The sequence below is a fragment of the Lithobates pipiens genome, unplaced genomic scaffold, assembly GCF_037356315.1.
Source record: "Lithobates pipiens isolate NorthernLeopardFrog02 unplaced genomic scaffold, aLitPip1_a1.2 Scaffold_23, whole genome shotgun sequence".
In the NCBI taxonomy this organism is placed as follows: domain Eukaryota; kingdom Metazoa; phylum Chordata; class Amphibia; order Anura; family Ranidae; genus Lithobates; species Lithobates pipiens.
In genome coordinates, this window is record NW_027507785.1 from 212,853,669 (window position 1) to 213,430,384 (window position 576,716).

General features: G+C 43.7%; 4 protein-coding genes and 1 pseudogene across 12 annotated transcripts; 3 read left to right on the plus strand and 2 right to left on the minus strand.

The window, feature by feature from the left end:
- Positions 1–22,149: 22,149 nt before the first annotated feature.
- On the minus strand, positions 22,150–270,769 carry LOC143928135 (putative oxidoreductase ZK1290.5). 2 transcript variants are annotated; one of them, XM_077452807.1, is made up of 9 exons: positions 270,600–270,769; positions 270,417–270,492; positions 216,935–217,183; positions 159,370–159,471; positions 143,044–143,135; positions 121,644–121,826; positions 117,059–117,118; positions 110,441–110,544; positions 22,150–28,895 (listed from the first exon to the last, which is right to left on the minus strand). In XM_077452807.1, the coding sequence occupies exons 2-8, from the start codon at positions 270,487–270,489 to the stop codon at positions 110,452–110,454; spliced, it is 852 nt and encodes a 283-aa protein (XP_077308933.1). In that variant the 5' UTR covers positions 270,490–270,492; positions 270,600–270,769; the 3' UTR covers positions 22,150–28,895; positions 110,441–110,451. The 2 variants fall into 2 exon arrangements, with proteins under 2 accessions (XP_077308933.1, XP_077308932.1); XM_077452806.1 differs by lacking the exon at positions 110,441–110,544.
- A 22-nt stretch (positions 270,770–270,791) lies between these two features.
- On the plus strand, positions 270,792–318,100 carry DPH5 (diphthamide biosynthesis 5). The gene is made up of 7 exons (XM_077452805.1): positions 270,792–271,066; positions 273,669–273,793; positions 292,194–292,302; positions 302,194–302,314; positions 304,184–304,223; positions 310,202–310,305; positions 316,635–318,100. Exons 1-7 carry the CDS (start codon positions 270,932–270,934, stop codon positions 316,871–316,873), a joined length of 873 nt encoding a protein of 290 aa, XP_077308931.1. The 5' UTR covers positions 270,792–270,931; the 3' UTR covers positions 316,874–318,100.
- A 108,835-nt stretch (positions 318,101–426,935) lies between these two features.
- SLC30A7 (solute carrier family 30 member 7) lies at positions 426,936–494,012 on the minus strand. The gene is made up of 11 exons (XM_077452808.1): positions 493,734–494,012; positions 487,287–487,388; positions 477,876–477,989; positions 469,659–469,746; positions 468,664–468,796; positions 455,574–455,759; positions 450,383–450,430; positions 449,713–449,848; positions 439,337–439,427; positions 437,293–437,442; positions 426,936–430,834 (listed from the first exon to the last, which is right to left on the minus strand). Exons 1-11 carry the CDS (start codon positions 493,811–493,813, stop codon positions 430,787–430,789), a joined length of 1,176 nt encoding a protein of 391 aa, XP_077308934.1. The 5' UTR covers positions 493,814–494,012; the 3' UTR covers positions 426,936–430,786.
- Positions 494,013–494,109: 97 nt separating this feature from the next.
- On the plus strand, positions 494,110–540,245 carry EXTL2 (exostosin like glycosyltransferase 2). Of its 8 annotated transcripts, none has more exons than XM_077452816.1 (5): positions 494,110–494,213; positions 523,587–523,646; positions 523,818–524,227; positions 526,779–526,849; positions 536,668–540,245. In XM_077452816.1, exons 3-5 carry the CDS (start codon positions 523,840–523,842, stop codon positions 537,151–537,153), a joined length of 945 nt encoding a protein of 314 aa, XP_077308942.1. In that variant the 5' UTR covers positions 494,110–494,213; positions 523,587–523,646; positions 523,818–523,839; the 3' UTR covers positions 537,154–540,245. The 8 variants fall into 8 exon arrangements, with proteins under 8 accessions (XP_077308942.1, XP_077308938.1, XP_077308940.1 ...); XM_077452812.1 differs by having other exon boundaries at positions 523,587–523,634; XM_077452809.1 differs by lacking the exon at positions 494,110–494,213 and adding an exon at positions 494,220–494,300 and having other exon boundaries at positions 523,587–523,634.
- On the plus strand, positions 509,327–509,411 carry LOC143928533 (U2 spliceosomal RNA; annotated as a pseudogene).
- Positions 540,246–576,716: the final 36,471 nt, after the last annotated feature.

Here is a 576,716-nt window from a genome sequence, read left to right on the forward strand (position 1 = left end):
TGGCATTCCGGCCGGAGAGCTCGTCGAGTCAACATCTCCAGGAGAAGAAGAAGAAGAACAAGAAGAAGAACAAGAACGGAAGGCGGCGACGGCGGCGACAGAAGACCGGGCCACCGCCTGTAAAAGAGCTACAAGAAGGCGCGGTGGCCCGGCAGAAGAACCGAAGGCGGCGACAGAAGAACGGAAGGCAGCGGCGACAGAAGACCGGGCCACCGCCTGCAAAAGAGCTACAAGAAGGCGCGGTGGCCCGGCAGAAGAACCGAAGAGGGGGACAAGACCCCCGAAGTCGGGAGAAGAGGCCGGCGGCGGGGAGGAAGAAAGCCGGGCTCCTCCGCTAGTAAAAGAGCTACACACAGATAGCGGAGGAGTCCGGCGAGAAGACCCCGGAAGACCCCCGGAGCTGTGCAATAAAATATTTTTTCCCTGTGTTGTGTTTTTTTTTGTACTTTATTTCACAGGTGAATGGGTAGGGGTACATTGTACCCCATACTCATTCACATAGGGTGGGGGGCCGGTATCCGGGGGCCCCCTTAAAGGGGGCTCCCGGATTCCGATAAGCCCCCCGCCCGCAGACCCCGACAACCAACGGCCAGGGTTGTCGGGAAGAGGCCCTTGTCCTCATCAACATGGGGACAAGGTGCTTTGGGGTGGGGGGGCCGCGCGGCCCCCCCTTCCCCAAGGCACCCCCCATGTTGAGGGCACGCGGCCTGGTACGGCTCAGGAGGGGGGGCGCGCTCGCTCACCCCCCTTTCCTGGCCGGCCGGGTAGCGTGCTCGGACAAGGGTCTGGTGTGGACTTTGGGGGAACCCCCACGCCGATTTTTTTCGGCGTTGGGGTTCCCCTTTAAGCCCATTCCGTCTTTTATCTGCAAACAGACGTATGAAAAACAAAACAGTCAGATTGCCCATGTGAAAGAACCCTTATACTGTGTACGCACGGTCGGACTTTCCGGCAGAATAATTTAATCGGATATTCCGATCGTGTGTGGGCTTCATCTTTTTTTTCCAAAAATTTTGATGGACCTAGAACTAGAACATGTTTTAAATCTTTCAGAAGGAATCAATTCCTATCGGGAAAACCGTTTGTCTGTATGCTGTTCCGACAGACCAAAAACGACGCATGGGCAGCTATTGGCTACTGGCTATTGAACTTCCTTTTTCTAGTACCGTCATATGTGTTGTACGACACTGCGTTCCAGACAATCGGACTTTGGTGTGATCGTGTGTAGGCAAGACCGTTTCAGCGGAACACCGTCGGAAAAACCGCCAGAGTTTATTCTGATGGAAAAAAACGGTCGTGTGTACGTGGCATTAGGGTCTGGATCAGTCTGAATCTGTCTTATCAGTTTTTTTTTTTTTTTTTTTAGATAGATCCAGACTGAATTGCTATGTAGGTTTTTGAGGTGCAAAACGTGTGTCTTACCTGATCATGACCGTGTGAAAGAACCCTTAAAGTTTATTTTAGATGAGGGGTAACCTTTCAGAGGTTGAGATCCACCTGGACAACACGGATGAAATCAAAGATACTCGGTTAAGGGGGGACACCCTTTAAAAAAACAAAAAAACGATCAAGCACCCAATAAAAACACAACACATTGTCCTGCCCCCCCCCCCCCCACCCACAATAGTGTCCTCTGCTCTCCTGCACATCACCCCCCCCCCCCACAGTAGTGTCCTCTGCTCCCCACCCTCAAAGTAGTGCCTTCTGCCCCTTCACATCAGCCCCACCGCACTGTAGTGTCCTGTACCCCCTATAACAATGTTCTCTACCCCCTTCACATCACCCCCACTGTAATTTCCTCTGTCCCCCTTACAAACCCCCCATGTAGTGTCCTCTGTCCCCTCCCCCCTTCACATAACCTCCCCTCCACTGTAGTGTCCTCTGTCCACAACCCATAACAGTGTCCTGTTACCTCCAAAAGCAATGTCCTGTCCCCTCCCAAAGAAGTGTCTTGTGCCCTCCCAAAGCAGTGTCCTGTGCCCCTTCACACCACACTCACCCACACATATTATCCTCTGCCACCATAGCAGTTTCCTGTGCTGTCTGCCCCCTTTCCCATCCTTCCTGTAGAATCCTCTGCCCCCCCATGGCAGTGTCCTTTGTCCCCCCAAACCAGTGTCATGTGTCCCCCTCACACCCCGTTTCCTCTGTCCCCCCACACACACAAACCCACAGTGTAGATATCTGTCTCCTACCTTACACTGGTGTACACTTTGCAGCAGAGCAGAGAGCGAGTTGTCACAGTACTGGATGGAAGGTGGGAGCGGGAGCTGCCAGAGTTAACTTTTCACATGAACAAGCTGGTGATTGGTTGCTAGGACTGCCCAGCTTCTTAGTAACCAATTACCTGCTAGTTAATGTAAAACTCCCTGCAGTTGAGGGGCTGTGAAGGCTGAAGGAGTGGAAGGCAGGGGAAGAACCGGCAATGCAGGGCAGGGCTGTGTTCGCGATCTACCCTTTCGGCTGCCTACAGTTGACTGGTAGGTCAGGATCAAGGGCTTGCTGACCACCAGTTTAGATTACTCAGCCTTCTTTTTAAAGCTAGAATTACCTAAACTATGCATAAACACAATCAATTCAGTCTCATAATGGGCTCCATTCCCAAAGTATCCAAGTATGCGGTAAGATACCGCATATCGCTTTTCAAAAAGTTTTTAGTATTCTGTGAAGTGAGCCCAAAATCTTTAACATGTTCATGTAATATTTAAAAGTATTTTTCAATATTTTTAATCTGGAGCCTTCATTCAAATACTTCTTGGTAATCCTGACATGAACATCATTGCTCCGTCCTTGCTTCCTGATTGTTCTCCTGTGATGTCATCCTGTCACACGAACTTGTGATGGAGATTACAAGTGGCCATCTCAGCAGAACGCACACGTCTGTTATGGGTACATTTTCAAAGGCTGAATCACTCATTGACTTATTCCCTTTCTCAGAAGAGTCATATCCCTTTGGCAACAACAGGAGAATCTTCAGTTCTTTTTCCTGCTCTAGTCTAAGATAAATAAAACGTACACAATATCTAGCCACACATATGCCCCTTACAATTAAGATGGCACTTTCAGTACCAGTTTAACCACTTACTTACTGGGCATTTAATCCCCCCACCTGTCCAGACCAATTTGCAGCTTTCAGCGCTGTCGCACTTTGAATGACAATTGCGCGGCATACAACACTGTACCCAAACAACATTTTTATAAAAAAAATTTCCCACAAAAGCTTTCTTTTGGTGGTATTTGATCACCTCTGCTGTTTTTATTTTTTGTTAAAAAAATGGAAAAAGTCCAAATTAAAAAAAAAAAATCTTTATTTTCTTTTATATTTTGTTATGAAATTTTGCAAACAGGTAATTCTTCTCCTTCATTGATGTAAGCTGATGAGGCGGTAGTGATGGGCACTGATAGGGGGCAGTGATGGGCACTGATGGGTGGCAGTGATGGGCACTGATTGCTTACATTGATAGGCAGCACTGCTAGAATGCACTGATTGGCACCACTGGTGGGCATTGATAGGTGGCACGCATGGGCATTGATAGGTGGCACGCATGGGCATTGATAGGTTGAACTGGTTGGCACTGTGAGCACTGGCAGGTGACAATGACAGGTGGCGCTGGCAGGGGGTACTGAATGGCACAGAGGAGGCAGATGTGCCTCCTTCCTTTTCAGGACCGATGTCCCTTTAACATAAGCCGGTGATCGGCTTTCTTTTCTCCTCACGCTGTCAGCATAAGGAGAAAAAAAAACAATCACCAAGCTTTTGTTTACATCATGTGTTCAGCTGCCATTGGCTGACAGCTGATCACATGGTAAGGGGCTGGGATCGGCCCCTTACTAGGATCGGTGATTACAGCGCGCTCCCCGCGCCCCCTGCAGGGGAGGACGTCCTATGACGGCCTCCCGGAAATTGAGGTCCGCACTGCAGCCGTCATTCGGCTATGGCCCGGACCTCAAGGGTTAAAGAACAGGACACATTGCAAGTCAATCAAAAATCAGTTATGCAAAAGAAAATTACTGCCAATAAGCATTTAAAATACGGAATTTTTCTGTGCTTTTACCTGCAATGTATTAAGCCAGAGGCAGGTTCTCTTTAACATAAAATGCCCAAGAAGAAAAAGAAATGTGCTGAATTATATAAAAAATTATGTGTTAAAAAGCACCAGTTAACAAAGAGCTTTGGGTAGGTGCTTCCAGCTTCTCTCCTGATTGCATGGTGGCCTAGTGGTTAGCACTTCTGGCCTGATTCACACCTATGCAGGTTGCAGTTTGCATATTGCAAGTGCATTTTGCATTTTTCAATACACATCTTTAAACCATTTGAAGTATACAGAAACAAAAACCAGAAAAAAAAACCCTGGCCCCCCTTTCCATTAAATGCACAGATGTGAACTACACCTACAGGAAACCATTTTAAATGGACTGTAGTGTGTTTCTGCAAAAACTGAAAATCCACAAAAAAATACATAGGTGTGAACCAGGCCTAACAGCACTGATGTCCTTAGTTCATATTTCAGCTAAGACACTATCTGCATGTTGGGTTTGCATGTTCTCCTTGTGCTTGTGTGGGTTTACCCCCGACACTGCAAAGACATCAAGAGAGGAGAGCGAACAATGGGGTGGGACTTTAAATGAAGCACAAGGTTACGGTAGATTAGTTTGGTGATCATAATAAGGATTTATTGGTTGCCAAGGTATACAGACAAAGTATGAAATGTACATATACGTTCAAATAATGCATGGGTAAGACAATACATCTTGAATACAAGCTTGTGTATACACATAATGGCAAGACAATCATGTTCCGAAGTACACCAAAAACATATTTAAGGTAAAACCATAATAAAGGGTAATGCCTGCAAAGCCTCTGGCCTCTTGGATCCTTGTGTGAAATAATAAGGTTAGCTGGCAAAGCTATCTGGGTATAAAAGTATCAAATGGTATGGCAGCTCTATGCATTTCGTGGCTAGAAGGCCATTCGTCAGGAGCCAGCACTTGATGGATCTAAAGATAGAAATATTAATATTGGTATAATTTTTGAAAATGAAATAATCATACATAAGGGCAGGGGTAGGATAAGACACCCCCATACCAGATGCAGGTCAACTTACTCGAGTTTGTGCAGTGATAGTGGGGTGCCAAGCAGCATTGGCCATCTAACAGTGTCTCCCACCGGAAGCCGCGGCAGGCAATCAAGGGGAGGCATCCCACAGGCCCCACTCAGGGCGGGCATGAGACCAGGGCAACCTATGTGTAAAATAAAAAATGAGGTGACCCAAAAAATTCAACACCAGAAGGTGACTGATTGATGAAAAAGAAAAAGAAAAAACCAGTGCTGAGAACTAAGGAAGTGATAAGGGCTGATGCCTAAGAAAAGGTAGAAGGAGGGGAGTTGAAAGAAGCAAGTTAACGTCAGTGAAGTGAAAAGGGCGGTCCTGGTTTGGCGTCTATATGGGCGTCCTCCGGGCGGGCTATGACACACAGGGCTTCACTCTACACTGGTTTTAGCTTAGATCAGGATCTCTCTCCTCTTCACTCATTTGCAAAATTCCATCTAGATATTCAGGTAACTACACTACTGTTTCCTATGGCATCTGTCACTTTTTCACTTCACTGACGTTAACTTGCTTCTTTCAACTCCCCTCCTTCTACCTTTTCTTAGGCATCAGCCCTTATCACTTCCTTAGTTCTCAGCACTGGTTTTTTCTTTTTCTTTTTCATCAATCAGTCACCTTCTGGTGTTGAATTTTTTGGGTCACCTCATTTTTTATTTTACACATAGGTTGCCCTGGTCTCATGCCCGCCCTGAGTGGGGCCTGTGGGATGCCTCCCCTTGATTGCCTGCCGCGGCTTCCGGTGGGAGACACTGTTAGATGGCCAATGCTGCTTGGCACCCCACTATCACTGCACAAACTCGAGTAAGTTGACCTGCATCTGGTATGGGGGTGTCTTATCCTACCCCTGCCCTTATGTATGATTATTTCATTTTCAAAAATTATACCAATATTAATATTTCTATCTTTAGATCCATCAAGTGCTGGCTCCTGACGAGTGGCCTTCTAGCCATGAAATGCATAGAGCTGCCATACCATTTGATACTTTTATACCCAGATAGCTTTGCCAGCTAACCTTATTATTTCACACAAGGATCCAAGAGGCCAGAGGCTTTGCAGGCATTACCCTTTATTATGGTTTTACCTTAAATATGTTTTTGGTGTACTTCGGAACATGATTGTCTTGCCATTATGTGTATACACAAGCTTGTATTCAAGATGTATTGTCTTACCCATGCATTATTTGAACGTATATGTACATTTCATACTTTGTCTGTATACCTTGGCAACCAATAAATCCTTATTATGATCACCAAACTAATCTACCGTAACCTTGTGCTTCATTTAAAGTCCCACCCCATTGTTCGCTCTCCTCTCTTGATTTGTACAGGGATGGAAATATGTGACTTTACCAGGCCACAATTTCATTCAAAGTCCCAAGGGATGGAAGAATTGACCTTACCAGGCCATACCTTCATCTAAAGTCCCTAACTCCAGTCCTCTATTAAACTGCAAAGACATGTTGGAAGGTTAATTGGCTTCTGTTGAAATTGGCCCTAGTGTGTATAAATGCATGTTAGATTGCAAGCTCTTTGAGGACAAAGATTGATATAAATGTATGATATGTAAAGCACTGTGTAAATTGTCAGCGCTACAGTATATAAATACCAGCAAAAATCATTGTCATAATCTAATACAATGTAGCTATTTCAGCCTGCACTGTGCACATTGTGACTTTAAAAGAGAACTATGGGCTATGGGGAAAAAAAAGAAAAAAAACATACTTACCTAGGTGGATGCAGCATCGCTCAGATGCCGCATATGTCCATTGCCCGATCTGCATTGAGAACTGAGTGATCAAACACTGCAATCACTCAGTTCTCTCCCTCTGCTCGGAGCACAGTCAGTCACTGGCTCTCTGCTCTGCCTCTCCAGCACTCACTCGAGCACTGGGCTGTGGAAGGGGCAGGATCAGCTGGCTCAGGCTCTCGTGGATCCTTGAAAGGCTAAGCCAGGGACTGGTCCAAACCTCTGGGTCAATCCCGATCATATGGTCATGATCTTTTAAGAGCCATGACCAGCTCTGTGATGTCAGCTGACAGTGAGCCAAAAGAGCTTTGGCTATACTTCTCCTTTAAAGTACTAAGGCAGAACCTTAGGGAGGGTTAAAACCCCCGTTTGTTTTTGTTTTTTTGCTATCTGTGTCCCATTGGGGAGATTTTCCTTCACCTCCTGTCCAATAGCCAAAACAGGAATTGAAACAAAATCCCTCCAAAATGAGGGAATCCTTGGTGGTCACCAGAAAAAGTGTCCTCATTCCTAGCTCTGGTGACAACCCAAAATGTTTATGGTAATGACAGTACACAGAACAAATAGAGAGGGGGAATCTCCCTAACGGGGGCACAGACAGCAATAAACACCTAACAGGTCTTCTAATTCTTCTCCACTCTATCAAGAACAAAAAGTTTAGTTATACTTAAAAAAATAAATAAATAAATGAATAAACCTTGGTAAACGGGGCTTCAATTTTGATACTAAATTCACTGCATTCCCGTGATGTGAGAAGTTGGAAGTTCTCTATAATTATTTTTATCAACATCGGCCTCCCCATGTATAAGCATGCTGCATGACATGTAATCACATCTGTCTGCCATATGGAAGACAATAAAACTCTTCGAATTCCTAGCTCACCCCACACACAAGTGATCTGCTTCACCAAGCGGGGTTATTGGAAACATTGACATATATAAACACAGGAACACGCACTTCCACCACCATCCCAGACAACAGACTGCTTTCTGTTACCCGGTAATAAGATGTATATCTTATACTCAGTGTATACTATATATCCCTGATCCAAGGGTACGAATCCATTCATACATCTGATAATTACAAGTTTTCTGCCACTCAGTACACACAACTTACTTAAAGAGTAGCTGCAGTCTGCTCACATAATTTGTAATAAAAACATATTTGCCATTCTGAAGCTTCCCTCCAACCACTTTGCATATTATTTTATATATTCTGTGATTCTGTATTTGCCAAATATGCTGCAGAAATCTCCCTCCACTGAGTCTGGCTACAAACATTTTAACAGTGGGCAGCTGAAGCTGCTGCCTGTTCACTTCCTGGATTTACTCAGACACACAGAGGCATACCTCCAGCTCTGCAGCTCTCATTGGCCCTCTTATGACTCATCCTCCCTACCTTCTTGGCGAACTCTGACAAGAGTGAATGAGAGAGAGAGCTGTGCATGATGCCATAAGCCAAGTCTTTTTACCAGACAAGAAACAGGAAGTGGGCTGTATAAGGTATTTACTGGCAGAAAAAAAAATATTTTACTATTTAAAGGTAAAACAACAAAGGTAGTTAATAGTTAATAGATAGAAAGATGGAAAAATTACTGAAGTTCTCAGCCTCAATGCCGGGCACTATCAGCCCCTTCCTGCCCAGGTCAATTTTCAGCTTTCAGCGCTGTCACACTTTGAATGACAATTGCGCTGTCATGCAAAATTGTACCCAAATTCATTTTTTATCACTTTCTTCAAACAAATAGAGCTTTCTTTTGGTGGTATTTCATCACTGTGACAGACCTAGCTGGGACCAAGGGAGAGAATGCGAGCCTCTTGCCTTGTGATTATGGGACCTCGCATTTCACCACTGGGTTTTTTATTCTTTGCTAAAAAATGAAAAAAGACCAAAGAGTTTGAAAAAAAATAAAAATGTCTTTCTGTCAGAAAATGTTGTAAATAAGTAATTTTTCTCCTTCACTGATGTGCGATGATGAAGCTGCACTAATGGGCACCAATGAGGCAGCACTGATATGCAGCACTGATGAGCACTTATAGGCGGCACTGATGGGAACTGATAGGCTGCACTGATAGGTGGCACTTATGGGCAATGATAGGTGGCATGGATGGGCAGCACTGATGGGCACTGATAGGTGGCACTTATGGGCAATGATAGGTGCCATGGATGGGCAGCACTGACGGGCACTAAAAGGCAGCACTGACGGGCACAGACTGGTGTCACTGGTGGGCACAGAGTGGCATCACTGATTGGCACTGTTGGGGCTGCATTGTAATGAGGGCCCTGATGTTCTAGAAATTGGAACCACCACTATTTTATTGTCCAGGATCTCTGCTTTCATAAAACATACAATGTTTGGGGGTTCTAGCCACTTGAAGACTGGATTGTTACATATCCTTCCAGTACAGGCCATGTTTTAGTTTTCAGCACTGTCTACCTTTGAATGACAATTACTGACTCAAGCGGCACTGCACCCAAAATAATTTTATATAATCTTTTTTGAGACAGAGCTTTCTTTCTGTAATATTTACTCACCACTGGGTCTTTTACTTTTTACCATATAAAACATTTTGAAAAAAATAAACGTTTTACCTAGTCTCTGTTATAAAACTATGCAAAAAAATTATCTTCCTTTATAAATTTGGGCCAAAAACTACTATATTTATTTAAAAATTGATCAGCCCTGATGTACTGACTGCCTAAATTATTTCCTTGGGACCTCATTTGAGGCCCTAAACTGTCAGGACAGTACAAAAAAAACCCCAAATGACCCCTTTCTGGAAAAAAGACAATCAAGGCAAGGTAAGTTTTTGAAGTTGTAATTTTTTGTCACAGAACAGCCATTTTTTCAGGAGTAGTGATTTTAATAATGCTTAAATTGAAACAATAAAAAATAAATATTACTCTAAATAGTGTGCCGGGGGTACCCTTAGTCTGCCTGTAAAATAGCACCTCTTTCCCATGTTTATAACAGTACTGCAGCAAAACTTTTTTTTGCCACCGGTTTAGGCATTATGGCTGTGTGTTGAATTATTTTGAGGGGACAGCTAATTGACACTGTTATATAAGCTGTACACTCACTACTTTACATTGTAGCAAAGTGTAATTTCTTCAGTGTTCTCACATGAAAAGATATAGCAAAATATTTACAAAAATGTGAGGGGTGTACTCACTTTTGTGAGATACTGTGTGAATATATATATATATATATATATATATATATATATATATATATATATATATATACAGTCAGGTCCATAAATATTGGGACATTGACACAATTCTAATCTTTTTGGCTCTATACACCACCACAATGGATTTGAAATGAAACGAACAAGATGTGCTTTAACTGCAGACTTTCGGCTTTAATTTGAGGGTATTTACATCCAAATCAGGTGAACGGTGTAGGAATTACAACAGTTTGTATATGTGCCTCCCACATTTTAAGGGACCAAAAGTAATGGGACAATTGGCTGCTCAGCTATTCCATGGCCAGGTGTGTGTTATTCCCTCATTATCCCATTTACAAGGAGCAGATAAAAGGTCCAGAGTTCATTTCAAGCATGCTATTTGCATTTGGAATCTGTTGCTGTCAACTGTCAATATGAGATCCAAAGAGCTGTCACTATCAGTGAAGCAAGCCATCATCAGGCTGAAAAAACATGACACAAACCCACCAGAGAGATAGCAAAAACATTAGGTGTGGCCAAAGCAACTGTTTGGAACATCCTTAAAAATAAAGAATGCACCGGTGAGCTCAGCAACACCAAAAGACCCGGAAGACCATGGAAAACAGCTGTGGTGAATGACCGAAGGAATCTTTCCCTGGTGAAGAAAACACCCTTCCCAACAGTTGGCCAAATCAAGAACACTCTCCAGGAGGTAAGTTTATGTGTGTCAAAGTCAACAATCAAGAGAAGACTTCACCAGAGTGAATACAGAGGATTCACCAAAAGATGTAAACCATTGGCGAACCTCAAAAACAGGAAGGCCAGATTAGAGTTTGCCAAACAAAATCTAAAAAAGCCTTCACAGTTCTGGAACAACATCCTATGGTCAGATGAGACCACGATCAACTTGTACCAGAGTGATGGGAAGAGAAGAGTATGGAGAAGGAAAGGAACTGCTCATGATCCAAAGCATACCACCTCATCAGTGAAGCATGGCGGTGGTTGTGTCATGGCGTGGGCATGTATGGCTGCCAATGGAACTGGTTCTCTTGTATTTATTGATGATGTGACTGCTGACAAAAGCAGCAGGATGGATTCGGAAGTGTTTCGGGCAATATTATCTGCTCATATTCAGCAAAATGCTTCAGAACACATTGGACGGCGCTTCACAGTGCAGATGGACAATGACCCGAAGCATACTGCGAAAGCAACCAAAGAGTTTTTTAAGGGAAAGAAGTGGAATGCTATGCAATGGCCAAGTCAATCACCTGACCTGAATCCGATTGGGCATGCATTTCACTTGCTGAAGATAAAACTGAAGGGAAAATGCACCAAGAACAAGCAGGAACTGAAGACAGTTGCAGTAGAGGCCTGGCAGAGCATCACCAGGGATGAAACCCAGCTTCTGGAGATGTGTCTGCGTTCCAGACTTTGGGCTGTAATTGACTGCAAAGGATTTGCAACCAAGTATTAAAAAGTGAAAGTTTGATAGATGATTGTTAATCTGTCCCATTACTTTTGGTCCCTTAAAAAGTGGGAGGCACATATACAAACTGTTGTAATTCCTACACCGTTCACCTGATTGGATGTAAATACCCTCAAATTAAAGCTGAAAGTCTGCAGTTAAAGCACATCCTGTTTGTTTCATTTCAAATCCATTGTGGTGGTGTATAGAGCCAAAAAGATTAGACTTGTGTCAATGTCCCAATATTTATGGACCTGACTGTATATACAGCCAGGTCCATAATTATTGGGACACCGACACAATTCTAATCTTTTTGGCTTTATACACCACCACAATGGATTTGAAATGTAAGAAACAAGGTGTGCTTTAACTGCAGACTTTCAGCTTTAATTTGAGGGTATTTACATCCAAATCAGGTGAACAGTGTAGGAATTACAACAGTTTGTATATATGCCTCCCACTTTTTAAGGGACCAAAAGTAATGGGACAGATTAACAATCATCCATCAAACTTTCACTTTTTAATACTTGGTTGCAAATCCTTTGCAGTCAATTACAGCCTAAAGTCTGGAACGCATGGACATCACCAGATGCTGGTTTTCATCCCTGGTGATGCTCTGCCAGGCCTCTACTGCAACTGTATTCAGTTCCTGCTTGTTCTTGGGGCATTTTCCCTTCAGTTTTGTCTTCAGCAAGTGAAATGCATGCTCAATCAGATTCAGGTCAGGTGATTGACTTGGCCATTGCCTAACATTCCACTTCTTTCCCTTAAAAAACTCTTTGGTTGCTTTCGCAGTATGCTTTGGGTCATTGTCCATCTACACTGTGAAGAGTCGTACAATGAGTTTTGAAGCATTTTGCTGAATATGAGCAGATAATATTGCCCAAAACATTTCAGAATTCATCCTGCTGCTTTTGTCAGCAGTCACATCATCAATAAATACAAGAGAACCAGTTCCATTGGCAGCCATACATGCCCACGCCATGACACTACCATCACCATGCTTCACTGATGAGGTGGTATGCTTTGGATCATGAGCAGTTCCTTTCCTTCTCCATACTCTTCTCTTCCCATCACTCTGGTACAAGTTGATCTTGGTCTCATCTGTCCATAGGATGTTGTTCCAGAACTGTGAAGGCTTTTTTAGATGTTGTTTCGCAAGCTTTAATCTAGCCTTCCTGTTTTTGAGGCTCACCAATGGTTTACATCTTGTGGTGAACCCTCTGTATTCACCCAGGTGAAGTGTTCTCTTGATTGTTGACTTTGTTCTCCGTGGTCTTCTGGGTCTTTTGGTGTTGCTGAGCTCACCGGTGCGTTCTTTCTTTTTAAGGATGTTCCAAACAGTTGATTTGGCCACACCTAATGTTTTTGCTATCTTTCTGATGGGTTTGTTTTGTTTTTTCAGCCTAATGATGGCTTGCTTCACTGATAGTGACAGCTCTTTGGATCTCATATTGAGAGTTGACAGCAACAGATTCCAAATGCAAATAGCACACTTGAAATGAACACCTGCCCATGGAACAGCTAAGCAGCCAATTGTCCCATTACTTACCCATTAAAAACTGTTAATTCCTACACCGTTCACCTGATTTGGATGTAAATACCCTCAAATGAAAGCTGAAAATCTTCAGTTAAAGCACATCTTGTTTGTTTAATTTCAAAACCATTGTGGTGGTGTATAGAGCCAAAAAGATTTGAATTGTGTCGATGTCACAATATTTATGGACCTGACTGTGTATATGTATATATATATATATATATATATATATATATATATATATATATATATATATATATATATACACACTAGACTGTATGAATGTGTATATATATATATATATATATATATATATATATATATAAAATCTCAAATACAGTGATACAGTGCCACTAACTAACCTGCCTGCCTAATCTAGCTCAATCTATTTCAGTCCACATACTATACATGGCCACTATCTAAACAGCCTTATATAGTGTAGGGTGTGCACTTATTCCCCCTGGGCCATAATTTGGCAAAGGCACCCTGCCTTTGCCCAATTATGACTCTCTCAGCAGAATGTGCTGTGACTGGCACCTGACCTGCATGCTTTGGTCAATCATCATACAGCAATGCACTGCGATCTCACAGTGCATTATGGGGCAATCTGTAGAGCTCGAATTTCCCACGAATACTTGCTGTTCAGCGAACGGACGAACACCCGATGTTTGAGACTTATGTTTGACTCGAATATTAAGCCCATCCCTCCTCCTGAGTAAGCCTAGGTTCACATCTATATGGCTGTGCTTGATGCGTTTTTCAGGCACGTTTTGATATTTTAAAAGGTTTTCATGCATTTTGCATTTTACTTTTTTTTTTCTTTTTAAACACACTGTACATTGCTGGTTGCTAAGGGGTTTCCTGCTGACAACTGAATTAAAAAAACAACTGCAAGGGAAAAAAATTGTGAAAACATGGCGTGGGGTTCCCCCCGGTCTATACCAGGCCCTTCCGGTCTAGTAAGGACTCCATACCAGACCCTTATCCGAGCATGCAGCCTAGCAGGTCAGGAATGGGAGGGGACGAGTGAGTGGGACCTACTGAACCATACCAGGCCACATGCCCTCAACATGGGGGATGGGTGCTTTGGGGTGGGGGCAGAGCACCTTGCCCCCATGTTTATTGGGACAAGGGCCTCTTCACCACAACCCTGGACGGTAGTTGTGGGGGTCTGTGGGCAGGGGTCTTATCAGAATCTGGAAGCCCCCCTTTAGGAAAAAGGGCCCCCTGATCCCCATGCCATTTTTTCCACCATTTTCTTTCCCCGGCAATTTTCTTTTTTACATTCAGCTGCCAGCGGGGAACCGATGACTCATCGGGCTTCATGGCCCGCTTCTTAGCAACCAGATATATATAGTATTAAACAGAAAAATCGAAACCACAAAACACATCAAAAACGCATCACAAGCGCAACATTTGCATTTCTGGTGTGATTTCATTGAAGTCTATTACACACAAACTGCAGGACAAAAGTCTCTGACCCGTTCCAAAAATGCACCAGCTGCAAAACGCATAGATATGAACGTGTACCATAGGAAACCATGTTAAATGGACTGTAGTGCGTTTCTGCAAACTGCAAAAAGCACAAAAAAATTAATAGGTGTGAACCTAGGGTAAGGGGACTTTTTCACAGTCTGGACATATACAGTAGAGAGGCCCAGAATCCAAGAAGCTCATTTGGGCTTTCAAGGAGAATAAATTACATGTCTAATTTCCAGACTACTTATCATAATTCTTGAGTCCCTGAAGTGCCAGTACAGGAGAAACACCCACAAAGCCATACTGAAAATGCAATTTTTTGCCACTAGTTTTTGGAAAAGGATTGGACAAGGTGGAGAGGCAGGGTGGTGCCGTCAAGTGTGCAATGTACTGTACAGGGATAGGGACAATTGTGGACACTCACTCAGGTTGAACTGGATAGACTGGTGTCTTTATTCAACCTTACTAACTATGTAACTATGTAACAAGACCTAATTATGATTTCTATTCCATAAACCATCACCTGTTTGACTTTACTATTTAAAATAAAAGTTTCTTCTAATTAAAGAGAAACAGTAGTTATTGTGTATTAAAGGGGTTGTAAAGGTAAATGTTTTTTCACCTTAATGCATTCTATGCATTAAGGTGAAAAAACATCTGACAGTGCCTGCGCCCCCAGCCCCCCGTTTTACTTACCTCACCCCTCAAAAGTCCCGCGCTCGTCCCCCGACGTCCTTTCCACCGTTCAGCCTGGCCGCTGATTGGCTGGAGTGGATGGATGGAAAGCAGCGCAGCCATTGGCTCGCTCTGCTGTCAATCACATCCACTGACGCGGAGCAACGGGGGGCGGGGCCGTGTGATACAGCGAGCGGCTATAGCCGCCAGCTGTATCACGGGAGCGCGCCCGCAGATGCTTCTCATCATGCGAGGGAGCTCGCATGAATGTGAGATGCATCTGCGAGAGGAAGCCGAGACAGCCGCCGAGGGACCCCAGAAGAGCAGGTTCGGGCCACTCTGTGCAAAACGAGCTGCACAGTGGAGGTAAGTATAACATGTTTGTTATTTTAAATTAAAAAAAAAATCACTTTACAATCCCTTTAACCCTATACCTTTTGAGTATCAGTATTTAAAGTTATCCATCAAAACCTGATTGCAGTTTTAGGCCGGGTTCACACTGGTACGACAAACGCTCCGACATTGGGAGCTTATGTCACATGACGTGTGAAAATCAATGATTGCTCTCTCTTCAATTCTTCTCCCTTTGTCTGCTGTCATCTGTTGGGTCTCTTCCGCTGTCTTCTTGCTCGTTTGCCTGGCCTTCTCCCTCTGTTCCTCTTCTGATGTTGACTCAACTCTCTCTCCCGCTCTAATGCCAGGTGCGCGGTATGCCACTACTTATATTGACATGGAGCGGTGTCACCAGAGGCACGCCTCTTATGATACCACGCCCATCATGCCCAGAGCGGTGACATCATAGGGGCGGGGCCTCTGGATGACGTCACGGAGTGACCCCTTTTCAATATAAGTAGTGGCACACCGGGCACCCGGCATTAGAGTGAGAGTGTTGAGTCAACATCGGAAGAAGAACAGAGGGAGAAGACAGTGGAGAAGAGCGGGCAAAAGAGCAGGAAAAAGACCAAGCAAAAGACCAAGAAGACAGTGGAGGAGACCTGGCAGAAGACAGTGGACAGAGGGAGAAGAACCCGAGAGAGAGTGGAAAAGACCCGGAGAAGAACAAACAGAGGCAGAAGACGTCAGTGGAGGACACAGAAGAGCTGGAGAAGGCAGAAGAGATCAGAGGAGACGACGGAGTTGCCATAATAAATTACTTTAAAACATATGTACTATGTTTTATTTTTGACACTTTTTAAGGGTGAATGAATGGGTAGGGATACAATGTAACCCCTTACTCATTTACATAGGGTGAGGGGCCGGAATCTGGGGGGCCCCTTATTAAAAGGGGCTTCCAGATTCCGATAAGCCCCCCCGCCCGCAGACCCCAACAACCAGGGTTGTTGGGAAGAGGCCCTTGTCCTCCTCAACATGGGGATAAGTAGCTATGGGGTGGGGGGGGGGCGCATGTGGCCTGGTACGGTACAGGAGGGGGGGGGGGCGGCACTTGCTCTTCCCCACTCCTTTTTCTGACCTGCTGGGCTGTGTGCTCAGATAAGGGTCTGGTATGGATTTTAGGGGGAACGGAGGGCCTTATATGCTCTTGGAGGGGGAACCCATGCCTTTTTTTAAAAAAATTTGGCATGGAGTTTCCCCTAAAGATTCATACCAGACACAGTGCCTGGTATTATCGAGGATCAAAGTCACATCCCTGTTCATTGAAGTCGGACGCATTTCGGACTTCAAGTCGCAGGGCAAAGTTGGATCCAAAGTGGTACAACTGTTATGTCGAAACCAATGTGAACCCAGCTTTAGACAGTGTAGGGATTCGTTAAAACGGTAAAATTTTTTTCTATGTACCATTGGGTAGATTTCCCTTGACTTCCTGTTGAGGCAACACAACAAAAGTCAAAATACCCTCTTAGAACAGGTGTCCACGTTGGAAGATTTCCCCTAACCTTTTGGTTTGGTGATAACAGTACAATATGTGAATTTTTTTCTTTCGTTTTTCTTTGTTATTAGTTTTGGCTAAAATGGGTAAGATTAGAAATCCTGACGGGCTTTGTACTGCTATCCAGGGCTTCATTTGGGCTTGTTTTCACAAGTGTTACCCTCTAAAGAGCAATATGTGCTGGATCGCTTTTCAGAGGGCATTTAAGAGGCCAATCTCTCTAACAAAGCCCCAGATAGCAGCTATAACCTGACAGGGTTTCTTTTTTTTTTTTTGTCTTTTTTTTTTCTTTTCTTTTTGCTACTTCAGCGAATTTTCCACGAGGCCCCAATCAACTTTACGTTCATTTGCGTCTTCCTCGTCTTCACATCATTGTAACTTTATATTTTAATTGATATTACTAAAATCCTTTATTCAATATCCGAAAGATAAAAAGAAGCTATCAAATCTATTCGTGCAAACCTATCTCTCTCCATCCTCTACTTATCCCCCCACCCGCCACCCTCTTCTGTTTCACTATGCGGGAAAATTAAGTCAACCTCTGTTTTTTCTATTTGCCTTCTTATATTCTTATGTGCTCTGCATAGCTCCATGTTTTTTTGAAATTTTTCCACTCTTGCCATTTATCTGCTATCAACAATCTCTTATCGCCATAGCTGTCCCTTCGCCTATCCATACAGTAAGTTTCTTCTACTGCATCCATCCATTCCCAAATTGGTGGACTTTCCTCTTTTTGCCAATTCTTAGGTATCAATCTTTTTGCAGCGTTTAAGAGGTGCGGGACCAGTGACTCTTGATACTTTTTTGTTTTGTTTCCCCTTTGGTGCCATGGAATAATACTATCCATGGATCCTCTGGCCAACAGTCCCCTGACTTACTCGGTTGAAATTTATGAATTTTGTCTGGTGTAGTATACCATCTAGAAATACATTTATAGTTCATTTCTGCTGTATAACTATCGGCTGCCGACCTATGTATAAGATTAAAAAATTTTCCCTGAGTGCTTTTATCACATTGTGCGTCTAGTTCCTTTTCCCATTTCTGTATGAAAGGCGGGCTCTCCAGCTCCCCTCCCTCAGACAGGAGCCTATACAGCCTGGAGATTATTCCTTTAGGGTTGTCTGTTAAACATAACTGCTCCAGAGGCGACAACTCATCTTCCGTTCTTAATGGCTGCGGTAAGCCCCCAACAAAGTGGGCCAGCTGGAGGTACCGCCACTCATCTATTCTTCCTATTTCCCCTTTGTGTTTTAATTCGTGCAGTGGCAAAATCCTCCTATTTTTTATAACGTCTCTTACTTGTGCCTTCTCTTTTTTCAACCAATTCACACTATTAATCTTTAACCCTGGAGGAAAATATTCATTCTCTTTAAACTCTATAAGTGGGGAATTATACTGACCATTCAATTGCTTATACGCCCCATCCCACACCCTAAGTGCATTACGTGTCAGAACATTTGTGTTCGGATCAAGTGTCCTATATTTTGGCGGGTTCCACACAATCTTATTCAACTGTACCTTGCTAAAAGTGTTTTCTAACTTTACCCATCTTTTCCCCTTATTATTTATTCTTAACCACTCCACTACTCTCGACAGCACGATCGCCTTGTAATATTTTTGTATATCGGGCACAGCTAGCCCCCCTCGTTCTTTGCTTCGTTTCAAAATTGTGAAGGGAACTCTCGTTTTTTTTGTTATTCCAGACAAACCCCATTAATAATGACTTCATCTTTGTGAAATAATAATTCGGTACCGCTATGGGGATCATCTGGAATTTATATAGAATTTTAGGCAGGATAAACATCTTAAGTGCGCTAATACGTCCCATCCAAGTCAATGATCTATTTACTAATCTATTACTTTCTTTCTTAACTTCATCCAGTAATGGGATATAATTTAATTTAAACATTCTCTCCACTGAGGTCGCTAGTTTTGTTCCAAGGTATTTCAATTCTTCCGCCAAGGAAACTCAAACTCTTTTTGGAGCCTGCATTTTTCCAATTTACCTGTATCTATGTTTAGTACCTCTGATTTTGCTTGATTGATTTTGAAGTTCGAGAGTTGACCATACTGTGCTATTACCTCCATTAATTTGGGCATAGTATTGCTTGGATTACTGATATAAAATAGTACGTCATCTGCAAAAGCAGCCAATTTGTGTTCTTCCTTTCCTATTTCAATTCCCTTAATCTGTGGATCATTGCGGATCATGGCAAGCAGTGGCTCTAAGGACAGCACAAACAGGAGGGGTGGCAGTGGGCACCCCTCCTGACAGGGTTTCTAACCCTTCCCTACTCTATCCAAAGCCAAGAAAAAAAAAGTTTTAGCTGGACATATACTTTAACTGCTCAGACATTTCTCTAAAGACCCGGCAAGGCACAATATATACTTAGAATGCTCTAATAGCTGCTTCTTTGAGGCCTATTTAAGTCTGTGGCAGAACGTCTATAAAAGTGTCACAAGTACACAGCTTACAATGCTTATTAAAGACCATTTATAGTCTTATTTATGTACCTGAGACATTTATAATGATGTTGGCCAATGCTCAAATCTGTCTTATCTCCCAGGACAAACATTTAGGTTGTATAGATAATGTATAATCTATACACGGTCATTGAGCAGCAACAGAACTTTACACATCCTTCTGGACTATTTATAACAGACAAAATATATATTATTTTCTGGGTAAATATAGATTTAACACATATAAACAAGGGGAGAACGGGAGGGATAGAGGCCCCTATGTATAAGAGGAAGTGGGGAAAATATGTGGGAAATATTTCCGAAATACAATGGAACAGAATTCTAGAATTGGCTCCGCTGGTATTGCTCTCTCCCTCTCAGAGGATGTCACATCTGTTCTTATTATATAAAACCTATTACACTCCTCGTAAACTGTTTCAATTTGGCCGACTGCCAGATGCAAGTTGCCCCCCGGTGTGGGGACATGGAAGGAGATATGATCCATATGTTTTGGAGATGCCCGAAGTTGTTTCGACCTGGACGGAGGTGACAGGAACCATTGATCAGGTGTTTGGAACCTCCACTAGGTTGGAGGCAAAGTATTGTCTCCTGGGATTAGTTGAAGGAGTCGGAAACCCAGGAAGCACCCAGACGGCGGTTCTGAGATGCCTATTTCAGGCAAGGAAACTGATTGCCCTGAGATGTCGGTGTCGTCTCCGTCCGGTAGAGAATGGATAAATAACATGAATGTGCTAATTCTCAAAGAGAGATCGGTATATATATAAAACAAGGGACAAGAAATATGATAAGATGTGGAAACCTTGGTGGGAAGCCAGAGGGATTGATATGTGAATAGTAATAGTGTGGAAAAATATCTTAATGATGAAAAGTGACCTAATAGGTATCAAAGTAAGATGGAAAATGAAGAGGATGGATGAGTGAGAGAATGGGGATGAGAGGGAAGCGTGACTGAGTAGGAATTTAGATTAAATGGAACACCAGACAGGATTGTCCCCCTGACACCAATTCCCTCTCGGGCCACCCAAGATATGAATGATTTACTGTTGTTATACACCTACCTGATAGGGTGATGGGAGGAATGGAGGGGGGGAGGGGGCTGAGGGGATGTTTGATTTTGATGTACTTTGTAAACAAAATAAATAGGTAGGTTAATAGGTGGTTAACTGTGCAGGGAAAATTGTGATTGAAAGGAGGACTGTGATGTAAAGGAGGAAAGGGAGGGTTAGACTGCAAGGGGGATTGTGATTGGAAGGGGGGGCGTGATTGCTAGGGGCAGTGCGATTTAAGAGGGGGATGTTATTTCAAGGCAGGCTATGATGTGAAGGACTGCAAAGTAAAAGGAGGCTGTGATGTGAAGCGGAACTGAGGACACTGTGGGACTGCTGTAAAAGGGGGACTGTGATGTAAAGAGGGGGGTGATGTATTATAATGCAAGCGTGAGATTCGGAACTTCATCCGGAAAATTTTACTCTGTGAATTTTTAATTCAAGACCCATGGAGTAAAGTGTTTGTTACTCCAGCATTTTATATACTTGATATGTGCCTGCTTACCATGTACTTGCATGGAAAAGTATCCTGTTCTCTTTATATTGCTTCCTTTATGTGAAAACGATGGTGTTCCTGCCAGTCCCTCTGCTTTCCTTTTAAAAACTGACCACACTATGCAGGAGAACACAGCATGGTCAGTTCTCTAGCTATGCTGGGAACTCAGCATGCTCTCCTCCAGTGATCAGACTTGTCCTGGCACTCCCTGCACAGCCATTCATATGAGAGTTCGGTGTGCTGCTGCTTCTCCTCCCCCAGCTCTTATGCAGCTGAGAACAGAGATTATGTGATCACTTATTAAAAAAAGGGAAAAAAAAGTTATTTATAATGTATAATCTATACACAAATGTCTTGCTTTTCATTTCAGTATTAAACGGAATGAGTTGTTTTACAAGGTGATCGTTTACAATCACTTTAAGTCTCAAATTCATCTTTTCCAAAAGATAAAAAAAAAAAATTGACATTTTTTAAACGTGCATTTAATTTTTTAAACAGGAGCCTGCAAAGTATTGCACCTGGGTTTAGCAGATCGCGGGTGCAGTTTCAGGTTCCTAGACACTCTCTCTACAGCCTTCAGCCTGTACCTCTGCATGCGCTGTCAGCTTGCAAGCTGGAGGGAGTGTGAATGGATTACGAGCTTGCTGATTAGCACATTCATGGCCCATTCAAACTACAAAGTATAGTATAGAGGGGAAAGCTCAGTGTAACCTGAGACCTGAGTGGAGGAAATGGACTACACACACATTCGCTCTCTCTCTCATAGGAATACTGTCAGAAGTGACTCATGCAGATAGCAGAGGGAGGAGAGATCAGAGAGGAACTACATGATTGAGGAAAGTACACACTACAGAGTAACATGTTATGTTTCTTTTTCATTTCAGATGTTTATAACCATTTCAATATATGAATATATGAACAAGCCCACATTCCAGTCTTTATTAAATTCAAGTTTCTTACTGGTTCCCTTGTGCTGGCGGTCTGGACAAAGATTAAGGGTGGGTTATGGCTTATACAGGTTGTAGGGGAAAAAGGGAGGCAGGGATCAGAAATTAGAAGCTGCACAAATTGAGTTTATTCTTGAACATGAATATGCTTCCAGTCACAGGTTTATTATGTTATACAGTAGTTGTTCACAGCAACCAACAACCAGTGTTCTCGTTAAAATTATAAAATTATACAAAATAATGGAATATTTCATTATAACATATAAAAACATCATAAAGACACAAGTATACGTCAATCAGTTGTACCGTATATAGTTTGCGGTGAGGACTAGTTCACATGAGTTTTTAATATAAGAGCTGATATCAGAGCTTATCAAATGCCCCTTGCCTATACCAACCATTGATAAATGCATTCCTCCCAACATTTTGAGATGGGAATGAGGGACACCTACCAGCAAACATATGTAGGCATAGGACACACCCCTTTAAAGGAAAATTAACCCAAGAAAAAGGTTAATAAAATCCAAGGGCTTTTTTTTACCACTATTATTCCTTTATATTGGCTTTTAAAATATACAAATGCAGCAATTTAGAATTTGGATGAATGGTTTAGCACTGGGAAACACTTTTTGAAAGATAAAAAGTGCATTTTATATACAACTATATGGATCAGACCAAAACGAGGGACAAATGAGGAGGAAAGAGGGACATTGCTACAAATCAGGGACAGTCCCTCGAAATGAGGGACAGTTGGGAGCTATGATAAATGTTTGAGACTCTTTCAGCAAGCTTTTACATCTGGCTGTATGCTAGTTACTAATTCATCCAGAGTCATAGAAAAATCAACACCATATTCCTCAGAAACACTTCCCAAAGGCCTGTGTAGTATTTGGGCAGCATTCCTGTTGACTGCTATTACAAATGTCCCAAATGTCCATAGGCTTCAACACCTACCAAGCATTGCTTGCACATCACAGCAACGCAAATACTTGTCTTGAAAGTGAATGTTCATTAACAATCACTTAGGCTGGATTTACACTGTTGCACTGTGCTGATGTGATTTCTCATACATTAACCACTTCAGCTCCAGAAGGTTTTATGCACTTCCTGACCAGGCCATTTTTGACAATATGACACTGCGTCGCTTTAACTGACAATTGCAAGGTCGTGCGACACTGTACATAAATAAAATTGATGTCCTTTTCCCCCCACAAATAGAGCTTTCTTTTGCTGGTATTTGGTTGCCTCTGCTCTTTATATTTTTTTTGCTATAAACAAAGACCTACCGTTTTAAATGAAAAACAATATTTTTTTACTTTCTGCTATAAAACATTCCCAATAAAAAAAAATAAAAAATCTAATTTATTCATCAATTTAGGCCAATATGTATTCTGCTACATATTTTTTGTAAAAAACAAAAATCCCAATAAGTGTATATTGATTGGCTTGCACAAAAGTTATAGCGTCTACAATATTGGTGCTAGATTTAGGGCCTTTACTAGTAATGGTGGCGATCTGCGATTTTTAGAGGTACTGCGACATTGCTGGTACAAATCTGGCACTAAAAGACACCTTTTGGGGACCAGTTACACCAATACAGTGATTAGTGCTATAAAAATGCACTGATTACTGTATAAATGACACTGGCAGGGAAGGGGTTAATACCAGGGGCAATCAAACGGTCAAATGCTCCCTAGGGAGATGCTTACTGTGTGGGGCAGTGTCACACTGATGGGAAAGAGGTCTGTGATTCAGCTTCGCTGAATCACAAAATCTCTCTTTACCTTCCTGACAGATCCCCAGTTTGCTTTGTTTACACAGGTAGATGGCGGATACGTCTCTCCTTTGAACGATTAGCAGGTTGCAGCGGCCATTGCGGCTGCCGGACCCACTGATTGGCTCCCGCTGTGTCCAATCACATCGGGAACGGCACTCCGGCAGCGCCGCGCATGCTTAAAACCCCATGCACAAAATCATGTACCTGTATGTGATTTTGCGCAGCCGGGCCTCCCTGCCGCAGTGTATATGCGGTAGGCGGTCCAGAACTGGTTAACATGAACACATTAACGTGTGTTGTGGCCAAAACTCCCAAGCACATGCGCGGGAGTGAGGTCATCGCGGCTCGGCCAATTAGAAGCCCAGAGTCCCTGAACCTGGAAGGAAGACCGGGTGAACATAGAAGCCTCTGCAGCAGTGACAGGGCGCTGCTGGAGGGCTGTTTTATGCTAAGTGTTTCATATTGTGCTATTATGTGGTGCATACATTAGCCTGCAGGTGGAAACTTTTTTTTTGCAGTTTAGTCACGCTTTAAGGCAGTCCATTCATTTAAATTAGTTTTCTAAACATAAAAAAAGATGCATATAATATATCAAATTTGTTACAATGCATTGGGGTGTGCCACAATACAGGTGCATTGATAAGACATGTTTAGGGTCAGAATGAACACCAACACGCATTATGTATTGTCACAACACACCAGTGTGAATCCAGTCATATGCAGGCTTAAAGTGATCGTAAAGCTACTTTTTTTTCTTTTTTTTAAAATAACAAACATGTCATACCTCCACCGTGCAGTTCGTTTTGCACAGAGTGGCCCCCGATCCTCGACTTATGGGGTCCCTTGGTAGCTCTCGCGACCCCTTCCCGCATCGTATAACCCCTTAGGAGAAGCACTCTCCCGGGGGGGGTTACCTTGTGGGCACGCATAGGATGCATTAAGGTGAAAAAACGCAAAGGTTTACAACCCCTTTAAGCAAAGTATTAAGGAAGCATTTCAATCACTAGCTATTACCACCTCTATAAACAGGCTCTCAGTGTCTGGAATAGATAATTTGTAACTAAAGTCCTCTGCTTTGGTCTAAACCTGGCCATACACCAGTATAATTTAATTTTAAAGCACATTAATGGACTCAACAAATTTTATGACAACCCTGAAAAATGTCAAAATTTTGTTTTTCTGCCATACTGCCATACCAATGTTTTGAATTGTGCATTTGATGTGGCTGTGTCGCAATAAGTTCCCTTTTGGGATTAATAAAGTATTCTAATTTCAAGATGCACATACACATTAAAATAAGTATGATAATTCCCAAAGGAAAATGGAAAATTCCTTTCAAAATACTTACTGTAATTTTCCTTTCCTGATGGACTCCATGGCAGCAACGTGTGGGTTAAGTCCCGCCTCCACTACCCTATAGGACACTACTCCCATAAATCTTTGCTCCCTGCCCCTGGCCGTGTTCGGTAAATAGCCTACTCCAGCCTTGGGAGGGAACTCCTGCTGCCATAGAGTCCATTAGGAAAGGAAAATGACGGTAAGTATTTTGATAGGAATTTTCCATTTTCCTAACAGACTCCATGGCAGCAACGTGTGGGAAATAACTCGCCAAACACACCTGGGTGGGCAAAATGCTGAACAAAAAGATTTATTTAACGCTGTCAGCCGACAGAACTTTCAAACCAAAATCAACAGGCTTCTTTGACTCCCAACCTCATGCACATTGCATGAAACTAAGGTACCAGTTTAGCCCTAGAATTGGCTGCATGTTATAAGGACTACAGCTGAAGGCTTGTTAAGTCAGACATGCATCATCATGACTTATTCCCTTATAACCTATTTACTTTGTAATCTTATAATGCACTTACTTTTTTATTTGTATACTTATAATAGGGCATATCAGTGCAGCAATAGACAATGCCAGTTCCATCCCTCATACAACTGAATTCCTATACCATATAAATATGTAGACATAAAACTAAATTTAGAAATACAGAAAAAGGGCATGGGTTTACAATAACATTCGGGTCATTCCTTAGACCCCTTTCACACCACACCGCACCTTGCGTCGGCGGTAAAACTCCGCTATTTTTAGCGGCATTTTACCGCCGGATTTGCGGCGCATTTCGGCCGCTAGCGGGGCGCTTTTACCCCCCCGCTAGCGGCCGCGAAACGGTTAAAACATCGGGGCTTTCACACTACACACAATGGTGCAGCTTCTTTAGGGCGTTTTGCAGGCGCTATTTCTAACGCTATAGCACCTGCAAAACGCCCTGGTGTGAAAGGGGTCTTATACTTTCAGCTATTTAGCCTGCATTTACACCTGAGCATTTTCAGATCATGAAACGCTCGTAAAATGCCCAAAAAACGCCTGAAAAACGCGAGCAAAATCCCATTCATTTCAATGGCACCTGTTCACATGTGAGCGTTCTGTCACCTGAAACAAAATGCCTAAAAAATGCCTTAAGCTGAAAAAAGAACATAAGCTTCTTTAAGGCAGATTACAGTTTTTTTTTTGCTTTTTACATTGGTGACCTGTACAAAATCGCGGGCAAAAAAAAACGCTGTGAAAATTGCGGCAAAATCACTGTAAAAATGCATTAATGATATCCAAAATGCTGTAACCATTGAACTATTATAACCTGTGAAAATAAAAACATAAAACACATACTCTGATTGGGGAGACAATACATTTTTAGCCATTTATATTTATGGCATACAGGTGCATCTCAAAATATATGAATATCATCAAAAAGTTAATTTATTTCAGTAATTTAATTCAAACAGTGAAACTCATATATTATTTAGATTAATTACACACAGAGTGATATATATGTCAAGCATTTCTTTCTTTTAATTTTGATTATGGCTTACAGCTAGTGAAAACCCAAAATTCAGTATCTTAGAAAAGTAGAATATTGTGGAAAAACATCAATATTGTACACTCTAATCAGCTAATTAACTCAAAACACCAGTAAAGATTTCCTGAGCCTTTAAATGGTCTCTCAGTTTGGTTCAGTAGGTTACACAATCATGGGGAAGACTGCTGACTTGACAGTTGTTCAGATGACAGTCATCAACACCCTCCAGTTGGAGGGTAAGTTACAAAAGGTCATTGCTAAAGAATGGAAAGTTGAGTGAAAGGAAAACGTGGTAGAAAAAGGTGCACAAGCAACATGGATAACTGCAGCCTTGGAAGGATGGTGAAGCAAAGGCCATTTAAAAATTTGGGGGAGGTTCACAAGGAGTGGACTTCGGCTGGTGTCAGTGCTTTAAGAGCCACCACACACAGACATATGCAGGACATGGGCTACAACTGTCGCATTCCTTGTGTCAAGGCACTCCTGAACCAACAATGTCAGAAGCATCTTACCTGGGCTAAGGAGAAAATTGACTGGACTGTTGCTCTGTGATCCTAAGTCCTCTTTTCAGATGAAAGTAAATTTTGCATTTCATTTGGAAATCAAGGTCCCAGAGTCTGGGGGAAGAATGGAGAGGCACAGAGTCCAAGTTGCATGAGGTCCAGTGTGAAGGTTCCAGAGTCAGTGATGATTTGTCATCAGCTGGTGTTGGTCCACTGTGTTTTATCAAGTCCAAAGTCATTGCAGCCCTCTACCAGGAAATTCTAGAGCACTTCATGCTTCCCTCTGCTGACCAGCTTTATGGATATGCTGCTTTCATTTTCCAGTAGGACTTGGCACTTGCCAATACTGCCAAAAGTACCAATACCTGGTTTATTGATCATGGTATCACTCTGCTTGTTTGGCCAGCAAACTAGCCTGACCTAAACCCCATAGAGAATCTGTGGGGTATTGTCAAGAGGAAGATGAGAGACACCAGACCCAACAATGCAGACGAGCTGAAGGCTGCTATAAAAACAACCTGGGCTTCCATAACACCTCAGCAGTGCCGCAGGCTGATCGCCTCCATGCCATGCTTCATTAATGCAGTAATTAATGCAAAAGGAGCCCCGTCCAAGTATTGAGTGCACACTATTCTGTACATGGACATACTTTTCAATAAATCACCATATCAGTATTTTTTATTTTTTTGGTCTTGTGTAATATACTCATTTTCTAAGATACTGAATTTTGGGTTTTCACTAGCTGTAATCCATAATCAAACTTAAAAGAAAGAAATGCTTGAAATGTATCACTCTGTGTCTAATGAATCTATATAATATATGAGTTTCACATTTTGAACTGAAGTACTGAAATAAATTATATATTATATATATTATATTCTAATTTTTTGAGATGCACCTGTATGTCTCTATGTATAGTAGAGATGCCCAGTCCCCCGTACACTGGGGAAAGTGCTAAGGGAAAGCCCCTTGAAGCTTCTGGTTGCCCCCATTAGTAACTCTAGTGAAAACTACATGCAAATATGATCAAAAGACACAGACATAAAGGTAGCTGAAGTGATATGGAAGTCTCCACAACACCTGCCTCAATACTGGTCCTTTAGTTTACCTGGCTGGCTCATGGGCCTAAAAGAAGGATCAAAAGTTGGGTCAAACTTGGCTTTTACAAGAAAGCTGCGATTAGCATACCACTTTATTTGCCTCTGTATCTATTGACTGTTTTGGGCATAAACTGAACTCCATTATGTACAATGTGTTCAGATTCCAGATACATTCAAATTGAACTACCTAAGTTTGTAACAGGCATATTTTATTCTGTTACCGTCCACCACTTTCCCAAGAAATCCCATAGAAATGTATTTGGTGCTAAGTAAATGTTTGAATTGCATTTAAAAACACAAAGGCAACAGGCAAAACAAAACTAAAATAACACATTGCATTTAAAGAATAGGCTTTTTCAATTGGGTCAAGAGTAATTGCAGATAATAACATTAGCCCTCTTGCAGGCATGTCTATAGTCACTCTTGGATGACCCGTGTGATAGTGGTTATGATGTGCTTTCCACAACACAGCCTCCAGTGTTCTGAGACTTGAGTGTGCATTTTGGATTCATCCTCTCCACAGTGGGTATGTCAGATGAATTAGCTTCCTGTTACAATTCAGGGATGATAAATGGTCCATGTCATTCTGCTGCAGTTGAAAGTCAAACACCTGTCAGACACAGAACCAATAATTAGAATCACAAGGATGACAATGTACTACAAGCTTATACAGTAGCATATCCAGCTGCTATAAAGACAACTCCATATACCAGCTAGTTTGCTCTATGATAAAAGCAATACAGAAAGACAGTGGTAATTCAGAAATTATTAAATTCATAACAATAATAAATATATGGCTCATAAAAAGCTGAGTAAATTAAGATATGTCATCTACCTTGACTGCATATGCTTTAGCTTTTTTTTTTTTTCAAGTAACCATTATTACGTCAAAAATGTACTGCCTGCTTAAGTCTAAATGCAGTCAAAATCAAAAACTGCTTTTCTGTTTTTCAGCACAAGGGACATTACTTATAGTCAGTAGGACATGTCCCTTGTGTTAATTTGTTTGCTGTTATAGTAATCTTCCTGCCACCCCACAATTGTAATCTTCCAGTGCAGCAGGGGTTAATACAACTAAATAGCTGTCACAGGCTCACATCAAGACAGCCTGACTATGCCCGTCCTTTCTGCCCAGTTCCGCCATTCATAGATGTCATACTACAGCTTCTATAAACGGAACAGTATCTAGAAATGGAGGACAGGAGCATGAGTGATAGGTTCCCCCCTCCATTCACAGAAGCTGTAGTAAGTCTTATACCACACTCCCTGCTGACACCATTAGGCCCCTTTCACACGAGAGGTCCGATTGGGTCTGGCTGTCTGTTTTCCAGCCAAACCCTTCATTCTCTTCTAAGGAACGCTGGATGTAAACTGAATTGTGTCCATTTACACTTGACTACCTCTGGGTCCGATCCAGTCAGGCAAAAAAATAAAAAAACGGAAGGAGATCCATTCTCCTCCGGCTGATCGGATTGGATGGAAGGGCAGTCAGCTGTAAACAGAAAGCTGGTTCATTTACATTCGACTGCCCATAGAGCAGAGAGAGCTCTGTCTGCTCTGTAAAAGCAGAGTGGACACGGAACGGTCATTTAGGCGCTCTGCTCTGCTAACTTTTTTTACAGTATTTATACATGAAATTTTATGTTTATCATGGTTATGTGAGTCAATAAAGTAAAAAAAAGGCCGCCCAACTAGCTAATTCTTAAAGTCAGTAGAATAATTATTCAGTTCATCTCCAAAATTTCCAAACATGAATCAGCAGAATCACAATGTACCCAATTGTTCATCATGGACAGTAATTTCAATAATTTGACCCTTGCCAAGCAATTGTTAGGGCTCATGCACACTGGACCTTTTTTCTGCTGATCCTAGGGTTGTTTTGGCGTTTTTTTCCTCCTGCCTCTAAACGCCTTTGCAGGTTAACCTATGTGTCCATGCACACATAGACGTTTAGAGGCGCTTAGGGGCAGGAGCGTTTAGAGGCAGAAAATAAAAACACAACCAATGCACCCAGGAGCAGCAAAGTTTTTTCAGAAAAAACACTTGATGCACTTAAACAAGTGTAAACACGTCTAAGTTTAATTAATTAGATTACATTTGATTAATTAAAAGATTAATTAATTTCAATGGACAGAATAAATTATTATTCTGGCCAATTAAATGAATTACTGCCCAAGCACTTGACGTGCATATATGTGTTACACAACTTTACAAGTGTCAAGCATGTCAAAACTGCTGCCAAGAGGAAAGGAGTTTAGGAGAGTTAGCAAAAATTCCAGTGTGCATGAGGCCTTACTGTGGTTACTGTCACATCAGATAATAAGACCAATAATGACCAAAGTGAAGAGATGGAAATCCCCGCAGATCTTGCCTCTCATAAGGGGTACAAATACATTTATAATAACTTACAACAGTGCTCTATGCCTCAAAGAATAGATATATTTTGGTGTCATACAAATTTTTCTCCCACTGCTGACCCTGTACTTTCTGACACTGCACTTCAAGTGTCAATGACTTGGAATTTATGACAACTCTATTTAAGTTCACAAAAAAAGTCAGAATGACAATGTGCTGTAATAGCCATGGAACAAAGTCAGACAGAAATGTCATCTACAAGGTTAACTCCATAAGAAAGAATGAGAACATAATCAAGGTCCATTTTCTAACATGTTGGGTTTTCTTTCAAACCAAATACTCTTGAAATTACGCATGCACTAACAAGCACTGAATTAAAATAAATCCAAATCCAATCAGTAAAATCTCATATAAGCTTTAAAATATTAAGCCTGGTAAACACTAATAGTGTTTTTTTGTTCAACCCATCGGGTTGAACCAAAAAAACGGACAGCACAGTTCGGAGCCGCTGTACTAACAATCTGATGTTAGTATAGCGATCTTCCCTGCTGTTCTATTGTGTTCTGACAGGGAGACGGCTCCCCTGCTAGAACACACTGTATCTTTAAAAATTAAACACGAATCCCGTGTGAACATCCTACTATCTCACTATGGGGTTGCAGCACAAAAATATCACTTCATTTTAAACCCGTGTGAATTTTTTAGACCTCATCTAGGAGAATATGCCCAAAATATAACCAAAATGATTATAATTTTTCTCTTAGTAAACCATAGCTGCCACCATGGGTTGAAGCATTTGTCCTTGGAAAACTCCCAATTTTCCAAAATAAGTAACTTTATTTAGTGTAGTTTATTTTACTATGTCAAAAAGTTTTGTTTCTCACCAACTAGTGAAGTTGATTTATTTTATACTGAAATATAAGCCAAGACATTAGCAAATAAAGATACATTTTAAAGTAGTGTTGAGTATTTGTCCTTCCGATAGCACACAGCTGCCTTTTTGATCCTAGCAGGGTAGAAAGGAAATCACAGCCTGTGTAAAAAATATATGTAAATAGAAATAATGCTAAGAAAGCTAAAATAAATAATAAATCAGCAACTAGGTTTTTCACATCCCCACCATCATAGGAAACGGAAAGTCCTCACTTTTTCAAAACAAAAAAGAAAATGTTTTGGCAAAAATTCCAGTTAAAAACAAAAAGCGGACATGAAAGCGGTAGTAAACCGCACTTTTTTTTGTAAATCCCCTGCAAGGTAAAAGCATAATGTGCTAGTATGCATTGCATACTAACACATTATAAAATACTTACCTTAGAATAAATCACTCCAGTGGCTCGCTGTCACCAGTGACAGGGCTTCCATCTTCACCTGGTCTATCCTTCGGAGTTTGCAAGCTTGGCTGTCTGATTGGCCATCAAAGTCCCGGCGGCACGGAGCTCTGAAGGGATGGCACAGGTATGTCGTCCCTTCAGAGCGCATGTACCAGGGACATCATTGGCTACATGCAGTGTGAATATCTCCTAAACAGTGCAAGTTTAAAAGGTATTCACGGTACCTACAGGCAGTGGCGGCTGGTGGTTTTATTTTTGAGGCAAACAATCCTAGGCCACTGGTGGAGTGGCACTAACACAACTGCCACCTCCCCCTGCACCACTAACACCCCCCCCCCCACCACCCGCTGTCTTTCTTACCCTGGATGCAGGAAGTAAGAGCAGCGGTTGGAACTCTTCATCTTCCAGGGTGGCAGGCTCGGGAAAGCTGCTCCGGTGTCCTGGAGCAGCTTCTGTTGTGGATTTCCCAGCACTATGCGTCCAATAGGATCGCCTGACGTTTTGGCCAATCGGGAAGTGGGTTTCATACCTGCTTCCTGACAGGCCAAGAGGAGGATCAGTGTTGCAACAGCGAATATTCATTCGCTGTTACAACACACCTGTGTGGGCTCTGGACGCATCCTCTGCGACCTGAGCCCATGCTATTATGAAGCCTATTAGAGCCTCTTGCTCTAATCAGGTGCTTCAAAAAAATTCATGTGCCCGGTGACCTGAAAGGGGCCGGACGCATAAATAGGGGGCGACCGTGGATAAATTAATGCAATGTACGAATCTATCCACTACATATAGGGGGGTAGCAAGGAGAGAGGAGGTAGCAACTGGGTGCCCCTAATGGACGGCCCGCCACTGCCTAGAGGTAAGCCTTATTATAGGATTACCTGTAGATACAAGTAAAAAAAAAAGAGTTTACTACCACTTTAAAGTATATTCTAAATTGTTAACACACAGTAAACAAGTATAACAAGCCATCCCTAACCTATCGAGCTGTATGGATTGTAAAGTAATTCTTTCTCAATGATCACAAGGACTCTAAAGTGGGATCTTAGTTTTAAACAACTTAGAATAACCTACTGTGTGTTTAGGTTAGAAAGCAGGTAGGCTGCCACGATCTGCTCTTCACAGAAAACAACAGAAAAGTATTGTCTTATTTGTAAACTGAAATGAATTTCTTCACAATGCCTGCAGCTACAGGGGTATTTTAGGACTTGATTTAAATAGCTTTTGCCGTTTGTTAAAATCAAATATTTTAGTGCATAGTCTAGGCTCAAGTTGATTTTAAATGCGGCTATACTTCAACTGACAATACATAGATGTGTTTATTAGGGAAGGCAAAGATAATGTACCTAGTGTAGTAACCAGATGTAGTAACCAGATTTCACTATTTAGCTAAGTTGATTAAAGCAAACTGAAATCTAACTAGTTCTATAGACTACTACACATTGCACACCACTGCTGTATTATTAGATAAACCCCCAAAAAACGAAAAAAGCAAAAAAGTAAATTTGAACAGTACATAATAAAAACATACTGAGGGTCCATGAACACTAGGAGCAGGAACAAATTCCAGAATCTCTGGCAGAAAAAGTGGCAGAAAAAATGCTCATATTGCACAAGAGTTTAGGAGAGTTTATGGGCATTTGCTTTTATAAGCATTTTTTCCGAAACGTTCCCCTCTGCTCATATTTCATTATAATGAATGTACACTGGAAAAATGTGGAAGACTCCTAAACGCCACGTTTAGGTGCGATTAGCATATTTTGTACCTGAAAACTCTTCTCCAAAACACAATTGTGATGTTTTTCTTTTCTGCCTCTAAACTCTCCTCTTGAAACATGCCTCTAAACACCTTAACCACTTTAAGACCGGGCTTATTTTTCAAATTTGTTGTTTACAAGTTAAAATAATTATTACATTTTTTTGCTAGAAAATTACTTAGAACCCCCAAACATTATATATATTTTTTCTAACACCCTAGAGAATAAAATGGTGGCCATTGCAATACTTTCTGTCACACCCTATTTGCGCAGCGGTCTTACAAGTGCACTTTTTTTTGGAAAAAATACACTTTTTTTGAATACAAAAATAAGACAACACTAAAGTTAGCCCAATTTCTTTTATATTGTGAAATATAATGTTAAGCCGAGTAAATTAATACCCAACATGTCACGCTTTAAAGTTGCGCCCACTCGTGAAGTGGCGACAAACCTTTACCCTTAAAAATCTGCATATGCGACGTTTAAAAAATTCTACAGGTTGTATGTTTTGAGTTACAGAGGAGGTCTCTATAGCTAGGATTATTGCTCTCCCTCTAATGATCGTGGTGATACCTCACATGTGTGGTTTGAACACCGTTTTCATATGCGGGAGCTACTCACGTATGCGTTCGCTTCTGCACATGAGCTTGGCGGTACAGGGCGCATTTAAATTGATTTTTTTTTAAATTTATTTTACCTTTTATTTTTACACTGTTCTTTAACAAAAAAAATCGGGTCACTTTTATTCCTATTACAAGGAATGTAAACATCGCTTGTAATAGAAAAAAAGCATGACAGGACCTCTTAAAGAGGAGGTCCACCTAAAAAAAAAATATTAAAAGCCAGTAGCTACAAATACTGCAGCTGCTGGCTTTTAATAAATGGACACTTACCTGTCCCAGGGTCCAGCGATGTCGGCAGCCGAAGCTGATCAATCGCTCGGCTCTCGGCAGCTGCCACCTCTATCCTTGGTGAGGGAATCAGGAAGTGAAGCGCTGCAGCTTCACGTCCCGTTTCCCTACTGCGCATGCGCGAGTCGCGCTGCATGTCCTAACTGGTCTATCTCCTGGGAAACACACAGCGGGGTTGGTGGGGCGGGACTATTCCTGGAAGTGGGTGCAAATACCTGTATTATACAGGTATCTGCACCCCCCCCCCCGAAAGGTGCCAAATGTGACACCGGAGGGGGGGGGGGGAGGGTTCCTAAAAGTGGAGGTTCCCTTTTTTTGTGAACCTCCGCTTTAAATATGAGATCTGGGGTCAAAAATACCTCAGATCTCATACTTACACTAAAGTGCAATAAAAAAAAAAAATGTTGTTTGGAAAATATAAAAATAAAAATGTTGCTTTAAGAGCTATGGGCAGAGGTGACGTCTTTACATCGCTTCCGCCCTGCAATGGTATGGAGACGAGTGGGGGCCATCTTCCCTTCACTCATACCTAACAAGGAAGAGGACCCAAATGCCTCCGCAGCTGCAGTAAGCGGCGGAAGACACACCTCTCCTGCTGCCAATAAAAGTGATCTTGCGGCGAATCCACCACAGAGACCACTTTTATCTGAAAGCGGACCACCCGCTGAAGAAGAGGATACCTGGGTTATGGCAGCTAGCTGCTGCCATAACAACAATATTCCTCTTCAAGTACTGCTGTATAATGATGGCAGGCGGTCCAAAAGTGGTTAATGTGCATGGACACATAGGATAACATTGAGCTGCTTCTACAGGCAAGAGGAAAAAAAAACCCGCAAAACTTCAGTAGAGTCAGCGGTTTTTAATCCAAGTGTTCATGGATCCTAAAAGCAATATGAATGGGTCATACTGGCAAATGTCCTTATCATACTTGCAAGAAATAACATTTAAAAATAATCCTTTATTCTATGAGCAACACATGAATGAGCTAGATTGTGCATATTATGAAGAAAGGCATATAATGTAATGTAACAATTAACTTTGTAAAGCTTGACATCCATAGGAGATCTAAAAAAATAATGGCTTATGCCGCGTACACACGACTGGACTTTACGGAAAAGACTAGGTGTGTACGCGGTATTAGAGTCTCTGGAAATTCTTATTTTACCCAAATACGTATCTACTATTCAGTTCATGTGAAATGTTCTTCCTATTAGCATCATTGGGACAGTCTATTTCTGGCATTTGTCTGTTGTCTTCTTCTACCACTGTTTATTATTTAAATATGCTAAGATTGTGGTACAACTATACCAAATCTAATGTGTTACTAAACTCAGTAATTGCATTCACTATATCTGGTTTCCCACAGTACACAGAACATAAAAATGCTATCATTTTAGTCATTATAAACTGCTAAATACCTTTTTCCATCAGTAGAATATAGCAGTCTTGTGACTTCTATCAGTGTCTGGTTAGAGCTTGTAGGAGGAGTTTTCATTGTCCTCTGATTGTCCTATGAGGCTGCAAGACACCTGGCCCTCTGTCTGGATAGTGCTGTTTGGCCCCGTGCTGATTACATGCACCCTCCCAAGAAACAAAAAACTCTCAAGCAAGACACACCAAACTGAGCATGTGCAGAGTGCCCTCAAGGCTTTGTACTGTTAGCAGATGGATTTGGGACAGCGGAAGAAGGAGAGGATCAGAGAAGATAGGATCAAACAGCCATTTTACACAATGCAGAGGATTAACCCCTTAGGTTCCAAAATGAGTATAACAAGCATGATTTACTGCATATAAAGACTGATTTTACACTTTAATGATGCAAGAAACTTTTCTTGTTTGGAACATCCAAAGGATCCTACACGACTAACATAGCATATGTAACTCCCTATATTTTGTCCTTCCTTCTTGAAGTATTAACAGACAGATCTTCATGTATACACCCTTCATGTGGCTCTAAAATGCCACTGTCAGACTCCTAGACTGTATGGCACAGCCTGCATTACTTTATTATTAGCTGTAGTAATTTATGCAGTTGTAGGATTCCTTAAGATCTTATTCTCTTTGCTTTCATAGGTCACAATATTGTTTTACAGCTGGCCTCTTTCCAGCTGTACACAGATTATTCTGGCATTCAGACAGGAAGCAGTGCTCTCGTCACTCTCCATGTCCCCTCCCTTCCCTCCTTTATTGTCTACGCTTTCCTGAAACATTGTTTTCAGCGATGAGTTTGTTTGAGATAAGGTTCTTCTTGTATGGTATTTTTTTCCATCATAACTAGAGTTTTTGGTTTACATACTTGTTTTCCTGTCACATCTGCCCAAATGGCATATTTCTACAGCAGATCATAGCCTGTGACTCATTTCTGTTAAAATTAATATACTGACCTGTACTACATAAAGGTGTGCATGATGTTCAAACCTTGTACTGTGAAGCTGACCAAGAATCTGAATATAAACTGTAATTTTACAGTCAGTTAAATGGGTTGCCAAAGCAGGTGCAGCGTTGGCTTTTCCTTTACAGCCCTGTAATCACCATAGAGCCACTGTAAGGCACTGGCTGGCAGGATTGTGGACAGTGGTGACCAGGTCCTAGTATATCCATCTAAAACTTTCCATGCCCCAACAGTAAAAAAAAAAAAAAAAAAAAAAAAAGTTCATACTCACGCAACATAAGTACAAAATATGTACTAAAATTTTGGAAGGCTCTGGATGGGGCCGAGTGTCACTGTGGAGGATGAAAGTTCTGGAGGAGGTCAAGGGACTCAGCAACAGACTTGATGATCCTATAGGGGATGAGCTCTTTGGAGGGAGATGGGGGCAACTGAGGGGGGTGGGGTCTCTGGAGGGGGACTGAGGGCCTCTCCAGGAGACTGGGGGCTTTGCAGAGGCAATATAGTTGACTGGAGGGCAATGATAGGCCTAGGGTGTGCTGCTGGTGGCACTATGAGGGACTGGAGGCGCTGCAGAAAGCTAGGGGACACTATGGAGGACTGGAGGGCATTGTGAGAGGTTGCATGGCATTACGAGCCACTATGGAAGGTTGGATGGCACTATGGGAACTGGAAGGCTCTGTGAGAAGTTAGGGGATCTGCAGAAAGCCGAATGTCCCAGTGGAGGAAGGCCATGGCCAGTAGTGGCTTATGATAATAGTATAGTTTAGATGCAGAAAATATGTATATAAAACAGGTGATATATAATCCATATGGATGACTATCAATTTAGAATGAATAATCATAGATATAGTCCATCAAAGAATGAGGATGAGGGCAGCAAGTAAAAAACTATCAGTGACCTAGGGCAAGCCTCTTGTGGGAGTGGAAGCAATATCCAAGGTACATGCAGAGAAAGGGAGAGAAAAAAAAGAGGCGCCTCGAAGTGAAGACTTTTAAAATGTTCATTAGTAACAAAGGGCAGGCAACTAATTTTTGCAGTTAAAAACAGGCAGGTCCATCTCTGGTGAGGTCAGTCTGTGACAAAGCGTCCGCTGCTCATCTGGGTCCCGAGAGCCGACTGGTGTATGGAAGGAGACCAGGAAAGAGGGCCAGAATGCTTGTGGAGTGCTGCATTGAGCGTGATGATGTCACTGGCATGTTTCTAGAACGTTTCCGAGCATGCTCACTATGATTGGTCTGTCAGGCATGCTCCTTTGTCAAGAGCTTGACAAAGGAGCATGCCTGACAGTCCAGTCCAATCTCAGCATGCATGCTTGGAAACGCATTGCGAACATGCCAGTAACATCATCATGCATGAACCTGCTACATGCCTGCCTTTAACTGTGCAAGTGTGAGTTGCCTGACATTTGTCCTTAATAAATGTTTTAAAGGTCTACACTTAGACCCCTTTCACACTGGAGGCATTTTTCAGGTGCTAAAGTGCTAAAACTAGCACCTGTAAAGCACCTGAAAAATGCCTCCCCTGCAGCCCCAGTGTGAAAGCCTGAGTGCTTTCACACTGGAGCGGTGTGCTTGCAAGAGGTTGCAAGAGTCCTGCAAGCAGCATCTTTGGAGCTGTTTAGGAGCAGTGTAAACACCGCTCCTCCACCCTTCCTGTCCATTGAAATTAATGAGCACCGCTGCTGAAGCGCCTGCAAAGCGCTCCGCTAGCGGGCAAAAAGTGCTGCTAAAACAAGGGTAAAGTGGCACTAAAACTAGCGGTGCTTTACAGCTAACGTGGCCATGCTGTGAGTGTGAAAGGGGTATTAGAGGCACCTCTTTTCCTCCTTCTCTCAGTAGTGGCTTATGGCCCAATAGTTGAGAACCACTGGCTAGGTTTCTCACCTTCATATGGTAAGGGGCTCCAGGGTTACTGACTGATATAGAAAAAACAAACTTGTTTGCTCAGGATCCTAAAAAGTCCTGTTTTTGGGCCCTGTAGCCCAGAGACTTTGTAGAGCTTTGGGTGGCAATAAGCTGCCATATTCCTAGTGCACAGAGCTTTTATATATGTAAGCTTTTTATCAGCTTAGTTAGTTGCTTAGAGGGTTAGATGGTTTTTGTTTTATGCTATGAACTTGTTGTACAAAGCCTTCCTGCATTGAAACTATGCTTGCTGGCTGCCTTACTAAACAAAAGTGCAGGGCAACTGGCCTAGTAGATGTGCATGAACATGGGCATAGGCATGCAAACACGCAGAGCGAGGTGCGCGCTTGCCACAAATACTGGCACCAAATGGGCTAATTAAACAAGGCTGCAGTATTGGCTCATTGCTGTTTGGTCTACAACATTCTGTGTGTTCATCCCCGACTCCTGACCTCTAATCTTGACCCAGCTTGCTCCTGACTACGTTTGCCTACTACCTGCCCTGACCTCAGCTTTTTTTCCCAGATTCTGCTTCTGCCTCCTGTTGCTGCCTGATCTGCCTCACCGTTGCTGACATTAGCCTGTGACCTGACTACTCTTCTGCCTGTCGTTTATGCCTGATATGCCTGTGTTACTGACCAGTCTTGTTGGACCCTTCTCCCTTTTCATCCAGCCTGCTTCAGCTCCTTTTGTGCCAGCTCATTCGTCACTAGCCTGTCCTGCTACCACATCTTCCTGCTGACAACTGCTACCACGCAGACTACTGGACTGATCACAGGCCCTCATACCCCACCGTGCCTTTGTGGCTGCTGTGTCACTACCAGTGGCACCTGAGCCGGAGCTGTACGAGAGGCCTTTCTCTTCATGTATGGCTCACTAACCAGGTACGTGACACTGCCTCTTTTACACCGCATATAATTTCCAGCCAAACAGCTGATGATACGACAGATAAACACACTGGAAGAAATACCATTAAAAGTCCAGTTAACATCTAGTCCGTTTACGTTGTTTTCTATCAAGTGTTGATGAAGAGGGTGTTTTTGGACCGCAAAATGTATTGGCTATTCTTGACTGTTCCTCTGACCCTTACTGGAATAAATTTGTATCTGCAACTCTTATGCTGCGTACACACGATCAGAATTTTGGTCGGAAAAAGCTCTGATGGTTTTTCCGATGGAATTCCGACCGGATTCCGTCGGGATTCCGCTCAAGCTGTCTTACATACACACAGTCACACCAAATTCCGACCGTCAAGAACGTGGTGACGTACAACACGTATGCCGGGACTAGTAAGAGGAAGAAGTTCAATACCCAGTGTGCCACCCTTTGGGCTCCTTCTGCTAATCTCGTGCTCTTATAATTATGGTGAGAGATGATTCACGCTTATCAGATGCATGCTTATTCCGATCATTTTACTGCTGTTCAGTTTGTGCTTGTGTGTTTGTATCTGGTTTTCTGTGCATGTAGTCAGTATATGTTTTTCAGTGCGTTCTTGTCCACTCGTTTCTGATTTTCAGCTTGCTCTTCACAGGCCTTGCTGTTCTTCAGTGCGTTCGGTTAGTTCATTCTGACAAACCGACCGTTTTGAAGCCATGTTGTGGTTACGTACTCGTCGTAGAGTTCGTGCTATGCAGGGGTTTGGTGTTGGGGTTCAAACTTTGACCCAAGCCCAGTCCATGAACAGGGTGGGGAGGAGTTCATGGACCAAGAATTGGTTACGCCAGCGTGACCAATTCTCTCATATGCCTCTGCTGCGTGAGATCCAGGAGAATAACCCTGATGATTTCAGGAATTTTCTCCGGATAACGCACCCCATTTTCACCATTTGTTGGCTTTGCTCACCCCTTATATTATCAGGCAGGACACCTGCATGTGGCAAGCCCTCACTTTCGGGCAGAGGCTAGTTGCCACCTTGCGGTACTTGGCGATGGGGAGAAGTCTACAGGAGCGCAAGTTCCCTACAGGCATCTCCCCCCAGGCTCTGGGGATCATTATTCCTGAGACCTGTTCTGATATTATTCAGGTCCTGCAGAAGGACTATATTAGGGTAAGTTTTATCCTTTAACATCACATTATATGTATTTAAAGTGATAGTACACTCTCCCCCACAACTTTGTCCCATATAAATCAGCATAAAAAACCCTAATGAACACTGCTTGTAGATATCTTATTACTTGCTTAGTATTGTTGTAATCCTTTTTGTTCTTTAGAATGACATTACTGAGCATGCCCATATCTCCCCTGATTTACGGCACACTCTGTGTGCTTGTCTGTCTATTATCAGGACTTCCTACGGCAGGACACTGAAATCCCACAAGACTGCATAATCACTCAGAGCTTCCTCCTACACCCCATGTGACCATGTGACATCACATGCAGTGTAAACATGGCCATCGGACAGCATTACCGCAGTCTTATCATAGGCAAACACTAGATAATCGGCACAAGTAAATACTATGACATAAAATAAGTCAGCTATAAGCAGGGAAGCAGGGGTTGCCATAGAAATGTTGGATTGAGAAGGAGGCTTGGTTAACAGTACAGGAAGTGCTCAATGTAAGGGTGGAAATACTCTACTGTGGACTCAGAAAACAATACTTAAGATGGTGCTGCCTTACCCCTGGAAACAAGTTTTTTAAAGTTTCTTTAAACAGTAAGTAATTTGGGCTGGATTACAGTGGCTATAGTTTGATAATTACTTATTATAATGGACTAAATGAAAATAAGCATCAGAGTGGGAGAGTTTACTTCCTCTTTAATGTATGCTAATGCTTTGTATTTCTTTCTTCATTCCATAATTACCCTGATTGCAATATGCTGTGAATGTCCTCATGCATGATGAAATCTTTGAATGCTCGTTTTTTGACCTACATGCATAATTGCCTTCGCTAACCTCCCCAGCATGCTATCCTGGGCCCATACACACCTAGCCTAGTCACTTAACAATGTATTTTGTCAGCTCCATTGTAGTGCTTTACCCTAAACACCCCCTATAATGTGTACAAATGTTATTGTTGTCCTTAAATTCATGCAGAGTGTCAGAGGCTTTTTTTGGGCTCACATACTCATTTAGAACCCCCACCCACCCTAAAATTTTGACAATGGGCCATCAGAGGGGGTGAGGAATCTGATAAGTGGACCTTTCTTTGTGTATATGTCTAATCTGCTTGCAATGTTTATGTGCAAAATTACAATTTTTTTTCTGTTTGGACTCTACAGTTTCTTTCAACGCCACAGGAATGGCAGACTGTGGCATCCCACTTTGCCTATCATTGGGACTTACCCAACTGCGGAGGGGCAACAGATGGGAAGCACATCCACATCGTCCCACCACCAAGGGGTTTCATAGTATTGTGTTGATGGTGGAGGTGTCAGCGACATATGAGTTTCTCTATGTAGATGTGGGGAAGAATGGCCGGATGTCAGATGGTGGAGTCTTTGCCCAGACCGAGTTCTACGGATGTCTCCAGAGCGGTGGCTTGGGATTGCCACCTGCGGAAGAGAATGTCGAAGGACTTCTGTTTGTTTTTATTGCTGATGAAGCATTTGGTCTGGGCAATCACGTGATGAGGCCATTCCACCAGAGGACCCTCACCCCAGAGAAGAGGGTTTTTAATTACTGGCTGGCCAGAGCCCAAAGAGTCGTGGAGAATACCTTTGGGATAATGGCCAGCCGGTTCCACCTATTTCTAATGGCAATAAACCTGGCGGAGTGCAAACTGAACCACATTGTTTTATGCTGCTGCATCCTGCACAACTTTTTAAAAAGAAATGCTCCAAATTATATAGCCTCAGTTGGGCCTGAGGCCGGACTCCGTGAACCAACACTGATGACCCTGGAAGCTGTCTGTCCTGGCCTGCCCCCCCCCAAAGCACATGTGAAGTGCGTGAAAAATATGTGGAATATTTTATGGGTAGGGGGGCAACTGCTATGTCAGCTAATTTGTAAATATTTTTAAAATAAAATAAAAATTATATGATAAAATCTTGATTTGGATTTACTACTTGTGTTTCTTTTATCTGTCACCTAGGTTCTCCTAGTGCACTTGTAGTGCCAAGTGGTTTTAACATTATTTAAATAACTCCCATTGTCACTGTAAACCAACTTAATACAAAAAGTGTTATTGAGCATTGAAAGAAGAAGCCACATATTGTTGAGTAGAAAGCCTTTTACTCCGTGCACATTCACAAGTGCGTTATAAAACATTTGGTGGTAAAAAAAAACACATCTTTTTTTTCAAAGTTTTACCTTGACATTTTTGTAAAAATACAGAAACAGGCATGTTTCCAAACATAACATACACAACTCTGGAATTTACAAAGTTCAACATTGCAAAAAAGAAGGCGATATCAGACATTTTATAGTGTGAAAAAGGTCTTGATATTGCCTTCATCAGATGGGGTGAAGTCACCCCTGTAAAAGCCAAATTTTGAAGATACACACAAATTGTGAGTCAAAATAGGGATTTCCTTTCTGATCCCATACCTAATATCAACATGTGCTATCTCCCATCATGGGGGATCAATTGACGAGTTTTGTGGGTGCAACCACTTCCTCTCACCTACTAGAGTTGGGAGGAAGGGGTTGCACCCACAAAACGCGTGCATTGAAATCCCCTGATGGCAGATAGCACATGTTGACACAGTGTGCATCTTCCAAATGTGGCTTTTAAACTGTATAAAAATTTTAGATAAAATTAGTAAAAAATAAAAAAAAAAAATGCAGGAATATTTTTAGGATTTAGATTTTCCCTAGTACATCAAACATGTTCTTCAGTCTTTGTTCAATCTCCTTGTTTTTTTCTTCGATAAGGTCCAAATTACGACTACAAGACATTATTTCCTGGATAAGCCATTGTGCACTGTCACTGGTGAAATGACTCAATTCTAGTACCACAATCTGCACATCACCTAAAATAAAAATACACACTGTGTATTATAAATATGCAGGCATACATCTATTACCTGAATCTGTGGTGTCCGACACTGACCTGTTGTGGTGCCAAATTCGAGCACTTCTTCCACCTTTCCTTCCTCCACATCCTGAGGTACCATAATCCTCTGCTCCCCTTCTTCCTGAGGTGTGGTGTTACTGGTGTCCTCCGACGAGTCTTTTCTCCCCTATGAGAATGAAACAAATGCATACTTAACACATACATATTTGTGGATATAACTGTCTGTTTGGGCAGAGTTCCAAGTTGAAGACAAGATTCATTCCCTTAACCAAGCTGGAATACTTACCTTTTTTGGACAAGTTACACACGTGGAGACACCCCAAGTATCCACTGGAGCACCTGTGCGGGTCATCCTAAAAGTGCGCTGGTGTCCAGATGTGTAAACAGCTGCTGAGTGTCCTCTCCTTATATTACACTGAATCAAGTTTGCAATTCATTCTAGTTTCAAAGACATCTAGACAACAATGTCCTAAACTTCTTATACAAATTAGCATGACCAAATGTAGTTAACCCTGTATCAGCTGAAAACATTGTATTTAGTTGGCAATGTTTCCTATAAAACGATTACTGTGCCCACGAACATGAAAGTAGGCATTTTGAACTGTACAACAGTAAAGAAAAGCACATGAAGCAGCATGCAAGTTAGTAATCATAATAGGAAAACATGACAAGTACTTACTTTTTTGAAGCACTTTCTTTATCTTTCTGTACTGATCCTGCTCCCTTAATTTTAGGTCTGACCAGCGTTTGTTTCCTTAATTGATCCTTGGATCGTCATATCCCAAATTTCCGCTGCAGACTCTTCACCACTTTTTTCATGATTTTGGCCTTTCGCAGATTGGGGTTTGGGTACGGTCTATTCTTCCCATCATAGTCGGCCCTCTTCACTATGTGGACCATCTCCACCATCTCATCAAAGGACATGTTGGAGGCCTTAAACCTCCTCCTAGATCGGGACGTTTCGGCCTCCAGGCTTTCCTCCTCGTTACAAATAGTAGTAGTGACCACCTGCTGCATCTCCGCCATGTTCCTCTCCCACTGCGACAAAAGAGACAGGGCGGGGAATCTTCGAGAAAGAACATCAGGGGCAAGCGACACGGGCGGAGTTTCATGCATGTGCAGTTTATATAAATTTAAGATGCGTGTGTCGTACATACATTCGGTGTGCTGAGGAAGGAGGACGAACGTTCTAACGAAGGTAACATCTTAACTTTGGTACATCAGTGTCCTATACTGATTCTAGATTGAGGCCTATATTGGGATAAGATTAGGAGAGTTTAGCCTGATATTTAGTGTTTTTGTTTTGTGTTTTGTCCTGCAGCAAATATGAAACAATTCAAAGACCCTGAATTCATGGGCCACTTCATAGATAAATACAGGGATATGCAAAATTTGTGGGAGGTTAAAAACACCTTATATCGAAATAAACCAGCTAGGATGGCATCGCTGGAGAAACTACTGGAATATGTGAAGACGCAGGTCCCCGACGCAGACATTGCGTTTGTGGATAGGAAAATTGGTAGCTTGAGAAGCACATATAGGAAGGAGCTTAAAAAGGTCCAGGCTTCCATGAGATCAGGAGCTGCAGCAGAGGATGTGTATGTACCCGGTCTGTGGTACTACAGCAGGATGAGGTTTCTGGTAGATCAGATGGAAGCCAGGGAATCACTTTCTACACTTCCATCCACCCTTCCCTCAACCCCAGCTGAGGCTCCCAAGGACCAACCTGGGCCTTTCATCCGGGAAGAAGTTGAGGACCCCTGGAGCCAGGTATAGTATTTTTTAACATATTTATTGTCCGAAAATTATTGTTAACTAGATGTTATTTTTGCTAACAAATTAATGATTTAACAAAAAGTGTTTGACATATCAACTGACAGTAAGGGCCAAAAATGAGCGTGACAAGAATGAAAAAAGCTGGGGTCAGAATGATAGTCTTTTCTATTTATTAACATTCAATTTACAACAGTCATGAGCTGAAATTTGAGTGTGATTGATGAACCAAAAACTAAAATTATGTCCCTTTTTCATACACAGGAAGACCTCAGCCAGGACAAGGCTCTGGAATGTGGCAGACAGGAAGAGGTGGGGGTAAGTGGCAGCCAGGAGGAGGCAGGGGTAAGTGGCAGCCAGGAGGTGGTAGGGCCCTGTAGCCTCACCCAATCCCAGGTGCCTCCCCTCCGCCTTCCAACAAAAAGGGCCAGGAAGGGGAGTAACGTGGAGAAGGCAGCACTGGGCCTCATTAAGGATGCTAATGCGGCCCTGAAAAGATCCCCCGATGCTGAAGAGGCCTATGGCTGCTATGTAGCAGCTAAATTGCAGCAAATGGAGGAGGGCCAACGCGTTAGGTGTGAGAAATTTGTTTTTGTGGCCATTCAGAAAAGGGGTTGAGTGGCCAAATAAGTGATAACATGAACTTATGTGTGCTCGCCCATCTTCCTCCTGCTGCCACAAGTCCACTTCCAGAGCCACAGCCTCCAAAGAAGGCTGTAAGGAAGGCTGCAGGGAAGGCTGCAAGGAAGACAAGAAAGATGGCCTGGGTTCAGTCTGGTCTGACAGAAGACGCAGGCTGTTGTAGTACCACAGCCTGGGGACATATATGTCATCTGCTGCTGTTCATGATCTGTGGGAGTCCTAGACCAGTTTGTGCTCCCCATTATATGGACTTCTCAAGCTACCAATTTTATTTTCCAAATAGTTGATGTGTGCCCTGGGGTAGAAAGGCTTTGCAAATTCCAGCAGTTTCTCCAGCATTGTCTTTTTTATTTTATCAGCCAGAATAAATGGAGATGTTTTTTTCAGAAAATACTTGCCTATGCGTTTTTCTTCAAATAGAACAGTTTGTGAGTAGACAAGTACATTTCAAAAATACAATGTCAAATTAACAAGGCACACCAAACAACCTCCTTGAGCTTTAAAAATACAAGATAATAATGTTGTTGTGTAAACTTGACACACAAAAAAATAAAAATTATTTCAAAATATTCCAAAAAAAAGGAGTTCTTGATTTAAAAAAATGACAATAAAAAAAAAAATCCAAACATTATTATGGAGATCTGGCTTAAAAAAAAAAAAAAAAAAAAAAGATTATTCATGAGAACAGGAGACATAATAAAGAAAGAAGTTTGTGAGAACTCTGTGTGAATATGAGCAGCAAAACAACTTCATTCTCCTAGCATTCTAAAGAAGAAGAGAATGCGCTGCATTAAACTATTAAAACAAATTCAGCATGACGAATGTGCTATGTCCATTACCATTACGAACAGTAGTTTTACCAGACCAATCGCTTCCGTCTCGTACTTGAATCTGAGCATGCGTGAGTTTTTGCACGTCGGAATTGTATACACGCGAACGCATTTTCAGATAGGAACTTTTTCCGACCGAAAAATTGAGAACATGCTCTCAATCTTTTGCTGGCCGAAATTCAGCCAGCAAAAGTCCGATGGAGCATACACACGATCGCATTTTCCAACCAAAAGCTCTCATCGGACTTTTGCTGGTGGAATTTTCGATTGTGAGTATGGGGCATAAGTTGTGGTTCTGCAATTCAAATCTAATTTTTGGGGACATAATTGTCTAGGCATGGACTTTCATTATGGACTGGGTTTCTTCTCAGCCCTTGTACACACGGTCGGAGAATCTGTCGGAATGAGTCTTATCGGACCGTGTCATCAGATAATCCGACTGTGTGTGGTATGCATCGGACTGATTCCGTCCGAATCTCCGTCCGACCCAATTTTCCAACATGTTGGAAATATTTCCCGACCAACTGGGCCGGAAGGACTTAATCCGATCATGTGTAGAGCATTTTGATTGGATCAAGTGCCACGCATGCTCAGATCAAATTCCTACATCAAAGCTATTGGCTACTAGCCTGAATGTAGTCCCATCGTAACGAAATTACGTCATCACGTACTGAAAGATCGAATTTTTCGCCAACTTGGCCCGACCGTGTGTATGCAACAGTTTCAGACACAATCCGTCGGACTAAATCCGACGGGCAAAATCCGATGGATTTGGTTGCCAAAATCTCAGACCGTGTGTACGTGGGCTAAGACAAATTTCTGTTCCATTAGTATAAAATATCATAAATAACTTAAATTAACTTGTAAAGGGTAACTGGTAGCAGGTATGAAAAACGTTTGTGAAATGTGAGACGTGACTTAAAATGTTTGCTAAAAAGGGGGGGGTTACAAAGTGCCTTTCTTTTCACACGCAATTACATTATACCACATCAAAAGTCTTCACAAGTGCAATATTAGCAGTTTCTCCAGTTAATGAATTGCCTATTGCTAGGTATGATATTTTCTTGTGGGTTCTCTATGAAGAGTAGTACTCACACCTTTGCCGTCATGAATGAGAAAATACTGCAGATATTAAGTCTTGCTTTGCTAAATGTGTTGTGTTTAAAACTTCCAAGCTCTTTACAACAAGGTGATCTGATACTGGTGATCTTTTATTTATAGATAGGAAAAGATTCTGACACGACAACAAATGTTGGATGTGAGCTTGTTGTTGGAAAGTCCGACCGTGCATATGCTCCATAGAACATTTGTTGTTTTCAAATGTTTGAGAGCAGGTTCTCAAATTTTCCGACAACCAAACTAGTTGTCGGAAATTCCGAACGTGTGTACACAATTCCGGCACACAAAAGTCCATACATGCTCGGAATCAAGCAGAAGAGCCGCACTGGCTATTGAACTTCCTTTTTCTCGGCTCGTCATACGTGTTGTACCGCGCTCTTGACGTTTGGAATTTCCGACAACATTTGTGTGACCGACTGTATGCAAGACAAGTTTGAGCCAACATCCTTCGGAAAAAAATCCACGGTTTTGTTGTCGGAAAATCCTATCGCGTGTACAGGGCATTACAGATATTTGCATAAGTATGTAAAGAAAATGGTTCAATCAGTGCAAAGAATGTACTATACAAAATTACTAATGCAGCTATCACAAAATGATCATCACATAATCCCTCTAGAATATTGTAAAATAAGGTGCAGCGCCTAAACAGTTAAAAAACAGTCCAGTCAAATGTCCCAAAAAAGAGATGAAGAGGACTAAAAATCCCAGCAGACACCAAGAGACTTGTACAGTGCAGAGTTTGTTACAGCTGGTGTTAGAAACTCTTATAAGACTGTTGCAATGGGAGACAGCAGTCCTACATATACAGATGTGGTGTCCCGCTGGGTTCCTTTCCCTGTATGGCTGTTACCATTGCAACTACTTAAGGGTGTCCTGGCCCTAAACCCTCTCTCGCACAGTTCTGTTCAAGAGAAAATAAATCACTTTGCATTCAAGAAGTATCTGGTGCCCATGAATCTACCTTGGATTACACCCACCATGCCTTGTAACCCACTATACACAGATTTCTGCTGTCCCCAACTCTGGAGGTTCTCATTAGACCAAAGGGGACTCGGGACCTTGCTACATATGGGTATCTTAATCCAAGAGCTTATCAAGATTTTTAGTTAAATAAACAACTGCAACCTGCCTTTTTCTCCTCAAACCTACAGTAATCACTTTTGATTTTTAAAGTATTTTTATTATATAGCGCCAATAATTTGTGGCACACGTTACAACATTAAGGCAGACAGTACCGTTATAATACAATTTAATACAGGAGGAATCAGAGGGCCCTGCACATTAGAGCTTACAATATAGGAAGGAGGATCAAGTGATACAAAAGGTAATAGCTGTAGGGGATGAACCGATGGAGAAAATAAAAGTACAGTTGTTAGGTAGGGGTAGAATAGGCTTCTTTGAAGAGGAGGGTTTTTAGAGCTTGTCTAAAAGCAGAGTAGGGGACAGTCCGACAGATTGGGATAGGGAGTTCCATAGGATGGGAGAGGCTTGGGAAAAGTCCTGGATGTAAGCATGGAAGGAGGTGACGAGAGCTGAAGAGCAGGAGGTCTTTGGAAGAATGCAGAGAGCAATTAGGTTGGTATTTTGAGACAAGGCTAGTGATGTAGCTGAGAGCAGAGTTGTGGATGGCTTTGTGAGTTATTAGTATTTCGAATTTAATTTGTTGGGTGGGTGAAAGCCAGTGGAGGAATTGACAGAGAGGAGCAGCAGACGCTGAATGGTTAGTAAGATGGATGAGTGTGTGAGCAGCATTAATTTTGGACTGAAGGGGGGATAGCCTTTGTAAAGCTTATTCAGTGAGGAGGGAGCTGCAGTAGCTGAGGCAGGAGATGACCAGGGAGTGGATTAGGAGCTTTATGGTGTCATTGGTTAGGAAGGGGTGCATTTTGGAGATGTTGTGTAGGTTGAGGCGGCAAGAATTGGACAGTGATTGGATGTGGGGCCAAAAGGATAGTTCAGAGTCCAGGATTACACCTAGAACCTTGGCATGCGGGGATGGGTTGATAGTTGTGCCATCAATCTTGGAAAGGAAATTGGAGGAAGAGGCACATGGGGGAGGAAATATTATGAGCTTGGTTTTTGATAGATTGACTTGAGGAAGTGGTGTGACATCCAGACTGATATGGCTGTTAGTAATTAGTGATGTGTGAGGAGACTGAAGGAGTAAGAAGAAGGGTAGAGAGATAAATTTGGGTGTCGTCAGTGTAGAGATGTTATTGGAAGCCATGGGAAGCTATCAGCTGACCCAGGGAGGAAGATTAGAAGTAGATTGAGAATAGGAGAGATCCAAGAACAGTAGAAAGAAGAACAGAAGGGTTGCTTTTTATTTTAGTTTGCATCTGCTGTGTCATAAATTAAGCTTAGGCTATAATTCTTGCCATCTCTATGCTACCATGTTACTTTTTCTGTTCTGCTTGTAGATTTGTTGACATTTCAATTCCTGGTTCGATGATGTCAAGTGTCATCCATCCTTTTTTAAGTAGTCATGGATACTCCCATGTAGTCCTCTGAACCAGACTTAATCAGCAATGAAAATGAATTGCATCCTGGGAAATATAGTTTTTTAACAGTACTCTCACATCAGAATGTTCTGATGTGAGAGGACTGGCAGTTCCATATTCATTTTTAAATCATTGTATTTATTTTTAATTTTTTTTGACTTGGTCTCAGCCTCCTGTAATCCACTGTGCAGCATGACAAGAAACATGTTGACATTAGGATAGAGTAGAGTGAGCGTAAAGATGAATATATATCTATAGGACAACATGCAGCTTTAGCTGATATAAGGGGAAGAATCAATTGGTTATGTTGGGATTTCCTGTCTCCTTCCTACTGTGCCCCCAACAAAATATGTTTTCAAACACCTTCTCTCGCTTCTCATATGTATATACATGAACACTCTAGAATTCCAAGTCTGCATATTTGTAGATCTAGACCATTATCTGATATCCATTAGTAGTTTAAAGCAGAACTTCACGATTAAACGAAAAAAAAAGTAAAAAATACTTTTGCTCAGTAAGCGGTAGAGAAATTAAGTGTAGAAGATACCTGATTTCTTACTCTGGCAGGTTCCTTCAGTGCTGTGCAACTGCCTCCCATAGTTAGTACAAAGCTTTCAAGAGCCGATCACAACAGTTCATGAAAAATTATCAGAAGGGACAAACGCAAAAAATTTTCTTGAGCGATAACAGAACAAACGCATTTCGTTTAATCAAGTCAGCATTCGCCCCGGAAAAACAAACAAACAGAAGACCAAGACCATGGATGCTCGGAAATGAAAGAATACATTACAATACAACATATTAAATCACTTTTCTGTATTCTGTCATACAAGAATTTCGTAAGTTTAGTAACCTATTGGTCCAGGATATGAGACTAGTGTGCAAATAAATGGATGGTCATTTGTCCGATATTATCATCATGTGTTTGAGGCTTAAGTTCTAATGCTTATTCCTCCACCCCTAGATTTTACAAGCATTTCGGAGGGGAGAGGGAGTGGGTACTCACCACAAGGGCATTTTTTGTTTTATTCTCAGAGTTCAGCATCAAGAACACAGCGCTGTAAACACTGAAGTATAGAGAGTTTGGCAGCTTACAAAACATTTGTGGCTATTTTTCACTTAGGAAGTTAATTTGTCCTTTTATCAACATATTATGCACACAATGGTGATTTCATCATGTTGGTTCTGTAAAATACTTTGTGATAACAGGCCTATAAAAGCAAACATAAGCTTATTTTATCAGCTGACTTCACACCTATAAAAATAAAGGATTTCCCTTTAAAGTCTCATGCCCATGAGCATTTTACAAAAACGAGCTGTAAAGCTAGTATCGAAGACCAGGAAAAAACGGCGTTAAAAACTGGATTCAAGATGATCCGACTTGCGGTGCGACTTGTGTGCTGAGAATCTTGAAAGGGAACCTCGCCAAAATTAAAAAAAATTTTTTCGTGAGGTTCCCCCCCAAGATCCATTCAGACCTTTATCCGAGCATGCAGTCCGGAGGGTCATGCCTTCAACATGGGGGGGTTGGTGCTTTGGGGCAGGAGGGGCCCTGCGCCCACATACCCACAGCACCTTGCCCCTTGATGAGGACAAGGGCCTCTTCCTGAAAACCCTTGCCCGGTGGTTGTTGGGGTCAGCGGGTGGGAGCTTATCAGAATCATAAGCGGGCAGTGACGTTACAAGGGGCGTGGCCTCCAACTTGTGTCATCGGGTGGCCCTGCCCCATGCCAATATAAGTCATTGCACACGGCGGACCCAGCATTACACCAAGAGATCACACAACAGAAGAACAACAGGGAGAGAAGACCCAGCAAAAAAGCGAGAAGACTCTGCAAAAGGAGTAAGAATATAGTGGAGAGAGAGGACAGCACAGAGAGGAGAAGAACCAGAGAGGGGAGAAGGACCGGCAGAGGGAGAAGATGTGGCCAGAAGAGGGAGAAAAGCCGGAGATGCCTTAATAAAATACTTTAAAAACCTGTGTAGTGTGTTTATTTTTGATACTTTTTTTTAGGTGAATAGCTAGGGGTACCATGTACCCCATGCTCATTCACCTAGGGTGGAGGCCGGGATCTGGGGCCCCCTTGTTAAAGGGTTGTCGGGAAGAGGCCCTTGTCCTCATCAACATGGGGACAAGGTGCTTTGGGGTGGGGGGTGCTCCCTCGCCCCCCTTTCCTGACCTTCTGGGCTACGTGCTCGGAAAAAGGTCTGGTACGGATGTTGGGGGTTCCCCTTAAGATCCATACCAGACCGAATGGTATGGTATCATCTTGGGGGAGAACCTCACACAAAAATGTGTTTACATTTTGGCGAGGTTGCCTTTCAAGATTCTCATCACACAAGTCGCACTGCGCAAGTCGGATCATCTTGATCCAACTTCTGGTGCGACTTCTATTAAAATTAATGGGCTTCCATAGGGAACCACTGATTTTGAACAGAGACAGAGAAATGCCAGCGTTACACAGCGTTAAGCCTCGTTAAATCCCGCTTAACACCTTTTACTAGCGCCTGGCGTTTTTACAGCTCTAGCGATGGAGCCTCAGAACGCACTGGTCCTGGGTTTTTTGTGGAGCTAAAAAAAAAAGCCTGTGCCACTTACTGCTCCTAAATACCTTGGTGGGCATGAGGCCATAGGCTAACGTGGAGAGGCCGTTTTAAGCTATGAAAAACACTCCTATAAGCGGCTATAAAAAAGTCCAAGGGCATGAGGCCTAATGCTGTTCTTATTTCCCCCTGTAAATATGTTTCTGTTGCACCTTATTTAAAAAAGAAAGGATGTACTGACAGACCGGCAAACCAGGCAAGGGTTCCTGGGATAGCGGCGTCATGGATCCCAGGAGTCCTTGCGAATCGCCTACTGTCAAAACCTTGTGTTATTGGAAGGAGAGAAGCAGCATTACTGCTGTAGCCAGCTGCACAGAAATCCAGAAAATGAACACAGGAGGGCTTTACAAGCCCACAGCCAAAGTGGAACCTTTCTGGTTCGGAGATCTCTGAGTAACAAACTGTTTTTCAATAAAGTAAAAGTGCAACGTTAGAAATGTTCATGTACAGGTTCTGACAATTACAGAGCAGTCTTTAAAAAGAAAAATGTTTGTGGGACTCGAACTTTGCTTTAAGGTAAAAAAATAAAAAACTTTCGAAAGGGTCTCCCCCCACCCCCTTTTAAATGCTCACCTGAGCCCGATCGTGATCCAGCACTGAGCGTGTCTGCAGCAGCTTCTCCCCTCTTTCTCTTCTCACAGGAGTCTCGGCAGCAGTGGGAGCCATTGGCTCCTGCTGCTGTCAGCCAGATCATGTGACGATGGAGCAGGGCCAAGCTGTGCTGTGTGTGTCTTTGTGTGCACACAGCCCAGCTCAGGACTGAGCCCACACAAGTGACAGAGAAAAGGAGGAATAAAAAATCGCCAGCAGGGTAAACCAAAACAGGAAGTTTGGGGCTGCTCTGTGCAAAACCACTGCACAGAGCAGGTTAGTATAACATGTTTATTATTTTCAGAAAAAATTGCTGTACAACTTTAATGGCTTAGTACACACAGAAACCAGTTCAGATTTATCACATTTATTAGTAAAAGAAACATAACTGCTAATGTAAAACAGAACTCTAATAATTAATTAAAGAAGAACTAAACGCTACTATTGTTATCAGTCACTTATTCTACAGTCTTATCCTGTATATAGATCTGCAGTTATAGTGCTGCGCACATATTCAGCTTTGCCACCAGCAAAATTAGGGCTTGAAAGTCCATTTGAGAGCTGACAATAGCACACCGGTAACTGACAGTCATAACCAGAAGCATGCCTAGAAGAATATAGCATACTTGGAAAACAGTTAAGCGTGTGGGTAAGCACAAGGATATGCACCCCAGGAAAAACAGAACCGTTTTTTTATGCAGCATGTGTGTTGTGTTGCAGCAGTGCAGGTGCCAGGCCACACCTATAGTAGTGGATTGGAGTGACATTTACAATCAGTACATGCGTGTATTCACGTCTTCAAAAGCTTCAAGCTTGACTTCAGTTTAGTCAAGAATATGTTATATTCCCCAACAATGCCCATCTTAGCCGAAAAAATTGGAGCAATTTTGCTAAGAATGGACAAAAAATACAGAATCCATTTTGCAAACAGTTAAATACTACAGAATAAATGCTACACTGCTACATTGTCACGGCCCACTGCTACAGTAATATCCACCAAGATAAATTAACTTTATCGAAATGATTACAAACAGGAACCACAAGCTAAAAAGGAAATATAATGTGAATGTAATCAGTAATATGTACCTTATGTAGCTCTTTGCTGCTAACATGATGGACAACAATGGACAACAATGGCAAAGTCCACAGACAGAAAACACAACAAAGGACGGGAAATTTCACTAGATATTTCATTTCAAACTATACATTTTTTAGGATAATTTGGCCCATCTCTTTATGCTCATGGCTTTGGCTCGCTACAAAGAGAATTCTAAAATTCAACAGAAGAATCCTGATATCTTGGCATGTACTTGGCAGCCTACTATGGCTGCCAAGGGTATTTCCATAAACCGAGAAAGTAACTGGAAACAGAATATTGTAATGAAGGGAGAAAACATAATTACTGTAACTGCTTCAGCTAGCCAAACTTCAACAGAATGTACAACTAATTACGACAAGTCATGATAGTGGATTCAAGAGGCGAAAACCCCCCCAACAATTCCTCTACCTAAAAGAGACCTTGTTCCACCTTTATGAAACAATCATGTTTTTTTCAACAGCAATACAATTGGCTTATCCTTTCTCCAGTCATTATAAACCCCAGCATCCTAAACACTTTTTATAACAGCCACATCGCGGCACTGAGGCGGCTTTCTTCCATCTAACGCCATTATGAGGGCCAGGCGGCTGACACGCCCCCTATGCTCAGGCGCTCTCTGAAAAACAACCCCACATCCTAATCCCCCCTCCACCAAATGATTTGGACCAGTGTACAAAGCAAGGTCCATAAAGACATGGATGAGCGAGTTTGGGATGGAGGAACCTGACTGGCCTGCACAGAGTACTGGCCTCAACCCGATAGAACACCTTTAGGATAAATTAGAGCAGAGACTGCGAGCCAGGTCTGGTGGCTGACACGCCTTCGGGATGAATTAGAGCGGAGACTGCGAGCCAGGCCTTCTTGTCCATCATCAATGCTTGACCTCACAAATGCGCTTCTGGAAGAATGGTCAAACATTCCCATAGACCAGGGGTGTCCAAACTTTTTTCAAAGAGGGCCAGAGTTGATGAAGTGAACATGCTCGAGGGCCGACCATTTTGTCTGATATTCTTTAAACCATTAAAATTCGGTCTAAGTGTGTTCATCCGAGCACTAATACACGGCCCAACAAGAATTCTCTTGCCTTTGTGCTGTGTGTGGTGAACAGATGAGCTCGGGTGTGTTATTTGGATATACTGTATTTAATCGGCTTATACCACACACCTTAAGTGCCGGTTCACACAGGGGCGACTCAGATCCGACTTCAAGTCGCCCCAAGTCACCTCAGGTCGCACAACATGTAGAAATCAATGTAAGTGAATGAGAGCCGTCTTAATGCACACTACTGAAGTCGCTCCGACTTCAGAAAAGGTTCCTGTACTACTTCAATCCGACTTGATTGCAATGGAGGTTCTATACGTCTATACGGAGGCGACTCTCAGAGAATTATCAGCTCTCAAAAGGAGTTCTCCCCTGACAGCTCATTCTCTGATTGGCCACGGCAAGTCGCCTGGCCTGGGGCGACTTAAAGTAGTGTTGTAAGTCGTGTCTAAGTCACGTCCAAGTCGCGTCCAAGTCGCGTCCAAGTCGCCTCCAAAAGTCGTGTTGCCCCTGTGTGAACCGAGTCTAATTTTAAAAAGGAAGTCTCAGGAAAAAATAAAAATAAAATCTTACATTTTAAATAAAGACATGTGAAGCAAAATAAGGGTCAGTGCTCATTTGCAGCCCCCAGCGTATTGCCATGAATTCAGCCCCTACATTGCCATGAATGCAGCCCCCACATTGCCATGAATGCAGCCCCCATATTGCCATGAATGCAGCCCACACATTGCCATGAATGCAGCCCCCATATTGCCATGAATGCAGTCCACACATTGCCATGAATGCAGCCCCCCCATTGCCATGAATGCAGCCCCCATATTGCCATGAATGCAGCCCCCACATTGCCATGAATGCAGCCCCCACATTGCCATGAATGCAGCCCACACATTGCCATGAATGCAGCCCCCATATTGCCATGAATGCAGCCCACACATTGCCATGAATGCAGCCCCATATTGCCATAAATGCAGCCCCCATATTGCCATGAATGCAGCCCACACATTGCCATGAATGCAGACTCACCATTACCATCAGTGCAGCCCGATTCATGTCCTCTGCAGCCTTGGAGGATACAGGGAGGGGGGCGGGATGAGCGCCGACAGACATACAGGAGAAACTCCTGTTTCTATCGACGGCCTCTTTAATTGAAAGTCCCGCTGTGTAAACAGGAAATACTCTGTCCTATATCCACGGCACTCGTCCCGCCCCCTCCATGGCAGCCAGCATATCTATCTTTTGTGACCCCCGGCGATCGAGGATTCGTTGGGGGCCACAAAAGATATATATGTGAACATGACCAGACGGGCCGTCCGAAACCGGAACGCGGGGCGCGTTTGGCCCGCGGGCCGGACTTTGGACATGCCTGCCATAGACACACTCTTAAACCTTGTGGACAGCCTTCCCAGAGTTGAATCCATTATAACTGCAAAAGGGTGGGCCATCTCACTATTGATCTAAGACTGAAATGTCATTAACCACTTGCCCACTGGGCACTTAAGCCCCCTTCCTAATCAGACCAATTTTCAGCATTTGGTGCTCTCACAATTTGAATGACAATTACTCAGTTATGCAATTCTGTACCCATATGATTTTTTGTCCTTTTTCCACACAAATAGAGCTTTCTTTTGGTGCTTTTTGATCACCTCTGGGTCTTTCATTTTTGAGCGCTATAAATAAAAAAAGACCGAAAATTTGGTTAAAAAAGCTTTTTTTTTCGTTTCTATTAAATAGATTTTTAGTTATTTCTCTCACACAGCATATGCATACCACAAATTACACCCCAAAATACATTCCGCTACTCCTTCCGAGTATGTATACCACATGTGTGAGACTTTTACACAGCTGGGCCACATAGAAAGGCCCAACATGCAGGGAGCGCCATCAGGCATTCTAGGAGCATAAATTACACATATAATTTCTTGACTACCTCTTTTTTTTTTTAAGGTCTTGGAGCACCAGGACAATGGAAACGGCCAAAAAATGACCATATTTTGGAAATAAAACACCCCAACATATATTATATGAGGCATAATGAGTCTTTAGAACATGTTAATTTTTTCAAACATGTCGTTTTTGGAAAATGTGGAAAGAAAATTAAAGTGCATTTTTGTTTACACAAAGTTCTCCATTCATAAGATATTTCTAACACATAACATGTACACAACAAAAATGACACCCCAAAATATATTTTTCTACTCCTCCTGAGTATGGTGATACCACGTGTGAAACTTTTACACAGCCTGGCCACATACAGAGGCCCAACATGAGGAGAGCACCATCAGGTGTTCTAGGACATACATTTCAAATCTAATTTGACTACATATTACACTTTTGTGAGGCACGGATGAGCACGGATGTAGTATGGATGCGGCACGGATGAGAACTGATGTGGCATGGATGAGCACTGACGTGGCACGGATTATCACTGATGTGGCACAGATGAGAACTGATGTGGCATGGATGAACACTGATTTTTGCAAGAATGAGCTCTGATGTGGCATGGATGTAGCACGAATGAGAACTGATGTGGCATGGATGAGCACTGATGTACGGATTTGGCATGGATGTGGCACGGATGAACACTGATGGGACACGGATGAGCACTGATGTGGCATGGATATTGCATGGATGGGCACTGATGTTGCATGGATAAGTGCTGATGTGGCATGGATTTGGCTCGGATGAGCACTGATGTGGCATGGTTGTGGCACAGATGAGAACTAATGTGGTACGAATGAGAAATTATGTGGCATGGATGAGCACTGATGTGGCACAGGTGAGAACGGATGTGGCACAGATGAGCACTGAAGTGGCATGGATGATCACTGATGTGGCATAGATGAGGCATGGGTGAGAACTGATGTTGCACAGATGAGTAATGATGTGGCACAGATGATCACTGATGTGGCATGGATGATCACTGATGTGGTACGGATGAGCCATGGATGGGAATTGGTGAGCATGAATGAGACATGGATGGGTACTGTGAGGGGTTAGCTCGGCAGCGGGTGTGTGTGACCCCCTGGATGGGTTCACAACACAAAATCAGGCACAGCAGACAGCGTTGTAGGTGGAAAAAACCAAAAGGTGCGGTTTATTTATGCTACATGCAGTGAAAAATATAACAGCCAAACAAAAAAAACATGAAAATAAATCCTGGCCAGCTTGACCTCTAATTACACACATAGATTCCCTGTCTAACAACTGAGTGCAGCCTTGTGCTGCACCAGTCCCTGTTGTAGAGGTTTGCCACACAGGCGTTAACTCACCGCACAGAACAGGTGTCACACACAAAAACAGGTTCCAGGATGGAGCATCTCCCTAAGCATGCTGGGGTTTTTTGTAGAGGTCTTAATGAGCCCACTTACTTCAGCTGGTCTCATTAACTCTTCCCCTATAGGACTCCCAGCACACCCCTCTAGATGTACAAGTCCGCATAAAGCCTGAATCTAGGGCATACATATTTTCCATCCTGGATACAACCAGGTGATTTTACCTTCCTGCTGCCACATACCTCCCCCTCTTGTTTCAACCTTGGGGTTGTAACACAAGCAGTCAGACACGCATGTATCTGAGACAAAGCATCCACATTCCCCATTTTAACACCAGGGCAATGCTTAACTGTAAAGTTAAATTCCTGTAGGGCCAGGAACCAGCTATTTACCCTTCTATTGGTCTCCTTGTTTTGAGCCATCCACTTTAAAGGAGCGTGATCAGTCACCAGGTCAAAGTGCCTACCTAGCAGATAGTACCGAAGGGAATCTAGAGCCCACTTCACTGCTAAACATTCCTTCTCAATCGTGGCGTAATTTACCTCATGGGACTTCAACTTCCTGCTGATGTAAATGACTGGGTGCTCTTCCCCGTTCCAGACCTGGGATAACACTGCTCCTAACCCAACGTCTGATGCATCAGTTTGTACAACGAAGTCCTTAGAGAAGTCTGGTGAGTACAACACTGGCTGGCTACATAAGGCTGTTTTTAAGGACTGAAATGCTTCTTCAGCCTCTGGGGACCATTTAACCATGACAGGCTCTTTCTCTTTTGTCAGGTTGGTGAGGGGCACAGCCTGAGAAGCAAAATGGGGAATGAATCGTCGATAATAGCCAGCGATTCCCAGAAAGGCTCGTACCTGTTTCTTGCTGTTGGGACGTGGCCAACTCTGTATGGCCTCGACTTTATTGACTTGGGATTTTATCACCCTCCTCCCAATAGTGTACCCAAGATATTTGGCCTCCTCCTGTCCAATGGTACACTTCTTTGGATTGGCCATAAACCCAGCTTCCCGGATAGAGTCTAGGACTGCTTGTAATTTTGGCAAATGTGAGCCCCAGTCTGTGGTATGGATAATCACATCATCCAGGTAAGCTGCAGCATATTTCTGATGGGGCCTCAGAATCTTATCCATTTTGCGCTGGAATGTTGCCGGTGCATTCTGTAACCCAAACGGCATTCTCTTATATTGGAATGCCCCATCTGGGGTTACAAACGCAGTTTTCTCCTTGGCCGACTCGGCCAGGGGAATTTGCCAATACCCTTTCGTGAGATCAAGAGTTGTCATATATCGGGCTGTTCCCAGCCGGTCAATCAACTCATCTATACGCGGCATGGGGTAGGTGTCAAATTTTGTAACTTTATTCAATTGTCGAAAATCGTTACAAAACCGACAACTCCCATCAGGTTTGGGCACTAGTACGATAGGACTGGACCAGTCACTCTGGGACTCCTCTATCACACCCAATTCCAGCATCCTTTGAACCTCCCCACGTATTGCCTCCCGTCGGGCCTCTGGTATTCTATAAGGTTTTAGTTTTACCCTTTCTCCTGGCAGGGTGATAATGTCATGCTCTACGCCAGATATTTGTCCCGGCAGCTCAGAGAAAATCTCTTTGTTACGAAGTACAAACTCTTTAACCTCCTGTTGTTGGGGTTTCGATAAGGTGACTGCTATTCCAACCTCAGGAACTAAGCAATCAGACTGGGCTTGTGACAAAGTCTCTGCGACTAGGGATTCCCTATCCCTCCAGGCTTTCAGCAGATTGACGTGATAGATCTGTTCCGGCTTTCGCCTTCCTGGCTGTCTAACCCTGTAGTTCACCTCACTAATTTTTTCAATTACTTCGTATGGACCTTGCTATTTGGCCAGATATTTGCTTTCAACCGTAGGGACTAGCACCAAGACCCTATCCCCCGGGGAAAAAGTACGGGTCTTGGCCCCACGGTTGTACACTCTCTGCTGTGCTAACTGCGCTTGGGTCAAATGTTCCTTTACGATTGGCATTACCTGTGCAATTCTATCTTGCATCAGGGCGACATGCTCAATCACACTGCTGTGAGGAGAACTCTCATTTTCCCAAGTTTCCTTGGCGATATCCAGCAGCCCTCTTGGGTGTCTCCCATAGAGCAACTCGAAGGGTGAGAAACCCGTAGAGGATTGGGGTACCTCCCTAATGGCAAACATCAGATAGGGTATTAGACAGTCCCAATTCTTTCCATCTCTATCCACCACCTTCTTTAACATTTGTTTTGGGCTTTTGTTGAATCTTTCAACCAACCCATCTGTTTGGGGGTGATACACAGATGTACGCAATTGTGTCACTTTGAACAACTTGCATACAGTGGTGTGAAAAAGTGTTTGCCCCCTTCCTCATTTCCTGTTCCTTTGCATGTTTGTCACACTTAAGTGTTTCGGAACATCAAACCAATTTAAACAATAGTCAAGGACAACACAAGTAAACACAAAATGCAATTTGTAAATGAAGGTGTTTATTATTAAAGGTGAAAAAAAATCCAAACCATCATGGCCCTGTGTGAAAAAAAAAAAAAAAGTGATTGCCCCCCTTGTTAAAACATACTATAACTGTGGTTGTCCACACCTGAGTTCAATTTCTCTAGCCACACCCAGGCCTGATTATTGCCACACCTGTTCACAATCAAGGCATCACTTAAATAGGAGCTGCTTGACACAGTAAGGTCCACCAGAAGATCCTTAAAAGCTACACATCATGCCGAGACCCAAAGAAATTCAGGAACAATTGAGAAAGAAAGTAAGTGAGATCTATCAGTCTGGAAAGGGTTATAAAGCCATTTCCAAAGCTTTGGGAATCCAGCGAACCACAGTGAGAGCCATTATCCACAAATGGCGAAGACATGGAACAGTGGTGAACCTTCCCAGGAGTGGCCGGCCGCCCAAAATTACCCCAAGAGCGCAGCGACGACTCATCCAAGAGGTCACAAACGACCCCACAACAATGTCCAAGGAACTGCAGGCCTCACTTGCCTCAGTTAAGGTCAGCGTTCATGCCTCCACCATCAGGAAAAGACTGGGCAAAAATGGCCTGCATGGCAGAGTTCCAAGGAGAAAACCACTGCTGAGCAAAAAGAACATCAAAGCTCGTCTCAATTTCTCCACAACACATCTTGATGATCCCCAAGACTTTTGGGACAACATTCTGTGGACCGATGAGACAAAAGTGGAACTCTTTGGAAGGTGTGTGTCCAAGTATATCTGGCGTAGAAGGAACACTGCATTCCATAAAAAGAACATTATACCAACAGTAAAATATAGTGGTGGTAGTGTGATGGTCTGGGGCTGTTTTGCTGCTTCAGGACCTGGAAGACTTGCTGTGATAAAAGGAACTATGAATTGTGCTGTCTACCAAGAGATCCTGAAGGAGAATTTCCGACCATCTGTTCGTGTACTCAAGCTGAAACGAACTTGGGTTCTGCAGCAGGACAATGATCCTAAACACACCAGCAAGTCCACCACCGAATGGATGAAGAAAAACAAAATGAAGACTTTGGAGTGGCCTAGCCAAAGTCCTGACCTGAATCCTATTGAGATGTTGTGGTATGACCTTAAAAAGGCCGTTCATGCTCGAAAACCCTCTAATGTAACTGAATTAGGACAATTCTGCAAAGATGAGTGGGCCAAAATTCCTCCAGGACGCTGTAAAAGCCTCATTGCACATTATCGCAAACGCTTGGTTGCAGTTGTTGCTGCTAAGGGTGGCCCAACCAGTTATTAGGTTTAGGGGGCAATCACTTTTTCACACAGGGCCATGATGGTTTGGATTTTTTTTCACCTTTAATAATAACACCTTCATTTACAAATTGCATTTTGTGTTTACTTGTGTTGTCCTTGACTATTGTTTAAATTGGTTTGATGTTCCGAAACACTTAAGTGGGACAAACATGCAAAGGAACAGGAAATGAGGAAGGGGGCAAACACTTTTTCACACCACTGTAGTTCTTTCATAACCCTGGACATAAAGGGTGTACCTTGGTCTGTAAGCAGTTCCTTACAAATACCCACGCGGCTAAAAACAAGAGATAGCTCTTTGGCTATGGTTTTGGCCGAGGTATTTTGAAGAGGAATTGCTTCCGGATAACGGGTGGCATAGTCCAATATAACCAAAATGTACTGATGCCCCCTAGCGGACTTCATTATCGGACCTACCAAATCCATTGCGATCCTCTCAAAGGGGACCACAATGATAGGAAGAGGTACCAGTGGATTACGGAAATGTGGCATAGGTGCCGACTTCTGACACACAGGGCAGGAGGAACAATAATTTTCTGTTTCCTTCATGACCCCAGGCCAATAGAATCTCTGCAATACCCTCTCTCTGGTTTTCTCGGTCCCTAGATGACCTCCCAGAATGTGCTCATGGGCCAATTCTAACACCAACGTCCTGTAAGGTTTGGGCACCACAAGTTGCTCAATGGTTTCTTCTGCCCTTTGAGCCACTCGATACAGCAGGTCCCTTTCCATAGTGAAGTACGGGTAAGTGCAAGTCTTATCTGGGTTCACTAACTCGCCATCTATTTTCACCACATTTTCCCGTGCCTTTATTAGGGTGGGGTCTTTTAACTGTTCTGTGGCAAAATTTTCCCTGTGAACCTCAAGATCCGAAAACTCCACAGACGGCATGTTTTCATCTGAGGATGTTGGCTCCTCCCCAGTTTCTCGAGTTTCCCCCGCCAATACCGACAAGGGAAATTCAGGAGAGTCCTCACCACTCCCAGAGGAATTCTGGTCATCTTCCTGGTCTATAGGGGCACCAGTGGGGGGCTCAGGACAATCCCAGAGTTCCCAGAACTTTGGAAAATCCCTTCCCACAATAGCATCATGTGGTAAGTGAGACACTAACCCCAACTGATGAGAGAGGTTACCCTTGGGGGTCTCAAAAAACACTGAAGTTACAGGATACTCTCAGGTGTCCCCATGCACTCAAATAACAGCTACCTTGTTCTTCCCAGAGACCTCTGTAGTAACTAATTCAGCTTTTATCAATGTTACCAGGCTACCTGAATCCAGCAACACATCAACATTTCTACCATTAATACACATTTTACATAAATGTTTCTCAGGTCCCCGAATGGCAGTGCATGCAACTGTCGCAAAAGCGACTGACGTCTCTCCCTTATAAAGTCACATTGCATAGGCTCATCCACAACTGGGCAATTGGCTGCAATATGTCCCTCTTGCCGGCAGCGGTAGCAAATAATCTTTTTCACTGCCTCTTGCAGCCTGGGCTTCCTGGGCTGCTCCCGCCAGACCTTAGGTAGAACTCCCACCCTCTCACTCTCTCCACCCTCACCCCTTGGAGTCATCTTACCCGCCACTGGGTATGATCTGGTCTTAGGGTGGAAAGTCCGTGAGTCCCTGGAAGAGGTGGTCAGGTTCTCTGTAGCTAAGTACCTCTCAACCAGATCCACAAGTTTATCTGCATTTTCTGGGTCTCCATGGCTTACCCATTTTTGGATGGCAGTAGGAAGAGCTCTCAGGAAACGATCCATAACAACACGTTCCACAACGTTTGGTGCGGTCAAAGTCTCTGGCTGCAGCCACTTCCTGCTCAGGTGAATGAGATCATACATTTGAGACCTGGGGGGTTTTCCAACCTGAAAAGTCCAATTATGCACACACTGAGCCCGGACGGCCAGGGTGACACCCAGCCGTGCCAATATTTCTGTTTTTAGCACCACATAGTCTTTTGCTTGGTCAGGCTCTAGGTCATAATAAGCTTTCTGCGATTCCCCAGTTAACAGAGGGGCCACCAGTCCAGCCCACTGCTCCTTAGGCCACTTTTCCCTTTCAGCAGTCCTTTCAAATGTGGTCAAAAACACCTCCGGATCATCCTCTCCAGTCATTTTTGTCAGTAAACGGCTCACACCAAAGGATGCGGTATTAGTGTAACCACTTGCCTCATTGGTCTGCGGACGTTGCTGTATTAATGTCTCTATTTGCTGTTGAAAACTCTGCTCTTGCTTCTGCAACAGGTCTATGAAGCGGGCTTCAGATTGCTGCTGGGCTTGTTGCTGAGCTTCCAGACTCTGCAGGTGAGCTTTCTGCTGAGCTTCCAGACTCTGCTGCAAAGTTGCATTTGTCTGCTGCTGGCCTGCAAGGCTCTTTTGTAAACCTGCATTTGTTTGCTGCTGATTTGCATTTGCTAGAGCCAGCTGTCTCAGTATCTCCTCTATGCTGGCCTTAAAAAAAAAAAAAAAAAACTGCCCGCATTCTCCACCAACTGTGAGGGGTTAGCTCGGTAGCGGGTGTGTGTGACCCCCTGGATGGGTTCACAACACAAAATCAGGCACAACAGACAGCGTTGTAGGTGGAAAAAAACAAAAGGTGCGGTTTATTTATGCTACATGCAGTGAAAAATATAACAGCCAAACAAAAAAAAACATGAAAATAAATCCTGGTCAGCTTGACCTCTAATTACACACATAGATTCCCTGTCTAACAACTGAGTGCAGCCTTGTGCTGTACTAGTCCCTGTCTCTGTTGTAGAGGTTTGCCACACAGGCGTTAACTCACCGCACAGAACAGGTGTCACACTCCCCAGTGTATACAAACACAAAAACTAGTTCCAGGATGGAGCATCTCCCTAAGCATGCTGGGGTTTTTTTTAGAGGTCTTAATGAGCCCACTTACTTCAGCTGGGCTCATTAACTCTTCCCCTATAGGACTCCCAGCACTCCCCTCTAGTTGTACAAGTCCGCATAAAGCCTGAATCTAGGGCATACATATTTTCCATCCTGGATACAACCAGGTGATTTTACCTGCCTGCTGCCACAGTATGGATGAACCATGGATGAGCCATGGATAAAGCATGTATGAGCCGTTGATGTAGCATGGATGAGCCATGGATGGATGGAAGAAACATCGATGAAGAATGGATGAGCCATGGATGGATGGATTAACCATGGATGGAGCATAAATGGCTGAATGAGCCATGGACGGAGCATTGATGAGCCATGGATGGATGGATGAGACATGTATGGAGCATGTATGGAGCATGGATGAGCCATGGCTGGGCACAGATCAGTGCTGTGGGAAGTTCAGATCCAACCCACAGCACTGCTGCACCTGGGTCTCCCCCTCTCCTCACACACTGTACCTATCGGTGTGAGGAGGAGAAGCCGAACTGGACATGCTCCGGTTTATTTACAAGTGATCACACCGTCATTGGACAGCGTGATCACGTGAGTAAAGGGCCGCTGTCATTGGCTCTTTACCCTGATCCATAAAACGCTGGGTCTGGGAGACCCGACGGCCACGGACATTCACGGATGCACGCCGGTGTATATATACATGGTTAGGCAGGTATGGAACAATTCTGTAAATTAGTAATGCTTTCAGAAATAGAAGTGTTAATAGTTTCTTTTTATCACCAATTAACAAAATGGAAAGTGAATGAACAGAAGAGAAATCCAAACCAAATCCATATTTGGTGTAACTACTCTTTGCCTTCAAAACAATATCAATTCTGGGTATACTACCGTGTTTTCCGAAAATAAGATCTAACGTGATTTTCGGGGATAGCTGCAATATAAGCCCTACCCTAAAAATAAGCCCTAGTAAGGTTCTTGTAAAAACATGTAATCAGTTTTGTAAAAAGAATATATAATGTGTCTCCTTTTGTAACTTTATTGTCGAAAAATACCTTATCTACAGCACCGCTGAGTGCTCACGTGACCCACCGTAGCTCTTCTCCTCTCCCCCTGGCTGATGTCACTGGCTCCTCCCTCTGCAGGGCTCGGAGCGGGGCTGATGTCCGCAGGGATCTTGGCCCCTCCCTCAGCAGGGCTTGGAGCAGGGAAAAGGAGCTCCGGCTGGTCACGTGACCACCCAGCGGCGCTGTAAATAAGGTATTTTCGATAACAAAGTTACAAAAGGAGATACACTGGACATTATATAATCTTTTTACAAAACAGATGACATATTTTTACTAGGGATGAGCTTGGTGTTCGAGTCGAATGCATTTGGCGAATTCTAAACGTTATGGGCCATTCGCGCCAAATTTGCGTGGCGCTCACAGCCATCACATTGCATGCTTATGATTGGCCAAGCATGCCTGTGACCACGTATGCTTGGGCAATCACAGCGCGGGCAGTGAGGAGGCTTGTGGCCAATTATAGCTCAGGGGGTTTAGTACACGCCACACACTATATAAGGCCACCAGCGCGACGGCCTTGTGTAGTGTGTTCCGGCGTACAGGGAGAGAAGGATAGGTAGGGACAGTGTGTTCTTTTCTTGTGCATCTGCAGGAGTTAAAGTGGGTGTTGTGTGCCTCCAGCACAGTATACACCTGTATCTACCCTTTATTGCTGGTGTTCTCTAATACAGGCATCTGCAGGAGTTAAAGTGGGTGTTGTTTGCCTCCAGCACAGTAAGTATACACCTGTATCTACCCTTTGTTGCTGGTGTTCTCTAATACAGGCACTTGCAGGAGTTAAAGTGCTACCCAATTTCTGGTTTTCCCATCTCCCTGCAGGCCATTACTATGTCTGGATGGCCAACAAGGAGAGGCAGACAGTCGCGAGCCAATAAAAGAGGGCAAGCAGGCTCTGTGTTTAGAGACAACAGTGCTGGTTATGGACACGGTGCATCGTCATCAGCACGTGGCCATGGGACACGCTTGTCCTTATTTTCGGCAGCTGGACATGTTGAGCTGCATCATGCCGAAGACCTGGTAGAGTGGATGACCAAGCCCTCCTCATCCTCTCTCACCCAGGCTCAGGGTACTAGCAAAGCAGCTACCAACACATCCTCTTCCCTCGTCTCAATGTCATCAGTCACTCCTTCCCTAGACCCACCATGTCCTCCTGAGGAGTCCCCCAAACTGTCTGAGCACAGTGTTGGGTACATGCTCCAGGAGTATGCCCAGTGTTTTAAAGGCTCTGATGAGGATGCCCAGCTAGAGGAAGGCAGAAGCGTGAGCACAGAGAGAGGGGATGCTCAAGAAGGACAGCAATCTGGCAGTCATGTTCCACCAGCTGCAGCATACTGCCAGGTTTGCTCCAGTGATGAAGAGGGAGGGGATGATGAGGTCACTGACTCCACGTGGGTTCCTGATAGGAGAGAGGAGGAAGAGGAGGAGGCACATCTCCAAGGAGGCAGGATGCCCTCTGGGGGCCAACTTAGGTGCAATACACCGACTGAATCACACCGCAGAGCTCCGCCTGTGCACGGCGCTGTCTCTGCGTGTTATTCCAAAAGTTTTTTGGTGTGGGCCTTTCTTGAGATGAGTGCATCAGATCGCACCGCTGCTATTTGCAACATATATCTCAAGCGTATCTAGCGTGGCCAAAACATCAGCCGCTTGGGCACCACATGCTTGACCAGACATATGTTGCCCTGCCATGCAGCTCGTTGGCAAGCGTACCTTAAAGACCCACAAAGAACAAAGCGGACCTCTCCTTGCTCCTCATCTTGGTATCGCCAATCCCACTAGTCCTTCAGTCCTCTCTGAAACCTGCACTGAGATGAATGAATGTGTAGAATTAGGTGTGTCACAGCCAAGTACTTGCGGGCACTCTGCTAGCAGTAGACTGACGTCTGATTGTAGCAGGCAAATTTCCCTGCCCCAGCTGCTGGACCATCAAAGAAGTTCACTCCCAGCCATCCACATGCCCAGCAGTTGAATGCTAGCTTGGCTAAATTGCGGCTGCACACACAGTAGAGGACCATCAATGAGTACCTGTGCGACTACAGCACCAGGACAGGGTCAGGGGAGCTCATTTTTTTTCACAATACCAGTGGGGCATGATCAGGGATGCATGTATTGTCCTGTCACCATTTGAGGAGGCCACGAGGATGGTGAGCAGTGACAGTACATGCATCAGTGACAATGTACCTCTTGTCCACCTGTTGGAGCATATGCTGCGTGGAATAATGGGAGGGCACTTGAGGCAGAACAGAGGCAGAAAGAGGAGGACTTCCTTGCCTCTCAAGGCCTCCTTTATCCAGACAGTGTTCCTGCTGTCCCACCCATCACACAGGAAGAGGAGGAGGAGGATTGTGTTAGCATGGAGGTGGAGCCTGGCACTCAGCATCATCAGCAGCAGTCTTTTAGGGATGATTTACAGTCCCAAGAAAATTGTGGACTTCTACGTGGCTGGGAGGAGGTGGCTGCGGATTATGTTGTCCTTAGTGACCCAGAGGACTCCAGACCGAATGCCTCAGCTAACCTACGCTGCATGGCCTCCCTGATCCTGCAAAGCCTGCAGAAGGATCCTCGTATTCTTCGGATCAAGGAGAGGGACCATTACTGGCTGGCCACTCTCCTTGATCCACGGTACAAGGGTAAGGTTGCGGACCTTATCTTGCCGTTGCAGAGGGAGCAGAGGATGAGACATCTCCGGGAGGCCTTGCAAAAAGTCTGTGCAATGCATTCCCAGAGACTGGGAGGTTACAATCACCTGGTCCTGGACAACGTGTTGCTGAGGCTTCGGTCAGTCACAGACGGAGCGGTGGAGTAGGTGGCCGTCTGACCGATGCGATCAGACAATTTTTTAGTCCGCAGCCCCAAGGTATGATCAGTTCCAGCAACCGTCGCCAGCGTCTGATTTATATGGTGCAGGAATACCTAGGGGAAAGGTCAGACTTGGACACCTTTCCCACCAAAAATCCTCTGGCTTACTGGGTCTTGAGGATGGATCACTGGCCAGAGCTTGCACAGTATGCAATTGAGCTACTGGCCTGTCCGGCATAAAGCGTTCTTTCAGAACGCACCTTCAGTGCTGCTGGAGGCTTTGTAACTGATCACAGGGTGTGCCTGTCCACCGACTCGGTTGATCGACTGACCTTCATAAAGATGAATCAGTCTTGGATCACCACCAGCTACCAAGCACCTGAAGCTGATGTAACCGAATAATTTTTTTGGAAATGTCACATCCCTTCAAGACTGCCAATGCTGATGCTGAGTGACTGTCCTGTTATGTTGACTGACTATCCTCTTCCTCCTCAATGATCCTGCTGATAGCTTGGAAGAACATTTTTGGTTCTGTGTGACGCCACCAGCCCAATTTTTCAGCCCCTGTTTAACACGGGCATGTAATTACAATTTTTGATGCAATGCTTTGCAGCAGGGCTCATTCCTGCACTCCAACTAGAGTATCTGGGAGAGGTTGCAGTGTCGTGGCACCAGCAAGCAGTGCTTAAGGCCCAATTTTTAAGCCCCTGTTTAACAGGGGCATGTAATTACAATTCTTGATATAATATTTCACAGCAGAGACTGTTCCTGCGCCCACGAGAGTAACTGTGAGGACTTATAGTGTTGTGGCACCAGCACCACCACCACAACCACCAAAGGCCCAATTTTTCTACCACTGTTCAACAATGGCATGTAATTACAATTCTTGATATATTCGTTCACAGCAGGGGGCTCCAGCGCCCGCCAAGAGTCACTTTGAGGGCTTACAGTGTTGTGGCAACACCAACACCTTAGGCCCCTGTCAGGTCCCCCTGTCAGGTCACCTTGAGGCGAGGTGACAGATGCACACCGTAGGGATCAGGAGTGCACCGCAAGGTTGTGGACCCTACGGCTGACTGCTGCAGACGGGGGACAGATCCCACTGGGGTTAGAGCGTAAGATTCCCTGGGGCACGGAGTATAAGAGCCAGCAGGTGTTCACCAGCGCCTCTAGTGGTGAGGATGGACTTGGCTGCAACTGGCTCCAGGTCGCGACCCCCAGGGTCCCCCAGCTCACACCCACAGTAGGCAACAGGAGGATAGGGATGGTGAGGGACAAAGCCAAGGTCGGGGCCACAAGCAGACAAGAATAGTCGGGGACACGCCAAAAGGTCAGGATCACAGGCAAACAGGGATAGTCAAAAACACGCCAAAGTCGGTAACGGAAAACAGTAGAAGAGCACACGGCAGGAAACAGGAAGCTAACACAAAAAGGTATACACAATGGTTGATCAGCACTAATGGCCTGCAGTGCACAGGTTAATATAGGGCTCCCTGATAGGGCCTGGGGTGGAGCCATGCTTAGAGGAGAGGTTATAAAAACCACCAGGTGGAAGTGGCTGGCCTCTAGTCTGAACACATGAGGGGAGGTAAGCAAACACAGGAAGATCACTGCATAACCATGACAGTGCCCTCCCTCTTACAAGGCCTCCCCCTTCCCCGCCTGGGTCCAGGCTTAAAGGGAAACTCCAGATGGAACCTCCTTAACAGACAGGGAGCAAAGACCTCAGATGCAGTGATCCAAGACCTCTCCTCAGGACCCAACCCTTTCCAAAGTATGAGGTACTGAAGAATGCCTTTACGGAGCCGGGAATCTAAAACTTGACTAACCCCGTATTTTAGATTATCCTCAGAGACCAAAACAGAGGTAGGGAGAGGACGAGAGGACTTGAGGACTAAAGGCTTTTTAGGAATGGGTAAGGGCATGAGAAGATCAGGAGTCTGAGTAGGGTCCCCCACACCCTTAAAGATGAGCTGGGCATCCATAACAGGACCATCAGACTGGGCAGAGGTCAGTGGATCCCTGAGGTCAGGTTGGTTAGAAAGTGACATGTCACAAGAGTCAAGCTGGATAGCTGCAACACAAACAGAATGCAGAGAACCCTGAGAAAAAGATTGAAAACCCCTCCTGGCCGAATGAGGTATTCTATCCAAAGGATGGATTGAGCCTCTTAAACGGGTTTGAACGGACATAGTAGCAGTAGGGTGAGGCCAGGTCACCGAAGGTGCTGAACAAGAAGCAGGAAGCTCATTGGGCATGGGCTGGACTGGCATAACTGGTGCCAGAGGTCGACTGAATAGTATTGTCAGGTGTAGCGACCATCTCAATCGCATCACAGGGCATAGCAACTGTGGAACTTTCAGACAAGTTAGCCTGGCTGTGCGTCCAAGGGAGATTAGGGACAGACAAAGGTAAATGGTTATGCGAACTGGAGTGAATGATCGACTCACGTTCATAGGTGGACCTCTTATTCAGAGTACCACATGACCTAGAGAGTGCATCAGTCCGACTATTGCAGGACGCATCCCAGAGATAGTTATATACAGCGGGAAGAGCAGAAGATACTGGGATGGTGGTAACAGGAATTTTCTCCTTTGGGGTACCCTTGAGTAGGCAGGAAGAGGAACAGGAGGAACCCCAAGCCAGGATCTGTCCAGCAGACCAGTCAACGTGTGGAGAATGGAGCCGTAACCAAGGAAGACCTAATATGATAGGAGATGAAGCCTTAGGTAAGACAAGGAAGGATATCCACTCCTGGTGGAGTTTCCCTACTGACATCTTAACAGGAAGAGTCTGAAAGTGGATAGGGCCCCCTGGGAGAACCGTGCCATCAATAGCCAAGACCAACAATGGAGTTGTAAGGGGAAAAAGGGTAATTCTCATGGAGGATGCAGTTTCCCAATCCATGAAATTGGCAGCAGCTCTGTAATCCAGATGTGCTGAGACCGAACGAGAGGAAGCACCGACATGAAGCAACACAGAAAGGAGAAGACGAGAAGGTGAAGGTGATATTTCAGGGTCTAATACTCCACCTTCCAGATGTATTAGAGCGTTTTTTCGGACGAAGAGAACAAGTGTCAAGGAAATGACCTTTGGCCTCCCAATAGAGGCATAGGCCCAGAGTTCTGCGCCTAGCACGTTCTTCGGGAGATAATTTAGTCCAGCCCAACTGCATAGGTTCCTCAGCAGGCAGGGGGTGCTCCTCGGATCGAAGAGAAGGGACTGGGGGCTCAGGCTGCCTAAAGAATGGGGAGTGCCGGTGTCTTTTTTCCAGGGCCCTCTCCTGAAAGCGAATATCGATCTGGTTACACAAGGTGATGACACTGTCCAGATCAGCAGGAAGGGATCTTCCTGCTATTTCATCCTTCACTCTATCAGAGAGGCCATGTAAAAAGGTTGCAACTAGGGCCTCATTATTCCAGCTCAATTCAGCTGTGAGGATACGGAACTGAAGAGCATACTGTCCCACAGACGCAGACTCTTGACGGAGATGTAAAAGAGCACTAGCCGCTGAGGAGGCACGACTCGGTTCCTCGAAGATATTCCGAAAAAGTTTCAAAAAATCAGACAGGTTAGAAATCACTGGATCATTCAGTTCCCACAGAGGGGCGGCCCAAGCTAACGCCTCGCCGGACAGGAGGGATATGATATATGTGACTTTTGCCCGATCGGACAGGAAGTTTTGGGGCTGAAGTTCAAAATGAATTGTGCACTGGCTAAGGAACCCCCTGCAAGCCTTGGAGTCCCCAGAGAAACGGACCGGAGCTGGTAGTTGTAATGAATGTGTGGCTGCGACTGATGCGATAGGTGTAGCAGCAGATAGCGGTTGCGGTTGTTGAACTGGGGGTCCAAATGAGGCCTGAGCCTGTTCAAAACGGGATGCCAAATCCTGAAGGAATTGCATCATCTGGGTCTGATGCGATTCTTGGGTCTCAAGTCTGGGAACTAAGCCCTGCAACGGATCGACTGCAGGAAGCGGCACGTCAGCCGGGTCCATGGCTGATCAAACTGTCAGGTCACCTTGAGGCGAGGTGACAGATGCACACCGTAGGGATCAGGAGTGCACTGCAAGGTTGTTCAGGATATTTTTTTTCCAGAAGAAGATGACTGGATTTGAATAAATGTAGATTATTGTACATACCGTTAATAAGACATCCCCTGAAAATAAGCCCCAGTGTGTTTTTTGTAGCCAAAATTAATATAAGACCCGGTCTTATTTTCGGGGAAACACGCTAGGACACAGTTTTTGAAGGAACCTGGCAAGTAGATTGTTCTGTACATGTTGGAGTAACAACAGGCTGCCTCAGAGCCTTATGTTTCTTCATGTAATCCCACACAAACTCAAGGAGGTTGAGATCAGGGGTCTATGGGGTCCAAACCATCACTTCCAGGACTCCTTGTTCTTCTTTACACAGAAGATAGTTAATGACATTGGCTGTATATTTGGGTTCTTTGTCCCTCTGCTGAATATATTTGGGGCCAATCACACATCCCACTGATAGTATGGCATGATGGATAAATATCTGCCTGTATTTCTCAGTTTTGAGGACAGCATTAATCCTGACCAAATGTCCAACTCCATTTCCAGAAATGCAACCCCAAACTCGCAAGGAACCCCCACCATGCTTCACTGCTGCCTGCAGACACTCATTATTTTACCTCTCTCCAGCCCTTCCACAAACAAACTTCCTCTCGCTACAGCCAGATAAAGTATTTCAAATTGTGACTCAGTGACTAAGTCCAGAGCACCTGCTGCCATTTTCTGCATCCTAGTTCGCCTTGTTTCCACCTCGGGATATGGCTTTTTTGCCACAATTCTTCCCTGAAGACCACTTCTGACCAAACTTCTCCAAACAGTAGATGGGTGTACCTGGGTCCCACTGGTGTCTGATGACACTGCTGGATATCTTCTAATGTCGAAGGGAAGTAATCATGATGCATCTTTCACCTGCTGCATTTAGTTTTTCTTGGCTGACCACTGCGTCTACGTTCCTCAAAACTGCTTTGTGCTTTTTCAAAAGAGCTTAAACAGCACATCTTGGAACTTCAGTCTGCTTTGATTTTTTTTTGCCTGGGAGAGACTATGCAGTGTAAATACATTATGTTTTGTTGCTGTGCTCATTCTTGCCATGGTGCATGACCTATGACATGTTTTTCACAACCCCGCCTTAGTAGCAGAGTTTGGCTGTTCCTCACCCAGTTTTAAGCCTCCAACACAGCTGCCTCTGTTTCAGTTGATGAATGTGTTTCAACCCAAATATGAAATTGATGATCATTAGCACCTGCTTTGTATAATTGGTTAATCATACACCTGACTCTAAGCCTACAAAATCCCTGTGCAAGTGTACAAAGTGTGCAAAAGTAAGAATTGATGCTGGTTTGAAGCCAAAGGGTAGTCACATCAAATATTAATTTGATTTAGATTTTTCTTCTGTTTACTCACTTTGCATTTTGTAAACTGATAAAAATAAATAATTAAAATATATATTTTTGAAAGCATTCTTATTTTACAGCATTTCCTCACATCTGCCTAAAACTTTTGCAAAGTGTGTATATACACAAACTTTTGTGTGTGTGTTTATATATATATAGATATATATATCTATATATATAAATAAAACCTTGCCCACTACCAAAATAAAGATGAGGTTTGGCTGGAAATCCAATAACTTCACCTAAAAAAGGATAGTTACGTTTTTTTTTCCTCCTCCCATCCTCTATGGGTGCTTTATTTGTACCCACTGCCACTTCTACTACCTAGACAAGCCGAGCGGAAGTTTGACCCCCCTCTCCATGCATGCAAACTCCTGGAACATGTCACATATTCCAGAGGTCTGCAGATCCAGTCAGAAAATGTAACGCAACCCACACATGAACAGTGAGGAGCTGGCTGCGAAGCCCCAGGAAATCACAACTAGCTTCTTACAAGCAAGATGGTAGCGCCTGAGACTGGAGAAGAACCAGCCTGAGTGATGACAGTGCTGGATCATGGAGTGGTAAGTGTGTGCTTGTACCTGCTGACTTTAAAATTTTGTACAAATGACCAAAGTTCCTCTTTAAGGTATGCAAAGACATTTTCTAGCTTCAATATACACCCCATACACAACAGTATAACTTTTTTTTTTTTTTACTCTACTGAAGTAATAATGCAGAAAAATAATTCACGGTGACTGATCCAACCGAGCCCATATTTTTTTCTAGTTAAATCTACAAAATCAAAGTGTGATTAAAAGAAGAGATACAGAAAGGGGAAACTGGAGAGGGAAGAGAAAATGGAAAAATACAACAGCAATAAATAATAACATGAATAGAGGGACTAAAGGCCAATGGAGGATGAAGATGAGTGGGTGTACATGAACATAATTCTTTTCTCTAGTATTGAAATGACTGTTCTGTGAAGACTCATTCTTTAATATTTAAAATAAATCACGGACAGCTAGTTACATCTTGCCTAACAAATTTAATACTAACATATGTTTATAGAAAAATCATTAGAAAATAATCACATATAAAATATGTAAATGTAACTGTTAAACCCTTGAAAAATTGCATCAAGAGCTTGTTCACATGGGCGACTGGGGGGCAATAATAATAAGCAACTGAGCTGACCACCCTCCTTAAGCTTCAAAAGCAGCTGGATGAGGTTGTTCACATGCCGTGGCAAAAATAATAAACCCTGTTGTGTTTGGCAGGCAGGACCCCCACCAAACGTGACCCATTCAAGTGAATAGAGCCATGCTGTAACTGCATGAAATGAAAAATTAAAAAAATTAAAAGGATGACATTCAGCCTGGGTTCAGATTGCAGCGATTTGGCATGCGTTTTGACATGTCAATTCGCATGCCAAATCGGCGGCTATTCCGAATTGGTGCAGCGCTGCAACGATTCCCAAAAGTAGTTCTTGTACTTTTTTTTGCAACTTTGGGGGGCGATTTGTATAGACATCTGTGCAGAAACCGGCACAGAGGTCTGTCAAATCGCCCCTAAAGTCGGACTGCATTGCCGGGTTGAAAAGGATTTCTAACCCGCAGCAATGTGAACTTAGACTAAAGCTGGCCATACAATGGTCAGAATACAATGTTCCAGCAAGGGGAAGCCTCCATCCACATCACTTGTATGCATGTAAGAACCCCCCTCCCCTTTTTCTTTTGTTCAGCCGGATGGCTAAAAAAATTAAAAATAAAATAAAATGTCCAGGTTTACAGCATATCATAAACAATTAAATTTTTTTTTTCTTCACAAAATACTGTTTTCACACTTTTTTATCTTTTGTTACATCTCAGCACTGCTCATCTCCTCCGGCATGGTTTATCCATATCCTGTCTACATGCGCTTGCTCAAGCATCAGCTTTACATCATTGCTTTGGATCTGTTTTTTGATAGTGACAATTATGGACCATGTCTGTGCAATGCAATGAGTGTCAACATGGGTGCTTGTAGTCTTCACCATCATGGCAGGATCACTGGCATTATTGTAATGAATGCTGCATTTGTTTAAAAAAAGTTAACAACTTCTTTTGAAATAACATGAACATCCTTAAGCTTATATGAGATTTTAATTGATTATATTTAAAAGCCACTTGGTAGTTTGAAAACACAAGAACTGTCATTCACGACTTATTTTTGAGCATGAACGATCCAAGGCTGTGATCCTTATTCTTATTTTCCTAACTACTGTGTCAGTGCTCAGAAATAAGCATGCAGCTTATATTTTTCCAAACAATTGAGTATTATATTATGTTTTATATGTTAAAGTTCATTAAAGTGTATTTCTTTTCCCCAAAAATTGTTTGAAAAACCGCTGCGCAAATATCATGTTATTCTCTATGGCCTCTGCCTAAAATATATATATAACGCTCTAAGCTATTTTCTAGCAAATAAATGCAGATTTTTACATTTATGTGAGAAGTGTGGCTTGGGCAGCTAGTGGTTAAAGGTAAAAAAACAAAAAACAAAAAAAAACACAAAAAAAAAGTTTTTAACAGTTTTTATAAGTTGTATAATTTCACAGGTTTCTGCTGTTAAATGTCCTACAAAACTGTATCTTCCTGCTACCTTTAACACCCTTCACCACACCAGTTTACTTTTCTGTGATCTCATTGGTTAATACTGAGACCTGGTTCACACTACTGCTATGCGATTTTAATCTGATTTCAGGTATGATTATGTATTGCAATTTGTTGCGATTTTGAGATAATTATATGCCTCTGCATTTTTGCTTTTAGCCAATGATAACCACTGTGGCATAAATCCTCTTCCTTGTTACGTAATAGTTTGGCTATGTTGTGTGGTGGTTAGAAGTCCTGTTCTCTTTGTCACTGGTCATGGCAGCAGTCATTACAACTGGGGCTGCAGTGTTGATCGAAGAAGAAGAGGGGGAGCGGAGGAGGAGGAAGTGCAGGTACTGGATCTATCCATTCATCGCAAATAGTGCCCATGAGGAAAGTTCTTCAATTACACACAGGTCAATAACAAGGTGAGTACATACAGTGGGGAAAATAATTCTTTAATCCCCTGCAGATTTTGTTAGTTTGCCTACTTAAAAAGAAATGAAGGGTTTATCATTTTTAGTGTATTTTAAATGATATAGACAGAATATCAATCAAAAATCCAGAAAAAAAACCCACATGATACAAATGTTATAAATTGAGCTGCAGTTCAGTGATTAAAATAAGTATTTGATCCCCTACCAACCAACAATAATTCTGGCTCCCACAGACTGGCTACAGTATGTGGTACAAAGATTAGTCCTGTCAATTTAAGAAGGTGCTCCTAACGACAACTCGTTATGTGCATAAAAGACACCTGTCCACAAAATATCTTTCTTCCATTCAAACCTCACCATCATGGGGAAGAGCTGTCAAAGGACATCAGGAACAAGATTGTAGATCTGCACAAGGCTCGAATGGGCTACAAGATCATCAGCAAGAAGCTTGGCGAAAAGGAGACAACCGTTAGAGCGATTATTCCCATATAGAATAAATACAAAATAACCATCAATCGCCCTTGGTCTTGAGCTCCATGGGGTAAGGATGATCATGAGAAAAGTGAGGATTCAGCCCAGAACTACACTGGAAGAGCTTGTGAATGATCCCAAGGCAGTTGAGACCACAGTCACCAAACAAATCATTGGTAACACAATACACCGCCATGGATTTAAATCCTGCAGCACCTGTAATATCCCCTTCCATAAGACGGCACATGTACAGGCCCGTATGAAATTTGACAATAAACATCTAAATGATTTGGAGAAGGATTGGGAGAAAGTGCTGTGATCAGATGAGACCAAAATTGAGATGTTGGGCATTAACTTGACTTGCCGTGTTTGGAGGAAGAAAAATGCTGACTATGACCCTAAGAACACCATTCCTACAGTCAAGCACAGAGGTGAAAACATTATGCTTTGGGTTATATTATGCTTATATTTCTCTGCATAAGGTACAGGCCAACTTTGCCACATTGAGGGGCCAATTCACAGGACCATGTATTGTAAAATCTTGGACCTTCTTCCCTCAGCCAGAAAACTGAAGATGGGTCGTGGATGGGTCTTCCAGCATGACAATGACCCAAAACACACTGCCAAGGACTCAAAGGAGTGGCTCAAGAAGAAGCACATTAAGGACATGGAGTGTCCTAGCCAGTCTCCAGACCTTAATCCTATAGAAAATGTAAGGGGGGAGCTTAAACTTCGAGTTGCAAAGTGATAGCCAAGAAACCTTAAAGATTTAGAGATGATCCGTAAAGAATAGTGGACAAAAATCCCTCCTGGGATGTGTGCAAACCTGGTAACCAACTACAACAAACATCTTACTTTTGTTCTTGCCAACAAGGGTTTTTCCAGCAAGTACTAAGTCATGTTTTGCTTGGGGATCAGAGCTAGGGGATGGGTACAAGACCAGCCATGGTAAAAATAATAGGTTGTGCAGGAATCAGAGCTATTTGAGGAACTTAACACCTACAAGCTCCCTGCAGAACACTACTAGGGGCGGGTACAAGACCAGCCATTCTGCACTAGTAGAAAGAGCAGCAGTGACTGGTCTATATTGCAGGAACCTCCTGCACATAAGCAAAGTGAATGAGTTCTTTAATGCTGGATTATTCTACAGATCTGGAAGAAACACGCAAAAGAAACTAAGATTCAAGTAAAGCTGGTCATACACTCAGGCTTTTTTTCATTCGGCCTGTGAGCTAAAGAAAAGAAACCTTACAGATTCCTAAATCCACACTAAACTGCATGGATGAACTAATTTCCCCTGCTGGCAAAATACTCAAACAGTGACTACTTCTGATTGGTTGCAGGTGCTGTTTGGCCAATATTTTTCTGCTCAGTTCGACAAAAATTGATTACCCTGTTTCTGCCCGCGCTATAACCAAAAGACGGCTACAGAGCGGGCTTAAAATGCCGTGAGGGCACCCATGGACATCCTCCGATGCTGCGGTGTGCGGACAGAGTGCTCTGTGATCGGCAAGTTCTTCGGACTCGGCTGATCACAGATCGGGGGGAAAGGGCCAATCAGTGGCCCTTTACCATGTGATCAGCTGTCAGCCAATGACAGCTTATTACACAATGTAAACAGAAGCCGGTTATTGCTTTTTTGTCCTCACGCTGGTAGCATGAGGAGAAATAAATAAGGATAAAACACCACCATCGGCCAAAATGTGAGCCGTGCATGGGGAATATATGAATACATGACTTATATTTAGACTATTTGTTTAGCATGGATTTTAGCTCTTTAGCTCTTCAAATTCACAATAAGTTATCATTTACTTAGAGGCTATGTTTTGAATACATTGCAGCCAGTGTGCTTTTTAAGATCCATATTAACACAAGGAACATAATTCCTAGAACATGTTTACATTGCAATCTCAACAAAGATTCACAAGCTCTGCTATAGATCCTACACATGTAGAATGAAAAGTATCTGTGTATCTTGGGTCTAGATTGGAGTGGAGATAGGCCTTGCTGCCAGCATACATACCATGAAGGTTTCTGTGAGCTTGTTTTACTCCACACTGTCAGGTGCTATGTTGTTTTGTCTGCTTGCTTTCCCAGATACAAAAACACAGTCAGTCCCAGAGGGAAAAGAAAAGTGATCTAAAGGATAACAAATGTCAAAGTTTTCCAGAGCCTGAAAAACAAACACTAATTTGATCACCCAGTGATGCAAGGAGGATGCATGAACATTTTTAGTCAAGATGACTTTATTCAGATTATTTTGCTGTCTGTGTTCTCGCAGGAGAGATGTCAGTGAAAACCATCATTAGAATAAGAATAAAGCCCCATACACACTATCAGATTTTCTGCTGATTTACCAAAACCATGTAATATGAGGTCAAACCTTAGGAGTTTCAATGTGTATGCAATCAGGCAGGCCCTTGCACTACATGGTTTTGGTAAATCCGAAGACAAAAATCTGCAGAAAATCTGATAGTGTGTTTGGGGCTTTAAGGTGAATTGTCAATGGGAGAAAAAAGGAAAAAAATGCCCCCCTCACCCAATGTGAGATGTAAAAATAAAATTTAGATGGATTTGGACTTTACAGAGAACTTCACACCCCCCTTACCTTATCTGCTGGGCTGAGATGAAAATGCACACCCAGCAAATCCAATGATGTCCTGCTGTAATCTGCCGAAAGCCATGAAACATTGGGTATTGTGCTGCCAAAAGCCATGAAACATCGGGTCTTGTGCTGTCAAAAGCCATGAAACATTGGGTCCTGTGCTGCCAAAAGCCATCAAACATTGGGTCCTGTGCTGCCAAAAGCCATCAAACATTGGGTCCTGTGCTGCCAAAAGCCATCAAACATTGGGTCCTGTGCTGCCAAAAGCCATCAAACATTGGGTCCTGTGCTGCCAAAAGCCATCAAACATTGGGTCCTGTGCTGCCAAAAGCCATCAAACATTGGGTCCTGTGCTGCCAAAAGCCATCAAACATTGGGTCCTGTGCTGCCAAAAGCCATCAAACATTGGGTCCTGTGCTGCCAAAAGCCATCAAACATTGGGTCTTGTGCTGTCAAAAAGCCATCAAACATTGGGTCTTGTGCTGCTATCATTTATGGCTGATGTCATCAGGAGGCCAGCTGTCTCTTCTGGATCTTAGTAGCCACCCCTCTGATGACACTCCACCCTGAAACCACCTGGGATGCACAATGGGCTTTGGGTCCAGTATTCTCACCTCAGCAGAAAGATGGAAGCATGGGCTGCAATCAACAAAAAAGATATCTCCTCTATTTTTGCAATTTGATAAAGGATGGGGGGGCATATGATGGAAGGTAGAAAAAGTGAGTGAAGGTCCTCTTAACCACTTAAGCCCCAGAAGGATTTGCCCCCTTAAAAACCAGGCCATTTTTTGCGATATGGCACTTTTGCTATAATAAATATCCCCCCAAAAAAAAGAAAGCGCATTGGCTCCATCGTCATGCAGCGTACGGGTCTGCGAGCCCCGCTTAGTGGTCTTAAAGCGGCTGACGTAAAGCTGCGACGGCATGCCCATGGAAGCCAACCTGCCACAGTATAACTGCGACGGCTGGTCCTCAAATGGCTAAAGAGGAACTGCTGTCTGCTCGCATAATTTGTAATAAAAACATCTTTGCCATTCTGAAGCTTCCCTCCAACCACTTTTCATATTATTTTTTTATATACTGTAATTATCTACTTGCCAAATATGCTGCAGAAATATCTCGCCACTAAGTCTGGCTGCAGCCATTTTAACTGCGGGCAGCTGAGGCTGCTGCCTGTTTACTTCCTGGATTCACACAGAGAAACAGAAGCACACCTCCAGCTCTGCAGCCCTCATTGGCCTTCTTATGACTCACCCCCCTCTCTTCTGGGAAAACTCTCACAAAAGTGAGAGAGAGAGCTGTGCATGATGTCATAAGCCTAGGCTTTTTACCAGACAAATGGGCTGTATAAGGTATTTACTGACAGAAAATTTGTTTTTACTATCCAAAAACAAGGGCAGAGGATTTAACAGATGGAAAGTTGAAAAAAATGACTCAAGGTCCACTTTAACTTAATTTCTACCTTAAAGAAGAATACTGGGCAAACAGTCAAAGAAAGCCTGAAAGCGGGGAAGGTTTATATGCTATGCAGCAGCCAGACATGGGACACAATCTTTACAGGTAAGTTATATCCCTGGAGCTCCATAGCAAAACAAAAATGAACTCAGCTTTATTTATTTAATAAATAAAAAGAACAAGTATTGAGATTGGAGACAAAAGCCATGAATTAAAATTCAGACTTATGTGATTAGCTGTGTATTGGCCTGTAAACAGGACTTCCATCAGTGTACACCATGTACAACAAGCACGTTTCCACTAGCATTGCAACTGATCTGAGACCTGCCAGTAATAACAGTCTGAAGGCAGAGCCACAAAGAGTCTGTCCACCTGCATTCTACAGCCACTGACAGCTGTAAAAACAGCCAGCGGAAAATGCAAATGGAAATGTAACAGCGATAAAGGCAAATAAACAAGAAAATGATCAGTAATAAGCACACATTTGAACAGTTGCTAAACTAAAAAACTGGAATTTTTGGAAAAAAAAACTTTTATCTTAATTTCTGTTATAAAATTTAGTTTTCTCCTTCACTGACGGGCATTGATGAGGCTGCACTAATCGCCACTGATGAGGCGGCACTGATGAGGAGGCACTAATATTTAGAATTGACGGGCACTGATAGGTGGCACTGATATACAGCACTGATGGGTACTGATAAGTGGCACTGATAGGCAGCACTGGCGGGCACTAATAGGTGGCATTGATAGACTGCACTGATAGGCAGTACTGATGTGAAGGTACTGACAGGCATTACTGATGGGCATCTGAAGGGCACTGACAGGTGTTACTGATATGGCACTGAGTGGCACTTTGATGGGCACTGACTGGCACTTTTATGGGCACTGATAGGTAATTTGGGTAGGCACTGACTGGCAGCTGATGGACACTGATTTTCAGCTGTGGTGGGCATCTCTGATGGGGGCTGCGTTGATAATCAATGTGCACACCCCCCTCTGACAAGAGAGCCGCTTAGAAGTTCTGTCACCAACTTAATTATCAAGTATTTTATATGCTAACTTGCTGTGATTTCTTTCCCATTACTCATTTGTTATTCACTTGAAATGTGCATTAAAAAAATTGACTTCTCCAGTCAATTCAAGAGTAATTTTCCTAGCATAGCCACCTCCCTCCTTGTATGTCATGACTCTCTCTTCTGGAAGTTTCTAATTACTCTCTGTGCTGGCCCAGCTCCTCCACCACTTCTTACATAACCTTTCATGTAGCGGACAAGAAAGGCCTGAAGGAGAATCCAATTACGGTGCATTCATACCTTAAAATGCACCCAGCTGGCGGTTACTTGGAAGAACCACATGGAGGTTCCCACGATTAGCTGCAAGTAGGCAGCCCCATTGAAAGCAATGGGAGGCTGCTAGCTCTCACGCTAATCGCACCCACTCGCATGTAATCGATCGTGCTGTGATCACATGCGAATGATTGACCCTGGATCCATATGGCCTGTGTCTATGGCTGATCAATTGCATATGATCAGAGCATGAATGATTACGTGCGAGTGGGCATGCTTAGGTTCAAGAAATGGTAGCCTCCCATTGCTTTCAATGGGGCTGCCTACTCGCAGCTAATTGTGGGAACCCCGACTGGGTTTCTCACATGTAATCGCCAGCGAGGTACATTCATAGGTGTGAAGGCAGCCTAATGCCGCGTACACACGAGCGGACTTTTCAACATCCAAAGTCCGAAGGACTGAGTCCGTCAGACTATCCGATCATGTGTGGGCTGCAACGGACTTTTGACTCGCCAAAGTCCGAAGGACTTTAGAATATGGAACATGCTTCAAATTTTTCCGAAGGAACTCCGCTGGACCCGATCTCCTTCGAAAAATCCGCTCGTGTGTATGCTACTCCGACGGACTAAAACCGACGCTAGGGCAGCTATTGGCTACTGGCTATGAACTTCCTTATTCGAGCCGAGTCGTACGTCATCACGTTCGAATACGTCGGAGTTTAGTGTGATCGTGTGTGGCCAAGTCCGCTCAGCCGAAAAGTCTGTCAGAACTCCGTCGGAATTCCAGCAGAACTCCGACGGAACTCCTTCGGAAGTCTGTCGGACATAAGTCCTCTCGTGTGTACGGGGCTTTAAAGTGTCACTTGAGGGACAGCTTTGAGTATGCTGGGGCTGCTGAAATCATATCCAAGACCGTGGCACCCAGTGGCTTAAAGTGGATGTAAACCCAATGTCATCCTTTCTAAACTACTGCCATACGGGTTATATATAAGGATATACATGCCTCCTGCATGTATCTTTACCTGTCAAATGTCTCCCCTCTGTCTGATATGAGACACGAAAAACTGCAGATGTTATGGGTGGGTCTGTTTTCCAGGGCTCAGTGGGTGGAGTCGTGATGTCAGTAGACTCCCCGCCCACCTCTACACTCCCCTTGTCAATATGCATTTTCTCTGTGTATTTCTTACACTGAACTTCTGCTATGATCTCTAACATCCAATGAAAAGACAGGAAAGTAACCACATGACTTCAGCATGCCCAATTATCCTGAGGTGGGGAACATTCAATCCTGGCAGAGCAGCAGAAGAATGGAGTGGGAGGGAATTAAAAAAATAATGCATGTCTCTTAGGCTAGTGCAGAGATATGTAAATAACCTGTCACTCACAGCAAGAGGGAGGATTTGACAAAGTGTTTCTCTGTTTGTCAAGATTTATCTCACTGAACAATAAAAGAGGATTGCTCAAAGCTGGATTAACTCTTTGTGGCAAGACTGGGCTCAAATGATAGGAAATCTTATACGCTACATTGTAAAAAAAAAAAAAAAAAATGCAGGTTTACATCCACTTTAAGGTTTTTTGGCTGTCTACCCAAGAGAGGCTTTTACAGGTAAATATGCATTAAATATGTTAAATGCACATATAAACTTATGGGAGAATTTTTTGCTGAAATAAACAGTCTAGCGACAGGGTCTCTTTAAAACTGCCCATAAATAACCCAGCTTTTGCTGAATTTTGAGCGATCTTTGATAAATGGGCAGCGTAGGATTTAGCATCCAAGCATCAGAAATGCCTTCAAATACACACATTTCACAGTAGCGCAATAATGTGGATAAATCAAATCCAACTCTTGTGAAAATGTTTTTAATAAAATGAGAAAAGACCCCCTGTGATGAAGTCGGAAGTGACAAAACATGTTGAGGTGTGGCTACATGGCAACTGGATTTGACGCCAAGACGGTGACTCAAGAAGTATGGGTGAGAGGATGGCGATATTGCAGCACCGAGGCACCTGGCATCCTATTGATTTGAAATGTGAATGTGATTTTGATACTACTGTGATATAAGTGCATCACATTTAAATAAAGTGGGTACCTAAAGGTTTTTACATGATTGGAGGCTCTGTCTCAACTTTTGTCCCTACGGAGATTGGTGTTGCATCTAGATGGAGTTTGGCGATCTGTAGCAGCTCTTGAATATAAAAAGCTTTATCTGCCAGACACGAGAGTGAATGTCAACAGCATTTGGTGAGCTTTATTCTTAATGAAGTGGAATCGGCACAGATCACCTTGGTGGTGTATATATGGTGTACTGTTTTGATTTTTTAGCTACACCTATTTTATCGCACTTTGTAGGACTTGAGTCTTCAGTTTTTTCTATATATTCTATTTTATATGGACTTTTCTCATTTGATTTAAAACATTTTCACAAAATTTGATTTATTCACATTATTGTGCTACTGTGAAATGTGTGTTTTTGAAGGCACCTAGTCTGTTTGGATATCTTTATGTAAAGTAGCAGCACAGAGACATTATTTGTTCACTCATCTAGTATCACAGTGCATTTATATTTAAAGCATCAGAAATGCTCATACAGTAATTACTTCTTCTGTAACTGGTTTACTATGTATTGGCAAAACAACAATGTAGTTGCACGAAACAAACTTGTATCACAAAGTTAACCTTGGCAAGGTCTTATCACGGAAAACTCGGCAATCTCATACACATGACCTTATGTGCAGGCATCTCATTCTATAGTGGCTGCTTCTACAGATATTCCCAGGATTAGGTCAGTAAATCTCAGCTCTTTTCACTGACTATTAACAATGGATTTTTTGTTAGTAGTCTGGGAGAATCCTGTTCACACAGAACACTAACAATATGTTAGGAGAATAATATCCCCGGACTCTGATTCAGCTCTCGGTTATCTTCAGACTTGTTGGAGCAGACTGTCAGTTTGAGGACATCAGATCACGGTATAAAAAGTACAGGAATCCTAAAATAAAATTTTGATGACGACACAGGAGCCACTGAGCTCTTTCCAGACATAAAGAAAGACAAATTATTACCATCTGCCTAAACCGATGATTAAAAAAATCTTTATTGAAAAAAACGCAATATTCTAACTAATGTAGTCAGGGAAGATATAAAACAGATTTATCAAATTACTGGATACATTCTACAGATGTACAGCTCAGGACATGACTTATCATCGATATGCAGGGCCGCTGATAAGCCAGTACAATTGGCCCTGTTGTACCGGGCCCAGCCAGCAGGGGGGGGCCCGGGCAATCTGAGCAGAGAATGATAGAAAAAAATATATATATATTTCTCCAGCCAGCACGAGATGAGTCTGACCACCGGAGAGGTGAGGAGCAGCAGGCGCCACTCAGAGGCTGGAGAGGAGGAGGAGAACACTTTCCAGACAGTGAGTAAACTCAAGGCAGGGGTTGACTTCAGTTTAACAGCACCGACGGCAGGTAGCCTGCATGTGTGACTTGCTCACATTCCACTCACATCTCTGCTCGTGTCCCTTGTGTCAGTGAGGAGAAGAGCACCATGGAAGCCTCTCCTACACTGCTATCTACAGATTTTTGCCTCCCAGCAGGATGTCAAACCAATTGGTCTGCTGCTCTGTCATTCAGAGCTGCACCGCCTCCTCCTGACCTCCAGTCTGTGCAGGAAATACAATGTGCAGCCTGGAGATTTAAATGTCTGCTGAAGCAAGAGTGGTAAGAGCCAGTGGCCTCACTTGTTATAGCTGTACACTCAACCCTGTTTACCATCAATGGTGTACTGTGATGGAACATGTGGGCAGAGGGGTGCACTGAGGGAACACATGTGTAGCGATGACACATATGTACATGAGGGGAAAGCAATGGAACATGTGTACAGTGACAGAACATGTGTGCAGAGGTGTACAATGATAGAACATGTGTGCAGAGGTGTACAGTGACAGAGCATGTGTGAAGAGGTGTACAGTGATAGAACATGTGTGAAGAGGTGTACAGTGATAGAACATGTGTGAAGAGGTGTACAGTGATAGAACATGTGTGAAGAGGTGTACAGTGATAGAACATGTATGATAAGGTATACAGTGATAGAACATGTATGAAGAGGTGTACAGTGATAGAACATGTATGAAGAGGTGTACAGTGATAGAACATATGTGAAGAGGTGTACAGTGATAGAACATATGTGAAGAGGTGTACAGTGACAGAAGATGTGTGCAGAGGTGTACAGTGATAGAACATGTATGATAAGGTATACAGTGATAGAACATGTATGAAGAGGTGTACAGTGATAGAACATGTATGAAGAGGTGTACAGTGATAGAACATATGTGAAGAGGTGTACAGTGACAGAAGATGTGTGCAGAGGTGTACAGTGATAGAACATATGTGAAGAGGTGTACAGTGACAGAAGATGTGTGCAGAGGTGTACAGTGATAGAACATGTATGAAGAGGTGTACAGTGATAGAACATGTATGAAGAGGTGTACAGTGATAGAACATGTGTGAAGAGGTGTACAGTGATAGAACATGTGTGAAGAGGTGTACAGTGACAGAACATGTGTGAAGAGGTGTACAGTGATAGAACATGTATGATAAGGTATACAGTGATAGAACATGTATGAAGAGGTGTACAGTGATAGAACATGTATGAAGAGGTGTACAGTGATAGAACATATGTGAAGAGGTGTACAGTGACAGAAGATGTGTGCAGAGGTGTACAGTGATAGAACATATGTGAAGAGGTGTACAGTGACAGAAGATGTGTGCAGAGGTGTACAGTGATAGAACATGTATGAAGAGGTGTACAGTGATAGAACATGTGTGAAGAGGTGTACAGTGATAGAACATGTGTGAAGAGGTGTACAGTGATAGAACATGTGTGAAGAGGTGTACAGTGACAGAACATGTGTGAAGAGGTGTACAGTGACAGAACATGTGTGAATAGGTGTACAGTGATAGAACATGTGTGCAGAGGTGTACAGTGACAGCACATGTGTGAATAGGTGTACAGTGATAGAACATGTGTGCAGAGGTGTACAGTGACAGCACATGTGTGAATAGGTGCACAGTGATAGAACATGTATGAAGAGGTGTACTGTACTTCATATAATGGGGGGCCCCCTGTGTGTCCTGCGAACAGTGTACTCATAATGGGCGACCCCCTGTCATGTCATGTGGATGGGGGAGATTTAACTCCTTATATTGAGACCCCTGTGTGTCCTAACTCACTGGGAAGCAGCCAGGGCTGGGGCTGAAGGAGGGACCAGGGGCAGGACCAGGGGTGGGGCTGAAGGAGGGACCAGGGGTGGGGCTAAAGGGGGCCCTGTCAGGTGGGCTGTAGGGGGCCCAATGATTTCTATCAGCGGCCCTGTCGATATGCAGTCATGTTCAAATATTCTCATACAGTACTATTAGCCCTTTTTCACGTGGGCTACCGAGGGATAGTAAAAATCTGCCTCCTGACCGCCCACCTTAAGAGTAAATTACAGCTTTTTGAATTACAGAGTTTGAGCAAGCAAGCATCATTTGAAACAATAAATTCAATGATCAACTGTTTATCATTATATACAACCAATCAGCCTCAACGTTATGATCACTGACAGGTAAAGTGAATAACAATGATTATCTCTTCACAATGATAGCTGGAATTAGGTGGAATATATTTGCAACAAGTGATAATGTTGTCCCTGAAGTTGATGTGTTGAAAGCAGAAAAACTGGCCAAGCATAAGGATTTAAGGGACAAAATTGTAATGGTTAGACGACGGAGTCAGAGCAACTCCAAAACTGCAGCTCTTGTGGGATGTTACTGGTCTGCAGTGGTCAGGACCTACCAAAAGTAGCCCAAGGAAGGAAAACCAGCAACAGGGTCATGGGTGGCCAAGGCTCATTGATGCTTGTGAGGAGCCAATGTTGGCCCATGTAGTCTGATCCAATAGAAGAGCTACAGTAGCTCAAACTGCTGAAAAGTTAATGCTGATCCTGGTATAGAAGTGTCAGATCACACAGTACATCACAGTTTGTTGTGTATGCAGCTGTGCAACCACAAACCAGTCAGGGTGTACATGCTCACCTCTGCCCACAGCCACAAAAGCCTACAATGGGCACATGATCACCAGAACTGGACCACGGAGCAATGGAAGAGGGCTCGGTCTGGCCTGGTCTGATGAATCACATTTTCTTTTACATTACATAGATGGCCGGATGCATGTGTGTCGCTTACCTGTTGTATATATGGCAACAGCATGCAGTATGGGAAGAAGGCAAGCCGAGGGAGGCCATGGGATGCTTTGAGCAATGTGCTAATGGGAAATCTGGGTCTTGTAATTTATGTGGATGTTACTTTGTCACGTATCACCTACTTAAACATTGTTGCTGACCAAGTGCACCCTTTCATGGAAAGGATATTCCCTGATGACAGTGGCCTCTTTCAGGAGGATAATGTTCCCTGCTACACTGAAAAATGGTTCAACAATGGTTTGAGGAACAAAAGTTTGAGGTTTTGACTTAGCCTCCAAATTCTCCAGATCCAAATGCAATCCAGCATCTGTGGGATGTGCTGGAAAAACAAGTCTATTCCACTGAGGCCCCACTTTGCAATCTACAAGCCTTAAAAGGATCTACTACTGACAGCTTGATGCCAGATACCACAGAAAACTTCTAGAGGTTTAGTGGAATCCATTACTTGAAGGGTCAGGACTGTTTTGTGGCAAAAAGGGATCTACTCAATATTAGATGGGTGATCATAAAGTTATGGCTGATCAGTATATATGGCCAGTATGAAAGTGAGTACTTACAAAGCATGTTTTACCTGCAACCACTCAGTATGTGAACAGTTTACCAGGATCAAAAGCACTACTAAATTTTTTTTTAACAAAAAAGGACATTGAGGTGCCATACCACACTGCTAAGTGGTCCAGATACAACGTTATTCCATTAAAAGTCAGGGGGACAATCCAAAGATTAGACTATGCATTTCAGGGGGTTCAAAAACATGCCCTTCATTGGGCTACAAAAAAGGATATATCCATATCAATACAATATTCCCTCCTCATGGTCATAGTTAAACCAAATACCCAATAGCTTAAAATAATTTATGTAAAATAATTAATGTCAGGTAACATTGAATTAGATAGTAAATATACAAGAACCTCAGACAAATCTACTGGTTGAAAGAAAATCACTCAATCCCCCCATCCACATACTCGATGTGGATGAAGGAATACCACCCGCTAAGCCTTTGTATTTTGACAGCGGGGAGATTTCTACGGCATCAGAATACCCTGGCTATAGCCAGTGGCACAAATTCAGAGAACATTTTTCAACAGGCTGGTTGTACACAAGTTGATCGATAAACTAAATTGTGTACAACCAGCCTGCCCATACATGGATCGAAATTTGGGTGGTCCCTGCTGAACCGGACACATTTCAATCCATGTATGGCTGGCTTTAGTCACTAACTTAGGAAAAAGTAAACAGATCAAAAGACACAGAAAAGGAGACTTTATTCATGCTTGTCATCAAAGCATTACAGCACAAGGTCAGCAAGACAACACTGCAACTAGCATCTTCAGGAGAGGTCAACAATGGCAACCTCAATGTTTCTCACATAACAGGTTTCCTTTAAAGCAGTTTTCATTCAATCAATACATTATTGTTAATACAGTTTGGTCTATCAGTGTGATATGTGATACAATCAAAAAATATGGCTGCGCTAAAACTTATAAAACAAAATTATAAAGTGACATAATTTTTCTAATTTACAAAAAATCCCAAAAACATGCAAAAATAGTGCCAAAGTAATAATTTCCAGGCATATAAGCAGTCCAAAGAGAAGGAAAGATGGATAGGATGCTGAATCTTAGTCCATTTTCGGTGACTCTCAAAAACCACCCTTTACACACGTAGCAGGTGCACCCAGAGTAGAAAGAGATTATCCACCACCAAATTAGAGGAGGCTTACCAGCTGTCAAGATCTCTTTTTAAGGAGATCATACGGGCTTGTAAAATGTTACGTTCCTGGTCCCCACACTGGGCTCTGTTGGTAACACCAATCTATCTGCTCCCTCTTTATGGTATATCTCGTTCCACCACAATCATTTAGTACGGCAAAGAGAGAAGAAAAAAAGCTCCCATAGCATAATTCCGTAAAGATTTATTAAAATATAAAAAGTAAAGTAACAACTCACGAATTCCCAGCAGAGTGTAAGCGTATAGCGTATAAAAAACGAGCCGGCCGGCTCTCTCTTGTTTGCACTGCCCGCCCTTCCGGATTAACGTGGAAATGCGGTGACGTCAGCACGCCGCTCACCCTACGTCGTTTCGTCAAAAGTGACTCCTTCCTGGGGAGTTGTTACTTTACTTTTTATATTTTAATAAATCTTTACGGAATTATGCTATGGGAGCTTTTTTTCTTCTCTCTTTGCCGTACTAAATGATTGTGGTGGAACGAGATATACCATAAAGAGGGAGCAGATAGATTGGTGTTACCAACAGAGCCCAGTGTGGGGACCAGGAACGTAACATTTTACAAGCCCGTATGATCTCCTTAAAAAGAGATCTTGACAGCTGGTAAGCCTCCTCTAATTTGGTGGTGGATAATCTCTTTCTACTCTGGGTGCACCTGCTACGTGTGTAAAGGGTGGTTTTTGAGAGTCACCGAAAATGGACTAAGATTCAGCATCCTATCCATCTTTCCTTCTCTTTGGACTGCTTATATGCCTGGAAATTATTACTTTGGCACTATTTTTGCATGTTTTTGGGATTTTTTGTAAATTAGAAAAATTATGTCACTTTATAATTTTGTTTTATAAGTTTTAGCGCAGCCATATTTTTTGATTGTTGTATATTGTGTGTGTCTCGCATTGGGTTGCAGCAAGAACTTACTACTGTCAGTATTAACACTAATATCAAGTTTTTGTTTTATTTACACTTGATTTTTTCATATATATTTGTCTAGCACTTTGTTTAGACCAGCGCTGTTTTTCGAAGGTTTTATATGATATGTGATACAGCAAACTCACACTTTTTGAATACATACCAAAGACAAAATTTATAAGACATTCCTAGAAACAATTATAAATTCAATAGTTGGCAAGCTTAAATGAGATAGGGGCAAACCAGGTTTAGCTTAACAAATGTAAGGAATACCTTTAACATGCAGACCAAACATCTTTGACCTCTTTGTATAGAACATAGGTCAGCACTGAGCCCATCCAGGTATGCTGTAGGTGAAACTATCAACAAACTCAGAACAGAAGGCAGCATGACAACAATAAAGTAGCTGTATCAAAATTAACAAATCAATGTATTTGTAGACCCACATACTAAAATCTAACATAGGCTTTACATGGTGATGTTTAAAAAGGTATTGTCAATATTTTATATCAGCAGCTTTCAATAAAATACTTGGTGGGCAATGCACTGGGCCTGGACAGGTTCACAACGCTCTATTATAAAAAATGTGCACCAAATCCTGCCCCCTCCCCAACAAAATGTTTTAGATCCATGCAAGGAGGGGCCCAATAGACGTGGATTCTAATAGAGCTTTTAAAACCCTCATTCCCAAACCTCACAAAGACCATAGAGAAGTGACCAATGACCACCCAATCTCTTTAATCAATACTGATTTGAAAGTGTTCACTAAAATCCTTGCAAACAGATTGTCAGCATTCCTGGCAGGATACATACATTCAGATCAGGTAAGCTTTTTGCCACATAAATAAGCTGCTGACCAGATTTGAAGGGCAATATATTTAATATCAACCTTGTATTCATCTTGTGATGAGGGGGCAGCTAGGACATGGGGTGCTATTGACATTCACAAAGCTTTTGACTCTCTATCCTGGCCCCTCCTTTTCCGGGTCCTGGAGAGGTGGGGGTTCGGTCCTAAATTTGTAGCTTCATTACCCTCCCTATATAGCTCTCCTACAGCCCAGATTCTATTGCACAGCCACAAGTCAAGCCCATTCCCCTTTTTTCGTGAACTCGCCAGGGATGCCCTCTATCCCCCCTCCTTTTCGTTGTAGCCATTGAAACCCTAGCAATGGCTATCTGCCAGCATCCCAGCATTCAGGATATAGAGAGTGGTGGTAGAAGCCACAAATGCGGCTTACTCGCAGATGACTTACTGTTATTCATCACCTCCCCACATACTACTCTGCCAAATTTGCTGTCCTCTTTGGATTGCTTTGGGAAAATCTCGGGTTTATTAGTAAATCAAGATAAATTAAAGGCCATGAATGTTAACCTGCCGGTGTGGATACTGCAGTGTTTTCAAAGCCAATATCCCTCCCTCTGGCAGCAAACATCCCTGGCATACCTAGGGGGGCATCTCCATGCTATATAAACTGCTCTCCAAACCTACGATCAGGTTGAGTTATCAGTTGGTCTGGGAGAGGGACCTGGACATATCTCCTGAGGCGGAGAACTGGTTAAAATGGAGCAAATGCGTTTTAAATGCGACTTTGTTTGAGGCTAGTTATAAAGTGCATACTAGATGGTACCTAGTACCAGAATGCTTCTTGGAGATGTTTCCAGGCTTGTCGACCTCCTGCTTCAGAGGATGTGGCCAGACAGGCACACATTTACATACATGGTGGACTTGCCCTAAAGTGTGCTGTTTTTGGATGAGAGAGCACTCTTTTATTCTTTCAGTTACATCAGTTAATATTATTAAAGGTGCAAGTATTGTCCTACTGAATAAACCAGTGGAAAATTTCCCAAGGCACACACAGACCTTAATATATTTCATGTTCCTGGCAGCCAAAATTTTTATTGCAACAGCTTGGAAAAGTCCAGTTATAGCTCTAATGAAGCGTAAACTAACTTGGACAATGCTAAATGAAAAAATGGTTAGTGTCTTGCGAGACAAACAACGTCTTTTTGACAAAATAGGGTCTCCTTGGCTGGCCTACTTGCAGGTCCTAGACATTAAGTGTTGATTCCGGAAACGTTTGGCCTAGACTCCCGGATGGACTGACCTCCTTTTCTTCTCTACTTTTCTTACTCATTTTCTTTTTCCATTCTCCCCCATTTTACACCCTACTTTACTTAGTGTTCACAAACGATCGGTAGTGGGAGTCACATTACCCATGCAATGTGTTCTGATAACGGAGAGAATACTTGTCTACAAGTTAGATGTAAGATAAAAGTTTAATTGTTTGAAGAATATTTCATTAAGGTTTTGCAAAATTTTTGGATAATGGGTGAACATTGGGAGGATCTGTAGGGCTACCCGGGGGGGGATGGGGGGTACTTGTGGGTTTCCCCTATGCAACCACCCATGTAATGTTCGGTTTTCATGTTTGCTCTTGTGCCTATATCGGGCACCAAGGTTGTCCTATCTTATTCGCAAAGCCTCAATTTAGTTTCCCCCCTCCCCCCCAATTCCCCTCCCTTTTTTTCCCTATGTATTTGCATTGCCAAATGATTTCAGCAGGGTAAGAATTGGTTGTGGCTCTATTTTGTGACGCTCGTAAATACGTTATCAATAAAAACTATTGTAACAGAAGATAATACTTGGTGACTTTCTCCTATCTCCATCTTATTCTCCTGTGTGGCCACCATGTTACATGTTGCCATTGAAGTTTACAAGTGGCCATGACAATGCACATTAGACTGGAAGGTTCACCTGTTGTCATCAACCAGAGACCCACGCTGAGAAAAGTAATGCAGCTATCACTGCAGTGCATGCATGTAGACAGGAAGTAGCTACAAAGATGAATGAATGAAATACTTGTATAGCGCACAATGCGAACTGAATCGCCTCTAGGCGCTGTGGCGAGCTTTGATCATCTGCTAAAAGAGGAAGGTCTTGAGTTTTTTCCTAAAAGCCAGGTGATTTTCTTCCAGGCGGATGTTGATTGGTAGAGCATTTCATAGCCGAGGCCCTTGGACAGCGAATCTCCGATCACCCTTGGATTTATACCGGGCTTTGGGCACGAGGAGGAGGTTTTTGTTGGCTGATCGAAGACTGCGGTTTGGTGTGTAATGATTTATTTTCTCCATTAGGTATTGCGGAGCTTCTCTATGCACGCATTTGTGGGTGAGGCAAAGGGTCTTGAACGTGATCTGATTTTTTACGGTTAGCCAATGTAAGCTCCTCAGTGAAGGAGAAATGGATTCCCAGGGTTTTTTTCCTGTTATCAGCCTTGCCGCCGTGTTTTGGATCAGTTGTAATCGCGCAAGTTGATATTGTGGTAATCCTATGTAAAGCGAGTTTGCGTAGTCCAGTCGTGAATTAATGATTGTTCCAACTACCACTGCTTTGTCATTCTTTGGGATAAAAGGGATGAGTCTGCGAAGCATGCGCAGCAGATGGTGAGATCGACTGACTACAGATCCTATTTGCGCATCCATTGACATTTGTGCGTCTAAAATAACCCCGAGACTCTTCGCTTTGGTCTTTGGGGAGATAGTCTGCCCAAAGACGGTTGGTGGAGACCAGGAGGTTTTGGTTGCGGGCTTATGATTTGGGTGTAAGATAAGAAGCTCTGTCTTTGATTGGTTCAGCTGGAGGGAGTTGGTGGTCATCCAGTCCTCTATTGATTTGAGGCAGTTTTCAAGTTGTTGTTGGTGATCTTTTTTTCCATTGATCCGGAAATATGGTTGCGTGTCGTCAGCGTAAGAGTGGAAGCAGAGATCTGAGCATCTGATGATTTGAAGGAGTGGGCGAATGTAAATGTTGAAGAGAACGGGTGACAACGGAGAGCCTTGAGGGACTCCGCAGGTGACTGCCCGAGTTTCGGAGAGGAATTTTCCTAGTTTCACTGTCTGAAGATGATGCAGGATTGAGATATATACACATATATATATATATATATATATATATATATATATATATATATATATATATATATATATATATATATATATATATATATATATATATATATATATATATATATATATATGCCCAAGTAAACTAAATGTCATTCAGTTATGATGTCATTCAGTTATGATGTTTAAGACATTTTACAAATATGCAATCAGCTAAGCCTGTATACCACAAACAAAATACTGGCAAATGTACTGCTTCCTGCGACACATCCACTATATGACAAACATGCTAGATTTCTATGAATGAGACAGGAATTTCTGGCTGCTGAAATTACCCTCAATATGTTCAACACACTGATCAACTGTAAGCATTTCATTTCTTTTTAAACATTATTCATTATATTAATGATTCTGATTGATGAGATAAGATAATCTAAAGCAGACTGTTTTCATCTTGCATCCTTCATCCTTCCCCTGATGACAAGAGGTCTGTGGGGAAGTGTGGGAATATTTTGCTATTGATTTTCTGCGAGCTTGGGCTGTTTATCATGAGGCTGCTTAACATCCTTCAGTTTAACCCCATTGTGGACAGCCTTTTTTACTAGCTAAAACAATTATTAAATGATAAAAGATTTTTTTCACTGGGCTCATTCAATAAATAGCAGTTCTGTAAGTGCAAACTATAATTTACAATACCAAACGATTAATATTAAATATGCCGAAGTCAGACCAGAAGAAGATAAAGGCCTCTCTGGACTTTTGTGGGGTTGAGAAGCTTTCAAGGTCATTAAGATTTCACTGACAGTTGTATTTGTTGACCAGTTGACTTCAATTGAACCTGCGTCAGGCAGGCTGCGCATTCCATAGATTTCTATAGGGATGCAAAACCTGCTTTATGCAATCAAAAGCCTGACAACATAAGTGCCAATTGGCTGTCTGTTCCTGCATTTCCTTTCTGTTATGAGTTTTAATTCTGAGATTTTTTTTTTCTATAATTAGGTTCATAAATGTAGATTGCCTTATATTAGATTGTAAGCTCTTCTGAGCAGGGTCCTCTTAATCTTCTTGTATTTTATTGTATTGTAACTGTATTGTCTCCTTTTATATTGTAAAGCGCTGCGTAAATTGTTGGCGCTACATAAATCTTGTATAATAATAATAATAGGATATTTAGAGGATTATTTATCAAATGCTAAACAGTTTACAAATTATTTGCTGCTAATCACCAATCTTATATTGTAACATGTTTATGAGATGCATCCTTTGGTTAGATTTGGCCACATGCTTACCCAATCAAGCACCTTTTGCACTTTTGCACCTTTTTCACCACAAAAAGTTTCATTGGGAAATCCAGTTCTCAGTAACAATCGCCATTTTTGTTATTTGACAAAAGCTACTTCTCCAACTCAGTAAGACGCCGCACAAACCAACCCGGCATTATCTCATTACCTCAAAGTATATATGTGGTCTCAGGCAGCTCAGCTTCGGTCATGCCCCCTGATTTCTCCCCACCCATCGGGGCTTGGTCACAGAGACACAGACCTCTGTGACCAAGCCCCAGTGGGTTGGGTGAAACACATCAGGGTGCATGGCTGGAGCGACGCTGGCTGAGCCCACACACATATACACATTGAGTTAATGCCGGGCTGATTTAAGCACCATCTTACTTTCTATATGCTCACACTCCTGGTACATATTTAAAAAAACAAAACTTAATGAGACATATTTTAGTGTCACTTTAAATAGGACAAAATTATAGAATACAATTTCTACCTTTTAATCCACATTAACACATTGTTTTTTCTTAAAATAACACTAATCCATGTAAAAAGTGCACAGGGGGTCCACCTGGGTGATTGGGAGTCCAAGCTGGGTTTATACGCATACGATCTATTGATTTACTGTATGTGATTAATCCAAGAGCTATTTTCCCATTTCCATTACAGGAATTTTCTCACGTCACTGCTCACAGTAATTCCAAGGTGAACACTCATAGGACAGAAGCTTTTTAATGTCTCCTCGCTTTTCCATTTATGTGGCAAACCATTCTTGAAATATCTAGGGGTCTTTCTATGTGACCTTTATTATAAACCCTTGTTAACTGTAATCCATCAATAACTATAGAGCTTCCTTCCATGGATGGAATCCACCTCATATGGACCTAGAGGTCTAGACAAATCTCCCCTAATGGAAGGGTTTGTTCGACGTAGATTGGAGGGAACCCCCCATGAAAGGTAAACCCATTTTGGTTGACCCCATTACCATAGTTACAATTTCTGTTTAAATAAGGGGTCATCCGATTGTGTGGGATGCCAAGAAAGCCTTTTTGAGAGGGGTCTAGTATCAAAAACTTCTCCAAACAGTGGGAAAGGGGTATTATGAAGGAATTGCGTGACCCATCTCATGCTAATCAGGACAGATGGCGAGAAGTTCAAAATAGTACAAACACTTCTCCCTGATCACCTGTTGGCTATGGTTGCTCACTCTCAACAGGAATCTACCGTTAACGTTCAACGAGGCAAGGGGGTATCTCCCATAGTACAGGAACAATTGTGCAGTCTATGACTTCTACAAGGAGTTATTTGAGACTAAGGTGTCCAGTTCGTCCAATATTGTTACAGAGTTTTTGATAGCAATGAAGATCCCCAAGCTTAAGAGGTCAGCAGACTTCTGACTTTACCTGGAGGCTCCCTTTTACTCTGGAGGAACTAAAAATTGCAGTCTCTCAAACCCAAAATATTAAAGCTCTGGGATAAGACACTGTACCCTCTGAACTATACAAACACTTTGGACAGGTACTTTTGCCAGAACTCTTGTGTTTTCGAGAAGGCATTTCAGCAATGTACTCTCCCTGGCTCAATGACAAAAGCTATTATTACAGTGCTTCCAAAACCAGGTTAGAACGTGCTCCTTTCTGAATCCTACAGACCCATTTCTTTACTTACATCAGACATTAAGATACTTGCAAGGGCACTGGCAAACAGACTAGCTGTATGTATATCTGATTTTGTTTACACAGACCAATCAGGTTTTATACTAAATAATAAAAAGAGATTATTTATCAATATTCAACTACTAATGGATAACATAGGACAGAGAGCAGTTATCTCTTTACATGCACAAAAAAGAGTTTGACAGTGTTGAGTGAAATTACTTATGAGGGGTGTTGTCGGCTTTTGTATTTAGACCCAACTTCATTGCATGGGGACATCTCCTGTACAGCTCCTCTACTGATAAGCTACGGATTAATAATTCTCATCTGTTTCAATTGCACAGAGGAACCAGGCAGGGATGCCCTTTTTCCCCAATCATATTCGCTCTAGCGATATAGCCCTTGGTTATTTCAATAAGCCAGACAAGACATAGTGGGGTTCAGGAGGGGAAAGAGGGAAGATAAAGTGGCATTGTATGCCAATGATGCCCTTTTATTTCTTGGTGATATGCAACGATCAATAATGCAAATAATCTTGCAATTTGGCTTCTTCTTGGGCTTCCAAATAAATTGGGACAAATCCATCTTGTTGCCCCTGAACTTCAGGACCCTTTGCCAACTGAAGTTTCAGACTACTTTCAAGTATTTGCGTGTGCTTGTATCCACGGATATGCAAGATTACATAGATATTAATATAAAACCCCTCCTGGATAGGTTCAAGGACAAATGTTCCAATTGGAGTAAACTGCCCTTAACAGTGATAGGGAGAGTCAATTTATTTAAAATTAACTGAGCCCCTAAATTGTTATACATCCTACATAACTCTCCCATTTGGATACCGTTGTATTGGTATAAAATACTTGACTGCTTGTTGCGGGATTTGGTATGGAAGAAAAAGCATCCCCATATTAACTATATCAACTCTACTGTTGACTAGGGATGCTGGAAACTTAGCTATTCTGCATGCTAGATCTTATTTTTTAGCTTCCCAGCTTCAGCAACTACTAGGGTGGGATAAGGAGCTCACGCTAGACCTAGTATAAGGAACCCTCTTACCACAATACCCAAAGTACCCCCTTCTGTCTCTTCTAGAGGCTAGGGGCCTGAAAAACTGTGTAAAATACCCACATGTATACTGTTGGATAAGGTGTGATATAATATGAAAATTACCCTAGATGTTACAGGGTTCACACAATACACTCCAATACGGAACAACTCATAAGCTGCGGGGTCCCGATCTGTGGTACAATAAGGAGGTTAAATATATGACACAATTACTGTATATGAAAATGGTGTTCCCAAATTATTTGAACAATTGTGTGCGGAATATGACATACCTTATCACAGATTCCTCCAATACTTGCAGATAAGGCATGCTATACAGACACAATCACGTACACATAATATGCCAATTTCATAAATTATCTATCCGTAGTTTATTGATGGGCAGTGGCTCTAGGAGGGGACTTATTTCTTGCCTTTATGGCATACCTCAAGATAAATTCCAGGGAATTGTTAGCCCTTGTACACAAGGTCGGAGAATCCGTCGGAATGTGTCCTATTGGACCGTATCGTCGGATAATCCGACTGTGTGTGGTATGCATCGGACTGATTCCGTCGGAATATCCGTCGGACCCAATTTTCCAACATGTTGGAAATATTTCCCGACCAACTGGTTCGATCGGACATACTCCGATCATGTGTAGAGAATTTTGATCGGACCAAGTGCCACGCATGCTCAGATCAAATTCCTACATCAAAGCTATTGGCTACTAGCCTGAATGTAGTCCCATCATAACGAAATAACGTCATCACGTTCTGAATGATCGGATTTTTCGACAACTTAGTCCGACTTAGTCCGTGTGTATGCAACAGTTTCGGACAAGATCCGATGGACAAAATCCGACGGATTTGGTTGTTGAAATCTCCGACCGTGTGTACAGGGGCTTAGAGTGCCAGCTAAAGAAAAATGAGAGGGAGATCTGGGCCCTATCTTTGAGGATCTGTGGGACACAGATGTGTCCGTGCTGCAACAGGCTTCTTTGTGTCCCACACACAGAATTACCCAATAATTTTTTCCACATAGTAGAAACACAGAAATTGCCCCACAACATTTCAAAAGATATGGTATATGTTGTAGGCCACCCTGGGTCTGGCCCCAACCTTATGAATGTGAGGAGAACTGGATGGTATGCCGTGACTACAGTCGGGGATGTGGAAAATGCCCTGGCCCAACCAATTGGTTTAATGCTCACTTTCCTTGTAAAATAGTATGGTACGTCTGAGTCAAAATATTACAATATACAGTACATTGTAAATTGTTTACATGACAAATTGGTTTTGACGACGTATGCAGGTTCTATACTGCATGTATATGTGCTACATGGCTTCAACAGTTATACTTGTTTTGCTTATACTGACAACCAGGGGATGTACTGTAACCTGTACTGGATCCTGCCTGAGTCATTTTGATTTGAAGGTTTAAAGATGCTTAATTACAATAAAAATGATCTGATCAAAAAAAGAACTACAGAGCTGGTCTAAACTTAACTATACCTGGTTCAGTAGGATGGCTCTATATAAAATGGATGTGCTCCCACCCTTCCATATGTGTTCCAAATTTGTGCCTATAGAGATCATAAAATCCTTCTTTCGCTCACATTACTCCTCCCTTTCCTGTTAGATCTGGGCTAAATTCCCCAGCTAACGCCTCAGCTTGCCTACACTATACCATATAACATATAAACTAGAAAGTGGGCTGGGTCTATCTCATGTGGAGCTTAAAATAAGACATCACTTTTAACTCAGATAATTGATGGAATATTCAATGCTTTTCATAATGCAGGGGTCCAGCTTGTAGCATCTTTATCTTCTATCCTTCCTGTTTCTTTACCATGGATACACCCTTTGTCTCGTCTTCCTCAAAAATCCTTTCCTGTTTACCTAGCCCCTTTATTGAAGGTATGGGACTCACTGCTTAAGATGTAAGAAATGTCATTTTATGTTGGCCCTATGACCCCCATTATAGGAAATCCAGGATTTCCTCTTGGGCAGTACTGCCCCAGGCTACTTAAATCTATCCTCTCTCTGATACAGCTCAAACAAGAAAGTATCTGTGTCACCTCTTTTGGGAGGATCTGCCATTTCCCAAGTCACTCACTCATTTATTTTCAAACCAGAGATTTCCACCACTCTCCACATTGCAATGGCTCCTTATATAGAGCTACAGTACCTTTAAAAATGTTCTGGTTGCATAGAGAGAGACCATCCAGTCCCTATTTTACACGCTTTTGCTATCCTACTAGGGTTGCCATCCGTACGGGATTGCCCTGGACAGTCCAGGTTTTGCAACTTGTGCTCAGGTTTCTGTCCACCTGACTCCCAGACACAACATACCTCTAGTTCTATCAGGCAAATCTGTCCTGTCACTGTGGGTCATGGAGCCAGTGTGGCAACTCAGACACTCAAACCCAGTGAGGAATAGGATTCCTGTCAGCTGCGCTTGACTATTCTGTGTGTCTCTCTGACTTCCCCCTGCCAGGTGTGCCCCTCCCCCCAATGATTTGCTTTGCAGTCACTGGTTGCTAGGACCTCCGGTATTTTAGCAACCAATGACGCTTTTGCCAATGTTCACACATGGGATCTTCCTAGCCCTAGGGCCTCAGCTGCTCCACCTCTCAGCTCCGCCCATTAACTCTGGCTCCCTCTCACACACACTCTTGCTTGCAGTGGCTCCAGTGTCTCTCCCGCCAGTAAGGTGCAAACTTACAAGTGGGCGCTGATATAAGGGGGACTCTGATGGGGACACCTGATGTAAGGGGGGGACTCTGACGGGGACATCTTATGTAAGGGGGGACTCTGATGAGGACATCTTATGTAAGGGGGGGACTCTGATGGGGACGTAAAAGGGGGACTCTGATGGGGACACCTGATGTAAGGGGGGGATTCTGATGGGGACACCTGATGTAAGGGGGAGGGAAATTCTGATGGGGACACTTGAAGTAAGGGGGGGGTCTCTGATGGGGACACCTGATGTAAGGGGGACTCCGATAAGGACACCTGATTTAAGGGGGCACTCTGATGAGGACACCTGATTTAAGGGGGCACTCTGATGAGGATACCTGATTTAAGGGGGCACTCTGATGAGGACACCTGATTTAAGGGGCCACTCTAATAAGGACACCTAATTTAAGGGGGCACTCTGATAAGAGAGCAATTCGGATCTTGGCTGGAAGAAATATTTAATGACCAGACCTCCGGTTTTACATCTACTTGTACTACATTCTGCTTTCATTTGTTATGTATACTAAAAAAAAAATTCCACATACCACATAAGTGTTTGGGTTTGGCTTGAAGCAAAGGTGGCTGGAAGAAATATTTAATGACCAGACCTCCGGTTTTATATCTACTTGTACTACATTCTGCTTTCATTCGTTATGTATACTAAAAAATGTTTTTCCACACGCCACATAAGTGTTTGAGTTTGGCTTGAAGCAAAGGTGGCAACCCTATATTCTACGCAAGTCCTGATCACCCCTATTACATATCTGAATGGGAACAGGAGCTGGGGTGCAGCTTCTCGGATAATGAGTCTCTAAGTTTTAGTTCTGACTCATAAGCTCTCCATGGCTAGCCATGGACAAGAAAGGAACTTTAAAATCTTCACTAGTTGGTATTGCTACCCACATTGGCTGCACTCCATGTTAAGCCGCGTACACACGATCAGACTATCCGGCGGACTTAGTCTGGGGGCACCTTGTCCCCATGTTGACGAGGATAAGGGCCTCTTCCCGACAATCCTGGCCGTTGGTTGTCGAGGTCTGCGGGCGGAGGGCTTATCGGAATCCAGGAGTCCCCTTTAATAAGGGGGCCCCAGATACCGTGATTGAGTATGGGGTACAATGTACCCCTACCCATTCACCTGGTAAAAAAAAATGTAAAAAAAAAAAAACACCACACAAGGGTTTAAAATAATTTATTGCACAGCTCCTGTGGTCTTCTTCCATCTTGGGGGGTCTTCTCTCCAGACTCCTCCACTATCTTCTGCTAGCTCTTTTACTAGTGGAGGAGCCCGACAAGACCCCCGAAGAGGGGGACAAGACCCACTAACTCAGAAGAAGACCCCCGGGCGGTGACGAAGAGGAAAGCTGGGCTCCTCCGCTAGTAAAAGAGCTAGCAGAAGATAGCGGAGGAGTCCGGCGAGAAGACCCCCTAAAGACGGAAGAAGATCCCCGGAGCTGTGCAATAAATTATTTTAAACTCTTGTGTGTTGTGTTTTATTTACATTTTTTTTCACAGATGAATGGGTAGGGGTACATTGTACCCCATACTCATTCACATAGGGTGGGGGGCCGGTATCTGGGGGCCCCATTATTAAAGGGGGCTCCCGGATTCCGATAAGCCCCCCGCCCGCAGACCCCGAAACCAATGGCCAGAGTTGTCGGGAAGAGGCCCTTGTCCTCATCAATATGGGGACAAGGTGCTTTGGGGTGGGGGGAACACGCGGCCCCCCTACCCCAAAGCACCCCCCCATGTTGAGGGCACATGGCCTGGTACGGCTCAGGAGGGGGGCGCTCGCTCGTCCCCTCCCTCTTTTCTGACTGGCCAGGTAATGTGCTCAGATAAGGGTCTGATATGGACTTGGGGGGACCCCACATGCCGTTTTTTCGGCATAGGGCTTAAGTCCATACCAGGTGACGGGGTCAGCGACGTGTCAATCTCGCCGCTGAAGGTGGCGACATTGACTTCCTTCGCTAGTCATGGCTACCTGGAGCCATGTTCAAAATGAACGGACTTTCCTCCGTGTGCGGGAAAGTCCGTTCATTTCAAAAGTCCAGCAAACTAGCACACAAACGGCCGGATTGTCCGCCAGACTCGCAGTCCTAAGTCCGCCGGACTTTTGGGGAAAAAAAGTCCACCGGAGCCCACACACGCCGGACCAAGTCTGCCGGATAGTTTGATTGTGTGTACGCTGCATTACACATTTGGAGGGCACACCCTCAACTTACTTCTTTCTAGACTACTCTATTTGATGTATATGACCACCTGACAATCACAACTTACAGGGATGAGCTCAGTGTTCAGTCCGAAAGTCAATTTGGATGTTTGTCCAAACACTGAATGTTTAGGACATTTATCACGGACAAACGTGACAACTTTCTGCTGTCAATGGTTGCTAAGGAACCATCCATCTTAAAATCCATACCAGACTCAAACGGTCTGGTATGCATTTTGTTAGGGACGCAATACAATTGTTTCATTCTTGCTATAGGATGCACTACAGCAAAAATTACATTTACAAAAGAAAAAAAAAACTGTTTAATTTGTTGGCAAATAAAACTTAAAGGGGTTGTAGACCTAAGTTTTTTTTCACCATAGTGCATCCTATGCTTTAAGGTGAAAAAACATGTGGCAGTGACCGGCCCCCCGTTTTATTTACCTGAGCCCTGGAACTTGACCCACGGGAACATGCTATCTCTCTGCCTGGGGTTCTCTGCTCTTAAATGGATAGATTGATAGAAGTGCAGCCATTGGCTCCTGTTGCTGTCAATCAAATCCAATGACACGGGCAGTGGGGGAGAGGCCGAGTCCTGCATTCAGTGGCTATGGACACCAAATGCTGGACTCAGGAGCGCGCCAAGAAGGGAATTCCACTGCTCGAAGCACTTTACCTAGGGGGTTATCTGATGTGGGGAGGAGCCGCGAGAGCCGCAGGAGGGCCCCAGTAGAGCAGTTTCAGGGCCACTCTGTGCAAAACGAGCTGCACAATGGAGGTAAGTATGATATGATTGTTATTTAAAAACAAAACAAACAAAAAAAACCTTATGCCATGTACACATGACCAGACTTTGACAGCAAAGGTCTGAACTAGTCCGCCGGACAATTCGATCGTGTGTGGGCTTCATCGGACCTTTGCTGTCTAAAAATCAGACGGACTTTAGATTTAGAACATGTTTCAATGGACTCGAGTCAGGTCAAAAAATCCATTCGTCTGTATGCTAGTCCGACGGACGAAAACCGACGCTAGGGCAGCTATTGGCTACTGGCTATGAACTTCCTTATTTTAGTCCAGTCATACGTAATCACGGTCGACTTTGGTGTAATTGTGTGTGGCCAAATCCGTTCATTCGGAAAGTCCGTCGGAACTCCGCTGAAAATTTCGTTGGGAAGGCCGTCGGACCTAGTCTGCCGGAAAGTCCAGTCGTGTGTACACTGCATTACAAACACTTTAATTCCTGGCTTCTTTAAAAAAAAAAATACAGACCCCTCAAAAGATCCACCACAATGCATAAAAGACCATGAGGGGTCTTCTATGTATTTGGGGGACCTTGGGGGTCTGTGTGTCTTTTTCTTTAAAAAAAAAAAAAAAAGGAGACAGGAGGGAGATGTCATCTGCTGTCAATGTAAAACTTTTTTCCTTTGTAAATGTCAGCGCTTTAAAAAAAATAAAAAATCACGGTTCCTGGGGTTCTGCTTCGGTGTCTGAACTCTTTGATGTTTGCTTGAACCCTGCTCGAACCAAACATGGGGCAGTTTGGCTCCTCTCTACTCAATGCACACATCACACTTCCTTCTATTTTCACCGGAAAAATAGCAACTGCCAAGAAAAAGCACCCTTTTGCTTTGTCTTGATTGCTGCCAGGGCTGTTATACCCACACACTGAAAATCTTCTATACTCCAGGGGGAGTAAGTAGATGGATGCAATGCAATAACTAAAAAGCATAGAAGAGTTAACAGAGAATCTGAATGATCACCATGATCAATTCTACAATAGCTGGAGACACTGGATATACAGTATTACTGCACTACCACTTCATTTTGTGAGATGGTAGCCCCTTGACTCAATGGTGGAACCTAATACATACCATACTTCTTATACTGGACATATGCTCCTTCTTTGTTGGAGAGGTGAGGGTATGTTCATCTTGTCCAATCGGAGAATGCTTTGCACTCATTCAGGAAAATGCAAAGCATTCTCTAAATGGCTCCTGTGCTTAGAATGCAACAGGCAGTCATTTGAAGTGGGGGCTAGAAGCTGAGATCACTCTAGTAGCAGTGTCTACATCAATTAATTCTATCTTCATGAGCATCGGCCAAGTATGGTATATGCATAGTTATACCATATAATAATATATTACCAGTTACCATTAATTTTCTTTAGGTGGGTTTCCCTTTATTTTAATCTAGTGGTCCTGACTGTACTTCCTGTTGTAGGGTGACAATGCTCACTCACTGAACTGCGTCTGTGGTAGAGGATCATTATCACCCTAAGACAGAAAAAATGTTCAGAAACACTACAAAACGCTTCCACATCTCCACAACTCTATAACATAGAGGAAAACTGAGCATGGCTGGTAACATTGTTTAAGACTTCAATGCAACAGTGTGAGCTTACTATAGAAAATTAGGAGCTCACTGGATTTCTGGCACGATCAAGGAGTACTTTTCTGTATTTACAGCTTTCAAAAAGACAAAAATGGGAAAATGTGTAATCTATTGGAGAGATGTACTGGATACATTTATTTGCCTACACATAAAGTTTAAGCAAATCCTTAATACACACAATGCTGGCCTAACACATATTAACATTATAACCCGATACAATGACAGAATCAAGTTTTCAAATCTGGTATTTAAAGTTGACGGATTATCTTTTTTGATCAATTTTGAATTATTACATAAAAATTCAAGTGACATGGGTGGCTGGAAAAATGTCATATCTGCAATTAGATTTTTGATAGATTTTTCTTTTCTATTGTGTGTTGTATTTCCATATTGCATTAGTATTATATTGTAATACAAATTGTATTAGTACGGTACTGTTTACTGTGCCATATTTCTTACTTTCAAATGTAATGCTCTAAAAGGTTAATGGGCACTTTAAAAATCAGACAGTTAAGCAATAATGTTCACCTTTCCTTAGTAACACAGCATACACAAAAATACCCTGGTAGGTCAGAACTCACAAAACCGTCTTATTATGAGTGCTTTTATAAAACAGTTGGGCACTTATGTCCCTAGAATTAAAACTGTGATACATAGATCTCTAATACAAAGGAATCCCTGGGGAAGTAAATTGTTACCAATTACATCACCATATCATGTGGCAAGTGTGAACGGCAGGAAGGAACTTATTCAGGGACAGTTGGCATCCCTGAATATAATGACCTTTAAACAAAAGTTTGACAGATTCACATTTCCATGTGACGTTAATGGAGAATTTACATATTCATTAACATAGCTTTCATTATTTGCATAGTCGCTCAACTCCTTTCATTTAAGAACTAACTATAACAATAGTGAAGCAGATAAAGAGACATCATTTTTCAAGTTGTATTTCTGTTCCCGCTTTCTAAATACAGCTTCTCTGAAAAAGATTTATGCCCCGTACACACGGTCGGACTTTTCGATGTGCGATCGGATCTTGTCTGAAAATCCGATGGTGTGTGGGCTCCATCTGACTTTTTCCATCAGAATTTTCGACACACAAAGTTTGAGAGCAGGATCTAAAATTTTCCGACAACAAAATCCAATCGTTTAAATTCCAATCGTGTGTAGACAATTCCAACGGACAAAGTGCCACGCATGCTCAGAATAAATTACGAGACAAAAGCTATTGGCTACTGCCCTCTTTATAGTCCCGTCATACGTGTTGTACGTCACCGCGTTCTGAACGATCGGATTTTCCGACAACTTTGTGCAACTGTGTGTATGCAAGACAAGTTTGGGCCAAAATCCTTCAGAAAAAATTAGACGGATTTTGTAGTCGGAATGTCCGACCGTGTGTACAGGGCATAAGGCACATGAACATACACAATGGGATTCATCCACTAAAGTACTGTAGAGTATGTTCACTTTGCAAAGTAAATTCTCACTGTCTTTAGGGAATAATCTAAAAATGTAAAACTAAGTGAAAATTCCCTTTGCAAACAATATCCAATTATATACAAGCAAAAAAAAACAAAAAAAAAAAAACAGGGTTTTTGTATGCACATAATTGGATCATTGAAGTCAGCCCATTTTTATCTAATTCACTGAAAGCATTTGTAAATGCAATTTTTTTTCTTTTTAGCAAAATAATAAACATGCTATACTCACCTGTGGCCCCTGAACCTCCTCTTCTGGGGTCCCCCACTGGCGATCTTGGCTCCTCCTCTTCTGTGTCTGCCCCCAAATCAAGCAGTGTGCTCGCTCCCAAGCCGGGCTCTGTGTATGTCCACCCAATCCTACCCTGGTCTCTGCTCGCAGGATTTGACTGATTCCCATATTTCAGACCAAGCTTTCACAGAGATACACATTGATAAGAATATTTTTTTCATACAAAATCTAATAAGTTTGTCTAACTTAATATCTGTCCTAGTTTCAAGAAAATATGCTAAAGTGATTAACAGGCCAAAGCTCATCTAGGGATAGTGGAATGTGAGGCCATGTTAACCTTTGGCATTCACCATAACATATGTCTGCCAAAGTGTTTGGCAGAGTGTAGACTCATACACTGGATCTGTCCTGGCAATTACAAGGTTACAGTAATAAAGAATAAGTGTCATTAGTAAATTGTCCAAACCTGTGAGGCTACTACAGATTGGAAGGATCCCAGGACACGCGCCGCCCATCATGCAAGGAGTTTAGGGAGAGCATATCCTCGTCTGTTAGTGTGAAATCAAAGACCTAAGGGGATGCAGGTAGATTTATGTGTGAGATGGACAGAAACAAAGGATATATACACTATAGGCTAGAACACACATATACACACAGTGGGGCTCATATATTAAATATATTCAAGACAACACTTGATTTAAAAAAAAAATCTAAAATGGATATGCCAATAAATTAGGAGTTTTATAAGAAAAAAGAATAAGCAAAGCGTTATCCAAGAAGAATGTGTCTGGGAGAGCTTTATATATTTATCACAGACATCTGATTTTCCTGCCCCTTCTGTGCTATTTTCATTCTATGATAGCTTGATATATGAGCCCCATGGGAGGTCAATATGTATTTTTGTTACTTAGTAACAGCCCTGGTTTTAGTAGTGTGATGGAAATGGTATTTAGCAAGCAAAACTAACTTCTCTTTGTAGTACAACCAGCGAAAATGTGGCAGCGCAATAAAGGGGTGCAGCTAAGAAGAACTCAAGTCAACAGTGAACATAATGAGTACGAATATGCAAAAAAAATGAATCCAAATGTTTTAAGGACAAGGTTTTTAGGCAACACACTTAATGAAGGCATGGGTCAGAAGGCAGGATAGTGCAAATAGATAGCAATTTTATTTATTCATTCAGGCTAAAGAAGCCATATATGGGGCTGCTGATCAAACAAATTATTGGCTACAGAGAAAAAGAAAATACTTTACATGTAGCCTGCAGCCATACTAAGGTTACCTTGGCTTTTTGACTGGAGTTCCTCTTAAAGCATATCTAAAAAATCAAAATACATTATATTGCAGTTTGCCGATCCTTAGACATGGTGGCTGAATTAGGCTTTTTTTTTTTTCACCTGGTGATCCAGCTAGTAGTAAGAAGAGCCGGCAACACTGTAATCCTTGAAGTGTCGTTTATTGGTACATAAGGCTGTTTCCGAAACGCGTCAGTTTATTGTTTTACTGTCACTCTGATGTACCAATAAACGACACTTCAAGGATTACAGTGTTGCCGGCTCTTCTTACTACTGTTGCATTGGAGTGTGTTGGGACACATTGAGCCTCGGCACCTGTGAGTGGACCTGGTGTATGGATTGAGTTGTCCCTGCAGAGAGCGCTCTTACTTTTCTTCTTTTCCATGCTGATCCAGCTAGTAACACACTTATCCTAGGGTGACAACACTCACTCGCTGCAGTGTATCTACAGTATGTATACCTTCTCTCCTCATGTACCTTACATTCTGGCAAGAGTGAAGGCCAAGTTCACCTTTTGGAGCATTTAGGCCCATATTTAGGGTGTAACATGCTCCAGCTCCTGCTCACCCCCCCCCCCCCCACCCCAATCGGCCCCCTTCCAGGAATCTGTCAAGCCCCATATACACTATCTGATTTTATGCTGATTTTTTCCTTCAGATTTACCAAAACCATGTAGTGCAAGGGCCTGCCTGATTGTATACAAATTAAAACTCCTAAGGCTTGACCTCATATTATATGGTTTTGGTAAATCTGAAGGAAAAAAATCAGCAGAAAATCTGATAGTGTGTATGGGGCTTTAAACAAAGAAACTACAAGTCTGCCACCACTGCAGAATGTCTTTAGTTCTTAATCAACTGCAAAGGCACTGATGAGTACCCTTGTAGTCCATTCATACCTCCTCCAGCTTTGTAATTAAAGATCATACATAGGTATGGGCACAAAGCTGGAGGATGTGTCTGCAGAAGCCTGACATTGCACCCCCGCAATCCATTAATCGTGGGTGCAATGCTCTGCAGACACCTCTGAAAAAAATAATAAATGCAATTTTTTTTCCTGCACAGATATGTGCATTTACTATTTGTTAAATAAAAATAAAAATAAATTAGCATTAAGAAGAAAAATAAGGCAGCCTTCACATCTAAGGACTAGCAGGCTGCATTACATTATTTTAGGGGAAGAGTTGGGATATCTTTTAATAACATATAATGGACAATATGCAAAGGACAAACATGTATTACACTATTTTAGGGGTTTAGATCTGGGACGTGCAGTGAGGCCAGTGGCTGGTGAAGAACTGGCTAGTACCATATCCAGATACACACAGGTTACATACACCGTGAATGTTAAAACGAGAGCAATAATTCCAGCACTAGATCTCCTCTGTAACTATAAACATGTAACCTGTAAACATTTTTAAAGCGTCGCCATTCCACAAGTTTGCGCAATTAGAATATATAAAATAAATCAGGCTAACTTTAGTGCTTTTTTGTTTGTTTTTTATTCCCAAAAAAAGCACGTAATTTTTTTAAAATTTTTATATGTTCATGGCACTGCCTCACTTGCCTCCCCTGACTGCATGTCCCTGGTTTAGATAAGCATTCATAACATTTAATGGACCCTATGGAAAGGACAGACACTTATTAAAGACGTGCATGAAATCACATAAGGTAACAACCTCACCAAGAAAGAGACTTTATAGGTTGAAATTGGCATTTCTGATAAATGGCCCAATATTTTTCAATGTTATACACACAGCAATCTGGGTCAGAACACATACAGACTCACATGTTACAAAATAGGCAATATATGATACCCTTCATATGCACATCATATAAAGAAAGACCTCTAGGTGGTCACATTGTTATCCTACATCTGTTTAGTATCTTTAGGTAAATTTTGATTGACAAAAGCAATTGTCTGCTCCTGGTAGATTATGAAACCATCTGATGATTAAAAAAGGAGCATTGCAATGACATAGTTCTTACTGCACAGAAATCCTACACTGTGATATAACATGTTCCATAGGCTTGCATGTAACAATGCTTAGGCATTAATTTAAAACAAATCTAATCATGGAATGATTGTAAAACAACTTTTATATGGGCTCATTTATGAGTGAAAACAACATAACAATATAAGCTAACATTTTGTGATAGTGATTCTGTGTCACTGTTGTTTTAGGCCACGGGAGGAGATGACAAAATCTGTGTATTTTTCCTGTTATGATTAGGAGAACTGTAAAAGCAGCTGTTTGGTTTTTGATAATGACCACATTGGAGACATATATACAGAGTCTTAGCTATGTCATTCTTATCTTGTAATGACAGGTTTGTTATTTGGCTGCTTTATGAACGAGGCCTGTAAAATAATGTCATGAGGGGCAATGGGTAGAAGGTCCTCTGCTATGAAAGATGTCCTACAATTCTTTAAGTTGTTTTGGTATGTCATTGCAATGTTAGATTAACGTATTTTAGTCCTCAGTCTCAGAAAAGCATTAGAGGTTTAAGCTAACCATATACTGATGCACCTTTGTTTAGACTTTGCATAACATTGGTCATTTGGCAGTTTTTTGGGCCTTTCGCTGCTAGAGGCTTGACAATATGTCAAGCCTTAAAATTGTGTGCACCCATGATAAGGCAACAAACATCAGTAGACAAAATTGTCCATAGGAGATGCTTTTAAAGCCCTTACAGGTTATCAGTTTAGTTCAGGGGTAGGCAACCTGGGACCCTCCAAGTGTTGTGGAACTACATTTCCCATGAGGCATTGGAAGGCTAGCAGTTACAATTACTCCCAAAGGCATGATGGGACTTGTAGTTCTGTAACAGCTGGAGGGCCTCAGGTTGCCTACCCCTACTCTCTCTTTAAGACTACAAAACATATCCCATTCTCTTCATCTCTACAGCCTACAGAAAGAACTGAATCCTATGATAACAATGCTAACTGGTTCAGCAGAGGTATAGTGTACAGGAATTTGCAAGCTCACTCGATTTTTGGTAGGATCAACAAGTATTCTTTTGAACATATCAAACAGATATAATAAAACACTTTCAATGATCTATTAAATAGACCAAAAGTGAACAAATAAAATAAGTTATTTGTGACAGTTTACATATATTTAAAATAGTTGCTAAACAATTGTTGTTATATAGTGCAGAGCACATAAAACATAGTGAATTTGCAAGTCATTTTTTGCTAGCTTCACGTTATGACCACAAACAGAAAAATAACCATCAGGCTCCCATTCTTTTTCCTTTGTACAATGAGCCATGAAGGTCTTTTAAAAGAGTAGTATGGCCAAATTTTTTGGCCATACTTCTTTTGTGAGAATACATTTTGTGGGAATACATTTACTTTGGTTCCCCTGTGACCCAGTCAGCTAATATCTTGCTATTGCCTGCTATTAGCTGACGAGATACAGTTGCTCCAGGCTCTGGAAGGACACTATTAGGACACTAAATATTGTTGGCTGGCTCCGCCTATCAGTGCTCTGCTGAGAACCAGAACCAACGGTGCTGGCCTCCACCCAAGCCCAGGACAAACGAGAGCATTGGGGGAGCAGAGAGAGCAGCTGTGACTGACAGTAACTGGTCTTTGCTCTGAGCAGACCGAGAGCTGAGTGATCAGGGGTCATGTGATCACTCAGTTATCTGTCTTAGAACCAGCATGAGACAGCTGCAGCCTCATCCTGAGTTGCAGTGTAGAGGTAAATATGTATTTTTTTTTAAATAAACCCATACTTCTCCTCTAAACTGGCTATATACTAGTAGGTTTATTTAGTTCAGCTTGCTAAGAACACAGATAGATGCATCTCCTGCTGAGGCTATTGATCCAATCAGAATACAGTGAATGCTGCTAAACAGTGATTGCAGCTGATTGGCTGGAGCAACTAATATACCAAAAAGATTGCGCTTGTGTTACACCTCATTGAAAAGAAGCTACAAACACACCAGTGAGATATTTTTCACACAACAATATAAATACAACGTGTTGTGCTTTCAACCATATTCAGTGAAAATTCATAATAATATTTATGATAATAAAAGTTCAATTCATAATGCAAAATGTCCAAAGAAAGAAACAGTTCCTTGTAATTGAGGTTGAGAAATGAGTGATCCAAAAAGCCAAGCAAAGATGTGTGAATTCCTGCCCATCACCATAAAGGGCAAGCACCAAAACCCAGATGAGATGTACTCTTACCAGAGCACTTGAGAACAGATAGGTCATTTGGGGACCTTATCCCTGTATAAATATTCCAGCCTACCAGTCACATGAGCAGTACCTTGGCATATGTCTCAGGGAAGGCATCACAGACTCCAAAGATACAATGCAAATAAATAAAAGACACTCAGGGGAGTGGCATGGTCACGTCAATTGCGTCACCTGGAAGTGAAACCCCCTTAAATTTTTCACTCTTTGTTATATTGCAGCCATTTGCTAAAATCATTTAAGTTCAGTTTTTTGCTCATTAATGTACACACAGCACCCCATATTGACAGAAAAACAGAATTGTTGAAATTTTTGCAGATTTATAAAAAACAAAACAAAAAAAAACTGATATATCACATGGTCCTAAATATTCAGACCCTTTGCTCAGTATTTAGTAGAAGCACCCTTTTGATCTAATAAAGCCATGAGTCTTTTTGGTAAAGATGCAACAATTTTTTTCACCTGGATTTGGGGATCCTCTGCCATTCCTTCTTGCAGATGCTCTCTTTTCAGAGATGCTCAATTGGGTTTAAGTCAGGGCTCTGGCTGGGCCATTCAAGAACAGTCATGGAGTTGTGAATCCACTCCTTCATTATTTTAGCTGTGTGCTTAGGGTCATTGTCTTGTTGGAAGGTAAACCTTTGGCCCAGTCTGAGGTCCTGAGCACTCTGGAGAAGGTTTTCATCCAGGATATCCCTGTACTTGGCCGCATTCATCTTTCCCTCGATTGTAACCAGTCGTCCTGTACCTGCAGCTGAAAAACACCCCCACAGCATGATGCTGCCACCACCATGCTTCACTTTTGGGACTGTATTGGATTGGTGATGAGCAGTGCCTGGTTTTCTCTACACATACTGCTTAGAATTAAGGCCAAAAAGTTTTATCTTGGTCTCATCAGACCAGAGAATCTTATTTCTCATCATCTTGGAGTCCTTCAGGTGTTTTTTAGCAAACGCCTTGTGGGCTTTCATGTGTCTTGTACTGAGGAGAGGCTTTCATCAGGCCACTCTGTCAATACGGGATGCTGTGTGTACATTAATGAGGAAAAAAAAGAACTTAAATGATTTTAGCAAATGGCTGCAATATAACAAAGAGTGAATACTTTCCGTCCCCACTGTATGCCAAAGTACTGCTCGTGTGACTGATCATTATCAGCTGGAACATTTATACAGTGATAAAGCCCCCAAATGCCTGTTTGTCCTAAGCACAACACGTAACTGCTCAGCCAAGAATCATCTGCTTGACTCTTTCAATTTTCTGGTAGAAGGATGCCGGGTGGTAGGGTGACAACAGGGCCACCTATTGCTCAAGCATTAGACCAGTTGATCAGGAATCGTATGAAATTCAATCAGTGTATGACCAGCTTTATTTACAAAAACACCTGAATAACAAATCAGATGTTTCCTTTCATTACATACCGTAAATTCTTTCATCTTACAAGTACCTGTGTTTTTTGTGGATACAAGTTTGCAGAAGTCAAAGTATGAGTCGTGTTCTATAATGAACATTGATAAGTTCCCACAAACTGCTTAACTCTTTCACACTTATTTTAACTACAATGACCAGACAGAGGGGCTCACCTGGCAGTTCTCATGAATTCGGCTTTCTTTCGTAGATTTTGGGATAGTGACAATGCCATTCTGGGATCAGAAAAAAATACTTGTTACTGCTAAATTGCAATAGACTTCCTGTACTGTCAAGTAACTTACTGACAGAAGAACACAGACTAGATTACTATGTATTATGAACAGTTTCTATGAATGTATTGGCATTTACTTGATTAGTGTTAAAATGTATCTATAACCATTTCTTTAACATAGACTAGGGAACAGTCAGAACCTTTGCAAGGTTCATAGAACATAGACTAGATTGCTATGTATTAGGAACAGTTTCCATGAATGTGTTGGCATCTGCCTGATAAATAATGAAGTGTATTTATAACCAGTTTTGTTACGTTTTGGATAGAGTAGAGAATAGTCAGAACACTTGCAAGGTTTCTTTGCTCTCAGTTGGGGATATTTTCCCTATCCGCTTCACTTAGTTAATATTATCAGGACAGAATACAGGTTTTGAATACAAATACATTTAAGAGCTTGAAATAGTAGGGTCACTCTTACTATGAGGAAAGAGGTCTACTGCAATAACATGGCTGATTTACTTTAGATTTAAATATAGTAGTAAAAGGACAGAACCACTGACAGGTGTTTATTGCTGCCTGTGTCCAAGTTAGGGAGCTTGTCTCTCTCTAAGTATCCTGATTACCAATGTCAAAGGTAATGAAAGTAAATCTAAAATTTTGAGTTTCCACCAGGGAAGGATTACAGGAGGAAATCTTCTGGGAACACTTGTTCCTAAGAAGGGACTTCCCACACATCGGAAAGATATTCGCTTACTTCCTATACAGGACAGGAAGTAAAAGGCAAATCTCTGTAATGAGACACAAATGGAAAAAAAAATGGCAGCGCTTTTACTCTCCCCTACTCTATTCAAAATAGAAAATACAGTATCTTACACAAGTCAGTACACCTCTCACATTTTTGTAAATATTTTATTATAACTTTTCATGTAGATATCTCCCAGAGAAAGTCACAAGCTATGAAGAAACCGGTAGGAAGAGTCTGGCTGACGCACAAGGAACTAGGAAGTGCTGTGGAGGAAATAGGACAGGGAAAACGCTATACGCCTGAAGACACCATTTGTTTCACCTTTTTTCTTTGATATGTTTATGGACTTTTTCTTGCTTATCAATATTGAGGACTGTGTATAACACACACTGAGCACTTGCACTTTTTTCATCTGCTAATGAGCACCTACACTATAATTGGGGATATTTTACTTAACCACTTGCTTACTGGGCACTTAAACACCCTTCCTGCCCAGACCAATTTTCAGCTTTCGGTGCTCTCACACTTTGAATGACAATTACTCAGTCATGCAACACTGTACCCAAATGAATTTTTTGTCCTTTTTTCCCACAAATAGTTAATTTCTTTTGGTGGTATTTGATCACCTCTGGGGTTTTTATTTTTTGCGCTATAAATGAAAAAAGACCGAAAATTTTGAAAAAAAAAACGCATATTTCTTTGTTTCTGTGACAAAATTATGCAAATTATTAATTTTTCGTCATAAATTTTGGCCACTATTTATACTGCTACGTGTCTTTGGTAAAAATCACCCATATTAGTGGATATTATTTGGTCTTTGAGAAAGTTAGAGAGTCTACCAGCTGTGGTGCGAATCGCACAAAATTGATCACATCTGATGTACTGGTGGACTATCTCACTTCTTGCGACCCGAACAAGTCAGGAAAGTACAAATACCCCCCAAATGACCCCTTTTTGAAAAGTAGACATTCCAAGGTATTTAGGAAGAGGCATAGTGAGATTTTTGATGTTGTAATTTTTTCCCACAATTCTTTGCAAAATTAAGATTTTTTTTCTTTTTTTCCACAAAATTGTCATTGTAATAGGTTATTTCTCTCACATGGCATGTGTATACCACAAATGACACCCCCAAAAAAATTCTGCTACTCCTCCTGAGTATTACAATACCACATGTGTGGGACTTTTTCACAGCCTGGCCACATAGAGAGGCCCAACATGCAGGGAGCACGTCACATGTTCTAGGAGCATAAATTACACATCTAACTTGTTGACTACCTATTACACTTTTGAAGGCCCTGGAGCACCAGGACAATGACACGTGGCATTGATGACAGATGGCACTGATACGTGGCACTGATGACACTTATACGTGGCACTGATGACACGTGGCACTGATGACAGATGGCACTAATATGTGGCACTGATGACAGATGCCACTTATACATGGCACTGATGACAGATGGCACTTATACGTGACACTGATGACATGTGGCACTAATACGTGGCACTGATGACAGATGGCACTAATACGTGGCACCGATGACGCATGACACTGGGGACAAATGGCACTGACAACAGGTGGCACTGGGGACAGATAGCACTAACAGGTGGCACTGGGAACAGATAGCGCTAACAGGTGGCACTGGGGGCAGGTGGCACTGGGGAGGATAGCACTAACAGGTGGCACTGGGAACAGATAGCACTAACAGGTGGCACTGGGGGCAGGTGGCACTGGGGAGGATAGCACTGGGGAGGATGGCACTGGGGCGGATGGTACTGACAACAGGTGGCACTGGGGACAGATAGCACTAACAGGTGGCACTGGGAACAGATAGCGCTAACAGGTGGCACTGGGGGCAGGTGGCACTGGGGAGGATAGCACTAACAGGTGGCACTGGGAACAGATAGCACTAACAGGTGGCACTGGGGGCAGGTGGCACTGGGGAGGATAGCACTGGGGAGGATGGCACTGGGGCGGATGGTACTGACAACAGGTGGCACTGGGGACAGATAGCACTAACAGGTGGCACTGGGAACAGATAGCACTAACAGGTGGCACTGGGGAGGATAGCACTGGGGAGGATGGCACTGGGGCGGATGGTACTGGGGTGGATGGCACTGGACAAGGATGGCACTGGGGAGGATGGCACTGGGCAAGGATGGCACTGGGGCGGATGGCACTGGGGGAGGATGGCACTGGGGCGGATGGCACTGGGGGAGGATGGCACTGGGGCGGATGGCACTTTTTTTCCTTTTTTTTCTAACTTACGGCTGCTGCAGCCGTTGATCTCTCCCTTCTCACACGCTGTCTGTGTGAGGAGGGAGAGCGGCGTTGAGAGATGATCTCATATGTTTACATATGAGATCATCTCACATTGGACACGCCGATCGCGCTGTAAACGACCGCTGTGATTGGCCGTTTACAGCGATCTGTGACTGGCCCTGTCCGAGGGACACGGCCAGCACAGAACTTCCCTGATGCACGCTCGCGGGAGCGCGCATTGCGGAAGTAAACAGGAGGCCGCTCAGGAACGGCCTCCCGGCAGTTAGCGTCCGCTCTGCAGCCGTATTTAAGCTATAGGGCGGGCGCGAAGCGGTTAATTATCCTATTATCTGTTTATTTATTTTATATTACCATTTTTAGAGTTTTAGTATATTGCAGAATTCTTAGCGCTGCACATTGGGTATATATGTTTGCACTTGTCTTTGCACCATCTAAACCAAATAAATTTATTATCAGATGACAGGATATAGTTCCAGTAATCCATGTCCTTAGTGTGCTTGTCTTCAGCACACTGTTTGTGGGCTTTCTTGTGCATCATCTTTAGAAGAGGCTTCTTTCTGGGATGACAGGCATGCAGACCAATTTTATGCAGCGTACAGCATATGGTCTGAGCACTGACAGGCTGACCCCCCCCCCCCCCCATCCCTTCAACCTCTGCAGCAATGCTGGCAGCACTCATATGTCTATTTCCCAAAGACAACATCTGGCTATGACGCTGAGCATGTGCACTCAACTTCTCTGGTCGACCATGGCGAGGCCTGTTCTACATGGAACCTGTCCTGTTAAACTGCTGTATAGTCTTGGCCACCGTGCTACAGCTCAGTTTCAGGGTCTTGGCAGTCTTCTTATAGCCTAGGCCATCTTTATGTACAGCAACAATTCTTTTTTTTCAGATCCTCATAGAGTTCTATGCCATGAGGTGCCATGTTGAACCTCCAGTGACCAGTATGAGAGAGTGAGACTGATAACACCATATTTAACACAACAGCTCCCCATTCACATCTCAGACCTTGTAACACTAACGAGTCACATGACGGGGAGGGAAAATGGCTAATTGGACCCAATTTGGAAATTTTCACTTAGGGGTGTACTCACTTTTGTTGCCAGCAGTTTAGACAATAATGGCTGTGTGTTGAGTTATTTTGAGGGAACAGAAAATTGACACTGTTATACAAGCTGTACACTCACTACTTAACATTGTAGCAAAGTGTAATTTCTTCAGTTTTGTCATAAAAAGATATAACAAAATATTTACAAAAATGTGAGGGGTGTACTCACTTTTGTGAGATACTATAAGTTTGGGTTTTATTTATAATTTAATAATAAAGGTTCTCTAGTTATTTAGAATAACCAGTTTCCACAGAACTTGTGTATTTCATACAGTTTATCAGTAATAAATAGGATGAGTCAGTAAGTAGTAGCTGGGAAAAACAAACTCTTGCTGTCAAATAAACAAATGCTCAAAAAAGGTATAATAAAGTCTTGCTATATTGGTACCTGAATGCTCCAGCGTACACAGATCTGAGCTGGTGTTTTCTCATACCGCTTTGCGAGTTTCAAGATACTTGGATGTGTCAAGGCTTGTCCCTTGGCCAATGGACAGTAGCCTTCAAATACAATATTATTTTGCTTACAATAATCCACCAACTCCTGTGGCCTCTGGAAGGGATGGTATTCTACCTGTTGAGACCCCAAAAGGTTGTCAGTAGATATTAACCCGGTCTCCCTCATGCAATTTATAGTTTGCAAACAATTTAAACACAGAGTTCAGATACATAAGGAATCAATGCATAACAGTCAATCAGAAAACTGAAAAAAATCTGTTAAAGCCCAATTGAACTTTTAATTTAAATCCATTAAATACATTTCAGATGCATCAGAACAAAAGGAGTTCAAAGTCTTATAGCTGTTTTATCAGAATGCAGTCACAGCCTAGAGAAAGATCCTTGCTCTATGTGGAAGCAGTGGTCTCTCTTCAAAAGTCTGACATACTCTCCACTTAAGCATCATACACATGTTGAGAATATCTTGAGAATTTTTTTGCATGCTAGTCTCATATCCAAAATGAAGAGGTTACAGCTTTCAAATCTTAAAGGAGCGTTTTTCTTACTTTGCAGACTGTGCCTGTTTACTAAGGGCAAGTCCGTTCATTTCAAAAGTCCAGTGGACCCCCGCCATAGTCCAGCGGATTGTCCACTGGAAAAATCCGATCGTGTATGGGCGTGTGTGGGCAGGTCCGCTCGTTTGGAACTTCCGGTGGACCTTCGCTGCAAAGTCCGTCAGGTTGTATGTTGTATGCCGGATAGTCTGATAGTGTGTACGCGGCATCATGAAACTTAACTTTGCACACCTTTTGTTTTGATTCACTTGAAATGTATTTAGTGGATTCAAAGGGAAAGTCTAATTGGGCTATAAATTACAAATAGTTAAGACATGTCTTTAAAGTTGATGCGAACCTTCACCTTATAAAATAACCCATTTAGTTTAAAATAGAAAGAAAGGTAAAACATTTTGTGTAAAGTTATAAAAAAAAAAATTATAAGTACCTTTTCCCATTTTTTAGAATTGATCACATGCCCTCTGCTCTCAGCTGCATAAAGAGCTCAGAGGGCTAGGGCAGGAGAAGCAGCAGTACACTAAGCTTCCCAGTGAATAGCTGTGCGGGGGGGAAGCTGTCAGCACAAGTCAAATCATTGGAAGAAAGCAGGCTGAGGTCACAGCCAGCCTAGTGTGGTCAGTTTTTAATAGGAAAACAGAGGAACTGGCAGAATCACCAGGTATTTCACACAAAAGAAACAATACAAAAAGAACAGGATACATTTTCATACAAATACATGGCACAACAGACACATATCAGGAATATGAAATGTTATTGCAACATATTCATTATGAACTCTTAGCCCTTGTACACACGGTCGGAGATTCCGACAGAATGTGTCCGATCTGACCGTTTTGTCGGATATTCCGACTGTGTGTGGTCTACATCGGACTGTTTCCGTTGGACTATCCGACAGACCAAGTTTTCCAACTTGTTGGTAAAATTTTCAGACAAAATGCTCCGTTCAGACATACTCCGATCATGTGTAGAGAATTCCGATCGGACAAAGTGCCACGCATGCTCAGATCAAATTCCTACACCAAAGCTATTGGCTACTAGCCTGAACGTAGTCCGGTCGTAATGAAATAAAGTTATCACGACAGATTTTCCGACAACTTTGTCCGACCGTGTGTATGCAACAGTTTCGGACAAAATCTGACGGATTTGGTTGTCGGAATCTCCGACTGTGTGTACAAGAGCTTATACACGTGTGGCAGCCCTTGCTGCCCCTCTCAAAAGCGTTCTGCAGTGGATCGTTATTCAGAGAGACTTTCACAGGTGTCTGGCAGGCAAAATGTAGCCTCCACACCACCTGTTTAAACCCTCTAAGCCCACACCACTGCATAGTTGCAGGGCAATGGCAGCATGACCCCATTCACTTGAAGCAAAGCAATTGCAACTGTGGCATGTGTACAACCCCCTCTAGCTGCTGTGTTGGGTTAAGGGGGGAGTTGTAAAACTGAGTCTCAACTGTCTATTTTATCACCCCCCGACCACAAGTGTATATTAGACCAGAAAGTGTACGCAAACTCTTACTTTTCTGCTTCAAGGATCCATAGAGCACCTTAGTAGAAATTGAACTTCTAGTCTATGCAGTGTAACTTTTTCTACTTCCTTTATCAACAGATTCAAATTTGCGAAGTAGATCTAACTCTAGCTGGTGAGATACTTTTTAGTGCTGTCATTTGTTTTTATATGAGGCTTATTGTATGTAGGAGACAGCAAGGAGACCACAGTTGGTGTATCGGAGATTCCTCTCCCACATCACAAATTGAGATTCTCAGATCATCAGATTACCACAAAAGTGGGGTAGTCTGGAGCACTACGGCAATGCTTGAAGAAAAACCAAAGTAACAGGCAGATAGGCTGTATCTCCATACACAAATCAAAATTTGCTTTGAGTTTCCACTGGTTAAAGGTTTGTTTAGTTGGGTGAGAGTAATTTGCCTATAAAAAGCATATTTCCTGTAAGAAAATCTGTGGTCGTGCAGTCTGCATTTAACCCTAAACATAAAAACGGCTAAAAAAATTGACCTAGTTACTAAACCTGGAGAGTGCAAAATCTGGGGCGGCTCTGCATATAAACCAAGTTCCAGTTTTTTGGGGTTTTTTTGTCAAAGCTTAATTGAACAAGCTGAAGTTAGAGGCTGACTGGCTGGCATGCACAGCTGCACCAGATTTTACACTCTCCAGTTTTAGAAAATAAACCCCTATGTGTCCTGCGAACACAAAAATGAACTTGTCTACACAGAAAATATAGGTAAAATTGAATTGTTCTCAAAACACATACACATATGGGAACATTGACAAATCCACGTCACTTCCGCATGCCGTCTCTGTGGCTTGCGGGTGGCAGTGTGGCATCCATCCCTTTGGGCTGGTGAGCTGTTTATGCTGATGCCTTTCTGGGCACTTTTTCATGTGAGTGCATTTGACACAGTTTTTATTCATTGAAGTTTAAAAAACATACTACACTATATACCGTCTATCTTCAGATTTTTTCTTAATTGTTATACTAGGTGATTGAGAACTACCAGGGATTTCCAGGGGAAGATTGGCTGAAGGTCTTTGAGATTCTGGATCCAAGCTTGAGCATTAGTAGGCTGCATTGTTGACCATATTAGTCTGACGAGTGCATAATTTATTTGCATGTGGTGGAGCACATTGAATATAAAGAAGAGATGGTCACTCATTTTCTTTTCATGGACACTGTGGGGGGTTATTTACTAAAGGAAAATCCACTTTGCACTGCAAGTGCACTTGAAAGTGCAGTCCCTGTAGATCCGAGGGGGACATGCAAGGAAAATAAAAAACAGCATTTTAGCTTGCACATGATTGGATGATAAAATCAGCAGAGCTTCCCCTCATTTCAGATGTACCCCTTAGATTTAGAGTGACTGCACTTCCAAGTGCACTTTCAAGTGCACTTGCAGTGCAAAGTGGATTTGCCTTTCGTAAATAACCCCCTATGATTGCCAATACATATTGATATTTGGACTTTATTGTTATATTTGCACATTTTAGGTTTCCATTTTTGATAATTTGTGAAAAACTATTTATTTTTATTCCCTTTTTAATTTTATGAGTCTAGTGCCTACCTTTGTCCAGTTTGTAAATAATAATGAATAATTATACTTAAGTATACAGTCACGGCTTTATAATCTACCAAACTAAGCCATTTAAGATCTAAATTACCCATAATGGTGCAACCAATTCTTGGGATAATCAATATATACTTGCATATAATGGGCACGAGTGGAAAATGAGATTGCGCGGTGACTGAATAATATGCATAAGGTCATTGTACTACAGCCTCTAGTGTTCTGTACAAGCTTGGGATCTAAGCTGTCAATATGTTTTTAAGGCTCAATAATTTAGAGTATGGCTTTGGTATACCTTTTAGATAAACATAAAAAGTATTCTAATTTTACCTGTCCTTTTTTAACAATAAAAGTCCTCGTGTTGCACTTTTATGGTAGCTTCCTATTTCTGCTGATGTAGCAGCTTGTGATCATTAGTTTATAAACGACAGATACAGATGTCTATAAAAATAAAATAAAATGTATTAAAGAACGCATGCAGCAGTAAATTGGTGGGAGCCTGGTCCCATCGTAGGACACCCACAGACACATTAGCAATTCACTGCACAGTTTTGCAGAAAGGAGGTTAAGGGACTCTCTCCATTCACAAGCTCTCCTGACATGCTTTGTCCTTTGTAGAAGCCACTTCATTCTGAGACTGAAAAGTCCTGTCCATCTACCCCGGAGCAACAAAAACAAAACTAAAGAACAGTTTGTCCCCAATCCCGGCCAAGGAAAAGGAAGAGCACAACAGCAAAGAGGAGCTTGTACAAACCAAGAGAGAAGGGTGACAAGCGAGGAAAAAGAGTGGATGGGGGAGGAAGAAAAGAGAAAGGAGATGGGAAAATAGAGAGAGTTCCCACAGAGAGGAAACTCACAGGACCAAGTAGGAAAAATATATTCACTGAAGCACAATGTGTTCCCCCTGTGATAACAAAAGTGGAAATACTATCACTACATATATAGAATGCATTGTACCGCTGTTTACATGATCTCATGACATTAGTCACCGGTTATGCCTGATGTTCTGCTATAGAACAAACCATAATAATAAATCTACCACCCACAATGTGAGGGGTTTTACTAATTACATCCAGAGTGGTAAGAATGGGGACTCCATTGGGATATAGAAAACACAATATATGTTTGTGATAACACGGGAGCTAAAGCTAGCCAGAAACCTTCAATGATGCTACCAGACCTGGCCTATCGTAAAAAGTTGGTGCATCAAAAATTTCAGTTTACTGAAGATACTGGATAGCCAAGTCACCTGATGGTTTCTTAGATGTTAGTTCTCATGTCAGTACAATAATTGTGCCAATTCTTAGATTCATAGATCTCCTTGTTGGATGTTAATGTACAGTAACTTATATTATTTAGAAAGCAATAGGACTGGAAAACGCATAGGCTGCATTCACACCTAAGAATTTTCAGCTCATAAAACACTTGTAACATGCCAGAAAAAAATGCCTTTAAAAACGCCCAACAAGCAAAATCCCATTCATTTCAATGGCACCTGTTCGCTGTAGCTGCTGACTTTTAATAAACAGCCACTCACCTGTCTCGTAACCCAGCACTGTGCGTGGCCCAGTTTTCACCCTATGCGTCTCTCTCCCCGGCGCCCGCTTTTATGGCTTCACTGCCAGGTGCATGCTGTGCACTGTGAATGGTCCGGTAGTCTTCTGAGACCTGTCACGTGTCCCAGAAGACAGCGGGAGGGAAGGGGTAAAAGGAGAACTTCCATGTCTGATTGCCTCTTTTGTTGGAGCTGAAGTGGGAGCGGGTACCTGTCAAAATTGGGTACCCACCCCCCCTTCCTCCCCAAAAGCTCCATTTCAAACACAGGTGCAGGGAAGGAGGCCTTAAAGGGTAAATTCTCCTTTTAGGTGAAGCTCCACTATAAGTGCCCAAGCTCAAACACAGAACTGCTACAACTCTTTTAGGGTTAGTGTAAATGGTTATTTTTTTGCTTGGCCACACGATACAATCAAATGTGATAGCTAAAGGATCACAGATGCACTTGAGAAAGTGAGGCTTCATGCACACTGGACATTTTTTCAGCTGCTCCTAGGGGCGTTTTTTTTTTTTTTTTCCTGCTTCTAAACTCTTCTGCATGTTAGTCTATGTGTCCATGTACACATAGACATTTAGATGAGTTTAGAGGCAGAAAAAAAAACATATCCAGTGCATCTAGAAGCAGCAGAGTTTTGGCAGAAAAAAAAGCTTGATGCACCTAAACGCATCTAAACACACCTAAGTGTTTAGTGCTTGAGCATTAATTAATTTCAATGGTCAGAATAAATTATTATTTTGGCCAATGAAATGAATTAACGCTCAAGCTCTTGATGCACCTAAATGGGTTGCATAAGTTTACAACTGTTTTTTCTGCCCAAGCTCTCTTGCCAGGAGGAAAGGAGTCTATGAGAGTTCTGCAACTCTTAACATAAAAACCTATTGACCTGACTATCAGTCACTATATATAAAGTATTAACTGTTCATAAAGCAAAAAAGATTTGTAATTTAACTAAAGGCATTTTTTTCCTGTTTTGGACAGAGTGGGGATGGATTAAAACTCCTATTACGTTTTTAGTGCTGTCTGTGCTAGGGAGATTACCCCTCTCAGTTTGTCCTGTTCTATTTGCCGTTATCATTAAAAGTGAAAGTTAAAAAAAAAACTAGAAAATGCATTTCCTGGGGAAAAATGCTGAATAGCATCAAAACTGCCTCATCATATTGCCCCCATTAAAACTGCTCATCATATTCCTCTATTATAAATCAGTACATGGTGTGTCTGTGCTCTCCCCCACTGTTCATCATTGTGTATAAGAAGTCTTGGTAACCATGGAAAGAAAACAGACAACAAAAGCCTGGCTGCCCTAAGTTTAATTTGAAATATATAGCCAGATAGATGAATATTTTGTGAACATTTTAAAGTTTGTTTGGCATCTGTAAGTGAAAGTATGAAGGAGTTGAAACTTTTGGCAGCAGAAGAAGATTTTACGGATTTTAAGCATGCTCTCATTGACTTCAATGTTAAAAAAGTGTTAAAAAGCTTAATATTTTAAAAAGTATAAATAGTAGAAAAAAAAATGAAGAAGTCCCATCATTATCTGATAGAGCTGAACATTTTAAAAGTTGAATGGTTTTAAAAGCTGAAAGTATGCAGAAGTTACGCAGAGCCAAAAAACGTACGGAATAATAATAAAATTAAAAAGATGATGATTAACTAGAAAATGCATTTCCTGGAGAAAATGCATGGGAATGCTGAATAGCATGAAAAAACTGCCCCATCAAAACTGCCCCATCACAACTGCCCATCATATTCCTCTATTATAAATCAGTACATGGTGTGTCTGTGCTCTCCCCCACTGCCCATCACTGTGTATAAGAAGTCTTGGTAACCATGGAAACAAAAACAGACAACAAAAGCCTGGCTGCCCTAAATTTAATGAAATTTTCTGAAATGATCACTAAACGTAAACAGCTTTTTCACAAAAACTGTAAAAGATATCAAACTGAAAAGATATAGCCAGATAGCTGAATAGAATATTTTGTGAAAATTTTAAAGTTTGTTTGGCGTCTGTAGGTGAAAGTATGAAGGAGCTGAAACTTTTGGCAGCGGAAGAAGATTTTATGGATTTTAACCATGCTCTCATTGACTTCAATGTTTAAAAAAGTGTTAAAAGCTTAATATTTTAAAAAGTATAAATAGTAGAAAAAAAGTTGAAGGAGAGCACACATCAGCTGAAAGAGCTGAACGTTTTAAACGTTGAATGGCTTTAATAGTTGAAAGTATGTAGAAGTTACGCAGAGCCAAAAAACATACGGAATAATAATAAAAAGATGATGATGATGATGATTAATAAATAAAAAAACGAACAACAATAGTGGGACTGCTAAAGCAGTCCCACTAATTAGATTTTGTCCCCAGAAAAGTAATAGAAGGGAAATCTTCTAGGGGACACTAGTTCTGGTGACCTGGGGAGCCCCAAGGGATTACTTTAATTTACAGGGATTCAGTCTCATTTCCTGTTTTGATTATGACACAGGAAGTGAAAATAAATCTCTGCAATGGGACACAAATGTAAAAAAAAAAAAACTAACAGGGGTTAGAACCCTCCCTTACTTTATCCAAAATGAAAAAAAGTTTTGACTATAGTTCTAATTTATTCACAAAAGAACTGAACATGGCTCCAGTGCATAAAAAGGTGTGAGCTTTGGAAGGCTGAATCCTGCATATAACCACATCTGGAAATCTGGATGTTTCATACCAACAACAGTGTTCAAAACTAAGTAGGGTTCAACAGAATTTCTTGATGGGAATCACAGTAAGCAAGCGTCATTTCCAGGACATACAGTAAGTGGTTGTCAGCAGGTTTCCTGTGACAATATAAGAACTTAAGAGGTTACAAAGAAGAAATGCATATCCTAAAATAAAGTGAATAAAGTGGAGCAAAATATTTTTAGTAAAAATTTATCACATTTTAAAAGATAACTTTTAGGCCCCTTTCACGCGACAAGCCCCCTCGGATCCGCCTGTCTTTTTTTCAGGCGGATCTGAGCGGGCCATCCATTGACTCCTATTGGTGGATGTCAGCAGAGATGTGTCCGCTGACACCCACCTGCCATCTGATCCACTAACGTCAGACATATGGTGATACGTTCAGCCATTCATCTGGCGGATCGGATGGGATCTGATGATGATCGTCCGATCTCGCCATAAGAATCAGCCGGGCTCTGACAGGCCCCTCCCTGCTCAGTGAGCAGAGACGGACCCGTCATCCGCTGACTCAGAGGAGAGATCTTCCACTGAGCTGGCGGACTCCGCTGAGCGTCTGTCCCCATGTGAAAGGGGCCGTAGCTACACAGATTGGTAGCCAGATTCTGTTTTGAGTTTGTAGTGTTTTTATTAGTAGTTGTAGTAAAGTAAGCAGTTAGGCTTCATGTACACTGCTGCTGGTAAACGGACGTTTAGGAGTAGTTGGGCGTTTTTTTACAGCAGCCCCTGAACTCTCCTCAATGTTATCTTATCAGTACACATACACAGGGTCGTTTATAGTAGTTTCTAGGCAGTTGAGTTTGGAAGCATTTTTTAGAAAGCAAAAAAATGCATTCAGAATGGCTATTCAGAGGCATTTGAAACATCAAATGCCTGTAACAGTTTGTAAACGAGTGTTAAAGGGGTAACTTGCGTTTAGGCAGGTTTTGTTTACAGGTGTTTTTAATTGAGATACATTTTTGAAAACAAAAGCTTCTAAATGCAAACGCGGCTAAAGGCGGCATATTAACGTAGCAAAGCGGATGTTTTTTTATAAATGTTGTTTACTATCTGTCAAGTTAAATCATTCAGGAGAGGTTTCAAAACGTCCCCTGAACATTAAGCCTAAGTGTGAACACAGCTGAAAAAAAGAAGAGAAAAATGAATCACTGCTAGCTCCACATAATTAAAATTTAGTTCCGTCTGTCTATATAATGCAATGTACAAGCAATTTACGAAATTTTAGTCTGAATCGATGTGACATGGGTGGTAAAGGCATGGAAAGGAAATTCCAGGAAGTCATGCCCAAGAACAACATCAAAACATTTAAATTACTATTAATCAAGCATTCAGTTTCCTTCCGGCTTGACGATATTTTTGTTGTACGCAACAAAATGCCTGTACGGAAAAAGAATCATTCCCTTTCTGAAGTGGTCGCTAATTTTTTGAATGATTTTATACTTGACATTATCAGACTTAAAAATTTCTGTGACCAAAGCTTTAGACATGTTTTGCTTCAAGTAGCTCAAGTTGCTAGTCATCCATCTTGCAAAGAAAGCTATATTCTACACTATATGGAATGGCAGACTCCATAAAAAGATACTAAACATGAATTATGGTATTGTTTACACTCTTTTTTTATATTCCTACATGATTGTGTATAACTTGTAGTAGGTTATCAAAAATAAATATATTTAATGACCCCCCTGTCTCTGGCAGCTCTCCCTCGACTTCTAACAGTAAATTCTCTGACAGTTTCACGCCTACGCTATGTTCTCTGGCATCTCTTCCTCCACTATCTACACTATGTTCTTCGGCATCCCTTCCCCTACCATCTACACCAGGGTCCCCTGGCATTTCTTTTTCCACCATCTACCCTATGTTCTCTGGCATCTTTTCCTCCACCATCTACACAATGTTCTCTGGCATCTCTTTCTCCACCATCTACACTGTGCTCTCTGGCATCTCTTCGTCCACTATCTACACCATGTTCTCTGGCATCCCTTCTTCCACCATCTACATTATGTTCTCTGGCATCTTTTTTTCCACCATCTACACTATGGTCTCCAGCATCTCTTCCTCCACCATCTACCCCATGTTCTCTGGAATCTCTTCTTCCTCATATTGTGTATGCTATGTTCTCTAGCAGCTCTGCTTCACCATTTAGGTAGGCTCTTTTGCATGTACATCCCCACTTTAAATCGCACTGTACCTGATCTCTCTTCAGAGTACAGTCTGCTAACATGCAACAGCACAATTTGACTCTTTGTATTTTGCTTTTAATCATAACTCTGAGCCCTGTAGCTGTTGCCTCATAACCACTTTTTCGTACCGGTGTCTCTGGCATTTTACACTTTCCAGTTCTCCACAATACTTTCCATTCTGTGTCATGTTGTCCCAGAGCATGTTCCATTTCCTGTCAGATGTGTTTCATGGCTGGTGCACGCAATTTCACAATGACTTCACACATCAGTGAAAGGTTATGCTCTGCCATTTCTTCTCCAGGAGGACGAAATGACAGATCATACCCGACCCCTCTCATCCAAGTCCATGAGCAGTTTACTCTCAGTCTCCTCTGCTGTCACTTTCCAGTCCATTACTGGACCATCCTCTGTATGCTCTTCTAGTGAAACATTATTAGCTGCTACCCTTCACTACTCAGCAATCATCAATTCTCACTCTGCTTCTAGCCATGATAAGCTCCCACTCTACCTGCCTCTCCATTATCCACAATCATCTTCCTCTCAGCCCTTAATAATACTGAGACCCACTTTACCTATTTTCCCAATATTGTTAAACATCATACTGTTGTATTCTGTCTCCATGAACACACCACACCATTTATTCCCACTTCCACTAGTCCATAAACATCTCCTCTATATCTCCACTGCAATTTTTTCCTGACCTTGATCAGCACACATCCCCCCCCCCATCAAGGATCATCTATTTTTTGCCTTCTTTCAAGCTATTCCTGATACTTAATCAGCTCATGCTCTGATCTCTCACCCTTCCTTCTCTGCCTATCTCAGTTATGCAAATGTGACTCCTCTCTCCCTTCTCATCCTGCCATGATTAAAACCTTAATTCTGGGTCTTTTGCTTCCCCTTGGTCCACAACTATTTTCAATTCAGATCCCCACTCTCCCCATGAGTATGTGTGTCTGCCATTCTACCAAATCTTTCTTCCATCTTGGTCTATGATTTGCCCCTTTTTCCAGTGGCCAATGATCGATTGCCCCTCCCCCTCCTATGTTTATCAGCTCAAAGATCAGTTAACACTCTGTCACTCCCCATGCTCAATTCTATTGAGACAGCACACTTGACCAAATAATACAGTCCAGCTAACATATGGTCTGACTGGACAATAATTATTTCCAGAGTTTTATTAATCACTCAGTGGCAAAAAAAATTTACATATATTCAGATGTTTGGTTATGATTGAGCTATATTGCAAAACAAAATAAGTGATTATGAACCTAAAGGAAAATGTTTGTTGCATCTCCTATAAAGGAAAACTTGCAATTCCGCTCTATTCGCAAACCATATCTACATACAATGAAATGTAAATGGTAAATTATACCAACAACATACTACAGTATACTAACAATCGCACTAGTTCATACACTATATCACTTGATGATAATGTCAAGTGATCTCACAGCTGAGAGAGGAATTTGCAATAATAATAACATGCGGAAAAGAGTCAGGAGTAGCCAGCACTGAACGTTTCTTTCCCAGTAATAGGGAAAACAGGTCATTTCCTGCCTCATATCTTTAGTACAAGCTGTCTTTACTAACGACAATAGTGTTAAAACAATTAGCTGGTTTTGGCTCAAGCAAAGTGGGGACTCTCCTAGGGAGGGAGGAGTTTATGAGTGGCCGGCGTCACCAGGAGGAGCCATTTTCAAATTGGAGGAAAAGGTTTGTATTTAAACAGCCAAAAAAGCTCTTGAAAGTATAAAGCAGGAAATTCGTCATACTTCAAGACCATAACAAAGAAAAGCCCCAAAAAATTACACAAGAGGAATTTCCGTATGAATTGCCAGTTACATGAACAAGACACTTTGAGCCATTACATTTCACCTCTGGAAACATCATCACTATTAATAGGTTTTGAATATGACTATTTCTTTGAATTGAAGAGATCTGATGGGGTGGTACCAGTGTTACCAACCATCAGTATTTTTACTGGCAGCCAGTAAATGGCAGTAACAGGAAAAGCTTGCCAGTAAAAAATATGGCTGTGACGCTCGCCTTGGAATTGCACATGCCCTGATGACGTTTCATATAACAAAACGATTGTAGGGACGATGCACAGATGCTTTTTTGAATTTATGACTGTATGAAGGATAGCACTGGCTATAGTGGAGAGATTTACAGTCAGCGGCATCTTTGTTTTATATGTAAGTACACTGATTTTAAAATAAAACGGTTGAGACCATAATACACCATGAGGAGTCTCCCTGTTTTTTACCCATTTTAACTCTGAGAATTCATCCATCCATCCCATGTGAGACGTTGAGCTTGATCATCTTGTCCCCATAAGGGGAACACGGTGAGGCTGGTGGGGGAACATTTCTGGATTTCCGAGAAATATAAATAAGCTGTGCTACAATAGTGACATTAGAAATCGTGAAAAATCACCTACATGCTGTGTCACAAAGGCTACATCAAGTAGCCAAAGTGTTGCAAGTATCACGATGCCCAACCTAAGATAGACCCATATACGTATGCAGCAATGAATTCAAACTTAGATGGACCCTATATAAATAACACAATTATAAATAATGGCTATTGCAATACAGTCCAATTGCTAGTGAAATAACAATGTCACTGAAACCCATGTGCATTAATATAAACAAATAAAATATATATTAAATATACAAAGTAACCATAGAATAAAAGTCCTTTCAATAAAGAAGACAAAAAAGAGAGCAAATTTCTCCGCTTGTGAATTATGTGCGATCCACCCCCAATGTGTAAGGATTTACTTCTTACCAGAAGTCTGTGACCCCCCACTACAGAAGGTCGCAGAAAGTGCGTAAATTTATGTGTTTCCCAAGTTCTCAAACCGATCCTACTGATCTCCCTAAACCGCCATCTCCACCAAACAGATTGTGCCAGCTTATCCCACATAACCCAGAACTCATGGGTACGTATGAGCATCATAAAAAAGATATAATGGCTCCAATAGTGTAAAAATCTTTTAAATTAATTCCTGGGCGGAGCGACGCGCTGACGTCACCTCGTGTTAGTGGTTGGAGGATCCAGGAAGGATGGGTTTGTCGGTGTGTGTGCCGGCCGGCGCACCAGACTTAAGGCTCTTGTTTTCTCGCATATTGTAAGTGCATTTATGTATATTTTTATTGGAATTAATTAAAAAGGTTTTTACACTATTGGAGCCATTATATCTTTTTTTATGATACTCATACGTACCCATGAGTCCTGGGTTATGTGGGATAAGCTGAAGAGGTCCGGTTTCACAATCTGTTTGGTGGAGATGGCGGTTTAGGGAGATCAGTAGGATCGGTACATTTATGTACACGCTTTCTGCGACCTTCTGTAGTGGGGGGTCACAGACTTCTGGTAAGAAATAAATCCTTACACATTGGTGGTGGATCGCACACAATTTACAAGCGGAGGAATTTGCTCTCTTTTTTGTCTTCTTTATTGAAAGGACTTTTATTCTATGGTTACTTTGTATATTTAATATATATTTTATTTGTTTATATTAATGCACATGGGTGTCAGTCACATTGTTTTTTCACTAGCAATTGGACTGTATTGCAATAGCTATTATTTATAATTGTGTTGTTTATACAGAGTCCATCTAAGTTTGAATTCATTGCTGCATACATATATGGGTCTATCTTAGGTTGGGCATTGTGATACTTGCACCACTTTGGCTACTTGATGTAGCCTTTGTGACACAGCACGTAGGTGATTTTTCACGATTTCTAATGTCACTATTGTAGCGCAGCTTATTTATATTTCTCATTTATTTTTCTGTAGTTATGTGCTACAGTTAAGCTGCAGCTCTCAACAGGTCCTCACATAGACCACCTATCATGCAGTTTGCGTATATTTAATATATTTGTACACCATAGGGCAGTTTCTTTTTCTATTTTTCCATTTCTGGATTTCCATCTGAGGATCAGAGATCCCAATAAGCGCTGAATGATCTTCCTGAGTAAGGAAGACCACTGGTGGTCTGGTAAGCCTCCATCAGATTTATGGTGAAGGTGTAACAATGGTGAATGTCTGAGCACCGCACCATCAGGATCCATCTATCCAGTGCGGGACACTGGCATGCATGAACTGTTTGCACAGGAGCACTTTAGTGATCAGTTTATGAACTTTGCACTTTATGAATTTAAATCGGGAGTCCGCCGCTTTTTTTTTTTTAAAAGCCAGCAGCTACAAATACTGCAGCTGCTGACTTTTAAAATAATGACACTTACCCGCCCAGAGCGCCCGCGATGTCGGCACCCGAAGCCGATCTCTCGATCGTCTCTCGGGTGCTGCCGCCGCCATCTTGGGTATGGGAATCAGGAAGTGGAGCCTTGCGGCTTCATTTCCCGGTTCCCTACTGCGCATGCGCGAGTCGCGCTGCGCAATAAGGATGGTCCCCGCTGTCTTTGGGATCCATGTGTTTCCCAGCAGACAGCGGGGGACCTTCGGAAAGGGGCGTAGATTCTGCGGAAAGGGGCGTAGTTTCTACAGAATCTACACCGGAAGTGGGTGCAGATACCTGTACTGTACAGGTACCTGCACCCTCCTCCCCCCTGAAAAGTGCCAATTGTGGCGCTGGAGGGGGGGAGGGTTCCAATGAGCGGAAGTTCCACTTTAGGGTGGAGCTCCGCTTTAATATATTTTGAACTCTTGTATATAGGGTATTTTTGGATTCAATAATATTTTGATTGGATTTTCTGTTCACTTTAAAGGTTTTGCACTATGTCATATATGGTGTTTTGGACATGGTAATTTTATTTATCGCTGCACATTTAGGACATACATTACAGAAAAGTATGTATATGTACAGTAAAATATGCACTCAATACTTGGTCTGGGCTGTTTTTGCATTAATTACTGCATTAATGCGGCGTGGCATGAATGCGATCAGCCTGCGGCACTGCTGAGGTGTCATGGAAGCCCAGGTTGGTTTGATAGCGGCCTTCAGCTCGTCTGCATTGTTGGGTCTGGCGTCATCTTCCTCTTGATAATACCCCACAGATTCTCTATGGGGTTTAGGTCAGGCTAGTTTGCTGGCCAATCAAGCACAGTGATACCATGATCATTAAACCAGGTATTGGTACTTTTGGCAATGTGGGCAGGTACCAAGTCCTGCTTTAAAATGAAATCAGCGTATCCATAAAGCTGGTCAGCAGAGGGAAGCATGAAGTGCTCTAGAATTTCCTGGTAGAGGGCTGCACTGACTTTGGACTGGATAAAACACAGTAGACCAACACCAGCAGATGACTTGGCTCCCCAAATCACCATGGACTGTGGATACTTCACACTGGACCTCATGCAACTTAGATTCTATGCATCTCCACTCTTCCTCTAGACTCTAGGACCTTGATCTCCAAATGAAATTCAAAATGCACTTTCAATCCGAAAAGAGGACTTAGGACCAGAGAGCAGCAGTCCAGTCCTTTTTCCCCTCAGACCAGATAAGATGCTTTGGACATCTCTGGTTCAGGACTGGCTTGACGCAAGGAATGTGACAGATGCAGCCCATGTCCTGCACTGCTTGTGAATCTCCCCCAAATTCTTAAATGGCCTTTGCTTCACAATCCTCTCAAGGCTGCAGTGATCCCTGCTGTTTGTGCAACTTTTTCTACCACACTTTTTCCTTCCACTCAACTTTCCATTAATATGCTTGGATACAGCACTCTGTGAACAGCCAACTTCTTTAACAGTGACCTTTTGTGACTTACCCTCCTTAAGGAGGGTGTCAATGACTATCTTCTGGACAACTGTCAAGTCAGCAGTCTTCTCCATGATTGTGTAACATACTGAATCAAACTGAGAGACCATTTTTAGGCTCAGGAAACCTTTACAGGTGTTTGGGTCAATTAGCTGATAAGAGAGTGACACCATGATTCTACAATATTGAACTTTTTCACAATATTAAAATTTTCTGAGATATAGAATGTTGGGTTTTCACTAAGTTTAAGCCACACAGCGAGGGAAAAGAAGTATTTGATCCCCTGCTGATTTTGTACGTTTGCCCACTGACAAATAAATGATCAGCCTATAATTTTAATGGTAGGTTTAAAAAACCTGAAATAAGTATTTGATCCCTTTGAAAAACACGACTTAGTACTTGGTGGCAAAACCCTTGTTGGCAATCAGAGGTCAGACATTTCTTGTAGTTGGCCACCAGGTTTGCACACATCCTCTTTGCAGATCCTCTCCAAGTCATTAGGGTTTCAAGGCTGAGGTTTGGTAACTGGAACCTTCAGCTATATCCACATATTTTCTATGGGATTAAGGTCTGGAGACTGGCTAGGCCACTCCAGGACCCTAATGTGCTTCTTCTTGAGCCCCTCCTGTTGCCTTGGCCATGTGTTTTGGGTCATTGTCATGCAGGAATACCTATCCAAAACCCATTTTCAATGCCCTAGTTGAGGGAAGGAGGTTCCCACCCAAGATTTGACGACACATGGCCCCATTCATCGTCACTTCAATGCAGTGAAATTGTCCTGTCCCCTTAGCAGAAAAACACCTCCAAAGCTTAATTTTTCCACTTCCATGTTTGACGGTGGGGATGGTGTTCTTGGGGTCACAGGCAGCATTCCTTCTCCTCCAAACATGGCAAGATGAGTTGATGTCAAAGAGCTTGATTTTGGTCTCATATAACCAAACTTTTACCCAGTTCTCCTCTGAATCATTTAGATGTTTATTAGAAAACTTCAGATGGGCCACTACAGGTGCTTTCTTGAGCAGGGGGACCTTGCGAGCACTGCAAGATTTTAGTCCTTCACGGTGTAGTGTGTTACCAATTGTTTTCTTGGCGACTATGGTCCCAGATGCCTTGAGATCATTGACAATATTCTCCCGTGTAGTTCTGGGCTGATTCCTCACTGTTCTCATGATCATTGAAACTCCATGAGGTGAGATCTTGCATGGAGACCCAGAACGAGGGAGATTTACAGTTATTTTGTGTTTCTTCCAAACTTTCTTCTTTCTTACCAAACTGCTTGGCGATGGTCTTGTAGACCATTTCAGCCTTGAGTAGGTCTACATTCTTGTCCCTGACATTCTTGGACAACTCTTTGGTCTTGGCGATGGTGGAGAGATTGTAATCTAATTGATTGATTGCTTCTGTGGACAGGTGTATTTTATACAGGTAACAAGCTGAGATTAGGAGCACTCCCTTTAAAGGAGTGTTCTGTATCTCAGCTCATTAATTTTGCTGATTGATAGGGGATCAAATACTTATATCACTCATTTAAATGAAAATAAATTTACAACTTTTTTGAAATGCGTTTTTCTGGATATTTTTGTTGTTATTCTGTCTCTCACTGCTAAAACAAAGCTACCATTAAAATGATAGACTTATGATTTCTTTGTCAGTGGGCAAATGTACAAAATCAGCAGGGGATCAAATACTTTTTTCCCTCACTGTAATCATTAAAATCAAAAGAAAGGAATGTTTGAAATATATCACTCTGTATGTAATTAATCTATATAATATATAAGCTTCGATTTTTTGATGATATTCCATTTTTTTGAGATGCACCTCTATAGCAGTGGAATAAAAGAAATATTGTAGTCCTCCAACTTGGGGTTGGTGGACCTATAAAAAAATTATGGGAAGCCTAAAGCTGTAGCACTGTGGAGTAAGTTAATATATTTAACCTTACCGTTGGTGTTTCAAGAGGTACATTCATTTTTGTCCCCAAAGGCCTGACATTAGTAGTTTTCAGAACAAACAAATTCTGAAGCTCCCTCCACTGTCTCTAAATTGTAAAGTATCCCTAAATCTAAAGCACCCCAAACACATCCTAATCCAGAATCCCTGACACATAACGCAACCCATAAAAGAAACCATTAAAGTAGCATGCGTGGGAGTGACGTCACACAACTCCGGCCAGTCACAGAGACGGAGTCCACTGCCCCAGAAGGAAGAGGGATGAAGATGGATGTGGCCATCAGCGGGGACCTCGGGGACATTGTGGGCTTCCTTTGCAGGTACTTGCAACATAATGGGCTAGTATGCAATTCATACTAGCCCATTATGCTTTTACTTTGCAGAGGGAAAAAAGAGGAAGTACAATCTATCAGGGTTTACTTCCTCTTTAAGCAGGCCATAGATGGTTCCATTTCAGCAGAGACCAGCCAAGATTTGATCCATCTACAGACAGGTTGATTGTACCCAATTCAATTCATCAAGTGACTTGGGTAGAATAAGAATGTCAGATTTGTAGCATGTGATTATGGCCAGCAGCTATGGCAGCAGAGATGTGTTATCTTTGCTGCACCTATACAGAGACCAAGTGCTCTGTCTGCATCCATCAGAGCCTGAGGACTGAGCTGCAGAGGTGTTGCTTGCTTTGCCTAGGGACCAGAGCAGAGAGACCCAATACTGTGAGTGCCTACACCAGAGCTGCTGGGACCACTGAGACTTCTAAGGATCCAAGCATAGAGACTGAGTCTTGTGGGACCTGACTTCAGAGGACTCTCAACACTGACACAGTTAATGCAGAAGAGACTCCCTCTTGTGTAGCAGCCCACTAGCCTTCTGTTGCACACTCTTAAAAGGGACAGCTACATATGCACCATCTACAGAAGGGCCACACCAAAGGCCAGCCATCCGGCGCAAATTATTAGACGTCAACACACATTACAAACCATTAGCATCACATTGAGACTACTTTTATGATTTCTAGATTGTTATGGTATATGCTTTAGCTGCTTATATATTAAAGCATTCATTCTAGTTTCAGTTTAAATTTACAGTATTAACTCCTGTCTTTCAACATATGAAATGTTCTGGTGCCATGGCTTTTGGGTGAATGCCAAGTCAAACGTAACGATGCATAAGAGGCCTTTCCTTTTGTAGAAATGAAACACAAATACTGTATTGTACGATAACAACATAATGGAAGGTCTGGTGTCACCCCAACATCGCCTCCATCCCCAATGCAATACATATATACATAGGATTTGCCCTGGGACTTTGAATGAGGTGAATATGGTTAGCCAAGGAGCATTATGAGTATATAAAAAAATATAGATTTATTGCAAGTTGTTATGCATGTAAAACACAACAGCAGTAAATGCAGGCCAATAAGGTATACATACAGTGAAGAGAAAACTATCCACATACACTGGTAAATAAATCGTATATAAGAAACAGTGAACAGGCATCAAGATTATATACAAGCATCAGTAGTCCCCGACGCATTTCGCAAGACCACGCTCGCTTCTTCAAGGGAAGATGCTTTAATAAATCTGCAATACAAGTAGTACATCAAATAAATGTATGTTACACAAAACTGGCAGGGAGGTGAGTGGTCATAGGAGTCTAAGTGTGAGACCCTATAATCACCAGTGGGCTGGACCAGGTCCTAATTTCCTGACAGGTGGCGGCAGCAACAAACATCCAGCTTGGGAGCTGAGGAGGAATAGTCAGGCTTTGAATGGGAAGTGCCACCATGTTAGGCTCCAATTTATACCCCCAGTGGGACCAGATGCTCCGCCCTCAACATCATGTACGAGTAACGAGGCGTGGAAGCCCTTGCATGATGACGGGCAGAAGGGGACCACAGGAGGTCAGAAGACCCCCCCTTGTACATATTGCAGATCCCGAGCTGGATGGTGGGACACTGCCACTGACAGGGAGCAGCGAGAGAGAACGGGACCAACCCAGGAACACCCCTTGCCAATGTGTAATCCAACACGGCCAAATCATAAATGTGTACCGATATATAAATGGGTAATGCCTATTAGTGGCAGCAGACCAGGTTTGGGCTAAATGGGTGTCTTCCACCCGAGTTGCATAGAAACTATAACTTCCTCATTGTTTATAAGAAAAGTATAGTCTACAAAAAACAAAAACAAACATTCATACCTACCTAGATAGCTGCAGCACTGATTTCAGTTACAGTTCTTGGACTTCAGCCTGCAAAGAGCTGGTGACTGTCAGTCACTGGTTCTCTGCTCTGCTCCCCCAGCACTCACTAGAGGTCCAGGCATTTGGGTGGATCCTGACAATATCTTCTTACTGCACTAGCCCTGTGACATCAGCCAACAGTGGGCTTTAGCGCACTCCTGTGATTCAAAACAGTTTTGGCTATACTTTACTATGAGTAAAATATCTTACTTAAAGGTGAAGTTTATGTAGTGATGAAGTTACTAGTAACTGCTTATATTGGTGGTGGTATTAAACTCAAAGCCAAAAAATGTAATATATTGAAGTTCACCAATCATTAGATGTGATGGCTGAATCAGTTTTCTTTTCATAGGGCTTTTTCCTCTCTGTTGTCAGTCTGTGGGGAGGAGAGTGTTAGATGTACTAGCAGATTAAATACACTAACAAATTAAAACCAAACTCCAGGTAATACTTTATAAGCAGTTACAGCAATTTTTCCTTTTGGTTTTACATAAATAAATAAATAAAATCTGATCATTGTGACCATCCCTGCTATTAGTAAGTTGTTTGTCTCATCTTTGTAACTGATACATTCATTGTTCTTTTAACAAACAGCAGACTTACTGGCTGAATCACTAGAAGAAAGCCAAAAAGAAAATAAATGAACCCATCACATCTAACAAGTGGTAAGCTGCAACATAATAAATGTTTGCTTTTGGGTTTGATACCGCTTTAAATTTTGAGACCCGTGCATTCAAAGAAATACATATTTTTACAATCATATTGTTAGCATTATTATCATTATTAATGTTGGATTTTAATGATGTTACTCAAACTTAAAAAAAATAAAAAATAAAACATAGGTTGGATGTTTAGATGTTGGGAAAAATGTATTATTATTATATTACATGTTGTTAACCACTAAGATCAACTAATAAAAAAAAAACAAAAAAACGTTGATTTCCACTGAAATGTGATTACTGTGAAGAGTAAGGTCAAATAAATACGAGCCAATTTAGGGTCATCCTGGAATTCCATCACCAGAATAAAAGCACTCAGCTTGAATATTGCTTCATATTACTGCCTTTGATACTTTCAGAATCTTTATATTTTACTGTAAGAAGTACATTATTCCAACTGATATGGAAATGAGTCACATGCTCTATATGAATCACGGTGCCTGAAAATGTAATGTTTCATATTACCCTTACAGTAACTTTACTATCCTATATACATTGATTTTTGTATCAAAACTTAATTTTCTTATCGACTTTTCAACTTAAATATCATCCATTTATAGAGCATTATTGTTCTAATAAAATAAAATGTGAGTACATTGCTTTCGATTAGTTAACACACCTGGTTTAGGTGAGGAACCATATCACAGTCTTCTTTCAGCTGTTCCAAGTGATGGATGAGAAAGTTGCTGACACCAATTGAGCGACAGACTCCTGGTAAAGGAACAACAGTACTCTTTATGTATGATGTTAGTACATTTGAATCCACATTTATTGGATTTTCCAAAAATCAACATATAAAAACAAACAATGCATCATGCAGTTTTGGGTCTCGATTTATACACGGAGTATACAGATCATCAGTAGCGCAACTAGAACCTTTCTGGGCCCTGGTGCAAGAAACCATGAAGGACCCCCCTGACTCCCCCCTTTCCATCTGATGTCCATGTCCATGGACATCCTCCCAGAACCCTGCCTCCCACGTGCTGCCTGGAGTGTGCATCCAGCACGCTCTGTGACACAGCTGATTACAGATCACGGAAAAGGGCTAGCCACAGCGGCCCTTTGCCATGTGATCAGCTGATCACATAAACAGAATTGACGGTTATCTGCAGTCCTTTCTTCCCACGCTGTGTATGTGTAAGGAAAGGAGAGCGGTTAACCAGCAAGACATGTTAGCATGTTAGTATATTGTTTACACTGGTAATCAGGGTTCTGATCATCAGTGCCCTGATTCAGTGCAGCCCCATCAGGGCCACCTATCAGTGCTGCCTATCAGTGCTCATCAATGTCACCTATCAGTGTCCATCAGTGTTGCCTATCAGTGCCCATCAATGCCACCTATCATTGTTCATCAATGCGACTATCAGTGCCCATCAGTGCCATTTATCAGTGCTCATCAATGCGTCTATCAGTGCTCATAAATGCCGCATATCAGTGCCCATCAATGCCCCCTATCAGTGGCACTTATCAGTGCTCATCAATGCCGCATAACAGTGCCCAACAATGCTGCCTATTAGTCCTGCCTATCAGTGCCAATTATCAGTGTCCATCAATGCTGCCTATCAGTGCTCATCAATGCCCCCTATCAGTGCTCATCAATGCCGCCTATCAGTGCCCATCAGTGCTGCCAATCAGTTCTCTCTATCAGTGCCCATCAATGCCCCTATCAGTACCACTTATCATTGCTCATCAATGCCACATACCAGTGCCCCACAATGCTGCCTATCAGTGCTGCCTATCAGTGCCACATATCAGTGCCCATCAATGCTGCCTATCAGTGCCCATCAGTGCTGCCTATCAGTGCTCATCAATGCCCCCTATAAGTGCTGCCTATCAGTGCTCATCAATGCTGCCTATCAGTGTCCATCAGTGCTGCCAATCAATGCCCTCTATCAGTGCCCATCAATGCCCTCTATCAGTGCTCATCAATGCCGCCTATCAGTGCCCATCAATACTGCCTATCAGTGCCCATCAGTGCTACCTCTCAGTGCTCATCATTGCAACCTATTAGTGCCCATCAGTGCTGCATATTAATGCCGCATATCAATGCGGCTTACCAGTGCCCATCAGTGCCACCTATCAGTGCCCATCAATGCCGCATGTCAGTGCCACCTATCAGTGCCTGCCCATCAGTGCCACCTATCAATGCCCATCAGTGTTGCCTATCAGTTCTTATCAATGCCACCTATCAGTGCCCAGTGCTGCCTATCAATGCCTATCAGTGCCCATCCGTGCTAACTATCAATGCCACCTAACAGTGCCCATCAGTGCTGCCTACCAATGCCACCCATCAGTGCCCATCAGCAGAGTTCTGAGCTTAGAGTGTCTCTCATATGGCTCATAGCCTGCACTGACAGTCACCCCCCCCCCCCCCCGCGCATTGGATGGAATAGGAGAGATCTGCCAATCTGCTCCTTCTCCTCCTGTGTGTATACTGCAGGAACTGTGAAGCGAAACAGCTGAGTACGATCATTCACAGTTCCCGACACTCTCATCTCAGAGCCCTGCAACCCCGCTGGGGCCTCCCACAGTGGCGGAATGCTGCCGCCTTGTCCCCCCTTCACTACTTTTACGGACCTGGTGACCAGCCCCAGATTCTGGAAACAGGGATTAGACACTCAGACAGAGCAGAGTGTTGCTTGGCATGACGTCAAGGTGAGCAGAAGCTTGCTCAGTGTGGAGCTGGAAGAGAGGGGCCCAGGGGCAGCTGGATAGAAGGAGCGCTAACATATAGGGGAATCGATCCCCGCCTCCTGCAACCACTGAATGTCTGATGGAAAGAAAGGATAAGCGAGCATTCAGCAAGTGCAGGAGGAGGGGATTGGTTATGCTATATGCCGCCACTCCTATACAGCTGTACCGGGGGGGCCTCACGGGTCACCTGGAGCATGGGGCCGGGTCACAAGAGCGACCCTTGCGACTCCTGTAGCTACTCCCCTGCAGATCATTCATGGAACATGGGCAGAAGAAAAACAAAATCTGTCATCTGTGACATCATGGAAAATGTGGAAAAACAGCCTTGGTAAAGAAAAATGATTGTCAGATTGCAGATGTGTCAGGGCTGGCTTAGCCCTTCCTTCTCTGGGCTGGCCGCTCAGCTGTCGGCTAATTGCCAGCTCTCTTCTCTCTCCACAGTTACTAGCTGTTCCCGATGATGCTCGTCTGATCTGCCTACTTAAAGCCTTCCAGCTCACTTCACCTTTGCCTTCGCGTTGGTCACATCACAAGGAATCATCTCCTGCGGTTTGTTTCAAGACTGGCTTGCTGACATCCCTCCTGGCTCCTTATCCTGCTTGCAGTTGCTCTACTTGGATCCCTGACTTCAGGCCTGGCTGATTACCTGATCTGGTTATTGAACTTTGGACTGGCTGACTACCTGATCTGGTTACTGGACTCTGGCCAGTAACCAGATCGGCTGCAAAGAGATTACAATATTTTTAATAAACCTCCAAAATTCTTACCCCAGCACTTCTATTGCTGTTGGCCCCTGTTCTATCAATGTTCCCTGAACTTCTGGCCTTCATACGATAAAGTCAACAATTAACAGCACAGTCTTGAGTCAGCCTGTTAGTTCGGAGAAAGAGGGATGGGGAAGGGAGGGGTTGGGGAGTGTCATCTCAGGCTATGAGGCTGTGTGCTTTTATTGATATTCACAGCTTAGTGAGACACAACCCTAGTCCCAAAATGTAAGGGTGGCTCCATAGTCCCCTGCAAGTGTGCTGACAGTTGGGGCTGTAAGAGAGGAGAGAGAGGCACACAGTGCTATGCTCGCCCTCCTATCTGCTGCCCATTCAGAGAAGCCTTTGTATTTTGTGAATGAGTTTACATAATACAAAGGCTTCTGTGATTGGGCAGGAGGGGAGGGGCAGGCATAGCAGCTGCAACAGCTCTAATGTTAAGTATGCTTACACCTGAAGCATCAGAATTGGGCTTTTGGAAAAAAGCTATAGTCATTTTCCAGGAGTGCAATAAATCTGTCAGATATAAATAAAAGAGAAAAGTCCAGGAGATTGTCATGCATCTCCTTGGACTTAACTCACTGGAGTTGATTTACTAAAGGCAAATAGTCTGTGCACTTTGCAAGTGCAGTTGCACCAGAGTTTAGTAAATGAGGCAAAGCTTCACTTTGTAAAGAATACCCAATCACATACAAGACGAATAAAAAAACTATATTTTTGCTTGCACGTAATTGGATTATGGAAGTCAGCACAGTCTTATTTACTAAACACTGGAGCAATTTTGAAAAAGTGCAGTCTGTTTCCCTTTAGTAAATCAACCCCATAGTGTGCCTTCACTTTTCACAAAGGAGCTGAATTCCTGGAAATCAACTTTAACATTGTAACTCCTTTAAATAATGTAACAATTCACAATAGCCTATTCCTTCACTTGTAATCTATCTCAGAGCAATCTCTCTAGACTGCTTGCAGATGACTCAACAGTTTATTTTAATTATTCGTTTTAAACAGTCAAAGTTGTCCCTTTTCAAAAATATTACAATAAGAAATAGTGTGCATGTATACAAGATCATAAATATGTATTGTTTTATTTTATTTAATTTTTTTTGAATGCCTGGAAATACTGAGTCACTAACCTAGAACAAGCATGAACAACTAAAGTCAGAATCCTCATCTGCCCACTTGTTGCAGATTCCAGTGAGTAAGAAAGTTCCATAGACATTAAAAAAAACATTTCTCTCATAGTAGAGGTTAATCAAGGCATTTGTATTCCTCGCACAGATTTAATTTGAGGGCACCTTCACACCAGAAGCCGCAATGGTGATTCTGGCGCATTATATGGTTTACTTTTTTCTTAAAACTTTATTGAAATGGCTGTTTAATTCACACGGTGGTATGCATTGCAACATGGTCTGCTGAAAAAGTACTGCACACAGTATTTTTTTTTCAGTACACACCACCACAACGCAAGTGTGAACTGACTTCATAGTGAACAGGGCAAACTGCCTTGTCTTTGTGTTGGGACTGCGCTGGAATACCCATTGCCCGTCAATGCAAATGGTGTGAACAAGACCTAAAGCAATTCCTAAAAAGTGTATGTAGACTTAAAATCTATTCAATATGTTTGTCATTAAGAAGGAGCCGAACACCCCCTGGTTTGGTTCGCACCAGAACCTGCGAACAGACCTAAACTTCGTGTGAGCTTTAGAACCCTATTAAAGTCTATGGGACTCAAACGTTCAAAATCTAAAGTGCTAATTTTAAAGGCTAATATGCAAGTTACTGTCCTAAAAAGTGTTTGGGGACCTGGGTCCTGCCCCAGGGGACATGTATCAATGAAAAAAAAAAGTTTTAAAAACTGCAGTTTTTTCGGGAGCAGTGATTTTAACCACTTTCAGACCGGACCATTTTGCTGGTAAATGACCAGAGGTCTTTTTACACTTTGGCACTGCGCTGCTTTAACTGGTAATTGCGCGGTCATGCAATGTTGTACCCAAACAAAATTTGCGTCCTTTTCTTCCCACAAATAGAGCTTTCTTTTGATGGTATTTGATTGCCTCTGCGATTTTTATTTTTTGCGATATAAACGTAAAAAGACCGCAAATTTTGAAAAAAAATGATATTTTCTACTTTTTGTTATTAGAAAAATCCAATAAACTCAATTTTAGTCATACATTTAGGCCAAAATGTATTCAGCCACATGTCTTTGGTAAAAAAAAAGTCAATAATTGTATATTTATTGGTTTGCGCAAAAGTTGTCACATCTACAAACTAAGGTACGTTTTCTGGAATTTACGCAGCTTTTAGTTTACGACTGCCTATCTCATTTCTTGAGGTGCTAAAATGGCAGGGCAGTACAAAACCCCCCCAAATGACCCCATTTTGGAAAGTAGACCCCCTAAGGAAACTGATAAGAGGCATGTTGAGCCCATTGAATATTTTATTTTTTTGCCTCAAGCGATTGAATAATGACAAAAAAAAAAATTTTTTTTTTTTTTTACACAAAGTTGTCACTAAATGATATATTGCTCACACATGCTATGGGCGTATGTGAAATGACACCCCAAAATAAATTCTGCTGCTTCTCCTGAGTACGGGGATACCACATATGTGGGACTTTTTGGGAGCCTAGCCGCGTACGGGGCCCCGAAAACCAAGCACCGCCTTCAGGCTTTCTAAGGGCGTAAATTTTTGAGTTCACTTCTCACTACCTATTACAGTTTTGAAGGCCATAAAATGCCAAGATGGCACAAAACCCCCACAAATGACCCCATTTTAGAAAGTAGACACCCCAAGCTATTTGCTGAGAGGCATGTTGAGTCCATGGAATATTTTATATTTTGCCACAAGTTGCGGGAAAATGACAAACTTTTTTTTTTTTTTTTTTTTTTTAACAAAGTTGTCACTAAATGATATATTGCTCATGCATGCCATGGGCATATGTGAAATGACACCCCAAAATAAATTCTGCTGCTTCTCCTGAGTACGGGGATACCACATATGTGGGACTTTTTGGGAGCCTAGCCGCGTACGGGGCCCCGAAAACCAAGCACCGCCTTCAGGCTTTCTAAGGGCGTAAATTTTTGAGTTCACTTCTCACTACCTATTACAGTTTTGAAGGCCATAAAATGCCAAGATGGCACAAAACCCCCACAAATGACCCCATTTTAGAAAGTAGACACCCCAAGCTATTTGCTGAGAGGCATGTTGAGTCCATGGAATATTTTATATTTTGCCACAAGTTGCGGGAAAATGACAAACTTTTTTTTTTTTTTTTTTTTTTCTTCACAAAGTTGTCACTAAATGATATATTGCTCACGCATGCCATGGGCATATGTGAAATGACACCCCAAAATAAATTCTGCTGCTTCTCCTGAGTACGGGGATACCACATATGTGGGACTTTTTGGGAGCCTAGCCGCGTACGGGGCCCCGAAAACCAAGCACCGCCTTCAGGCTTTCTAAGGGCGTTACAGTTTTGAAGGCCATAAAATGCCAAGATGGCACAAACCCCCCCCAAATGACCCCATTTTGGAAAGTAGACACCCCTAAATTTAGGGGTACACTAGTGAGACTAGGTAATAAATGGCGGGTGCCCTGAAACTATAAAAAAATAACTAACCAACCAGCGTCACCTGTAACAGTTATATGGTGATCACTGGTGAAAGGGTTAACTAGGGGGCAATTAGGGGGCTTTATGCGGTAGTATATGGGGGTCCCTGGCGCTATAAAAAGCTGCAGCGAACCTAAATACCTACCTGCCTAACTAGCGTCACCTGTGACACTAATACAGCGATCAGAAAAACGATCGCTTATTAGGCTGGGTTCACACTGGAGCGATGCGGGAACGCCACGAATGCGCGGCGGGTTCCCGCATCGCATGCCTCCCGGCGGCAGTTCACACTGCCCTATGCGAACTGCTGGGAGTGTCAGTGAAATGTTACTGACACCCCCAGATCAGTTCGCATATCGCAGTGCGATCTGCAAACTCGGATCGCATGGTGTGAACACCCATGCGATCCGATTCTGCTGCGGGCCAAAAAAAGGGTCCCGTGCGAATTTGCGGCGGGTGTGGCGGGTGCGGCGGGTGCGGCGAATGGCTGAACTCGAATCGCACAGAGATCGGATGTGATTTGCACTGCAGTGCGGTGCGAATCACATCCGTTCTCATAAACCGCTGCAATGTGAACCCAGCCTTAGTGACACTGGCGACGGGGGGTGATCACGGGGTTAAACCTTTATTGGGGGGGTTAGGGGGGTACCTTAGAACTAAAGGGGGCTAACCCTAACTGCCCTAACAGTTATTAGTCACAAATGACACCCGCCGGGTGATCAGGGGGTTAAACCTTTATTAGGTAATAAATGGCGGGTGCCCTGAAACTATAAAAAAATAACTAACCAACCAGCGTCACCTGTAACAGTTATATGGTGATCACTGGTGAAAGGGTTAACTAGGGGGCAATCAGGGGGCTTTATGCGGTAGTATATGGGGGTCCCTGGCGCTATAAAAAGCTGCGGCGAACCTAAATACCTACCTGCCTAACTAGCGTCACCTGTGACACTAATACGGCGATCAGAAAAATGATCGCTTATTAGGCTGGGTTCACACTGGAGCGATGCGGAAACGCCGCGAATCCGCGGCGGGTTCCCGCATCGCATGCCTCCCGGCGGCAGTTCACACTGCCCTATGCGAACTGCTGGGAGTGTCAGTGAAATGTTACTGACACCCCCAGATCAGTTCGCATATCGCAGTGCGATCTGCAAACTCGGATCGCATGGTGTGAACACCCATGCGATCCGATTCTGCTGCGGGCCAAAAAAAGGGTCCCGTGCGAATTTGCGGCGGGTGCGGCGGGTGTGGCGGGTGCGGCGGGTGCGGCGAATGGCTGAACTCGAATCGCACAGAGATCGGATGTGATTTGCACTGCAGTGCGGTGCGAATCACATTCGTTCTCATAAACCGCTGCAATGTGAACCCAGCCTTAGTGACACTGGCGACGGGGGGTGATCACGGGGTTAAACCTTTATTGGGGGGGTTAGGGGGGTACATTAGAACTAAAGGGGGCTAACTCTAACTGCCCTAACAGTTATTACAGTCACAAATGACACCAATGCAAAAAAAAAAAAAAAAATGACATTGGTGTCACTGTGACTGGGGGGCAGGGGTAATTGGGGGGGTGATCGGGGGGTAAAGGGGGGGTGTGAGTGTGCCTGGCATGTTCTACTGTGTGTGTAGAGTGTTGGTGCAACTCACTGATCCGCTCTCCTCCGTGTCGGAACGAAAAATACCGACACGGAGGAGAGAATACATCACTTCCTCTCCTGTGTTTACATTACAGGAGAGGAAGTGATGTCACCGGGGATTTCTATTCGTCGGGAGCGATCGCGAGGGGGTGGCCATGAATGAATGGCCGCCCCCTCGTCCCGGATCGCTCCCGGACGAAAACCGACCGCCGCAGGCACCGGGGCCCCCGACCCGTGGGAGGCAAGGGACGTACATGTATGTCCTTATGCCTGCCCGTGCCATTCTACCGACGTACATCGGCGTGCGGCGGTCGGCAACTGGTTAATAATGCTTAAAGTGAAACAATAAAAGTGTAATATTCCTTTAAATTTTGTAACTAGGGAGTGTTTATAGTATGCCTGTAAAGGGGCACATGTTTCCTGTGCTTAGAACTGTCCCTGCACAAAGTGTCATTTCTGCAGCAAAAAAAAGTCATTTAAAATCACTCACGGCTATAATGAATTGTCGGTTCCCGTAATACAGAGAACAGTCATTAATAAACAAAAAAAAAAAAAAAAGCGTGGGATTGCCCCAAATTCAATTACCAGGCCTTCAGGTCTGGTATGGGTATTAAGGGGAACCCCGCGCCAATTAAAAAAAAAAAATGACGTGGGGTTCCCCCTAAATATCCATACCAGACCCTTTATCTGAGCACACAACCTGGGAGGCCACAGGAAAAGAAGGGGGGACAAGAGAGCATCCCCCCTTTAACAAGGGGACCCCCACAACCACCAGCCAGGGTTGTGGGGATGCTCTCTCGTCCCCCCTCTTTTCCTGCGGCCTGCCATGCGTGCTCGGAGAAAGGGTCTGGTATGGATTTTTAGGGGAAACACCACACCATTTTTTTTTTAAATTTGCCGTGGAGTTCTCCTTAAAATCCATACCAGACCTGAAGGGTCTGGTATGGATACTTAGGGGGAACCCCACATCGTTTTTTGTTTTTTTCTGATGCGGGGTTCCCCTTAATATCCATACCAGACCTGAAGGGCCTGGTAATTGAATTTAGGGGAACCCCACGCTTTTTTTTTTTTATCAATGACTTTCAATGACTGTTCTCTGTATTACGGGAGCCGACAATTCATTATAGCCGCGAGTGGTTTTAAATGACTTTTTTTCCTGCAGATATGACACTTTGTGCAGGGACAGTTCTAAGCACAAGAAACATGCGCCCCTTTACAGGCATACTATAGACACCCCCAGGTACGAAATTTAATGGAATATTACACTTTTATTGTTTCACTTTAATCATTATTAAAATCACTGCTCCTGAAAAAACGTCAGTTTTTAAAACTCTTTTTTGCATTGATACATGTCCCTTGGGGCAGGACCCAGGTCCCCAAACACTTTTTAGGACAATAACTTGCATATAAGCATTTAAAATGAGCACTTTAGATTTCTCCCATAGACTTGTACAGGGTGTTCCGCGGCCTTTCAAATTTGCCGCGAACACTCCAAAATGTTCACTGTTCGCCGAACAGGCGAACAGGCAATGTTCGAGTCGAATATGAGTTTCGACTCGAACTCGAAGCTCATCCCTATTTGTCATCATGCTTCATTGTATACACATTTTTAAACAAATAATTTTCTGTAAATCTATTGCTTTTAGATTCCTCCATGCCTACAGTAAACCAGTTAATTGCAATAAGCAGCAGCATTGTCAGTATACCATGTGAGCTCCTTCAGTTGCCCATTGTCTATGAGGTCTATAATATAGGCAGCCCAATGCCAAATAAAGAAGCTCACATGCAGACAAAACTGGGCATGCACAGACCAGTGGCAACGTCAAAGACTGGTAATCACCCACAACACCATTGGCACTTTGAATAGAAGATTGTCAGGATTACCAGATATTACAACCACACACCACATTTTAAGCAAAAATGATTACAACATACACACAGATTTTATAGTTTTACTTCCTTAGATAACATTTCATCCATAGGGTTTAATGTCACTTTAAGCGATCTAGTAAGATGGTATGCTCCAAATATGTCAGAAAGATCAGGATCAGAGATAGAGCATTCTCCTTTGTCCCTAGCCACCAACAGGTAATTTGATAGGCAGACTAGTGCTGTTCTTGTACTGTATTTTTTTTTTCTAAAAACCAAATTGGAATATGTCAAAGATTTTGCTATTTGACAGTCATCTTTCCTAAAAAGGGGAGGATTTACAATGGTCTGTAGTTGGGCAACATTCCTGGATCCAAGGAAGGCACCTTTAAACAATGGCCTGATAATGGCTTCTTTAGGTTGGTGTGGGAAGATCCATATATCACGGTAGCAATGTACAATTTTTTTGACCAATGGACTAATGTGACTATTGTATGTCAATTATGGGCCTGTACAAGCTTGATCAAGGTCACATGATGTAGTTGGAAGGAGCTCCTTGGCTGATTGACATACTTTCCTCATGCTATGTTGTCCAAAATCTTGTTCTTGTGGAGTCTGTATTACTGTGCTCTCGGGGGATTCCTTTTCAGACTTAAGCCTAATACGCATGGGCCAAAAGTCAGCCAGCATCAGCTTGTTCAAAAGAAACCAGAGGGCATCTGGCCAGTGTGTATGGCAGACAGACCGACAGGAGCTGGCTGCTCGGCCAGCTTCTGTCGAAGGATCCTGACCTTAAAAGGTCTGCTGACTGCCTCCTGATCATCATCTAACCACAGTGTTCTGGTGGAGAGGCCGTCCCCTGTCAGAACACAATAGCTCAGCAGGGGAGTTCACTGTACTAACACTGGATTGTTAGTACAGGGGCTCAGACGAAAGTTTTTTTCGTTCAAAATATTGGGTTGAATGAAAAAAAAAATAGTGGTGTGTATAAAGCCGCGTACACACGGGCGGACTGTATGGCCTACTTAGTCCGTCATACAATCCGACGGACAGTCCGTCATACTTTCGAATGAACGGACTTGACCACACACGGATGCACAAACAGTCCGTCGAAAGCTTGCGCGATGACGTGTACAGCACGTACGACGGGACTAGAAATAGGAAGTCCAATTCACAGCAATGCACCCTTCCGCCGTGTAAATCCTTTCTGAGCATGTGCCATTCTTAGTCCGTCGAACTAGCCTACTCACGAGCGGATTGTCCGCTGAAACCAAAGTATGATGGACAGAATTTCGAAAAATCCGAAATACTTAGTACGCCAGACTGCACGCTGAAAAAGTCAGCTGAAGCCCACACACGAGCGGACTGTCCGCTGAAATGTGTTTTGACGGACTAAGTAGGCCATACAGTCCGCCCGTGTGTACGCGGCATGAGGCTTTAAGTCCATGTCCAATTGAGGAGACATTGTTGGAAAAGTAATGGACACACGCCTCACAGCTTTCTTGCAAGTGATCTGAGTTACATGTTTTTTTGCCGGTGCGAAATATAGCATATATATATATATATATATATATATATATATATATATATATATATATATATATATATATATATATATATATATATATGGGTCATTTTTTTCTCTACAGTCACTTAAATATAAAAAGCTCACCAAGATTGACCCAAAGATGACATTTTGGCTAAACTGACACTTTCAGACCACAAACTCTTGTAAGAAGTTTAGTCTTCCTTTGAGCACCTTGTTATATTTATATACTGAAAATTATAATTTTTCAATACCTGTTTTCTATCTGCACACATTCGCTTCTCACTTTTCAATCCTGTATTTAATGTACAGTTCCTCAAGGCTGAACAGGTGTCAGTGTTTCCTGTTGAAGACATCCATACCACAAACATGCCACCTCTGTAAATGAGCTGCCAGTTAGTGCAATATCATATGATTAAACATTAGTGTGTTCAAGCTACATCTATCCATGATGAAGGCCAATCTTCTCCTGCATTCCTTGCTATGTCCCTGAGGACAGTGATAATATTACCACACCATATCAATGATGGGAAGCGGTCATGGGCAAACAGTACTTTTTGTATCAAACTGCTTATCTCACTAGCACAGCCCTTGTCAGTTATAAAATTGTATTTTTAATGAGCACCAACCACTATAGATAACAACCTAGAAGTCTTTATAACAAAACTGTTGTTATCACTTTTACCCTTACATTGTACAAACAATAACTGCTTCATGTTAATGGATAAGAATATAAGTTGTATTTTAATAGCATGAAAAAGTTAACTATTGCTACCTTTCTTAAACAGTGGACGTACAGTAGTGTCACAATAGTGTCTTGCTTCTGTTCCTCCTCTTCACAGGGGCTTTAATAAATGGGTAAAAATTGATACTACTAGCCAGTAACTAACTGTAATTACCAACTGTTTAAAGTGGAAGTAAACCCTTGTTTTCATCCAAGGAAGCTGCCATCTTGACCTCTGTTTGATCATCAACTGCCTTGATGCTGTACATGTGACCAGTTATGACAATCACCATTGGATGGTTTGACAGTTTTGTTGAGAGCACATCCAATGTAAAGCCCCGTACACACGATCAGACTTTCCGACAACAAAACCGTGGGACCATGGAATTTTCTTCGAAGAGTGTTGGCTCAAACTTGTCTTGCATACACACGGTCACACAAATGTTGGCCAACAATTACGAACGTAGTGACGTACTAGATGTGCTACATGGTTTGTCAGCTCTTTTGTGCCACCCTTTGGGCTCCTTCTGCTAATTTTGTGTTAGTAGAAGTTTGGTGAGTGTGAATGTTTTTCATTTTGTGCTTTTCAGTTAATTTCTGAACAGCCATTCGTCAACCAGACATGTTGCGGAATCGGAGGAGATAACGTGTTATTTATTATTGGCCTTGGAGTTATTGCTTTGACATTATTTTTTTTGGTTGAATAATGATTTGATTTGATATATTTTCTATATTTTTGGATGCATAGAATGCACTTTTTGGTTAAGTTCTATTGGCAAGTAGCATGTCTATATTTTTAATGCACAAATTAAAATAAATAAATATATATATATATATATAATATTATTCTTGATATCACAAAAAAAAAGCCTTCAGCAAAGCAGCATCATTATTATCCCATAAAGAAGAAGAGAACTGTGCGCTGCATTTGGAAATTTCAGAATTTGCCACATCACAAATGTTAATTCTCCATTACAAATGCTACCGAAACGCTTAACACCGCTTCCGAGCATGCATGTTTGTACTTTGGGCTTTTGTCTGACTTATGTACACACGATCGGAAAGTCAGACAAAACATATTTGTTGGAGGAAAATTTGAGAACGTGCTAGCCAACATTTTTTGGTGGAAAGTCCAACAATTGTCCGATGGTGCATACACACGGTCAGACTTTCCGCCAACAAGCTCACATCCAAAATTTCCCGTGGAAAAATCCAATCGTGTGCACGGGGCATAACAGTTACATTCCCGGCAGGTGCCAGAAGTGTACCTTTTTTTTTTAAATGTTAAATCTGTAGGCTTACTTCATCTTTAAGTGTACCAGTCTTCCATTGTGAATATCTGAAACAAAAATTCCTGGCTACTGAGACCATAACTTGCTCAAGTTTAGGCCTGAGGACCACCCAATCCCATCCCCCATCTAATGGCAGTGCCCTTAATAGCCTGTAAAGCATTCTCATTGGATAGGCAGGCAGCAAGTGGGCAGGGAATAAATTAAAAAGGGGTCATGTTAAAGGAGAATTGTAGAATTCTAAAAAATTAAAGAAGTTGTAAACCTCCATTTTAAAGTTGTACCTATAGGTAAGCCCATAATAAGGCTTACCTATAGGTACCGTAAATATCTCTAAATGTTCGCCGTTTAGGAGATATTTACTTTTTACTGTGCCGATGATGTCATTGGCGCATGCGCTGTGAAAAAAAGCTATTGTTGAAAGAAAGCCATAAGAAGTCCCGTTTGAGAGAAGCCCTGCTGGGGACACAGCAAACCTGTGGAAGAAGGTGCTCTGGTCAGATGAGCATGCATGAGGCTCTACCGGCCCGGCCTACTGCTGCAGACAGTGCTGCTGAATGTCACTGTGCAGCACTGTGCAGGCAGGGACAGTGCTAGACTATTTTGCACCGTAGGTAAGACCAGCTACTTGCCCCCCCCCCCAAAAAAAGGCTCCAAATGCAGCCTGCACGGGGATGCTTTCTCACCTCCTTGTCAATGTTAGGTCCATGTGCAGACTGACTGAGAAGCTGGGAGGAACTGATGTTGTATGCAGCACGGCTTGTGAGGCACTTCATTGGCTGGATACCTCTTCTTTACAGATTGGCTGAAGTTTACAGGTGATGGCTTCATCTCCAGATAACATCATCCAATCCTGCAGTGATATGCGGAACGTCGGTGCAGTGTGTGGGGAACAGAGTAGCCATCTGAAATTTTGGGTTTATCTCTTTCATTAGTGCCCACAAAGTTGCCTCCCCTTCCCTCAGGGTCCAAAGAGTCCCCTTTCCTTAAATCAGGGTCCTCAGAGACCCCCACACCCTTACATCAGGGTTCCAAGAGTTCACCCTAACAACAGAGACCCCACTTTCATTAGGATCCCCAAAGTCTTCTCTTACGTTAGAATCCAAAAGTCTCCCCTAAGAGACCCCAGAGTCCCCCTGGCCTTGGCTGCACCCTCGGCAGCAGTGCTCCCTAGGCAGCTGCCTAGTTCGCCTAGTGGTAGCAACGTCCCTGTGTGCAGGCCTCACCTGTGTGCGAATTGGAGCGCGACCCAGATTGGTTGATGTTTGCCGGGTCGGACTTGCTCCACCAATCCAGATCGCGAATAGCCAAAGGCTGCCAGCAGTGCCAGGAGTCCAGGACAGGTGCCTGCCAGGCAGCGCTTCCAGTCAATGAGGTGCTGCGCGCGGCACACCTTACGTAATTTCCTTCTCCCACCCACACAACAGAGCAGGCCACAGTCAGTCCCTGTCCCTCCATACACAGAGCCGAGAACAAGGTAAGACTAAGGACAAAAGAAAAGAGAAGAGATGGGGGGATGGACCAGTGTGATCCCCAATATATCAGCAACAGACTAGTAATATAATATATATAAATTTATATATACTAAAGCAGCAACAGTCGTTTAATATAGTATATAAAAGCAGCAGTCTTTTGATTTTGAATCTGATTTGCTCTCGAAAGCAGGCACATCCTTCACATTAAATTTAAAATGAAATATATATGTAAAAATAAATAAGTTCTTCGCCACAAAATTTTTTAAATCTTTTCAGGGGTTTGTGGTGGTTCTGTGTATGCTGGTTCCTGTGTACGCTGGTTCCTGTTTAATCCAATTGGTCCTGGTCTCTCTGTGCATTTGGCTGCTTATTAGTAGCCCATTTGATCTGGTAAGAGTACCTGATTACTGTGTTTGGTGGTGTTTGGTGGTGACTACACTTCTGATGTTCAATTTCCACTTTAGGTGGTCTTCTTCACAAAAGCACATCTAACTTCTTTCCAGAAGCAGAAGTTTTAATGTACATCAAACTGTCTTTTTTCATTTCAGTCACTCATCTTTTTTTCACATGGACATTATGATTTATGAATATGTTGTTATCAGTATCATGTTCGTATGATTCATATATACACCATTGATTGATTTTATTCAATTAATTTCACTTTCTTGCATTTTCATTTTTGTTTGCACATCTTAGCGCTGCGCTTTATATCACACTTGCTAATGCAATCAGTTCTATTGCAGTGCCAGCAGCTGTATTTTATTTATATTTTTTGAGCGCTGGGGCAGTATTACCTGTTTTGTTATTTACTATTATGTTTTTACAAATGTTTGGCTTTTATAAAGAAAGAAGAGTGAAGTGGAAGTCAGTGGTTACTCTTCGATCCCTTTAGATGTGTATGCTTTTAAACACTTGCTCAATAGCTTGGTTGTCAGTGGTCACCCAATTGAAGCTCAGCTAAAGTATTTTTAATTACAACATTTTTTTTTCTTTATTTCACTTCTGTACGCAAGCTTTCTGAAAGTGGGTTGAAAGTATGTTCTATGAATATAGCAACATTGTATGGCTCCTGCAACCCAATCAATGGGCCAAAAGCAGCGATATTACATTGATATTTATTACAAAGGTACACGTATCCATCTGCTCCTTTCTCAGGTTGAATAGTCAGACGTGCCAGTTAGCTCTTAGCAAGCCATATGCCATCTTAACAGATGTGTTATTCCCCCTGCTGGTACATCTACTTTTTATGCAAGCAAGAACTACTATGGCATACATATGGTGCCAGGTTTTTTTCTGTCATGGAAAAACAGTGGAGAAATGACCAAAATCAATTAATCTCTCACCTCTGTCATACAAATCCTCCAGAGCTTTCCATGTCTCTGCTCGGACCTCCCGGGCACTCTTACTCGGAAGATTGGCATCAGGCCAGTGCATCAGATACAGGTCTAGAGAGGCAGAAAACATATGGTTACCATTTATTGTAAGTTGTAACCAATTAGCATCCATACAAATTCACATTCATGGAGTCATAAACAACTCACAAGCATAAGGACTAGGTGATGGTAATCCAATCTCGCAAACATCAGCAACATCACAGGAAGCGTACCTCAGATCTCACTGGACAAACTTGGCAGAACACATTTCAGCTGGGCTCAAATTATTATCCAATAGCTGGTTATAAAACAAGAATTAAAGCCCCATATACACTATTCGATTTTCTGTAGATTTTTGTCTTCAGATTTACCAAAACCATATAATATGATAATCAGGCAGGCCCTTGCACTACATGGTTTTGGTAAGTGTGAAGACAAAAATCTGCAGTAAATCTAATAGTGTGTATGGGGTCTAAAGGCCCGTACACACAGTCAGAAAATCTCAAGTTAAATTTTGTCCGATGAACAATCTGACGATTTTCTGAAAGTTGATATGCTGCTTTTGACAGCCGAGTACGAATTTTCAGCAGACAAAAACTGGGTGTGCAGGCTCCAAAATGTTTGTCTGATGTGACCACAATGTGTGATTTTCTGATCATTAGTACGGTTTTCTGCCCAAAAAAAAATCTGAAGAGCAAGACTAGGCATGCTCAAAATGAAAGAACACATACAAAACAATTCAACACATTACATCACTTCTGACATTGAATTCTCTGGATATATATATATATATCAAAAAGAGTTTTACAAGATACACGGAAACACAATAAGAAAACAAAAGAAAAAAGCCGCGCACATAAATACTGTAAATAAAATTAAATATAAACACCTATGAGAGATTAATTGATTGCAATAGTAGTGGAAAAAGTTGATCTACCCCTCTAATAAATCAAACATACCATCATTTATAAAAACAATTATAACAATTATAAATAACAAGTGTAATAATGAAATTTGAAAAATCCCAGTGAAGTGATAAAAAAGTCCAATAAATGAAAATAGATATTCGTGATTGGTCATTAATTCTAGTTAAAGAGGAAGTAAACCCTGATGAGTTTACTTCCTCTTTGATTCCCTGCAAAGGTAAACCATAATGGACTACTATGCATCGCATAGTAGTCCATTATGTGCCACTTACCTGACACAGGAGCCAGCGAAGTCACCGCTGTCCCCTGTAGTCCGGAGCGTCCATCTTCTCGGTGGGTCTCGCTGCTCCGCCGCTGTCATTTGGCGAAGCTGCGATGATGTCACGCACGGGAGCCGCCATTCGCGGCATATCGCCTTTGACAGCGGCGTGCACAGCGGTGCCTGTCTTTTGGAAAATATCTCCTAAACTGTGTAGGTTTAGGAGATATTTCTTGGACCTACAGGTAAGCCTTAATCTAGGCTTACCTGTAGGTCAAAGTGGTTTGTAAGGCTTTAAAACCACTTTAATAAGATACTGCAAAGCCTACCTTCCATTATATTATGTAGGAATCCAGTAGAACTTTTAAATACTCGTGCCTAATTAGATTGTACCCTTGTATTTATAAATAAGGGGCATTGGCCCACATTAAGGGATTTGGAAAAAATAATAAATTTTTCCTATGATGAATATGAACAGATTTGTGGTAACATACCATCACAGTCAGATTTCAAATTGGGGTAGGTGTCACTATGATTATATTATTGTGTGAAAAAAAAATATGATTCGAATGTGATCATATATAGTTGTGGGCCATTTAAATCATATGATATATGATTTATATTAAAAGATCATTAGAAAGGGAGCGACATCTCCAGTTTCCCTTGAGGCTGTTGTGCTCAGCTCTGAATGGTTGGGTTCACATATGATGTGACTACTAACGGTTTTAAAATTGGCTGATTTTTTTTCTCATTGTTATGAATTTGTACATGCAATGCTTGTTTGACAACTGATGCTAATAATGTATATGCAACAAATATGATTGTAACTATGTACTTACATCATTTATAGAGTTCTGTCCTTAAGAAGTGGACCTTTATGCCCACAAAACACATTGAGATTCTACTTTGACCCCACCAATGTGCACCATGAAGGAAATTGGATTCATATGAATTAGGTACTGTCATTAGGCTGTATGATAGGGTTGTAGAGTGGACTTTGTAGCAATGTGAATATAGGTGCCAACCTTTTAATTTAAAGCATGGTCATTTAATGTATCATTAATAAACATATCAACTTTATGAGATCTTTGTTGATTAGTTTTTACAGTACCTGTTAAGTTCCATTGTTGTTCTTTTTGCTATATTACCCAATATGTTTACTTGTGATAAGAGTAGTACAGTGGGTACCATCAATACACACAATAAGGAATTCAAGTTTCTTAGCCTTTCATACATAAGCGGCACTACTACACTTCCGGGTCAACCAAATAACCCATCAAAATTGAAAGAAAATCAAACATGATGCTAAATGCAGATAAACTGTACATGACATGATAGGTGTGTTTTTTTTATGGAAATGATTTACAAAATTGGCCAGATATACTAAGATTACTGAAATTGTTACTAAACCCAAAACATTGTGTAAAAAGGCTGTTTGATCTGGTCTTCTCTTAACCTCCCCTTCTTCCACTGTCCCCAATCTATCTGGTGATAGAACAGAGCCTTGGGGGCAAGCTGCACATATGCACTTGGATGTGTATTTTTCAGGGCTGGGCTCAGTCCTTCCTTCACTGAGCTGTCTGCTCAGCTTATGGCTAATTGCCAGCTCCTATCTCTCCACAGTGACTCCCCTGTTGATGATATCCTGCACGTCAGTCCTGCCTACTTAAGCCGTCCAGCCCAGATGATCTCTGCCTTCGCCTTGGTCACATCTCTAGAGACACTCTCCTGTGTTCCTGTTAAAGACTTGCTTGGCTGACATTCCTTCTGGCTCCAGATCCTACTTGCTGTTCTACTAGGCTCATCTCTGGCTCTCTGACGTTTTTGGCTTGTCTGACTATCCGTTCCGGTTCCTGAACTCTGGCTATGTTTTGACTACGTTTACCTTTTTTATTGCTATTAAACAAGTGAGATTTAACTGTACGTCCGTCTCAGTCTGATTCATGGTTTCTGACAGTATTGCTAGAGAGTTTTTTGTTTTCTTGGAAGATTACATATGATTAGCACAGGGCCAATCCTGACTGTCCAGACACAGGGTCAGTGGTCCTGCAAACTCATAGGACAATCAGAGGAGAATACTGATAGAATAGGCATGATAGAAGTCACAAAATTGCTATATACTGCTAATGGGAAAGGGTATTTACCAGTTTATATTTACTAAAATAATTGAATTTCCATGTTCTGTGTACTGTGGGAGACCAGATATAGTGAATGCAGGGGTTTAGCAACACGTTAAGAAAAGCTACGGAAATTGGAAGCTATTGGAAATACAGTAAAGCCACTTATAGAAATGATTTGCCTGTCACCTACTACAGCCAACTCCAATAAAATAGGATGCATTCATAAGAGAATTTAAAACTGCTAGGGTAACAGCACACAACAGATGCTCAGTGACCTTTATACAATCTCTTTATAACATGCCATGTATGTTGTCCACACAGAGAGCAATTATGTATGCACAGAGGTTACCGCAAGACAAATAGATCAGTTTTCTTGATCAGATATAAGCCGTACACATAGCAGCATTTATTATTAGAAGTCAATATAAAAAATATTATCTTATAAAAACCGGGTTATATAATGATAGTCTTAAATCTACATAAAGGATAATATATACAGTATACAGAATTTTGATGTCAAAGACTGATTATTAGAGTCAAGCAGTGCTCTAACGAAATCCCCTCCCTTCTTTGTCCTCTTTCATGAAGGTCATTGAAATTCCACAAAGAACACATTCCTTACAAGCACAAGAAGAAGCTTGGGAAGTGCATGAACAGTTGGTGGGGTCAGACTGGAGTGGCTTCATTGTCTCTGATGACGCACGCCCCTCACCCAGAACGGGGACAATTTTACTCTTGTTTCTTGAGGAATATAAGTTTAAATCTTATTCAGTTTATTTTCGTAAAGTTTCCCATGCTGCACATCACTGCACATGTAAAGAAGATTGCCTTAAAGAAACAATACCTTTGCCAGGTGTGATTAGAACATGGGATTAGCCGACACTTTCACACGTGAGTGGGCACAAACAACTAAAATGTTTAATGGGGCAAATCTTTTGCAGATTTAAAGAACCACTCCAGCCTAATTAATGCAGAACGCTTTCATTTCTAAATCGCTGAATAAATCCAATTAAAAACGCGTACCTACACTTCTCTGAATGGGAGAGCAATCAATATGCAATCCTGTACCTGAAATCCTTGCAGACCTTTTATCTGTGCCCATCAACCATGCCATGGGAGTTATTTACTAAAGGAAAATCCACTTTGCACTGCAAGTGCACTTGGAAGTTAAGTCACTGTAGATCCGAGGGGGATATGCAAGGAAAATAGAAAACAGCATTTTAGCTTGCACATGATTGGATGATAAAATCAGCAGAGCTTCCCCTCATTTCAGGTCTACCTCTTAGATTGAGAGTGACTGAACTTCCAAGTGCACTTGCAGTGCAAAATGGATTTGCCTTTTGTAAATAACCCCCAATGTGTTCTTAACCTATGCAATGTTCACTTCAGGGGGATGGATGGACTTCTGCTACCAGGTCCAACAATTCTTCTGCTTGCTAAATTAAATTCAGATTGTCTCATTTATTTTTTGTGAACTAGAATACTAGATATATCTATTGTTTAAAAAGGGACCTGATTGAAGTATTATTATTTAAAGGTTACTGGCAATATATTAAATTGTGTGGGTAGCTTATTTATACTGGCATGTATTAAACTAGGCAAACATCTGATGATATAAATAGGTTCAAACTATTAAAAAAAAGGAAGAGTACTGTCCTATACGAAATTATGCTGACTGATAGGACAGTCAATGCAAAGTAGTTAAGCTAAAGCTCCCACTGGTATTTTTTAATGTGAAAACATACTCTGGTATAAGATTCTTAAAGTGGTTGTAAACCCTCACATATATCCACTGAACTGACTAACCTCAGGCGATACAAAGATTAACCACTTGACCACTGGGCACTTAAACCCCCTTAATAACCAGACACATTTTCAGCTTTCGGTGCTCTCACATTTTGAATGACAATTACTCAGTCATGCAACACTGTACCTATATTAAATTTTTGTCCTTTTTTTCACACAAATAGAGCTTTCTTTAGGTGGTATTTAATCACCACAGGTTTTTTTTTTTTTTTGTGCTATAAAAGAAAAATAAATGAAAAATTCTGTAAAAAAATTAATTTTTCTTTGTTTCTGTTATAGAATTTTGCAAATTAGTATTTTTTCTTCATATATTTTGGCCAAAATTTATACCACTACATATTTTTGGTAAAAATAACCCAAATTGGTGTATATTATTTGGTCTTCGTGAAAGTTATAGAGTCCACAAGTTATGGTGCCAATCTCTAAAAAATGTATCACACCTGAAGTACCGACAGCCTATCTCATTTCTTGAGAACCTAAGCCCTTGTACACACGGTCGGACATTCCGACAACAAAATCCATCGGATTTTGTCCGACGGATTTTGTCCGAAACCGGTGTGGCATGCACACGGTCGGACAAAGTTGTTGGAAAATCCGATCGTTCGTAACGTGATGACGTAATTTAGTTACAACGGGACTACGTTCAGGCTAGTAGCCAATAGCTTTGGTCTAGGAATTTGATCTGAGCATGCATGGCACTTTGTCCGATCGGAATTCTCTACAAACGATCGGACAAAGTCCGATCGGATCATGTTGCCGGAAAATTTTTATATCCAGCTCTCAAACTTTGTTGGTCAGACAGTCCGATGGAGCCCACACAAGGTCGGATTATCCGACAACACGGTCCGATCGGACAGTTTCTGTCGGAATGTCCGACCGTGTGTACAAGGGCTTAGAGTCCATTCACACAGGGGTAACTTTGGACCCAACTTGAAGTCGTCCCAAGTTGCCTCAAGTTGTGCAACATGATAAAATCATGATATGGTCATCCAACTACTTTAAAGGGAGAAATGGTTGCATGGAGAAAAATTACAATTTCTAAGCATTTAATAGAATTTTTTAAATGGGATATGTTGGCGAATGCAGGCTCAGTGTGAAAGGGCTCTTAATGTAGTTATGGATTATGAATCAACAAGTGCATTGTTAAATTCAAGTCATGTAAGTACTAGAAGTTTACTTGGCATTGCCCCCTGTAATCTCTTGTACAGCTGAGCACACTCAGAGAGGAAGGGGGGATCCGGTGTGCTACATGCACTTGTGCTTACTAGCAGGAGAGAGCACAGTGAGCAGCATAATCAGTGTGCTGTTGCTTCCTCATTGTCCAATCACAAGTGGAGGACAGGAAAGTGTCTAAGCTGTATTGCAGGGGTGTCCAAACTTTTGACCTTCCTGGGCCACACATAACCACTTTAGGACCGCCGCATGTAATTATGCGTCGGCAGAATGGCATGTACGGGCACAAGCTCTCCTCGGTGCGGCCTTTTTGACTGGACTGCGAGGAGAAAAGACATAGTAAGTGTGCACCAATCACTACACTGACACGTAGGTACACATAGGCACACAAAACCTCCCGTAGTGGTATAGTATCTGAACAGATCAATCCCCAGCAGTTTAGGGTTACAAAAAACGCATTGTTAGCAGGATCAGCCCAGATACCTGCTAGCACCTGCGTTTTGCCCTTCCGCCCAGCCCACCGAAGTGCAGTATCGATCGATCACTATCACTTACAAAACACTAAACACATAACTGCAGCGTTCGCAGAGTCAGGCCTGATCGCTAACAGTTTTTTTTGGTAGCGTTTTATATTTAAATCCTGAAGGCGGTGCTTGGTTTTCGGGGTCCCCTACGCGGCTAGGCTCCCAAAATGTGGTATCCCCGTACTCAGGAGAAGCAGCAGAATTTATTTTGGGGTATAATTTCACATATGCCCATAGCATGTGTGAGCAATATATCATTTAGTTTGTAATATTCCCGTGACTCAACATGCCTCTCAACAGATAGCTTGGAGTGTCTACTTTCCAAAATGGGTCATTTGGGGGGGTTTTGTGCTATTTTGGCATTTTATTGCCTTCGAAACTGTGATAGGTAGTGAGAAGTGAAATCAAAAATTTGCACACTTAGAAATCCTGAAGGCGGTGATTGGATTTCGGGGTCCCGTACGCGGCTAGACTCCCAAAAAGTCCCACACATGTGGTATCCCCGTACTCAGGAGAAGCAGCAGAATATATTTTGGGGTGCCATTCCACATATGACTATGGCATGTGTGAGCAATTTATCATTTAGTGACAACTTTTTGTAAACTTTTTTATTTTTTTTTATTTGTGTCATTATTCAATCACTTGGGACAAAAAAAAATAAAAAATTCAATGGGCTCAACATGCCCCTCAGCAATTTTCTTGGGGTGTCTACTTTCCAAAATGGGGTCATTTGGGGGGGGGGTTGTACTGCCCTGCCATTTTAGCACCTCAAGAAATGAGATAGGCAGTCATAAATTAAAAGCTGTGTAAATTCCAGAAAATGTATGTAGACGCTATAACTTTTGCGCAAACCAATCAATATACGCTTATTGACATTTTTTTTACTAAAGACATGTGGCTGAATACATTTTGACCTAAATGTATGACTAAAATTGAGTTTATTGGATTTTTCTTATAACAAAAACTAGAAAATATCTTTTTTTTTTCAAAATTTTCAGTCTTTTTCCTTTTATATTGTAAAAAATAAAAATCGCAGAGGCAATAAAATACCATCAAAAGAAAGGTCTATTTGTGGGAAGAAAAGGACGCAAATTTCGTTTGGGTACAACATTGCATGGCCGCGCAATTACCAGTTAAAGCAGTGCAGTGCGAAATTGTAAAAAGACCTCTGGTCCTTAGGCTGACAATTGGTCCGGGGCTTAAGTGGTTAAAATACGCTTAACCATATACCCTGTACACGCGATTGGACATTCCTACAACAAAATCTAATGGATTTTTTCCAACGGATGTTGGCTCAAACTTGTCTTGCATACACACGGTCGCACAAAGTTGTCAGAAATTCCGATCGTCAAGAACGCGGTGCTGTACAACATGTATGACGGGACTATAAAGAGGAAGTTTAACAGCCAGTAGCCAACAGCTTCTGTCTTTTAATTTATTCTGAGCATGCATGGCACTTTGTGCGTCGGAAATGTCTACACACGATTGGAATTTACACAATCGGATTTTGTTGTCGTAAAATTTTATATCCAGGTCTCAAACTACGTGTGTCGGAAAATCTGATGGAAAAAGTCAGATGGAGCGCACACACGAGAGGAATTTCCGACATTCCAAGGTAATGATCACTGATATAGAGAATGCACCTGTCTGAGTAATAAAACTTAATTTTTTGTAATATTTTTATCATAAAAGTAAAAGAGAGCAGAGAAAAACGAGTGCGATATTTGACATGTTTTTGATAAACGAACGCATTCGAGTGGGGATATTTTTCTTTGGGAAGAAAAAGCGTATAAAAGAGACACTGTCAGATTTTTCTTTGGCATGTGTTTGCGAAGTGTAAATGCATTTTTACAAAACATTGCCAAAAAAACAAAATAAGTTTATGATCTTGTGTTTGGCCGCATTCATAGCCGTCTTAAACCGCAGGTTGGACACACCGGCTGTATTGCATAACTGCAATACAGAAAAGTATGGTCACCAGACTGGCTGTGCTGTCTGGCAGGGCTCTGTAAATCTCAGGGCTGGATGTACAGAAAATATAAATCCTTTAGAAAGTAAAACAGCTTCCTTATATATGGGTGTAAAATGCATGTTTAGCTGTTTACTTGGAGTTCAAGCATAAGAAGAAACAAATCCGTAAAATGTCTATAAACAAAAAAAGTGCGACAATTTTGAAAAAAAAAATATTTTTTTTATATTTTGCTATAATAAATATTCCCCAAAAATACCTAAAAAACGAATTTTTTCCTCAGTTTAGGCCGATACACATTCTTCTACATATTTTTGGTAAAAAAAAAAAAAAAAAAAAAAAAAAAAATCGCAATAAGTGTATATTGATTGGTTTGCACAAAAGTTATAGTGTCTACAAAATAGGGGATAGATTTATGGCATTTTATCATAATTTTTTTTTATTAGTAATGGCGGCGATCTGCGATTTTTATCATGGCAGCGACATTATGGAGGACACATTAGACACTTTTGGCACTGTTTTGGGACCGTTGTCAGTTATACAGCGATCAGTGCTATAAAAATGCACTGATTACTGTGTAAATGACACAGGCAAAGAAGGGGTTAAACACTAGGGGCGATCAAGAGGTTACGTGTGTCCTAGGGAGTAATTCTAACTGTGGGGGGAGGGTGGGCTACCTAGGACATAACAGCGACCACTGCTCCCGATGACAGGGAGCAGTAGATCTCTGTCCTGTCAATAGGCAGAACGGGGAAATGCCTTGTTTCCATAGGCATCTCCCCATTCTGCTGATCCGTGACCCGATCGCGGGACACCGGCGGACATCAAGTCTGCGGGTCCCGTGGGCAAGCAGCGGGCATGTGCCTACATGCCGCGTCTTAAAGGGGACGTGCCGGTACGTCCACTTGCGCAGCCGTGCCATTGTGCCAACGTATATCGGCGTGCACTGGTCGGCATGCGGTTAAATTATGTGATTTGATCAAACATCCAACAGCATTTCACATCTCAAGACTGTTGAATCACAAATGGCTTCCTCTATATGTTTTTGCAGAGCAGTCAATTACTATAACCATGTTAATAGTCCTATGGAATTCTGGCCCACTCAACTCATTATCCCTTGAGTAAAACACAGCCAAATGTTTACGGACACCTGTATTTAGTGATTACAAAAACATAGATCAATGCTAAAAGCAAATATCCAGTCCTACAGAGAAAGATTAAGTATTTTATCATTCATCTTAGTACTAGTAGAGTATTACGTTATCCATCTATAATGCAGAAGGTTAGGAGTTTAAATGATATCCAATTATCCATCTATGAAGGTTCCCGCTCAACTGTTGGGAAAACTTTTGTCAATCACCAGCTTGTAGTCAACTGGCTAGAGCCACTGATTAGTGTATTCTGGCACAGTGGCATTGCTAGGCGGGTGCGGGCCGCACCCGGGTGACACCTGCCAGAGGGCTGACACCCGTGGGTAGCGGCACTGCTAACACCGCCCGCTGACTTGTGTCTCGCACTGAGGCTGTGTCCCTCAGCAGAGCGGAATGAAGCCGCCTCCCCCTCCTCTCTGTTTACATCCACAGAGGAGGAGGAGCCCGAGCTCAAGGGATACACACCACTGTGTGTGTATCTGCTGTTCTGACTGAGGTCTGTAAGGGGGGTGTCTATACTGATGGGGGAGTCTGTACTGCTGGGGGGTCTGCACTGAGTTGGGGTGTCTGTACTGGGGGGTCTGCACTGGGGGATCTGTCTGCACGAAGGGGGTATCTCTACTGAGGGGGGTCTGCACTGGGGGGGTGTCTGTACTGCTGGGGGTGTCTGTACTGCTGGGAGTGTCTGTACTGGGGGTGTCTGTACTGCTGGGGGGGGTCTGCACTAAGGGGGGGGTCTGCACTCGGGGGTAACTGTACTGAGGGGGGTCTGCACTGGGGGGGTCTCCACTGAGGGGAAGTCTGTACTGAGGGGGGTATCTGTAATGCTGGGGGGTCTGCACTGAGGTGGGGGTGTCTGTACTGATAGAGGGGGGACTATAGTTGGTGGGGGGGTGACACCATTTTTTTTTCGCACCAGGTGACACCAACCCTAGTGACGCCACTGTTCTGGCAGTGGAGGAGTCTCACTGTTAGAATACAATGGCACAGTGGGGAGGATTCCTCCATCCATCTTGCATGTGTAGATGGGGGAATCCTGTTGGCTGATCAAAAAAAAGGTCTATGGCCAGACTTTAAGAGGAACTACACTGCATCTGAGACCAAAAACACTATTTAATTCATTTTGAATAAGCCAAACAAACTTCCCCATCCATCCATGTCTCCATGCTTTATTTTACTGAGAAACCGCTTAAAAAAAAAAAAACTAGCATTCCTGGCTGTGGTCACCTTGAGTAGGGGTAGATGATTCATGAACGATTTATTCCCTGGAATCCATCTGCCCTTAGCTCAGGCATGCAGTAAAGCTGCACGATTCTGGCTAAAATGAGAATCACAATTTTGTTGCTTAGAATAAAAAGATCACGAGTCTCGTGACGTAAAATCTTTAACATTATACAAAAAAAAATGGGCTAAGTTTACTGGTTAGTTTTTTTTTTTTTTTTTTATTCATTAAAGTAGGAAGGAGGGACCAGGAGCGTCAGCGAGGGATTCAAGAGGAGGATTTGGACTGCTCTGTGCAAAACCATTGCGCAGAGCAGGTAAGTATAAAGCCCCATACAAACTCGGACTTAGTACAAACTTTCCCTTGGATTTTTGTACAAAGGGCGTTGGCCGTAAGTTTGTATTGCATACACACGATCACACTTTTTAGGCAACAAACACAAACGTAGTGACGTTTCAACGTACTGACGACACTACAAAAGAGGACGTTCAATTACTCCAGCACCACCTTTGGTCAACTTCTGTACTGTTGTCTGATTATTGCATTGGTTCTGAGCATACGTGTTTGTACTTTGTACAAAAGTCCGATGGTTTTGTGTACACACGATAGGACTTTGCTCCATCGGACTTATGTTGTCAAAAAGTTTGTCTGTTCGCACAGTCAAATAAAAGTCAGATGAAAACCAAAAAAGTTTGTGCGATGGAACGCACAAACGGTCGGATGTTGCCTCAAAACAGCTAATTTGCATATTTGCTGTCAAAAAGTCAGATCGTGTGTATGGGCCTTTACATGTTTGTTACTTTAAAACAAAACAAAACAAAAAAAACAAGACTTTAATATCACTTTAAACTTATTTTACTTCCTGTCAGTGTTGATTAAGAAAGTGAAGTTCCACTCCTAACTCCAAACTTTCATCATCTTAGACACTCACTAGATGTCAAGCGAAAAGGGGTATCAAAAAAGTTAAGATGCCTTCTCAGTGTTCCAAAAGTGTCTACTCAAGAAAGATCTCACAAATATAAGCAATGTTCAAAAAAATTCCCTTTTCTAATATAGTTATATTCTAGCAGATGTGCATCTATTGGCTGAATGTAGAAAAAGAGTAGTAGCTGCATTTTCGCCTTCATTTCCAACATCAATGGGGTACCCTACCAGGAATATTACACAGTGTAGCATCCATGGAAATATAACTACTCACTCAGCAGAGCCCTTGCAGATACAGTGCCTTGCGAAAGTATTCGGCCCCCTTGAACTTTTCAACCTTTTGCCACATTTCAGACTTCAAACATAAAGATATAACATTTTAATTTTTTGTGAAGAATCACCAACAAGTGGGACACAATTGTGAAGTGGAACGAAATCTATTGGATATTTTAAAAATTTTTAGCAAATAAAAAACTGAAAAGTGGTGCGTGCAAAATTATTCGGCCCCCTTTATTTTCAGTGCAGCAAACACCAGAAGTTCAGCGAGGATCTCTGAATGATCCAATGTTGTCCTAAATGACTGATGGTGATAAATAGAATCCACCTGTGTGTAATCAAGTCTCTGTATAAATGCACCTGCTCTGTGATAGTCTCAGGGTTCTGTTGTAAGCGCAAAGAGCATCATGAAGACCAAGAAACACACCAGGCAGGTCCGTAATACTGTTGTGGAGAAGTTTAAAGCCGGATTTGGATACAAAAAGATTTCCCAAGCTTTAAACATCCCAAGGAGCACTGTGCAAGCGATCATTTTGAAATGGAAGGAGTATCAGACCACTGCAAATCCACCAAGACCTGGCCGTCCCTCTAAACTTTCAGCTCAGACAAGGAGAAGACTGATCAGAGATGCAGCCAAGAGGCCCATGATCATTATCATGAACTGCAGAGAACTACAGCTGAGGTGGGAGAGTCTGTCCATAGACACTGCACAAATCTGGCCTTTATGGAAGAGTGGCAAAAAGAAAGCCATTTCTCAAAGATATCCATAAAAAGTCTTGTCTAAAGTTTGCCACAAGCCACCTGGGAGACACACCAAACATGTGGAAGAAGGTGCTCTGGTCAGACGAAACCAAAATCAAACTTTTTGCCCACAATGCAAAACGATATGTTTGGCGTAAAAGCAACACAGCTCATCACCCTCAACACACCATCCCCACTGTCAAACATGGTGGTGGCAGCATCATGGTTTGGGCCTGCTTTTCTTCAGCAGGGACAGGGAAGAGGGTTAAAATTGAGGAGAAGGTGGATGCAGCCAAATACAGGACCATTCTGGATGAAAACCTGTTGGAGTCTGCAAAAGACCTGAAACTGGGACTGAGGTTTATCTTCCAACAAGACAATGATCCCAAACATACAGCAAAATCTACAAAAGAATGGTTCACAAATAAACGTATCCAGGTGTTAGAATGGCCAAGTCAAAGTCCAGACCTGAATCCAATCGAGAATCTGTGGAAAGAGCTGAAAACTGCTGTGCACAAAGCTCTCCATCCAACCTCACTGAGCTCGAGCTGTTTTGCAAGGAAGAATGGGCAAGAATTTCAGTCTCTCGATGTGCAAAACTGATAGAGACATACCCCAAGTGACTTGCAGCTGTAATCGCAGCAAAAGGTGGCGCTACAAAGTATTAACGCAAGGGGGCGAATAATTTTGCACGCCCCCACTTTTCATTTTTTTATTACTTAACCACTTGACCACTGGGCACTTAAACACCCTTAACCACTTCCCACCCGGCCAATGCACATATACGGCCGGGTGGGAGCCGTCTACTCCTGATGGGACGTTCAGGAACGTCCATCAGGAGGAGCGGGATCGCGCGTGCCCGCGCAGCGGCGCGATCCCGATGCGCCCGTGTCACCGGGACATGGCGCATCTCAGATCGGCAGGAGGGCTCTGTGATTGGCCCTCCTGATCACATGACGGCCGTGTCCAATCACGGCCGTCATGTGATGTAAACAAACAGCCGGTTGCTAGGCAATCGGCTCCTCCTCTCCTCACACAGAAGTCATCGCTGAGGAGAGGAGAGCAGATTGCTGCAGCCGGCTGATGATCAGTGAGTATGAGCTGTTTGTCTTCAGTCTAGTGTAAACACACAACACACCACACAGTGTAAACACAGTCCCCACATATGTCCCCATAACACACATGTCCCCAAAAAATAAAAACACATGTCCCTAATAATAAAAACATGTCCCCCACATATGTCCCACTAAAATCACTTGTCCCAATGATTATGTGCACACATATGTACGTGATCACCTGCACACATATGTACATGATCATTTGCGTACATATGTCTGTGATCACACAAACCAATTATTATACACTTAACGGAATTTTTTTTACCAAAAACATGTAGCAGAATACATTTTGGCTTAAATTTATGACAAAATTTGATTTTATTGGATTTCTTTTAAAATAGAAAAAAGAAAATATTGTTTTTTTTCCAAATTTCCGCTTTTTTGCGCTTATATCGCAAAAAATAAAAAACGGAGTCGTGAATAAATACCACCAAAATAAAGCTCTATTTGTGCGAACAAAATGATAAAAATTTAATTTGGGTACAGTGTAGCATGACCGCGCAATTGTCACTGAAAGCGCTAGAGCGATGAAAGCTGAAAATTGGCCTGGGAAGGAAGGGGGCGAAAGTGCCCTGTATTGTAGTCGTTAATAACCAGACCAATTTTCAGCTTTCGGTGCTCTCACATTTTGAATGACAATTACTCAGTCATGCAACACTGGACCTATATGAAACTTTTGTCCTTTTTTTCACACAAATAGAGCTTTCTTTTGGTGGTATTTAATCACCGCTGGGTTTTTTATTTTTTGTGCTATAAAAGAAAAAATACAGAAAATTCTGTAAAAAAATGAATTTTTCTTCGTTTCTGTTATAAAATTTAGCAGATTAGTAATTTTTTCTTCATAAATTTTGGCCAAAATTTATACTACTACATATCTTTGGTAAAAATAAGTACAAATTGGTGGATATTATTTGGTCTTTGTGAAAGTTATAGAGTCCACAAGCTATGGTGCCAATATCTGAAAATTGATCACACCTGAAGTACTGACGGCCTATTTCAATTCTTGAGACCCTAACATGCCAGAAAAGTACAACTACCCCCCAAATGACCCCTTTTTGGAAAGAAGACATTCCAAGGTATTTAGTAAGAGGCATGATGAGTTTTTTGAAGTTGTCATTTTTTCCCACAATTCTTTGCAAAATCAAGATTTTTTTTACTTTTTTTTTTTTTAACAAAATTGTCATATTATCAGTTTATTTCTCACACAGCATATGCATACCACAAATTACACCCTAAAACACATTCTGCTATTACTCCCGAGTACGGTGATACCACATGTGTGAGACTTTTACACAGTGTGGCCACATACAGAGGCCTAACATGCAGGGAGCGCCATCAGGCATTCTGGAGCACCCAGGACAATTCTGACATTTCTCTCCTACATGTAAAAATCATCATTTATTTGCTAGAAAATTACAGAGAACCCCAAAACATTATATATGTTTTTTTAGCAAACACCCTGGAGAATACAATGGTGGTCGTTGCAACTTTTTATCTCACACGGTATTTGTGCAACAATTTTTCGAATGCTTTTTTTTGGAAAAAAAACTGTTTTGTGCTTAAAAAAAAAAAAAAAACACAGTAAAGTTAGCCCAATTTTTGCATAATGTGAAAGATGAAGTTACACCGAGTAAATCGATACCTAACATGTCACTCTTCAAAATTGCACAGGCTCGTGGAATGGCGCCAAACGTCGCTACTTAAAAATCCCCATAGGCAACGATTTAATTTTTTTTTTACTGGTTATATGTTTTGAGTTACAGAGGAGGTCTAGGGCTAGAATTATTGCTCTCGCTCTAACGTTCGCAGCGATACCTCACATGTGTGGTTTGAACACCGTTTTCATATGTGGGCAGGACTTACGTATGCGTTCGCTTCTGCATGCAAGCACATGGGGACAGGGGCGCTTTAAAAATATATATATATATTTTATTGTTCATTTTACTTTATTTATTTTAGTTTGACATTTTTTTCCCCAAAAATAAATTTTTTGATCCCTTTTATTCCTATTACAAGGAATGTAAACATCCCTTGTAATAGGAATATGGCATGACAGGTCCTCTTTACAGTGAGATATGGGGTCAATAAGACCCCGCATCTCACCTCTAAGCTGGGAAGCCTGAAAAAAAAAAAAAAAGATTCTGGATTTGATCGTATTGGCGAGTCGGTAGAAGCACCGGAGGGCGGCGGGAGGGGGGGTGTCTATGGCTGGGTATTGCAGGGTATCACCGACTATGGCTGGGTATCTCAGAGTATGGCTGGGTATCTCAGAGTATGGCGTTGCAGAGCATTGCAGGATATTGGAGGGTGTTGCAGAGCATTGCAGAGTTTTGTACGGTATTGGCGGGTGTTGCAGAGCATTGCAGAGTGTTGCAGGGTATTGGTGGGTGTTGCAGAGCATTGCAGAGTGTTGCAGGGTATTGGTGGGTGTTGCAGAGCATTGCAGAGTGTTGCAGGGTATTGGCGGGTGTTGCAGAGCGTTGCAGGGTATTGCAGAGTGTTGCAGAGTATTGCAGGGTATTGCAGGGTATTGCAGGGTATTGCAGGGTAATGCAGTGTAATGCAGTGTAATGCAGTGTAATGCAGAGTATTGCAGTGTAATGCAGAGTATTGCAGAGTAATGCAGAGTAATGCCGAGTAATGCAGAGTATTGCAGAGTAATGCAGGGTATTGCAGAGTATTTCAGGGTATTGCAGAGTAATGCAGAGTAATGCAGGGTATTGCAGGGTATTGCAGGGTATTGCAGAGTAATGCAGAGTAATGCAGAGTAATGCAGGGTATTTCAGGGTATTGCAGAGTAATGCAGAGTAATGCAGGGTATTGCAGAGTATTTCAGGGTATTGCAGAGTAATGCAGAGTAATGGCAGGGTATTGCAGAGTATTTGCAGGGAATTCAGGGGTTAATTTTCGGTGAGCAGCGATGTGGGCACTGTAGATGCAGCCCACATCGCTGCTGACACCGATCTCTTCCCCCTCCGCTGTTCCGATCGGTACAGAGAGGGGGAGGGAGGAACCGGCGTCATAACATGACGCCGGTTTGTTTACAAGTGATCACTCCGTCATTTGACGGAGCGATCACGTGGTAAACGGCCGCTATGAGCGGCCGTTTACCGTTATCCGTGATGCACACGTCACGGTCACGGATGCTCTCGAAACCGCCCTGTAGCCGTCATTTGGCTATAGGGCGGTTATTAAGTGGTTAAAAAAGTTTAAAAAATCCAATAGATTTCGTTCCACTTCACCATTGTGTGCCACTTGTTGGTGATTCTTCACAAAAAATTAAAATTTTATATCTTTATGTTTGAAGCCTGAAATGTGGCAAAAGGCTGAAAAGGTCAAGGGGGCCGAATACTTTCGCAAGGTACTGTACAATTTTCTCTATCTTTGGCATTGACTATTAACCTCCCTGGCGGTTTTCCTGAGTGTGGATCGGGTGTTACATTTCAGTACCATTAGCGGTAACCCCGAGCCACATTGCATTGCAGGATCCTGGTGCAGGTTACTTACCTTGTCCCCAGGATCCTGCGATGTCCCCCCGCTGTGTCTGCGGGCTGTGTCCTCCGCTCAATGCCTCTGTGTGCCGAGCTCTGTTCCCTGCAAGCCCGGCTGCAAATTAAAAAAATAGAAAATTCATAACACATAGCCCTTGTACACACGGTTGGACATTCCGACAACAAAATCCATCGGATTTTGTCCGAAACTTGTGTTGCATACACATGGTCGGACAAAGTTGTCGGAAAATCCCATCGTACGTAACGTGACGACATTATTTCGTTACGACGGGACTACGTTCAGGCTAGTAGCCAATAGCTTTGGTCTAGGAATTTGATCTGAGCATGTGTGGCACTTTGTCCGATCGGAAATTCTCTATACACAATCGGACAAAGTCCGATCGGATCATGTTGTCGGATAGTTTTATAGCCCAGCTCTAAAACTTTGTCCATCGGATATTCCGACAGAAACAGTCCGATGGAGCCCACACACAATCGGATTATCTGACAACACGGTCCGATCGGACATTTTCCATCAGAATGTCCAACCGTGTGTACAAGGGCATACAGTACACTATAATCTTACAGATTACATTACTGTATGAAATCATTTCACATACCTTTTGTCCCCAGTGCTTTGTCCAGTGCCCTGCATGCAGTTTTATATTATATATACTGTTATTTCTGCCTGGAAACTTGAGATTGTCCATAGCAACTAAAAAGTGTCCCTTTACGACAAAAGCGATTTTAGACCAACTAGAAAACAGAGATAGTAAATGATAACACTTGCAGAATTGAGTGATAGTGAACTGTGGGGAAATTAATTTTATTATTAATATATTATTATTTTTTATAATTATTTATAGTTATTTATTATATTATAATTTATGATTTTTTGTTTCAAACTTTATCATACCGGGATGTCTACTAGACTCTTGTTTGGACAGATTTAAGTGTGTTATTGCTAAGAATTACAGGCCTACAATATAAAACACCAAATTTCTATGCAAAACAATTGTACCGCTTTGAGACGCAAAAATCTGACATAATGAAAGCTAACACTGCACATCACCCTAAACACACCATGCCCACTGTGAAACATGGTGGTGGCAGCATCATGTTGTGGGGATGCTTTTCTTCAAGAGGGACAGGAAAGCGGGTCAGAGTTGATGGGAAGATGGATACAGGGCAATCTTAGAGGAAAACCTCAGAGTCTGCAAAAGATTTGAGACTGGGGCAGAGGTTCACCTTCCAGCAGGAAAACAACCCTAAACATACAGCCAGAGCTACAATGGAATGGTTTAAATCAAAGCATATTCATGTGTTAGAATGGCCCAGTCAAAGTCCAGACCTAAATCCAATTGAGGATCTGTGGCAAGACTTGAAAATTGCTGTTCAATGAAGCTCTCCATCCAATCTGACAGAGCTTGAGCTATTTTTCAAAGAAGAATAGGCAAAAATGTCACTCTCTAGATCAGTGTTTCTCAAGGCGCCCCAACAGGTCATGTTTTGAGACTTTCCATTATTTTGCACAGGTGATTTGATCAGTTTCACTGCCTTAGTAATTACCACAGCCGTTTCATCTGAGGGAAATCCTGAAAACATGACCTGTTGGGGCTCCCTGAGGACTGGAGTTGAGAAACACTGCTCTAGATGTGCAAAGCTGGTGTAGATATACCCAAAAAGACTTGCAGCTGTAATTGCAGCAAATGGTGGTTCTACAAAGTACTGACTCAGGGGGGCTGAATACAAATGCATGCCACACTTTTCTCATATTTATTTGTAAACAATTTTGAAAACCATTTATCATTTTCCTTTAACTTCACAATTACCGTATTTATCGGCGTATAACACGCACTTTTTTCCCCTTAAAATCAGGGGAAAATCGTGGGTGCGTGTTATACGGCAATCCCCCGCTGATTGTGAGTGGAGGAGTGAGCGCCGCCCCGATAAAAAAAGGTGAGTGTACTCATCTAGGCTCGGCTCCTTTTGGCTCCGCTCACAGTCACGCGCAGTCCCGCCATTGGACTTGTGTTATGTCCATCATAGGGCGGGACTGCGAGAGCAACCGAGAGGAGCCGAGCGCTGCAGAGATACACAGGACATCCAACTCTGTATCTCAGCGGCGCCATTTTTAAACTGGAAGGCTGCGATGACCAGACTGCAATGACAAAGCTACACTTACAAGAGTGCAATGACAAGGCTGTAAATAATACCGGGGCAAGGCTCCAATGACAAGGCTGCAAATGACACCGGAGCAAGGCTGCAATGACAAGGCTGCAAAAACAAGGCTGCAAATGACACCGGGGCAAGGCTGCAATGACAAGGCTGCAAAAACAAGGCTGCAAATGACACCGGGGCAAGGCTGCAACAACAAGGCTGCAATGACAAGGCTACGCTGATAAGAGTGCAATGACAAGGCTGTAAATGACACCGGGGCAAGGCTGCAATGACAAGGCTACGCTGACAAGAGTGCAATGACAAGGCTGCAAATGACACCAGGGAAAGGCTGCAATGACAAGGCTCTAAATGACATCGGGGCAAGGCTGCAATGACAAGGCTCTAAATGACACCGGGGCAAGGCTGCAATGACAAGGCTCTAAATGACACCGGGGCAAGGCTGCAATGACAAGGCTGCAGATGGAAACTGATAAGGCTGCATTGATGGATATTTAAATGTAAGTTTTTTTTCCTTAAAATTCCCTCCTAAACTTGGAGTGCGTGTTATACACCGGCGCGTGTTATACGCCGATAAATATGGTATGTGGCACTTTGTGTTGGTCTATCACACGAAATCCCAATAAAAAACATTTACATTTTTGGCGGTAACATGACAAAATGTGGAAAATGTCAAGGGCTATGAATACTTTTTAAGGCACTGTACATTGCATGTAACAGAACATTTGATTTGTGTTTTTTTTTTCTCTGTGGGTGGAACTGCATGGACTTGTGTCTTTTCTTCAACAAGACTCATGTAACTCAAGGCAATTCATAAAGAGTGTCTACACTCTTTAGAATTCTGACCTGCCTCCACATGACAAATGTCTGTGCGGGTGACAGATTTAGGTACTTGTTGTAGACAGGTACATGAACCTGGGGCACTGAGCATGGAAGTGAATGAGACCAGAGTGTCCATATGGACACCCCACCCTCAGTACAACTCAACTCTCGTATAGTAGTGGGAAGGATTGTATGGGGGCGGAGCCTGATCACATTTTACAGACACTAGGTCCCATCAGGTCCACTCACCTTGTGACTGACAGCAGGTAGTGGGTGGATCCTACGCTACTGGCTATAGAATCTGTCCACCGTCTGCTGTTAATTAGAAGGCAAATGTGGAACTAACGTCTCAGCTTCCCAATCAGGCTCCACCAATTGCAGCTGTGAAGCCAACAGCATGGGAATGCAGGCCGCACCTACCCTCCCCGAATACCAAAACTTATCTAGCCTATTTAAATAATACTCAACACACTTATTGGCAAAGAATTGGCCGCTGCACATTTATTGGTATATTCAAATCAATAAATAAATAATAACCATATTCTGATAATTTTATTGCATCATAAAATTCTTATATTTCAAACGATCAACTTCAAAACAGCTCAGTCTTAAAGGACTCGAGCATACATAAATCTTTTAACCAAAGTCCCCACATGCCGGGTTTGAGAATTTCAAGCCCGGCCTACCCCACAACCGCGGCCAATTCAATGCAGTTTTGCAATCCTACATTAAATATATCTAAACCTATATCGGACAGGTGAACTCCATCTGCTCTATATAATCCAGGGAAACCACCCTCTATATTAATGTGTCTATATGAGAAACCTCCAATGCGCATAATTAATAACCATATTCAGATAATTTTATTGCCTCATAAAATTCCTATATTGCAAACGATCAACTTCAAAACAGCTCAGTCTTAAAGGACTCGAGCATACATAAATCTTTTAACCAAATGCGCAGCATAAATTTTTCCATAAACCTGTTCAATCTCTTCCTAATTTTCTTCAAAAATTTTTAAATGTACTTCTTGGAGCCATACTTGCCGAGGGATTATCTCCGAAAAGATAATTCTGGTATTCGGAAAAGATAACTTAACCTTAATTAGCTCACGTCTAAAAAACGACATGAGGTCCAGAGTTCTAACTTTCCCCACATCATTTCCCCCTAGGTGTACTGAATGAATGAATGAATGAAATACTTGTATAGCGCACAATGCGAACTGAATCGCCTCTAGGCGCTGTTTGAGAATAGCCAATCTTGCATGACGAGCCAGGGTTCTCAAACCACCCAGAAAACCATTTAGGGTTATTGGGTCCAGTACAGCAATGCCTGGAAGATAATGTGAAGTTATAGGTGCTCCCTGTATACATCAAGATTTAATATTTTTTTTGACCAGAGTACTGTTAATGCATCTGGAACTGGCCATGACTCAATCAATCTAGAGACATAAAAATAAATAAATAAATAAATTAGCCCATTTAAGACCTCTAATTACTTTCCAGAAAATTCTGGAAATTCATGAAATTTCTCCAGGATCCATAGACAAATTGGACATATAGTAGCGCTTCTTGGCTCTTTTATTAGCCCAGTATACAAAAGAGTGGCTCAGGATCCAAACATATCTTCTATTACCTAGAATTTAAAGAAAAAGAGCAGATCTGACATAAATCTGAAAACGTTGAGATTCCCATCTCCCCAACCGTTTGATTATTGCATCATCCAATCCCATCCTATCAGCTTCCATAGCTGCCCCGATCCTGAAAGAATGAGACGTAAATTTAAATTGATGCAAATTCAATTTTCTCAAGCAAGCCTTTAATATGTAATTGAATTGATACTGAGTAAGAGGGGACCCATCAGCATCTACCAAAAAATAAATAAATAAATAAATTCCCCTCTCCTATTGGCCTAACTGCCAGGTAACCATTTATGACTCTAACTGGACATATATCCTCATCTCCACATCGACTTAAAGGTACCCAACTGCCTTTTCCTAACCTATCTGTTTTTTGACACAGGGATGAACAATTTGACCGAGACAATCACATTCTTTTTTAGTAAACCCACCATTACTTTTTTGTTTTTTGGCAGCAACTCAGATATTCTGAGAGCCCCAGAAAGGCTAGTACAAATGCAGTATTAAATAATATAGCCTTAATTTTTTAATTTAAAATATTTTTAATTTGAAGAAAAAAAGATAAACCCGCCATGATTTTGGAAATGTGACTCAAATTGTAAATCCATTTCCATAGCAAAATTATACCACCCATTCCATGCGGTTGAGTACTCAACTCATGTATTTTCTGCCACAGAGTGTCTTATCGCATTTGTAAGAACCTCTAAATTAGGCTCCACAGATTTTCTGGACACACATTACCTTCCTTGTCCGCATTCTGCAGGAGTTGGTGAAACCGGTATACCTGAAATCGAGATAATGCATCCGCAATTTGATTCTCCTTCCCTGGGACGTGCCTGTCTTTTAACCAAATATTAAATTTAAGACAAAGAAACACTAAGAATCTTAGTAATTTGACCACTTGTGTAGATTTGGCTGACAAACTAATTCACAGCATATATGACCCCTTTATTATCCAAATTAATCAGGATTCTTTTATTTGCAAATTGCTCACCCCACATTTCTATCGCAACCACTAAAGGGAAAAGCTCCCACACTACTATGCTTTTGGTGACTTTATTCGTCTCCCAACTCACAGGCCACTTACCACAGCACCAGTGAGTCTTCCAAATAGCTGCGAATCCATATGAGCCTGCAGCATCTGTATATAGCTCAAGGCCAGATGAGGACACAAATCGTTCCTGAAAAAATGATCTGCCATTGTATATATCAAAGGATTTAAACCAAACTGACAGGTCCTCCTTGAGGTCAACTGTCAATCTGATGTGGGAAAATGGTGATTTCATTCCTGACATGGCCAAGTACAAGAGCCACGAGAAGATTCTACCAACTGCCATAATCCTTGTCGTGAATGCCAGAAGGCCTAATAAAGATTGGAGTTCTTTTAATAACACTTTTTTACGCCTAATCAACACTGAAATTAAAGATTTTAGATTCAGGTAACTGAAATATCAGATTAACAGTGTCAATCTTGACACCTAGGAATGCTATAATTGAGGAAGGAAAAACTGTTTTCTTGCTAGCTAGTGGGATACTGAAATGATGCGCTACCGCACTAAACAGATGTAACATAAAATAACAGACAGGAAATTGCGCTGGACCAATGAATAAAAAGTTGTCCAGGTAATGTAATATACCTTGGTAGCCAGATTGAAAAGCCACAATCCATTGGAGAAAAGTTGCAAATTTTTCAAAATATGCACGAGATATGGCACATCCCATAGGGAGGCACATATCAAAGTAGTATTTGCCCTAAAAATACATACCCAAGGAGTTGAAAGCTACTGCCAATCGGTAGCAGCCTGAAGGCCGCCTTTATGTCTGCTTTCGCAAGCAACGCACCTTTCCCAAACTTCCTAATTTGCTGAATAGCCTCTTCAAATGTGCAATATGATACTGATGACATGCCAGCATCTATTTCATCATTTAACAAGCTACTTTTTGGGAATGATAAATGGTGGATTAGGCGAAAGGTATTTGGCTCTCTTTTTTTTTGGGTATGATGCCTAACGGCGATATGCTAAACGGTGAGAAAGGAGGGGAATCAAATGGACCTGCTATCCTACCTTCCTTAATTAACTTCTCTTTAACACTGTGTGCGTAAGTATCCACTGACTTTACATTTTTAACTGGCTCACACCCTTCACCCTGAAATACTGGTAAAGGGAAACCTTTGGAGAAACCTTCAATTAGGAACTTGGCTGTCTCCTGGTCTGGATATATGTCCAACCATTGCTGCATACTTGCTAGTTTCACTGGGGTGTGAGCTTTTTGCATAAATATCCCTCTGGGAACTTTGAATATTGGAATTCCTTTTTAAAACACCTGATCAAAGGGTGGGGCCCAGAACTCATCATATTGAAACCATTCTAAACCCACAAAACTTTATACGCTTCTAGCACATGCTCCATGTGTTGAAACAGCTCGCTGCAATACTCCAGGTGCTTTTCACCTAGCACACTGGAGTATATTGCAAATGACTGACACCAATTATTAAAAGACCTCGCCACAGGTCTTCTCCTATCACCCTCATCTTTCTCATCTGATTTTTTTTTTTTTTTTTTATTTTTTTTTTTTTTATTTCTGTTGACAAATTCCTTTTTTCTTTTTTTTTTTAAGCGACAGAATATGTACAAATTGACCTTTCCATATTTTTTCCTTAGTCTGAGGAGTAAGGTGGTAACCTAATGGCGAGATCTCACATGGTAATGTCTCTTTAAAGCACACTTCTGGTACCGATGCGCTAGATATATTAATCTCAGCTGGTAATAGATATTGTGAATTAACATTAGCTGACTGATTGTTATTAACATTACCTATATTGCTTAAGCTGACAATGTCTATTTTGATTAGACCATACATTACAATAATTACTAGTTTAAATTGCAGGTGTATTCATAGTGTCAGCTAATCTGTTAATGGATTCCATAATGCTATTAAGTGTGTGCTAACTTACCTATACCGCCAGGGGGGCGCTGGAGCATTTGTTATATCTGAAGCAGCATAATGCTGCTCTCTGTTGCCTCCAGTGGCCATCGGCGGGATGTCTGTGATACTCACACTGCTTGCAGCCGCATGCTGTGGTAATAATACTGGGCAGGGTTTGTCTCTCCTCACAACCGCAGACACTGCCTCTGTCCTCTGTATAGCTGACGCTCCTCTAGCCCACCCAGCACTGCCTCTGGGCGGCGATGGGGACCGGACCCTCCTCTATTTCTTTTCTCTCAAGCTGACCTGATGCTGCATAGTGGCTGCTGGTTTTTCCAGCCATGCTGTGCTGCTGTCTTCTCTGTCCTGTGACACCAGCAGCTGCGGAGACGGTTTATGGCAGCGGGTCCGGCGGTTTTGAATGTCATTAACAGCTGTTCTACCTCTGACTACAGGGGAATACCACAGGATACTGTACTGAATTTACCTCAGCCAAAGCACTTTGCTCATTATCATTCTCTGCCGAAGCCAGTCATTTTCTAAGTCCTTCTTCTCCACCTTTATCCCCAGCTTTTCTCCAACACTTGCCTCATTAAGGTTTTCATAGCCATGAATGAAGTACTTCAGGAGCCTGTTTTCACCTTCACTGAGCTTGTTGCACCTTCACTGCTTGGCTGGGAACAGGTGTGAGTGCACCTGTGAGAGATTCCTATATATAATAAGCCCCTTACCAGAACATTCCCCATGGGTCACATGACCATTTGGGATATCACCAATAGCCTTGCAACCCTTAACCCCGCCCCCAGCCCAATTTGCCATTCTCTTAAAGGGACATTAACCCAAATACATTAACCTGTATATAGCCCTAAATATTTACACTATTGCTTCTATTCTCTTATTAATAAAGGGAGGGGCGACCGCATTCCCATGCTGTCGGGCTCAAAGCCTTAAGCCCTCCTATTTCATTCTTAGCAACCAGTAAAATTAGTTGGCTGAAAATGATAAAGCTGATTATGATACAAATTGTAATAATTTTCAGGGTAACTTTTCTGCAAAGGTGGAGTATCTAAGCTCATCGAATGACTGTGATAGCATATAAAATGTCAATAATTTCATATTTTATCACAATTATTTGATGAACTTGGACATTCTTAAATTTTTTGGTTTCATAAAAACATGTTTTAGAAATTAGACAATTTTTAGATGCAGCACCTTAATGTGTTACTAAACCCAGGACCCTGCATTCACTATATCTGGTCTCCCACAGTACACAGAACATGGAAATGAAATTATTTTAGGCTGCTTTCACACTGGGGCGGTATTCAGGCGTTACAGAGCTAAAAATAGCGCCTGTGTAACGCCTGAAAAAAACCGGCCCCTTTAACTCCAGTGTGAAAGCCGGAGGGCTTTGACACTGGAGCGATGCGCTGGCAGGACGGTGAAAAAAGTCCTGCTAGCCGCATCTTGCAGCGGTGAAGGAGCGGTGTATTCACCGCTCCTAAACCGCTCCTACCCATTGAAATCAATGGGACACCGCGGCAATACCGCCGGCAAAGCGCCGCTACAGCGGCGCTTTGCGGGCGGGTTTAACCCCTTTTCGGCCGCTAGCGGGGGTTAAAACCACCCCGCTAGCGCCCGCACACCACCGCTAAAACGACGGTAAAGCGCCGCTAAAAATAGCGGCACTTTACCGCCGACGCCGCTCCCCCTGCAGTGTGAAAGCAGCCTTAGTAAATATAAACTGCTAATACCTTTTTTTCATCAGCAGTTTATATAACAATCTCGTGACTTCTATCGCTGAGCACTGGTTAACCACTTCAATACAGGGCATTTTCACCCCCTTCCTGCCCAGGCCAATTCTCAGTTTTCAGCGCTGTAACATTTTGAATGAAAATTGTACGGTCATGTAACACTGTACACAAATGTAATTTTTATACATTTTTTCCCCCACAAATAGAGCTTTCTTTTGGTGGCATTTTATCACCTCTGCGGTTTTTATTTCTTGCACTATAAACAAAAGAAGAGTGACCAGTTTGAAAAAAAACACAGTATCTTTTATTTTGCTATAATAAATATCCCGATTAAAACAAAAAAAAACACGCATTTTTTCCTCACTTTAGGCCGATATTTATTCTACATATTTTTGGTAAAAAAAAAAAAATTGTCAATAAGAGTATATTGATTGGTTTGCGCAAAAGTTATAGCATCTACAAAATAGGGGATAGATTAATGGCATTTTTATTATTTTTTTTTTATTTTTTTACTAGTAATGGTGGCGATCTGCGATTTTTATTGTGACTGTGACATTGCAGCGGACATGTTGGACACTTTTGACACTATTTTGGGACCATTCACATTTATACAGCGATCAGTGCTATCAAAAATGCACTGATTACTGCATAAATGTCGCTGGCAGGGAAGGGGTGAACAATAGGGGGCGATCAAGGGATTAAATGTGTTACCTAGGCAGTGATTATAACTGTAGGGGGAGGGGACTCATAAGAGGAGGAGACCGATCGGTGTTCCTCTGTACTGGGAAAACACCATCGGACTCCTCTCACCGGACAGGACGTCAATCTGTGTGTTTACAGTCCTGCTCTGTTATCGGGCAATCGCGGGTGACCTGCAGGCATCGCGGCCTCGCAGCAGCTCCCGAGTGACGGCTGGGAAACCGAGGACGTCATATGACACCTGCCCAGGATGGGAGATCCCTCCTGCGGATGTCATTTGACAATGGCCAGGATGGGAAGTGGTTAAAGCTTGTAGCAGAAGTTTTTATTCTTCTAGGACTGTCCAATGAGGCTGCATGACAGAATCAAACAGCCTTTTTACACAATGCAGAGGATTAACTCCTTAGCTTCCACAGTGAGACTGATTTCACGATTGTGAGTTTAGTAACACTTTAATCAAAATTTCCTTAAAATGGCCTGAAATGATGATAGCATGCTACCAACTGAATTAAAAGAAGGGTTAAATGATGTGAACGGTACTGGAAACTAGAAACATTTATAGGAACAAACATTCATTCTTCTCAAGACCTCCTGCTCTCTAGCTCTCTCATCACCTCCTCCCAATCTCATCTCCAGGACTTTTCCAGAGCCTCTTCTCCAAGCCTATGGAACTCCTTACCCCAATCTGTCCATCTATCTCCTACTCTATTAGCTTTTAAAACGATCCCTGAAAACCCTTCTCTTCAGAGAAGCCTATCCTACCCACACCTAACAACTGTATTTCCATTTTGTCCATCCGATCTTCCCCCACAGCTACTCCCCTTTGTTCCACTTGACCCTCCCTTTTAGATTGTAAGCTCTAACGAGCAGGGCCCTCTGAGCCATCCTGTATTAAATTGTATTGTAATTGTACTGTCTTCCCCGATGTTGTAAAGTGCTGCGTAAACTGCTGGAGCATTAAATATCCTGTATAATAATAATATATTAATAATATAATTATTATTATTAATAATAATAATAATAATAATTACCAGGGAGAACAACTTCAAGCACAGGGGGGTGACCTGTTATATTGCTCTGTTGGTAATTAAATACATGTGATATAAATTATAATAATATTGTCATAATAGAATATACAGTAAAAATCCACTTACTGAAAAATCATTAATCCCACACATGCCATTTTTCTTTCTAATATAATCACTGAATATGCAGTATATAGTATGTCACCTGTTTTCTCCTGTCACAGTTCTTCACTCACAATACCTAATTACAGGGAATTGGCTCATGATTTTTGGCAAGGCCCACTGACCTTATTTATTATCCTTATTTCTTCAACTTCTACAGTCATTCGGGTAGGAATTGTAAAATGGGAAAAAAATACAGTAACTACAAAATTTTTGGCTCTTGTATAACCACTTCAACACTTGCCTTTTTAAAATTATCCATGCAAAAAAAATATATATATATATGTACATACATATATACACACACAGACTATATATTGAATGTTCTGCATTCCACAAAAAGTGTCATTGATAACACAGATTTAGGTGCGACTATCCTATAAACACTCGCCCTGCAGTATTTTCTAATCTTCTTAAAGCGTGACATTTCAAATTATCAAATGTGCCTGGCAGGGGGATTTTGTGAACGGAGTTCATAAGGCAATAATCAACAACAAAATGCTAATTACATGTTGTATAACCGCACATTGCTCTGGGATGATAAGGGTTGAAAGATAATTAAACTGCACTTTGTAGAAGGAGCTTAACTCTGGAAAGTCTTCAAATACTCTTTTTTTTTTTTCTTTTGAACAGCAATCACAAAACACAAAGTAACACAACAAAGCTTGTAGGAGCTTCAGGCACATCAGTCTAATATGTTGTGTTCAATTATTCATCTATGCAGAGTCCAGTCTGAACAGCAGCTTTAGGGCTGGTTTACATCTGAATTGCACAGGAACGCGGTCCGCATTCCTGTTTGTTTCAGCGTGGTGTGATTTTCAGCCCATTCAATTGAAAGCAGGTCCACACCTGAATCGCACAGGAATGCAGCTTGCGTTTCTGTGCGATTGTGATTTTCAGCCCATTTGCACTGGATCGCACAAAACGTAGCATATGCCAGCCCTCAAAATTTCCATTCGTCTGTTCCCATTTGGTAAGTGGAAGTAAACTGAGGGCCAGGAATAAAGATGGCGGTGGGCGCTTCCTGTCCCCTCTCCTCCTCCTAGAAGCGTGGCTGCCCTGTCTATTAGTTTGCTCACATTGGGCTCTTTACTGCCCCTGGTGGCTGCTTCCTGCATGTGCACTCCTCATGTGAGTCCTCCTCTTGTTTGTACTGTATTCTGGATAGTGATGGCTGCAGCTCCTCTATGAGTTTTAGGGACAGTGGAGGCCCATGCATTAAGGGCGAACAGGCACCGCCCCCTCTCTACAGCCACCCCCCTCTATGTAAAATGGATAGGTTCAAGCATAGCACAAATCTATCCATGGCCGCCCCTGCCTACCCCTATTCAGGCATCCGGACCCTTTTCGGACACCGGTTACAGCGGCGGCGGTGTTTTTTTTAGACACTTGATTAGAGTCATAGGCTTCCAATAGGCTTCACAAAAGATGGAGCACAGAGCATTGTGCTCGCAGTTCACCCAGATGTGTTAGAAAAGCAAATGAATGTGTTTGTGAAGGTATGTTATGCGGTTCTGAAAGCCTAGGCAATCCTATTGGATGCCTAAGAGAAAGGGAGGAGAGGCACGGCGGAAGCTAGCCTGTCTCCCCCTGCCCGATGATCCCACCAACGCAGATTGGGTAAGTGCCGATGGATCACCAAACAGCGAGGGGTGAGGTGCTGTGGGGGGGGGGGGTGTTTGCCGCCCCCCCCCCAAACAAAAAAACCACACCAGCCACCACTGCTTTCGGACATGCGCCAGCTTTGTGGAAACAAGCTGGGTCTAGGAAGACCTTCTTTACAAGTAAGAGCTGTGTGTATAAGTGAGGGGAGGCGCGGTTTGTGTACAGGGGTGCCAGAGTTGTGTGTATGTGTTTTGTGTGGTGTGTCTGTGTGTTACATGTGTGTGTGTTGTGTATGTGTGTGGTATGTGTTATGTGTGTGTTGTGTTATGTGTGTGTGTTGTGTTATGTGTGTGTCAGAGGGGACTGAGTGTGTACAGATGTAAGAGGGGCTGAGTGTGTACAGGTGTGGAGGGCAGAGTGTGTACAGGTGTGGGGGGCTGCCTGTAGGACTGTGGCTTGGCCAATGGGTGGATTTGGTGGGGGGTCCAGGCCTAAAGCTGTGTAAGGAGCGTCAACATTTCTGATGGCTGCCCTTTCCGCCCTGCTCTCAGTATAATATTTTCTAATCATTACACTGAATAAGAAAAAAAATAAAAGTAACCAATACCAGCAATCGGCAATCATATTTCATTCAAATCCGATTGATAAATAAAATAGGGATAAAATATGATACATTTACAAGGGTAGGGGTTGGGTGGGGCAACTTGTGGCGAGTGACTCTTTCAAGTCCTTAGTAGCTCAGGACTTGACATTTTGAGCCCTGGCATATGCACTGCTATTCAAAAACGCACTATGCAATCCAGTACTATGCAACCTGGTGAAGGCAAATGCACTGCACATGCAACCTGCGTTTGGGGTGTGGTTAAGACTATACTGACACCTGCAGCAGATCGCACACCCAGTGCATTTTAAACATGGTGTGGGAAAGTCGCACGGAACATGTCTTTCCCTCGCCGCGTTCTGGTGTGAACCGGCCCTGCATGGGCTAAAATTGCATAAAAAGTAGTGCAAGCATTGCTTTCCAAAAATGTGTTTGCAATCTGCGTTTGAGTCTTGTTAAGAACATATTGACACCCGCAGCAGATCGCTCAGGCTAGGTTCACACTATTGCGGGTGGTTGCGGGAATAACAGCGATTTCCACATCCACAACCACTTGAATTCAAAACGTGCTACTCTTCAAAAATGCACGGGGCTGGTCTGCTATTCATTTTTAATGGCACCGCCACGCATCTAAAAACGCAGCATGAAAAGGAAGACACAGTAGCCCATTCAAATGAATGGGCTGCCGTACAGACACGGCCCGCAAACCCACAATAGTGCAAACCTAGCCTTAAGATTAATGGGATCTACAAGTTTTTAGAAATATTTTATGATAAGAAATCAAGTATGTGTTAAACTCCATTATAATCCTATATAACATTTGAAGAGTAGATAGAATTACTATGTTCCTGGTGATGATATGACAATCCATTAAAGGGTAATTATAATGATTTTCAATCAATTTAGTTTTAGATGTTTTTGTAAGTTTTAAATGTTAATTTGTATCTATTGTTTTTTTAGGGGTTAGGGTATGCATGAACGCTCCCCCTGCCGACCCATGCTGTGATTGGACACAACATGTGTTTGAAAGCTGATTTCAACCAATAACTTGACACTGACACAGACACTGATCAGCTGTGTCCAATCACACACAGAGTTCTGTGTGTACACAAAACACAGAACTTTGAACAGAGGGGGAGAAAAAACATCCAGATAGTAAAGTAAAAGCAGCAAACATTACACACCTTACACATTGTTGGGCACACAGTTAACCCCTCCCCAGCCAGTGTCATTAGTTCGGTGTCAGCGTACATTATCACTGATCATATTAGTGTCACTAACGATGTTCGTGTCAGTTAGTGACCCTCCCAGATAGTGTCTGATAGTGCCAGATTGCCCGCCATTCTATCACAGTCATACTATAAATCGATGATCGCCACCATTACAGTATAGCATCAGCAGCTGCGTAAATTCCAGTGTCTATATACCATACTTTGTAGACCCTAACTTTTCGCAAAAAACAATTATACACTTATTAGGATTTTGTTTTACCAAAGATGTAGAATCCATGCTGGCCTAAATTTATGAAGAAATTCTATTTTTTTTTATTGGATATGTTTTATAACAGAAAGTAGAAGATATATTTTTTTGCAAAATTATTGTTTTTTTTTTGTTTATATATAAAAAAATAAAAAAAAACCCAGTGGTGGTCATATTCAAACAAAATAAAGCTCTTTTTGTGATATAAATTTCATTTGTATACAGTGCTGCATGACTGCGCAGTTTGCCAGTTAAAGCAGCACAGTGCTGAACAGCCTTGAAGGGGTATATATATTTAAACATTGCACAAAGAACATTAACTGACCTCACTGTACTGTTTATGGGGATTGTATATACCGTGCCTCTTCTTTGGGGCTGGGAGAAGGTGGAGTCTGAGAATTGCTTAGATGTGTGCTAACATTTTTGGTATGTGCAAGGATATTACTTGTAGTTTCTCAGCTTGGTTCCCAAACAATTACAGTAAAAAAATGATCCTCTACTCTGCTTAGGGTCCCAAAAATCAGTGCAGGTCAGCCAATTATTTACCATCTCTCTATAAGTTCACATGATTTAGAAAGTCAAACAGAGTCTAGGAGCAAAAGTTAAAGGGGTTGTAAAGGTAGAAGGTTTTGTTATCTTAATGCCGCCATTATGCATTAAGATAAAAATCCTTCTGTGTGCAGTGGCCTCCCCAGCAACCCCCAATACTTACCTGAGGTCCCTCTCTGTCCAGCGATGTCATGAATGTCTCAGCCGTCCAAGATTCTCCTTCTTGATTGGCTGAAACACAGCAGCAGCACCATTGGCTCCCACTGCTGTCAATCAAAGTCAGCTAGCCAATCAGGGGAGAGAGGGCCGGGGTCGGGCTCCATGTCTGAATGGACACACAGAGCTTTGACTCAGCTTGGGTGCCCCCATAGTAAGATACTTACTGTGGGGGCACTGAACAGGAGGGAGGGGCCAGGAGCAGCGAAGAGGGACCAAAGAAGAGGAGGATCCAGGCTGCCCTGTGCATATCCACTGCACAGAGGAGGTAAGTATAACATGTTTGTTATTTTTACAGGAAAAAAAACGAGAATTTACAATCATTTTAAATAATTAGCTAGATTTTCCTTTACTTTTTGTCTTTAGACACAACAGGAAGCGAGAAGAAATCTTTCCAGGGAAAGGGAAAGCTTCTGTCAGACAGTTGTTTCCAGGACATGTGTGCCCATTGGAAGGGTTTTCTATTATTTTTCTGCTTCAGTTTAGTAACACTTATAGGTCTTGTCCATCCCGCAGCCTGTGATCAAGCAGTGAAAGCAGAAGCAACATACTGATGAGATCATCTCTCTCCTGCTCTCTCCTCCTATCAGCATGTTCTTTGTTAGCACATAAGAACTGTAGCACAGCCGATTGGCTCTTTCTGCTGCTTCTCTCTCCCCCTGTCTAATCTCTGCTGTACAGATACAGAGGTACATATCAGGTCAAATGAATGTATTTAAAATACCTGCATTTAAAAATACATTTAATGATGTATACGTAATGAACACAGTGCTGCAATGATATGTCTTTTATAACTGCTTGGAGTTCAGCTTTAATAACAAACTCATACAATCCCAGTTATTTGTAAGCTCTGCCAAAATCTGGAAAACCCTCCCGATTCTGTCACAATTAATTCTGTCTGGTCGCCTGATTGTCCATGTATGGAAAATAGGTTAGATCTTTAATTACTGAACTTGTCAGACAAAATTATGTTCTGCACTATAGATCTATGTGTTGTAATTTAAGATCCAAACTAAGATTTATGAACCAACAGAGCCTAAGAATGTCTACTGATGTCTAAATACCCTTTAACCTTACACAGTGTTGTAACTGGCGGCTAAGCTGGGAAACATTATATTTAAATATTTCATGAGAAACTGGGTAGGAATGGATTCCCCAAGACTGGAATTCCAGAAGGCTTCTGCAGTGCTGCTGATCAACTTTTGTACCCGTCTTTCTGGGAACTGCGTTACAGGGAAATAACTAAAGACGCATAGGGAGCAACTTCAAAAAATTCGGGGAAAAAGAAAATGGAAATAAAACACTGTTGCTCATAGTAACCATTAAAATTCATTGTTTCAGTTTGAAAAAGAATAAGTGATGGAATTTAAAGTGGTTGTAAACCCTTACAACACACTTTGATCTACAGGTAAGCCTAGATTAAGGCTTACCTGTAGGTCCAAGAAATAGTTTCTAAACCTACATGGTTTAGGAGATATTTACCGAAAGCCAGGCACCGCTGTCTACGGCGCATGTGCCATAGACAGCGGCGCGCAGGCGCACTGAGCGCGCCGCCTTCAACGGTAATATGCCGCGCGGGGCGGCTCCCGTGTGCATGCGCGGGAGTGACGTCATCGTGGCTTCGCCGAATGACAGCGGCGAAGCGGCGAGACCCACCGAGAAGATGGAATGCACCGGACTACAGGGGACAGCGGTGACATCGCTGGCTCCTGTGTCAGGTAAGTGACACATAATGGACTACTATGTGATGCATAGTAGTCCATTATGCTTTACCTTTGCAGGGAATGAAAGAGGAAGTAAACTCATCAGGGTTTACTTCCTCTTTAATGGTCGCTTATTTGGAATTATATATTTTTAGATAAAACTCCTAGGAGCTATTTTGCACTATCTTTGATAATAATGATGCTCCTTTCATTACATTACATTAATATGACATCATGCATCTTCATTTTCCACATGTACCAATACAGTGTTCAAATTCTTTAACATATGCCTGGAATCCGGAATTCTTTATAATCCCCTACATAAACATAAACCTCTACTAGGAGAAATATAGAAAGTGCCATTGCAGACCTTCCTCTTAAAATGTCAGTTGCCTGGCTGTCATACCAATCCAATGTTACAGTTGTGCTTATAAGTTTACATACCCTGGCAGAATTTATGATTTCTTGCCCATTAGGCAGAGAATATGAATGATAACACAAAAACTTTTCTTTCACTCATGGTTAGTATTTGGCTGAAGCCATTTATTATCAATCAACTGCGTTTACTCTTTTTAAACCATAATGACAACAGAAACTAGCCAAATGACCCTGATCAAAAGTTTACATACCCCAGTTATTAATACCGTGTATTGCCCCCTTTAACGTCAGTGACAGCTTGAAGTATTTTGTGGTATTTGTGGATGAGGCTCCTTATCTTATCGGATGGTAAAGCTGCCCATTGCTCTTGGCAAAAAGCTTCCAGTTCCTGTAAATTCTTGGGCTGTCTTGCATGAACTGCACGTTTGAGATCTCCCCAGAGTGGCTCAATGAGGTCAGGAGACTGAGATGGCCACTCCAGAACCTTCATTTTATTCTGCTGTAGCCAATGACAGGTCGACTTGGCCTTGTGTTTTGGATCATTGTCATGTTGGAATGCCCAAGTATGTCCCATGAGCAGCTTTCTGGCTGATGAATGCAAATGTTCCTCTGGTATTTTTTGATAACATACTGCATTCATCTTGCCATCAATTTTGACCAAATTACCTGTGCCTTTGTAGCTCACACATCCCCAAAACATCAGCGATCCACCTCGATGTTTCATAGTAGGAATGGTGTACCTTTCATCATAGGCCTTGTTGACTACTCTCCAAATGAAGCGTTTATGGTTGTGGCCAAAAAGTTCCATTTTGGTCTCATCACTCCAAATGACTTTGTGCTAGAAGGTTTGAGACTTGTCTCTGTGCTGTTTGGCGTATTGTAAGTGGGATACTTTGTGGCATTTGCAAAGTAATGGCTTTCTTCTGGCGACTCAACCATGCAGTCCATCTTTCTTCGAGTGCCTCCTTATTGTGCATCTTGAAACAGCCTCACCACGTGTTTTCAGAGAGTCCTGTATTTCACCTGAAGTTATTTGTGGATTTTTCTTTGCATCCCAAACAATTTTCCTGGCAGTTGTGGGTGAAATCTTAGTTGGTCTACCTGACTGTGGTTTGGTTTCAACAGCCTAATTTTCCACTTCTTGATTAGAGTTTGAACACTGCTTTTTATATTCTTTTCCTGTTTTATACAGTTAAACTATGTTTTCCCGCAGATCTTTTGACAAATTCTTTTGCTTTCCCCATGACTCAGAATCCAGAAACCTCAGTGCAGCACTGGATGAAAGATGCAAGGGTCTGTCAGGAGTCCAGAAACTCATTGACCTTTTATACACACACACACACTAATTACAAGCAAAGAGCTCACAGGTCAGGATGGTTACCTTTAATAGCCATTCAAACCTCTTTGTGTTAACTTGTGTGCATGTTATCAGGCCAAAATCATAAGGGTATGTAAACTTTTGATCAGGGTAATTTGGCTAGTTTATGTTATGATTATGATTTAAAAAGAGTAAACACAGTTTATTGATAATAAACGGCTTCTTTAGCCAAACATTAACCAAGACTGAAAGAAAAGTATTTGTGTTATCATTCATATTCTCTGAAAAAATGTCCAAGAAATCATAAATTCTGACAGGGTGTGTAAACTTATGAGCACAACTGTGCATAGTCAGGTTGAAAAAATACACAAGTCAATCTAGTTCAATTAATAGAAAAAAAAATGAATAGAAAACCTCTATATTCACAATGGTATACCCAAGCTGATCCAGAGGAAGGACAAAAAACAAAAACAAAAGCATGATCCAATTTGCTCCAGCAGGGGAAAAAAAAGCCTCCCTGATCCCCCAGGAGGCAATCGAATATTCCCTGCATCAACTACTCCTGATGTTTTTACCTATTGGAATCCCTTTATATTTTCTGAATGTCTTCAAAACTTTCTAAACATGGATCACCAGTAAATAATGGGATGGTGGAAATGAACTATAAGTGCATAACCCGATGGTATAGAACCCCAGAAACACTAGGGAAATATCAAATAGGACAAACAATAGAGTGTTGGCGGGGCTGTAGACAAACGGGAACCATGGTCCATACCCTGAGGAACCATGGGCATGTCTATTTCATGGGGTAGATATTCCAACAAAAGAATATAGAAACTCAATGATTGTACATATGATGAACACTGCAAAAAGCTTGATACCAAGGAAATGGAAGGAAACAGAGAGTCCAAAAATTAGAAAGTGGTTTGATAAAATAGGAGATATATAAGAGAGATATATATAAGATATATATATATATATATATATATATATATATATATATATATATATATATATAGAGATATATAACATGGAACATCTAAGATATAGCCATGGGGATACTAGAGAGGGATTCATTAAGAGATGGGAAAAGTGGAAAAAGTTTAAATAACAAAGAAATATAGTGAGATTAAGATTACTTAGAGAAGAGTAGAGAAGAGGAGAAAAAAGGGTCTAGGAATGGGGTGGAGGGGGGAAGGGAGGAAGTTGGATAAGGGTAGATAAAAGTTTGTAAATCAAATTTGTTAATGTATATCCCTATTGAGTAGGGAAAATGTTTTTACTTCTTTGCATATGACAAATTTTGATAAAATAAAGAATAAAAAAAAACTTTCTAAGTCACTGACCCTGAAAATTCAACGTAAAGCCACACTTTTTGAACACCATGCCAGACGTTCTTTTAGGATGCCAAAGTCAGCAATAGAAGCCTTCATACGTACTTCTTCAGCACAGGTTGGCATTAAATGTACCTTATGCTTATGCCCATCTTGACTGTCTGTAGCATAAGTCATTTTGTGCAAATCAAAGAACAATACTTACAATAAAACATATGCACTGATTTATGAATAAAGACTGCAACATGTTTGCAGTTTTCATTTACACAGGAGCATCTCAGCAGTCCTGAAGCAAACAGCAGGGCTTGTCTATCAAACTGCTCAGCAATACAATATCAATCTAGCTCAAAACAATGAAAGTGGTACTGCTTGAATGCCCCCCAAACCTGTGTCAGTCAGATCTGCTTATGAATAGGCTCTAGTATACTTCAACAAAATGGTGACCCATTGCACACAGACACCTACTCCCTGTTGCATAAATGTGAATGAGATGGGTAAAAGATGGCCTCTTGTTCTCCACCTTTAGAGAACTCCTCAGGCATGTTTCGCCCTTTTTAGGGGGCTTAATTGTAAATACGGAGACAGGAGCTACAGGTGGAGAACAGAAGCTGAAACCATCTTTGGTCCATTGCCTTCACATTTATGCAACAAGGAGTCAGTGTCGGTGTGCACGGTCACCTTTTTGTTGAAGACAAATCTATCCCTGGGAAGGCGTCACAGTAAAAAGTCAATCGGCTGGGATGGAAAAGCCTGCAGTTCCATGGAAACCCAGTCAGGATGTTCGCAATGTAAGTAAACCACACGGCACAGAAGAGTAAGTGATAGGAAATCTCCCCAAACAGACACAGACCTAAACACAAACATATTTGAAGTAGAGTGAAGAAGGAAGGGAACTACTGACAATGTTTTTATTGCTATGTGTACCTTTCTGTCCGGTGAAGAATGAACCATAAGTGATAATAAATCTCCCCAACCAATGAGGTTACAGACAGAAATTAAACTGGGTTTAGCCTTTCACTATTGATTAATTTCATCTTGCATTACAATGTTTAATATGAAAACCCTGATCTACAAATTTATTTGAAAGGAGGACATCATTTGTGTTGGATATGCAGTAGAATCTCAACAAAAAAAACACATTGCTGTACCTCAGCCAGTATCAAACAAGCCAACAAAGCCCTGGGGACACTGGCGAGTTCATAACGATCTGTTTGGAAGTATTACAGTTTCCTTTCATTGTTTTTGTTACTGTGAAATCTGACGTACATTACACTATTGTATGGTACTATATTTGAAGAGCAGTCTATGCTACCTCTTTAATAATTCTACCAATGTAGGCAGCTGACCGTGTTAAAATGTCAATAATTATTTATATCTTGGCTTACTATAGAAAACTCATGTATTTTTATTTATTTGTGTATATTGCAGCTATCATACTACTTTCTCCTATGTGAAATTTATATATGTGAGTTGGGAGTGAGTGGCGCTGGTGAACAAGCACTGTGGTGAAATGTCACAAGTATGAACAGTGTCTGTTGTGTGCTCACAAGCTCCACCTATGGTAATTAATGGAACTTATTGTATCCTTGGTGAGATACTGTTGTGCCTTTATCAATTTCCCACTACGTGCATTACCAACAGTTTCCCAACATCTACTATAAACATTCGTATTCCTAATATGTCCTCTATTAGTTATGAGTGTAATCGGATGAAGTCTACCTCATATAAGGGTTTATGACCACACTCAAGTGTGATCAGATGAAGTTCACCTCATATAAGGGTTTATGACCACACTCAAGAGTGATCAGATGAAGTCCACCTCATACAAAGGTTTATGATCACACTCAAAGTGATAAGGTGTCTTGGGTGCTTCACCGAGCACTGTGCAAAAACCAAAAGAAAGAAAAAATTTAAAATCTATATGTAAATAGGCAGTGCAGTATAAAAACACAATTTTTCTGGTGACTTGTGCAGTAATCAAAATGACTTGTGCTTGCGCTTAATTCCAATCCTTATGCCAAAGTGATAAAGTGACTGTTGCGCTCCCCCTTTTGGATCCCAACTCACCAGATCCTGGCACCCCTGCAGGGGCAAACTGTATGTGGTGAGTGTGCGGTGGCTGCTGGACCGATCGTTCCCTCCTGTAGCTCGTCCTGGAAAAGCCAGAGCCTCCAGGCCCTCTAGGGACAATCTCTGATATCCCGTTTTCGCTGGGTAATACTGTAAATATTTCCTTCTCTATGACCCCAAAAGTGTATCCTCGTATAGAAAAGAGACGGACTCCAATAGTGTAATTCCGGATAATACTTTTGTTTAAAAAATCAATTCTTAAAAAAATATTTTTCTTTAGATAAATGGGTGGTAAACACCAGCCCCAAATCCACTTTTAAAAAATTAGTGCTCTAGCTCAGTGTGCGTTCCACCGAGTGGGGCGTCGCTAAACCAGAAGTGACGTGTGTGCGTAGCTCCTCCTTATGCGTTTCGTCATTGGACATCGTCTGAATAGGCAACAAACCCTGTTCTAGATCACTTGTGACATTTCACCACAGTGCGCTTCACATTATTGGAACTCCTTCGGGGAGGCTGCAGGCTAGCCTATACCTAAGAGCGGATTCATTAATATATATACTTTCTCCTATGGTGGACAAAAAAAGCGTCTGATTTTTATTCGTTCAATGCACGGTTTAATGAAAACAACTGAATTGTAAAACAACAGAATAGTCATGTCTTCTTTTTTAATCGATTTAGGCTCAATAGGATTTGACCAAACTGAGTTGATCGGCCAGGACGGAATATTATCATCGTTTTGCATATATTGGCAGCACTGGAATAAATTCTTTGTACATATATTCATATTTTGATCAATCAGATTACGGGATTGCATGGTGGAAACAAAGATGCAATCAACGAATCATGATTGTATCTTAACTATGGATCAAAATCCACTTTCCACTGCGTGGCATATCAATCAAATAGGCTGTCGACTATAAATCAATTATTTTTATCAAAAGTTGATAAGTCAATTGGAAAAGAAAAACAATCATTTATGAAAGCACGTAGGGCCCCCATTAGTCCTCCAACAGTTTGAAAAGTAAAACTGAACCAGATCCCACTCTGTTGTATACATAGTATTTATGTTCACACTGCAGCACGGAGCGGCTCACAGCAGGGGTCTGGGGAGTCCCTGTTCACCGATTCACGTCCAATTTCAGTACAAATTTTTGGCTCAATTTAGACTTGAAACGGACCGGAAGATGCACAGGACTCCTGTGCAATTCGCACCACAGCCACTCCGGAAATGTGCGAACCAATCTCCTGATATGCGAATTGGATTCAGGGAAACCCACATCCAATTCGCACTAGTGTGAACCCAGCCTAATACACAGGTGTCCCATTCTAGTATCTGTGCAACCAGTAGGATCTACACTCTAGTATATGTAGCTCACTCACCGGTATCCATGCAATTAATGAGAATTACACTCTAATACACAGGTGTGTCTCTCTAGTGTCTGTACAACCAGTGAGCCATCGTTAACATTGAATGTGGCTTTAAGATCGTGTGACCTCATCTGAAATCGCACGATTTCAAAAACCGCATGTCAGTGCGACTTCAGGTGCGACTTTGAAGACATCTGTGCTGCTTCATGCACAGATGTCTATGCAAGTCGCACCCAAAATTTCCATAAGTAGTGCAGGAACTACTTTTTCAAATCGGTGCGGCACCACAAAGTCAGCATCACACCGATTTGAACAGTGCAACTGCCCACAATAGGGTGCAACATGTCATGCGATTTAACCTGTCAAATCGTTCCAGTGCGAACGAGGGCTCAGATCTACCCTCTAGTATACACAGCTCACTCCCCAGTATCTATAAACTCAAGATCTACAGTCTAATACACAGGTGTTACTCTCTGGTAACCAGTGCTGGACCTGGGTCCCTTAATTACCTAATCGGATCCCTGTACTTCCCATACTACTTTAATTTATGTTTTTCTGGAGGATGTTTCTGTCTCACTTATCCAACTCCCCAATTACCTGAGATCTCATATTTTGCATGTAACTACTTTACTATACTGTATATCTATCTACAGCAATCTCTCCCACTCAATATACACTATATTACCATGCCTGCCTTTACACGCACATAAACTTTAATGACATCCCAGTCTTAAGCTTGATACACACTATACAACTTTTGTTATTTAATTTCCTTTATATTTACCTTAAACTATGTAGTGCAAGGGCCTGTCTCATTGTATACAAATTGAAAGTGTTTAAGTTTAACCTCATATTATATCGTTTTGGTAAATCTAAAGGAAAAAATCTAAAGAAAATTGCATAATGTGTATCCAGCTTTAGTCCATAGGGTTTAATATTGAGTTGGCACACCCTTTTGCACCAATGACAGCTTCAACTCCTCTGGGAAGGCTGTCCACAAGGTTTGGGAGTGTGCCATTGGGAATGTTTGACCATTCTACCAGAAGCGCATTTGTAAGGTCAGGCACTGAAACCAGTCAAGTTCCTCCACCCCAAACTCGCTCATCCATGTCTTTATGGACCTTGCTTTGTGCTCTAGTATGCAGTCATGTTGGAACAGGAAGGGGCCATCCCCAAAGCCAGGCCTTCTCATCCAACATCAGTGCCAGACCTCACAAATGCACTTCTAGAAGAATGGTCAAACATTCCTATTGCCATTAAAGTTCATGTGCGTGTAAAGGCAGGTGCCCCAATACTTTTGGTAATATAGTGTAGCTACCTCCTGTCCCTTCACCCTCCAATAGGGTTTTTTTTTTACTCCCCTTCTCGGTCAGATTACTGTTACTATTTTAATATTTGTGACTTATTTGTATATATTGCTAATCTGTTCATTTCTATTTTGTACATCCTTTTGAACAGATGATAGCTCATCCTTATTCGGAATACTCTTTGATATACATTGTGCATTTACGCTTTGTTTTAAATACTGTACCACCTTCTCTATTTTCTCTGTTTATCTAAACTCCAGTATATGTAGCTCAGTCTCCAGTATACGTGCAATCAATAAGATCTACACCCTAATCAGGGCCGTCTTTAGCGCAGGGCAAACGGGGCACCTGCCCTGGGCCCAATGTTTGTAGGGGGGCCCGCACTGCTACCCGCGAATTGGGGCCCCAATGAAGGTTTTGCAGAGTGCACAGTGGACACGGGAGGCTGTATTCCCGTGCTAGCCAGCTGAGAGGGGGCAGGGCCGGGAGCTGGCTAGCGTGGGAATACAGCCTCCCGTGTCCTCTGTGCACTCTGCAAAACCTTCATCGGGGGCCCCAATTCACGGGTAACGGGGCCCCCCTACAAAGCATCAGTGGAGCTCCCGGCTGTTGTAGTGAGATCAGGGAATGGAAGCCCCGCCCACATACCTCTAAATGTTTGTAGTAAGTTTGGCTGCCCAGGTATGTCCTTGCACCCATAAAATGCCTGACTGCTTAAACCCTGAGCTGTGTTATTCAACTGTCAAGCTGTGTGTTGCTGAAAGTTCTCTGACCATCACCTGTAGCATGTCCGCAGTCTCTGATTGTCTCCTGCAGTATGTCCGCAGTCTTTGATTGTCTCCTGTAGTATGTCCGCAGGCTCTGATTGTCTCCTGCAGTATGTCCGCAGTCTCTGATTGCCTCCTGCAGTATGTCCGGAGTCTTTGATTGTCTCCTGTAGTATGTCCGCAGTCTTTGATTGTCTCCTACAGTATGTCTGCAGTCTCTGATTGCCTCCTGCAGTATGTCCGCAGTCTCTGATTGTCTCCTGCAGTATGTCCGCAGTCTCTGATTGCCTCCTGCAGTATGTCCGGAGTCTTTGATTGTCTCCTGTAGTATGTCCGCAGTCTTTGATTGTCTCCTGCAGTATGTCTGCAGTCTCTGATTGCCTCCTGCAGTATGTCCGCAGTCTCTGATTGTCTCCTGCAGTATGTCCACAGTCTCTGATTGTCTCCTGCAGTATGTCCGCAGTCTCTGATTGTCTCCTGCAGTATGTCCGCAGTCTCTTATTGTCTCCTGCAGTATATCTGCAATCTCTTATTGTCTCCTGCAGTATGTCTAGAGTCTCTGATTGTCTCCTGCAGTATGTCTAGAGTCTCTGATTGTCTCCTGCAGTATGTCCGCAGTCTCTGATTGTCTCCTGCAGTATGTCGCCAGTCTCTGATTGTCTCCTGCAGTATGTCCCCAGTCTTTGGTAATCTCCTGCAGTATGTCCGCAGTCTCTGATTGTCTCCTGCAGTATGTCCCCAGTCTCTGATTGTCTCTTGCAGTATGTCCCCAGTCTCTGATTGTCTCCTGTAGTATGTCTGCAGTCTCTGAACCTCTCCTGTAGTATGTGTATTAATGTGCCCCTTTACTTGCTCAATTATTTAGGATTGCTCCACTGCTCAGTGAGAGGTAATGATGTGCATTAACCTGTAGCAACCAATCAGCGAACAGTAGTGATCTGCTTTAATCTCTAGTAGCCAATCAGTAAGTGGTAATGATGTGCATTAACCTCTAGCAACCAATCGGCAAGCAAAAATTATGTGTTGTAACCTCTAGCAACCAACCAGTGAGCAGTAAGGATAGGCTGTAACCTCTGGCAAACAATTGCAATCACTGCGTGATCTGCTGCAGTAAACAGATTTTGAGTCTACCTGCTATTTTTTGTATGTCTCAGAATGGAGGGGGGGGCCCCAAGAAAATGTTTGCCCAGGGCCCAATCAAAATTAAAGACGGCTCTGACCCTAATACACAGGTGCCACTCTCTAGTATCTGTGCAACCAGTAAGGCTTGATTCACACCTATGCATTTTTAGTGCTTTTTGCATTTTGCAGATTTGCACTACAGCCCATTTCACACGGTTTCCTATGGAACACGTTCTGTAGAGCAAAACTGGAAAATGCAAAAAGCACTAAAAACGCATAGGTGTGAATCAAGCCTAAGATCTACACTCTAGTATACACAGCTCACTCCCCAGTATCCATGCATCCAATGAGATTCACACTAATACAAAAGATCTCACTCTCTAGTATCTCTGCAACCAATAGGATCTACACGCCAGTATACACAGCTCACCCCCATTATCCATGCAATAAATTTAATCCACATTCTAATAAACAGGTGTCAATCTTAGGGGTTGATTTACTAAGGGTAAAAGTAGCTGCAGTTACTCCAGATCTTGGTAAATGAGGTAAAGCTTCAATTTGCAATGACATGCAAGAAAAAAAAGGAATTTTTTGCTTTCACACGATTGGATGATGGAAGTCAGCAGGGCTTCTTCTCATTTACTAAGCTCTGGAGCAACTGCGCCTACAAAGGGCAAAGTCTATTTTCCTTGAGAAAATCAACCCCTTAGTATCTGTGCAACCAGCGAGACCTACACCCTAGTATGCACAACTCACTCCCCAGTATCTGTGCAACTAGTTAGACCTACCTTTCTAGTATACTCAGCTTACTACCAGGTATCCATGGAATTAGTGAGGTCTACACTCTAACACATACAACTTACTCGCCTGTATTTTTCTATTAATAATATACTGGATGTATATAGAGCCTAATTCTGTAAACCCCATATACACTATTTGATTTTCTGCAGATTTGTGTCTTCAGATTTACCAAAACCATATAATATGAGGTAAAGCCTTAAGAGTTTCAATTTGTATGCAGACAGGCCCTTGCACTACATGGTTTTGGTAAATTTTAATCTGAAAAATCTGCAGAAAATCTAATAGTGTGTATGGGGCCTAAGAAGCTGCACACCCACCCTGAAACCCTGTGAGAAGCCTTAAGCCTTATACACACGGTCAGATTATTGGATGAATTCTCATCAGTTTTTTGTTGGATGCTAGTCTCAAATCGAAAGTGAAGAGTGTACTCGCCATCAGAACATTTTCTTACAACAGAATTCAATGTCAGAAGTGACGTAATATGTTGAATTGTTTTGTATATATTCTTTCATTTCTGAGCATGCCTAGTCTTACTCTTTTTTTTGTCAGAAAACCGTACTAATGAAAAGAAAATCGGACACTGTGGTCACATCAGATAAAAACTTTCAAGCCTGCGCATCCAGTTTTTGTCTGCCGAAAATTCATAATCGGTTGTCAAAAGCAGCATACTAACAATCAGAAAATCGCCAGCTTGTTCATCGGACAAAATTTATCTTCAGATTTTCTAACTGGGCCTTAAATATTTAAATTGCATTGACTTAGCTTTAGTACAATTTCAGTGTCTTCTGGAGTTCATACTTGGAGTAAAAAAGATATCATAGTGACAATAGAATTGATTTGCCCTATGATCAGCTGTGGTAAAATATTTTTCCATTTAAAGTCAATGTGTTTTGAGGGTTAAATAAATTCCCCTTGTTCGAGGCTATCATATAACGAAAACAAAGAAGGGGAATATACGTAACCTTCGAAATTTTGTTTCCTATTGACTCTTAATTAAAGAGAAACTATTTTACCACACAATTGTTCAACTGAACCACTCTTTTGACCCTTGAAAAAGGTTTTATGTGCCAGGTGTTTACCCAAAATCTCTCATTAATTAGGAATATATGGCCTACAAGAGCAGCCAGTTGACTACACTGACATCCCAAGACTGGCATTCTATCTGGAGCAAAAGCCACAGCTTCTTTAGATCCTACACCACTCTTAACCCTATTTTCAGATCCTAATAATTGTAATTGTATTTTTTTTATAGAATTTCTGGAGAAACATTGAACATCTAGGCCCAATTCAGGTATATGTGTTAAAAATAAAAGAGTATAAATTGTGTAGACGATGTGCAAAAGATATATATACCTTACCTTACCAAAGGTATACCTCTATATATGTATACCTTTGTGTAACATGCCAAAATGTAAGAACAATGTAAAGACATTTTGAATGTAAATTTAACAAAACGTACAGAAACCTTGTAAAGAGCCCTAAAAGAATCCTCGGCAAACTCTACAATTTACAGTTTTGTTTTCAGGGAATTAGTATACACAAAGTTTGATTGAAAAGACGACCACTGTTGAGTGCTTTCCACATTTAACTCTTTTGGGCAGCAAGTTTATAGTTGGGACTTCCTCCCAAGAGAGTAAAGATGAAAGGTCCTCACATAATTACATAATGCCATGACTATTTTAGGACATACAGGCATACAATGTAATTATCCAAGCTGCTTTGTAGAATTCCTGTTTAGAAGTAGAATTTTATTGGCTAGTAGTTTGTTTTGTTTTCTTTGTGGGTAATCCTAGAAGAGTTTAGGATGTTCCATTCAGGGGCCAGGTGCACAGCAATTACCGGTATGTAAAAATAATATTAATCTACCTCTATTGAATATGAATTGAATATGAATAACCTCAATTTTGTGCATTAAGCCCTGTCCTTTGTGTGCCTTTAACTTGAGGAAATATACTCACAGAAGAAATTCATCAACTGCAATGATTTCAGTCATTTACCTGCTAGTTGTACTAAGAGTATAAAGAGATATTTAAATAAATATCTATCTATCTATATACATACAGGATATCTATAGGACATCTATAACCAAAATATAAGCTGGTTGGTTTGTGTCCTCTGAATATACATGTTGGCACCCCAGAGTTAGGCCAGAAGATATATAGGTCCATTGGTGATGCAAAACCAGCTTTAAGCATATCAGAAGCACCTCTAGAAGAACTCAGAAGGCTAAAGCTCCAACTGAATGTGTCTGAAAGCGTACTGCATCTGCCTATCCAAACAAATGCTATTGCTGGTCCAGTCTTATTAGGCCCCGTGCACACTGCAGCTTGAAAAAGCTCAGTGCAGACTTTTTTTAATGAGATAAAATATTACTATTTTATTAATTGTAATGTGCCTATGCACACAGGCATATAAACAAGTGCCGTGCATTCTTCAGTAATAAAAAAAATAGAAAAATCTGCTTTTTTGGTCAGTAATTTACACCTCATGCGTGCAAATGCTCATTTACATATTGTACAGTAAGATATATAAGGATAAGGATACACGCACATACGTGAAAATGCACGTAAATAGATACAAAAAAAAAGTCTGAAAAAGTATATGCTCAAACAGGAATATCATGAGCAAGAGGCCTTATCCTTCTACTATTCTTTTTCTTAGTCCATATTCCAAAGACAGAAAACATATTTAAAATGCAGCTTAACAGATGTTATCCTAGAACCTGAATCATAAATGTTAAGCAGCTTGCTTATCTCTGAGACTGCTCGGGGTTTTGAATTAATATACCACCAAGGACATTAGCTGAATGGACTTTCAACCTCTAACCTAGCAGCACAATGGCAGGTTAAAGCAGACCTTGTATTGTAAATGTTGCCCCAATCTACTCTCTCCTCCCCCCACTTTTAAAAAATAACTGACCTTTTTTTAATTTTTTTATTTCACTTTTTTGGTTGCCACCTGCCTCCATTCTCACCTTTCCCTTTCTCAATTTATTGTTCCCCCGCTGCTTCCCGGGAGACCTATGTCACATATCCCAGGAGACATTCATTTATAGAATGGGGAAGTAAACAGAGATGGTGCCATATCTCTCATAAGCATGGGCAGGGATGCAAATAGACACAGCTCTATTTCGCTGCCTGCTCTTATGAGAGATATGGTGCCATCTATGTTTTTCATCCCCATTCTATAAAGTAATGTCTCCTGGAATATGCAACGTTGGTATCCCAGGAGGCATTAGTATCCTCCATTCATAGAGGAATATGTAAACCGACACAGCTCTAGATAATGTTCCATAAATAGGGGAAAGTAATGCTTTCTCGGATATGCGACATCTGTATCACAAGAGGCATTGCTTTTCTTCCTTCATATAGCAAGTAGCATGTCCTTCATGTAGCAATACGTAAACAGACACAGTGCCAGATCCCTGGGTCTTTGAGAAAGCAGGAAAAGGCAGCCGTCTCCATGTGACGTAAAAAGAAAAATGGTAGTGTGGGACAGGACCTGGAGTAGGAGAGTGATGCCAGAAAAGAGAACAATGCTGGATCCACTGGGCTTGTAAGTATTTTAATCCAACATAACAAATCACCAATGGTAAGGAGTGAAAAAGGCAGAAATGTGTCAAGTTCCTCCTGAAGTCATATCTTATATATGTGTGTGCTGGTATAGTATATAATAATATTAAATTACTAGCTACCCCTCGGGGGTGGGAACTGGTGAAGAATATCAGCATTCTTTAAACATAGAAAATAACTCTCTTTCTCTGTTGACATGAATGTTTTGTTAACTTGTTTAATGAATGTCATCATTTAGCCGACTCAAGTGGCTTACACATGTACACATTCAATGCCTGATGCATGTCTTCTATTTTGTTTAATACTAAGCTTTCATGCTCCATGATGACTTATATTCTATAGATTGTACTTACCTAATGAACAATGTGTCTAATAAAATGTTTAATGTGAAACCAAAAAAACAAGAAAAAAAAATCTCTGCCAGTTACTCTTGGATTAACAGACTAGGCAAAAATATCTACTGCTATATAACACAAAGTAGTCTGTTAATTGAACCCTACAATGCCCATTTTTTTCTGATGAGATCTTAAAATAATTGTAGTCACATAAAAAGAGATTATTTTGGACTGAAACAAAATGGTTCCACTGGAAAGAATGTAAGAACTGCTTAATGAGATCTACTCATGTGAACATAAATTGAAAATTAATGCAAAAGTAGACTGATTGTTTGACTGATTGATTGTACATATTACACATTTTCATGTGTGTCCTGATCTCTAGATATACAAAACATATGTGCTTCATCATTCCCCCTTTATTACTGGTATATATTTCTATAAAAATATATATATATATATATATATATAAATACATATTATTACGTACTAGCCTATCCCTAATCTTTTATTACCAACCTACCAGTTTTGAATAAGGTGCTCTGTGATTAATTTCACTTCTATTGACTAGGAACACGAACATCATTCAGAGGTATTGTGCATCGGTTGGGTAACAGAACCTGACAGACTCACACACATCTCTGGTCTTTCCGTTATATTTCAATACATAAAGCCAATGTTTTCCATCAGACTAAGTTTTGATCTCAGGGTTATAGTCATGGTTTCAATAAATATCTTCAGTTTAACTTGCTGATATCACTGCCATTTCAATCTGGAATTTCAGAAACCAGCACAATCTATGGATTATTACGGACACCTGACAATTTTTAAATGCGTGCGAACCACATGTGTACACAATTGTAAACAGACATGGCTGAGACAGAGAAAAGAAGTATTACACTACTGCGAGAATTATTAGCAGATATAGTACAAAAAGGAGACCCAGTTTTCTAGAAGAATGAAGCAAATATGCAAACACGTTGATATACCACACAATTTAGAGATGTAGGCTAATGTGGTAGAGCACAAAACAAAACTCTGAACTGTCCTATAGAAGAAGAAAGCAAGAATTTGCATATAATTATAAGACACCCAGGGGCGGACTGACCATTTGGCCACTCGGGCACTGCCGAGGGCCCCCTGCCACTAGAGGGCCCCATCAAGGTTGCCAGTCTCAGTAAAACCAGGGACAGTATGTAAAAATCCATGTTTTTGTACATCTGAAATGTCTCTTACCGACATCCTTTTGGTCTAAAAATCCCAAGATTATAGCTGCCCCACCTCTCCAGTACCTTCTCAGCCAATAGAAACATGTCTGTGTATACTGTGTGATTGTACACTGTGTATGTGTTTGTGTATACTGTGTGGCCCCATAATGTCTGATTGCCTGGGGGCCCCATAATCTCCTATTGCCCGGGGGCCCCATGAGTTGTCAGTCTGCCCCTGAAGACACCCATCTGTCATTTCAGACATTTGTTAACAAATCATTTTTTGTTAATCAGTAGATAACTATAGGCAGATTATGTCCAAAACACTTCTATCTGCTAAGACAATTAGCCAGTATGTGTGTACTCTTATAGCAGAGTGTACACAAGTTGCAGCCAGGCTTCAGCAGGCTTTCAACCAGCTTCAAGACGTTCTGAAGCCTGCTAGCAGCTTGTTTAAAGTGGCAACCAACACTCCCATTAGGATCTGTGTTCAACATTTATAAATTTTGAGCTGAATGGTACTTTAACCTCTTCACGCTGGCACCTCCATGCCCTTTAACCTCCCTGGCAGTATGATTATGTCAGATTTTTGATGCTCAAAGCGGTACAATGTTTTGCATGGAAATCTGGCGTTTTATATTGTAGGCCTGTAATTCTGATTAATAACACACTTAAATCTGTCCAAACAAGAGTCTAGTAAACTTTCCGGGTATGATAAAGTTTGAAACACGAAAACATAAATTATAATATAATAACTATAAATAATTCTAACAAATTCTAACTAATTTGCTCAGTTGCAGAATTGTCGCTGTCATTACTTCCAGTGTTTGATGACGGATATCCCCACTAATCACTATCGCTCAATTCTGTGATTCTAATTTATTATCACTGTTTTCTAACTGGTCTAAAATCACTTTTGATGTAAAGGGACGCTTTTTGGTTGCTATGGACAATCTCCAGTTTCCAGGCAGAAAGAACAGTATATATAATATAAAATATAATATAAAACTGCATACAGGGCACTGGACAAAGCACTAGGGACAAAAAGGATGCAAAGTATGTATATCCCGAGTGTGGCTCGCGGTTACCGCTTTTCACCCCACACTCGGGATCGCTACGGAGGTTAAGAGGTTTATGACACCGAGAAGTGAGGTGGGGCTTAAGAGCACATGACCACTGTAATTGGCTGTCACAATGATCACGTGATCTGAAATCTTTCGGTTAGGGGTGTTTTGGTTAGGCGCTGTTAACTGTGTCGGGAGCATGCACCGCATGCGCTCTTGGCTCAGCTGTATGGACAGCAATTTACACAAATATGCGGCCCCTCTGTGCCAAGGACCAGAGGTTAACAGCTTCAACAAAGCTTATCAAAGGCTCTGCAAATGCTTTGTCAAAGCTTGATGTTCACATTGCTCTTATAAAAGCTAAAGCCTGTGTGAAACAGGCCTTATGCCCCGTACACACGATACGAAAATCGTACGGAAAATACCGCTTTCGATGCGATCGTACGATAATCGGATCGTTAGTACAGAGCTTTCGAGAGCCGATTCGAACAGTACATCCGATATTATTCTATCGGACGTGCACGGAAATTTTTTTCGTACGATGCTAGATCGTACGATTTTCGTGTAATCAGTACAGCTATCGTTCGAAAATGCAATACAAATGCATTACAACACATGACATCACGTACGAATTTTTTTTATGTCGTGCGGGAATTTTCGTGACTTTAGTAAACTCATCAGATTCGATCTGAGATTAGCATGCAATAAAAAACGGACGTTCATTCGTCCGATAATCTCATCGTGTGTATGGGGCATTAGTTTGTGAAAGAGGTGAAAATCAATTTTGCTAAAAAATCATGCAAGGTATATAAAAAATGATGGATGGAAGTCAGCAGAGCTTCACCTCATTCACTGAACTTAAAGTGTAAGTTCACCTTTACAGAAAATCTGTAAGGTGAACTTACACTAGACCCCCTCCCCATCGCAGTCCCACAGTACCTTAGGTCGAAAATCTCCCGCACTGACACATCAGGTCGCCGATTTACCAGTCTGGGGATTTGAAATCCCTGCGGCTTTCTCTCCTCTTCTCCAGCGCTGACAGGACGGGCTACGCGGGTTCTGATTGGTTGGCGCCCATGTGACGGCACCGACCAATCAGAATGCCTCCTCTCCGTACCTTTACGATGTACGTTTAGGAGATTAAGCCCTAGGGGATTTCTGATCCACGTACCGGTAAAGCGGCTTTACGATGTGTCAGTGTGGGAGATCGCCAGCTTCAGGTATTTTCCTTGCATGTGATTGCATATTCTTTGCAAACTGAAACTTTACCCTATTTAGGCCTCATGTACACTGCTGATGCTAAACGGAACGTTTAGGAGCAGTTGGGTGTTTTTTTCCAGCAGCCCCTCAACTCTCCTCCATGTTATTTTATCAGTACTTGTACACAGGGTCATTTATAGTCATTTCTAGGCAGTTGAGGAAAGCAAAAAAAATACATTCAGGATGGATGTTCAGAGAAATTTGAAACGCCAAATGCCTGTAACAGCTTGTAAACGTAAACTTTTCGTTTATAGACGTTATAATGGAGATACAGGCATACCCCACTTTAAGTACACAATGGGGTCTATTTACTAAAGCTGAAAAATGCAAAATCAGGCTCACTTCTGCATAGAAACCAATGAGCTTCTATCCCCAGCTTGTTCAATTAAGCTTTTGTAATAAAACATGGAAGCTCCTTGGTTTCTATGCAGAAGTGAGCCTGATTTTGCACTTTTCAGCTTTAGTAAATAAACCCCATTGTGTACTTAAAGTGGGGTGCCCCTAAAAAAAAAAAAAAAAAATTTAAGTCAGCAGCTACAAATACTGCAGCTGCTGACTTTTAATAATCGGACACTTACCTGTCCCAGGGTGCAGCGATGCGGGGGAACGAAGCCCCCCCTCGTTCCCCACTCCGCTCGCGGCGCCTTCATTCGTACTGTGGGCAACCGGCTGTGGCTTCACAGCCGGGCACCCTCTGCGCATGCGTGAGCGGCGCAGGGCGCAGTGATACGCCGCACAGTCATCTGGGACACAGGTCCCAGATGACTTCCCCTCGTGTGCCACCAGCGCGGGCAAGGAAGAAGGCAGACTACGAGGGACCCCCTAGCAACAGGTATTTAGAGGTGAGTAAAAAATATATATATATTTTTTTTTTTTTTTTTAAGAATTTTAAGCACTTTTTTATTTTTTGGTGGCAACACCACTTTAAAAGTGGGGTATGCCTGTACATTTCTGATAATTTGCAATGCAAAAAATGCTTCTAAACGCAAACACGGCTAAACACGGCACAACAGACATTTTTGACCGTCGGTTACTAGTTGTCAAGTTCCATCGTTCAGGAGAGGTTTTAAGACGTCCCGTGTACATGAAGCCTTACTAAGCTCTGGAGAAAGTGCACTTGCAGTACGCAGTATATTTTCCTTTAGTAAATCAACCCCATTGTATTTTTCTCTCTCCTTGCAGAGAGAAAAAAAAAGTGTGTAAATAAATAAATAAAAAGAATAATAAAAAAGAATAAAATAAAAAAATACCTAGATCAAGGTTTGATCTAGGCCAGTGCCAGTGTTATTGTTTGGGTCAAGCAAAGGTCAAAGTTTGGTGTCAGGGTCAGTATATTTTGGGCAGGATTTAATTTTTTTTTTATTAGTGTCAGTGTGTTTTAGGTAGGACAAAAAAAAAGCAAAATTGTGCGCATACAACACATAACATACAAATATGTGATATCACTATGATTGCCAGGAGCAAGAGAATTTATTTTAGTTTGTTCTTGTTTGGTAGTAACAAGAAATATACAGCTCAATTTAAAAAAATAGTAAAAAAAACTATTTCAATCAGTTTCCCTTTGATAATAGAAAAAAAAATAAAAAAAAAATAAAACAGGAGATATCCATTACCATTTACCACCAAATGAAAGCCCAATCTGTTCTGAAAAAAAACAAGGTATAATCCACCTGGATGTACAAAGTAGTTGTGATGATCTGTACGGTTTTACATGTCAAAGTTGCAAAATTGTGCTTAGACATTAACCACTTAACAACCGCCCATTGCCGATTAACGGCTTCAGGGCGGTTGTTTAACTCTGAGAGGCCGTTAATTAACGGCCTCCCAGAATTCTTCTCTCGCCTGGGGCGCGCACACGAGAGCATCCGTGACCGCTGGGTCCAGTGGACCCGGCGCATCACGAATCACGGTAAACGGCCGCTCATCGCGGCCGTTTACCACGTGATCGCTCCGTCAAATGACGGAGTGATCACTTGTAAACAAGCCGGCGTCATGTTATGACGCCGGTTCCTCCCTCCCCCTCTCTGTACCGATCGGTACAGCGGAGGGGGAAGAGATCGGTGTCAGCAGCGATGTGGGCTGCATCTGCAGTGCCCACATCGCTGCTCACCGAAAATTAACCCCTCGATTCCCTGCATTACTCTGCAATACCCTGCCATTACTCTGCATTACTCTGCAATGCCCTGCAACACTCTGCAATGCCCTGCAACACTCTGCAATGCCCTGCAACACTCCGCAATGCCCTGCAACACTCCGCAATGCCCTGCAACACTCCACAATGCCCTGCAACACTCCGAAACGCCCTGCAACACCCTGCAACGCTCTGCAACACCCTGCAACACTCTGCAACACCCTGCAACACTCTGCAACACTCTGCAACACTGCAACACTCCGCAATACCCTGCAATACTCTGCAACACTCTGCAATACTCTGCAATACTCTGCAACACTCTGCAACACTCTGCAACACCCTGCAACACTCTGCAACACCTTGCAACACTCTGCAACACTCTGCAACACTGCAACACTCCGCAATACCCTGCAATACTCTGCAACACTCTGCAATACTCTGCAACACCCTGCAACACCCTGCAACACGCCGCAACACTTCGCAACACTCTGCAACACCCGCCAATACCCTGCAACACTCTGCAATGCTCTGCAACACCCGCCAATACCCTGCAACACTCTGCAATGCTCTGCAACACCCGCCAATACCCTGCAATGCTCTGCAACGCAGTACTCTGCAACGCCATACTCTGAGATACCCAGCCATACTCTGAGATACCCAGCCATAGTCGGTGATACCCTGCAATACCCAGCCATAGACATCCCCCCCCCTCCCGCCGCCCTCCGGTGCTTCTACCGAATCGCTAATACGATCAAAGCCAGAATCTTTTTTTTTTTTTCAGGCTTCCCAGCTTAGAGGTGAGATGCGGGGTCTTATTGACCCCACATCTCACTGTAAAGAGGACCTGTCATGCCATATTCCTATTACAAGGGATGTTTACATTCCTTGTAATAGGAATAAAAGTGATCAAAAAAATTATTTTTGGGGAAAAAAATGTCAAACTAAAATAAATAAAGTAAAATGAACAATAAAAAAAAATGTTTTTTTTTTAAAGCGCCCCTGTCCCCATGTGCTCGCATGCAGAAGCGAACGCATACGTAAGTCCCGCCCACATATGAAAACGGTGTTCAAACCACACATGTGAGGTATCGCTGCGAACGTTAGAGCGAGAGCAATAATTCTAGCCCTAGACCTCCTCTGTAACTCAAAACATATAACCAGTAAAAAAAAATTAAATCGTCGCCTATGGGGATTTTTAAGTAGCGACGTTTGGCGCCATTCCGGGAGCGTGTGCAATTTTGAAGAGTGACATATTAGGTATCTATTTACTCAGCGTAACTTCATCTTTCACATTATGCAAAAATTGGGCTAACTTTACTATGTTTTTTTTTTTTTTTTAAGCACAAAACTGTTTTTTTTCCAAAAAAAAGCATTCGAAAAATTACTGCGCAAATACCGTGCGAGATAAAAAGTTGCAAAGACCACCATTGTATTCTCCAGGGTGTTTGCTAAAAAAACATATATAATGTTTTGGGATTCTATGTAATTTTCTAGCAAATAAATGATGATTTTTACATGTAGGAGAGAAATGTCAGAATTGTCCTGGGTGCTCCAGAACGCCTGATGGCGCTCCATGCATGTTGGGCCTCTGTATGTGGCCACACTGTGTAAAAGTCTCACACATGTGGTATCGCCGTACTCGGGAGTAATAGCAGAATGTGTTTTGGGGTGTAATTTGTGGTATGCATATGCTGTGTGTGAGAAATAACCTGATAATATGACAATTTTGTGAAAAAAAAAAAAAAAGTAAAAAGAATCTTGATTTTGCAAAGAATTGTGGGAAAAAATGACAACTTCAAAAAACTCATCATGCCTCTTACTAAATACCTTGGAATGTCTTCTTTCCAAAAAGGGGTCATTTGGGGGGTATTTGTACTTTTCTGGCATGTTAGGGTCTCAAGAATTGAAATAGGCCGTCAGTACTTCAGGTGTGATCAATTTTCAGATATTGGCACCATAGCTTGTGGACTCTCTAACTTTCACAAAGACCAAATAATATCCACCAATTTGTACTTATTTTTACCAAAGATATGTAGTGGTATAAATTTTGGCCAAAATTTATGAAGAAAAAATTACTAATCTGCAAAATTTTCTAACAGAAACAAAGAAAAATTCATTTTTTTACAGAATTTTCGGTATTTTTTCTTTTATAGCACAAAAAATAAAAAACCCAGCGGTGATTAAATACCACCAAAAGAAAGCTCTATTTGTGTGAAAAAAAGGACAAAAATTTCATATAGGTCCAGTGTTGCATGACTGAGTAATTGTCATTCAAAATGCGAGAGCACCGAAAGCTGAAAATTGGTCTGGTTATTAAGGGTGTTTAAGTGCCCAGTGGTCAAGTGGTTAATATTTGTTTTTCCCCTAGGCGTGAAGGGGTTAACATCATTGTAGGTAGATTAACCAGAATTTGAACAGACAACAAGGATGTTTTCATGCTTACCAAGGTAATCCAATCCAAGCCTTTTACACGAATCCATGCATGCTTGTATGGCATTGTCATACCCATAATCTCCTGGCCATAACTTTGTGGTGACCCACAAGTCTTCTCTCTTCACACCACTTTCAGTTATTGCTTTGCCAACTTGTTCTTCATTGCCGTATCTCTTAGCGGTGTCGATGTGTCGGATGCCACAATTTTTCAGCGCATAGAGCAGTGCACTGTGGGAATATCCTCCTTGGTGTGACAGTCCTATGGAAGAGAAGCATGTTTAAAGTAATAGTTAATAAATGTATAAATTCAGCCCCCACTGTTTAGAATTATCTGCACTAAATACATACAAGTTAAACTATGATAGAGAAAGGTGAACAAGATCACAACTGAATAGGGGCCACTTGTTACTCAAAACAAAATATGATGATTTGTCTCTGTATAGTAGTAGGATTATTCAATGTAAGATAATTGGGGATAATCTTCATATTCTTCCTGAATTTGAATGAAATACTCCCCTCTCTCCAGGAGCGATCAGCATGCGGCGTAGACATCGGGCGTGGGCGCACTGAGCATGCCGTTTATAACGGCGATCATGCCGTGGCAGCACCAGCACACATGCACGGGAATGACGTTATTGCGGCTCCGGCCAGTCACAGCACTAGAGCCGCGATACCTGGAAGTCACTCCGGGTAGCATGGCGGCGATGGAGGTGGTGACCAAAGACTGCTGTGGGAGCTTCGATCTAAGGTAAGTAATTCACAATGAGCTAGTATGCTATGCATACTAGCTCATTACGAGTTTGCCTTGCAGGGTGTCTTTTTTTTTTCTTAAGAGGCTTTACTTCCTCTTTAATGAAGATCTACGGTCACAGCATAAACATTCATTTTTTAACATCAGCATTGTCATACCAATACAAACAATTGTTATATTTGACAATCCAATATAAGCTTTTTTGAAAAATCTCCTTTCATGTTGTGAGTGTTGACTGTCTGCTGGTCATCTATTGCCACAACTCTCTGGATTCCCTGCATGCTTTGCAGCTTCCCCCCTGCTGTTTAATTTCAATTTCCAAGGACTACATATCTCATGGTACCTTGCTGCCTGCAAGCAGTGATTTCTGTACTGACTCCGCCTCCTGAAACTCCTCCTCTCAGCCTCTCTGTATTTCAGAAGGCCGGCTCTGTGAAATGTGTGACACAGCACAGTGCTTACTTGTCACAGAATTCAAGAAAGAAAATGTGTAAGGATCTTCATAAATTAGGTTTACAAACGTCAAGATCTTTCAGATAATTAGGAATAGGCTAAAAATAACTGAAATACAATGTGGACATAATTAAATGATTTTAGATTTTCACCATATAGGCTTTCAAGGAAATTTTCGGGGTACCGTATTTATCGGCGTATAACGCGCACCGATGTATAACACACACCCCAAGTTTAGGAGGGAATTTAATGAAAATAACTTTTAGGAGGGAAGTTTAAGGAAAAAAACTTACATTTAAATGCCCATCAATGCAGCCTTATCAGTGTCCATCTGCAGCCTTGTCCATCATTGCAGAATGACCAGTGCCATTTGCAGCCTTGGCCAGTGCCGTTTGCAGCCTTGCCCAGTGTCCTTTGCAGCATGTAACCGTTTAAATTTGCCGCCGCCGAGATAGACAGAGCCTGTGTACTCGTATGTACTCGGCTCCTCTCAGCTTGTCTCGCAGTCCTGCCCCTTGGCCTGGCTCCTATGATGGACATAACACAGGTCCAATGGTGGGACTGGGCGGGACTGTGAGAGGAGCCGAGCTGAGCACACAGTACACTCGGTTCGGTCTTTTTTCATCAGCGCTTGCTCCTCATCCCCTCAGAGACAACAAGGAGGAGAGACGGCGTGACTGCGAGGTGAGCTGAGCACTCGGCTTGGTCTTTTTCTGCAGCGCTTGGTCTTTTTCCCCACAGACAGTGGGGATCGGCGTATAACACGCACCCACGATTTCCCCCTGATTTTAAGGGAAAAAAAAGTACATGTTATACGCCGATAAATACGGTATATAAAAAAAATATACACATACATACTCTCCTCCATTCTGCAGCATCAGTCTGAGGCTACAGCTGTTTCTGACCAGCTCTAAGCCTGAGAACTGAGCAATCACATGACAGCTGATCGCTCAGTTCTCTGTTTTCTCTGTCAGTCAATATGGTCAAGGCCCTTACAGAGCCTGGAGCAGCTCTGTGACATCAGCTGACAGCAGGCTTTAGCCCACTGTCGGCGGATTCTGAATGACAGGAGAAGAAAAGTAAGTGCGTCTCCGTGACCCAGAACACAAGTATGGCCAAAAAAGCTTTGACCATACTTCTCTTCTAAAGTGGAATTTCAGTTAAATTCCAACTAAGCCTAAACTTACTCCCATCCCCATTCTAATACTATTCTATCCACCCTGTAAAAGATAACATGGCTATACTTGCCTATTCTGAAGCTTCTCTGGTCCGGTCACATGATTGGGTCCCAGCGCCTGCTTAACCACTTGCTTACTGGGCACTTAAACCACACTTTGAATGACAATTGAATGACGATAGGTGGCACTGATGGGTGGCACTGATGAGCGTCACCGATGGGTGGCACTGATAGATGTCACTGATGGGCACTGGTAGGTAGCATTGATAGGCAGCACTGGTGATGAGGCACTGATTAGTGACATTCATAGGTGGCACTGTGGGCACTGATAGGTGACACTGTGGGCACTGGAAGGTGGCACTGGTGGGCACTGGTAGGCAGAACAGCTGTGCATGGTACTACTGTATCATGCAATCCAGTCCCGGCAAATGCACTAGATTTGTGACCTGCATTTAGGGTGTCATTAAGTTGACAGAAACTGCAGGTCACAAGGGCAGTACGTTTTGAATGCGGTGGTCAGTTTCCCACACCGTGTTCTACTGTTAACTGTCACTTAGAGAGATGTCCTCTCATTTCCTTTTGTGTCTAAATGACAGAAAGTAAAGTCAAGTCCCCCAATGGGACAGAGTCAAGGAGAAAATGACACTTTTAGTTGGGGTTAATCTGTAGGTTTGGTATTATCTGTTGTATATGGAAAATGTAGGTGAAATTCATGTAAAGAACACCAGCAAATCAAATAATAATAGTAGGTAAAGTTACTGGTTGATGTGAGTTGCTGAACACTAATGCCACTCTTCCAGCCTGGTACACAACACAAAGAATACCAGGATGGGTCTCCCAACCATTACCATATCAAACACACTAAATAACCGTGCCTGTGTTTTTGTTCTGAGAAGAAAAGATTTCAGTCGTTCAAATGGGAATTATGTAACTCTCCAACTTAGATTCTCAGAGACAGGTTCTCAGTATGAAGACCGGGACTCGGCTTCATAGGACAGAAGAGCCGCTGCTTCTCAGAAACCAAACATATAATACCCGGAGCTGGATGAATGAACAGCATTCAACGGCTCTGCCAATGGGCACAGACCCTTCTTGTTTGCTAATGATTCTGGCAGAACAATCAGGGCAGAAAACCCTCTCAATGCTAAGTTGTCAGAATATAGGAGTGAGGGATAGTGCCAAGATTCTACCCCCTGAGATAACAGCAACCTGCTTCTAATACACCACACCAAAACATTAAAGATGTCTGGAGGTTCCAAAAATAATTCAAATTCTAAAAAAATAGAAGAAATTTTAACTCTGAAAACAATCTTTTCTGGCCAGATGATTCCTTTATTTACTTTGCGCCACTCCATCAAACACCACTTTTAAGATCGTATTGACCCCAGCTGCTGCATTCCAACACAGAGGCTGGTGTGTGGTGCGACTGAGTGAGATCATCGCAGTGTAGATGCGTCCATCTCAGGCCATCGCACTGTTCACTTTTCTTTATAAAACTGCCTCACACTGCGCTGCCCTGGAAAAAAATTCTGAATGCAATGCTTTTTTTTCAGCGCACACTACCCACATATTTCCACTAGGGATGAGCCGAACACCCCCCGGTTCGGTTCACACCAGAACCTTGGAACGGACCAAAAATTTGTACGAACTTTAGAACCCTATTAAAGTCTATGGGACTCGAACGTTCGAAATCAAAAGTGCTAATTTTAAAGGCTAATATGCAAATATGCAACAGACAACACCAGCAATAAGGGGTATCTTCAGGTGTATACTGTGCTGGAGGCACACAACACCCACTTTAACTCCTGCAGATGCTTGTATTAGAGAACACCAGCAATAAAGGGTAGATACAGGTGTAGAATCTGCTGTGCTGGAGGCACACAACACCCACTAACTCCTGCAGATGCCTGTATTAGAGAACACCAGCATAAAAGGGGAGATACAGGTGTATACTGTGCTGGAGGCACACAACATCCACTTTAACTCCTGCAGATGCCTGTATTGGAGAACACCAGCAAAAAAGGGTAGATACAGGTGTATACTGTGCTGGAGGCACACAACACCCACTTTAACTCCTGCAGATGCCTGAGAAAAGAACACTGTCCCTGCCTATCTTGCTCTTTCCCTGCACGCCGGAACACACTACACAAGGCCGCTGCGCTGGCGGCCTTATATAGTGTGGGGCGTGTACTAAACCCCCTGAGCTATAAGTGGCCAATTATGGCTCTCCTCCTTGCCGGCGCTGTGATTGGCCAAGCATGTGGAGTCACAGTGCATGCTTGGCCAATCATGAGCCAGCAATGCACTGTGATGGCGTAGTGCATTGTGGGCACACCAGAGATAAGGCATTCTGCATTGCCATGAGCCGGGACTGCTCTGAAATAGCCACCTAATGCAGCCCCACCACATCTGGTGTGAATATACCCCAAGACAAAATCATATACTCAATCATTTTACAAAGAAAACCACCATTGTACCATATAGTCACATATACATTAAAGTGATTGTAAAGTTAACTTTTTTTTTTTTGTTTTAAAACAAACATGTTTTACTTATCTGCTCTGTGCAATAGAATTGCACAGAGCGGCCCGATCCTTCTCTTCTGGGGTCCCCTGCCAGAGCTCCTGGCTACTCCTCCTTATGGTGTGGCACCAAGCAACTTCCTATTGTGGCACATCTGTGGACTTGATCCCAAGCAAAGCTAAGTATAAGGGGGGTTAACGGGGGCAAAATAACTACCTAAACTTTATTTACCTTAATACAGGGAATGCATTAATGTAAAAAAAATGTTTACCCTGTAGAACCACTATAAATTATCAAGCAGAATTAAATGTTTCGCAAATAGTGTCTATTCTGGGGATGTATTCTGAACCCTGTGTTAAAAAAAAAGATTAAAAAGGAGAAGAGGTATTATATGAATGAGCAGGATGTTATTATTGCTTGTAACAGAAAGAAACTATAGACTACCAGACCTATTCAATGCAAAGGTGTTGAGCAGTGATTAAAGGTGTAAAAAAATACTGCGCTGTGAAAAGATGTGCTCTACCCAGCTGCCAACACTACTGAAGACTACACAGTAACATGCAAAAATTAAAACAAAAACCACACCCCAGAGGATGACCGTTTCGTTGAAATGCGTCGGGTGTACCCCCTTACAGACATCGCTACTTTCTGACTATGTTATTACGATTGAACCAAAGGTCCATATGGCTCAAGATGCGTAAGCCTTCCTCTGAGTCCACCTCATTTGGATGTTAAAACGGTATCGCGCTATGCTAGTTTTCTACTTCCATGGTCTTTGATACCTGAGCCCCCTATTTTCGTGGGATGAGCACTATAGGAGGATCGCTACGGATGATTTCATGACCTGAAGACTTGCAGGAGATTGCACACTAGATGTATGATTATCTGGTTTGCTAACCTACAGGCCCATATGACTCGAGAGGCATAAGCCTTCCTCTGAGTCCACGTCATTTGGTAAGCCTCCTCTCCCCTTCTTTATCACGGTGGTGGTATTATTCTACACATCAGAAGTTGAATTTCACCTTTTTTACGTCACCTCAAGTTTGGAATTGTGATTGATATTACACATTTCAAGGACTGTTAAGCCCCATACACACTATCAGTTTTTCTGCTGAGTTTTTCCTTCAGATTTACCAAAACCATATAATATGAGGTCAAACCTTAGGAGTTTCAATGTGTATGCATGAGTAAGATCTGATCCTGAGTAAGATCTCTTGATATATAACAGAATTTACACATATTTTCTTTTTTTTGAAGTGTATGTAATTTTCTTTGCTTGAATTAGTGCCTTACTGGTTCATGTGGTTTGTTGCCACTTAAGCGCCACACTTTTTTGTTTTAAGTTGAGCAGTGATTAGACTGCATCCTTAATTTTCATTCTCTTTTAATATGAAGTAACAGTTCTGAAGAAGGGGGTGCGCCCCCGAAACTTGTCAGCGCACTCCATGCGAGCTTTTAGAAAGCACTTGCACGTTCTACTTCATGTTATCCTTCCAGCTGCATGCTGTACACATTGGTACTTTTGTGAGTATGCAATTTATTTTTAATTTATTTTTATTTTCACCACTTTCTTTGGAGCTGTAAGTACTCCAAAGATTGGAGTACTTGCGCCTTCCCTTTTTTGTTTTTGTAGTTTCACACTGGATATCCCTGTTTGTTTTTAAATGCTCTGCTTTTTTTTTTAATTCAGCGAGGCTGCAGATCGCATCTTCAGGCTTCCTTTTCTTAGGTTTCTCCAGGGGCTGGCAACTTTTGGCCCAGGGGGCACATACAATTCCGAGGCCCATGGTGCAGCAACTCAGCCCCTATCCTGCTCTCCCTCTTCCCTGCCTCCTCCCAACCCCATACCAGGCTAAAGCTCCCCTCCAGGTACTCTCTGCTCACTGGACGGGTTGGGCACGACTCTGGATTACAGAACTGGCCGTCAGGGAGCGGCCAAGAGCTGCAATGGGGATCTGGGATGGTTTGGATGGGGCTGGTAGTGGGAGGAGAGCCTCTGGTGAGGGATGGAGCTGGCCTTTGCTTGGAGACAGTGTACACACCATCCATGCCAGGGGGGAGGGGGCAATCTTCACTCTGTCCTCGTCCTCATCCTGCATTCGGTACCACACCATAGGGGACTTTACTTCTCTTCACCAGGAAGCTTTTAGGCATGCCTGCAAAGGAAGCCGTGTGGCATATTTACGGGCAGCAGAGCAGCCTGGGCGGCACCTGCCCCCCGGCCCAGTCTGCCCCCGGGTGTCTCCCTTCTCTTGTGGGTTCCTATGGAGTCATGCTTGTGTGAATGCATGCGTACTCCCAGGAGAGAGTCGACTCCTACCTTAGCATGCTGCCTGCACCAACCTGAACAGGGAGCCAAAGAGGACTAGATGTGGCATTTTTGGACATGTAGTTCCAAGGAGGGAGGTCAGTGAGCCAGGCGCATTTGGGGTTGCCAGTTTTGCAGTGATTTCCGTGCGTTTTGTCGCACAACGACTTTGGCAAATTCGCACCGCGTTTGGGGTGCTAGTAAGAAATAACAGCACCGCAAGCACGTCGCCGTTTTGTTGCGATTCTGGAATCACAGTCAAAATCACAGGACTCTGCCCATGAATTTAATACGCTCAAGTGTGAACAGGGAATTAGGGGTCGGTTTACTAAAAGCAAATGCACTTTGCAAGTACAGTTGCGCCAGGGTTTAGTAAATGAGCTCTGACGACATCCATCATCCAATCATGTGCAATCAAAAATGCATTTTTTTTTCCTTTCTCTTGCATGTGATTGGGTGTTCTTTGCAAAATGAAGCTTACCCTCATTTACTAACCTCTGAAGCAACAGCACTTCCATAGTGCACAGTCTATTTGCCTTTAGGAAATCAACTTATTGTCCTCTTCTAAGCTGGTGTAGTCATATTTCATTATTATTTCAACTGTACATTTTGGTTTAAAACAACCTACAGAAGAATTTGGCAATCAATATAGAGCATACAAAAATAAGAATTTCAAAGGCTGCTATAGGTAACAAGAATTGTGCACCTACACTCCTCTTTATTTATAGCCTTCTATAACTATAGCCCTTTAATAGTATCCTTTGCCAAGATTGATGTATATAGCAATAAACGTACAAGAGAGCAGCATGCGGCTTTCGTGTTATGAGATCACATTACTTGGACTGACAAAGTATATGGTCGCATTTCGCGCATCACTGATTGTAATTGCCTTGCTGTCTGCTGTAAATTGGCATTCATCAGCATCTAAACCCCATTCCATCATTTATCTTCACATTGGAAGAGTAACAGAAAATATTCAGCATTCAGGCATGCTCCATCGTACTACAAATCTGTTTGCATCCTCTATAGCCGGTCATAGACAGATCGAAAATCCTTCTGAATCTGCCAGATTTCGATCCATTTATGGGCAGGCTGATTGAACGGAAGTTGATCTATCGAGCTTGTCCGTTTTTTTTGTAAAAATATTGCCAGCTGTTATATCACCAGCAGCGATCACAGAAAGGCTGGATTCACATCTATGCAGTTTTAGTGCTTTTTGCATTTTGCAGATTTGCACTACAGTCTATTTACCATGGTTTCCTATGGAACACGATCTGTAGTGCAAACCTGCAAAATGAAAAAAGCACTAGAAATGCATAGGTGTGAATCCAGCCTAATAGCGAGTGAAAGAGATTCACCAAATGTGTATGGGAGAATGAAGCAAAGAAAAATGCAAAATTTATGGCCAGCCTATGGGCTCCTTCACACGGACATATTGGAACATATAATGTAAAATATGGGCGAATATCAGCGCCGGGGAGCCACAGGTGTTGTGTACAGCAACCTGTACAGATGAATTACAGGATGCAGCTGCATGCAGGTATGTGCAGCTCTGAGTGTAAACATGCGGACATGTACAGACATACGCCTGTAGACACATAAGCATGTTTATACTTGGAGCTGCCTGCAGCCGCATCCTAGAATTCATTTACAAGGGCTGTTTGCAACATCTGAGGCTCCTGGGGTGCCAAAAATACAGCCATATTTTATGCTATTTGTTCCAATAAACCTGTGTGTAAGTATGCAAGTCGCTCTGTGCTTATAATGCACCAAGCTGCAGCCCCTATCACCCAGTCAGAATGTACCCCTACCCCAGGCCTGGACTGGGACAAAAATTTGGCCCTAGACTTCATCCAGACCGGCCCACTTTAATTTTGCAAACAGGCACAAAAACATATAAACTATACACATTTGTGCAAAAAAACAAAAAAAATCCCCCTTACATCAGAGTCCCTAGAGAGCCCCCCTTCCATCAGGGTCCCTGGAGAGCATCCCCTTTACATCAGGGGCCCCAGACAGCCCCCTTTTACACCAGGGTCCCCAGAGAGCCTCCCTCTTAGAAATATGTGGTTAAGCTGCCCCATTGTCCACCTTGCTTAAAGTAACATTAAACAATTCCTTACCAGGCCATTTCAGACATTCCTTTCCTACATGTAAAAATCTGCTAGAAAATTACTCAGAACCCGCAAACATTACCGTATATACTCGAGTATAGGCCGACCCGAATATAAGCCGAGGCCCCCAATTTACCCCCAAAAAACTGGAAAACTTATTGACTCGTGTATAAGCCGAGGGTGAGACATGGCTGTCCATCCCTGTGTGTCCGTCCATCCCTGTGTGTGTGTCCGTCCATCCATCCCTGTGTGTGTGTCCATCCATCCATCCATCCATCCCTGTGTGTGTGTCCGTCCATCCATCCCTGTGTGTGTATCCATCCATCCATCCATCCCTGTGTGTGTGTGTGTGTGTGTATTCATCCATCCATCCATCCCTGTGTGTGTGTGTGTGTGTGTGTGTGTATCCATCCATCCATCCATCCCTGTGTGTGTGTGTGTGTGTGTGTGTGTGTGTATCCATCCATCCATCCCTGTGTGTGTGTGTGTGTGTGTGTGTGTGTGTGTGTATCCATCCATCCATCCATCCCTGTGTGTGTGTGTGTGTGTGTGTGTGTGTATCCATCCATCCATCCCTGTGTGTGTGTGTGTGTGTGTGTGTGTGTGTGTGTGTGTGTCCGTGCAGCCTTGTGTGTGTGTCCAGCCTACCTGTGTCCCAAGCCTCCGTCCCGAGCCGCCGTCGTCCCGAGCCTCCTCCGTCCCGTGCCGTGCCTCCTCCGTCCCGTGCCTCCTCCGTCCCGTGCCGTGCCTCCTCCGTCCCGTGCCGTGCCTCCTCCGTCCCGTGCCTCCTCCGTCCCGTGCCGTGCCGATGGATCGCCGCTCTTCTCGGCGGCCATTCTACAATTCAAAATTCCGCCTCCGCCTGTGATAGGCGGAACACTCAATTTCCCAGCAGCCTGTGTTCCGCCTATCACGGACATCCTCTCATACTCGTCCGTAGTATGAGAATGAGCGGATGTCCGTGATAGGCGGAACACTGACTGCTGGGAAATTCAGTGTTCCGCCTATCACAGGCGGAGGCGGAGAAGGAGGCGCGGCTTTTGAATTTTAATGTCCGCCGTCTGTCTGCTCGATACGCTGATCGAGCAGTCAGACAGCGGTGACTCGAGTATAAGCCGAGGGGGCACTTTCAGCCTCAAAAAAGAGGCTGAAAATCTCGGCTTATACTCGAGTATATACGGTATATATATTTTTTAGCAGAGACCCTAGGGAATACAATGGTGAACATTGCAATTTGTTATGTCACACGGTATTTACACAGCAATTTTTCAAACGCAATTTTTTTTCATTGATTAAAAAAAACAAACACAATATTTACCCCAATTTTTGTATAATGTGAAAGATTATATCACGCCAAGTAAATAGATACCTAACATGTCACACTTTAAAATTGCACGCACTTGCCAAATTCGGTACTTAAAAATCTCCATAGGCTACGCTTTAAAACTTTTTACAGGTTACCAGTTTAGAGTTACAGAGGAGGTCTTGTGCTAGAATTATTTCTCTCGCTCTAAAGTTCACAGCGATACCTGATATCTCCTCTACCACGGAAAGCATGAGATAAAAAAATTTTTTTTTTAAAAAAAACACTTATCTCTGCTTTCCAGGGGAAAAAAAACTGGCAGTGTTTACATCTGCCAGTGCTGGAAGTCAAATCATGCCTTCGCTTCCGGCCTCCCAAGATCATAGAGATGGCCGGGGACCATGCCCTCCATGGCCAGCTCTAAGGTAATACGGCGCCACCACCAGATCGTTAATCCGCCCTCCCGTTCGCATGGGAGCGCCCAGAAAGGCACCAGAGGGCGGCAAGAAGGGGGTGATGCCCCCTCCTGCTGCCTGTAAAAGCAATCCAGTGGCTGAATAGCCTCTAGGGTGGCTTTCACATTAGAAGGAATCTCTGGCTGAAAACACATATCTGAGTGATGCCTGGCATCATTTGGATATCACCACTTCAACCCTAGGACGTCATATGACGTCCTACAGGTGGGATGTGATTAAACCTTCATTTTTTGTAAAAAATGAAAACAACAAGCATTGTATACTTGCTGTGTGCAATAGTTTTGCACAGAGCAGCCCCAATTCTCTTCTTTTTAGGTCCCCCTTGGGCGGTCCAGGCCCCTTACCTTTAGCGAGTACCCCCATGGAAAGCCACTTTCTATGGGGGCGCCCATGTGGGCTCGCTCCTGAGCTGCCATGTCTACATCTATTGACATAGACAGGACAGCTTGGCCCCACTCCCCGCCACAGCATTTGATTGACAAAAGTGGTATTTACTGGCTTCTGCTGCTATAAATCTGACCAATGGGGAGGAAGAAAGTGGCCAGAGTCGCTGCTTTCATGCACATAGCTGGATTGGGCTCAGGTAAGAATAAGGGAAGGGGAGGAGAGGAGAGGGAAGGGGAGGAGAGGGAAGGGGAGGGGAGGAGAGGGGAGGGGAGGAGAGGAGAGGGGAGGGGAGGAGAGGAGAGGGGAGGGGAGGGAGGAGAGGAGAGGAGGAGAGGGAAGGGGAGGAGAGCGAAGGGGAGGGGAGGAGACGGAACTGAAGGGGAGGGAACTGAAGGGGAGGGAAGGGAAGGGAAGGCAAGGGGAGGAGAGGAGAGGGAAGTGGAGGAGAGGGAAGGGGAGGAGAGGGGAGGAGAGGGAAGGGGGGGAGGAGAGGGAACTGAAGGGGAGGGAAGGGAAGGGAAGGGAAGGGAAGGGAAGGGAAGGGGAAGGGAAGGGGAAGGGAAGGGGAAGGGAAGATCCTGCGGCACAGAAAGTTTTTTACCTTAAAGAATAGAATGCAAAGGCAGCCAGACAGGGTTGTACACAAAATGATACCCACCTGACATGTTCAGTGGGCAGTACTGCCCACTGAATGTAAGTGATTAAAGTGAATGGGGCCATACCGCACCTCTATGCAATGCAATCGGTTGCAACCCAGTGGTGGGCGCTATACTTGTTTAAAACAGTGGGTAGGCAAAATATCACCTTCTCACCGCCTGTCAAACGTGGATCACTTTTCAGAAGGTCAGAAGTGTATCATATTTTTTACATCCTTCCCCTTTTTAACTGCTTTTTTTTCCATTGCTTCATGTTTTACTCTCTCCGGCACGTCAGCTGATTAAATATCTTTTTTTCCTGTGAAGAGCTAAAAATCCAACCTAAACTGAGAGTATCTTGACATCCCTCACTGAAGCATGTTCCTCAAACTTTCACACCTCATTTTTAACACAGCAAGCCATAAACTCGGCTATAAAGCTTTCCACAGGGAGAGTAAAGGGTGTCTCTTTTTCTCTCCATTCCCACCAATTTTCAGTCCCGTCCTCACCTCAGCCAAATTGTTCTCAGATGCTTGGCTGTCGAGGGTTGTCTTGGAAACTGGTGAAAAGGCAGCTTTCTTCCTTTGATACCCAGGGCAACCTAAGAGCTGTGGGGGCCTCTGACACAGATCAATTCCGATTTCCAGGTTCATTGAACTCATTTTAAGGAGTATAATATCCCAGCCTGGGTGTGAAAGGGTGATATGTACTCACAAAGAGAGTCCCAACTTCAAAGGCCCCCTTCCTCCTCCTTCTCCAGCCTTACTTCAGAAACAGTTACCCCAGAAATATAAACTCCTTACAGAACCCCCATTGTCACACTCATCGACTACATGGACAACCACAGATTCAGACATTCTATAGTTAGACCTGTGGACAGAATTATGAAGTTATAATGTCGTATTTAGGCAACACCACAGCGAAAGACTTCATACACATTAGAACACTGACTGCCAAACTGGTCCCTATTGAGAATTTAGGCCTAATCTGTACAATTTTCAGTCATCTTACCTGCATGCCAACTGTTAGTCACCTCATTCCCAACAGTAAGTAATATGGTAGTAACTGTCCCTTATTAACTATGGAGGACTGCATAATGCCACAGTTGTGGACAATTAATCACAGCTACACTCTGTTATGCTGTCATGTAGGTTGCACCACAGCATCCATCTATTTGACCCTTATTCATGGACAGGGGATTCTGCAATTAACTGCATTTTTTGGCAGCTTGGGTATTTCAAATGAGAATGGCCCATGTAATTTATCGCTAACGCTGACTGCAAACACATCAATTTCAAATCGATTGGTATAGAGCAGGGATCTCTAATCTTTTAAGTATGAGGGACACATTGGGGGAAATTTACTAAAACTGAATCTGGTGCAGCTGTGCATAATAACAAATTTGTTTCTAACTTCAGCTATTTCAATTAAGGCTCATACACACGATTGGATTTTCCAAAGGGAAATGTGTGATGACAGCCTGTTGGCGGAAAATCCGACCGCGTGTATGCTCGATCAGACAATTATTGTCAGATTTTCCACAGAAAAATGTTGGATAGCAGGTTTTGAAATTTTCCGCGAACAAATGTCTGTTGTCGGATTTTCCGTTCGTGTGTATACAAGTCTGTCAGACAGAAGTCCAAAGTACAACCAAAAAAATAAAATAAATATTATGTGGCGCTACCTGACTAATAAATAATCAATAAAACACGAATTAATGAAATAAATAAAAATATTGCATCAAGATGAAAATATAAATATGTGCAAAATAGACAATAAATAAACTATACAATAAATGTGCAATGTGCAAACCTTGCGAATAACTGTGCAAATAATTTAAAAAGTGCAAATCACAAAAAGTGCATATAACAACTCATCAATAAAAAAGTTGTGCAATAATCATAACCGTGCAATCTTCAAACAAAGAGTCCATGAAGAATTAAGCAGGAAAGTCCATATAACATAGCAAACTGTGTAATCTTGATGAACAAACGTGCAGTTCTAAGCCCTTGTACACACGGTCGGACATTCCGACAGAAAATGTCAGATCAGACCGTGTTGTCGGATAATCCGACCATGTGTGGGCTACATCGGACTGTTTCCGTCGGAATATCCGACCGACAAAGTTTTAGAGCTGGGCTATAAAATTTTCCAACAACATGATATGATCGGACTGTGTCCGATCGTTTGTAGAGAATTCCAATTGGCCAAAGTGCCACGCATGCTCAGGTCAAATTCCTAGACCAAAGCTATTGGCTACTAGCCTGAACGTAGTCCCGTCGTAACGAAATAACGTTACGAACGATCGGATTTTCCGACAACTTTGTCCGACTGTGTGTATGACGAATGACCGTGTGTACAAGGGCTAAGAGTGTAAACTGAAGCCGTGTAAGTCCAACCAATCTCCATGCAGTGAGACCAGAATATACAAAACACCACAGACTGTGACACTCCACCAATGGACACTTCAGTGCTCAGTGCACCCCTTTATTTCCCTCAGCCTCTCACCTCAAAACCCAGACCACACAGGGCCACATAGCGCTATACATATACTGGTGACAGTCCCAATCCTCCTTTGTTCCTCGTATGGTCCGTTCGATGATGTACCCAATACCATCAGCAGTAAATATATATAAGAAAAAGAGGGAGGGGGACTCCAATAGTGTAGTGTTTAAAGATAATTTGAATCAAATAATATCCACACTTACATCAAAGTTAATAATCGCAAATGAAAGGTAAACTTCCGGTCTCGGCCGCGACCGGAAAGTGACAATCGTGACACCTGGCTCATCTCTGACGCGTTGCGTCACATCCACGTGACTTTATCAAAGGGTCCTTTTATATTTACTGCTGATGGTATTGGGTACATCATCGAACGGATCATACGAGGAACAAAGGAGGATTGGGACTGTCACCAGTATATGCATAGCGCTATGTGGCCCTGAGTAGTCTGGGTTTTGAGGTAAGAGGCTGTGGGAAATAAAGGGGTGCACTGAGCACTGAAGTGTCCATTGGTGGAGTGTCACAGTCTGTGGTGTTTTGTATATTCTGGTCTCACTGCATTAAGATTGGTTGGACTTACACGGCTTCAGTTTACACTCTTAGAACTGCACGTTTATTCATCAAGATTACATAGTTTGTTATGTTATATGGACTTTCCTGCTTACTTATTCATGGACTCTTTGTTTGAAGATTACACGGATATGATTATTGCACAGCTTTTTTATTGATGAGTTGTTATATGCACTTTTTGTGATTTGCACTTTTTTAATTATTTGCACAGTTATTCGCAAGGTTTGCACATTTATTGTATAGTTTATTTATTGTCTATTTTGCACATATTTATATTTTCATCTTGATGCAATATTTTTATTTATTTCATTAATTCGTGTTTTATTGATTATTTATTAGTCAGGTAGCGCCACATATTTATTTTATACTGTTGAGAGTGTAGAGATCACTTTATATGTTGGCAGCTCCTTTTTATTTTTCAATTAATTTCTTAGTAGGGATATTAGTAAGAGCTGTGAGCATTAGTACTTTCTTTTATATCTACAACCAAAAATATAATGTCAAAGCAATAACTCCAAGGCCAATAATAAATAACACGTTGTCTCCTCCAATTCCGCAACATGTCTGGTTGATAAACAGCCGCTCAGAAACTAACTGAAAAGTGCAAAATGAAAAGCGCAAAATGAAAAGCGTGAATCAACACTCACCAAACTTCTACTAACACAAAATTAGCAGAAGGAGCCCAAAGGGTGGCACTAAAGAGCTGAAAAACCATGTAGTATGTCAGTATGTTCGTGCTTGTTGGCTGACAATTCTTTGCCGTTTGTATGCAAGACAAATTTGGGCCAACACTCTTCGGACAAAAGTCCACGGTTTTGTTGGCCAACAATCCGATCGTGTGTACGAGGCTTTAGGCTTTGACCATAAGCATGTCATGTGATTTGACATGATTTGATAGGCAGCCATAATAAATTTACATGGATTAGAACTTTTTTCCAATCTTTACAAAACTGGAGTTGCAGCCCAATCAGCGGTGGCCATGTAACAAAGGGGTGGGGATGCTGGTGACATCATTGACCTAATATGGGCATAATTAGACTTTAACAAAATCACATTCCCATTAAAAACCCTGCCCATCCAGGTACTAGATGCTGCCAAATTTCATGTCACCTCATATTAGAGACAGACCTATCCTATTTAATAGATCAGTCGTTTGCCAGAGTGAACAACAAAAGGAGGATGGAGAATTTTACCTCTTTACTACATGGCACATACCATGCATGCTGGAAAACCCACAGCACTGGACAGAAGTTCGAAATTCCAAAATAACCACTAACTTTTTCTACCCTCCACCAAATTCTTATATCCCGCAGCTTGGTAAGTCATGTATAAAGGGACATCTCAGACAAATTAGTGTAGCCTACATGAAAAGCCATGAATCCAGTAGCGGCCGATGGAATTTTTTTTTTGAGGGGGGGGGGGGGGCGGTAAACAGTTTTCTCTTTTTGGCCAATCGGAAAACAGGTTTCACACCCACTTCTTATTGGCCGGATTGAGGATCAGTGTTTGAACAGCAAATATTCATTCTCTGTTGTAACACACCTGGGTGAGATCGGATCGCATTCTCTGTGACTCAAGCTCACCCTATTTTGAAGCTTATTAGGGCCTCTGGCTCTAATCAGGTGCTTAAAAAAACCCTGGCCACTGTAATTCATGCGCCCGGTGTTTTGAAAGGGGCTGGACGCATGAATAGAAGGTGGCCACTGCGGGGGTGTGGATAGATTCATGCTATGCATGTATCTATCCATTGCATATAGGGAGTGGCGTTGTCAGGGAAGTAGGCGCAACCTCGCGAGATACGTTCGTGTTAACGCGCGTCAGCGCTCATGGAGGCGCAAGGTAGTTCCAAGACGAAAGCCCGACGCTACGTCTGATCAAGCAGGCGTACGCGGTGATGATACGAACGCATAACGTACTCGACGTAGCCGGACGAACGCCTCGACGCACTCACGACGTGACCTAGGCACCTTGCCTATTTAAACGTTCGCCTGACAGTGCTGCATCGCTGGATTATCGTCAGCTCTCCTGTGTACCTGTGCCCGTGATTCTTGCTGTCTGACCTCCTGTGTACCGACCCGGCTTGCTCGACCTGCTCCTGTTGTTCTCCTGGCTCTTACCCTTGGCTTGTACCCGACGTTCCTTGTCTGCTCCCTGCACCCGATCCTGGCTCGGCTTAGACTCCTGCTCTCCGGTCTTCAGCTCAGTACCCGTTACTCTGATCCTAGGACTGATTTCCTGTGCTTGAACCTCGGCTTGGCCTTGACTTTCCTACTGGACTTCTGTTACCCCACTCTTGGACTTCCTAGCACGGTTGCCCCCGGAGACTTGTTTACTCGGCTCTTGTCTTCTGCTGCTGCTACCTGGCAACCTATGCTACTGTGGGCATTGCATCCCTGTGTCATCTTCAGGGTTGTGCTGCACTCGGCCGCAAGGGGAGCCCTCTCAGCATCTCGGCCTCGTTCCTGAACGTGACAGGCGTGGAGAAATAGAGCGGCGCCTCTAATGGAGGGATGAAAAACAAGCTCTGGACTGCCGCACTCTTCAGAAAAACCACCTTCTTTATTGAAGGATCAAATCACAGCTCAACAAGCACAGCACACAAGGAAAATGCTGACGTTTCGCACTAGTTGTAGTGCTTAATCATAGCCAGAAGGTGGCCGCGGCGGGTGTGGATAGATTCATGCTATGCATGTATCTATCCATTGCATATAGGGGGTGGCGTGGAGAAAGAGAGCGCCACCTCTAATGGATGGACCACCACTGGTCATGAACTCACAATGAGAAATATAAGAGGAAGTTGGATGTTTTGCTAAAGTTAGACTACATTCTACCTTTGGTAATCACATACAAGATTCTGTCTACGGCTGGGCAAAAGGTATTTAAGACTAGGCCTATCTTACTAATCTTTTGTATGGATTCTCAGAAATGCCTTAACCACTTTAAGACCGGACCATTTTGCTGGTAAATGACCAGAGGTCTTTTTACACTTTGGCACTGCGCTGCTTTAACTGGTAATTGCGCGGTCATGCAATGTTGTACCCAAACAAAATTTGCGTCCTTTTCTTCCCACAAATAGAGCTTTCTTTTGATGGTATTTGATTGCCTCTGCGATTTTTATTTTTTGCGATATAAACGTAAAAAGACCGCAAATTTTGAAAAAAAATGATATTTTCTACTTTTTGTTATTAGAAAAATCCAATAAACTCAATTTTAATCATACATTTAGGCCAAAATGTATTCAGCCACATGTCTTTGGTAAAAAAAAAGTCAATAATTGTATATTTATTGGTTTGCGCAAAAGTTGTCACATCTACAAACTAAGGTACGTTTTCTGGAATTTACGCAGCTTTTAGTTTACGACTGCCTATCTCAATTCTTGAGGTGCTAAAATGGCAGGGCAGTACAAAACCCCCCCAAATGACCCCATTTTGGAAAGTAGACCCCCTAAGGAAATTGATAAGAGGCATGTTGAGCCCATTGAATATTTTATTTTTTTGCCTCAAGCGATTGAATAATGACAAAAAAAAAATTTTTTTTTTTTTTTTACACAAAGTTGTCACTAAATGATATATTGCTCACACATGCTATGGGCGTATGTGAAATGACACCCCAAAATAAATTCTGCTGCTTCTCCTGAGTACGGGGATACCACATATGTGGGACTTTTTGGGAGCCTAGCCGCGTACGGGGCCCCGAAAACCAAGCACCGCCTTCAGGCTTTCTAAGGGCGTAAATTTTTGAGTTCACTTCTCACTACCTATTACAGTTTTGAAGGCCATAAAATGCCAAGATGGCACAAAACCCCCACAAATGACCCCATTTTAGAAAGTAGACACCCCAAGCTATTTGCTGAGAGGCATGTTGAGTTCATGGAATATTTTATATTTTGCCACAAGTTGCGGGAAAATTACAAACTTTTTTTTTTTTTTTTTTTTTTTCACAAAGTTGTCACTAAATGATATATTGCTCACACATGCCATGGGCATATGTGAAATGACACCCCAAAATAAATTCTGCTGCTTCTCCTGAGTACGGGGATACCACATATGTGGGACTTTTTGGGAGCCTAGCCGCGTACGGGGCCCCGAAAACCAAGCACCGCCTTCAGGCTTTCTAAGGGCGTAAATATTTGACTTCACTCCTCACTACCTATTACAGTTTTGAAGGCCATAAAATGCCAAGATGGCACAAAACCCCCACAAATGACCCCATTTTAGAAAGTAGACACCCCAAGCTATTTGCTGAGAGGCATGTTGAGTCCATGGAATATTTTATATTTTGCCACAAGTTGCGGGAAAATTACAAACTTTTTTTTTTTTTTTTTTTTTTTTCACAAAGTTGTCACTAAATGATATATTGCTCACGCATGCCATGGGCATATGTGAAATGACACCCCAAAATAAATTCTGCTGCTTCTCCTGAGTACGGGGATACCACATATGTGGGACTTTTTGGGAGCCTAGCCGCGTACGGGGCCCCGAAAACCAAGCACCGCCTTCAGGCTTTCTAAGGGCGTTACAGTTTTGAAGGCCATAAAATGCCAAGATGGCACAAACCCCCCCCAAATGACCCCATTTTGGAAAGTAGACACCCCTAAATTTAGGGGTACACTAGTGAGACTAGGTAATAAATGGCGGGTGCCCTGAAACTATAAAAAAATAACTAACCAACCAGCGTCACCTGTAACAGTTATATGGTGATCACTGGTGAAAGGGTTAACTAGGGGGCAATCAGGGGGCTTTATGCGGTAGTATATGGGGGTCCCTGGCGCTATAAAAAGCTGCGGCGAACCTAAATACCTACTTGCCTAACTAGCGTCACCTGTGACACTAATACAGCGATCAGAAAAACGATCGCTTATTAGGCTGGGTTCACACTGGAGCGATGCGGGAACGCCACGAATGCGCGGCGGGTTCCCGCATCGCATGCCTCCCGGCGGCAGTTCACACTGCCCTATGCGAACTGCTGGGAGTGTCAGTGAAATGTTACTGACACCCCCAGATCAGTTCGCATATCGCAGTGCGATCTGAAAACTCGGATCGCATGGTGTGAACACCCATGCGATCCGATTCTGCTGCGGGCCAAAAAAAGGGTCCCGTGCGAATTTGCGGCGGGTGCGGCGGGTGTGGCGGGTGCGGCGAATGGCTGAACTCGAATCGCACAGAGATCGGATGTGATTTGCACTGCAGTGCGGTGCGAATCACATCCGTTCTCAAACCGCTGCAATCTGAACCCAGCCTTAGTGACACTGGCGACGGGGGGTGATCACGGGGTTAAACCTTTATTGGGGGGGTTAGGGGGGTACCTTAGAACTAAAGGGGGCTAACCCTAACTGCCCTAACAGTTATTAGTCACAAATGACACCCGCCGGGTGATCAGGGGGTTAAACCTTTATTAGGTAATAAATGGCGGGTGCCCTGAAACTATAAAAAAATAACTAACCAACCAGCGTCACCTGTAACAGTTATATGGTGATCACTGGTGAAAGGGTTAACTAGGGGGCAATCAGGGGGCTTTATGCGGTAGTATATGGGGGTCCCTGGCGCTATAAAAAGCTGCGGCGAACCTAAATACCTACCTGCCTAACTAGCGTCACCTGTGACACTAATACGGCGATCAGAAAAATGATCGCTTATTAGGCTGGGTTCACACTGGAGCGATGCGGAAACGCCGCGAATCCGCGGCGGGTTCCCGCATCGCATGCCTCCCGGCGGCAGTTCACACTGCCCTATGCGAACTGCTGGGAGTGTCAGTGAAATGTTACTGACACCCCCAGATCAGTTCGCATATCGCAGTGCGATCTGCAAACTCGGATCGCATGGTGTGAACACCCATGCGATCCGATTCTGCTGCGGGCCAAAAAAAGGGTCCCGTGCGAATTTGCGGCGGGTGCGGCGGGTGTGGCGGGTGCGGCGGGTGCGGCGAATGGCTGAACTCGAATCGCACAGAGATCGGATGTGATTTGCACTGCAGTGCGGTGCGAATCACATTCGTTCTCATAAACCGCTGCAATGTGAACCCAGCCTTAGTGACACTGGCGACGGGGGGTGATCACGGGGTTAAACCTTTATTGGGGGGGTTAGGGGGGTACATTAGAACTAAAGGGGGCTAACTCTAACTGCCCTAACAGTTATTACAGTCACAAATGACACCAATGCAAAAAAAAAAAAAAAAATGACATTGGTGTCACTGTGACTGGGGGGCAGGGGTAATTGGGGGGGTGATCGGGGGGTAAAGGGGGGGTGTGAGTGTGCCTGGCATGTTCTACTGTGTGTGTAGAGTGTTGGTGCAACTCACCGATCCGCTCTCCTCCGTGTCGGAACGGAAAATACCGACACGGAGGAGAGAATACATCACTTCCTCTCCTGTGTTTACATTACAGGAGAGGAAGTGATGTCACGGGGGATTTCCATTCGTCGAGAGAGATCGCGAGGGGGTGGCCATGAATGAATGGCCGTCCCCTCATCCCTGATCTCTCCCGAACGAATGCCGACCGCCGCAGGCACCGGGGGGGGGCCCGATCGGGCCCCCCACCCGCGGGCAGGCATGGACTTATATATACGCCAATATGCCTGCCCGTGCCATTCTGCCGACGTATATCGTCGTGCGGCGGTCGGCAAGTGGTTAAAGTGGAACTCAAGGAAAAAACATTACTTTAATTGTGATGGTCCAGGGAAATTTGTTCTGTTGGATACTAGTGCCACCAGTGAGCTTCTGCTGCTAAAACTTACAGTGCCATATCTAATGCAGTAATGATAGTGGCTCACTCAATCTTCACCTTATCCATTCATGAAATCTCTAGCATTATTTTCACTAAATAGAAGGCACTCTCTGAATGGATGGATAGAGACCTTGTGGTTTTGTTTGTCCCTCCTCTCATGCATTCACAGAACGCCTTGTACTCAGTGAAAAGAATGCAAGATATTTTGTGAATGGATAGGGCTGAGAGCAAGTGACTAGCAATCCTCACTGTAATATAGCCAGGACTGTAAGTTTGTCTGGCTGAAGCTTACGAGTGATGCTAGTATCCTGGCAGAAAAAATATTTTTTAGCATGCCGCCCGCATATAGTGGGCAAAGCGTTAGTACAATAATTTCTTCTCTGAACCAACCACAATAAAAAAAAGCGTGTTATGTGTGACTGTTAACTTTTTTTTTTAGTAAATGTATTCTGCTTCATTCTTCATACCCATCGCAAGTGTGACCTGTATGTGTATGATATTTGTGTATGATATTTGTGTATGATATTTGTGACTTATATTGTGTTCTCCAGTGGAAGAACTAATTAAAGAAAATAGAAAAAAGTAATAAACGTATGGAATGTGTTAAACTGGAGCAACCGGACCAGAGTCTTGTAGAGTAGGAAACCCACATTCCGTGCATGTTTTCCACACTCTGTTCAAAACGCATTTCACCTGCAATCTGCAGCAGGTCTCAGTGTTAATGACTCTACTCTCCCAAATGCAGGTCGCAAACGAAGTGCATCTGCCAGCACTGGATCACATTGTACAGTAGTAATATGCAATTCAGTTGCTATGCATTTTATACAGCAATGCATGCACCACCTTTGGTGCGGTTCAGCACAATTTCAGCCCATTTAAAATTGCACTGTATTAGGATCAGATGAGACCCACACAGCGCATTCCTGTGCAATTCATGGTGTGAACTGGCCCTGAAGGAACATCATTTAACACACTCATGTACTAAGTGCTGGCTCACAAAGTTACTAAAAAACATACATTGGTGTTCTCCTTTTTTTTTGTACATAAGCGAGAACTGTTTTGTGGTTAAAGGAGAAAATTGTTTAAAAAGAGTATGAAAAGCAAAAATGGTAAAGGCAGGGGCGTCGGGAGGGGGTGGCTAGGGTGGGCTGAAGCCCCTAATATGACTCCCTAAAGCCCCGAGTGTCAGCTCTGCAGGGTCTTCATTGCTAGCCCTTAACGCCGCGCCGAGCGCCGGGACCAATCTGATCCCAAGCGCCGCCGAATGTGGCCGAGCGCGTCCGAGTGCCAGGGCAGGTCCCGCCTTCTGGAGCCTGCACGTCTATGATGGACGTCCCACTGGTCCAATGCCGGGACCGCGGAACGTGTGATGTCCATCATAGGTACTGTTGGCTCCAGAAGGCGGGAATTACAAAGCGGCTGCCGCGCCACATCCCCGATTGGCGCTCGGCATCACTCATAGATTGCATATAGACCTTGGGAGGTCCTACATAGTTACATAGTAGGTGAGGTTGAAAAAAGACACAAGTCCATCAAGTTCAACCCATATGTGTGATTATATGTCAGTATTACATTGTATATCCCTGTATTTTGCGGTCGTTCAGGTGCTTATCTAATATTTTTTTGAAACTATCGATGCCCCTCGCTGAAGCCACCGCCTGTAGAAGGGAATTCCACATCCTTGTAGCTCTTACAGTAAAGAACTCTTGACGTAGTTTAAGGTTAAACCTCTTTTTTTCTAATTTTAATGAGTGTCCTGTTAAACTCCCTTCTGCAAAAAAGTTTTATCCCTATTGTGTGGTCACCAGTATGGTATTTGTAAATTGAAATCATATCCCCTCTGTGGCAGCACGCAGGTAAAATCACCTGGTTGTATTCAGGATGGGAAATATGTGTGTCCTAGATTCAGGCTGTATGCAGACTTTTACAATTAGAGGGGAAGAGTTAATGAGCCCAGCTGAAGTAAGTGGGCTCATTAAGACCTCTACAAAAAACCCCAGCATGCATAGGGAGATGCTCCATCCTGGAACCAGTTTTGTGTGTATAGACTGGGGAGTCTGAGATCTGTTCTGTGCGGTGAGTTAACGCCTGTGTGGCAAACCCCTACAATAGAGACAGGGACTGGGGCAGCACAAGGCTGCACCCAGTTGTTAGACAGGGAGTCTACGTGTGTAGTTAGAGGTCAAGCTGACCAGGATTTATTTTCCTGTTTTATTTTGTTTGGCTGTTTATGTATCACTGCATGTAGCAGAAATAAACCGGATCTTTTGTTTTTTGAACCTACACCGCTGTCTGCTGTGCCTGACTTTGTGTTGTGAACCCATCCAGGGGGTCACACACACCCGCTACCGAGCTAACCCCTCACACCTCTCAAGCGTCTCTTCTCCAGAGAGAATAAGTTCAGTGCTCACAACCTTTCTTCATAACTAATGTCTTTCAGACCCTTTATTAGCTTTGTTGCCCTTCTTTGTACTCGATCCATTTCCAGTACATCCTTCCTGAGGACTGGTGCCCAGAACTGGACAGCATACTCCAGGTACGGCTGGACCAGTCTTGTAGAGCGGGAGAATTATTGCTTGCGTTAATCCCTTTTTTAATGCATGCCAATATTCTGTTTGCTTTGTTAGCAGCAGCTTGGCATTGCATGCCATTAGTGAGCCTTTCATCTACTAGGACCCACAGGTCCTTTTCCCTCCTAGATTCCCCCAGAGGTTCTCCCCTAGATTACATTCATATTTTTGCCACCCACATGCATTATTTTACATTTTACGACATTAAACCTTATTTGACATGTAGCTGCCCACCCCATTCATTTGTTCAGATCTTCTTGCAAGGTTTCCACATCCTGCAGAGAAATTATTGCCCTGCGTAGCTTAGTATTGTCTGCAAATACAGAGATTGAACTGTTTTCCCCATCCTCCAGGTCGTGGTCCAGGTATTTAACAAATTAAATAGGATTGGTCCCAGCACAGAATCCTGTGGGACCCCACTACCCACCCCTGACTATTCCAAGTATTCCCCATTTATCACCACCCTCTGAACTCGCCCTTGTAGCCAGTTTTCAATCCATATCCAGATACACCACATCTATGGCCTTTCTTTATCTAGATGGCAACTCACCTTCTCATAGATGGTTAATAGATTGGTTTGGCAAGAACGATTCTTCATAAATCTATGCTGATTACTGCTACTGATGCCGTTTTCATTACTAAAATATTGTATATAGTCCCTTATTATCCCCTCCAAGACTATTGATGTTAGGCTAACTGGTCTGTAATTCCCAGGAATATATTTTTGGCCCTTTTTAATTATTGGTGCTACATTGGCTTTTCTCCAATTCGCTGGTACCATTCCAGTCAGTACTCTGTCATTAAAAATCAGGAACAATGGTCTGGCAATTACTTATAAGAGTTCCCTAAGCACCCTCGGGTGCAAGCCATCCGGTCCAAGTGATTTATTAATGTTAAGTTTCACAAGTCTAATTCTAATTCTGTCCTCTGTTAGCCCTGAGGGTGCTTCCTGTGATGTGTCACGAGAATAAACACTCACCTAGCAGTAAAAAGGGTCCCTGGTTCACATCCCACGACACTACCTGCCTGGAGTTTTCATGTTCTCCCTGTGCCTGCGTGGGTTTCCTCCGGGTACTCCGGTTTCCTCCCACACCCCAAAGACATGCTGGTAGGTTAATTGGCTTCTGTCCAAAATTGGCCCTAGTATATGAATGGGGACCTTGGATTGTGGGCTCCTTGAGGTAGGGGCCGATGTGAGTGTGCAGTGTACAGGCATAGGGACAATTGTGGACACTCACTCAGGTTGAACTGGATGGACTGATGTCTTTATTCAACCTTACTAACTATGTAACTATGTAACCTTCGCCATCTCCCCATCCTTTGTAAACCAGATGTCCTTCCTCATTCTTTATGAGGCCAATATGGTCTGTCCTCCCTTTTCTACTGTTTACATACTTAAAGAATTTCTTGGGATTTTATTTGCTCTACAACGCTATGTGTCTTTCGTGTTCTATCTTAGCCGCCCTAATTCCTCCCTTACATTTCTTGTTGCACTCTTTATAAAGTTTGAATGCTGATGATGATCCCTCAACATTGTATTTTTTGAAGGCCTTCTCTTTTGCTTTTATATGCATTTTTACATTGACATTAAGCCATCCAAGACTTTTGTTTGCTCTTTTTAATTTATTTCCCAATGGGATGCACTGGCTAATGCCCTTATTTAATATGCTCTTAAAGCGAACCCATCTCTCCTCCGTGTTCTTTGTTCCAAATATTTTATCCCAATTTATATCTTCTAGCAAGGTTCGTAGTATAGGGAAGTTGGCTTTTCCCTTATGTTTCCTATTTGTGTGATTTATACTGAAGCTAATTGACTTGTGATCACTGTTTCCTAAATTGTTCCGTATTTCCACATCCGTGATCAGGTCTGTATTGTTGGTAGTCAATAGATCTAGTAACGCTTTATTTCTAGTTGGTGCATCTACCATCTGACCCATCAAATTGTCCTGCAAGACATTTAAGAACTGGCGAGCCTTAGACAAATGCATGGTTCCCCCTGCCCAGTCTATGTCTGGATAATTAAAATCACAGGAGGAGCCACTGTACTAAATATGCAATGTTAGTACAGAGATCTCCCCCGCTGTGCTTTTGTGTTCTGACAAGGGGACGGAACACTCAGTCATTGGCTGAGAGCGCTGATAGGGAGCCAATTGTCAGACCTTTTTCGATCATGCCCCTTCGACAGAACCCAGCTGAATGGCCGGCCTCTGTCGGACCTGCTGCAGTAAACATGGGCCGAGTGTTGGCTGGTTTCAATTTAACGGGCCAATTCCGCACGACATTCGGCCCATGTGTACTATGCTTTACTGATCAGATCACGTGGGGAAAATAAAAGGAGGTAAGCCTAAAAAAAGAAATTAATGCAGCCATCACTTCTAAGAATTGGCAATCTAGGATTGGGAGGATTATTTTGAGGACAGCTCTAAGCTGGTTATCTCTTCCCGAGATAAACTGATACAAATTAAATTCCTACACAGGATTTATTTCACTCCCTAGGGATTGAACAGAATATACCCTCAGAGGGATATAACTTGTGCCCGATGCCACTTGGATACTGGTACGTACTTACCATATGTTCTGGAGCTATCCCAAGGTGGGATTTTGGGTGGAATTCTTTGAAGCTATTAACCAGTTCCCAACCGCCGCACGCCGATGTACGCCGGCAGAATAACACGGGTGGGAAAATGGGCGTACCTGTACATCCCTGCCTCCCCGTGGGCGGGGGGGCACTATCACATCCCCCCCCCCCCCCATGCCCAAAAGGTGGTCAAATTTATTAGAGGATTGATCAGTCCCCGGGGCCAGACCAGTGATTTATGGTCTGGACCTGGTGATCTGATTGCTCCTAACGAATAGAAACCTTCCCCCGTCTGTGTAAGTGTAAGCACAGAAAGGAGGAAGTCATGTCATCTAACCGTGAGTTGCACCAATACTACACCAACACCAGTACACATAGGTACACTTGCCCCCCCCCCCCCCCCCCAGTTAACGCCTTCACTCCCTATGACTGTGTCACCAATTGCAGTTTTCAGATTTTTCACTGATCACTGCATTGGTGCCATTTGTGACTGAAATATGTAGTAGGCCCCGTTAGGTCTAGGTTACCCCCCTAATAAAGGTTTAACCCCTTGATCAACCCCGATTAACCCTTTCACCCCCTGTCTCCAGAGCCACTAATCAATTGCCATATTTGTGTTACTGGTGACGCTAGTTAGCCAGTTGGTTGTTTAGTTTCCCCGTCAGGTTTTTATAGCGTTTGGTACCCCCATATATTACCATAAAAGGTTTTAACCCCCTGATTACCTCCTAATCAACCCTCTCAACCCCAGTCACCAGTGACCACCGCATTAGTGTTACGGGTGACGCTGGTTAGTTTTTTTTTATAGTATCAGGGCATCTGCCGTATATTACCCAATAAATGTTTAACCCCCTGATCACCCAGCGGGTGATATCAGTTTTAGCATCAGACAGGGTCTGCGTCGCTCCAGGCAGCGTCAGATTAGTGCCAGTAGCACTAACACCCATGCACACACCATACACCCCCCTCAGTAGTATAGTGTCTGAACGGATCGATATTTGATCTGATCAGAGCTATACTAGCGTCCCAGCAGTTTAGAGTTCCAAAAAATGCAGTGTTAGCAGGATAGGCCCGATACCTGCTAGCACCTGTGTTTAGCCCCTCCGTCCAGCCCAGCCCACCCAAGTGCAGTATCAATCGATCACTGTCACTTACAAAAACACAACACACATAATTGCAGCGTTCGCAGAGTCAGGCCTGATCTCTGCGAACGCTAACAGATTTTTTGGTAGCATTTGAATCATTCCTGTGAGCCTCACTAGTATACCAGTAAATTTAGAGACCAAAATGTCAAATAGAAGGTACACTAGTGAAGAGGCCTACATGTTTCTGAGCATGACAGATAGTGAAGAGGAGTCACTCATCTGTGAGGTTCAGGCTCAGAATAAAATCCTGTAGACAGCAGCGGCACCCTGACAGATAGCTCTGACAACAGAGTTGTGGTCCCTGCCAAGGTCAGGCGTACCCAATCCTGTTCTTCTGCTGTTGTTGAGGTGCAAGAACCGCAGGGCTCTCGTATGGGGAAGAGAGCTAGTACTAGTGGCTCTCATCCTTATGGTGAACTGGCAAGCACCAGCGGACTAGTACACCCTGGTTGTAATCAAACCAGCACTGCAGTAATGTGGTGACATGGCGAGTCCCATAAGTGCAGTTCAAGCTGGTGAGGTGGCTAACACAACTAGTGTCCCGCAGCCACGAAGAAGACAAAGACAGGCCCATCGAGCCCATAGTGCCCTTCCTGCTGCATTTGCCCATCCTAATTGGGAGCCCACCACTTCTGCAGCACCCGTACTTCCCCCATTCACTGGCCAACCTGGAATTCAGGTGGAAACAGTTAATTTTACGTCACTTGATTTTTATTCCCTATTTTTCACCGAAGATCTCTATAGATCTATTATGGACCAAAGCAATTTGTATGCTGGTCAATTAATCGCCGCTAATCCCCATTTGACCCTTGCCAGAGATTGGAAACTTATTACAGTTTCTGTGTTTAAGACCTTTCTGGGCCTATCCCTCCCCATGGGCATAACTAAAAGGAGTTAGTTGCGGTCATATTGGTCCACTGACCCAATTCACCATATGCCCATGTTCTCTGCCTCCATGGCCAGGGCACGATACGAGCAGATCTTGTGGTTCATGCACTTCAATGACAATGAACTCTGTCATCCTCAGGGTGACCCTGGATACAATCAGCCCCTCGTAAGCCACTTCATCCAACAGTTTGCAGCCTTGTTTACTCTCCATCAAGTTGTCTGCATTGATGAGTCCCTGATTAAGTTCTGGCCGCTGGTCGTTCAAACAGTATCTTCCCAGCAAGCGTGCCAGATACGGGGTCAAGATGTATAAGCTCTGTGACAGGGCAACAGGCTATACATATAGTTTTATGGTTTACAAAGGAAGAGATAGTCATGTAGAGCCGGAGAACTGTCCAGATTACATAGGGAGCGCTGGTAAGATTGTGTGGGTCTTGGTGTCACCCCTATTTGGAAAGGGGTACGACTGTAATAATTGTCCACTTGTACGTGGACAATTATTACACGAGCATGACACTTTTAAGTCAGTTGTTTGATCATGGAATTGGTGCACGTGGCACCGTGCAATCTAATCACCCCAGCGGCTTGTAGATTCCTGTCTTAGGTTGGGGGAGAGAGCCTGCACGGTTGCCCAAATTCCTACGGCAAATGGTGTTGTGGAGAAACCCCTCTGTTCACGAATATGGGAGGGGTGGACCTCAACGACCAGTTGTTGGCGCCGTACCTAGTTACCCATAAGGCCAGACGCTGGTACAAAAAAAGTGTCTGTGTACTTATTTCAATTGGCTCTGCTAAATGCTTATGTGCTACACAAAGCTTCAGGGCGAACTGGATCCTTCCTTAAATTTGAGGAAGAGATCATCACAGCCCTTCTGTTTCCAGACAGTGCTGTGGCCCAACTTCACAATTCAAATGCAGTAAGCCGGCTGCAACAGAGGCATTTTCCATATGCCCTCCCTGGTAGCACTACCCAACGAGCCTCCCAAAGAAAATGTTGTGTCTGTAGAAAGCATGGATATAGGCATGACACTCACTATTATTCTGTAAAAAGAAAAAAGAAACCGCGCTTGCCTAATCACAAAAACAAAAGCGAGCTGCAAAACCCAAATGTTATACTACATTCAACAAAAGACAGAAAAAAAGGTGGGTTGCGCTAAAAAAAAAATTATATGAATATTGGATCTGTGAAAATAAATAAGTGAATATTACCACCAGTCCTATACGGAAATATGTGCAAAAAAATCAGTGAAGAAACCAATGTACTTATATGAATATAGAAAGATCCCTCCTATATATTAATATATTAGGGGAGATACAAAGATGAAAATTGGACAACTAATAATTGACCGGTCCAAAAATACACATGGTACGGTCATATAACAGTGAAAAAGAAAAACACAATTAATAAACAGTGCAAAGGAAACACTTTGATGATCATAACATTAAAAAGTCCATATAGAAAGTTCCAAGTTGAGGGATAGTGATAGTAGCTCCACAGTGAAGGAACGATAACAAACCATCCAAACTGTGTAAACTGTAAACACCTCCACCACGGTTAACACCGCCGCTTACCAGAAGCATATGGTTCTTTATTACAGAGAACCACAAAGCGCGGATGGCTGACTCTCCCCAGCCTAGGATATTTGGATAAATAGGATGGTGAAAAGACCTCTCACAGCTCCAACCAGTCCCTCACATCAGCGACCATAAAATAGATATAAGGCTCGCAATAGTGTAAAACCAAACAATTTAATAAAATAAATAAAAAGCCAATTGCGCACTTACATAGCATCAATGGAAAAATCGCATATAAAACTCGAGCCGGCTGGTCTCGAAAAACAACGCCCGATACTTCCGGGACAAGCACGTGAAGCGGTGACGTCAGTGCGTCGCTCCTCCTCCCTACGCGTTTCATCACTAACAGGACGTCGTCACGGGGTACACTTGGCCAATGACACTTTTCTAGCACAAGCCGAAGTCCTTACTGAACGCTTTTTGGCTAAGGGTTATAGCCCTGAATCCCTTAGCAACACATTAGGCCAAGTTATCAACACAAATCATGATGATCTATTGAGGGTTAAAACAGGTAATAATGGTGTCGAGGGCCCCTATCGGTGCCCTTTTGTCACCAGCTTTTAATGCCAACATTTTAGTGTAAAGCACATCATGAACAAATACTGGCATATTTTGAAGAATGATAGGGTCCTGAATGCTATCTTACCAGATAGACCACAGGTGGTTTTCAGGAGGGTGCCCACTCTTAAGTGGAGGGGTGGCTGTTTGGCTCGTAGCATTTCCAGACTAGAGATGGCCTGGGTGCACAAATTAGGGAGCTACACCCCCTTCGGTTTGAATATTGATGTTGATGTCAATTGTTTCATTAACAACTCCTAGGAATTTATGATTTATAATTTCATTTTCCAATTTTCAATGTTTATATAATTTTTCCTTATTTAGGAGGTTTTCTTACATTTGGTGTATCTTCCATCATATTTTAGGTGTTTATGTATATAAAATAAATTTTTTATGTATATTATTGCTTAACGGTCTGACCTCCGGTATGTTACTGACCACCCATGTGGTGTATCACCTTTTGGAATTGCTTTTTGGAATTTCTATATATATATATATATATATATATTTTTTCATTTGTTATTTTTCATCCTTCATACTATTTTTCATTTATATTTATATTTAAATTTTATTTCTAATGGTACTTTTATAGGTTTTGTGTGGGCCAGCTAGTGCCCATTGTGCATGTGTCCCACTAAAACCAATTGGGGAGATTTGATCTCCCTTCAAAGAAGGATATAGTTTCATTCTCAATCCCCGTTTTTAATTTTATTTGTTATCTTCGATTGTCTTAATAGATCTTTTTTTAAAGTAGTTTTTTCAGATTAGTTTTTTCCATCATTTACCTGATTTGTTTTGCCATCAGCACTTAATGTGCGCAGATCGGGTTTTGATGGTTCAATAACCTGTGATATGTCCTTATCCCACTGTCAGTTTATGTGGGATTTTTTACCATAATATTGGATAGTGTTTTTCCCCTGACCAAGATGGCGTTTTCCGTTTCATTTCCGGAGGTCAGACTGAGGCTTGGTTTACTATTTAAGCGGTGTGTCAGGACGCCACCCGTACCCCGTGACGACGTCCTGTTAGTGATGAAACGCGTAGGGAGGAGGAGCGACGCACTGACGTCACCGCTTCACGTGCTTGTCCCGGAAGTATCGGGCGTTCTTTTTCGAGACAGGCCGGCTCGAGTTTTATATGCGATTTTTCCATTGATGCTATGAAAGTGCGCAATTGGCTTTTTATTTATTTTATTAAAGTGTTTGGTTTTACACTATTGGGAGCCTGATATGGTCTCTTTTATGGTCGCTGATGTGAAGGACTGGTTGGAGCTGTGACAGGTCTTTTCACCATCCTATTTATCCGCATATATCCCAGGCTGGGGAGAGTCAGCCATCCGCGCTTTGTGGTTCTCTGTAATAAAGAACCATATGCTTCTGGTAAGCGGCGGTGTTAACCGTGGTGGAGGTGTTTACAGTTTACACAGTTTGGATGGTTTGTTATCGTTCCTTCACTGTGGAGCTACTATCACTATCCCTCAACTTGGAACTTTCTATATGGACTTTTTAATGTTATGATCATCAAAGTGTTTCCTTTGCACTGTTTATTAATTGTGTTTTTCTTTTTCACTGTTATATGACCGTACCACGTGTATTTTTGGACCGGTCAATTATTAGTTGTCCAATTTTCATCTTTGTATCTCCCCTAATATATAGGAGGGATCTTTCTATTATCATATACTGTATTTTCCTGCGTATAAGACGACTTTTTACACTAAAAGCAAACAGCCAAAAAGTGGGGGTCGTCTTATACGCCGGGTATAAAGCAAAGCCGTCTTGTATGCAAGCCGAATGTGCGGTAATACTGTATACACCGCTGAGCCAATCCTGGCAAGCGATGTATTCTATTAGAGAATACAAAGCCTGCTCGGATTGGAGTAACCACCTCTGCCAATCCGAGCAGGCTACATACGGTAGCCTGCTTTGATTGGCTTTGAGAGTCAGAGGCGCGGGCTGATGATGTTACAGCCCCTGCCAATCCGAGCAGGCTTTGTATTCATTAATAGAATACATCGCTCGCTGTGATTGGCTTAGCGCGGTATACTGTGAGACAGTGTTAACTGTTACACAAAGCGCTACTGAACATACAGCATCACCGCACATCCAGCAGGCTGACAGACTGGTCGGAAGGGGGTCGTCTTATACGGCAAGTATACCACAATCCAACATTTAAAATGGAAGATTAGGGGGGTCGTCTTATCTGCCCAGCCGCCTTATACGCCGGCAAATACGGTAAGTACATTGGTTTCTTCACTGATTTTCTTGCACATATTTCCGTATAGGACTGGTGTTAATATTCACTTATTTATTTTCACAGATCCAATACTCACTATTATTGTCCCTCCTGTCCTGACCATCATATTTTGGGAGACCCGAAAAAAAAATATATTAAATTAAAAAAAACAAATATAGTTGTCGTTTTATTGTTCTCTCTCTCTTTCTATTCTCTCTCTATTTTTCTGCTATTTTTTACTGTATTCTACAATGCAATGTTTTATTGTTACTATGTTTTATCATGTTTGCTTTTCAGGTATGTAATTCATTATAATTTACTGTTTACTATGTTTTATTGTTAAAGTTTTTTTCGTTTTCAGGTACGCCATTCAGCTGCGGCACTGATTTATTTATCTTGACAGCAACAGTGTTTGCTCCCACGATACGTAAATCAACGATTCCAGCGCTGTAGAAGATGATTTATGCCAACGCATGGGGGCAGGGGTGGCGGTCAGATCGAGGCCAGTAATTTTAGCAGTAGACCTCCTCTGTAAATCTAAAATAGTAACCTGTAAAGGCTTTTAAAGGCCTTTAAAAATGTATGTAGTTTGTCACTGCTGTACATTTGTGCGCAATTTTTAATGTATCTTGTGTTTGGTATTCATGTACTCAGCATAAGATCATCTTTTTTATTTCATCAAACATTTGGGCAATATAGTGTGTTTTATTGCATTAAAATGAAAAAGTGTGTTTTTTCCAAACAAAATTGAGTTTGAAAAATCACTGTGCAAACACTGTGTGAAAAAAAAAATTGCAACACCCACCATTTTTATATGTAAGGCCTCTGCTTTAGAAATATATATAATGTTTAGGGGTTCAAAGTAATTTTCTTGCAAAAAAAAAATATTTTTTCATGTAAACAAAAAGTGTCAGAAAGGGCCTTGTCTTCAAGTGGTTAGAAGAGTGGGTGATGTGTGACATAAGCTTCTAAATGTTGTGCATAATGTGCCAGGACAGTTGTTTGCTGATAGGCATGTTGAGTCCATGGAATATTTAATATTCTGCCACAAGTTTCAGGAAAAATACACTTTTTTTGCACAAAGTTGTCACTAAATGATATATTGTTGAAACATGGCATGGTTATATGTGGAATTACACCCAAAAATACATTCTGCTTCTTCTCCTATGTATGGGGATACCACATGTGTGAGACTTTTTGGGAGCCTATCAGGCTTTCTAAAGGCAGAAAAATAGTATTTTTTGTACTCACCGTAAAATCCTTTTCTCTGTAATTCACTGACCGACACAGCTCCTCTCTAAGCCATTGGGTTGTTATGCCCACCACTAGGAGAATACTAGGCATTACTTGTTCTGTAACACTCAGAACTTTCCAGTTCCTCCCAGGGAGCGGTCCCTTGGGCAACAACCCTCCAGCCTGCCATGCAGTCATCAGTATGTTAACAAGCAGTATAAAGTAAAGAGAAAAAGGAGGGGCGGGTGCTGTGTTGGTCAATGAATTACAGAGAAAAGGATTTTACGGTGAGTACAAAAAATCCTATTTTCTCTTATATTCACAGACCGACACAGCTCTTCTCTTAGCCATTGGGACGTCCCCAAGCAGTGCCAAACGAGGGGTGGGAAAACAGCATAGAAAACTTCATCCACCATGGCAAGTGGGAACTAGTGAAACTTTACCCACAAAAAACAACAGTGCATGGAGAAATCCACCACAAAACCAGGGTACCCTCAACAGGAGTGACTACCCACAACCGCACCAAAACTGCCAAATGTAATGCAACAGCGCATTAACTTAACGGTACTGCGTTTTTATCGAAAAACCAGGAAAAAAGGAAATATATTGCATATTCAATTGCAACTATATGGTCGCCTGCAAAACTTTGTGGCCAAAACAGGCATCAGCCGATGCACTGATGTCTACCTTGTAGAACTTAGTAAACGTGTGGACAGACGACGAGATCGCCGCTTTACACACCTGAGGGACAGATGCTTGGTGTCGGAAGGCCCAAGATGTTCCGATTGCCCTTGTGGAGTGGACCGTGACCGGAAAGGGGGGCACCTGCCCCTTCAAGGCGTAAGCTTGCACTACAATCTGTCTGATCCACCTGGAAATGGTGGCCAACGAGACCGCCATGCCTTTCTTTGGACCAGCCACCGAAACAAACAGTGAGTCTGACTTTCCAAAGGGAGCAGTGGCAGACAAATAAACCTTTAGAGCCCGAACCACGTCCAGAGCGTGAAGGGCCACTTCCTTACGGTGTTTCGGCTTAGAACACAGAGATGGTAATACAATGTCCTCATTGATATGAAAAGCCGAGACCACTTTTGGCAGAAAAGATGGTTGCGGAAGCAACACCACATTATCCTTGTGGATAACCAGATAAGGTGACTTGCATGACAAATCCGCCAGTTCCGAAACCCTTCTGGCCGATGTGATGGCCACTAGAAAGACCACTTTCTGGGAAAGAGTCAACAGGGGAATCTCCCTGATATTTTCAAATGGCGGCTTTTGAAGCGCCTATAACACCAGGTTCAGATTCCACGCGGGTAATGGTGGACGCACTGGAGTGACTACATGTCGCACCCCCTGAACAAAGGTACTCACTAATGAGTGAGACACCAGGGGTCGCTGAAAAAAAGACAGCCAGGGCTGATATTTGCCCCTTAATGGTGCTTAACGCCAATTTCTGGTCTACGCCTTGCTGAAGAAACAGCAGGCTCCTGAATATAGAAAAGGAGCGCGGATGCCATCCTTTCTCCTCACACATGGAGATGTAAGCCTTCCAGGTACGATGATATATCTTCCGAGAAAAAGATTTCCGTGCCCTCAACATAGTTGGGATCACCAAGTCCGACAGACCCCGGTTCCTCAATACCTGGCTCTCAATAGCCATCAAAGCCAGCGATGGTAAAGCAGGAAGGAGAATCGGACCTGGAGACAGAAGGTCCTCTCGTAACGGCAGTCGCCATGGGGCAACTGCCACCAGGCGTACTAGGTCTGCGTAACCAAGGCCGCTGAGGCCAATCTGGGGCGACCAGAATCACTGGGATCCCCTCAACTTCCACTCTGCGGAGCAGACGTGGTAGCAGTTTCAGTGGAAGAAAGGCGTAGATCAGCTAGTATCGATCCCACGGAGCCACCAGCGCGCCTGACGCGTCTGCCCACTGATCTCTTGTCCTGGACACGAATTTCGGCACCTTCTGATTGAGACGGGAGGCCAGAAGATCCACGTCTGGTGTGCCCCACCTCAGGCACAATAGCCTGAACACCTCCGGATGTAATGCCCATTCTCCTGGGTCCAGCATCTGGCGACTCAGATAGTCCGTCTGCCAGTTCTCCACTCCCGGGATGTAAATAGCCATCTGCCCACCGAAGTATGTGAGCGACCTCCTGTGCGGTGGCTGAGCTTCTTGTTCCTCCTTGGTGATTGACTTATGCCACAACCGTGGCGTCTTCTGACTGGATCCTGATTGGACGCCCCTGTAGTCTCATCGGCCATGTGGAGAGGCACAGCCTGATTGCTCTGAGCTCGAGCAGATTGATCGGCAACTTGGATTCTTACACCGACCAGAGGCCCGGAGCCAACTGAACCCCCATCACTCCACCCCAGCCCGATAGGCTGGCGTCCGTTGTGATCACTGTCCACTTCAGAGGTAGGAACGACTTCCCGGACTGAATCAGCGGGGACCTCAGCCACCAGTTCAGGGAATCTCTGACTGGCTCACCTGGATCTGTCGATCCAGGGACAACTGAGATTTGTCCCACTTTGTCAAAATCTCCTTCTGCAGCACTCTGGTGTGGAACTGGACATATGGTACTGCCTCGAAAGAGGCTACCATGAGTCCCAGGACTCGCATGCAGAAGTGGAGCAACGACCACTTGCGGTTCATCAGCAGTTTTACCGTGGATCTGAGAGGTCTGCAGTTTGTCTGAAGGGAGAAAAACTGTCGCTTCTCTGGAGTCCAGCAGCAAGCCCAGGTACTCCAGACGCTGGGTCGGTACAATCACCGACTTCTTTAGGTTCAACAGCCACCCAAATTCTTGCAGAGCCTGCATGGTGATCGCCACATCCTCCTCTAATTCCGAGGTGGAAGATGCCCTCAGGAGGAGATCGTCTAGGTATCCCACGATTGCGATCCCACATTGCTGCAGCAACGCCAAAACTGGAGCCAATACCTTGGTAAAGACTCGGAGGGCTGATGCCAGGCGAAAAGTAAGAGCCACAAACTGGTAGTGGGCTTCCCCGACTGCAAATCGCAGAAACTTTTGATGCCGAAAGCATATGGGTATGTGCAGGTACGCATCCTGGATGTCTAAGGAGGCCAGGGAGTCCCTTTGATGAAGTGCGACTACTGAGCGAACTGATTCCATTCTGAACCTCTGCACTTTCAAAGTGATTGAGGGATTTTAGGTCCAAGATTGGACGTACCCCTTCCTTCTTAGGAACTACAAACAGATTTGAGTAGAATCCCTAGAAGCATTCCGATTCCGTAACCAGTACAACCATCCCGTGACTCAGCAGGTCCCTTACTGCCCCCACAAGGGCCTCCCGACGAGCTGGGGATATGGGTATGCTGGAGGGGAAGAATCTGTTTGGCGGCCAAGAGAGAAACTCTATCTTGTAGCCTGAGGAAATCAGATCGCAGATCCATTGGTCGGATAGTTGAGAGGACCACCGGGTTGCAAGGGGGCAAACCTTCACGCGGTAGCACTTTTGTTCGCAGGCTAGGCTTGCGGTTCCAGGGATGTTTCTGTCCTTCTGTGGTCTTCCTGTTGGGCTGGGGACGTTTAGCCGAAGCTCTGGGTGGACGAAAAAGCCGTTTGTGAGCGGAAAAAGAGGGTCCTTGCCTACGGCGTGGCTCCTTAGCCTTCCTGGCCTGTGGGAGTAGGGTACTCTTACCACCGGTGGCATCCAACGAGGCTCCGAAAAGCCGGTCGCCAAGGAAGGGAAGATCCGTCAGGGATTTCTAAGCCCTTGTACACGTGGTCGGAGATTCCGACGGAATGTGTCCGATCGGACCGTTTTGTCGGATAATCCGACTGTGTGTGGTCTCCATCGGACTGTTTCCATTGGAGTATCCGACGGACGAAGTTTTCCAACTTGTCGGAAAATTTTACCGACAAGATGATCCGATCGGACTTCATCCGATCATGTGTAGAGAATTCCGATCGGACAAAGTGCCACGCATGCTCAGATCAAATTCCTACACCAAAGCTATTGGCTACTAGCGTGAACGTAGTCCCGTCGTAACGAAATAACGTCATCACGTTCTGAATGATCGGATTTTCCGACAACTTTGTCTGACCGTGTATATGCAACAGTTTCGGACAAAATCAGTCGGACAAAATCCAACGGATTTGGTTGACGGAATGTCCGACCGTGTGTACAAGGGCTTAGATGCCTGGTCGGCAGACCAGCATTTTAACCAAATCAGGCGCCTCAGCACCACTGCTGACACTGAAGCCCTGGATAACAGAGGAAGAGTACCTAGGGCCGCGTCACAAACGTACTTAAGGCCTTGCACTAGTTGGTCTGCTAGTTCCACGCAAACAGGAGAAGCCCACTCAGTGTCTGCGACATAAGTGCGGATGCCAGTACCAGTCACATGGCGGACCCCACCACCGTAAACAAGGAACGAGCTACTGCCTCTGCCTTCCTGTCCGTGGGATCCTTAAATGCAGGAGTCCCCTCTACCGGGATCGTAGTTACTTTATTACTGGGGGGGTCCATGACCGGAGGAGCCGACCACTTCTTGAGAAGGCTCTCCTCAAAGGGGTAACAGGTTGGTGGATTTGGGGACCGAAAAGGTCAGTTGCGGGTGACCACATTCCTTGTAAATGAACTTGTCCTAATAAGTCTGATATGGGAACATCTTAGGTGAACATGCTGGCTTACGGGACCCAAAAGGGACCACTACAGGGAGGGATCTGCTGGCTCCTGAATCTTCAGGGTATCACGCACAGCTGTGATAAGTGCTCAAACAAGTGCTTTGTCGCGCACGGACCCGGACGGGGACTCATCCTCACTGTCCGAATGGTCCTGGTCAGCGTTGTCTGACAAGACACAGCAAGGGTCACCAGCCTCAGCAGGGCCCGAGTCTGCGTCAGATTTCCCCAGAGGAGGGGGGGCAGGGGCCGCTTTTTTTGCACCCTTTTGTTCATGTGCCGCCTCCATCTTGGCAACGAACGAATTGAGGAACGCCGTCAGGGTGTCCAGGGGCACTGCGCAGTCTGCAGGCGACCCGATTGCAATTGCTTGGATTTTGAGGGAAGAAGCACCAGTTTCTGAAGCTATGCTGACCCTACCCTGTCAGCCACCCAAAGGGGGCTTAGGACAGTGACAGTCCCACCCTCCTTACTGCTGCTGGCTGAGGGGCTCTTTCCCGCAGGACTCACCACCCTAAGGGGTTCTGCGCTATCCAGCAGTTAGTGCCTGTAGTCTCTGTTGGCTCCCAGGTGCAGAGGAAACAGTGCTGTGTCAGTGGAAGCAGCTGCAAATGGCGCTGAAACTGCTCTGAAGTGTGCTCAGGCTTCAAGAAAATGGCTGCCCAGCGTCCAGCATAAGGCCATAAAACACAGGGAAAATGGGCGTTAGAGCACAGGAGCACATGCGGCCACTAGAGAACACTGAAAAAGGTGTTCAGGCTTCAAGAAAATGGTCACTTGCATCCTGTATAGGGACAATCACAAGGAAAATGGCCGCTGAAGCCTAGGAGAGCATGCTTTCCCTTGCCCACACCTAAGATGGCTGCCGAATGCCAGAGCCATGAGGGGCAGGGAGAAACATACAGAACAGATGACGTGAGTACAGCGCTGCACAGGACACCTGCATAGCCTCACAAACACCTTCCAGGGACATGGAAAACAGGACCCAGGACTCAGCCAGCCAGCGCTGCCCCCCGGAGAGCCCCTGCACAGACACATACACACCGCTCAGCAGAATCCCCCCAGGGAGGGGGAAAGGGACACGGAGAGAAGAGATGGAGGTGAGGGACCCCCAAATCAACCTCCCAGGGAATGCCCAGCTGCTCAGTCCCACCGAGGCAGGGAGAGCTGTACTTACCAGTCCTGAAGAGCTGGGAGACATTCCATTACAGACCCACTCACTGATAAGTACAGAGTGGCTGTTGGCTCGGCACACTGTGACGCAGACATCAGTATCCCGGTCATATGTGTACCCCGCAGCATAAAAGCTCACCGGCCACCTCTGGAGCTGAGGTTTCGTTGTGGCCTGCCTAGTGCAGAGCTGCGACCTGCACACGCTCGATGGCCGGACTGGGGAGTCCACAAGGATAAGGGTATCCAGCCTGTCACCCAGCCAGCTGTTGATAGCAGATCACAGGATTAATCATCTTGCGCAAAAAGTCAAGTTACTGCGGAAAAAAACATGGACTGATGGGCCCACAGGGTTCCTAGGTCTTTCTCCTTCACTAGGCAAAATAAAACTGATGACTGCATGGCAGGCTGGAGGGTTGTTGCCCAAGGGACCGCCCCCGGGCGGAACTGAAAAGCTCTGAGTGTTACATAACAAGTAATGCCTAGTATTCTCCTAGTGGTGGGCATAACAATCCAATGGCTAAGAGGAGCTGTGTCGGTTGGTGAATATAAGAGAAATTGTGATTTTAAAATTGTGATCTTACTCCTAACTATCCATCAAAGTTATGGAGTCCCTGAAATGTCCAGATAGCACAAACCCCCCCCCTCCCCCCCAAATGACCCCATTTTAGAAAGTAGACACCCCAAGGTATTTGCTAAGAGGCATAGTGAGTATTTTTCCAGATCTCATTTATTTTTTTAAATGAAGAAAGAAAAGAAAATTAGTATTTTTTTTCTCTTTTAAATTTTCAAAACTGTGTGACAAAAAGCGAGATCTGGAAAATACTCAACATGCCTCTCAACAAATAGCTTGGGGTGTCTACTTTCCAAAATGGGGTCATTTGGGGGGGTTTGTGCTATCTGGGCATTTCTTGGCCTCCAAAACTGTGATAGGCAGTGAGGAGTGAAATCAGAAATGTACGCCCTTAGAAAGCCTGAAGGCGGTGATTGGCTTTTGGGGTCCTGTATGCAGTTACACTACCAAACAGTCCAACACATGTGGTATCCCCGTACTCAGGAGAAGTAGCAGAATGTATTTTAGGGTGTAATTCCACATATAACCATGCCATGTTTGAACAATATATCATTTAGTGACAACTTTGTGTAAAAAATACAATTGTAATTTTCCCAAATTACAAAATATAAAATATATGGCAAAATATAAAATATTCCACGGACTCAACATGCCACTCAGCAAATAGCTTGAAGATTCTTCTTTCCAAAATGGGGTCATTTGGGGGAGGGGGGGGGGGGGTTCTATTGTGTCATTTTAGGGCCTCCAAAACTGTGATAGGTAGTGAGGAAGTGAAATCATCATTTTACACCCTTTTTAAGCCTGAAGGCGGTGATTGGTTATCAGGGTCCTGTACATTGCTAGGCTCCCAAAAAGTCTCACATATGAGGTATCCCTGTACTCAGGAGAAGCAGCAGAATGTATTTCTGGGTGTCATTTCACATATGCCCATGGCATGTTTGAGCAATAGATCATTTAGTGACAACTTTGTGCAGAAAATAAATAAATAAATATTTCATGGACTCAGCATGCCTACCAGCAAATAGCTTGCAGTGTCTACTTTCTAAAACGGGGTCATTTGGGGGGGGGGGGGGGGGGGTTATGCTATTTTGGCATTTTATGGCCTTCAAAACTGTGATAGGTAGTGAGGAGTGAAATATTTACACCCTTAGAAATCCTGAAGGCGGTGCTTGGTTTTCGGGGTCCTGTACGTGGCTAGGCTATCAAAGGCTCACACAAGTGTTATCCCCATACTCAGGAGAAGCAGCAGAATGTATTTTGGGGTGTAATTCCACATATAACCAAGGCATGTGTGAGCAATATATCATTTAGTGACAACTTTGTGTAATTTTATTTTTTTTGTAATTTTTCAATCACTTGTGACAACAAATTAAATATTCAATGTGCTCAGCATGCCTCTCAGCAATTTCCTTGGGGTGTCTACTTTCCAAAATGGGGTCATGGGGGGGGGGGTTTGTACTGCCCTGCCATTTTAGCACCTCAAGAAGTGAGATAGGTAGTCATAATCTAAAAGCTGGGTAAATTCAGGAAAATGTACCCTAGTTTGCAGACACTATAACTTTGCGCAAACCAATAAATATACACTTACTGACATTTTACCAGACATGTGGCTGAATACATTTTTGGCCTAAATGTATGACTAAAATTTAGTTTATTCAAAAAAGTAGACAATATCATTTTTTTTCAAAATTTGTCTTTTTCCATTTATATCGCAAAAAATAAAAATTGCAGAGGCAATCAAATACCATCAAAAGAAAGCCCTATTTGTGGGAAAATAAAGGCGCAAATTTTGTTTATGTATAGAATTGCGTTACCACGCAATTACCAGTTAAAGCAGCACAGTACCAAATTGCAAAAAGTCTTCTGGTCATTGAGCAGCCAAATCCTCTGGGGCTGAAGTGGTTAATGGTTGTCTCCAGCTGTCCTTGGTGCAGTCTCCTGAACTAGCACTGCTAGGCATACAGGAGCATGATCAGATGCCTCGTTGTACCAAGCTCTTGATTCACTATGCCAAGAAATCTATATTGCTTAAAGTGGTTGTGTTAAGGCAATATTAAAAGTCTATGCCAGCCCCTCTATTAGAGGCTGGTATAGCAGACTGTGTAAGTTGCATTTAAAAACGAGCAGTGTAAATACTGAATTTCAGCTGTCTTCAGGACGGTCACATCACTTGCGATCGCTTTCCAGCTCTGATAGATTTCTTCTGCGGGGGGGGGGCATGATCTCCCTCTGATGTGAGAAGGAGATCACGTGTCGCACGTCTCTCCACCACAGAAGCCCCCCATAGGAGCTAGAAAGCGGCCGGGAGTCATGTGACCGTCATGAAGACAGCTGAAATTCAGTATTTACACTGCTTGTTTTTAAAAACAACTTACACAGTGTGCTATGCCAGCCTCTAATAGAGGAGCTGGCAGTGACAAATTTAATATTTTATGATTACAATAATAGCTGTGTGTGGGGGGGGGGGGGGTGTCACACAAGTCCCAGAAGACAGCAAGCACCAGTGAGGATGCAGTAGGGAACCAGGCTGTGAAGCTGCAAGGCTTCACTACCTGATTCCCTTACCAAAGATGGAGGTGCCTCCACCCAAGAGTGGAGGAACAGATTGGCTTTGGGTGAGGACATCAGGCGCACCCTGGACAGATAAGTGTCAATATTTTAAAAGTCAGCAGCTGCAGTATTTGTAGCTGATGACCTAAAAAAAATTCTCAGCTTTAAGTGGAATGCCACCTCCCCTCCAACTGTGGTCTTCTGGGAAAACTCTGTCAATAGTGCATTACCAACGTATAAGATGTCCTACTTGAATAGAGTTTGGCAACCATGGATGTCGTGAGTGGGTTATTTGTCCCATATTAGGTTGGGGTACTCGTAATTTTTGACCGGTATTCTAGAACAAACAATTCATCTTTCCTTTTGCTAGATACTTGCTTGCTCCAGAAGCACTGAAGTACAGTTGTGCTCATAAGTTTACATACCCTGGCAGAATTTATGATTTCTTGGCCATTTTTCAGAGAATATGAATGATAACAAAAACTTTTCTTTCACTTAGTGTTTGCCTCAAGCCATTTATTATCAATCAACTGTGTTTACTCTTTTTAAATGATAATCACAACAGAAATCACCCAAATGACCCTGATCAAAAGTTTACATACCCTGGTGATTTTGGCCTGATAACATGCACACAAGTTGACACAAAGGGGATTGAATGGCTATTAAAGGTAACCATCCTCACCTGTGATCTGTCTGCTTGTAATTAGTGTGTGTGGTGTATAAAAGGTCAACGAGTTTCTGGACTCCTGACAGACCCTTGCATCTTTCACCCAGTGCTGCACTGACGTTTCTGGATTATGAGTCATGGAGAAAGCAAAAGAATTGTCAAAGGATCTGCAGGAAAAGGTAGTTGAACTGTATAAAACAGGAAAGGGATACAAAAAGATATCCAGAGGAATTGAGAATGCCAATCAGCAGTGTTCAAACTCTAATCAACAAGTGGAAAATGAGGAGTTCTGTTGAAACCTAACCACGGTCAGGTAGACCAACTAAAATTTCAGCCACAACTGCCAGGAAAATTGATGCAAAGAAAAACCCACAAATAACTTCGGGTGAAATATAGGACTCTCCGAAAACTGTTTCAAGATGCACAATACGGAGGTACTTGAAGAAAGATGGGCTGCATGGTCCAGTTGCCAGAAAAAAAGCCATTACTACGCAAATGCCACAAAGTATCCCACTTACAACACGCCAAACAGCACAGAGACAAGCCTCAAACCTTCTGGCATTTTGAGTGATGAGATCAAAATTTAGCATTTTGGCTACAACCATAAACACTACATTTGCAGGAGTCAACAAGGCCTATGATGAAATATACACTATTCCTACTGTGAAACATGGAGGCGCATCACTGATGTTTTGGGGATGTGTGAGCTACAAAGGCACAGGAAATTTGGTCAGAATTGATGGCAAGATGAATGCTGTATGTTATAAAAAAATACTGGAGGAACATTTGCATTCATCAGCCAGAAAGCTGCCCATGAGGCGTACTTGGACATTCCATCATGACAATGATCCAAAACACAAGGCCAAGTCGACCTAGCAGAATAAAGTGAAGGTTCTGGAGTGGCCATCTCAGTCTCCTGACCTCAATATCATTGAGTCACTCTGCGGATATCTCAAACATGCAGTTTATGCAAGACAGCCCAAGAATTTACAGGAACTGGAGGTTTTTTGCCAAGAGGAATAGGTAGTTTTACTGAGAAGATAAAGAGCCTCATACATGCTGTCATTGATGTTAAAGGGGGCAATACAGTACTAACAACCGGGGTATGTAAACTTTTGATCGAGATAATTTGGGTAGTTTCTGTTGTGATTATGATTTTAAAAGAGTAAACACAGTTGATTGATAATAAATGGCTTCAGCCAAACACAAACCACGAGGGAAACATGTTTTTGCGTTATCATTCATAGTCTATGAAAAATGGCCAAGAAATCATAAATTCTGCCAGGATATGAAAACTTATTAACAAAACGGATTGTCCATTTTGTCTTTATTATGTACCATCTTGTAATCTGTTGTGTCTGTACCATGCTTACTTTGTCCACAATAAACTGATATTCTGACTTTGAAAAAAAGAATTGGTAAGTTGCAATATAATAAATGTTTGCTTTTAATTTTAACCACTTCAGCATTTTAACCACTTCAGCCCTGGAAGGTTTCACCCCTTTCATGACCAGGCCATTTTTTGCGATACGGCATTGACAATTGCGCATTCGCTGTACCCAAGCGAAATTGATGTCCTTTTTTTCCCACAAATAGAGCTTTATTTTGGTGGTATTTGATCACTGATGCCGTTTTTAATTTTTGTGCTAGAAACAAAAAAGACCTACAATTTAAAAAAAAAAAAAAATTTTTTTTTACTTTCTGCAATAAAACGTAATGGCAGCAATCAGCGGTTTTTAGCGGGGCTGCCACATTGCGGCGGACAAATTGGACATCTAATGTCGCGTAAACACGATCAGACTTTGCGGCAGACTTGGTCCGGCGGACTGGAATCCGACAGACAATTCAATCGTGTGTGGTCTCTAGCGGACCCTTTTTCCCCAAAAGTCAGACAGATCTAGAAATAATGTTTCAAATCTATCCGACGGACTAAAAATCGGGAAAACCGTTCGTCTGTGTGCTACTCCGATGGACCAAATACGACGCAAGGGCAGCTATTGGCTACTGGCTATTGAACTTCCTTGTTTAGTCTTGTTTACGTCATCACATTCAAAAGGAACGGACTTTCGAACTGACTTAGTACGGTCGTGTGTGGCCAAGTCCGTTTTGTTCAGAAAGTCTGGCGGACCTCCGCCAAAGGTCAGTCGGGAAGACTGTCGGACCTAGTCCGTCGAAAAGTCTGGTCGTGTGTACTCAGCATAAGTGACACTTTTTGGGGACCAGTCACACCAATACAGTGATCAATGCTAAAAAATAATGCATTTCTTTGTATATATGACACTGGCAGGCAAGGGTTAAGTGTGCTCCAAGGAAGTGCTTTCTAACTGTGTGGGGGGGTGGTTTAACTGGAGGAAGAGAGAGATGTGTGTTCCTGATTAGCAGGAAAACAAGATCCCTCTCTTGCTCTCTGACAGAACGGCGGTCTGCCTTGTTTACATAGGCAGACAGCCATTCTGCCTCACCTGTGAAAAATCGGTGTGTCCCGGCAGCCAAAGCGGCCACTGATTGGCTCCCGCTCTGCCCCAAACCCAGAAGAGGAAACAAGGTACAGGTCCGTTGTTTCACACAGCCGCGCCGCCCTGCCACAGTAAATGTCGGTGGGTGGTCCTGAAGCGGGTAATACCACTTCCCCTACTAATACCTCAATGGGCTATTTTTTCCAACAGTTTACCAGCCTGGGATGGACTTCATCATGAAGTAATTAGATGTACCCTTTCTTGGCCTTCCTGGACTTCAACTATATTCACTGCAAAAAAGCAATTTGTCATCTGAAGATAGCCTGCGATTGTGGCAGCATGCAGGGGAAGGGCTGGGGGGATCAGTATCACAAATGCTTCCTTTTTAGAAGTGTTTGATGCTGGCAAAAATGACAAGTTTCAGGAAAAGTGGATTCCCTCTCCACTCCCATCAAGATAAAAGACTTCCTCTTCTATGATTAAATGAAACGTCTTCCTTAAGTATGTCAAGACAAAATCCAAGTATGGTTGAAAAATAACCAAGTTTCAATGAACATTTATAACCGGTGAATTGAAAACTGTTGCTGAGTTGGACAGTATAGAAAAAGCATTGAAATAATTTGCAATTCCACTAACAACCATGTAAAGATCCACTTTCAGTAGTTTAGTGTAATGCTTATTAAAGGAGAGATACTAAACAAAAAATTTATTTAAATAACATTTTTACAAAAATTAAAGCGCCCCTGTCTCTCTGCGCTAGTATCGCACACATATGTAAATATGATCACAGCACACATGTGAGGTATCACTGCAAGTGCCAGATTGAGAGCAATAATTCTAGCACCAGACCTCCTTTTTAAATCTAAAGGGTAACCTGTAAAGGCTTTTAAAGCGTCACCTATGGATAATTTATTGTACTGTAGTTTGTTGCCATTCCTCGGGTGTGCACAATTTTAAAGCACGACATGTTAGGTATCTATTTACTTGGTGTAACCTTTTTTATCCACTTCAGCTCCAGGCCTTTTGTGGCACTTTTTGTGTCCAAGTAAAAATCTGTATTCTTTTGGTAGAAAATTACTTAGAAATACCAACCGTTATAAATATTTTTTTTAGCAGAGACCCTAGAGAATAAAATGGCAATTTTTTATGCCACGCAGTATTTGCGCAGCAGTTTTTTAAACACAATTTTTTGGGGGAAAAAATACACTTTAATGAATGTTAATGAAAAAAAACACACACAATATATAACCCAATTTTTTGGTAAAATATCAAAGATGAAGTATAAATGATGTTACACTGAGCAAATACCTAACATGTCACGTTTTAAAATTGCAAACGCTTGTGGAATGACGACAAAAGTAAAAATCTCCATAGGCGATGCTTTAAAAATATTTACAAGTTACCTGTTTAGCGTTACAGAGGCGGTCTAGTGCTAGAATTATTGCTGTCTCTAATGTTTATGGCAATATTTCACATGCGTGGAGCGAACACCGTGTACATATGAGTGTGTGACTTACATATGTGTTCCCTTTTGTGCGTGAGCACAGAAGGACAAGGTGCTTTAAACTTTTTTTTCTCTTGTTTATAAATTTTTTTTACACTGTACACTTTATTTTTATTTTATCACTTTTATTCCTATTACAAGGAATGTAAACATCCCTTGTAATAGATAAAAAGGATGACAGGTCGTCTTTATGGAGAGATTTGGGGTCTATAAGGCTCCATTCAAACCATGGCGTTCGTTTTGAGGGCGGAATCACTGCGATTCTGCCCGCGATTCGGAAAAGCTGCAAATCGTGGTACGCCTTTGGGAAATCCCGCTATTTTGAATGGCACCAAATCACTGCACGATTTTGCCATGATTGCATGACGAATCGTGGTAAAAACACGCAAACAGAATCACGGGACACCCCGTGCCCAACGCTCAAAGAAGTTCTTGTACTTCTTTTTGGGCATCGGGCGTGCCGCGATTCTATTTGTGTCTTTTTACCATGATTCATCGTCGGGCGACAATCACAGCAAAATCACGCCATGATTTAGTGCCATTTAATAGCCGGGATCGCAAAGACGTTCCACGATTTGCAGCGTTTCTGAATCGCAGGCAGAATTGCGGCGACTCCGCCCGCAAAACGGAACGCCATGGTTTGAATTGAGCCTAAGACCCCAAATGTCTTCTCTGCATTTAAAAGCAACTGAACATGTTATCCTTTTTTTTTTTTTAAATACAATTTGTTTACTTCTGCCTATGATGTCATTCCAATTCTCCGAGACCATAGAGGCAATCAGATACCTGGTCACCTCTATGGCTAGCTGCACAAACTGTCAGATCATTGCTCACGCAGATCATTGCTCACGCATACCTCTGGTAAAAATATATGAAATTTGGGTATTTACATTTTTGCTTATGATCGATTTTCACCATTTTGTAAACAGGTGCGATTTAAAATGTACACATATTTGTTATTTATGAACTCAACACAGGTTCAGCTTCTATATTTAGTTGGAATTTAGCAGTAATGTTGTCAAAGTTACTGTGTTTTTATCCTCTAATAATGATTTTAGTGTATTTTTAGTGAAAATATTTTTTGATAAACATTTTTGCAAATAATGCAGCACCTTAAAAATCAGTAGCCCCTTCTTTTTATTCTATAGGTCATGTGCTTTCAGAAAGTAAATGGTTTAAGGGGTCTTCTATAAACCCTGGAAGCTGAAAATGAAAACCTCCCAGATATTTAGAGTAATTTGGATATTTTTACATTTTTGTGTAGGTTTGATTTTCACCATTTCGCAAAAAGGCGCAAGTTAAAATTTACAAATATTTGTTATTTATTAACCCAATAGAGGCTAGCTTTTATGTTTAGTATGAATTTTGTAACATTTGCTGTGTTTTTATCTGCTAATAATGATTTTAGTGTATTGTTTGCTTTGATAAACATTTGCGGAAATATTATGGGGCCTTAAAAATCAGTAGCACCTTCTTTTTATTCTACTGGTCATGTGCTATCAGAATATATATGCTTTGGGGGTCTTTTACAAACTCTTAAAGCTATAATGAAGAAAAAGAAACAATGGAAAAATTGCAAAAAATGGTCTGGCCAGCTGAGTTTAATTCCCTGTACACACGGTCGGACTTTCAGATGGAAAATGTGCGATCGTATTGTGTTGTCGGAAATTCCGATCGTGTGTGGCCTCCATCGGACTTTCTCCTTTGGAATTTCCAACACACAAAGTTTGAGATCTGGATCTAAAATTTTCCAACAACAAAATCCGATCCTTTAAATTCCAACCGTGTGTATACAATTCTGACGCACAAAGTGCCACACATGCTCAGAATAAATTACGAGACGAAAGCTATTAGCTAATGGCCTCTTTATAGTCCCATTGTATGTGGTTTACATCACTTTATTCTGAACGATTGGATTTCCCATCAACTTTGTGCGACCGTGTGTATGCAAGACAAGTTTGGGCCAAAATCCGTCTGATTTTGTAGTCGGAATGTCCGACCATGTGTACAGGGCATAACAGTGGAGCACAGGGCCTGGCAGAGAAAAGACTAAAAAAAAGAATACAGTCCCTACAGTCAAGCATGGTGGAGCTTCACTGATGTTTTGGGGTTGCTTTGCTGCTTTAGGCACTGGATGTCTTGGCTGTGTGCATGGCAGTATGAAACCTGAAGACTATCAAAGAATTCTGGGGTGCAATGTAGGGCCCAGCATCAGAAAGTTGGGTCTCCGTCAGAGGTTATGGGTCTCACAGCAGGACAATGACCAAAAGCACACATCAAAAAGCACCCAGAAATGGTTTAAGACAAAGCGCTGGAGAGTACTGAACTGGCTGGCAATGAGTCCAGATCTAAATCCCATAGAGCACCTGTGGAGAGATCTCAACAGCAGTTGGGAAAAGGAATCCTTCCAATCTGACAGACCTGGAGCACTTGGCGAAAGGAAAATGGTCCGAAATTCCAGTAGAGAGGTGTAAGAAACACTGAATCATTGATGGTTACAAGAAGCAAATTATTTCAGTTATTTTTTTCCAATTGAAGGTGCCAATAATTTTGTCAAGTCCATTTTTGGAGTTGTGTGTGGAATGTGTCAGATTTGGCTTTTTGTTTCTCCACTTTTTTTGTGTCATAACAACACAAGCAAAATAAATAAACACGAGAATACCTAAACATTTGTAATTGCAACAATTTTCTGGGCAAAGTGGTGCATTATCTGACAAAAATGCAGGGGTCCCAATATTTTTGCCCATGATTGTATGTGAATCCAAGCTAAGGTAACCTTTTCACAAAATCGCGCAATGCTGTCTAATGCTCACCACACAAACATTACAATCTGACTGTACAATCACCATCAGATTTAAAGAGGAAGTAAACCCTGACCCTTTTGCATACTAGCCCATTACAGTATGTGCCACTTACCTGCAAACGCTGGTGGCCGTGTCCATCTTCACCCCTCTTCCTTCCGGGGCCATGGACTCTGGCTCTGTGACTGGACGGAGTCGCGTGACGTCACTCCCCTGCATGCGCACAGGAGCCGACGGTCACCGCATGTGGCCTGTAGAAAAACGCCACTACGGTGCCCTTTCTTCAGGGCACATGCACAGGTGAAGTCGGCGCAAGTGTATATGGTAAATATATTCTAAACTGTGCAAGTTTAGGAGATATTTCCAGTACCTACTGGTAAGCCTCATTATAGGCTTACCTGTAGGTAAAAATGGTATGTAAGGGTTTACAACCACTTTAAGCCCCGTACACATGGGCTGAATGTCGGGCTTCTGTCGAAGAGGCATGATGGAAAAGGGTCTGCAGACCGGCTCTCGATCAGTGCTGCCAGCCAATGGCTGAGGGCTCTAACCAGAGTGTTCTGGGCCATCCCCCTGTCAGAACACACAATAGCACAGCAGGGGAGATCACTGCTGTACTAACATTGGACTGTTAATACAGTGGCTCCAACCTGAGCTGTCCGTTTTTGTTTGTCCAGCCCGCTGTGTTGAACGAAAAAAAACTTGTAGTGTGTACTAGGCTTTACCAACAAATATGTAGTGTATTGGCCTACCTGATTAGATTAAACAAACTGACTGGATAGGTTAGGTAGATCTTCATATTACATACATACAGTGCATCTGGAAAGTATTCAGAGCGCTTCACTTTTTCCACATTTTGTTATGTTACAACCTTATTCTAAAACGCATTAAATTCGTTATTTTCCTCAAAATGCTACAAACAATACTCCATAATGACAACGTGAAAGAAGTTTTAAATATTTGCACATGCACAGCGCAGGCTCCCTAACCTACAGCAAGAGTGGCTTAGGGTAAGGGAGAGTGCACTACGCATGTGCAGGTTTGGAAAGCAGAAGCGAGCTCAATCCTGTGATGCTGGGAGTGAGTGTCTAATGTTAGGAGAGTCCTACTGGTAAAACATTAAAGTGGTTGTAAACCTCACACATGAAATATGAACAAAGTATATCCCTCTATAATGTCTACTTGTCTCAATACACCTACAATGCACTAAGTGTAATTTCTATCTGCTTTGTTCCTCCCGCTATCAGCATGAATCACTTCTGTTGAATTTTTCTGACACCAAGAGAAAAAGGTGACAGGGGAGGGCACAGATTGATTGACAGTCTCAGCTCTGTTCCTGTGTGCTGTATGAAGGGAGGTGGGTCCCTTCACTCCAATCAGCTCTCAGGACTCTCCTCACTGATGTAACTTCAGCTCTCCGCCCCCTGCTTTTCAGAGCTGAGAGATTCTGTGTAAATTCTGCACTTTGAATGGATGTAGGAGAAAGGTGGCTGTTTAAAAACAGGTACAACTTATGCAGGAGGATTTGTTTCATCTCTGTGTATCACCTGAGGCCAGTCACTTCACTGGGTATATGTGAGAGTTTACAACCACTTAGAGCCCACGATCACACTGAGGGATGGTTTGAAATCATGCAAGTTCAGCTGAACACGCACGTTTCAAACCGGCATTTTAGTGCAACTTCGGGGGCAATTTGAGAGACAGCTGTGCGGGTTCATCTACCGAGTGAGGGTTGCATTCACACCTGAGCGTATCGTTTTCAGGCCTTTTTAGGCCCCTTTTACACTGGCGCTACAGCGCTAAAAATAGCGCCTGCAAAGCACCCTGAAACAGCCGCTGTTGTGTCTCCAGTGTCAAAGCCCCGAGGGTGAGTGTGCATGTAGGATGTTAAAAAAAAACCTGCATACACCATCTCTGGACTAGTGAAGGAGCTCCTAAACCGCTCCTGCCCATTGAAATCAATGGGGCAGCACGGCTATACCACCAGCAAAGCGCCACTGCAACGGAGGGTTTTAACCCTTTTTCGGCCGCTAGCTGGGGTTAATACTGCCCTGCTAGTGGCCGAATACTGCTGCTAAAACAATGGTAAAGCAACGGTTTTACCGCCAACGCTGTTCCTGCCCCAGTGTGAAAGGGGCCTTAGTGAGTTTTTGCAGAGTTTTTGAACAGGCGTTTTGAGGTCCAAATGTCAGCAATGTGAAAAGCAATAAACACTTGTAATCTGCCTAAAAAGAAGCTCCTGTTCTTTTTGCTCTTCAAGCGTTTTGCTTCAGGTGACAGAACGCTCAGACGTGAACAGAAGCCCTTTATGTGAATGGGATTTTGCTTGTTGGGCATTTTGGAACTTCATTTTGGAACTTTTGAGATGAGCGTTTTGTGTAAATGCAGTCTTAAGGTCGGCTTTAACACAAGACTTACCCAAACCCAGGATTGGGATCTTCTGCCCATTGGAGAGTGGCACAGTGGGGTATATAGGGACTTCCATGTCCATTACCTGTGTAAAGTATCAAATACAAGTTAAAAAAAAACTTTTTTTTTCACACCCAACAAATATAATTATAACTTCAAGTACAATGTCATAGCGTTTCATGAATCTCTTACCTACAGGATGATCTTGTCGGTAGACCACTACTGAAACTATGCAAAGTCTTGCCCTCAACAAAAAAGGCCGCCGGCGATCGCACAGCCAGCGTCGCCGTAGTAGGTGTGAAGATGGCGGCCGCCGTAAAGCTGCCTAGAACTGTGCCAGTAGTTAACATGGACAATTTTACAGTACGGAGGTTAAAGGGCGTTGTTTACCGCAGCCGTATAGTGGCGTCGTCCCGTAGTTGTCAGCGTGGGGACAGGCAGGAGGAATCTATGCCAGCTTATGTACAGGGTCATCTTCCGGGTGTGCCATCCATCGCTGCTATCCTTCTCCAGCCGGGAGGACTATGCTGTACCTCATTGGGTTAGGTCTGGGGGATGCCAAGGATGTGACAATCAGGGGCCTGGAGGTGATCAGAAGCTGTGCCCGGGTCTACCTGGAGGCATACACCTCCATACTCACCGTGGGCAAGGAGCACCTGGTAGGAGCCATTCTCTGCACTTCTCTCTATTACTGATCGTTGTATTTATAATGGAGGATGGATAGAGTACTGACCGACCTCTGAGCATCACTTCTCTAATAATATTCTAGTATTTATCCAATAAATCATTGTCCTGGGTGCATAAGCTTCTAACCACTTAAGGACTGGAAGGATTTACCCCCTTAATGACCAGGCCATTTTTTGTGATACGGTGCATGCTTTAACTGACAATTGTGTGGTCGTGCGCTGTTGTAACCAAACCAAATTGGCGTCCTCCCTCCCCCCCCACAAATAGAGCTTTCTTTTGGTATTTGATCACCTGGGCGTTTTATCTTTTGTGCTATAAGCAAAAAAAGAGCAACAATTTTGGGGAAAAAAAAGCTATTTTGTTTACTTTTTGATATAAATGTCCCCACAAAAAAAAAAAACACATTTCTTCCTCAGTATAGGCCAATATGTATAATTCTACATATTTTTGGAAACAAAATTGCAAAAAGCATGTATTATTTGGTTTGCGCAAAAGTTCTTATAAATGAGGATAGATTTATGTTATTATTATCATTATATATTTTTATTTTTTCTAGTAATGGCAGTGATCAATGTTTTTTTTAGTAGAATGCGACTTTGTGGTGGACACTTTTGACACTTTTTTTTGGGATCATTGACATTTAACCCCTCATGAACTGATTACTGTTTTAGATGACACTGGCATGGAAGGGGTTAACACTAGTGGGGATTGAGGAGTTAAATGTGTTCCCTGGGAGGTGTTTCTAACTGTGGGGGGAGGGGGACTGACTGGGAGTAGAGAAAGATTGCTGTTCCTAATCACTAGGAATAGGCAATCTTTCTCTACTCCCCGGTCAGAACGGGGATCTGTTTGTTTACATTGACAGATCCCTGTTCTAGCTCTCTGTGTAGAGATTGTGGGTGGCTGGCTGACATTGTGGCCGCCGGTCGCGCATCAGTGGCATGGGCACGTGCGCCCACTGTATTGCACGAACCGATGTACAACTACAGCGATTCGCGTAATGGAGCCAACCTGCCGCAGTATAATTATGGCGGCTGGTCAGCAAGTAGTTAAAGTAGAACTAAGGGAGGGCTATACCCCCTTTTAGTGGGTTTTGTTTGCAATCGGTGTCCCATTGGGGAGATTTCCCTTCACTTCCTGTCTCATAACCAGAACAGGAAGTGAGAGGATGTCGCTACAAAGTGGGGTAATCCCTGGTTTTCACTAGTGATGAGCTTGAGCATGTTTGGACTAGGACAGGGATATGCAGTTAGCAGACCTCCAACTGTTGCAAAACTACAACTCCCATCATGCCTCTGCGGGTCATGCGTATGGCTGTCAGAGTCTCAATATGGGACTTGTAGTTCTGCAACAGCTGGAGGTCCGCTAATTGCATATCCCTGCACTAGGATCTGAATTCACTTGTGTGAGGCCGCCCACGGTATTCCTCATCCCATACCCAGGTGCATACATGCCCTTGTAGAGATGAGGGCGGGGAATGCCCCAGCTTCAGATAATTGGCCCATACAGGTGACAGCCCCCCGCTGAGATCACAAATGCGGGATTGGATCCTAATCCAATCACACCAGAGCTCATCACTAGTTGTCCCCATTGGAAGATTTCTCACTATTACTATTTTCGTGACAACCCCAATTTGGGATTTCCATTCACTTTTGGTGAAAATGGTAAACGGGACTAATAGAGGGTGAATCTCTCCAAGCCCTTGTTCATAATGGAGCAATTTTTCATGCGATTTGACAAGTCGTAGCCTATTGCTGGCAATGGCACCGTTCCAATCTGAACTTTTGGGGCACTGCACCAATTTGCAAAAGTAGTTCCTGCACTACTTTTGCTGATTTCAGGTGCGACTTCTATAGACCCCTGTGCATGAAGTCACACACATGTCTTTCAAATCGCACCTGACGTTGCACTGAAATGTGGCTTTGAAATTGTACGATTTCAGGTGATGTCACACGATTTTAAAGCCACGTTCAATGTGAACGAGGGCTAATGGGGGCACAGATGGTAATAAAAACCTGACAGGGCTTTTCTTTCTCCACTCTTTCCAAAAAAGTTTTTCCTTTTGATTGCAAATTAAGTTCACACCACATGCAGTCCAGTGCGTTTTTTATTTTTATTTATTTTTTCTGCATCAAAAATGCATGGAAAGTAGGTTATATGGGGTTCAATGGCATAGTTCACACCACTGCTTGCAGCTCCAGCGCGTTTCAGTTCCAGAAAAAAAAAATGGAACATTTTTCCTGCACTGGACTGGCCCTGAATGCTCAAATGCACCAAAAACACACTGCAACACACATCCTTATTTAAGGTTAAAAAAAGAGGGGGGGGGGGGGTGCACTGGAATGCTTCAAAAACATGCATACGGACTGCGTTTCTTTGGTGTGAGCTGGCCCTAAAGCAGACCCTCTCTAATAATAATAATTAGTCTTCTGTCTACCTTCATCTTTTAAAACAATTGGACATAAAAAAGATATTTATACCACATTAATATCTACTATAAACCGCGGTAAATTATAAGAGATTGCATCTTTAAATAATACAAAAATGAATGTTTTATCTGCTCAATTTCTTTAGGAGGAATATTATGGCCGTGAGCTGATCCTTGCTGACAGGGAAACTGTAGAACAAGATGCGGATGAAATCCTCAGAGATGCCGCTGTTAGTGACATAGCCTTCCTGGTGGTTGGTGATCCTTTTGGGTAAGTCCGAAATACCTTTTAGCCCTCGTTCAGATTGAATGGAACTTTGAAATTGTGCGACTTTGTGAAATCGCACAATTTCAAAGCTGCTTTTCAGCTTGGATGTCGCACCTAAAATTGCCAGAAGTAGTGCAGGAACTACTTTTTCAAATCTATGCGGCACCTCAAAGTTGGCGTTGCACCGATTTGAACAGCGCCATTGCCGACAATAAGGTGCGACTTGTCATGTGATTTGACCTGTCAAATTGCATGAAAAGTCACCCCGCTTCGAACGGGGGCTTAACCACCAGTGTCTGTAGTTGTCTCGGTTTTATTTATTTTATTCAAATAAATGGGCTGAAATATCACTGCATCAGGATCGCATGTGAACCGCAGAGGAACGCACAGGGTGTCATACTCTGAGTATGCCAGTTTATTTATCCTTTTGTTATTATATCTATAACTTCCTGATCTTGTACACATCGTTTTTTTTGCAGCATTTCCCCAAGAATTAAAGTGTTACTAAACCCAGGACCCTGCATTCACTATATCCCCCACAGTACACAGAACATGGAATGCAATTATTTTACTAACTATAAACTGCAAAATACCTTTTCTCATCAGCAGTATATAGCAGTCTTGTGACTTCTGTCAGTGTCCGGCCGAGCATTGGTAAAGCTTGCAGGAGGAGTTTTCATTCTGCTCTGATTGTCCTATGAGGCTACAGGACTCCTGACCCTCTGTCTGGACAGTGCTGATTGGCCCTGTGCTGATCACATGCACCCTCCCAAGAAAAAGGGGGAAAAAACTCTCTAGCAATACATACCCAACTGAGCATGTGCAGGGTGCCTCCAAGGCTCTGTACTATTAGGAGATGGATTGGGAACAGTGGAAGAAGAGGAGGATCAGAGAAGAAAGGATCAAACAGCCTTTTTACACAATGCGCAGGATTAACCCATTAGGTTCCACAGCAAATAGAACAAGCATGATTTACTGCTTTTACAGGCTAATTTTACTGCTGTGGGTTTAGTAACACTTTAAAAAGGATTTCAGGCTGAGTTTACCAGCCTAAAATGCATGTTGATGCTCTAAAAACGACACCTGCTCTATTTTGGTCAACGCATGGTAACGCAGAGCGCGGGTGTGAACTAGTCAATTGAAAAGCATGGCAAAGCTGTGCGCATGCATTGATCGTTGTGACACATGCTATAAATCGCAAAAAGTGTGAATGGGACCCATGGGTTCCTCTGGGGTAATAAGGTCTCATTTTGTCATGTTACCACCAAAAACATAAATGTATTTTATTGGGATGTTATGTGATAGACTAACACAAAGTGGCACATAATTGTGAAGTGGAAGGAAAATGATAAATGGTTTTCCACATTTTTTACAAATAAATATCTGAAAAGTGTGGCGTGGATTTGTATTCAGCCCCCTTTACTCTGATACCCCTAACTAAAATCTAGTGGAGCCAATTGCCTTCAGAAGTCACCTCATTAGTAAATAGAGTCCACCTGTGTGTAATTTAATCTCAGCTGTTCTGTGAAGCCCTCAGAGGTTTGATAGATGACCTTTAGTGAACAAACAACATCATGAAGGCCAATAAACACATCACTGGTCAGGGATAAAGTTGTGGAGAAGTTTAACCACTTAATAACCGGCCCATAGCCGAATAACGGCTACAGGGGTGTTTGTTAACTCTGGAAGGTCGTACAGTGACGTCCTCCCAGAATTCTGCTCTCGTGCGCCCCCTGGGGATTGCACCTGAGAACTTCCGGGTCCAGAAGAGCCGGCGCATCACAGTGAACGGCCGCTAATCGCGGCCGTTTACCACGTGCTCGCATGTAAACAAACCGGCGTGATTTCCGTTTCCTCCCTTCCCTCTCCGTCCAGTGTGAGTGGAGAGGGGAGAGATGGGTTGCATGTGTAGTGCCCACAGCGCTGCTTAGAGAGAGATCCATCGATTCACCCAGCCATCCATCCATCCTCAGCAATACTCATCCATCCATTCATGCTCAGCCATCCCATCCACCCCCATCCATAATTAGCCATACTCAGCCGTACCCAGCCATACTCAATCGTACTCAGACATACCCAGCCGTACTCAGTCGTACCGAGCCATACTCTGCATACCCAGCCATACCTATCTATACTCTGCATACCCATCCATCCATCCATTCATTCATTCTCCGCAGTACTCCTCCATCCATCCATCCATGCTCAGCCATCCCATTCACCCCCATCCATAATTAGCCGTACCCAGCCGTACTCAGCCATTACTCTGGCTCTCTCCTTCCTCATAGGCTCAGACAGTGGCTCCTGCTGCTGTCAATCACAACTAGCGAGGAGAGGGGCAGGGCCAAGCTGTGCTCTGTGCCATAAGACACACAAAGCGCAGCTCAGGAGCGAGTCTGCTTGAGTGCCCCCAAAGCAACTGGCTTGCTATGGGGGCACTCGGCAGGGGAGAGGAGTGAGAAGCACCAATGTGGTGCAGGGCAGATACCTTACATGTTTTGTTAGTTAAAAAAAGAAAAATGTAGGTTTAAAATCCCTTCAATTTTGTAGTTTGTTATTTTCATCCTTCAATATGTAACAGTCGTGTTGTAAGGACACTGCAACCCTTGCCATCCCTCTAAAAAGCGATTCACTATAGGTTGCTTTTTTAGAAGCAATGCGGCCCCATTCACTTGAACCAGTGGTACCACATGCTACCATTTTAACAATTTCTGTGATGTAAAGCATTGTGGCCACGCGGTGTGTACAGCCTTTAGTTGCCCTTTAAAAGCGCAACTCTCTCTCTGGCTGCCTCTGTGAACAAGTCCTAACTGTCTGATACTTTTATATGAAACCACAACTTCCAAATCTCAGAATGAGAATAATAAATCCTAAAGCAGGTTATCATTGAGTGGCCAGTGGAAAAAATCGAAAACCTTCTAGAAATGGTGGATTATTTCTTTGTTCACCCATGTGCCATTCTGCTGTAACCGTACTGACTTAATTACTGACTAAATATATAGCGGGTATAGAAAAGAAAAAATAGAATTTTTTTATCACATTTTGTTGCTTTGCAGCCTGAAATGAAGACAGAAACAGTTTTTATTTTTTTATTTTTTTTGATGATCCAGCTGTATTTTTTTTTTGTGCAATTTATAACATGCAAGTGAAAGATATAACGCCAACATGTAAAAAATAAAAATAAAATCAAAAACCGAATCACTGAGTTGGAAAAAGGATCACCCCCCCCCCCCCTTAAGTCATAACTTTGCACATTTAAACTTTGCAATATTTGCCCATTCTTCTTTGCAGAACTGCTCAGGTTCAGTTAAATTTGATGACCGTTTGTGGACTGCAGTCTTCAGGTCATTCCACAGATTTTCAATGGGGTTTAAAGCAGAGCTTGACCCGAATTTAAACCGCTATGCCCCTAAGATTGTAATAGGGTGTAACTTAATTATATCCCCATTACCTTGCTGCTACCGTCTTCTCTTTGTTTTGTTTTTTTTTCAATTTCCTGGTCTCCTGTAGTCTCCGGGTGGATGGGCGGTGCGGCTGCGGATAGGGGCGGGGTTTCAGCAGCAGGTCTGCACTTCCTTTTTGCCGCACTGTCTCCTGGGATCCTTTTTTAAAGTTCCCAGGAGTCTGTGCGGTGCCCAGTTATTGTAAGCGCTCGGATTTGTTTGATCTGCGCATGCGCGAGATTGGCGCTTGAACGGGTGGTGCATGCTGGGATATCAGCAGCACAGTGTCCCGGAAGAGAATGCCTGTGGGCTTCACATGCCCACAGGCAAAATGGAAACCGTCAGGAGACGATTTTACAAACTTGGAAAAAGTCAGAAAAACGGCAGCATGGGAGTTTTAGCATGGCACAAGTAAGTGGAACTATTCAAAATAAAAAACAAAAAACGGCGGTGGAACCCCGCTTTAAGTCTGGGCTCTGACTAAGCCATGCAAGGACATTTACATTCGTCTCCTTCAACCACTGTGTGGTCATTTTTTGCTTTGTGCTTTAGGTCATTGTCATGTTGGAATGTAAACCTTCTTCCCATTGACAACTTTCTGGCAGAGGGCAGCAAATTTTCCACAATAATTTGATGGTATTTTGCCCCATCCATTTTTCTGCTATCCTGACTAGTGCCCCCCCAAACCCCCACCACCACCATAGCAGGATATCACTACCTCCATGCTTTACTGTAGTAATGGGGTTATTTGGATGGTGAGCTGTATTGGATTTACGCCAGACATATCATTTGGTATTGAGGATAAATAAATCCATTTTAGTCTCATCTGACCACCTTAAACACTTAGGACCACCCGCTGTCGTTACACGTCAGTAGTTTGACATGGAATTGCGTTCTTATGGAAGCAGATGGCTGCCATAAACCTGGTATCTTCTTAAATGGCAGGCGGTCCGCTTTCAGATAAAAGTGGTCTCTTCTTTTTTTTTTTTTTATACAAGACATTATTTTATTTTATTTTTTACTGCATTTAAAGAGGGGGTCCGCGTTTTTTTTTTTTTAAAGCCAGCAGCTACAAATACTGCAGCTGCTGACTTTTAAAATGGTGACACTTACCCGCCCAGTGCGCCCGCGATGTTGTCACCCGAAGCCAATCTCGATCGTCTCTCGGGTGCTGCCGCCGCCATCTTGGGTATGGGAATCAGGAAGTGGAGCCTTTCGGCTTCATTTCCCGGGTTCCCTACTGCGCATGCGCGAGTCGCGCTGCGCAATAAGGATGGACCCGCTGCCTCTGAGATCTTTCTGTTTCCCAGCAGGCAGCGGGGGACTTTCGGAAAGGGGCGTAATCTACGCCCCTTTCCGCAGAGAGCCATCCCGGAAGTGGGTGCAGATACCTGTACTGTACGGGTACCTGCACCCCCCTCCCCCCTGAAAGGTGCCAATTGTTGCGTCGGAGGGGGGGAGGAATCCAATGAGCGGAACGTCCACTTTAGGGTGGACCTCCGCTTTAAGTGTAAATGTGAGATCTTAGGTCTTTTTGACCCCAGATCTCACATTAAAGAGGTCCCGTCATTCTTTTTGTCTATTACAGGGGATGGTTACATCCCTTGTAATAGGAATAAAAGTGACCCAGATTTTTTTTTTTTTTTTTTTTTTTTTTTTTTAAAAGGATAGTGTCAAAATAAAAAGTTAAATAAATGGCAAACGCATAAGTAAGTCATATCTGCATATGAAAAAGGTCAAACCACACGTGATGTATTGCCACGATTGTTAGAGTGAAAGCAGTGATTCCATGACTAACTCAAAACTGGTATCCTGTAGAAATTTTTAAATGTATGATTTTTAAGTGCCAGAGTTTGTCGCCATTCCATGAGCAGGTGCAATTTTGAAGCATTATATGTTGGGTATCAATTTACTGGGCGTAACGTTATCTTTCACAATTATAGAAAAGAAATTGGGCTAACTTTACTTTTATCGTATTCCCCCCCAAAAAAAATTACGCTTGTAAGACCGCTGCGCAAATATGGTGTGACATAATGTATTGCAACAAATATATATACATATATACATTTTTTTTTTGGGGGGGGGGGGGGGGTTCTATGTCATTTTCTAGCAAAGAAATGATTTTAACTTGTAAATAACAAGTTTGAAAAAATAGGCCCGATCCATGAGTCACCTTGAGGATTCTGAGGCCACATGGAAAAAGGTGTTGGAGTCAGATGAGACTGAAACTACCACTATTGGGGTTTGGGGGGGGGGGGGGCAAGTTTCCTTAAACAGGTTCATTGAAACAAAAGACACAATTGTGTTTGAATGGAATAGCTAGAGTCCCCATTGTGGCAGAGTCCCTCTCTATTCACCTTACATTGGGGAGGGTGGGGGGTTCTCATGCAGTTTTACCATTGCTATTTTTAACCTAATTTAATTTAATCGATTAACAGCATTAATTGTTACTGTACCTGTTTTTCACATTGATGCTAATTCTGCATTTCCTGCTGGGTTTATGTGTGGTTAATGTACAAGTGTTTTTCTTTCTGTAGTCTGTTGATTTGTGAAAAATCCAATAATCTTGACAATGTAGTTCAGGGGTGGGCAACCTTTTGAGCACAATGTGCCGAAAAATGTTTTCAAAGAAATTGAGCATGCTGATTTTATAACATAAAAATGTTAACTTCACACTCTCATTCACGAAAAGGATGTTTTATAAAGTAAATGCTGTAAACTACTTTAGTATTGAGAAATGAACATCCTGCGCTCTCACACCTCGGATCGGCCCCAATTCACAGCTCAGATCACTGCATACCTCCCAACTTTTTGAGATGGGAATGAGGGACACCTATCTGCAAAAGTATGCAGGCATAGGACACGCCCCTTAAAGGAGAATTGTACAAAAAATAAAAAGATCAGTTAAACCCAAAAGTGCTTTTTTTTTTTTTTTTTTTTTTTTTCCTGTTTCCCTTACTATTCCTTTATATTGGCTTTTGGAATTTACAAATGCAGCAATTTAGAAACTTTAACACTGTAAAACACTTTTTGATAGATAAAAACTGCATACTATATAGATCAAATCAAAATGAGGGACATTGCTCCAAATCGGGGAAGTTGGGAGCTATGTGACTGTACCCCCTGCTCATCTGCCCCACCATTGTACTATCCTGCTCATCTGCCCCACCATTGTACTACTATCCTGCTCATCTGCCCCACCATTGTACTACTATCCTGCTCATCTGCCCCACCATTGTACTACTATCCTGCTCGTCTGCCCCACCATTGTACTACTATCCTGCTCGTCTGCCCCACCATTGTACTACTATCCTGCTCGTCTGCCCCACCATTGTACTACTATCCTGCTCGTCTGCCCCACCATTGTACTACTATCCTGCTCGTCTGCCCCACCATTGTACTACTATCCTGCTCGTCTGCCCCACCATTGTACTACTATCCTGCTCGTCTGCCCCACCATTGTACTACTATCCTGCTCGTCTGCCCCACCATTGTACTACTATCCTGCTCGTCTGCCCCACCATTGTACTACTATCCTGCTCGTCTGCCCCACCATTGTACTACTATCCTGCTCGTCTGCCCCACCATTGTACTACTATCCTGCTCGTCTGCCCCACCATTGTACTACTATCCTGCTCGTCTGCCCCACCATTGTACTACTATCCTGCTCGTCTGCCCCACCATTGTACTACTATCCTGCTCGTCTGCCCCACCATTGTACTACTATCCTGCTCGTCTGCCCCACCATTGTACTACTATCCTGCTCGTCTGCCCCACCATTGTACTACTATCCTGCTCGTCTGCCCCACCATTGTACTACTATCCTGCTCGTCTGCCCCACCATTGTACTACTATCCTGCTCGTCTGCCCCACCATTGTACTACTATCCTGCTCGTCTGCCCCACCATTGTACTACTATCCTGCTCGTCTGCCCCACCATTGTACTACTATCCTGCTCGTCTGCCCCACCATTGTACTACTATCCTGCTCGTCTGCCCCACCACTGTGACCCCCCTGCTTTCCTACCCCACCAATACACACTTTCACATTTGCCCAACTCTTCTACCCTGCTGCTTTTCTGTCCCACCACTAAACCCCCTTTTCATATGCCCCAACACTGAACCCCCTTCTCATCACTTCCACCACTGTACCCTCTGCTCTTCTGTGATATGCCACGACAGTCCTCCACCTCCTGAAAACAATGACTGCACCCAATCTCTTCCTATCACAGAAGCTGACGATCGCAGCTACAGCAAAATTAGAGAAACAATCAATGTTTCCCATCTATTACAATGTGTGGGGCCCCTCAGTGCAGGTGTTGTTTGGGGAATTCTCACTGACTTCCCTGCGCTGCTCTGCTGATGGGGAGGGGGTTGAGTGCTGGCAAAAGAGGCTTCATGTGTCGGGGGTTGCCTACCACTGATATTGCTACACATTTTTGCTCATAAATATCATTATTTGTAGCCAGTCTCTGGCATATTTAAGGAATCTGCTGTGTCCAGATTTATAATGGCATCAGGAGTGGCTTGGCTTCATTTAATTCCCTCTCCAGAGATACTCCGGGGATTTTTAAGACATCATTACCAGTCATTTGTGAAGACTCATTAATCTGCCCCGTCTACGGAGGTTTCCTTCATGATTGATCCTCCTAAGGGACGTTCTCTTTATCGCTATCCAAGATCGGGCTGTGAAGCCTTTACAGATCTTCACTTTGTTGTCATACATCACAGCTGTGGGTTTTGGTATTGCCCAATATTATACAATTAATGTTCAAAACGGTTTTTAGATTTTCAATCATTTTATGTTCTAGTGATCCACAAGCAATTGAAAGAATTTTCACTTCATTTAGCATATGCTTGATTATGCTACTGTATTTATTTATTTTTACTTTTCTGAAAACATATAATAGATTTTTATTTTTTAATATTCAGCATGACTTGAATCGGTACAGTAGGCTTTCCAAACTTTGAATTTTTGAACGCTGAATTATCATAGGTAGGTAAAAGTGTCAGTGTTGTTTAGGGTTCTTTTACCAATCAAGTGCATGTAAGAATATGCCAGTAAGACTGGCGGGCAAAACAAATGCGTCTCCTTCTGAAGTTAGCCATATACCTGTACATGTTTTGTTTTTCTCTTGAAAATAGTTGGAGATACGGGACTTTAAGGATACCAGAATACAGCATACAAACATATGAATAAAATAAGAAAGAAATGTTTATTGAGACAAATTTAAAAGAACATATGTAGTGCCTGAAACCATATCTGTTATAGTAGACCTATACACATAGCTCCTTACAAACATGACAGGAAATACAAAGTTCAAATAACTGTATCATTCTGTTTCCATTTTTTGACATGTTTCGCCTGTAAGGCTTCTTCAGGAAAAAGTCACAGAATGCTTAATCGCAGTGTACAAAAAGATACATTCCCAAGGTGTATATAACTAGAAAAGATTGATACATCGAAATATTATCACAGTATTCAGACACATGAATTTTCAAGTACGTTGCTCCAGAACCCCCATGTCCCCAATAAAATCTCTGAAAGCCGATACTCCAATGCACCACATATTACATGTAGCCCCTACCTCCAAAATAAGGGGGCATAGAGATCAGATCCAATGCAGAAATAGTTCCCCAAGAAAAGAAGGTCCTCTTTTGCGCATACACCAGAGGAATGATCCATATAGTGCCAGATAACCCGCAGAGAGGGTAACGTTTCTACAATCTTGCTTCCATATCATAGATATACATTGCCTGTAAAGACATCAGATGATGAATATGACATATGGAAGCAAGATTGTAGAAACTTTACCATTCTCTGCGGGTTATCTGGCACTATATGGATCATTCCTCTGGTGTATGCGCAAAATAGGACCTTCTTTTCTTTGGGATAATAATAATATGTTGTGCATTGGAGTATCGGCTTTCAGAGATTTTGTTGGGGACATGGGGGTTCCGGAGCCACGTACTTCCAACTATTTTCGATAATTGGGATGATAATACCATTTTTCTTGAGGAACTAAACTTCATCCAACACCTTTAAACATTTTGTTTTCTCTTATTTAGCCAGAATCCACACTAAACCACATGGATGGAGGAATCTCCCCAGCAGCTATCCCATTCAAACAGCCAGCACCTATGGCTTTCTGAATACCCATACAGTGGCTGCTTTTGATAGGCTGTAGTCACTGTTCAGCCATTATTGTGCAGGACCATCCATGGCTCGAGTTTTGGACAGTTCTGCAGGAAGCCTGAAACTATATAGTCCTATATAGCTAACTTTATTAGTTATCATCATCATCATCATAATCATCATTTTTAAACCTGATCTCATTGGATATAAAAAATACAATATCCAGTTATTTATGTGTTAAATGTATTTTTTTTAAACCAGTTATATGCAATATATACAGTATCTCACAAAAGTGAGTACATCCTTCACATTTTTGTAAATATTTTATTCTATATTTTCATGTGACAACACTGAAGAAATGACACTTAGATACAATGTAAAGTAGTGGGTGTACAGCTTGTATAAGTGTCAATTTGCTGTCCCCTCAAAATAAGTCACCACACGGCTATTAATGTGTAAACCATTGTCAACAAAAGTGAGTACACCCCTAAGGGAAAATGTCCAAATTGGGCCCAAAGTGTCAATATTTTGTGTGGCCACCATTATTTTCCAGCACTACCTTAACCCTCTTGGCATGGAGTTCACCAGAGCTTCACAGGTTGTCACTGGACTCCTCTTCCATTCCTCCATGATGACATCACAGAGCTGGTGGATGTTGGAGACCTTGCGCTCCTCCACCTTCCGTTTGAGGATGCCCCACAGATGTTCAATAGGGTTTAGGTCTGGAGACATGCTTGGCCAATCCATCACCTTTGCCCTCAGCTACTTTACCAAGGCAATGGTCGTCTTGGAGGTGTGTTTGGGGTTGTTATCATGTTGGAAAACTGTGGCCCAGTCTCTGAAGGAAGGGGGTCATGCTCTTCTTCATTATGTCACAGTACATGTTGGCATTCATGGTTCCCTCAATGAAATGTAGCTACCCCAGTGCCGGTGTTCTGCCGAGAAACTTCCCCCCCCCCCCCCCCCCCGGCGAATAAGGACCCCCCTGTACTGCGCAGGCTCAGTGCTTGCACAGTACGAACCACAACGGAGCCGCCGAAAATAACCGAACACAGAGAGTCAGCTGTACACGGCGCCTGTAACAGGGCCACTCGCCACGCTTCGGGCACAGCCTCGCTGTGCTCGGCATATTATTCTAACTCTATGTCGACTTGGATGGTGGGGCTTGAACCTGGACATAGGGCAGAATGTAGTGTGCAGGCGCCACATGCTTGACACCATCTGAACCAAATAAGTTAATCTTGGTCTCATCAGCCCACAGGACATGGTTCCAGTAATCCATGTCCTTAGTCTGCTTATCTTGAGCAAACTGTTTTGCAGGCTTTCTTGTGCATCATCTTTAGAAGAGGCTTCCTTCTGGGATGACAGCCATGCAGACCAATTGAATGCAGTGTGCGGCGTATGGTCTGGTCTGAGCACTGACAGGCTAACCCCCCCACCCCTTCAACCTCTGCAGCAATGATGGCAGCACTCATATGTCTATTTCCCAAAGACAACCTTTGGCTATGACGCTGAGCACGTGCGCTCAATGGAACCTGTCCTGTTAAACCACTGTAATAGTCTAGGCCACCGTGCTGAAGCTCAGTTTCAGGGTCTTGGCAATCTTCTTATAGCCTAGGCCATCTTTATGTAGAGCAACAATTTTTTTTTTCAGATCCTCAGAGAGTTCTTTGCCATGAGGTGCCATGTTAAACTTCCAGTGACCAGTATGAGAGAGTGAGAGTGATAACACCAAATTGAACACACCTGTTCCCCATTCACACCTGAAACATTGTAACACTAACGAGTGGCATGACATCGGGGAGGGAAAATGGATAATTGGGCCTAAATTGGACATTTTCATCTGGGTGTACTCACTTTTGTTGCCAGTGGTTTAGACATTAAAGTGGTTGTAAACCCTTACAAACCACTTTGACCTACAGGTAAGCTTGGATTAAGGCCTACCTGTAGGTCCAAGGTCCAAGAAATATCTCCTAAACCTACACGGTTTAGGAGATATTTGCCAAAACACAGGCACCGCTGTCTACGGCGCATACGAGAGTGATTGGTACATAGATTTTCATATGTGGGCGGGACTTACGTATGCGTTCGCTTCTGTGTACAAGCTCACGGGGACAGGGGCGATTTAAATTTTTTTTTTTTTATTATTTATTTTTTTTATTTTTTTAGTTTTGACACTTAAAAAAATAAAATAAAAAAATGGATGACTTTTATTCCTATTACAAGGAATGTAAACATCCCTTGTAATAGGAATATGGCACGATCTGACATTTACAGTGAGATATGGGGTCAATAAGACCCCATATCTCACCTCTAGGCTGGGAAGAATTTAACCACTTGGGTACCGCGCTATTGCCGAATGACGGCATTAGCGCGGACCTAGATTTCCAGGGCTACGTCTATTGACGTCGTCCTGGTTACGAGCGGCCTGCGCGCCCCCTGAGGGGCACGCGCTCTGTGATCGGCGAGTCCGTGAGACTCGCCTGATCACCGATCCGTGTAAGGGGTCGATCCCGACCCCTTATCACGTGATCAGCTGTCAGCCAATGACAGCTGATCATGTGATAGAACGGAGCCGGTAATCGGCTATTATTCCTCCTCGCGCTGACAGCGCGAGGAGAAAAAAAAAAAGCCGATCACCGGCGGCCGTGATCGGGACATCAGTCCCGATCACGGCCAGCAATGAAAGGCACCACATGCCACCTGCCAGTGCCCACCTGCCTCCCGCAGTGCCATCCTGAAATATAACAAAGTAAAAGTAAGTGCCCCCCGTCTGTGCCCATAATGCCCACAGTGCCACCCCACAGTGCCACCCCACAGTGCCACCCCACAGTGCCACCCACAGTGCCACCCAATCTGCCTCAAAGGTGCTGCACCCCAGTGCCGCCCATCAGTGCCCAGCAGTGCCGCCCATCAGTGCCCAGCAGTGCCACCTATCAGAGCCACCTATCAGTGCCACCTATCAGTGCCCATCAGTCCCATCTATCTGTGGTACCTATCAGTGCCCATCCGTGCCACCCATCCGTGCCACTTATCCGTGCCACCCATCCGTGCCATCTTATCTGTGCCCATCTTTGCCCATCAGTGCCGCCTTATCTGTGCCCATCGGTGCCGCCTTATCTGTGCCTATTAGTGCCGCCTTAACTATGCCTATCAGTGCCCACAAGTGCAGCCCATCAGTGCCCACCAATGCAGCCCATCAGTGCCCACCAATGCAGCCTATCAGTGCCGCCTTATCAGCGCACTTCAATGAAGGAGAAAAATGACCCGTTTGCAAAATTTTATAACAAACTATTAAAACATGATTTTTTTTTTTTTTGCATCTTTTTTTGTTTGTTTAGCAAAAAATAAAACTCCGAGCTGTAACTAAATACCACCAAAAGAAAGCTCTATTTGTGGGAAAAAAATGATAGAAATTTCATTTGGGTACAGTGTTGTATGCCCGCGCAATTGTCATTCAAAGTGCATCAGCGCTGAAAGCTGAAAATTGGTCTGGGACTGAGGGGGGTTTAAGTGCCCAGTAAGCAAGTGGTTAAAAATAAATTTAAAAAAAAAAAAAAAAAACCCCGATCCTGGCTTCCTAGCCAGATCGGCACCGTTAATTTGAATACAGAGGCCGGGCGTGACGTCATAACATCGCGCCCGGCCTCCGAACGATCATGGAGACTCCGGGACGATCTGGTCCGCCAGAAATCTCTATGGTAACTTGCTGGGGCCGGCAGATCCTGTGACCGACTCACCGATGGAAACGGTGAGTCGGTACAAGCACCGGATCTGAATGATGTCTGTGGCCTCAGGCATCATTCAGATATAACCACCGAAAGCCCATGAAGTCAATAGACGTAGTATGGGCGCCAAGTGGTTAAACAAAAATCGTACAATCTGGTATTGTACGAGAAAATTTCTTGTGTTTGTCCGATAGGATAATATCTGATGAACTGTCGTGATCAGAAATTATCGGCTGAACTGTTGTGATCGGCTCAATCGCTTTCGAAAACGCTATTTTTCATCCAAGTTTTGAATCGTACGGGCCATTAGGGGAAGATTTACTAAAACCGGAGCGTGCAGAATCTGGTACAACTCTGAACAAGCTAAAGTTAGACGCTGATTGGCTACCGTGCACAGCTCCACTAGATTCTGTGTGTACCAGTTTTAGGAAATCTCCCCCTTGGTGTTCCTGAGACTTGACCAATCACCTGATACTGACATCTGTCATCAGTGCCACGTATTGGTGCCGTGTCATTAGCGCCATCTGTCATCAGTGCCATGTCAGTGTCACGTGTCATTGTCCTGGTGCTCCAGGGCCTTCAAAAGTGTAATGGGTAGTCAGCAAGTTAGATGTGTAATTTTATGCTCCTAGATCACGTGATGGCGCTCCCTGCATGTTGGGCCTTTCTAAATGGCCAGGCTGTGGAAAAAGTCCCACATATGTGGTATCGTAATACTCAGGAGGAGTAGCAGAATTTATTTTGGGGCATTATTTGTGGTATACACATGCCACGTGAAAGAAATAACCTATTACAATGACAATTTTGTGGGGGGGAAAAAGAATCTTAATTTTGCAAAGAATTGTGGGAAAAAATAACATCAAAAAGCTCACTATGCCTCTTACTAAATACATTGAAATGTCTAGTTTCAAAAAAAGGGGTCATTTGGGGGGTGTTTGTACTTTCCTGACTTGTTCAAGTCGCAAGAAATAAGATGGGCCACCAGTACTTCAGGTGTGATACATTTTTTATGATTTGCACCACAGCTTGTAGACTCTCTAACTTTCACAAAGACCAAATAATATCCACTAATTTGGGTTATTTTTACCAAAGATATGTAGCAGTATAAATTGTGGCCAAAATTTATGAAGAAGAATTAGTAATTTGCAAAATGTTATCACAGAAACAAAGAAAAATGTATTTCTTTTTTTTTTTCAAAATTTACGGTCTTTTTTTTCATTTATAGCTCAAAAAATAAAAAACCTAGAGGTGATCAAATACCACCAAAATAAATCTCTATTTGGATGAAAAAAGGACAAAAAATTAATTTGGGTACAGTGTTCTGTGCACTGATCGCTGTATTTAATGTCAATCGCAGATCGCCGCCATTACTAGTAAAAAAAATAATAAATAAAAAAGGCCATAAAACCATCCCCTATTTTGTAGATGCTATAACTTATGCGCAAACCAGTCAATATACAATTATTGGGTCCCTCCTCCCTCCTCCTCCCTCCTCCTCCCTCCTGTTCTCTTCTCCCTCCTATTCTTTCCCTCCCTCCTATTCTTTCTTTCTTCCTATTCTAATTTTTTTTTAATATATTTTAAAGCTAACTTTTTTTTAAAAAAATACAATTGAATGACATTCTTCAAGTCATCAAATTTTTGTACAAATATACTGTTCATTCAAAAATCTACTTGTGTAAAGACCGCTCGGTCTTTCAGTTCTAGGAGTTCAAACTTTTTTGTCTTTTTTGGTTTAGCAAAAAATGAAAATCCCAGTGGTTATATAATACCACCAAAAGAAATCTCTGTTTAAAAAAAATGCTAAAAATGTCACATGGGTAAAGTGTTGCATGACCGTGACCGCGCAATTGTCATTCAAAGTGCAGCCACACTGAAAGCTGAAAAACCTCAGTGGTGATTAAATACCACCAAAAGAAAGCTCTATCGGTTTAAAAAGAAATGCAAAAAATTTAATTCAGCATTGCATGACCTCACAATTGTCATTCAAAGTGTGACAGCGCTGAAAATTGGCCTGGGCAGGAAAGGGGTGAAGGTGCCCAGTATTGAAGTGGGTAAAGATCTTCCAGCACAACCTTTGCCTGTCTGGGGAGATTTATATGATGTGCAGTAACCTAAAGCAATTGGATTTGGTTCTTTGATGAAACCGGTTACGTAAATTGGCTGTTTTTATCTACAGCATGTTCCATATTGCTGATAGAATTGACTGACCTCTAAAAAGAATGTTCTCTCGTTTTTGTAATAACAGTCCTTGGTAAGCACAGCACTTCAGATTTTCCTCACTACCAGGTATATCCATTTAACGGCTGTATCTTTTTAACCTCCTACACACGATCAGATTTTCAGACGATCGTTTGTTTCTGAGCATGCATAGTCTTGCTCTTACTTATTTTTATTTTTTTTTGTTTTGGATGAAAGCCATACTAATCGAATGAAAATCGGACGTTGTGTTCACATCCAACAAAAATCTTATAGTCTGCATATCCATCTTTTGTCATACAAAGATCGGATTCGGCTGTCAAAAGCACCATACTAACGGTCAGAAAATCGGCAGATCATTCGTCGTATGAAATTTATCTTCCGATTTTCGTATCGTTTGTACGGGGCTTTACATTCTATTACACTAGTACATTTATTAGGGTGACAGTTGGGGGTTCTGTAATAAGGTGGCTTTAATAACATTTATTGTGTAAAGACGGGTCTCCCATGGCAGCTATTCTGGCTCCATTTCAAATCTAGAGAGGACAATGAAAGTTCTGTAATGTCGGGCTGCATTAGGCATATTGCTCTTTTGCCTTATGCGCTTAGCTTCTACCTATCCTACAATATACCATATACCTTACACACCGGATTTATGGTGCCGTATGTGTGAAACGATTGTGAACATCTGCCAGTGCAGCGTGATCGTTTTATACAGATAATCTGAATATAGAGTTGGTTTGGGCAATTAAGGCAGTCTGTGGTCTCAGCTGTCTTTTTACAGTGATTATTATAGATGGGGCCCCCTACATAGCTGGTCACTTTGTAGTCCATGCATGGAGAGCTTTCATGTACAGAAAGGTCATCACTATTGTCCTCCTCAATAGAAAACACTTGAGAGCTGTCGTTTTTACAGTAGCTAAATGTGATTTCTCCATTTTGTTTCTAAAAAAAACTATTCAGATGAAGATACATAAAGCTTTACATGTTAGAATCCTTTCATCATAAGGCAGGCTCCTGCTTGTATTCAATTATCATGGAGGGGCAGGTGGTTGGCTTTGATGGTATCTGGAGGGGTCATGGGACACTCCTCTGGGGAATCGGGCTGGAACAATGAATTGTCTAGCTGTAACATTTCACTGAATTTGCCAGCCAAAACTATTATGGCTCCGTAACCATAAACCCGCCGTTATTGTATGAAATGTTTTGGCAAAGCAATTTTTATCTGATTTGCAGCCTGCAACAGTGATGTGATATGGTGACATCTAAAGACATGGGTTTTCCAGGAAGAGGCCTTGTGAAGTTATTGTGAGCAATTGCCTAACTCTCTGATATAGCCTAGGTTCACTCTGAATGTGGGTTTGAAGTCACACAAGTTCAGCTGAATTTGCGCAATTTCAAACTGGTATTTCAGCCCAACTTTGGGGGACGATTTGACAGCCATCTGTGCGGGCTCATGCACAGCTGTCTATTGAAAACACTCCCGATGCCACCAAAAATAGTGCAGGAACTACTTTTAGGTATCACCACGGCACCACAAAGTCAGCATCGCACCGATTTGGATGGTGCCGTTGCCAGCAATAGGCTCTGATTTGGCATGCGATTTGACATTTGGCTCGGTGGGAACGAGGGCTTAAGATCCATTCACACCACAATGCATGTATTAACACGTGCGTTGTGGTGCATTTGTGTGTTTTTGTTTTTTGGAACCCCCTATAATACGTTGGCATACTTTTTACAGTGCAGGAATATTGGCCCATGTGATGACATCAGTCAGTGACCGCTGGTGGAAGCAACTAAGGCCCCGTTCAGATCTCACATAGCGGGGGGCAAGCATTTTATAAAGCATGATTTAAATGCGTCTCTGCGTGTCGCGCATAGGGAAGCCCATTCAGTTCAATGGGCTGCATTATGCGCGTTTGGTGCTCAAAAAAAGATCCTTCTCCTTTTTGTGCAACAAGGTGCCCCCAAGATTTTTAAAGGCAAGTTTTGCCATACAACAATCGCAGCAAAATTGCACCATGATTGGGTTTGAAAACCCCAGGACCACAAAGGTAAGTGCAGCCAGGACCGGGGGGGTAGGAAGAGTTTAGGGTGTTGATTCACTTTTTTTATGTTTAATTTTTTTCTGAAACGATAATTAAATCTTTAAGAGTTGTGAATTGAGCCTTCTGGCATTCAATCATAAGAGTCTGTAGAGACCATGTAATCTAGGTTGGGAGCTCTGGAGGGAGCAGCGGATTTTTTTGTTCACAGTTTATAATAAAAAAACAAAACAAAAAAAATGATTTTTTTTCCACTCTTAAAGTGGAGGGCCACCCTTAAAAAAAAATACATAAAAAATTAGAAAAAAATCTGAAAAAAAAATGTGAATTTTTTTTTTTTTAAACTTACCAGAAATGCCTGTTGCTAGGCACATCATCCTAATCTGCCTCTTCCTCCTCCGCGGAGATCTTCTGTCTTCTCTCCTCCGTGCAGCGTCTTCTGGGTAATGGGTCGCGCTGTGTTCTGGGAACTGTGTGTCCCAGAACACAGCACACCCCATTCACAAAGCGCTGCGCGACTCGCACATGCGCAGTAGGAAACGGGCAGTGAAGCCGCAAGGCTCCACTGCCTGTTTCCCTTAGCCAAAATGGCGGCGCCGGGCCCCGAGACCGAGGGACAGGTCAGCCTCGGGCGGCCGACATCGCGGGCGCCCTGGACAGGTAAGTGTGCTTATTAAAATTCAGCAGCTACAGTGTTTGCAGCTGCTGACTTTTACATTTTTTTTTTTTTTTTTTTTTTTTTTTTTTTTTAAACCGGCCCTCCTCTTTAAGATGTGATTTGATAATGACGTATGCTGTTTTGATTCATTATGAAATGTGGATTTTAATGGTCTGCTCTTCTGCCTTCTCTCTGCAGGGCTACAACGCACAGTGACCTGGTACTGCGAGCAGCCAAGGCCGGAATCCAGTACAGAGTCATACATAATGCCTCTATACTTAGTGCTGTGGGTTGCTGTGGTCTTCAGGTGAGCATGCTTGTTTTATAAAATCTTTATCACCTACATACAATTATAGCATTACTGCTTTCCGAAAATCAAAGAAAAGGAAAAAAATCCTGCTAATGGTAAAACTGATGCTTTAAATATATATAAAAAAAAATACAAAGACAAAAAAAAGCTCAACTAGGGCTATGGATTTCTTCCTGTCCCCATGTGACAGTGCTTGGCCAATCAGGAGGCACCTAGTACTATTGCATGGGAGATGGGGAGCAAGCCAAGCCACATTATCACCCATACCTAGAAGTACTGGGTACATTTCACTCCTGGCAGATGGATAAACAGTGCACTGTTGAAGTGAGGGGAAGGTAGGTATGTGTTGCTGGGGGTTGAACCTTTTATTTTAACGCCATAGGCAAAGCATGTACTTCTGTGCTTCTTGGAGGGGGGAGGGAGTACATATTTTATTTTGGCTCTAGAGGCAAATCATTAAGTCACTTTAAATCCTGTCTCTGAAGTAAATAACCCCACCCCGTTGCAGTGGGGCAAATGCTTGTTTATGCCAAGGGGAACAGGTAAAAGCGCGCTTAACCACTTCAGCCCCGGACCAATTGTCAGCCTAAGGACCAGAGGTCTTTTTCCAATTTCGCACTGCACTGTTTTAACTGGTAATTGCGCGGTCATGCAATGTTGTACCCAAACGAAATTTGCGTCCTTTTCTTCCCACAAATAGAGCTTTCTTATGATGGTATTTGATTGCCTCTGCGATTTTTATTTTTTTGCGATATAAATGGAAAAAGACCGAAAATTTCAAAGGAAAAAAATATATTTTCTACTTTTTGTCATAAGAAAAATCGAATAAACTCAATTTTAGTCATACATTTAGGGCAAAATTTATTCAGCCACATGTCTTTAGTAAAAAAAAAAATGTCAATAAGCGTATATTTATTGGTTTGCGCAAAAGTTATAGCGTCTACTAACTAGAGTACGTTTTCTGGAATTTACACAGCTTTTAATTTATGACTGCCTATCTCATTTCTTGAGGTGCTAAAATGGCAGGGCAGTACAAACCCTCCCCCCCCCCCCCAAATGACCCCATTTTGGAAAGTAGACACCCCCAAGGAAATTGCTGAGGGGCATGTTGAGCCCATTGAATATTTATTTATTTATTTTTTTTATTTTTTTTTGTCCCAAGTGATTGAATAATAAAAAAAAAAAAGTTTACAAAAAGTTGTCACTAAATGATATATTGTTCACACATGCCATAGTTATATGTGGAATTGCACCCCAAAATATATTCTGCTGCTTCTCCTGAGTATGGGGATACCACATGTGGGGGACTTTTTGGGAGCCACAAGTTGCAGGAATATTACAATTTTTTTTTTTTTTTTGCACAAAGTTGTCACTAAATGATATATTGCTCACACATGCTATAGGCATAAGTGAAATTACACCCCAAAATAAATTCTGCTGCTTCTCCCGAGTACAGGGATACCACATGTGGGGGACTTTTTGGGAGCCTAGCCACGTACGGGACCCCGAAAACCAAGCACTGCCTTCAGGATTTAAATATAAAACGCTACCAAAAAAAACTGTTAGCGATCGCAGGAATCAGGCCTGACTCCGCAAACGCTGCAGTTATGTGTTTAGTGTTTTATAAGTAACAGTGATCGATCGATACTGCACTTGGGTGGGCTGGGCGGAGGGGCAAAACGCAGGTGCCAGCAGGTATCTGGGCTGATCCCGCTAACAATGCGTTTTTCTGGATCCCTAAACTGCTGGGGACGCTAGTATAGATCTGATCAGATCAGATATTGATCTGTTCAGATTCTATACCACTACGGGAGGTGTATGCTTTGCGCGTGGGTGTTAGCGGTACTGGCACTAACCTAGCGCTGCCTGGGGCGACGCAGACCCTGACCCTAAAACCTAATTGATATCACCCGCCGGGTGATCAGGGAGTTAAACCTTTATTGGGTAATAAATAGTGGGTGCCCTGGATGCTATAAAAAGCAAACTAACTAACCAGAGTCACCCGTAACACTTATACGGTGATCACTGGTGAAAGGGTTAACTAGGGGCAATCAGGGGGTTAAAAACTTTATTGGGTAGTATATGGGGGTCCCTGGCGCTATATAAAAACCTGATGGGGAACCTAAATAACTAACTGGCTAACCAGCGTCACCAGTGGCACTTATACGGTGATCGCTGGTGAAAGGGTTAACTAGGGGCAATCAGGGGGTTAAAACCATTATTGGGTAGTATATGGGGGTACCTAGCGTTATAAAAACCTGGCGGCGAACCTAAAAAAATAACTAACTACCTAGCGGCACCAGTGACACTAATGCAGCGATCAGAAAAACGATTGCTTAGTGACACTGGCAAAAGGGGGTGAAAGGGTTAACTCTAGGGGCAATCAGGTGGTTAAACCTTTATTGGGGGGGTAGGGGCTACCCTGGACCTAACACAACTGCCCTGACAGTTTTTACTGTCACAACTGACACTAAATGCAGTGATCAGTAAATAAATGATCACTGCAATCAGTGACACTGTGACTGGGAGGGGGGTGATCGGGGGGGGGGGATTTGTGTACCTACATGTCAGTGTAGTGTTTGGTGCACTTACTTTCTGTGTTCTCCTCGCAGTCCGGTCAAAAAGACCGCCCCGAGGAGTATGACATCACTTCCTCCCTGCCTGTGTTTACAATACACAGTGGGGGAAGCTTCTCATTCGCCAGGAGCGATCGAGAGGGGATGGCCAGAAAACAACGGTCATCCCAGATCGCTCCTAAAGCGAAACGGACCGCCGCATCCAGCGGGAGGGGGGGTCCGATTGGACCCCCCACCCGCTGGAAGGCAAGCACGTAACATGTACGTGCTTGTGCCTGTCGGTGCCATTGTGCCGACGTACATTGCCATGCGGCAGTCCTTAAGTGGTTAATTACCTGATCCCTGGCTCCAGGAGCAGGTGGTGCTCAGTCGTCTCCTATACTCTCTGGTCTGTGGGTCATCTCTCAGCATCCTTATATACAGTGCATGGCTATTGGTGCTGAATTCTTCTGACATCACAGTGGGGATTACTGAAGTTTGAAGGTTTTCTGGGTACCATTTAGCCCTTTCAGTGCAGGGAGAGTTGCCACTGCAAGGATATTTTTTTTTTTTTCTCTTTCTTTTTTTTTCAGTTCAGCGTTACATAGTTACATAGTTAGTAAGGTTGAATAAAAACACCAGTCCATCCTGAGTGAGTGTGGGGGAGTGTCTACAATTGTCCCTATCACTGTACATTGTGTCTCATTAAGATGCTCATCTATTATATTATATATTTTATTTAAGGTAACCATTTTAGCGCTGTCAGTTTTACGCAGCGCTCCACACGTACATCGCACACTCACATCGGTCCCTACCCTCAAGGAGCCCACAGTCCAACTCACATTCATATACTAGGGCCAATTTTGGACATAAGCCAGTTAACCTGCCAGCATGTTTTTGGAGTGTGGAAGGAAACCGGAGTACCCGGAGGAAACCCACGCAGGCACATGGAGAACATGCAAACTCCAGGCAAGGTGTGTCATGGTTGGGATTCGAAACCAGCGACCCTTGTTACTGCTAGGTGAGAGTGCTACCCACTACATCACTGTGCCGCCTTTAAATCTCTTTGCTCTCTCTATGCATAGATAAATATGCTACTCTTGGCAGTATAAAGCTCAATCTGTGGCTTGCGGAGTCCTCTGATGTGAATAAAGTAATATAGTGCAGCGCTGATGAAAAATGAAATAAACAATGAGATTATTTCCAATAAAAATTGATACAATATATAAATGTGCAGATAAATACACAACAAAATTAAGATTGTCCAACAATAATGAAAAATGTAAGCAAACCAACAGTGTTGGTACATATAAAGTGCATATAGGCCATATAATATGGCAAAGAATAATGTGACACTGAATCTGGGTGAAATGGTTGTCTGTAGATAATCCACGACCGTAAGGAAAGAGGCTTACCAGTAGGGCCGAAACAACTAATCGATTAATCTCATAATCGATTACTACTTTCATAATCGATTAATCGGCCACTAACATAATGGGGTTAAAACAAAAAAAAGCCCTTTATAGTACAAAAAGAGCAAATCGCTACTGTAAATATTACTTTCACTGTCCCATAGTAAAAAATGAACCCCTTACAGTAGCGATTATTTGCTCTTTTTGTACTAATTTTAGTTTTTTTAACCCCATTATGTTACTAAACATCTCAGGCCTGGGGCACACCTCTGTGTTTTTTGGTGCTTTTTGCAGAAACACACTACAGTTCATTTACATGGTTTCCTATGGGACACGTTCACATCCATGATTTTTTCAGATGCGTATTTGGAAAAGACAAGGACTTTTTTTTTTTAACGCAAAACGGTGCTATTTTGTTTTGTTTTTTGGTTCAATATACTTAAATGGAGAAGCTGCAGAAAATTATGTAATAATGCGTTTTGCAGTGTTTTTTTAATCTGCCCAACAACATATTGGCCCAAAATATGTAAAAATGAAAAATCGCAGCAAAATTACTGCCTTTTTTTTTTTTTTTTAAAGGTTATTAACCGATTAATCGAAACAATAATCGGCCAACTAATCGATTATGAAAATAATTGTTAATTGCAGCCCTACTTACCAGACAGGTTGAACACAGCTAGGCGTATGCCTGGTGGGTCAACCAAGTTTTTGGTGTAACACACCCAAGGAAAGGTACAGCAACCATGACTTCCAATATAGACCAATCTGGTAGGGATCTGTTAAAGTAGTGACATCAATAGTAGGGGGCGCAAGGGATCGTCACCGATTCGTGATCCGAACGGGTCACCCTGTTCGGATTGGCACACCCCACGATCAGCGGCGGCCATCTTTGTATACCCGACGGCCGTTTACAATGTGATTGCTCTGTCAAATGATTGAGCGATCACTTGTAAACCAACCGGCATCATGTCATGATGCCGGTTCCTCTCTCCCCTCTGTGTACTGATCTGTACAGTGGAGGGGAGAGATCGGATGGAAGCAGTGCTGTGGGCTGGATCTGTAGTGCCCACAGCGCTGCTCTGTGACAATTGCAGTCACAGCCATCCCTCCATACTCCTGCAATGCCCTGCCAATGATCCAATCCCTGACTCTGATCCGAGGAACGATTTTTTTTTTTTTGATCCGTTGCACCCCTAATCAATAGGTATCCACCATAGGTATAATGACCGAAATTCATAAGCGGTTCCTCCCAATATGACATATGGCAAAAGGAGACAAATGGGGCCACATAGTGTGATTACGTTTTTAAATGTAAAACCTATATTAAAAAAATTATAAAATGGTCACTCACATCTGAGAAGACATTTAAAAGCATATGGTTATAACCATGTAATGCAGTGGCATCAGCAGAGCCCATCCTCTGATGTGGCCCACAATCTCAAACCAGCAAAATGCATACCCCTGCTCTGGGATGGGAGGCTGGCAGGCCCAGGTCATGATCAACAGGTAACCAACCTGCCAACCCAGATCATCACCGTGGCCACGGAGGGAGCAGGGGCCACATAAGCTGATGCTCCTGTCCCAGGCGAGTGATACCAAGTGCACGTTCCCTGGGACCTTTCTAGCTGCCTGGGGAGAAGAAGGTGGAAGAGGAAAGGTCAGTGTATTACACATCACATACACTGCATGAAGGGCAGTATAGGAACTAATTCTTTTCATTTTTCCTTTTTCAGTGGCTGAAATGGATATAGAGTGTTTCTGTCATCCACTCTTTCATTTTGTGATTAAATGATGGGTAAACATCTAACGGGGACTGGTCCCACGGAAACCGATGATCCTGATGGTTTAAAATCTTAATTATGATATTCATAATTTAAAATTCTGTACCGTTTAATACCATTGTGGTCTGCAAACATTTACCAAATCACTTAAGTGGCCCGTGCCCTCGTTGAGCACCCCTGGTATAAAGCAATCATAAGCAAACCATTGAATCCAAGATGTCAAATATGCAAATGTAGCAGTCATAAATAATTCTATTTTGTAATTGCGATATGTAGCAGATTTGCAGCTAATACAATTAGCAGTAAGACTTGGTGGGGGGGGGGGGGGGGGCAGGCAATGGCCGTGCCAAAGTAACCATAAATTAGTCTTGTAATGTAAGCGGTCACGAGTCATTGTGGTCTGCCTGTAGCCTGACATTGAGGGAAGAGCAGCGGGATAGCAGTGAGCATCTGGTAAACAGAACTGCACAGACAGCCCTGGAAGGCAGGGTGATATTCGCTCACATACTAATGTACTTTGCTATGGAAAGGTGTTTCCTGTTGATAGGAGGACAGTATAGATTTCTACTTCCAGGCTCTAGACATGACACAAAAATCAAGCTAACCAGATTGGAAAGTTTTTGTAGTGGGGAAACCAGTTCAAGGTCAAGGAATGCTAAAATTGAAGTTTACAGTGTATATATGCCGGCAATATTTACTTCATCCTAGTAGAGCTTTAAAACGTAAATGGACTCGTAAACAATGCTGTCCTTATAACAATGGGAAATGATTGTACTAACTTTAGACTCCCTTTTTCTGCAGAAAAAAAAGGCAATTCTCAGAATTCTCTGTCTTTAAATAAAGCTGGCAACACACACGTACATTTTTTATTTTATTTTTTTCAGTCTAAGCCGGCTAAGAGGATCTGACAAATTCACACTATACAGCATGGATGGACAAATCTCTTGCTGGTCTTATTGCGTTCTGACAGCTACAGTCGCCAGCTGTCAGAATACCCAAAAGACAACAATTACTTCCAATCAGATGCAGCTGCTGTATTCTGGCAGCTAACGGCGTCCAGCTCTTTTGATTTTTCTGTGCAGCTCCTTTTTGATTTCTCATTCAAAGGATGGTGACAGGAGGGTGGTGACAGGGCCGCCCACAGAGCTCATTTCTGATGAACCAACTGGTCAGCTTTTAGCCTTTAGTTTAAATAATGCATAAAAGAAACGTATGGTTTTGTTTTTAATGCAGAATCATACTTGCCTTGGTGGATGCAGCAGCGGTCCCTCGCCAGCTCTAACACTGAGAACCGAGCGATCAAGCACTGCCAATCGCACAGTTCTCACAACTTCGTGAGCAGAGAGCCGGTGACTGTTGGTCACCGGCTCTCTGCTCCTATGACCCCCTTTGGTCCCCCACGCTCACTGAAAGCTGGGCTGTGGAGGGGGCGGGAGCAGCTGGCTCTGGCTCTCAGTGGGACGTTGAGAGGCTGAGCCAGGTGCTGGTCCAGCAATGTGGATGGATCCCAACCATATGGTCCCCTAGCCTTGACCGGTTCTGTGACGTCAGCCGCCAGTGGACATTGGCACACTTTCTGCTGAAAACGAGTCAGAGGAGTGCAGAACAAACTGTACTCCTATGATCCACAGAAGTACAGCTAAATGCGCTTTGGCTGTACTCCTCCTTTTAAGGTTATTTTAGTCATTCCACCCCCTGTGGACCCAGACTAGACAATGGATAGATTTTAACCATGCTAATTTTTTTTTAATCATGTGATCTTTATTTAAAAAAAAAAAAAAAATTCTTATCTCACTTCCACATTTATCCCAACATTTAATATACACCATTTAATTATCAATACACAACTATTCCTTTTTTTTTTTTTTTCTTTTATTTATCAAAATAATATCCTTTTTTTATTTATCTGCACTGTCTAAAATGTGAGCCACAGGAAGCCCTCTCAGCATTAATTTCACCTTTTGTCCATACATCGCACTTTACCCTTACCTACAAGTCCAGCATTCCCATCTTTTTATTTTTTATTTTTTTTAAACATTGTGGCATTTCCCCTTTTATTATACACACATTTTTCCTTATTGTATTATTAATCTCATTCTCCCATTCTACACAAGTTATTTATTATTCTTTTCCATATAACCTAATATACATATCTTTTGGATCTAAATGAACGTTTGTTTTAAATACCGTATTTATTTTCCTGATGACCTCTCTCCAATATCAGTATATTGGACATCTCCGTACCATATGAATTAAGTAATTAACCAATCCTACCATTGTATCTTGCTTCGAGAAACTTTTGCACACTTCGGGCCATAACAGATTGATAGCCAACTACTATTTATCGCTCTGTGCTGAGTCCTGCCCTAGATATTCCCAGGGCCAGCTGAAATGGATCTCGCCAGACCCCCCCCTTTGCGTCAGATTGGTCAGAATTTGAGCAAAGCTACTGCAAGACCGTTCTATCCTCTAGGGATGAAATTATTCATTTAAAGCTATTTCACCATAGCCATTTCACTCCGGTCAGACTGCACAGACTGGGCCTCTGAGCATCAACAACTTGCTTTAGAGAATGCCAGTGTTCTTCACGGTGTGTGGCACTGCCCATTTGTCTCTGCCTTCTGGTCAGAAGTGAACTTGTTTCCCTCCACTGCCCTTGGTTTACCTAATATTTTATACCCTAGGAATTGATTGTTAGGAGTTTTTAATGATTTACACCTCTCTAAATATGAGTGCCCGCTGCGTATTTTATAATTTTTATACTAAAAAGGTTATCCTTATGTCCTGGAAAGGCACTCCATACTTTGTTAGAGACTTGGAAAGCTATGGTAATGGTAATCTCCCACTATAAAAGCTGAGTGTAAAAGAAAAAAGATCATGAGCAGTACTTCGTAATTTAAAGGCAAAGTTCACTTATGGAGCATGTTGCATGTCCCAACCCCCAGTGATAACTTGGTTTGCCAGTAACACAGAATACAAGCGGTTTGTAAGATGAGAGAAAATATATATATATATATATATATATATATATATATATATATATATATATATATATATATATATATATATATATATATATATATATATATATATATCTCCCAGCGCTTCCTAGAGAACTCGGAGACACTCCCAACTGGGTGGGGCGTTCGTAACGTGCGTCGGAGCACCCGGAAGTGTCAACAGTTCCCAAGTATCACGGAGTTCTCCAGCGCCCCTGCACCTCTGACCACCTACAGTACTGCATACACCAGCAGTGGTTGTGGAATTAGGCTCCATGCACACTGGAGCTCATAAACTGCAGTTTATTGGAGTTTGGCCACTCTTCCATAAAGACCAGATTTGTGGAGTACCCGACTAATAGTTGTCCTTTGGACATATTCTTCCACCTGAGCTGTAGATCTCTGCAGCTCCTCCAGAGTTACCATGGACCTCTTGACTGCTTCTCTGATGCTCCCCTTGCCCGGCCTGTCAGTTTAGGTAGACGGTCATGTCTTGGTAGATTTGCAGTTGTGCCATACTCTTTCCATTTTCGGTTGATGGATTGAACAGTACTCTGTGAGATGTTTAAAGCTTGGGATATATTTTTTTTTTTTATAACCTAACCCTGCTTTAAACATCTCTATAACTTAATCCCTGTCTGGTGTGTTCCTTGGCCTTTATGATGCTGTTTGTTCACTAAGGTTCTCTAACAAACCTTTGAGGGCTTCACGGAACAGTTGTGTTTATACTGAAATTAAATTGCACACAGATGGACTTGATTTACTAACTAGGTGACTTCTGAAGGCAATTGGTTCCACTCGTTTTTAGTTAGTGGTATCAGAGTAAAGCTGGCTGAATATAAATGCATGCCACTTTTCAGATATTCATTTTTGTGGAAAAAAAATGAAAAACATTTGTCATTTTCCTTCCACTTCACAATTATGTGCCACTTTGTTGGTCTATCACATAAAATCCCAATAAAATACATTTTACGTTTTTGGTTGTAACATGACAAAATGTGGAAAATCTCAAGAGGTATGAATACTTTAAGGCACTGTATAGAATAAATTACAGAGGAAGAGAAATTGTGTATGTCGGGGTAAAGGTGATAAAACTGGCTTTACTACATCCAGCTGTGACATGTTGTTTTTTGTGTTCTAGCTGTATAACTTTGGAGAGACCGTTTCCATTGTCTTCTGGACAGACACTTGGAAGCCAGAGAGTTTCTATGACAAAATCCGGAGGAACAGACTCAGTGGGATGCACACTATGTGCTTGTTAGGTGATGTATAACCAATTATGAATTATATAAACAGAATTATGGGTTCTGAGCTACAACAACCAGTCCAGTTTTCATTGTCATCAGTTGAAAGTAGTGGAAACAGATGTTTTTTAATTCCTGTGGAATCGTGCACCTTGTTCCCTTTCTCTATTGCTTTGCGCAACCCCTGCCACACGACCGTGTACAGCCACCTCTTCTAATGCATGTCAATGGGGGGCTCTATGCAGCAGCAGCTGTTCCCAGGAATGTCACTAAGGGGTTAATTCACTTTTACCAAAAAACTGCCTATGCACATAAGGGACATCTGTAGATAAAAAAAAAAAATTGTGCAGCTTTGAATAAAGCCCTTGCTATAGGTGTAGGCCATTTTAGGTAACTTATGAAGCGTGACCTAAAACTCCCAGGACTGTTGTTAAGCAAGACCCAGCTATTAGTTTATCTTCACATCACGAGAGTGAGCGCCTTCTCTGATTCAAACCCCCCTTTCTCTTCTCTGAGGCAGTAGCTCTGAGCTCAGGGTTGGAGAGCTCGCTCCTGCAATGATGAAGATGAACAGTAAGGATGAGCTCCGGCGTGTTCGCACACTCCACGTTCAGGGCCCGCCAGGAAGATGGCACGGAGCTGCGCTATTCGCAGGCAGTGAGACATTGCCCCGATGCGCAACTGCAGAGATGTCTCCCTGCCTGTGATTAGCGCAGCGCTGCGCCGACTTCCTGGTGGGCTCTGCACGTGGAGTGTGCGAACACGCCGGAGCTCATCCCTAATGAACAGTAATAGCTGGGCCTTGTTTAGCAACAATCTGGGCGTTTTCAGCTAGGCTTCCCAAGGTACGTGAATGGCCCACACCTATAGCAAGGGCATTATTCCACTTTAGTCAAAGCCGCAGTTTGTTTTTATATACAGACACCCTTTTATCTGTATTGGTAGTTTTTAGTAAAGGTGAAATAACCCTTGAACCCTCTGAATGTTATATGGACATGTGCACGAAGCCTAAGTGTTGTTGCGGGAAATTTGCCAAAGAATGGAGCAAACAGAACTTGGAGCAGCTTTATATAGTGACTAAGGATGAGCTCAGGCGTGTTCGCAAGCCGCACGTGAGGAGCCCACGAGGAAGTTGGCTCTGTGGATCGCTAATCGCAAGCAGTGAGACATTTCCTGATCTCTGCAGCCACGCATCGGGAAATGTCTCACTGCTTGTGATTAGCGCTCCGCAGTGCCGACTTCCTGGTGGGCTCTGCACTTGCGGCTTGCCTTAATAGTGGCCAGTCGGCTTCTGTTGTCAGCTTTGTTCAGTTAAAGTGTTACTGAACCCACAACAGTGAAATCAGTCTGTATATGCAGTAAAGCAGGCTTGTTCTACTTGCTGTGGAACCGAAGGAGTTAATCTTCCGCATTGTGTAAAAAGGCTGTTTGATCCTGTCTTCTCTGATTCTCTCCTTCTTCCACTATCTCAAATCCATCTGCTGATAGCGAGATGGTGCATGTAATCACACAGGGCCAATCAGCACTGTCCAGACCAGCCTTTCTCAACCTTTTCAACACAGAGGAACCCTTGAAATAGTTCTCCAGTCTCGGGGAACCCCTGCTAAAAAATTAGAACTCTACAACTCGTGATGGTCAGTGAGAAGCTGATGCCATGTAAAGCTGAATCCAGATTCTGACTGTTCCAATCTTAGTAAATTACCTTCTTTGTATTCTAGTGTTTTCTCTGACTAGCATATATCATAATATTTAATTTCCAAGGACTGTTTTTTCATATCTAATCTTCACAAGGAGATTGGTAAATGGCTATAGCTAATAATAATAATAGTTTGTGTTGCTGTTTTTCTTAGTGACATTTTGTGACCTATTTCTTCCTTTTTATTGCAGATATTAAGGTGAAAGAGCAATCAATAGAAAACCTCATGAAGTGAGTTTATTACATTTATTTTACATCATATGCATTTTGCAAAACCCAACTAAGAACCTCTCTCTATATTGGAATCAAATTACAGTAACATTGTTAGGCGACATCCACCACCAAAATAGTGTAAGCCCCCTATCCTTAGGATTTCAGTGCCCTCTACTGGATAGCCGATCATCGCTACTACAAAGCCGACCTGACTGTACACAAGACTGTAGACTTCATAAACTTGCAGCTTATGGCTAAGCTGGGTTCATAAATTTTCATTAATGGCACATCAGTGTATGAGGAGAGGCCCTTGAAAATCAAATAGAGTTCATAAAAATGTATGTCAGTACATGTTATAACACACATTTACACTTGTAAAAATGCATATTGACATGTTGCACTGTAATAAGAACACTTATGCTGCATACACACGATCAGAACTTTGGTCAGCAAAAGCTGTGATGGTTTTCCCGACGAGATTTCGCCAAGCTGTCTGGCATACACACAGTCACACCAAATTACGACCGTCAAGAACACGATGACGTACAACACGTACAACGGGACTAGAAAAAGGAAGTTCAGTAGCCAATAGCTTCTGTCTCCTAGTTGAATCTGAGCATGTGTGAGTTTTTGCGTGTCGGAATTGCATACATACGATCGGAATTTCTGTTGGAAAAATTGAGAACCTGCTCTCAATCTTTTGCTGGTGGAAATTCGGCCAGTAAAATTCCGATGGAGCGTACACACATTTTCCAACGAAAAGCTCTCATCGGTCTTTTGATGGCTGAAATTCCGATCGTGTGTATGTGGCATTAGGTTTGAGAAAAGCCTTATTGTCAAATATCAAATGGTAAAGCTCGCCCCCTCCTCTGCTATACTTCGTATGTGTAATACTAATAAGATAAATATAATGGGAGACGATTTTGATCCTTGGGTGCATGTAGCAAAGCTTTTCCTTTAATTGAGAAATTATGTTTGTTACCACTAGCACGCTTTGCATATATATATATATATATATCTCTATATATATCTCTATATATATATATATATATATATATATATATATATATATATATATATATATATATATATATATATATATATATATATATATATATATATATATATATATATATATATATATATATATATATATATCTAGGTTTCTTCTTCTTTTTTTTTTTTTTTTTTTTTCTTTTTTTTTACAGAAGCTGTTTAGTACCTTTTTGGGAAAAATGTTATTACTCTAGGGGCAAGCAGATAAAGTCCCACTAATAGTCAAAGTTAGATTAGTGTCCATTAAAAATAAATAGTCTCCAACATTTCAGCTGCATCCTAGTGTGAGCCACATGACTCTTTCCCATGGAATCCATATGATAGGACTGTGGGGCTTCTTAGCACAAAACTGTTAATACATATCTTTCTGCAGTTGAGATGGTCGTTTGTCAGTATGTTGGCAGATCTTAAAGGTGTTTAGTGTAGCTGTCGCCTTTGCTGATTTGCTAGCATTTTATAATTTTTAAAAGGATATCCGAAATAAGATCATATCTTTTATAAATCACAAGTTTCCTTCAAGGAAAAAGAAAAAACGATCAACTGCAAAAAGTCACCCATCTAACAATACCCTAAAGTCCAGCATAATTTGGATATTTAGTTGAGAACAGCAACCAAAGTATAATATACTTGTGCAATTGAAAACAAGATATTGATATCAGCACAGAATGATTAATGGAAAAAAGTAGGATATAAGCAGTACATGAATTAAAATGAAATTACCCGTATTTATTGGTGTATAACACACACATTCATTTTTAAGAGGGAAGTTTCAGGAAAATGATTTTTAAATAAGGAACTTTGAAGCTAAATAAGGGTCCATGCCCATCTGCAGCCTCACCATTGCTTGATCAATGCCCATCTGCAGCCTCGCCGTTGCCATCAGCGCAACCTGATCAATGCCCATCTGCAGCCTAGGAGGGACGGGGAGGGGGGTGGGACGAGTGCCGACAGATTACATACAGTGAGAATCTCCTAAGATAGATAGAACAGTGGTTCAATGGTGGCCCAAGAGACGGAACTTCCTATTAGAGGCCGCCAAGTAAACGGGAGATTCACACTGTATGTAATCTGACGACGCTCGTCCCGCCCCCCTCCCTGTCCCCTCAGAGGCAGCTAAAAATGAAGGTATTGGCGTATAACACGAACACAGTATTTGCACCAGATTTTCAGAGTGAAAATGTGCGTGTTATACGCCAATAAATACAGTCTATTTTGATGGGGAGAATTGAACATGTCGTTTCTTTCAACACAAGAAGAGGTTATTGCACTTTTGGGCTAGAAGAGTTAAGGAGGTTCTATAGGCTGAAGGTTTTTTTTTTTTTTTTTTTTACCACCACCCCCCCCCCCCCCCAATCCTTACCTGGGCCCCCTCCGATCAAGCAATATCACGATAGCCTCGGCTGTATGGGGATTCTCCCTCCTCGTTGGCTAAGACAACAGCAGGAGCCCGTTGGCTGTCAATCACAGTCAGTGAGCCAATGAAGAGAGAGTGGGAGGGGAGAGCTGCAGCTCTGTGTCTTATGAACACATAGATCAGCAGCTTGGGAGCGAGCACAAAGCTGTGCCACCAGGGCAAGTGGCTTCTCTGGGGGCACTGCTCAAAGTGGAGGAGCACCTGCGGGGGACCTGAAAGGAGGAGGATCAGAGCTGCTCTTTGCAGTGTTTTCCTCTGCACAGAGCAGGTAAGAATAACATGTTTTTTAAACTAAACTTTAATCCCTTTACAAAAAAATTAGTTTTGTGTTTTTTGCAGTTCTTATTTCCTTTCAGATTTGTCTTTAGTTCTTGTCCTAATGACAGGAGCAAAAGGAGATAACACCCTATTTGTTCCTAAATGGCTGCCAGTGCATATCTTTTTATGAAACATGTCCTGCAGATTTTTTGTAAATGCAGTACACCACACCACACCTAACGTGTGCATCTGCACATTGCAGTGCTCTATAATACAGGCGTGTTATGGTGCACTGTAGATGTAGGTTGGAAAGGCAATGCACCACAGTACATAGTTACAATATGTTAACCTTGTGTTGCAGTAATGTGTATTATAATGCATAGCCTGATCCACATTAGACATAAGTCCTTAAATCTAAGCCCTGTATTTTTAGTTCCTATAGAGCAGTGGTCTCCAAACTGTGGCCCTTTGCGTGCCTCTATCCTGCCCTTGGGGCACTATTCCATTCACAACTGACACTAATGACACACCATTCCTCCCACGGACACCAATGATGGGACGCTATTCCTCCCACTGATGCCAACAATGGGGCACTATTGCTCCCACTAAAACTAATGATGGGGCATCTGAGACTAGGGCATTTTCTACTCCCACTGGCCTGCCTAAACTCTGAAGGACAGTAAACTGGCCCTTTTGTTTAGAAAGTTTGGAGACCTCTGCTATAGAGTGCAGTGCTTACAAGGAGTGATACAATAATATTTGTAAGGGCTCAGTTGATTATCTTAATTAATGAGGGTAAGTAGAATTTTAACCTGCAAAAAGGAAGGCTGTTTTACTTTGACAGATATGGCATAGTTTTCCATTGGAACTAGCTCTAGCAAACTACTAATATTTTTAGTATACTGATATACTCAAAAATAGCCAAACTCCTGAGAGGGATATCCGTGCACTAAACCGGAAAGCAATCACAAATCTTAGGAATCATAAAGTAGTTACTGTATTTATGGCCGTAATAGTTTACACACATATGGTTCAAAAAATGTCATATTGTAAACTAATTTGTAAAAACATGAACACTGAGCTCCAGATAAAAAAAAAAAATCTCTAGTTTGTAACAGATGTGGATTAACTGTCTGGAATTTATATCATTTTTAGGAATTGCTTTGAATTTCTGTGCTAAATTGGTAATGGCTAAATTGGATTAGCCATGAGAATAATCTAACTTCTTCCCAAATTAAGGACTTGCATGTGACCAAGTAGACCATTTTTGTGTTCAGTTAATTGGCTTTTTAGTACATTTCAATCTTGGTTTGTTGTTGGAATTCAAAGCCAACATGTTTTATCAAATTTCTTCTTGTTCCTCACCTTTTTTTTGTTTTATTGTTTCAAAGAAGTATCGGTTATATACTTGTCAAACTTTGAGGTTGACTGTTATTACACTGGTGTGATATCTCCCCCCAGCCCCCCCCCCCAAAAATGTTTTTGTGGAAATCTTTCCTAAACTTCCAAGACTGTGGGGTTTATGGCTGCTACTATGAAGGACTCATGGAAGTCTCCTTCTCCTCCTTGGCCATTCACAAAACTCCTTCTCCCAGAATCCAACGAGTTCTGCTGTGAAGGGAGGAGGAGCAGATGAATGAATGAAAGGATCTCCCCTGCCCAATCACAGAACACAGTGTATTGTGCAAGGAGTAGGATAATACTAAGAGTTTGTGAATGGATGAGAAGAAAAGAATGGGGAAGGGATCAGTGTGAGTCTTTCATAGCCTGAGCCATGCTATTAAGCCCCACTGCGGCTAAGATAGCTGTGGGATGTCTAGCATCATTGAGAATTTGAATATTTTATTAACCAGAAGCCTGCAGAACATGGCATACTCACTTTAAAAGGGAAGGGAAGGGGTAAAGGGGACTGTTGCGGTGCTGATATTAGTGAGGAACATAGAATTTATTTAAAAGGGATATTTTATTGATAATGCTAAAAATGGCCCAAATAAGGTCAATGGATACAAAATTAGAAAACAACAATTATTAATTTTCATACAGACAGTATACAACGTCCATCATTTAAATAACCAAATTCTTGGCGATTCAGATGTTAAATTCCCGACATGTTTCGCCTACTATTAGGCTTCTTCAGGGGAGCCAATGGTTGATGGAAGGAGAAATATTTTATTTGTAAAAACAAGTAAGAGAATTTGCTGTAGAGAGAAATATATGACAATAGTTAATGGAGCTGGTCATGTTGAGAAAACACTTCCTAGATCCCCACCAAAGCCCTCCTGTCTCAAAAAGTTCAACCAATGATAAATATAAAAATAAAATAAAAATAAAATTAAAACAATACCTGTCAATCTTGAACAAATTCACCTATGCCCTGAAATGAAGACCCCACTCAGAGTTGCAACATATTGGATCTCTATGTTTGCTCAATTTATCTCCTGCAGTCACCTCTCGTTTTGGCGATTTTTGGGGACGGGCTCGTTCCCAACTCTGAGTGGGGTCTTCATTTCAGGGCATAGGTGAATTTGTTCAAGATTGACAGGTATTGTTTTAATTTTATTTTTATTTTATTTTTATATTTATCATTGGTTGAACTTTTTGAGACAGGAGGGCTTTGGTGGGGATCTAGGAAGTGTTTTCTCAACATGACCAGCTCCATTAACTATTGTCATATATTTCTCTCTACAGCAAATTCTCTTACTTGTTTTTACAAATAAAATATTTCTCCTTCCATCAACCATTGGCTCCCCTGAAGAAGCCTAATAGTAGGCGAAACATGTCGGGAATTTAACATCTGAATCGCCAAGAATTTGGTTATTTAAATGATGGACGTTGTATACTGTCTGTATGAAAATTAATAATTGTTGTTTTCTAATTTTGTATCCATTGACCTTATTTGGGCCATTTTTAGCATATTCAATAAAATATCCCTTTTAAATAAATTCTATGTTCCTCACTAATATCAGCACCGCAACAGTCCCCTTTACCCCTTCCCTTCCTTTTTAATTGCTAAAACCGGGATGAGGTGCGCTGATTATTCCTTGCCTGATTTAGTCCTTTCCACCTTCCCCATGGCATACTCACTGTTTGAGGCACATTATTACACTGATACTGTAATTAAAATATTAAAAATTACCTTTTAAACCTCTACAGAGACCATTGAAATGACAGACATCATTGCATAATAAAGAAAATTTTATATTCTAAAGCAATATAAGGTTATGAGTGGACTTGCATTTTATGATTTGTTACTGCTATCTAATTTCAGGGGAAAGAAGGTTTTTGAGCCTCCTCGCTACATGACTGTGAATCAAGCCGTGGAGCAGCTTCTGCAGATTGTGCAGAACCGGAGGGAGCAGGGAGAGGAGCTGGGTGAGCATTTCCTAGGGACATTTCCTTTTTAAACCTTAAACTTCCTTATGAAATATAATATTTACCAATTTTTATGTGATTTAAGAATGTCTGTATTTACTCATTCAGGGCACTATAGAGTCTGCCCCCTTCACTGTCAATACTTGCCTCTCGTTAGCTCCCCTGTCAACTTGTTTACTCTCTAAGTTCCACAGTGGTGTGGGTATGTGTGTGTAAGTTCCAGATTGCATACAGATTGGAGCTTTCACTAACCCCTCCAGTCACTCAACACGACATCCCCAGGGCTGACTATTAGCTTCTCAGATACCCAGTATTGCATTATAGTAGGAATATGCCGAGAAATAATGGGTGCTATTTAAAGTGGAACTTTGGTCAGAAAATTAGGTCCTCCTAGATTAGTTCAGGCTGACCCCTTTTGCAAGTATAGCTATGTAAAACATTAAAAATAGGTGCCTATACTGTTTAAAATCTAGTAATACACTGTTTCGCCCTGCTTTGCACATGCTCAGTTGCTCTCTATTTTTAGGCACTGCCCGATTTGTAGAGACCGATGTGTTGACAGACTTAAAGTGGAATTAAACCCTCCAATACTGTACAGCCAAGGAAGCTGCTTCTGTTTGATCTGCAACTGCCACCCATGGTACTGCACATATGATCAGTTATCGCACCAGCCATTTGATGGTTTGGCAGTTTAGTTGAGGACACAAGCAAATGTGACAGTTGGCAACCCTGGCATTCCAGGAATGTAACTGTTTTTTGAAACCGTTAAATCCATGGGTTTAGTAACACTTTATGATTTACTGCTATTTAGATGCTCTGGGCTTCAGCAAAATGGCAGCCTCCAGCAAGAATAAATTGGAACAATGCTTGAGGCAATTTACAGCACACACTTATTTTGGTAGCATTATTAATAATGTGCAATGTATGTTCTTTACAAGAGAGTCAGCTTGTTATTGGTAAAGGTACGCTTTAAAGGTTTTTTTTTTTTTTTTTTTTTTTTTTTTTTAAGGCAGAAGGTTTTTTTATCTTAATGCATTCTATACATTAAGATAAAAAACATTTGGTGTGCAGCAGCCCCCCTAATACTAACAGTACCTGAGCTCCATCTCGATCCAGCGATGTGCATGAGTGCCTCAGCAGTCCAGGACTCTCCCCTCCTGATTGACTGAGACACAGCAGTGGCGCTATTGGCTCTCGCTGCTATCAGCCAATGAGAAGAGTGAGGGGGCGGAACCGGACCGCAGCTCCATGTCTGGATGGACACACAGAGCTGCGGCTTGGCTCAGGTGCCCCATTAGCAAGCTGCTTGCTGTGGGGGCATTCGACAGGAGGGAGGGCCAGGAGTGCCATTGAGGGATGCGAGAAGAGGAGGATCCGGGCTGCTCTGTGCAAAACAACTGCAAAGAGCAGGTAAGTCTAACATGTTTGTAAGGTCTTGTTTTTTTTTTTTTTTGTTTTTTTTTTTTTTTTTTTTCTTTAAAAATAACAAATCCCTTTTAAGCTTTTGTAAATAATAAAGGCATATTTTCTCTAAACAATAGACATTTACATAATTTACAAATTTATATATTTAATAAAACAATTGTCATTTTCAACAAAGATAACTAATACTATATAAAACAAAGTAAGGCACTGCCTTATTTTCCCAAGCAAAAATGTTTGGGCACTGATGTAGTCCCACTGCACACCATCTGCAATGGCTTGTGTGAATGTACCCTTACCAGTGACTGAAAGCCAATAGGATCATGGCAGCAGGATGAGCAGTAAGCTACATGGTAATTTATGGTAAGGTAAATGACATTCAGGCATGTAGGTCAGCTTTTACATTATAGCTTTTCTTTTATTATTGTGCTTTATGCATAGAACATTATAAACAAATATATTGATTTTGCAAAATAATAACGGGAGCACACATCTCTCCAGCATTAGAAGGGTTACAGTCCCGTGACAGCTCCTTGTTTCTTCAGTGCTGTACTTTGAATGCTTTACATATACTTCCTTTGGTGTGCTAATGCCACATCCTGCATTAGATCAGGGACACACCCAGGCCCTCAAGACTTTACAGACACAACACAAAACTGGGCTTCCTGCTCCCTTTAATGACAAAGCCGCTGATGAGCACCTCACTATCACACAGAGGAACTGACATGTCTGACCTTCTAGAGGAATCTCAGGCTTTAGAGGATGTCTCATTGATATGAGAATTGTCAGGCTGTCTTCTTTCCGATACTTTATTCTCAATCACTGATGTTAGATTATTGTGTCTTCATGTTCTTGAACAATGCACCTTCTCAAAGTATAACTTTGAATAGCGTGGCAAGGGGATAGAACCCCTGTCAGGTCTTTATTGCTGTTGATGTCTCAGAGGTTCACTCTCTCTCTGATTGTGCTGATCACCAATGTCACCAGAAATTAAAGTAAGGGTAAATCCAAAATATTGAGATGACACCAGAATAGTTAGGCTGGTTTCACATTAGCGTTCTCTGTAGTTTGCAACCACCTGCTCATCAGGGGATCTGCTCGCTAAGCAGGTGGATGATAAGTCCTGCTTTGCTATGCAGAGCGGACATGGACACAGCCCCGCTGTTCTCTATGGCGGTGGTCATCAACCCTGTCTTCAGGGCCCACTAACAGGCTAGGCTTTATGTATTACCCTGGGGAGATGCAGACTAGAATACTGCAATCATTGAGCAGCAAATTGTATCACCTGTGATGTATTTCCTGTATAACCTGGCCTGTTAGTGGGCCCTGAGGACAGGGTTGATGACCACTGCTCTATGGGACTGCTGTCAGATGGAATCTGATCCGCTGTTTTCAGTGTAAAGAATTGGATGCAAGTTGGTGACAGCTGTCATCCGCTGCTCCATAGTGAGCAATGACAAACAGGCGGACCTGATGAGACAGCCTGTGTGAAACCAGCTGAATAGAGGGAAATCCTCAATGGAGGTGCTTGTTTCATGACAACTTCCCTCCCAGAGCAAAAAATATCATTTCACATCCTGTGAGTCTACAGGAAAGAAGTGAAGAGAAACCTCCCTAATGAGAATCGGATAGGGGAAAAAAAAATTACTGTGGTTTTAACCCTGCCCTACTGTATGTAAAATAAAAATAAAGTTTTGCTTTTAGTTCTACTTTACGTTTGTACAGGTAGTCACACTTATTACTGTTGTCTTCTATGTATTAACAGATTTAGTTAAAAGGGTTTTCTACTTTCAGTGCCAGTTCAGTTATGGGAATTCTATACAGAGCAGATGCAATCTCAAAAGCGTTTCATTTCCAATGATTTTAACCGGGTTTAAAGAAGGGTCCTTCGTGAGTTTAGTGCAAGTTTCAGCTCCATAGACTTCTATGGGACCGGAGTGAAATAGCAGTCCAGTGACATTCAGTCACAAAGCTGCACATTTTTTTTTTTTTTGCCTAGATTTTTTGAAATAAAATCGCAGATGTCGCTCTCCTCACACATGAGTATAAATTTGCATTGAAATCGCACATGGAAAGCAGAAACTGCAATGCAAATTTGGACCTTGTACCGCTTTAAATTTTTATAGAATTCGCAGTGCAACAGTGTGAACCATCACAGAAACTGCAAAATCTCCTTGGTATCACTAACCCTCTTAGGCTGGATTCACATCTATGCATTTTTTGTGCATTTTGCAGATTTGCACCACAGTCCATTTAACATGGTTTCCTATGGAACACGTTCTGTAGTGCAAATCTGCAAAAAGCACTATAACTGCATAGGTGTGAATCCAGCCTTAGAATCCATTCTTGTTAGAAAAAACAGCTGTAGTCACTTTTTATTCAGAAGCTCATTGCTCTCAGTGAGTTTTTTTTGTGCAAGGGCTGCTACCTTGCACCAAATAACAGCAGTTTTCAATGTTACTTAAAGCATATTTCCACTTTTGCAACCAATATGTGATAATGCCTACTTTATATTTAATATGTATTCTCATTCACATAGCATAACTTAAAAAAAAAATAAAAAATGGACTTTACCTTTTTTTTAGATGTTCTTTTCTGGACCCTCCAGCGCTGGAAAATCCTAGTAGTTTTTTGTTTGTTTGAGGGGACTGGGCAGCTGTGTTCACTATACTGTGTCTTGTGTGCAGGCAGATCTTATTATTAGTTGTAACTATATTTGAATATTGTCTGTCCTAGAAAAGAGTTAAAAGTTTGTTAAAGAACTAGGTGATCCAAGCGTAAGTGTGAGCAAGTACTGGGGGGGGGGGGGGGGGGGAAGCAGAGCTTCCCCTTTTGGTTGAAGTTGGTGGAAGGGGAATCTGATTGCGTGATCTGGTTAACTGCACTCTGTGCATCATCTCTGCACTCTGGATTTGTTCAGGTAAAGCCGTGTACACGTGATCGGATTTTCCGACAGGAAATGTGTGATGTCAGGCTGCTGCCGGAAAATCCTACCATTTGTCTGCTCCGCAGACAAATGTTGGCTGGCAGACAAAAGTCTAAAGTACAAACACGCATGCTCGGAAGCAAGGACAAGCTGGAAGCGGTCGGTCTTGTAAACTAGCGTTCGTAATGGAGAATTAACATTTGTGACGTGGCAAATTATGACATCTCGAAATGCAGCACACATTCTCTTTAATGGGATAATAATGAAGCTGCTTTGCTGGTGATATTGATGGAGTTATTGCAAACAAATTTTCTAAGGCTTTTTTTTTCCTAGTGATATGAAGAATAATAATATTATTCCATTTGTTTTTTTTTGGGGGGGGGGGGGGGGGGCGGCAAGTTACCAGAACACCATTACCCTGTAGTTTTTAAGATCAAAAATACAACTATGTTGGTGTCCCTTGTCAATTTTACATTGATTTTTTTTTTTTAAATGTAACGGCCTACTCCCATACTGTCATTTGAAGTAACACACATTATTACAAGTATTATGCTCCACAATTTTTGTTTTGTGCATTAAAAAAATAAAAATAAAATTGGATATGCTATCTGCCAATAGAACCAAAAAGTGCATTCTATACATTCAAAAAATAACAAATCAAATCATTATTATTCAACCAAAAAATAAAATAAAAGCCTCATGCAAGTGTCCTGCTTCTTAATATACAATGCCAAGAGTTGGTGAAAGCAGGGGTCCGTCATCCAGAGAATTCCAAAAATCATCTGGATTATTCTCCTGGAGCTCCCGCAGCAAAGGTATATGACATAATTGGTCAAGATTAATAAAGCAACCAATTTTTGGTCCAAAAACTCCTTCTCTTCCTGTTCCTGGACTGCACTTGGGTCAAAGCAATACCTCCAAGGACAATAATAAATAACACGTTATCTTCTCCAATTCCACAATATGTCTGGTTGATAAACGGCTGTTCAGGCACGATTTGAAAAGGGCGAATTAACATTCACCAAACTTCTATTAACATGAAATTAGCAGAAGGAGCCCAAAGGATGGCGTTTAAAGAGCTGAAAAACCACATAGTACGTTCCTACGTTCATGTTTGTTGGCCGACAATTCCTTGCCATTTTGTATGCAAGACACAATCCAGGCACACGGCTTCGGACAAAAGTCCTAGATTTTGTCTGCAGAAAATCCGATCGTGTGTAGGAGGCTTTAGTGTCTACTTTCAGCAAGTAGCCATTTTCTTGCTAAAAGTAGACACCTACTTGAACAAATCCAGAGTACAAAAATGGTGCATAGGGGTTTATTTACTAAAGCTGGAGAGTGCAAAATCAGGCTCACTTGTGCAGGCAAACCAATCAGCTTCCAGATTTTATTGCCAAAGCTTAATTGAACAAGCTGAGGTTAGAAGCGAATTGTTTCTCTGCTGAAGTGAGACTGTGTTTTGCACTCTCCAGTTTTAGTAAATGAACCCTCCAGAGTGACGTTAACCAAAGCTAGCAATCTGAGTCATCTTCCATCAGTTTACACCAACCATAAATTGAAATTGCTTTTGTTATTGGTTGCTCTGGGTTATTGCTCATTCCTCTTTTGTTATTTATATGCCCAGAGTATGATCACATCTTGCTATGTAAGTGATAGTGGTGGTGATTTCAGAAGTATGCGATTTAGCAGCCAGGATATCTTACTGAAGAGATTTAAAAGGAGGAAATCTATTGTGCAGCTAGTTTCTGGAAGGACGCTGAGATCCTGCAGGCATCATCAAAGCAAACCAAGAGTCACACGTGGCTCATGGACGTGGAGACCTCTGGTCATTCCTAGACAACCAGCATCATGTATAGGTTTCAGCATCCCTCTTTCAAATGTGTTTAGTTGACCACTGATTGCCCTTCCATTTGATAATGTAATTGTACTGAAGTTCTCTTTTAGAATATACACATTAACAAATATTCACTTGTTTCCTCAGCTCTGAGCGAGAACACAATTTGCGCGGGTCTGGCTCGAGTAGGGGCGTCCGACCAACACATTGCAACAGGCACCCTGCAGCAACTTAGTACGGTTGATTTTGGAGCCCCACTTCATTCCTTGGTGATTAGCGGCTGCATGCATCCCCTGGAACTGGACATGCTCAGACTCTATGCTGTGGACCCCTCTTTTTTTGATCAGATTAATGTAGAGGACAGCTCAACATATCGGTCTTCATAGACACTTTGTGAAAACAAGTAGTACATCACTGTACAACCTTCAGCAGCTACCCTGTGTGTGTGTGACAGCAAACAGTGCTTTGTATTTGTGCCAACGTGCTACTGTGTCCCTCTAACCAGTATAGCCATATACTAGGGGTGCACCACATTCACGTGTTTGCCTTTATTTGCTGATCTTGTGTAAAGAGCAGATTTGAACAGCTAGTAATAGCAGCCAATCAGTTGGCTTTTGGCTGTTTAGCGTAGTCACAAGGACTAAAGATTAACTGCGCAAGTTTCTCCATTTTGCACACTGCTCTTTGCCTTATTTTATATAAAGGCTTTTAAGCACATACAGTACTATCCAAAATTTCACAGTACATAGAATGAAGGTGTGCAACAACCAATCAGAAATTGGCTTAGAGTAGGCTCACAAAACCTAACAACAATGTAATGGTTGTTGTGAATCAACACTGACTGAAATGTTCTGCAGTAAAGCAGATTGCATTCTGCATATCATACATGTTCCTCTAGAGCAGGGGTCTCAAACTGGCGGCCCTCCAGCTGTTGCAGAACTACAAGTCCCATCATGCCTCATGGGACTTGTAGTTCCGCAATAGCTGGAGGGCCGCCAGTTTGAGACCCCCTGCTCTAGAGACAGTAAGCTAAGCTGGTGGATCTGCAGAGGCCTTCATTATTGGACCAAGTTGCCTGAGCGGTTATGCAGAACTGTATGTACTGGCAAAGCTGCTGCTGCTGATAGTTCTATGTTTAAACCCCAACTCTGGCCACATTTTTATTAAGTTCTATACAGTGGGGGAGGGTTAGAACCTCTGTCTGGTTTATATTGTGACCTGTGTCCCTATTCGAGAGATTTACTCTCACTTCCTGTCCTAAGGACTAAAAAGTGATGGGTTATTTTTAGATAGGGACAGAGACTGTACCAAAGAAACGTGTATTTAGTAAAGTGAGGAAGGGCTAGAATATCCGTTTTTTTTGTTCTTCTCTTGTCCCGGTGACAACCGCAACCTCTCCCCTTGACAAAAGTTCAAACTCTTTTCCGCTTCTATCAAAATTGTTGCTTGAGTTGGGTTTTAAAAGAATATGGTGCATCCATAATATATGTCACTGCACTTCACTATACACTGCCCTCCCCTGGTACCTATTTATCAAACACAGGCATTCTACAAAACTGTGTGTTAGTATTACAGAGCTATTGCTTAAGTTAATAAAGGCACGTTTTTAAATATTTTATATTTCCTGTGTCTTTATTTGTGCTCATGTTTGAAGCATTATTATGCTATCATTTACATACAAGGGATATTAAAGGTTTTGTGTAAAAAAAAAAAAAAAAAAAAAAAAAAAGCCAGCAAGTCACTGAATTCAATTTTTTTTTTTTTTTTTTTTTTTTTTTTTTTAAATCATTAACAACATCAACACTTTCACTCCCTTCCTGCCCAGGCCAATTTTCAGCTTTCAGCACCGTTTTTGAATGACAATTGTGCAGTCATGCAATGCTGAATGGAAATGATAGCATATTTTTTTTTAGACCGATAGAGCTTTCTTTTGGTGGTATTTAATCACCACTGGGGTTTTCATTTTTTGCTGAAAAAACAAAACAAAAGCCTGCAAAATTGGGGAAAAAAAATAAATTCTTTTGTAAATAAGTAATTTTTCTCCTTCACTGATGGGCACTGATAGGCTGCACTGATGAGATGGCACTAATATGCAGCACTGATAGGTGGCACCGAAGAGCAGCACTGAGTGGCATCACTGCTGGGGCTGCACTAATGATCAGTGCCCTGATTGTCTGTGCAGGTCTCCCCTGTGAGAAAATGCCGCTGATACGCTCTCCTCTCAGATGTCAGTGTGAGGAGAGGAAAGCTGATAACCAACATCTTTTTGTTTACATGTGATCAGCTGTGTGTCCGCCGGTCACCCGCGATCAAGGTGAATAGAGGCAGAACGGGGATCTGCCTACATAAACAGGGCGGATCCCCGTTCTGACAGGAGAGAGAGGGATCAGCTGTTCCTAGTGAGCGGGAACAGTGATCTCTCTCTCTACTCAGTCAGTCCGTCCCCCTGACAGTTAGAAAACACTTCCCTAGGGAATACTTAACCCTTTGCTCACCACTAGTGTTAACCCCTTCCCTGCTCCTGCCATTTATACAGCGATCAGTAAATTTTTATAGCACTGATCACTGTATTAGTGTCACTGGTCATCAAAAGGTGTCACTTGGGCTCAGATGTGTCCGCCACAATGTCGCAGTCCCGCTAAAAATTGCAGATCGCCACCATTACTAGTAAAACAATTAAAGTCCCTAAAGCTTTGTGCAAACTAATCCAATATACACTTATTGTGATTTTTATATACCGTATATACTCGAGTATAAGCCGAGATTTTCAGCCTCTTTTTTGAGGCTGAAAGTGCCCCCCTCGGCTTATACTCGAGTCATCGCTGTCTGCCCGCTCGATCAGCGTGTCGAGCAGACAGACAGCGGCCATTCTATAATTCAAAAGCCGCGCCTCCGGCTCCGCCTTCGCCTGTGATAGGCGGAACACTGAATTTCCCAGCAGCCTGTGTTCCGCCTATCAGGGACATCGTATCATCCTCGTACTACGGACGAGGATGATACGATGTCCGTGATAGGCGGAACACAGGCTGCTGGGAAATTCAGTGTTCCGCCTATCACAGGCGAAGGAGGAGGCGCGGCTTTTGAATTTTACAATGGCCGCCGAGGCGCCGACGAAGAGGGCACGGGACGGAGGCAAGGCAAGGCACGGGACGGAGGCAAGGCAAGGCACGACACGGGACGGAGGCAAGGAGGCAAGGCACGGGACGGAGGCTCGGGACAAAGGCTCGGGACACAGGTAGGCTGGACACACACACACACACACACACACACACACACACACACACACACACACACACACGGATGGGTGGATGGATGGAGACACATGGATGGATGGAGACACACAGGGATGGATGGATGGATGGATGGAGACACACACACAGGGATGGATGGATGGATGGACACACACACACACAGGGATGGATGGATGGATGGACACACACACACACAGGGATGGACAGACACACAGGGATGGACGGACACACAGGGATGGACGGACACACAGGGATGGACGGACACACACACAGGGATGGACAGGCATGTCTCACCCTCGGCTTATACACGAGTCAATAAGTTTGCCAGTTTTTTTGGGGGTAAATTGGGGGCCTCGGCTTATATTCGGGTCGGCCTATACTCGAGTATATACGGTATATATATATATATATATATATAATATATATATTTTTTTTTTTTTAACTGATTAATACATTTGTTTTCTCAAAGCGTCTTTCAGGACAGCACCTGGAGAGAGCATAGCTCTACCCAACTTCCCAGGAAACACTGCAAATAACACCTTTTAAGGCAGCCCACTTCCACCATGGCCTCAGTTTTAGTGTTTTTCTCTGCCATGGTGGAAGCACTGCGTGGAACTGTGGGTGATCTGCTCTCTCCAGGCAGAGGTCCTAGGTGTGGATGCATGGCTCACCTTATCTTTTCCTTCTTTTTTTTGGTTTAGACCTGGCGGTCCTTTGAGCCATCCCAGCATCCTGCCGGACGTATGTGGGGGACGCTCCGGAGCCCCTCCCTTGCTCCACGTTCAGCGAGAGCTTGGGCCGACTGGGAGAGTCTGTCCCATTCCCGGAGAGTGGAGCCAGGGACTTCCCAGTTCCTTGTTCATTCCGGGTCCGGATGGTGGGTGATGTCATTTCTGGAAGGGGCAGGGCTTCTGATTCTGGCCTGTGGAACAGGATGGCGGGGGGCAGGCCCTGGCTGGCATAGACTTCCGGTCCTCACAGCCGAGAGGAGACCGGGAGTTTTAAAAAGAGGACAGCAGAGCTGCTACACCTGCTGCAGTATGGAGTCGGCAGAGCTAGCAGCAATGGTGGGAACAGGAGCCACAAGCGCCAGCCTGTTACCTCAAGGCTTTCCTTTTCCCTCCACTCTTCCCCTGGTGTCCTGGTAATCGGGGAAGGGGATAGCCTGTTCCATGCCCCTTCGGTTACCTCATGAGGGTGCATGGTTTGGATGGTCTCCCCCCTGTATTTTTTTTTTTTCTTGGGGGGGGGGGGGGGGGGTTGGTAGGAAAAGACAAGGCATGCCCTTCCCTCTTCTAAGAAAAGGTGGCCTTCCTGCAAAACATCACTTAGAGAGCTGGACCAAGACCCTGTGCAAGGACTGTATAGACCTAGTAAAGCACGAGCAGGGAAAAGTTAAGCAACCACAAAGCTCAAATCTTTTGCTCTCCTTACAAAAGGAACTTATGGATATGTTCCAATCTTTCTGCTCCTTTTTGGAAAAGCACCCGGCACTCCAATCGGGGAGGCAGGCCAGACCATCCAGTCCTCTGCCGTCAGTATCAAGGGAGGACAGTGACTCAGAGGAGGCCATAAGCAAGGCCAGTTCTCCCAAAGCCTCAGTGGATAAGGGGGTGTTGGATAAAAGATCTAGATACAAGTTATCCTTGGAGGAGTTGATTAAGACCATTCATACCACTCTTAGCATTCAGGAGGATAAAGCTGATCTATCCCTGCATGATGAGATGTTCGAGGGCCTGGAAGAAACTAAACAAAGAGTTTTTCTTGTGCACAAGATCCTCTCAGAGGCTGCCAAGCGAAAATGAAAGAACCATAAAGGGCTCAGTTTTTCTCAATCCCTTAAGCTAAGTTTCCCTTTGAGCAAGACGAGTCACATGTGTGGAACAAAAGGCCAAACTTAGATGCAGCCATTTCCCAAGTTTCTCGCAATACTAATGTGGCCCTCAAGGTCATGGGCATCTTAAAGGCTGCCATGGATAAATGTACCGATTCACCCCTTAAAAAAAAAAAATGGGACTTGTCTATGGCAAATCTTAAGCCGGCCATGGCCTCATCTGTGGTAGCCAGAAATCTGGAACATTGGCTAGAACAGCTGAGGAAGCATGTCGAGGGAGGTGCTTTCCGAGAGGATCTGTTGGATACCCTCCCAGTTCTGTTGAAAGCAGTGGGATATTTAGCAGATTCCTCTGCCCTGTTAATCAGAATATCCACTAGGACTTGGGCCCTGGTGAACTCAGCACGAAGGGCACTCTGGTTAAAAACTTGGTCCAGAGACTCCACTTCTAAAGTGAAGCTCTGTGGTCTCCCTTTTAATGGGGATCTGCTTTTTGGCCCAGACTTAGAGGCCATTTTGGATAGGACTGCAGAAAAGAAAAAGTATTTTCCAGCAAAGAAAAAAAAGGTGCCCTTAGTCAAACCCAGGTCCCCAAGGAAACGGCCTATAAGAAACCCTGGGGTGCATAGAGGGGGCAAGGTATGGCTGCTGTTCTGTTCAGATGTCCTGAACAGCTAGCTTAAGGACAGTGACGGTGGTTCTGCTGTGGTAGGGAGAATTCTATCAATCTTCCCAGGGATACCCTCAGGAAAATGTTGCTTAATTTTGAACCTAAAACTCCTGCATCAGTCCATTCACTGCAAAAAGTTCCGTACGGATACGATCTACCCTGTAGAGAAACTGCTTGGGGGGGGGTTTATGGCTTCCATTGAGCTCAGGGACGCTTGCCTTCATATCCCAATAGCAGTAGCGTCCCAGAGGTTTTTGTGTCTAGCAATCCGCTCAGAGGGCAGGATATCCCATCTGCAGTTCAGAGCCCTGCCATTCGATCTGAGGCCTGCGCCTCTGAGGATCCAGGGAATCCTGATAGTTCCATATCTCGACGATCTGCTTATAATCTCCAGTTCAGAAAAATCAGCTGCTGACAAATCTGAACAGAACAAAATACCACTTGCAAAACATAGGTTGGATACTGAACAAAGAAAAATCTAACTTAGTCCTTTCCTAGGAGATAAGATTTTTGGGTGGGTACAGCATCGACTATCCAACAAAAAATCTCCTTGCCGGAAGAGAAAAAGGAAACTATCCGGGGGGTAAAAAAACAGATCCAGACAAGCTCGCCAGTAAACGTATGGTCAGCAATGTCGACATTGGGTCTCCTAACATCCTCCATTCCGGCCGTTCAATGGGCCTGTCTTCACTCAAGGGATCTGCAGCAAGTAATTCTGCAAAATTGGAGGCACAAGGAACCCTTAGAGAAACGGTTTGTGATTTCTTGAGTGAGCAGAAAATTATGATGGTGGAGGAACCAGTTAAACCTAAGCGAGGGCCTACTTTGGGTATTCCCTGTCTCAAAAAGGCTAACGACAGATGCAAGCTCCTGGGGGTGGGGGCACATCTGGAAGATCGTTTTGCCCAAGGAATCTGGACAAGCTCAGACGCATCCAATTGGAGGGAACTGAAAGCAATTTTGATGGGGCTCCTTTGGTTTTAGGAAGAGATCAGGGGCTAACTACGTAGCAGGGAGGTACCAGAAGCAGGGTTCTCCTGTCCTTGGCTTGGGAGATCTTAATCTGGGCAGAGAAAAATCTGGGGTCCCTGTCAGCAATACACCTGAAGGGCAGCTTGAATTGGATGGCTGACTTCCTGAGCAGGAAGACAATTTCCAAAATCAGAGTGGAGTTGAAATTCAAAAGTTTTCCAGATGGTGGTAAATGGGTGGAGCAGTCCTCAGGTTGACCTGTTTGCGACCCACTCAAACGCAAAGCTCCTGACTTTTCTCTGAACAGAAGGGATCAGGCAAGAGGCTTGGATGTTCTGGCTCATCCGTGGGACTTCCATTTGTGTTATGCTTCCCCCCCTCTTCCAGTTAATACCGTTGGTCTTCAAAAAATTTGAGGAAAAGTCCACGAATCTAATACTGGTGGCTCCCTATTGGCGCAGGAGGATATGGTTCTCAACACTTCTGAACCTGGCGGCAGAACCCCATTGGCTGTTACCGCCACAGGACGATCTACTCAGGGACCCATCCGGCATTCAGATGTAAGCCAGCTCAAGTTAGCCGCCTGGTTTTTGAGAAGTAGATCCTAAAGAAAAGGGGTATATCAGACAAATTAGTTTCTATGCTGCTAAACAGGAAAAGAGAGATTTATTTCAAGATTTAGAAGTGCTACAAACGCCTGGTGTGTGACAAAGAAGTATTTGCCGCAGGAGATCTTTTCCATCCTGGAATTTCTTCATGATGGAATGGAGAAGGAGTTAGCGGTTATTACCTTTTTTAAGAGGCAGATGACCACATTATCAGTGTTTTTGGAAATACAACTATCACGCGATCCATTAGTTATTAGTCAAGACCAGCACTGATCAAATTTTTTCGAAGTTGGGACTTTTCAGTGGTCCTGCAGGGGCTAACTAGGAAACCTTTCAAACCTCTATAAGAGGCGACAGTAAGAAATTGGACTTTGAAAACAGCCTTATTGGTGGCAGTAACCTCTTCCAGAAGATTCAGTCAGCCGCAGGCTTTTTCCATAATTGATCTTTTCTAACAGTCTTTCCAGATCGGATAGTCCTGAAGGTGGACCCAGGCTTTCTACCTAAGGTCTCCCCTGCCTTTCATTATTCTCAGGAGGTGATTCTGCCAACGTTTTGCGTATCCCCAGCCAATCCTAAAAAGGAATCGTTCTACATGCTGGACGTGAACAGGTGTCTAATACAATGTCTGGAGTTGACTAGGTAATTTAGGAAGTCAAATTCTCTTTGTGCTGTTCTCGGGGACTCGTAAGGGAGGGCAGATACCACCGGATGGTATTCTGGACCACTCAGCTGGGGCAGTTGCAACTTTCTGGGCTGAGAGGGCTGGCGCCAAACCCTACCAGATCTGTAAAGCCACAAGGTGGACAGGTTTCACTACGTTCATCCGGCATTATAGAATTAATCTTCTATCAGCCTCAAAGCAGGTCTTTGGCCAGAAGGTCCTGCAGGGGGTGGTCCCACCATATAGTACGTTTTCTCGCTTATCCCCTCCAAGTGCTGTTCTGAAAGACGCTTTGAGAAAACCTTAGTAAGACTTACCGGTGATAGTATTTCTAGAGGTCTTTCAGGACAGCAGCTATTGCCCTCCCTGGGTATCTCCAATCTGACTTGCACTGTTATATTACGTTTTGTCTAAAAATTATGTCTTTCAGCATGGCTGGAGATTTCTCGTTTACGACTGAGGCCATGGTGGAAGTGGGCTGCCTTAAAAGGTGTTATTTGCAGTGTTTCATGGGAAGTTGGGTGGAGCTACTCTCTCTCCAGGTCCTGCCCTGAAAGTCTTCTAGAAATACTGTCACCGATAAGTATAAGGCCTCATGCACACGGACGTTTTTACACCCGCTTTTTTGAGCGTTTTTTGCAGCTTAAAAACGCCTGTCCATGTTAGTCTATGGCTTCATGCCCACCTAGGCGTTTTTGAGCTGCAAATGGCATAGGCGTTTTTAAGCTGTAAAAAAAACCCAGGACCAGTGCGTTCCGTGGCGCGGAGCTAGAGCTGTAAAAACGCGAATCGCGGGACAACGCGCATAAACGCGCAACATATTTTCTTTGTTTTCTGAGTGCTATAGCCAAGAGATGTGTTTCTTTAAAAACGCTACTTAACGCTAACGCTAAAAAACGAGCAAGAACGCCAATGCAAAACGCGGTAAAAATCGCGTTTTTAACGCCGATTTTTCCAGGCGTCGGAGCTAGCTTTGCAGCCAGTTTTTTAAAACGTCCGTGTGCATGAGCACTAACTAAGGGATTTTTTTATGGATGCATATTATAGCAGAAAGTAAAAAATATTGTTTTTTGGTTTGTTTGTTTTTTCAAAATTGTCAGTCTTTTTTTGTTTATAGCCCAAAAAAATAAAAAAAACCCACAGAGGTGATCAAATACCACCAAAAGAAAGCTCTATTTGTGAGGGAAAAAGGGACATGAATTTTGTTTGTGTACAGCACTGCACGACTATGCAATTGTCAGTTAATGTAATGCAGTGCCGTACCACAAAAAAAAAAAAGCCTGGTCATTAGGGAGGTACACCCTTCTGGGGCTGAAGTTTTAGGCAGGTGTGAAAAAAATGCTGTATATTTAGAAAGCTTTCAGAAATTGAAGTGTTAATTTATTTTTATCAACTAATAAAATTACAAAAAAAAAAAAGTAAATGAACAGAAGAGAAATCCAAATCAAATCAATATTTTTGTGTGACCACCCTTTGCCTTCAAATCAGCATCAATTCTTCTCGGTATACAATTTTTTTTTAAAGGAACTTGGCCGGTAGGTTGTTTCAAACATCTTGGAGAACTAACCACAGATTTTCTGTGGATGGGATGTACAGTGGGGATCGAAAGTTTGGGCACCCCAGGTAAAAATGTGTATTAATGTGCATAAAGAAGCCAAGGAAAGATGAAAAAATCTCCAAATGGCATCAAATTACAGATTAGACATTCTTATAATATGTCAAAAAAAGTTAGATTTTATTTCCATCATTTACACTTTCAAAATTACAGAAAGCAAAAAAATGGCGTCTGCAAAAGTTTGGGCACCCTGCAGAGTTAATATCTTGTACTGCCCCCTTTGGCAAGTATCACAGCTTGTAAACGCTTTTTGTAGCCAGCCAAGAGTCTTTCAATTCTTGTTTGAGGTATCTTTGCCCATTCTTCCTTACAAAAGTGTTCCAGTTCTTTGAGATTTCTGGGCTGTCTGTCACGCACTGCTCTTTTAAGGTCTATCCATAGATTTTCAATAATGTTGAGGTCAGGAGATTATGAAGGCCATGGCAAAACCTTCAGTTTACGCCTCTTGATGTAATCCCACGTGGATTTTGAGGTGTGTTTAGGATCATTATCCATTTGTAGAAGCCATCCTCTCTTTAACTTCAGCTTTTTCACAGATGGCATCAAGTTACCATCCAAAATTTGCTGAAATTGTATTGAATCCTTTTTTCCTTCTACTCGTGAAATGTTCCCTGTGCCACTGGCTGCAATACAACCCCAAAGCATGATTGATCCACCCCCATGCTTAACAGTTGGACAGAGGTTCTTTTCATTAAATTCTGTGCACTTTCTTCTCCAAACGTACCTTTGCTCATTCCGGCCAAAAAGTTCTATTTTAACCTCATCGGTCCACAGAACTTGTTTCCAAAATGCCTCAGGCTTGTCTATATGTTCATTTGCAAAGTTCAAACGCTGATTTTTGTGGTGAGGGCGTAGAAGAGGTTTTCTTCTGATGACTCTTTATGAAGACCATATTTGTACAAGTATCTCTTTATAGTGGAATAGTGTACCACAACTCCAGTATCTGCCAGATCTTTCTGAAGGGATCGTGCAGTCAAATGCGGGTTTTGAATTGCTTTTCTCACAATCCTGCGATCTGTTCTGTCTGAAATTTTTCTTGGTTTTCCAGATCTTGCTTTAACTTACACTGTTCCTGATGACTGCCATTTCTTAATTACATTCCGAACAGAGGATATTGACATCTGAAAATGCTTTGCTATCTTCTTATAGCCTTCTCCAGCTTTGTGAGCGTCAACTATTTTCAGTTTCAGTTTTCTAGACAACTGCTTAGAAGAACCCATGGTGCGGATTGTTGGGGCAAGGTCAGATGAGTCTGGCCATTTAAAACCTTTGAGATTGACATCACCTGGTCTTCCCAGACGATGATTGAGAACAATCCATGACACTGGCAGGTCTCAGCTTTGCAAAGGGGGCAGTGCATGCTATAAATTCTGCAGGGTGCCTAAACTTTTGCAGACGTTGTTTTTTTGTTTTCTGTAATTTTTAAAGTGTAAATTATGGAAATAAAATCTAACTTTTTTTGACATATTATAAAAATGTCTAATCTGTAATTTGATGCCATTTGGAGATTTTTCCATCTTTCCTTGGCTTCGTTATGCACATTAATACACATTTTTACCTGGGGTGCCCAAACTTTCGATCCCCACTGTAGGTTACCTCACATTTGTCTGTCTCTTCATGTAATCCCAAACAGACAGACTCCATCATATTAAAATCAGGGCTCTGTGGAGGCCAAACCATTGCTTCCAGAAATTCTTGTTCTTCCTTTACACTGAAGATAGTTCCTAATGAAGGAAATAAAAGCTTCACCGCGGCAGGGGGCAGCGGTGGTGCAAAAAGGAAGAAAGTGGAACTTTAAATGAAGTCCCCCCTTTTATAGTTCCTAATGACATTGGCTGTATGTTTGGTGTCAGTGTCTTGCTTCAGAATAAATTTGGAGCCAATCACATGCCTCCCTGATTGTATAGCATGATGGATAAGTATCTGCCTGTATTTCTCAGCATTGAGAACACTATTGATCTTGACCAAATCTCCAACTCCATTTGCAGAAATTCAGCCCCAAACTTGGAAGGAACCTCTACCATGCTTCACTGCTGCTTGCAGACACAAATTTTTGTGCCACTCTCCAGCCCTTCACAAACAAACTCTCCTGCTACAGCTAAATATTTAAAATTTCAAATTTTTGCATCCTATATTTTCATGCATAGTTGAGTGTCTTAGCCTTGTTTCCACTATGGCTAAGGTATGGCTTTTTGGCCACAATTCTTCCATGACGATAACTTCTGACTAGACTTCTCTGGAAAGTAGACGGGTTTACCTGGGTCCCACTGGTTTCCACCAGTTCGGTGCTGATGGCACTGCTGGACCTCTTCCAATGTCGAAGGGAAGTAAGCATGATGTGTCTTTCATCTGCTACATTAAGTTTCCTTGGCCATCCAGTGCATCTATGTTCCTCAACACTGCCTATTTCTTTTTGCTTCTTCGAAAAAAAACTTGAACAGCACCTATTGAAACCTCAGTCTGCTTTCAAATCTTTACCTGGGACAGACCTTACTGATTCAGTAGAACTACCTTGTGTCACCAAATATTAAGAACCATGGGCATCCTCAGAACTTTTTTCGGGGGTTGACACCATTTTATATATACTATTAGTGGAGATATACTATTAGAGGGTCAATCTGGTAAATATCATCAGACTCATTAACTTTAACCCCATTTTGTTACTGGCCGATTAATCGATTATAAAAATAGTATTCGATTAATTTCATAATTGATTAGTTGTTGATTAATCGATTAGTTGTTTCAGCCCTAGATTGCACCCTACCTTTGTTTGTGTTCCCTCCCCTAAGGTGGTATTGCTCTGGGACATCCCATACAGTTATTACTGTGGCTCTGTGTCCCGTGATGTATGATAAAGAAAATACGATTTTTATAACCGCTTACCTGTAATATCCCTCCCCTCTTTCTGGTTACAGTTGTATTGCTTTACTACAAAACTGAGGTACTCCCAGTAAAGGGAGGGGTTATATGGGGAATTGAACTTCCTGTTTAGGGTGTGCCAGTGTCCATCACCTGAAGGTGCCATATAATTCATACAGTTATTACTGTGGCTCTGTGTCTCATGATGTACTGCAAGAAAAGGATTTTACATGTAAGCTGTTATAAAAATCCTATTTTCCCCCACTGTATATACCACACAAAATCAGGTAAGAGCTTGATCACATTATCATAAACAGTGCAAACTGTGAACAGTTTGATTAACCATGGGAATTCACACCTAGGAGGCACACAATGGTGAATTATACCATGAGAGAAAGACACCTTAACCACCTCAGTACAGTGCAGTTACACCCCCTTCCTGACCAGACCAATTTTCAGCTTTCAGCGCTCTCACACTTTGAATGACAATTACTCAGTCATCCAACACAGTATCCATATGAAACTTGCGTCCTTTTTTCCACACAAATAGAGCTTTCTTTTAGTGGTATTTAATCACTAGTGGGTTTTTTATTTTTTGTGCTATAAATAAAATAAAACATAAATTTTGTGAAAAAAATGCCTTTTTCTTCGTTTCTGTCATAAATTTTTGCTAATTAGTAATTTTTCTTCATAAATTTTGGCCAAAATTTATACTGCTACATATCTTTGGTAAAAATAACCCACATTAGTATATATTATTTGGTCTTTGTGAAAGTTATAGAGTCTACAATCTATGGTGCCAATCACTAAAAATTCATCACTTCTGATCAGGCCTTCAGTACATCAGGTGTACCTCATTTCTTGAGACTCTAACTAGTCAGGAAAGTACAAATACCCCCCAAATGACCCCTTTTTATAAAGTAGACATCCCAAGGTATTAAGTAAGTAGCATGGTGAGTTTTTTTAAGTTGTCATTTTTTCCCACAATTCTTTGCAAAATGAAGATTTTTTTTTTTTTTTTTACTAAATTGTCATATTATCAGGTTATTTCTCACACACAGCATATGTATACAACAAATTACCCCCCAAAATACATTCTGCTACTCTTCCCGAGTACGGCGATACCACATGTGTGAGACTTTTACACAGCCTGGCCACATACAGAGCACCAACATCGATGTAGTACCTTCAGACGTTCTACGAGCAAAAATGATGCATCTCATTTCTCAACCACCTATTACACTTTTGAAGGCCCTGGAGTACCAGGACAATGGAATTTCCCATAAAATCACCCCATTTTGGAAAGCTAACACCCCAACGTATAATCTGTGAGGCATAATGAGTCTTTTGAATGGTTAATTTTTTTCCAGAAGTTTTTGGAATATGTGGAAAAAAATTAAAACGCATTTTTTTTTACACAAAATTGTCAATTTATAAGATATTTCTAACACATAGCATGTATATAGCAAAAATTACACCCCAAAATACATTCTGCTACTCTTCCCGAGTACGGCGATACCACGTGTGTGAGACTTTTATACAGCCTGGCCACATACAGAGCACTAACATTGATGTAGTACCTTCAGACGTTCTATGAGCAAAAATTACGCATCTCATTTCTCAACCACCTATTACACTTTTGAAGGCCCTGGAGTACCAGCACAATGGAATTTCCCATAAAATTACCCCATTTTGGAAAGCAAACACCCCAACGTATAATCTGTGAGGCATAATGAGTCTTTTGAACGGTTCATTTTTTTCCAGAAGTTTTTGGAATATGTAGAAAAAAATTAAAACGCATTTTTTTTTTACACAAAATTGTCAATTTATAAGATATTTCTAACATATAACATGTATATAGCAAAAATTACACCCCAAAATACATTCTGCTACTCCTCTCGAGTATGGCGATACCACATGTGTAGGACTTTTACACAGCCTGGCCACATAGATGGGCCAAACATTGAAGTAGTACGTTCAGGCGTTCTAGGAGCATAAATGACACATCTTATTTCATTCCTACCCATCACACTTTTGAAGGTCCTGGACCACCAGGACAGTGAAATTACCCACAAAATGACCCCATTTTGGAAAGCAAACACCCCAACGTATATTCTATGAGACATGGGCTGCAAATAGGTACTCGGGTACTCTGATGGGCTGGAGATAGGTACTCGGGTACTCAGATGGACTGTGACAAGTACTCGGGTACTCAGATGGACTGGAACAGGTACTCGGGTACTCTGATGGCCTGGTGACAGGTACTCGGGTACTCTGATGGCCTGGTGACAGGTACTCGGGTACTCTGATGGCCTGGTGACAGGTACTCGGGTACTCTGATGGCCTGGTGACAGGTACTCGGGTACTCTGATGGCCTGGTGACAGGTACTCGGGTACTCTGATGGCCTGGTGACAAGTACTCAGGTACTCTGATGGCCTGGTGACAAGTACTCAGGTACTCTGATGGCCTGGTGACAGGTACTCTGATGGTTTGGTGACTGGTATTTGGGTACTCTGAAGGGCGGTGACAGGTACTCAGATGAACTGTGACAGGTACTCTGTACTCTAATGGACTGTGACAGGTACTCGGTACTCTAATGGACTGTGACAGGTACTCGGTACTCTAATGGACTGTGACAGGTACTCGGTACTCTAATGGACTGTGACAGGTACTCGGTACTCTAATGGACTGTGACAGGTACTCGGGTACCCTGATGGGCCGTGACAGGTACTCGGGTACCCTGATGGGCCGTGACAGGTACTCGGGTACCCTGATGGGCCGTGACAGGTACTCGGGTACCCTGATGGGCCGTGACAGGTACTCGGGTACTCTGATGTGCCGTGACAAGTACTCGGGTACTCTGATGTGCCGTGACAGGTACTCGGGTACTCTGATGTGCCGTGACAGGTACTCGGGTACTCTGATGTGCCGTGACAGGTACTCGGGTACTCTGATGGGCCGGGACAGGTACTCGGGTACTCTGATGGGCCGGGACAGGTACTCGGGTACTCAAATGAACTGTGACAGGTACTCGGGTACTCAGATGAACTGTGACAGGTACTCGGGTACTCAGATGGGCTGGGACAGGTACTCGGGTACTCAGATGGGCTGGGACAGGTACTCGGGTACTCTGATGGGCTGGGACAGGTACTCGGGTACTCTGATGGGCTGGGACAGGTACTCGGGTACTCTGATGGGCTGGGACAGGTACTCGGGTACTCTGATGGGCTGGGACAGGTACTCGGGTACTCTGATGGGCTGGGACAGGTACTCAAATACTCTGATGGACTGTGACAGGTACTCTGATGGACTGTGATTGACAGGTACTATGAGGGGTGGTGACAGGTCCTCTTTATTGGGGGGGGGGGGGCAATCAGTATGTTTGGTGTACACTGTATGCGGTAACGAGATGTTACCGCAATCTCCTCCTCACACACGATCGGTGTGTGAGGAGGAGAACCCGGTAACATCCCGTTACCGCGGTTTGTTTACATTTTAGTGATCGGCTGTGAAAGGATCACAGCCGATCACGTGGGTAAACAGCCAGCCAATGGCTGTTTACCAGTGTCGGTGACGAGCAGTGTTCCCGGGGAACACGCCGTCACCGACGTGCACGCGCAGCGCGCTCGCGATCGCGCGCATGAAGCCGTGCACATAGGGGGTGTGACCATCTGTGATCGGCCGTGACTTCATCACGGCCGATCACGTGGTAAACAGCCATAACGAATGGCTGTTCACCCCCTTCGGTGGCGAGCGGTGTCTCCGTGACACGCCGCCACCGAAGAAACAGGGATGCGCGCGCACGATCGCGCGCATCCCTGTTTAAACGGGAGGCCGTCATATGACGGCCTCCCGCCACAATAGCTGCGCCGCCTGGCCGTCATTTGACGGCCTGGCGGTCAGCAACTAGTTAATAAACAAATTACACATAATAACAAAAGACACCAGCATTAGGTTGTTTTAAACTGATTATATTAACATTTGAAGCAGTCATTGCTGGTTTGGGCACAAATGCCCAAAATCTGTATGCAGGCACTAGGTTCTCAGAGTCTGTGTATATCAGTGAGACATGGATCCAAATCCGAAGCAAAACCACTCCAATGGTCCACCAGGCACATACCTTCCAAGGAACAGAGCCCCCCCCCCTCAAAAGCCAGGGCCCATAGTCAGTAAGCAAGAGACTACCCTGAAGTTCTCTCCAAAAGCCCCTGTCCTGGTTGAGTCTGTCACAATAATCATCTCACTAATAGTCTAATTAGACATACTTTACAAATACAGATTTATACTGTATGTCTCTCATCTGTAAGTTTGTTAAACCCTTAAATTAATCGCAACTGCTGTATGTGTAGAAATGTGGTTCTTGCGCTGCGGCAGTGATGTACCCTGAAGTCCCCTCCAAAAGCGTGAGAAAAGACAAAATCTACCCAGGCACATAGTTATGCACAGACAAATAATTCCTATTAGCCAGACCCACTGTCAGGAGAGAACAAATGTGCATAGGCGCATAGTTATGTACAGAGAATTCCTGTTAGCCAGAGCCATGTTTGTACAAATGCGCAAGCGTGCATACGTGTGGCGCTGGCATGCACACCCACAATTATATTGGCACCAAGTGGGCTATTTAAACACCTATGCTGCACTTAGGCTGCGTACACACGGGCGGACTGTCTGCCCAACTTAGTCCGCCGAAACACATTTGAGCGGACAGTCCGCTCGTGTGTGGGCTTCAGCTGACTTTTTCAGCGGACTGTCTGACGAACAAAGTCTTACAGAATTTCCGTAAAACTGTCCGTCCAAACTTGGTTTGAGCGGACAGTCCGCCCGTGTGTGTGCCAGTCCGCTGTACTTTCGAAATGAGCGGACTTTTCCCGCCCGGAGAAAAGTCTGCTCATTTCGAGCGCGTCTCCAGGTAGGCGGGGCCTGCGAAGGAGACGTCGCAGGCCCTGCCACCTGGTATGGACTTAAAGGGGAACCCCAACGCCGAAAAAAATCGGCGTGGGGGTCCCCCCCAAGTCCACAACAGACCCTTGTCCGAGCACGCTACCCGGCCGGCCAGGAAAGGGGGGCCAGAAGAAGAAGAACGGAAGGCGGCGACAGACCGGGCCACCGCCTCTAAAAGAGCTATAAGAAGGCGCGGTGGCCCGGCAGAAGAACCGAAGAGGGGGACAAGACCCCCGAAGTCGGGAGAAGAGGCCGACGGCGGGGAGGAAGAAAGCCGGACTCCTCCGCTAGCAAAAGAGCTACAAGAAGATAGCGGAGGAGTCCGGCGAGAAGACCCCCGAAGACGGAAGACCCCCGGAGCTGTGCAATAAAATATTTTAACCCTGTGTTGTGTTTTTTTTTGTACTTTTTTTCACAGGTGAATGGGTAGGGGTACATTGTACCCCATACTCATTCACATATTGTGGGGGGCCGGTATCCGGGGGCCCCCTTATTAAAGGGGGCTCCCGGATTCCGATAATCCCCCCGCCCGCAGACCCCGACAACCAACGGCCAGGGTTGTTGGGAAGAGGCCCTTGTCCTCATCAACATGGGGACAAGGTGCTTTGGGGTGGGGGGGCCGCGCGGCCCCCCTTCGCCAAGGCACCCCCCATGTTGAGGGCACGCGGCCTGGTACGGCTCAGGAGGGGGGCGCGCTCGCTCGCCCCCCTTTCCTGGCCGGCCGGGTAGCGTGCTCGGACAAGGGTCTGTTGTGGACTTGGGGGTGACCCCCACGCCGATTTTTTTCGGCGTTGGGGTTCCCCTTTAAGTCCATACCAGGCGGCGGGGCCAGCGACGTCTCCTTCGCGGGCCCCGCCTACCTGGAGACGCGCTCGAAATGAGCGGACTTTCCTCCGCGTGTGTGGGCGAGTCCGTTCATTTCAAAAGTTGAGCGGATTGTTTGGCGGACTTAGTCCGCTGTAATTAGTCCGCTCAAAAAGTGCCGTGTGTGGGCAAGTCCGTTCATTCAAAAGTTTGGACGGACTGTCTGTCGGATTGTCTGACGAACTTAGTTGGGCAGACAGTCCGCCCGTGTGTACGCGGCCTAAGGCCTTGCCTTATGGTCTACAGCATTCTGCTATCTGCCGCTTGTTCCTGTGCTTGATCTACTGTTGCTGTTCTGCTATCAGTCTGACCACACTTGAACTCTGCCTGAACCTACAACCTTCTGCCTATCTGCTTACTGTTGGCAACTCCAGCCTGAATCTGACTCAACTACTCTTCTGCCTACTGCTCTGTTCCTAATGTGCTTGCTAATTACTTACAGGCTTACTTACCTGGCTGCGCTGTGTCCAGCCTGTGGAGGTCATCCCTCCTCCTGCAGCCTGCCAAGTACCTGCTGTCTGCCACCTGCCAGCCTGCTGAGTGCTTGCTGCCTATCACCTGCCAGCTGCCAAATGCCTATTGACGGTCTTTCAGCCTGCGACCCTGCATCACAATCCAGCCTGCATCCAAGTGCGCACAGACCTCTCATATGCAACACTATCGTCAGAACTGCCAGGCACTCATGCCACTTGTGCCTCCTATTACTTTATCAGGTGTACTGAGCAGGAGGTGTAAGAGATCGCCATTCCTCGCCACGTCAGGCTCCATCATCAGGTATGTGACAGCCCCTGTCCCGGGTTGGGTTTGTCACATTTCTCCCCCATCAAAATGAGACTAACCAGATCCCAGACCTCCACCTGGTCTGGGCATGCATTAGTCAGGCATAGTCGGTGCACAAGACAGAGGAAGAAAGTATTGAGAAAGAAAAAGGAGAAGTGTACAACAGAGTTAAAGGTTAAGAAAAGTAAAAAAATAGGGAAGGGGAAGAAAACTTTCACAGAATGCAGGTGCTACCAAACCTACACTGATTATTCTGGATGAATTTACTTTTATCTAAGGGGACCATATGCAGTAAATGAAGTTTGTTTGATTCCTAATTATCAAAATCTCTTAAGCAGGAGTAAATCAACATTGTTAAAACAGAACATTCACATTTGTGAATAGCTAAGTCACAGTCCTGACCCCAAACCAAATGAGATGCTGTGGCATGACCTAAAAAGAGCTCCTCCCATGAGAATTCCCAGAAAAAATTTTTTAAGAAACTTTTTTGAAAAAGGAATGGTATGGCTTGTACAAGTCCAGAGAGGAAGTCTTACTAGTTACTAAATACAAGGATTGACATACCCTTTCCTAGCCCGCAATGTGAGCATTTAAACAATGTGTTTAGTGAAGACATTAAAGACTACAGCTGGATGTAGTTTCAGCAGATTGTAATTGTCCACTATTGTGATTTATTTGATGGTCAGTCCACATGTTTGGATCCACTTGCAATGAAATATCTTGAGGAACTCATCAAGGTGGTGTCTGGAGTTCTTTCCACCCTTATGCCACGTACACACGATCGAATTGTCCGGTGGACTCGGTCCGCCAGACCACAGTACGCCGGACAATTCGATCGTGTGTGGGCTCCAGCGGACTTTTTCATCGTAAAGTCCGGCGGACTTTAGAAAGTAGTTTTGACTTAAAATTTGTCCGCCGGACTTGGCTTTCAGTGGACAATCCGTTCGTCAATGTGCTAGTCCGGCGGACTAACAATGACGCATGCTCTGAAGCAAGTACGAGAAGGAAGCTACTGGCTATTGAACTTCCTTTTTCTAGTCCCGTTGTACGTGCTGTACGTCATCCCGTTAGAAATCGCCGGACTTTCGGAGTGTCCGTGTGTGGCCAAGTCTGTTCGTTATAAAGTCCGGCGGATTGTTTGCCGGACCAATTCCGCCAGACAATTTGATTGTGTGTACGCGGCATTAGAGGCACCACAAAGGGGATGTGTCGCCCTCCATCCTGATAAATATCTATTTTAAGATTGCGAAGAATGAGGCAAGAGGATGAAATCTCATGCAGTGCCTAGATGATAAAATGAGTCTCTCCATAAATAAAATATACATTTAGCGTGAAGGGATGCTTTATGACATGCAGGAGGAAACATGAATGATAATAGACTTTATTCTTTAAGAAAAATTGCAATTTTCTTTTCATGTGGAGTTATGATTCATTTCCATTTGCAATATTTTTGTCTCCCCAGATTTACCATGGGCAAGGCATTCAAAATGTATTTGTATAAACAGATTGCACAAGTCAGTTACACAACACTTTATTTCTTCATAATTACTTTCATTGTTCAGCTTTTTCATAGTTTGTTAGAGATATAAAAAAAAGGAAGACATATTTATGTCTAAAATAATATAGGAGGGAAAACTCCGGCACCAGACATTTCATTTTCCATTTATCTTGTCGCAAGAAAAAAAATATTCCTCTTTGAAATACATTTTGTATCCTTCCTGCATGTAACATGAGCATTGATCTATCACTATAAATTACATTTTTATATTTCTGTACTACAATAAAATGTGCAGTTTTATGTGTAATTTTATGCAATTCATCTCTTCCAGAATGCAGGTTTTACCTGAGCTATTTGTCTTTTATATCTTTCCCTTCTTTTTCCTCGCCACACTGCATTGAAAATGAAAGAGCGGAGCATCAACATATTGGAATCATTTTTAAAGAAATGTCTTCTGCAATAGCCATAGCTGCAAACATGGATGTAACTTTATTTCATAAGGTCTGAAAGTTTTTTAACAGATAATATTTATTGAAACATTGCATAAATACAATACAGGGAAACCAAGGTCTGCACAAGTCAGGTTGGACATATACAGCAAGGGTTAGCTTTAAGATATACAATACATAGTATAAACCAAGCCCAGAAGACACTACCACTTAAGGACCGAGCTGCTTTTTAAGATGTGTTGTTTACAAGTTAAAACATTTTTTTTTGCTAGAAAATTACTTAGAACCATCAAACATTATACATTTTTTTTCTAACACCCTAGAGAATAAAATGGCGGTTGTTGCAATACTTTCTGTCACACTGTATTTGTGCAGAGGTCTTACAAGCGCACTTTTTTTGGAAAAAATGCACATTTTGGAACTAAAAAATAAGACAAGAGTAAAGTTAGCCCCACACTACAAAATTGCACCCGCTCGTGGAATGGCGACAAACTTTTACCCATAAAAATTTCCATAGGTGACTTTTAAAAAAATTCTACAGGTTGCATGTTTTTAAGTTACAGAGGAGGGCTATGGATATAATTATTGCTCTTGCTCTACCAGTCGTGGCAATACCTCACATGTGTGGTTTAAACACCGTTTTCATATGCGACCGCTACTCAAGTATGCGTTCGCTTCTGCAAACAAGCTCGGTGGGACGGGGCGTGTTTTAAAAAAAAACATTTTTTTTCTTATTTATTTTACCTTTTATTTTGACACCGTTTTAAAAAAGAAAAAAAAAAAAGAGGTGACAACATCCAGGTGTTTCTACACTTCGTGCAAACACACACTAATAGGTAGTGGACCCTTACCTTGTGGCAAGGAGATAACCGCATATATAAAAAAAAAAACATTGGATGTTTCAAATTCTTTTCCCCATGTCCATGGGTACTGGTCACAGTAAGTCCTTATTTCTCTTTTGCGTCTTTGTCTCTCAGTGGGAGCAAGAGTGAGGCCGCGTACACACGGGCGGACTGTTCGCCCAACCTTGTCCGCTGAACAGTGTTTGGGCGGACAGTCCGCTCGTGTGTGGGCTTTCAGCGGACAGTTTCAGCGGACAGTTGGACGGACAAAGTCTTTCGGAAATTCCGAAAAACTGTCCGCTGAAACTGTGTTTGAGCGAACAGTCCGCCCGTGTGTGGGCCTGTCCGCTGTACTTTCGAAATGAGCGGACTGTTCCCGCTCGGAAAGTCCGCCCATTTCGAGCGCGTGTACAGGTAGGCGGGGCCCGCGAAGGAGACGTCGCGGGCTCCGCCGCCTGGAATGGGCTTAAAGGGGAACCCCAACGCCGAAAAAAATCGGCGTGGGGGTTCCCCCAAAGTCCACACCAGACCCTTGTCCGAGCACGCTACCCGGCCGGCCAGGAAAGGGGGGCGAGCGAGCGCGCCCCCCCTCCTGAGCCGTACCAGGCCGCGTGCCCTCAACATGGGGGGGTGCCTTGGGGAAGGGGGGGCCGCGCGGCCCCCCCACCCCAAAGCACCTTGTCCCCATGTTGATGAGGACAAGGGCCTCTTCCCGACAACCCTGGCCGTTGGTTGTCGGGGTCTGCGGGCGGGGGGCTTATCGGAATCCGGGAGCCCCCTTTAAGAAGGGGGCCCCCGGATACCGGCCCCCCACCCTATGTGAATGAGTATGGGGTACAATGTACCCCTACCCATTCACCTGTGAAATAAAGTACAAAAAAAAACACAACACAGGGAAAAAATATTTTATTGCACAGCTCCGGGGGGTCTTCCGTCTTCGGGGGTCTTCTCGCCGGACTCCTCCGCTATCTGTGTGTAGCTCTTTTACTAGCGGAGGAGTCCGGCTTTCTTCCTCCCCGCCGCCGGCCTCTTCTCCCGACTTCGGGGGTCTTGTCCCCCTCTTCGGTTCTTCTGCCGGGCCACCGCGCCTTCTTGTAGCTCTTTTACAGGCGGTGGCCCGGTCTTCTGTCGCCGCTGCCTTCCGTTCTTCTGTCGCCGCCTTCGGTTCTTCTGCCGGGCCACCGCGCCTTCTTGTAGCTCTTTTACAGGCGGTGGCCCGGTCTTCTGTCGTCGCCGCCGCCGCCTTCCGTTCTTGTTCTTGTTCTTCTTCTTGTTCTTCTTCTTCTTCTTCTCCTGGAGATGTTGACTCGACGAGCTCTCCGGCCGGAATGCCAGAGCCGTGCTGTGCGGTCACTTATATAGTGACAATGGGGCGGTGTCACATGGTATATGTCACATGGGTTGGTCACATGGGTTGATGTCACATGGGGACTATGACATCGTAAGGGGGCGGGGTCACCATGTGACCAACCCATGTGACATATACCATGTGACACCGCCCCATTGTCACTATATAAGTGACCGCACAGCGCGGCTCTGGCATTCCGGCCGGAGAGCTCGTCGAGTCAACATCTCCAGGAGAAGAAGAAGAAGAAGAACAAGAAGAAGAACAAGAACAAGAACGGAAGGCGGCGGCGGCGGCGGCGACGACAGAAGACCGGGCCACCGCCTGTAAAAGAGCTACAAGAAGGCGCGGTGGCCCGGCAGAAGAACCGAAGAGGGGGACAAGACCCCCGAAGTCGGGAGAAGAGGCCGGCGGCGGGGAGGAAGAAAGCCGGACTCCTCCGCTAGTAAAAGAGCTACACACAGATAGCGGAGGAGTCCGGCGAGAAGACCCCCGAAGACGGAAGACCCCCCGGAGCTGTGCAATAAAATATTTTTTCCCTGTGTTGTGTTTTTTTTTGTACTTTATTTCACAGGTGAATGGGTAGGGGTACATTGTACCCCATACTCATTCACATAGGGTGGGGGGCCGGTATCCGGGGGCCCCCTTCTTAAAGGGGGCTCCCGGATTCCGATAAGCCCCCCGCCCGCAGACCCCGACAACCAACGGCCAGGGTTGTCGGGAAGAGGCCCTTGTCCTCATCAACATGGGGACAAGGTGCTTTGGGGTGGGGGGGCCGCGCGGCCCCCCCTTCCCCAAGGCACCCCCCATGTTGAGGGCACGCGGCCTGGTACGGCTCAGGAGGGGGGGCGCGCTCGCTCGCCCCCCTTTCCTGGCCGGCCGGGTAGCGTGCTCGGACAAGGGTCTGGTGTGGACTTTGGGGGAACCCCCACGCCGATTTTTTTCGGCGTTGGGGTTCCCCTTTAAGCCCATTCCAGGCGGCGGAGCCCGCGACGTCTCCTTCGCGGGCCCCGCCTACCTGTACACGCGCTCGAAATGGGCGGATTTGCCTCCTCCTTACGTGGGCGAGTCCGTTCATTTCAAAAGTTGAGCAAACTGTTTGCCCAACATTGTTCGTCAAACAGTCCGCTCGTGTGTGGGCAAGTCCGCTCATGCAAATTTTGAGCGGACTGTTTGCCGAAACTGTTTGACGAACAAGGTTGGGCAAACAGTCCGCGCGTGTGTACGCGGCCTGAATCAAGAGAGGAGTACCATGATGTAGTAGTTTTTAAAACAATCAGTATATTTATTAAGCATTTTTTAACATTGTATATGTGAGTACCCTATGAGGTATCTTATCTCCAATGAGCAGCGAGCTTGTGCTGTTTACATCAATCTGAAGCACCTTTCCCGTTCCTACGTGTGACATCACGCCCACGTGACTTCATCAGGGGATGCTGGGAAGGCGCACATACTGTCTATATATAGTCTGCAGTAAATTGGCTATACGGCGGCCATTTTATTGTAGTTTCCTATAGATAAACTTATGGCGGCCAATTTGTAGGAGATCATGAGCACAGCGATCACAAGTTTAAGATTGACAATGTGTCGCTTTCATAGGCGCCCCCATTCTAGTGGTTATCCATATATCCACGAGGACGAAAAAAGGCTCTTGTATGGACGCGGCCATTTTTTTGGTTATCTCTCCCAGGGTAATGCATAAACACGGCTTACAACGTGGAACTACAAACATAATGCGTATACAGACTAAAGTTACTGTTGAAAATATATTCTAATGGGTAGAAAGACGCTCCACATTGATGTACGCATCACTTGCATAAATAATACACATAAGACATTATACCTTTCCAACAGAGCATCCACTGGGTTACTGGGTCTTGAGGATGGACCACTGGCCAGAGCTTGCTCAATATGCAATTGAGCTACTGGCCTGTCCTGCATCCAGCATTCTTTTTGAACGCACATTCAGTGCTGCTGGAGGCTTTGTAAGCGATCACAGAGTGTGCCTGTCTACAGACTCTGTTGATCGGCTCACATTCATAAAAATGAATCAGTCTTGGATCACCAGCTACCAAGCACCTGATGCTGATGTAACCGATTGATTTTCCTATGGATGTGGGATCCCTTGAAGACTGCATTTGATGAGTGACGATCCTATTATGCTAAGTGATAGATGAATATTCCTACGCTACCATGCAAAAAGAAATGATAATGGAAAGAACTGCTGCATACACCGAATGTGGATCAAACCGTATCCACTATAAACATTATTGAATAAAAGAGGACGGTGTTGCGCTGTTCTATACAATAACAAGAAGATATATAAAGAGATGATACTAAATATGAGCGGTATATTGCTGTAATTCTCATGGGACGCCAGTAATTATAAGTATAAAGAGGCACAGAAAAAAAGAAAAAGGTAGAGATTAAGGTATACTGCGAACCTAAATAGCCTACTTCAGTATTTTGCTATTAAAGTTCTACGTGACAACAACATGTATTAAAGTGCTATGTGACAACATATATTATTGTGCAACCAGTGCAAAATTAGCAAAAATTCAAAACTTGCAAATATTGCTAATGTTAACAAATAGAAGAGAACTGTGCAAACATTCGTAATAAAGTGCAAAGTGAGCAGGTGGTAGATGATTAAATACAATAGCATATGTAAAATACTCAGGAAGTGTATAGATCGGTAACATGCATAAAGCACAGGTAGCAGCGTACCATGCACCTGACCTGTGCAAATTAGCATAGACAGCACAATATCAGCCAATTAATAAATTAATACCTTACAGAATAAATAAATCAAAATATATAAAATAAGTAATGATATAGTTATCAAGAAATAATATTTTCTCTATATGTAAATCAACATATAGATATATAAGTGTTCATATAGTGCAGAGTTTTCTTAAGTGCAAGTGCTTCTCTGTGCAAAATGTGCAATCTTTCTATAAAAAGGTGACAGCATCCATGTGTTTCTCCACTTCATGCAAACACACACTGATAGGTAGTGAACCCTTACCCTGCGGCAAGGAGATAACCGCATATATAAAAAAAACACTGGATGTTTGCAAATTCTTCTCCTTATGTCCATGGGTTCTGGTCACAGTAAGTCCTTATTTCTCTTTTGCGTCTTTGTCCCTCAGTGGGAGCAAGAGTGAATCAAGAGAGAAGGAGTACCATGGTGTAGTCGTTTTTAAAACAATCAGTATATTTATGAAGATATCTCATAGGGTACTCACATATACAATGTTAAAAAATGCTTATCTCCAACGAATAGCGAGCTCGTGCTGTTTACATCGATCTGAATCGCCTTTCCCGTCCCTATGCGTGACATCACACCCACATGACTTCATCAGGGAATGCTGGTAAGGCGCACATACTGTCTATATATACTCTGCAGTAAATTAGTTTTACGGCGGCCATTTTATTGTAGTTTCCTATAGATAAACATATGGCGGACAATTTGTAGGAGATCATGAGCGCAGCGATCACAAGTTTAAGATTGACAATGTGTTGCTTTCATAGGCCCCGCCATTTTAGCGGTTATCCATATATCCACGAGGACGAAAAAGGCTCTTGTATGGACGCGGCCATTTTTTTGGTTATCTCTCACAGGATAATGCATAAACACGGCTTACAATGTGGAACTACAAACATAATGCGTATACAGACTAAAGTTACTGTTAAAAATATATTCTAATGGGTAGGAAGACGCTCCACATTGATGTATGCAATACGCATCACTTGCATAAATAATACACATATCACATTATACCAAATAGAATGTGAATATATTGAATCAGAAATACAAATTTCTCATTAAAAAACAAAATATACCATATATAAAGATTATCATATCCAAGTAAAATCGATATGAAAGATATACTAAAAATGGGTAGATATGGAAAAAACTAAATAAATGGAAATAACAATAAATAAAAATAAAAGTAAAAATAAGAAGGAAATGAAAATAGAAGTATATATATATATATAGACAGTATGTGCACCTTCCCAGCATCCTCTGTTGAAGTCATGTGGGCGTGACGTCACGCGTAGGGACGGGAAAGGCACTTCAGAATCTGGATCTATCTGAATAATTTGAATAGTATCTGTATAAAGGGGGCCTTGAGAGGTAAGGAAGTCCTCTTCCTCCCGCTGTTCTGCCTCAAGTGCCCTGTCCATTTCCACGAAGCACATGCTCTTTGAATTTCAGTCAGCTGAGCACTGGCATTATATGACCAGCGGAAATGACCACAGACTTTACTGGCCTGCCTCAGGAGATCCTGTAAGCCCTGGTACCTGCTCAAGAACCACTGCACCACCAAATTCAGGACGTGAGCCAAACAGGGAACATGGGCCAAGTGTCCTTGTTGGAGGGTGGAGAGATGGTTGGTGCCATTGTTGCATACAACCATTCCTGGCTAAAGCTGGCATGGTGTCAACCACCTCTGAGCCTGTCCCTGCAGAGCTGACATAATCTTTTCCCCAGTGTGGCTCCTGACCCCTAAGAAGACAACTCAAGCACCACATGGCATCTTTTTGCCTGAGTGCTTGCGTAGCCCCTTGAATGCCTATGGAGCACCACTAGTTCAGAGGAGAAATCTGTAGAGGAAGAGGCCATAGAGGAAGAAGAAGAGGAGGGGGTGGAGGACAGAGCTGTGGCAGAATCACCACTACTAGCATTTAAGAGGCATGGAGATGGAACAAACTCCAACAATACTGAACCCTGTCCTGCATCCTTCCCAGCTGCCAGCAGAGTTACCCAGTGCGCCATGAAAGAAAGGTAACGTCCCTGTCCATGCCTGCAGGACCATGAGTCAGCAGTAATATGCACCTTACTGCTGACCACCCTGTCCAACGAGGCCAAGACATTGCCTTCCATATGCGGGTAGAGAGCCAGAATGGCCTTCCGTGAAAAAAAAGGCTTTTGGGAACCTGCCACTGAGGTACCGCACATTCTACAAATTCACAAAAGGGGGCAGAGTCTACCAGCTGAAAAGGCAGCAGTTGCAGAGCTAGCAATTTGGCCAAGCTAGCATTCAGATGCTGAGCATGTGGATGGCTGGGACCGAATTTCTTTCCACAGTTTAGCAACTGGAGTAGGGAAATTTGCCTGCTAAAATCCGATGTTGTTGTACCGCTAGAAGATTGGCTGCAAGTACTTGGGACGCCTATTTCTATATCTTCATTCCTCTCAGTGCAGGTTTCTGAGAGGACTGGAGGTATAGTGGGGTTGGAGATCCCAGCTGATGAGGAGCAAGGAGAGGTCCTCCTTGTTCTTTGATGTGGGTCTTTTAAATGCTATTGCCAATGGACTGCATGGGAGATCGTCATATGTCTGGTCAAGCATGTGGTGCCCAAGCAGCTGGTGTTTTGGCCACGCTTGATATGCTTCAGACATATGTTGCAAACAGCAACGGTGCGATCTTCTGCACATGTGTCAAAAAAAGCCCACGCCAAAGAACTTGTCAAAATATGTGGGGAGTCAGCAGTGCCCTACATCTGCTTAGCTCTTGGTGGCTGCCCTTAAGCTGCCCCCTGGAGGGCATCCTGCCTTGTTGGCAATGTGCCTCCTCCTACGCCTCATCATCCCCTCCCTCCTTGTCACTGGAGCAAACTTGGCAGTATGCTGCAGCTCGGGTGACATGACTGCCAGTTTCTTGACCTTCTTGGTCACCCCCTCTCTCTAGGCTCACGTTACTCCTTTCCACAACCTGGGAAGTAGATGCTGTTTTGTTTTTTTCTTACCTGTAAAGTAAAGGCTTACTGTGGTAGTATGCATCACATAATAGCACATTATGTTAAAATTACCTGCAAACGAAGCCCTTGTTGTCCCCGCTGGAGGCTGCATCCATCTTCCGACTCATGTGTATGGCCGGAGTCGCATGATGTCACTTCCGCGCATAAGCATGGCTGCCGCCGATCGCGGTACAGGCTTCTGAAGAAATGGCACCATCAGCTGTTCCTCCAGAGCGCATGTGCTGATGACATAATCAGCTGCATATACACGTTACACGTTTAGGAGATATTTACAGTACCTATAGGTAAGCCTTATTAAAGACCATATTTATAGTTTTACGTGTAGCGTACCACCCAAACAAATGAGGGAAAAATACAATAAGAGCAACCTTATATCCATACTATCTACTATATATACCTGTAAACAACAGAAAGTTTAGCATTGTTATACAAGCTGCGGCCATTGTCTTCCTTAGCCAAGGAAAATGTGATGGGTGCTGAAACACCTGAAAGAGAAGAAAACAGAGAGCATGGAAACACATCCTATTCCTATAGCATTACAGTGCAATATTTACATAAGTTAAATTTGTTTACGCTCATCCGAGAGGAACAAAGTGGTGCAGAAATGAACATAGTAATATACCTTAATATACATTTATATACTTTAGCAATGAATATACTTAAACCTATGTACAGTTGAAAATGGGCCCCACCCCCTCGAGGGTGCCACCCCTTTTCCATAGCAATCCTACTTTTACTTATTGAAACATTAGCAAACTGCAATCAAGACTCACTCAGGTTGGCACTCTCATACCACTTAGTGGTAAGTATCAGAGAACAGTCCGTGTGTGAATTTAATTCAGTAAACCTAGTTTCAAGGTGGGAACATGCTCTTTTTTTTGCCACAGCATATCCTACCTAACTAAACATCCCCAGTGCCTTTGGAGCCCTAAGTCTATCAATCTTCCCACTGGAGGTGTAGCAACACAGCTCAACCCAGCAGTTTCCCTTCTTCATAGGGACAACTCCGGGGACAGGGTGCATGGCTGTATTCAAACAGCACTTTAGCCATGCCAAGAAGCAAGGGACTGTAATTCTTGAAGAACTGTCCATTTGTCTGGTCGACAAAGTCCCCTGGCGCTTTAAATATTTCTCAGTCTGTCCATGGCAAAGCTGGGGACTGAGATTAATTTTTCTCACTTAATGAAGAAATGAACATGCTGAAAGTTCATAACATCAGATCAGCATGTTTACATGTTACTTCTTCAGACTTCACAACCCTGGCTTCTGATAACAGGAGTAGTTGTCCCTTGCTGGTGACTGTGTCTCCTTTATCTCTGACCTCTGGTTCTCACTTGCCTCTGGTAACAGGAGTGGTCCTCTCATGTGGCAACTGCTTCTCCTTCACCTCTAGCAACACTCGGTTTCCCGTCTGGCTGAACCTCTGCAGCGAGCAGGCTCCCTTCAGATTGAGCATCTACATATGTGGCTAGGCCCCAGGCTTCGGGCCTAACCTTCAGCTGCTGCTTCATACACAGCCCCCAGGCCTCAGCCTGCAGCCAAAAGAACACTGATCACCTGATTCATTCCCCTTAAAGAGGAGGGCCAGTTAAAAAAAAAAAAAAAAAAAAGTCAGCAGCTGCAAACACTGCAGCTGCTGACTTAATAAACACACTTACCTGTCCAGGGCGCCCGCGATGTCGGCCGCCCGAGGCCGACCCGTCCCTCGGCTCTCGGGTCCCGGTGCCGCCATTCCCTCTAAGTGAAACAGGCAGCGGAGCCTTACGGCTTCACTGTCCGTTTCCTACTGCGCATGCGCGAGTCCCGCAGCTACTGCGCATGCACGAGTCCCGCAGCGCTTTCTGAATGGGATGCGCTGTGTTCTGGAACACACAGTTCCCAGAACACAGCGCGACCCATTACCCAGAAGACACCGCGACGAAGACAGAAGACAGAAGATCTCCGCGGAGGAGGAAGAGGAAGATTAGGATAAAGTGCCTAGCAACAGGCATTTCTGGTAAGTAAAAAAAAAAAGATTTTTTCATTTTATTTTTTTTGATTTTTTTGTCATTTTTAACATTTTTTGGTTTTCAGGGTGGCCCTCCACTTTAAATAGATTATCTCAGCATGCAAAGTAGCTACGCTGATTGGCCAAGAAATTATGCCTATTCACAACCTGAACTCACTGTGGTCTTGTCATACTAATGCCAAAGGCAGCAGTTCCATCTATTGGCAGAAGAAATGCACTAGATTCAGGCTTAGGGAAAAAAGTCAGTGAATACAACTAGTAATTAGCCAGGCTAGTTACCACATAGCATAAGTAAATCTGTTAGCAACCCTGGCTAATACCAGGGTGCTACAGGTACAAAGAATACATCAAGGTTTACTTCCTCTTTAATGTCCACATTAGATCTTCCTGTGACTTATATTGCAATGTCTACAAACATCAACTCTTAAAAGGCTTCTTGGTGTCACCCACATTCCACTCTCATGTATCATCACCACCACCAACTGTGCCCCCATCTTAATTCTGTGACCTTACAAACTTATGTAGGATCATATGTGGCTTGTGTCCCTTAAATGGACTTACTGTATATTGTACTCCGTGGCTCTGCTGGAGATTCCTTCTGGGCTCTACACCTCCTCACTCATTGTAAATGTATGTCAGACTCTCCACAGAAAATTCTCCACAGATGTCACACTGCGGCCATCTCGAGATTTGGATTTTTTCAATGTCTTGCAATTTTCACCAGCTAATTTTGTCTTATTTGTAAGTGTATCTATTACCTTTTATATTATTAAATTATTGGAAACTGAGAGCAGTAGATGTTGCATTTTTCTTGCATTTAAACTCCAATGGGCAAGATGATCAAGGTTCTTGGAACCCAATTAAGGAGCCTTTCTCCCAAGGAGGTCTTTGTTTCCATAGTATGCCAGGTGTCTTCAATATCCCCAGACGGGGCAACTGCTGATTTTACTCTTATGAAGTGAGCAGCTTCTGAAACCTGTGATGGAGAGTACGTATCATTGTCGGCACTTGGGGTGAATTGATATACTATACTGACTTACTATTTATTTGCATGAACTTTTGATATATATTTTTTGTATTTTTTTCACAACCAGTGGATTTGATTACAATTATAATTTATGTAATTATGTTATATATGTTTTGATTTTTTTTTTTTTTTTGGTACAAATATAAAGGAATAATAATGGTAAAATAAAGCAATTGTGGATTTACCTAATTATTTTTTTTGTGCATAATTCTCCTTTATGGGGGCGTGGCAGGAGGTGTGTACTGTACCTACACTGTTTTGCTAATGGGCGTCCCTCATTCCCATATTAAAAAGTTGGGAGGTATGATGTAGCTGATGCCACATACAGTTAAAACAGTGCTTCTAGTGGATGCATCTGTTAGTGAAGTCAATCATTCGTTTCAACCAGCTTGGACCAGCTTTGTCGCAGCAAAGACTCTCCAGTTGCACATCCCCAAAAGGATTCTCATACTACTATAGTCTCTTTCCATGTCATACTCTGGACTACAACAAAATGTCCACTTAGCCTCCTTCCATTGAGGATTATCACTTTATCAATGGGCATTTAGTTGTACAGTAGCCGGTGTCCTGGAAATAAGCCAGGACATAGGAAAGTAAACATTGTGAGTATTTTGGCCAGACTTCATGAGTGACAGAAAAAAGCTTACAAGTATGGCAATATGGTTTATGCAAAATGTGAACTTAGCCTTTGAAATGGTTCTAGGATCTAAGTTTTTCTTACCTTCATGCATTCCCTGAAATGAGGTAAACCCCCCTCCTTTAACCACTTCCCGACTGGCTCCAGTACATATACGGCGGCAGGATGGCTCTCCTGCGTGAATTGCAGTATACGTACAGCGGCTCCTTTAAAAGCCATAGCAAGCATGCGTCGCCGGAGTTGCACGCACGTGCTGCACGGTGGGGGACCTAATGCGCGTGGTCGACGTGCGCGACCGCAGAATGGGGATTTTTGTGTGTAAATACACAAATCCCTGTTCTAATGGGGAGGAGAAACAGATCGTCTATTCCACATCCCCTCACAGTTAGAAACACACCTAGGGAGCACTTTTAACCCCTTGATCACCCCCTAGTGTTAACCCCTTCCCTGCCAGTGACATTTAAACAGTAATCGTGCACTTTTTATAACACTGATCGCTGTATAAATGTCAATGGTCCCAAAAATGTCTCAAAAGTGTCTGCTGCAAAAACATTTTTGGGCATATTTATTATAGCAAAAAGTGAAAAATATATTGTTTTCTTTTTCAAAATTGACACTCTTTTTTTTGTTTATAACGCAAAAAATAAAAACCACAGAGGTGATCAAATACCACCAAAAGAAAGCTCTATTTGTGAGAAAAAAAGACGTAAACTTTGTTTAGGTATAACGTTGCATGACTGCGCAATTGTCTGTTAAAGAGATGCCGTGCTATATTGCAAAAAAATGCTCTTGTCATTAAGGGGGCAAAACCTTCCGGGGTTGAAGTGGTTAAACACTTACCTGAAAAAAAATGTATAATGAGGGTTGCTGAAAATTGAACACTAATAATACCTAGCCGTAGGAACTATGGCTAAGTATGCATGCATAAAACAAAATACGATATGAAAAAATTTACCTATAATCACCAAACGCATCTACACAAAAAAAAACGTGAAAATAGTGATATTAAACATAAAAGTCCAATCATAAATAAAGTCTGAAAAAATGCAATAAGGTACATAAAATCTGTGCAATCCTGAAAAGACATATATATAAATGTCCTCTGTGCTGATTCCAATCCGAGCTGTTTGTGGTCATGCACAGATATTACTTCCACTGTGCAGATGAAACCACCTGCATCAACTGTAACTCACACCCAAATTTGCTCAAAGTATGGATGTCTCCTTACCAGCAGGTGTTGACCTTAATGGTTAGAAAAAGGTCAAATGCGCTTCCTGCAAGTGTTACTTGCTGTCTCAACCAAGCATTATCCGATGCAGAGTTTATGCACTTCCTCCACCAGTATATGCCAGCCGGGGTATTTATGCAAAGAAATCAGGCAGCAACATAGTGTAATCCCATTTTAATAAAACATATGATAAAAACAAGATGCCAAATGGCCGCTTACTTTTGATGGTGCCAGCACCCGCCACTGGGGCTAACGAGCGTGTACAATAATGGAATAACCACTCTGTATCTGTATGCTGCTACAGTGTGCGGCAGGGAACGCACACTGTAGCAGCTGGGAACGCACGCTGGTGCTGGTTTGTCTAGCACGAGGGTCAGCAGCTGTCACTATATTTTTGCTTTTGCACTAAGGTAATTATTAATACCACTTGATTGTATCACAAATAAGTCATTTTGGCGCAAGGTTTTAAATAATTTTTCAAACACTTACCTGAATCTGTGGGTGTCCTGAGAACTTTTTTCAGGGCCGGAGAAATTTAAGGTCAGCCATGCTCCACCCCTTCTAATAATGTTATGAAGGGCAGGGGCTTAGTCATTATAACAAAAAGCGCAGGCATGCAAAGGTTTGAGAAACCTGATGCAAAAGCTTAATAGAAGGATCAAGCTGCCATTATCTAATTAGCAATTTATAATCTGTTTTTATGTTAACAGAAGTTTTCACTACTGACTTTTCTTTCTGAAAATACCAGCACCATGGCTCAGTTGTTCCAATATTTATATTCATTAACCAGGAGGAGGTATGCAGATAAGAATTTGTAACTTTCCTTAAACTTTTCTGATGTGCATACAGACTCTGGCTTAGAAAGCATTCAGACCCATGGGTCAGCATTACAGCCAAGTAAAGAGCATTTTTAGAAAGTTAGCAATATTTCATACATACCTATCATTAATAATTTAACACCTTAACTGCAATTATACAAATAGTGCTGTTACATGAGCTCCAGAACATGGATACAGGCTGCCTCAGGCAGGTTCTGGTGCATGTGGACAGCTCACACTCAGATCTTCAGGCGTGCTCTTTTCCTCCTCCACTCTGAATGCTGGGGCCTCACCTCGGTCTCATGACATGATGTCACTGGTTGTCATATGCCAGACAGCAGGTGAGTCCAGCAACCAGTGCAGCGGGCAGCACAGAGGCCAGTGGACGATGCAATAAGAGAATCTAGGAAATTGAGGAGGTGCCGCTGATGCTGAATGTAAGAGTGACTGCCACAGATTTTTGGCACCCCCCCCCCCCCATTTGTGTCAGCAATGCATGCGATGCCTGGGCCCCCGCCCAGGATTGGCCCTGAGTATCCGTGTACATAGATAAAAGTTTTATAGTACATTGTGTAGTAGAAATATTTGTTGATATAAAAAGCAATAAAGGTAATGATTGCACTCACATGTAAGTGTGCCTGTCCCGACACTAGGTGTTTACAGCATGTTCAAATATGTTTATTCCTCCAGCAAAGGCATGTGGTCCACGTCTCGCTCTAGGTGGTGAAGCCTGTTTGGCTATCATACAGGACCCGGAAGTGACGGAGTGGGAGCTCCTGGTGCTATCAGTCAAATCCTGTGAGGAGGAGTGGGGGTGTGGCCGAGCCATGCTGTGTGTTTCTATTGGACATACACATCCTAGCTCAGGAGTGCACCCATAGCACATGGCTTGCTATAGGAGCATCCGCAAAAAGAAGCACCGGACAGCGCTGAGGGGTGTTGCCAAAGAAGAGGTAAGGGACTGGCTCTGTGCAATATCATTGCGCATTAATGTCAAGTATGAGCTCTTTTTTTATATTTTATTAAAAGATTGCCTTTGGAACCACTTTAGTTTTCTCCTGCTATATTCTTCCCACTGTGTGCTTCTGAATTGTTGCCGAATGCAAAGTGCAGCTAGCCCACTTCTAGTCTGGTAATGCCAAGCCTTCCACGAGTCTGTTTAATATCTGTATGTATATTTCTTATTGTACATCACGGGACACAGAGCCATAGTAGTTACTATGTGGGTTATAGGCCACCTTCAGGTGATGGACACTGGCACACTGTAAGACAAGAAGTCCACTCCCTATATAACCCCTCGCTACTACTTTGCCAGTGTCTAAGGTGTGAGTGAAGATGTGCTGTGCATTGGAGAAATCCTTGCTGGGGCTAGCTATGCATCCGGATCCATTAAAAGTGTATTTTAGGACGAATTGAATGGTACCCGGGCCTCGTGTCCAAAGAAACAAGGTTTTGCCTGTAACGCTTCTCTTTTTAGAGAGGTAGATCCCAGGATCCAGTACTTTTGGTATTAAGGCTATAAAGTTTTACTGGCGGGATGCTATTACAGGTCCAGGATTGTGGGTTCCCCAATGGTCCCTAGCTCCTGAAGGTTTGTTAACGGAACCCACCATGAAGGGTGAAGATTGGGTCTGTTGGTTTTTACCACAGAAAACCCTGCGGCGGGAAAGGTGGAGTTTTCTAAAAAAAAAAAAAAATAATTCTTATGAAATGTCTCCTTTGATCAATAAATTTTGTCATACCTAAGTGTCACCACTGGGGGCTGTATGGAGCACATACCTTTTCATGCTTCCTCAAGAGATCATGCTGTATCCACAGCTGCAGGCTTCTTTTTCTCCAGCTAGCAGCAGAACTCCGGTAAGTCTGGGGGGGTTTCTCTTCACCAGACACCCCCCACCTGTGCTGTACTCTCCTCCTCTTCATGAGGAAGAGCGTCAGGAGAAAAAATAAGTAAAAATTATCAGCACGCCGCCCTACTCAGTTTTCCCCTCGCCATTTTTTCCCCCCACAGAACGATCCTGTAGGATCAGAGGCCCACACTCACACGTGTAATCTCTTTTTTTTTTTTAAAGAGGAGGGCAACGGGCTTAGAGAGGTGTTGGCGTCCTCCAACGTCCATCGCGGGAATGTGTTTTAAAAGCACCATTATTGCTGCTGCAAGCTGATAGAGGAACACAAGCGCAAAGAGGGGCATGAAAGAGGTTTGGTGACACAGGCATTCCTTTTGACACATTTACTATTGCATCAGGCTCAGCATTAATAGCAGTGGCAAGGCTGGACTATTCCATTTCACGGTGAATGGTTGTTTGGAGACGATCTGGATAAATACATCCAAAGAATTTCTAATGGAAAAAGTTCCCTTTTACCAGTTAAGAAGCTTAAGCATTTTTCTTTTAAACAAGCTTCTTCTCCAGTGCCAGGACCATCAGCTTCCAGGCAGTCACAACGGCCTCCACCGGCAAGTTCAAGAGGTAAACCTAACATTCACCTATGACTTGAATGAAATTTTGTTTCTGGACCTCCTAATAAGGATAGATGGAGACCATCTGTCCATGAAAACGTTTTGTAAAGCAACAGTAGCAAATACCCTTCTTGAGGCTACCAATCATCATTCTAAGTGCTTGGTCAGAGGTATACCAACGGGGTAGTTTCTGATAATTAGACGCAACTGCTCACTGGATCCGGACTATCAGGCTGAATCAAAGCAATGCTATAAAAGATTTAGATTTAGAGAAAGGGGTTGCCCGCATAGATCTTTAAAGAACTCAAGAAAACAATCTGCAATTGACCAGAAAGAACTGCTAATACCAAAGAATGACCAAGATGCCAACAAGAGGCTTTCTGTTCAAATGAAAATCATCACCACGTTTGGTACACAGTGGGAAGATGTGAGAACGATCTTGACTAAACATTGGCACATATTGACTCGAACTCCCCAGATGTCTTCTATAGTTGGCCCTAAACCCTTCATGGTAGCAAGAAGAGCCAAAAGTCTGATGAACTTGTCAGATCTGAATATACCAGACCTAATCCACACAATTTGCTCATGGACCTGCCTTCACTGCAAGGGATGTATGCTTGTGGAAAATGCCATATTTCTGGATTTGTAGATAGATCTGACTCATTTACAGATGCAACAGGAACGAAGGTGTATCAAATTAAATATTTCATTAACTGCAACACTACACGAGTACTGTATATGCTGGAATGTCCCTGTCATAAACTGTACATAGGCTAAAAAAAACATCACTTAAAGGTCCGTATATGGGAACATCTCTCAAGTATTCGTTCCCCAGATGAGGATACCGCCATAGGAGAACATTTTTCAAAATATCATAATAGGGAACCAAACGGACTCAAAATGAAGGTGTTCTATGCCTTAAAACTCCCAGTAAAAAGAGGTGACAGCCATGCTCTTGAGCGAGCATAGCGTAAATCTAAGTCCCTGCAAGACTTTACCCTCTACAAACCTGGCCTTCTCAAATACAACTCCTGCCTCCACACTACTAAACAAACCTATTACAACACTCTCATCAAAACCCTCTCATCCAAACCTCATCAACTCTTTTCTACCCTTAATGCCTTACTTCATCCCCCACTGCCCCCACCCACCAACTTGCTTACCGCTCAACAGATTGCCAACCATTTCAATAGCAAAATTGACACAATTCACAAGAAGATATCCAGCATTCAACTTCCTCCCCTACCCAACACAACAGGTACAACACCACGCTCAATACTCTCCTCTTTTTGCCCAGTTACCACAGATGAAGTTAATAAACTCCTCTCCATGGCCCCCCTCACTACCTGTTCCCTGGACCCTGTCCCCTCACAATTACTGCTACCACCTTCCCACTCTATCCTCAACTCCCTAACTCACATCTTCAACCTCTCCCTCTCCGGCACCTTTCCTTCCCTGCTCAAACATTCACTGGTTACCCCCATACTCAAAAAACCCTCAATAGACCCCACCTGTTTGAACAACTTAAGACCCATCTCTCTACTCCCGCTTGCCTCCAAGCTCATCAAATGCCTTGTCCATGACCAACTGAGTCGCTACCTCATGGACAACAACCTTCTCGACCCCCCTACAGTCTGGCTTCTGCCCAAAACATTCTACTGAAACTGCCCTACTAAAACTCACCAATGACCTACTAACTGCTAAAACCAATGGGCACTACTCCACACTCATACTTTTAGACCTCTCTGCTGCCTTTGACACAGTTGACCACCTGCTCCTCCTCAGCAAATGACACTCCCTTGGCCTCCGCAATTCTTCTTTATCCTGGTTTTCCTCCTACCTATCTCAGCGCACTTTCAGTGTCACTTACAACTCCATCTCCTCCGCTCCCCTTCTGTCCTTGGGCCCCTCTTATTCTCGCTCTATACCTCTTCCCTGGGCCAGTTGACAACCTCCCATGGTTTCCAAAACCACCTCTATGCCCACGACACCCAGATCTATCTCTCCACTCCTCAACTCACCCCCTCAATCTCCTCACAGATCTCCAACTTACTGAATTACATATCAGTATGGATGTCACACCACTTCCTCAAACTCAATCTTTCTAAAACTGAGCTTGTTATATTTCCTCCTTCACGATCCCCCCCGTGACTTCATCATTAATATCAACAACACAACCATTGGTCCCTCCACACATGCCAGGGTCCTGGGTGTAATCCTTGACTCTGACCTCTCCTTCAGCCCCCATATCCAATCACTGGCTAAATCCTGCCGCCTTCACCTCCGCAACATCTCCAGAATTCAACTCTTCCTGACTAATGACACCACAAAGCAACACATTCACTCCTTGATTATTTACCGCCTTGACTACTACAACTCTCTCCTTAATGGCCTACCCTTAAGCAGGCTATCCCCCCTTCAGTCTATTATGAATGCTGCTGCTAGACTAATACACCTGACTAATCGTTCCGTGACTGCCACCCCTCTCTGCCAATCCCTTCAATGGCTTCCCCTACCCCACCATGTAAAATTCAAAATGCTAACCATAATATACAAAGCCATCCACAACATTGCCCCCATCTACATCACCAACCTCATCTGCAGATATCGCCCAAATCGTCCCCTCCGCTCCTACCAGGACCTCCTGCTTTCTAGCTCCCTTGTTACCTCCTCTCATGCTCACCTTCAAGACTTCTCCAGAGCCTCTCCCATCCTCTGGAACTCCCTGCCCCAGTCTGTCCGATCAGCCCATACCCTGTCCACCTTTAGGAGATCCCTGAAAACTCATTTATTCAGGGAAGCCTATCCCACACCCACCTAACAACTGTCCCCGAGTCATCCCCATCAAATCATTCTCTGCAGCTATTACCTTTTGTACCACCACCCCTTCCCTTTAGAATGTAAGCTCTATGAGCAGGGCCCTCTTGTACCTTTTTGTATTGTACTGTAATTGTGTTGTCCCCCTTATACATTGTAAAGTGCTGTGTAAACTGTTGGTGCTATATAAATCATGTATAATAATAATAATAATAATAATATTAAGTCACACTTAATAACTTTAGATGATTGACATGTGTGGATGAATGGTATATGGCTGAGCTCATGGGCATGCGTTTTTTAGGTGACAACCTTGTCAGTTTTTACCATGTGCAATTTCCTATTGTTTATGCTTTCCTTTCAGTGATAAATATTTTTTTTCTACTAATTGTTCTAATAAAGTTATATCAGGTTAAAGTGAAGTTTGTTCCTTTTCCTTCACTGAAGCTAAGGATACCTTGGGTCCTATTCCCACTCCCCTTTTTATTTTTACTACTTCTCCTGTTTTGATAAGGAACACCACCCTATTAGGTGAGTCGGTAACCTGTTACCTGAATTGACCAACGATACTAGTCATTAGGACCCCACCCATTGCGTTTTTTACTACGATTTGTCAACCCGAGGGTCAAAAAAGGCCCTGGGGGTGGAAACCCACAAAACAAAATACTAAAACCTCCTTATGAAGGACTGCCCCCACTCGCTCGAGTGAGGGGGAAGACTTCTGCAGTTCTCAAGGTTCTGGCAGGAACAGTGTCGAGACAAATGCATGGCTTCCTCAATAATTCTAGGTTACAAACTACAGTTCAGAGAGTTCCCGTCTCCTCATTTTCTCAGATCAAATGTTCCCAGAGATCCAGAAAAAAGAAGTCTCTCTTCTTGGCTTTGGATCATCTCTTGTCTCAAAACATGATATCAGTGGTCCCCATGGAAGAGCAAGGGTTAGGGTTTTATTCAAATCTTTTCACGGTACCTAAACCAAATGGGGATGTCAGACCCATTTTATATCTCAAAGATCTAAACTGTTTTTTGAATACCCGCTCTTTTCAGGATTAACGAGCACCAGTGCTAAGATGCATTATGCGTCCTGCTATTAACCCCCTGAGGGGATGAGAACATAGCGGTAACTGTGCCTGACCCTCTGGTATTCCAACAAGTACTGGATAAACATCGGCCATCTCTTCAGGAGCGGTAATGTAGAAAACAATTACATCAGTAAACTGTCCTATTGGGAGAGACATAAAGTGCTGTCTTCGAACGCTATGACTGGGGACAGATACGGGATTACTGTTTGTGACTATATGGCTCTCTAATTTTGCATTGGCAACGCTGATCTCCTGCGCTGAGGTCTTTAATAACAAGCAGCTTGTCTCTACAATGCTAGGGACCACATGGACATTGATCTCCTATTATACTGAAAATCATGGTTATTTAAAATTACGGTGATTTTCGCCCATGGACATAAATGCATATGTGGTATTTGAGGTGCCCAGTCCATCTTGTGTTATTTGCTAGTCCATTGTCTCTATGTATATGTGCATCTGGTTGTTTGGTGCACCATTTAGGTGTGTCACATTCTGCTATAGTTTGTATAGCCGAAAGGCTAAGTAATTTATAGACTTTTGGTGGCTTTTGATTTATAATAAAATATTATTTAAATTTGATACATTTTCCTCCCACATGTGTTTACTACTGCGTAAAGTAGCTGTCTTTTTCTTCCATAGCGGAGCCTCTTCTCTTCGTTTGAGACTCCTCTTGGAAGTATTCCTTTTTGTATGTATAACGATTCTAGCTTACTTAGATGATCTACTCGTGATAGATCAGTTGGTAGCCCGCTTAAACCAAAGTTTGATCACCACAGTCAGCTACCTGGAATACCTAGGTTGGATTCCCAACCTAGAGAAATCCTCCTTAAAACCATCAAGGAGATTGGAATACTTGAGTCTGACCATAGATAAAGCTCGGAAGAGGGTGTTTTTGCCCCAGGTAAAAATCAATTCCATGAAGGAACTGATTTAGGTGGTCAAAGCAAAGAAGAATCCTTCTAGTCGACTTTGCATGAGATTGCTGGAAAAAATGGTGGCTTCATTCTAGGCTGTTCCGCATGCTCAGTTTCATTCGAGACTGCTGCAAAACAGTATCCTGTCAACTTGGTACAAGAAGATCAAAACTCCTTCCCAATGAGTTTATCCCCAAAAGTGCATCAAAACCTCAGTTGGTGGGTGATAACCAAGAATCTCCAAGAAGGAAAATCCTTTCTACCAGTTACCTGGGAAGTGGTAACAACAGATGCCAGCCTTCTGGGCTAGGGAGCAGTCCTAGAAGAAGCATCTATCCAGGGAAGATGGTCCAAATCAGAAAGGACCTTGTCCATCAATATTCTAGACATTTGGGCAGCTCATCTGGCCCTGAAAACCTGGACACCAGATTGCGGAATTGTCCTGTCCGGATCCGATCTGACAATGCCACAGTAGTGGCCTATATCAATCACCAAGGGGGCACAAGAAGTTGTGCGGCCCAGAGAGAGGTGAATCATATCCTATCTTGGGCAGAAGACAACATTCCTTGCCTATTGCCAGTCTTCATTCCAGGAATAGAGAATTGGCAGGCGGACTACTTGAGTCACCAAGAGTTGTTCCTTGGAGAATGGTCTCTTCACCCCAACATCTTTCTATCAATATGTCAAAGATGGGGAATTCTGGATGTGGATCTGTTTACATCCAGGTTCAACAAAAAGATCGACAACTTTGTGTCAAGGACAAATGATCCACTGGCATGCGGAACAGATGCATTGGTTTTTCCTTGGGATCATTTTTTATGCATTCCCTCCTGTTCTGCTGCTTCCGCTACGTCTTCACAGGATCAAGCTGGAAGGGAAGGAGGTGATTCTTGTGGCCCAGGAGATCTTGGTATGCAGAGATCGTAAATATGACGGTAGGGGATGCATGGACCCTACCACCATAGCCGGACCTTCTCTCACAAGGTCCGGTATTCCATCCTACCTTAAAAACGCTAAATTTAACGGTTTGGCTATTGAGACTCACATTCTGAAATATTGTGGGCTGTCGGGTTCAGTAGTTTCTACTTTGGTTAATGCTAGGAAGCTGGCCTCCAGAGTCATATATTATAGAGTCTGGAAGGCAAATGTCTCCTGGTGTGAATCCAGGGTTTGGCACCCCAGGAAATATGTCATAGGCAGGATCATTGAATTTCTACAGGTAAGTTTAGAAATAAAGCTGGCCTTGAGTACTATCAAAGGCCAGGTATTGGCCTTATCGGTATTTTTTCACTTGCTTCACACTCTCTGGTTCGTAGCTTTATTCAGGGGGTAACATGGATCAATCCTCCAATTAGGTCATTCCTAAACCCTTGGGACTTGAATTTAGTTTTATTTACAGAAACAACCTTTTGAGACGATACAAGATATTCCCTTGGTCCTTTTGACAAGGAAATTTGTTTTTCTGGTTGCCATATCTTCTGCAAGAAGAGTATCAGAGTTTGCTGTTCTTTCTTGTAAAGAGCCATATTTGATTATTCATAAGGATAAGGTTGTATTACGTCCTCAACCTAATTTCTCACCGAAAGTAGTGTCAGGTTTTCATTTAAACCAGGATATTGTTCTGCCTTCATTTTTTCCAGAACCTCGTTCTGCGTTAGAAAGGTCACTAAATTCTCTTTCTCTTCTCTCTGTGTCTTCTCTTCTGTGTCCTGTGATGAACTTCAAAGAAAGGGATTTTACAGGTAAGTCCTATTTTTTGGTTGCTAGAGACCATTATTTATTTTCATTTCCATCAGATAGTTTGAGAAAACAATACATTTGAATGTTATTTCTCAAACGTTTGAGAAACTCAAAAGATAAGATATGATGTTCTGTGAGTTCTTCTTTTCAATGCTTCCTCATTTTTTCACCAGAAACCACTATTTGTCTATGTATCTAACATCTAATCTGATATAGACAATATCAGCATCAGTATAGCAGGTTAGATTCTAGGGTTTCCTCACCATTAAATGTGTGGGAAGACTTATTGCATAAGACTTATCGGGGGTTATTTACTATATTGGGCAAGTAAGATTTCAACAGGCGAACGTGCAAATGACAAAGAGCGATATTAGCGGCGAACATACGTTAGTAAATTCAGAAATCAGTGCTAATTAGTGATTCCGCGGATATGCAAATACCAATTTCTACCAAGTTATTATATAGCACTGCACTGCAACCATGATCCATGTATGTGAAAGAAACATTTTTATGTGAGATGTGTCTACCTCGTGTGCATCTATTGATGTATGTTGCAATTAGTATTCCTAGTTTTTTTCCTTCATTTGCTAACAAATGCAGTTATGAATGATTATTACAGAGTAATGTCTGCTATTCTGTAAAGTTACATGTATTGAACGTTTAGGTTACCTATGTGTTGTATGTGTTTTTTTTTTTTACTTTCTTTTATTTAGGTGACAGCAGGAGAAGACAGCTCAGGGAAGAAGACGGCTCGGAGGTATTTTACAAAAAAGGACTTGTCAAAAACTGGCTATTGTTTTTTTTTTTACATTTCACTGCTTTTTTTGGTGAACGGGTACCCCTACCCATTCACATAGGGGGGGGCAGGATCTGGGGATCCCCTTTTTAAAGGTGGCTTCCAGAATTTGATAAGCCTCCTGCCCGCAAACCCCGACAACCACCAGCCAGGGTTGTCAGGGAGAGGCCCTTGTCCCCATCAACATGGGGACAAGGTACTTTGGGGGGAGACCCTAAAGCACCCTTCCCATGTTGAGGGCATGTGGCCTGGTACAGTTCAGGAAGAGGGGTGCTCGCTTGTGCCCCCCTATCCTGACCTCCAGGCTGCATGCTCATATAAGGGTCTGGTATGGATTTTGGGGGCCTCACCTCATATTTTTTTTAAATGTGGATATGGAGTTCTCCTTAAAGTCTATACCAGACCCGATGGGCCTGGTATGTACTGGGGGGAGGGGGACCTTACAATGTTTTTTTCCTTGATTTTTGGAATTCCACATCATAATGTTATTAAATAATTACATACCATTGCATGCATTTGAAGAGTTAAAATTATGGAATAAATCAAAACGATGTGCATTGGCTAATTATGCTGCTGAGTACAATGCACACTTTCAAGAGGTGATACCATCCGTGGGATTAAAACTCCTAGCTTGAACCTTTGAAGGTAGCATGGCATACCACTATGCTACAGAGCTGAGCACAAACCTATATAGAAAAATGTACTAATGTTTTATTCTATACAATAACGTTTTGCATTTCAGGCATTAATATTATAGTAAAAACCATGCTCATGCTCATGTGGCATGGGCTATTTGCCTCTTTTCTGCATATGCTGCAAAGTACAATGCAAGCTTTCAGTAGGTGATACCATCTGTTTGATTTTCAGCCATATAAGCACAATCCTATATTGAGAACATAAGTTTACCAGTGTTTGATGGTGGGACTACTTTATATTCTATATATAATAGTACTCAGCACAGTGACTTAGGCCCCTCTCACACTTGTGCGACCTTTCAGCACTTTTTTAATTTTGATTAAGTAATGCCTGTGTAATTTTGAGGTCTATGGACACAGGAGTGCAGGGAAAGACATGCAATTTTGCCCTTGCTTTTCCTGCGACTTTGCAGTGGAAATTTTGCAGCGATTTTTAGGAATGCCTGTGTAAACTTGAGGTCTATGGACCTCAACTCGCATCAAAGTCAGACCAAAGTAGTACAAAATAGTTGTACTACTTCGAAGACAGTGGGACTTGAAGCCACACAGATATGAATAGTACTCAGAGTCATTGAAAATCATGGGGTGTGACTTGTCATGCAACTCTGATGTCCAAAATCGCAGGAAAAGTCGCACAAGTGTGAAAGGGGCCTCAGCCCAACTTTGTGAGCAATTTCAGAGACATCAGTGCACTTTCTTGCACAGATGTCTAGTGAAATCGCATAGGTCCCAACTGTCTCTGATTTGGAACAAAGTCCATCGGTCCCTCTTTCCTCCTCATTTGTCCCTTATTTTGTTCTGCTCTATATAGTTGTATACAGAATGCACTTTTTATCTTTCAAAAAGGGTTTCTCATTGCTAAACCGTTCATCTCATTTCTAAATTGCTTTCCAATGCCAATCTAAAGGAATAATATTGGTAAAAAAAACACTTGGAGGTTTAACTAATAATTTTTTTTTTATATTTCTGCTTTAAGAAGGCGTGTTAGGGGGTGTGTCCTATGCCACATACTTTTGCTAATAGGTGTCCCTCATTCCCATCTTAAAAAGTTGGGAGGAAAGAAATTGCCCCCTGAAGTCACCCAAAGTAGTGCAGGAACTACTTTTGGGAATCGTTGCCATGTCGCACCAATTCGGACAGTTCCAATATCATCAATATTTGTTGATTTGGCCTGCAATTTGACAATGCAATTCAGACCTATGTGAACATGGGTGAAGTTGCATAGATATGAATAGAAACCATGGGGGGCAACTTTTATTGCGACTCTGAGGTCCAAAGCTGCATGAAAAGTCACCCAAGTGTGAAAGTAGCCTAATGAAATTAATTGATAACACCTTTGAATTAGGCCCCATTTTCACTTGTGCACCCTTAAAATTGCACAGCTTTGCTGTGACTTGAAACAATGCCGGTGTAATCTTCTGGTGTATGGACCTCAAATCACATCAAAATCAAACCAAGGTATGGCAGGGACAAATTTCCCTCGCTTTCAGGGTGCACAAGTGATAATAGGGCCAAATTCAAAGGTGTTATCTATGAATCTCATTCACACTGCTGCGACCTGAAAGTCACACTATTTTGCTGCCACTTTGCCGCTGCAACTTGGCGCAACTTCTGGGAATGCCTGTGTAATATAGCAACCTATGTACCTCAAGTCACCTGAAAGTCACACTAAAGTAGTACAGAGACTACTTTGAAGTTGGTGTGACTTGAAGTTGCACAGATATGAATGGTTATTATTGAGAATCATGGGGTACAACTTGTCATGCAACTAGGAAGTCCAAATTTGCTGGTAAAGTCGCCCAAGTGTGAAACAAGTGATATATATTTAAATAAAAGGAGCTCTAATTTGTATTTGCATAGTCCTTACTGATTTAAATCAGCAGAACAAGGGGGCGTGGCCTGCTGCTGCATGGTGTAGGACGCTCTTTCTGTGAGCTCCGGCTGCCTATCATCCTTTCTACCATCCTTGCGGACCCGAGAGACTCCTTTACCCACTACACTACTCTGCCTCCCTTGGGAGAACCACCCGCGCTCATGTCGCCGTCAAAGAAATCTCAGGGAGCCCTTGCTAAGCTGGGAAAGTTCCGCGCGGATGCTCCGGACCTCGTGGAGGAAGATGGCGCTGCTCCGGGCCCGGCCGCCGAGAATCCTCCCTCAGGCGACACGGCGCGCATTCTTGAGGCCGTAACCCTTTGCCGAACCTCCCTCACCTCCAGGATTGAGGAGGTGAAGGTTGACATCTCCCTCATCCGTCAGGATATGCACAAATTGAGGGAGAGGGTCGGTGAAACGGAGCGCAGGCTGGGCCAGCTGGAGGATGACATCCCTCCCCTTCAGATCTCCACCGAACGACTGCAGCACCAGCTCACCGCTGTCCTGTGCAAACAGGACGAACTCGAGAACAGGATGCGACGCTGTAACCTTCGCTTTGTGGGGTTGCCTGAGAAGGCGGAGGGCTCTGACCCCCCCGCATTCCTTGAACGCCTGCTAATTGCCAACTTTGGCCGCGAGGCCTTCTCGTCCACCTTCACTGTTGAGCGTGCCCATCGCCTAGCCTCAAGACCTCCGCCTCCAGGTGCCCCACCGCGCACATTCATCGCAAAGATGCTCAATTACCGCGATCGGGACGCGGTCCTGCGCCTCACCAGGGAGAAGGGTAATATCCCCTATGATGACAAACGCATCGCGGTGTTCCCGGACTTCTCCGCAGAGATTCAGAAGAAGAGGGCCCAGTTCACGGAAGTCAAGCGCCAACTCCGCATCCGTCATCTAGTGTATGCCATGATGTTCCCTGCTCGGCTCCGCGTGGTGCGCGATGGCAAGGCTCACTTTTTTGAAGATCCCTCGGCTGCTCTTTCCTGGCTGGAGCAGCGCCCGGACGATGCCCCTGCCTGACCCTGTTGGTCTCTGTGTGACATCTACGTGGCCCTGCAGTTGTTCCTTCTCTGCAACAGTTAACCGTCAACCATGCCACTAGCCGTGAGTACTTTTGATCCCTTGTCACCCTCCCCTGGCATGCTGGGCCCCCCTTCTCCCCTGCTACTTTACAGAGCCTGCGTGCCTCTATTTGTACTCTGCATGCCCCTGCATGTGCTGCATGTCGCCCTGACTTTGCTTTCCCTGGGTCCCCTCGTCCCACAAACATTATTGCAGCCGGGAACACCGTGTTTGGCGAAGACCCTTCCATGCCGAACCCTCCTACCCGGCCGCACTGCACAGTTGACTTCTGTTCGCCCCCATTCCCGGCTGGGAGTGTGCCCGGTCACATATGCTCTACGCTCCTGGACGCCTCTCCTGCTACCCATGGTGGCCGGGCGCACTCCCCACTGTCATTTCAAGAAATGTTTCCCTGGCCGGCCTCAGTTCCCCTATGTTTTGCGGGTTACTGTGCATTTGATTTGCCCCGCCGGTCCAGTGTAGGCACTGTTCTGTTATTCTTTGTTCTTTTCAGTTCTTGTTTGTTGCTAACACACCATGTTTTTTTTCTGTCTGAATTTACCAATCCATGTCTGGCAGATACTCTGCTACCTGTTCATGTATCTCATGTATTGCCTGTGCTACCTCTGGTATGTGTTTGTATTCTGGGGGTAGCCCCTGTGATGGGTGGCGGTGGTGTATTCACCCTGTATGCCGCCCCTCGCGGGGGCTCCCACAGGTGGGTGGCTGGGGCATTCTGGTTACCACTTGTTTCATTATCCTGCACTGTGCCTTCCATTTGCTATGGCGACCCTTAAGGTAGTCACGTGGAATGTGCGTGGCCTGCGGGAGAGATCTAAGAGGGTTGCGGTGCTATCCCACCTTAAACAGTTACGGGCTGATGTAATGGTTCTGACTGAGACGCATGTCACGGGCCAGCTGCAGTTATCCCTTAAAAAACCGTGGGTGGGATGGATGTATCATGCTCCCTATACTAACAATTCTAGTGGTGTTGCTGTCCTGGTGGCCAAATCTGTCCAATTCCGCCTACATGATTTACAATCCGATAGACGGGGTCGCTTTCTATTTCTGCATGTCACGATCGGGGGTCTTGAATTTTTGTTGTTAGCCTTCTACATTCCCCCACCTTTTCAGTTTGAGGCCCTCCAGCAGGGAATTGATTTTATGCTGCAGCATCCCTCTCTGCCGACTTTATGGCTGGGCGATTTTAATTCTGTAGTGTCCCCTGTCCTGGATAGACTTACCCGTTCCCCTGGTCCCTCTTCTCCCTCGGGTCGGACTAGATTCGGCAATTTTCTTGCCGAGTTTGCCTTGACAGACGTGTGGAGGTATAGTTATCCCACCCGTAGGGAGTACTCCTGCTTCACGCCAGCGCATGATGCAATGTCCAGGATAGACCTGATCCTGTGTTCCCCTACCCTGCTTCCATGCCTTTTGGATGCTGGGATTGGGACTAGGGTCTTGTCCGATCACTCACCTTGCTGGGCCCGGTTTCGTCTACCCTCCGCTTCGGTGTCCCGCCTGTGGAGGTTGAATCCGTTCTGGCTGACGGTCCTCCCTGATCTGGAGGCCGTTCAGAGGGAGTGGATTCATTATTTTCGGACTAATATGGACTCTGCACCGTTTGGGCTGGTTTGGGAAGCTTTTAAATTGCATGCCCGCATGTTTATGTCTACTCGTGTCAATCAGTTTAAGAAATCCTCGGGACTGGCGGTGCAACAGGCTGAGGAGTTGCTGGGGGAGCTGGAGAGCGCGTTTCTTGCGCATCCCACTCCCTCCAACTCCTCTAAACTGAGACTACAGTCTAGACTCACCGATCAGCTGCACCTGGCTGGGGCGGAGAGGAAGGTCTTTTTCAGCAAGCAAAGAGTTTATGAATATGGAGAGAGGGCTGGGAAACTGCTGGCCTACATGGCACATCTGGACCACAGCCCTCCGGTTGTGGTACAGCTCTTGTCTGCGGCGGGAGTCACGCTGTCGGATCCACAGGAGGTGGCTCAGGAGTTTCGGCGCTTTTATGCTGAATTATATACCTCTGAAGCCGACGGCTCCTTGGACGACTTGCGTGCCCTGCTGCAGATAGTTGACTTCCCGGTTCTCACGGACTCCCAGATGGAGATTTTGGAGGCTCCCATCACAGAGGAGTGTATAGCAGAAGCGATAGCTTGCTTGCCACCTTCTAAGGCCCCAGGCTCAGATGGCCTTCCTCGGGAGTTTTACACCCAGTTTCAGGAGGCCCTGATCCCCAAGCTCCATCTGCTATACACCCACATATTCGATACCGGCGTACTCCCTCGCTCCATGAACGAAGCGCTGCTTGTTCTTATTCCTAAGCCGGGTAAGGACCCCCTCTCCCCTGAATCATACAGACCCATCTCGCTTCTGCAGCTGGATGTTAAAATTTTGGCCAAAATTCTTGCCCTCAGACTCAACAAGGTAATACTCCATCTCATACACACGGATCAGACGGGCTTCATGCCCAGGAAAAATACTGCCTTTAACCTAAGACGACTGTTTATGAACCTACAGGCCTCTCATGACAATATTGGTTCCAGGGTTGTTGTTAGTTTGGATGCTGCCAAGGCATTCGACTCGGTGGAGTGGGGGTATTTGTGGGAATGCTTGCACAGTTTTGGCTTTGGCCCTAAATTTGTGCGTTGGATACAGCTTCTTTACCAGGCCCCCACTGCCCGAGTTCTTGTCAATGGCCAGATCTCCAGCCCCTTTTCCCTGGCGAGGGGCACGCGACAGGGCTGCCCCATTTCGCCCATGTTGTATGCATTGGCGGTGGAGCCCCTGGCGATTGCCATCAGAGCGCACCCGGGTATCCGTGGCCTCCGCGTGGGTCAGCTATCGGAGGTTATCAGCCTCTATGCGGATGATATGTTGATATATTTGGAGGACGCTGGCCCCTCCCTGGCGGCGGTTTTGGAGGTGGTTCGCCGTTTTGGTGCTTTTTCGGGCCTCCGCATAAATTGGTCCAAGTCCCAAATTCTCCCCATCGATATCACCGCCCCCACTAGGGCGCAGACCTTATTGCCTCTCGAGTGTACGGACCGCATTAAATACCTTGGTATACACTGCTCTCGCTCCCCCGCGGACTACGTCGGCCTTAACCTTGAGCCCCTTTACCCCCTTTTGAAACGGAAGACCCAGGTGTGGTCCAGGCTCCCCTTCGGGGTCATGGGCCGCCTGGGTCTTGTTAAAATGATTCTACTCCCCAAACTCCTTTACATTTTTTGGCATGCCCCACTTCATATACCGTCGCGACTGTTCCGTGATATGGAATCGATTCTCAACTCCTTTGTTTGGGGCTCTTCCAGGCATAAGTTGGCCTGGCAGACCCTCAAGTGCCCGGTTCGTCTTGGCGGCGCTGCCCTCCCCGACCTGGAGATGTACTACTTGGCCTCCCAGCTTTCCCACTTTTATTATTTGAACACGTATGACAAACTACGGTACTCCCTCCTGGTGTGTGCCTTGATTACAGATGTCATTGCGCATCCCTTCCAAATACTCTTTTGCAGGCATAGAGCTGTCCCCTACCTGTCTTATAAGCACACTATGATTGCGCACCACTGCCGATTGTGGCGGGTGGTGCAGTCCAGATCTGGGGCCCCCTCCTTGCATGCACATACACCTCTCTGGGACAACCTCGACATCCCGGAGTTTCTGGGTATACCGGACTACAAAATATGGATATGTAAAGGGGTCATATACCTGTCTCAATTTTATGCGAATCACGGTGTTAAGACTTTTCAGGCTCTTAAGGATGAGTTTGGCCTCCCGAACCATCTGTTTTTCCGCTACCTGCAGGTCCGTCATGCACTGCAAGCTCAGTTTGGTACTGCGCCTCCGATTCTGGCGCATACCCCCCTGGCGAGCCTGGCTCTTGGCAGCGATTCGTATAAACTCACCTCCACCATTTATGCACACCTCCTCACTCCTCGGGCTACGGCCCATGCTTATAGTCTTAAACCTAGATGGGAGGCTGACATTGGACCGATAGAAGATGAGCACTGGGGTGAGATGCTGTCGGTGTCGACGGAGGTCTCCCCCAGACTGTCGGATAGGCTGACTCACCTGTATATACTCCATCGCTCCTATGTCACCCCGGGAAGGTTGGCTAAGTACAAACCCGGACTTGATCCTGCATGCCCCCGCTGCGGCGACCCAGCCAGTACGTTTTATCACCTCATCTGGACTTGTCCCCCCATTCAGAGGTATTGGGCTCAAATAATCCAATTCCTGCACGACCATATGGGGTCCCCCCTCACACTTTGCCCACGTCAGTGTATTCTCGGCCTTCTCCCCCTTCAGGACGAAAGTAAATACCTTAGGATACTTTTACAAGAGACTCTCTTCGCGGCTAGGATGCAGATAGCCCGACTGTGGCTCAGACCAGATCCCCCGACGCTCCAGCAGTGGAAGAGAGCTGTTAATCAGACTATACCCTACAAAAGACTCATTTATTCCAACCGATGGTGCCCTGCCAAGTTCCATAAAATATGGGATGTGTGGCTGGATACTCCCCTTAGCTGCACTGGGTAGATGATGTATATTGGGGGGTGGCAACAATCCTCTCTACCAACTCTGTATGGGTGCTTTACTGTGTGTATACATGTATTACCCGTATTCATGATTTTTGTTTACGCTGTGTTTCTTTACCTGTCACTTCGGACATGGAGTGTATCCCTTTTCATGGTGTGAGGCGCCTGTTGCGCCTAATTTTTGTTTGAGTATTGTTATGTCATCTTTTTTCTTTTATGCTCAATAAACTTCACTTTGGTTAAAAAAAAATCAGCAGAACAAAAGGAGGAAGTGATGTGTGCACATGGGCCAGAAGAAAATGTGTGGTAATGCCAAATAAACAAATCAATGAACCCCACCCACACCAAATCTAACTACCACATCCCCTCCCCATCACCCACCCCCCCCCCCCCCCCCCACACACACACACACACATACACATTGAAAAAGCACAAGTACATATCCTACACTTACCCAGCAAAGGAGCAGCACCTCCTCTTTGCTAAAGAGGGCCCTCGTCATGTCCACCTAGATGGAGATCCTGACCAGCACAGGAACTTCCGGTTGATTACAGTGTTTGTTTACAGAATAAACATCTATGCCAAAATCTAGAACAAGTTTGCATTACTTTTCAGCAGGGCGAGATATTGATGCTACTGCACCTCTGGTGACAGCTGTTCTGGACTTCTTGTAGACCAGATTAGACATGAGTCTTAGCCTATATTCCTTGAGATTGCAAGTGTCGAGTAGGTTGGCAATAACAAGGCTTAAATGTACCGGAAATCCTTTTGTTTACACAAATTTTGAAGACAGTCAGGAGGTTTTGACCAACCACGAAGGAGGATCTTTCCCAGTGCAATCTATCGGTGTTGCTAGATTTAAAATCAGTTCGACCATTTGCTCCAACAGAACTTTGTTCAGTTTGTGACATTACCTACTAGGCAGTATCTATCGCAAGATCTTCAACAAGTAGAAGGATGTCTGAGATTCAAGCTCGGAGAGCTTCAGAAAAAGATACTGTTTTCTTTCCGGAAGGAGTAGACTTGTCTCCGGTAGATTATCTTGTATCAAGGGTAGCGACAGCCCTCCATCTAACAGTCATCTGGGCATTGCCAAACTTCCCAGAGGATCATTCAGGAGGGTCGCACAAATTGGACATGTACAGAACTTGAAGTCCCTATCCACAATTGCCCTTTTCAGATCATGTAATAAGCCTTTCATCTTTCTAGCTGGAATTTGTCAGGAAAATGGAAAATTGTAGCAAATACTTACCGTAATTTCCTTTTCTGACGTCAAACCATGGCAGCATACGGACCCGCCCTTGTACGTTTTGGTATGTAGCTAATTACAAAGAATGGTGTGGGGCCTAATTAGGCCTTTAATTTATGCTATTCACTGGTCCTGAGGGAGTGGAAAAGCGGTGGAGCCTATCACCAGTATGCTGCCATATTTTGGCATCAAGAAAGGAAAATTACGGTAAGTATTTTATACAATTTTTTTTTCCGTTTTGAAACTGTGTTAGTCCTTGGCTATGTGCATCAAATCTCAAACTACAGGCCAAAGATCGAAGTCAATTTGCATGCACATAAAGCCACAGTCTTCTAAGCATGTGTACCTGTGCAGTGTAAACCCTACCATTTTAAATATCCAAGTCCCTGGGAATAATTAGTGCTAACAAACATTAACATCAGTCCCTGGCTGCATGGAAGCTTCCAATCTAAAGTCCAAAACTAACTTTCTTACATTAGAGACTATTTCGACAGGAGACAAATAAAATGCCAGCATGTCTTTGGATTGTGGTGAGAAACCCACATATGGAGAACATATAAACTTCAACACAAGCATTAGCATGTTGGGGAATTGAACCAGCAATCCCAGTGCTGCTAGATGGACTTGGTACCCACTTAGCCAGCAGGGAGCCTCACACATGTAGTCTGCGCCACTGTGGTGTGAACCAATCCCAAGTCCATAGCCATGCTCAGTGTAACAAGTAATATACAATATATTGTCCTATGTATTGGGACGCCTGCCTTTATACGCACATGAACTGTAATGGCATCCCAGTCTTAGACCCCATACACACTATTCGATTTTCTGCAGATTTTTGTCTTCACCAAAACCATGTAGTGCAAGGGCCTGCCTGATTGCCTACAAGTTGAAACTCTTAAGATTTGACCTCATATTATATGGTTTTGGTAAATTTGAAGACAAAAATCTGCAGAAAATCTAATAGTGTGTATGGGGTCTTAATTCTTAGGGTTCAAAATTCATTTGGCCCACGCTTTGCAGCTATAACAGCTTCAACTCTTCTGGGAAAGCTGTCCACAAGGTTTAGGAGTGGGTCTATGGGAATATTTGACCATTCTTCGAGAAGTGCATTTGTGAGGTCAGGCACTCCAGTGAAGGGAACTCTTAAGGCATCAGCATACCAAAACATTTTGGACGATTTCATGCTCCAAACTTTGTGGGAACAGTTTGGGGATGGCTCCTTCCTGTTCCAACATGACTGCACACCAGTGCACAAAGAAAGGTTCATAAAGACATGGGTGAGGGAATTTGGAGCGGAGGAACTTGACTGGCCTGCACACAGTCCTGACCTCAACCCAATAGAACACCTTTTGGCTGAGAGCAGAGACTGAGAGTCACCATCTCATCCAACATCAGTGCCTGGCCTCCCAGATGCGCTTCTGGAAGAATGGTCAAATATTCCCATAGACACACTAAACCTTGAGGACAGCCTTTCCATAAGCTGTTATTGCTCCAAAGGTGTGGGCCAAATCAAATTTTTAACCTTACGGACTAAGACTGGGCTGCTATTAAAGTTCATGTGTGTGTAAAGGCAGGTGTCCCAATACTTTTGACTAGATAGTGTATCTGGCAAGATTTACAATGGTGGTGGAATCCTCCTACACATAAATACTACATTAGATATAGGTTGAGGACCTGAGTCAAGAGCTATGTTTAACAACATAGGGAGATGTGACAACTTCTCTACATGAAGCAGCATGTTTGGGATTCAAACCCAGACCCTCAGAGACACTAAGCAGAAGTTCGAACCTGTAAGCCACAGAGCTGCCATGTGTGGAAACCTTCTACACATAAATACTGCATTTCTTTGGACATATAGGTGGTGAAATTACATTACTCAAGAGTTATTCTTCTTGATTAATTCTGTGATATTTGGTGGTTCTTGGTGGGTGGGTGAATGCAGAATAGTGATTTTACCCTCTAATTTTTGGGAATTACATTTTGATTTCTGATTAGTGATGGCCGAACGGTTCGCCCGGCGGTCGTTTCGCGGCGAATTTCCGACTTTCGCCGTCCGCGGGTTCGAACGCCTTTTTCCGTCGTTCGCCCCGGCGGACTTACGTGTTTAATGTATACAAGAACTTTAACCTTTCGTGACACGTTTATCATGTGTTACAGGACAACCAATTGAGACATGACAGCTCATGGACACTTGGACATTCCCCCTAACCTATAAATACACCCGATCCGGTGGCCATTTTACATTCTTTCTTCTGTCACTGTAGGGAAAGGATCCTGTGTGGAGTAGGGACAGAGAAAACGCTAGCTATTTGGTACACAAAAGTTCTTTTCAGGACTGGTATAGGTGTTAGGTCAGCAGCCTGAGTTTCTTTTGTCAGTTTAGATAAAGGGACAGAGCGCTGTATGCTGCTATTTTAGGGACAGCTCAGCCAGATTAGTCTTTCTTCATCATCATCATCATCATCATCATTAGCTGTTACTATCAGGTCCACAAAAGAGCTGTTCCAGCTAATCGTTCCAGCCTACTCTTTTTTGCCAATTTGTATAGGGACAGGCAGGAAGCAGTGTGTCAGGCAGTGAGGATAATTTTAAAGACTTGCTGTTACTATTAGTTCCACAAAGGTTCTTTTCAGGACTGGTATCAGTGGTACGGTAATAGGCTTGTACACGTATAATATTCTTTCTTCCAAATATAGAAAGAATATTATACTTGACTGCTGCCCTTCTGCTGCAGTCTGCTAATCATTCACAACTCACTTGTTCCACAAAGCTCTTTATCAGGACTGGTAACTTGGTCTGTCTAGGGTGCTACGGTACATAGGCTTGGGTGCGGTACAGTCTGCTGTTCTGTAAGGACCGCTATCGGTCCACAATACATAGGGTTGCCGTGCACTACTGCTGACCGCTGCCCTATACTGCAGCAGTCCTTCATTGGTATAGGGACTGACGTACAGTCTGCTAATCACTAACACACAACCTGCTTGGTCCACAAAAGTTCTTATAAGGACTGGTAACTTGGTATAGGGTGCTACGGTACATAGGCCTGAGTGCGTTACAGTCTGCTGTTCTGTAAGGACCGCTATCGGTCCACAATACATAGGGTTGCCGTGCACTACTGCTGACCGCTGCCCTATACTGCAGCAGTCCTTCATTGGTATAGGGACTGACGTACAGTCTGCTAATCACTAACACACAACCTGCTTGGTCCACAAAAGTTCTTATAAGGACTGGTAACTTGGTATAGGGTGCTACGGTACATAGGCCTGAGTGCGTTACAGTCTGCTGTTCTGTAAGGACCGCTATCGGTCCACAATACATAGGGTTGCCGTGCACTACTGCTGACCGCTGCCCTATACTGCAGCAGTCCTTCAGCGGTATAGGGACTGACGCACAGTCTGCTAAACACTAACACACAACCTGCTTGGTCCACAAAAGTTTTTATAAGGACTGGTAACTTGGTATAGGGTGCTACGGTACATAGGCCTGAGTGCAGTACAGTCTGCTGTTCTGTAAGGACCGCTATCGGTCCACAATACATAGGGTTGCCGTGCACTACTGCTGACCGCTGCCCTATACTGCAGCAGTCCTTCATTGGTATAGGGACTGACGTACAGTCTGCTAATCACTAACACACAACCTGCTTGGTCCACAAAAGTTCTTATAAGGACTGGTAACTTGGTATAGGGTGCTACGGTACATAGGCCTGAGTGCGTTACAGTCTGCTGTTCTGTAAGGACCGCTATCGGTCCACAATACATAGGGTTGCCGTGCACTACTGCTGACCGCTGCCCTATACTGCAGCAGTCCTTCATTGGTATAGGGACTGACGTACAGTCTGCTAATCACTAACACACAACCTGCTTGGTCCACAAAAGTTCTTATAAGGACTGGTAACTTGGTATAGGGTGCTACGGTACATAGGCCTGAGTGCGTTACAGTCTGCTGTTCTGTAAGGACCGCTATCGGTCCACAATACATAGGGTTGCCGTGCACTACTGCTGACCGCTGCCCTATACTGCAGCAGTCCTTCATTGGTATAGGGACTGACGTACAGTCTGCTAATCACTAACACACAACCTGCTTGTTCCACAAAAGTTCTTATAAGGACTGGTAACTTGGTATAGGGTGCTACGGTACATAGGCCTGAGTGCAGTACAGTCTGCTGTTCTGTAAGGACCGCTATCGGTCCACAATACATAGGGTTGCCGTGCACTACTGCTGACCGCTGCCCTATACTGCAGCAGTCCTTCATTGGTATAGGGACTGACGTACAGTCTGCTAATCACTAACACACAACCTGCTTGGTCCACAAAAGTTCTTATAAGGACTGGTAACTTGGTATAGGGTGCTACGGTACATAGGCCTGAGTGCGTTACAGTCTGCTGTTCTGTAAGGACCGCTATCGGTCCACAATACATAGGGTTGCCGTGCACTACTGCTGACCGCTGCCCTATACTGCAGCAGTCCTTCATTGGTATAGGGACTGACGTACAGTCTGCTAATCACTAACACACAACCTGCTTGGTCCACAAAAGTTCTTATAAGGACTGGTAACTTGGTATAGGGTGCTACGGTACATAGGCCTGAGTGCGTTACAGTCTGCTGTTCTGTAAGGACCGCTATCGGTCCACAATACATAGGGTTGCCGTGCACTACTGCTGACCGCTGCCCTATACTGCAGCAGTCCTTCATTGGTATAGGGACTGACGTACAGTCTGCTAATCACTAACACACAACCTGCTTGGTCCACAAAAGTTCTTATAAGGACTGGTAACTTGGTATAGGGTGCTACGGTACATAGGCCTGAGTGCGTTACAGTCTGCTGTTCTGTAAGGACCGCTATCGGTCCACAATACATAGGGTTGCCGTGCACTACTGCTGACCGCTGCCCTATACTGCAGCAGTCCTTCAGCGGTATAGGGACTGACGCACAGTCTGCTAAACACTAACACACAACCTGCTTGGTCCACAAAAGTTTTTATAAGGACTGGTAACTTGGTATAGGGTGCTACGGTACATAGGCCTGAGTGCAGTACAGTCTGCTGTTCTGTAAGGACCGCTATCGGTCCACAATACATAGGGTTGCCGTGCACTACTGCTGACCGCTGCCCTATACTGCAGCAGTCCTTCATTGGTATAGGGACTGACGTACAGTCTGCTAATCACTAACACACAACCTGCTTGGTCCACAAAAGTTCTTATAAGGACTGGTAACTTGGTATAGGGTGCTACGGTACATAGGCCTGAGTGCGTTACAGTCTGCTGTTCTGTAAGGACCGCTATCGGTCCACAATACATAGGGTTGCCGTGCACTACTGCTGACCGCTGCCCTATACTGCAGCAGTCCTTCATTGGTATAGGGACTGACGTACAGTCTGCTAATCACTAACACACAACCTGCTTGGTCCACAAAAGTTCTTATAAGGACTGGTAACTTGGTATAGGGTGCTACGGTACATAGGCCTGAGTGCGTTACAGTCTGCTGTTCTGTAAGGACCGCTATCAATCCACAATACATAGGGTTGCCGTGCACTACTGCTGACCGCTGCCCTATACTGCAGCAGTCCTTCATTGGTATAGGGACTGACGTACAGTCTGCTAATCACTAACACACAACCTGCTTGGTCCACAAAAGTTCTTATAAGGACTGGTAACTTGGTATAGGGTGCTACGGTACATAGGCCTGAGTGCGTTACAGTCTGCTGTTCTGTAAGGACCGCTATCGGTCCACAATACATAGGGTTGCCGTGCACTACTGCTGACCGCTGCCCTATACTGCAGCAGTCCTTCAGCGGTATAGGGACTGACGCACAGTCTGCTAAACACTAACACACAACCTGCTTGGTCCACAAAAGTTTTTATAAGGACTGGTAACTTGGTATAGGGTGCTACGGTACATAGGCCTGAGTGCAGTACAGTCTGCTGTTCTGTAAGGACCGCTATCGGTCCACAATACATAGGGTTGCCGTGCACTACTGCTGACCGCTGCCCTATACTGCAGCAGTCCTTCATTGGTATAGGGACTGACGTACAGTCTGCTAATCACTAACACACAACCTGCTTGGTCCACAAAAGTTCTTATAAGGACTGGTAACTTGGTATAGGGTGCTACGGTACATAGGCCTGAGTGCGTTACAGTCTGCTGTTCTGTAAGGACCGCTATCGGTCCACAATACATAGGGTTGCCGTGCACTACTGCTGACCGCTGCCCTATACTGCAGCAGTCCTTCATTGGTATAGGGACTGACGTACAGTCTGCTAATCACTAACACACAACCTGCTTGGTCCACAAAAGTTCTTATAAGGACTGGTAACTTGGTATAGGGTGCTACGGTACATAGGCCTGAGTGCGTTACAGTCTGCTGTTCTGTAAGGACCGCTATCGGTCCACAATACATAGGGTTGCCGTGCACTACTGCTGACCGCTGCCCTATACTGCAGCAGTCCTTCATTGGTATAGGGACTGACGTACAGTCTGCTAATCACTAACACACAACCTGCTTGGTCCACAAAAGTTCTTATAAGGACTGGTAACTTGGTATAGGGTGCTACGGTACATAGGCCTGAGTGCGTTACAGTCTGCTGTTCTGTAAGGACCGCTATCGGTCCACAATACATAGGGTTGCCGTGCACTACTGCTGACCGCTGCCCTATACTGCAGCAGTCCTTCAGCGGTATAGGGACTGACGCACAGTCTGCTAAACACTAACACACAACCTGCTTGGTCCACAAAAGTTTTTATAAGGACTGGTAACTTGGTATAGGGTGCTACGGTACATAGGCCTGAGTGCAGTACAGTCTGCTGTTCTGTAAGGACCGCTATCGGTCCACAATACATAGGGTTGCCGTGCACTACTGCTGACCGCTGCCCTATACTGCAGCAGTCCTTCATTGGTATAGGGACTGACGTACAGTCTGCTAATCACTAACACACAACCTGCTTGGTCCACAAAAGTTCTTATAAGGACTGGTAACTTGGTATAGGGTGCTACGGTACATAGGCCTGAGTGCGTTACAGTCTGCTGTTCTGTAAGGACCGCTATCGGTCCACAATACATAGGGTTGCCGTGCACTACTGCTGACCGCTGCCCTATACTGCAGCAGTCCTTCATTGGTATAGGGACTGACGTACAGTCTGCTAATCACTAACACACAACCTGCTTGGTCCACAAAAGTTCTTATAAGGACTGGTAACTTGGTATAGGGTGCTACGGTACATAGGCCTGAGTGCGTTACAGTCTGCTGTTCTGTAAGGACCGCTATCGGTCCACAATACATAGGGTTGCCGTGCACTACTGCTGACCGCTGCCCTATACTGCAGCAGTCCTTCATTGGTATAGGGACTGACGTACAGTCTGCTAATCACTAACACACAACCTGCTTGTTCCACAAAAGTTCTTATAAGGACTGGTAACTTGGTATAGGGTGCTACGGTACATAGGCCTGAGTGCGTTACAGTCTGCTGTTCTGTAAGGACCGCTATCGGTCCACAATACATAGGGTTGCCGTGCACTACTGCTGACCGCTGCCCTATACTGCAGCAGTCCTTCATTGGTATAGGGACTGACGTACAGTCTGCTAATCACTAACACACAACCTGCTTGTTCCACAAAAGTTCTTATAAGGACTGGTAACTTGGTATAGGGTGCTACGGTACATAGGCTTGAGTGCGGTACAGTCTGCTGTTCTGTAAGGACCGCTATCGGTCCACAATAGATAGGGTTGACGTGCACCACTGCTGACCGCTGCCCTATACTGCAGCAGTCCTTCAGCGGTATAGGGACTGACGTACAGTCTGCTAAACACTAATACACAACCTGCTTGGTCCACAAAAGTTCTTATAAGGACTGGTAACTTGGTATAGGGTGCTACGGTACATAGGCTTGAGTGCGGTACAGTCTGCTGTTCTGTAAGGACCGCTATAGGTCCACAATAGATAGGGTTGACGTGCACCACTGCTGACCGCTGCCCTATACTGCAGCAGTCCTTCAGCGGTATAGGGACTGACGTACAGTCTGCTAAACACTAATACACAACCTGCTTGGTCCACAAAAGTTCTTATAAGGACTGGTAACTTGGTATAGGGTGCTACGGTACATAGGCTTGAGTGCGGTACAGTCTGCTGTTCTGTAAGGACCGCTATAGGTCCACAATAGATAGGGTTGACGTGCACCACTGCTGACCGCTCACCTATACTGCAGCAGTCCTTCAGCGGTATAGGGACTAAGAGTTTTGTCACAGGGTCATTTAAAAAATGACATGCAGAGGAAGAGGCAGGCCCTTCCGCAGGGGTGGTAGGGGTAGGGCAGGAGCAACAGGCTTGAGCCAAAGTGGGAAGTTGCAGAAGGTGCGTTCAATTACTTTAAAGGATGCACCAGACTTGGTTGAGTGGCTCGCTCAGCCTTACTCTTCTGCACCCTCCTCATCCTCTCGATCTGCACCCTCTTCTTCACTCTCTGCTATGTGCACCCCCAAAGACACTACCACCAACAACACGACCACCACCACCACCACCACATACCTTCCGCTTGAGTCACTGGAATTATTTTCCGATCCATATCAAGAGGACATTTCTGATGCGCAGCCACTCTTGGTATTGGATCAGGAAGAGGAGGTAGCAACAAGCGCTACTCAGCAGTCTGACGCCAGTACCCAGATCAGCCCAAGGAGGAGGTTGGTCCCCGGTGTTGCTGCCTACTCTACTTATAGCGGTGGGGAAGGTGACGTTGATGATGACGTGTCTAGTGATGTCACGTGGGTGCCCACAAGAGAGGAAGAGGAGGGGAGTTCAGAGGGAGATATGGACCAGCAGATAGGGAGGAGAAGCAGCAATGACTTACATTGCACAGCAGGGACAAAGCAGACTGCAAATGTATCAGGAGCGAGTCATCGACCATGTACGGTCACATCTGGCGCTCCCAGGACACCGGCACATGGCTCCGCAGTGTGGGCTTTTTTTAACGTGTCCGCTGCTGACAATAGCGTTGCCATCTGCAATCTTTGCAGTCAACGCGTTAGTCGCGGTAAGCCCAATACTCACCTAGGGACGACCGCCTTAAGAAGGCACATGAGCAGCCATCACCGAGCCCAGTGGGAGCAACGGAACACACAAAGCCACACTGCAGGCTCTCACCGTCCAGCCTCGTCTTCTACTTCTCCTTCTCCTCTCTCCTCACAATTGTCCTCCACTCCACCTTCCATCACGCCAAGCTCACATTTTTCTGCAAAAAGGCAGGCTTCCGTGGGCCTAATGTTTGAGCGTAAAAAAATGATGACGCCGGATAACCCTCTTGCCCAACGGTTGGCGGCTGGCTTGTCAGAACTCATAGCCCGCCAACTACTGCCATATAAACTGGTGGACTCGGAGGCCTTTCGCAAATTTGTGGCCATTGGAACACCACAATGGAAGGTCCCAGGAAGGAAGTATTTCTCAGAGAAGGGCATCCCAGAGCTATATGGCCATGTTCAGCGGCAAGTGAATGTATCTCTGGCACACAGTGTCGGTGCCAAGATACATCTGACCACAGACACGTGGTCTAGCAAACACGGGCAGGGAAGGTATATCAGTTTTACTGCCCACTGGGTGAACCTTCTGACGGCCGTCAAGCATGTAACCCGTGGCACCCGTGTAGATTTGGTTTTACCGCCACGGATTGCATGCAGGCCTGACTCTTCTTCTCCTCCTCCTACTCCATCCTCCTCCCTCTCCTCCTCAGCTGCCTCCTCCTTTTCCGCTGCTAGCGTCTCTTCCACTGCACCGCCCAAGCTCCCCAGAACCTATTCCACATGCCAGGTGAGACGTTGCCATGCCGTGCTGCGTCTGTTGTGCCTGGAAGCAAAGAGCCACACTGGCCCGGCACTCCTTTCAGCTTTGCGTTCACAGGCAGATGAGTGGCTAACACCGCTCAATTTGACAGTTGGTAAAGTGGTGTGTGACAACGGTGCCAATCTGCTTAGCGCATTGAAACAGGGCAAAATCACGCACGTGCCGTGCATGGCACACGTCTTAAACTTGGTCGTGCAGCGATTCCTTGTCAAATACCCTGGGGTCCAGGACATCTTGCGGCAGGCAAGGAAAATCTCGGCCCATTTCAGAAGATCTTACACGGCCATGGCTCGCCTTGCTGACATTCAGCGGCGACACCATCTGCCGGTCAGACGTCTTATTTGCGATTGCCCGACGCGATGGAACTCAACCTTCTATATGCTTGATAGGCTGCTCCAGCAGAAACGTGCAGTTAACGTCTACCTGTATGAACTCTGCGAAAGAAACGGTTCTGGGGAGCTGGGTTTTTTTTCACCGCGCCAGTGGCTGCTCATGCGCGACACATGCAGACTTCTGCGGCCATTTGAGGAGATCACCAAACTGGTCAGTCGCAGCCATGGCGCCATCAGTGACATGGTACCTTATGCCTTCTTTCTGGAGCGTGCATTGCGTCGTGTCATTGATCAGGCTGTGGAGGAGCAGGAGCGGGAAGATGAGGAAGTCGCAATGCTGGATGAATTCCCAGGGGGGGCTACTCTATCTGAGACAAGTCAACAACAGGAGTCTGATGAGGAGTCAGAGGAGGATGGTGCCGGGGCGGATGAGCAGGAGCAAGAAGAGCATGCTTTAAACCTTTCTGGGATCCCTGTTGTGCGAGGATGGGGAGAGGAGAATGAAGAGGACGACATTATCCTGGATGATGAGCAGGAGCCAGGCCACCACACCGCTTCCACTTTAGTGCAAATGGGGGCCTTCATGCTCCAGTGTTTTAATAGGGACCCCCGTATAAAAAGCATGAGGGTCAAGGACCAGTACTGGGTGGCAACGTACTTAGACCCCCGGTACAAACACAAAATGGCGGAAATGTTACCGCCGTCGCAGAGGGCTGTCAGAATGCAGCACTTCCAGGCCTTGCTTCGAGAAATGCTGCATTCTGCTTTTGCGTGCGCTGGCAGAGGAGCAATTCCCACTCCCAGAGAAGGATTTGCGGGTACCAATCCAACAGCGCCTGCAAGAAGAGGCCGGTTTGAAGATGTGTTGGTGACTTCGGATATGAGGTCATTCTTTCAGCCGACCCATCGACAGGTGTCATCCGGATCCAGCATCAGGGAACGCCTAGACCGTCAGGTGTCCGACTACATTGGGTTAACGGCCGATGTGGACGCTCTGAGGAGTGATGAACCCCTAGACTACTGGGTGGGCAGGCTTGACCTCTGGCCAGAGCTTGCCCAATTTGCAATCGAACTGTTGGCTTGCCCCTCATCCAGTGTCCTGTCCGAAAGGACGTTCAGCGCAGCAGGGGGGATTGTGACCGATAAGCGTACTCGCCTAGCTCACCACAGTGTTAACTACCTCACATTTCTAAAAATGAATGAGGCATGGATCTCGGAGGAATTCAACACATGTGATCAGTAGACCATGTATATGTCTATAAACAATTTTTGGAATCAAGCACACAGACCTTCTTAATTCATTTGGCTCACTTCCCTGACCCAAAAAAGCACACCGTACTATATGCCCCTACCCTCCTCTTTGAAGAGGTTGAGCGGTGTCATATTTCTACTGGGGCTGCTTATTATGAGGGGTTCCCACCATCCCTGTGCTGTGCTGACTTCCTCCTGGGTGTTCTTATTATGAGGGGCTCCCACCATCCCTGTGCTGTGCTGACTTCCTCCTGGGGGTTCTTATTATGAGGGGATCACACCATCCCTGTGCTGTGCTGACTTCCTCCTGGGGCTGCTTACGGTGCTGCTGTCAGCGCTGTATGTCACGGAGCTGCTGTCAGCGCTGTATGTCACGGAGCTGCTGTCAGCGCTGTATGTCACGGAGCTGCTGTCAGCGCTGTATGTCACGGAGCTGCTGTCAGCGCTGTATGTCACGGAGCTGCTGTCAGCGCTGTATGTCACGGAGCTGCTGTCAGCGCTGTATGTCACGGAGCTGCTGTCAGCGCTGTATGTCACGGAGCTGCTGTCAGCGCTGTATGTCACGGAGCTGCTGTCAGCGCTGTATGTCACGGAGCTGCTGTCAGCGCTGTATGTCACGGAGCTGCTGTCAGCGCTGTATGTCACGGTGCTGCTGTCAGCGCTGTATGTCACGGAGCTGCTGTCAGCGCTGTATGTCACGGAGCTGCTGTCAGCGCTGTATGTCACGGAGCTGCTGTCAGCGCTGTATGTCACGGAGCTGCTGTCAGCGCTGTATGTCACGGAGCTGCTGTCAGCGCTGTATGTCACGGTGCTGCTGTCAGCGCTGTATGTCACGGAGCTGCTGTCAGCGCTGTATGTCACGGAGCTGCTGTCAGCGCTGTATGTCACGGAGCTGCTGTCAGCGCTGTATGTCACGGAGCTGCTGTCAGCGCTGTATGTCACGGAGCTGCTGTCAGCGCTGTATGTCACGGTGCTGATGTCAGTGCTCTGTATTACGGTGCTGCTGTCAGTGCTCTGTATCTCCTGCACCCTCTTGTTTGCCTACCCTGGTCCCTGACCTTCCCTCTCCTCCATTGCCTTCATTAGCTCCATAGTCCTGAATTGTCAGAACAATTTCCCAAATAAAAAAAAAATGCTTGTAGTTATCGATCCCAAATTCACCTCATACATGTATTATGCTATTGTCCAGGTGGTGGGACTACGTGCTACCCCCTAATAATTACCCCGTGGCCGCAAATTCGACCTAAAGGTTTGCGAAATTCGCCTCCCATTGAAGTCAATGGAGCCCGCGGCGAACGGTCGTTTTCGCGAACGTTTGTGCCCGTTCGCGTTTCGCGTTCGCGAAACGTCCCGTCGGAAGTTCGTCCATCACTATTTCTGATGTTGGTACACATATCACATTTTGTAGGCTTAAATTATGATTATTTGGAAATAATAAAAAACACACAAAATTGTGACTCATTTTAAATTTACATCAACAATGGTATTGTTTGTGCTTTGTAAAGACACCTGTGTGAGTTTGGGTAAAGATTAACATGTGAGCCCCTGCGTGGGTACTGTTGGCCCGGGTGTGGGCAATTTTCTATGCTATTGAAAAACTCAATAAAAAAGATTTTACAAAAAAGATTAACATGTGAAAGTGACAGATAAAAATATATTTTACCAAAACATCAAAACATTCCACATTCTAGCATTCTTAAAAACAAAATAGTTGTAGAAGCAACAATGTTGCACAGGAAAATGTATTTCCGAGAAAAATAAATTTCATCTCAACATTAAAAGTATTCATTTGGAGAAGTTACAATCGTATTATTAGAATCAATAGCTGGACAGTGGGTGGAGGATGAGGACGTGATGCTCGCTGGTTGAGGGAGGGGCTTGATCGTGCCGCTGATGAGGGTGTGAGGGGAGACCCGGGAAAGGATGTGGCTGATGCGCATCGTGAGAGGCTGCGACATGGCCACATGTGGAAGGTGAGGACCCTCTTTTGCTTGGACCTTCCCACCTAACCATCTGCTCAGTCACCCAGCAGTAACAGCCTGTTTGGAGGCGACGCATAGCGGAGCAGTGGAATGCTAAGTGGCTGGGCTGGTGGTCCCCCTCACCTCCTCCCCCCCCCCTCCCCCCACACGGATCCACCACTCGAACCCACCGACGATTAGAAGGTGGAGGGAATGAAAGGCTTTGAAAAGGACGCTGAGCAGAGGACACCTTAAAGGGGTGTAGTGCAAGGCAGCCCCACGGATGGATTAAGGTCTTCAGATAGTCTAAGTGGATATAAAGACTGGGAAGATATGGAGGTTCTGTTACATGGCTATGTTAGGAACTGTATGAGCATATGTCAGAAGTAATTGCAGGATATCGTTTACCTGGCTTTGAAGTTTTGCACACTTCTGATTAGGGATGAGCTTCGTGTTTGAGTCCAACCCATGTTCGACTCGAACATCAGCTGTTCGCCCGTTCGTCAATTTCCGAATGTTATGGGTCGTTCGTCCAAATTCGAGTGAAGCTCACGGCCCATAATTCATTACGGCATTGCAGTGCATTGCTGGCTGATGATTGGCCAAGCATGCACTATGACCCGCATAGCACAGCGCCGTCTGTACAGTGAGCTGTAATTGGCCAAAGCCAGGGTGTCTTTGGCCAATTATGTCTCAGGGGGTTTAGTTCACGCCCCACACTATATAAGGCCGCCGTGTGTTGCGTCGGCGGAGAGAGAGAGATAGACAGAAAGACAGTGTCTTTAAATTACATTTGAAGCTGTTGCAATTACAGTCGGTGTATTGTGCCACCTGCACAGTGTACACCTAAAGCTACCCCAATTGCTGGTGTTCTTCTGATCCTATACCACAGGCAGCTGCTGCAGCAATTACAGTCGGTGTATTGTGCCACCTGCACAGTGTACACCTAAAGTTACCCCAATTGCTGGTGTTCTACTGGTTCTATACCAGAGGCAGCTGCAGTAATTACAGTCGGTGTATTGTGCCACCCGCACAGTGTACAGCTAAAGCTACCCCAATTGCTGGTGTTCTGCTGGTAGTATAGCACAGAAAGCTATAGCAATTACAGTCTGTGTATTGTGCCACATGCACAGTGTACAGCTAAAGCTACCCCAATTGCTGGAGTTCTGCTGCTCCTACACCACAGGCAGCTGTAGCATTTACAGTCGGTGTATTGTGTCACCTGCACAGTGTACACCTAAAGCTACCCCAACTGCTGGTGTTCTGCTGGTCCTACACCACAGGCAGCTGTAGCAATTACAGTCGGTGTATTGTGCCACCTGCACACTGTACAGCTAAAGCTACCCCAATTGCTGGTTTTCTGCTGCTCCTATACCACAGGCAGGCAGCTGTAGCAGTTACAGTCAGTGTATTGTGCCACCTGCACAGGGTACACCTAAAGCTTCCCCAACTGCTGGTGTTCTGATGGTCCTATACCACAGGCAGCTGTAGCAATGACAGTCGGTGTATTATGCCACCTGCACACTGCACAGCTAAAGCTACCCCAATTGCTGGTGTTCTGCTGCGCCTATACCGCAGGCAGGCAGCTGCAGCAATTACAGTCGGTGTATTGAGCCACCTGCACAGTGTACACCTAAAGCTATCCCAACTGCTGGTGTTCTGCTGGTCCAATACCACAGGCAGCTGTAGCAATTAAAGTCAGTGTATTGTGCCACCTGCACAGTGTACACCTAAAGCTACCCCAATTGCTGGTGTTCTGCTGATCCTATCTGCAGGCAGCTGCAGTAATTACAGTTGGTGTATTGTGTCATCTGCACAGTGTGCACCTGAAGCTACCCCAATTGCTGGTGTTCTTCAGATCCTATACCGCAAGCAGGCAGCTGCAGTAATTACAGTCGGTGTATTGTGTCATCTGCACAGTGTACTCCTAAAGCTACCCCAATTGCTGGTGTTCTGCTGGTTCTATACCACAGGCAGCTGTAGCAATTACAGTCGGTGTATTGTGCCACCTGCACAGTGTACAGCTAAAGCTACCTCAAGTTCTGGTGTTCTGCTGCTCCTATACGACAGGCAGGCAGCTGCAGCAATTACAGTCGGTGTATTGTGCCACCTGCACAGTGTACAGCTAAAGCTACCCCAATTGCTGGTGTTCTGCTGGTCCTGTACCACAGGCAGCTGTAGCAATTACAGTAGGTGTATTGTGCCACCTGCACAGTGTACAGCTAAAGCTACCCCAATTGCTGGTGTTCTGCTGCTCTTATACCACAGGCAGGCAGCTGCAGCAATTACAGTCGGTGTATTGTGCCACCTGCACAGTGTACAGCTAAAGCTACCCCAATTGCTGGTGTTCTGCTGCTCCTATACCACAGACAACTGTAGCAATTACAGTCAGTGTATTGTGCCACCCGCACAGTGTACAGCTAAAGCTACCCCAATTGCTGGTGTTCTGCTGGTCCTACACCACAGGCAGCTGTAGCAATTACAGTCAGTGTATTGTGCCGCCTTCACAGTGTACAGCTAAAACTACCCCAATTGCTGGTGTTCTGATGGTCCTATACCTCAGGCAGCTGTAGAAATTACAGTCAGTGTATTATGCCACCTGCACACTGTACAGCTAAAGCTACCCCAATTGCTGGTGTTCTGCTGCTCCTATACCACAGGCAGGCAGCTGCAGCAATTACAGTCGGTGTATTGTGCCACCTGCACAGTGTACAGCTAAAGCTACCCCAATTGCTGGTGTTCTTCAGATCCTATACCGCAGGTAGGCAGCTGCAGTAATTACAGTCGGTGTATTGTGTCATCTGCACAGTGTACGCCTAAAGCTACCCCAATTGCTGGTGTTCTGCTGGTTCTATACCACAGGCAGTTGTAGCAATTACAGTCTGCGTATTGTGCCACCCGCACAGTGTACAGCTAAAGCTACCCCAATTGCTGGTGTTCTGCTGGTCCTACACCACAGGCAGCTGTAGCAATTACAGTCGGTGTATTGTGCCACCTGCACAGTGTACAGCTAAAGCTACCCCAATTGCTGGTGTTCTGCTGGTCCTATACCACAGGCAGCTGTAGCAATTACAGTCGTGTATTGTGCCACCTGCACAGTGTACAGCTAAAGATACCCCAATTGCTGGTGTTCTGCTGCTCCTATACCACAGGCAGGCAGCTGCAGCAATTACAGTCGGTGTATTGTGCCACCTGCACAGTGTACAGCTAAAGCTACCCCAATTGCTGGTGTTCTGCTGGTCCTGTACCACAGGCAGCTGTAGCAATTACAGTAGGTGTAGTGTGCCACCTGCACAGTGTACAGCTAAAGCTACCCCAATTGCTGGTGTTCTGCTGCTCCTATACCACAGGCAGGCAGCTGCAGCAATTACAGTCGGTGTATTGTGCCACCTGCACAGTGTACAGCTAAAGCTACCCCAATTGCTGGTGTTCTGCTGCTCCTATACCACAGACAACTGTAGCAATTACAGTCAGTGTATTGTGCCACCCGCACAGTGTACAGCTAAAGCTACCCCAATTGCTGGTGTTCTGCTGGTCCTACACCACAGGCAGCTGTAGCAATTACAGTCGGTGTATTGTGCCGCCTTCACAGTGTACAGCTAAAACTACCCCAATTGCTGGTGTTCTGATGGTCCTATACCACAGGCAGCTGTAGCAATTATAGTCAGTGTATTATGCCACCTGTACACTGTACAGCTAAAGCTACCCCAATTGCTGGTGTTCTGCTGCTCCTATACCACAGGCAGGCAGCTGCAGCAATTACAGTCGGTGTATTGTGCCACCTGCACAGTGTACAGCTAAAGCTACCCCAATTGCTGGTGTTCTTCAGATCCTATACCGCAGGTAGGCAGCTGCAGTAATTACAGTCGGTGTATTGTGTCATCTGCACAGTGTACGCCTAAAGCTACCCCGATTGCTGGTGTTCTGCTGGTTCTATACCACAGGCAGTTGTAGCAATTACAGTCTGCGTATTGTGTCACCTGCACAGTGTACAGCTAAAGCTACCTCAATTTCTGGTGTTCTGCTGCTCCTATACCACAGGCAGGCAGCTGCAGCAATTACAGTCGGTGTATAATGCCACCTGCACAGTGTACAGCTAAAGCTACCCCAATTGCTGGTGTTCTGCTGGTCCCATACCACAGGCAGCTGTAGCAATTACAGTCGGTGTATTGTGCCACCTGCACAGTGTACAGCTAAAGCTACCCCAATTGCTGGTGTTCTGCTGCTCATATACCACAGGCAGGCAGCTGCAGCAATTACAGTCAGTGTATTGTGCCACCTGCACAGTGTACAGCTAAAGCTACCCCAATTGCTGGTGTTCTGCTGGTCCTATACCACAGACAACTGTAGCAATTACAGTCGGTGTATTGTGCCACCCGCACAGTGTACAGCTAAAGCCACCCCAATTGCTGGTGTTCTGCTGGTCCTACACCACAGGCAGCTGTAGCAATTACAGTCAGTGTATTATGCCACCTGCACACTGTACAGCTAAAGCTACCCCAATTGCTGGTGTTCTGCTGCTCCTATACCACAGGCAGGCAGCTGCAGCAATTACAGTCAGTGTATTGTGCCACCTGCACAGTGTACAGCTAAAGCTACCCCAATTGCTGGTGTTCTGCTGGTCCTATACCACAGGCAGCTCTAGCAATTACAGTCGGTGTATTGTGCTACCTGCACAGTGTACAGCTAAAGCTACCCCAATTTCTGGTGTTCTGCTGCTCCAATACCACAGGCAGGCAGCTGCAGCAATTACAGTCGGTGTATTGTGCCACCTGCACAGTGTACAGCTAAAGTTACCCCAATTGCTGGTGTTCTGCTGCTCCTATACCACAGGCAGGCAGCTGCAGCAATTACAGTCAGTGTATTGTGCCACCTTCACAGTGTACAGCTAAAGCTACCTCAATTGCTGGTGTTCTGCTGGTCCTATACCACAGGCAGCTGTAGCAATTACAGTCAGTGTATTGTGCCACCTGCACAGTGTACACCTAAAGCTACCCCAATTGCTGGTGTTCTGCTGATCCTATACCACAGGCAGGCAGCTGCAGTAATTACAGTCAGTGTATTGTGCCACCTGCACAGTGTACAGCTAAAGCTACCCCAATTTCTGGTGTTCTGCTACTCCTATACCGCAGGCAGGTAGCTGCAGCAATTACATTCGGTGTATTGTACCACCTGCACAGTGTACACCTAAAGCTACCCCAATTGCTGGTGTTCTGCTGATCCTATACCACAGGCAGGCAGCTGCAGTAATTACAGTCGGTGTATTGTGCCATCTGCACAGTGTACGCCTAAAGCTACCCCAATTGCTGGTGTTCTGCTGGTTCTATACCACAGGCGGCTGTAGCAATTACAGTCGGCGTATTGTGCCACCTGCACAGTGTACAGCTAAAGCTACCCCAATTTCTGGTGTTCTGCTGGTCCTATACCACAGGCAGCTGTAGCAATTACAGTCAGTGTATTGTGCCACCTGCACAGTGTACACCTAAAGCTACCCCAATTGCTGGTGTTCTGCTGATCCTATACCACAGGTAGGCAGCTGCAGTAATTACAGTCGGTGTATTGTGCCATCTGCACAGTGTACGCCTAAAGCTACCCCAATTGCTGGTGTTCTGCTGGTTCTATACCACAGGCAGCTGTAGCAATTACAGTCGGCGTATTGTGCCACCTGCACAGTGTACAGCTAAAGCTACCCCAATTTCTGGTGTTCTGCTACTCCTATACCACAGGCTGGTAGCTGCAGCAATTACATTCGGTGTATTGTACCACCTGCACAGTGTACACCTAAAGCTACCCCAATTGCTGGTGTTCTGCTGATCCTATACCACAGGCAGGCAGCTGCAGTAATTACAGTCGGTGTATTGTGCCATCTGCACAGTGTACGCCTAAAGCTACCCCAATTGCTGGTGTTCTGCTGGTTCTATACCACAGGCAGCTGTAGCAATTACAGTCAGCGTATTGTGCCACCTGCACAGTGTACAGCTAAAGCTACCCCAATTTCTGGTGTTCTGATACTCCTATACCACAGGCAGGTAGCTGCAGCAATAACATTCGGTGTATTGTGACACCTGCACAGTGTACACCTAAAGCTACCCCAATTGCTGGTGTTCTGCTGGTCCTATACCACAGGCAGCTGTAGCAATTACAGTCAGTGTATTGTGCCACCTGCACAGTGTACAGCTAAAGCTACCCCAATTGCTGGTGTTCTGCTGCTCCTATACCACAAGCAGGCAGCTGCAGCAATTACAGCCGGTGTATTGTGCCACCTGAACAGTGTACAGCTAAAGCTACCCCAATTGCTGGTGTTCTGCTGGTCCTATACCACAGGCAGCTGTAGCAATTACAGTCTGTGTATTGTGCCACCTGCACAATGTACACCTAATGCTTCCCCAATTGCTGGTATTCTGCTGATCCTATACTGCAGGCAGCTGCAGTAATTACAGTTGGTGTACGGTGTCATCTGCACAGTGTGCACTTAAAGTTATCCCAATTACTGGTGTTCTGCTGATCCTATACCGCAGGCAGCTGCAGTAATTACAGTCAGTGTACTGTGTCATCTGCGCAGTGTATACCTAAAGCTACCCCAATTGCTAGTGTTCTTCAGATCCTATACCGCAGGCAGGCAGCTGCAGTAATTACAGTTGGTTTATTGTGTCATCTGCACAGTGTGCACCTAAAGCTACCCCAATTGCTGATGTTCTTCAGATTGCTATACCGCAGGCAGCTGCAGTCATTACAGTCAGTGTATTGTGTCATCTGCACAGTGTACGCCTAAATCTACCCCATTTGCTGGTGTTCTTCAGATCCTATACCGCAGGCAGGCAGCTGCAGTAATTACAGTCGGTGTATTGTGTCATCTGCACAGTGTGCACTTAAAGCTTCCCCTAATTGTTGGTGTTCTCATCGTGATAATACTACAGGCAGGCAGTTGATTCTGCTAGCTGCAGTATAATCAGTACATACGTCCCAGCTTTGTGCAGCTACATCTCCCTACAGGCTATTAGTATGTCTAGAAGGCCAACAAGGAGAGGCAGACAGTCACGAGCCAATAAAAGAAGACAAGCAGGCTCTGTGTCTAGAGGCAACAGTGCTGGTTATGGACACGATGTGTTAAGTACTTGCTGGATGAGCCTGACATGCAGTGGGAAGGCTGTCTCGTACAACCCCGGCTCAAGGGCCACCAATGTTGCAACAGTGGCCACAAGAGCTTGGCGGTGTATGGGTGCCTGCTTAGTCTTTGGTCTTGTCAATTCAGCTGGTGCAGCAGGAAAGAGGAAGCAGGTTGGTAAGCTGGGAAGACACTGAATATGTAGTCAGACAAGCCGGGTTTGGTAACAGATGATCAGATGTAGATATAGATGACAGGCAGAGAATGGTCAGGATACAGGCAAGGTTTGGCAACAGGATATCAAGCAGTGTAGAGTAGAGCGTGGTTACAAGGCAGGCCAGGGTCAGGATAGCAGAGATCAACAGATGTGAGCTGCAGACCAGACAGCAAAGACACAGTGCTGCTGAGGTGTTTAAATAAGGCAGCCTGTTACCAATCACTGAAATTAGTCTGCACTATTTTAACCCCTAGGTGGCAGATCCATGACACGGTGCATCCTCATCAGCATGTGGCCATGGGACACGCTTGTCCTTATTTACGGCAGCTGGACGCGTTGAGCTGCAACATGCTAAAGCCTTGGTAGAGTGGCCATCCTCATCCTCCTCATCCACTCTCACCCAGGCTCAGGGTACTGGCAAAGCAGCCGCCAACGTGGCCTCTTCCCTCGTCTCAATGGTATCAGTCACTCCTTCCCTAGCCCCACCATGTCCTCCTGAGGAGTCCCCCGAACTGTTTGAGCACAGTGTTGGGTACATGCTCCATGAGAATGCCCAGTGTTTTGAAGGCTCTGATGATGATACCCAGCTAGAGGAAGGCAGTAATGTGAGCCCAGAGAGAGGGGATGCCCAAGAAGGACAGCAATCTGGCAGTCATGTTCCCCCAGCTGCAGCATACTGCCAGGTTTGCTCCAGTGATGAGGAGGGAGGGGATGATGAGGTCACTGACTCCATGTGGGTGCCTGATAGGAGAGAGGAGGAGGAGCAGGAGGAGGCACATCTCCATTGAGGCAGGATGTCCTCCAGGGGCCAGCTTAAGGGCAGCACACCGACTGCATCACACCACAGAGCTCCACCTGTGCAGGGCGCTGCCTCTGCACGTTATTCCAAAAGTTCTTTGGTGTGGGCCTTTTTTGAGACGAGTGCATCAGATTGCACTGCTGCTATTTGCAACATATAAGCGCATCTCGTGTGGCCAAAACATCATTCGCTTGGGCACCACATGCTTGACCAGACATATGTCAACCTGCCATGCAGTTCGTTGGCAAGCGTACCTAAAAGAACCACACCATAGAACAAAGCGGACCTCTCCTTGCTCCTCATCAGCTGGGATCTCCAACCCCACTTTACCTTCAGTCCTCTCTGAAACCTGCACTGAGAGGAATGAAGGTGTAGAATTAGGTGTGTCACAGCCAAGTACTTGTGGGCAATCTATTGGTACACCGAAGTCCGATTGTACCAGGCAAATTTCCCTGCCCCAGCTGCTGCACCGTCGAAAGAAGTTCACTCCCAGCCATCCACATGCCCAGCGGATGAATGCTAGCTTGGCTAAATTGCTAGCACTTCAACTGCTGCCTTTTCAGATGGTAGACTCTGCCCCCTTCTGTGAGTTTGTACAATGTGCGGTTCCTCAGTGGCAGGTTCCCAAACGCCACTTTTTTCACCGAAGGCGATTCCGGCTCTCTACCGGCATGTGGAAGGCAATGTCCCTGCCTCACTGGACATATGCACCTTACCGCTGACTCATGGTCCAGCAGGCATGGACAGGGATGTTACCTATCTTTCACGGTGCATTGGGTGACTCTTCTTGCAGCTGGGAAAGATGCAGGACAAGGTGCAGTAGTGTTGGAGGTTGTTCCACCAACACGCCTCCAAAATGCTACTAATGGTGATTCTGACACACCTCTCTCCTCCACCCCTCCTCTTCTTTTTCCTTCTTCTTCCTCCATGGCCTCTTCCTGTACCTTGTCCTCGGAACCAGCGGTGCTCCGTAGGCGTTCAAGGGGCTACGCAAGTACGCAGGAAAAAAGATGCCATGCCGTGCTTGTGCTGGTGTGCTTGGGGGACAAGAGCCACACTGGGGCAGATATTCTGTCAGCTCTGCAGGGGCAGGCTGAGAGGTGGTTGAGGCCACGCCAGCTTAAGCCAGGAATGCTTGTTTGTGACAATGGCACCAACCTCCTCTCCGCCCTCCGACAGGGACAACTGACCCATGTGCCCTGTGTGGCTCACGTCCTTAACTTGATGGTGCAGTGGTTCTTGGGCAGGTACCCAGGCTTACAGGATGTCCTGAGACAGGCCAGGAAAGTCTGTGTGCATTTCCGCTGGTCATATGATGCCAGTGCTCAGCTGGCTGACCTACAAAAGGAATTGAACCTGCCCAAGAACTGCCTAATCTGTGACATGCCCACCAGGTGGACCTCAACGTTGGCCATGCTGCAGTGGCTGCACATGCAGCAGAGGGCCATCAATGAGTACCTGTGCGACTACGGCACCAGGACAGGGTCAGGGGAGTTTGTTTTTTTTCACCACGCCAGTGGGGCATGATCAGGGATGCATGCACTGTTCTGTCACCATTTGAGGAGGCCACGAGGATGGTGAGCAGTGACAGTGCATGCATCAGTGACACTGTACCTCTTGTCTACCTGTTGGAGCATACGCTGCGTGGAATAATGGACAGGGCACTTGAGGCAGAAGGCAGGAGGACTTCCTTGCCTCTCAAGGCCCCCTTTATCCAGACAGTGTTCCTGCTGACCCGTCTATCACATAGGAAGAAGAGAAGGAGGAAGAGGAGGATTGTGTCAGCATGGAGGTAGAGCCCGGCACTCAGCATCAGCAGCAGTCTTTTAGGGATCATTTACAGTCCCAAGAAACCCGTGGACTTGTACCTGGCTGCAGTGGCGTAACTAGAACCTTCAGGGCCCCGATGCAAGAAACCATGAAGGGCCCCCCTGAACCCCAGCCAGGGCCCTTCCCTCCGAGTCCGGCGGTGGAACTCCAGGGCGTGGTCACAGGTATGACCTTTGTGAGCCCTGTAGTTCCACCACTGTCATCAGTAGTTTTTTTTATTAGTTTTTTTTAATTTTTAGGTGCCCCATTGGCAGACTGTCCCTAGGCAGGATGGGGTCCCCGTCCCCAGAAGAGATGAGGTCCTTTTCTCCAGGGCAGATGAAGCTACTGCCCCCAGGTGAGAAGGGGTCCTTGTCCCCAGGGGAGAGGGGGGTCCCTGTCCCCACGTGAGAAGGGGCCCCTGTCCCCAGGGGGAGATGGAGGGGGTAAGTAATGGTGTGTGGGGGATGGGGTCCTCTCACTCACCATGACCAAGCTGCAGGCCGTGCACTTATCCATGTTGGCCTGGGCTCCATCCAGTGTGCTGGACGGGTGATCAGCATATCTCCCAGAAAGACCTTTCATCATCTGTGTATGACAGGGGAGGAGGGGGGCTGGCAGACAAGCCTGCAGTGTCCTCCGGGGAGCCGGCTCTCATAGGGCTGCACTGCATCTGTGTGCTTAAAGTTTGTTTGCCCGGGAGAAGTAGGCAGTGCAGTGTGGGCCAGAACTCTGGCTGGGGAGAACAGACATCGGACTGAGTGGCAAAGCATGGAGCAGGAGAGGGGTACTCTGAGGAGCCAGCCGAGGGCACAGGTCATGTGGGGAATGCATAACTAAAGAGCAGCCAGTGCGATAGTCGAGCATGGGGTCTCCACCTCCATCCACCCGTGTGCATGGTGCACTGGTACCCCTAGCTGCCTATGCTGCTGCCGGCCATATGTAGAGGGGGCTGCATGGGCCCCCTGCAGCACAGGGCCCAGTTGCGGTCGCGACTGCTGCACCCCCTATTGTTACGCCCCTGCCTGACTGGGAGGTGGTGGCTGCGGATCATGTCGTCCTTAGTGACCCAGAGGACTCCGGACCGAATGCCTCAGCTAACCTACGCTGCATGGCCTCCCTGGGCCCGCAAAGCCTGCGGAAGGATCAAGGAGAGGGATCATTACTGCCTGACAACTCTCCTTGATCCACATTACAAGTGTAAGGTTGCGGACCTTATCTTGCCGTTGCAGAGGGAGCAGAGGATGAGACATCTTCGGGAGGCCTTGCAGAAAGGTCTGTGCAACACGTTTCCAGAGACTGGGAGGTGACAAATTCCTGGTCCTGGACAACGTGTTGCTGAGGCTTCGGTCAATCACAGAAGGAGCGTTGGAGAAGGTGGCTGTCTGACCAATGCGTTCAGACAATTTTTTAGTCCGCAGCCCCAAGGTATGATCGGTTCCAGCAACCATCGCCAGCATCTGATTTACATGGTGCAGGAATACCTAGGGGCAAGATCAGACTTGGGCACCTTTCCCACCGAAAATCCTCTGGGTTACTGGGTCTTGAGGATGGATCACTGGCCAGAGCTTGCACAGTATGCAATTGAGCTACTGGCCTGTCCTGCATCCAGCGTTTATTCGCAAAGCGCATTCAGTGATGGTGGAGGCTTTGTAACCGATCACAGGGGCGCCTGTCCATCGACTCGGTTGATCGACTGGCCTTCATAAAGATGAATTAGTCTTGGATCACCACCAGCTACCAAGCACCTGAAGCTGATGTAACCAAATAATTTTTTTTGAAATGTCAGATCCCTTCAAGACTATACTATTATGCTGAGTGACTATCCTCTTCCTCCTCAATGATTCTGCTAATAGCTTGGAAGAACAATTTTGGTTCTGGGCGCCGCCACCAGTGGCTAAGGCCCAATATTTCAGCCCCTGTTTAACAGGCGCGTGTAATTACAATTTTTGATGCAATACTTTGCAGCAGGGCTCATTCCTGCGCTCCAACTAGAGTATCTGTGAGGGGTTGCAGTGTCGTGGCACCAGCACCAGTGCCTAAGGCCCAATTTTTCTGCCCCTGTTCAACAGGTGCATGTAACTACAATTCTTGATATAATATTTCACAACAGGGCCCGTTGTGAAATATTTCACAACAGGGCCACCAAGAGTAACTGTGAGGACTTACAGTGTTATGGCACCAGCACCACCACCAAAGTCTAAATTTTTCAACCACTGTTCAACAATTATATTATTATATTTATTTATTTCAGGTACTTATATAGCGCTGTCAATTTATGCAGTGCTTTACATATACATTGTACATTCACATCAGTCCCTACCCTTAAGGAGCTTACAATCTAAAGTCCCTAACTCACATACATACATACTAGGGACAATTTTAGACAAGATCTAATTAACCTACCAGCATGTCTTTGGAGTGTGGGAGGAAACTGGAGTACCTGGAGGAAACCCATGCAAGCACAGGGAGAACATGCAAACTCCAGGTAGGTAGTGTCGTGGTTGGGATTTGAACCAGCGACCCTTCTTACTGCTAGGTGAAAGTGCTAACCACTACACCACTGTGCCACCCCAACAATGGCATGTAATTACAATTCTTGATATAATCGTTCACAGCAGGGCACTCCAGCGCCCACCAAAAGTCACTTTGAGGGCTTACAGTGTTGTGGCAACACCCACACCTTAGGCCCAAATTTCTGCAGAGCATATAGGGCAGGCCCCTACTTTCAAACATCCAACTTACAAACGTCTCCTACTTGCAAACAGAAGGACACAACAGCAAGTGAGATGATATCTACACCTAGGAAGGGAAATTGTATCCTGTAAGAGTTGATATGGGAAATATGTGTCTCATCTCCACTGATGCTTTATACCAATTCTTGTTTTACTAAAAACCCAAAATTTTCAAAAAACATTGGTCATTGGGACAGAAAATTAGGTGAAATCTTCTGAAGAGGTGCACAGACAGAAAAAAAATGTTACAGGGGTGATAACCCTTCCCTATGTTTTCCAAAAAGCTTAAAAATAGATTTTTTGGACTGGAGCTACACTTTAAAAATGTACCAGTTCAAAATTACAAACAGATTCTACTTAACAACAAACCTACACAGTCTCTGTCTTGTTTGCACCACCAGTATACTGCTGTTCTGAGTATATAGGGCCTGGGGGCCCCATGCCTTTCCTTTTTTTTTATTTGAGTATGGGGTTTCCCTTTATATCCATAAAAGACCCAAAGGCGCTGGTAATGGGCAGGGGAGGCTACTCATGCCATTTTTCTCAATGATTTTCATCCATATTGTCGGGACCAGAGATTACATTAAAACCGCAAGCAGTTTTTTCCGTTGGAAATGTCATTTTGTGCAGGGACTGTTCTAAACACGGGAAACACGTGCCACGTCACAGGCATACTATAGACACCCCCCGACACGATATTTAAAGGAATATTTCACTTTTTTTTCACTTTAAGCGTCATTAAAATCAGTGCTCCCGAAAAAATGTCAGTTTTTAAAACTTTTTTTGGATTGATACATGTCCCCTGGGGCAGGAGCTGGGTCCCCAAACCCTTTTTAGAACAATAACTTGCATATTAGCCTTTAAAATTAGCACTTTTGATTTTGAACGTTCGAGTCCCATAGGCTTTAATGGGCTTCTAAAATTTGCACAAATTTTTGGTCCGTTCGCAGGTTCTGGTGCGAACCCGAACCTGGCGGTGTTTGGCTCATCCCTACTTCTGATTAATAGAACTGTTGTTTCACCTGCACATGTGTCCGCACTTACAGAAGTGAAGAGAGATTAGCACATGAACTTTTATGCATAGTTGATTAGTAAAACTGCATCCGGACTGCATCTCTCTTCTTAATACTGCTAAGCGCTCAAAACGGTGAAGAGGTATTGTTTATGAATAATATGCATAGCTGACGCACAACAGACTTGATGGACATGTGAAATTACCTGAAATTGCTTGAAACTCTTGCTAAACTTGCATATCTTTCAGCAAACAGTATTATGAGGAAGTACTGTACACAGCTGAGTACTAGAAATTAGAAACTGCTATATCAGTGCACTGACCAGCAATAAAGCAGATGAGGAAGATCTGGCGGTTTTGTGGTGTTTGGCTCAATCTGTAGATGGGAAAACGTGAAAAGTGTCAGATTAGACACTGGTTCTCCTATATAGACTGCTTTGCATGTGCCCCCAAACAGTTTCTTCAGTCTGGCTGCCGGCTATATGTAAGAACAGTTCACATGCTTTGCTTATTGTATTCCTAAGCTGTGGTGGTCTCTCCACATACCTATAAACATGCAGCACTGATGGGAACAGAGCCTGCTATTGCTCGGGACTGCCCTCTTTAATGTGCCTCCATTAGCTAGGGTTGAAGTGGTGACAGACGTAGTGCTAAAATCTCATACCGCTGCATATTGCTATAGACACCATCTTATATTGTCATAATAATTCATTTATTTTATAATATTACATATAAAACTGCCTAAAACACTGAATCTTAAAACCACGGTTTGAAAGACAGGACAAACTCTCTGGTATTTGAAATAGCTACTGAAGTATCAGTCTACCTTGGGAACTGTCTTTTTTGTCTGATTGCTACCTTTCTCCTCCCCCTGCTTTATGTGACTAGGGGAATTTATTTATTTTTTTTCAGATTTTTCTCTCCTTTTTTTCATCGGGCCCGAGGGGAAGACTACTAAGTCTCCATACTGGTTTGTCATACCTCATAACTGAAAAGACTATAAAACTGGGTAAACGAAAGAACGTAAATAAAAAAAACAGTATGATTGAAAGAACAACGAGGGGGAATGAACAAAAAACAATATATGTCTAAGGTGGCAAGCCCTAAAAGCCCAGGAGTAGGAAAACAGCCTAGCTGGCACCAGGAGAAGGTAAATGTAAATGAGCAAAAACAAGGTGAGACTCAAGATAAATCTAAAGATGAAATAAACATTGAAAGTGAAATGGAAGTGTAATGGGGGAAAGAGTCGTAGCAGATCAAACTCCAAATAAAGCTTAGATGACCGAAATGTTCCTAAGATTGGAGAATGTCATAAAAGTATAAATTTCCTCGTTATGAACTGACATGGGCCACCTGTTGAAACACGTGGAAGAGACGAAAGAACAGAAAAACAAGCCCAGGAAAATTAAACGCAATAGTGAAAGCAATGCAACTTGATCAGAGGAAAATTCTATACAAATTAGAAGATCAAGATTGGAGAACTAGAGGGGGGAGGGTTAGAGTTTGGTGTCCCTAGGGTCCCTCTTTGCACCCTTGGCCCACCCTGGCTCTCCGGAAACGGGGGAGTGGGGGTAGGATTGGAGCCACACCTCAAGTTGGGAGAGTCTCTGGTGGGAGTGGGTTTAACCCCCACAGGGGAGTGTCGGGCCAGAAGGGCACCGGGTTGGGAAAAGCAGCTTTCACTTATAATTACAGATTAATCTCCACCAAAGGACTATCGCCCTCTGACATGCAAAATAAATAGGACTCCTGGGGAAAGGGAGAGATGTTGCGGGAGAGGGAAGTTGAGAAAGAGTGGAGGAGAACAGAGCCTGAAATCAAGAACTGTTGCCACCAACCTGAAAGAGGAAGGAAACAGGAAAATTTAGAAGAGTGAAATAAACATACTGTCATACAATGTCAGAGGGCTAAATTCTCCTATAAAAAGACAAAAAATTTTGGAGGAACTTAGGCACCACAAAGCCAAGGTGACATTTTTACAGGAGACTCATATTGCTTAGGAAACAAGAGAAACTTTATTCCAGGTAACATCTGATATGGTATTATGGGGACTCACCTATCAAAAAGGCCAAGGGGGTGGCAATTGGGTTTGCGAAAACGGTGAGATTAAAACTGGAAGATAAGATGACAGATCCCGAATAATCTTAATTTATGAATAAGCGTCATGATGGGGGGTTAAACGCGTTAGCTATTTGTCCTGTTTTCCCTATTTTTATGAGGTGACTGTACTTGGATTTTAATCGTTTGCCATTAAAGATGCCTTTTTTGATGTGCGGTCATCCAGGAATTATTTTTCTTCTCAGATCTCGAAGGCTGTTATCTTTTCTTAAAGGGCAAACGGGGAAAGGATGTACACATTTGCTAAAATCTATTGCCCTAATAAGAACTCTATCAAATACTTGAAACAGACCTTGGGAAGATTAATGGACTTTAAGACAGGGGATGTGATATTGGCCGGTGATTTGAACTTCTGCATAGATCCTGTGGTAGATCATACGTCCCGGGTATAGGGGACAAGCAAAGCAATGCTAAATATGATAAAACAGAAAATGCGTCAGTGTCAATTGATTGACCCATGGAGGATGCAACATCCTATGACACGAGATTATACTTTCTTCTCCCCTGTGCACGGGACATACTCGAGACCGGACTATATAATGGTGGATCATAGGTTATTGGAACCGGTAACTGCAACAAATATAGAAATATTGACGTTATCTGATCATTCCCCGGTAACATTGATAGGGACGCCAGGTACTTCAAGACAGCCATATACATGGCAGTTAAACGAAGCCCTCCTCCAAGACGAGAAGGTAGTAGAAAAAATCTACAAAGAAATAGAATATTATTTTGCAACCAATGATACTGAGGAAATTTCAATTTGCCATCCTGTGGGAGGCACATAAAGCCTATATTAGGGGTATCCTGATTTCTATTGGTGCTGGGGGAAAAAAAAGAAAGAATAAAAAAAATACCCTAATAGATGAGATTCATAAATTAGACCAGGAACATAAAAAGCAGAAGGGACAACACCAGGGGGCTTTCCATCAATTAATGTGTAAAAGGGATGAACTTAGGGATCTTATGGACCAGGAATCTAATAAGATATTTTTTAGAGTGGCAAAAGAAAGATATCAAGGGGGGAACAAAGTGAGCAAACCTCTAGTGAAAATGTTGAAAAAGAAAAAAGAAATTAACTGCAACATTAATAAAAATGGGGAAATTATATTTAAAACTAAGGATATAGCAAACGAGTTTAGGAGTTACTATAGGGCCCTATAATCCGTTAATTAGAAGGGAAAACAGGAAATAGGAAAAACTGAGAAGACTGGGGTTTTTCTAAAAAACGCTAGATTGACCCAGATATCAGCCGGTGATAGGACTATATTAGATGGACCGATAACGGAGGAGGAAATCCTTAAAGCCCTAAAGGACTCACCCTCGGGGAAGAATCCGGGACCTAATGGGTTCACAACTTATTACCTTAAAAAATGTAAGGAGTTATTGGTCCCGAAGTTATGTCAGTATATGAATGGGTTGGAAGTCAATTATGGAATGGGAAAAGAGACCATGGCTGCCTCGATTACAGTTATCACACATGGAGTAAATCCATTCATTTTGAACGTGACTTGAGGTACGGCAGGACTAGCAAAGGAAGTCAATGTCGCTGCCTCCATTGGCGAGATTGACACCTTGCTAGCCCCGTCGCCTGGTATAGATTTAAAGGGGAACCCTTACGCCAAAAAAACGGCGTGGGGGTCTCCCCAAAGTCCATACCAGACCCTTATCCGAGCACGCAGCCCGGCTGGTCAGAAAAGGGGTGGTGACGAGCGAGCGCCCCCCCCCCCCCGAGCTGTACCAGGCTCTGCGGCCCCCCCACCCCAAAGCACCTTGTCCCCATGTTGATGAGGACAAGGGCCTCTTCCTGGCAACCCTGGCCGTTGGTTATCGGGGTCTGCGGGCGGAGGGCTAATAAGGGGGCCCCCAGATGCCGGCCCCCCCACCCTATGTGAATGAGTATGGGGTAAGATGTACCCCTACCCATTCACCTGGGGTGAAAATTGGCAATAAAAAAAACACAACACAGGTTTTTAAAGTAGTTTATTAGACACTCCTCCAATGAAGGAGGGTAATGTGTAAACCACGAAAGGCGGAGAGAGCCAAAAGGAGTCAGAAAACAAAAAAGAGCCCTGTAGGGGTTGACCTATTGCCTACGCCGAAGGCCTTAAGTTGTACAGGATAGTAGCTCTTCAAACACCAGAGTTCCCTGTGCGGCCACTCGTCCCGTCATCTGTCCAAAAATCTGGCATCCTCTCCAGAATAATATATGCTGCTATTAATTGTGCTCCTGTTCACCTTCCACTCCAATCATGCTAGATCTGTGGACTGGCAAGGTGGTGGAAGGAGGGAAAATGCAAAGTGGTAGAGAATGTACATGGAGGAGGGTCAAAGGGTAGTATAATGCACGTACACACGATCGGACTATACGGAGGACTTGGTATGGCCAGACAATCCGCCCGTGTGTGGGCTCCGGCAGACTTTTTGTTCCCAAAAGTCCGGTGGACTTAGAAAGAAGTTTTGACTCAAAATTGTCTCGGTAGTCCGGCGGACAATCCGCCCGTCTGTGTGCTAGGCCGCCGGACTTTTGAAATGAACGAACTTGCCCTCACACTGCGCATGCATGCTAAGCTTTGTGAATGGCCCCACAGTCTTGTAGGGCCTGCTATGTGTCCCAGAAGACTGTAGGGGAAAGAGGGGGTGCCGAACTTCCGTTCTGATCATGCAGCAATCCAGCCGGAAGTGGGAGAGTGGATACCTGTCAAGTGAATAAAGATCCAGGTGCTTTGCAGCACTGGCACATAACCCCTCACAAAAGGAGAAAGGTTTCCTGGATAAATTCCATTTTTTTCCCATTTCAAGAGTGTGCCTGCCCACTGTGCTTAAAGTGTTTGTTACCCCAGCACTTCATATTCCTGATATGTGCCTGCTGTACCATGTACTTGTATGAAAAAGTATCCTGTTCTATTTGTATTGCTTCCTTTGTGTGAAATCCCTGGTGTTCCTGCAAGTTCCTCTGCTTCCTATTAAAAACTGACCACACTAACCAGGAGAGCTCGCTGTGGTCAGTTCTATAATTGTTTTGGGAACTCAGCCTGCTCTCCAATGATCAGGCTTGTCATAACTTTTACCCCCCCCCCCCCCCCCCGCACAGCCTTTCATTGAGATGATCGGTTTTCTCATCTGTCAGATTCAGGCTCAGAATACAATCCTGTAGATGACAGCCATTGCCCGGATTGGCAATAGAGCCAACCGGGCATTTGTGCCGTTCGCTCCGTGGCCTGTTGATGATCAGGCTGCACAGTGGGAGGTAAGCGGCAACCACGGCCTGAACATGGGTAACACAGGCTATGGCCGCCAATGCCCATCGCTATACGGCTGTGCCTGTGTCATCTTTGGCGACTGCATGGGCTGAGCTGTGTGTCTCTCTCACATACAGCTCAGCCTCAGAGCCGCGCTGACAGTTCCGCTCTCCTCCTCCAGCCATGGGCGTCTGCATGGTAGGGAGAGCTGCAGGCTGCTGACACAATGTTTCCCCTGCTCGCCCCCCCCTCTCCCCTTCTAATGTCGGCAGCATGGGGAAGAGAAGGCTTTCCTGTCTGTTCTTCTTCCCTCCCTATTGGCCACAGCAGAGGGCCAATCAAAAGCAACTAGAGGGGCATCATGGGAAATGTAGTCCCAGAGATAGGTGGCCCAATTGTTCTCAGCAGAGAGCAGACTACAGTCCCCAGCATGCACTCTGCTGGGATGAAAGAGAAAACCCGGAAACAAGCTGAGGAGTGCTTGTAGCAGCTACTACAGGAAACATGGAAAACGAAAGAGAGGACTGTACTGGGGGAACGAATAGCCCCAGCACCACCAGAGGGAGTCACGCTGTACCACACCACCAGAGAGAGTCACGCTGTACAGCGCCACCAAAGAGAGAGCCACGCTGTACCAGCACCACCAGATAAAGAGCCATGCTGTACCCGCACCACCACATAGAGAGCTTTTGGGGCGGATGCCCCCATGCTTCGGCATATATATTTTAGGCACAGATTGCGTTAAAAACATTTTTATTTTTTTACTATTTTTTTTTGTATTTTCTTTGCAGGTATGATAGGTCATACTGTAATGTTACTTTGTTTTATTGTTAACCATCATTTGCTTAGCAGGTACGCCATTCAGTTGTTATTTATCTTGACAGCAACAGTGTTTGCTCCCACGATACATTAAGCCGTGACTCCAGTGCTGTAGGAGGTGATTTCACCACCACAGTTAAAAAAAAATGGTGCATGTATGCACATCATTAGAAGTGGGTGGATGAAGGGAGGTATTCTAATGGTGGGCATACCCACTGATCAATCTCTTTTTTTCGTTCATCCCACAGGCTGCATGAAAAAAAAGATTACAATATATGCTCAAGGACCAGCAACATACTGGTATGTTGCTGGACTTTGAGTGGTTATACCAGAATGATGCCTGCGGGTTTAGGTATCATCTTGGTATCATTCTTTTCAGCCAGCGACAAGCAGTGGGATAGAATGTCCCCCCCACCATCTTCCATGGTTTTCTCTGGCTTTCAGGGGACCTGAGAATGCAGCCGATTGTTCTGCCAGCTACCCATAGAGCTGATTAGAGACCAGAACGTCTTGATGGCCTAAGAAACCGGATGCTATGGGCATTTCATGACTTAGATTTCACCGGATATAAACAGCGCCTTTGGGAAGTTGGGAAAGCATTTTATCACATCGATCTTGGTGTGGTCAGATGCTTTGAGGGCAGAGGAGAGATCTAGGGTGTAATAGACCCCATTTTTTTTCAAAGAAGAGTACCTGTCACTACCTATTGCTATCATAGGGGATATTTACATTCCCTGAGACAATAATAAAAATAAGAAAAAAAATGAAAGGAACAGTGTAAAAAATAAATAAACTAAATAAATAATAATAAAAAAAAAGCACCCTTGTCCCCCCCCCCTGCTCTCGCACAAATGCGAATGCAAGCGTCAGTCTGGCGTCATATGTAAACAGCAATTGCATGTGAGGTATCACCCTGAAGGTCAGATCAAGGGCAGTAATTTTAGCAGTAGACCTCCTCTGTAAATCTAAAGTGGTAACCTGTAAAGGCTTTGAAATATGTATAAAGTTTGTCGCCACTGCACGTTTGTGCGCAGTTTTAAAACATGTCATGTTTGGTACCCATGTACTCGGCCTAAGATCATCTTTTATCTCATTTCATCAAACATTTGGGCAATATAGTGGATTTTAGTGCATTCAAATTTAAAAAAGTGTGTTTTTTCCAAAAAAAATGCGTTTGAAAAATCAATGCTCAAATACTGTGTGAAACAAAATTCAGCACCCACCATTTTAATTTGTAGGGCTTTTGTATTAAAAAAAATATGTAATGTTTGGGGGTTCAAAGTCATTTTCATGTAAACAAAAAGTGTCAGAAAGGGCTTTGTCTTCAAGTGGTTAGAAGAGTGGGTATTGTGTGACATAAGCTTCTAAATGTTGTGTATAAAACGCCAGAATGGTTAAACCCCCCCCCCCCCCCCAAATGACACCATTTTGCAAAGTAGACACCCCAATCTATTTGATGAGAGGCATGTCGAGTTCATGGAATAAATTATAGTGTTTTATTCCTGCGCTACCACTGGTGATCTATCAAATGTCAGGGGCTGCTGCTACTACAGGAATGGATCACACCGTATCCACTTAATATGAAGCTAAAGATATGTTGGTATTGCGCTGCCCCTATATTAAATAACCCTCCGAGGGTGATAAGTATAATGCCTAGTTACATAAATCAATAGTGTAATATAAAAATATATATTTAAATGTCTACTGAATAATATCAAAAAGTGCAAAGTGTTACATTAAATAAAATAAAATAAAACACACCACAGAGGTGATAGAATCCAAATAAATGAAAATCAAGTGAACAAAGGTAAGTAACTAAAAACAGTCTCTTAAAAAATTACTATTTTGATAAAGTGCAGAGAAAATGCAAAAAAAAAAAAAAAAAGAAAAAAAAGTAAACGCACTACAGAGTCCATTGAAAACCTCCACAGAAACACAACTGCTTCAATTGAGTGCAAAGCCAAAAAACAGTGAATTGATCATAAAGTGCCAAGTGCGTCTTTTGAGTTCATGGAATATTTTATATTTTGACACAGGTTGCGGAAAAAATAAATTTCTTTTTTTTTTTGCACAATGTAGTCACTAAATGATATATTGCTCAAACATGCCATGGGCATATGTGAAATTACACCCCAAAATACAATCTGTTTCTTCTCCTGAGTATGGGGATACCACATGTGTGAGACTTTTTGGGAGCCTAGCCGCGTACAGGACCCCAAAAACCAATCACTGCTGTCAGGCTTTCTAAGAGTGTAAACGTTTGATTTCACTCCTCACTGAATATCACAGTTTCGAAGGCCATGGAATGCCCAGATGGCACAACCCCCCCCCCCCCCCCAAATGACCCCATTTTGGAAAGTAGACACCCCAAGCTATTTGCTGAGAGGTATGGTGAGTATTTTGCAGATCTCGCTTTTTGTCATAAAGTTTTGAAATTTGAAAAAAGAAAAAAAAGAGAGCTGCAAAATACTCACTGTGCCTCTCAGCAAATAGCTTGGGTTGTCTTCTTTCCAAAATGGAGTCATTTTGGGGGGGTTTGTACTATCTTGGCATTTTATATTTTATGGGCTTAGAAACTGTAATAGGTAGTGAGGCATGAAATCAAAAATTTACACCCTTAGAAATCCTGAAGGCGGTAATTGCGTTACGGGGCCCCGTATGCAGCTAGGCTCCCAAAAAGTCCCACATATGTCCCCGTACTCAGGAGAAGCAGCAGAATGTATTTTGGGGTGTAATTCCACATATGTTCATGACACACATATATATATATATATATATATATATATCATTTGGTGACAACTTTGTGAGAAAAAAAAAAGTTTGTAATTTTCCCGCAACTTGTGGCAAAATACAAAACATTCCATGGACTCAACATGCCTCTCAGCGAATAGCTTGGGGTGTCTACTTTCCAAAATGGTATCATTTGGGGGTGTTTTGTCCTATCTTGGTATTTTATGGCCTTCAAAACTGTGATAGGTAGTGAGGAGTGAAATAAAAAATGTACACCCTTAGAAATCCTGAAGGCGAATTTTCTGGAATTGTCGCAGCTTTTAGTTTATGACTGCCTATCTAATTGTCGCAGATTATGGTTTATGACTGCCTATCTCATTTCTTGAGGTGCTAAAATGGCAGGGCAGTACAAACCACCCCCAAATGACCCCATTTTGGAAAGTAGACACCCCAAGGAAATTGCTGAGAGGCATGTTGAATATTTTTTTTTTTTGTCCCAAGTGATTGAAAAATTAAAAAAAAAAAATGACACCGCACATGTGGTATCCCCGTACTCAAGAGAAGCAGCAGAATGTATTTTGGAGTGTAATTCCACATATAACCAAGGCATGTGTGAGCAATATATATATATATATATATATATATATATATATATATATATATATATATATATATATATATATATATATATATATATATATATATATATTGTCATTTTTCAATCACTTGGGACAAAAAAGAATTAAATATTCAATGGGCTCAACGTGCCTCTCAGCAATTACCTTGGGGTATCGACTTTCCAAAATGGGGTCATTTGGGGCGGTTTGTACTGCCCTGCCATTTTAGCACCTCAAGAAATGAGATAGGCAGTCATAAACTAAAAGCTGCGACAATTCCAGAAAATGTATCCTAGTTTGTAGAAGCTATAACTTTTGCGCAAACCAATAAATAAACGCTTATTGAGTTTTTTTTACCAAAGACATGTGGCTGAATACATTTTGGCTTAAATGTATGAGTAAAATTGAGTTTATTGGATTTTTCTTATAACAAAAAGTAGAAAATATCGTTTTTTTCAACATTTTCAGTCTTTTTCCATTCATATCGCAAAAAAATAAAAATCGCAGAGTTAATCAAATACCATAAAAAGAAAGCTCTATTTGTGGGAAAAAAGGACACAAATTTGGTTTGGGTACAACATTGCATGACCGCGCATTTACCAGTTAAAGCAACGCAGTGCCAAATTGTAAAAAGTCCTCTGGTCTTTAGGCAGCCAAATGGTCCGGGGCTGAAGTGGTCAACAACCCTCATCTGCAGTGTGGGTACAGTCTGTGAAATCCAGTGCGCCAAGATAAGTTTACAGGCCTGAAAAAGAGCTCTGCCAGCTGCCTCTCTAATATATACATCCTGTACCACATCATAAAGAATACCTAGGAGACAGGGCTTGGGATCTATATGAAACTGCCACAAAAGTTTAAAGATATTATTTATAAAGTTTAGATGTAACTCTCTTGCTAATACCATAATCTAAAACCAAAGAACAGCCCAAAATAAAATCCATTAGACCCCTTACACACTGGGGTGGCGGTTCCATTAGGGGGAAAGCGCTGCTAATTTTAAGGGTGCTTTAGCGCTGTTTAAGCGGTGCTTTTCATGCGATAGCAGGGCGGTTTTAACCCCCACTAGCGGCTGAAGAAGGGGATAATAGCACCCGTGTGGGCCCTCATAGATGCTGCTTGCAGGTCTTTTTTACCCATCCTGCAAGCGCACCACCCCAGTGTGAAAGAACTCAGGCTTTCACACCGAGGAGGCATGAGAGGCAGTTTTCAGGCACTTTACAAGAGCTATTTTAGTGCTAAAATGCCTGAAAACTGCCTCAGTGTGAAAGGGATCTTATAGTCCTATTTTTGACAGTCACAAAGATACCACAGAATTTTGCTTGGTCAGGACTTGCAAGCAGAGTTCTAAGTATCGTACAGACAGGGGTGCTCCCTCACGATCTGCATAAAAATCTCAGTATCGAAAAGAGACACAGTCTCCTCTATCTTGATTGTTATTTCTGGGCTAAATAGATTTATGTTTATCTCCTGGCAATATTTGGTAATTTCCTGGTGGGGAGGTAACTATTCATATGAGTGTATAAACATGCCTAAACATGCAAAAATGCACATAAATGTGTGATTCACGCATTTCAATGCATTTCTTTTTTTTTTTTAATCAGGGAAAAGTGCATTGAAGATTCAACAAACCAACGAAAAACTAAATTTCATACAAAATGTCACTCAAAATCAGAGAATAATTACATATAAATGCTACTACATTTACAGGTACATAGTCCAATAATCAAAGAGTCGCTGCACACTTAGTACGTCACATGGAGCAATAGGTTGCCTAGGTAGTATTTTGCTTTATGTTCCCCCATCCTTACCCTTACTGCTAATCCAAATTTTTCTTATCACTAAGAGCACAGAACCTTCCATCAAGTGCCTGTCTATTACTAAATCCCCCCCGCCCCCACCACACACGCACGCACGCACACACACACGCCCCTTTAAAATTCGAATGGGTTGCTTCTGTGTTGGTATATCAGTTTTTCGTGTGTATCCCATGTGATCAGCTCACATCCCTAGCTCTCAGGTCACTTGAGGCCAGGTGATAGATGCACACTGCTGGGGTTAGGAGTGCACCGCTAAAGTTTTGGACCCTTCAACTGACTGCAGCGGATGGAGCTCTGGGTGGTTCAAGAAAACAGCTCCACCTGAACACTGACCAAACAGGGAGCTAGAGTGTAAGATTCTCCAGGGCATGGAATCTAAAAGCCAGCAGATTTTTTTTTACCAGAGCCTCTAGTGGTGGGGATGGATTTGGCTGCAGCGGACTCCAGGGCGTGGCCCCTGGGGTCCCTCAGCTCATGCTCACTTACTGGCTCTGGTGGGCTCTGGTGGGCAGAGCAGAAGCAGCAGTTCAGAGTTAAACACAGGGTAGTCAGGAGAACAAGGCAAGGTCAGGGCAACTAGCAGACAGGGATGGTCAGGAAGCATGCCAAGGTCGGGACAACTAGCAGACAGGAATGGCCACAAGACATGACAAGGTCGGGGCAACTAGCAGACAGAAATGGTCAGAAGGACATGCCAAAGTCAGTACATGGAAGTCAGAGATAAACATACAGCAGGACACCACACAGAAGCCTAAACACAACTGTTGCCCGGGCAAGGCTGGCTTGCAGTGCGTGGGGTTAAATAGTGTTTCCTGTTAGAGGCTGGGGTGGAGCCATGCTGAGAGAAAATTACTTAAACACATAGGTATGGCAGGGTCCCTAAGCTGATACACAGACCAGAGAGGTAAACAGACAGGGCATGAAAAATTACTGCAGATTCATGACAGTAGCGTAGGGGGTGGTCTGAGAAATCCAATGCATTAAGATAGCCTGGAAAAGGGCTCCGCAGCTACCTCTCTGGTGCTTACATCCTGTGCCACATCATCAAGGATACCTAGAATACAAGGCTTGGAATCTAAATGTATATCTATATGAAAAGAATTGTTAATAGTTAACACTATTGTATCCCAATATCTATTTCAATGCATTTCTATGGTAAAAAAAGATAAAAAAAATGCACCAATCTGCCCAATTCCAGCTACAAAATGAGCTCCAAAACTTTTTTGCACTGCAAACATTCGGCTTCGGGTGTTTTAAGGCCATTCTCTGCCTCAGTCAAAAGTAGCTTTAAAGTGTATCTAAACCCAAGAACAAAATGTATCATATAGACAGACCCCTTTCACACTGGGGCACAGGCCACGTTAGCGGGAAATCGCCGATAGTTTTAGTGGCGCTTTACCGCTATTATAGCCACGCTTTTCAGCCACTAGCAGGGCGTTTTTAACCCTGCTAGCTGACAAGGAAAGGGTTAAAAAAATGCCCACAAAGCTGCCGAATTGCTTTGCAGGTGCTTTGGCAGTGCTGCCCATTGATTTGGCAGGGGCGGTGTAACAAGAAGTACTTACCGAGGCCGAGATGCCGAGAGCGGTTCACCCTTGTGTCTACTCACACCCCGTCCCCCAGAGGTGGTACAGGTAGCGGGTGGCATGCAGAGGCATGGGCCACCAGCAGGTGTAGTTCCTGAAGAAGTATGTAGAACTGTACAGGATGTGAGCTGAGGTTCAGGAACTGGTTGAGGGTCCGGTGCAGAGTTTAGCGGACAATCTGGAACACAGCAAGGGATCAGGCACAGGAGACAGTAAACAAGTCTGTGAAACAAGCCAGAGGTCAAAACCGTATAAACAAGTAAGCAAGTCCGTGAAACAGGCCAGGGGTCAAATCCGTATGAGCAGGTAAGCAAGTCCGTTGGGCAGGCCGAGGGTCAAACACATGTAGGCACATAGAGCAAAGTCCATTGAGCAAGCCGAGGGTCAGATCGAGGAGAACAGTAGCGTAGTCAAGAACAGTCCCGGTCACAGCAGGTAATCAGATATGGCAAAAACTGGAAGCAGGTGCAAAAGGGAAGCTGACGACAAACCAGCAACCCGGTTGGATGCCAGAGCCATCTGAAATAGCCGTGTGCCAATGCGCACATCCGTGTGCTATCGCGCACACTCGTGAGCCACTACGAGCACACATGTGCCATTGTGCCATTGTGCCCACGTGCCCGCCGCACAATCGGGGCCGCGCACGTGCGTGCACCGGAGCGCCAATCCACCGCTCATGCGCGCCATAGCATGGCGACCATGGGTGGAAAAAGTCTCTCTGACAGACAGGTTAGGAGCGCTGTATACACTGCTCCCGCACTGCCCCAAAGACGCTGCTTGCAGGACTTTTTTCGATCCTGCAAGCGCACTGCTAAAATGCCTGAAAAGCACCTCAGTGTGAAAGTAGCCATTAGGTTTAGTGTACACTTGCATATGGGTGGACAGTAAATACAGGCAATTTAGCTGCATTTTTTTATGTATCTTGTAACAGTCAGCACAGGTAAAAAGCAAAAGAAGTTATCAGCTCACTGTATTTCTGGCAGTATCAATATGTATTTTTATACAGATATAACAAAATTATTTCAATTGTATATGTAACAGACCAAAAGGGAACAAATAGGAAAAGCTGGTGGTTAGACTTTACATACTCTTAACCTCTATGGCACGCAAAATGATTTAAGGTCTGTTACATAAACTCTAGCTGTGTCTGCACGTCATCCTGCATGAAATTATCATTGCAATTACGTTAAATTTTGCAATTTGTGCTTTAAAGGAAGAACAACTGTGTCAATCTAGTTGTGTTTTACTTCCTTGCAATCTGCCACATGCTATCAGATTGTACGCTTCATTTCTCAGGAAACTGTTGTGTGACATAAAATGTATTTAAAACACAGTTTTTTATCTTATTTAAAAAAAATAGCTATTTTATAATATTCCTGTGATATATTTTTTTTTAACGGGATATATAATTTATTTTTTTATTCAATTAACTTAATGGTGCAGCACTCCTCCTAGAAATAAATATTCACCTGTTGGACACATGTGCATCAAAAATAAAATATAGAAAATTAGAACAAAACATGCATGTGCAGTATAAAGTCCAACAGTATTTCTGCCGTCCCTTTAAAGCCATATTAGCAAATGTGGAATTAAACAACCCAAAATGTTTTTTGTTACCGTAAAATGCTATAATCTTTTGATTGCAGAAATTCTTCCACTTGCAACTGCTTTTCACCGTGCCTTAATATCTTACAATCTGTGCCACCTTCACCAGATGTGCCCTCACCTTAGCAATATAAAAATATAGCCTTTGATAATTCCTTTACTCTATATGTTTTAGTCTCCACACCGTACTTTACCATATGTAATCAAAAGATTGCAAAAGATGCAATCAAAAGATCATAGCACTTTACAGCAAAAAACTTTTTTAGTTGTGCGATTCCACATTTGATAATGTGGCTTTAAAGGGATGGCACAAATACTGTTGGACTTTATACTGCACATGCATGTTTTGTTATAACTTTTAGTTCTATATTTTATGTTTGGATGTTATGTTTAGATTTTATGTGTGGTCAACAGAACAGGTGAATATTTATTTCTAGAAGGAGCACTGCACCATTTAGCTAATTGATTGCTATACACATGCTATACACATTTTGTATTTTTAATCTAATGTTCTAATATATGGAAGGTTCTTCTATCTTAGACAGATAGACAAAGGTCAGACCTACCAGTAAGTGTACATGCCCACTGTATTTTATATTAGGTGCATACGTGTTAGCAGAGCACAAGAATCCATTATATGTCTGTTGGCATGCTGCAATGCCATTCATTCTCAATGCCAAACCACGTGCATTGCGCCACACCACAAGACATGGTAAGACACTGCTGTGCGCTATAGTGCAGTATGTTGCAAAAAATAGTGCATGCACCTTTTGTGATGCATTAGGCAGTCAATTAAAATGATGTTCAGGCTGCCTGTGTCTACTACAAGCTTGTGGAACACGTAGCCAAGTAACAAGTTAAGGTAGCAATTTTCACACAGTAGTACACTATTCCCAATGTAGAGACAACAATGGTGTTACAGCTATCTGGATGTCATTTAATAAACAGGTGATAGGATATTACAGCAAGTGGCAGTAACCACACAACCAAGTTATTTGTCTTTGCTCTTTGGATATAATTGTGTGCATGTACGTGATCTCCAGTCTCAGTCAATGAGGCCTGGATGTCCTCCAGAGTGGCCATAGATCTAACTGTGTTGATGGGGGAATTGAGCTATTTTCTTTCCTTTCGGCAGTGGTTAAATCAAAGGAAATCAAATCATCTATGGGCTGCCTTAGAAAATGGTTTTCTACGTTACCTTTATCCAATCCTTTCTTGAAGTTCTTATTAGTTGAATAGGTACCAGTTTTGAAAGGATCCAGGTATTATTTTTATCACTCGGGTTTGCGCCCTTACTTTTGTCTTTCTGCTACTAGTGCAAGGGAAACTTGAGCCAGCCAAATCATGTGCTCTATCCATTTAGGAATATGTGCCCCTGATTCCCGAGAGATTTTTTAATAGAACTAGTCCTCACACTTTTTCATTGAAGCAGGGTTTAAGTCCTTCCAAGTATTCACTGTTGTCCAGGTAGAATGATGTGAGCTGTGGTAACAACAGAAAAAGTTGTGCAAATTATATATTTGTTAGTTTACAATATATAGATTATAACAGGCAGTTTTGACACCAAAGTAGTACTAGTAGTAAACTCTCTTTTTTAAGGCAGGGTTTGGTTTTTGTTGGACTATATTGTTCGTGTATTTTGTGTAACAACTACATCAGCTAATAGATGGCAGTGTTCATAAGTTTTATCTGTATTTATGGTTAAACTCTGTGTCTTTTTATTCTATAACAAAGTTCCCATTTGCAGTAAAGAAATCCAGTACAGGCACAGCCTCCTCTTCTGCATTACCACTTCATGTATCAGGCTGGGGCACTACAAATCCAAGCATGCCAGGAGAGGGGAGGCACCAGCAATATCACAGATCAGGCTGATTTTCAGATAAAAAGTGCTGTGTCTATATACTGTATGATCATTATATATTTGAATATTTATTGTGCTTGATGGTCTTAAGGTGTTGATTATTTATATACTTTTTAGTAAGTAGTGAGCACATGTAGTGTGCCAGTGTTGCCAACTGCCCGTTATGGGCAGCGGCACCCGTAAAAAAGATTGCTGCGGGTTGACCATGCAACTGCGCATGCGCCCATTTGAAGCCGGCCGGGCTCGGAAAAGATTGTACACGATCAGCACCCTTTATAAATTGAAGGCACTCGTTTTCAGGAGTGCCTCACCAGTGACTTGCTACAGCAAAGGTAGAGGAGGAGCCAAGGAGGATAATAAAAAGGGGGCACAGGAGGACATTACTGGGGGGTGACGCTGTGAAGGGGCACAGGAGGAGGAAAATGATGTGGAGAGGTATGGTAATATGAGGAGGGTCAGAGGAGGAAACTACTGTGAGGGGCTGACCAAAGTCTCTGAGCATCTCCTGTTACTGTATCATGTCTGCAGTCTCTGAGCATCTCCTGTATCATGTCTGCAGTCTCTGACCATATTCTGTAGTATGTCTGCAGTCTCTGAGCATCTCCTGTATCATGTCTGCAGTCTTTGACCATCTACTGTATCATGTCTGCAGTCTCTGACCATCACCTGTATCATGTCTGTAGTCTCTGACTATCTCTTGTATCATGTCTGCAGTCTCTAACTATCTGCTGTATCCTTTCTGCAGCCTCTAATTATCTCCTGTATCACGTGCGCAGTCTCTGACCATCTCTTTTATTATGTCTTTTATTATGTCTTCAGTCTCTGAGGGGGAGTGCCGAGTGGATGGGGTTACGGGAGGAGACAGATGTGTATGAACTGTGAAGAGGAGACTATAGGATAAAACCAGAGCCACCAAGCTGGAGCCGTCTGACTGAGCCCTGCATGGTGCACCTGAGAGGTCAGTGACAGCGCCACCAGGCCAGTCTGGGGGGGGGGGTGTTGCTGATGTAACACAGGGGGGAGTGAATAGAATAATGTAAGGGGGGCTGATATAAAGGTCACCCCCATATTAGGAACCCCCCCCCCCTTAGCTTAGTGTATTCACTCTATGGAAGGTGGTCTCTGGTCAGAGTTCCTGCCATTACCCTCTACATCAGAGTCTGCAGGATTCCCCCTTACCGTACAAGGGCAATGCTGTAGACCCTGATGTAAGGGGAAATCTGATGTAAAGGGAATGCAGTGGATTCTGATATAAGGTGGTCTCTGGTCACCAGAGCAACCCCCGCCCTTACATCAGACTCTGATGTAAAGGGAAAAGCCAGAAACCCTGATGTGGTGGCTGGCTGGCTTAGATTACCCTGACCTTCATGTAAATGGAGGAATATGGTTTGACTTTTGTTTAATTTAAACACATTGCTAATAGCACTAGCTATATGTTTTATGGTTTAAATGTTGATATTTTCACTGTTTAGCACTGAAAACAGTTATTTTAGATTTTTAGAGTTTTAGAGTTTTTTCAGTGCCAGTAAAAAAAATGTGGCTCTGTCAGTAAATGCCATGATTTTTGCCAGTAAATTGGTGCGGTTTGCTTTAACTCATTATGAGATGTTTCTTTTTGTTTTTTTACGATATTTTTTATTGCATTTTTTTTTTTTTTTTTATTTAATTACTTTTTATTGCCATTTCAAACACAAATACAAAAAGAACAGAAAAATATAGTCAAGCATTTTAGCTCTTACAGAAAGAAAAAAGGAACAATTAAAAAAAAAAAAAAAAAAAATGTTATTTAAATATTAACCATTTAACCACTGGGCCATACCCAAATGACAGCTACAGAGCGTCTCGATAACTCTGGGAGGGCGTACATTGAGATCCTCCCAGAATCACGCTGGGGCGTGCACATGGGAGTATCCATGACTGCTGGGACCTCTCACGGATCACGGTAAATGGTCGGTGATATCACTTGTAAACAAACAGGTGTCATGTCTGGTTCCTCTCTCCCCTCTCTGTACCAATCGGTACAGTGTGAGCGGAGAGGGGAGAGATTGGTTGCAGCAGCGTTGTGGGCTGGATCTGTAGTGCTCACAGCGCTGCTCTGTGCCAATTCAGGGACTCATCCATCCATCCATGCTCAGCCACCCCTCTGTCATACTCATCCATGCTCAGCCATCCACACTCAGCAATACTCATCCATCCATCCATGTTCAGCCATCCCATCCACCCCCAGCCATACACAGAGATACCCAGCCATCCCATCCGTACTCAGCCAGACACATTTATGACTCAACCATGCTCAGCCATCCCACATCAGTTCTCATCCATGCCACTACAGTGCCTCACAAAAGTGTAATTGGTAGTCAAATTGGATTTGAGAAATGTATGCCCCTGATGCTTCTCGCTTCATGTTGGGCCTCTGTATGTGGCCAGGCTGTAAAAAAAAAAAAAAAAAAAAAGTCTCACACATGTGGTATCGCCAAACTCAGGAGGAGTAGGAGAATCTATTTTGGTGTGTCATTTTTGGTATGTACATGTATGTGTTAGAAATGTTGTACAAATGGACAACTTTGTGTAAAAAAAATAAAAAAAATAAAATAAATAAAAAATAAAAAAAATGCGTTTTCATTTTCTTTCCACATTTTCCAAAAAACGTGTAGAAAAAAATTACATGTTCAAAAGACTCATTATGCCTCATAGTTCTGTTGCTCCAGGGCCTTCAAAAGTGCAAGAGTTAGTCAGGAAATTAGTTGTGTAATTTATGCTCCTAGAACACCGGATGGTGCTCCCTGCATGTTGGACCTCTCTGTGTGGCCATGCTGTGTAAATGTCTCGCACATGTGGTATCACCATACTCAGGAGGAGTAGCAGAATGTGTTTTGGGGTCTAATTTGTGGTATGCATATGCTGTGTGTGAGAAATAACCTGCTAATATGACAATTTTGTGGGAGAAAAAACAAATCTTTATTTTGCAAGACATTTTGGGAAAAATAAATAAAACTTCAAAAAACCCACCATGCCTCTTACTAAATACAGTGGAATGTCTACTTTCGAAAAAGGGGTCATTTGGGGTTATCTGCACATTCCTGGCTTGTTAGGGTCTCAATAAATGAGATAGGCCATCAGTACTTCAGGTGTGATCAATTTTCAGAGATTGGCACCATAGCTTGTAGACTCTAAAACTTTCCAAAAGACCAAATAATATACACCAATTTAGGTTATTTTTACCAAAGATATGTAGCAGTATAAATTTTGGCCAAAATTTGTGAAAAAAAAAAAATACAAATTTGCTAAAATGTAGAACAGGGCAGCGAGGGGAGCATGCCATGATCGCCGAGTCACTGAGACTCGGGTGATCACCGATCCGAGTAAGGGGCCGGTCCAGGCCCCTTACCATGTGATCAGCTGTCAGCCAATGACAGCTGATCACATGATGTAAACAAAAGCTCAGTAATCAGTACCACCTGTCAGTGCCCACCAGTGGCACCTATCAATGCCCACAAGTGCCACCTATCAATGCTCACCAGTGGTGCCAATCAGTGCCACCTATCAGTGTAAGCAATCAGTGCCCATTATTGCCACTCATCAGTGCCCATCACTGCCGCCTCATCAGCGTACAATGAAGGAGAAAAATTACCTGTTTGCAAAATTATATAACAAAATATAATTTTTTTTTTATTTGGTCTTTTTCATTTTTTTTTAACAAAAAATAAAAACCGCAGAGGTGATCAACTACCACCAAAAGAAGGCTCTATTTCTGTGGAAAAAAAATAATAAAAATTTAATTTGGGTACAGTGTTGTATGACCACGCAATTGTCAAAGTGCATCAGCGTTGAAAGCTGAAAATTGGTCTGGACAGGAGGGGGGTTTAAGTGCCCAGTAAGCAAGTGGTTAACAAATGCTGGGTTATTGAGTTTTTATGTCTAGATATTGATTGTGAAGTAAGGTGAAATAGAATAACCCAAGGATAAAACTGGATTATATACACGTAAACGCGTAGTGGCTGTCTGGACCCCCGTTGATTAGGTTCGGTGGATGAGGAAGAAGGATTGGGACGTATTCTCAGGAACCACAGATTACTGCTGAGGGCTTTTGAGCATACGGAAAGGTAGACCCTATCCATACTCCCACGTACATGGCTGGACATGCTTGGTGCCAGCTTGAGCACAGGCATATGTGAGTGTGTATTTAGCTGTTTTTAAAAAAAACTTGCTGCACTATGATGGTCCCTTATATATTTTTGTGAGTCAAATAGCACGAGAGGTTTCTTTTTCCTGCTTGGAGAGGCTGTTGATGAGACCCTTAAAGGAGTGGTTATCCTGAATGGACTAAAGGCGCAGATACAGACTAGGTCAGGTGAGTGCCCATTACATCTGGTGGTGGTAAAAACACTTGGTTGGTGATCATAAGAAGCACTTTAAACCTGAAAAGAAACACTTTTGAAATAAGAGGAACCAACCAGCACTGAAGCGATTGTTTATCTCTATGCACTGTGCACTTGCTATTACCAGGTGGTCCCTCATCCAGGTACTGACCAGGCCGACCCTGCTTGGCTCCTGCGATCGAGTGCTTTCAGGGTGATGTGGCTGTAGGCTCCCGCCACTCTTCCTAACAGACCCATGAGAACTGCAGCAGTCTTACCCCTACCTCGAGCGAGTGGGGGCACCCCCCTCATAAGGAGGCTCCAGTTCCCCTCTTAAACTTGACGGAGGAGGCCATCATGACTGCCTGGAGGCAGATGCTCTAGCCACTGGAGAAAGAGCTTGTTTAAATGAAATACGATTACTCCTCTTCCTAACTAGCAAAAGGGTACTTTTTGCACTAGAAATTTTTTGGATGCATTTATCCAAATCACCAAACAGCTGTTTACCAAAAAGTAAAATTAGCCAGAAGCTTTGCATGACAATTCGGCTGACTAATCTTTCAACTACAAGATTCTATGCCTATGCACCAGCCCAAGCATAAGGTGTGAGGCTTGAAGAATAGAATCTCTCATGGCGTCTATTGCTAAACATAATGCCGCTGGTAACTCAGCTAAATCCTGGTCTGCTGATCAGGAATAAACTTGAGCACCTGTTTGACCCTTTCATGACTAAGCCTATTTTTGGCATTTGGTGTTTACAAGTTAAAATCCATATTTTTTGCTAGAAAATTACTTGGAACACCCAAAAATTATATATATATTTTTTAGCAGAGACTCTAGAGAATAAAACGGCGATTGTTGCAATATTTTATGTCACACAGTATTTGCGCAGTGGTGTTTTAAATGCAACTTTTTTGGAAAAGGGACACTTTCATGAATTAAAAAAAAACGAAACAGTAAAATTAACCCAATTTTTTTGCATAATGTGAAAGATAATGTTACGTCGAGTAAATAGATACCAAACACGTCACACTTTATAATTGCACGCACTCGTGGAAAGACGACAAACTACGGTACCTAAAAATCTCCGTAGGCGAAGCTTTAAATTTTTTTCTGGTTACCAGGTTAGAGTTACAGAGGAGGTCTAGTGCTAGAATTATTTTTCTCGCTCTGGTGATCGCGGCGATACCTCACATGTGTGATTTGAACACCGTTTACATATGCGGGCGCGACTTCCGTATGTGTTTTCTTTGCTTCACGAGCTTGCGGGGACGGCGGGGGCTTTAAACATGTTTATTTATTTTTATTTATTTTAAAATGAATACATTGTTTTAAAAAAAAAAAAAAAAAAAAAAAATGTGATCACTTTTATTGCTGTCACAGGGAATGTAAACGTCCCTTGTGACAGTAATAGGTGGTGACAGGTACTCTTTATGGAGGGATGGGGGGTCTAAAAGACCCCTGATCCCTCCTTTACACTTCAAAGTATTCAGATCACCGTTTTCGGTGATTCTGAATACTGTATAGATTTTTAAATCCAGCGCCATTGGCAGCCGAGGAAACGGGAAGTGACATCATGACGTCACTTCCGTGTTTACTATTAGGAGACTGGAATGAAACCGCTTACGGTTTCATTACAGTCCCTGCCCAGCCGCCGGAGGCATCGGATCATGCTTCGGTACTCCCGATTGAATGGGAGCACCGGTAAGAGTGGCGGGTGGGGGAGCGTTCCCTCCCGCATAACAGCCGAGCGGCTTTTAGCCGTATCAGTTGTTATGGCTGGAAAGCCAATTGCCCGCTCTAAAAATCAGTACTGGGATGATGCCTGCAGGTTCGGGCATCATCCCGGTATAACCCCCGGAAGCCGAGTACGCACATCTGCATACGGTCTGTCAATGACTGTCAATGACTGACATTGACTCAACATGTGCTAGCAGCAAGTTTTTTTTTTTTTAAATAGGAATTCCAACTTGTTATCCGTTGGATCCCTAAGCATATGAGCTTTGTCTACCGGACAAGTCAAACTTTCATTCACAGAGGATATAGCAGTGACAATTGCTGGTACAGTGCCTTGCGAAAGTATTCGGCCCCCTTGAACTTTTCAACCTTTTGCCACATTTCAAGCTTCAAACATAAAGATACAAAACTTTTTTAGCAAATAAAAAACTGAAAAGTGGTGCGTGCAAAATTATTCGGCCCCTTTACTTTCAGTGCAGCAAACTCAGTCCAGAAGTTCAGCGAGGATCTCTGAATGATCCAATGTTGTCCTAAATGACTGATGGTGATAAATAGAATCCACCTGTGTGTAATCAAGTCTGTGTATAAATGCACCTGCTCTGTGATAGTCTCAGGGTTCTGTTGAAAGTGCAGAGAGCATCATGAAGACCAAGGAACACACCAGGCAGGTCCGTAATACTGTTGTGGAGAAGTTTAAAGCCGGATTCGGATACAAAAAGATTTCCCAAGCTTTAAACATCCCAAGGAGCACTGTGCAAGCGATCATTTTGAAATGGAAGGAGTATCAGACCACTGCAAATCTACCAAGACCTGGCCGTCCCTCTAAACTTTCAGCTCAGACAAGGAGAAGACTGATCAGAGATGCAGCCAAGAGACCCATGATCACTCTGGATGAACTGCAGAGAACTACAGCTGAGGTGGGAGAGTCTGTCCATAGGACAACAATCAGTCGTACACTGCACAAATCTGGCCTTTATGGAAGAGTGGCAAGAAGAAAGCCGTTTCTCAAAGATATCCATAAAAAGTCTCGTCTAAAGTTTGCCACAAGCCACCTGGGAGACACACCAAACATGTGGAAGAAGGTGCTCTGGTCAGATGAAACCAAAAATCGAACTTTTTGCCCACAATGCAAAACGATATGTTTGGCGTAAAAGCAACACAGCTCATCACCCTCAACACACCATCCCCACTGTCAAACATGGTGGTGGCAGCATCATGGTTTGGGCCTGCTTTTCTTCAGCAGAGACAGGGAAGATGGTTAAAATTGAGGGGGAAGATGGATGCAGCCAAATACAGGACCATTCTGGATGAAAACCTGTTGGAGTCAGCAAAAGACCTGAAACTGGGACGGAGATTTATCTTCCAACAAGACAATGATCCCAAACATACAGCAAAAGCTACAAAGGAATGGTTCACAAATAAACGTATCCAGGTGTTAGAATGGCCAAGTCAAAGTCCAGACCTGAATCCAATCGAGAATCTGTGGAAAGAGCTGAAAACTGCTGTTCAAACGCTCTCCATCCAACCTCACTGAGCTCGAACTGTTTTGCAAGGAAGAATGGGCAAGAATTTCAGTCTCTCGATGTGCAAAACTGATAGAGACATACCTCAAGCGACTTGCAGCTGTAATCGCAGCAAAAGGTGGCTCTACAAAGTATTAACGCAAGGGGGCCGAATAATTTTGCACGCCCCACTTTTCATTTTTTTATTAGTTAAAAAAGTTTCAAAAGACCAATAGATTTCGTTCCACTTCACAATTGTGTCCCACTTGTTGGTGATTCTTCACAAAAAATAAAAATTTCATATCTTTATGTTTGAAGCCTGAAATGTGGCAAAAGGTTGAAAAGTTCAAGGGGGCCGAATACTTTCGCAAGTCACTGTATCTCCCACTTCTTAGTGAATTTTTCCTCCATAGGATAAAGTGTTATAGGAGGAAAAAAAAAATGCTTATCTGGGTGATCCCACTCATAATACATAAGCCTTTTTAGCAATGAATGGACACAAAAGGCATGCGCAGCTTGGGAAAGCTTTAGTGAACCCAAACAAAAAGTGGGCATATCAACGACTCAATGAAGAGTAGCAAAAATGCACCATCAATCTTTCAGAAAGCGAAGCTGCTTTTTTTTTTTTTTTTTTTTTTTTAAGAGGGGGGTGGAGGGAGAAGGAAAGATGTGAAGCTGATCCCTGTGGATTTGACCCCTCAGAAGAGGAGTCATCAGCCTCTCCACGGTCCCGAGTGAAATTCATCTTCTCCCGCCCCCAGATCCTCAGTTTGAGGGTCCTGGGTAATGGAAAGAGACCTGTTGCATTTTATCCCATTCTGGGATGCTATTAAAGCCACTAGTTAATCCTATTATGGCTTGAGGGAAAAAAACCCCTCTCTAGTAATATAGACAAGGGATGCAGTATTGAAAACAATTGCAATATTTGATAGCCCTGATGCCATTGTAGAGATGAGTTTAGGCTGTTTAGAGCTTGAAGTAGTCCCTTTTAGGGGGAGTTTCTATCTCCCCTTCTGACCATAGCCCAAAGCACAAACGCAGAGGTACTACCAGAAGAAAATCGCATTCACTGCTTGAGCAAATAGTCCAGCAACTGTAGCTGCTATTCACGCTCACCCTGATGCTTCAGTAAATGTGCCAAAGGAATGCCTGTGTCACCACTTACATGCCCCTGTGTCTCTCTGACAGCTGCAGTCAGCAAAAAAATTGAGCCTTTTAAAAGTACCCCTGCCCTGGCCGTTGTTGCATGCCAACGCTGCGCTTAGCCATGCCCACTCCATGTTCCCACTGTGCCCCCCCTTTTCTTTTTTTTTTTAAGTGTTTTCCCCGCATGAGCCCAGGCCTACGATCCGATGGCATTGGTGTGTGTGTGTGTGGGTGGACGGCGGCTAAGAGTGGGGCTATGACAAACTGCCGTACAGAGGCAGTGGAGAATGCAGCGGCTTCTCCCTCTACTCAGAGAGGGGGAGAGCTTTTGTACGGGGGGGTGTTTTTAGAGAACCCCCCCATTTTACTGGAGTCCTGTGACTGCTAGCTAGAGGAAGCTGCAGCTTCTGCTGACACAGCATGATCCGAGAAAGCATGACAAGATACGTGCTCTATACAGCCCCCCAGTGGTGACTTTTAGGCATCACATTTACTTTTTAAAGGAGACAATTTGTCAAAAACTTTAAAATCCCTTAGAAATCTCCACTTACCTTTTCCACTGCAGGGATTTCTGTGGTAAAACCAACAGACCCAATCTTCGCCCCTCATGATGGGCTCAGTTTAAGAAAGCTTCAGGGACTGGGGCCCCTTTTTATTGGGGGGTCTGCACTCCTGAACCCTTAACAGCACCCTGCCAGAAAAAAGCCCGTTATTGGCTAAACCTTGTTTCTTCTTTCACAAAGTCCGGGTACCATTCACTTCGGCCTAAAAAGACACTTTGCATGGATCCAGCTGCATAGGTAGCTCCAGCCAGGATTGCTCAAGTGGAGCACAGGAAAGCACATCTTTACTCATGACTAACACCTTAGACACTGGCAAAAAAAACTGAGGTGCTCAGTGTCCATCACCTGAAGGTGGCCTATAACCCACATAGTAATTACTATGGCCCTGTGTCCTTTGATGTACAATTAAGAAATTACACCTTTGGAAATAGAGGCAGCTATCTTTGCCTTTCCACCTCATAAAGCATTGGGTCTGGATGGATTCCCAGCCAACTTCTTCTATATGTCCTACGCTGAACTCCTAGCCCCTAGAGTGCACACTTTGTTTGCCCACTGCTTTGATCAGCAGATCCTCCTGTCCTCAATGCTAGAGGCTTACATGGTCCTCCTCCCCAAACCAGGTAAAGACCTAACTGAATGCTCCTCATCATCCAATTGCCCTAATATATCTCATAATACTTACTAAAGTATTGGCAACTCTGTTGACAAAAATGATTCCATCGTTAGTTAATATACACCAGACCCTGGAAAATCAACAGATACAAACTCGAGGAGGGTTTTCATGCATCTTCAGTGACTAAACGACAGCCCACCCTTTAGAGTTTTTGTCTCTATTGACATAGAAAAGGCTTTTGACTCCATCAACTGGCAATACACGCACAAAGTCCTAGAGCTGGGATGGGGTTCGAACCGCTCTTTAGATGATGGATTGAAATACTCTACAGCAATCCCCAAATAGCGATCAGGCTTAGACTGTCTTCCCCTTTTTTTGACATAGGTAGGGGCACAAGGCAAGGGTGCTCCCTCTCTCCCTTCCTTTTTTGCTTCAACAATGGAGCCTCTGTTGATAGCACTTAGGTCATCCGAGGAGGTTGAAGCCATCCAGGTGGGATCCTTTCAAGAATGTCTGGCATTATATGCCAAAGTTCTAATCCTGTTTCTTAGGGATCCGGGGGCCTTCCCTGCATGCGGTGTTGTGTATCCTAAATGATTTTGCCTCTTTTTCCAGCCTCAAGGTCAATTGGACTAAATCATCAGCCTTCCACAAAATTGGGTTACATTCATCCCTTACTTGGGTATTCAAATTACTACCCATATATCAGATTATATGCTTTTAAAGTTACCTCCCCTAGTATGATGGTGTCATCAGCTCGTTCCTATGGTCCCACTATCCTCCCCGTATAGGGCTCAAGGTGTTCCAGGAACCTTGGGGTCAGGGAGGGTTAACCTTGGCAGATTGACCAAAAAAAAAAAAAAAATACTACCTTGCTAGGCATATGGTGTTTGCTCATCGTTGGGTTGTTGCTGATGAGGATTCGGCCACTGTACTAGAGCCAGCGCTTCTGGGCTCTTATGAAAGCTTACGTATAGCTTTATTTAGCAGTACCAGATCTAATCTTCCCCTTACAATAACCATGAAGGCCACCATCAAGGCTTGGGAAGATGCAGTAAAAAATAGTCAAATCCTAGTGAAGTGGAAATCCCGCCTTCTCCTTTATGGATGACCTCACAGCACCCTTACTTTTATGGTCTGCCTGACCCAATGAAATGGGCATCCAAATGTATCAAAACAGTGGGGAATGTTACCAGAGAGGGAGAACTCCTTACCTTCAACTAATTGAATGCAAGACATGACCTTCCAAACTTACTATTTTTGCTTTCTTGGAATATACCATGCATTTCAGATATCATTTTGTGATAGAGACTCAGCCTTCAGCCCTTGAAAGTATATTATTGGAAGACGACATATCTAAAACCATATTCATAGCTTACAATGAGCTGTTTGAAAAGAAAGAAAAACTCCCCCTGTAGTTAAATAATGCAGGGAACGATGGGTTTCGGGGATGCCTGATATTCAAGGGGAGGATTGGGATGAGATGTGGGAACAGCATTTCAAACACTTAGTATCAAATGACAGATTGATTCAATTTAAGTTTCTTCATAGGATTTACTACACACCTGCCCGAATAGCAAACATATATCACACTTCCTCTGCAGAGTGCTGGAGGTGTGTACCTTCCTCTGCAAATTTTAAACATATTTTCTGGATATGTCCATCAGTTCATAAATTCCAGTCCGAAGCGTCATCGTGCTTAACTGAGGTACTTACCGTTTCAGTCCAGGTCTGTCTCTTCGGTCTGGTGGAGGATGTGGTACCCTCTATAGTGCTTAGAGCGTTAATATTCTATGTGTGGGTGTTTGTTTTTGGGGGGGGGTATTACAAGATAGTCACGGTTATAGACTAGTTAGTCTCAGTTAATCAGGAGGCAGTAACCTTTTTGTGTTGTATATTTGCCCTGCACAAGTAGCATTGGTCTTGGCATTCATCACAGTTTTTTCCTGTGCTTTATAAAAATGTAATATATAGAAATTCCAAGATTAAAAAAAAAAAAATTCAGAGAATGCTTTGCTCTATACATAGTTAGATTGATCTACCTTGGGCCATTGTAACCATGTAGAAATATACCATGGCTGGAATTCTTTAATCAAGAACCAAAGAGTACATGAGAATCTCAAAGAAATTGGCAATAGGAGGTACCACATCCATGTTATCTATGTACTACCAAAAAACACAAAAAAAACCAACCACACACCTTATTTGGATTTTACCCCTCTCAGACTAAAGATATCAGATGAAGGGCTCATTTTTTTATTGGTCCAGTCAATGACAACTGAGGTAATCTCTTTTTCAATTGTTCACAGCAAAAAATTCCTGGACAGGGTTTCTCTGTCCATGAGATGATCAGACTTGCTTCTTTATGGCTGCATGACTACTGGTACCTCCCTGGTGATTGAGGAGCAGATTTATTTATTTTTTTTAAATCCCAAACAAAAACCCTGAAGCATCTGAAAAGCCTTGTGGATGGTTGTAGGTAGGTGAAGGGAAATTAGTCCTTCAGAAGGTCATCTAGCCTGTGACTTGGGTCCTCAGAGTTCTTAAGAGGGCAAGAAGGGGCTCAAGCACCCTTGATAAAAACCCTAAAATGGGAATGTACAGTACAGATAAACATCCTGGAAGTGAATGGATTCTAAGATCGGCCATACACTGTTAGAATCTGACGGTTCAGCAGAAAACCATGCATGGGCAGGCTGTTTGAACGCAAGTTGATCAATGAACTTGGGTACAACTAGCTTGTTGGATTTTTTCATGTAATTATAAATCACTGGGTGTTCTCCTGGTTGGGACGACTGCCCTAGCAGACCCCCACCCCCCCCCCCCCCACCAGGAGAAGACAATAGCTCCGCAGGAGTAATTCCCCAATCAATAATGACTGTTGATGGGAAACGCAAGCGACTGTTGCAGGAAAGAAACTCACTCCACCTATGGCCGGCTTTACAGAGTCCTGCAATGTTTGCTCGTCCTGAAGAAACTTCTAACCAATAGTCCTGAATTAACACGGACAAATCCTCATCCCCACACTCCTATTGTATGGACAGCCTACACTCTCGTATGTGCTTGACTTGAGGGATAAACTGACTGACATACAACACTTATTTATCCAAGCAAGTAATTAAACAAATATTTGAAAAGGTAACGATAAGTTAAAAGCTAGCACACAGGATTGTAAAAGAGTACAGATTCTTTTTATTTCATTTTGAAGTCAGAATGATACAATTTGTCCTGCTCCAAAAACCATAGATTGTTTTTGTACACTCAACCTGGCCTTCGGTAAAGTAGGGAAAACAAGCCAACGGGCAATCTGATCAGAAGATGGATTTGTGTACTGAAGACGCTAAATGCCATCCATCACAGTAGGTGGACTGAAACATGAAAATTCAGCCTGATGTTTACATGTTGGTGCTTGCATTGGTCTGGAATTCTAGGCTTTATGGAACGGTAAGCTTTTTTTTTCTTTTTCCAAGTTGGAACTGCAGATAGCCATGTACCAAAAATCACAGTCATATGCTCTAACAGCCAATACCAAAAATATAGTGGGGTCAATTCACTAAGATAGAATGCATGTAGTATTTGCCAAAACACAACAAACTAGTAATATGGCAAATGTTTACTATACCTTAGAGAAGGGGTGTCAAAACTCACTTTCATCACGGGCCACATCAGCATTATAGTTGCCCTCAAAATGCTGGCTGTAACTGCAACACTATATAAAATTTATAAAAAGGGCATTTTTACCCCCCTAAAGAATAGGTGCAGGAACTCACCCCCCAACTCCCCCCCCCCCCCCCACAAACAGCATTGAACAGTGGGTGTGGCCAATCTGCACCAACAGTGGGAGGATCTTAAAAAGGGGCAATAAATACCAGTGGTGGTTTATGTGCAACATTCAGGCGTGTGCTACGTACTGAGTGCAGGGTTCAGGGGTAGGGGTGGGCTGTGTACAGAGTGCAGGGTTGAGGAGTGAGCGACGTACAGGGTTCAGCTCTTTCACAGGCTGTCCACATCTCATTTCCACCCCTCCTCAGCTCTGACATCTGCAAACATTTACCTCCACAGCTCTTAGTTTTACCCAGCCCAAAATCGTCCTTGCATCTTATCTACCCGGCTTGACTCTTACCTTACAGCCATGTAGGCCGCTCTGCCTCTCTCACTTGCAAGGAGATCAGCATCTCTGCACCCAAGCACAGATGGGGATCACAGTGCACTTTACCACATGATGCCCCATCCCACGTTGCCTCTACATCTCCCTTGTTCCCGCCTTTAGTGCACAGCAAGCAGGAATCTGAGAATCGAGAGGAACATTGTCCTTGTAAATACAGAAGGCTTCCGTGTTTGCAAGTGACAGTAGTGAGTGAGGCGCAGAGGGTGGAACCACATTCTGGCTGAAAAAAGCCTTGGGTGTGGGTGCCACATGAAATGGCCTGGTGCGCAGGATTCAGCCCTCAGGCCTTGTGTTCCACAGAAATAGTACAAGGATTGGTAATGATGTGCAAATGCAGTAGCACCTAGTAACCAGAAAGTACTTCAATGAAGTCAAATGAGTGAGAAATAGATTGCAATTGGTTGCCATGTGTTACTACACATCATATAATCAAACACATAAGGGTTTTAGGTTTGCGCTCAGTTGTGCAAAGTTCCTTTCCAGTTTCCCACAAGGTAAATGGAGCTAGACTAGAAAGGATTTTAAAACTATTTGGGACACATACAGGATTGAATAAGAGATGTAGTCATCAATTGGACAGAAAGAATGTTTCAACTACAAAAAGATAACCGTATGGAGGTACAAAAAACTGTAAAGTGTCATTCCATTCAAAGTGATATTACTGTTATGGGCAAGTTCTAATAACCACTTGTCAGTTACTTTAAGTTAAGATCCTCGTACTTGCATTACCTTAGTACACCTGCCATAGCTTTCCTAATGTTTTAGAATATTAATTTATCTTAGAATACTACAATATAGAAGTACGAACCAGATGTCTATACTTCAAGAAGAAATACTGGGGATAAGAACTCTGGAAGGGGAAAATAAAAATAAAATAAATAAAATTAATATCACTAAAAGATTAGCCGGCAAGTGATAAAAAAAAAAAACAGAAAAAAAAATAACAAAAAAAAAAAAAACTAAAAATGTAACTGTACCTAAAAAGCCAGTTTTAAAAGTTTAAATTAAGGCAACACTTTTTTTTTGTTTTGCACAGAGTGGAGAGGGATTAGAACACCCATTACTTTTCAATGGCAGTTTGTGCTACAGTTAGGGAGATTCATCCTCTATTTGTACTGTTTACCATCATCATTGAAAGTGAAAATAAGAATACCCAATTTTGGGATGTCCCCAGAAAAATAATAGAGGGGGAATCTGCCAATAGGGACACCGATTATGGTGACCAGGGTGGGGGGAGGTCGTCAAGAGATTACCTTCATTTGCAGAATTCCTGCTTTGGCTATGGGAAAGGAAGCAAGGGCAAATCTCCCAATGGAACACATATGGGGACAAAAGACAGTTAAAAACCTCCCTTACTCTAGGCAAAAAAAATAAAAAATAAAAGTCTTGTCTATAGTGCTACTTTAAGTGAAACCAATCTTGCAATGCTTCACAAAAAAAAAAAATGCATATCTTAGTTATGAATTGCTTGCTTCATATGTTCACAGTTCCCTTTTAAAAAGAGGGGACATTGCTAAAAACATGGCACAATAGATAAAAGTATCTATCAAAGATCACTCTCCAGAGTCATCCATGTATTCATAATAAAAATTATTTTAAATTAAAAACCGTAACCATTGTGGGGACTGGTCGTTCTAAAGCATAGTTACTTTGCACATTTGTACATTACAATTCTGTGTATTTTCTTTAGCCCTTGTGCCGAGCACGAAGGAAATTCCTCCTTGTAGAAAGTCAGATATCCTGGAATAAGACATGAATTGCAGGCGATTCCAAGCTTTCCATGATCACAGTATAGCCTGCACAGCAACAGAACTTTCGTTCCTGCACATAAAAAGTCACATAATAAAAAAAGGCATTTATGGGAGCAAGCCTGGTTTATGAGACTATTGGATGCCACTTAATAAATGATAATGCATCAGTGTGCCAGTTGAACCATTTTATATTGTGTTTTTTTTTCTTTGTTAAATTCTTACATCCTGCTTTTCTGTGATGCAGCAATAAAAATATAGTCCAGAGATATGTCCCAGATAGATATAACCAAGGTGACAACAAGATATAGCATAGGGCATGTCCCGTTGTGCTATGGGGCGACAGGTCTCCCAAGCAAATCGTAGGGGAAGGCACTTGGGTTATAGCATTGCTATCCCGTTTCTGGGTGGTGGCTTTAACTGGGATAGTCACGTTGCTCACTGGCAGTCTTGCTGGTTTAGCCAATTATAACACTGTTCACAGAGATCTACAAGTAGTCTGATGAGTAAATTATTTACCTGTTCTTTACAATAAGCAATGAAGAGGTCAGGTTTTTTTTTTTTTATAAACAGGTTTGCCAAACTTAGCACTGTATTCATATTCACGCAGTGCAATTGACTGCCTTCCCTGGCACTGATTAGAGTTGGGCAAATTACAACAGTTTGTATACGGATGCTGCATTTCATAAGGAACACCGATATTGCCCTCCATGTCCACCGTCAGAGATGCTGCATGCATTTGGTTTCAGTTCAAGTCAAAATCTTGGATAGACAGTCAATAGACCTAAGGTGCATATATGTATATCTGATAGTGTGACTGGCAGAATGGCTATACTGAATACAGCACATCATGACTTGATAAGAGGCACCAGTTTTCCTGGACAGTGTTAAAAGGCAACATCCCATATGCAGTCCATACACTGTATAAAAGTACATTTGCAATTGAAGGAGATCTGGCACAAGTGGGAGGCCATCTCTGCCCAGAAGCAGGTGAGTGAGGCTTGGTCCCATTGGGTGCATTGCTGCAGTGGCTTTATCAGAGTAGGAGCTCAGGTCCTAGTGTTCATGTCCACACTTTGGTCCGATATGAGGTCAGCTGAGGGATCACATTGCTGCGGAGTCTATCTGTACATACAGCTGCCGGACACCAGCCTGTAAAACAGAGAAATCAGTTACAACTTCATTAATAGGGGGAGAGGTTTGTTCTGAAGTTCATGAAGGGAACTAAAGACTAAAAAACAATGTTTATGATTTCAGTGCAGCAAAGCCAGATCACTAGAGTTCAGCCAGGAACAAGAGTTTTTTTTTTTTTTATGCACTCACCAAACAGAAAACAAAACATTTCCAATAGTATTTAAATTAATACACACATGCGCTCGGCACGTCAAAGACAGCTCTCCGTCTGGACTAAAAATCAGTAGCTAGCGGGACCAACTTCTGATCATGTGATAACTGCACCTTTTTATTATTACTCTATGGAGATTGGAAGCCCCCTAAAAACGGTTTACTCCCCATAAGAGCTTGCTGGCTTTGTATAAGATTTGTGAGGACTTTGTTCATAAATGGTCAATTTCCACTTTGGATCTGGAATATCTTGCCTTAACAAGAGAACAGTGGAGGATGATGACCTGCCTTTAAAGGCCCCAAGTTGTAATAAGCAGTTGGAAAGGTTTTCTAGAGCAGTCTCATCGGAGGGTCCCTACGATGCATCGGATTCTGGCTGTAACGTTGCTTTGTAAAACCATGTCCGACTGGTCAAAATCCCTTAAAAGCATGTAAACACTACTGCATTTGAGCCCAAGCTTGTTGACAGTGAAGACCAGGTGGCTTTATCATCAAAAGCGGAGTTCAACCCATTTTTTAGTTTATTAAAAGTCAGCAGCTACAAGTGTGGCTGCTGACTTTTAACAGACACTCACCTGTCCCACAGTCCAGAGATGCGGCCGCCCGGAGCCCTGCTCCTCTCCCCCTCCTCTCCATGGCACCATCATAGTAGCTTAAAGCTTCACGGCCGGACATGCACTGGGCTCTGCTATTGGCCATGCCATCTTCTGGGACCTGTGACATGTCCAAGAAGATTGCAGGGAGGGGCCGCCTAGGGGAGGGGAGAAATCCCATTGGCAGCTGAGAAGCAGAAGGAGAAAGTGGGACAGGAAGTCCCCAAAAAAAATAACACCCACCCATGAAGGGTGGGAAAGGAGGGCTTAAAGCGGAAGTTCCACTTTTGGGTGGAACTCCACTTTACATTTTTTTTAGCTGTGACAGTGTGCTGTAAGCCATGCATCTCAATTCTTATGTCTGGCACCTGTTGGTGCATAGGAGTAGAACACTTTAGCTAGGAGTTCTGCACTGCAAAATCATTGCGCAAGAAGCTTTTGATCCACGTGTCCTTCAAGGGACTGGCTGCTCCAGCATTTTTTTTATTTTTTTTAAGTTTTTATTGTGCACATGAAGGATACTCAACAGTACATTCAGATTGCTGTTTTAATAATGTGGATGTAACACCTATCACACATCAGTGTCAATAACATTGCAAATATCAATCTCCCCTAGCTGAGCCATTCAGATCTCCGATTCTATCCTACAATGGAGTATGTTTAATATTATATATATATATATATATATATATATAAACCAGGTAATAAAAAAAGTCAAAATAAATCAAGAACCAGTAGAGAAAGGATAATTTGCCCCTCGGGGACAGAATACACTGTGCACCCCTACTCCAAGGGGACAAACTCCTTTCCATTCAAAAGAACCCAGCCCAACCCCCCTTCCCCCCTTAGTCCCACCATGGACTTTGAGGAAGTAAACTTTTTTTAAACAAATCAACCCAAAAAAAAAAAAAAAAAAGACAACCTGCAAGACAAAAGCATAATGAGCTAGTATGCATAGTATACTAGCTCATTATGTATTACCTCCGATTGAAGCCCCCCTAGACTCCCCCTCCAGCCGCGGCCATGTCGTCCCAGAGTTACTTCCGGGTATCGTGGTTCCGGCGCCCTGATTGGCCAGAGCCGCGATGACGTCACTTCCGTGCATGCGCACAGGAAGACGCTGGTAACGGCACGCAGACTGATGCAGCAGCACATGGGTCAGTTTGCTCTAGTGCGCATGTGCCGATGTCATCAGCACAGCTGCATGGGACAGAGGAGATCTCCTAAACCGTGCAGGTTTAGGCGATATCCTGGTTAGCTACAGGTAAGCCTTAATATATTTCCTAAATGTCTTGGGAGCTCCTCTAGCTTCGTAGGTCATCCCATACATCATCACGTCCGCATTTACTATTTTTATCCACATCCCCAGAGTCAGCTGCTCATCGTGAATTCAACATCTGGCAATGAGTTTCCTCACTACAAAAATAGGATCCTAAGGAGCAGTTTAGTGTATGTATTCATCCCCTCTTGATCAAAAACCCAGAGGAGGCAACGTAGGGGAGAGCAAATGTTAGGCAAATCAAACATATGAGAAAAATTCAGTCACCTGCGACCATAACGTTCTCACTTTTTTGAACTCCCACACCATATGTAGAAAAGTGCCTTCCGCCTCCATACATTTATGGCAGATAGATTCCCTCCTGTGCAGTTGGTAAAGTCTAGCTGGTGTATAGTACTGCTGGTGAAGATAACGGAGCCCCTGTCGAAGACATGTGTCGAAACGCGTCGGGCTAGCTGTTGGCACCCTACATTGCTTTTATTTTTACTTTTATTCCATTGCTTTGTGATCACTAAGTCATTAGTAATTTTTTTGACTTTTAATAAATTACCATTTTTACCGTCTGACCCGCACCATGTGGAGCTCTTTCTTCTTTTTTTCTTTTTTGGTCTAAACCCCTGAAACACCTTCCCCTCCATCTTGGGGTATTTGGAGCATCGGTGTGTAATGGGCCGTATCTGAGCTGGATTACCAAACTATTCTGAAGTTCCACCGGTGAGATTCATCATTGGGCATACAGTCTTTTGGAGTTTCCCCACCAGGTTGACGGACCTTCCTCGATCCACTCCTCGGTCCCAGATTGAGACCCCAAGCTTTACTGACTCAACTGTCATATGACTGTGTGAGTCCAACAGAGTTGGTAAGAAGTATCTATCTACTTTCCTTAATGTTTCCAGACAAGCTGATGTACATGGACATATTCGTTTAGTAGGATCTTCCCCCTACTTTGATACGGTTCGACCATCTTCGTGCCAGCTTCATCACGGAAGCTTATACCCATTTTTTGGACTTTACTTTGCCCATTTATATTATTTATATGATCTTTGTTATATGATCATTCTCTTAACACATGTTGATTACATTTATCACTTAAGAAGCGCTACACTATTTTTTACCTTTTTTTTTAAGATAACGGAACGGAATAATTTTATCCGTAGAGGAGATAAGACACCAAATATGTGTCCAGTACCTCCTGCCACAGCTCTTCTGACAACTCCAGGACAATCGTCGCCCACCAAGCCCTGGCCTTAGAGGTTGACCCCGTTACCCCTGGACCAACTGCCCCATAGTATCTAGAAACTCGCTTAGATGGATCCGGATGAATCAGAACCCTTTCCAAGTCTGTATTCTGTACCCGAAGTTTATCCCCCAAACTGCGCGCTCACTGCATGTCGCAGCTGCACATAGCAAAAAAGCCACGCCTTAGTTACTCCAAAATTGTTCCCTTAATAGAGCAAAAGTACAGAGACGGTCTTCCTGACAAATATGGTTAAGTACTTCATGCCATATTTTGCCCCGGTCGTCTGCCTGTCAGATAATTTCAAAAACTCCCCTAAAGATCTATTACACCATACAGGGCTATTTGGAGATAACCACAAGGGTTAATCTTTCCGTCGTTGGGAGCACAGGTGAAATATATATCCCAGGAAGTGCCATGACTGATTCCACCTTGCTCTCCGGAATCCCCTTCCTGTACAACATTCTGCATTTTCTTGTGAGGTGGCAACTGCTGCCTCCAACAAGGTAGTGGCATTGGGCGTCTGTGGGAAAAGTCACCAGTGAAAAAAAAAAGGATAGCTGCGAGGCCATAAAAAAGGGACGCAAAGCAGGAAGGGCCATCACTCCCATTGTAACTGGCAACTTTAATAACGCTAAACATACTCTGGGGGCTTTGGAACCTCACAAAAATGGTCTCCATGTGCCTGAAGACCCGTAGTGTCACAAAAACCAGGGAACTTGAGAGGATATAAAGAAACGTGGGTAAAAAAAACAAAAAAAACACATCATTTTGAACAGATTTATCCATCCCATCAAGGTGATTGGTAAATTCTGCCATTTCTGTACCCTCTCTCAAAAATTCCCAACAAATCGGTGACAAATTGGTCTCCAGGAGCCTAGAAACAGGAAGCTGCAGCTCAATCCCCAAATACCTAAAAGAGGTGGACAAAGAAATGGGCAATCCCACGGAATTACCACCGCATGATGAATAGGAGAGGGAGGATTTTTTTCCAGTTTATATGAAATCCGGAGTAGTCTCCAAATTCCTGAATTTGTCAGAAGGCTTCTGAGAGCGAGGGTCTCGAGTCCTGCAGATATAACATGTCATCTGCATAGAGTGACAACAGCTCCTCAAACTCCCCAAGTCTTAGACCAGTCAAGTTTGGAGTAGACCTTAGTTTGACTGTAAAAGGGCTCTATGGCCAGGGCAAGCAGGAGGGGTGAGAGTGGGCACCCCTGCCTGGTGCCCCAAAATATAGGAAAGGGGTCTGAAATAATGCCATTAATCCTTAGTCTTACCAACGGATCCGTGTACAAGAGCCGGATGCAGGAAATGAAAACAGGGCCAAAGTCACAAGACTCCAGTAGGTAAAACAAATATGACCACTCCACAGTGTCAAAGGCCTTCCTATCTAAGGAGGCTACTATTCTAGTCCCAGAGTTTTCGTGGGCAGTCTGGAGGTTCACAAATTCTCCTGATGTTCATCTGTGCACACCTTCCCTGGATAAATAACGTTTGATCCGCATCTACCAATTTTGGGATAACTAATCTACCTGCAAGTATTTTGGCCAGGATTCTTGTATCAACGTTCATCAGCGAGATCGGATGATAGGAGTTCCACTTACAGAGGATAATCTACCATCCAACCTAGCTGCATTAAACACTTTAAGCAAACGAGGGGCCAGACCATACCAAAAATTGCAATAGCATTCCAAAAGGGAGGCCATCTAATCCAGGAGACTTTCTAGGGGGGAAAGAAGGCAATTGCCTCCTTTACCGTAATTCCAGATTTTAGAGCAGCACTGTCATCCTCCGTCTGCTTAGGTAGATCAATGTTCGTCATCCAAGTCGCCAATGCCTCTGTCCCCTGTGGGGCACAAGACCTATATAGTTCTTCATAAAAATTTGTAAAAATTTTCAAGATATCACCCGAGTCACAAACTTTTACTCTGTGGTTGTCATAGACTGACTTAATATACACAGGAGCATATTCTGGCCACGCCAAGTATGCCAGGAGTCTGCCATTCTTATCCCCAACTTCAAATATGCACTTGCGCTGGGCAAGGTTAAGCTTCGTGGTACGGTCTGTTAGCACTGTCTTGGACGCCCTAGTTTTCACCCGCAGAGTAAGCAACCTCTCACTAGAGTGAGAAACGCATTCTGCCTCCGCTAATTTCACCTCTGTCTCCTTAAGCTGTACTGTGGAAGCTAACTGTTTCTTGAACCCATATATTTCTGCTATAAACACCCCCCCCCCCCCCAAGCGTGAAGGCCTCCCACTGGAGGAGAGGACTCAGCATTTCCATTTTTGGCCCAGAAATATTTTTAATAGCCTCTGTACACTTAATCTTTACATCTTCCTCTTGAAGCCAACTAGCCTCCATCTGCCACAGGCATACACCTGGCTTCAGTCCCAGATTAGGTTCCAACAACATGGGAGAATGGTCAGATAGGAAGCCTTCCTGACCCATTCCATACCCTCCTCCTCAGTCTGCTTGCGGAGCCTCCACAGAACTCTGGAGCGGCGTCTATTCCTCCTGCTCCAGCGCCATTTTGAGAGCCCCAGGCGAATTGCGCCAGCCGTTCTCCCGGCATTTTTGGCCATGGGGTCCGTACTTTACCATCCCTGGAGGTTTCAAAGGGATCCTTGCACACATCCCCAGCAATACTATGCCAAATTAGAGTGCCACTGGCCCAGCATCACAGAAGGATTACCGGTCTGCAGACGGAACTCCGGTCTTGCACTCCTCACATACCTCATGCTGACTCCGCCAGTGGGAGCTATGCCCCAGCTTTAATTAAATTGATTCATAGACTTTCAGCAAGTGAAGTCAAAATATCTGGACTGCATACCTGTAAGAACTAGCATTCTCAGATGAGCAATGGCAGTCCCCGCCTCTCTCATTTCAGGCCACTGTCATCTAAGGTTGCCCCATTAATAAACAGATGTCGACAAAACATCTAGAGCTAAAATCAATTCTACAGGCATTATTCTCTTTAATACCAACACGGCTCTACTCGACACCATCTTTTTGTTCCCCACTGTTCTTTAACAGCTAATCGGCTGTGTATGCTACTACATACTGCTTGATGACAACCAAAGCACAAACTATTAAGATTGGGAAACAAAAAGCAAAATAAAATGTTCAGGAAGACAATATGAAGAAGCTCCTACCTGTGTGAAAATATTATGAGTTTGACTGAGAATCCAGCGGGTATCAGCCTCAGGTCCCACTACCAGCTTCAGAGTGCCAACATAAACATCTGTGCACAGCGTCCAGAAATGTGGGTCATGAAGGTGGTAAACACCCTGTAACTGTTGCACCTATAGGAGATAATATACAGTACAAGGAAAGCATTTTATGGAGGAGTTTACTCAAACTAAAAGCAGGATATGGTTTTAACAAGATGAGCTGCTGGACTAGATAAATACAGCGAATGAAAGTAATATTAAGAGTTATTTTTTTATGGTTCTGCATAGAACAGCCTCTTCTCTGGTCTCCCACCTGTGCTCCTTGACCCTCACTCCTTCCCTTGACCAAGGGCCCCAATAGCAAGCTGCTTGCGATGGGGGGGGGGGGGGGGGGGCCTGGTGTGTGCTTGCTCCCAAGCCCCGCTTTATGCGCCCATAAGACACAAAACCACCACTTGGCCCTGTTCCCTGCTTTCCTCATTGGCTCACTGGCTGATTGACAGCCATGGGAGTTGTTAGCCAATGTGGAGCGAGAGATCCAGGACAGGCTCCTGTGCACATGGCTGAATTGAGAGGGGGCTCAGGTGAGTGTTTTGGGGCTGTTTAAGAGGGATTTGACTTTAACCAATGACATGAGTGCATTCTGCATTCAGGAATGCATGAGAATACCATCATAACTATTGGATGAGTTTTCACGCAAGTCACAAATTCTGCATTTGTGAATAGTACAAGCACTGAGCATTTTATCGTACTGGACTTTCAGACATTACAAAGTTGGATGGTTTTTACAATTTTTATTTTAAACTGAGGTCAATTATTGGTGACATAGCGCTACACCCTTGTGGAGTTTTATTTTATCAGAGTACTTCAGAGCCTTGTGACAGCAGCTGGGTCCACTTATTTAATCATTTTGCAGGTAGGTGTGTAAGAATGCTTCAAAAAAGATGAACTGCCCTGCTAGGCAAGATATGCAAAATATGCAGCAATGCATACCCAAGACTAACAGGAATATGCCTTTTTTTCCCCCAGCAAAGTTTCTGCTGCTGAGAAACAGATCGCGTTTTGGTATCAGAAAGCAGATCAAGAAAAATTGCTTGCGGAAGAACAATATCGGAATCGTCAGCCTTCCATAAGGGGCTGAGGGCCAAAACCTGGGTGTATTTGTAGAGAAATGGCTACCATCTACATATCCCAATGTCAATGTCTCTAATGCACATGCAGTGAAAAGGGCCTCTGTTAGCTCCGTATGGGGCTTCAGAGCAAGTTGACCCAATTAGTGTAGTAGGTAGGAACAGGTAGACAACATTCCGCCCATTGATTTGGTGGGGTCGCCCACCAGCAGCACAGAACTTATAGGGGCAAGGATTTGACCAGTTGCCCAGGCATAGACAGTCTGCTGGGGTGCCTGGCCACATAAGCAGGAAATGTCTCACTAATGGCAATTAGCAGACCTGCTTTTTGCTTTATTACAAGCGTTAACAGATACAGCAAAAACAGACTCTAGATTAAAAGGTCTCCAAACTGGCTGGACTGGGGCATTTCTTGCCTTTATCCGTCCCTTGGGACTCTTCTCCAAATTATACAAGGCTATTCTGCCAACAATGGGACACCATTTCTCCCACTGCCACCAACAGCGGAGCACCATTTCTCCCCCTGATACCAAAACGTGGCATTGATTATGCTTACTGATGCCAAGAAATATTTGTTCTGCTAACCAGTGTCTGACCCCCCCCCCCAAGACTGGCCAACGGTTTAGTAAATTCTGAGATCTTACCTCTAGACTGCAGCTACATTCTACATGCAGCTAGGCTGACAATATATATTTTATAATGATAGATATATATATATTCATCCATCAGCCTCCAGTTCTGCAGTGTTTTATGAGAGGACGACAGACCTCATGTAGTTACAAAAGCAGAAGATTTAATAACCGTTAAATATTCATTAACCTAATTGGGCTAAAGGATCGCTTATATCTGACAAGAGCTCTGCTGTAAGAAAAGCTCACAAAGTGTGTAAAACATACCCTCTGGTAACACTCAGGAAGCACGTAATCCAAAGCAGGAGGAGTTCTTTGCATCAGAATACCAATCGACTGTTTGAGTAAAGGTATAACACTGTAGAAAAAAAAAAAAAGAAGTAAATATGGTTATTCTAGGGTTGTTCCAGAGAACATAAAAACATTGAAGAAAGCTTTTGTTTTTTTTTAAACAGAAGGAGGAAAAAATAGAATTGCTACACAAGTTGTTTTCTAGTTTGTTATTAAAACACTTCTCCTTTTCAACATGTTGCCAGCTCTAAATTTAAGGATCTAAAAATCTGTAAATTTGGCAGGTGAAACTTTAGTTCAAGGATAGGTAGCAGAGGAAATTGTGCCTATATCAGTAGGCCACACCACCTACCACATTCAAATTGCAGGGAGGTAAAAGACATTCTTTATTCTGTAAGGTAGCCACAAATATTTAAGCCTTCCCTAGCATGCATCAATAAATCTCAGTGACCGGCCAGAGCAAAAACAAAAAACACAACCTGTGTTGGTGGGAGAACATTCGCACCAACAGGTAGAAGAAAATCGTCCTAACTCAGAGGAAGCCCAAAGAACAGAGAGAACAACAAATCGGAGCGCAGGCCGACTACGGTCTAGATGCCGTCTAAATTTAAACTATAGAGACACTCAAGCTTAAAAGGGGGTTGTAAACGTCATAATTTCCTCCACTGTGCAGTTCGTTTTGCAGAGTGGCCCAGATCAGCCTCTTCTGTGGTCCCCCCGGCGGTGCTGGTGGCTCCTCCCCACCTCGAGTGCCCACGTTGCGGGCGCATTCCCGAGCCCTGCTTCTGTGTCCATTTGCACAGAACGCAGGACTCGGCCCTGCCCCCCGGTGCCTGCATCACTGGATTTGATTGACCACAGTGGTGTGCTCGTTCCCGGTTAGCGAAAAATCCGCGCCAGGTAAGTAAAACGGGGGCTCAAGGGGGACGGGAAATGCCAAGTTAACTAGCAGGTGATTGGTTTCTAGGTGGTCCTTGAAATTTTCCATTTTGTCATGTTGCCAGTTCCTCAGCATACTGGGGAAACAGGTTTTAGCTGGAGTTGAGCTTTAGTGCCACTGCAGAAAGTGTGCAAAACTACCAGTTTTTCTAAAGAGAAAAACCCAACACTATCCCTTCCAGGTACGCTATATACATACCCACACGATCCGATACCAGTGCAGACCAGAAAAAGGGTCCTGCACCATTTCGATGCAAATGCGATGCAAATTCTGCCATAAAATCTCTATGGCTGAATTTGCATCACACAGACATCGCATGTAATCTGCACAGCCATGTGGTGCAAATCACATGCACAAGTGTGAACCCAGCCTTAGGGAGAATTACAAAATGGATGTTAGGAGGCTTCAATGTTTATGCAAAACCAAAGCTGACTGTATATTTATAGTCAGACACTTTTCTTTCTACAAGTCTTGTATCAATATTTTTAAGAGAGGCAAATACCTGCTTAAGGCTGGGTTCACACTGGAACACGCAGCGGCTCACAGCAGAAGTCCGGTGCGTCTCCATTCATCATTTCAGGTCCGATTTCAGCCCAATTTTGGACTGAATTCAGACCAAAAGACGCACAGGAGTGCAATTTGCATCGGAGCCGCTGTGGAGATGTGTGAACCGGAGTCAAACACTATCCTGCTATGCAAATTGAATGCGGTGAAATCCACATTCAATTTGCAATGGTGTGAACCCAGCCTAAAGGTTTTCTAAACTTGTTGCTGTGTATATAGCTTACCTGGAAGGAATAGTTTTTTTGCCTTGAAAAACTGGTAGTTTTGTTGGCAAGAACACTTTCTACATTGGCACTAAAAGCTCAACACCAGCTAAAACTTGTTTCCTCAGTATTCTGAAAAACTGGTAAAATCCCTGTGAAAATTTTTTATTTCTGGGTATGCAAGGATGATAGAACCAAAAGTGCAGAATAAAGTGTATATAATAACCCAAAATTATGAAATTTTCATATATGTCAGTTTTCCTGTGAAGGGGTTTGTGCATGCATCATGCTCCGTTTTTATTTCTCGATTTACCTGGTTATCCTGCCAGCCACTGTTCTGTTCTTTTGAAATGTATCTAGTGTGTATAGCTAGGCTTTCTCCTGAGATATAGGAGATCATGCCCATGCACAGAAAAAAAAATAAAAAATAAAAAAAAACACATGGCAGTATGAGAACCAGGGGGTTCTCACTGGCTGTGATTGACAGTAGCAGGAGCCAATGGGTCCTGCTGCTGTGTGAGAGCCAATGAGGAGAGAAACCTGGGAGAGCCGTTCTCATTCGCATTCATTTCTTCTAAAGTGGACCTTTTGTGTATTTTACTGAAATTCACAAGATCTGACACCGTTTTGACCCCGGGGTCAGCTACATTTAGACTATAATGCTAGATGACTTTCAAGAGGATTTTAAAAATGGCAGCACGGGGAGGGAGGGCACAGACAGCAGAGGTAGCATGGAGGTAGGCAAGTGTACTTATTTAGGTTGTCTCTTTTTTTATAGAAAAAGAGGGGGGGGGGGGGGGGAAGAGAACTTCCTCCAAGTACTGTGTGTCTATAGGTTTAAAAAAAAAAAAAAATCTATATACATAATAAAATAAAGTTTCAAGGTTGCTGAAGCATGTAGCTTTTGCAAGAAATATAACCAAAACCCCAGGGCAACCTTTGGGTGGAGGCCAGTGTACAGCCACAGGAAATCCATTTAAATCATAAAACAAATCCCCAGATGTGACACAGATGACAAAGCCATACTGTGCACAAGTCGTGTGCACACAGACAGCTGTGGTGACTGCAGATACCACAACATACACAAAAGATAACAACATTTATGTGTCCTAATACAAATATAGTTAAATGCCGTCCTCAAAAATGTTTAAAACGGAGAACTGAAGACAGACCACAAAGCCAGTGCTGAAATAAATTAAGGCCCTGTAATAAATAGCTTTTCACGCTTACTAAAAACCTCACACGTGTCACATTTTGTATACGGTCTCAAGTTGCATATAATATTCACTGCAATATTATATATTACAATGTGCATGTTATAATAAAAACAGCATTTTGACAGGCTTGAGCTTTGTTTATTACAGACATAACATGATGTGAATAGAGAGTGTCCGAGAACCAAGCCCATGGACACATCTAGAATGTGTTAATAATCACAAAGCAGACTTGCACATGTGGGAAGATAACCATCAATGGGATGCATGTTAGTGAAATTAAATAATCACATGTGCTTGAAATCAATCACAAATCATTGGTCCCCATTTTAAAAAAAAGGTATCGATACAGTGGGGGAGATTTACTAACTGGAGCACCGATTGGCTGCCATGCACAGCTTCACCAGATTCTAACTTCAGCTTGTTCAATTAAGCTTTGACAATAAAATCTAGAAGCCGATTGGTTACTATGCAGAGCTGGACCAGACTTTGCACGTTTCCGTTTTAGTAAATCCCCCTCAGTGTCTCCAATCCACGAGGACACAATGGTATAGAAGGTATAAATCATGTCAAGACTTGACCAGCATCCTAAAGATACACAAAAGATTTGTCCATATATGAGAGAAGGTCAATTAGGTTGCAGCCAGTGATAATCCAACAGAGATGGTCTTCACAAATGAAGTTAAAAGGTCAGGTGTGCTGAACAGAAAGCCCCCCAGATTGTTATCCAGATTCAGAAAATTGGAATTGCCACTCCAGGCTCATAACCTGATCCCATCCAGTGGCTCAAACTGAAGGGTGCTGGATGGGAAGAGCCTGTTCCGGCTTAGTACACTAAATCCAACAAGACAAGCGGCCCGAGCACCGCAGTACAACAAAATAATCACAAGCAGACTCAGTTCAGCTCCACCCAGGCCACAGCCCCCATGCACTTTGCCCTGCCCACAGGCCTTTTTTTTTTTAAATAAAAAGGGGGGTGGGCCTGAGACTCCCAGGCACAGAATTACAGCTTGTCAGAAGCAACAAATCTCTCCTGCGCATGTGTAAGATAGCCTGGTATGGGTCTAGATGGTACTTTTAATTAGAGGAATAATTGCTTCAAGCCTTGATGCCCTCTGGGACTGGGGTTGTCCTGATGAAGCCTATAAAAAAAATAAAACAAAAAGAAAAGGAGGGCGCTCCACCCTAGTGCATCATCATATGATTAAAAATAGTTTATCAAGCCACATGTCCATAACCCAGTAGTCCTGGTCTCCAAAATATGGCGGGATTCCCAGTTGGTCAATATGATTTGGAGGCATCACCTTCTTCATTGGGGCTTTAATGAAAGGGATGCCTTTGAAAAATGTCAGCCAACTGGAATCCTGGTGAGGTCCCCCATATTTTGGAGACTAGGATTACTGATGAGTGGCTTGATAAGAGGCTTTTATTCATACGTTTGTATTATTTATTATGGTTTTTAATACATGCTGTGGGATAATGCACTAGGGCTGGCGTTTTTTTTTCCCTTTCTTTCCACACAGAATTACAGCTTCACAGCCCTTTGCACCCATGCGCATCTGCTCTAATGGTGCTGGCAAGGACACGGTGCATATACAATGTGTCTAATAAAAGTGAATGTAAACATGCATGTATTTTTAAAACCCCAAATTGTCTAGACAGCATCCTTTTCTAAAGCCGATGTACCAGACCACATATGGGAGACACACACCCTTCAGCCATCATCCAACATGCCCAGAGTCCTGGATGGGCGACAGGATCACTTTAATGAAGCATTTCCTAATCTTGGTAACGTGTTCATACAATACAAGATAAAACAGCTGAAAGGTAGAAATCCTTGCTGCACTGATCAGCAATCGTGATCTACCAAAGTAATAGGGACACCACTTGTATCAGACTTGTTTTTTTAACGCCAATAAGTTACTTCTTGACCTTGGCAGGTAGAGAAAACCTTTAACCTATTTTTTTATTTTATTTTTTTTAAAACCACTTCCTCATTAGAAGCTTAAGCATCCCTTTTGTTCAAGGCTCTGTCACCACTCTTGTTCTGGGGAATTATTTCAAAATGTAAAATGTATCTGTGGTTCACCATTCAAAACGTAATTGACAAACACATACTTTCCTTTGTAGTCTGTCAGAATCCAATTTGTAAATAAGACACTGCAACAAGGGAGAGCTACGGGGGGTAGTTCATTTATCTTGGGGCTAGAGCTTCTGCCCCAGCTGATAAACACCTAGACAGCAGTTGTTCTTACATCCTGCCAAAAGGCCAAATACCAGGCGAACAGCTAAAATGTACAAATACATATGTGAAGACTGTTTTACCTGTCCCTCCAGTCTTTAGATTTACAAAGCTCAGCCAGTCAGCAAAGCTTAATCTAGACCTGCCTTTGCTTTACTGTAGTTAAAGCAATATTAAACCTTCATTTTTTTAATCACTTCGATACCGGGCACAGTCAGCCACTTCCTACCCAGGCCAATTTTCTGTTTTTAGTGCTGCTGCACTTTTGAATGACAATTGTGTCATCATGCAATACCGTACTCATGAAATTTTTAACATTCTTTCACACAAATAGGCTTTCTTCTGCTGATATTTAAAGTACCACAGCTTTTTTTTTTCTGTAAATAAATTTGGTTCTGTTATAACATTTTGAAAATAAATCCTTCATAAATTTAGGACAAAATATATTGTGCTACATTTGTTTGGTGAAAATAACCCAAATCAACGTGTATTAGTCTATAGGAAAGTTGTAGCATCCACAAATGTGGAAAAAAACAAACAAAAAAACCCCACAATTCTGATGCACTGGAGGCCCAAAAATGCAAGGATAGTACAAATGTCCCCCAAATGACCCCTTTGGAAATTAGACAGTCCAAGGTATTTAGTAAGAGGCATGGAAAGTTACAAGTTATAAAGACCTTTTTTCTTTTTTTCATGCTGTGGCCAGAGTAATACAGTGTTACCATAGTGACACTGTACTACCCTGAGGAGGTGATCAGGATTTGTTTTTCCACCGTTATAAGCAACCTTTTTTTTCTGAATTAAATCTATTCATTCAGTGTTGGCCACAGCCAATCACATGGTATAGATGGGCTGCGATTGGCCTGGCCTGTACCATACCATGTGATCACTGGGACCAATCATAGCATTTATCACAATGAAAGGCATGAATGGAAGCCATTAATTGTGCACAACTATCACGTGATCTGATGTGATTGATCAGCGGGCAGTGGGTGACAGATTGTGCTGTATAGTGACCAGTAAGGTAAGGTCCAAGAAATATCTTCTAAACCTACACGGTTTAGGAGAGATTTGCCAAAAGACAGGCACCGCTGTCTACAGCACATGCGCCGCTGTTAACGGCGATGGGCCGCGAGTGGCGGCTCCCGTGCACAAGTGCGGGAGTGACATCATCGCGGCTCCATCGAATGACAGCGTCGGAGCAGAAAAACCCACCAAGAAGATGGAGGCTCCGTACACAAGGGGACAGCGGTGACTTCGCTGGCTCCTGTGTCATGTAAGTGACACATAATGGACTACTATGCGATGCATAGTAGTCCGTTATGCTTTACCTTTGCAGGGAATCAAAAAGGAAGTAAACCCTGATGGGTTTACTTCCTCTTTAAAGTGTTTGTTATCCCATTTCATATTCTTGATATGGGACTGCTGTACCAGGCTACATGTATGAGAGAATATCCTGTTCTCTTTGTATTGCTTCTTTTTGTGTGAAATCCTGGGTGTTTCTGCTAGTCTCTTTGCTTTCCTATTGAAAAACTGACCACACTAGGCAGGAGAGCATACTGTGGTCAGCTCTCTAGCTCTGGGAACTCAGCCTGCAATCCTCCAATGATCAGACTTGTCTTGACATGCCTCCCCTGCACAGCCACTTCCTGGGAAGCTCAGTGTGCTGCTGGTGCTCCTTCTCCTCCTTATGGCTCTTATGCAGATTAGAACAGAGGGAATGTGATCATTCATATTTAAAAAAAATAATAATAAAAGTCTTTAATTTCTAGTATAAACTGAGTGGCTTGTTTTGCAAGGTGATTATTTACAAATCAATTCAAGCACTTTCAGCAGCTTATTTAATCATCATCAGTACACTATGCAGCTTCTTCATCTTTTAATTCTTGCCTATGTTCCAATTTAGGCTGGTGCCACTATCACTGCCACAGGTTTCCTGTTTCAGGGTGGCTCCTTTCACTTGCAGCATCCTATGGAGCCACCCTAACATGTAGAGACTCAAGTTTCAATTCCCTAGACCAGTGATTCTCAACCAGGGTTCCTCCAGAGGTTGCTAGGGGTTCCTTCAGCATTGGGCAATTTCTGCCTCTCAGATAAGTTCCCACTCACACCATTGATCTCTTTAGCTGTCTGTAAGGAGGCAATTCTTCCCAATGACCACAAGTGTAAGGACCATTCTTCCCACTGACCATCACACTAATGTATCATGAGTTGTAGATTTCTCATGTTTAGCTGAGGTTCCCTGAGGCCGTAGAACATTTTAAGGGATCCTCTGTGTTGAAAAGGTTGAGAAAGGCTGCCCTAGACTGTGCACATTACTAGAAACACCCAGCTCCATAGCCTAGCTTATAACCCTCCTAGCTAAAAGACTGGCCCAAGACTGCACTGACCACTGTTAACTCTTTTTTGGTAAGACTGGAAGTTTAGGAAAGCAGAAGAGAGCAGGAGCCAGCCATATTAAAAGTTGTAAATTGCAAGTACTGTTTTAAGAATTTTATTAGTTTACTGGGGATTGTTTATTGTGCTCAATGTGTTTACTACCCGCAATAGGGTGTGCCCGGACATCCTCCGGCTTAAATGGTTATACCAGGATCATGGCTGCAGCCATGATTATGCTATCAAAATTTTATGCCAGCAATACGGTTTGTAAAAGTGATCCAAGTGGCTATACACCCACCTGATCACTTTTACAGGGGGGTGGAAATGGACCCCCACTGCTGCCTTTCCGGGGCTCTCCTATTCCACCGGGAGTTGGAGACAGTTTATTATAGAGAAGGAGGAACATCCCTGATCATCTCTATGGTGTATAAAACCAGATACAATGAGGATTTATTTGCTTCAGTTCTTTGTTTACTGGCCAATACCAGCTAGTAAAGCCACCAATCAAATAGAACTCAGTTATGCATATTACATTGTTTTTAAGGCATTCTTATAAATCTTACTGCTAGACACTATATGTCCGTTTGGTGCCCATCTCTTAACTGTGTGTCTATGTACTCTGAAAAACAGCTAAAACCTGCTACGCCTTTTTTGGCCTGTTCCAGACTTTTCTTTCCATTTTGTACTCCTGTCTGACCCCGCTCTACACAATTCCCCTTTGTACATTGTTCGTTTATTTTACTTATTACAGGTACTTATACAGCGTTAATTTAAAATGTATATATATCTGGCGACATAAAAATTTGCAGTAACCACCATTTTATTCCCCAGAGCCTTTGCGAATTAAAAAAAAAAAAAAAAAAAAGATTTTTTACATGTGAGAAATGTCAGGGCTGGCTTGGGTAGCTAGTGGTTAAAGCAGATTTTCATCTTTTAAAAACAACTTTCAGCCTCTTGTCTCCTAACCCAAACCCATTCCCCCTGCCCCACCGACTCCACAAACAAGGCACTTTTTTTCCCCATTGGCAAGATTTCAGCCCACCCCCCCCCCATTCTTTGAGATCACCTAGGTAAATTATGTAAGTGCTCCTGATGCCTCCTGAGATATGACATTCATATCAGAACTGCATGCCATTCCATTCAGTAAAGTAGGAGAAAGAGCAAATCTAGTGGTGCATTATTGGGAGGCGGCACCAATACGGGGAAGATCGGGGAGCCTCCGATGACGTCAGAGGCAAAGATAGTGGTGTGGGACCAGAGCAGCAGCTGCTGAGAAGAGGATCTCGGGGACAATGCTTGATTCACTGAGTGGGAGAATATCTGAATTGAGGACAACCCAGCATCAGGTAAGTAGGGGAAAATAAATGTGTGTGGCTGACTACCAAGTTTTCCTGTTAGATAGCATTATAAGAGCAGTTCTACACACTCCCTGGCAATACAAGTCAAAGAAAGGTGCTTGCAAACTGCCAGTAAAACACTGAGCACTTTTGAAGAGCTTTCCATTCATTTCAATGGAGAGGAGCGCCTGAAAAGCACCTCAGTGTGAAAGGGGTCTAAAGGGGCAACGTGTCGCCCCCTACACTTTGTTCTCTCAAAGTGTATTACCACCTTTGCAGCCAAATTGGCATAACACCTACTTAATATTTGCTACATGATCCCATTCACATAGCATATCTTTAATATCTTATAATTCCCCCATTCCTATGCAGCACAGATGGATGAATTGCTCTGCTGGGCTATTGTGATCTGACCGTTGCAGTCAGCTAGCAGAATACTTGAACAGCTTCATCTGACCGGATGTACTGTATTTTATGATTAGCTGACAATGTTCTGCTTGGGTCCATTGCTTTTTCAATCAAAGTATGTCAGGTAGGAGGGAACTGACAGGGCCACCCACTATGCACATTCCATCTGGTTCATCAAGACCAGGCTTAAATCTACACCACATATGGCCAGCTTTAATGCATGTTTTTTTTAAAAACACGGTCCTTAAAGTGTAAATATTAAGCAAAATATTCAAGCTGCTTATATAGTCCTGTGTATAACCTTGCTCCAAAAATGCAACTAGAAGATTAAGAATTTTTTTAAAGCATGCTATGTGAACAGGAACACAAACATATAGGAGCATATCACAATATGCAATCTAGTTTAAAACGCATGGAAATGGGTGTTAACACACATCCAATAACAGGCATTAATGCAAGTGCATAGGCTAGACCTGACTCTCTTATTTAATAAATACATAACTAACAACAGACCCCCAGGAAAATAACAGGCACTCTATAATTCAGTGAGGTAATCTAAGAGGAAATAGTAAAACGCTAAAGTAGTATATATTGTGCACATACTAAGAATTTCACAGTATTACACTAACAGAAGGCGCAAGCATTTTCAGATCTTCAGCCTAGGTTCACAGATGCGGGAACCAGAGCGATTACATCGCATCTCTCCTGCAGGCAGTTCACACTGCTCTCTGAACTGCTGTGGGCCTCAATACAATGTTAATGACAGCCCCAGATGAGTTCACAGATCGCAGTGTGAACTGCAGATTCGGACAGTTAATGGGCGAGAACATCCATGCGATCAGATTCCAGTGTGGAGGTTAAAAAAAAAAAAAAAAAAAAAAAAAGTCCCACCACCTTTTTTTCTGTGAATCCAATGCGAGTTCAGCCATACAACTGTATGGCTAAACCTGCACTGTGCGCGATTGGCACCTGCGGCGTAGGTGCAAATCACATGCGATGCCCGAGATCGCACAAGTGTGAACCTGGGCTCAAGGAACTAAGATGAATACACTTTCTTGCACTCACCTGACGAAAATGAGCAAGGAAATAAGCATGGAGCAAATAGGGTCTGCAATCATCCACCCGTAGTGCTGCATTAGAAGTGTAGAGATAATCACCCCTACGCTGCCCAGAGCGTCTGCAACAATGTGCAAAAATACACCTAAAAGAATAAAAATTAAGTTTCATAAAACAGAGTTGGACTTTATTCCGTGATGCTATAAAAGGTGCAGGTCAGCACTGACAAGAGGCAACATTTAAAAAATCATGTTAATATTTTTTCTATAATTAAGCAGTGTGCAATAGATTAGATTAATAATCACTACTGTGAAACATTACGATTTTAATTATTGCAAAGCTGAACACATACCCAAAGCACCTTGTGCATCAGAAATACTTCAATAATACTAGTGCTTTATTGCCATCTGCTGGCAACAATAATTAAAAAGAAAAGAGAATGAACTGTGGAACCACACATTCAGGAAGTGAGCAGATTTCTTTGCTTAGATCTACATTAACCCGGCTCTTGGTTTTATTATTTCCAATTCCCTCTGTCCAGCCTCACTCAACCTTTTTTTTCTTATTCAGCTCAGAAAATTACTGTTGGTACCAAAAATGTTTACATTTAAACATGCAGTTTGGCATATCTGTGCTAAAATTATGCAACAAATCACATGTGGGTAAAGCTAACACATACCTTCCAAAATCTGCTTGCTAGACCCTTTAGTCTCCTCAGGAGGTTCAGCTAGAATTGGAAAAATACATGTGTTTGTATATTAGTCACAGCTGTACGTTAAAAAAAATAAAACCAACCTACGCACATCACACAACTTGGGTAGTACTACTTGTATAGTGAGGCATGACTCAAACGCTAACATACGTGCAACTGGGATAATACATTCAAAGGAGGATTTTAGGATTAAGCAGAATGTGTTATGAGTGTTGAGGTGTTAAGTGACATTATTGGAAAGAAAAGCACAATATATGGGGTAAATAAGGCTATAATTTACATTGTAGCGTTATATACATGCTGAAAACACCAACGTATATTTTAATAAGTCAAAAACCAAGAATGGAGCAGAAAGCAAAGGCATTATAATATTACATTTTTTATTTCATTCATTGTACAGATGGTTCATTTCTTTAACCACTTTCAGACCGGACCATTTTGCTGGTAAATGACCAGAGGTCTTTTTACAATTTGGCACTGCGCTGCTTTAACTGGTAATTGCGCGGTCATGCAATGTTGTACCCAAACAAAATTTGCGTCCTTTTCTTCCCACAAATAGAGCTTTCTTTTGATGGTATTTGATTGCCTCTGTGATTTTTATTTTTTGCGATATAAATGGAAAAAGACCGCAAATTTTGAAAAAAAATGATATTTTCTACTTTTTGTTATTAGAAAAATCCAATAAACTCAATTTTAGTCATACATTTAGGCCAAAATGTACTCAGCCACATGTCTTTGGTAAAAAAAAAGTCAATAACTGTATATTTATTGGTTTGCGCAAAAGTTGTCACATCTACAAACCAAGGTACGTTTTCTGGAATTTACGCAGCTTTTAGTTTACGACTGCCTATCTCATTTCTTGAGGTGCTAAAATGGCAGGGCAGTACAAAACCCCCCAAATGACCCCATTTTGGAAAGTAGACCCCCTAAGGAAATTGATAAGTGGCATGTTGAGCCCATTGAATATTTTATTTTTTTGCCTCAAGCGATTGAATAATGACAAAAAAAAATTTTTTTTTTTTTTTTTTTTTTTTTTTTACACAAAGTTGTCACTAAATGATATATTGCTCACACATGCTATGGGCATATGTGAAATGACACCCCAAAATAAATTCTGCCGCTTCTCCTGAGTACGGGGATACCACACGTGTGGGATTTTTTGGGAGCCTAGCCGCGTACGGGGCCCCGAAAGCCAAGAACCGCCTTCAGGTTTTCTAAGGGCGTAAATATTTGACTTCACTTCTCACTACCTATTACAGTTTTGAAGGCCATAAAATGCCAAGATGGCACAAAACCCCCACAAATGACCCCATTTTAGAAAGTAGACACCCCAAGCTATTTGCTGAGAGGCATGTTGAGTCCATGGAATATTTTATATTTTGCCACAAGTTGGCCCCGAAAGCCAAGAACCGCCTTCAGGTTTTCTAAGGGCGTAAATATTTGACTTCACTTCTCACTACCTATTACAGTTTTGAAGGCCATAAAATGCCAAGATGGCACAAAACCCCCACAAATGACCCCATTTTAGAAAGTAGACACCCCAAGCTATTTGCTGAGAGGCATGTTGAGTCCATGGAATATTTTATATTTTGCCACAAGTTGCGGGAAAATTACAAACTTTTTTTTTTATTTATTTTTTTCACAAAGTTGTCACTAAATGATATATTGCTCACGCATGCCATGGGCATATGTGAAATGACACCCCAAAATAAATTCTGCTGCTTCTCCTGAGTACGGGGATACCACATATGTGGGACTTTTTGGGAGCCTAGCCGCGTACGGGGCCCCGAAAACCAAGCACCGCCTTCAGGCTTTCTAAGGGCGTTACAGTTTTGAAGGCCATAAAATGGCAAGATGGCACAAACCCCCCCCCCCCCAAATGACCCCATTTTGGAAAGTAGACACCCCTAAATTTAGGGGTACACTAGTGAGACTAGGTAATAAATGGCGGGTGCCCTCAAACTATAAAAAAATAACTAACCAACCAGCGTCACCTGTAACCGTTATATGGTGATCACTGGTGAAAGGGTTAACTAGGGGGCAATCAGGGGGCTTTATGCGGTAGTATATGGGGGTCCCTGGCGCTATAAAAAGCTGCGGCGAACCTAAATACCTACCTGCCTAACTAGCGTCACCTGTGACACTAATACAGCGATCAGAAAAACGATCGCTTATTAGGCTGGGTTCACACTGGAGCGATGCGGGAACGCCACGAATCCGCGGCGGATTCCCGCATCGCATGCCTCCCGGCGGCAGTTCACGCTGCCTTATGCGAACTGCTGGGAGTGTCAGTGAAATGTTAATGACACCCCCAGATCAGTTCGCATATCGCAGTGCGATCTGCAAACTCGGATCGCATGGTGTGAACACCCATGCGATCCGATTCTGCTGCGGACCAAAAAAAGGGTCCCGTGCGAGTTTGCGGCGGGTGCGACACGAATTCAGCCATACTATCTGTATGGCTGAACTCGAATCGCACAGAGATCGGATGTGATTTGCACTGCAGTGCGGTGCGAATCACATCCGTTCTCAAACCGCTGCAATGTGAACCCAGCCTTAGTGACACTGGCGACGGGGGTGATCACGGGGTTAAACCTTTATTGGGGGGGTTAGGGGGGTACCTTAGAACTAAAGGGGGCTAACCCTAACTGCCCTAACAGTTATTACAGTCACAAATGACACCCGCCGGGTGATCAGGGGGTTAAACCTTTATTAGGTAATAAATGGCGGGTGCCCTGAAACTATAAAAAAATAACTAACCAACCAGCGTCACCTGTAACAGTTATATGGTGATCACTGGTGAAAGGGTCAACTAGGGGGCAATCAGGGGTAGTAGTATATGGGGGTCCCTGGCGCTATAAAAAGTTGCGGCGAACCTAAATACCTACCTGCCTAACTAGCGTCACCTGTGACACTAATACAGCGATCAGAAAAATGATCGCTTATTAGGCTGGGTTCACACTGGAGCGATGCAGGAACGCCACGAATCCGCGGCGGGTTCCCGCATCGCATGCCTCCCGGCGGCAGTTCACACTGCCCTATGCGAACTGCTGGGAGTGTCAGTGAAATGTTAATGACACCCCCAGATCAGTTCGCATATCGCAGTGCGATCTGCAAACTGGGATCGCATGGTGTGAACACCCATGCGATCCGATTCTGCTGCGGACCAAAAAAAGGGTCCCGTGCGAATTTGCGGCGGGTGCGGCGCGAATTCAGCCATACTATCTGTATGGCTGAACTCGAATCGCACAGAGATCGGATGTGATTTGCACTGCGGTGCGAATCACATCCGTTCTCATAAACCGCTGCAATGTGAACCCAGCCTTAGTGACACTGGCGACGGGGGGCACATTAGAACTAAAGGGGGCTAACCCTAACTGCCCTAACAGTTATTACAGTCACAAATGACACCAATGCAAAAAAATAAAATAAAAAAAAATAAAAAAAAAATGCAATTGGTGTCACTGTGACTGGGGGGGTGTGTGTGCCTGGCATGTTCTACTGTATGTGTGGTGTGTTGGTGCAACTCACCGATGCTCTCTCCTCGGTGCCGGAACGAAAAATACCGACACGGAGGAGAGAATACATCACTTCCTCTCCTGTGTTTACATTACAGGAGAGGAAGTGATGTCACGAAGGATTTCCATTCGTCGGGAGCGATCGCGAGGGGGTGGCCATGAATGAATGGCCGTCCCCTCGTCCGGGATCGCTCCCGAACGAATGCCGACCGCCGCAGGCACCGGGGGGGGGGCCCGATCGGGCCCCCCACCCGCGGGAAGGCAGGGACTTATATATACGCCCTTATGCCTGCCCGTGCCATTCTGCCGACGTATATCGTCGTGCGACGGTCGGCAAGTGGTTAAAAATGTTGTGTTTTTTTAAATGCATGCATTTTTTTTTTTTTGCAGGTAAAAAAATAAAATATGCATTTATTAACTTTTTTGTAGGAGTGTAGAAAGCATCGCACCCGCGATCAGCAGATGGTGGGTGCCATGCAGGACACCTACAGGCTGTCTGCTCGCACAGCGTACAGACAGGTAGTTTCACAAAGGAAGACTCGATGTACTACGAATGCTCAGCAGTGCCCTGGTAGTTCAATAAGAACTACAGCCGCAAAGGAGGGGGGTGGTCGGTGTTTGTAGTGTGAATGACACAGCTAAGTGCATGGAGCCCCACACGGCTACACCGTTTTCAAATAGTGACAGCAGGTATGTGGAGAAGATCCCCAGCCTGTCACAGGGAGTGCGGGGATTGGGGAGTAGCTACAGGATTGGGAACATGTAACATGTTCCTGAAGGTGAACTTATCCTTTAAAATGTAGTACTAGGCAAACAACTTGTTCAGATCCACGCTATAGCCAAATGACTGCTACAGCATGGACCTACTTTGCCGGGAGTATATCTACTGCACAGTGCGCTCTGTGGTCAGACAGTTTATGAGACGCGACTGATCACAGATTGGATTAAAGGGTCGATACTGACCCCTTACCACGTGATCAGCTGTCAGCCAATGACAGCTGATCCTGTGATGTAAACAGAGCTGGTAATTGGCTATTTTTCTCCTCGCACTGACAGAGTCAAGAGAAAAATAAAGCCCATCACTGTCAGCTCTCAGAGGGACTTCGGTCCCGTTCAAGGAGAGTTCCCGAGAGCTCATTTGTGCCCACCTGTGCCACCTACCAGTGCCCACCAGCACCACCCATTAGTGCCTCATCAACAGTGCTGCCCAACAGTGCCACCTACCAGTGACATCTGTGCCGCCTTATCTGTCCCCATCAGTGTCGCCTCATCAGCGCATATCAATGAAGGAGAAAAAAAATTACCCGTTTGCAAAATTTTATAACAAAAACTATGAAACATGATTTTTTAAATATTTTCCATGTTTTGTTTGTTTAGCAACAAATAAAAACCCCAGCTGTGATTAAATCCTGCCAAAAGAAATCTCCATTTGTGTGAAAAAAAAAAAAAAAAAAAAAGGATAAAAATTGTATTTGGGTACAGTGTTGTACGACCGCACAATTGTCATTCAAAGTGTGACAGCGCTGAAAGCTGAAAATTGGTCCGGGCAGGGAGGGGGTTTAAGTGCCTGGTAAGCAAGTGGTTAAATAAACTGCAAACTAAAGCATTGCCCAAAAGTCAGCAGGCTTATTTTAACGTACCAGAAGAGCCAAAATTGTGCTCATGTTTTTGGCTATGCCCATGCTCATGTCCATGTCCGTGTTCATGTCCGTGCCCATGCCCACGATCTCCTCCATGGCTGTGATCATGACTATGCCCATGTCCCCCACTATGACTGTGTCCATGGCTTAAGGAGCCATTAAATAACGAATGGCTGTGTCCGTGGCCTAGAAAAAAAAGAAAAGAAAAGGGAGATATGCGTTGGTTATATATTTTCACACATAGAATTCAGTTAATCGATCCATAACAATGATTAAAAGTCAAACACCACCTCAAAAAAAAAAAAAAAAAAAAAACACAATGCATCATGCTTTTGAAATGCCTTATAAAGCCCACTTGCTGTTTGTCTGGTAAAAAGCCTAGGCTTATGACATGCACAGCTCTCGCTCTCTTGCCAGGAAGGGAGGGGAGGGATGAGTCATAAGGAGGGCCAATGAAAGCTGCAGAGGTGTGTTTGTGTGTGTGTGTGTGTAAATCCAGGAAGTGAACAAGCAGCACCTTCAACTGCCCAGTTAAAAAGATTGCAGCCAGACTCAGTGGAGTGAGATTTCTTCAGCATATTTGGCAAGTACAGAATCAAAGTATATATAAAATATACAAAGTGGTTGGAGGGAAGCTTCAGAATGGCAAAGATGTTTTTATTACAAATTATGTGAGCAGACTGAAGTTCCTCTTTAACCTACACCATTTCATAAAAAGAAAAGCTGCTGACGCTCGGTTAAATCGGCTGGCAATAGAGCGCCTCTTCTCAACAAACCCGAAGTGCTGATACAAGTATATAAAAACGCAGCCCACAAGTGCAGTGTTAATTTTGAGGTCAAAAATTTTGATTTAGTTTTAGTCTTTCACTAAAGTGCCATTTTGGTTTTAGTCATATTTTAAATCAATTGAATAATTTTATTTTTAGCTGTATTTTAGGCACCTAAAATCTCCAGTACATTTTAGTCGACTAAAATTGAATAGGTTTAGTTAAATTGTAAAGCGTTATTTAACCATTTCTCTGGGATTGCCAAACTCCTTATATACTCCTGAAGTAAAAATCTAACATGTTAATTATGGTATTAAGGCAACTGTTGCTAGGGTAACTGCGGCTTTCTCATTAATAGCACATGCCCAATACAATTGGGTTAATTTCATCTCATTGATGCGTCTTGTTAGGCAATTAGTAGGTGTTCTCAGTTAACCCTTTTGATGCTAATCTCATTCCGATTTCATAATTTTTTTTTATAATATACATATGCAAACAAAGAGCCTAATATGAGCAAAAGTTATACAACAAACACCATAGCAGTCTATGGGAACTGACTTGTTAATTTTGCCAGTCCACACTTGGCTGGCTTATCTTCTAGTTATTGAACTTAAAATGGGTATGGGGGCCAGATCCCACCCTAAGGGACATATCAATGTCACCAATGTGGACAACCCTAAAAACAAAACAAGGAGAGAAGTGCCTTTCAATAGCTGTACTGTAGTCATCTGTACCCGACCTGTTACTGTAACAATGTGCCGAGTGCGCTCCTGCACCCAGCACAAGCCTAGACACACGGCATCACCTCCAACCTGTCAGCGCTTCATAGTCTCATCAGCGTGATGTCACTCAAGAGCCCAATGTGGGATGGGAAGAGCGTAGAGAGCTGCTGCCGAAGCTGCAACCGCCGAGGAGGAACCAACAAATCATGCATCGCACAAAAGTAAGCAAGCACTAAGCAGATAATGTGCAGAAGGCATTGCATTTGCCAATCCATTAATAAATTAACTGCCTGGATCCGATTGAGGGAGGAGAGGAGACTGAGGGGGATGTGAATTACCACCAATGCAAATTTTAAATTTCTGCGATCCGTACTGAGGGGGAGGCCATTGATTCATGGCCACTCCCTCACGATTGCTCCTGGCGAATGAAATGCTTTCTCTGCTTCTGTAATGTAAACAGAAGCAGAGGAAGTGATGTCATCTCTCCTTGTGTCGCCGAGGAGAGAAGACATCAAGTAAGACTGCACCAACACGGTGGGGCATTGCCGATGTGATTGAGGCAGCACGCGTCTCTGTATAGTGCCGTGTATCCTGACTCCATCTGTGACATTGGAGCGATTCAACTCCCCTCTCAATACCATCACCGTCTGGGGGAAGGAGAGAGGAGCGGAACAATGCCATCTTCAGCGTCTAAGAGGCACCAGAAGCCGCCGAAAGACCCGCGATCCCCATGCGCCATGCGGGAGCAGGAGCGGGACTCCGCCCACGCCATCTTGCCCGCGCAGAGACCAGAACAGCATGATGGCGTGAAAACGAAACAGATGACACAACAGGGAGACAGGATGAAGGCAGGGTCGGACGTGGATAGCCCGGAGGAGCAAGTACTGGCTGTAGACACAGAGGCAATCACACGGCCGATCCTGGAGGCAATTAATGTGAGTAAATCGAAACTCATGGGGGCACATAGACCTGCTATCCTCGGAATGTACATTGATTAGACACGACCTGGATAAGATAAGGGGCAGACTCACTACGGTGGAGGACAGGGTCTCCGAGGTGGAGGACACTAGTCAAGCCCACGGGACTAGTTTAGCAGAACTCTGGGATCTAGTGAGCTCCTTGACACGTAGAGCAGATGACGCAGAAGACCGCCAGAGGCGGAACAACATCAGGGTGGTGGGCCTGCCCGAAGGAGCGGAGGGAGATAAACCCGTCATGTTTGCTGAAACTCTTTAAAACCCTACTATCACTAGAGGATTTGCCCCCTACGTACATGGTGGAAAGGGCGCACAGGGTCCCTACCGGTAAAAGACCTCCCTGAAGCATACCCTCGGCCCTTTCTTGTGAGGTTCCTGAACTATAGGGACAGAGACATGATTCTTGCCAAGTCCAGAAAGATCAAGGAGTTAAAGCATGAAAATGCATGAGTGATGCTGTTTCCCGACTTCTCGGCGGCCACACAACGCCGCTCCTTTAATGATGTGCGCAGAAGGCTTTGCAAGAAAGAGGTGCAGTACAGCATGCTTTACCCCAGTAGGCTCAGAGTGCAGTACAAGGGCGGGGTTAAATGTTTTGATAATCCTTTAGAAGCATGCGAATGGCTGGATAAAGAACTCTCATGATAGGTCAAACAGGAACTTGAGAGGTGAAGGCTTTATAGTTAAGTATTGATTGCGCTGGAGGTGATGATAAACTGTTTGGTGTTATCCTGAGACCATAGGGATGCTGGATGTTGAAAACTAGGAGTGACGACGGCAGGCGATGGGGGATGTAACATAATTGATATCTCCACCAAGTACCACAGATGCTGGAAAGACTCCTGCATGCTTAGACCCAAGAGGTCTTATTGCTCCCATGGGCTCCCGAATCGGGACATCTCCTTCCTTCATGAAATAGGTGGCCAATATCTCAACTCGCGTGGATCCCACAAGGACACTAGGAATTCCTGCCTCCCGAGATGGACTGAGTACTGCAATTTTCCGTAAGAAGGGGTGCTTGGACCCAAACTCTGGCTCGCCCTGTAATGCACTGTTGATACTTGAAGCGGCACTTTGATCCCTTCTTTTTGTGACCTTCTCCTCTCCCCCCCCCCCCTTTTTTATTCTTTTCCTCCACTACTTTGTAATTGGAGCGCACAGTGGACGGCACAAATACAATTAAAATCTGCCGAACTTTTAATTGCTACGGCTGGAACCTTCCAACGGGATGTTTAGGTTGAATTCTAGGGAAGAAGCTACTTGCCGGACTGGTTTGGTTTTTGTTTTTAGTTTTTCTCAGGTTGAGAGATTGGTTTCTAGCATAATAGCAGGGGAGGGTGTTTTTGTCACAGCTCACATGGGTATGTTTGGGTGGAAATTTTTGCCAATATTCATGCCGGTCATAGTAGCCATTACCATGAGGGGAATCAAAGTGCTCATAGTATGTGGTAAGACTCTCTATTTTCTATTTAGGAATGATGGCAGATAAACTGAGGGTAGTGTCTTGGAACGTCAGAGGCCTTAACAATACCTCAGCGTTTCAATACTTAAAACAGTATAAACCGCAGCTCATCTTTTTGCAGGAGACACATTTGGACGGGGAGGGGTGAGATCTTTACGCAAACCTTGGTTGCAAAGGACCCTACACACTACATATTCCACATTTGCCAGGTGTCTCCATACTCATTAGCAGATCATTACCTTGTACAATCCATCAGGTCATATCTGACCCAGAGGGCAGGTATGTGGCGGTGCACATAGAAGTATATCATACCCAAATGCTAAATGGTGAATGTATATGTACCCCCTCCGTTCAGAGTTCAGCTTTTATATGACATACTAGTAAGATTGACAGTTCTTACACTTGCCGCTACTTCTCTTGGGAGATTTCAACGTGATACTAGATGCGGCCTTGGACTCTTCCAATCCGAACAAAGCGAGCTCGCTGGACTTGGGTGGCTGGGTCTCCACGGCGGGGTTGGTTGAGATATGGAGGTGGAAACACCCGAATGTCAAGTGCTACTTGCATATTTCACAGACACATGGGTCATCAGCTAGAATTGACCTAGCTTTTGGCAATACCTGCGGCCTGAAATATGTGGTGGAGTCTGAGTATTTAGCGGAGGGGTGTTTCTGACCATAACCCATTGTCTAACTTTATCCTTTTCAAACAGGTCAGCTGGGGGGGGGGGGGGGGTATGGCGCCTATCATCCGCATGGCTACAACATGAGCAGGTGGCTGACAGCTGGAGGATTCCATCAGGTCCTACTGGGATGTCAACGTCAACACCTCAAAACCTGCGGTGGTATGGGATGCTTTTAAGGCTGTCACAAGGGGGGAGTGTATATCAGCCATTAAGACGCCAATGGTTAATGACAATGAAGAATGTAATGCCTTAAAACAAAAGGGAGAGAGAATGCGCGGAGGAACAGGCAGCACACCCTACAAGGGAGTCTTATAAGGCCCTCTTGGAGGCTCGCAGGGACCTTTAATTACACATTAATAGAATGACTAGGGCTGACTTGACTAGGAATGCACACTCGCTCTTTGCAGAGGGGGACAAAAATGGTGGGCTTTTAGCTATGATGGCAGCAGACTACCATCCTACTGCGCAGGTTCCTGCTATAAAGGACGCGGGGGGGGGGGGGGGGGGGGGGGGAGGTGGTTACAGACCCGTCCCTTATACTACGGGAGTTTACTGATTTTTTTTTTACCACACTGTACTCACCTATCCCACAATATGACTCAGTAGCATTAGACCAGCTGCTAGCAGGGCTTCCCATCCCCAGACTGGCCGAGGAGGATTGTGCCATGTTAGACGCAAGTTTTACATTGAAAAAGGTGCGGGAGGCCACTATCAGAGCTTGGGGGCAGGTGGTGAAACTGGCACCCCCTAGTTATAGGGGACTTTCCCCGTCCACCCCGCTGTGGATGAACCACTTATTGCCTCACTTCTACAATCTGCCAGATCCAATGATCTGGGCGGTTAGGGGGGTGAAAACACTTAAGGATATTACCTTGTTTGGAGATTTGCTGACATTCCCACAACTTCAGACGAGACACGAATTGCCAAACGCATATCTTTTCCGCTTCTTCCAGGTTAGGCATGCTTTCCAGAAACAGTTTGGGGATTTGAGGATAGAGTCCCTCCCATCGAGTCTCGAGTCCATGTTGTCCCGAGATGACCTTGGGAAGGTTCTCTCGGTGTCATACAAGGAATTCTTTAAGTTAATCCCCAGAAAGCAGTCACGAACTGCAGAACTAAGTGGGAAATGGAGGTGCCAGATATTCAGGGGGAAGATTGGAATGATCTGTGGTCTCAGCCCTTTAAACATCTGATATCAGCCAGGGATAGGCTGATCCAATTTAAGTTTCTCCACAGGAGCTACTACACACCAGTGAGACTGGCAAAGATCTATGGACATGGTCAAGCGGAGTGTTGGAGGCGCTCGGCCACCCCAGCAGATGCCAGGCACATCTTTTGGCTATGTTCGCACATACGGGACTTTTGGAAAGAGATCACGACGTGCATCTCAGACCTTCTGATGGTACACATTCCACTAACTGTGAAGGTTTGTTTGCAGGGATTGATAGAGGAGGTAATACCTAGGAGGGCCTTGAGAACCCTACTCACTATTCTTTTGTACTATGGGAAAAAAGCAATCCTGCTTAAATGGAAAAATGTCAGTGCTCCTGATATTAACTTTTGGAAGAGTTTGGTTAATGCTAGGTTACCATATTACAAATCTATGTATATAGCCAGGGGGTGTCTTAAGAAATTTGATAAAGTGTGGAAGGTGTGGTACGAGGCTGAAGCCACTGTGGGGTAGATGGTTTTCTTGGAGGCTACGATACAGGGCTAATGATTGCATGATGTTCTTGGTACAACTGTGCAAGGAATGAATCAAGGAGGGCGGGAAATTTTGCATGCAATAGCGGGCCCTAGGGCGACTGGGGACATGTCTGACTGGCAATGAGGGAAGGAATCCATTGGAGACATACCGACTTTACTTAGATGTATAAAATCTACTGTGAGCTGTGACAAAGGGGGAGGGGTGATATGGGTAGTAGACAGGGAGTTTACCAAGGATAGTCAGTTAAGACTGGGCCCTGTGAGGCCACTGGTTTTTGGGGCCATGTCACGTTGATATGCCTGGATTTATGCGTGTTTAAAATGTAAAATCTTCAATAAAAAGAATTTTATGAAAAAAAAAAAAAAAAAAAAAAAGACTGCACCAACACTACACTAACAGTAGAACACGCAGGCACACTTTTCACCCCACAATCCCCCTGCCACAGTGACACCAATAGCAGTTTTTTTTTTTTTTAACCGACTACTGCATTGGTGATATTTGTGACTGTTATAAGTGGTAGGGCAGTTAGTGTTAGGCTCCTTTAGGTCTAGGGTACCCCCTAACCCCCCCCCCATAAAGGTTAAACCCATTGCTCACCCCCATATACTACCTAATAAAGGTTTCAACCCTCTGATTGCCCCCTAGTTAACCCTTTCCCCAGTGATCACTGTATAATTGTTATGGGTGACACTGGTTAGCTTGTTTTTTTTTTTTTTTTTTTAATAGTGTCAGGGCACCCTCCGTTTATTACCCAATAAAGGTTTAACCCCGATCACCCGACAGGTGATATCAGTTAGGTTTTAGAGTCAGATAGGGTCTGCGGCGCCCCAGGCAGCATGAGTGCCAGTACCGCTAACACCCACGCAGCATACACCTCCTTTAGTGGTATAGTATCTGGTCAGATCTATACTAGCGTCCCCAGCAGTTTAGGGTTCCCAAAAACGCAGTGTTAGCGGGATCAGCCCAGATACCTGCTAGCACCTGCGTTTTGCCCCACCGCCCAGCCTACCCAAGTGCAGTATCGATCAATGTCACTTACAAAACACTAAATACACATAACTGCAACATTTGCAGAGTCAGGCCCGATCCCTGCAATCGCTAACAGTTTTTTTGGTGGCGGTTTGATACAGTCGCTGACAGTCAGAAGCGATTTTATTTGAGAGTCTCACTAGTGTACCACTATATTTAGAGCCCAAAATGGCAAATTGAAGGTACACTAGTGAAGAGGCCTACACGTTTCTGAGCATGACAGACAGTGAAGAGGAAGTCACTCATCTGTCAGATTCAGGCTCAGAATATGATCCTGTAGATGACAGCCGCTCCATGACACATAGCTCTGACGACGGAGATAAGGTCCCTACCAAGGTCAGGCGTACCAGACCCCAATCATCTTCTGCTGTTGAGGCGCAAGAACCGCAGGACTCTCGTATGGAGCAGAGAAGTACTAGCGCCGCTATTCCTTCTGGTGTACTGGCAAGCGCCAGCAGCCTAGTACACCCTGGTCATACATCCAACACTGCAGTAACACTTGGTAACGTGGCGAGTCCCATAAGTGCAGTTCAAGCTGGTGAGGTGGAAAGCACAAGTAGTGTCCCGCTGCCACCAAGAAGACAAAGACAGGCCCGTCCAGCTCATAGTGCCCTTCCTGCAGAATTCACCAATCCTAATTAGGAATCCACCACTTCTGCAGCCTCGCTCTTGTTCTGCTCTTTTTTACTGTATCCTATTCTGCAATGTTTTATTATGTTTTATCATGTTTGCTTTTCAGGTATGTAATTTTATACTTTACTGTGTTTTATGGTTAACCATTTCTTTGTTTTATTTTTGTACTGGTATCTTGCTGGACTTCGAGTGGTTATACCACAATGACGCCTGTGGGTTTTCTTTTCAGCCAGCTGTCGGCTTTCATGCAAAAGCAATACTAGCGGCTAATTAGCCTCTAGACTGTTTTTACAAGCAGTGGGAGGGCATGCACCCCCCCCCCCCCCCCCACCGTCTTCCATGGTTTTCTCTGGCTCTCCTTTCCCAACAGGGAACCTGAGAATGCAGCTGGTGGTTCTGCCAGCTGACCATAGAGCTGATCAGGGATCAGGACGGCTCCAATCATCTCTATGGCCTAAGAGACCAGAAGCTACGAGCATTTCATGACTTAGATTTTGCCAGATGTAAACAGCGCCATTGGTATGGTCAGATGCTTTGAGGGCAGAGGAGAGATCTAGGGTCTAAATAGACCCATTTATTATTTTTTTTTATTTACCTATTGCTATCATAGTATATGTACATTCCCTGAGATAATAAAAGTGGCAAAAAAAATGAAAGGAATGCACAAAGGCGAACGCAAGCGGTGGTCTGGCGTCATATGTAAACAGCAATTACACCATGCATGTGAGATATCACCGCGCCTCTGTAAATCTAAAGCGATAAACTTTAAAGGCTTTCAAAAATGTATGTGGTCTTTCACCGCTGCACGTTTGTGCACAATTTTAAAGCATGTCATGTTTGGTATCCATGCACTCGGCCTAAGACCATCTTTTTTATTTCATCAAACATTTGGCCAATATAGTGTTTTAGGGCATTTTTTTTTTTAAAGTGTGTTTTTTCGCCAAAGAAATCCCTGCGCAAATATGGTTTTGAAATAAATAAATAAAAAAAATGAAAAAACGCCCACCATTTTAATCTGTAGGGCCTTTGCTAAAAAAAAAAAAAAAAAAATAGATGAGGTTTGAAGGTTCAAAGTAATTTTCTTGTAAAGAAAATAATTTTTTTATGTAAACAAAGTGTCAGAAAGGGCTTTGTCTTCAAGCGGTTTGAAGAGTGGGTGATATGTGACATAAGCTTCTAAATGTTGTGCATAAAATGCCAGGACAGTTCAACCCCCCCCCCCACCACAAAATGACCCCATTTTGGAAAGTAGACACCCCAAGCTATTTCTGAGTGGCATGTTGAGTCCATGGAATTTTATATTTTGCCACAAGTTGTGGGCAAATGGCAACTTTTTTTTGCACAAAGTTGTCACTAAATGATATATTGTTCAAACATGCCATGGGAATATGTGAAATAACACCCCAAAATACATTCTCTTGCTTCTCCAGAGTATGGGGATACCACATGTGTGAGACTTTTTGGGAGCCTGGCCGTGTACAGGACCCCGAACCCCCCCAAATGACCCCATTTTGGAAAGTAGACACCCCAAGCTGTTTGCTGAGAGGTATGGTGAGTGTTTTGCAGATCTCGCTTTTTGTCACAAAGTTTTGAAAATTAAAAAAAAATAAATAAAAAAAATTTATTTTCTCTCTTTGTTTTCAAAAACAGACGAGAGCTGCAAAAATACTCGCCATGCCTCTTCGCAAATAAGCCTGGGGTGTCTACTTTCCAAAATGGGGCAATTTGTTGGGGGGGGGGGGGGGGGATGGACACGGGGTTGTGCCATCTTGGCATTTTATGGCCTTCAAAACTGATAAGTGGTGAGGAGTGAAATCAAAAATGTACGCTCTATACAAATCCTGAAGGCGGTGCTTGGTTTTCTGGGCCCCGTACGCGGCTAGGTTCTTAAAACGTCCCACACATGGGGTATCCCCGTACTCAGGCGAAGCAGCAAAATGTATTTAGGGGTGCACGTGCACATTTAACCATGGCACGTGTGAGCAATATATCATTAAGTGACAGCTTTTTTGTAAAATCATTTTTGTCATTAATCACTTGGGGAAAAAAAAATGTGCTCAACATGCCTCTTAGCAATTTTCTTAGGGTGTCTACCTTGCAAAATGGGGTCATGGGGGGTGGATGTGTACTGCCCTGCCATTTAAGCAACTCAAGAAATGAGATGGGCAGTCAAACTAAAAGCTGTGTAAATTCCAGAAAATGTACCCTGGTTTGTAGACGCTATAACTTTTGCGCAAACCAACAAATATACGCTTATTGACATTTTTTACCAAAAGATATGTGGCTGAATACATTTTGGCCTAAATGTATGACTAAAATGGAGTTCATTGGATTTTCCTTATAACAAAAAATTAGAAAATATAAAAAAAAGACAGCAAAATTAAAAAAAAAAATTATATATATATATATACCGTATATACTCGAGTATAAGCCGAGATTTTCAGCCTCTTTTTTGAGGCTGAAAGTGCCCCCCTCGGCTTATACTCGAGTCATCGCTGTCTGCCCGCTCGATCAGCGTGTCGAGCAGACAGACAGCGGCCATTCTATTCAAAAGCCGCGCCTCCGGCTCCGCCTTCGCCTGTGATAGGCGGAACACTGAATTTCCCAGCAGCCTGTGTTCCGCCTATCACGGACATCGTATCATCCTCGTACTACGGACGAGGATGATACGATGTCTGTGATAGGCGGAACACAGGCTGCTGGGAAATTCAGTGTTCCGCCTATCACAGGCGAAGGCGGCGGCGCAGCTTTTGAATTTTACAATGGCCGCCGACGAAGAGGGCACGGGACGGAGGCAAGGCAAGGCACGGCACGGCACGGGACGGGACGGGACGGGGGCAAGGCACGACACGGGACGGATGCAAGGCACGGCACGGGACGGAGGCAAGGAGGCAAGGCACGGGACGGAGGCTCGGGACAAAGGCTCGGGACACAGGTAGGCTGGACACACACACACACACACACACAGGGATGGATGGATGGATGGAGACACACACACACAGGGATGGATGGATGGATGGACACACACACACACAGGGATGGATGGACGGACACACAGGGATGGACGGACACACACACAGGGATGGACAGGCATGTCTCACCCTCGGCTTATACACGAGTCAATAAGTTTGCCAGTTTTTTTGGGGGTAAATTGGGGGCCTCGGCTTATATTCGGGTCGGCCTATACTCGAGTATATACGGTATATATATATATATATATATATATATATATATATATATATATATATATATATATATATATATATATATATATATATATATATATATATATATAGCAAAAAAAAAAAAATGAAATATCATCAAAAGAAAGCTCTATTTGTGGGGAAAAAAGGACGCAATTTTAGTTTGGGTACAACATTGCATGTCTGCGCAATTACCAGTGAAAGCAGCACAGTGCCAAGTTGTAAAAAGTCCTCTGGTCTTTGACCAGCCAAATGGTCCGGGGCTGAAGTGGTTAAAGTAACACAATTACAAATAGTAAGAAATGGACTGGTCATGACGGGGGGGTTCTTTATACTACGGGATGGCTGTTTGCCATCTTGTAGACATAAGCTGACGTGTCTACAAGCATAGCAAATTTTGCATATTAAGAGGATGATTTTATAAGGCTTCGACACAAGTACTGGTTTGGGAGTACATTCTTTATTTTATTTGATAAAAAAAAGTGAAGTATTGAGGATAATGCACTAGGCCCCCACGCCATCTGGTTCCTTTTTGTGCGTTCAGTATTTTTCAGACCTCCCCAGTCTTTGGAAGGCAGAGATGTGCACTATCCACATACTGTAATACGCCAATATAGAAGTCTGTCACTGTGTTGGGACTTGCTGCACAGCGCAGGAGATTGATCATTGTTTTTTCCTACCTGTCACCACCAATATTGCTGCCTGGCTTGATGCTTTTGTCCACACACAGAAGCAAAAATGGTGCTCTGTACAAGCAGGAAGTGGTGGGAGCTGTTCTGTTCTAGTTCTTTATTACTTCCCATAACATTCTGGGATACAGGAGCCTCTATCGTTCCTCTCCCAGTGCCGAGCTAACACTTTATAAAATGCTTCACCAACACTCTCTACTGAAATCAATAGCGGCAGCTGGACAAGCAGCTATGCCTCATAAAAGCGACATGCTGCCTAATTTTTAACACAATGCTACTGCTCCTGTGTGAACAGCACTCTGTGGTGCCCATTGTAATATTCATGGCAGGCATTGAAGGGTGGGTATGAGGCTTTAAAAATGCTGCAGAAACACAAAGTACTGATGCATGTGTGAACGAGCCCCAACCGTGATCAAAAAAGCGTCTTGACGCATTTCACGCTACAGTCCTTAGTCATCAGACTAGAGTCCTATGACATCCTGCACATCATAGTAATAGAGAGTGTGGCGCTGCATCAGAACACATTTAGTAAATGCAATTGTAAACAGCCCTTCGTGCACATATCCCCTGCACTCCTCCTTTTAAAAAAAAGATAAGTTCACCTTTTGCAACATATTACACCCATATTCAGGGTGTAACATGTTACAAATATACCAGCTCTCATACCCTCCGTTTTGGCAGCAAGCAGGAGATCTTTTTCCTCAGCTCGCTGCTGCAATCTTATAAAAATAAATAAAATAAAAAAACACCCCCACACACACCATTCATGGACAGTGCTCTGTGAATGGACTACAAATACAGACCGCTTTTGTGGCTGTCAGCTCGTAGTTCTCAATCAACTACCAGGGGCACCGTTGAGTGCTGTGGTAGTTAATTGATTCTTCCTGTCAATGTGAAACTGCATGCCCATAGGAGGTACAGGCAGACAACTTATACTGACAGTCTGCTGATAATTGGTGCAATGCTTTCCAGGCTCCTCGGGTGGTGACGGGGAGAATCTTTTATAAGGTGAACGTATCCTTTAACATTTACATATTATGTCCCTTTCCTTTCAGTATTCTGGCCCAAGAATAACCTTGGTCCAGAGTAAATCTACCCATTTCTACTCTCTGCTGCCTTCCTTAATTTCCAATGTTCACAAGCAATTGGGTTTTCAAACTAATTTTAGCATCACACTGCAAAACAGGCTGTATTAAATATTTTATACATTTTTACCTCCGTCGTGCGAATGGCCATGGTGATTTCCACCATGTTGGAACACAAATATGCCAACGAGATTTACTAAGAATCCAAGGACGGACACTGGAAGCAGCCTTTCATGATGGACTTCTGGGGTATCCAAAGCTCGCTAAACAAAAACAGAACATGACATTTATACACCTAAACAATTGAGGGCAGTACAGCAAAGAAAAGGTTTAGTGAATCAAAGGGTTTTAAAGAGCAGCACAGTAAAGCCTTTTGTTGAGGCCCGTTTAAAGCCCAATTCCCATCTTTCCCCTTTTCAGAGGTCTTCAGATCACATGACATTAGGAGGACCTTCCTTTGCATATATTGCTGGTGCGATTATATATAACATGAGAGTAGTACCACCATGGTGCCGCCCTGAGGGGTGGGTCCATGAATCCCTGTACTCACAGTATGTCCTCAGTCTTCCAGTGCCATTCAACTGAGAACATAAGCTGGTCCAAACAAACTGTTTCCTTCACCAACACATACAGTGGGTGTCAGCACTGTATGAACTGACTATAGTATACAGCACTGTGTTCTGAAGTGTAACAAGGACTTCCTGTCAGTGTCCCAGAACAAAAAATAGAGTTGGGCTGAGTGCTGCTCAGCCATTCACAGTAGCACTGTATTTTCAGAACGCATATAGGGCTTCCTCGTACTGAATGAGGTAGAGAGGTCGGTGGATAAAAGTCACGATATCCACCTGAACTAATCCAATAAATGGATTAGCAGTGCTCAGCTTGACTCAATTTTGTTCCAGGAGAGAGAGACGGAATTTCCAGTTACTGCTGGTAACCGCACTGTATACTATATGTAGCTGAAGCTATATACAGGTCATACAGTGCTGACAGTTACTGCATCTGACCGTGAAGGAAATAGTTTGTTTGGACCAATTTGGTCCAAACTGTTTAAAAGTTCACTAAAACATGGAATTCGTTTTTAAATCCCTCAGCTAAATAACTGCTAATCTTACTTCAACATACCTCCACTCCTTCTGAGAAGATGAAAAATGCTGTGAAGATCAGGAACAGACCATTCACAAAACCTGCCAGGACCTCTGCCCGGACGTACCTGTAAGAAAATTACAGAGATGCATATAAAATGCTGTATACTTGGTTCTGGCAGGAAGAAGTAGAAGCCATTTAACGTTAAAGTATTACTCTCAAAACTAATACACTGGAGGGTTGATTTACTAAAGGAGTATTAAGTTGTTCACTTAGCTTAGTGAATGAAGTGAAGTGCTGCTGACCCCAATCACGTACAAGCAAAAGCCTTTCCACATAATTGAGTATTTAAATGGGAAAGCAACTTCACATTGTTCACTAAAACCAGGGAAAAAATTCACTGGTTTTACTACTTTAGAAAAATGAATCCCATTGACCCAAATAGAAGAAAGAAGGAAGGTTTATGTTCGAATAGAATTCCAGGTTTGTCAGTTTAAAAAAAAATATTTGGGCCAAGCTGGCCCAAGCAAACAATTTCCACTACTAAATGCCTTGACAGCTGTGTGCGCTGTAATAAACTAAAGTAGCATTAGCTACATACAGTAGAAGAGTATATATATATATATATATATATATATATATATATATATATATATATATATATATATATATATATATATATATAATCTCCAAAGTGGTCCAAACTGTTGCATGTACAACATTCAGGTGTGACTTTCATGCAAATTTTGAGGGTTTACATTGCAGTCTATGGCACCCAAATCACATGAAAGATGGATCAAAGTAGTGCAGGTACGAGCCAGCTCCACTGAAATTAAAGGGGGAATCTTAAGCAGCAGAATTAAGAGAAAGTGTGTGATGGGAGACTCAAAATAGGTTTACACTAAGCCTCCAGTGACAAGCATAGACAAATATACAAAGTGTCCCAACCACATAGCACCCAATTATTTCTTTAATTAACAATAATCTCCTACAATATACACCAAACAGGATAAGCAAACTGTAGCAGGATCCAAACTGATGTATAAAGATCCTGTTTCCACTGCAAGGTTTTTCAAATATTTACACAAAAAGAACCTCATTAAAAGGTGTGCTCTTCCTATTACTGCCTACATGAAACTGTGGTACAAATCAAAAAACAAACAGTCTATAACCTTAAAAATGTATTAAATATTAAAAGCACAAAAAAAAAAAAAAAAAAAAAAAAAAAAAAAGCATGACTGTTGCAACTTGGATTTTGTCAACATTAGACTAACAAGAACCTTAAAGATCACACCTTTCCATTTCTAGGCATTTGTAACACTAACACGTTAACTACTGTTTCCCATGGGAACACAGGAAGTTCATTTTTCTTGTGGATAAAACAAGAGAAGAATGGCATTTTTTTTTTTCATCCCATAATCGCACTTAACTAGGGGGATGCAGCATCGGACTGCCTCCCCCGCCGCCTCTTCACCAAGAATCGAGCCACCATACATCACCGATGGCTCAGTTCTTTCACCACCACCAGCGGAAAGCTACTGCCAATCAGCAGCTCTGCTCCTCCACGCTCACTGGATGGGCGGGGAGCGGCAGTCTCAGTCCAGGCACCTGGTAGAGGACTCCCAGAGTCGGGATGAGACAGGGCCTGAACTGATCTTGGTAACGTCAGCAGAGAGCAGACTTCAGCCCGCTCTCTGCTGAAAACGGGTCACAGGATGCAAAACCAATTTCACTTCTGTGACCCATAGGAGAAGCTCAGCTGAATGAGCTCCGGCTAGACTTCTCCTTCAATATGCTTTGCTGGCCACGTCAGAGTGGAATATATTTCCGAGTCAAAAAACTCGACAACGTAGAATGACAATCACTAAGCGTGCCAACAACTTACTTTACGAGACTGTGTGGGCCAGGGATATGCAATTAGCGGACCTCCAGCTGTTGCAGAACTACAATTCCCATGAGGCATAGCAAGACTGACAGCTACAAGCATGACACCCAGAGGCAGAGGCATGATGGGACTTGAAACTGCTATTGCATATCACTGGTGTAGGCAAAACTGTTAAAACATGCCTTAGTAGCATTTTCTGGCGTCATGCATTTTTCATGATTACAAATAAAGTTTTACCTGCGTTTTACCGCTGTTATAGCGGGACTTTTCAGTCTCTAGTGGGGCACTTTTAACCCCCCCCCCCCCCCAGTGGCCGACTAAAGGGTTAATAGTGCCCGTCTTGCGGCACTGCCGAAAGGCTTTGCAGGCGCTTGGGCATCACTGCCCATTAATTTCAATGGGCAAGGGCGGTGGGAGGATCGATGTATACACAGCTCTCGCACCACCCCAAAGATGCCGCTTGCAGGACTTTTCCTGTCCTGCAAATGCACCGCTCCAGTGTAAAAGCCCTTGGGCTTTCACACTGGAGTGGCTGGAAAGGCGCTTTACAGGTGCTGTTTTTAGAGCTAAAAACACCTGAAAAGCATCCCAGTGTGGAATGGGTCTAAAAAGGCAAGAGGTTTTTTTTTCCTCCTTTCCCTCCCCCATACCTCTTCATGCCTAAAGAGAAAAAAAAATAAAAATAAATAAAAAACACGGACTTGTGTGCAGCAGCCTCCCCAGCACCCCCCCCCCCCCCATTACTTACCTGAGCCCCATCTCTCTCCAGCGATGTTCAAAAGTGTCTAAGCCAGTGATGGCAAACCTTGGCACCCCAGATGTTTTGGAACTACATTTCCCATGATTCTCATGAACTCTGCAATGTATTTGAGCATCATGGGAAATGTAGTTCCAAAACATCTGGGGTGCCAAGGTTCGCCATCACTGGTCTAAGCCATCTGAAACATTCCTCCCGATTGGCTGAGACAGAGCAGCGGCGCCATTGGCCAACTGACTGACAGCCACGGGAGCCAATCAGGGGAGGAGAGGGGGCAGGGCTCCGCGTCTTAATGGATACGTGGAGCTGTGACTCGACTTGGCTCAGAGCTGCTGGCTGAAGAGGCACTCGATAGGAGGGAGGGGCCAGAAGCAGCAAAAGAGGGACCCAAGAAGAGGAGAATACAGGCTGCTCTGTGCAAAACCAAACTGCACAGAGTAGGCAAGTATAAACAGGTTAGTTATTGAATTTTTTAAAACAGACTTTACAGCTGATATAATATATATATATATATATATATATATATATATATATATATATATATATATATATATATATATATATATATATATATATATATACACACACACATACACACACACACACACACACACACACACACACATACATACACACACATATATATATATATATATATATATATATACACATACATACATACATACATACACACACCGGTCTTGTTAATTATGCTTTGCTGGTCATGCCAGAGAGGAATATATTTGAGTGGCTGCCTCAAAGAGAAACACCGATAACTTAGAACGTCAGTCACCAAATCATATTTAAGTGCCAAGAATGTGCGCCAACATCTTTCTTTAGGAGACCACTGCTATAGGAAAAGCTCTTTAAGCACAAGAGGGTGTTACATGACTTGATGACAGGTTGTATTTGGACACTGCAAAGGTTGTGATGGCGGTATAAAACTGACCAACAGGGAAACTAATCTTCAATAATGGCATGCAACGCCAAGCCGCGGTTTGCAAAGTGAGCAAAGTCCTTTTTTGTATTGGGAGAGGGAGATCATTTTGCCCCTGTACAAATCATTAGTAAGACCTCATCTGGAATAAGCAGTTCAGTTTTGGGCACCAGTTCTCAAAAAAAAAAAAAGCCATCTGGAGGAACTGGAGAAAGTGCAGAGAAGGGCAATCAAACTGATGAGAGGCATGGAGGAGCTCAGCTATGAGGAGAGATTAAAGGAACTGAATCTATTCCCTCTTGAGAAGAGATTAATGGGGGATATGATCAACATGTACAAAATACATAAGGGGTCCATATAGTGAACTTGGTGTGGAGTCATTCACTTTAAAGGCCATCACAAAGGACACGGGAGCACTCCACATCTAGAGGAAAAAAGATTTAATCTCCAAATACGGAGAGGATTCCTCACAGCAAGTTCTGTGAAAAATGACCAGAGATGGTTCTGGCAAGCTCAGTAGATTAGGCCTGGATTGTTTCCTAAATGTACATAATATAACTGGGTACTAACATTTATAGGTAAAGTTGATCCCGGGAAAATTCGATTGCATCTTGGGGGGGGGGGGGGGGGGGATTAGGAAGGAATTTTTTCCCCTGCTGTAGCAAATTGGAGCATGCTTTGCTGGGTTTTTTTCACCTTCCTCTGGAAGAACTGTGGGTGAAGGATTGTATTTTTTTTTTTTTTTAACTAGATTGACTTGGTCATTTAATTCCAATAATACTGATGACATTAAAAGACTACTGCTCAGGAAACAGATTGAGGGAAGGTGAGCAAGAAGAATTATACATCAGAGATCCAGATTTTTGATAGTGGAGTTTGATGGGGCTTTGGGTGGCAAGATTTAAAGAAAGTGTAACGTTGAAGGGAAAAAGCCAATTATAGAGATACATTTTTAGTATTCAAGGAACTGGAACAATGTACTGTATTTATGTAAACCCTGTATTTCTTGGGTATTATGTGTATATAAAAGTAATACAAATATAGTATAACAAAAATCTCAGGTTTATGCTCACTGGATGATAGATTAAAAAAACACGTGTTAAACACAAGGCCCACGGGCCAAATCCGGCCCTCAAGGATATTTCATGTGGCCCTTGCACCTCTCTCTTGCAGCTACGGAACCCTCACCTTGTCTCATGAGGACAGAACCAGATTTTGCACTTCATGTAGCCACAGAGATGCTCGTCTCTGCCCCCATTTCAGCAGCTGGCAGCAGAGAGGAATTTTATTGGAGACTGCTCAGACAGAACACTATGGCAGAGCAATGTTCTGGCTGGGCAGTCTCAATAAAGTTTCTTGTGGTGTTGCATCATCTACTACAAGAGTGTGAGAGGGCTCCATGCCGGTCTGAAACTGCCCTTCACAGCTTAACCTGCCCGCCCACCGCCATATGACATGATGGACTTTGAGCGGGGATATCTGAATGATGCCTGTAGCTACAGACATCATTCAGATATTTCCGCTTTCAGCCGGCGATTCCCTACACCATAAGAATGATCATAGTGGCCGTTCCGCCGATTGATCGTTCTTGCGGGAGGCAAATCTCCAACCCCTCCCCCCCCCCCCCCCAGATGCATCGGGTCTCCAACTCCTTGATCATAGCGGTGAGTTGGAGACAGGATCCGCCGCCCCCCGGATGTTGATCATAGAGACTTCCAGCAGACCAGATGGTCGCTGGAGTCTATGATCGTCGGAGGTCAGGCGCGTCCAGCCTCTGCATTAAAAAAAAAACGGCGGGAAGCCATTGATCGATTTATTTTATTTTTTTATTTCAGGCTTCCCAGCCTAGTGATGAGATGCAGGGGTCTTCTTAACCCCACATCTCACTGTAAAGAGGACCTGTCATGTCATATTCCTATTACAAGGGATGTTTACATTCCTTGTAAACAGGAATAAAAAAAAAAAAGCGATCACATTTTTTTCTTCAAAAAAAAAAAAATTAAAAAAAAAAAAAAAAAATTCAAAGCACCCGTCCCCATATGCTCGCACGCAGAAGCGAACGCATATGCAAATATGAAAACTGTAACATACATGCGAGATATCAATACGAACGGAGCTAGAGTAATAATTTTGTCCCTAAACCTCCTCTGCAACTCAAAACATGTAACCAGTAAAAAAAAAATTCAAGCGTTGCCTATGGGGATTTTGAAGTAGCGAACTTTGGCGCCATTCCACGAGCGTGTGCAATTTTGAAGCGCGGCATGTTAGGTATCTATTTACTCGACATAACTTCATCTTTCACAATATGCAAAAACATTGGGCTAACTTTACCGTTTTTTTTTGTAAAAGCACAAAACAATTTTTTCCCAAAAGAAACGCATTTGAAAAATTGCTGCGCAAATACCGTGCGAGATAAAAAGTTGCAACAACCGCCATTGTATTCTCTAGAGTCTTTGCTAAAAACCATATATGTTTGGGGTTCTATGTAATTTTCTAGCAAAAAAAATAAAAAATTATGATTTTTACATGTAGGAGCGAAATGTCAGAATTGCCTGGGTGGCAAGTAGTTAAAGTGGAGTTCCACTCAAAAGTGGAACTTCCATGTTAAGCACACCTTCGCCCCATCACATGCCACATTTGGCATGTCATTTTCCTGCTTCGGTCTCCTCTCCCCCTAGGAGGCCCCTCCCTCTCTAATCTTGTGGAACACGTCACAGGTCCCAGAAGATTGCCTGGCCACTAAAAAAACGCAGCGCACGCCCGGGTGCCCACACTTGCAATGATGGTGCCGCGGAAAGGAGAGGGAAAGGAGCAAGGCTTTGGGTGGCCGAATCGCTGCACCATGGGACAGGCCAGTGTCTGTATATTAAAAGGTCAGCTACACTTTCTGTAGCTGCTGACTGTTAATAAACTTACAAACGAGTGGAATGCTGCTTTAAGTCTTACGTTATTACTTAAATGAGTAATAAAGCAAGTGCAGAGGCAGTTTAAAGCGGAGTTCCACCCAAAAGTGGAACTTCTGCTCGTTGTACTCCTTCCCCCCTCCGGTGCCACATTTGGCGCAAAAAAACAAAAATAAACCATGAACAGTGTGTCCCTATGCATCAATGCATTTTGCTATTTTGCTTCATCAGAGGAGAGAGATGGGGGGGGGGGGGCTTTGTCGTATAATGAATGACGGTGTAGGAGAAGGGGCTGGTAAGTGCTTTTTTTTTTTTTTTTTTACATTTTTATCAACTTTAGACTAACCAAGCAGCGCTGTCCCAGGGCCAGGCGAGGCAGGGGGCGGCCGCCCTTGCACCCCCCAATGGGTGACTGCCTGGTCGCCCGATCCAGCCCCCCATTGGTAAAACTAGGGCTGCAACTAACGATTATTTCCATAATCGATTAGTCGGTTAATAGCCTTAAAAAAAAAAAAAAAAAAAAAAAAAGTGGGTCAAATTGATGTTCATTTTCAACCACAGTGACGGGAACATTTGGAAATAATAGAAAACTTCTTAGTCAAAGGAATTTTCAGACAATGTATGTGATTTTCGTTCAGAAATTACATTAATTTCAAAAACAATGTTAAAAACAAGTGAAAATTTCAAGCAAAATTCTTTCATTCAGTGAATGTACAAAGATTTTTCATCTGAATATTTTCATCAGAAAATTGATCTGTGTGGCCAGCATAAGGCTCAGTACACACCTATGCAGTTTGCTTTTGATCTGTTTCTGCCGTGCTTTTTGCTGTGCGTTTAGATTTTTGTGATTTTACTGCAATTTGCATTTTTTTTGGGGCAGATTAAAAAACACAAATTGCTGCAAAAATGCATTACATGCTTTTCTGCAGCTTCTCCATTGAAGTATATTGAACCAATAAAGCACCATTTTCCGTTAAAGGTCCCTGACCCTTTCAGATGTGAACGTGTCCCATAGGAAACCATGTAAATGAACTGTAGTGTATTTCTGTAAAAAGCACCAATAAACACATAGATGTGAACCAGGTCTAAGACCTTTAGTAACATAATGGTGTTAAAAAAAATGAAAATGAGCCATTTATAGTAGAAAAACACAGCTAATCACTACTGTAAGGGGTTCATTTTTTTACTGTAGAACAGTGAAAGTAATATTTACAGTAGCGATTTGCTCTTTTTGTACTATAAAGGGCTCATTTGATGTTTTTTTAACCCCATTATGTTACTGGCCGATTAATCGATTATGAAAATAGTAATCGATTAATTTCATAATCGATTAGTTGTCGATTAATCGATTAGTTGTTTCAGCCCTAGGTAAAACATTGCATCAGTGTAGAACACTGAGGCACAGTTTGTCCTCCGTTGTTGCATAGGAGCTCACATACATGGTGCATTTTTTCCTCTTTTTGCACCATATACTCCTGTCCATTATATGATACATATTTTTAAACTCTCATACCTTTTTGTTCTATTGCAGTATGAATGGTTATCAATAAAATATATATTTTTTATATCGCTCGTCCAAAGTTGCAGAGTGACATATGCATGCAGTCAGTCAATTGTGATAGAAAAACAGCAGATTACAGGCTTTTGAGTAGAAGCTGAAGCACGCAAATAAACGTAGGAAAAAATAAAAAAAAAGAAGGGGGAAGAAGAAGAACATACAAACTCCCAGGACTCTTCAACTAAATCCCTCAAGATAGCAATACAAATATCTTACCCATATGAGAAAGCTTCATTTGTTTTCCACCTGGATATTACAGAAGCAGCTAGGCCAGCTAACAATGCTGTACAGTCGAAAAACATATGGAAGGAATCGGAGATCAGACCTAAGCTGAAAGGCACAAAAAAAGAAACCCATTATTACTAAAATGTTAGACGACTCTGAAAAGCAATTACAGGTACATAATCTTTTCAAGTTTTTTTTTGCCAATTACACTATGGTTCTCTTCCTGCAACACTAGATATTAGCCGTTCGTCTCACATTGCAGATCTATAGGTCAGCCAACCCAGTAAAGACAATGCACCCCCCTGTGTGGCCAACTCTTTATCCCAACACAGACATGACTGCAGAGGCCATTACAAAATCCTCTACAATTTAAAGTGGTTGTAAACCTCAGACACGAAATATGAACAAAGCATATACCTCTATAGTGTGTACTTGTCTCAACCCAGAGTACCAAGTTAAATTTGTCAGCTGCTTCAAGCATTAGGTCACTTCTGATGGGTTTTCCTGACACCAAAAAAAAAAAAAAGTTTTGACAGGTAGGGTGCAGCCTGTGATCGACAGCCTCAGTTCCTGTGCGCTGTGTGAAGGGGGTGTGTCTCTTCCATGCAATCAGTTCTCCTTACTGAGAGTAACTTCAGCTCCCCACTCCCTACCTTTCAAAGCTGAGTGATCCGGTGTAAATTTTGCACTTTGAATATAGGGGAAAGACAGCTATAGATAATCAAGTACAACTTATGTCGGATAATTTGTTTAATCTCTGTATTATTACCTGAGGCCAGTTACTTCACTGGCAATATGTGAAGTGTTTACAATTATTTTACCCACTTGCTGCCTAACCGTTAGCAGCAACACGACTACAGCGCATCTTCCGAATTCTTTTTACTGGGTATATGTAAGGTTTTGCAACCACTAACATACTAAACATGGAAGATGAAGAATGTAAAAATCAAAAGTTGACCGCTACTTTTAAGTATACCCTGAAATACATTATGACTACTACAAGTACATAGTTGGATTCTGGATTGACTTTATGATGCATTAAAGACTAGTAATTCATGGGAGAAAAGCGACCTATGCTTGCTGATCTCTTATCAACCCAACATTCCTGAAGTCAAATACAAACTGAAAAATCTTTCCAACTGCTATTCTCCAGAACACAAGCTTCATGCATATTAGCTGTCCAGCATGCTGCCAGTTTTCTATTTCCTATGCTAAACACCTTGGTTTTTTGCATCTGAATTATTGTTACTAATGCTATATCCTAAACACCACCAAATGTAGCTCAAGAGACGCTCACATCGTTTGTAAACGTTTGCACAATACACATCGGTTAGTGTATTGAGAAAAAAAAAACAACCCAAAAACAAACTGATGAAATAAGCAAAAGCCAACAGGAAGCAATAGCATTAGCTCATTGGATGATGAGGGGACAGTTCCCTTTCAGTAAAGTTATTTTATTATAATACAGGATTTATGCAGCACCAACAGTATAGTTCTAAAATATTTAAGACAAGATGGTTAGGAAGCCATGCTATTGGGAGCTTACAATAAAAACGGGAGTGCTACAGAAGGTAATGGCTGTGAGGGGATGAGATGAAGAAAGTTACACCCCCCCCCCCCCCCCCCCCACGACAAATATGCCAAGGATTGTGAAGTACACTAAAGAAAAATGCCTTATAATGTGACACTCCCACTGTAGGACATAATACCTTGCCTAAGCCAGAGTTACAAAGATAAAATCACACGCCTTTATCTGCAGCTTTTCATTCTTTTCTTTAACTTGCATATTGACCTCAATGAATCATATTGTGTGTTCCTTTAAAGTGTGTCTAAGGCCAAAAGGTTTTTCTGTTTTGGATGGTAGAGTAGGGAATGGCATCAGTATTTTTTAGATGGCTAAAGCGTAACAGTAAAATTAAATATATCATTAATATATCACACTGCAAGAAGTATGACTAAACCAATGTAATAAATGGCCTCCTAGTATTTGTTAGTGTAAACTTTTGTATATAAAGCAGATAGCTATTGTGTAAAAATGTTTTATGAAATTCAGATGACATAATGATCAAGTAACATGACTGGAACATTACCTCTCCTTTTTTTTTTTAATTTTTATTAATGATAAAACAATGAAGCTGTCTTAAAAAAAAAAAAAAAAAAACACACCCACAATCATTACATAATGTGGCATAACAAGAATTCATCTAGGCCCCTTTCACACAGGCAGGATCGGTCTGCTGATCCCCTTCCGAGCTGAGCAAAGTGGTCAGATGGCAGGTCCATGTCTGCTTTGCTTATGCAGAGTGGACACAGACAACCCGCTCCGCTCTATGGGCTGTTTACCCCCGTCTTTCCTCTAATTCTGTCAGATGGAGGAGGAACAGATTCCCTTCTGTTTGTTTTTGCCTGATCGGACTGGGGAGGCAGGCAGGTGTAAAAACAGACAATTCCATTGGAGGTAGGCGGATATGAACGGACAAGTCCATTTGCATGTTCCGCTCAATAGAGGAGAATGGAGCGTCCAATCGGGTCTGCCTGAAAAAACAGACAGGTGGACCCGATCGAGTGAAAGGGGCCTTATACAGATACATTTGTTGCCATTTTTATTACAATTGTTTGCGGATTGAGAAATTTTAACTGGTATAAGCAAACAGCTGGATGCACAATGTATGTGATATCAATCATCTTACCTACAGAGGTGATTAGATAGAACCAGTATATTAAAGTGCTGAGCAAACTGTTAGCGCTATATAAATCCTGACTAATAAATATTATGTCTAGCACAGCTTTACAGCTAGCGATTCAAACAACTAGGGCTGCAACTAACGATTATTTTCATAATCGATTAGTTGGCCGATTGTTTAGATTAATGGATTAATAACCTTAAAAAAAAAAAAAATTATAAAAATAAAAATAAAAAGTGGGTCAAATTGACATTCATTTTCAACCACAGCGACGGGAAAATGTGGAAATAGAAAACTTCTTGGTCAAAGGAATTTTCAGACAGTGTGTGTGGTTTTTGTTCAGAAATGAAGTGAAAATTTCAAACAAAATTCTTTCATTCAGTGAATGTACAAAGATTTTTCATCTGAAAAATGATCCGTGAGGCCAGCATAAGGCTTGGTACACACCCAGGGGCGGACTGACCATTTGGTCACTCAGTCGCTGACCGAGGGCCCCGAGGTGGGGGGGCCCGGCTCAGTCTGCCCCTTGAGGTGCCCGCATCTTAACATGCAGAATTGGAGACTATACCCCCAAGGAAGCAGTGAACAGATCCTTGCTGGCAGTTGCTCATGCAGCTATAGGAGAGGAGAGGAGCGAGCTGGCCGGGATAGATCTTAGTGCAATCATGGAGCCCCGTCAGCCATGCGGGGATGATTGCACAGACAGGCGGCCTGGCCACCTCTCTCCCCCCCCCCCCCCCCCCGAGGAATTCAGCAGAGGGGGCGGGGCCACACATTACTGCTGCACGGGACAGTCGATATGGAGCTGGAGCCTCCAGAGTGCACACAGAGCCCACAGAGTCATCGTGGAATTGGCCACCCACACTGACCTGCCTTGTGCGCAACAGCAGGTCAGTGTGATAATGACAGCACAGCAGTTAGTGTATGAATGGGTGTTCTTTTTCCTTCCGCCCATTTACCAGGTGCTATTCACTAGTGCACACCGATATCTGGTACATTGAATGCCACTCAGTGTATAGATATCAGTGTTATATATAGGGAATAGCACTTAGCCTTGGTTCACATTGGAGCAATTTGGCATGCGATTTAACATGTGAAATTGCATGGCAAATTGCCGGCAATGGCACTACCTGAATCAGTGCGACACTGCATTTGCAGCGTCACATTGATTCTCAAAAGTAGTTTCTGTACTACTTTTGGCAACTTCTGGGTGCAATTTCCATAGACATCTGTACAGCAACCCGCACAGATGTCTCTGAAATCGCTGCCAAGCTCATACGGACATGCGGTTCTGAAATTGTGCGAGTTAAGCTGAACGCGCACACTTTCATTCCCACTGTCAGTGTGAACTTGGGCTAAGTGAGTGTATAATATGTATGTATACACTGGGTGCTTATCCCTAAGACCCCTTTCACACTGGTGTGGTCTGCAGGCCCTACAACGCTAAAAATAGTGCTGGAAAAGTGCTCTGAAAGAGCCGCTCCTCACACTCCAGTGTGAAGCCCCGATGGCTTTCACACTGGAGCGGTGCACTGGCAGGACGCTAAAAAAAGTCCTGCTAGCATCATCTTTGGCGCTCTGAAGGAGCAGTGTATGTACTGCTCCTGCCCATTGAAATGAATGGGGCAGCACAGCTATACCGCCAGCATAGCACTGCTGCAGCGGCATCGCTTTGTGGTGGTTTTAACCTTTTTGGCCGCTAGGGGGTGTAAAACCCCCCCACTGCTAAAACAATGGTGCAGTGGCGCTAAAAATGGCCCCGCTTTACCGCCGGCACGCCCACGCCGCCCCAGTGTGAAAGGGCTCCAACACTGTCATCTGTACGCTAAGAATGTCTCTTACATTGGTGGTGGTCAGTGAGAAGAATGCTCCTTACATTGGTGGTGGTCAGTGAGAAGAATGCTCCTTACATTGGTGGTGGTCAGTGAGAAGAATGCTCCTTACATTGGTGGTGGTCAGTGAGAAGAATGCTCCTTACATTGGTGGTGGTCAGTGAGAAGAATGCTCCTTACATTGGTGGTGGTCAGTGAGAAGAATGCTCCTTACATTGGTGGTGGTCAGTGAGAAGAATGCTCCTTACATTGGTGGTGGTCAGTGAGAAGAATGCTCCTTACATTGGTGGTGGTCAGTGAGAAGAATGCTCCTTACATTGGTGGTGGTCAGTGAGAAGAACGCTCCTTACATTGGTGGTGGTCAGTGAGAAGAATGCTCCTTACATTGGTGGTGGTCAGTGAGAAGAATGTTCCTTACATTGGTGGTGGTCAGTGAGAAGAACGTTCCTTACATTGGTGGTGGTCAGTGAGAAGAACGTTCCTTACATTGGTGGTGGTCAGTGAGAAGAATGCTCCTTACATTGGTGGTGGTCAGTGAGAAGAATGCTCCTTACATTGGTGGTGGTCAGTGAGAAGAATGTTCCTTACATTGGTGGTGGTCAGTGAGAAGAACGTTCCTTACATTGGTGGTGGTCAGTGAGAAGAACGCTCCTTACATTGGTGGTGGTCAGTGAGAAGAACGCTCCTTACATTGGTGGTGGTCAGTGAGAAGAACGCTCCTTACATTGGTGGTGGTCAGTGAGAAGAACGCTCCTTACATTGGTGATCAGTGAGGAGAATGTATGTAAGCAATAATGGCACCACACATATATGGTATTGTAGAGAACGTTGGAGTAAGCGCAATTCTAGGGCCACAATTTTGTAACATGCTGGACAGAGCTTTTTATTATTTGTATATTATTTTATCAAACTGTTCAGCTAAGAAGACATTTGTTGCACCTGTTATATTGTGTTAATTTATGAAATCCTTAATTTTGGAAATGTACCATTATTGCACTCTAATGTAATTTTTTTATATTCTATAATAAACATTTATTTTGAACATTATGTAGGTGGGACTTTGTGTGGGTGTGGCTTGAGTGTGGGTGGGTACAGGGGGCCCCAGGATCTCCTATTGCCCAGGGGCCCCATGAGCTGTCAGTCCGCCCCTGTACACACCTATGCCGTTTTTGCTTTTGATCTGTTTCTGCAGTGCATTTTGCGCACGTGATTTTACTGCAATTTGCGTTTTTTTTTTTTGGGCAGATAAAAAAAAAAAAATAAAAAAAAAAAAAAAAAACACAAATTGCTGCAAAAACGCATTACATTCTTTTCTGCAGCTTCTCCATTGAAGTACATTGAACCCAAAAAAATGTAATGAAAAAAGCACAGTTTCGCGTTAAAAGTCCCTGACACTTTCCAAATATGCAGTGGCTGAAAAAAAGCACAGATATGAATGTGTCCCATAGCCAGTACTGTAGTGCGTTTCTGCAAAAAGCAACAATAAACATATAGATGTCAACCAGGCCTAAGATGTGTAGTAACATAATGGGGTTAAAAAGACTAAAATTAGCCCTTTATAGTACAAAAAAAAAAAAGCAGATAATCACTACTAGAAGGGGTTAATTTTTTACTGTAGAACAGTGAAAGTTATATTTACAGTAGTGATTATATTTTTATACTATAAGACTCGGTTCACACAGGCGCGACTCGTCCAGGCGACTTCACCGCCTGACAAGTCGCCCCCGTTCTGTACTACGGAACCGTTCTAATAGGAGCGACTCAAGTCGCTCCGACTTAGAAAAAAGGTTCCTGTACTACTTTTGGCATGACTTCGGGCGACTTGCATTGACTTCTATACAGAAGTCATTTTGCAAGTCGCCGCTGAGGTCGCGGCGCTGCAAGTCGTGCCGCATCCTGTGTGAACCGAGCCTAAAGGGCTCATTTATTTATTTATTTAAAACCCATTATGTTACTGGCTGAATAATCGATTATGAAAATAGTAATCGATTTCATAATCAATTAGTTGTCGATTAATCGATTTGTTGTTTCAGCCCTACAAAAACAACCTTAGTAAGCTTATCCACTAAGGTAAAACGAAAGACTGGTTCTGATGTACAAAGAGCCACAACACCAACGTAAGTAAGGGCTATTTGGAACAAAAACAAAAACAAAAATAACCAACAATAATCTCGAGATTATATAGCAAGCAGGACATAATTCACTTATAGCTTTTTGGAAAGGTCAGATCTTACACAGGCACCTGTTGAACACAATAGGGCTAATTTGATGTTGTTAGGTTTGTTATGATGAATAACCAAAAGATTATTTTGCTTGGAAAAAATATATTACAAATGGCCCTCCATAATAAAGTGATTGTAAAACGTATTTATTTTTAAGCAATTATGTTTTACTTACCTGATCCGCATTATGGTTTCAGAGTAGCCCGATCCTCCTCTTCTGGTGTCCCCATAGCAAGCCACTTGCTATGGGGGCACTTGTGGAGACTCGATCCCAAAGGCACGCTATGTGTATTGGGGGGGCTGGACACAGGCTTTTTAGCTTATTGCAGAGAATGCCTTTACCTTTACAACCACTTTAACCAGTTCCCGACCGGCGCACGCCGATGTACGTCTGCAGAATGGCACGGGCAGGCATATTGGCGTACAGGTACGTCTATTTCTATATGCCGCCCTGCCATTACGTACACGGTGCCGCCACGCTCGTGCGCCGGTCGGGACCCCCGTGAGTCCGGTCGCGGGTCCTGCAGACTCGATCGCCGCTGGGATACTCGCGATTGTCTCACGGGGAGGCTGAACGAGGAGATGCCGTTGTAAACAGAATCTCCCCGTTCTGCCTAGCAACAAGTGACACGGATCTCTGCTCTATGTGATTGGAGCAGAGATCAGCATTCACCAACACAAAGCCCAGCCCCCCACAGTTAGTAACATGCCCCTACGAACACTTAACCCCTACACTGCCACCCAATGGTTAACCCCTTCACTGCCAGTGTCATTTACACAGGAATCAGTGCATTTGTATAGCACTGATTGCTGTATAAATGACAATGGTCCCAAAAATGTGTCAAAAATCGCCAATGTGTCCGTCATGTCGCAGTCACAATAAAAAATAAAAAAAAATTAAAAAATGCCATAAAACTATCCCCTATTTTGTAAATGCTATAACTTTTGCGCAAACCAATCGCTTATTGCGATTTTTTTTTACCAAACATATGTAGAAGAATATGTATCGGCCTAAACTGAGGAAAAAACTTTTTTTTATATATTTTTGGGGATATTATAACAAAAAGTAAAAAAATTTTTCAAAATTGTTACTCCATTTTTGTTTATAGCGCAAAAAAAAAAAAAAAAAAAAAAAAAAAAAAGCAGGAGGTGATCAAATACCACCAAAAGAAAGCTCTATTTGTGGGGGGGGGGGGGGGGGGAAGGGGGACGTCAATTTTGTTTGGGAGTCACTTCGCACAGCCGTGCAATTGTCAGTTAAAACGACACAGTGCTGAATTGCAAAAAGTGATCTGGTCTTAAGCCAGCAAAATGGTCCGGTCTGAAAGTGGTTAAAAAACGTAGTAGCTTCAAAACAGAAATCCTGCTATACAATGGTGCAAGACAGAATGGGGCTTATTTAGAAAATCTGGAGTGTGCAAAACATGGCTTGTTCTGCATAGAAATCAGCTTCAAACCTCAGCTTTGCTCTCTCCAGCTTTAGTAAATAAACCCCAAGTGTGACTAGGGCCACGTTAGGACTTCAGACGATCAACAAAAAAAGCTGGAACCCATCTCGCCCTCATCTTGTGACCATTTTGTCACAAAATCCTACCTTTCTGCCTATGCAACACTTTCCACAAGTTAGGTACTTCTGTTGTCCATCCCTTCCTAAGCTGGACAAAGCTATTATATAAGATGTAAAAAAGAAGAAGAAGTCTACAGGACGCCTCACTTTTCTCATGTTCTGCCTGCAGCCAAACTAAGAAACTTGTAGAACCAATGTGTTTGTGGGCTAAAAGTCCAGAAGACCACACTGGTGACAAACCATGGTTGTCAAATCTATAGACCTGGAAAATCAGGTCTCTGATTGTTGGGGGCGGGGTCCATCACCCAATCTTGTGCTGGGTGATGGACCACTAAGAAAAAAAAATAAAAATAATCTGTGGGCAGAACAGTTCCTTTGATTTTTGCATAAATAAATACCCAGCACCTCATTAGTGCTCACCAAAACTCATCTTCATGTTAACATATTTAAATAGAAGTGTCTCTAAAACCACCAAGTATATTTTTGCTACGATAACAGGCGCCTTTCAACTTAAATGGCGCTGCAATCCAATCATGCTACACAACTGGGGTTGATTTACTAAAGGCAAATAGACTGTGCACTTTGCAAGTACAGTTGCTCCAGTGCTGAGTAAATGCTTAGTCACATGCAAGGAAAAAAAATAAAAAGCAAACACCAAATACATTTTTTTTTTTTGCTTGCACGTGATTGGATGATGAAAGTCAAGGTCAGATGCAATTTCTGGTGCACTGGAGTACGTTGACGGCCTATTCAAAATAAATTAGCTGCCTTAATGCAGAACTTTAACTGGCAAAAAAAATATGAAAAAGGGGCAGGCAGGTTTTTAGGTCTATTCTAAAATTCGGAGCCAAGCTGTGGCCCTACATGAATAATGGAGCATAGAGAAGGGCTCAGGAGCAAGCACGCAGCTTGCTATTAGGGGGAACTGGTCATGGAGGAGGAGTCAGGAGTACTGGAGGCAATGTGACACAGAATTCAGTGGGGGTGGCTTCTATCGTCACTGCAAAAAAAATAAAGCTTTACATATTTGCCATTTTGTGACTCCTATGATTTATGCCACAAGCAAAACACACACATGGGGTAAAATTACTCATTACCTGTTGCTCCATATTCCATAAAAGAGTTCCACAAAAGCAAAAGATAAATTCAAACAAAGAAAGCCGAATAAATTTCTTGATGTAGAATCGGAGAAGATGGACCTGCAAAAGTAAAGATACAGATGAAGCAATAGGTCATACAACTACTTCAGAAACACCATGTTACCATCTAAAGCCTGTCTGGACTAATAAAACAAACATTTTCATGCCAAGTCTTGAAGATCCGGCTATAAGCATGTTTACATAGAGATGAGTCAGTGTAACTAAAGGATTATTTCCTGCCAATGTGGTCAGAAAAGAATGTCTGTATCAAAGACTGGTTCAGGAAAACTACTCGGCCTGCATCCTTATACATAGTTATTGGCTTTCAATGTAAATATGCAATGCAGGCAATTCCTGGAGCTCAGTTTTAAGTCACCAAAAGGTTCTTTTTGGCTCTTTGGGACACCATTATAGATGTATATAAAACTTGTCTTCTGGAAACACCTGCTGAGTCCATTATGAGTTGTTCCCACTCCCTATAAATGGCATTTTTTATTTTATATTGTGGAGAAAGCCACAAGAGACATGGAAACACCCAAAAGTCCCAGGCCAGGAACAACCTAAAGCGTTATGACAGGGAGATCTCGTTGTTGGGAGTATCCAACACCTATAAGAGATGGGCTGACACATCAGACCAGACTACACCTAGGAGGAAAATAGCACTTTGGGTGGACTGACACTTTTAGTCCTGAGTGGTGCCTCAACACTGCATAAGACAGACGTCAATATAGATAAAAAGTCAGCAGAGGACTGAACTAGGTGAAGTGCATCCAGCACCAGATGTCCACTCACTGGCCACTTTATTAGGTACACCTTGCTAGTACCGGGTTGGACCCCCTTTTTCCTTCAGAACTGCCTTAATTCTTAGTGGCATAAATTCAACAAAGGTGTTGGAAACATTCCTCAGAGATTATGGTCCATAATAACATGATAGAATCACGTAGTCAATGCAGATTTGTCAGCTGCACATCCATGATGTGAATCTCCCATTCCAAAGCATCCCAAAGGTGCTCTGATGGCTTCCATGGTCACCATATCTCAATTCAATAGAGTCCAGCAACCTCATTGTCATGTTCAAGAAAGCAGTGATGAGATGATTTGAGCTTTGTGACATGGAGCATTATCCTGCTGAAAGTAGTCACCAGAATATGGGTACACTGTAGTCCAGGGGTGCCCAACCTTTTGATGAGTGAGGGCCATCAAAGTGACTTGGTAACCGGTCACAGGCCAAAATAAGTGTAATGGGCGGATGACGGGTCTGCATCTACACTGCATATGCAGAACAGATATGGACACAGCCCATGCTACTCTATGGGCCTTCCAATTCAATCTGATGGAAGGGGAAGGTTCCCCTTCTGTTTTTTTTTGCGTATCAGATTGAAGGTAAGCAGGGTTAAATGGACATAGGAGGTGAATGGAGGGTCCAATTAGGTCCTAAGGACGCTTTCTCACTGATGCGCCATGCGCACCTGTGGCTTTCCTGCAGGTTAGCTGCACTTTGCCATAGACTTCTATCATATCCTTATGGTATAGTGAACCTTCTGAAAGCGCCCTAAACCCACAGGTAATAACAGAAGCCTATGGCTCAGTGCAGGTAACCTGCAGGTGCAGGATTAGTTTAACAGCAGCCTAGTAACCACTGAAGTACAGATATGCCCATATATACACTGATCTCAGTAACAAACACACCTATAATAACAGTCTTCCATTCAGTTTTCCCCAGCTGTTGCTGTCCCAGGCAGAGTGCATTTGGAATTGATTGTGACAGGAGCTGGCGCTATACAGGAAGCATCAGCCTATAAGGCTCTGCTTTGCAGCTTCTTGCTTTCTCTACCGCCGGCTTCATTCACAACACTGATGCTCTGGGATGGCGAGTCAAACCACCATCCCAGAGCAGGAGGTCGCGGGCCACATCAGATGGCTCCGCGGGCCACATGTGGCCCCCGGGCCACTGGTTAGGCACCCTTGCTGTAGTCATAAAGGGATGGACATGATCATCAACAATACCCCAGTAGGCCACAGTATTTAAACAATACTCAATTTTTACTAAGAGGATCAAACACCACCACCACCAGCCTGAACCGTTCATACAAGACAGGATAGATCCATGCTTTGATGTTGTTTATGACAAATTCTGACCCTACCGTCTGAATGTCGCAACTGAAAGCGACACTCATCAGACCAGGAAACCCGTTTACAATTTCCTATTGTCCAATTTTGGTGAGCCTGTGCAAGTTGTAGCCTCAGTCTCCCGTTCTTAGCTGACACGAGTGGCACCCGGTGGGGTCTTCTGCATACCTTAGTTGTAGCAAGTGGTTATTTGAGTTACTGTTGCCTGTCATCTCGAACCAGTCTACCCAGTCTCCTCTGACAACACTTGCCTCCACCCAAGTGCCGCTCACTGGATATTTTCTCTTTTTTGGACTAGTCTCTGGATTCCCTAGAGATGGCTGTGTGTGAAAATCCCAGTAGATAAGCAGTTTTTTAAATACTCAGACCATGCCACTTCCAAAGTCACTTAAATCATCTTTCTTCCCCGTTTTGGGTTGCTGCCATGTGACTGGCTGATTAGCAATTTGTGTTACCAAGCAATTGAACAGGTGTACCTAATAAAGTGGCCGGTGAGTGTATATTGTCAGGTTTAGTGTATGCACAATGTACAAGGTGTGCATTTAAATACTTACAGATCACAGTGAGGGAGGGCAGCTTCACACTGGCCCGCTGCGTTTTTGCTACAGTGCAGCTAACCTGCTTTTCATGTGGATCAGCTGCGCTTTGCCATGGAATTCTATGAGGTCCTGCGGAGACTTTGGAAATGCTGATTCCTGCCTGCAGCAGGCAACATCTCAGCCTAGGCACATCACTTACTGAAAGATCCACTTAAAATAACATCATTCACCACTGCTGAAGCTGAATTTGACAAACAGTGCAGCCTGTAAGGCGATGTTGAACACGCTTACCATCTGCATCTTCACCAGTGTCCTTTGTGTAGGTGACTAAACATGTTAAATGTCTATCATCCAAGAACATTTCGTTCATTTGCACTTATGTCGACTTTAAACACACATTAAAGAGCCTACAGAGTCAACACGCTCTTTTCAATGTGTTTTTCATGATTTAATGAAACCTGGCAAATGTCCTGTGTGTGCTGATTTTTTATTTGTTTTAAAGGGGCCAAGTAGAACCCCAGCTCAGTAGTAACCCCATTCAGCAGATTCCCAGCTTATTAGTACCCCCAGCTCTGCTGATCCGCCTCTCTTAAATCTCCCCCTCACTCTTCTTATATTGTTCACAAGCTGCGCACCACACATGACATCGCTAGTTTCTCCTGCTCCGGTCCTCCGCCACTCAGTCCTTTCTCTCTGGTCCCCACTCACTTCTCACTATATTTCTCCAACGCTGCACACCACATGTGACATTCTTCATTTCTTCTGCTCTGATCCCCAGCTGGGCAGCTCAGTTCTCCCTCTCCAGTACCCACTCACCTTCCACTATGGCATTCCCACCTTGTGCACCACCTGCTAATAGCTACACTCCCGACCCTGCTTACCATCCTGTTCCTCCACGCTGAACACCAGATGTGACATCTGCATCAATATTTATATACATCACACACGAACTGGAAGTGACTGCTGATAGCTTTCTGGTTAGCTTGCGGTTTCCCAGTGCATCCTGGGATATTTCACACCTGCAATACTTCTACAAACAAAGCTAACGCCAAATAAAAGTCGAAAAAGCTTCAAATGTTGTAAACGATCGTTGTCATAGACTTTTATGGAGGCTTTGGAGATGCTCTGAAGCATAAAGAAAGCGATCTGAGGTTTTTATTTTTTTTACTCCATTATACCCCAAACACATGAACAGGACTGTAAGGTAACCGTTATATTTAGGTCACAGGAAATTTGATTGGCATTCAGAGTGCTTTAAAAAAACGTGTCCAATGCCACATTTTGAAGCTAGTGTAAACAAGCTCTCAGGAAGATCTGACAACTGTGGGTACCCACACTCAGCCACATCCTGGTAGTGGGGGGGGGGGGGGACTTACCCACACTCAGCCACATCCTGGTGGGGGGGGGGGGACTTACCCACACTCAGCCACATCCTGGTGGGGGGGGGGGGGGACTTACCCACACTCAGCCACATCCTGGTGGGGGGGGGGGGGGGGGGACTTACCCACACTCAGCCACATCCTGGTGGGGGGGGGGGGGACTTACCCACACTCAGCCACATCCTGGTGGGGGGGGGGGGGGACTTACCCACACTCAGCCACATCCTGGTGGGGGGGGGGGGACTTACCCACACTCAGCCACATCCTGGTGGGGGGGGGGGGGGGGGACTTACCCACACTCAGCCACATCCTGGTGGGGGGGGGGGGGGGGACTTACCCACACTCAGCCACATCCTGGTGGGGGGGGGGGGGGGGACTTACCCACACTCAGCCACATCCTGGTGGGGGGGGGGGGGGACTTACCCACACTCAGCCACATCCTGGTGGGGGGGGGGGGGGGACTTACCCACACTCAGCCACATCCTGGTGGTGGTGGGGGGGGAACTTACCCACACTCAGCCACATCCTGGTGGTGGTGGGGGGGAACTTACCCACACTCAGCCACATCCTGGTGGTGGTGGGGGGGAACTTACCCACACTCAGCCACATCCTGGTGGGGGGGGGGGACTTACCCACACTCAGCCACATCCTGGTGGGGGGGGGGGGGGGGACTTACCCACACTCAGCCACATCCTGGTGGGGGGGGGGGGGACTTACCCACACTCAGCCACATCCTGGTGGGGGGGGGGGGGGGGGGGACTTACCCACACTCAGCCACATCCTGGTGGGGGGGGGGGGGGGGGGACTTACCCACACTCAGCCACATCCTGGTGGGGGGGGGGGGACTTACCCACACTCAGCCACATCCTGGTGGGGGGGGGGGACTTACCCACACTCAGCCACATCCTGGTGGGGGGGGGGGACTTACCCACACTCAGACACATCCTGGTGGGGGGGGGGGGGGAAACTTACCCACACTCAGACACATCCTGGTGGTGGTGGGGGGGGGAAACTTACCCACACTCAGACACATCCTGGTGGTGGTGGGGGGGAACTTACCCACACTCAGACACATCCTGGTGGTGGTGGGGGGGAACTTACCCACACTCAGACACATCCTGGTGGTGGTGGGGGGGAACTTACCCACACTCAGACACATCCTGGTGGTGGTGGGGGGGAACTTACCCACACTCAGACACATCCTGGTGGTGGTGGGGGGGAACTTACCCACACTCAGACACATCCTGGTGGTGGTGGGGGGGAACTTACCCACACTCAGACACATCCTGGTGGTGGTGGGGGGGAACTTACCCACACTCAGACACATCCTGGTGGTGGTGGGGGGGAACTTACCCACACTCAGACACATCCTGGTGGTGGTGGGGGGGAACTTACCCACACTCAGACACATCCTGGTGGTGGTGGGGGGGGAACTTACCCACACTCAGACACATCCTGGTGGTGGTGGGGGGGAACTTACCCACACTCAGACACATCCTGGTGGTGGTGGGGGGGAACTTACCCACACTCAGACACATCCTGGTGGTGGTGGGGGGGAACTTACCCACACTCAGACACATCCTGGTGGTGGTGGGGGGGAACTTACCCACACTCAGACACATCCTGGTGGTGGTGGGGGGGAACTTACCCACACTCAGACACATCCTGGTGGTGGTGGGGGGGAACTTACCCACACTCAGACACATCCTGGTGGTGGTGGGGGGGAACTTACCCACACTCAGACACATCCTGGTGGTGGTGGGGGGGAACTTACCCACACTCAGACACATCCTGGTGGTGGTGGGGGAACTTACCCACACTCAGACACATCCTGGTGGTGGAACTTACCCACACTCAGACACATCCTGGTGGTGGTGGGGGAACTTACCCACACGCAGACTCATCCTGGTGGTGGTGGGGAGGGGGACTTACCCACACTCAGACATATCCTGGTGGTGGTGGGGAGGGGGACTTACCCACACTCAGACATATCCTGGTGGTGGTGGGGAGGGGGACTTACCCACACTCAGACATATCCTGGTGGTGGTGGGGGGGGGGGGGGGGGAACTTACCCACACTCAGACATATCCTGGTGGTGGTGGGGGGGGGGGGGGAACTTACCCACACTCAGCCACATCCTGTGACCTCTAATAGTAGAAGGTGAAGATAGAGGAGGCAGATGTCACACTATGCACTCCTGGACCCCCTCAGCCCCCAGTGTGTGATGCCTCCTCTAGACATTGGAGGTCGCTGTACACAGACAGTAGGTGTAGATCAATGCTGATGTTGTAGTGTGGCCCCTCTCCCCGGACACACATACGGTACAGTGCCACGTGTACACCTCACGTCGCCCTCACCTGATCCAGCCGGACACTTTCCGGGGCACGTTGAATTTGGGCGGCTTATATTCATCGTCCTTTATAGAGAGAGGCAACATCCTGACACCCGCTACTTGGAACACCCGACCACAACACTCCTCCTATATGAATCCGAAACTCCCGTCTCACAGGCGCTGACTGTCCTCTCCCAGCCGGCTCTGCCCGGTATTAAAAAAAAAAAATAGCTCCGATCCCTCACAACCCGTGCCGAGCTACGGGAGCCGCTTCCTTCTTCCGGGAAGTAGCGGGCAGGCTTGACACGCAAGCACTTAGCAACCAATCACATCACAGAGCGCCGCGTTAACTTCCTAGAAGGAATACCGGAGAGCGCAGCGCTGACTGAGCTTTACATTGGGGGCGGGGAGAAGGGCGTGCCAGCATCAAGCATGGCTGCGGCGGGCTCTACGTCGGTGCGTGCCTACGCACGTAAGACCTGACGAGGAGAGCTGTGCAGTGGAAGTAGGTTAGCTTTCTTTTCTATACCCGAGCCATAGACTATGATGGACGGAGGGGGTTCTGCAGTCCTTATAGTTTTATAGGGCTCTGGTACGAAATGTCAGGTTCAGAATGTATTAGTAAATGATGTTATTTTACCAGTATGGCAGGCTGAGTGTATCTGATATCAGGGAGTTTGTACAGATTTCAGTGAGGTGTGTGGGTTCTTATACTCCATTTACAGTGTTGTGGAGTGTAATAAGAGCAGGATACACTTCTCCACAGGAAGGAGAGGCATGTAACACCCTGGCAGAGCAGTGCATTGTGGGGGGAGTGTAGCCCCTTCTGTCAGGGGGGAGGAAAATCTTCACTGTAGTCCCCATCATCACACACCATTGCATGGTAAGTAGAAATGGATTCATTAAAGTGTTGATTGGTCAGCACCATCCATGTGACATTGCTGACCAATTAGAATCAAGTGGTGCGCACTGGCAGCGCTAGAGGGGGGAGAAAAAACAGCAGGAATTTAAAACCTGTGGAACAGTTTGCAGGAGGTAAGTACAGCAGGGGGTGGGGGTGGGCGTCCGGTGTTATGTAACCTCTACAGATTTTCTGTAACCACTTCAGTACTGGACACTTTCACCCCCTTCATGCCCAGGCCAATTTTTAGCTTTCAGTGCTGTTGCACTTTGACAATTGCACGGTCCTGCATCACTGTACTTTTCATTCCTTGTTTGAGACCAGAGCTTTCTTTTGGTAATCACCACTGGCAGACTGGGGTGAGTTCGGATTCATTTCTGATTTCAGGTGGCCTAGCCCAATAGGAAGCTGTCACCTGTAATGGGCCAAGCATTTGTGGCCAAGGCATTCCACACCTCACAGCAGCTTCCTTCTGATAGCTGTATATAAACCAAAGAATATAAGATAAAGTTGAGAAAAAAACAGCCCTTCCCACCAATCCTTACCAGGCCATATATGTCTGGTATGGGTTTTAAGGGGAACCCTATGCCAAAATCAAAGAAAAAAAAAACATGGCCCCTACCCCCCCCCCTTCCCCAAACCCATACCAGACCCTTAGGGTTACCCTCATAACGCATACTAGACCTATGTTAAAATTCATACCAGACCCTTATCCAAGCATGCAGCCTGGAAAAACCAGGAAAGGACGGGGAGCAAGCGCCCTCCCCTCTCCTAAACCATAGTAGGCCACATGCCCAACATGGGGGGTGATTTGTTTTTTATATGGGCAAAGGGCCTCTTGCCCACAACCCCAGCCAGTGTTTGTCGGTGTCTCTGGGAGGGAGTCTTATTGGAATCTGAAAAGCCCCCTTTAACGAGGGGGCCCTACAAATCCCGGCCATCATTACTCCTTCACCAAAAAATGGGTCAAAAACAAACAAAAACATTGTAAATCACAATGAACAAGGACGCTCACCTGAAAAAAGGGTCCATACCTGATGAAGGCTTACACCGTCAGACAGTTCTTAAATGTTCCCGGGTGAGCCTGCCCCCTTGTGATGTAATCGACCAGGGGCACACAATTTTTTTGTTTTTATTTTGGCATGGGGGTTCCCCTTAACCACTTGATAACTGGGCACTTAAACCCCCCTTGTGACCAGACCAATTTTCAGCTTTCGGTGCTCTCACACTTTGAATGACAATTACTCAGTCATGCAACACTGTACCCAAATTAATTTTTTGCCCTTTTCCCCCCACAAATAGAGCTTTCTTTTGGTGGTATTTGATCACCTCTGGGTTTTTTATTTTTTTTGCTCTATAAATGAAAAAAAAATGCATTTTTCTTTGTTTCTGTGATAACATTTTGCAAATTATTCATTTTTCTTCATACATTTTAGCCACATTTTATACTGCTACATATCTTTGGTAAAAATAACCCAAATTAGTAGATATTATTTGGTCTACAAGCTGTGGTGCAAATCATACAAAATTGATCACATCTGATGTACTGGTGGTCTATCTCATTTCTTGAGACCCGAACAAGCCAGGAAAGTACAAATACCCCCCAAATGACCCCTTTTTGGAAAGTAGACATTCAAGGTATTTAGTAAGATGCATGGTGAGGTTTTTGATGCTGTAATTTATTCCCACATTTCTTTGCAAAATTAAGATTTTTTTTTTTGTTTTTTCACAAAATTGTCATTGTAATAGGTTATTTCTCTCACATGGCCTGTGTATACCACAAATAATGCCCCTAAATAAATTCTGCTACTCCTCCCGAGTATTACGATACCACATGTGTGGGACTTTTCCACTGCCTAGCCACTCGGAGAGGCCCAACATTCAGGGAGCGCCATCACGTGTTCTAGGAGCATAAATTACACATCTAACTTGTTGACTACCTATTACACTTTTGAAGGCCCTGGAGCACCAGGGACACTGATGACAGATGGCACTGATACGTGGCATTGATGACACGTGACACTGATAACAGATGGCACTAATGGCACGTGGCACTGGGGACAGATGGCACTGACATTTACTACGGGCACTTTATTTTCTCGCAGCCGCCGCAGCCATTCATCTCTCCCTCACACGCTGTCTGTGTGAAGAGGGAGAGCTGGCGATGAGCGATGATCTCATATGTTTACATATGAGATCATCTCTCATTGGACACGCTGGTCACGCTGTAAACGGCTGATGTGATTTTTCCATTTACAGCGATCTGTGACTGGCTGTGTCCAAGGGACACTGCCAGCACAGAACTTCCCCCGATGCGGGCTTGCGGGAGCGAGCATTGCGGAAGTAAACAGGAGGACGTCCAGGGACGGCCTCCCAGCAATTGGCGTCCACGCTGCAGCCGTCTTTCGGCTATAGCGCAGGCGCAAAGTGGTTAAAATGTATACCAGACCCAAATGGCGTCTGTGTATGTGTGTGTTGTGTGTGTTTTTTTTTTTTTAATATTGTTGGCAACTGTGTTTTTCATTCAGTGTCAAAAATTGGCTAGGTCCTGAAGCGGTTAATTGTTATCTCCAGTGTTATGATGGACCAACTCCACTGAAGTCCAGCTCAGTAAAAGGGGCAGGCCAGGGTGGAAGAGGCTGGAAGATGCAAGATACATATACTTATTTGCAGCGATCTTAAAGCGGGAGTAAACCCGCTGACTTTTTTTTTTTTTCAGACCTGCAAGGAAAAAGGCATAACGAGCTAGTATGCACCGTATACTAGCTCATTATGAAAATGCTTACCTTAGTTTGAGGCCATGACATCTCACCCGATCCACGGCGAGGGAGCTGACTTGTTTCCTCCACGTGTCTTCCGGGTATCACGGCTCCGGCGCTGTGAGTGGAAGACACGCCGAGGGAACATGTCCGCTCCCTCGACGTGGATCGGGTGAGATGTCGGGGCCTCGATCTAAGGTAAGCATTTTCATAATGAGCTAGTATGCGGTGCATACTAGCTCATTATGCCTTTTTCCCTTGCAGGTCTGAAAAAAAAAAGGCATTTTCATAATGATCATCGTCAGTCCTGCGCATGCGTGTGGGAGATTTCTTTCTGACAGGGTCTGGCGTCTGCTGGGCTTTCAGCCGAGAATCCTCTGTGTGCATGTGCTGCTGCATTCAGCAGCTCATTGCGAGGGGAATATCTCCTAAACCATACAGGTTTAGGAGATATTTTTTTCCTATAGGTAAGCCTTTTTACTTTTATAGGTAAAAAAAAAACTATTTGCTAGAAAATTTGAAAAAAAAAACTGTTTCATGAATTAAAAAATAGCAAAACAGGTTAACCCAATTTTTTTTGTATAATGTGAAAGATAATGTTACACCAAGTAAATGGATACCCAACATGTCACGCTTTAAAATTGCACACACTCATGGACTGTCGCCAAACTTCGATATTTAAAAATCTCCATAGGCGACACTTTAAAATATTTTACAGGTTACCATTTTAGAGTTGCAGAGGAGGTCTAGTGCTAGAATTGTTGCTCACGCTCTAACTCACACAGCGATACCTCACATGTGTGGTTTGTATGGCTTCTGAGTGCGAGCTACCGCCACATCGTTTTTTCTCCAGTCATCTTCCAGGACGGCACACCTGAGAGATGACTGGTCCACCTGACAGGAAACACAATCAACAACAAATTTAAAAGTCCCCACCCCTCCCTCAGACCCTCAGTTCTTGATTGTGTTTCCCACAGGATGGCAGCGAAACCAAGTTTCTTTTTAAAATTTTTTCTTTATGGGGTCTGGGACCCCGTGTTTTTCTCGTGAGGTTTTTCTTCCTGGGACTTAAAACAGACAGGGTCTGTGGTGCTCCCTTGTATACCCCCAGGGAAAACTTGAGGGGTAATCCTCACTCAAGGTCTCCTTAGGGAGCCTTGTAAGAGCCTCGTGGGACAGGGGAGTTGTCCCAGTAGTGCTATTCCCCTGTTGTCTTGTTTTTTCTTACCTTCACATTTTCGTTGGTGGAGTGGGTGAGCTGCTGCTTTTCCGTAGTGCGGAACGCGAGTGGCGTGCGTTCCAACGCCACAGCGCATGTCCGGAAGTCCAATGGCGTCACTTCCGGGTATCGAGTTCCGGAAGTGGGACGGCTGGACACACCGGCGTGCGTTCCAGCCTCAGAGCGCAGGACCGGAAGAGGCCGTACGTCATTTCCGGACGACGGACCTCCTTAAAAATGGCGCCGATCGGCGCGTTTTTTAAACAGAACGGGTGTGATGTGATGCACCCAGTCTCCTCGCCCGACAAAACGCTTTTCCGGAGGCAGCACTTGGACAAAGACAACAAGGGGACGCTCGAGACTATACCTGATCCAGCGATCCTGCAGGGCAGCAAATCGCCATGGAAGAGGAAGGTCCGTCTGAGCAGACAGCCGTTGAGGTCGCCACTGGGGGTGAGTGATCCAACTTTATTTAGGGACAGGTACTCTAGGGAAGAGCTCCTGTGCCCCTTTTAGGACATGTGTAGCTAAATTGTCTATTTTTGTTTTTTTGACTATTCCCAGGGACCGAAAGCTCTGCCCAGGGGTCAGCTGCTAGGTCTAAGGGAAAGGCTACTTCAAAGTCCAGGCGTTTTGGTTACTGTAACTCTAAGTTAGCACAAGACCACACCAAACCTTTCTGCGATCGATGTATCATCAAACTCGCAGGCAAGGAGACCGCTCAGGTCGTGAAAGAATGTAGGGCCTTACAAGCAGAAATGTTGGCTACCCTTCAATCTTTTCAGTCCACCCTAGTAAAGGGTTTGGAGGAAGTACCATCAGAGAGAGAGACTCCTCAGTTACAGGAAAACTTTTCCACATCTTATGCGGAAAGTTCCCAGGGCCAAGTCTCCCTATTATCTGAGGTGGAGGAAGGCCAGGTCCCAGACTGTAGTTCTGGAGAGGATGATTCAGACCAAGATAGCCAGGGGGAGGCTAAGCTTGGGGGATTTTTGTTCTCGAGTGAGGACATGGAAGGTTTATTAAAAGCCATTTACACCTCAGAAGATATTCAGGTTCCCTCTGCTCAAGTCTCAGCACAGGATAGAGTATATAGAGGTTTAGGAAGGTTACAGACCAGAACTTTTCCCATTCACCAGTCTCTGAAGGAGATAATCCTCAGAGAATGGAAGGAACCTGAACGCAAGCTTATCAAACTGAAAGCTTGGAAAAGGAGGTGTCCCTTTAAAGATGAGGAGGAGGAGAAATTTTTTAAAGCTCCTCGCTTGGATGCAGCCTTAGCGCAGGTATCTAAGAGGTCAGATTTATCCTTTGAAGACTCTGGAAATATCCAGGATCAGATGGATAGAAAGTCGGAAACTTTGCTCAAAAGAGCCTGGGAGGCGAATGCGGCAGCAATGGCGCCTGCCCTAGCTTCCGCCTGTGTAGCCAGGAATGCTGACACCTGGCTTGGCAAATTAATGGATCACATTTCCCACAGTAGGGAGACTAAAGAGATCGTAGACTCGCTGGAGGTAACCAGTCGAGCAGTAGCTTATGTGGCAGATGCAGCAGTGGAGACTGTTAGGACCACAGCTAAAGCAGCAGCACTTTTGAACTCTGCCAGGAGGGCACTATGGGTCAAGACCTGGGATGGAGATTTTACTTCCAAGTCTCGCCTATGCGGCATCCCCTTTGAAGGTTCCTTGCTGTTTGGTGCAGGCCTTGATCAGGTTTTGTCCCGATCTACGGAGAAGGGCAAGAAATTTCCTGTAAGGCCCAAGAAGGAAAGGGGTAAGAAATTTTTTCGAGGCCCCTATTCAAAGACCCATCATAAGGGGAAAGCTGAACAAAGGAGGAAATGGAACTTGGGAAAAGGAAAAGAAAAAAGTGCAATTCTTTTCTCCAGCTCTGGAGCCTCTCAGAAAGAAGGCAAATGACGCCACCGTAAAGGTAGGCGCAAGACTCAGCGATTTCCTTCCCCAGTGGGAAAGGATTACGCAGAGTCCATACATTTTAAACCTTTTAGAAGTGGGGTACAGACTGGAATTTCAGACTCATCCCCCACAGGAATTTCTGGTTACTTTTCCTCCCAGGGACCCAACCAAGGCAGAAGGGTTACTGAAAAATCTAAAGGAGCTAGCAGAGCAAGGGGTTATTACTCCAGTACCAACCAATCAGCTTACCCAGGGTTTTTACTCACACGTATTTGTGGTTCCAAAACCCTCAGGAAAATTTCGGTTGATAATAAATTTGAAGAGACTCAACCGTTACCTGCTTCACAAAAAGTTCAGGATGGAGAGTATTTACTCAGTAAGAAAACATCTGCAGATAGGAGTCTTTATGGTCACCCTGGACCTAAAAGACGCTTATCTACACGTACCCATTGCTCCTGAACACCAGAAGTACCTACGCTTCGCAGTTTGCATACAGCAGAGGATACAACACTGGCAGTTCAGGGCTCTTCCCTTTGGGCTGGCGGCAAGTCCAAGGATATTCACGAAGGTGTTAGCCGAAGTAGTAGCATACCTACACCTGCAGGGGATAGGGTTAATACCCTATCTGGACGACTTGCTGATCTACAGTGTGGATCAGAGGCAAGCAGTAATAGACAGAGACATCGTGTTAGAAACTCTGGAGACCTTGGGCTGGATGGTCAGTCGGGAGAAGTCCTCACTGACTCCATCTCAGTCCAAACTATACCTAGGCTACCTGTTAGACTCGCAGGCACAGAAGGTATTCTTACCAACAGAAAAGGTAACGAAGGTCCAGAATGCGGTTGTCACCCTTCTCGAAAGAGGAGAAGCCTCTCTGAGATATATAATGAGGTTGCTGGGTCTCATGACGGCCTGCATTCCGGCAGTGACCTGGGCACAACTCCATTCTCGGGAGCTTCAGTCTTTTCTACGTGCCTCATGGGGAGGAAAAAGAGAAACATTAGAGAACAGAGTACCCATCACAGAGGAGGTATCTCGTTCTCTGCGGTGGTGGCTCGACCCACAGAATTTGTTGAATGGTCGCCCCTGGTCTCAGGTAAACCCTTTGGTCTTAACCACGGACGCCAGCGCTTGGGGTTGGGGGGCTCATCTGGGAGACCGATATACCCAGGGGTCCTGGAACCACAGCCAAGCCAGGGAGTCTTCCAATTTCAGGGAGCTTCTGGCAGTAGGCTAAGCCCTAGACTATTTCCGAGAGGAACTGCAGGACAGGGAGGTTCAGGTCCTCTCGGACAACCTGGTCACGGTGGCATACCTAAACCACCAAGGAGGGACAAGGTCGGACAAACTAAGACGGTTAGCACAACAGATCCTTGTGAAAGCAGAAAAGAGGGTCCTTTCACTGTCAGCGATTCATATAAAGGGCTCACTCAATCTGCAAGCAGATTTTCTAAGCGGACAGCCCATCCTTCAAGGGGAATGGGGATTGAGCAAAGAAATCTTCTTCCTGGTGTGCAGACATTTTGGCAAGCCAGAAATAGATTTGTTCGCTTCCCGGGAGAATGCGAAGGTTCTCAGGTTTTTCTCCCTTTACAAGGATCAAGAAGCAGAAGGGATAGACGCTCTTGTACAAGTGTGGGATTTCAGGCTGGCTTATGCCTTTCCCCCATTGGTGCTCCTTCCCAGAGTCCTACAGAAATTAACCTACTCAGGGTCAGACCTGATACTGATAGCACCCTGGTGGCCCAAGAGAGTTTGGTTTCCCACCATTCAGAGTCTCGCGATAGCTCCCCCGCTGCGTCTGCCGGTGCAACGAGACCTACACAGTCAGGGTCCAATCTTTCACCCCGACCCGGGTCGTCTCTCTCTGACAGCGTGGCTATTGAAAGGGAAATACTCCGAGACAGGGGCTGTTCGGAAAAAGTGATAGATACTCTTCTCCTCAGTAGGAAAGGCGTCACCAGAAAAATTTATGCAAAGGTCTGGAAAGTCTTCTCCCACTGGCTACAGTCTAAGGAGGGGGCTCTCCAGATGATACCCACCATCCTAGACTTTCTTCAGGAGGGGGTGGACCAGGGTTTGGCAGTTAGCACCCTAAAGGTCCAGGTGGCAGCCCTGTCCGTGTTTTTTGATAGGAAGCTAGGACAGGAGCCGCTAATAAAAAGATTTTTGTCGGCCAGGGAAAGGGTAGTTCCAGTTAGGTCGGTCAGTTGTCCTCCATGGGATCTGTCCCTGGTATTAGATGCCCTAACAAGGGGGCCTTTTGAGCCGGTGGCTCAAATTTCGGTTAAAATTTTTATCATTTAAGTTGGCCTTCCTCCTGGCTATCACTACGGCCAGGAGGGTGAGTGATATACAGGCTCTGTCGATTAAAGAGCCGTTTTTGCGCATCGTAGAGCGCAGGGGAAATCCTCACTCAGGAACCTCTTTATTTGCCAAAGGTAGCTTCATTATTTCACAGAACACAGGAGATTATTCTCCCGTCCTTTTGCCAGAATCCTAAGAATAAGGAAGAGGAAAGATTTCATTTCTTAGATGTCAGGCGTTGTCTCCTAGTCTATTTAGAAAGGGTGAGAGACTTTAGGAGATCCAGTCATTTATTGGTCACTTTCTCAGGGAAGAAAAAGGGTCTACAAGCATCTAAGTCTACGATAGCTAGATGGGTTAGACAAACCATATCCATCGCTTATAGACAGGCAGGTAAACCAGTACCAACCCGCCTTAAGGCGCATTCAGCCAGATCCCTAGCGACCTCCTGGGCAGAAAGGGCAGGCGCCTCAATCGACCAGATCTGCAAAGCAGCAACATGGACGAGCCATAGAACCTTTCTGAGGCACTACAGAGGGGAGCTGTTGTCCCCTCAGGATTTGGCATTTGGCAGGAAGGTCCTACAAGCGGTTGTCCCGCCCTAAAGGTAGGCCTGAACTTCTTGCTTATCCTCTCAGGTGTGCCGTCCTGGAAGATGACTGGAGAAAATGACCAGTTACACTTACCGGTAACGTCTTTTCTAGGAAATCTTCCAGGACGGCAGGCCTACTCCCTACCCTTGTTTTATTGGTGTGGTATATTAATTCCTCACAGAATGTTCCCTCTGACACTGGTGTGGGATTTTCTTTACCATAACTGAGGGTCTGAGGGAGGGGTGGGGACTTTTAAATTTGTTGTTGATTGTGTTTCCTGTCAGGTGGACCAGTCATCTCTCAGGTGTGCCGTCCTGGAAGATTTCCTAGAAAAGACGTTACCGGTAAGTGTAACTGGTCATTTTTTTTTATTTTTTTTTTACACTTTCTTTTACATTTTTGTTTTTTGATCCTATTACAAGGAATGGTTCATGTCAGGTCCTCTTTATGGAGAGCTGCAGGGTCAATAAGACCCCACATCTCTCCTCCAGGCTGGAAAGCGTGAGATCGGAAAAAAAAAATCCACAATCTCATGCTTACCAGCCACGATCATTTACAACCACAGCCCGGATGTGACATCATAACATCGCGCCCGGGCCTCCGACGGTCATAGAGATCACCCGGGCCTCGGAAATCTCTATGGTCGTCATCCAGCAGAAATTTTTTTTTCCGGGTCCCCGATGGCACGGGAGAGCCCAGAGAAGCACCGGATGGCGACAGGAGAGAGGCAGGTTCCCTCCCATCGCCTGTAAGAACGATCAAGTGGTGGAACTGCCACTATGGTTGTTCCTTATGGTGCATAGAATCGCCGGCTGAAAATTAGGATATCTGAATGATGCCTGTAGCTGCAGGCATCATTCAGATATTGCCTCTGAAAGTCAGATGTCATATGACATCCTTGGCCTGGAAGTGGTTAAACATATAAGGGATTGATTTACTACAACAGGAGAGCGCAAAATCTGGTGCATCTGTGCATGGGAGCCAATCGGCATCTAACTTCAGCTTGTTCAATTATTAGAGCTGAACGATTCTGGCCAAAATGAGAATCACTATTTTTTTGCTTAGAAAAAAGATCATGATTCTCGCGGAGTAACATAATCTTTCACGATATACAAAAAAATTGGGCTAACTTTAAGGTTTCGTTTTTTAAAATTCATTAAAGTGTATTTTTTCCCAAATAAATTGCATTTGAAAGACCGCTGTGCAAATACAGCGTGACACAAAATGATGCAAACAACTGCCATTTTATTCTCAAGGGTCTCTGCTAAAAAAAATAAAAAAAAATAAAAAAACATATATATTTCTGACACTTGCTCCATACAAATTAAAATCAGTATTTTTTACTAGAAAATTACTTAGAACATAATAAATATATATATATATTTATGTTTGGGGGTTCTAAGTAATTTTCTAACAAAAAATACTGATTTTAATTTGTAAGTTACAAGTGTCAGAAAAAGGTTTAGCCTTTTAACCACTTAAGGACCAGGCCTCTTTTTCAGACTTGGTGTTTACATGTTTAAAATAGTTTTTTTTTGCTAGAAAATTAGTTCGAACCCCAAAACATTGTATATTGTTTTTTTTTCTAACACCCTGGAGAATAAAATGGCGGTCATTGCAATACTTTTCACACTGTATTTGCACAGTGGTCTTACAAGTGCACTTTTTTTTTGGAAAAAATGCACTTTTTTGAATAAAAAAAATAAGACAAAGCTCAATATATTTTTTTTTTATATTGTGAAAGATAATGTTACACCGAGTAAAGTGAAACCCAACATGTCACGCTTCAAAATTGTGTCTGCTCGTGGAATGGCGTCAAACTTTTAGCCTCAAAAATCTCCATAAGCAACATTTAAAAAATTCTACAGGTTGCATTTTTTTGTGTTAGAGGAGGTATAGAATTATTGCTCTTGCTCTACCGATCGCGGCGATACCTCACATGTGTGGTTTGACCGCCGTTTTCATATGCGGGCGCTACTCACTAAGTACATCCCTTGTAATAGAAAAAGCATGACAGGTCCTCTTAAATATGAGATCTGGGGTCAAAAAGTCCTCAGATCTCATATTTGGACTAAAATGCGATAAAAAAAAAAAATCATTTGGAAAATAAAATGACATTAAAGCAGAGGTCCACCCTAAAGTGGAGCTTCCGCTCATTGGAACCCTCCCCCCCTCCGGCGCCACAATTGGCACCTTTCAGGGGGGAGGGGGGTGCAGGTACCTGTACAGTACAGGTATCTGCACCCACTTCTGGCGTAGATTCTGCAGAAGGTACGCCCCTTTCCGCAGAATCTACGCCCCTTTCCGAAAGTCCCCCGCTGCCTGCTGGGAAACACACGGATCCCAGAGACAGCGGGGACCATCCTTATTGCGCAGCGTGACTCGCGCATGCGCAGTAGGGAACCGGGAAATGAAGCCGAAAGGCTCCACTTCCTGATTCCCATACCCAAGATGGTGGCGGCAGCACCCGAGAGACGATCGAGAGATCGGCTTTGGGTGACATCGCGGGCGCGCTGGACAGGTAAGTGTGACTATTTTAAAAGTCAGCAGCTGCAGTATTTGTAGCTGCTGGCTTTTAAAAAAAAAAAAAGGCAGAACTCCCGGCGGACTCCCGCTTTAAATAAATGTGCCTTTAAGAGGTATGGGAGGAAGTGACAATTTGACGTCGCTTCCGCTCTCCTGTGGTAAAGAGATGAGTGGGGGCCATCTTAGCCTCACTCGTCTCTATACCCAGCTAGGAAGAGGACCAGATCACCTCCGCCGCTACCGATGGCTCCGGTAAGCGGCGGCGGGAGGGGGGTGGCACCTCTCCCGCCGCTATATAGCAGTGATCTCACAGCGAACCCGCCACGGAGACCACCGTTATTGTACAGATTACCGGCGCCTGAAGAGATAGATATTTCAGTTGTGGCAGCAGCTGCTGCCGTTCCCGAGATATCCCTTTTCAAAAATAGGACGTACATCGGTGTGTGCTGGTCGTTAAGTGGTTAAAGACAAACTGCAGTCTGCTCACATAATTTGTAATAAAAATATCTTTGCCATTCTGGAGCTTCCCTCCAACCACTTTGCATATTATTTTATATATACTGTGAATCTGTACTTGCCAAATATGCTGCAGAAATCTCCCTCTACTAAGTCTGGCTGCATCCATTTTAATTGTGGACAGCTGAAGCTGCTGCCTGTTCACTTCCTGGATTTACACAGAAACACACCTCCAGCTCTGTAGCTCCCATTGGCCCTCTTATGACTCGTCCCCCCTCCCTTCCCATATATATATATATATATATATATATATATATATATATATATATATATATATATATATATATATATATATATATAATGTATGTGTGTGAGAGCTGAGAATTTTTTTTTTTTTAAGTGGATGTAAACCCGATTCATGAAATCTGAGAAGGGCACATATATCTGCAGTGTTTTCTTATCTCTTCAAAGCACTGTGTCCAGTGGATTCTCCTACTCTGTTCTTCTGTTGTCAGCATGATATCTTCTGACAAAATCTCTGACACATATGATAAAAGCAGGCTGAATTTTGTGTAAGGGAGTGAGCTATAAATGAAATATTAATTAGCAGAAAGCTGCTTTACTCGCAGGACAGCGCTGAAAGTCTCTAACTATCTGGAGGGGAGTTTGAGCCTTTCCTCCAATCAGATTTCTCCCAGTGTAATCCAACACTACACTGCTACTAGTGAATGAGGAAGTGAAAATCTCTAACAAGATGTGCACTTTCTAAACAGTATATCAAGCTGAAGACAGCAGGTATATATGCAAAGCTTATGTAGGAAGATTTGTTTCATTGCTGTGTATCATCTGAGGCTGTTCACTTCACTGGGTATAGGAGAGGGTTTACATTCACTTTAATGCAAGGAATGCATTAAAGCGGGAGTCCGTGTTTTTTTTTTTTTTTTTTTTAAAAGCCAGCAGCTACAAATACTGCAGCTGCTGACTTTTAAAATAGTGACACTTACCTGTCCAGCGCGCCCGCGATGTCGGCACCCTAAGCCGATCTCTCGATCGTCTCTCGGGTGCTGCCGCCGCCATCTTGGGTATGGGAATCAGGAAGTGGAGCCTTTTGGCTTCATTTCCCGGTTCCCTACTGCGCATGCGTGAGTCGCGCTGCGCAATAAGGATGGACCCGCTGCCTCTGGGAACTGTGTGTTTCCCAGCAGGCAGCGGGGGACTTTCGGAAAGGGGCGTAATCTACGCTCTTTTCCGCAGAGAGCTATCCCGGAAGTGGGTGCAGATACCTGTACTGTACAGGTACCTGCACCCCCCCTCCCCCCTGAAAGGTGCCAATTGTGGCGCCGGAGGGGGGGAGGGTTCCGATGAGCGGAAGGTCCACTTTAGGGTGGAGCTCCGCTTTAAGGTTAAAAAACGTGTTTAGCTTTAGTATCATTTTAAGCTTTGACGAGAAAAACCTGGAAGCTGATTGGTTTCTATGCAGAACTGCACCAGATTTTACACTCTGCATTTTTTGTATATCAACCCCATACTGTATAACAGTGTTCTCCAAACTGCTGCCCAGGAGCCAGATTGGGGCCCTTTGCTTGCCTTTATCTGGCCCACGGGACTCTATTCCTCCAGCTGACACCAATAATGAGGCATCATTCCTCCTACTGACACCATTAATTGGGCATTCTTCTTCCCTCTGACACCATAGATGGGGCACTTTTCCTCCTGCTAAGACTAATGATGGGACACGCTTCCTCCGACTGACACTGTTGATGGTGATGGTGTACTATACCTCCCATTGATACCAGCCATGGGGCACCGTTCCTCCTGTTAAAACAAATGATGGGGCAGTGTTTACCCCCAGTGATGCCAGGACATTTTCTACTCACATTGACCACAGTTCAGCCCCCCCAAATCCTGAAGGACAAGTAAACTTGTTTTAAAAGTGTTTATTTATTTATTCTTTGGGGGAAATTTGTGTCAGGGAGGTAACTTAAAGATAAAAATAAAAACTAAAATAATTTGGTTGCATAAGTGGGCATACCCCTCTTATAACTGGGGATGTATCTGTGCTCAGAAGCAATCACATTCAAACTCATGTTAAATGGGAGTCAGTACACACCGGCCATCATTTAAAGTTCCTCTGATTAACCCCAAATAAAGTTCAGCTGTTCTAGTAGGTCTTGCCTGACATTTTGTCAGTCTCAGAGCTTCCAAAGCATCAGAGGGTTCTCATTGTTAAAAGGTATAAGTTATGAGAAGGGTACAAAAGAATTTCCAAGGCATTGGATCTACAATGGAACACAGTGAAGTCATTCATCATCAAGTGGAGAAAATATGGCACACCAAGAACTGGGCGTCCCTCCAAAATTGATGAAAAGACGAGAAGAAAATTGGTCAGGGAGACTACTAAGAGGCCTACAGCAACATTAAGACTGGGTTCACACTGGAGAACGCAGCGGCACACAGCAGTAGTCTGGTGCATCTCCATTCACCATTTCAGGTGCGATTGTGGCCTGAATTTTTGGCTGAAAATGGACCAAAAGACGCACAGGGAGCCGTTGCGGAGATGTGTGAACAGGCTCCATAGAGAGCCGATCACAATCTCCTGCTATGCGAATTAGATGGGGGTAAAACCCCCATCCAATCCACAATAGTGTGAACCCAACCTAAAGGAGCTGCAGGAATATCTGGCAAGTACTGGCTGTGTGGTACATGTGACAAGTTTCCCATATTCTTCATATGTCTGAGCTATGGGGTAGAGTGGCAAGACGGAAGCTTTTCCTTACAAAGAAAAACATCCATACCCGGCTAAACTTTGCAAAAATACATCTGAAGTCTCCCTAACGCATGTGGGGAAAATGTTATGGTCTGATGAAACCAAGGTTGAACTTTTTGGCCATAATTACAAAAGGTATGTTTGGTGCAAAAACAACACTGCACATCACCAAGCATCGCTTCTCGGCCTTTTGGCTAAGATCAAGTGTAGTATCTGTTCTTATCAGTTACCAATAGGTGGCGCTTGCTTCCGTCCCTGTTCTACGGCGAGGTGGAGCAGGGGTGGCGGTTGCTATGCAAAGCCGGTTGGTGTAAAGGTGACCCGGAGCGGTTCGTAGCCGAAAGGGAAGCCTTCTGATGGGGATGGAGAACCACTGGTCGGCGCCAGGGGAGGGGACCCTGGCCTTCTGGCTTGGATTGTGGCAGCTTTAGCTCCAGTCCGTTTTTCGGGAGGGAACGTTTGTTCTCCTGTTCCAGCAGGGGAGCGGCCTGTACCTTCCGAATGTAATTAGATGGGAGTGAGGGTTTGACCTGATGGCAAAGGGTCTCACCAAGCTCCTGGATCTCCATGCCTTTCTGGCTGGGGTGGGGGCTGTCGTGGTCTGGGCTAGAGGGTCGGGGATGCTTCTGTTGAAAAGCCCATGGTGATGTGCCCCTGGAGTGGCAGTCCAGGGGTGCCTTATACTCACTGTGCTACGCACTTTGATATTCGGCACCTAAGTCATGTCACCATTAACGCGCTTTTTCACACCTGCCTATAGGGCCCGGCCTTTTGGCTAGGACCAGAGGAATTTTTGATTCCTGGCTGGAGGGCCTGGTCATTGTATTGCACAATAGCCACCTTTTTCACTCTCCTCTCCACTATCCCTTCCTCACTTTTTTTTATTTATTTATTTTATTTGTGTGTGTTTTGTCACGTTTGTCACTGCACGTGTGATGAGTAGGGTGTCGGTCCTCGGACCTATCCTGAAAGTCTTTGGGAGGGCGGACATAGGCCTTCTGGCTTGGTCTAACCTCCATTGGGGGGCCTACCTTCAGGGAAGCCCCATAGTACCAAGTACCTAGGAGGTTCTGTTTCGGCAGTCCTCCTGGGGAAAGGAGGTCTTCCGGCTTCGGCTGGAAGACCACTGATGAGTCTGATGAGATCCCTGTCTGGAGCCTAACGCCCCGGGGGATCAGGGTATGGTCCTTCCTTGTGGAGGACATCAGACACCCGTCTGCACTTTTTAGTGTTTTACTCTTTATGTGTGTGCACTTTTTTTATGCACCGGGTGGAAGTTTTTTGGGTGTGTTTTGCACGCCATGGGCTTTTAAAAAAAAAAAAAAAACTGCACATCACCAAGAGAACACCATACCCACAGTGAAGCATGGTAGTGGCAGCATCGTGCTTTGGGGCTGTTTTTCTTCAGCTGGAACAGGAGCCTTAGTCAAGGTAGAGGGAATCCTGAACAGTTCCAAATACCAGTCAATATTGTCACAAAACCTCCAGGCTTCTGCTAGAAAGCTGAACATGAAGAGGAACTTCATCTTTCAGCACGACAACGACCCAAAGCATACATTCAAATCCAAAAAAAGGAATGGCTTCACCAGAAGAAGATTATAGTTTTGGAATGGCCCAGCCAGAGCCCAGACCTGAATCCGATTGAAAATCTGTGGGGTGATCTGAAGAGGGCTGTGTACAGGAGATGCCCTCGCAATCTGATAGATTTGGAGTGTTTTTGAAAAAGAGTGGGCAAATATTGCCAAGTCAAGATGTGCCATGCTGATAGACTCATACCCAAAAAGACAGTGCTGTAATAAAATCAAAAGGTGCTTCCACAAATTATTAGCTTTGAGGACCATAAGATTACTGTCATCAATATAAAATTAATATTTTTTTTCCCTTTTTTTAAGAATGTATTTGAACAATAAATAAAACCACTTCCACACTTGTGTCATTTTTGGGGGAGGAATTATGACAACCAATTGTTAAGAACTAATAATTTAACTCAAACCTAAAAAAAAAGTATTTTAAGTTCTTAACCACTTCAGCCCTGAAAGAATTTACCCCCTCTCCTGACCAGAGCACTTTTTGCGATTCGGCACTGTGTTGCTTTAACTGACAATTGTGCGGTCATGCGACGTTGTACCCAAACAAAATTGACGTCCTTTTTTCCTCACAAATAGTACTTTCTTTTGGTGGTATTTGATCACCCCTGCGGTTTTTATTTTTTGTGCTATAAACAAAAAAAGAGCGACAATTTTCAAAAAAACACATTATTTTTTACTTTTTGTTATAATAAATATCCCCCAAAAATGTTTATAAAAAAAAATAAAAAATTTTCCCTCAGTTTAGGCCGATACGTATTCTTCTACATATTTTTGGTTAAAAAAATTGCAATAAGCGTTTATTGATTGGTTTGCACAAAAGTTATAGCGTTTACAAAATAGGGGATAGTTTTATTGCATCTTCATTAATTATTAATTTTTTTTTTTTTTTTTTTTTTTTTTTTTTAAATGGTGGCGATCAGCAATTTTTATCATGACTGTGACATTATGGCAGGCACATCGGATATTTTTGACACTTTTTGGGACCATTGTCATTTATACAGCAATCGGTGCTTTACAAATGCACTGATTCCTGTGTAAATGACACTGGCAGTGAAGGGGTTAACCACTAGGTGGCAGTGTAGGGGTTAAGTGTGTTCTAGGGGCGTGTTGCTAACTGGGGGCGTGGCTATGTTTTACAAATCACTGATCTCTGCTCCAATCACAGGGAGCAGAGATCAGTGTCTCTTGCTGCTAGGCAGAACTTTACATCGGCATCTCCCCGTTCTTCCTCCCCGTGAGGCGATCGCGGGTATCCCCACGGCGATCGAGTCCGCGGGACCCGCAACCGGACTCATGGAGCTTCTCGCGAGTGCACCCCGCAGTCTCTTAAAGGGCAGCGTACAGGTACGTGCCCTTCTGCCGACGTATATCAGCGTGAGGCGGTCGGGAAGCGGTTAATCAGATGAACAGACAATTAAAAACATGGGACAAATATGTCCCTTGGTCCTCCAAAGGGTTAAGGGTGTGCACACTTGTGCAACCTTATTATTTTAGTTTGTTATTTTTACTTCCCTCCACCTAAAAGGATTTCAGTTTTTTTGTTCAACTGAGTTGTACAGTTTATAGGTCACATTTAAAAAGTTCTGAAGTTATTTATTTTTGTCATCTTTTTACGGAGGTTGAGCCAGGAGGCAGGCAAGAATAAGTTGAAGTCCAGGCAAAGGTTGAATTGCCAGCAGATGAGAATAACAGGAAGGCACAAGGTCAGAAACAAGGGCATGAGATACAGGCAGAGTCAGGCAATCGGGGTTGCAACAGGCATGGCAGAACAATGGTGATCTCTTGTACAGGGTAGATGGCAAGAAGTCAAAGCACTGGTCATCACAAGAGAGTGTAAATACCAAGGTTTGTGTGCATGCCTTGCACCAGGAACGCATGACCTTTTGCTTTCAAAATTTGTATTAAAAAAAAATTAAAAAAATTCAGACCCAAACCACAAGAGGGCGCTCTGTGTTGCTTTTTTTTGAATAAAGGGATCCAGTAGGTTTTGTATTACTTTTGGTGTCATTACTCAGGGCGAGATTTACTAAAACTTTTGCACACAGAATCTAGTGCAGCTGTGCATAGTAACCAATCCGCTTCATAGTTTTAGTAAATCTCCCCCATAGTGTTGCTTTAATGATTGTGCCTGTAATAAATGCAGCAATTTTATTTCAGAGTAAACACCAGAATGCAAGATAAAAACTTTAAAGAGGAAGATATAATATATGAAAACATGATTCTATTTAGCAAATGCAAGACTGCCCCTACAGGATGACAATTTGAGTCAGCATTTAAAACAAAGTATAAATAGCTTAAAGTGGTTGTATAGTCCTTCTTTTTTTTTTTTTTTTTTTTTTTTACAACTTTTACCTACAGGTAAGCTTATAATAAGGCTTACCTGTAGGTTAAAAAAAAATCCCCTCCCAATGCGCTGCTGACAGCAGCGGCGCATGCGCACGGGGATTCTCGGCTGAAAGTCTGGCAGACGCCAGACCCTGCCAGAAAGAAATCTCCCGTGCGCATGCGCGGGAGTGACGATATTACGGCTATTCACAGCGTCGGAGCCGCGATACTCAGAAGACAAGCCGAGGGAACATGTCTGCTCCCTCGGTGTGGATCGGGCGAGATGTCGGGGCCTCGTTCTAAGGTAAGTATTTCATAATGAGCTAGTATGCGGTGCATACTAGCTCATTATGCCTTTTCCCTTGCAGGTCAGAAAAAAAAAGTCAGCAGGTTTACTCCCGCTTTAAGTGCTAATATGATTTAAAAAACTGACTAAATTAAAAGATTAATCAAGGAAATGACATCAAAATAAATTAAATCCTCCGTGAGTAAATTTCGATTTAAATTGCTTTATATGAGATTTTTAGGTGTATTATTACTGATTATCATGAAAGGGAGATTATTTGTTTATGCTAATTGTTAATTTTAATCCATTTAAAATTTTAATTGGTCCTAGTTCTCTAATTTTTATTTAATATTTTTTATATATATAGTTCTATAATGTTTTAAAGGATTTTTTAACATATGCTTCTTAACTAATTAAGCCCTGGACCATTTTGCTGGCCAAAGACCAGAGCACTTTTTGCGATTCGCCACTGCATCGCTTTAACTGACAATTGCGCGGCCGTGCGACATGGCTCCCAAACAAAATTGACGTCCTTTTTTTCCCCACAAATAGAGCTTTCTTTTGCTGGTATTTGCGTTTTTTATTATTTGCGCTATAAACAAAAAAAAGTCACAATTTTGAAAAAAACGCATTATTTTTTCCATATTGCTATAATAAATATCCCCCAGAAATATATAAAAAAAAAACGTTTTTTTTCCTCAGTTTAGGTCAATAAATATTCTTCTACATATTTTTGGTAAAAAAAAAAAAAAATCGCAATAAGCCTTTGGTTTGCGCAAAAGTTATAGCGTTTACAAAATGGGGAATAGTTTTATGGCATTTTTATTGATTTTTTTTTTTTTTTACTAGTAATGGCAGCGATCAGCAATTTTTGTCGTGACTGCAACATTATGGCGGACACATCGGACATTTTTGACACTATTTTGGGACCATTGTCTTTTATACAGCAATCAGTGCTATACAAATTCCTGTGTAACTGACGCTGGCAGTGAAGGAGTTAACCACTAGGAGGCATTGTAGGGATTAAGTGTGCTTTGGGGAGGGATTCTAATTGGGTGGTGTGGCTACGTGTGACACGTCACTAATCTCTGCTCCTGATCACAGGGAGCAGAGATCAGTGACACTGTCACTAGGCAGAATGGGGAGATGCTTGTTTACTTTAGCATCTCCCCATTCTTCCTCTCCGTGAGACGATCGCAGGTATCCCCGCAGACATCGAGTCCGCGGGACCCATGACCCAACTCAGAGCTTGCAGTGGGCACGTGCAGGCCGCCTATAAAGGTACGTCAGTTTGCCTGTACGAGCTTTTCTTCCGATGTATATTGGCGTGAGGCGGTCGGCAAGCGGATAAATGAAAGTACTGTTGAATTGTTTATTATATAACAGATGTAATTGTATCGAATGATGTTGAATGTGTAACGGCATGATGTTACGATGAGTCCTATGTCACCATGGCAACCCATACACAACGTGTGGCTATAAATCCCTTCACGCTCATCACACGGCTTTATTCCCTTATAAAAGTCATGTGACCTGTGACGCAATGTGTCGGTAGAAGCCAGAGACATCACCCTGGGGGTCTGTTACACGGGAGGTGCAGTGAGGGGGAGTAAGCTTGCTATGAGCCTTACTGATTTATCCATGCTCATGTGAGTGTACGCATTTGTTATTATTTAGCAAATTTTTTAAGCAATATTGCGCAATGTCTGTTATCCTTTATCTTTAAGAATCAAAACCATGGAGAAGCGGAAGGTTCATGAAAAACCACACTCTGAAGTCAATCTGATCGCTATTTGTATGTGGAAATTAAGTGACATTTTCTCCAGTCATCTTCCAGGACGGCACACCTGAGAGATGACTGGTCCACCTGACAGGAAACACAATCAACAACAAATTTAAAAGTCCCCACCCCTCCCTCAGACCCTCAGTTCTTGATTGTGTTTCCCACAGGATGGCAGCGAAACCAAGTTTCCTTTTTAACTTTTTGTTATAGGGTCTGGGACCCCGTTTTTTCCTTGTGAGGTTTTTCTCCCTGGGACTTAGCAGACAGGGTCTGTGGTGCTCCCTTGTATCCCCCAGGGAATACTTGGGGGAGGTAATCCTCACTCAAGGCCTCCTTAGGGAGCCTTGTTAACAGCCTCGCGGGACAGGGGAGTTGTCCCAGAAGTGCTATTCCCCTTTTCATACCTTGTTTTTTCCTACCTTGAACAAGCTTCGTTGGTGGAGTGAGGTGAGCTGCTGTCTTCCGGAGTGCGGAACGCGGATGGCGTGTGTTCCAGCACTACGGCGCATGTCCGGAAGTCAAAAGGCGTCACTTCCGGGTATCGAGTTCCGGAAACCGCTGAGGCGGCTGGACGCACCGGCGTGCGTTCCAGCCTCAGGGCGCAGGACCGGAAGAGGCCGTACGTCATTTCCGGACGACGGACCTCTTAAAGATGACGCCGATCGGCGCGTTATTTAAACAGAGCGGGTGCGGCGTGAAGCACCCAGTCTCCTATTCCGGTGAAACATTTTTTGTCGGCAGCACCTATAGGACAACAAGGGGACGCTCAAGATTGTACCTTGTCCAGCGATCCTGCAGGGCAGCAAATCGCCATGGAAGTGGAAGGTCCATCTGAGCAGACAGCCGTTGAGGTCGCCACTGGGGGTGAGTGATCCAACTGTTTTTAGGGGCAGGGTACTCTGGGGTAGAGCTCCTGTGCCCCTTTAGGACATGTGTAGCTAATTGTCTATTTGTTTTTGACTATTCCCAGGGACCGAAAGCTCTGCCCAGGGGTCAGCTGCTAGGTCTAAGGGAAAGGCTACTTCAAAGTCCAGGCATTGTGGGTATTGTAATTCTAAGTTAGCACAAGACCACACCAAATCTTTCTGCGATCGATGTATCATTAAACTCGCAGGCAAGGAGACCGCCCAGGTCGTGAAGGAATGTAGGGCCTTACAAGCAGAAATGTTGGCCACCCTTCAATCTTTTCAGTCTACCCTAGTGAAGGGTTTGGAGGAGGGACCATCAGAGAGAGAGACTCCTCAGTTAGAAGAAAATTTTTCCACATCTTATGCGGAAAGTTCCCAGGGCCAAGTCTCCCTTTTATCTGAGGTGGAGGAAGGTCAGGTCCCAGACTGTAGTTCTGGAGAGGAAGATTCAGACCAAGATAGCCAGGGGGAGGCTAAACTTGGGGGACTTTTGTTCTCGAGTGAGGACATGGAAGGCTTATTAAAAGCCATTTACACCTCAGAAGATATCCAGGTTCCCTCTGCTCAAGTCTCAGCGCAGGACAGAGTATATAGAGGCCTAGGAAGGTTGCAGACTAGAACCTTTCCCATCCACCAGTCTCTGAAGGAGATAATCCTCAGAGAATGGAAGGAACCTGAATGCAAGCTTCTCAAACTGAAAGCTTGGAAAAGAAGGTGTCCCTTTAAAGATGAGGAGGAGGAGAAATTTTTTAAAGCTCCTCGCTTGGATGCAGCCTTAGCGCAGGTATCTAAGAGGTCCGATTTATCCTTTGAACATTCTGGAAATATCCAGGATCAGATGGATAGAAAGTCGGAGACCTTACTCAAAAGAGCCTGGGAGGCGAATGCGGCAGCAATGGCGCCGGCTCTGGCTTCCGCCTGTGTAGCCAGGAATGCAGACACCTGGCTTGGCAAATTAATGGATCACGTTTCCCGCAGTAGGGAGACTAAAGAAATCGTAGACTCGCTGGAGGTAATCAGTAGAGCGGTAGCATATGTGGCAGATGCAGCGGTGGAGACTGTTAGGACCACAGCTAAGGCAGCAGCACTTTTGAACTCCGCCAGGAGGGCCCTATGGGTAAAGACCTGGGATGGAGATTTTACTTCCAAGTCTCGCCTATGCAGCATTCCCTTTGAAGGTTCCCTGCTGTTTGGCTCAGGCCTAGATCAGGTTTTGTCCCGATCTACTGAAAAGGGTAATGCCCCATACACACTATCAGTTTTTCTGCTGAGTTTTTCCATCAGGTTTACCAAAACCATGTAGTACAAGGGCCTGCCTGATTGCATACAATTGGAAACTCCTAAGGTTTGACCTCATATTATATGGTTTTGGTAAATCTGAAGGAAAAACTCAGCAGAAAAACTGATAGTGTGTATGGGGCTTCAGAAGTTCCCGGTAAGACCCAAGAGGGAAAGGGGTAAGAAATATTTTCGAGGCCCCTACTCAAAGACCCATCATAAGGGGAAAGCCGAACAGAGGAAGAAGTGGAACTTGGGAAAAGGAAAAGAAAGTGCAATTCTTTTCTCCAGTTCTGGAGCCTCTCAGAAAGAAGGCAAATGACGCCACCGTAAAGGTAGGCGCAAGACTCAGCGACTTCCTTCCCCAGTGGGAAAGGATTACGCAGAGTCCATACATTTTAAATCTTTTAGAAGTGGGGTACAGACTGGAATTTCAGACTCATCCCCCACAGGAGTTTCTGGTTACTTTTCCTCCCAGGGACCCAACCAAGGCAGAAGGGTTACTGAGAAATCTAAAGGAGCTAGCAGAGCAGGGGGTTATTGCTCCAGTACCAACCAGTCAGCTTGCCCAGGGTTTTTACTCACACGTATTTGTGGTTCCAAAACCCTCAGGCAAATTTCGGTTGATAATAAATTTGAGAAGACTCAACCGTTACTTACTTCACAAAAAGTTCAGGATGGAGAGTATTTACTCAGTAAGAAAACATCTGCAGAGAGGAGTCTTTATGGTCACCCTGGACCTAAAAGACGCTTATCTACACGTACCTATTGCTCCCGAACACCAGAAGTACCTACGCTTCGCAGTTTGCATACAGCAGAGAGTACAACACTGGCAGTTCAGAGCTCTTCCCTTTGGGCTGGCGGCAAGTCCAAGGGTATTCACAAAGGTGATGGCCGAAGTAGTAGCATATCTACATCTGCAAGGGATAGGGTTAATACCCTACCTGGACGACTTGCTGATCTACAGTGTGGATCAGAGGCAAGCAGTAATAGACAGAGACATCGTATTAGAAACTCTGGAGACCTTGGGCTGGATGGTCAGCCGGGAGAAGTCCTCACTGACTCCATCTCAATCCAAACTATACCTGGGCTACCTGTTAGACTCGCAGGCACCGAAGGTATTCCTACCAACAGAGAAGGTAACGAAGGTCCAGAATGCGGTTGTCACCCTTCTCGAAAGAGAAGCCTCTCTGAGATATATAATGAGACTGCTGGGTCTCATGACGGCCTGCATTCCGGCTGTAACCTGGGCACAACTCCATTCTCGGGAGCTTCAGACTTTCCTACTTGCCTCATGGGGAGGAAAAAGAGAAACATTAGAGTACAGAGTACCCATCACAGAGGAGGTATCTCGTTCTCTGCAGTGGTGGCTCGACCCACAGAATTTGGTGAATGGTCGCCCCTGGTCCCAGGTAAACCCTTTGGTCTTGACCACAGACGCCAGCGCTTGGGGTTGGGGGGCTCATCTGGGAGACCAATATACCCAGGGGCCCTGGAACCACAGCCAAGCCAGGGAATCTTCCAATTTCAGGGAGCTTCTGGCAGTAGGCAAAGCCTTAGACTATTTCCGAGAGGAACTGCAGGACAGAGAGGTTCAGGTCCTTTCAGACAACCTAGTCACGATGGCATACCTAAACCACCAAGGGGGGACAAAGTCGGACAAACTAAGACGGTTAGCACAGCAGATCCTTGTGAAAGCAGAAAGGAAGGTCCTTTCACTGTCAGCGATTCATATAAAAGGCTCACTCAATCTGCAAGCAGATTTTCTAAGCAGACAGCCCATCCTTCAGGGGGAATGGGCATTGAGCAAAGAAATCTTTTTCCTGGTGTGCAGTCATTTTGGCAAGCCAGAAATAGATTTGTTCGCTTCCCGAGGGAATGCGAAGGTACTCAGGTTTTTCTCCCTTTACAAGGATCAAGAAGCAGAAGGGATAGACGCTCTGGTACAGGTGTGGGATTTCAGGCTGGCTTATGCCTTTCCCCCATTAGTACTTCTCCCCAGAGTCCTACAGAAATTAACCTACTCAAGGTCAGACCTGATACTGATAGCACCCTGGTGGCCCAAGAGAGTTTGGTTCCCCACCATTCAGAGTCTCTCGATAGCTCCCCCGCTGCATCTGCCGGTGCAACGAGATCTACTCAGTCAGGGTCCAATCTTTCACCCCGACCCGGGTCGTCTCTCTCTGACAGCATGGCTGTTGAGAGGGAAATACTCCGCGACAGGGGCTGTTCGGAGAGAGTGATAGATACTCTTCTCCTCAGTAGGAAAGACGTCACCAGAAAAATGTATGCAAAGGTCTGGAAAGTCTTCTCCCACTGTCTGAGGGGGCTCTCCAGATGATACCTACCATCCTAGACTTTCTTCAAGAGGGGGTGGACCAGGGTTTGGCAGTTAGCACCCTAAAGGTCCAGGTGGCAGCCCTGTCCGTGTTTTTTGATAGGAAGCTAGGACAGGAACCGCTGATAAAAAGATTTTTGTCGGCCAGGGAAAGGGTAGTCCCAGTTCGATCGGTCAGTTGCCCTCCATGGGACCTATCCCTGGTATTAGATGCACTAACAAGGGGGCCTTTTGAGCCGGTGGCTCAAATTTCTGTTAAACTTTTATCATTTAAGTTGGCCTTCCTCCTGGCTATTACTACGGCCAGAAGGGTGGGTGATATACAGGCTCTTTCAATTAAAGAGCCGTTTTTGCGCATCCTAGAGGATAGGGTAATCCTCACTCAGGATCCTCTTTATTTGCCAAAGGTGGCTTCATTATTTCATAGAACACAGGAGATTATTCTCCCGTCCTTTTGCCAGAATCCCAAGAATAAGGAAGAGGAAAGATTCCATTTCTTAGATGTCAGGCGTTGTCTCCTAGTCTATTTAGAAAGGGTGAGAGACTTTAGGAGATCCAGTCATTTATTGATCACCTTTTCAGGGAAGAGAAAAGGTCTACAAGCATCCAAAACAACGATGGCTAGATGGGTTAGACAAACCATATCCATCGCTTATAGACAGGCGGGTAAACCAGTACCAACCCGCCTTAAGGCGCATTCAGCCAGATCCCTAGCGACCTCCTGGGCAGAAAGGGCAGGCGCCTCAATCGACCAGATCTGCAGAGCAGCAACATGGACGAGCCATAGAACTTTTCTGAGGCACTACAGAGTGGAACTGTTGTCCCCTCAGGATTTGGCAGGAAGGTCCTACAAGCGGTTGTCCCGCCCTAAAAGGTAGGCCTGAACTTCTTGCTTATCCTCTCAGGTGTGCCGTCCTGGAAGATGACTGGAGAGAATGACCAGTTACACTTACCGGTAACGTCTTTTCTAGGAAATCTTCCAGGACGGCAGGTGTACTTCCCTACCCTTGTTTTATTGGTGTGGTATATTGATTCCTCACAGAATGTTCCCTCTGACACTGGTGTGGGATTTTCTTTACCATAACTGAGGGTCTGAGGGAGGGGTGGGGACTTTTAAATTTGTTGTTGATTGTGTTTCCTGTCAGGTGGACCAGTCATCTCTCAGGTGTGCCGTCCTGGAAGATTTCCTAGAAAAGACGTTACCGGTAAGTGTAACTGGTCATTTTTTTTGCCTTGCTTGGAAGGTGAGCGGGCATTTCACATTATAGGCGGAGGTGAACAATTAATTAATTTACTCACCGAGGATTTAAAACAATTCTTCAGAAAATTGCAGTTATCCAGTTGACTGGCCAACGAAAGCAATAGAAACTGATAATAAATAAGCAACTTAAAGTGGATGTTCACTGTCTTTTACCACTGACAGGGGTGCTTAGAATCATCAGTGTTTATGTAAAACCCTTTATCCCAAAAGTAAAACAAATCTGTTGCTGTAACTGCAGTGTGAGTTTGAGTTTGGCTTCAGTTTGTTAGTGTATCTAAACCCGCTAGTACATCTAACACTAAACTTCTCCCTTGATTATCAAAGCTGCTGTTTGCTTTGCCCCCTGTGCTCCTTCATTCAAAGGGGGGGGGGGGGGGGCATACTAATACAGGAGGTGTGTTACTGGCCAGATCATCAGGTGAAAAAGGGGGGGGGGGGGGAATAAAAAATTAAACAAATGCAGCCACCACAAAGATTGGTAAGTGGCAATATCTTGCGCATTTGGTTTTGGGTTTAAAGAGGAAGTAAACCCTGATGGGTTTACTTCCTCTTTGATTCCCTGCAAAGGCAAAGCATAATGGACTACTATGCATCGCATAGTAGTCCATTATGTGTCACTTACCTGACACAGGAGCCAGCAAAGTCACCGCTGTCCCCTTGTGTACGGAGCCTCCATCTTCTTGGTGGGTCCCGCTGCTCTGGCGCTGTCATTCGTCGGAGCCGCGATGACGTCACTCATGCACACGGGACCCGCCACACGTGGCATACCGCCGTTAACTGCGGAGCGCTCAGTGCGCCTGCGCGCCGCTGTCTAAGGTGCATACGCCGTAGACAGTGGTGCCTGTCTTTCGCCAAATATCTCCTAAACCGTGTAGGTTTAGGAGATATTTCTTAGACCTACAGGTAAGCCTTAATCTAGGCTTACCTGTAGGTCAAAGTGGTTTGTAAGGGTTTACAACCACTTTAATACTGCTTTAATCCAGCTATGAATTCTTTATATAAAAAAAAAAAATATATATATATATATATATATATATATATATATATATATATATATATATATATATATATATATATATATATATATACCTGTATTTATGGGCATATAACAGCTAGCACAGACACCTGCATCTCTTACTGTCTCTCTCCTATAATTGCCTGTACAGCAGCACCAACCAGAGCCAATCAAGGCATGTTGGTTTATAAACTGTACATGTGAACATGATTACAGAAGTGTAGAGCACATATGATTGTTTGCTTATCTGATTTAATGCTTTTCTTGCCCGGCCTGTCAGTTTAGGTGGATGGCCATGTCTTGGTAGGTTTGCAGTTGTGCCATACATTTTCGGATGATGGATTGAACAGTACTCTGTGAAATGTTCAAAGCTTGGGTTATTTTTTTTTTTTAACTAATATAGTTACATAGTAGGTAAGGTTGAATAAACACAATGGTCTTTATTCAAGCAAGTGGTTAAGGGTCTCTAACAAACCTCGGAGGGTTTTACAGAACAGCTGCATTTATACTGAGATTAAATTACACACAGGTGGACTCCATTTACTAATTGGGTGACTTCTGAAGGCAGTTGGTTTCACTAGATTGTAGTTAGGGGTATCAGAGTAAAGGGAGCTGAAGACCAATGCACGCCACACTTTTCAGATATTTTTGAAGAAAAAATATTGAAAACCATTTATCATTTTCCTTCCACTTCACAATTTTTGTGTTAGTCTATCACAGTGATTCTCAACCAGGGTTCCCCCAAAGGTTGCTAGGGGTTCCTTCATCATTGGGCAATTTCTGCCTCTTAGATAAGTTACCACCGACACCAGTGATTATTTTTTTTAGCTATCTGTAAGGGGGTAATTCTTCCCAATGACCACAAGTGTAAGGACCACTCTTCCCACTGACCATCACACTAATGTATCATGAGATGTAGATTCCTAATTTTTAGCTGAGGTTCCCCGAGACCGGAGAACTATTTCAAGGGTTCCTGTGTGTTGAAAAGGTTGAGAAAGGTTTGTCTATCACATAAAATCCCAATAAAGTACATTTACGTTTTTGGTTGTAACATGACAAAATGTGGAAAATTTCAATGAATATGAATACTTTTTCAAGGCACTGTAGCTGCTGGCAATAATGGCATCCTAAAACTCTGACGTGCTGGTTGTACCCAAGTCGATCGATGGATTGACTTGGGTACAATCAGCCTGCCCACACACCAGTAGCGACCGGCTGAGATTTGAACGGTCTATAGCCGCATTAACACAGATATTTGATACAGTGGTCAGAAGTGGTGGAAATTGCCTGAAAATTGGGCATCACATTTGCTTGGTGGTTAGCATGTTTGCGTTGCAGCACTGTGGTCCACGTCGTGCGTTTTTTTTTTTTTTTTTATATATCTTGGTCAGTACACTTTCTGCATGGAGTTTGCATGTTCTCTCTCTGCGTTTGTGGGTTTCTTCCTCCGACACTTAAAAGACATATTCAAGAGTTGATTGTCTCTTGTCTACATTAGCCCTAGGATGTATGAGCATGTGAAATAGGGACCTTCAATTATAAGATCCTCGAGGGCAGGTACTGACTGACGTGTTTGTACAGTAAAGCACTGTGTAAATTCTTGGCACCGTAAAAATACCTGTAATAATTTATTATTCTCTTTCTCTGTTAGTGTTGCCATGAGGTTTTCCCTTTAAAAGAGACACCTGCTCAATATGAGGTACAAGAAATGGTATAACATATCTATTCATCTTTAATATTAGAGCTAGAACTATATCAGCTTTAATGTCATTGGACACGCCTCCTGTTAACCCTTTTTTTTGTTTTTTTTTTGTTTTTGTTGATCAATCCAATTGAATGGCAGATTTCTAAGAGATTTATTTATCTTGTATGTTTTATGCAGATTTCTGGGAAGGTTGCAGAGGATGAAGGTGCTCCGGGTCATCTGTGTGTTTCTTGTCCTCCTCTTCTTCCTGTTTGGTGTCCTTGCTGCGCTCCTCCCCGCTGCGCATGAAGATTCTATGCTAGGGGTTCGGCGGGGAGCATCCTTCTACAGCTTGTCTTCAGAGGACTCTTTCACTCTCATAATGCAGAGCTTTAACAGAACTGATTTGTTACTGAAAATGTTAAATCACTACCAGGCAATGCCCCATCTCCACAGCATCATTGTAGTGTGGAATAATGTGGGTCAGGACACGCCACATGAGTTGTGGGAAAGTCTTGGACCCCATCCCATATCTGTTTACTTCAAGAAACAGAGTGTTAATCTCATGCGAAACAGGCTGCAGAACTTTCCAGAGATACAAACCCAAGGTGAGTGCCACTAATATGTCTTTCCCTACAAATCCACACTGAGTTTTTTTCCTTGATGCATTGGTCATTTGGTTCAGTTTCCAGCTTTTTCTATCTTGTGGACTCCAGGACCATAATGTCTGCATCTGAATCAGGAAGTCTAATTTCTTCTGTGGGCTTTTCAATAATGTACATTGCATTTAATACCACAGTTGGAGGGGCACACTGTTGCAGGATGTGGCCACTTGGGGACTCCAATAAAGAGTGCCAAGATGAACAAGAGACAGCCTACAGACCTTTGTCTTCTCTAGTTGGCTGGGGCCCACCATGAGTTCTAGCTGTAGAAATAAATGGGGCAAATGACATGCATGCTACATTGTGTGTGTGTGTGTGTGTGTGTGTGTGTGTGTGTGTAACCGTTCCGAAGACCTAACTGTAGTTGAGCTATAGAAAACAACCTTTAAGAGAAATCTCTACTAGGGAAGTGTGAAGGCTGACTTGTAAATGATATGATGTAAATGATAAGTGTCTAGCTGTCATGCTGGATCAGTGGTTATAGTATTTGTGAGTTACTGACTTGGAATAAGTATGCAGATCAGGAGTTCTGATATCTGTCTGACTTTCTTGATTGCATGTTTGTACTTAAAGTGGAACTAAACGCTCCTATCGATTTTTAGCACAAGAAGCTGACATCTTTAGCCTCTGTTTGATCTTCAACTGCCATAATGCTGCACATGTGATCAGTTATAACACTAGCCATTTGGTGGTTCAGGGGTCTCAAACTAGTGGCCCTCCAGCTGTTGTGAAACTACAAGTCACATCATGCCTCTGCCTGTGGGAGTCATGTTTGTAACTGTCAACCTTATTTACATGGCACTTGTAATTTTCGCAACAGCTGGCCAGTTTGAGACCTCTAGTTTAACCTTTTGATGATGCCAGAATGACTCCCCTGCGTGAATCGCTGTAGATGTACGGCAGCCACTTTAAGGAGTATAGGGGGCACGCGCACCCGTCGCCTCACTGAGGAGCCAATGCATGTGCCCGGTGGCCACGATGTCTGCCAGGGACCTGCGATCGCTACTGACAGAGCCAGAACGGGGATGTGTGTGTGTGTGTGTGTGTGTGTGTGTGTGTGTGTATATGTATGTATGTATGTATATAATATACGCACCCCACAGTTAGAACACACTGAGGGAACTCATTTAACCCCTTGATCGCCCACCCTTGTGTTAATCCATTCCCTGCCAGTGACATTTATACAGTAATCAATGGCTATTTATAGGATCGCTGTATGAATGTCAATGGTCTCAAAAGAGTCCGATCCTCCGCCACGATGTTGCAGTCCGATTAAAAATCGCATATCGCTGCCATTACTATTTTAAAAAAAATGCCATAAATCTATCCCCTATTTTGTAGACCCTATAACTTTTGCATAAACCAATCAATATACCCTTATTGCGATTTCCCCTCCCCCCACAAATATGTATAAGAATATATATTGGCTTAAACTGAGGAAGAAATTTGTTATAAAAAAAAGGGGATATTTATTATAGTAAAAAATATATATTTTTTTTCTTAAATTGTCTGCCTTTTTTTATTTTTATAGCGCAAAAAAAAAAAAACACAGAATTGATCAAATACCACCAAAAGAAAGCTCTATTTGTGGGAAAAACGGGATGTAAATTTTGTTTGGGTACAACATCGCAGAAACCTGATATTTTACCAGTGGTGTGTGTGGACTTTTTATATCCATTGTATGCCTGGATAATAGAGAGAAGGCATCTGGGTGGATCTCAACATTATTGTCCGATCCCTGCAGAGTCTGGAGATCCGTGATGTCAGCCGACACCAGCCTTTATTTCGGTGTTGGCTGGTTCTGGGTCACAGGAGAGCATAAATAAGTGCACTCCTGTGACCCACATGAGAAGTATGGCCAAAAATACTTCTTTTAATTTTTAGTCAGGGCTGGATTGTATCTTTAAAGTGATTTTAAAGGTAATTTTAAAGAAAATAAAAAAAAACATGTTTTACTTGGCCGCTCTGTGCACTAGTTTTTCTCAGAGCAGCCCTGATCCTCCTCTTCTCAGCTCCCTTGCCTTTACTGGCTCCTCCCCCCCCCCCCCCTGCTTAGTGCCTCCATCGCTATGGGAGCAGTCATGCGTTCTGGCCCCTGAGCTGGCTCTGTGTGTCCATCAACGTACGAAACGTGGCTCAGGACCTGCTCCGTGCTTGATAGAGCACTGAGAAGAAAGAGAGCTGGAGTCTCTGGATTGGGATGGGGTTCAGGTAAGTATTTGTGGGGGGCTGGTGCTGCTTGCAATTAATTTTTTATTTTGTTTTTTTTACCGTAATGCATGGAATGCTTTAAGGTAAAATACCTTGTACCTTTAGAACCACTTTACGCGAATAAGATAGACAGCGTATTGTACTTGCAAAATTTGAGAATGTTTGGCTTTGCAACCTTTTACTAGAAGAATGTGAGTTGAGCTGTACACAATGTTCACATTGCCGATTGGCAGTGAGGGATTGAACACTGCATTAATGCTGAGCATGAACTGTTTGTCTCTTACAGCTGTGTTAATGATGGATGATGACACACTCCTTAGTGCATATGACATCTCCTTTGCTTTCTCCATATGGCAGGTAATTAAAACAGATGATGTCTGAACTGTGATTCTTCAACCTGGATCATTAGTTTTGCTGATCATATTATGCCATTCATTAAACAAAATGACTGTTTTAAAAGACAAGGATTTATTTATGTCACTAGAATTCAGTTATTTTATTTGTTGGCTGAGTATGTTCACTCTGTGTAGGCCCTTTATTGTTGCCTTTGCCAGTTTTCTGTCAGTCTCAATAAATTTTGGATTGTAGTTCCTATCAAAAATTACTACAAGAAACCCCCCAAAAGAATTTATGAAGACGAGAGGGAAGTGTTGTGTAGTTCTTACACACTCCCTGTCTTGGGGCGACAACGCTGCTCAATATGGTTGTCACTTTACAACAGGAAGTGAATTATGGGCAGGTGTACAAGAAAAACGCAGCCACCACATCTAAGGACTGGTAGGCTGGATTACTGTAGATAAAAAATGGGCATTCAACCATTTATTCCAATGAAATGCACCCCACATTTTCATGCTGCCTTGCGGGTGTGTTGAGGTACAATTCCAATTCAGAAAACAGCTAAGGGGGAAAAAAAGCTTTAAAAAATACATGGTGTACCGTGATTTGGTAAAACTGGAATATGACATGTTTGTAACATTTGTTCTTTTAATAAACTTTTTTCTGAGAAAAAAAAAATACATGGTGAGAGCTGTGGGGAAAGGGATCTGGGGTTTGCCCCAGCTGACATTTGGCTTTAACAGCAAGTGGCTGTCTTATGTGATGTGGGTGGACAGAAATCCCAAGCATTCATAGAAAGAAATACAAATCCCTTTGCAGGTAACACTGCTCCCATATATGGATTTTATATTTTTTAGGTTTAGATGTTTGACCGGAGCTCAGGCTTACGGTGCATTCAGTGAACTGCTGTGTAATGAATGCTGGATGTGTTGCCGTAAGTGGCAGTAATGCACAGTAAAATGCACATTTTACCTTGCTGTCCTAATTCACTACTCTTAGCCCCTGTACACACGGTCGGAGATTCTGCCAACCAAATCCGTCGGATGTTGTCCGTCAGATTTAGTCTGACGGATTGTGTCCGAAACTGTTGCATACACACGGTCGGGCTAAGTTGTCGAAAAATCCGATCTTTCAGAACGTGATGACGTAATTTCGTTATGATGGGACTACATTCAGGCTAGTTGCCAATAGCTTTGATGTAGGAATTTGATCTGAGCATGCGTGGCACTTGGTCCGATCAAAATTCTCTACACATGATCGGATTACGTCCGACCGGCCCAGTTGGTCGGGAAATATTTCCAACATGTTGGAAAATTGGGTCCGACGGAGATTCGGACGGAATCAGTCCGATGCATACCACACACAGTCGGATTATCTGATGACACGGTCCTATAAGACGCATTCCAACCGTGTGTACGTGGCATTAGAAGTTTAAGTTTGTCAGAGGACGTCAAGTGCCAATATCTTGGCATCAGCACAGAGTTCTGTGGCATTGCTTGAGAGAGAGGTGAATATTTACCTTGTTCTTTTACAGGTATACCTTCAGTGGGAAAGCTTCCTATAGTGAAAGGAGAGTGTATCTAAAGCCAACGCTTTTTTTTTTTTTTTTTTTTTTTTTTTTTTTTTTTTTTTCTTTTATATTTTTTGAATGTCAGGTCTGTATTGCTGTTTGTTCCCACTCTGAGGAGATTCACCCACTAATTGTCAAAGTGACCATTGTTACATTGACAGTAAGTGATGTGAAATTAAACATTTTACAGTTGTCACCAGAATGTGAAGTGAGGCAAAGTCTTCTAATGCCTCGTTTCCACTGAGTGGATCGGTTTGGGTCGGTACAGATTGGAAGGGTTACAATGGTCCAGCCTATTCAGGTGAGCGTTTCCACTGCAAGTCGGACCGCCAGGGGCCATATGGGGTTTAGAAAAAATGCCTAGCGTGGCCTCACACTGATTGGCAGATGTTTTTCTGCCCACCAATCAGTGGAATATATTGTAGCTCTGCCCTAACCGTACTGGACCATTTTCTATGGCCCCACATCTGAAAATGGATCCTGAATGGTATATGATGGGTCGGTTGTATGGGCTGCTTTCATAATGGAAACACTCAAAATAGCGTACCGTACCGAACCGATCCACTCAGTGGAAACGAGGCATAACACAGACACTTGTTTTGGGAAAAATTATCTCTCCCCATATTTTGGAGAGATTTCCAAATTGTTGTTGTTGACAAGAAGCAAGGTGACGTTTCCCCAAAGGGACAAAGCAATAAGAAAACATATAGTAGTTCATCCCATAATCTATCCAAAAAAAGTTTGGGCTTTAAAGTGTACCTAGACCAAAAATAGTTTGTTGTAGCTTGCCACTCTTTAGATGAGGTGGTCGCATTCGTTTTTTCCTTTTTTTTTTGCCCAGGCTTTTTGGTAATCTGTGAATATCCCTGAGTGGATACAGTTTTTCTTTTTTCCCCACTGTATCTATTGGTTTGTGAGTCATGCTGGTCACCCAGGCTAGAATTGTTCATCTCTATTACATGGGGGTGATGGGATTAGTGGTTCAAAGAAAACAAATGTTGTGTTTGTGTTTTGTTCATCTCACAGTAAATGACAGGCACACCTTATTTCTGGCAAGATCGGATTCTTGTTGAAAATTCCTTTAGCCTGAAAATAATTAACTATCTAGCCACCACATCTCATGGCTGGTAAGCTGCACTATTTTAACTTTTGGTTTAACAGCTTTGGGTCTTTAGGCAGAACAGCAGTACAGGTCTAATGGTGACACATCCCCTCCTTCCTCTTTCTTTATTGAGAACGTGACCTGTGAATGGGGGAGAAAATCCTGTGACTGATCAGACTCCCCCACTTAGTCACAGAATGGCGCCCAAGCTCAATGAAAGAACTTCTCTCTATTGAGGAGGTGGTTATTCCCATCGGATCATCTGCACTGCTGTTCTGCCTGAGACCTGAAGCTGTCAACAATTGTAATACTGTAAGTTCAGTGACAGGAAGAGGACAGGCATCCCTGCAGTGAACATTACTACAGGATGTGGGAAGTACTTAAAGTGACTGTAAAGGCCTTTGTTATTAAAAACAAAACAAAAAAAAAAAAACATATACTTACCTCCATTGTGCAACTCGTTTTGCACAGAGTGACCCCGAACCTGCTCTTCTGGGGTCCCCCGGTGGCGTTCGCGGCTCCTCCCCACATCGGGTAACCCCCTCGGAGAAGCGCTGCCCTGCTTTACCTTTCGGGCGCACTCCTGAGTCCAGCATTCGACATCCATAGAGGCCGAATGCAGGACTCTGCCCTGGCGCCCGCATCATTGGGTTTGTTTGACAGCAGTGGGAGCCAATGGCTGCACTGCTATCAATCTATCCAGTCAAAAGCCTGGAGCCCATGGAGAGAGAGTGCGTCCCCGGAGAAGAGATGAAGGGGTTCAGGTAAGTAAAACGGGGGGCTGGGGGGCCGATTACTTTTTCACCTTAATGTATAGGAGCAGCTGGGCATTCCCTGGGAGGTTGACTAGGGGTCTCTCCCCCTCCCCGCAGTGCACGTACCTGGTAGGGGGCTGAACTAGGTGTTGGGGGTTCGCTCGTTCTCTTCCCTGTTTCTGGGCCATGGTGGGGTTTTTTGTGTGTATGTACACCATGTGGGGAGGCTGCCGCGCGGCCCACGGCCATTTTTCTGTAGCCACAGCCAGTTTTTCCCTTTCGCCCATTTTCCCGGCGCCCTAGACGTTTTTGCTGAGGCGGCCATTTTCTAGTAGCCTCGGCTTGTTTTTCCTCTAGTGCTGGGTGCTTGTTTCCTTCTAGAACAGCGTGCTTTTTATACAGAACACCACGTGGCTGACACAGGGAAGAGCGGACAGCAGCAGCACAGTACCTGGGTCAGGGTGGCGAGTCCTGTAGGGGGCCCCTCGTCTGTGGCAGCTAGGAGGGCATTTTGTGTGACTTGCCTTAGGTCCCTAAGTGATGACCAGTGAGTGTGGGTCAGCATGGCATCAGAAGCTGGCGCTTCTTCACCTGTTACGGCAACCGGTTCCCCTGCACCTGCAGTGCCTATGGACGCTCTGTCAGCGGTCCTGGAGTCCTTTTGTTGCCAGGGTGGAAGTGGCGCGTGGGCACAAGGGGGTAAAAAAAATGCCTCCTTCCCACACGTCTTCTGGGGAAAGCTCTGATCAGACTTGGAACCCGCTGTGGCAGACGGCCCCTGTTCTGACATGTCAGAGAATGCGGACCAGGACCATTCGGACAGTGAGAATGGCTCCATGTCCGGGTCAGCGCAGGTAAAAGCGTCTGTAGGAGCACTTATCACAGCGGTGTGGGATATCCTAAAGATGGAGGATACGACGGGGGTGGTGTCGGTCCCTTTCGGGTCCCACAAGCCGGCCCTCGCGGCTAAGGTGTTTCCTTACCTAACTTAAGTTCAGTCCCGAGATGCATGGCAGTGCATTACCCCTTTGAAGAGTTTCCTGAAGAAATGGACATATCCAATTGCTGACCCCCCCCCGGTATCCAGGTTTAAATGAGGCAGTGTTGGTGCCAACTCAATGCCTGGAATACCTGGGTTTGCTTCTGGACTTCTCCAGAAGCAAGAGTCTTTCTCCCTTCAGACAAGCTGCAGACTCTTCAAGCTGCGGTGAAGTTGTTGGTGTCCCTCAGGTGGTCGTCGCTATGTTTTTGCATGCGAGTCCTGGGTCTCATGGTAGCCACTTTCGTGGCGGTACCGCATGCTCAATTCCACACTCGAGTCTTGCAAAAGGAGATCTTGTCCAAATGGGACAAATCTCCATGGTTGTACCTGGATTGTCAAATTTGGGTGAGCCAGCTAGTCAGGGATTCCCTGCTCTAGTGGTTGAGGTCGCCGGCCCTTCAGTCTGGGAAGTCTTTCCTTCCTCTTCATTGGACGATGATCACAATGGATGCCAGCCTGACTGGTTGGGGCGGGGGGGGGAGTTTGGGGCATACAGTCGGCCCAGGGTCGCGGGACGCAGGAAGAATCCCACCTGCCGATCAATGTGCTGGAGTTTTGGGCGATCAGGCGGTGCCTCTCCACATGGTCACAGAGGCTGCAGGGGCGTCCGGTCAGGATCCAGTCGGACAACGCCACAGCGGTGGCATATGTCAATCATCAAGAAGGAACAAGGAACTTGACTGCAGCACAGGAGGTCACTCACATCCTGCGGTGGGCAGAGTGGCACGTGCCGGCTCTGTCGGCCGTGTACATTCCGTGCATAGAAAACTGCCAAGCGGTCTACCTTGTCAGATGCTTAGTCATCGGAGGCTGGATCAAGGGGAATGGTCGCTGCATCCGGATGTATTTCGGCTCCTTTGCTTAAGGTGGGGCACGCCAGATGTGAATCTCCTGGCCTCTCGACTCAGAAGGTACAGAGGTTTGTGGCCAGTTCAGAAGACCCCTGGTGAGACGTAGCTGATTTATGCCTCCCCCACTCAAACTTCTACCACGTCAGCTTCAAAGAGTGGAGGCTGAGGGGATTCCGGTGATTCTGATTGCCCCAGATTGGCCTCGACATCCGTGGTACGCTGACATAGTACAAATGGTGACGGATGTTCCTTGGCGGCTGCTGATGCGAAAGGACCTTTTGTTGCAAGGTCCAATACTTCATCCTGCTTTACCGTCGCTGGCTTTAACGGCATGGCTGTTGAAAGCCAGGTGCTAAGGGTCCGAGGTCTGTCAGATTTGGCAATCTCCACTATGCTGAGGGCACGGAAGTCATCTTCTCTGAAGATTTATCATCGTACGTGGAAGGCCTACATCTCCATGTGTGAGGAGATGGGCTGGGGGTTCGACATGTGGCCCCTCCGGTTCGACCACCGCTGCCTCCGTGTGATTTGAATCTGGTCCTCTCCATTAGGGAGATCCTCTTATTGACACTCTCTCAGAAAGTAGCCTTTCTAGTGGCTATTACATCTGCCAGAAGGGTTTCTGAGTTGGCAGCCTTGTCATGCAAGTCTCCCCACTTGGTCCTCCACAAGGATAAGGCAATGCTGCACCCGCAGCCTTCGTTTCTTCCAAAAGGTTGTTTCAGCGTTTCATCTAAATAAGGACATTGTGCTTCCGTCCTTATGTCCTCGCCTGTCGCACCCCAAAGAGGTTGCTTCACATTCCTTGGACGTGGTCCGGGCTCTGCGGGTGTATCTGTCTGCTACGGCTCCTTTTCAGAGGTCGGACTCGCTGTTTGTATCTGTGGCTGGTCCGAAGAAGGGCCTGGCGGTCTCGTCGGCCACCATTTCTCAGTGGATCAGGCAGATTGTGGTTCAGGCTTATGCCATAATGGGGTGGGCGCCTCCCTTTCCTGTCACGGCACATTCTACCACGGCAATTGGTGCCTCTTGGGCTTTCCGACATCAAGCATTTTCTTGGGCTTTCCGACATCAAGCATTTGTTTCTCAGGTGTGTAAGGCGGCGACCTGGTCCTATGTTTACACTTTCACTAAATTTTACAAGGTTGATGTGAGCGCATCTTCAGATGCTTGCTTTGGCCGCAAGGTTTTGCAGGCGGCTGTTTTAAGGTTGCAACGCCTCCTTTCTTGCTGTTCCCACCCCTTGTTTTTTTGACGCTGCTTGGGGATGTCCCAAGGTCAAGATGAAGATGCTGTGTCCATCAATGAACGAAAGAAAATAGGATTTTTGTACTCACCGTAATATCCTTTTCTCTGACGTTCATTGACGGACACAGCACCCACCCCTCCTATTTATGTTTGTACTGCTTTTTGACTAACTGAGCTGCTGGATGCAGTGTGAGGGGGTTATAGCCAGTAGGACTACCCCCTGGGCGGTGCTGTGCAGTTTTTCTGTTTTTAACATGTTCTGCCTAGTCCTTTCCTGAAGGGGCGATATGACCTGAAGGTCAAGATGAAGAAGCTGTGTCCGTCAATGAACTTCAGAGAAAAGGATTTTACGTTGAGTACAAAAATCCTATTTTTATGCAGTCTAAATTATTGCAGAACATCATTTGAGCCTTTAATACCATTCCAGATCTCTGCTTTCAGTCCTGGTGATGTTAAAAGGAAATAACTGCAGAAGATCACCTTGTAAAATGGGAAACTGAAATGGAAAATTGCCTATTGTTCTTAGCATGTAGTGGTAATATATACTTTATCATTATGCTACCAATCGCTGTTTATAAAGCCACTTCCTCCTTTCGCCTACAGGCCGCCTAGGCGGTAACTCCTCTCCCCCTAGGCGGCCTCTCCCTCTCTGCAATCTTCTGGGACACGTGAGTTGCGCATGCGCAGCGTGCCCAGCCGTGAAGCCGCAAGCTGTCACGGCCGGGTGTCCCCAGTTTCAGTGGAGAGGAACGGGAGAGAAGCGGGGCTCCGTGTGGCCACATGGCTGGACCGTGGAACAGGTAAGTGTCTGCTTATTAAAAGTCAGCAGCTAAACTTTTTGTAGCTGCTGATTTTTTAATAAACAAAAAAAGCCTGGAACTCCGTTTTAAGTCATTATGTCAGAGCACAACAATAGCATTTCCTTTTGAAATGATTTGTTCTTTATTTGAAAAAAAAACCAAACAAAAAAACCTACAGAACAAGAGAAAGGGAGATGCAGGAATTAGTTACTCATATGTGTGTCTAATCAGAGTTTCAGTTAAACAGGTTTTTCAATAAAGCATTTAAAGTGATCTTAACCACTGCAGATCTGCGCTATAGCCGAATGACGGCTACAGTGCGGACCTGGTTTGCTGGGACTACGTCTATTGACGTTGTCCCGTGCCCGAGCGGCCTGCGCACCCCCTGCAGGGCACCTGCAGCTCGCTCTGTGATCAGCGAGTCTGAGACTCGCTGGATCACTGATCGTAGTCAGCCAATGATAGCTGATCACGTGATGTAAACAGAGCCGGTAATCGGCTATTTTTTCTCCTCGCGCTGGCAGCGTGAGGTGAAAAAAAAAAAGCTGATCACCGGCGGCCGTGATCGGGACATTTGTCCCGATTATGGCAAGCTGCTGCAGATCTGTAGTGCCCACCTGCACCCCCTGCCAGTGCCACCTAGCAGTAGCCTACAGTGCAACCGATCAGTGCCTCCAACAAAGGTGGCACTGATCAGTGGCCATCAGTGAAGCAAATCGGCGCCCACCAGTACAGCCTACCAGTGTCCACCACTGCCGCCTCATCAGCGCATATCAATGAAGGAGAAAAATTACCTGTTTGCAAAATTTTATAACAAACTATGAAACATAATTTCTTTTTTTTTTTTTCAAAAATCTATTTTTGTTTGTTTTAGCAAAATATAAAATCCCAGCTGTGATTAAATACCACCAAAAGAAAACTATTTGTGGGAAAAAAATGTCTTTTTGGGTACAGTGTTGTATGACGCACAATTGTCATTGAATGTGTGACAGCACTGAAAGCTGAAAATTGGCCTGGGCAGGAGGGGGGTTTAAGTGCACAGTAAGCAAATGGTTAAACTTATTTAATTTTTTTAAATAACAAACCTAGTTACATAGTAGGTGAGGTTGAAAAAAGACACAAGTCCAATCTATGTTATACTTACCTGCTCTGTGGATTGGTTTTGTACAGAGAAGCCCAGATTCTCTTCTTCTCAGGTCTTGCTATAAGGACACCCAAGCTGAGCTCTGCTCTGTGTGTCCATTCAGACACTGAGCTGCAGCTCGGCCCCGCCCCCTCTCACCTCATTGGCACACTGTCCCAGTAATGTAATATTGTATGTTTTATATACAGTATGTGTCAAAAGATATTTTTAAATTTTTAACCCTGAACCTACTGTAATTAAAGCGGGATTCCGCTCTTTTTTTTTTTTTTTTTTTTCTTACCTGTGTTACAGGTGGGCAACTGCTACCTTCGCTTAGCATCCACGTCCGGCGTTTTTTTAACCCCCGGCGCGACGATTCTTTTCCTCAGGATGACTTTTAAAAAAGTGCTCTGGCATTTTCCATTTTAAGTGTGGGCGTCTGAAGCCCACAGGCATTTACTTCCTGTATATCGATGACGCTCGGCTCCCAGCATGCTCCGCTCCATCTCGCACATGCTCAGTGTGCAATGGTGGTAATGGCAGATACAGCTGCCTGCCCACTTTAAAAATGGCAAATTCGGACACGCCCTCGTCACGTGACCGGCATCCTAATGAAATCTCACGAGATTTCGCAATTTCATTGTCCCCCCATGGATTCTTGGGAAATTTCCCAGGGACCATTGCGAGGACGATAACCACGCCTACTCCCACGGGAGGACAACCCGGAAGTCAGCAGAAACATCTGAAATAAAAGGTAAGTAAAGAATATTTTTTTTTTTTCAGGGTTCATTTAGGTAAGTATTCTATCTTGTGATTTTAATAATATGAAGTTTAATTTTTAGGTACCAAACCGCTTTAAGAAGAAAAATATTTACCAAGCTAACCTTAGCTGCTTGTCTAATAAGCCTGTTTACAGGGTTAAAAAAGCTAAAGCTCAGATTAGACATGGATAGAAACAGCATTGTACAATCCTTTTTATGTGATATCAAAAAAAAAAGTTTGTAACCGTAATTAAAATACTCTTTAACTGCTTCTTTAAACAGGGTAGCACTAATGAATGATATTAATTTTCAAGTCTTGAAATAACACTGCTTTAGATCTTCTTTTTATTATGATGACCTCCTGTGTATAATGAAATGTCAGTGATTCACATTGTGTATCTTGGATTATATAAAGACAAGATAACATTGTTTTAGAAGAAAAGCTGGAAATGTGAAAGACCACAGTAGTTTGTTTCTGTTCTATAATCAAAACTTTATTATATTCTTCAAGTTGTATTATCTTTGAAACAAATCTGATTTTGTCAAATCATTATTTTTATTGTAGTTTCCTTTTTGTCTTTTCCCAGCAATTTTCCAGTCATATTGTTGGCTTTGTGCCTAGGAAGCATGTTACATCACCTTCTGGAATATATAGCTATGGTAGCTTTGAACTGCAAGTGGACTCAGGGCCTGGGGACATGTACTCCCTGATACTTATTGGAGCTGCATTTTTTCACAAAGACTACCTGAAGCTCTTCCAGGAACAACCCACCTCAATCCATAATATGATTGACCAGACACAGAACTGCGATGATATTGCAATGAATTTCTTGGTAGCAAATTATACAGGAAAAGCTTCTGGTGTGCTGGTAAAACCAATAGATATGAGGAACTTGGAGAAGGATGCGGGAAGTGGCTACACAGGGATGTGGCATCGGCCTGAGCACCTCCTGCAAAGGTCCTATTGTCTTAACAAGTTGGTGGGCATATATGGGAAGATGCCCCTGAGATATTCCAATATAATGATCTCCCAGTTTGGTTTCCCAAACTATGCCAATCACAAATCTAAATGATGAAGATGCAACCATGTCCAAGGATTTCCTTTTGAGTGTACACCAGTGATGTCCAAGGCCACATATTGCAGATCTATTTAATGGGTTACTATAGGACACATACTGCATTAAAAATGATATGTTGTTTTGTATGTTATGGGGTCAGTTTTGGGTACTTGGACAATGTGAACATTTCTAAAAATATAACCGTTACTGTTGTAGAAAAAATCAGCCGTCTGACAAATACATAGCTTGACATTGTTCATCTTTGATCTATTAAAAAAAATGCTAGTTGCTTTTCTGTCACACTAACCCTTTGACTTCAGTACTTTGAGACGATGACCTGAATTAACCACTTCGCATCCAGGCCAATTCTGACATTTCTCTCCTACATGTAAAATTCATAATTTTTTTGCTAGAAAATTACATAGAACCCACAAACATTATGTTTTTTTTAGCAAAGACCCTAGAGAATACAATGGCGGTTGTTGCAATTTTTTAGCTTGCACGGTATTTGCGCAGCAATTTTTCGAACACGTTTTTTTTTTCAGAAAAAAACAGTTTCATGCTTAAAAAAAAAACAAAAAAAAGTAAAGTTAGCCCAATTTTTTTGCATAATGTGATAGATGAAGATACGCCGAGTAAATAGATACCCAACATGTCACGCTTCAAAATTGCACGCGTTCGTGGAATGGCGCCAAACTTTGGTATTTAAAAATCCCCATAGGCGACGCTTTAATTTTCTTTACTGATTACATGTTTTGCGTTACAGAGGAGGTCTAGGGCTAGAATTATTGCTCTCGCTCTAACGTTCGCGGCGATACCTCACATGTTTGGTTTGCACACCGTTTTCATATGTGGGAGGGACTTACATATGCGTTCTCTTCTGCGTACGAGCTCACGGGGACAGGGGGCGCTTTAATTTTTTTTTTTTTTTAATTGTTAATTTTACTTTTTTATTTTTTTCGTTTGACACTTAAAAAAAAAAAAAAAAAATGTGATTACTTTTATTCCTATTACAAGAAATGTAAACATCCCTTGTAATAGGAATAAGGCACAATCGGACCTATTTACAGTGAGATAGGGGGTCAATAAGACCTCATATCTCACCTCTAGGCTGGGAAGCCAAAAAATAAAAAAAGATCACGGCTTCCCAGCCAAGGTGGCGCCGTTATTTTTAATGCAGAGGCCGGGGTGACGACATAACATCGCGCCCGGCCTCCGAACGATCATAGAGACTCCGGGGACCATCTGGTCCGCCGGAAATCTCTGATACCATCCGGGGGTCGGTGGATCCTGTGACCGACTCACCGATGGAAGCGGTGAGTCGGTAGAAGCACTGGAGGGTGGCGGGAGACGTCCCCTCCCGCCGCCCGTAAGAACAATCAAGCGGCGGAACAGCCGCTATGATTGTTCTTATGGTGCAGGGAATCGCCGGCTGAAAAATGCCAATATCTGAATGATGTCTGTAACCTCAGGTATCATTCAGATATAACCCCCGAAAGTCGAGGTCGTCCCAGGACATCCTCCCCGCTCGAAGTGGTTGGAGTAAAACACTGGGCAGGCTATGGACATTCAAATACTTACATATTTTTATTATGCAGTAAATAAGCTATAAAACAAGTACTTACTGATCTCTATAGCTGCGGGCACTGTCAAGCAATTCTCAAAGTTTACAATAGAACTCTCCATGATTCTCTTGTTCTAATGTTATCCTTGGCTTTATTCAGTAAGACTGTTTGGGAATACTTTTATATTCTATCTAGAATACTGCAGGATCACAGTTATCTGTACATATGGTGTTTTTTTTTATTTATTTATGAAAAAAAAATGTTAACTTCTAAAACCCATTGGGAAAGGAGATTAGGCTCCTTTAGATTCAGCTCGTTGGTCTTTTTAGTTATGGGCTGGTTCACACCGGGATCGCACAGGAACATGTGTGCATGTTTCATTTGAATGGGCTGCAAAACGCACTGGGCCACTGCTTTTAAAACAAACTGCATTGCATTGGTACTGCGGTGTAATGCGTTTTGGTGCCCACAAATGCACTGCGTTTGTAATCTGCATTTGGGTTGCCAATAACAACACATTGGCACCCGCATGCAGATCCCAGCTCATTCGCCTGTGGTACGGATAAGACGCAATGGTTCTTATGTGATTCGGCCCTAAAAACAGCCTTGAGAAAGTACTGTACCTCTCAATTTGTGTTTACAAGGCAGTTTAATCTTAAGTAAATACAACATAGTGGCATAAAGGCTATGATTTTTTTTTTCGTGCAGCACCAATGTCCTGTATTACATTTTTGCCTATATATAATTTTATATTATACTAGTATATAAACAAGTTTTCTCCTAGTTACATAGATTACACAGTAGGTGAGGTTGAAAAAAGACATCAAGTCCAACCTATGTGTGATGATATGTCAGTATTACATTGTATATCTCCATATGTTGCGGTCGATTAGGTGCTTGGCTAAGTTAGTCTTATCTAGTTTTTTGAAACGATCAATGCTCCCCGCTGAGACCACCGCCTGTGGAAGGGAATTCCACATCCTTGCCACTCTTACAGTAAAGAACCCTCTACGTAGTTTAAAGTTAAACCTATTTTCTTCTAATTTTAATGAGTGGCCACGTATCTTATTAAACTCCCTTCAACAGAAAAGGTTTATCCCTATTGTGGGGTCACCAGTACAGTATTTGTAATTTGAAATCGTATCCCCTCTCAAGTGTCTCTTCAGAGAGAATAAGTTCAGTGCTCACAACCTTTCCTCATAACTAATATCCACCAGATTATTAGCTTTGTTGCCCTTCTTTGTACTCGCTCTACTTCCAGTACATCCTTCCTTCTCAGATGATCTGGATTCCTCCTGTTGCCTAAAATCGCTTTAGATTTAATTAGCTTCAACCCTAGAGTACAGGTCTTGTTGCTTGTATGTAGGCAGTACTGGCTGGTAAATTACACCGAAAGCTTCTAGTTTGCAGGGATGTGAACACAAACGATTTACTCTGTAAAGTACTGCATAATCTTTGGTGCTATGTAAATATGTGAAAAACATAAATATGTAATGTAATGAATTTAGGATTTTTGAATAAAGTGGCTTACTGTAGTTTTGAGCACTGTGCTGCTCTAAGTATATTAAATGACACATGGGTCACTGCACTGTCAAAGCTGTTCCTAAGAAACACGAGAAAAGGAATCCAGTTTCCAGGTTTGCTTGCGGCTTACCTGCACTTGGTCTTTCCTCTTTTACGGACACCATGCCTTGTTCTGTACTGTGAGGCTCCATGCACACTAGGAGCAGAAAAAAGTTGAAGTTTTTAGCTTAAAAACGTGGCATAAAAGACACCCTTTGAAAGCATATTGTACAAAGTTTAGGCGAGTCTATGAGAGTTTAAGAGCATTTTGTTTATAGGCATTTTTTCACTACACGCCCCTCTGCAAAAGCCAGGAAATTATGTATCCTTTTTTTTTTTTTCTAAAAAAACTTTGAAACTCGACAGGCAGAAGAGAGGAGTTTAGGAGAGACTGACGTTTTTACAGCTCCTAAACTTCTCTAGAAAACGCGATACAGAAGGTTTTTTTTTTTTTTTTTTTTTTTTTTTTTCCTGCCTCTGAACGTCCCTGACAGAAAACACCTGTAGTAGTCATAATGTGCAAAGACACATAGAACACGATAGAAGTGCTTCTAGAGGCAGGAGAAAAACATCAAACGCCTGTAGAATTGACGTTTAAGTCCAGTGTGCATGGAGCCTAACTCTGCGGAGGCAGCCATCTTTGTAGAGATAACAGTATTACTTTCTTTTGTCAGCTCCCTGGTGACCACTGATCAGATGACTGGGGGGGTTATTATTCTGGAGGCAGCAGGAGAGGTGGAGGAACAGATAAACAAAACTGATAAAGCAGGAGCAGGGAGATCCATGCACTGCTGGGCCGTCAGTATAGCTTCTTCTCCAGCATAGAGTGAGCAGCACAGTGACAATAAGTTAGTTTACTAAAGGCAAATAGACCGTTTACTTTGCAGGGGATTTTGTGCCATAGCTTGGTGAATGAGGTGAATATCATCTGCTGATTTCCACCATCCAATCATGTGCAAGCAGCAAGCTCATTTTTATTTTTTATATACATGATTATGTATTCATTGCAAAGTGAAACTGCACCTTTATTCACTAAGCTCTGGGGAAAATATAGCCTATTTGCCTTTAGTAAATCAACCCTCCGATCCCATGAGATTAACAGCTGCAGGAGCAGTGCCTTAGGCTGACCATAGACAACCAACAGGCCCATCAAAAAAAAAAAAAAGGGGGCGGATTTCCTCATTCACAAAAGTGAGGTGGATGGGGATTCTTCCCACAGTGCCACTGTGTACTATGGCAGTCGGATTCAGCTACAGCCACTGATCTACAAAAATTTTCCAATATTTCCATTTGACAGAAGTGGATCCATGGATCGCCTTCTGTGGAGTGAGAATGGCCATCCATGGATTGTAATTTGATGGTCGCTTGCTGAACTGGATTGATCCATCTATGGCTAGCTTTAGATGATATTGCACTGATGTACATCTATAAGGCACATACCAGGAAGTGCACTTTTTTGTGAGTAAATCCAGATAAAGGGTAAATTGATTTTATTTTTATTTTTTTAGGGTACTGCTTATGTACAATTAACGTTTATTGATGTTGCCTAAAATTTTTTTTTTTAGTTTGTTTCCATTTTAAAGAGCTTTCATTCCTCTCGGTTTATACATAAACATAAATTATTGTATGTATGTCAATGTTTAAGCTATTGCTTTACAAGTAAATGTCGTCTTGATAATCCAAATCTAGGCTTCAAATATTGGATTCTCTGTCATGTATGTTTGTTTTTGTTTTTTTGTTAAAGAAAAATAACAAGCAAAATAAGTGTATGCAATTTTTTATTTTAAGATATCAACATGGACGTATAGGAAGAACCTAATTTAGAAAATAAACATTTTTTTCTTACTTTTATTTTATGACAATTGAATTATGTTGGGATTAGTTGGAAAATGTGGATTAAGGCCGGGCTCACACCGCTGCGATGCGGGAACGCCGCGAATCCGCGGCGTTTTCCCGCATCGCATTACTCCCGCCAGCAGTTCACACTGCCCTATGCGGACGGCTGGGAGTGTCAATGATATGTTAATGACACCCCCAGATCCGTCCGCATATCGCAGTGCGATCTGCCGACTCACACAGGAATCGGATCGCATGGTGTGAACCCCCATGCGATCCGATTCTGTTGCGGACCAAAAAAAGGGTCCCGTGCGAGTTTGCTGCGGGAGCGATGCGAATTCAGCCATACTATCTGTATGGCTGAACTCGCATCGCTACGGAGATCGGATGTGATTTGCGGTGCGAATCACATCCGGATCTCCCCCCGCAGCAGTGTGAACCCAGCCTTAAGGAGAACATAAAACATGAGAAAATAGTTAGTCCTTGGAGTGGAGAAAATATTTATTTTATCCCCTGTAGATTTCGTAAGTTTGCCCACTTACAAAGAAATGAAGGGTCTATATTTTGTATCATGTGTTTTTTAAATGGTAGAGACAGAATATCAACCAAAAATCCAGAAAAAATAAACATGATATATATTGAGTTGCAGTTCATTGAGTAAAATAAGTGTTGGATCCCCAAGCAAAACATAACTTGGTACTTAATGGAGAAACCCTTGTAGGCAAGCATAGAGGTAAGATGTTTCTTGTAGTTGGTTACCAGGTTTGCACACATCAGTAGGGATTTTGGTCCATTCGCCTTTACAGATCTTCTCTAAATCTTTAAAGTTTCTTGGCTGCCGCTTGGCAACTTGAAGTTTCAGCTCCCTTCATACATTTTAATTCAATCTTATTTTATTCAGAAAAAAAGGATGAGAAAGAGAAGGTAAACAACACAAACAATAACAAGATACACCAACAATATGCTTCATATATGTCTTAACAAAAACATGTCTATGGTACATATAAATGGATTGAAAGCATGTATATAAAGCCTACCAGGAAACCGTTAATGATAACAATCCATGTTTGGGGGAGAAGGGGAAAAAGGAAAAAAAAAAAAAAATATATATATATATATATATATATATATATACACACATACAGATGGAATAAAATAAATACAGCGTATAAGCTAAAGAACCTTTCATCTTCAGTACTGCCAGGGGGATCAAAGCTGACCCCTGCGCAGAACTCCAGACTAAATTTATATAAAAATCTGTAGGAAAAATATTACGTAGGGTTCTTACACCAATTCAGGAACACTAGATAAGTCGGAGCCATGGTACATTAGCTAGATGTATTCCTAGGGGTGTATGGAAATATATAAAAAAAAGAATCAGGGACATATAAGAGGGGGCATAGAGATGGGGGACGAGAATCACCCCATCATGGACCCAGGGCGACACCGTCCAGGCCATGTTCAGCCCAGGAGATAAACTCAGAGGAATATCGGAACATGGGCCATGATGTCCAGGTGAGAGTAAATTTTTACCACATTCCTCTGCCAACAGATGTTCCAGGTCCCTTAGGCGGTCCACCTCCGTAGCCCAGTCCCCAAGGGAAGGCATGATCGTCGATCTCCAGTGACGGGCGATCACTACCCTGGCCGCCGCCAGGAAGTGTCGTAAAATATCTTTTTTGATGGATTTGAATGTACCAGGGAGTATAGATAAGAGAGCCACCTCAGGTGAAGGGTGTAGAGAGGTCGCCATCAGCTTACAGTAAAGTTTGAATATCTGTTGCCAATACTTTTGTACCGGAGGCCATTCCCACCATATGTGGAGCATGGTTCCCCCCGGGAGCTAAGACACCGCCAGCAGGTATCTGGTACTCCCGGGTTGAAATGGTTTACAGTCGATGGTCATCTGTACCATCTCGTTACCAGTTTAAATCCCTTTTCCTGGGTCTTGGTGGCGAGGGATATTTTGTGCGTCAGGATAAAGCATTTCTGCCAGTCAATAGGAGAGATAGGGTGTTGTAGTTCTGTCTCCCAGGCCGCCGTAAACGGAGGGAGGTCAGGGGAGGAGATATTGAGCAAGAGGGAGTAAAGTTGAGACACCACATGTGTTGGGGGTTCTGCCTGCAAGAGCAGTTCCTCAAACCCTGTCGGTTCAGCAAGGATATCTGGAATGGACGGGAAAGTCCGGATGTAGGAGGTGGTCTGTTGTCTCTACATCCACTGCATGGGATGTCGGGAGGTCAGACTGGTAGGGGTATCTGTCTTTAAAGTGGGATCTGCCCGAAGAACTTGGGCAAGTCTCCTATGGTCTTCTCTTTGCCATGGTCCAAATTTTGATACACCCATAGCTGTAGGAAAGGCCGGGGTCCCAAAGAAGGGAGTCATAGGCCCCATATATTTTGATAAGCCCCCTTTGGTCAGCATACTGTCCCAAATCTGGATTGTGTGACGAGTAAGGTCGTTGTGAGTGAATTTCTTAAAGTACGAATTGGGTATGTGGATAGGAACGGTTTGAAACAGATACAGGAAACGAGGAAGAACGTCCATTTTCAAGGCATGCACTCTATCTAGCCATGAGAGCCGTTTTGACGTATATGTAGCTAGATCTGCCTGGGCCCTAAGAAGTAGGGGGGCAGAATTCAGAGCAAAGAGCTGGGACGCGTCCGCCGGTATTTGGATTCCGAGATACTTAATGGAAGAGGAACCAGTTTTGAAGGAGAAAGTAGTCGAGAGTCTTCGTATGTCCGACTTAGGCATGGATATATTAAGGATTTCTGATTTACTATAATTAACTTTGAAATTGCTAACCGCTCCGAATTTTTGGAATTCCCTCAATACTGAGGGTAGGGATGTGCGTGGGTGAGTCATGTACAGGAGCAGATCATCTGCGAATAGGGCGAGTTTAGTTTGAGTGGGCCCGACTGTTATGCCTTGGATAGAGGGATTGTTGCGTATAGCAACGGCCAAGTGTTCCATAGTTAGAACATAGAGGAGGGGGGACAATGGGCACCCCTGACGTGTCCCGTTGGAGATTGAAAAGGCTGGAGATAATGAACCATTCAGTCTAATCCTAGCATACGGAGAGGAGTATAGGGTCATTATTCTTGCTACCATATTAGTTCCCAAGCCTATTTGTTGCAGGGATAATCGGAGGAACTGCCAGTCTACCCGGTCGAATGCCTTCTCCGCATCGACTGTTAAGAGGCATAGTGGAATATCATGGGACTGGGCATAATTAGTCAGAAGGAGGGTCTTTAGAGTATTGTCCCTAGCCTCCCGGCCGCTCACGAAGCCGACCTGGTCTAAGTGTATTATCCTGGGCAACAATGGTTGCAATCTATTGGCTAGGATTTTGGCAAAGACTTTCAAATCGACACCAATCAAGGATATTGGCCTATAGTTTGCACAGAGAGTGGCGTCTTTGTCTGGTTTTGGTATGAGGCAGATGTGGGCCTCAAGTGTTTGTGGAGGGAACTTAGATCCCTCTGTCAAGGAGTTGAACATCCTAGTGAGAAAGGGTGTAAGAAGGGTGGCGAAAAGTTTGTAAAACCTAGGAGTGAAGCCGTCGGGGCCTGGGCTCTTTCCACTTGGCGTTCCCGCTATGGCTTTGGCAACTTCGTCCTCAGTGATAGGGGTTTCTAGGTCAGCAACGGTGTCACCGTCCAATTGAGGGAGCGCAGTTTCCGAGACATAGGATAGTTTGTCTGCCAACTCGATAGAAGGGGAACCCACTTGTCGAGACAGAGGGATATTGTACAGAGACTGATAGAAGTTCCTGAATTCCTCAGCCATCTTAGAGGGTGAAGAGACCAATTCCCCCCGCGCCCCCCTAATATGGGGCACAAAAGCGGAAGATGCTTTGGGATGCAGGGATCGAGCCATTGACCTACCACATTTATCCTGAAACTTATATTGGTGGAAAGCAATCTTATCCGAATATGTGCGTGCGGAGGTCTCATATAGTTCTCTGAGTTGAGATCTCGCCCTAGAAACGTCCGCCAGCGTGGTCACTGTCGGGGATCTTTTATGTTCAGTTTCTAGGCTCCTAAGAGTTTGGATTGCAGCCGTGATGGCGGCTGAGCGTTCCCTCTTTAGGCGTGTACCCAGTTGGATGAAGGTTCCACGTAGGACTGCTTTTAATGCCTCTCATTGAAAGGGCAGCGACGTCGTATCAGAGGCGTGGTCAGCAAAATAGTTAGATATGGTATTCTTAACCTGCGCCACACACTCCGAGTTTGTAAGCAACAAATCGTTCAACCGCCATGTCCACTCCCTAATTGGAGTGGAGGGGATTGAGAATGTCATGTGAATGGGAGAGTGGTCAGACCAAACCATAGGGTCTATGGTGCATTCAGGGGACCAATCTAGGCAGCTGTGGTCACACATTAAGTAGTCTATGTGACTATAAGTGTGATGTACGTGAGAGAAGTGGGTATAGTTACGGGATGTGGGGTGTAGTACCCTCCAAACGTCAACAAGACGCAGATCGTAGAATGCACGTTTCAGTGCCCTCAATTTGGGGAACGAGAGACATGATCGCGAGGTGGAGGAATCCAAGAGAGGTTCTAGAGGTGTGTTAAAATCCCCTCCCAAGACAAGCTTACCCTCCAGGAATCCTGACAGTATCTTCAAGTACTGCAATGCAGATGATACTGGGTTGACATTTGGGAGGTAAATATTAGCTACCATAAATTTGGTGCCCCATAACATGAATTTCACGAAAACATACCTTCCCTGGGGGTCAGACAAATGATCAAGCACTTCTATAGGGAGCGTCTTATGAAAGGCAATAGACACTCCCTTGGTTTTCTGAGTCGGGTTAGTACTATGGAACCATCTGTTAAAGTATCTGCTGGAACAGGAAGGAGTGGAGGCAGAGTGAAAATGTCTCCTGTAGCAGAAGCACATTAACTAGGCGTTTGTGCATCTGGTAGAGGATTTGTCAACTTTTAGCGGCAATATTGAGGCCATTCGCATTGTATGAACAAAACTGTAGCCTGGGTTGAGACGTCGCCGTGTGGGCCATGATAGAGTGACAAAAAAATAAATAAAAACAATTAAGACAACAATAGGAAGGGTAGTGGAGCAAAGGGAGAGATGTCCAAAGACAGACGGGGAGGAAGAAAGGAGGGGGGAGAGATGGAAAAGAGGTAGGTCAGAGAGAGCCCCTGGGGTAAGGCGGCTCTAGAAGAATCCTAGAGTGTTCGTGAAAACGTAACACTTCGTGAAATATCACGTAGTAGGCACGGATTGTGCCGATCCTATGGAGGGGGAGAGAACGAGGTTAGAATAGCTGAGTTGTGATCCCGACAACTTAGCAGGCACATATAACATAAGTGTAACATACCCAATGACCATGGCGTCTAATGCTCAATTTCGTAGGCACTAAAAAATAGAATGTATAGCTAATACCATGGTACCCTCGGGCTTCATAAACATTATAGGAGTATAAACAAAAAGAAAAAACAACAGGAGTGAACAACAAGGTATGAACTAGCTAGGGGCAACATAAGGGCTCAGGTATTCCCATGTGGTCCCAAGGAGGTTGAACACACCAATTACCACATTCATAGCAGCTTTATCCAAGATTGTTGTCATAGCCTAGCTCCGATAACAATGTAAATGTACATTAGTTGCCTTAGACAAGGGCTACCGATCTCGAGCCACAGAGAAATTTGGGGTTGGTGCTGAGGAGAGACTTGGAATCCCCAGAACAAACCAGGGGACCATGTTCGAGACACGTCAAGTCAATCCGCAGGTCCAACGTTTTAAGGAGACATAATGAATGTGTCCACTACAACCCAATAAACAACATCAGTGGTAATGTCCACCCTTCCAGAGCCCCAGCTATCACAACTGTACCAGTGGAGGGCAATGGAAGCTTCAACTATCCTATCCAGACAGCTAAACCACCCATAGCATTCAAATTACACAGTTATCAGGAGTCAATTGGAGGGGAACAAACGTACAGAGGGGAGGAAAAAACAGAGCATAGGGAACATTGTTAAGGCAAACCTGGCCTGTATCAAGGACAAGACCCGTAACCTCCTAGTGAAGAGAGAGAGTGCAGATTAGTCTTCTGGTGATGTGGCTCTCTGTATTCTGGGACCAGGGGGAACAAATCTAGGATGTGAGTGTCTCCGGCGTTGCAGGGGAGGAGCCGGTAGTCTTTGACGATCATCTGGAGGATCCAGCCAATTTGGGACGGTGATAGGGTCTCGGTCCAGAAAGAGGAAGAAGGCAGGAAGCTGGTCCGGATCTGATAGGACAAATTTGTGGTTATCCTCCTGGGTCACTTTGATGCTAAAGGGGTGACCCCACGTGTACGTTGCACCTGCTTGGCGAATCAATTCCAGTAGTGGGCGGACCACCCGCCGCATGTACAGCAATTTGCGGGAAAGATCTGGGTACAGGTGTATGGAGGATCCGTGAAAGTCCAGTGGGCCCAGGCGCCAGGCCTTGCGCAAGATCTCTTCCTTCAGGGTATAGTAGTGTACCCGGCAGAGGACATCACGAGGGCGATCCCTGCCGTCTCCCCCACATCCCCAACCCTATGCACTCTGTCCAATTCGATAGGGGACGTAACTTCCCTCTCCAGGACCTGATTTAGGATAGCAACCATAGTGGGTTTGAGGTCATTCCCCGAGGTTGCCTCCGGGACACCCTGCAGCCGGATGTTATTCCTGCGGCTCCGGTTTTCACTGTCTTCTATTTGGAGCTGGTGTTGCCGCAACCAGGAGAGGTGAGCCGTAGATGCGAGTTCAAGTGCCGTTATACGGGACGTATGGTCTTCTTGGGTGGTGGCCATTGTAGAAATTGCAGTCTCCGATGCCGAAACCTGCTGTTTGAGGGCATTCAGTTCACTTTGGAGAGAAGTTTCCATTTTGGAGGCCCAGGACTCAAAGTCAGCCCTGAAGGCAGAGAGTAGGGCAGTGGATGTGGAGGCCGGATCCCTGTTCAAGGCTGAGGAAGGCATCTCTTCTGAAGCAATGGTTACGTTTGTGGTAGGGAACAGTGTAAATCCGGCCAGGGGATCTGGAGGGTCCATCGGGGGATTCGGCTGAGCAACCGAGTTGTTCCCAGGGGTAGGGCAAGACGCTGTAGTCGGGGGAGGAGGCTTCAATTTGCCTGGGGTTCGGCTTGTCAAGAGCTTGTCTTTTCCTGCACGGGAGTCTTGTGAGGTTGTACGGAGTAGGTAACGTTGGATAGAGCCTTGTTGTAGTTCAGCAAAGTCAGCAGGATGAGAGCTGGAAGCCGCCATCAGCAAGTCGGGTATGATTAGTTGGGAACACAGCCTGCAGTTGTAGGGGTAGCACAGAGCTCAGCGGTACATATCTTCAGCCGGCCATCAACAGCCACACACACCCGTAGGTGAAGTGGTAAAGCAGCTTAGGCGGTCCGTGTTGGCGGTGGAAGTGGGCTCTTGTTGCAGTGTTAGTGTCCAGGTGGAGTAAGATGGCCACAGGTTTGGAATTGGGAGCAGCCCTCCTATCAGGCGTTTATAAGAGGAGGGGAGAGCAGGGGGGAGCTGGAATATGGTGTGGCAGTCTGGGGTGCTCTTGGGGCCGAGGAGGGGGGCGGGCTGTGGCCAGGCACGAAGGAATGACAGCACTGGGTGGAGCAAGATGGCTGCTATGACTGTAAGAAGCCAGAAGTCAGGTGGAGCAAGATGGCCACTGCTAGGCCAGGGGCCGCGCTACCTCTGTGCGGGCACTTTGGGGACTAAGTTTTTAATGTGCCACACTTTAGACAGTGGTGTGGCAGCCTGGGCATCTCCATCAGGCAAGGGAGGGGCTTGACGTGGCTATAGGCGAGCGGCAGCCACGCGCCCGGGTGTAGCAAGATGGCCGCTATACCACCCAGCCACAAGTCTTTGGGTGGAGCAAGATGGCTGCTTCTTCAGGCCTAGGTCCTCCCCCCCCGCACTACATAGACCAGGGATGGATTCTTGTTTGGGCGAAGAGAGGGACGCCCTGCTCCTCCAAGCCAAGGCCAGGCCGGCCGCACCGCCCCTCCGCGGGATGCACACTTTAGGACACACCGGGGATCCGCAGGCCCCACTAGTTTGCACTAGGCCGGATCAGGCCGCAGCCTCTACGAGCGCCCCCGGAGCTCAGCCGGGCCACCGGAGGGTGCAGAGAGGATGTAGGACAAGGCTGTGAGGGTGGATGAGGGTTCCCTACCTCCCGGTTCGTGCGGATGAAGGCCGGTGTCTGCAGGCCTCGGATCTCCAAAATGGCGGCCACGAGTGTCCAGGAGAGAAGGCTCTCAGGCTGTCCAGAGCAGGATCTCCGGGCAATACTGGCTCCAAACCCCACAGGGCACCCAGACGGGCAGCTGGGTAAGGTGTCTGGCTCCCAACAGCTCCAAACAGATGTGGATGGCGGTGGATTTGGCTGTAGGAGTAGCGGAGCTCTCATAGTAGACGTCCGCCGCTGTTCACATCCGGACACGCCCCCCCCTTCATACATTTTGTATAGGCCACTCCATGACCATAATGTGCTTCTTCTTGAGCGACTCATTTGTTGCCTTGGCAGTATGTTTTGGGTCATCATCATGCTGTCCCATCTTCAGTGTTCTGGCTGAGAGAAGAAAGTTCTCCAAGATTTTACAATACTTGGCCCTGTCCATTGGTCCCTCAATATAGCAAAGTTGGCCTGTACCATTAGCACAGAAACTTCCCCAAAGCATAATGTTTCCACCTTGTGCTTGAATGTAGGGATGGTGTTCTAAGGGTTATAGTCCGTATTTTTCTTCCTCCAAACACAACAAATCTAGTTAATGCCATGGAGCTTAATCTAGGTAATGCCAAAGAGTCAAATTGCATGCCAAATCGGCAGTAATTCCTCCATCTGAATTACCAAAAGTCGTTTCTGTACCATTTTTGGCCACTTCGGGCTACGATTTCCGTAGACGTCCATGCAGCAGCCCACACAGATTTCTTTGAAATTGCCCCCGAAATCAGGACTGACATGCGGGAATGAAATCGTGTGGTCTTTTTAACCCCAGATCTCACATTAACCACCTGACATTCGCGCTATGGCCGAATGACGGCCACAGCGTGGATGTGAATTCCCGGGAGGCCGCCATATGGTCACTGAGACTCGGGTGATCACAGATCCAAGTAAGGGGTCGGTCCCGGCCCCTTACCATGTGATCAGCTGTCAGCCAATGACAGCTGATCACATGATCAAAACAAAAGCTTGGTGATTTTTTTTTCTCCTCACGCTGACAGCGAATGAGGAAAAAAAAGCCGATCACCGGCTTATCTTAACCACTTCAGCCCCGGAGGATTTTACTTCCTTCGTTACCAGAGCACTTTTTGCGATTTGGCACTGCTTCGTTTTAACTGACAATTGCGCAGTCATGCGATGCTGCACCCAAACAAAATTGACGTACTTTTTTTCTTTAAAAATAGAGCTTTATTTTGGTGGTATTTGATCACCCCTGCGTTTTTTATTTTTTGCGCTATAAACAAAAAAGCGACAATTTTGAAAAAAAAAACACTATTTTTTTACTTTTTGCTATAATAAATATCCCATTTCAGTTTAGGCCAATGCGTATTCTTCTACATATTTTTGGTAGATAAAAAAAGCAATAAGTGTATATTGATTGGTTTGTGCAAAAGTTATAGCATCTACAAAATAGGGGATAGATTTATGGCATCTTTTTTTTATTTGTTTTTTTTACTAGTAATGGCGGCGATCTGCGTTTTTTTTTTTCGTGACTGCGACATTATGGCGGATATATCGGACACTTTTGGGACCATTCATATTTACACAACGATCAGTGCTATAAAATTGCACTGATTACTGTGTAAATGTGACTGTCAGGGAAGGGGTTAACACCAGGGGGCGCTTCAGGGGTTAATATGTTCCCTATCGGTGTTCCTCTGTACTGGGAACATACCATCGGTCTCCTCTCCACTGACAGGACGTGGATCTGTGTGTTTACATACACAGATCCACGGTCCTGCTGTGTTCCTGGGCAATCGCGGGTGCCCGGCGGACATCCCGGCCACCAGGCACACGCACCGGGTCCCAAGTGATGCCGCGGGTGCGCGCGCGCTCCCTAGACGGCCCGGAATGAGAGGACCTCATATGGCGCCCACCCAGGATGGAAGATGTCATCTCTGGGCGTCATATGACTATACGCCGGGGCTGAAGTGGGTAAAAGGACATCGGCCCCAAAAAGGAAGAGGCAATTATGCCTCATTTATAGAGTCTAACAGTGCCCATAAGTGCTACCTCTCGATGCCCACCAGTGCCACCTATCAATGCCCACCAGTGGTGCCAATCAGTGCCCCCTAGAAGTGCTGCCTATCAGTGTAACCAATCAGTGCCGCCTCATCAGCGTACATCAATGACCCGTTATAAAATTTTAAAACAAAATAAACATTTTTTTTTTTTAATTCAGTCTTTTTACTTTTTTTTTATTAAAACCGCAGAGGTAATCAAATACCACCAAAAGAAAGCTCAATTTGGGGGAAAAAATTATAAAAATTTCATTTGGGTACAGTTTTGTATGACCGCGCAATTATCATTCAAAGTACGACAGCGCTGAAAGCTTAAAATTGGTCTGGATAGGAGGGGGGGGGGGGGGGTTAAGTGCCCAGTAAGCAAGTGGTTAAAGAGGTCCTGTCATGCTTTTTTTTATATTACAAGGGATGTTTACATCCCTTGTAATAGGAATAAAATTGATCCATCCTTTTATTTTTACACACTTTTTTTTTTTTTTTTTTTTTATACTAAATAAGAAAAAATAAAATACATATGCTTTAATTCCCACTAAGAGCAAAATCTGTATCCTTTTTATGCTCTATTTTATACGTACCCTGTACACATAGTGTTCTCTTCAAAGTGTTTCTCATGCGACAGAGCTCTTTCTCCGACAGTCATAAGGTAATCTTGTGGGCAATTGCGTGACCACAGTATATATGTGTGGTAAATTCTTAGCATTAGCATAGTTGTCTTCTTAGCATAGTTTTTCTTTTGTCCAGCTGGAGGCACTGTTGTTCAGTCAAAAAGTTAGTAATATACTTTGTAACTTTTTTTTTATTTATTTTGTTATTTTCACATTTAACTGATATCTTTCACTGCAGGCTGAAAGCATATATAAAACCTAGGAAAAATCCTAGATGAGGCGGCAGCATCCGTTTTCTCATTTCAGGCCAAGATTTATCCAAGTATAGCAAAATTAAAGCGGATTCTACCAGAAAGATGTCCTTATAACTGCATGTGGAATGAATGTTATCATTCTTAGCTATTTTCTGTGAAATACAGTCTAAGCCCCCCTATGTGATGGGAGTTGAGGAGAGGTGGAGGTGTTTTTGGGCAAAATCAGGTGAGCAGCTTAGGGTGACAACACTGACCCCCCCACTGAGACAATGAAGTGAGTAAATGTCACCGTAGGACAGGAACTGTGCTACTGGCAGGTTTACCATGTGAAAATAAGAGAACAAAAGCCTTGAAAAAGAAAACAAATGTAACCACCACATATAAAGAATGGTACATTGCAAAATATTAAATTATTTATTTATTTTTAGTTTAAAAATGACTAAAATATATATGAACTTGTACCTTGTAAAACAACCCATTCGGTTCAAAATAGAAATGCAAAGCAAACCATTTATGTATTTACAGTATCTCACAAAAGTGAGTACACCCCTCGCATCTTTGTAAATATTTTATATCTTTTCATGTGACAACACTGAAGAAAGGACACCTTGCTCCAATGTAGTAGTGTAGTGAGTGTACAGCTTGTATAACAGTGTAAATTTGCTGACCCCTCAAAATAACTCAACACACAGCCATTAATGTCTAAACCGCTGGTAACAAACGTGGGTACACCCTTAATGAAAATGTCCAAATTGGGCCCAAAGTGTCAATATTTTATGTGGCCACCATTATTTTCCAGCACTGCCTTAACCCTTTTGGGCATGATCACCAGAAGTTGACAGGTTGCCACTGGTTGCCTCTTCCACTCCTCCATGATGACATCATGGAGCTGGTGGATGTTGGAGACCTTGCGCTCCTCCACCTTCCGTTCGAGGATGCCCCACAAATGCTTAATAGGGTTTAGTTCTGGAGACCTGCTTGGCCAATCTATCACCTTTACCCTCAGCTTCTTTAGCAAGGCAGTGGTCATCTTGGAGGTGTGTTTGGGGTCGTTGTGTTGGAATACTGCCCTGCTGCCCAGTTTCTGAAAAAGAACGGATTGTGCTCTGCTTTAGTATGTCACAATACATGTTGGCATTCAAGGTTCCCACACAAGACACACTTGTCTTTGTACTCCTCACCTGGTTACCGGCAGACACGCTTGACACCATCTGAACCAAATAAGTTTATCATGGTCTCATCAGACCACAGGACATGATTCCAGTAATTGTGCATCATCTTTAGAAGAGGCTTCCTTCTCGGACGACAACCACGCAAACCAACTTGATGCAGTGTGTGGCGTATGGTCTGAGTACTGACAGGCTGACCCCCACCCCTTCAACCTCTGCAGCAATGCTGGAAGCAGTCATTCCCAAAGACGACCTCTGGATATGAGGCTGAGCATGTGCACTCAACTTCTTTGTTTGACCATGGTGAGGCCTGTTCGGAGGGGAACCTGTCCTGTTAAAACACTGTTTGGTCTTGGCCACTGTGCTGCAGCTCAGTTTCAGGGTCTTGGTAATCTTCTCTTAGCCTAGGCCATCTTTATGTAGAGCAACAATTCTTTTTCTCAGATCCTCAGAGAGTTCTTTGCCATGAGGTGCTATGTTGAATTTCCAGTGACCAGTATGAGAGAGTGAGAGCGATAACACCAAATTGTTCACACCTGCTCCCCATTCACACCTGAAACCTTGTAACACTAACGAGGCACATGACACGGGGGAGGGAATATGACTAATTAGGCCCAATTTGGATGTTTTCACTTAGGCCCCTTTCACAATGGGGCATCTTTTTGTGGGGGGTTTTGGCCGCTAGCGGGGTTAAAACCATGCCAGGCCGAAAAAGGGTTAAAATTACCCGCAAAGCGTTGTTGCGGCAGTGGTGCTCATTTAGTTCAATGGGCAAGAGTGATTTAGGAGTGGTGTATACGCTCCTTCGCCGCCTCAGAGATACTGCTTGCAGGAGTTTTTTTAATGCCCTGTAAGCGCACCGCACCACTTCAGTGTAAAAGCCCTCGAAATTTCACACTGGAGAGGCACTTTACAGGCGCTATGCAGGCGCTATTTTAGCGCTGTAGCGCCCGTAAAGCTCCTCAGTGTGAAAGGGGTCTTAGGGGTATACTCACTTTTGTTGCTAGTGGTTTAGACATTAATGGCTGTGCGAGTTATTTTGAGGGGACAGCAAATTTACACCGTTATACAAGCTGTGCACTCACTACTTTACATTGTAGCAAAGTGTCATTTCTTCAGTGTTGTCACAAACATGTAATAAAATATTTACAAAAATGTGAGGGGTGTACTCAGTTTTGTGAGATACAAATTATATCTCTTCAAAGAAGCCTATCCTGCTTCTAACTAAGGCCTCTTTCACACTGACGTCCCGTTCAGGCCCGCCTGCCAGTTTTTCAGGCGGACCTGAATGGGTGCTCCATAGAGCTCTATGGAGCGTCGGATGTCAGCGGTGACATGTCCGCTGACATCCGACCCGCTCCGATCCGAAAAAGTGTAACGGAGGAAAAAGCTATTTTTCCATCCGTCTGCGGATCGGATCGGGTGACGACGGGCACTGCGGTCCGTCGTCATCCAATCTCCCATAGGGGAGAGCGGCGCTGTGACAGGTCCGTCCCTGCGCAGTGTGCAGAGACGGAGCTGTCATCTCCCTGCTCAGCGGGGATCGGCGGAGTGATCCCCGCTGAGCAAACGGATATCCACGGGGCGGATCAGAACTGATCCGCCCCGTGTGAAAGGACCCTAACACTGTTTTACTTCCTCCATCAGCTCATCCCCCCACAGCTATAACCTTTTGTATCAATTGACCCTTCCTTTTTAGATTGTAAGCTCTAATGAGCAGGGCCCTCTGATTCCTCTTGTACCAAATTGTAATGCAACTGTAATGTCTGCCCTCATGTTGTACAGCCTGGCGCAAACTGTTGGCGCTATATAAAACCTGTATAATAATAATAATAATATAAATAGGTTTATTTACTAAAACCAACTTCACTTGCTGTAGATCTGAGGGGGACATGCAAGGAAAAAAAAAAACACAGCATTTTTGCTTGTACATGATTGGATGATAAATTCAGCAGAGCTTCCCCTCATTTTAGACCTCCACCTCAGATCTAAAGCGACTACACTTCGATTTGCCTTTAGTAAATGAACCCCACTGTGTGTGTGTGTGTGTGTGTGTGTGTGTGTGTGTGTGTATTATATATAGGTGTGTGTGTTCTCAGCTGCTTAAGCAGTTTAGAGAGGTAGGAGTGGAGACTGTTTGTAAAGATGAGAGGGGTGTGCATGACAGCAGCAGCTAGAAATGTTAAGGCAATATACACTTTAATAGTGGTAATTGAGTGCTCTTATGCTGCTTATACCCCCCCATTAAAAGCTCAGAGCCATGAACCACATCTGTTGCTACAGCTATAGTAATATTCCTATTCAGTAATTCCATATGGAAGGAAGCTACTCCTGTGGTCAGTGTAAGAGCTCATTCACCTCTATGCTCAGCCGCCACAGCTCTACCCTAGTGCTCTTTTTTTAATCATACAATAAAATCCTAACCATAAGTTTAGTTGCCACCTTGAGGTGAGGACACTGGCAAATAAAGTTGTTAGATCATCCCATATAACTACTCCCACTCCCAACAAGCCTTAGTTTTTCTGCTTATATCCTTAGTTGATGGATGATATGTGTCTACTGAGGGCAGGTTCCTGGCGTATGATTCTGATTATAGGAGAAGACTGAAGACTATGCCTGGTTCTTCACATCATCCTTTCTCTACCTAGATGCATAGTGGCCACTGAGGCAAAGGATTGCAGATTCCAGATTGTTCACCCCTGGTGAGTATCTCGGGGAACCGTACCCAGACCCCACCACGTGAAAGACAAGGGCGCGACAGGGGGCACCTTTGGACAGCAACATTGTTAGCCTGAGGAAAGAGGAGGTGAGTGTTATGCCCAGTACACACGATCCGATTATCGGACAAATGATCATCCGTTTTTTTTTTTTTGCATGTTAATCTCACGTCGAATCTGATGAGTTTACTAAAGTCACGAAAATTCTCGTACGACAGAATAAAAAATCGGAAGTGATGTCATATGTTGTAATGCATTTGCATTGCATTTTGGAGCGACAGCTGTACTGATTAAACGAAAATCGTACGATCTGGCATCGTACTAAAAAAAAATTCTGTGCATGTCCGATAGAATAATATCGGATGAACTGTCCTGATCCTGCCTCGAAAGCTTTATACTAACGATCCGATTATCATACGATCAATTCGAATGCGGCATTTTTCGTACGATTTTCGGATCGCGTGTACGGGGCATAAGATAGCAAAACTCCAGCTGATACTTTATAAGCAGTTACAGCAAATTTATTTTTTTATTTTTTACATTTGGGATAAGGGTTTTATGTAAATAAAAGATGTTCGTTGTAAGCACCTCTGCCGGTAAATGGTTTGTCTCATCCCTGTAAGTGATACATCTGCTGGAAAGCTTGATCGTTTGAACAACAACAGACTTGCTGGCAGGATCACCAGATGAAAATAGAACAAAAAGCCTAAAAAAGTAAACGAATGAAGCCATCACATCTAAGAATAGGGAAGCTGCAATATAACGAATGTTTACTTTTGGGTTAGATACACCATTTACTATCAGTGCTGTGCAGCAATGTTTTTTTTCCCAAAGTGTTCTAGCATGTGGTAAAGCTCATTCTTATCATTTTATTCAAGCCATTCAAGTTCAAAAACACTTACTGGCACTTTTAATACAGCCGTTAGACCGCAGTACTATCACTCCTCTTTGCATTTTGGTGAATGAAGCTAGGTGTCCGGTCAGGAAATGTTATCTACTCCAGGCACTTACACGGCGGGGAAGTGCAGCTCACTTTTTTAGAAGGAAACAGAATGCTTTCCACAGAAAGGCAGAGATCTTTTCTTTAATCACTCATACACGTGTTTGCTTGTTTTTTTTCAAGCCGAAGAATAAGTCTCCTTTTCTTATGTTATATCATTATCCTGACCTTTAAGGTTACAAGTAGAATTTTATGGATGAAATATTTAGAATTTCCAGTATATACTGTTTATTAGGGGCAGAACTGCTTGATCCTATACATTCACGTAATAGAGAACCACAGGAAATACCTAATGTACAACTTAAATTAAAAGAAAAACTCAGACCTGCATGCCAAACCTCCTAATATAATCTGGAATAACCCCCCAATAGTTAAAACAAAGAAAACTGAAATGGTGAGTATGGTGTGCATAAATATTTGCCCTTCAAAAAAAATCAATACTTTGTGCAGCCACCATTTGCCACCAATTACAGCTGCAAGTATCTTGGGGTATCTCTCTGAATGAATGAATGAATGAAATACTTGTATAGCGCACAATGCGAACTGAATCGCCTCTAGGCGCTGTGGCGAGCTTTGATCATCTGCTAAAAGAGGAAGGTGTTGAGTTTTTTCCTAAAAGCCAGGTGATTTTCTTCCAGGCGGATGTTGATTGGTAGAGCATTCCATAGCCGAGGCCCTTGGACAGCGAATCTCCGATCCTCCTTGGATTTATACCGGGCTTTGGGCAAGCTCTCTATCAGCTTAGCTCATCTAGCCACTGGGATTGTTGCCTATTCTTCAAGGCAAAATTTCTCCAGCATCTTCAAGTTGAATGGGTTGCATTGGTGTACAGCAATCCACAAGTTATGCCACAGATTTTTAGTCTGGGTTTTGTCTAGGCTATTTTAGGACATTTACTGTAAGACGTCTTTCACACTGAGGGCGTTTTGCAGGCGCTATAGCGTTAAAAATAGCACCTGCAATCCGCCTTCAAACAGCTGCTCCATTGTCTCAAGTGTGAAAACCCGAGGGCTTTCACACTGGAGCGGTGTGCTGACAGGGTTGTCAGGAAAAGTCCTGCCAGCAGCTTCCTTGGAGCAGTGAAGGAGTGGTGTGTTTACCGCTCCTCCACCGCTCCTGCCCATTGAAATTGATGGAGCAGCGTGGCTATACTGCCGGCAAAATGCAGATATTCCGGGTGGTTTTAACCCTTTCTTGGCCGCTAGCGGGGGTTAAAAGCGCCCCGCTAGCGGCCGAAATGCGCCGCAAATCCGACGGTAAAAAAATAGCGCAGTTTTACCGCCGACACTATGGGCAGCACAGTGTGAAAGGGGTCTAAATGTTTCCCTTTAAACCACTCAAGTGTATCTTTAGCAGTATGTTTAACCACTTTCAGACCGTACCATTTTGCTGGCTTAAGACCAGACCACTTTTTGCGATTCGGCATTGAGGGCGTTTTGCAGGCGCTATAGCGTTAAAAATAGCACCTGCAATCCGCCTTCAAACAGCTGCTCCATTGTCTCAAGTGTGAAAACCCGAGGGATCGGAGATTCGCGTTGCTTTAACTGACAGTTGCGCGGTCATGCGACGTGGCTCCAAAACAAAATTGACGTCCTTTTTTCCCCACAAATAGAGCTTTCTTTTGGTGGTATTTGATCACCCCTGCGTTTTTTATTTTTTGCGCTATAAACAAAAATAGAGCCACAATTTTGAAATAAACGCATTATTTTATACTTTCTGTTATAATAAATATCCCCCAAAAATATATAAAAAAACATTTTTTCCCTCAGTTTAGGCCGATACGTATTCTTCTACATATTTTTGGTAAAAAAAAATCAAAAAAAATCGCAATAAGCGATTATTGATCGGTTTGCGCAAAAGTTATAGCGTTTACAAAATAGGGGATAGTTTTATGGCATTTTTATTAATTTTTTTTTTTTTACTAGTAATGGCGGCGATCAGAGATTTTTATTTTGACTGCGCCATTATGGCGGACACATCGGACATTTTTGACACATTTTTGGGACCATTGTAATTTATACAGCAATCACTGCTATGCAAATGCAGTGATTCCCGTGTAAATGACACTGGTAGTGAAGGGGTTAACCAGGGGGTGGCAGTGTAGGGGTTAAGTCTTCCTAGGGGCGTGTTACTAACTGTGGGGGGCTGGGCTTTGTGTTAGTGAACGCTGATCTCTGGTCACTTGGTGCTAGGGAGAACAGGGAGATGCTGTTTACAACGGCATCTCCTCGTTCAGCCGCCCCGTGAGACGATCGCGGATATCCCCTCGGCGATCGAGTCCACGGGACCCGCGACCGGACTCACGAGAGTCCCGACCGGCACCGGCGACGTGCACACGATTACCACTTGCTTAATTGGCACTTAAACTCCCCTCCTGCCCAGACCAATTTTCAGCTTTCAGCGCTGATGCACTTTGGATGACAATTGCACTTTGAATGACAATTGTGCGGTCATACAACACTGTGCCCAAATACATTTTTATAATTTTTTCCCCACAAATAGAGCTTTCTTTTGCTGGTATTTGATCACCTCTGGGGTTTTTATTTTTTGTTAAAAAAAAATGAAAAAGCCCAAATTTAAAAAAAAAATATTTTTTCATATTTTGTTAGAAAATTTTGCAAACTGGTAATTTTTCTCCTTCATTTATGTCCGCTGATGAGGCTGCACTGATGGGCACCGATAAGGCGGCACTGGTGGGCACTGAGAGGTGGCACTGATCGGTGGCACTGAAGGGCATTGATAGGTGGCACTGAGAAGTGTCACTAATAGGTGGAACTGATAGCTGGCAGTGATGGGCACTGATGGGTGGCAACAATGGACACTGATCGGCACTGGTAGGTTACACTGATAGGCAGCACTGCTAGGTGGCATGATGAGGCACTTATTGGCATCACTGGTGGGCATTGATAGGTGGCACTTGTGGGCATTGATAGGTGGCACTCATGGGCATTGATAGGTGGCACTGGTGGGCACTGGCAGATGGCACTGGCAGCTGGAAATTGTGGGCACAGATGAGGCAGATGTGCCTCCTTCCTCTTCAGGATCGGTTTCTCTTGCACATAAGCCGCCAATCTGCTTTTTTTCTCCTCACGCTGACAGCGTGAGGAGTAAAAAAAAGGTTAGCGAGCTTTTGTTTACATCACATGATCAGCTGTCATTGGCTGACACGCTGTGGCCCTCATTTGGCTATGGTGCGGACACCAAGTGGTTAAAATGGTCCTAAGGAGATATTTTCCAATTCCCCTTGTGGATCTTTGCAGCTGCAGCTGTGTTTGTGTTTATATTGCATCTTTGATTAATTTCCTTCATGTCCAGACTGTGAGTTTTGCTGCAGCCTTTTCTTTTGTTTGTAGTGTTCTTTTCATTTTGTTGTAATGTATTTAATAAAATTTCATTGGATGTTCAAAGTTTGGGATATTTTTTATACCCAACCCTGTTCTATATTTTTCCACAACTATGTCTCTAATCTGTTTAGAGACCCTCGGTCTTCATGCTGTTTGCTTAGTGGTGTTGCAGATTCTGGGAGCCTTTCATAACTGGGTCAATACTTTTCAAAGGCACTATACTGCAAATGTTTCTGCAAATTTTGTTGTAGATGCCTTACCTTTTTCTGTTCTGAAGAAGGAGTTTTTGTTTGCGGCTCAGAGCGGGTTAATTGTATCCTCTATATGAATGTGATGGGACTGTTAGAGGATCAGCTAATGAAGTAGGCGAGGTCGTGCCTTTGAAAACACGTTCTGATTGGCTAGACAGCGTGTGGGCAGCTCCCCAGTTTGACAGCCCCAGACCACTCCCACCCAGAGACACCCGGATGTCTCCATGAGCTTACCGAGGTTCCAGCTGCGGCTAACACAAGGCGCTCGTGGATCCCTCAATAGAGACTTCCCGGCGGTCCTCCTGTGCTCCTGTAACACTGCACATGGAAGCTCCCACCCGCTCTAGCACTCTGCAAGTGCTCCAACATTTTTTACTCAAGTTTTTAGTCAAGATTTATACTTATATACTGAATAAATTCCTAAGCTGTTTAAAAGATGGGCGTGGTGCTCCTCTCTACTCCTTTTGCTTTCTTTTAGTTTCATCATGTCCTTTCCAGACCGATTATTTGAGGGTCTGCACTCGTTATAATTGCCTGAGCAAGTCTTAGTTTTCAAATGAGGAAAACTGCGGTGTTTGCATCCCTCTAGAAGAAGGCAAGTGTTAAGGGCCGAACACATGGGCTGAATATCGGGTGACATCGGCCAGTTCAATGGAAACTGGCCAACATTCAGCCCATGTGTACGACAGCATATCTGACGGCTGCTTGGTCAGCTTCTGTCGAAGGGGCATGATTGAAAAAGGTGGGTTGAATGAAAAAAGATGAATAGTGTGTACTAGGCTTTAAACCCAGGGCTGGATCTAGGGTGGGGAACCCTAAAGCCAGCCCAACCCCGCCCAGCTGAAGCAAAGCAGCCATTGCCGGGATGTGGGTGAAAAGGCTGTTTGACCCAGCCCCACCCACTAAGGCAGGCCATACATTATGCAGTTTTCTCTCCTCCAACTACTGGCCAGCCTGCGCATAAGTGGATCGAAATGTATCTGGTTCCTGCTGACCAAATTTCAATCTGTCTATTTCTGGCTTAACAGTGTGTGAATGTCCCAGAGGCTCCACTTGCTGTTATTGTTTGGGACCAGGCTAAACAATCTGTCCCCCCCATCCAGACTGCTGTGCTCACCTCAGAATTGCCACCCTTACCAGCAGAGGCAAGCCAAGGTGTTGTTCACTGTCTAGATTGGTCTGCATATTCTGGTCAGAATCTAGAGGTCTGGATTCACAATTACAGTCACTGCTGAAGATACTGAGATGTACGCTGGTCACTGCTGGGGGGTACTGAAATCTGTACTGGTCACTGCTGGGGATACCAAGATCTGTGCTGTTCATTGCTGGGGACACTTAGATCTTTAATGGTCACTGCCAGAAAGGAAATCAAATGTGTTGGTCCTTTCCAGGACCTCAGTGGCCTTCTCCTACACCCCATTCCTGACAACTGCGCTGTATACACATAGCTCCCAACTGATTTGGAGGGACTGTCCCTGATTTCGAGCAATGTCCCTCTGTCCCTCATTCCTCCTCATTTTGGTCTGATCTATATAGATTTATATAAAATAGGGTGACCAGACATTCCCGGTTTCTGGGTGCAGTCCCCAGATTGAGGACACTGTCCCCTGACAAAGTCTGTCCCCGGGTTTGTCCCTGGGTTGGAATTTGAACAGGGGCTGGGGCAATTTCAAAGACAGCCCATGCAGAATAAAAAAAAAAAATCTGAATTGCACCCCCCTCCTCTGCTGCTCCTACTAGCTTATGGGGGTTTATTTTTTTGACATTATTTGTGCCCCTTTCTGATGATCATGTTCTGGTCAGAGCGGAGGGACTATTTCTTCAGTTTCCGGTGCATGCTCATTCAGCTCCGCTCACATGTTCTTCTGCCTTGGCTCAAATCCAGGCCAGCCACCTGCCTGATTATCTCCTTGCCCTCCCTGGTGGAGTGATCTTCCTCTGCTCCCCACCCAGTAGTACCCGGGGCCCGGAGAGTAAGACTTGACAGGCTGTGAGGCGGGCGGCAGCGGTGGGGATGGGCAAAGAGTCGCTAAGTTAATTTTAAAAATCTGGTCACCTTAATATAAAATGCACTTTTTATCTATCAAAAAGTGTTTTCCAGCACTAAACCTTTCATCTGATTTCTAAATTGCTGTATTTGTAAATTCCAAAACCCAATATAAAGGAATAGTAGTGGTAAAAAAATGCAATTGTGGGTTTAACCAATCTTGTTTTTTTGTAAAATTCTCCTTTAAGTGGGCATGGCAAGGGGTGTGTCCTATGCCTGCATACTTTTGCTGATAGGTGTCCCTCATTCCCATCTAAAAAAGTTGGGAGGTATGTATACACTATGCTGTATGTTACACAGTAGTGCTATTTTTGTGTGCAGAAAATTAAATGTAATGAGAGTTTCATTTTTTTTTTTTAAATAATCTTTTACCCTGAGCTGGAGGTGTAACCAGGGCTTCCAATAGAAATCACAGGACCTTGTACAGCCTACCTGACAGCCCCCTCCCCCCCCAAAAAAATCTCTAAATTCGATTTGTAATATAAATACACCTAAATCATTATTAGCAGACACAAACATAAGTTACAAACTTCCTGCTCAATCTCAAAGATAAAACTGCATTGAGTTAATAAATAAAGCTGTGCATGTAAATGAGGTCTTGGGACTTGGGGCTCCTTCACATAGGTGCTGTGGCCTGTACAGTGTGAATCAGTGTTTTTTTTTTTTTTAATGTAGCTATTGCTGTGTGCAGGAAGCCTATGTTACCCTATGGGAACACAGCAGTTATACGAACACAGCTGCAGGTTCTACTTTGACAGGTGTGTGGTTGCAGGTTTACTGCCCCGAACACAGACAGTGGGCATTCGGGGGCCACTCACTGTGACGTCTATCATAAGAGGCGGGACTTTGTTACTGCAGCCACCCGGCCCAGAGAATTCAAATCCAGCTCCGTGACACAGCAGGAGATTGCTGCTCCATGTGAACCGGGCTCCGGTAGGCTTCATTTGATAGGCACTGGCAAGGCTGCATCTGAGGGCCACTGGCAAGGCTGCATCTGATGGCCACTGGCAAGGCTGCATTTGATGGGTACTAGTGAGGCTGCATTTGATGGGCACTGATGAGGCTGCTGTATCATGTCTGCAGTCTCTGCCCATCTCCTGTATCATGTCTGCTAGAGGTGCACAGAATGGACATTTTGGTAAAAATATTAGCAGTGCGTTTAAGTAGGAGATTGCAGACATGATACAAGAGATGGTTAGAGACTGCAGACTGCATTTTTCTTGAGCTTTTCTTGCTCTAAAGGTTCCAATAATGGGCAACAATAAATTCATATTAATTTATATAGATGATATTAACCACTTCTGCCCAGGAAGGATTTACCCCCTTCCTGACAACCCCTTTTTTGCGATACGGCACTGCCTCGCTTTAACTGACAATTGCACGGTCATGCAACGTTGTACCCAAACAAAATTGACGTCCCTTTTTTCCCACAAATAGAGCTTTCTTTTGGTGGTAGTTGATCACCTCTGCGGTTTTTATTTTTTGTGCTATAAAACAAAAAAAAAGCGCCAATTTTGAAAAAACGCTATATTTTTTACTGTTTGCTATAATAAATATCCCCCAAAAATATATAAAATATTTTTTCCACAGTTTAGGTAAAAAAATTGCAATAAGTGTATATTCATTTGTTTGCACAAAAGTTATCGCGTCTACAAAATAGGGGATAGATTTATGCCATTTTTATTAATATTTTTTTTATTAGTAATGGTGGTGATCTGTGATTTTTATCATGACTGTGACATTGCGGTGGACAGATTGGACACTTTTGACACTAGTTTGGGACCATTGGCATTTATACAGCGATCAGTGCTATAAAATGCAATGATTACTGTGTAAATGTCACTGGTAGGGAAGGGGTTAAACACTAGGGGGCGAACAAGGGGTTAACTGTATTCCTTCAGCATGTTCTAACTCACTAGAACATGACAGAGATCACTGCTCTCGATCACTGGTCCCGATCACTGGGAGCAGTAGATCCCTGTCATGTTGCTAGGCAGAACAGGGAAATGCCTTGTTTACATCTCCCCGTTCTGCCTCTTCATGCCACGATCGTGGGCCACCACTGGACATCAAGTCCGCGGGACCCCCCGGCGTGCTCACACGGCGACCACGTGCGTGCCCGCTAGCCGCGGATGACGCAGCAATCAGGGAAGCACTTGTACTGATATACAAGGGAGAGCAGCAGCAGCAATAGTCACCAGGATCCTACACTCAGGTCTGTACTCACTATGTCCCTGGATATTCGGATGCCTCCTTCCAATATCAGACAGGTATTTCTCCAGTGGCCTCCCAAGACCAGATCCTCAGTAAAATCTGTTGATTAGTACCAGAGACTTTCAGTCAGCTGGACCCTCTACGCCAGCCTTTCTCAACCTTTTCAACACAGAGGAAACCTTGAAATAGTTCTCCAGTCTCGGGGAACCCCTGCTAAAAATGAGATATTTTCTACTTTTTGTTACAAGAAAAATTTTGTTATAGGAAAAATAAAATAAACTCAATTTTAGTCATACATTTAGGCCAAAATGTATTCAGCCACACACATGTATTCATGTCTTTGGTAAATCTCAATATGACTGCCTATCTCATTTCTTGAGGTGCTAAAATGGCAGGGCAGTACAACCCTCCCCCCCCCCCCCCATGACCCCATTTTGGAAAGTAGACACTCCAAGGAAATTGCTGAGAGACATATTGAGCCCATTGAATATTTAATTTTTTTGTCACAAGAAAAATAAAAAAAATTACACAAAGTTGTCACTAGATTATATATTGCTCACACATACCATGGTTATATCTGGAATTAAACCCCAAAATACATTCTGCTGCTTCTCTTGAGTACGAGGATACTACGTGTGTGAGACTTTTTGGGAGCCTAGCCGCGTACAGGACCCTGAAAACCAATCGCCTTCAGGATTTCTAAGGGTGTAAATTTTTGATTTTACTCTTCACTACATATCACAGTTTCGAAGGCCAGAAATGCCCAGATAGCACAAACCCCCCAAATAACCCCATTTTGGAAAGTAGATACCCCAAGCTATTTGCTGAGAGGCATGTTGAGTCACCACCGATTGCTCTTTTCAGACAGCTCCATGAGCAGAGAGCTGCAGACTGTCAGTCACAGCTCTCTGCTCTGGTCCCTCCTTGCTCATTGGAGCGCTGGGCTGTGGCCTCTCAGCGCCTCAATGAGAAGCTGAGCCGGATGTTGGTTCAGGGACCTGGCGGATCCCAACTTCTATTGTCATGATGATGCAGTGTCTGGACTGACTTCTTTGACATCAGCAGAGAGCGGAATTCAGCCCGCCCTCTGCTGAAAACGGGTCACAGGAGTGCAAAACGAATTGCACTCCTGTGATCCATAGAAGAAGTACAGCCAAATGAGCTTTGGCTATACTTCTCCTTTAGACCCCTTTCACACTGGGGCAGTTTTAAGGCGCTTTAGCACTGGAAATAGCCTCTGCTAAGTGCCTGAAAACCACCTCCCATTTATTCAAGTGTGACTTTGCACTTGTGGGACATTCCGAAAAGTCTTGCAACAGCATATTTGGGGTGGTTTGGGAGTGCTGTATTTAGCACTCCAAAATGCCCTGCCCATGAATGAATGGTCAGCGTTTTCAAAGCGCCTGAAAAGTGCTATGGAGTGTGAGTGGGACCATGTGAGTTTTTAACCCCTTCCTTGGGGTTAAAAGCGCCCCGCTAACGGCCGAAAAAGCACCGCTTAAACAGCGCTAAAGCGCCACTGAAACAAGCGGCACTTTAGCGCTAACACGGCCGTGGCCCCAGTGTTAAAGGGGTCTAAAGGTGACTGCGCACTGGCAAATCAGATCTGTAAGGACCTTGATATATCTCCTCCCACTACCAGCAATTCTCAGTTTTTTAGCAAGGAATGAGAGGATCCATAGCCAGAGAAAATGCGTCCTCTTGTACTCCAAGAAAAGGGTTCTACAGGTCAGTAAAAGATCCTATTTTCTTTTTTGTATAGTACAAAACACAGGTATAATCATAAAAGACTACAATGAGTAAGCAACACAAAAAAAAAACACAGCAAAAAGGTCAAGGACCCTAACCAAAATGGCAGGAAAGGGTGGACCTTATTCCTCAATGAATAGGCTTGAACAACAACTTGGCTAATCCACCTGTCACTGGTGTAACGAGAAGCAGAAAAGCCCCTGCAAGAACCCACAAAAGAAAAAGAGGTAATCCAATGGCCAAAAGGAAGCCATAACCAAGATTTAAACTCTCAAAGCATAAGCCATGTTCAAAAACACAAACAGTGGTAAGAAAACTCCTAGAGACATTTCAAGATAAGATATCAAAACAGAAAGGCTATGTCCTAGGTTAAGAGGAAAGAAGACCAAGGCAAAAGGGAGGCCTGAAGCCTCAAAGCAACCTGAGCCATTTCCGTAATGGTTCCTTACATAAAAAGGTACTAGCTCTGATACGCTTTTAGTGCAACAAGGGGAAATACCATTATACGAACGGTACGTGTGGGAATCTACCTGATATGCTTTACAAGGCATCCCCTGAAGGGACAATGAAGCTTTGTTTAGATACTAAGGAGTGAACAGAAAATGACTGAAGCTATATGAGCAACTCCCTACACCAAAGCCTTCACAAAGAAGTGAGAGGCCAGCGGTTGCTGGAAAGGATAGCCAAGGCTGAAATGTACACCTTAAGCATACTCAAGGCCAAATGCTAATTCAGACTGGACCAGAGGAAAGCCATAAGCCATGGTAGATTTTGTGAGAAATCAACACCCCCAAGCATGGAGAAACATAGGAATTAGACATGTGCATTCGTTTTCGTCCAAATGCTTTTTCGTCCGAATTTCAGGTATTTTCGTTATCGTTTTGACAAACGATAACGAATGTGCAGAATCCGAAAAACAAAAGATCTGACATAAATAAATGCTTTATTTTCCTTTTCGTTGTCACAACAGTTCGATATAGATAGGAGATTCAACGTGACAGTTCGATATAGATAGGAGATTCGACGTGACTCTGACAATAACAATCTGTCTATTGAACCTGTGGTCGAATGTGCCTAAGTTTACCTCTATTAGACCAAGATTATATAGAGAAAAGATTTGACAGAGAGAAAATATTCGACGTAGAGAGACAAGATTCGACAGAGAGAAAAGATTCTGGAATTGGGTGGGGGAAGTAAAATAAAAACAATGATGATGATGAGCAATGTTATTGGCTGATTGTAACCAAAGAGGAGGAGCAGTAAAATAGCTAGAACTAAGTACACACGTACAGCCAATGTACTTTCACTTACGATTGCTAGCAGAGAGAGACACATACACTGAATTATTTCAGAAGACAGTCAATCTTAGCTAGTCCGTTTGTCAGAGAACCTGAATCATTTAGCAATTAAGCATAAGCACAGCAGCAGAACAATAGTGAAGCAAGCTACAGTTCAACTTAGCTTTTCCTAAAAATCTGTTGCTATTGTGTTAGTGTGAGAACCTTATAGTGATGCTAGTGTTGCTGTGATAGCCTCAGAGGCTGCCTGTGTTGTGGGGGGATTTATTAGACTTGTTACCTGTCTGATCAGTGATCGCTATCACCAGTCCACCAGTTTCTGTTTGAACGAATATATAATATATATATATATATATATATATATATATATATATATATATATACAGAAACAGCAATGTACCGTTCTAATGGAAAAGCGAAGGCAGGTAGAGGTAGTGGTCGTGGTCGCGGTCGCGGTGGACGCCTTGCTAAAAAAAGTGGCAAGGTCTCTGCTACTAGTGTCTCTGACACTTCTGCCGCCACAAACATGCTGTCCACAACAGTGGGTGCCGCCACCACTGCCACTAGCAAAGCTAGTTCCACCACCACCACCAGTTCTACTATGAGTTTTCCTGCCAGACCACCATCTGCTGCCGCTTCCACTGCCAGTGCAGTGCTTCCTTCTACTTCTACAGGTGTCATGGCTTCTTATTTTTATGGGATAGGCAAGAAACCTAGTATAAAACAAGTGGAGTTGCCTGTACACTCACAACCACCAATCACACTGCCAGTGCCACTGCCCAGCTCCCCAAAGAAGCAATTGAGGGAGACAGCAGCAGAGACAAAGTGTGAGACTTTTTTTTCATTGGCCCAAGAGAATGATTTTGAATGTGATGCTCCTCTTTCCCCAACCACTGCAGACGTTTTATACACTCTTACCCCACAAGAGTTACAGCATGACGTAGAGAAAGTGCAAGAGGAATATTCTGTGAGGAGTAGGACAGGTAACAGTTCACTTTTGTCATCTGCTGCTAACTCCCCTTTTCCCTCTGTTATTATGGAGGAAGAATCCTGTGATGATGATAACATCGACCTCCCCAGCACCCCTGCCATTAGCACTAGTTCACCAAGTGTAACTGTAGTGGCAACAGCTTCCACCACTGGTATGCTACCTGCTTCAGCTATATCAGCCCTAAATACTACTAGTACTAAAGATCAACAGGGTCAAGGGGCTGCATCCCGCCGCAGCAACGTGTGGAAATACTTCCAAACATTGTAAGGCAGGTTCTTTGCAAAGTGCAAGTTGTGTGGGAAGCAAGTCAGTAGGGGTAAAAAGTTGGGACATTTAACCAACGCTGGTATGAACCTTCATCTTAAAAATTACTACCACTCTAGTTTACTGCGGGCAGAGGCAGAAAAAGATGGTAGCACAGGAAGCAGCATAACAGACTCTGACTGTACTGGTGGTACGTCCTCAACCACACCACAGACTCAGAGCACAGCCCATAGAGAGGGTTCAATTAAGACAAACCGTCCACGTGCAGTAGTTCCACTGCAGACCCAATCAGACTCCTCATCCTCCCAAGGACATTATCAGCCTACCCTAGATAGTTTTGTTGGCTTTAGTTCCAAGGGCATGTCAAAACAGCAGGCCAACAAGATCACCCGTCTCATTGGCCAAGTCATTGCTGTTGGAGGCGCCTCTTTTCGCATGATTGAAGGGGAGCCGTTTAAATAGCTGATGCATGCCCTTGCTCTACGATACGTTCTTCCTGCACAAACAACTTTCAGCAGAAAGATAATTCCAGCACTATATTATTCGTGTGTTGCAGTATTGAAGGAAAAAATGGCCAAAGTCGAGGGTCAGACAATTCATTTGACCACTGATTTGTAGACAGCTCCCAGCAGTCAACATGCTTTCCTGTCTTTGACTGCACACTGGTGGCAGGCCACTGTGCCTGTTGGTGGTGGCACTACTGCAAGAGTTCAAACTTCATCAGGAAGCAGGTCTGCAGCTCAAGACCAGCAGGGTTATCAAGCTTTCCTGATCCACACAGAAGTCCGTGATGATAGACACAGCTCTGCCAACATATTGTGGGCAATTAGATTGATGTTGGCCAATTGGTTTGGAGAGCGGGCAGTCACCAATGTTTCTGTTGGGTTCATGGTGACACAAACATGCTCAAAGCACTCCAAGATGGATCTTTTGTCGGTGTGCGCTGTTCTGCACACATACTGAATTTAGTGGTCAAGGGTGCAATCCCAGTGGAGAAAAACAACAAGATTGCTCAAATCTTGGACCTTTGCAGGAAAATTGCAGTGTAGTTGCTAGTCAACTGTTGAGGAAGGAGCAAGAACAATCAGGGCTCCCCATACATCGCCTGAAACAAGATGTCAGTACCCGGTGGAACTATACCCTGGAAATGCTGGAACGCATTTTGGAGCAAAAGACAGCCATCCACAATCTATCATCTCACCACAGCATTGGGATTGATTCCACACTGGGACGTGATGACTGGTGTATAATTGGGAAGCTTGCTTCTATCTTAAAACCTTTTCGGAATGTGATGGAAAACTTGAGTCAGAGCAATGCCGGCCTAGGACAGGTCATATCCTTGTTTATCTATCTCATAGATAAGATGGGATCGTTCCTAGAAAACAGTGAGCCTGTTTGTGGCAGCCCACTTAATGCCGATGTAGCATCTTTTATCAGAAAAGCTACAAGACAACTTGAAAGATCAGCTAAATGACCGTATCCGCAAAAGCCCTGAACTCATGCTGGCTACCCTGTGTGATCCCAGGATCAAAGGTAAACTGGCACTCAGAGACAACAGCCTCTCCTACTGGAAAGAAAAACGAATTGAAAGAGTCTGTAATTTGCAGCAACAAACATGTATGCTGAATGAGGCCGATTTGGAACATTCACCTGCCATGTCTGCTATTCCAAGGCCTGGCACCATCACTCAAAAACATCTGAGTGGAGCATGTGCATGTTGGGTAGAGGCACTTGACAATCTGATGGATGCAGGTCAAGCAGCAGGTAATCGAGAGGAGAGCAGTGCCTCTGAAATGGTCAGGGTCTACCTATATGAAGCACCTTTGCTTCCTACAGAGGACCCAGCATACAGCTGGAAACATGATTCTATGCAAGATAGATTAGTTGGTCACTGCTGAGCTGCACCCAGATGCCCATGACCCCTCCCATTTGCCATCTCCGACCCCCCCACCCCCCCACCCCCCCCCCCCCCCCCCCCCCGGAAAAGCATGATTTTGATACTATGTTTTTTCCACTGTACAACAAAGTAAAACATTTCTGATTTCAACTTTCAACTTACTGTAACTGTCAAGAGGAAGCTTCTATTAACAACAACTTTATCCGTGCCCAAAAATGCAGCCTGCCTGTGTCCACCAGTGCAACCTGTGTCCACTAGTGCAACCTGTGTCCCCAGTGCAGCCTGTGTCCCCAGTGCAGTCTGTGCCATTAGTGCAACATGTGTCCCCATGTACAGCCTGTGTCCCCAGTACAGCCTGTGCCATTAGTGCAACATGTGTCCCCAGTGCAGCCCTGTGTCCCCAGTGCAGTGGTGGTACTGGAGGGGGGGTGGTACTGGAGGGGGACCTCTTACTGATCCCAGCCCCCCACCACCACCACTGATCTTATCCCTATCCCCCCACCACCTCTGTTGTAGAGGTGATGGGGGGATAGGAATGAGGTCAGTGATGGTGGTGGTGGGGGGATGGGATCAATAAGAGGCAGAGCCACAGAGGTGGTGGAGGTTGGGATTGATCGATTGCAATGCAAAATGGTTACTTACCGCCTATCAATCGATCGATTACCCCTCCTCAGAAATTATCCTTCACGGCGTGCCTCCACTGCCTCCAGGAATGCCTTGCCTCAGGTCACCGTAGGTACACACTGCGCAGTCGCAGAGGGGAGAGCTCCTCCCCCGCCTTCACTGAATTGGTCTGCTCAGTTTTTTCAGAGTCCTCTCACGGTCTCTCCCCACGCAGTGGGTGAGAGCACCCCTCCCCGCGGCATGAACCCGACAGACACACACCCTGGACAGTCAGGTGGGCCCCTCACACGTCGGGCGGGCAGCCTGTGGGCCCCCTGAAGTGGTGGAGAACTACAGGGCCCAGTCACACTTGCAACTGTTGCAACCCTGATAATTCTGCCACTGCTGGACACAATATACATGGGATTACCCTTTGCACAGTGAAATAGTGTAGAGAGAAATATAAAATTTTCTAAGTTCAGCCTGATGGTTAAATGTAGGAAAACCACAATTATAAGGCCTCTAGTAAGTTAGTAACAATAAATGGACTAGTTAATTTAGATAAACATCACATACATAATGAATCTAACAAGGAAAGCAAAACTCAAGAAAACAATTAGTTCTGAACCAAAAAAATGTATTTTTAACAATAAAAACAAGTATAACTGAATAAAAAAATAAAATGAAAAACTTTTGAACTATTTACAAAATGTCCTCCTCCAACCTGGTGAGCAGAAGCTGTAGGGACATATTGATCCCAGTCATCTGCTCACCAAGGTGCCAAGTAGCCTCCAGTTGCCTCTGAAGGCTACTTCGGCACCTCTCCAGTGCCACATATTAAGGGCGCTGACGGCGATTGTGGAGGTCCAAGGAGCGACATAGCCTCCTGGTTAAGGCATATTGTCTCTCTTGGACCTCCACAATACACTGCAGGTACACATTCAAATGTAGCTCTGGAGGGGGGGGGGGAGGGTGTAGAATCCGCAACTGGTGGTACTGGGGAGGAGGCACCCATGGCTGTGTCCAGGTGGGGGGAGGATAGTGGAGGGTGGAAGGGAACATGCCTTGGAGAAGCTGCTGGGGAGGAAGGATGGTCAGGCCAGCCAGACGCGGGCAGGTCTGAACCGTCGTCCACTGCGTGGAGGTCAAGGACGTAGACTTCACTTGTGAAGAAAAGCAAATACATTAGATAGATAGATAATACAATAAACATGGCTTCTTCACCCTAACCTTACCTAAAGGCAATTATTTATCTTCCAGCCCTTGTAGACAATCATGTAACATCTTGAGATATTTTAACTTCTACATACCAGTTTTCCATTTTTGATATTCACTTCAGTGAGATGCACCTAATCAATTTGTGTGTCGAAGAGTGGTGTCTGTCAATTTGCTGCGTCATCCCAAATTTGCAGAGCTGTGCAGGAAGATGTAGTACTTTACTGTACTCTGACCGGGGCGGAGCTGTGTGTCCTCCCCAGCCAGAGTACAAAGGGATTCCCCTCTACACACCGAGCAGTGTAACTGTAAAGGGGAATCTCCCAAAGATTTTATCCGCTTGGACGGCCAGCTAGAGAAAATTTTAAATTGTAATGGAGGCCTAAGTGCTGACCATGACCAGTGACCTGACCACCACTTAACTAATCTACCTCATCCACACTGACTGTCTGTCGCAAATATGGAAGATCGGTTGCACTTGCAGGAAAACATATCAGCTATACCAGCTATTAATATTAAGTTACATTACATTCACCAAAGAGAAGCCATTGCATTAGGGATGACCTAATAAAAAGTTGTTTCATAAAATATAGCAGGCTACCTTTTAAAGTTTTTAAATTTCATGTGGCCACTGATTGAATAAGCGCCACTTCTGTTCTAGGCTAGGTAGATTACTCACTCCTGGTCTAGGCTAGGATGTATAACAGAGATTACTGAATTACAATGACTGAACCTTCGATATCCCGGCAGCCGGTGCTTCATCTGCTCCCCTCTGCTACTGCAGTGGTCTGGTCTCTCCCTAAGCCTTCAAGACCTATGCAGGTCTTAATAACTGAGGGTGCATGGAAAATGTGTCCGACCACTGGGGAATGGGGATCCAAGGATCAGTATGTCTAAAACTTCTAAAACAAAAACCACTAGACAAAAATGAGCAGCAGTTAAAGAAAAACTCCAGGGTACATGTAAAATATATCAGTAACAAAACAAACAGCATGTTGCCAATGTGCAACACAATACACTCTGGAGCCTGAACTATAGCCTAAAGACTCAATTTTTATAGACATTTGCCTGCACAAAGATCTACAAGGTCACAAGGTCATTTACAATTTTTTGCTTTAGATGATGCCAAAGAGGAAGCACCAGCATTAGGGGCACGCCAGAGATTGAACATGTCCAGGGACAATAGCTCGAGATTCTTGTCTGACACACCCCCTCCGGCCTGCTTTGTTATTCACGATGATTGATGATTATGATTAACAGTGATTGGCTCAGACTGGGAATCTGAACTGCAGCAAGAAGGTGGCATGATCAGGGAAGTGACATTGAGGAAGTAACAAGCACAGGTCATGCTAATAGGAAGACTGGAACCGGCTGCAGAGGGGGACTAATATAATTAATAATTCCAGCTAAACCGAAGCCTTACAGAATAAAGCACAACCATTTCTAGAGGTATGCCACCAGCATTTCATATTTAAAATACTATATTTGCCTGGAAAATACTAAAAAAGTTGTACTTACTCCCTGGATCTGCCACGTCTGACTAGTCACCTTCTGGCGCATCCCCAACAGCCTCTACAGGCATGGGCGTCCGCAGCAGGGGGCAAGGGGGGTCAAGTGCCCCCCCCTGGAATCCCCAAAGTGTTCCCGCCCCCCCAGACCAGCTTGTGTGATAGTAGAGATAATCACGTTCCGCCTATCACATGAGCAGATCCAGCGCTGTGATCCAGAGGAGTAGATGCCCATCCGTGCCACAATGCCTGAATAGGAGGATCGAGGGGGGGGGGGGGGCTGCAGTGCTCTCCTCCACCACCGCACTCTCCTGCCCCCCCAGTGCTCTCCTCCTCCACCACACTCTCCTGCCCCCCCAGTGCTCTCCTCCACCACCGCACTCTCCTGCCCCCGTGCTCTCTTCCACCACCACACTCTCCTGCCCCCCCCAGTGCTCTCCTCCACCACCACACTCTCCTGCCCCCCCAGTGCTCTCTTCCACCACCACACTCTCCTGCCCCCCAGTGCTCTCCTCCACCACCACACTCTCCTGCCCCCCCAGTGCTCTCCTCCACCACCACACTCTCCTGCCCCCCCTCCAGTGCTCTCCTCCACCACCGCACTCTCCTGCCCCCCAGTGCTCTCCTCCACCACCACACTCTCCTGCCCCCCCCCCAGTGCTCTCCTCCACCACTGCACTCTCCTGCCCCCCCCAGTGCTCTCCTCCTCCACCACACTCTACTGCCCCCCCAGTGCTCTCCTCCACCACCGCACTCTCCTGCCCCCGTGCTCTCTTCCACCACCACACTCTCCTGCCCCCCCCAGTGCTCTCCTCCACCACCACACTCTCCTGCCCCCCTCCAGTGCTCTCCTCCACCACCGCACTCTCCTGCCCCCCAGTGCTCTCCTCCACCACCGCACTCTCCTGCCCCCCCCAGTGCTCTCCTCCACCACCGCACTCTCCTGGCCCCCCAGTGCTCTCCTCCACCACCGCACTCTCCTGCCCCCCCAGTGCTCTCCTCCACCACCACACTCTCCTGCCCCCCCCACCCCCCCAGTGCTCTCCTCCACCACGAACTCTCCTGCCCCCCCAGTGCTCTCCTCCACCACCACACTCTCCTGCCCCCCCAGTGCTCTCCTCCACCACCGCACTCTCCTGCCCCCAGTGCTCTCTTCCACCACCACAATCTCCTGCCCCCCCAGTGCTCTTCTCCACCACCACACTCTCCTGCACCCCCCAGTGCTCTCCT

Bases quoted from the DNA above. Each gene is read 5' to 3' on its own strand.
- LOC143928135 (XM_077452806.1), bottom strand. From the start codon at position 270,489: ATGGACATGGAAGTCCCTATATACCCCACTGTGCCACTCTCCAATGGG. The intron at 217,184-270,416 runs GTAAGTCTTGTG...TCTCTTCCATAG, and splicing joins GATCCCAATCCTGGGTTTGG to GACTGTCACACCAAGGAGGA. The intron at 143,136-159,369 runs GTGAGAGATTAA...TTCCTTTACCAG, and splicing joins GGAGGATTTGTATGACAGAG to GAGTCTGTCGCTCAATTGGT.
- SLC30A7 (XM_077452808.1), bottom strand. From the start codon at position 493,813: ATGTTGCCTCTCTCTATAAAGGACGATGAATATAAGCCGCCCAAATTC. The intron at 439,428-449,712 runs GTGAGTGCAAGA...TTTTTTCTACAG, and splicing joins TCCTTGCTCATTTTCGTCAG to TGTTATACCTTTACTCAAAC. The intron at 437,443-439,336 runs GTATGTTTTACA...TATCTCCTATAG, and splicing joins TTCCTGAGTGTTACCAGAGG to GTGCAACAGTTACAGGGTGT.
- EXTL2 (XM_077452812.1), top strand. The intron at 524,228-526,778 runs GTGAGTGCCACT...TGTCTCTTACAG, and splicing joins TCCAGAGATACAAACCCAAG to CTGTGTTAATGATGGATGAT. The intron at 526,850-536,667 runs GTAATTAAAACA...GTCTTTTCCCAG, and splicing joins TTGCTTTCTCCATATGGCAG to CAATTTTCCAGTCATATTGT.
- DPH5 (XM_077452805.1), top strand. From the start codon at position 270,932: ATGCTGTACCTCATTGGGTTAGGTCTGGGGGATGCCAAGGATGTGACA. The intron at 273,794-292,193 runs GTAAGTCCGAAA...TTCTCTCTGCAG, and splicing joins GTGGTTGGTGATCCTTTTGG to GGCTACAACGCACAGTGACC. The intron at 310,306-316,634 runs GTGAGCATTTCC...TTGTTTCCTCAG, and splicing joins GGAGCAGGGAGAGGAGCTGG to CTCTGAGCGAGAACACAATT.